The following is a 560,405-nucleotide window of genomic DNA, read 5'->3' as shown; positions in this document are numbered from 1 at the left end:
CTGAGCCATATCTTTGAGTTGTTCTGCAGATACTAAAACCCCCACCAGGTGGAAGAAGTTAACTGCATGCTGATCACCAGCACATAGATCCCAGACCAGTTGGAACCAGAAGTTTGATGACTGAGATTCCTGAAACATCACCCTGTTACCTCACCATCAACCAGTTAGAGAAGTGTGCATGAGCTGATCAGGCACCCTGTAACCCACACTCCTAAACTTGCCTTTAAAAACCCATCACTGAAAGCCATTGGGGAGTTCAGGTCTTTTGAGCACTAGCTGCCTGTTCTTCTAGCTTGGTGCCCTGCAATGAATGCTGTACTTTCCTTCACCACAAGCCTGTGTCAGTAGATTGGCTTTGCTGTGGGTTAGGTGAGCGGACCCCAGTTTGGGTTAGTAATAAGGGCAAATTTAATACTAAAGACAAATATAATTTTAAAAGCTTTATCACAGATTACTTATTCCTTGAAAAATTTTTATTAGTAGTATATAATGTATATTTTATAATATGCATAATATTTTATAGTTGTAGTATATACACATATAATATGCATAAAAATAAGTAAGCATATTTGGTGTGTGCACTCAAAGCTTTTCTGATAGGGGTATAATATGAAATATTGTGAAACCCAGTGGATTAGTGTGCCCTGTACCCCCTGCTGATGGACTGGGGTATGTCATTTCAACCTGATAAAATTATGGCAGAAAACTGTTTGTTTTGATCAAAAGAATTCTTCCTTTTCACAGCGAGGGAATAGCATGAGATTTACACACATACAATTTTTTGAACATATAAATTTACCCAAGATATCTACACTGTGTGAAAGTGTGTGCTGGAACCACTTAATGCAAGCTGTGGTTCCCTCTCCCAGGGTTGTCCTGGGCTGTCAGGACAGAGCAAGTTCCTACAGGTCAGCCCACTGGAGGCCCAGATGGATTCACAGAGAGCCTCTGCCCTGCCCACCCTATGCCTCACTCTTCCCCTTTAATTCCCTTCTCTTGCTACATTGGCTTCGGGTCGCGAGCAAATGTCCTGCCCCCAGGAAGAGCGCGGTGGAGACCCCAGGCTCCCCGATGGAGTCTGAGAGACAAGTAGTGGCTCGGACTTCTTACAGGCTTAGCACCACCCTCCAGAGGGAGGGGCTGCAACTCAGGTGACCCTCCTGGCCTCAGGTTCCTCCCATCCTTTGTGAAAAAGAGAAGAACAAAATGGTTCCTAGTCTATGCTGTACTCACATCTGACTCTGTTCTTTACCAGCTCTAACCCTTGGGCAGGTCCTTCCCCTTCTCAGAGTTTCATGCCTCCTCACAGGGTTCTGAGATGCGATTGAGAAAGTGCAAATTCTGGGAGTAAGTGCAGACCATCTGCAAAGTGCTATGTGGAGGCAAATGTTTATTCCTCAACACATCCTGTCGTACTGATGTATTTGTTGACGGGACTATTGATCCAGTGGCCACCATATTCTTCTGTTAAAGAATGTGATTCTGGAGCTAGAGTCTGTGGGTTGGATCCGGGTTCTGCTCTTTAATAGCTGTGCGACCTTGGCAAATAACATAAACACTATGCTCCCCAGTTTCCTCACCTATAATACGAGGACAATAATAGCATTTTTTCATAGGATGCTGAAGAAGATTAAATTAGTAAATACACATAAAGGACATGATAGTGTGCCTAGCAGAAATAATGAGGGCTATTAGAAGTCATAGGGTGCCCACCCTTGGGGTGCAGACAGGAGAGGTGGTCTTGGGTGGTGCTAGAAGGGAGCACTAGGGAAGCTTCTGGGTCCGGGGCAGAATCTGTTTTCACTGTGTATGAAAACGCAGTGTGTGAAGATTCATCGTGCTATATGCTGGAGATATTTGGGGTTTTTGTTTGTGTGTCATAATTCCAAAAAAGATGTTTTTAAAAAGTGTAACTGGGTATTAGTAAAAATTCTCAGGAGGGCTTCAGACTTGCAGAAGGTGTGAAGGTGGTGGGGTCCATCCAAGCCTGTATCTCTGAGAAGAAAAGGGAAATCCAGCTAATCTTTGGGGTAAATTTGGAGTAAGAGAAAATTACACTAAGGTAATATGAATCTTAGTGTGTGCATATATACATAACACACACACCATATATATACCCATATACATATATACACACACCATACATACATATAAACATCATACACATGTATATGCACCACATGCATATATATGTATATATGTACACATAATAATTACACACGAATACATTGCATATATTAGTATATTTAATATAATTATATATTATATTAATATTAATTTATATTTAATATTAATATATTAACTATTAACAGTAACATATTAATGTTGAATTTAAGTATTAATTAATATTAATTAACCAATTAATATTAGTTCAAGTTGATCCTTGAACTAATCCATGTATAGCTTTGCAGTTGGCCCTCCACATCTACAGTTCTATATCTGTGATTCGGCACCAACTGCAAACTGTGTAGTACTGTAGTAGACATTCATTGAAAAAAATACATGTATAAGTGGACCCGTGCAGTTCAGACCCATGTTGTTCAAGGGTCAACCGTATTGTATATATTATACACACACACACAATATGCTGAGAGGTTGTAGGTGGAAAGTAGGAAGGATAGAGGGATCTGGTGGCTATGAGGAGTGCAGAGATCTCCTAGGCTGGATGATGGGGGAGGTACCTTGGGTCCACCTTCCTCTTTTTGTCCCTTTCTCAGCACCCAAGAATCCCTCTTGACTGTTCCAAAGCTCTGTGATATGAGTCTGGAGCTTATGCTGGAATGCGCTTTCTCTGCTCAGTTGCCTGAGCAGCAGTGCACGTCAGAAGATGGAGAACTGTGGTTGGTTTATTCTGTGTTTTAGTGAGTCTGGAGCTTTGGTTCCATCTGTTTTTATTGGTATGCAGTCGGTCATACTACATACCATTCCTGTCATACTACTGCATGCAGTGGTGTCCACATTTACCAACGTTTAACAAAACACAAACAACAATCAAGTGAGGGAACCCAACTCTCAGTCCACAAAAGAGATTGACACTTGTTTTTCCTTTTGCTGGTCCTGCTTTTCTCAACTGATTATTGGAATGGAGAGATATTGGGAACATGAACTCTCACAGAGATTAGAACATCAGCCACCTCTGAGAAAGGTAGGGCAAGGCAAGAGGTAGAGTGGGGACTAAGGCTTTTATCTAAAACTCACAGATCATATACTTAGGTATCATTGAGTTCCAGGCAAAAATATCAAAAACCTTGATTCAGGGTGTGCATACCTGAGGACACCAGAAGAGACAGGTCCTCAACCCTTGTTCACCAGCTGCCTTCCCATCCCAGGTGTCTCTGGACCACCCTCTCCCTTGTGTTAGGACTGACATGGAGAGTGATGCCGGCCCTCTGACAGATTCTGATCATGCACCACTCTGTTCGTCTTCAGGGAGCAGAGTCCTATAGAAGGGAGAATAGACGTTTCTATCTATCTATTCTAAGATCTGAGAATCAGTGCCCTTTTCAGCAGAGAGGACCACTGCCTAAAATATCAGTGGAGAACCACATACACAAAACAATTCTTTATTTGAGTTTGGTAGAGAAGAATCAGTAGAAAATATTCTTATGAACTTTAAAAATTATTAACATGGATACAAGATAAATCTCAAATCAATGTAGAAAGTCACATTATCATTATTAACAAATGTCTGTTGCTTGCTTAGAATAAGAAGAGAAATAAATGGGTCTGGGACTCTCTGGGTCTTTTTTTTTTTTAAATTGTCTTTCAGCAGCAACAAAGAGGCAGGAAAAGAAGAAGAGAGTTCTCTTACAGGTAGGGTCCTTCCATTCAACTCTGGGCTCTCCAGGTTTAAGATAAATTTCTCCCTTCCATGGGGGCCCCAGCCCACCATCGTTGAGGCCATCGGTTCCTAGAGCTGGGCCTTCACAGAAACAGTGCTGTCATAGCCCAGAAGCAAGGGCATCAGAACCTGGGAATCATCTCCCAAACCCACTCTGCCCTCCACATGAAACAGGCAACACAAGGCTGGGCAGAGTCTTACTCACTAGATGACAGTGTCAGACGTTGTCAACTTCCCTAACTTTCAGACTCTTCCTCTGAGGAAGCACCTGGGCAGGCGTCTCATGTTGTGATGGTCACTGTGTGTGGAGACGTGGCACCGTATACACATAACAAGCCTTAGTATTATTGCCATTGACCCTTTGACCTTGAATACTAATTCCTGGGCTCTGAGTCTAATTTTGAGATTGTCTATTCCCAGCTTCCTACAAGGTTCTTTTGTTCCTGCCTTCGACCTGTGTAACCCGGACTCCTGTTTCCCAGCATGGAGCTGGGGTCATGCAGGACCAAGTTTTCCCTTCTGTAGAGATGACTAATCTCTTCCATTATTCCTGGTGTCCTTCTTGCTAGCTTGCCCATGGAATTCTAGGCCCCAGAGTAGCACAGGGTTGACATGAGAGGAGGAACCACAGGGATTGGAATGTGATGGAGAGTCTTGGGGTGAGCGATGAAAGGAAAATTGTCTATGGGGAAATGTGGGGAGACATGAGGGGAAGGAACGTGGGCCCATCTAGGTGGTCTGCCCCCTTTCTCCTCCTGGATGCACGTTTTAACCTCTTGTTTCTTTTTTTTAAACACTTTTTTTTTTTTAAGCAGATATTCATTTTTTAATTAATTAATTAATTATTTATTTATTTTTGGCTGTGTTGGGTCTTCATTTCTGTGCGAGGGCTTTCTCTAGTTGCGGGGGCCACTCTTCATCACGGTGTGCGGGCCTCTCACTATCGTGGCCTCTCTTGTTGTGGAGCACAGGCTCCAGACGTGCAGGCTCAGTAGTTGTGGCTCACGGGCGTAGTTGCTCCGCGGCATGTGGGATCTTCCCTGACCAGGGCTTGAACCCGTGTCCCCTGCATCGGCAGGCAGATTCTCAACCACTGCGCCACCAGGGAAGCCCTTAACCTCTTGTCTCTTATAGGCACCTGCATGAACTTCCTTTTGAGGTTAGTTTTATGTGGGTGGCTCTGAGAAGGAGTCACTCACAGGATGGATTATCAAGAGGCTCAAGGGAGGACCTTGAGCAGAAGCGACCTGGAAACACCCAGGACCTACACTTGGGTAAGAAGATGCAGAATATCTGCCCTGTGGGAATTGCTGTTCACTCTGGGAAGTCCTATAGCTGCTAAAACCCAGAAGTCTGGCTCCCTTGTCCTGGAGGGGGTGTTACCAGAATTCCTCTCAGGACACTTCTTTTTTCATCCAGGTCCTTCACTATTTCTAGAAGCCCATATTGTGTGGTTTTACGTATCGAGGTGGGATCCACTCTGAGGTCCTTGAATGCAAAACACTGTTGATGTTGAATAAGACTCAACACCGACCTCTTCCTCAGCCCACCGTTCATTCCTCATCTGTCCGTTCCGAGGGCTGACCCCATGGCCACGCCTGGTGGGTGAGAGGGCCTTGATTACGCAACTCATAGAAGAGGAAGCTGCTCACAGACCGGGTGGTCTGACTCCAGAGCGCCCACTCCCAGCCGCACCTCCAGCCCGTGGGTCTCGTGCCTCTGAGGGCCCAGAACAGCAGAACTGCTGCTGATGTGGGTATTTGTACTTCCTTCTCAAATGTCCTCATCCGTGACCACATCTGGGCTTGTTCTATGTGCCAGACAGGGATACATAAGTATCACTATTTCCATTAAAATAAAGCTTCATTGATGGATAATTGACATACAATAAACTGCACATATTTAAAGCATGCAGTTTGGTAAGTTTTGACAAATGTGCACCCTGGAGAATTATCACCACACATATCCACCATCCCCCCAAATTTCCTTGTGCTGCTTTATAATCCTCCCCCTGCCACACTGGCCCCTTCTCCACTTTACAAAAGAGCAAACTGAGTTTTCTGGGCATCTGGAGCAAGAACACACACCGCCTGGCTCTTGCCTTTTTCCTACATATTGTGGCTCATAAGGCCAGCAAGGTGGCCAATGGCAGTAGTGTGGGGCTTCCAATGCTTGATAAGAGAGCAGCCGACATCTATTTACTACTTACTGTGTTCTTTAAACCAAGGAGGACAGTTTAAATGATGGCCATTCCATAGATGGGGACCTGAGAGTAGATGGTTTAAGGAAACTTGGCCAAAACCAGCAGGTCAGTGGTGGAAGCAGGTTCTCCCCCCCAACCCCCAAAATCTAGCTCTTCTCTCCTGTCCCAGTTTGGATCTGGTGTGGATGGCTTCACCTCCATCCATCCAATGGTGCTTTGACATTCTCTCTCCATTCGTGGGGGAGCTGATACCATGGCTTTTCCTAGACGGACACTCACCTGTTCCACTGTGCCAGGCCTCCCAGGTATGTGCATTTAAAGTCCCCCTGGAACCTGAGTCTTCCTTCCCTTGCAACAGAATGCCAGATAACGCCTTGGAGATGGTGGAGAGATTCTGGAGTTTGGAGATGGATAAAGTGGGGAAGAAGCTTCTTCTAGGCCAGGTATGTGCCTGTGGTCAGCCCAGAAGGTCATTTTCCTCTGGAATCCTTGGTGTAGCGGGAGGAGCGGCACCAGGGTCTCGATCTGCTTCTTCTCCCTGTCCTGCCTTCTATTCCCTTTATCTTAAAACACAGCAAAGAGGAGGCTGTGGGACAGGCAACTTTTAAAAAAGCAACAGGATTCCTTTTCCAAATCAAAACGTAAAAGAAACAGAGTATATAAAAGGGCAATGGTTTACTAGTATATCTTTAATTTTAAGACATATTTACATTACTTAGGAATTCAACCAATGAGAGCAATGAGATTGTTTGGATTCATTTGTTTGCTCAATGAATCTTTATTAAGCACTTACTCTGGGCCTGTTCTTGTTCTCAGCACCAGGGGTGCCTCAATGGAGAAGACAGGCAAGATCGTGCTCACCCAGAGTTCACAGAGCAGTGGAAGAGACAGGCAGTAAATAAGAGGGACTGAGTAAACCAGTACAGCAGGAAGAGGATTTTAAACAGTGATGAGCACCGAGAAGAAAGGAAAGTATGGTGGTTGATGGGGGTCTGGGCAATGGTATTTACCATGGTCAGGTCTGGGCTTTCCAGGATCTGAGACTGGAAAATGAGAAGAAACAGACCAGAGGGAAGGAGCATTCCAGACAGAGGGAACAGCACGTCAAGGGAGGGAACGAGCTTGGTGTCTCTGAAGGAGGAAGGAAGACCAGTGATGGAGTGACAAGCCAGGGAGGAGCCATAGGACCTGGAGCTGGCAGTGGTCTCCCCTGCTCTGGGGAGCATCTGATTGTATTTTTTTTTTTTTTTTTTTTTGCTCATGCGTATATTTTATTGTCCTGTAAACTTTACTTACAAAACATAAATTCAAAGATAAAATCATTAAGAATTTCAAGACAGCAATAGCAGAGCATGAAACCAAGCAAGCGTGGGGCCCTTCTGAGCATGGTTCATGCGGGACTTGATCAACTGGTAAGTGAAGAGGGAAGCCTTAGAAGGGCTAAAAGGATGGATTTGATTGACATCGATATTAAAAGGAGCATTTAGTGGCTGAGTGGGAGATAGATCAGCTGAACACTAACATTTAAAACAAGGGGCTAGTGGATGACAGTTCCAGTCAAATTCTTTGTTCTGTTTTGTTTTGTTTCAAAGAGGATCAATGATATCTAACAGCCACTCACATTCCTCATCTAAAACAGGAAAGTCAGGTAAGAAGCGCCCAAACTTACAAGAACTGATAAAACGATGAGAAGATGTGATCATAATGAGGCCTGTCCCTTGTTATTGGGAAACTCACACAGACACCTTGATGCGGGCATGTGCCAGGCAGACAGATGGGCTGAGCCATGGCAGGTGTGCTGTGTAGTGTGGCTCTCTCACTCTCACTTTTTGATGGGTAGGGACAAGCAAGGGTCTGAAATTTAAGGAAGGTCAGGGAAGATTTTCAGCTCTCTTGATCAAAGACAGATTTATAAGAAATTAAACCACATGCTCAGCAACAGCAGGGAAATGTTGGTGTCTGTGTGAGATGGATTCAGGTGGCAGCATAAATGAAGTTCATGGTGGCCCTGAAGAGCTAAAGCTGGGAATGTGACACATTGGAGTGTGCATGTGCATGTATTTAAAGTTTTTAAAATGGTTCAAAGATGAAAAGAGAAAGAATATAAAGCAAGTCCCAGAAAACTCTTGGCTTTGAAAAAGCTTGCTTCAGTTTTCCATCTGAATCACAGCCTCTATCTGAATCTCAGTCCTCAGTGTGTTACTTGGCCTGTCTGAGCCTCAGTTTCTTAATCTGTAAAATAGGGAGAATAAGAACCACATCATAGTTTTTAAAATAAGGATGGAATGAGATGATGCTGGTAAAAGTGCTTAACCCAATGCCTGAAACACAGTAAATTCTTAGTAAACATAGTTTCTATTCATGTCCTTAGGGTTGTATCCCTGTGCTGTGAACCCCTGTTCTATTGGTCAGGACAGGGGAGCCACAGCCTTGAGATTCAAAGGTTCCACTGACTCAGGTCCTTTGGTGCTATGTTAGGAGCCTGGTTTCAAGTTCCCTCAAGTTCAGGGCTATAGGAAACTGGCTGGATGGGGGCAAGAGGCTGAGGAATCTGAGCTGGAGAGCTGAGACTCAGAAATAAATGAATTCAGATGTGCGTGTGTGTGTATGTGTTGGGAGGAAGGAGGAGAGTTAAGAATATCAAGCCAGTGGTACTTTCATGAATGGTAGCAATCAGAATTTGCAAACTGGAAGATAAAAGTAAAGCACAGATCTGGTGTCAAAATCATAGTCATTTTAGTCACTCACGGTAGCTAGTTTCCACTGATGTCTATTTTCTACACAGGGAAGCAACACTTAAGCTTGTCATGAAAGACCTGGATAAAATTTAACATATTTGTATTTCATTTTAATAATAATTTCATACCTGTACCTGCTGACATTGTCATTGGTTGTTTGTGGAGCCTGGCTTGCTGCTGACCACAGAGACAAATGCGCAGGAATATTGATTATCAGCAACCTGGACGCTGGGGGGATGGAGCTGTGTGTGGTCTATCGTTCAACAGCCAGGCTGGGAAGAGGGTCCCCCAGAAGTGCACACTCAGACTGTGTGCAATAATGTGCAAGTACACATCACCACGGAGATCAGGTCTGAGAAGGGTGTGTTCTGGGGGAGGGGAGAGAGCACCCATGGGAGAGTTTCAAGTCTGTTCTTTATAAAGTCTTAATAAGATAAGTTCTCCAAGGCAGCATATCTTGAACTGAGATGCAGAAATGTAGGTGAGCTGGTGGGACGATGGGTGGGGAAGTATCCAGAATCTTGCAACTGAGATATGGTGAGCTTTGTGTTGGTGGGACTGGCTCCCAGGGTCTGACATTTGGAAGTCAAGGATTTTAGAAAAGAGAATGTCTGTTTTATTACTATGTGTTTAACTGAGGGTTTGCCTTCCTGCTCTGAGGTTGGTAGAGAGAGAGGGGAGGAGAAGAAGAAGAAGAAGAAGAAGAAGGAGAAGGAGAAGGAGAAGGAGAAGGAGAAGAAGAAGAAGAAGAAGGAGAAGGAGAAGGAGAAGGAGAAGGAGAAGGAGGGGGAGGGGGAGGGGGAGGGGGAGGGGGGAGGGGAGGGGGAAGGGAGAAGAAGAATGGGAAGAAGAAAGGAGGAGGAGGAGAGGGAAGAGGAGGAAGAGGGGGGAGGGAGGGAGGAAGGAAAGGAAAGAAGGAAGGAAGGGAGGAAGGAAAAAAGCAAGCAAGCAAAAGGCCAGGCAACCTGACTGACTCTGTTACAATTGTCTTAGCCTCTCTCAGTGTATTTTATCACTTGGTCTTTGTGGCCCTGTGTCTGCTACTACCTTGGCTTTATCTCCCAATTCTAGTCTCATGTTTGCCCCTTATATTTAATGGTAGATCCAATTTTTCTGGTCCTCATCTTTGGTGCCCCAGGACACTATCTGCCCCCATCCTCTAGCTTATCCTGCTCTTGGCCTCCCCAGCCCCCCCCAGCCAGTAACCCACATGTGCCATTGGTGAATTAGATAAAGGCTCCCTCTCCGGCTGGACACACCCACAGGTGCCTGGTTTGGCAAACAGCACATAAGTTGGTCTTCAGCTTCTATGCAACCTCATAGCTGGGTGCTCTTGTGCCTGGCATGACTCTTACAACTGCATGTGGTCGCCTTGAAACACAGCCTGCTCAAAGCCGGGCCCCTGGACTCCATCCAGGCCGTTGTGCCTAAATTGGCCCTCAAGTCAGATAGTTTAAATAACTGTGAAGAATTTTCGCACTTCCTAACTAATCCTTAGTGATGTTTTTTATGGCAGACACCTAGGAGGCCCATAATAAGTGTTTGATAAATAATAATCTACCTGCCTGAAATTAATAACCCATTTAGGGCAAATGAGGAAATGAAGCACAGAGAGGTTGCTTGAGCAATGTTACACAGCAAAAAATGCTTTTTATTATTAAGAGGAGATGCACTGGGTATCTATGAGAAGAACAGGAAACATGTAGGTACATGGTTTTTTTTTTTCTAATGAGAAGGGAGAAATTCCCCTTTCTCTTAACCTTAGCACTGTGTTCTTTGAAAGCAGTATGTCTTTCCTACAATAACAACCATGACACAGGATTAAACATGAAACTTCATTGTGAAAGAATTTGAGTGACAAAAACAGGGTACAGAGGGTAATTTTTGAATCAAGCCCAATTTAAAAGAGAAATAAGTAAAGAAATAAAGTAGTTTGACTACACAAAGATGGATTTAATGCCAAGAGTTTTTCTGCTTCTTCTTGGAGGTGCTTAAGTAGACCCAGAAACTTGTCTGTTACGCCCATATCATAGCGCTGCCTGGTGACCAAGCCAAGACTGAAAAGCTTTGATCCCCCTTTGTTGTTCTTCTCTTTACAGAGGACTGGGCACTTCCTGCTAAACAGAAAGGTGATCAAAGGTGACAAAGGAAGGTACACATTCTAGAAAGTTTTGGATTTTAGTAGAGAGAGTCAGGGTGTGTCTAATCTTTTTCTTCCTCTCTAGTTAAGCTGTGACTGATAATAAACAAAGACCTCTTTGAAAAGTGAACCTCTTGGTTGAACTAAGGAGTTCTTTCAAACTCATAGTAATTGCATATCCAATTAAATAAGTTGACTGAAAAAAGCTAGTTAATGTTTATGCCTGTAATTAAAAAAATCTTGGACTTGTATATACATTTATAAAAGCATGAAACGCTAGAAGGGTATACATATTAAATTCATGATTGTGTTTGTCTCTGGCAAGAAGGGATTGGAACTTGAATGGATATAAAAGTCAAAGAAATTCTCTCTGTTATCTTTGATGCTATGTTTACTTGATTTTTTAACATAGAGCAAATAAGATAAAAAATATTAACAGCTACTAATCCTAAGTAGAAAAGCACCGGCTTTAAAATATATTTCCTCTGTTCTTTTTTTTCTTTTCTTTGTTTTAATGCCAAATGGTTTTTATTTTTTAAAGTTTTTTATTGCTATAAAAACAAACCAAACACAGAATTGAGTGGAAAAGCAAACTAATCTCTTTATTTCAGCCAGTGATGGCTGTGGTAATCCTGGGTATTAGACCTTCAAATCTTAATGGCATTGTTGTTTACCTGATGGAAACTTTCGGTGAGTAACCAAGGGGATACACATTCTTGTGTTTGGTCCTGGATTCCCAACAGCCACGAAGTGATGGCAAATGACATTTGTCCAGATCCTTGCAATAAGTTAGTCATGTAACAGTATTTATGATTTTCATACTTACTATAATAAGGGGAAAGGAGGGTGAGACAAAGGCCACATTATAAAAGATCTAGCCGCTTTACCTTTTTATCTAATTGCTTTATCTTTACCTGCAATATCTGAAATATTTAATTCAATACTTCCAGTTTTATTGAAATCAGGGAAGTGTGTGGATCAGAAAAGATGGTCCATGTTGAATGTTGAATCTCCATTCTCAAGAAATCTGGAGTTCTCCTGGAAGCACTGTACAAGATGTATACATAATGAGTATTTATTTCCCCCCCATGATGGACTGGGAAACTTCATATTCAAGATGAATATGGAAATGTTCTCAACCAGAGAAACATCAATAAATAAGTGTATGGTTACCAAGGGTGACTACACGTGGGTAAGCAAGTTTCTCTAAGATATCTGTCTAGTGGACTCGTTGTCTGTGGAAACTTTCTTGTTCAAAATGGCGTTTCCTTTTTCAAATACAATTCCTTGATTTTTACTAAGAATATCTTCCAATGGCATCCTTCTTTGTGAGAAATTTTACAGTAGAAGTAGACAGAAAAATGAGGATGGTAGAGTGTGATGGTTAATTTTAAGTGTCAACTTGGCTGGGCTAAGGGATGCCCAGATAGCCGGTAAACATTATTTCTGGGTGTGTCTGTGAGGGTTTTTCTGGAAGAGATTAGCATTTCGATCAGTAGACTGAGTAAAGATCACCCTCACCAATGCACTGGGCATCATCCAGTCTGTTGAGGGCTTGAACAGAACAAAAAGGCAGAGGAAGGGTGAATTTGCTCTCATTGCTTGAGCTGGGTCAGCCATGCTCTCCTGCCCTTGGACATTGGCGCTCCTGATTCTCAGACCTTCAGACTCAGACTGAATTACACACCCAGCTTTCCTGGGTCTCTAGCTTGCAGATGGCACATTGTGGGACTTCTCAGCCTCCATAATCATGTGAGCTAATTCCTATAATAAATCTCCTCTTATACCTATATCTATCTTATTAGTTCTGTTTCTCTGAAGAGCCCTAATATTTGGAGGGGGGGGGGGGTCCAAGATGGCAGGTACTGAAGTTTGCGGTGGCATGAATATGCCTCCAAAATAAAGAACAGGCTTGGGAAGCTTTTCCTGGGAATAGGAGACTAGGGAATGGAGATGAGTGTGCATTCAACATGGACCACCTTTTCTGGTCCTCACACTTCCCTGACTTTAGCAAACCTGGAGGTACTGAATTAAATTTGCCTTCAGAGACAGGTGAAAGGTCTTTTCTTCCTTCTTTCAATGTCTGTCCAATAATTCCCCTAATTCCTTGCTAATGGAGAGAGAGAGAGAGAGAGAGAGAGAGAGAGAGAGGAAACAGACTGAGATGCAAGGTATGGTTCCATTGAAGGGTTATTAGCAAAATGGCTAATGAAATGGCAGAAAAAATGGCTGACACCAGATACCTTTTTGCTTTGTTGTAGGGGGGAAAGGAGAGGGAAGAAGCAGAGAATAATAGCTGTAGGTCATTATCATCCGACAGGTTGGGGGAAAGGATTACCTGGGAGGAGAGAGAGACTGTGTGAGAAGAGAACTGTGCAACAATGTCTCTTATCCCAATGTTCTTCTTACAACATGACTTTGCTGGTCCTCCTGTTGACATAGACCCTCTCAAATCAGGGTGAGTTTCTGACTGCAGAGGAAGTGACACTATGTGACTTTTGAGGATAGATCATAAAAGGCAATACAGCTTCTACCTGGTTCTCCTGGACTACTATGAGGAAGCCCAAGCAGCATTCAAGCAATCCCCAGCCTTCAAGTCTTTCCAGGTGAGACTCCAGACATCACAGTGCAGAGACAAGCCATCCTACCGTGGCTTTTCAGAATTCCTGGCCCACAGAAGCCATGAGCATAAGAAAATGTTTGTTGATTTATATCACTCTATTTGGGTTGTGTGCAAGGCCTCTGGTTTATCTTCACCTTAAGTGGGAACCAAAAGAAAGCATCAGACAGTTACATCTTGACTTCCCATGAAATTCTAAGGGGGTTTAAACAGGGCTGACTTTCTTTAGTCAGCTGTATTTCCAAAGACCACACCTGTAGGTATTTTCCAGCTTGTCTTTTATTTCTTTAAAGATAGCAACATACTTTATTATAATTTGTGTTTGATCATCCCAGTATCTGAACTGTAGTCTGTTTATGCTCTATCATTGCTACTGGTTCTCACTCATGGTGCCTTGTTTCCTTGTGTGCTTAGTTGTATGTATGACTGTGAATTGTTCATTGTGTCTGTCAGGGTAGGCTACGTTATGGTTACTGCAGTAACAAACAACTCTCAAATTTCCCAAATCTTACAACAAGAGTTTATTTCTTGCTCATGTTCCATGTTCAATACAAGCCATTAGGAGGCCCTACTTACTCAAGAACCCAGACTGACAGTAGCTCCAACTCTAGATGTACTTCCACAGATCTGCATGGGAGGGTGAAGAAAAAGTGGCAAATTGCACATTGGCTTGTAAACACACTTATGTGTTATTAGCCAAAGCAAGTCCCTTGGTCATGCCTAACTTCCAAGGAGAAAGAGAAGTGCGTTCCTGCCATGTTCCTGAAAGGCAGACAGAAAGAAATATTTGATGATAGCACTAATGATTGCCACACTCATTTTCCTTGGAATATCATTTGTGGGACTTTGTTGAGGTAGGATGATGGTATGTTCCTCCAGAAAGGATTTGCTTTTGTTTCTGTCAGTGCATTGGAGCACTGGCAGTCAGAGGCCTCTTTCAATTCATGGCCTGAAGTTTTAAAAATCATACAGGTAACATACAAGACAACTTTCCTTACAGTGTCTTGGTGGTAGGAGTGGATGGGCTGAGTTTGTGTCTGGGTCACCATTACATTAAGGGTGTGTTCCTTTGGGGGGGGGGTGTCCCAGCTTTATGGAGGGGAGGTTCTCCTAGAGACATCCATACTTTGGGCGGGTCCTGGGTCTTCTGTTTCTATCTCCCTGAGAGGTCGTGAAAACCGCAGTTCAAGTTTGCCAACTTCAGCAAATGCTTTTGAGGGAGAAGCAGTTTCAGTGCTCAATTTACCTCTCTGAGTACCTGCCTTTACTTATTTCTTTGATAATCACTTGGCAATTTGTACTATCTTGTCAGCAATTTGATGCTTTTAAGAAGATTCAAAAAATATTTTAAAAATATACCATATTTAGTTGTTTTCATGATGCAGATTAATCCAAATAACCTAGCCTGACATACTATCTGAAACAGACTCTTTGGGGCTTTGCAGTCTAATACAGAAGTCACTGGCCTCATGTAGCTCTTTCAGTATAAATGTATTAACAATAAATAATATTAAAAATTCAGTTTCTCCATCACGTTAGCCACAGTTCAAGTGCTCAATGGCCATAAGTGTCCAGTGAATTCCATATTGGACAGAGGAGACAGAACATTTCTATTACCACAGAAAGTTCTTTCAGAAAGTTCTTTCAGAAAGTTCTTGCTTCTTGATCCAGGATTGAGTGAAGCATTGATTGATAATGATGAAAAGTGAGTGAGGTCTTGTTTGCTTATTTTTGCTTTTGTTGCCCTTGCCTGAGGAGACAGATTCAAAAAAATATTGCCAAGACTGATGTCAAAGAACTTATAGCCTATGTTATTTTCCTAGGAATTATATGGTTTCAGGTCTTACATTTAGGTCTTTAACGTATTTTGAGTTTATTTTCATATATGGTGTGGGAAAATGTTCTAGTTTGTTTCTTTTACACATAGCTGTCCAGTTTTCCTAATACCACTTATTGAAGAGACAGTATTTTCCCCATTGGATATCCTTGCCACCTTTGTTGAAGAATAATTGACCGTATGTGTGTGGGTTTATTTCTGGGCTCTCTATTCTGTTCCACTCAGCTATGTGTCTGGTTTTGTGACAGTACCATACTGTTTTGATCATTATAGCTTTGTAGTATAGTCTGAAGTCAGAGGGCCTGATACCTCCAGCTTTATTCTTCTTTCTCAAGATTGCTTTAGCTATTTGGGGTCTTTTGTGGTTCCATCCAAATTTTAGGGTTATTTGTTCTAGTTCTGTGAAAAATGCCATGGGTATTTTGATAGAGATTGCATTGAATCTGTAGATATCTTTGGGTAGTATGGCCATTTTAACAATATTCATTCTTTCAATCCATTAAGACAGGATATATTTTCATTTCTTTGTATTGTCTTCAATTCTTTCATCAATATCTTATAGTTTTCAGAGTACAGGTCTTTCACCTCCTCAGTTAAATTTATTCTTTGGTATTTTATTCTTTTTCATTTGATTATAAATGGGATTGTTTACTTGATTTCTCTTTCTAATAGTTCATTATTAGTATATAAAAATGCAGATTTATGAATATTAATTTTGTATCCTGCAACTAAATTCATTTATTAGTTCTAATAGTTTTTTGGTGGAGTAGTTAAGGTTTTCTATATATAGTGTCATATTATCTCCTAATAGTGACAGTTTTACTTCTTCCCTTTCAATGTGGTCTTTTACTTCTTTTTCTTGTCTGGCTGCTGTGGCTAGGAAGCTTTTGCACAATGAAGGAAACCATCAGCAAGACAAAAGGCAACCTATTCATGGGAGAAGATATTTGCAAATGGAACGTCCAATAAAAGGTTAACGTCCAAAATATACAAAGGACTCATACAACTCAATAAAAAACAAACAAACAGCTAACCATATTAAAAAATGGGCAGAGGACCTAAATAGGCATTTTTCCAAAGAAGACATACAGATGGCCAACAAGCACATGAAAAGACACTCAACACCACTAATCATCAGGGAAAAGCAAATCAATACTACAATGAGATATCATCTCACACCTGTCAGAATGGCTACCATCAAAAAGATAAGAAATAACAAGTGTTGGTGAGGATGTGGAGAAAAGGGAACCCTAGTACACTGTTGCTGGGAATGTAAATTGATGTAGCCTCTATGGAAAATAGCATGGAGGTTCCTCAAAGAATAAAAAATAGAACTGCTATATGACCTAGCAATTCCACTCCTGAATATTTAACCAAAGAAAATAACAATATGAATTCAAAAAGATATATGCACCCTAATATTCATAGCAGCATTAATTACAATAGCCAAGATATAGAAGCAACATAAGTGTCCATCAACAGATGAATGGAAAAAGAAGGTGTGGTATATATATATACAATGGAATATTACTCAGCCATAAAAAAGAATGAAATCTTGCCATTTGCAACATGAATGTACCTGGAGGGTATTATGCTCAGTGAAATATGTCAGACATAGAAAGACAAATACTGTATATATTTCACTTATATGTGGAATCTAAAAAACAAAACAAATGAACAAACATAACAAAACAGAAACAGATTCACAGATACAGAGAATAAACTAGTGGTTACGAGAGAGGAGAGGTTTGGGGGGAAGGATAAAATAGGTGAAGGGGATTAAGAGGTACAAACTAGCAGTTATAAAATAAAAAAATCACAGGGATGTAATGTACAGCACAAGGAATATAGTCAGTATTTTATAATAATTTGGTATGGTGTATAATCTATAAAATATTGAATCACCACATTGTACACCAGAAACTAATATAATATTGTAAGTCAACTGTACTTCAATTAAAGAAAAAGTGAGTGGGGAAAGGTGGCAGAGACCTCACTCTCTTCTAGTTGAAGCTTTTGATTATATTGCACTGCAGGGGGTCATCTCATATTCATTTATGATTTTATTTATTTATTTTTTATTTTTTAATTTTTATTTAAAAACTTTTTTTAACATCTTTATTGGAGTATAATTGCTTTACAATGGTGTGTTAGTTTCTGCTATATAACAAAGTGAATCAGCTATACATATACATATATTCCCATTTCTCCTCCCTCTTGCTTTATTCATTTATTTAAGAAATATTTTGAGTGCTCACCATGCAGTAGCCACTGGATGTAAATTGGTGAATGAAGCAGCTATGGCCTCTGTGGTTGTGAAACTTAAGATTACTTGAAGATGTACTTGCTTAAGACTTACCTTGAGACAAAGAGGCAATTTTCTGTGGTTCCTGCAAGAAAGCCTGACATAGAGGAAGGGGGTGGGCTTCAGAAGCAGACAGATCTGGGTTCAAATCCAAGGTCTGCATCTTCTAGTTAAAGTTATTGGCAAGCCTTCACAAGCCTCAGTTTCCTCATGTGCAAAATAAAGATAATACTACTTATTGTATATGGTTATCTTGAGTTAACCAAGAAAACACATACGAAGTGTCTAGTGTAGTACGTGGCACAGGGGAGGGGCTGATAACGTGCCTCCTTTGCCAAGAGATGGTTAATCGGACACACGATTTAAATCAGTGCCACGTAGATATAATCAGCTTCTAATCAAACCATGTTTGTGCTGAGTTGCTACTGGTGAAGTCAGAATTGGGGCGTAGCTTGTGGTTGTCTCTAAAAGAAACACCAGAAGTTGCATGTGTATATACTTGGCGAACAGTAGAGGCTTCCAGAACAGACACCACACCTAGGTTTTTAATGACTCCTGCTGTGTCTCCGCATCCAGTTCTTTCTTGCATACTAAGCACTCATTTAATAGATACCTTAGTTTCACAGTTAGGAAAGCCAGGATCTTTTTGTAAAGCAGAACCTGCCACGCAGCAAAATAAATTCCTGATACATAACAGCATTAAGTGTAAAAAATACAACTATGAAAACTAGGTGAAAATAAAGTTAATAATTGTATAATTTGGAGATGAGGAAGAACTTTCAAAGTATAAAAGCAGCAGAAAGGAAAAGATTGACAGGTGTACCTACATAAAAAGAAAATTCGGTGCATAAAAATACCATAGACAAAATTAAAAGCAAATACTACTCTTGGACTAATTTTACATGTGACAGAAAGAAAAGTTAATGTACTTAGCATAAAATAAGCTCTTATAAATAAATTAGGAAAGATGATTAGCTTAATAGGGAAATTGGCATGAGTAGGTAATTCCTAAAAGAAGAAAAACGTGATCTATTAAATAAATGCACTAATACTTAAGTACAAAAAAACACTGCAATGAGATTTCTTTTTTTTTTTTTTTTTTTTTTAAACAGTGAATTCCAATTTATTTATTTATTTATTTATGGTTGTGTTGGGTCTTCGTTTATGTGCGAGGGCTTTCTCTAGTTGAGGCAAGCGGGGGCCACTCTTCATCGCGGTGCGCGGGCCTTTCACTGTGGGGGCCTCTCTTGTTGCGGGGCACAGGCTCCAGATGCGCAGGCTCAGTAGTTGTGGCACACGGGCTTAGTTGCTCCGCGGCATGTGGGATCTTCCCAGACCAGGGCTCGAACCCGTGTCCCCTGCATTGGCAGGCAGATTCTCAACCACTGCGCCACCAGGGAAGTCCTGCAATGAGATTTCATGATTGGCCTATCAAAGTGACAAATAGACTTATAAAAATAACGCATTGGTGAAGGCACTGTGAAATGGGTGCAAATGGGACAATTAAAAAAAAAAAAGGTTTTTCAGTATATATTAATAGCTTAAATATTATTAACATGCTGAAGATTTTTTTAAAAATTAATTAATTTATTTAGTTTTGGCTGTGTTGGGTCTTCGTCTCTGTGCGAGGGCCTTCTCCAGTCGCGGAGAGTGGGGGCCACTCCTCATCGCCGTGCGCGGGCCTCTCACTGTCGCGGCCTCTCTCGTTGCGGAGCACAGGCTCCAGACGCGCAGGCTCAGTAGTCGTGGCTCACGGGCCCAGTTGCTCCGCGGCATGTGGGATCTTCCCAGACTAGGGCTTAAACCCGCGTCCCCTGCACCGGCAGGCAGACGCCCAACCACTGCGCCACCAGGGAAACCCCCATGCTGAAGATTTAATAATTACATTTCTAGGAATTTACTGTAGGAAGATAATAGGAAAAATGCATAAAGATTCACATTTAAGGAAGTTCACCTCAGTGTTTTGCTTTAATATTGGAAAGTTGGAAACAACTTAGATATTCAACAATAGGGAAGGTTTACATCAACTTGAAGATGTAAATTCTCAAATTTTCCTAATAATTAATAATCAACATATGAGCATTTTCTCAGGTTAAGCGCAATATTCAGTGCAAAAATCAATTTACATAGTATGATTTCAATTTTGTAAAAATACGTGTTAGGAGGAAACCTTGAGGTACTCACTGTTCTTGTCTTTCTTCTGCAATTTCTTTTACTGCTGCTCTTTCCTCTTCACTTGGGCATCAGTGGGGCAGGGTTCTTGATGTGGGAGTGCAGAGAGAATGACTCAAGTTGATACTTAGCTTATGCAATTCAAAATAGACTTTTGGGGGTGGAGGAAAGTGGGTGATCAGACAGAGAAGATCTTGGGCATCCTGGATGGGGTGGTGGGTGCAGAATTCACGGAGAGCAGGGAGAACTTGAATATCTCAGTTGTGCCATCAGAAGGAGGATGGTAGCTGAGAATAAGAGAGGACCATGTACCTTTTCCTGGATGCCCGCTGTGAACCAACTGCCACCCTCTTCAATGCTATGATACTATCCAAGCCCCCAAACTCAGATACCATCTCCAGATAAAGGATGGGGAGGGAGAAATTTGAAATGATTTCTGAGTTTATACAGAACTAACTTTTCTTCCCCTATAAGCTGGAATGAAGGTTTGAAACAGGTTTAAGTAATCTTAGAGAAAAAATTGTTATACATTTTTAACCTACCTTGGAATATGGATTTAGATTTTATGTTTATATTTATATTTAAAAATTCATACCTGAGATAAATATATACATACATATACATATATGCACAAATATATATGCTTATATATATCTGTATGTGTATCTAGCTACATTCATATCAATATTTATATGTTAATCTTTAGAAAAAAACACTAAAAAGGAAACAAAATATTAGCAGTAAATATCTTTGTGGCGTTATGGATGATTTTTATTTTCTTGTCTCTAATTTTTTGTATTTTTCAAAAATTCCATGGTGAGCACGTATGAAATTTATAATGCAAACATTACTATTATTATTATTAAACATTACTGCTATTATTTAAATACAGCACCAAAGGCTAATGACAATCTAGGAAAAATATTTACAACTCAAAATACAGACAACACTTTTATTTTCCATTTCACAAAGGGTCCCTATCAATCAAAGTAAAAGACCAACAACAAAACCAAAGAAACCAAAAGAAAATGGACAATGGTTATGAAAAGATAATTCACAAAAGAGGGAACATAAATAGCATTTAAGCATGTGAAATATTGCTTAATTCCATTCACATAATAGGAATGCAAATGAAAACCATTCCAAGATCCTGTCTCGCTTATCAGGTTGGCAAGGTCAGCTTTTGTTGTATTGATCTTTGCTATTGTTTCCTTCATTTCTTTTTCATTTATTTCTGATCTGATCTTTATGATTTCTTTCCTTCTGCTAACTTTGGGGTTTTTTTGTTCTTCTTTCTCTAATTGCTTTAGGTGTAAGGTTAGGTTGTTTATTTGAGATGTTTCTTGTTTCTTGAGGTAGGATTGTATTGCTATAAACTTCCCTCTTAGAACTGCTTTTCTGCATCCCATAGGTTTTTGGTCGTCGTGTTTTCATTATCATTTTTTCTAGGTAGTTTTTGATTTCCTCTTTGATTTCTTCAGTGACCTCTTGGTTATTTAGTAGCATGTTGTTTAGCCTCCATGAGTTTGTATTTTTTACAGTTTTTTTTCCTGTAATTGATATGTAGTGTCATAACGTTGTGGTCAGAAAAGATACTTGATATGATTTCAATTTTCTTAAATTTACCAAGTCTTGATTTGTGACCCAAGATATGATATATCCTGCAGAATGTTCCATGAGTACTTGAGAAGAAAGTGTATTCTGTTGTTTTTGGATGGAATGCCCTATAAATATCAATTAAGTCCATCTTGTTTAATGTATCATTTAAAGCTTGTGTTTCCTTATTTATTTTCATTTTGGATGATCTGTCCATTGGTGCAAGTGGGGTGTTAAATTCCCCTACTATTATTGTGTTACTGTTGATCTCCCTTTATGGCTGTTAGACTTTGCCTTATGTATTGACTTTGCCTATGTTGGGTGCATAAATATTTACAATTGTTATATCTTCTTGGATTCATCCCTTGATCAGTATGTAGTGTCCTTCTTTGTCTCTTATAATAGTCTTTATTTTAAAGTCTATTTTGTCTGATTTGAGTATTGCTACTCCAGCTTTCTTTTGATTTCCATTTGCATGGAATATCTTTTTCCATCCCCTCACTTTCAGTCTGTATGTGCCCCTAGGTCTGAAGTGGGTATCTTGTAGACAGCATATATACGGGTCACGTTTTTGTATCCATTCAGCCAGTCTGTGTCTTGGTTGGAGCATTTAATCCATTTACATTTAAGGTAATTACCGATATGTATGTTCCTATTACCACTTTCTTAATTGTTTTGGGTTTGTTTTTGTAGGTCCTTTTTTCTCTTGTGTTTCCCATTTAGAGAAGTTCCTTTAGCATTTGTTGTAGAGCTGGTGTGGTGGTGCTGAACTCTCTCAGCTTTTGTTTGTCTGTGAAGGTTTTAATTTCTCCGTCAAATCCGAATGAGATCCTTGCTGGGTAGAGTAATCTTGGTTGTAGGTTTTTCCCTTTCATCACTTTAAATGTGTCCTGCTTCTCCCTTCTGGCTTGCAGTGTTTCTGCTGAAATATCAGCTGTTAACCTTATGGGGATTCCCTTGTAATGTTATTTGTTGCTTTTCCCTTGCTGCTTTTAATATCTTTGTTTGTAATCAATTGTTGAGAGTTTGATTACTATGTGTCTTGGCGTGTTTCTCCTTGGATTTATCCTGTATGGGACTCTCTGCGCTTCCTGGACTTGATTGACTATTTCCTTTCCCATATTAGGGAAGTTTTCAACTATAATCTCTTCAAGTATTTTCTCAGACGCTTTCTTTTTCTCTTCTTCTTCTGGGACCCTTATAATTCGAATGTTGGTGCATTTAATGTTGTCCCAGAGGTCTCTGAAACTGTCCTCAATTCTTTTCATTCTTTCTTCTTTCTTCTGCTCTGTGTTAGTTTTTCCACTATTTTATCTTCCAGGTCACTTATCTGTTCTTCTGCCTCAGTTATTCTGCTATTGATTTCTTCTAGAGAATTTTAAATTTCATTTATTGTGTTGTTCAGCATTGTTTGTTTGCTCTTTAGTTCTTCTGGGTCCTTGTTAAATGTTTCTTTATTTTCTCCATTCTATTTCTGAGATTTTGGATCATCTTTATTATCATTACTCTGAATTCTTTTTCAGGTAGACTGCCTATCTCCTCTTCATTTGTTTGGTCTGGTGGATTTTTACCTTGCTCCTTCATCTGCTGCATATTTCTCTGTCTTCTCATTTTGTTTAAGTTACTGTGTTTGGGGTCTCCTTTTTGCAGGCTGCAGGTTTGTAGTTCCCGTTATTTTTGGTGTCTGCCTAGTGGGTGAGGTTGGTTCAGTGGCTTGTGTAGGCTTCCTGGTGCAGGGGACTGGTGCCTGTGTTCTGGTGGGTGGGGCTGGATCTTGCCTTTCTGGTGAGCAGGGCTGTGTCCGGTGGTGTGTTTTGGAGTGTCTATGAACTTAGTGTGACTTTAGGCAGCCTCTCTGCTAATGGGTGGGGTTGTGTTCCTTTCTTGCTAGTTGTTTGGCATGGGGCATCCAACAGTGGAGCTTGCTGGCCATTGGGTGGAGCTGGGTCTTAGTGCTGCGACAAAGATCTCTGGGAGAGCTCTCGCCAATTGATATTACGTGGGGCTGGGAGGTTTTTGATGGTCCAGTGTCCTGGAGTCGGCCCTCCCACCTCAGAGGCTCAGGCCCGACACCCAGCCAGAGCACCATGACCCTGCCAGCCACACAGCTCAGAAGAAAAGGAAGAAAGAAAGAAAAGAAACAGATAGAATCGTAGGACAAATGGTAATAGCAAACCTAAAAAGAGAAAATCACACAAAGAAGCACATACATACACAATCACAAAAAGAGAAAAAGGAAAAAAAATTAAAAATAAATAAAAATAAAAAAACAATAAAAATTTTTAAAAAAGGAAGAGAGCAATGAAACCAATAAACAAATCCACCAATGATAATAAGCACTAAAATCTAAACTAAGATAAACATAAAACTAGAAACAAATTAGATGCAGAAAGCAGACCCCCAAGTCTACACTTGCTACCAAAGTCCACTGCCTCAATTTTGGGAACATTGTCTATTCAGGTATTCTTCAGATGCAGGGTTTAGCAAGTTGATTGTGGGAATTTAATCTGCTACTCCTGAGGTGGTACAGAGAAATTTCCCTTTCTCTTCTTTGTTCGCACAGCTCCTGGGGTTCAGCTTTGGTTTTGGTCCCACCTCTGCGTGTAGGCCACCCTCAGACGTCTGTTCCCGCCCCAGACAGGAGGGGGTTAAAGCAGCAGCTATTAGGTCTCTCTTGCTCACTTAGGCTGGGGAGTGGGAGGGGTATGGTAGTCATAATTGGAATGCGGGGTCAGTCTGTGGCGACAGAGGCTGGCGTGATATTACAACAGCCGTAGGCGTGCCATGTGCTCTCCCAGGGAAGTTGTCCCTGGATAACGGGACCCTGGCACTGGCATCCTGCACAGGCTCCTGGGGGGCTGTGGGTAGTGACCTGTGCTTGCACACAGGATTCTTGGTGGCAGTGGCAGCAGCATTAGCAGTTCATGCCCATCTCTGGGGTCTGAGCTGATAGCCGTGGCTCATGCCCATCTCTGGAGCTCACTTAGGTGGTGCTCTGCCTTCTGTGGGCACACAGGAAAGGAATCCCCTCTCCTCGTGCACCCTGAAACAATGGTCTCTTGCCTCTTTGGCAGGTCCAGACATTTTCCTGGACTCCCTCCTGGCTAGCTGTGGTGCACTAGCCCCCTTCAGGCTGTGTTCACGCCACCAACCCCAGTCCTCTCCCTGGGGTCTGACCTCCGAAGCCCGAGCCTCAGCTCCCAGCCCCCACCCCCACCCCCCGGCGGGTGAGCAGACAAGCCTCTCGGGCTGGTGAGTGCTGGTTGGCACTGATCCTCTGTGCAGGAATCTCTCTGCTTTGCCCTCTGCACCCCTGTTGCTGTGCTCTCCTTCATGGCTCTGAAGCTTCCCCCCCGGCCCACCCCCCATCCCCACCAGTGAAGGGGCTTCCTAGTTTGTGGAAACTTTTCCTCCTTCGCAGCTCCCTCCCAGAGGTTTGGGTCCTGTCCCTATTCTTTTGTCTTTGTTTTTTCTTTTTTCTTTTGCCCTACCCATGTATGTGGGGATTTTCTTGCCTTTTGGGAGGTCTGAGGTCTTCTGCCAGCATTTGGTAGGTGTTCTCTAGGAGTTGTTCCACATGTAGATGTATTTTTGATGTATTTGTGGGGAGGAAGGTGATCTCCATATCTTACCCCTCCGTCATCTTGAAGGTCTCCCCCAAGAACATATTCTGATTTAACAGGACTGGGGTGTGGACTGGTGATCTGTATTTTTCCAAAGTCCTCTCCTTAGGCAATTCTGATGTAAAATCGGGTTCAGAAACCTTGGACCACATGATCTTTTGGGGTTCCTCCCGGTTCTAAAATTCCACATCCTGTGAAGTACTGAGCATTCTATCATATCCAGGTGACCCATTCCCACCCCCCATTCCCCTCTTCCCCCAGTTCTCAGTCCTTCTAGCCCTTCTTGGAGACTGCTTTACCTCCAGGTCCATCTAAAAAGGAGAGGGAAGTTAAAAGGGAGAGACTGTGTCTTTTGCTCCAGCTCTGCATGCCCACTGTCACCTTCCATCTCTACCTCCCACTCCCAATCCCTTTTCTCTGGGCGCTGCTCTCCAAAGGGCAGAGCCTTCAGGATCCAGGGCTGCCATTATCATTCCAAGAGGACGACAAGGTACCAAAGCCCAAAATGGAGACAGGAATTTTGACCCATCTCAGGATTTACACGTGGACCTGAATCCTCTGTGGATTCTAGTCTCTTTCTAAAGGCATTTTATTCCCTGGGATGATACTCTGGGTGTTTTGCATGCTAATCCCTCATTCTGCCAGATGGTCTATAAAGTTGGAACTCTTAAAAAAAGTGTACAGCATTTTCATTTTGATGCGATGTTTTGGATATTCAATGATCTGCTTCCTTCCTCCCTCCCTTCCTCTTTCCCCGCTCCTCCTCCTCCTCCTTCTCCACCTTCAACACCACCACCACCACCACCTCCTTCTATCTAGGAAAGGGCTGGGCCAGGAGGGTTGCAGGCTCTGACTAGTGCTCTTGCAGCCCGTTCAGAGAGAAGTGTGAGTGTTCCATTTCCGTGCAGCTCAGAAGGAACGTGGCTCCCAGCCTCTTGCAATTTTATGATGAGTGTCTCTGCATTTCATAGGGCAGTCGTTACTGGTGACTGACGCTCACTCACCAAGCCCAAACAAGCATGTGGCACTGTACACATACCACACGCAGACACAAATATTTGCCTTGCTCACATCGACTGGGATGAGGACGCCATTTCTACCTGGGAGGAGCCACATGACCAGACCTTCTAAGGCAGCCTCTACCTGCGGCACAAGGCACAGGGCATCCAGCTTTTAGTTCTGGTTTTCCCGGACGAGCATCCACGGCAAAAGGGTCCACTGCCAACTTGCCACTGGGGAAGATGTGGAAGGGTGGCACCCATTCCAGAGCCAGACTCTGGGGCTGGCCTCCCCTCCTCTCTGCAACCTGGGCTAAGGACAGCTGGCCCCTGTTTGGGCATGATGACAGGTCTTTTCCAAAATGTATTTCGTGCCAACACCCTCCAGTGAGGGGATATAAAAGCTGCTGTCGGGGCAGGTGACCTTCAGATTTGGGGAACGCCGGTCGCGTTCCTGACCTGCCACCTGACCGGCGGGGACCATGGGGTGCTGCCCAGGGGATTGCTTCACCTGCTGTCCTCAAGAGCAAGACGGCTGTGAAGTGTGCTGTTGTCAGCCCTCCTGCTGCGGCTGCTCCGGGCCGTGCTGTGGTTCCTGCTGCGGCTGTGGCTCTGGCTGCGGAAGTTGCGGGCCCTCCTGCTGCGGATCTGGCTACGGGGCCTGCGGAGGTTGCTGCAGCAGCTGCTGTGGATCTAGTTGCTGTGGCCCCTCTGGGTGCTGCGGTCCTGTGTGCTGCCAACCCAGGCCTGTCTGCGAGATCAGATGAAGACCTTTCCCCCCTCCGCTGAGGCAGACCAAGGGAGAGCTCCCATCTGCTCCAGGTGGACACCCCTCGTCTCCAGGACCTTCCCCGCCACCGAGACGGTGTCCTGCCTGTCGTGTTATTTGTAGCAGAAGGCTTGTTCTCCAAAGCCTGGCCTGGCTTTTCAAGGCACTGAGAACAAGAGCCACGTGCTGGTGAGAAAAGAAAACTGGGTCCCACCCAAAATGGTACCCGAAGCTCAAAGGGTGAATCGCCATGACTTTTTTTTCTGTGAAGTTAAAAGGGAATCTTCTTATTCAAGGTGGCCTTGGGACTGATGTCTCCTCCTTGGCTTTTCTGCTGCTTTTGAGATGCAAAAATTCCTCTTCATTAATTTCTTAATAAATTCAAATGTGCTGGCCTAAGCAAATTAGTTCTTCCGCCTCTTCCTTGGCTCCCTCTTGGGCACTGGGCCAGGAAATTTACTCTGGCATCCACAGTAGGGTTTTTGAAATGTGGCTTCTGGACCACCTGCATCAGAATCACCTGGGGGCTAGTTAAAAACGGAGATTCTGACACTCTCTTTGAGACAAGCAGAATCAGAATCCACAGGAGTGTGACCCGGGAATCTGTGTTTTTAACAAGACCCCAGATGTAGACTAAAGCTTCTAGGTACTGCGTGAGAGTCACCTGGGGAGGATCTAAAAATACAGATCTCTGGGCTTCCCTGCCAGAGATTTCATCCTTTAGCTCTAGAGTGGGGGCCCTGGGACCTGCAGTTTTAAAAGCTCCCAGGTAAATGCTAATGCTGGCCAAATTTAATTTTGAGTGAGGGCACGTCTTCCTTCTGCATTACAGTTCTGCAGGAAGGCTTCAGGTTTGGTCAGAACTTTCTGGCAAAGTCAGAGGAGGAGGCTTTGGTAAAACAAGCTTGATCCTGAATGGAAGGGATACCTGTGGCAAAACCTTGTGAACACAGAGGTTCAAAGGATGCTCTGGGAAGTCCAGTTCCTTCCTCCAGCCTCATGCTTCAGCAAAGTCTTCCTTTTCTGGGTTAGTTTTTCTTGTCCTGGAACCAGTTGTATTTCTTCTGCTTGAGTCCCAGGGATGAGGGGGGTGAGTGTACATCTATCTGCTAGGTAGGACCTGACCCAGGTGTGTGAGAGTCAGTTGGAAGGTTAAAATTCAAAGGATAGTTAATTCAACTTTTTGCTGAACATGATCTTAAGCTACATGTGGAATAAAAGTAATTCTGCTCTTGCCCTGGGAGAACTTTATTTTCATTCCTACAAAACAATGTTTCATTCAACAAACAAACAACACATTTTTTTTCTGATTATAAGCATAACAATGATCCCTAAAAATGTGAAAAAAATGCAGAAAAATATAAAGAAGAAATAATAGCCACCCAAATTATCACCATTTAGAGTTTATTACTGACATGTATCTTTCCAGACTCCTTCTAAGCATGTTTATAAATAAAACTGGGATTATGCTGTTTTTACTTTTTTGCTTTTAAAAATTTTCTTTCATTTTTTATAAGCCAAATTTATTGAGATATAATTTACATTTAATAAAGTACTCCCATTTTTAGTGTACTGTTCAATGAGACTTGACAATTGTATATACTTAAGTAACCTCCTCTGCATTCAAGATATAGAACTTTCCATCATCCCCCAAATTTCACAGTGTCCCTTTGAAGGAAATCCTGCCCACTATCTACCCCAGCCTTAGGCAATCATCTATCTGCTTTATATCACTATAAACTTTGCATTTCTTTCTTTCTTTCTTTCTTTCTCTCTTTCTTTCTTTCTTTCTTTCTTTCTTTCTTTCTTTCTTTCTTTCAGGCTGTGCTCCGTGGCTTGTGGGGATCTCAGTTCCCCCACCAGGGATTGAACCTGGGCCAGGGTAGTGAAAGCCCGGAATCCTAACCACTAGGCAACCAGGGAATTCCCCCTAAACTTTGCATTTCTATAATTTCATATAAATGAAATTACACAGTGTGAATTCTTTTTCACTTAGAATAACATTTTTTAGTATTCATCTGTGTTGTGGCACTATCAATAGTTCATTACTTTTTACTGAATAGTATTGCATTGCATGAATAAACTACATTAAAAAATATTCGTCTACTGATTTGGGTTATCTCCAGTTTGGAGTTTTTGGTTTTTTTGTTTGCTATTATGAATAAAGCTGCAATGAACATTCAGGTACACACTTTGGTGTGAACATACGTTTTCACTTATTTTGGATAAATACCAAGGAATTGGACTGCTGGGTAAATACTGAGTGAATGTTTAACTCTCTAAGAAACTACCAAACTGTTTTTGCAAATTGGCTATACCATTTTGTATTCCCACCAGCAATGTCTGGGAGTTCCAGTTGCTCCATGTCCTTGCTAACACTCGATATTGTCAGTCTTTTTATTTTTAGCCATTCTAGCAAGTGTATAGTGGAAGCTCATTGTGTTTCCTTTCTTTCTTTTCTTTTCTGTATCATTAAAAAACCCAGCAGGATTAGTAGTATCTTGCTTTTGGAGAGAATTTGAGATATGACTCTTCTCTTGTTGAGTTTCAGACTCTATTATTTTGGTCATTTTAGATCTGGCTGGAATTAGCCTCCCAAAAGCTGGCTCTGTAACCTCCAAGACAAAGTCATAGCCAGAGCAGGAGTGTGCCAGTGGGACAAAGTAGGCAAGAGGCCAATGGGTTTGCACTGAGTGGCTGCGATTCAAAGTGGCTGATTCTTTTGTTGCTCATGGCGGTGGTCTCTCAGATGGGTGAGTAGAGAGTAGCAATTTCTTGGAATTATTAATAGAGAATTGCCCTTCCTAGCTGTTCACAGAGGTCCTCATTCATTCATTCAATAAATATTAACTGTGACCATGAATTGTGACCCTCTTATGTATCAAACACTGCTGTGGGTACAAGTCAGTGAATAAACAAAATCCTTGCCCTTCTGGAGCTTAGATAATGTCAAAGGGGACAAGAGCTATTAAAAAGGACAAAGTAGGAATGGGCTAGATAGTTAAAAGAGTGGTTTATTTCATTTAGCATGGAAGGATTCCTTGAGGAGATGATATTCCAGCATAACAGATAATGCTATGTAAGTTTCTCTGCTGAGAGAGTCTATGAGGGATTTGTTGGGAGGACGGCCATCTCCATCTGGAATGTCATTGCTGGCTTAGCTGAGGAAGAGAAGGTGGATGGAGAGAAGAAGAACTGGAAAGGTGGGGGACCAGGATCTTGGGGACTCCTCTTCTGCCACACATTCTGCATAGCTGTCCCAAAGTCCTCTTTCCTCACTGCCTTTCCACATTTCAAAGGATGTCACTTCCTATTTCTAATCTTCCACTTTCAACCACTAATCCTGTAGATTCTGCCTCATATCCCAAGGCACTGCCCAGTTCACGTTGTCACCATGAAGATTTTGGGTAATTGCCCCAGATCCTTAGTGATCTCCTTACCTCCAGACTTGCCCTCCTTCTCCAATCCCTTCTCCACAGACAGAGAGACGTTCTAAAGGTCAAACCTGGTCAAGTTACTCCCTTGCTTACAACTCCCAGGGGTCAGTATAAAACCCAAGTTCTGACCATGGTCTACAAGGCCTTTTATGAGTGCCTGGTAACCACTCTAGCCTGAACACGGTCCCATCCTGTCCCCTTGTACATTTTTTTTTTTAATGCATTGTTTACTTTGTTTATTTATTTATTTATTTTTGGCTGTGTTGGGTCTTCGTTTCTGTGCGAGGGCTTTCTCTAGTTGCGGCAAGCGGAGGCCACTCTTCATTGCGGTGCGCGGGCCTCTCACTATCGCGGCCTCTCGTTGCGGAGCACAGGCTCCAGATGCGCAGGCTCAGTAGTTGTGGCTCACGGGCCTAGTTGCTCCGTGGTATGTGGGATCTTCCCAGACCAGGGTTCGAACCCATGTCCCCTGCATTGGCAGGCAGATTCTCAACCACTGCACCACCAGGGAAGCCCTCCCCTTGTACTTTTCATCCTGGCTATAGAACCGTTTGTTGCTCCCAAAATGTATCATGCTCTTGTCTTTGGTTTCCATTGCTGATTCTTTTCCTACCTTTACCATCCCTTTTTATCCTTCTTCTTTGAGGATTCAATTTGGCCATCCTATTACTTGAGAAATCTTCCCTAACTTCCCCAAAACCATGCTGGTGTTTCTCCTGGGTGCCCCTGTATGTATCCATGTATTGTAGCACTTGTACTCTACTGTACCATAATTACTTATGTATGTATCTTTCTTCTAAACTTGGGCTCCTTGTGGCAGGAATTGCAAGTCATTCTTTTTGTATCCCTCACACAGACCCAATGAGGACTGAGTTGAATGGATGAATAAAAGAGAAATTGAGTGAATGACTGCATAAATTAATGAATGAAGGGAGGAATAATGAATGGTTGGCACAATGGCCCAGCTTTTCCAAAAGAGAGCCTGCCTTTTGCATTGATATTGAAAGAACATGGTAAGTCCTTCATTCAGCAAGGATGTCAGGCCTTGGTGTTTAGAAACCTAGGGTTCATTTTTTCCTCATGTCTGTCTCAAGCGGTAGCATTGACAAAATGCTTTGAGAAAGCATTCATGTTCTTTGCTTTTGTTCATAATGTCTTTGCAAAAGACCGCTTGTCTTTCCTTTTACTCTTTGGGTCTCGGAGGTGTCTTTCTTTTAGTAGCTGCTAAAATCACCAAAGGCAAGAAAGATTTTGGAGGTCTACTGAATTCTTGAGGTGAGGGGGGGCATGGAAGGAAAGGAGGGAGGAGAAGCAGAGAGGCTAGGTCAAATGCTTTCCAGGGATAGGTAGAGCCAGCGTTCTAAGGGAGAGCTGCTCACAGAACAGAATGGAGGACAGCATTGTGGACTGAGTCTGTGACATGTGGCTCCTGAGAAAAGTCTGCCCAAACAGGATGGTGAAGAGGAAGAAGAGCAGCCCTAGATTAGGGGGCAAGCTGTGTGTGATCTTTAGCAAGTGACAAACTTTCTGATTCTAACCCCCTTTCTTTTTCTTCACCTATAATGGGGAGAGATGAGTCCCTGCCTCATAGGATTTCTGGTGGTTTAAAATTGTCGTAAAGTGTAGCATTTAAAATGCAGCCCAGATATTCCCTCTTCCACAGAGATCATCACTGCCCCTCTCTGATAATCCCTTTATGTCTATTGTTGAGTTTATTATTGCATTGCAGTAAGTTTGCTTGCATGCTTGCCCACCAGAGAGCGAGATCCATTGAGATCCATGAGAGTGAACCTTATCCCTGTAATGTTGATTGATATAAACAAGCCCCAGAAACCATATATATATTTAAAGTTCAAAACAACACATATACACATATGTATGAGTATACATACATGTATAATATACATATATACAAATATATACATTATAAAATATATATCTCTATATGTCTATATCTATCTATCTATCTATCTATCTATCTATCATCTATCACCTATTCACAAGGGAATGACAACACAAAATTCAGGAGAGTCACAGCTAGTAAGTAACATACAAATGACTAAAACCCAGTTCTCTCCAAGCTTGTGTTTTTATGCAACAACATAGTTCTTGATGCAATAACAAAAGCTCTTGGTGATACACTAGATATCTTTAGTGCCTTGAACCATAGCAAAACCAAAGTTCTTTCTGTTGAGAGGGTTTTTTTTTCCAGCTTTATTCAGGGATAATTGACAAATAAAATAGTGAGATATTAAAAGTGTACATTGTGATGATTTTATATACATATTTATTATGAAGTGATTCCTCCCATCTAGTGAATTAACACATTCATCACCTCACATATTTATCTTTTTCTCTTTTTTTTTGGTGAGAACACTTAAGTTCTTTTAGCAAATTTCTATTACACAATACAGTGTTATCAACTATAGTCACCATGCTGTCCATTAGATCCTCAGACCTTATTCATCTTAGAGCTGAAAGTTTATACCCTTTTACCAACCTTTTGAGATGCTTCTTTAAGAGGAAGGGAGGCAAGAGCAGAATCAGAGAAAAATGGTTGTAAACATGGATTGCTTTGAAACAATAGAAGTGGTAAGTATGGGTATAGGATATTGACACCTTTTTCAGACTGAAATTTACATGCTTTCTCAAATATGCTCATGTTCACATTTTGATTGATCTATTTGGTAAGACCAAATGTATTTCCTCTTGGGAGATGAGAGTTTGGGGATGTAGACTTTCGGGAATAAAACATAGTGCAGGGATTCCTGCAGTCTGCAAGATGCTAAAATGAACAGTGCTGAGATGGAGGGCAAAAGAAGTGATTGATGCCGTGACATGAAAAGCAATGGTCGAGGAAAGGCATTTTTATGACAAGGGTGAGGATTTTTCAGGCATCGTGATCAGAAAAATTTCTCTTCCTTTTAAAACAAGAGCAAAGAGATAACATTTTGTAACGGATACTTTGAAAAGTAGCTTCCAGAATTTCCAGCATTTTCAATAATTGTGAGGCAGACCATAATAATAAAAATACCATGAGACATAGCCATGCAGTTGATTGACTGTCAGTACTTTGAACACTTGGGTAATGAGCTAACATGTCCAGTACACTGAGTTTGCAGCAGAGCCAGAAATCAAGGTGAGCCCTGTCTGCATTCCAAGACCATGAACTCTCCATTCCATCATGTTATCTCCAGTGTGAACCAGGCCAGGATGTGGGCCAGTGTGGGATGCTGAAGTTGGCTGATGATGCAGAGCTAGGACCAGCCCAAAGGAAGAGGGGGAAAATCAGCAAAGTCCCTCATGAATTTCTCTTGGATGAGGTTGATTTAACACAAAAACCATTTTGCAGAGATGTCCTCATATCACTTCTAGTTGTTGTGTTTTATACAGTTATAGAATTCACGTCTGTTGACTCCATAGTATGAGTTTAATCTTTCTTGATGAAACATTTTGCAGTTTTAAATTTCCAAATTAAAAGATTGTCTTTGGGTGTATTGATACCGGTTTGATCTAGCTGATGATTACAGTCACCGGAGTGGGCAGATGATCCCCAGCGCGGGGACCTGGACCACCTGCACAGTGCTGGGAGCACCTGACCAGTGACGCTGGTCAGCCTTCCATCATTGTATTAGAGTCTTCCTCCCCACCTCCAAAGTCGGGAAGTCTAATAGGTGATTAAGCTCCGCGGTTTTGGGGTCAGCCCAAAGTAGGTTCAAATCTTGTTTCACCCCATATTACTTGCATAATTCTGGGAACATGATTTACTCTCTCTGAGTTAGTCTTGCTACCCCTAACATAATGGTGACAATTACATCTGCTAACAAGGATCATTGCAAAGATTCAATGAAAAATGTAGTCAAGGACTTGGTACATAGGAAGTATGCTATTATGAATGAAAAATATTGCCTGCCATATCAGTAAACAAAGGATGTTGCAGCTATCAGACCACCACATTACAGCTGCCCTGATGGTGAGCCTAGAGGAAACTCAGGATGGAAACAGCTTGCTGCAGTCACCCCCAACGGAGCATACTGGGGAGACTCGGGATGAGAAAAACACAGGATACTGGGCCCAGATAACTGAGGTGCATATCAAAGGAATGGTTTCAATGAGCCCAGACTTTTCATCTTCCCATACGTAGAAAAGCGCTAATTTCATTAACTTGAGATGTCTGGTTTTCTTTGATTAACAGTAATCTTTTGATGTTCTGATTACCTGGTCTTTTGTTGCAAAAACTCCTGTGTATCCTGGATCCCCTCTTGGCTCTTCAGAACAGTCCTCAGCATTATCTGAAATGCTGTGTCCTGGGTTTGAAGTCCTCAGAATGTCCGCCGAATAAAACATAACTCTCTACTTTTAGGTTGTGCATTCTTTTCAGTCAACACTATAAATGGAAGCCATTACTACTGTTTTTATTATTAGTGGTATTAGTAAAGCTGAGTTTCAGGAAAGCCAAACAGGAAGATTCTAGAAAGAGGTGGAGACACTGAAGTGGCCCTTGGGTTGCACTACCTGGTTTTCTGTTTGCCATCTCTGATATCATCCTGCCTCAACTGGGTCACAGCTTCATTTCCTGCTTGTCTAAATGGCGTGGAACTGCATTCCTGGCAGAAGAGCGGGTTGCTTTGGTTGGGTTGTGGCCTCTTGATGAGAGGTTGGCCTGGGGAGAGCTCTGCTTCAGGGAGGCTGGAGAACAAGCTATAAAAGAGACAGCTTAGCTCAGAGCAAGAGCAGTGGCAAGGTACCCAAACTCAGCCACGAAAACTCCCAGCTCAGCCAACCGGTTCTTAAACTGGGTACAATATCTCCCACGCTCCTGAAGCCCGCTAATCAGATGTTTGTAGGCAACTGGGTGGAAACAATAACAAGGAAAGATACTCTGTCATGAAACACCCCTAGTGAAGGACTATAAAATCCCCTATGTATTAGATGTCTTTCAAACTCAGGTACACTGAGGTTGCAGCTTCCTGGCAAGGTTAGCACCAGCACCATGGTGGACAGCTGTTGTCCTGGAAACGCCAATGCCATTCCAGCTGTGCCCACCATCTCCATATGCTCAAATGGTGGCAGCTTCAGAAATGGTATCTGTTTGCCTAGTTCCTGTCACAGCAGAATGTGGCAACGGGTTACATGCCAAGAAAACTGTCAGTCATGCTGCAGTGCCCCAAGTGGCTGTGAACCTGCTTCTTGCCAACCTACCTGCCTTCCAGTAACTTCTTGTGTGTGTTTTGCTTGCCAACCCATTTGCTCCTGCATGGCCTGCTATGAATCTGGCACTGGTCAGTCTCCTTGTCTGGTTAGCTCATGCCAGCCCTCCTGCTCGGAATCCAGCGGTGGTCAGGCAAAGTGCTGTGAAGCCAGCTCCTGCCAACAAAGCTCCTGCCAGCAACCTGTCTACGCATCTGGATCGTGCCAGGTAGCTTGTGGCCAATCAGCCTGCTGTGACGCTAGGTCCTGCCAGCCATCCTGCTCTGAGGTAACTTCCTGTCCTGAAACATCTTGCCCACCGACTGTCTGTGCGGCTCGTCTGTGCCAGCCAACTTGCTGCCAAGCAGGTTCATGTCAAGCCATTAGTGGTGAAGATCAGCCCTGCAAGTCAACTTATTACCAACCGATCCGCTACATTTTCAAGCGTTGCCGATCAGTTCCCTGCCAGCTGTCTCCTTGTGTGTTCAGTTCCTGCAATCCTACTTGCTGTGTGTCCTTCCCTTGCCAGACACTTCACTACAAACCAGTTCCTTCCATATCCTTCATCTGCCAGCCAGGGGCTAACGGCCAGCCCCCTTGTTCGGTAATGGACCCTTACAAACTAGCTTCCTGTGACACCATGCTTTCTGGCCAACCAAATTGTGGTGAACTTCTTCCTTCAATCAGAGTGGCTGCAAATCCCCTTGCTGCCAACCAGCTTGCTGTGTGACAGGCTTTGGCAAATCATCCAGTGGTGGCTCCAATGGCTTCTGACCAACTGCCCCAAGTCTCTGCAAAGACAGCACCTGCTTGCTGACTTCCTGCCACCCCAGCTCTGAGTCCAGCAGAAGTAAGGCAATATTTCATTGAGGCAGCGCTCTTCACACCTCCTCTGACGTCTGCTGCTGTCTACAAGTACATAGCCATCCCACGGTGCCTGCCTCCAGCCGAGCAAAAATGCTGCCTGCTTGCTAGCTTTACTCCAAGTCCAGTCCCGCTTTCCCTCCAGGTGCTGATGAGGGAATTTATTCTAAGAGATCCTTCTTAACCGAGGATAACCTTTCAGCAAGCATGGTGCATGCTATAGCTTGCATTTCCTGATGTTATCATTTCATTTCACTTCAGCAAAGCCTTTTCTCCAGTTTTTCTTTCTTTGGATACTGCCAAGTCTTTAAGGAGATTCTTTTTCTGGCAATTGCTAATAGAAATGTGACTGGTTAAGCATAACGAATCAGACTAATAGTGCTTTCATTCCTTTCAAGATACCCCTACGTAGAGATCCTTTAGGTTCCATTTGAATGCAATGACCTTGGGCCCTCCAAATCACTGTGTCTGCATTGGTATGCAAGGGTAGTTGGTGTCTAGAATTATAGATGCCTAAGCTGGAAGGGAGTAAGGACAAACAGTTCCCTGGCTTCCAACCTTTACACCACCAAGAGCTCTTTGAGTTGGGTGACCTCAGTCTTCCCACAGTGAAGAGACTTGGAAAGCCAAAGACAGAAATGGTTCAGGGAAGCCATAGATTAAAGTAAACATGAGGTTTTGGCCATGGAGAATAACTAAGGGTTAAGTCACTTAACATTGGTTTTAATGATCAATTCACCTAATGGCCAATATAAATAAAATTAAAAATTCTTTAGAAAATTTTAGCAGGTAATTGCTATGTTTTTGACATTTTAAGAAACAGTTTTAAAAACAATTAGTCTAAGGGAACTTTTGACCGAATTTTGTTATTTCTAGTGTGTAATTATTGAATCCAAACATTTTTTGGATTGGTTTTCTTAGGGGAAAAGCTTAGAGGAAGATTTATAGTGTGTACTTGTAGCAATGGTACAGAGTCCTTCCTGAAGGGGATCTGGCCTCCCCTTTAATGAAGGGGCTCTGGGCCTGCAAAATGATTTAAGTATCAACCCCTCAAAATTCTTACACAGCTCCATAAAGGGACACATATGATGATGTCCACTGTGGCATGACATAGATTTTAAAGGAAATCAGTGGTCCACCACTAGGAGAATAAAGAGTGGGTAGGTAACAGGTGGTGATTCCTTCCATGGGGTATTGTATTAGGCTGGTTCTCCAGAGAAATAGACCCAATAGGGGATTTATATCTATATCTATATCTATATGCACTCATTAAAAGGAATTAGCTCACATGGTTATGGAGGCTGGCAAGTCCAAATCTGTAGTGTGGGCCTGAAGTGTGGGCTGGCAGGAGGATACCCAAGAGAGGTGATGGTGAAGATGAAGTCTGAAGGCTGTCTGCTGGGGAATATGCATTAAACAGAATAAAACAGCTGCCTATTGAAAGAGAATGGGACATAAGAACAGGAATTAAATTAATTGATATGTAAGCACATAAAGAAAAAAATAAATAAGAGGGAACTTGCAAAGACCAAAAGTGATAATGTGCCACATAAGGAATATAACGGATTCAAGTATTTGCAACTGAAATCCAAACAGAAAATTAAGAAGAAGAAAAAAGGGAGAGAGGGACCTTGATATGGCAAAAGAATTACCATGGATGGAATGTCTTCTAGAAGTGACATTTTGATGGATACCCTGTTTAAATTCTCTCTCCCACATCTTCCATGGAGATTCCTCAGCTGGAGGAAGGATGAGACTTTGGGTAGTGGAATGCATCTTACCTCAGTCCTGAACAGAATTTTCAATAATGTTCCTTACAGTTTAAGTTTAAGGAATCACATCTCCTTAAATAATTTGCTTATTAATACCCGAATCCTTGACATCCTTGAAATTTCAGATTTTATTTTTTTTTTGACCCACCTAAGTCAATCTTATTTTTATCTTTCCAGTTACGGATTTCTCTGTTGTACAGGCAAGTGTTTTTCACTGGTCGCTTGCTATCACACAAACTGCATGTTTTAAACATGTCAAGTGTAAAAGGTGTGTTGGAAGCCTTGTACGTCCTCCTATGCTTGGCAACAGTTTAAATATCAAAGCATTTATTAGTTGCTTTTAGGTTTGCTAGAACTTGCTCATAAAACATCCGAACCTCCAATTATAAACATTGTTCTGCTGAGCCTGAACATGCTTATAACTAAATCTTTGTTTACATTTATGTCCTGGGTAGGGGAGCAATTTTAAAAATACAGGGAAGTTTTGAGAAAAATATAGGCGTGCCTTGTTTTATTGCACTTCACTTTGTTGTGCTTCCCAGATATTGCATTTTTTTAATAAACTGAAGGTTTGTGGCAACCCTGCGGCAACCAAGTCTGTTGGTACCATTTTTCCAACAGCATTTGCTCACTTTGTGTCTCTGTGTCACGTTTTGTAATTCTTGCAATGTTTCAGACTTTTTCATTATTATTATATTTGTTGTGGTGATCTGTGATCAGTGATTTTTGATACTATTGTAATTGTTTTAGGGCACCATGAACCACTCCCATATAAGATGGTGAACTTAAAACGTGTGTGTTCTGATGAATGGATAAAGATGTGAGATACACACACACACACACACACACACACACACACACACACACACACAATGGAATACTACTCAGCCATAAAAAAGGATGAAACAATGTTTTTTGCAGCAACATGGATGGACCTAAGATTATCATACCAAGTGAAGTAAGTCAGAAAGAGAAAGACAAATATCATGTGATATCACTTATATGTGGAATCTAAAATATGATACAAATGAACTTATTAACAAAACAGAAACAGACTCACAGACATAGAAAACAAACATATGGTTAGCAAAGGGGAAAGGCAGGGAGGGATAAATTAGGATTTGGGGATTAGCAGATACAAACTACTAATTATAAAATAGATAAACAACAAGGTTCTACTGTATAGCACAGGGAGCTGTATTCAATATCCTGTAATAAACCATAATGAAAAAGAAAAAATATATGTATCGGAATAACTTTGCTGTATACCAGTAACTAATACAACATTGTAAATCAGCTTCAATTAAAAAACAAAAAAGATGGGTGTCCTCTGACTGTCCTACCAAGTGACTGTTCCCCTAGCTCTCTCCTTCTTCTTGGGCCTCCCTATTCCCTGAGACACGACAATATTGATATGCCAATTAATAACCCTAAAATGACCTGTAAGTGTTCAAGGGAAATGGAGAGGCTCTAAGTTTCTCACTTTGAATCAAAAGCTAGAGATGATTAAGCTTAGTGAGGAAGGCAAGTCAAAAGCCGAGAGAGGCCAAAAACTAGGCCTCTTGGACCAAAAAGTTAGCGAAGTTGTGAATGCAAAGGAAAAGTTCTTGAAGGAAATGAAAAATGCTACTCCAGTGAACACATGAATGATAAGAAAGTGAAACAGACATTGCTGTTATGGAGAAAGTTTTAGTGGTCTGGATAGAAGATCAAACCAGCCACAATATTCCCTTAAGCCGAAGCCTAATCCAGAGCAAGGCCCTAAATCTCTTCAGTTCTGTGAAGGCTGAGAGAGGTGAAGCTCTCAGAGGTTCCTTCATAAGGTTTAAGGAAAGAAGCCATTTCCATAACATAAAAGTACAAGGTGAAGCAGCAAGGGCTGATGTAGGACTTGCAGCAAGATCTTTATCCAGAAGATCTAGCTAAAATAATTAACGAAGGTGGCTACACTTAACAACAGATTTTCACTGTAGTTGAAGCAGTCTTCTATTGGAAGAAGATGCGAGCTAGGACTTTCATGACTAGAGAGAAATCAATGCTTGGCTTCAAAGCTTTAGAGGACAGGGTGACTCTCTTTTTAGGGGCTAGTGTAGCTGGTGACTTCAAATTGAAGTCAGTGATCATTTACCATTCTGAGAATCCAGGCCCCTTAAGAATTATGCTAAATCTACTCTGTCTGTTATCTATAAATGTAACAACAAAGCCCGGATGACAGCACATCTGTTTACAACATGGTTTACTGAATATTTTAAGCCCACTATTGAGACTTACTGCTCAGGAAAAAAGATTCCTTTCAAAATGTTACTGCTCATTGGCAACGCACCTGGTCAGCCAAGAGCTCTGATAGAGATGTACAAGATTAATGTTGTTTTCATGCCTGTTAACATAACATCCATTCTGCAGCCCATGGATCAAGGATTCATTCTGACTTTCAAGTCTGATTATTTAAGAATTACATTTTGTGTAAAATAGATAGCTAGTGGGAAGCAGCCGCATGGCACAGGGAGATCAGCTCGGTGCTTTGTGTCCACCTGGAGGGGTGGGATAGGGAGGGTGGGAGGGAGACACAAAAGGGAGGAGATATGGGGATATATGTGTATGTATAGCTGATTCACTTTGTTATACAGCAGAAGCTAAGACACCATTGTGAAGCAATTATACTCCAATAAAGATGTTAAAAAAAAAAAAGAAATATATTTTGCAAGGCTATAGTTGACATAGATAGTGATGCCTCTGATGGATCTGGGCAAAGTAAACTGAAAACCATCTGGAAAGGATTCCCCATTCTGGATGCCATTAAGAGCATTTGTGATTCATGGGAAGAGGTCAAAATATCAACATTAACAGGAGTTTGGAAGAAGTTGATTCCAACATTCATGGATGACTGTGGGGTTCAAGACTTCGTTGGAGGAAGTAACTGAAGATGTGGTGGAAATAGCAAGAGAACTAAAATTAGAAGTGGAGCCTGAAGATTGGACTGAATTGCTACAATGTCATGATAAAACTTTAACAGATGTGGAGTTGATGAGCAAAGAAAGTGGTTTCTTGAGATGGAAACTCTTCCTAATGAAGATGCTGTGAATATTGTTGAAATGACAACAAAGGATTTAGAATATTACATACACTTAGTTGATAAAGTAGCAACAGGCTTTGAGAGGATTGACTCCAATTTTGAAAGAAGTGCTGTGGTGGGTAAAATTCTGTAAATAGCATTGCATGCTATAGCGAAATCGTTCATGAAAGAAAGAGTCAATTGATATGGCAAAGATCATTGTTGCTTTATTTTATTATAAATAAATAAGTTAATTTATTTTTGACTGCATTGGGTCTTTTTTTTTTTTTTCTAGCATCTTTATTGGAGTATATGTATTGGGTCTTTGTTGTTGCGTGTGGGCTTTCTCTAGCTGCGGCAAGTAGGGGCTACTCTTCATTGCCGTGCGCATGCCTCTCATTGCGGTGGCTTCTCTTTGTTGCAGTGCACAGGCTCTAGAGCACAGGCTCAGTAGTTGTGGTGCACGGGCTTAGTTGCTCCGCAGCATGTGGGATCTTCCCGGACCAGGGCTCGAACCCGTGTCCCCTGCATTGACAGGCAGATTCTTAACCTCTGTGCCACCAGGGAAGTCCTGTTGTTTTATTTTGAGAAATTGCTACTGCCACCCCAAGCATCAAGCAACCACCATTCTGATCAGCCAGCAGCCATCAGTATCAAGGCAAGAGCCTCCACCAGCAAAAAGATTATGACTTGCTGAAGGCAGATCATGGTTAGCATTTTTTAGTAATAAAATATTTTTAAATTAAGATATTTACATTTTTAGACATAATGCTATTGTACACTTAATAGACTACAGTATAGCGTAAGCATAACTTTTATGTGCCCTGGGAAACCAAAAATTTGTGTGGCTCGCTGTATAGCAATATTTGCCTTATTGTGGTGGTCTGAACCCACCACTCAGGACTGATGTTCTTCATTATGTGATTCGAATTCTGGTTCTACCCTCAGGATAGCTGCTCTCCTCAAAGCACTTTCCAATTATTCAATATTCTTTTGAAAGTTACATCATTAGAGCCTAACTCAAGATCTAGCTGCTTTTTAACCAGCCCAGGATGTGAAATGGTCATACTCCTTTTCTGAGTTATAGCCCATATTTCCCCCAAGGTCATGTTTGCCTGATGATATAATTAAGCACTATTCTTTAAGTTAGATATCTCAGCCTCACCAGGAAATTTGCTGGGATCTGAATGACTAAGTCCCTTTTTAGTATAGTGGCATGTGTCTTCCTGTAGGGGTCATTCCCATCACTCCTCAAATGGCTTCCTGGTCCCTGTGTTGATATTCTCTGTTCCTGTCTTTGCATGCCTGTTCCTAAGGTCATATTCCTCCTCCAGTCATACCTATATCTTTATTGTCATCGTATGCAAGAAGGAGTTCTTCAAGTTCAGATTTAACATCAACTTGAGATATATGGCTCTTTAATTTGAGTCCAAGTTAGCCATCGTGCTTCCTCCTTAGCAAACTCCAGGTGCTTTGAGTATCTGCAGCAAAGACTACCCGGTGGATCTGCCCCACAGACAGAGGGGCAGTCTGTCCAACTGCCCCTCTAGCCCATCTTTTATCCAGGGTCTCAGCTTGAATTTGGGGTCAAGTGTTTATTATTATTGGATGAAGTGAGGTGCTATCATTGGAAATGAGACATGTCTTGGCAATTGTCATTGAATTCGGTCTATATTTCCACATTCTCTTCGTAAGCTATTATGAGAGTCCTTTTCAATTGTCCTGCTGAAATCCAGATTCATTTCCTACTGAATTTCATTGATCAACTAATCTGGCAAAAATTAAAAGTTAAATTATTTGACATGACTTGGCCTAAGTGGCCCCATGTTCTTTTTCTAGGGGTCCACAAAAGGTCTTTCGAACAACCCATTCTATGATTTGCAGAAACTTGAAAATGGAATGGCATTTGCTTGTCTCAACATCTCTTATTAAGCATCTCTTCTTCTCAAAGATTCCTCAAAATCAATGTGTAAAGACTGTTTTGGGAAAGATCCTCTGTGTTCTCCTTACTTGCTGCAAGTAATAAATCCTTCCTTCTCCCACTTAAAAAAAAAAAATCAATGTGTGGTTTACTTCCAGTCTCTGAGTGCTCTGGGACATAATGTGCATAGCATACAAAAGCATGAGTTTATTTTGAGAATCTAGGCATTTGTAAAATCTATTTGTCCTTGTAAATGTTTAGTTATTTTTTCAATTTGATTATTTCCCATTGTCTGAAAAGACAGACACCAAAGAGTCTTTCTAGCATAACTTTCACATTCTTTGTGCTACATTCCACAGGGAGATCTCAGATCTTATCTTATCTCTTTCCAGGTCTCAGCATGAACTAAGGAGAACAGACCACTTTTACAAGCCTGGATTTTCGTTGCCAGCTGCTGACATGTTGACAGCTCATGGATCATGAGTTGGGTGAGGGGTGGTTGCAAATGCATCATGTGAACATTTTTTTTGCAGTATCACACTGAGGAGTTTACTTCATTTAAGCTTTTGGTGTTGTTTTGAAATAAGGTTTGATTTCCTTATTTAAATAAAAAAGTTAAACTCTCATTCTCTTTCTCTCTTCTCTCTCTCTCTCACTATTGCAGATTTTCCCATTTAATTCAGAAGGAAATTTTACAATCTTCATTTTTCTTTTATTGTAAAAATAACTCGAGAGTTCCCTGGTGGCCTATTGGTTAGGATTCTGGGCTTTCATTGCTGTGGCCTGGGTTCAATCCCTGGTTGGGGAACTGAGATCCCATAAGCTGTGTGGCAAAAACAAACAAATGAACAAACAAACAAACAAAAACACATGCTTGAGGTAGAAAACAATGTATGAACAAAAAATGGAAAGTCCTGGTCCACCAAAACTCCCCACACATCCTGCTCCCCTGAGGCAAACTACTGGTTTCTGTTTATTATGCCCTAATCTTGGGTTTCTCAATCCCTTTACAGATGGCTGTTTTTTTTCCTTATTTGAAAGATGGAAGAAAAATAAAAAGGAACATTGATTTCTATATCTCAAGCACAAACATCAGATTATCCACACAAAGTAATAGACTTTTGTCTTGTTTGATGGCATCATTACTGTGCTTATAATCATTTAATAAAAAACATATCTTTCCATGTGTTTTCTATTTTTTTCCTTTGTGAGCATCTGGAGCTTCCTTTATTTTTCTCATGGGTGGGTACCATTCCTATTTAATGCCCAGTTCATGAACCTTTCTGTCTAATTAAATTACTATACTTTAAGTTAGCCCCCACCAGGAATTTTGCTGGAATTCGAACGTTGTGGCATCTGTCCTCCTGTAAGGGCCACTCCTCTCATTCCTCAGATATTCAATTGCACATTATCAATTATTTTTGATCTACAAAAATGAACATTTCTTGGGCTTCCCTGGTGGTGCAGTGGTTGGGAGTCTGCCTGCCAATGCAGGGGACACGGGTTCAAGCCCTGGTCTGGGAAGATCCCACATGCCGCGGAGCGACTGGGCCCGTGCGCCACAACTACTGAGCCTGCGCGTCTGGAGCCTGTGCTCTGCAACAAGAGAGACCGCGATAGTGAGAGGCCCGTGCACCGCGATGAAGAGTGGCCCCCGCTTGCCGCAACTAGAGAAAGCCCTCGCACAGAAACGAAGACCCAACACAGCCATAAATAAATAAAATAAAAATTAAAAAAAAAAAAAAGAAAATTTCTTATGATTCAAACTAGCATATTCCCTTCTTGGCCTTTTTCAGTCAAATCCTAATACACATCTCCTTATAACTCTCTCTGGTATCTTTATATACTGGAAAGTATTTTAAAAGGCATTAAGACAATAATCACACTCAGGAAAACGTTTTTTAAAGAATTAAGACAACTTAAGCCATTCTTTCTACCAGTGTCTTTTAGAATGAAATGTTGCCGGCCATTTTTCTGTTTCTTTTGCTATCTATTTAATAACTAGGGTACACGTCAGACTTGTCCTGAGAAATTCCATTCTTGAAGAGCAAAAGCTCTGTATTTTTTATCTTATCTTCATAATCCCAGATGTGAGATTGCCATAATGGACTTTGATAAAGAGAGGGGGCAAAATAATCTGTATGATGATTGAGGCGGCTTCACAAAGGTCAATTTTGAAACCAAAGATCCACAGGGAGTCATCCCAGTGGCTATGAATAAAGAAAATAGAATGGAAGGTAATGTCTGAGACACACAAAAGGCCCAAAACATACATGTAAGGAGCCTAAAAGATGAGTCCCAAACATAACATGTAGAATTTTCCCATCTGTGTGATGTATGACATTTGGTGTTATTTTTGTTGATCTCTTCAGTTTGCCCATATAAATGGGTTCATCTTATAACAATAATCCAATGACATCAGGAAGTAAATTTCCTCTTATAATCTACTTTCTCAGAAACTTTTGGGCAAGGCCCTGAACTTAGCTGGAGCTGGAGAAATATTTGATGATAGTAACTTTATGATATATAGTCTAGAGCTGTTACAAACAAAATCAGAAAGTTGCTCTTTAGATGGACTCCTTACTTATACTCTAAGGCAGGTCAGAGTGGGATCCATAATCCTTGTCCAGTGTCTTCAAATTTGGTCTCTTGTCTTTGTGTGCAGGAATAGAGTGGAAGAAATTTGTAAAATATAAAATATTCTCCAAGTCTAAGGGCTTGTGAAAGACACACTGTACACACAGTCTAGGTCACTAAAGGACATGCAAGATGAGTAGAATTTATTAGGTGATAAATTGGGAAATGCCTTAGTTGCAAAGAAGGCGATTCAGATGACCGTAGAGGGTAGAAAACAAATATAAGCACAACAAAGAAGAGTAAAAGAAAGACATTTTAAAGGTGGAAAAATTAATCAATTATTAAGACAATCAGCAGGGTGGATGACGGGGATGGAGAATCTTATGCCTATCCAATTTCTAATGACACTCGTTAGCTAAACCCAAACTATCACTAGATAAAGCCCAACTTTTTGACAAGGGCAATGAAGACTAAGATGTGTTTTCTTAAATCAAATCCTGTTATTTCCCTGATAATGTATTATTTCACCCGAGGAATAAATGTAAGTAGCCTGTTTTACATGTATCTCAAACCATCGGAAGAGGAGTTGATGCCATTGAACTGAACTATCAGGAAAGAGGGGGAAGGAAGGGTATGTCACTCAATGCAAGGAGGTCCAGCTGGCATGGATTCACCAGGTGCACCTTTTTTTAGGACATATCTGTACAAAGGAAGTTAATATTTACCAGTTTAGAGCAAAGAGAAAGAGGAGAAAGTAGCAGTTCAGGCACTAAACAGAATGAAGACAATAATTTGAAACACAGAAAATGTTGTAAATGTTATTACAAAACAACAACAACAATAATGATAAATTCCCTACTGTATAACAGGGAATTGAGCAATAGCTGAGAGAGAGGTTGTTTGAAGTCTTCATGGACATTGTAAGTTACTAAGAGTCAGCAAGAAAAACAGCTCATATAATTCAAATCCTGGTATGTAGATTGCAAACTCTGGGACACTCACTACTTCCTGAGAGAGTCTGTTTATTGTTTTGGTCAGCTCAGATGGTATGAAAATTACCTCTGATACTGATACCCATCTAGTCTCTTTATGTCTTAGATCCTCCATGAATTTTCAAATTTTCAAATATCACCAACAAGGGTTCAGTGTTCTCACACGGAAGATATCTTAGTACTTGAGGAGCAATTTGTCTAAGGCTAGAAAACTAGAACTCATTTAGAGAAACTAACTAAATTTTCTCCATACTGTTAACACTCATTTGGAGCTATTAACCCCTCTTTCCCATTTTCTTTCTACACCCTTATGTTCAAATATTATCCTTTACATACATAAGTAATATTGAGAAGTCCTCTTTCCTTAAGTTATAATCATAATTTTACCAATGGATCTCAAATGAAATTTTACTGCTTCTTAAAATCACCTATTTGTGTGGAGAAAAATCCTTTTTTGGGGGAGGGGTCTTACTTAAGTTGCTTGTTTTGTATATTAAGTATATTTATGCTTTGCTATAGTTGCTACTCTTGGGCAATTAAAAGGGAATGCTGAGGGAGAACTGGGTTAACTTTGCTGGAAATCAACCTTAAGAGGTAGAAGATCATTTAAAATTTGTCTCTTTCCAATCTTAATCAAGCAAGAATCTGAATGAGGCTAAAGAGCTTGGTTTTTCATTATACCCTTATCTTGGGTAAGGAATGCTTTTGTTTAGAAGGAGGGTCTGAAGGCTTTCTGGCCAGGGACAGTTACAACCATTGTAAACACAACAATAATAAAGGAGAGGTGAAGTATGCATGCTTTCCTTATCAAGTTTACACTCTCTCTACAATTTAGACTTTTTTGATCTATGGTTTGGGCACGGAGGAAGAGTTTGATAATAGTCCATGTTGGTGCTATAAATCAAGGGTCCTCAAATGAGGAGGCCTGGGGAGAGATAACACAGGATTCTACCCCTCCTATGAAGGGCTCTAATTGAGAGATTTTAGGAGAGGTCGGGAAGAGTTTGTTGTGTCAGTTTTGAGACTGGGCAGGACGTGCCAGGGCCCTGTTTCCATTAACATTTGTAAATAGACACTTAAAAAAATATACTCTTTAGATCTTTCCATAAATTCTAGGGGATGGGTTAGCTGGAAGAAAAAAGATGAGAGTGACCTGAATTGTGGGTTTGATTTATGAGTCTGGCAGATCTGGCAGAAGTCAAGGGGCATTGAAGCCTTGGGCAGCTCAGACAAGAGACTGGAGATCCAAGGTACCAGAGGTCCAGGAAAAGGGAGAGGGGTGGATGGATGGCACAAATACTAAATGCTCAAGGGATTTGAGGATCAAAGGCAAAAGGCTTATGTTTGAACCATGATATCCTTCATGGAACATGCCCATGTTTGCAACTGTGTCAGATTGATGAATTGAGCCTTTTTAATTCCATTTAATTTAGTCCATCCTCATGAACGAATTATTGGGAGCTCAGCTTCATGACAAAAAGAACCAAAGACCCAAGAATTAGTCTTCTAACCATAAGGCTCCCCAATATTGCCTGAATCTAATAGAGTGGGTGGATGGAGAACTACTAAATGAGAATGAAAGGACAATTCTGATTAAAATCTGCAACTGATCAGAGACATCAACACATGAAACCTGACTCAGGTATTTTGTCCTATGTTGTAGACACCCCCTCAGATGACCTTCATAATCCAAATAAGATTATCCATCTGGCCTCTGGTCACAGGATATGGTGAGAGATTGGAAGTGCTTTGTAAACATTGTAAAATGCTTTCTTTCTTTCTTTTTTTTTTTTAACTACGATGGTCAAGTTAGGAAACAGTTGTGGGTAAACGCTTTTGAAACATCAAACTTAACAGCTTTTAAACAGGAAAAAGAACAGCTGATTTTAAGATATTATTTATTATTATTATTTTTTAATCAGTCATCAACTTTATACACATCAGTGTATACATGTCAAACCCAATCGCCCAATTCAGCACACCACCATCCCCACCCCACCGCGGTTTTCCCGCCTTGGTGTCCATACATTTGTTCTCTACATCTGTGTCTCAACTTCTGCCCTGCAAACCGGTTCATCTGTACCATTTTTCTAGGTTCCACATACATGCGTTAATATACGATATTTGTTTTTCTCTTTCTGACTTACTTCACTCTGTATGACAGTCTCTAGATCCATCCACGTCTCAACAAATGACTCAATTTCATTTCTTTTTATGGCTGAGTAATATTCCATTGTATGGTAAAATGCTTTCTTAATGGAAATTTTTAAAGGACTCAGGGCTCATATCAGTTAGAGCTTTTTAAGATGAATAGAGATTATTAGGAGATTGAACAGGAAGGCCCTATTGTAGCTACAAAGATTATTCCAAGTTATCATGAAAGGTAGGAAAAAGGATATAAGAATAATGAAGCAATTGGGGAAAACATTGTTATGTAGAAATATTGAGCAATTGCAGTTACTAGGTCCTGAACAGTCAGCCTGGAGGATATGGTTTTTAAAAATAGATTAGATTAAAAGTCTGAACTGGAATCTCATTGGGAAGGTAGATCTTGTCATCATTTGCAAGGGGTCTCTAACCACTGTCGACTGAAGAAAAATGCACAACCTAAAATTTGAGTGATATGTTTTATTCAGCGGACAAAACTGAGGACTTAAGCCTGGGACTCAGAGTTACCTGAGAGACCGCTCCGAAGAGGTGAGGGGGAGAGCCAGGATATATAGGAGTTTTTGCAACAAAGACTAGGTATTCAGAACATCAAAAGATTACTGTTAAAAATTAAAGAAAACTAGATATCTCAAATTAAGGAATTTAGTGCTTTTCTTTCTTTTTAAAAATTTTTTATTGGAATATAGTTGATTTACAATGCTGTGTTACTTTCAGGTGTAGTACAGCAAAGTGAATCAGTTATCCATATACATATATCCACTCTTTTTTAGATTCTTTTCCTGTATAGGTCATTACAGAGTATTGAGTAGAGTTCCCTGAGCTATACAGTAGGTCTTTATTAGTTACCTATTAATATTTTATAGATAGTAGTGTGTATATGTCAATCCCAATCTTTCAATTTCTCCCTCCATCATCCCTCACCCCATGGTAACCATAAGTTTGTTTTCTACATCTGTAACTCTATTTCTGTTTTGTAGATAAGTTCATTTGTACCCTTTTTTTAGATTCCACATATAAGTGATATCATATACCGTACAAAACGAAAAGACAACACTTAGAATGGGAGAAAATATTTGCAAACGAAGCAACCGACAAGGGATTAGTCTCCAAAATATAGAAAGAGCTCATGCAGCTCAATATTAGTGCTTTTCCATGTGTGGGAAGATGCAAGAGTCTGGGCTCACTGAAATCATTCCTTCAGTATGCACCTCAGCTATCTGGGGCCAGTGTCCTATGCCTATTTATCCTGAGTTTTCTCAGGGTGCACCATTGGTACACCCTGAGACCTGCATACAGGTCTTATGTCTCCTTAGGTAGGTTTATTCCTAGGTATTTTATTCTTTTTGTTGCAATAGGAAATGGGAGTGTTTCCTTAATTTCTCTTTTAGATTTTTCATCATTAGTGTATAGGAACGCAAGAGATTTCTGTGCATTAATTTTGCATCCTGCTACTTTACCAAATTCATTGATTAGCTCTAGTAGTTTTCTAGTAGCCTCTTTAGGATTCTCTATGTATAGTATCATGTCATCTGCAAACAGTGACGGTTTCACCTCTTCTTTTCCGATTTCAATTCCTTTTATTTCTATTCCTTCTCTGATTGCCGTGGCTAAAACTTCCAAAACTATGTTGAATAATAGTGGCGAGAGTGGACAACCTTGTCTTGTTCCTGATCTTAGAGGAAATGGTTTCAGTTTTTCACCATTGAGAATGATGTTGGCTGTGGGTTTGTCATATATGGCCGTTATTATGCTGAGGTAAGTTCCCTCTATGCCTAGTTTCTGAAGGGTTTTTATCATAAATGGGTGTTGAATTTTGTTGAAAGCTTTTTCTGCATCTATTGAGATGATCATATGGTTTTTCTCCTTCAATTTGTTAATGTGTATCACATTGATTGATTTGCATATATTGAAGAATACTTGCATTCCTGGGATAAACCCCACTTGATCATGGTGTATGATCATTTTAATGTGCTGTTGGATTCTGTTTGCTAATATTTTCTTGAGGATTTTTGCATCTATGTTCATCAGTGATATTGGGTAGTCTTTTTCTTTGCAACATCTTCGTCTGGGTTTGATAGCAGGGTGATGGTGGCCTTGTAGAATGAGTTTGGGAGTGTTCCTCCCTCCGCTAAATTTTGGAAGAGTTTGAGAAGGATAGGTGTTAGCTCTTCTCTAAATGTTTGCTAGAATTTGCCTGTGAATCCAACTGGTCCTGGGCTTTTGTTTGTTGGAATATTTTTAATCACAGTTTCAATTTCAGTGCTTGTGATTGGTCTGTTTATATTCTCTATTTCTTCCTGGTTCAGTCTTAGATGGTTGTGCTTTTCTAAGAATTTGTCCATTTCTTCCAGGTTGTCCATTTTATTGGCATATAGTCGCTTGTAGTAATCACTCATGATCCTTTGTATTTTTGCAGTGTCAGTTGTTACTTCACCTTTTTCATTTCTAATTCTATTGATTTGAGTCTTCTCCCTTTTTTCTTGATGAGTCTGGCTAATATTCTCAAAGTGCCAGCTGTTAGTTTTATTGATCTTTGCTATTGTTTCTTTCATTTCTTTTTCATTTATTTCTGACCTGATCTTTATGATTTCTTTCCTTCTGCTAACTTTGAGGTTTTTTGTTCCTCTTTCGTTAATTGTTTTAGTTGTATATTTGAGATGTTTCTTGTTTCTTGAGGTAGGATTGTATTGCTATAAACATCCTTCTTAGAACTGCTTTTGCTGCATCCCATAGGTTTTGGGTCATCGTGTTTTCATTGTCATTTGTTTCTAGGTATTTTTTTATTTCCTCTTTGATTTCTTCAGTGATCTCTTGGTTATTTAGTAGTGTTCTGTTTAGCCTCTACGTGTTTGTATTTTTTACAGATTTTTTCCCATAACTGATATCTAGTCTCATAGTGTTGGGGTCGGAAAAGATACTTCATACTATTTCAATTTTCTTAAATTTACCAAGGTTTGATTTGCGACCCAAGATATGATCTATCCTGGAGAATGTTCCATGAGCACTTGAGAAGAAAGTGTATTCTGTTGTTTTTGGATGGAATGCCCTATAAATATCAATTAAGTCCATCTTGTTTAATGTATCATTTAAAGCTTGTGTTTCCTTATTTATTTTCATTTTGGATGATCTGTCCATTGGTGAAAGTGGGGTGTTAAAGTCCCCTACTCTGATTGTGTTACTGTTGATTTCCCCTTTTATGGCTGTTAGCATTTGCCTTATGTATTGAGGTGCTCCTATGTTGGGTGCATAAATATTTACAATTGTTATATCTTCTTCTTGGATCGATCCCTTGATCATTATGTAGTGTCCTTCTTTGTCTCTTGTAATAGTCTTTATTTTAAAGTCTATTTTGTCTGATATGAGTATAGCTACTCCAGCTTTCTTTTGATTTCCATTTGCATGGAATATCTTTTTCCATCCCCTCACTTTCAGTCTGTATGTGTCCCTAGGTCTGAAGTGGGTCTCTTGTAGACAGCATATATACGGGTCTTGTTTTTGAATCCATTCAGGGATTCTGTGTCTTTTGGTTGGAGCATTTAATACATTTACATTTCAGGTAGTTATCGATATGTATGTTCCTGTTATCATTTTCTTAATTGTTTTGGAGTTTGTTATTGTAGGTCTTTTCCTTCTCTTGTGTTTCCTGCCTAGAGAAGTTCCTTTAGCATTTGTTGGAAAGCTGGTTTGGTGGTGCTGAATTCTCTTAGCTTTTGCTTGCCTGTAAAGGTTTTAATTTCTCTTTTGAATCTGAATGAGATCTTTGCTGGGTAGAGTAATCTTGGTTGTAGGTTTTTTCCCTTTCATCACTTTAAATATGTCCTGCCACTCCCTTCTGGCTTGCAGAGTTTCTGCTGAAAGATCAGCTGTTAACCTTATGGGGATTCCCTTGTAATGTTATTTGTTGCTTTTCCCTTTCTGCTTTTAATATTTTTCTTGGTATTTAATTTTGATTGTTTGATTAATATGTGTCTTGGTGTGTTTCTCCTTGGATTTATCCTGTATGGGACTCTCTGTGCTTCCTGGACTTGGTTGACTATTTCCTTTCCCATATTAAGGAAGTTTTCAACTATAATCTCCTCAAATATTTTCTCAGTCCCCTTCTTTTCCTCTTCTTCTTCTGGGACCCCTATAATTCGAATGTTGGTGCATTTAATGTTGTCCCAGAGGTCTCTAAGACTGTCCTCAATCCTTTCATTCTTTTTTCTTTATTCTGCTCTGTGGTAGTTATTTCCACTATTTTATCTTCCAGGTCACTTATCCCTTCTTCTGCCTCAGTTATTCTGCTACTGATTCCTTCTAGAGAATTTTAAATTTCATTTATTGTGTTGTTCATCATTGTTCGTTTGCTCTTTAGTTCTAGTTCCTTGTTCAATTTTTCTTGTATTTCCTCCATTCTATTTCCAAGATTTTGGATCATCTTTACTATCATTACTCTGAATTCTTTTTCAAATAGACGAGTATTTCCTCTTCTTTTGTTTGGTCTGGTGGGTTTTTAGCAGGTTTTCACCTTGCTCCTTCATCTGCTGTGTGTTTCTCTGTCATCACATTTTGCTTAACTTACTGTTTTTGGGATCTCCCTTTTGCAGGCTGCAGGTTAGTAGTTCCTGTTGTTTTTGGTGTCTGCCCCCAGTGGCTTAGGTTGATTCAGTGGGTTGTGTAGGCTTCCTGGTGGAGGGGACTGGTGCCTGTGTTCTGGTGGATGAGGCTGGATCTTGTCTTTCTGGTGGGGAGGATTGTGTCTGGTGTGTGTTTTGGGGTGTCTGTGAACTTAGTATGATTTTAGGCAGCCTCTCTGCTAATGGGTGGGGTTGTGTTCCTGTCTTGCTAGTTGTTTGGCATAGGGTGTCCAGCACTGTAGCTTGCTGGTCATTGAGTGGAGTTGGGTCTTAGTGTTGAGATGGAGATCTCTGGGAGAGATTCCACTGTTTGATTATACGTGGGGCCAGGAGGTCTCTGGTGGACCAGTGTCCTGAACTCGGCTCTCCCACCCCAGAGGCTCAGGCCTGACACTTGGCTGGAGCACGAAGACACTTTCAGCCACATGGCTCAGAAGAAAAGGGAGGGATGAAAGAAAGAAAGAAAGAAAGAAAGAAAGAAAGAAAGAAAGAAAGAAAGAAGAAAGAAAGAAAGAAAGGAAGGAAGGAAGGAAGGAAGGAAGAAAGAAAGGAAGAAAGAAAGAAAGAAAGAAGAAAGAAAGAAAGAAAGAAAAAATAAAATTAAAAAGTTATTAAAATAAAAAATAAAAAAAATTATTAAAAATAAAGAAATGAAAAAGTAATAAAAAGAAGACAAAGAAAGAAGAGAGCAACCAAAACAAAAAACAAATCCACCAATGATAACAAGTGCTAAAAATATAGTAGAGAGAGACCTTCAAGACGGCAGAGGAGTAAGACGTGGAGATCAACTTCCTCCCCAGAAATACATCAGAAATACATGTACATGTGGAACAACTCCTACAGAACACATACTGAACACTGGCAGAAGACCTCAGACTTAGCAAAAGGCAAGAAGCTCCCCATGTACCCAGCCGTGTGGCTGACAGTGTATTGGTGCTCTGGCCGGGTGTCAGGCCTGTGCCTCTGAGGTGGGAGAGCCAAGCTCAGGACATTGGTCCACCAGAAACCTCCAGACTCCACATAATATCAAATGGTGAAACCTCTCCCAGAGATCTCCATCTCAACACTAAGACCCAGTGCCACTCAACGACCAGCAAGCTACAGTGCTGGACACCCTATGCCAAACAACTAGCAAGACAGGAACACAACCCCACCCATTAGTAGAGAGGCTGCCTAAAATCATACTAAGTTCACAGACACTCCAAAACACACACCAGACACAATCCTCCCCACCAGAAAGACAAGATCCAGCCTCATCCACCAGAACACAGGCACCAGTCCCCTCCACCAGGAAGCTTACACAACCCACTGAACCAACCTTACCAACTGGGGGCAGACACCAAAAATAACGGGAACTACGAACCTACAGCCTGCAAAAAGGAGACCCCAAACACAGTAAGTTAAGCAAAATGAGAAGACAGGGAAACACACAGCAGATGAAGGAGCAAGGTGAAAACCTGCTAAAAACCCACCAGACCAAACAAATGAAGAGGAAATAGGTGGTCTACCTGAAAAAGAATTCAGAGTAATGGTAGTAAAGATATCCAAAATCTTGGAAATAGAATGGAGAAAATACAAGAAACATTTAACAAGGACCGAGAAGAACTAAAGAGCAAACAAACAATGATGAACAACACAATAAATGAAATTAAAAATTCTCTAGAAGGAATCAATAGCAGAATAACTGAGGCAGAAGAACGGATAAGTGACCTGGAAGACAAAATAGTGGAAATAACTACCACAGAGCAGAATAAAGAAAAAAGAACGAAAAGAATTGAGGACTGTCTCAGAGACCTCTGGGACAACATTAAATGCACCAACATTTGAATTATAAGGGTCCCAGAAGAAGAGAAAAAGAAAGGGACTGAGAAAATGTTTGAAGAGATTAAGTTGAAAACTTCCTTAATATGGGAAAGGAAATAGTCAATCAAGTCCAGAAGCGCAGAGAGTCCCATAAAGGATAAATCCAAGGAGAAACATGCCAAGACACATATTAATCAAACTATCAAAAATTAAATACCAAGAAAAATATTAAAAGCAGAAAGGGAAAAGCAACAAATAACATACAAGGGAATCCCCATAAGGTTAACAGCTGACCTTTCTGCAAGCCAGAAGGGAGTGGCAGGACATATTTAAAGTGATGAAAGGGAAAAAACCTACAACCAAATTACTCTACCCAGCAAAGATCTCATTCAGATTTGAAAGAGAAATTAAAACCTTTACAGACAAGCAAAAGCTAAGAGAATTCAGCACCACCAAACCAGCTTTCCAACAAATGCTAAAGGAACTTCTCTAGGCAGGAAACACAAGAGAAGGAAAAGACCTACAATAACAAACCCAAAACAATTAAGAAAATGGTAATAGGAACCTACATATCGATAATTATCTTAAAAGTAAATGGATTAAATGCTCCTACCAAAAGACGTAGACTGGCTGAATGGATACAAAAACAAGACCCGTATATATGCTGTCTACAAGAGACCCACTTCAGACCTCGGAACACATGCAGACTGAAAGTGGGGGGATTGAAAAAGATATTCCATGCAAATGGAAATCAAAAGAAAGCTGGAGTAGCTATACTCATATCAGACAAAATAGACTTTAAAATAAAGACTATTACAAGAGACAAAGAAGGACACTACATAATGATCAAGGGATCGATCCAAGAAGAAGATATAACAATTGTAAATATTTATGCACCCAACATAGGCGCACCTCAATACATAAGGCAAATGCTAACAGCCATAAAAGGAGAAATCTACAGTAACACCATCAGAGTAGGGGACTTTAACACCCCACTTTCACCAATAGACAGATCAACCAACATGAAAATAAATAAGGAAACACAAGCTTTAAATGATACATTAAACAAGATGGACTTAATTGATATTTATAGGGCATTCCATCCAAAAACAACAGAATACACTTTCTTCTCAAGTGCTCATTGAACATTCTCCAAGATAGATCATATCTTGGGTCACAAATCAAGCGCTGGTAAATTTAAGAAAATTGAAATCGTATTAAATATCTTTTCCAGCCACAGTGCTATGAGAGTAGATATCAATTACAGGAAAAAATCTGTAAAAAATACAAACACATGGAGGCTAAACAATTCACTACTTAATAACCAAGAGATCATTGAAGAAATCAAAGAGGAAATAAAAAAATACCTAGGAACAAATGACAATGAAAACACGACAACCCAAAACCTATGGGATGCAGCAAAGCAGTTCTAAGAGGGAAGTTTATAGCAATACAATCCTATCTCAAGGAACAAGAAACATCTCAAATACACAACCTAACCTTACACCTAAAGCAATTAGACAAAGAAGAACAAGAAAACCCCCAAAGTTAGCAGAAGGAAAGAAATTATAAAGATCAGATCAGAAATAAATGAAAAAGAAATGAAGGAAACAATAGGAAAGATCAATAAAACTAAAAGCTGGTGCTTTGAGAAGATAAACACAATTGATAAACCATTAGCCAGACTCATCAAGAAAAAAAGGGAGAAGACTCAAATCAACAGAATTAGAAATAGAAAAGAAAAGTAACAACTGACACTGCAGACATACAAAGGATCATGAGAGATTACTACAAGCAACTATATGTCAATAAAATGGACAACCTGGAAGAAATGGACAAATTCTTAAAAAAGCACGACCAGGAAGAAATAGAAAATATAAACAGACCAATCACAAGCACTGAAAATGAAACTGTGATTAAAAATCTTCCAAGAAACAAAAGCCCAGGACTAGATGACTTCACAGACGAATTCTATCAAACATTTAGAGAAGAGCTAACACCTATTCTTCTCAAACTCTTCCAAAATATAGCAGAGAGAGGAACACTCCCAAAGTCATTCTCTGAGGCCATCATCACCCTGATACCAAAACCAGAAAAAGATGTCACAAAGAAAGAAAACTACAGGCCAATATCACTGATGAACATAGATGCAAAAATCCTCAACAAAATACTAGCAAACAGAATCCAGCAGCACATTAAAAGGTTCATACACCATGATCAAATGGGGTTTTTCCCAGGAATGCAAGGAATCTTCAATATATGCAAATCAATCAATGTGATACACCATAGTAAAAAATTGAAGGAGAAAAACCATACGATCATCTCAATAGATGCAGAAAAAGCTTTCAACAAAATTCAACACCCATTTATGATAAAAACCCTCCAGAAAGTAGGCATAGAGGGGACTTACTTCAACATAATAAAGGCCATATATGACAAACCCACAGTCAAGATCATTCTCAATGGTGACAAACTGAGACCATTTCCACTAAGATGAGGAACAAGACAAGGTTGTCTTCTCTCACCACTGTTATTCAACATAGTTTTGGAAGTTTTAGCCACAGCAGTCAGAGACAAAAAAGAAATAAAAGGAATCCAAATTAGAAAAGAAGAAGTAAAGCTGCCACTGTTTGCAGATGACATGATACTATACATAAAGAATCCTAAAGATGCTACGAGAAAACTACTAGAGCTAATCAATGAATTTGGTAAAGTAGCAGGGTACAAAATTAATGCACAGAAATCTCTTGCATTCCTATATACTAATGATGAAAAATCTGAAAGAGAAATTAAGGAAACACCCCATTTGCCACTGCAACAACAACAACAAAATACCTAAGAATAAACCTACCTAAGGAGACAAAAGACCTGTATGCAGAAAACTATAAGACACTGATGAAAGAAATTAAAGATACAAACAGATGGAGAGATATACCATGTTCTTGGATTGGAAGAATCAACATTGTGAAAATGACTATACTACCCAAAGTAATCTACAGATTCAGTGCAATCCCTATCAAACTACCAATGGAATTTTTCACAGAACTAGAACAAAAAATTTCACAGTTTGTTTGGAAACACAAAAGACCCTGAATAGCCAAAGCAATCTTGAGAAAGAAATATGGAGCTGGAAGAATCAGGCTTCCGGACTTCAGACTATACTACAAAGCTACAGTAATCAAGATAGTATGGTACTGGCACAAAAACAGAAATATAGATCAATGGAACAGGATAGAAAGCCCAGAGATAAACCCACGCACATATGGTCACCTTATCTTTGATAAAGGAGGCAAGAATATACAGTGGAGAAAAGACAGCCTCTTCAATAAGTGGTGCTGGGAAAACTGGACAGCTACATGTAAAAGAATGAAATTAGAACACTCCCTAACACCATACCCCAAAATAAACTCAAGATGGATTAAAGACCTAAATGTAAGGCCAGACACTATCAAACTCTTAGAGGAAAACATAGGAAGAACACTCTATGACATAAATCACAGCAAGATCCTTTCTGACCCACCTCCTAGAGAAATGGAAATAAAAACAAAAATAAACAAATGGGATCTAATGAAACTTAAAAGCTTTTGCACAGCAAAGGAAACTATAAACAAGACAAAAAGACAACCCTCAGAATGGGAGAAAATAGTTGCAAGCGAAGCAACTGACAAAAGATTAATCACGAACGATACAAGCAGCTCATGCAGCTCAATATCAAAAAAACAAACAACCCAATCCAAAAATGGGCAGAAGACCTAAATAGACATTTCTCCAAGGAAGATATACAGATTGCCAACAAACACATGAAAGGATGCTCAACATCACTAATTATTAGAGAAATGCAAATCAAAACTACAATGAAGTATCAACTCACACTGGTCAGAATGGCCATCATCAAAAATCTACAAACAATAAATGCTGGAGAGGGTGTGGAGAAAAGGGAACCCTCTTGCACTGTTGGTGGGAATGTAAATTGATACAGCCACTACAGAGAACAGTATGGAGGTTCCTTAAAAAACTAAAAATAAAACTACCATACGACCCAGCGATCCCACTACTGGGCATATACCCTGAGAAAACCATAATTCAAAAAGAGTCATAAAAAAAAAAAAAAGAGTCATGTACCACAATGTTCATTGCAGCACTATTTACAATAGCCAGGACACGGAAGCAACCTAAGTGTCCATCGATAGATGAACGGATAAAGAAGATGTGGCACATATATACAATGGAATATTACTCAGCCGTAAAAAGGAATATTGTTAAGTGTGTAAGAAATCTATTGATTTTCTTAGTTTGCCTTATGTCCAACTTCACTATTAACACTAACATTCAGTTGATTCTCTGGGGCTTTCTAAGCATACAATGCCATCAGGCAGCTAACTGCCCTCAGCCTCAGGTATGTCCCCAGGTTCTTTTCCCAGTTACCCACAGTTGTGACCCTATAATTAACAGAAACTTTTGGGTTTTTCTTTCTCTCCTGCCTTATTTTCCGTTTTCCTCACTTGTGCTTCCTGAGATCACCTCCCAGGTAAACTACTTGCACTCACATGTTTGTCTCCGAGTCTGCTTTGGGTGAAATTCAAAGACAATAGATGTTCAGCAAATATTTTTAACTGATTGACATTAAACCGGTAATGGTGGTTACTTCTAGCAACAAGAGCAAGACTGGGAAGTCTGGAGGTGAAGCAGAACCAGTGTTACCATTTGGTGCTTACCTACTTCCTGTGTGAATATAGGCATCTGTATCCATGTTTACCTGTAAAGAAGTCTCATTCTCTAGATCAAATCTTAACTTCCACAAATGTGTTTTATGTGGTTTTCCTCAAATGTAACAATTATCCTTTTGTTTGGAATGCTTCTCCCTCTTTTCTCCATCAGTCAAAATATATATATTTTTGGATTTCCTTCCCATTTAGGTCGCCATGATTCACTTTGCTTTACAGCAGAAACTAACACAACATTTTAAAGCAACTATACTCCAATAAAAATTAATTTTAAAAAAAGATATATATTTTTAAAGGACCATTACATGCCCCTATGTCATCAAAAGGCCTTCATTCACTCAACAAATATTTATCACTAATGTGCTCTGTGCTAGCCTTGTGCTGAACACCATGGTAAGAAAATTAAATTTCTGCATTGCAACTGGGGGAATAGTAGAAAATAACTGTGGTACAGCAGAGTGTGCTAAATTAGGTGCACATTAGTGTGCTAATGCATGGAAGAATTATATATGAACGGGGTAGTTTATAATTGAGGGGGAAGCATTGAGGGGAAAGCTGGGTTTTTGATAGAGGAATAGGAGTTTGCAGAGCTGACAAGAAAGAAGAAACACTCCAGGAAGATGAAACAGCTTCAGCAAAGGCTTGCAAGTTTTATTCTTCACCCCTTCCTCAGCTGTCCCAAGACTAAGACAGGCTTACCTTCTGTTTAATCTTCCACAAGTTTCTTTTTCCTCTTAACTTCTCTAGGCTTCTTTTGTCTATTGCTTAAAAGAGTAATAAGAATACACACTATATTATATGTTGCATTAAAGATTAAAAACAAATATAAGATATTCAACATAGTGCTGGGTACATAGTGAATACCTTACAAATGATAAATGTTATTATTTCCTCACCTTTTACTGAAGGTGTATGGAACTTAACCACATACTATATATTTTGATTTTAGTTCTTCAATTAAAAGTAACTGTCATTCTTTTAACTGTTGCCAAACTGTTTTCTATGCTGTGTCTTATTCAAGTATCAACAGGAAAAAGATGAAGAGTTATCTGTTATATTCTCTCAGTACCCAAAAGAATGTCTTTGATACATATTTTTGAAGGCTTAATAATTCCAAATATTGTTTATATATAACAAATGCTTCTGTAATGAAATATCCATTGTACAAGTTTGACAACTAAAAGATAAATCAAAACTTCCCGCTCTTAATGCCTATCCTGGAAGACATAGAGCAAAAATGTGTTTTTACTATTTAAAAGCAGTGAGTATTGCTAAGTGCCTCAGCTTGAGATGGTGGAATAAGATCAGACACAGAGTTTGAAATTGCCTTGCGGTCCTACTATCTCCCTGACCATCCAGGATGCCCACAGAGGATCACAGCCATCCTCTTTAGAGGGGGGACACCCTCCCCCCAAATGGGTCTTTCTTTCTAATTCCTTTCTAACATTTCACCTGACCAGCACATGTTTTCCTCACCCTTGACAAGGAAAGATACATGAGCATTGTAAGAACCATTCTCTGTGATGTTCAGGGTGCAGTGATAGGAGAGAACGTCACATTCAAAAGCAAAATGTCAAAGTCATGTGACGAGAGCTTTGTAAGACATTGCACCCACCAGGAACAAAGGTGACACCCACTAGGGAAAAAAAATGTGACAGGTCTTTCAACTGGAAACACAGGAGCACACCAGGAAAAGGAAATGTGATATTTTGGAATACTTAACTAGAAACACACAATTATGGAATTAAAAGACTATGTTTTTCTAGTAGGATAAATAATAGCAAGGAAATAATGAAGCAATGATAGCAGCTCTTTAGCAGGGTATAAAGGGGGCTGTGCGCCAAGTAGACTCCCAAACTCAAGAACCTCTCTCTCCTGGAAACCCGCCCAGAACCTGTACCCTCTGACACCACGGTCAGCTCCTGTTGCAGCTCTGTCTGCTCTGACCAGAGCTGTGGCCAACGTCTCTGCCAGGAGACCTGCTGCCACGCCAGCTGCTGCTAGATCACTTGCTGCAGGACCACCTGCTGCCGTCCCAGCTGCTGTGTGTCCAGCTGCTGCAGGCCTACCTGCTGCGTCTCTAGCTGCTGCAGGCCCCACTGTTGCCAGTCTTGGTGCTGCCAGCCCACCTGCTGCCGCCCCAGATGCTGCATTTCTAGTTGCTGCCGCCCCAGCTGCTGCTTGCGCCCAATCTGTGGCCGGGTCTCCTGCTACGTCACTTGCTATCGCCCCACCTGTGTCACCTCCACCTGCCCCCGCCCCGTGTGCTGTGCCTCCCCTTGCTGTTGAGCCCCCTGCCCTGTGACCACTGTCTCAGTTGACCTCTGTCCCCACAGATGTAGATCCTTTCTTGTGCTGACCCTTAGGACACATGGAGTCCGGTGGACGTCATTCAGCGGGTTGAACCCCGTGATTCCAATGAGTGCACCACTGTCCCACTGACTCTGTGAGTACATTCTGGTTCGTTTTATACTCTCTCCCTTGCTATCTTTTCCTTCCAATATCAGCACCTAGTAGGAATTAATTTGCAATCCCTCAGATAAGAAATTATCCCAGTCCTCTAAATTTCTCATTCTACCTGATCACTTTGGGGGCCTAGATTATCCTTTCAACAACGTGGCCATTATCTGCAGCCCCTGAGTGGCACTGATTTGACACCCTCAGACCGGGGGGTCCAGTTATACCCTGTATTTTCTCAGAGAGTGAATTTCTTATGTTTTGTCACTTCTCTGATTTCTAATAAACTTTTCTGCACATAGGAATTCATTGGCTTTTTTTCCCTATTATTTTCATTTTACGAAGTAACTAGGCAACTGTATTTTCATGAAGATACAGGAAGGATAATCCATGATGAAATCACGATGATAAATGCTATATCAGATATAGATAATTTAAGATATTAGAACAAAAGTGGCATGAATGTGTATGTGTATGTGCACATGCATGTCACTTAATATCTTAAATTAGGACAGTGTTAATTCATGTCTTTAGCTCTTAATTAAAAGACACTACACCCCTTAATACCATTGGCCCCATTTGGAGAAAAGGTAAAACCAAATTTCTGAGTGTGGAGTGTGTGCCAAAGAAAGAAGAAAAGTCTCCTGTAAAGAATTTAATGTACCCAATTCCTTTCACTCAATAAACAAGGTTTCCAAATTATAATCACAGGTGGATCATATGTCCATTGAGTTCTGTTGAGAAGATATGCATATTTCATTGCATTTAGAAAAAAACACTTTATTGAAGTATGACTGATGTGTAAAAAAGCTGTACAAATTTAGTGAATACAACTCGATGAGTTATATTTCACTGTATTTTTAAAAAAATCTATTTATTTATGGCTGTGTTGGGTCTTCGTTTCTGTGCGAGGGCTTTCTCTAGTTGCGGCAAGCGGGGGCCACTCTTCATCGCGGTGCGCGGGCCTCTCACTGTCGCGGCCTCTCTTGCTGCGGAGCACAGGCTCTAGGCACGTGGGCTCAGTAATTGTGGCTCACGGGCCTAGTTGCTCCGCGGCATGTGGGATCCTCCCGGACCATGGCTCGAACCCGTGTCCCCTGCATTGGCAGGCGGATTCTTAACCACTGCGCCACCACGGAAGCCCCATAGTTCACTGTACTTTTAAGAAAACATGCCTCATCTGGTTGGTGTGGTATGTTTCTGAGTGTGTCTCTCAGGGTTCTCCTCATAATTCAAATACCTCCTCACTTAACATTCTGACACATATTGACACTGGGAGGCTGGAATTTTAGAACTCACTTTTTTAAAAGATTTTTTTTTAATTGAAATTAATTTGTAATTTTGAGTAGTTCTCAGCTGGGGTGCACACTGACTCTGTGAGCACACTGGTACTGAATTCTGCAAAGGAGATTGAAACCTGCCCAGTGAGTAAGCAATGTCAAGATTTCCTAACCCCTGATTTAGAATTTGAAATAGCTACAGCTTTAGATAGTATCAGAAATTACTTTCCAAAATAATGTTCTATAACTGTCCATAAAAATATTAAAACAAAAAAAAATTAAAGTTAAAACAGCATTATCACATATTATCATCCATTAAAATGCTTTCTATGCTGGCTTTTTCCAGGATGAGGAAAGTAGTGGGAGTTCAGGTGAAGTGGACACCAAGACCACATTCTCCACAGGGGCGATTCTCACATGTATAAATAAATTGAATATGTAAAGATTGTCTCACTCGTCTGTTGCTACATAACAAACCATCCCAAAGCTCAATAGCCTAATACAATAACAATTTGTTATTTCTCACAATTCTCTGCATTGACTGGGCATTCTGATGATCTTTCCTCTTCTCACTCATGCCACTGCATTGGTCTCAAAGTTCAACTGGGGCTAAAAGGTCCAAGATGGCCTCATTTATATGTCTGGTAGTTGGTGCTACTTGTCAGCTGGGGTGTCTTGGTTCTTCTCAACATGGTCTCTCGTTCTCTGGCAGGCTCTACTTGGCTTCTTTTATGATAGTAGAGCTTTTCCAAGAGGGAAAAGGAGATGCTTCAGGACCTCTTGAGGCTTAGATTCCAGAACTCATATAACACTATTTCCACGATGTTCTATTGGTCAAAGCAAGTCATAAGACCAAACCAGACACAAAGAGTGGGGAAATAGAATCTACCTCTTGATGGGAGGAGTTACAAGATACTGCTGGCCGGTGTGGGGCTAAGGCCGAATGGGGAAGATCTGCCAAGCCAATGTCAGTCCTGAGGATCCTTTCCTTCCTGTATTACACTTATTTGAATACTAAGTAAAAGTATTTATTCATGCAGGTGAATAAATTCACCTCTATGAATTACAATGAGCAAATTTTGGCTACGATTATTGACAGCGGTGGGGCTGCAGGTAATGACAGCTCTTTGTATTTAAGAGAAGAGAAATAAGGAACATGAGAACTTCCAGACTGCAGAATGGCCCCATGTGAGCACCTGACATCAGCTGCTCATGAGTTGAGAGATTTGGTCAACTCCTAGTAACAAAAGAGACTGTGTGACCCCTACACACCTGAGATTTGATATGATGAAAAAAGCAAAAAGTTTGTTTTTTTTTTTTTACTTAAAATAGAAAAGTAAAAATGTCAAGAGGCAGAAAGTGCCGTTTAAAAAATTTTTTATTGGAGTATAGTTGATTTACAATGTTGTGTTACTTTCAGGTGTACAAATGAACTCATTTACAGCTTTTTTTTTTTTTAACATTTACATCTTTTTTACTTCTTTTTATCAAAAGACTAAGACTATTGAAACTTTGCAGAAGACATTAAAGAGACTCAGAAGCTAAAGAGTTTAGTGTGATTGGCTTGGTCTCAAAAGACAGAGAACCCAGAACACCTCTTTGATTTAGGAGGATATACTGCAATTGGACAAATTCTCCTATCATATCCTGTCAAAGCTGATGCTTTATTATGGGTTAATGGAATAATTGTTCTTCGGTGCCCTCCATCCCCTCCCCGAGCTAAAAAAGCAATTTCACTAAAGGAATGTCCCTGCAAGGCTTTGGGAGCCACTATTTTCCCTGTCATTTAGATGAACCATGTGGTTTCTGGTGTTAGGTAATCATGTGGATGAAGGAGTGGAGGAAAGTCATATTTGTGACCATAACACCAAACAAACTAACAAGAGCAGAAGCCCTACTATTCAGATGTAACTAAGACCAATACTTGGTTGGTTAATAAACAATAAAATCATGAGGACACTTCTACACCCAAGGAACATGAAAGTTCTATAATAAAACAATTCCTGAAGAATATTAACTCATGATAAATAATGACACATCACATGAGGAAATGGTCCTCCACTGGTTCACCCTCATGCAGGTTTAGAGTTTGCTACTTCTGGGAGTCCCAGGGGTTTCTCTGGCCTGAGACAAATGATTTTCTCAGCTTGGGATTCCTACACCAAAGCAAAGTCTAAAATTGAATTCTAAACGCAAACTGTAAGCAGTTCCAAGTATAGAATTTGTTTTTCTTCTATTAACATTTGCCAAAGAACAAGATTCTCTGGGTTTCTCTTACAGAGAATTTCTAGTTCTGGCTTTCTCAGATGAGAGATCCCTCCAGACTCTTTTGTAATGTCTTTTGGTCCCAGTAAGGGAATTAAAATCCCAGTCCCAAGTCATTGGTCCATATCCTGAAGAAGCTTCAGCACCAGTTCACAGATTGAAAAATTGAAAGATTGAAAAACTCAATTTCTTGAGTTCCTGCTTCATTCTGGCACCTGGGAATTTTTACTTTCTTTCTTTTAAGCTCAGAAATTTACTACTTTAAAAATTATACCCAGAATCTATATATAGTCAGAGGGGGATTTCATATTAGTTTAGTGTCTGTGTTGCTGAAGTCCTTTAATTAATTTTCCCAAGAGAAAATTTTACCAGCTAGTCATTGGAATAATTGGTACTTATAGTACACAGTAAAATATAATTTCTAATGAAATATTTGATTAAATCAATAGCCACTTTCATAAAATTAGTGCAATTCCCAGATTTTTTTCCTCCTGAACACCTAATCAATTATAAACTAATAAGAAATAGGTAACATGAATTTCTTATAGAGAAACGAGGCAGTCCCTGTTTAATCAATGGCATTTCTTGGTTGATCGGGAAGAAAAGAGGGGGGGACATAAAAGTTACCCACATGAACGGAGATCCAGTGGGCATAATCTAATTGGACTTTCTAAAAGTCTTTGTCCAAGATTCACAACAAAGCTTATTATAGTAACTGATTTGCCACTCTGGTGGATTAGATCATTCTTCATTAATAATTACTCTTTGCTTCTCCTACCTCTCTGGGAGAAGTCTTCTCTCCCCCTTTCCCACCCCAGGATTTGGACTTCACCATATGACTTGCTTTGGCCAATGGGATGTTAGAGGACATGACCCAAGCCAAGACTTGGAATGTGTTTACATGACTAGAATTGCTCCCTTGTGCTTGTGCTGTCAGAGCAGGGTTACCAGCTAAAATGCAGGATGCCTCACTTAATTGGAATTTCAGATAAACAACAAATAAATTTTAGGTAAGTATGCCCCATGCATACTTAGATATACTTAAGCTAAAAAGTTATTTGCTGTTTATTTGAAATTCAAATTTAACTGAGGGATGTGTATTTTTCTTTGCTAAATCTGGAAACTCTAATTCAGAAGGAAGTCCAAAACTAACCCATGGCCAGAAGCCAAGGTCAGCCTTAAAAAGCCAAACCCAACTGAACTGCAGACAAGTGGCCAAGAAATAAATACTTGTTATTGTGTGTTATAAGAGTTTGTGGTTACTCGTTATGCAGCAGCAGCTGACTAATTCAACTGTGGCAGCAATAAGAAACTAGCTTAATACACCAATCGGTATGAAAAGATTAACCAGATAGTTTTCTATAAAGGAAATAATAGGGGATTGCCCAAGTGTTTGTGTTGGGTGTTTTATTTCAACAAACTTTCTGGAGGGCTAGGTTAATAATAATCTCTAGGTTTATAGATAAAATTAAGCTCTTATGGCTTGTTGCTGATGGCCCGGGCAGGATGTATGCCTCTTGGAGAGTTCGTGTGCCTGAGCACTCCCCGAGATCTCTATACCGCTGGTGTCCACATCCCCAGGGAGAGCCACAGCCACACTCCCCCTCCCCAGGCGACCCTGTACTGCACACAATTGCTCCACGGCCAAGTAGAGAAGAGCCAGGGATTAGGCTTTGGGGGGTCCCAGTCAACAAGAGAAAGTCCCTGCTCATGAAGCCCCAGCACTACAGCCCCAATATGGACTGGGAAGAGGGACGTGCTGACTGGACGGAGGCAGAGGGGCAGGATGGCCCCCTGGACCAACCATCACCCCAGCACATGTAGCAAGGAGGAGTGGCCCCAACTTTAGTTAATCGTTGGCACCACAGACCCAGTCTTAACTTATGGAAAACATGCAGTTTGTGTGGTGGGAAAAGCACATCCCAATGTGGAAACAAAACCAGACATTCAGTTCCCTCAGCATCCACTAGTGAGGACCAGTTTTCCTTACATAACTGTGGAGACTCTAAACAAAATCCACAGAGTATCCTCGCCCCCAGGCCATTTTCAGGAGCACAGGTTTGGACTGTGCCTCTTTTAGGAAGAAAATAAAAGATACCAAACCTTACAGTTGAAGAAGACCTTGACTCCCTAATGGGGTGGATGTTTAATCCCTGAAAAAACCCCCTGCAAAATAAACTTTAAGACATTTATGATATGACATATGAGACACAGCCTCTAATTTGAAATTTTATTTTGTTTATTTTTTATTGAAGTATAGTTGATTTGCAGTATTATATTGGTTTTGGGTGTCAGCATAGTGATTCAGTATTTTTACAGATTACACTCCATCACAGGTTGTTGCAGGACGGTGGTTATGGTTCCCTGTGCTGTATGATATATCCTTGTTGCTCATCTATTTTGTACAGAATAGTTTGTATCTCTTAATCCCCTACCCCTAATTTTATTCTGACATTTTAGGATGTGCTTCTCGCCAGCTCATGGTCACCCCCACTAGTCCCTGATAGACACAGTGTCTCCAGGAGCTGGACCATCGCAGACCACTTTGTGCATGAGGCTGAAATGAAAGGACATGCAAAATATCTCAAAAGTTTGTATAGCTGATTCACTTTGTTATAAAGCAGAAACTAACACACCATTGTAAAGCAGTTATACTCCAATAAAGGTGTTTAAAAAAAATACATGGTAATCTTTTTTTTAGACCTCTTATGGATGGTTAAAAAGTGAATTTATTCACCTTAAATTGAAGAAAAATCCCATTGGGTTTTGTAAGCGTATATGTTAAAACACAGGACTAAGGGTCAGGCATGCCTGGGATGAATCCAGACTCTTCAGAGCTGTGTTATTCCAGTTATTTAAGAGCTGTGTAACCTTGGGCAGATTAGTTAAACTCTCTAAGTTTCAATTCTTCATCTATAAAGTAGAGATAATAATATTAAACTCAGTTGACTGTTATGATGATTAATAAGATAGGTAAAGATACCTATTACAGTCCCTGGACTGTACCTAATACTCGATAAATGGTAACTTAGAGTTCTTATATATTGAGAAGAAAAAAGAAATCCAGTTTATAACAATATTATAAACTGTTCTTAGAGGAAAATGGGTATAAGCTTCCAGTAACGGCCTAGTTAAGAAAAAAAACAAGATTTCTTGTAAGACTATGATACACTAGTTCAAAGGACTGTTGAGGCCAAAAAATGTCCACAGAATGTTAGGCATAAACAAAAAGGCTATTTGTAAACCAATCAGAAAATATTACCTTTATATCAAATTATAACGTGACTTGGCCTAGAATATTGCATGTAATTCTAGCCACATTATCTCGGAGAATTTTTTAGTCTGTACAGTAAAAATCAACTAATATTATAAAAGGATTCAAGAGGGGATCTTAGCATGAGGAATATAGAGAATGAACTTGATACAGTTAACATTCATGATATCTTCCATGGTATCATCGAAGCAAAAATAAAACTAATACCCCCATGACAACAACAAAAAGCCTCCTCCTTGAAGCTTGAGGGGGTAATTTTAGGACAAATGATGTTTTAAAAGCATTTGATTAGTGGTTTGCAAGGTCTCAGACCTTCTTTTTTCATGGTTGACTGGACAGGATTCTTTTTTTTTTTCTCAAATTCAGAGGAAAAGTGTAGAGCTACTTCATACATAAGAAGTAAATTTATGGAGATTGGGATTGACGTATATACACTAATATGTATAAAATAGATAACTAATGAGAACCTGCTGTATAGCCCAGGGAACTCTACTTCACTTTGCTGTACAGTAGAAACTAACACAACACTATACAACAACTATATCTCAATTAAGAAAAAGAAGTAAATTTATGGAACTCATAAAGGGTAAGGTGTAGGGTGAAGGTACAAATAAAAAACAATAAAAGGAATTAGACAAGAGCATATCTCACAGAGCCACAATGTGTTACCAAGGGAAACCAGACTATACTTTTAAGACCAACACCTGGGAAAAAGCAGTCCCTCTTCCCCATTCCAATAAGTTGACCTGTTTTGATCCTCCGTGCTAATCCAGCACGCAAGCCCTGAGGCCCTTTTGGATTATCTGTCATTGGGGTAAGACGTTTCCTAATTCCCTTCCAGTACCACTTTTAGAGATGCTACTTGAGATAGTCAATTATATCTCAATAAAACTGGGGAAGGAAAAAATACTTGAGACATTCTCTCCTCTGTCTGAAAACTATCGTCTACAGAGCCTGAAAACCAGAAAACTCATAGTAGAAGTTGCTTACTGAGGAATGAGGAGACCTGTACTCCATTGGGTAACCATGGTGAACCCACATGACCCCTCTTATAAAATGAGGAGATAGGTCTATATATTCTCTGCCCTCCCTTCCCAGAATCCACACATGCAATGACTAATCCCAAATAAATTACACAGATAAAAATTGCAATGGATTCTTCATGAGGGTTTTACAATCAAGGTAGAAGTTGAGCTAGGCTTAGAAGGTGAGGAGGGCACAGAATTCACCTGGAGGTGAATGGGGAGACACCAACAACCAAAGCAGGACTACCCAGGCCCTCCTGGGGAGGAGTGACTAAACCAGGTGGCAGCAATCCTGGGTGCCATGTGGTCCCTCTTCATATGGAAAACGACAAAACTGCCTTTCAGTGAGTCACGGAAGGAGACACCTGGGAAGCAGGTGTCTGCTGGGCTGCACTAGAGTGCTGTGATTAGCCAGTTACCATCATGTGCACGGCTGTAAATACCAAGTCACTGTTTGGGTGGCAATTTTGCAAGTCTTTGAAGTCCACAAATAAAATGCTAACTTCAGGACCAAAGGGTAGAGTGATTAGATACCAATATAATTTAGAAAACGTTCTTTTTTTATGAGTTAGGAATATTTCAAAAGAAAATTCACTAGACTCTAATCCTATGTCTAGATTTGATGAAAATAAACAATACAAGAAAATGAAAAATATCTGTGGTGTGTATGCATAGATATTATGTGGTGGAGGGTTACCAAAACCACTATTAGTCAATGCTAAATCCTCACTTAATTGTCCAGATATTTAGGAATGACCGCGTGTCGTTGGGGTCATCAGCAGCTGGCCAGGGTATATAAAGGACCCAGAGCAGGAGGAAGACACTCACACCTGAGAACTCTCAACTCCTCTCACCAGCTCAAGCCAACTCAACCCCAGACACCACCATGACCGGCTCCTGCTTCGGCCCCATCTCCTCCTCCCTGGGCTGCGCCGGAGGCTGCTTCCAGCCCTGCTGCTTCCACGACCCCCGCTGCTGCCGCCCAGTGTCCTGCAAGACCACCGTGTGCCGCCCCGTGACCTGCGTGCCCCGCTGCACGCGCTCCATCTGTGAGCCCCGCCGCCGTCCAGTCTGCTACGCCCCGTGCAGCCTGCAGGACGGCTGCTGCCGCCCCATCACCTGCTGCCCCACGTCCTGCCAGGCCGTGGTCTGCCGCCCCTGCTGCTGGACCACCACCTGCTGCCATCCCGTCTCTGTGCAGTCCCCGTGCTGCCGCCACCCCTGCTGCCAGCCGGACCCCTGCTGGGCCACCTGCAGGACTTCCTCCTGCTGCTGAGCAATGCATCCTAGGAGCACATCATCACTAAGGGTCCCCCAGAGACGGCCGGCTCCATCCTGCTGTCCCACAGCTTCACAGCAGAAGGTGGCAGGTCTCTTCTCGAGAAGCCCATTCCTCCTCTCTTCTAAGTAGCTTTTAAGAGGCACCGAAGACCCTTTTCAAATGAACTACTGATGAAGAATATCCTGTCCTCTCAAGACCCCAGCTCCCTCCTATGTCATGTTGTTGGTTTTCCAATAAATTCAGCACTCCCAGCATAGAAATCATGGTCTTCGTGATATTTCCTTTAAGGAGATTCTGTCTGAATTTTCCAGAGACATTGAAAGCAAGATACAGAATAATCCTCTTAAATTGTTCTCTAAAATAACCTAAGTCTGGGTAGTTTCCTTCTTATCATTGTAAATGGCATTTATAGGACACAGTAGCTAAGGAAGGTGGGCACAGCTATATCTTCATCACATATACAGAGTCACAGATGCCCACGGTTCCAGACAGGTGCCGCACACCTGAGAAATGTTCTTCAAACATGACCAGTAAGGAGTCTACACTGGGGTTACCACTTATATTCCCAGCCTGGGTATTCATTCACTGAACTCACACCTGCTAGCACAGCACAGAAAGCCCAGTATGTTAGAGGTGGAAGGAACCTTGAGTGGCATCTGGCCAATCGCCTGTTTTTGAAGCTAAGGAGCCATGAGTAGTGAAAGATCAAATACGTTTCTTAATGTCATTCTAACCACTGATGTTCAGAAAAGACCCAGGAGAACGCAAGCCCCCTGACATTAAGCATTTAAGCCAAACATTTCCTCTGACTATGATCGGAGACACGTTCCTCTGCACAGAGGAACTGTCATATTTTGTGACCAAGTAGAACTGCTTCTTCAGGTAATAGACACCCCCTTCTATGCATTACAGCGCTGGCTGTTATTTGGAATGTTATTCACAATGTCGACTTGTGTGGATATTAAATCCATACTGGCTCTCCAGGGTTGCTTATCTTTGTGCTCAGGAACTGGGCATTGAAGGCATTTTTCACGCCCGTTAATCACTGTTAATGTACAAGTTATTTATTGAACATCTACTGTGAATAAGGCACTGAGTTGACCACCCTGAGGGAATATGAAGGAATAAAAGGCGGTCCCTGCTTTGAAGAGGTTACAATCTACTTAGGGACATGAGCTGTAAATCAGAAAAAAGTCAAATAGTACATAATATAAGAAATACCAAAAATAGTTGACGACTGTAAAGCTACTAGGAAACCTCATCCAATGGTCCTGTCATTTTTAAGTAAAAAATAAGTAAGCAGTAAAATATGAACCTATCTTGTGAGGGAATATGTGTTCTGTGTGTCCGTGTCTATGTGTTTTTATGCCTAAAAAAATAGCTGGAACATTAGGCAACAAAATCTATAGAACTGGTAATAATATTCATCTTCTTCTTCATATTATTCTCAATTATTTACTTTAAAAAATAAACGTACATTTTATTTTTAGATGAACTGGATTGTCTAAAACCTGTATCTATTTGGGGGAAATTATTTAAAATTTTCTCACAATTATGCTATGCTCTTAAAAATGTAACTATCAAAGTGTAAATGAATTTAAAGCAGATAAGTTAGAGAGCAGCGGTTTGTACTCCTAAAGAGGTCTTTTATTACATATAAGAGTATACCACCGTGTGGTAAATAGTGGACTTCTCTGAGATCTTTTTAAAATTTTTTTTAATATTTATTTATTTATTTTATTTGTTTGGCTGCTCCAGGTCTTCGTTGTGGCATGCAAACACTCAGCTGCGGCATATGAGATCAAGTACCCTGACCAGGGATCGAACCGGGGCCCCTGCATTGGGAGCGTGGAGTGTTAGCCACGGGACCACCAGGGAGGTCCCTGAGATCTTTAAAATGTGATCAAATTATTAAACATTGAACTTATATTTTAGCAGTTTACGATCATCTCAATTGCATAAAGCAAGGGGCACTTTTGCTATGTTGTGAATGAAGAATTTTTAAACATTGCTAGCTGTTTCAGATTATATGTACAATTGTTTTTCTCCATTTGTATAGACAATTGAGAATTGAGAACTCAACAAGACAGTACTTTTCGTGTTAAAATTTGTTCACAATGAGATGGTTGGAAATTGTTGTGTTAAATAAAGCCCTAGCATTCATTATGCAAAATCTGTTGCCCATCACCACTAAGAACCTGTCTGGTTTTCAGCCTTTTCTTTTAAGGATGTTTTTCTAAGACCTCACTCTCTTGCATGGGTTGTGGTACTTTCAGTAGGGTTAATCCACTCTCCACAATTCTGACACGTATTTCTCTTGTCAGTTCTACATCCGTAGCCTGACTCCCCTTTACAGAGACGGGTGTTCACATAGAGGGAGCTCTATATCTTCCTCCAGGCATTTTTAGTTTACTCTGTTAATGAAACTCCCCACTGAAAAATCTTATTTAATATGTGTTCTGCGGTGATTTGAACAGAGAACTGGCCATTTGCCATATCAAAAACATTCATCTTTGTTCTGAGTTCAAAATTTGGAGTTTATAAGGCACCAGTGTAACATGACCTATTAAAATATATTTATTAACTTAACAAATATAAGACACTAAGTGCCAGGCACTGTTCTTAGTGCTTCACACCTATTAGCTCACTTAATCTTCACAACAACCTTGATTGCATATCTTTACTATCCCTCAAGACCCAAGGACACATAGTAAGTGGCAAAGTATTCAATGAGTGTTGTCTGGTTTTAGGATAAGTGGCATCAGAAAATAGCACATGACTTGCCACCACTGTCAATTCACAGAGTTTGTGGCATGAATTATTCACACATGACCCATATTTTCTCGGCCTGGAAATGAAATTGGGCATGGGGTAGGATGAGTGTCTTAGACTGAATAAACACCAAAATTGCCTGCTGAAGGGCTAGTGAACTCTTCATCTTTGTGGATCTTTATAAAAGGGAGAGAAAAATCATTTTGGAACAACTTGGGCTCAGAAGTGTTTGGAGTGGGGAAATTCGTCTTCTTAACTGAGGTGATCCTCCAGAGAGGTTCTCCTTGCACAAAATGAGATCATTAGGAAGATGCCCCACTCAAGCAACAGCAAAAATTGATTATGAGACAATGTGGCTTGAAAGGAGCAAAGCACAAGCAAGAAACGCAAAAGCCAGCAAATGGAAACTACATCCAACTAAAAAGCTTCTACAGAGCAAAAGAAATCATCGACAAAATCAAAAGGCAGCCCACTGAATGGGAGAAAATATTTGCAAACTATCTATCTGATAAGCAGTTAATATCCAAAAAATTAAGGAACTCCTAAATAACACCAGAACAACACAAAACAAGACAAAACCAAAAACCAATTCACTTAACAAACGGGTAGAGGATTTGTAAACATTTTTTCAAAGAAAGCATAGAGATGTTTAACAAGTACATGAAACGGTGTTCAACATCACTAATCACCAGGGAGATGCAAATCAAAACCACAATGTGATAGCACCTCACACCTGTTAGAATGGGTATTATCGAGAAGACAAGAGATAACAAATGCTGGTGAGGATGTGGAGAAAAGGGAACCCTGGTGCACTGTTGGTAGGAATGTAAATTCGTACAGCTACTATGGAAAACAGTAGGGAGGCTCCTCAAAAATTTAAAAATACAACTACCCTATGATCCGGTAATCTCACATCTTAGAATATATCCAAATGAGATGAAATCACTATCTCAAAGTGATATCGGCACTCCCATGTACATGAGAGCATTATTCATAACTGCCAAGACATTGAAACAAGCTAAACGTCCAACAACAGATGAATGGATAAACAAAATGTTTTCTACATATAATTCACCCATAAAAAGAAGGAAATTCTGCCTTTTGGGATAACATGGATGGACCCTGAAGGCATTATTCTGAGTGAAATAAGTCAAACAGAGAAAGATAAACATTATATGATATCACTTACACGTGGAATCAAAACCATCAAACTCAAAGAAACATAGACTAGAAAGGTAATTGCCAGGGGCTGAGGGATAGGAGAAATGGGGAGATGTTGGTCAAAAGATACAAACTTCCAGTTACGAGATGAATGAATTCTAAGGATCTAATGAACAGCACGGTGACTATGTTAACAATACTATAGTTGACCCTTGAACTACTCTGGGGCTAGGGGCACCGACCCTCTGCCCTCCATATCCAAGATTCTGTATCTATGGTTTCTCTGTACTTGCATTTCCTCCCTCTCCATGATGAAACCAACCTTAGGTCGTATGGCACTGTAGTACTTACTACTGAAAAACATCTGCTTATAAGTCGACCCGTGCAGTCCAAACCCGTGTTGTGCACAGGTCAACTGTGTACTGTCTACTCAAAAGGTGCTATGAAAGTAGAGCTTTAATGTTCTCATCATAACAACACAAAATGATAGTTACGTAAGGTGAAGGATCTGTTAACTAACCTTTTTGTGGTAAAGATTTTGCAATATACATGTGTATCAGACCATCACAATGTGCACCTAAAATGACATAATGTTATATGTCAATTATATCTCAAGAAAGCTGGGCAAAAAAAGAGAAAAGAGAGCAGAATATACAAGTTTTTTAAAACTAGGCTCTGGTTATCGCTTTGAAAAAATCACGAGTGCCCATGGACAACAGAACGAGAGAGAGAGAGAGTTGAAGGTCTACATCGATGAGATTGTACTGGATTTCTCCCTCCTCTGTTTCCCCAATTGTGTCAATTTACATTCAGTCAATTTGCATTTCTTTATAAGTTTTGACATTATGTTTGAAATTCCATTTGGGAAGCTTTAGCTCCTGGGGCCTGAGGCACATTCTTTTGAATTATGGAAATGATCCTAAAGTGATCCAAAACCCTGTCTGGTGAATCATAGGAGGAAAGGTGAAAAGTAATGAGCCCATTTTCCCCACGCAATTCCTCAACTGCCCGTGGCAACGATTCCCAAAGAAGCACGTCCATGAATCATACTTCTAGCCATGCCATCACAGAACAGCTGCGTTACCTCCCCAATCCACTCCTTTGAACAGTGTATCATATACGTGTACACTGTTTGGTGAAAAATCCTGTCTTTTTCTGAAATTAATTTTTATTGGAGTATAGTTGATTTTCAATGTTGTGTTACTTTCTGCTGTACAGCAAAGTGAATCAGTTAGTTATTCATATACATATATCCACACTTTTTTAGATTCTTTTCCCATACTGGTCATTACAGAGTATTGAGTAGAGTTCCCGTGCTATACAGTAGGTCCTTATTAGTTATCTATTTTATATATAGTAGTGTGTACATGTCAATCCCAATGTTCCAATTTATCCGTCCCCGCCTTTCCCCTCTGGTGACCATAAATTTGTTTTCTACATCTGTGATGGAGAACAAACCTCTGTCTTATCCCTTCATAGTGGTAGCACCCATGTCAAGGTATAGTAAGAAAAAACTTCTCATTACACAATTCCATATCACATACACAAGAAAGGCAAGTATAAAACATGTCATGCCTCAGAGAAAATCAATATTCTGTGACCAGCCAGATCAGAGATGCCGCAACATGCGCTGGAAAAAAGAAAAAGAAAAAAAAATGATGGCACTCTTGGATATTTTATTCTAATACTCACTTGGTTTATGAAAATAAACTTTTGCCTTTCCAATACAAGCATATGAGCTGCAGTACTATTCAAGGCATGTACATTTCACTATACATCAAGTGAAACATAAATGTTTTCCCAAGGAATCCACACAAAAGACTGTGTCTGACACCTGTCTGATTCACATGTCGGTGTTTCAGGGGATCTCTTGGGGGTCAAGGATAGGATCTCGCCAGTGCTCTAGAAACCCTTATATGTTTAATTTCTTTCAAAATGCAGCCCCTTTAGGCCCCTTTTGCCCAGGATTTGCCAGGTCCCATCAACTCAAAATAAGCATGAAGAGCTGCTACCCCTTCAAATGGCGCAGAGGAGTGCTTAGGTTTTGATGATGAACAGCGTGAATACATCCATATTTAGGGATGTAACACATGTTCTTTAATGAGATCATGAGTATTTCACCAGCAATGCAATCATTAGTCAAAACAAATGCCTACTTAATTGGCCAAAAGATAAACAAGAGGGGTCATCAGCAGCTGACCAGGGTATATAAAGGGCCCAGAGCAGGAGGAAGACATTCACACCTGAGAACTCCCAACTCCTCTCACCAGCTCAAGCCAACGCAACCCCAGACACCACCATGACCGGCTCCTGCTTCGGCCCCATCTCCTCCTCCCTGGGCTGCGCCGGAGGCTGCTTCCAGCCCTGCTGCTTCCACAACCCCCGCTGCTGCCGCCCAGTGTCCTGCAAGACCACCGTGTGCCGCCCCGTGACCTGCGTGCCCCGCTGCACGCGCTCCATCTGTGAGCCCCGCCGCCGTCCAGTCTGCTACGCCCCGTGCAGCCTGCAGGACGGCTGCTGCCGCCCCATCACCTGCTGCCCCACGTCCTGCCAGGCCGTGGTCTGCCGCCCCTGCTGCTGGACCACCACCTGCTGCCATCCCGTCTCTGTGCAGTCCCCGTGCTGCCGCCACCCCTGCTGCCAGCCGGACCCCTGCTGGGCCACCTGCAGGACTTCCTCCTGCTGCTGAGCAATGCATCCTAGGAGCACATCATCACTAAGGGTCCCCCAGAGACGGCCGGCTCCATCCTGCTGTCCCACAGCTTCACAGCAGAAGGTGGCAGGTCTCTTCTCGAGAAGCCCATTCCTCCTCTCTTCTAACTAGCTTTTAAGAGGCACCGAAGACCCTTTTCAAATGAACTACTGATGAAGAATATCCTGTCCTCTCAACACCCCAGCTCCCTCCTATGTCATGTTGTTGGTTTTCCAATAAATTCAGCACTCCCAGCATAGAAATCATGGTGTTCGTGATATTTCCTTTAAGGAGATTCTGTCTGAATTTTCCAGAGACATTGAAAGCAAGATACAGAATAATCCTCTTAAATTGTTCTCTAAAATAACCTAAGTCTGGGTAGTTTCCTTCTTATCATTGTAGATGGCATTTATAGGACACAGTAGCTAAGGAAGGTGGGCACAGCTATATCTTCATCACATATACAGAGTCACAGATGCCCACGGTTCCAGACAGGTGCCGCACACCTGAGAAATGTTCTTCAAACATGACCAGTAAGGAGTCTACACTGGGGTTACCACTTATATTCCCAGCCTGGGTATTCATTCACTGAACTCACACCTGCTAGCACAGCACAGAAAGCCCAGTATGTTAGAGGTGGAAGGAACCTTGAGTGGCATCTGGCCAATCGCCTGTTTTTGAAGCTAAGGAGCCATGAGTAGTGAAAGATCAAATACGTTTCTTAATGTCATTCTAACCACTGATGTTCAGAAAAGACCCAGGAGAACGCAAGCCCCCTGACATTAAGCATTTAAGCCAAACATTTCCTCTGACTATGATCGGAGACACGTTCCTCTGCGCAGAGGAACTGTCATATTTTGTGACCAAGTAGAACTGCTTCTTCAGGTAATAGACACCCCCTTCTATGCATTACAGCGCTGGCTGTTATTTGGAATGTTATTCACAATGTCGACTTGTGTGGATATTAAATCCATACTGGCTCTCCAGGGTTGCTTATCTTTGTGCTCAGGAACTGGGCATTGAAGGCATTTTTCACGCCCGTTAATCACTGTTAATGTACAAGTTATTTATTGAACATCTACTGTGAATAAGGCACTGAGTTGACCACCCTGAGGGAATATGAAGGAATAAAAGGCGGTCCCTGCTTTGAAGAGGTTACAATCTACTTAGGGACATGAGCTGTAAATCAGAAAAAAGTCAAATAGTACATAATATAAGAAATACCAAAAATAGTTGACGACTGTAAAGCTACTAGGAAACCTCATCCAATGGTCCTGTCATTTTTAAGTAAAAAATAAGTAAGCAGTAAAATATGAACCTATCTTGTGAGGGAATATGTGTTCTGTGTGTCCGTGTCTATGTGTTTTTATGCCTAAAAAAATAGCTGGAACATTAGGCAACAAAATCTATAGAACTGGTAATAATATTCATCTTCTTCTTCATATTATTCTCAATTATTTACTTTAAAAAATAAACGTACATTTTATTTTTAGATGAACTGGATTGTCTAAAACCTGTATCTATTTGGGGGAAATTATTTAAAATTTTCTCACAATTATGCTATGCTCTTAAAAATGTAACTATCAAAGTGTAAATGAATTTAAAGCAGATAAGTTAGAGAGCAGCGGTTTGTACTCCTAAAGAGGTCTTTTATTACATATAAGAGTATACCACCGTGTGGTAAATAGTGGACTTCTCTGAGATCTTTTTTTAATTTTTTTTAATATTTATTTATTTATTTTATTTGTTTGGCTGCTCCAGGTCTTCGTTGTGGCATGCAAACACTCAGCTGCGGCATATGAGATCAAGTACCCTGACCAGGGATCGAACCGGGGCCCCTGCATTGGGAGCGTGGAGTGTTAGCCACGGGACCACCAGGGAGGTCCCTGAGATCTTTAAAATGTGATCAAATTATTAAACATTGAACTTATATTTTAGCAGTTTACGATCATCTCAATTGCATAAAGCAAGGGGCACTTTTGCTATGTTGTGAATGAAGAATTTTTAAACATTGCTAGCTGTTTCAGATTATATGTACAATTGTTTTTCTCCATTTGTATAGACAATTGAGAATTGAGAACTCAACAAGACAGTACTTTTCGTGTTAAAATTTGTTCACAATGAGATGGTTGGAAATTGTTGTGTTAAATAAAGCCCTAGCATTCATTATGCAAAATCTGTTGCCCATCACCACTAAGAACCTGTCTGGTTTTCAGCCTTTTCTTTTAAGGATGTTTTTCTAAGACCTCACTCTCTTGCATGGGTTGTGGTACTTTCAGTAGGGTTAATCCACTCTCCACAATTCTGACACGTATTTCTCTTGTCAGTTCTACATCCGTAGCCTGACTCCCCTTTACAGAGACTGGTGTTCACATAGAGGGAGCTCTATATCTTCCTCCAGGCATTTTTAGTTTACTCTGTTAATGAAACTCCCCACTGAAAAATCTTATTTAATATGTGTTCTGCGGTGATTTGAACAGAGAACTGGCCATTTGCCATATCAAAAACATTCATCTTTGTTCTGAGTTCAAAATTTGGAGTTTATAAGGCACCAGTGTAACATGACCTATTAAAATATATTTATTAACTTAACAAATATAAGACACTAAGTGCCAGGCACTGTTCTTACTGCTTCACACTTATTAGCTCACTTAATCTTCACAACAACCTTGATTGCATATCTTTACTATCCCTCAAGACCCAAGGACACATAGTAAGTGGCAAAGTATTCAATGAGTGTTGTCTGGTTTTAGGATAAGTGGCATCAGAAAATAGCACATGACTTGCCACCACTGTCAATTCACAGAGTTTGTGGCATGAATTATTCACACATAATCCATATTTTCTCTGCCTGGAAATGAAATTGGGCATGGGGTAGGATGAGTGTCTTAGACTGAATAAACACCAAAATTGCCTGCTGAAGGGCTAGTGAACTCTTCATCTTTGTGGATCTTTATAAAAGGGAGAGAAAAATCATTTTGGAACAACTTGGGCTCAGAAGTGTTTGGAGTGGGGAAATTCATCTTCTTAACTGAGGTGATCCTCCAGAGAGGTTCTCCTTGCACAAAATGAGATCATTAGGAAGATGCCCCACTCAAGCAACAGCAAAAATTGATTATGAGACAATGTGGCTTGAAAGGAGCAAAGCACAAGCAAGAAACGCAAAAGCCAGCAAATGGAAACTACATCCAACTAAAAAGCTTCTACAGAGCAAAAGAAATCATCGACAAAATCAAAAGGCAGCCCACTGAATGGGAGAAAATATTTGCAAACTATCTATCTGATAAGCAGTTAATATCCAAAAAATTAAGGAACTCCTAAATAACACCAGAACAACACAAAACAAGACAAAACCAAAAACCAATTCACTTAACAAACGGGTAGAGGATTTGTAAACATTTTTTCAAAGAAAGCATAGAGATGTTTAACAAGTACATGAAACGGTGTTCAACATCACTAATCACCAGGGAGATGCAAATCAAAACCACAATGTGATAGCACCTCACACCTGTTAGAATGGGTATTATCGAGAAGACAAGAGATAACAAATGCTGGTGAGGATGTGGAGAAAAGGGAACCCTGGTGCACTGTTGGTAGGAATGTAAATTCGTACAGCTACTATGGAAAACAGTAGGGAGGCTCCTCAAAAATTTAAAAATACAACTACCCTATGATCCGGTAATCTCACATCTTAGAATATATCCAAATGAGATGAAATCACTATCTCAAAGTGATATCGGCACTCCCATGTACATGAGAGCATTATTCATAACTGCCAAGACATTGAAACAAGCTAAACGTCCAACAACAGATGAATGGATAAACAAAATGTTTTCTACATATAATTCACCCATAAAAAGAAGGAAATTCTGCCTTTTGGGATAACATGGATGGACCCTGAAGGCATTATTCTGAGTGAAATAAGTCAAACAGAGAAAGATAAACATTATATGATATCACTTACACGTGGAATCAAAACCATCAAACTCAAAGAAACATAGACTAGAAAGGTAATTGCCAGGGGCTGAGGGATAGGAGAAATGGGGAGATGTTGGTCAAAAGATACAAACTTCCAGTTACGAGATGAATGAATTCTAAGGATCTAATGAACAGCACGGTGACTATGTTAACAATACTATAGTTGACCCTTGAACTACTCTGGGGCTAGGGGCACCGACCCTCTGCCCTCCATATCCAAGATTCTGTATCTATGGTTTCTCTGTACTTGCATTTCCTCCCTCTCCATGATGAAACCAACCTTAGGTCGTATGGCACTGTAGTACTTACTACTGAAAAACATCTGCTTATAAGTCGACCCGTGCAGTCCAAACCCGTGTTGTGCACAGGTCAACTGTGTACTGTCTACTCAAAAGGTGCTATGAAAGTAGAGCTTTAATGTTCTCATCATAACAACACAAAATGGTAGTTACGTAAGGTGAAGGATCTGTTAACTAACCTTTTTGTGGTAAAGATTTTGCAATATACATGTGTATCAGACCATCACAATGTGCACCTAAAATGACATAATGTTATATGTCAATTATATCTCAAGAAAGCTGGGCAAAAAAAGAGAAAAGAGAGCAGAATATACAAGTTTTTTAAAACTAGGCTCTGGTTATCGCTTTGAAAAAATCACGAGTGCCCATGGACAACAGAACGAGAGAGAGAGAGAGTTGAAGGTCTACATCGATGAGATTGTACTGGATTTCTCCCTCCTCTGTTTCCCCAATTGTGTCAATTTACATTCAGTCAATTTGCATTTCTTTATAAGTTTTGACATTATGTTTGAAATTCCATTTGGGAAGCTTTAGCTCCTGGGGCCTGAGGCACATTCTTTTGAATTATGGAAATGATCCTAAAGTGATCCAAAACCCTGTCTGGTGAATCATAGGAGGAAAGGTGAAAAGTAATGAGCCCATTTTCCCCACGCAATTCCTCAACTGCCCGTGGCAACGATTCCCAAAGAAGCACGTCCATGAATCATACTTCTAGCCATGCCATCACAGAACAGCTGCGTTACCTCCCCAATCCACTCCTTTGAACAGTGTATCATATACGTGTACACTGTTTGGTGAAAAATCCTGTCTTTTTCTGAAATTAATTTTTATTGGAGTATAGTTGATTTTCAATGTTGTGTTACTTTCTGCTGTACAGCAAAGTGAATCAGTTAGTTATTCATATACATATATCCACACTTTTTTAGATTCTTTTCCCATACTGGTCATTACAGAGTATTGAGTAGAGTTCCCGTGCTATACAGTAGGTCCTTATTAGTTATCTATTTTATATATAGTAGTGTGTACATGTCAATCCCAATGTTCCAATTTATCCGTCCCCGCCTTTCCCCTCTGGTGACCATAAATTTGTTTTCTACATCTGTGATGGAGAACAAACCTCTGTCTTATCCCTTCATAGTGGTAGCACCCATGTCAAGGTATAGTAAGAAAAAACTTCTCATTACACAATTCCATATCACATACACAAGAAAGGCAAGTATAAAACATGTCATGCCTCAGAGAAAATCAATATTCTGTGACCAGCCAGATCAGAGATGCCGCAACATGCGCTGGAAAAAAGAAAAAGAAAAAAAAATGATGGCACTCTTGGATATTTTATTCTAATACTCACTTGGTTTATGAAAATAAACTTTTGCCTTTCCAATACAAGCATATGAGCTGCAGTACTATTCAAGGCATGTACATTTCACTATACATCAAGTGAAACATAAATGTTTTCCCAAGGAATCCACACAAAAGACTGTGTCTGACACCTGTCTGATTCACATGTCGGTGTTTCAGGGGATCTCTTGGGGGTCAAGGATAGGATCTCGCCAGTGCTCTAGAAACCCTTATATGTTTAATTTCTTTCAAAATGCAGCCCCTTTAGGCCCCTTTTGCCCAGGATTTGCCAGGTCCCATCAACTGAAAATAAGCATGAAGAGCTGCTACCCCTTCAAATGGCGCAGAGGAGTGCTTAGGTTTTGATGATGAACAGCGTGAATACATCCATATTTAGGGATGTAACACATGTTCTTTAATGAGATCATGAGTATTTCACCAGCAATGCAATCATTAGTCAAAACAAATGCCTACTTAATTGGCCAAAAGATAAACAAGAGGGGTCATCAGCAGCTGACCAGGGTATATAAAGGGCCCAGAGCAGGAGGAAGACACTCACACCTGAGAACTCCCAACTCCTCTCACCAGCTCAAGCCAACGCAACCCCAGACACCACCATGACCGGCTCCTGCTTCGGCCCCATCTCCTCCTCCCTGGGCTGCGCCGGAGGCTGCTTCCAGCCCTGCTGCTTCCACGACCCCCGCTGCTGCCGCCCAGTGTCCTGCAAGACCACCGTGTGCCGCCCCGTGACCTGCGTGCCCCGCTGCACGCGCTCCATCTGTGAGCCCCGCCACCGTCCAGTCTGCTACGCCCCGTGCAGCCTGCAGGACGGCTGCTGCCGCCCCATCACCTGCTGCCCCACGTCCTGCCAGGCCGTGGTCTGCCGCCCCTGCTGCTGGACCACCACCTGCTGCCATCCCGTCTCTGTGCAGTCCCCGTGCTGCCGCCACCCCTGCTGCCAGCCGGACCCCTGCTGGGCCACCTGCAGGACTTCCTCCTGCTGCTGAGCAATGCATCCTAGGAGCACATCATCACTAAGGGTCCCCCAGAGACGGCCGGCTCCATCCTGCTGTCCCACAGCTTCACAGCAGAAGGTGGCAGGTCTCTTCTCGAGAAGCCCATTCCTCCTCTCTTCTAAGTAGCTTTTAAGAGGCACCGAAGACCCTTTTCAAATGAACTACTGATGAAGAATATCCTGTCCTCTCAAGACCCCAGCTCCCTCCTATGTCATGTTGTTGGTTTTCTAATAAATTCAGCACTCCCAGCATAGAAATCATGGTCTTCGTGATATTTCCTTTAAGGAGATTCTGTCTGAATTTTCCAGAGACATTGAAAGCAAGATACAGAATAATCCTCTTAAATTGTTCTCTAAAATAACCTAAGTCTGGGTAGTTTCCTTCTTATCATTGTAAATGGCATTTATAGGACACAGTAGCTAAGGAAGGTGGGCACAGCTATATCTTCATCACATATACAGAGTCACAGATGCCCACGGTTCCAGACAGGTGCCGCACACCTGAGAAATGTTCTTCAAACATGACCAGTAAGGAGTCTACACTGGGGTTACCACTTATATTCCCAGCCTGGGTATTCATTCACTGAACTCACACCTGCTAGCACAGCACAGAAAGCCCAGTATGTTAGAGGTGGAAGGAACCTTGAGTGGCATCTGGCCAATCGCCTGTTTTTGAAGCTAAGGAGCCATGAGTAGTGAAAGATCAAATACGTTTCTTAATGTCATTCTAACCACTGATGTTCAGAAAAGACCCAGGAGAACGCAAGCCCCCTGACATTAAGCATTTAAGCCAAACATTTCCTCTGACTATGATCGGAGACACGTTCCTCTGCGCAGAGGAACTGTCATATTTTGTGACCAAGTAGAACTGCTTCTTCAGGTAATAGACACCCCCTTCTATGCATTACAGCGCTGGCTGTTATTTGGAATGTTATTCACAATGTCGACTTGTGTGGATATTAAATCCATACTGGCTCTCCAGGGTTGCTTATCTTTGTGCTCAGGAACTGGGCATTGAAGGCATTTTTCACGCCCGTTAATCACTGTTAATGTACAAGTTATTTATTGAACATCTACTGTGAATAAGGCACTGAGTTGACCACCCTGAGGGAATATGAAGGAATAAAAGGCGGTCCCTGCTTTGAAGAGGTTACAATCTACTTAGGGACATGAGCTGTAAATCAGAAAAAAGTCAAATAGTACATAATATAAGAAATACCAAAAATAGTTGACGACTGTAAAGCTACTAGGAAACCTCATCCAATGGTCCTGTCATTTTTAAGTAAAAAATAAGTAAGCAGTAAAATATGAACCTATCTTGTGAGGGAATATGTGTTCTGTGTGTCCGTGTCTATGTGTTTTTATGCCTAAAAAAATAGCTGGAACATTAGGCAACAAAATCTATAGAACTGGTAATAATATTCATCTTCTTCTTCATATTATTCTCAATTATTTACTTTAAAAAATAAACGTACATTTTATTTTTAGATGAACTGGATTGTCTAAAACCTGTATCTATTTGGGGGAAATTATTTAAAATTTTCTCACAATTATGCTATGCTCTTAAAAATGTAACTATCAAAGTGTAAATGAATTTAAAGCAGATAAGTTAGAGAGCAGCGGTTTGTACTCCTAAAGAGGTCTTTTATTACATATAAGAGTATACCACCGTGTGGTAAATAGTGGACTTCTCTGAGATCTTTTTTTAATTTTTTTTAATATTTATTTATTTATTTTATTTGTTTGGCTGCTCCAGGTCTTCGTTGTGGCATGCAAACACTCAGCTGCGGCATATGAGATCAAGTACCCTGACCAGGGATCGAACCGGGGCCCCTGCATTGGGAGCGTGGAGTGTTAGCCACGGGACCACCAGGGAGGTCCCTGAGATCTTTAAAATGTGATCAAATTATTAAACATTGAACTTATATTTTAGCAGTTTACGATCATCTCAATTGCATAAAGCAAGGGGCACTTTTGCTATGTTGTGAATGAAGAATTTTTAAACATTGCTAGCTGTTTCAGATTATATGTACAATTGTTTTTCTCCATTTGTATAGACAATTGAGAATTGAGAACTCAACAAGACAGTACTTTTCGTGTTAAAATTTGTTCACAATGAGATGGTTGGAAATTGTTGTGTTAAATAAAGCCCTAGCATTCATTATGCAAAATCTGTTGCCCATCACCACTAAGAACCTGTCTGGTTTTCAGCCTTTTCTTTTAAGGATGTTTTTCTAAGACCTCACTCTCTTGCATGGGTTGTGGTACTTTCAGTAGGGTTAATCCACTCTCCACAATTCTGACACGTATTTCTCTTGTCAGTTCTACATCCGTAGCCTGACTCCCCTTTACAGAGACGGGTGTTCACATAGAGGGAGCTCTATATCTTCCTCCAGGCATTTTTAGTTTACTCTGTTAATGAAACTCCCCACTGAAAAATCTTATTTAATATGTGTTCTGCGGTGATTTGAACAGAGAACTGGCCATTTGCCATATCAAAAACATTCATCTTTGTTCTGAGTTCAAAATTTGGAGTTTATAAGGCACCAGTGTAACATGACCTATTAAAATATATTTATTAACTTAACAAATATAAGACACTAAGTGCCAGGCACTGTTCTTAGTGCTTCACACCTATTAGCTCACTTAATCTTCACAACAACCTTGATTGCATATCTTTACTATCCCTCAAGACCCAAGGACACATAGTAAGTGGCAAAGTATTCAATGAGTGTTGTCTGGTTTTAGGATAAGTGGCATCAGAAAATAGCACATGACTTGCCACCACTGTCAATTCACAGAGTTTGTGGCATGAATTATTCACACATGACCCATATTTTCTCGGCCTGGAAATGAAATTGGGCATGGGGTAGGATGAGTGTCTTAGACTGAATAAACACCAAAATTGCCTGCTGAAGGGCTAGTGAACTCTTCATCTTTGTGGATCTTTATAAAAGGGAGAGAAAAATCATTTTGGAACAACTTGGGCTCAGAAGTGTTTGGAGTGGGGAAATTCGTCTTCTTAACTGAGGTGATCCTCCAGAGAGGTTCTCCTTGCACAAAATGAGATCATTAGGAAGATGCCCCACTCAAGCAACAGCAAAAATTGATTATGAGACAATGTGGCTTGAAAGGAGCAAAGCACAAGCAAGAAACGCAAAAGCCAGCAAATGGAAACTACATCCAACTAAAAAGCTTCTACAGAGCAAAAGAAATCATCGACAAAATCAAAAGGCAGCCCACTGAATGGGAGAAAATATTTGCAAACTATCTATCTGATAAGCAGTTAATATCCAAAAAATTAAGGAACTCCTAAATAACACCAGAACAACACAAAACAAGACAAAACCAAAAACCAATTCACTTAACAAACGGGTAGAGGATTTGTAAACATTTTTTCAAAGAAAGCATAGAGATGTTTAACAAGTACATGAAACGGTGTTCAACATCACTAATCACCAGGGAGATGCAAATCAAAACCACAATGTGATAGCACCTCACACCTGTTAGAATGGGTATTATCGAGAAGACAAGAGATAACAAATGCTGGTGAGGATGTGGAGAAAAGGGAACCCTGGTGCACTGTTGGTAGGAATGTAAATTCGTACAGCTACTATGGAAAACAGTAGGGAGGCTCCTCAAAAATTTAAAAATACAACTACCCTATGATCCGGTAATCTCACATCTTAGAATATATCCAAATGAGATGAAATCACTATCTCAAAGTGATATCGGCACTCCCATGTACATGAGAGCATTATTCATAACTGCCAAGACATTGAAACAAGCTAAACGTCCAACAACAGATGAATGGATAAACAAAATGTTTTCTACATATAATTCACCCATAAAAAGAAGGAAATTCTGCCTTTTGGGATAACATGGATGGACCCTGAAGGCATTATTCTGAGTGAAATAAGTCAAACAGAGAAAGATAAACATTATATGATATCACTTACACGTGGAATCAAAACCATCAAACTCAAAGAAACATAGACTAGAAAGGTAATTGCCAGGGGCTGAGGGATAGGAGAAATGGGGAGATGTTGGTCAAAAGATACAAACTTCCAGTTACGAGATGAATGAATTCTAAGGATCTAATGAACAGCACGGTGACTATGTTAACAATACTATAGTTGACCCTTGAACTACTCTGGGGCTAGGGGCACCGACCCTCTGCCCTCCATATCCAAGATTCTGTATCTATGGTTTCTCTGTACTTGCATTTCCTCCCTCTCCATGATGAAACCAACCTTAGGTCGTATGGCACTGTAGTACTTACTACTGAAAAACATCTGCTTATAAGTCGACCCGTGCAGTCCAAACCCGTGTTGTGCACAGGTCAACTGTGTACTGTCTACTCAAAAGGTGCTATGAAAGTAGAGCTTTAATGTTCTCATCATAACAACACAAAATGATAGTTACGTAAGGTGAAGGATCTGTTAACTAACCTTTTTGTGGTAAAGATTTTGCAATATACATGTGTATCAGACCATCACAATGTGCACCTAAAATGACATAATGTTATATGTCAATTATATCTCAAGAAAGCTGGGCAAAAAAAGAGAAAAGAGAGCAGAATATACAAGTTTTTTAAAACTAGGCTCTGGTTATCGCTTTGAAAAAATCACGAGTGCCCATGGACAACAGAACGAGAGAGAGAGAGAGTTGAAGGTCTACATCGATGAGATTGTACTGGATTTCTCCCTCCTCTGTTTCCCCAATTGTGTCAATTTACATTCAGTCAATTTGCATTTCTTTATAAGTTTTGACATTATGTTTGAAATTCCATTTGGGAAGCTTTAGCTCCTGGGGCCTGAGGCACATTCTTTTGAATTATGGAAATGATCCTAAAGTGATCCAAAACCCTGTCTGGTGAATCATAGGAGGAAAGGTGAAAAGTAATGAGCCCATTTTCCCCACGCAATTCCTCAACTGCCCGTGGCAACGATTCCCAAAGAAGCACGTCCATGAATCATACTTCTAGCCATGCCATCACAGAACAGCTGCGTTACCTCCCCAATCCACTCCTTTGAACAGTGTATCATATACGTGTACACTGTTTGGTGAAAAATCCTGTCTTTTTCTGAAATTAATTTTTATTGGAGTATAGTTGATTTTCAATGTTGTGTTACTTTCTGCTGTACAGCAAAGTGAATCAGTTAGTTATTCATATACATATATCCACACTTTTTTAGATTCTTTTCCCATACTGGTCATTACAGAGTATTGAGTAGAGTTCCCGTGCTATACAGTAGGTCCTTATTAGTTATCTATTTTATATATAGTAGTGTGTACATGTCAATCCCAATGTTCCAATTTATCCGTCCCCGCCTTTCCCCTCTGGTGACCATAAATTTGTTTTCTACATCTGTGATGGAGAACAAACCTCTGTCTTATCCCTTCATAGTGGTAGCACCCATGTCAAGGTATAGTAAGAAAAAACTTCTCATTACACAATTCCATATCACATACACAAGAAAGGCAAGTATAAAACATGTCATGCCTCAGAGAAAATCAATATTCTGTGACCAGCCAGATCAGAGATGCCGCAACATGCGCTGGAAAAAAGAAAAAGAAAAAAAAATGATGGCACTCTTGGATATTTTATTCTAATACTCACTTGGTTTATGAAAATAAACTTTTGCCTTTCCAATACAAGCATATGAGCTGCAGTACTATTCAAGGCATGTACATTTCACTATACATCAAGTGAAACATAAATGTTTTCCCAAGGAATCCACACAAAAGACTGTGTCTGACACCTGTCTGATTCACATGTCGGTGTTTCAGGGGATCTCTTGGGGGTCAAGGATAGGATCTCGCCAGTGCTCTAGAAACCCTTATATGTTTAATTTCTTTCAAAATGCAGCCCCTTTAGGCCCCTTTTGCCCAGGATTTGCCAGGTCCCATCAACTGAAAATAAGCATGAAGAGCTGCTACCCCTTCAAATGGCGCAGAGGAGTGCTTAGGTTTTGATGATGAACAGCGTGAATACATCCATATTTAGGGATGTAACACATGTTCTTTAATGAGATCATGAGTATTTCACCAGCAATGCAATCATTAGTCAAAACAAATGCCTACTTAATTGGCCAAAAGATAAACAAGAGGGGTCATCAGCAGCTGACCAGGGTATATAAAGGGCCCAGAGCAGGAGGAAGACACTCACACCTGAGAACTCCCAACTCCTCTCACCAGCTCAAGCCAACGCAACCCCAGACACCACCATGACCGGCTCCTGCTTCGGCCCCATCTCCTCCTCCCTGGGCTGCGCCGGAGGCTGCTTCCAGCCCTGCTGCTTCCACGACCCCCGCTGCTGCCGCCCAGTGTCCTGCAAGACCACCGTGTGCCGCCCCGTGACCTGCGTGCCCCGCTGCACGCGCTCCATCTGTGAGCCCCGCCGCCGTCCAGTCTGCTACGCCCCGTGCAGCCTGCAGGACGGCTGCTGCCGCCCCATCACCTGCTGCCCCACGTCCTGCCAGGCCGTGGTCTGCCGCCCCTGCTGCTGGACCACCACCTGCTGCCATCCCGTCTCTGTGCAGTCCCCGTGCTGCCGCCACCCCTGCTGCCAGCCGGACCCCTGCTGGGCCACCTGCAGGACTTCCTCCTGCTGCTGAGCAATGCATCCTAGGAGCACATCATCACTAAGGGTCCCCCAGAGACGGCCGGCTCCATCCTGCTGTCCCACAGCTTCACAGCAGAAGGTGGCAGGTCTCTTCTCGAGAAGCCCATTCCTCCTCTCTTCTAACTAGCTTTTAAGAGGCACCGAAGACCCTTTTCAAATGAACTACTGATGAAGAATATCCTGTCCTCTCAACACCCCAGCTCCCTCCTATGTCATGTTGTTGGTTTTCCAATAAATTCAGCACTCCCAGCATAGAAATCATGGTGTTCGTGATATTTCCTTTAAGGAGATTCTGTCTGAATTTTCCAGAGACATTGAAAGCAAGATACAGAATAATCCTCTTAAATTGTTCTCTAAAATAACCTAAGTCTGGGTAGTTTCCTTCTTATCATTGTAGATGGCATTTATAGGACACAGTAGCTAAGGAAGGTGGGCACAGCTATATCTTCATCACATATACAGAGTCACAGATGCCCACGGTTCCAGACAGGTGCCGCACACCTGAGAAATGTTCTTCAAACATGACCAGTAAGGAGTCTACACTGGGGTTACCACTTATATTCCCAGCCTGGGTATTCATTCACTGAACTCACACCTGCTAGCACAGCACAGAAAGCCCAGTATGTTAGAGGTGGAAGGAACCTTGAGTGGCATCTGGCCAATCGCCTGTTTTTGAAGCTAAGGAGCCATGAGTAGTGAAAGATCAAATACGTTTCTTAATGTCATTCTAACCACTGATGTTCAGAAAAGACCCAGGAGAACGCAAGCCCCCTGACATTAAGCATTTAAGCCAAACATTTCCTCTGACTATGATCGGAGACACGTTCCTCTGCGCAGAGGAACTGTCATATTTTGTGACCAAGTAGAACTGCTTCTTCAGGTAATAGACACCCCCTTCTATGCATTACAGCGCTGGCTGTTATTTGGAATGTTATTCACAATGTCGACTTGTGTGGATATTAAATCCATACTGGCTCTCCAGGGTTGCTTATCTTTGTGCTCAGGAACTGGGCATTGAAGGCATTTTTCACGCCCGTTAATCACTGTTAATGTACAAGTTATTTATTGAACATCTACTGTGAATAAGGCACTGAGTTGACCACCCTGAGGGAATATGAAGGAATAAAAGGCGGTCCCTGCTTTGAAGAGGTTACAATCTACTTAGGGACATGAGCTGTAAATCAGAAAAAAGTCAAATAGTACATAATATAAGAAATACCAAAAATAGTTGACGACTGTAAAGCTACTAGGAAACCTCATCCAATGGTCCTGTCATTTTTAAGTAAAAAATAAGTAAGCAGTAAAATATGAACCTATCTTGTGAGGGAATATGTGTTCTGTGTGTCCGTGTCTATGTGTTTTTATGCCTAAAAAAATAGCTGGAACATTAGGCAACAAAATCTATAGAACTGGTAATAATATTCATCTTCTTCTTCATATTATTCTCAATTATTTACTTTAAAAAATAAACGTACATTTTATTTTTAGATGAACTGGATTGTCTAAAACCTGTATCTATTTGGGGGAAATTATTTAAAATTTTCTCACAATTATGCTATGCTCTTAAAAATGTAACTATCAAAGTGTAAATGAATTTAAAGCAGATAAGTTAGAGAGCAGCGGTTTGTACTCCTAAAGAGGTCTTTTATTACATATAAGAGTATACCACCGTGTGGTAAATAGTGGACTTCTCTGAGATCTTTTTTTAATTTTTTTTAATATTTATTTATTTATTTTATTTGTTTGGCTGCTCCAGGTCTTCGTTGTGGCATGCAAACACTCAGCTGCGGCATATGAGATCAAGTACCCTGACCAGGGATCGAACCGGGGCCCCTGCATTGGGAGCGTGGAGTGTTAGCCACGGGACCACCAGGGAGGTCCCTGAGATCTTTAAAATGTGATCAAATTATTAAACATTGAACTTATATTTTAGCAGTTTACGATCATCTCAATTGCATAAAGCAAGGGGCACTTTTGCTATGTTGTGAATGAAGAATTTTTAAACTTTGCTAGCTGTTTCAGATTATATGTACAATTGTTTTTCTCCATTTGTATAGACAATTGAGAATTGAGAACTCAACAAGACAGTACTTTTCGTGTTAAAATTTGTTCACAATGAGATGGTTGGAAATTGTTGTGTTAAATAAAGCCCTAGCATTCATTATGCAAAATCTGTTGCCCATCACCACTAAGAACCTGTCTGGTTTTCAGCCTTTTCTTTTAAGGATGTTTTTCTAAGACCTCACTCTCTTGCATGGGTTGTGGTACTTTCAGTAGGGTTAATCCACTCTCCACAATTCTGACACGTATTTCTCTTGTCAGTTCTACATCCGTAGCCTGACTCCCCTTTACAGAGACGGGTGTTCACATAGAGGGAGCTCTATATCTTCCTCCAGGCATTTTTAGTTTACTCTGTTAATGAAACTCCCCACTGAAAAATCTTATTTAATATGTGTTCTGCGGTGATTTGAACAGAGAACTGGCCATTTGCCATATCAAAAACATTCATCTTTGTTCTGAGTTCAAAATTTGGAGTTTATAAGGCACCAGTGTAACATGACCTATTAAAATATATTTATTAACTTAACAAATATAAGACACTAAGTGCCAGGCACTGTTCTTAGTGCTTCACACCTATTAGCTCACTTAATCTTCACAACAACCTTGATTGCATATCTTTACTATCCCTCAAGACCCAAGGACACATAGTAAGTGGCAAAGTATTCAATGAGTGTTGTCTGGTTTTAGGATAAGTGGCATCAGAAAATAGCACATGACTTGCCACCACTGTCAATTCACAGAGTTTGTGGCATGAATTATTCACACATGACCCATATTTTCTCGGCCTGGAAATGAAATTGGGCATGGGGTAGGATGAGTGTCTTAGACTGAATAAACACCAAAATTGCCTGCTGAAGGGCTAGTGAACTCTTCATCTTTGTGGATCTTTATAAAAGGGAGAGAAAAATCATTTTGGAACAACTTGGGCTCAGAAGTGTTTGGAGTGGGGAAATTCGTCTTCTTAACTGAGGTGATCCTCCAGAGAGGTTCTCCTTGCACAAAATGAGATCATTAGGAAGATGCCCCACTCAAGCAACAGCAAAAATTGATTATGAGACAATGTGGCTTGAAAGGAGCAAAGCACAAGCAAGAAACGCAAAAGCCAGCAAATGGAAACTACATCCAACTAAAAAGCTTCTACAGAGCAAAAGAAATCATCGACAAAATCAAAAGGCAGCCCACTGAATGGGAGAAAATATTTGCAAACTATCTATCTGATAAGCAGTTAATATCCAAAAAATTAAGGAACTCCTAAATAACACCAGAACAACACAAAACAAGACAAAACCAAAAACCAATTCACTTAACAAACGGGTAGAGGATTTGTAAACATTTTTTCAAAGAAAGCATAGAGATGTTTAACAAGTACATGAAACGGTGTTCAACATCACTAATCACCAGGGAGATGCAAATCAAAACCACAATGTGATAGCACCTCACACCTGTTAGAATGGGTATTATCGAGAAGACAAGAGATAACAAATGCTGGTGAGGATGTGGAGAAAAGGGAACCCTGGTGCACTGTTGGTAGGAATGTAAATTCGTACAGCTACTATGGAAAACAGTAGGGAGGCTCCTCAAAAATTTAAAAATACAACTACCCTATGATCCGGTAATCTCACATCTTAGAATATATCCAAATGAGATGAAATCACTATCTCAAAGTGATATCGGCACTCCCATGTACATGAGAGCATTATTCATAACTGCCAAGACATTGAAACAAGCTAAACGTCCAACAACAGATGAATGGATAAACAAAATGTTTTCTACATATAATTCACCCATAAAAAGAAGGAAATTCTGCCTTTTGGGATAACATGGATGGACCCTGAAGGCATTATTCTGAGTGAAATAAGTCAAACAGAGAAAGATAAACATTATATGATATCACTTACACGTGGAATCAAAACCATCAAACTCAAAGAAACATAGACTAGAAAGGTAATTGCCAGGGGCTGAGGGATAGGAGAAATGGGGAGATGTTGGTCAAAAGATACAAACTTCCAGTTACGAGATGAATGAATTCTAAGGATCTAATGAACAGCACGGTGACTATGTTAACAATACTATAGTTGACCCTTGAACTACTCTGGGGCTAGGGGCACCGACCCTCTGCCCTCCATATCCAAGATTCTGTATCTATGGTTTCTCTGTACTTGCATTTCCTCCCTCTCCATGATGAAACCAACCTTAGGTCGTATGGCACTGTAGTACTTACTACTGAAAAACATCTGCTTATAAGTCGACCCGTGCAGTCCAAACCCGTGTTGTGCACAGGTCAACTGTGTACTGTCTACTCAAAAGGTGCTATGAAAGTAGAGCTTTAATGTTCTCATCATAACAACACAAAATGATAGTTACGTAAGGTGAAGGATCTGTTAACTAACCTTTTTGTGGTAAAGATTTTGCAATATACATGTGTATCAGACCATCACAATGTGCACCTAAAATGACATAATGTTATATGTCAATTATATCTCAAGAAAGCTGGGCAAAAAAAGAGAAAAGAGAGCAGAATATACAAGTTTTTTAAAACTAGGCTCTGGTTATCGCTTTGAAAAAATCACGAGTGCCCATGGACAACAGAACGAGAGAGAGAGAGAGTTGAAGGTCTACATCGATGAGATTGTACTGGATTTCTCCCTCCTCTGTTTCCCCAATTGTGTCAATTTACATTCAGTCAATTTGCATTTCTTTATAAGTTTTGACATTATGTTTGAAATTCCATTTGGGAAGCTTTAGCTCCTGGGGCCTGAGGCACATTCTTTTGAATTATGGAAATGATCCTAAAGTGATCCAAAACCCTGTCTGGTGAATCATAGGAGGAAAGGTGAAAAGTAATGAGCCCATTTTCCCCACGCAATTCCTCAACTGCCCGTGGCAACGATTCCCAAAGAAGCACGTCCATGAATCATACTTCTAGCCATGCCATCACAGAACAGCTGCGTTACCTCCCCAATCCACTCCTTTGAACAGTGTATCATATACGTGTACACTGTTTGGTGAAAAATCCTGTCTTTTTCTGAAATTAATTTTTATTGGAGTATAGTTGATTTTCAATGTTGTGTTACTTTCTGCTGTACAGCAAAGTGAATCAGTTAGTTATTCATATACATATATCCACACTTTTTTAGATTCTTTTCCCATACTGGTCATTACAGAGTATTGAGTAGAGTTCCCGTGCTATACAGTAGGTCCTTATTAGTTATCTATTTTATATATAGTAGTGTGTACATGTCAATCCCAATGTTCCAATTTATCCGTCCCCGCCTTTCCCCTCTGGTGACCATAAATTTGTTTTCTACATCTGTGATGGAGAACAAACCTCTGTCTTATCCCTTCATAGTGGTAGCACCCATGTCAAGGTATAGTAAGAAAAAACTTCTCATTACACAATTCCATATCACATACACAAGAAAGGCAAGTATAAAACATGTCATGCCTCAGAGAAAATCAATATTCTGTGACCAGCCAGATCAGAGATGCCGCAACATGCGCTGGAAAAAAGAAAAAGAAAAAAAAATGATGGCACTCTTGGATATTTTATTCTAATACTCACTTGGTTTATGAAAATAAACTTTTGCCTTTCCAATACAAGCATATGAGCTGCAGTACTATTCAAGGCATGTACATTTCACTATACATCAAGTGAAACATAAATGTTTTCCCAAGGAATCCACACAAAAGACTGTGTCTGACACCTGTCTGATTCACATGTCGGTGTTTCAGGGGATCTCTTGGGGGTCAAGGATAGGATCTCGCCAGTGCTCTAGAAACCCTTATATGTTTAATTTCTTTCAAAATGCAGCCCCTTTAGGCCCCTTTTGCCCAGGATTTGCCAGGTCCCATCAACTCAAAATAAGCATGAAGAGCTGCTACCCCTTCAAATGGCGCAGAGGAGTGCTTAGGTTTTGATGATGAACAGCGTGAATACATCCATATTTAGGGATGTAACACATGTTCTTTAATGAGATCATGAGTATTTCACCAGCAATGCAATCATTAGTCAAAACAAATGCCTACTTAATTGGCCAAAAGATAAACAAGAGGGGTCATCAGCAGCTGACCAGGGTATATAAAGGGCCCAGAGCAGGAGGAAGACATTCACACCTGAGAACTCCCAACTCCTCTCACCAGCTCAAGCCAACGCAACCCCAGACACCACCATGACCGGCTCCTGCTTCGGCCCCATCTCCTCCTCCCTGGGCTGCGCCGGAGGCTGCTTCCAGCCCTGCTGCTTCCACGACCCCCGCTGCTGCCGCCCAGTGTCCTGCAAGACCACCGTGTGCCGCCCCGTGACCTGCGTGCCCCGCTGCACGCGCTCCATCTGTGAGCCCCGCCGCCGTCCAGTCTGCTACGCCCCGTGCAGCCTGCAGGACGGCTGCTGCCGCCCCATCACCTGCTGCCCCACGTCCTGCCAGGCCGTGGTCTGCCGCCCCTGCTGCTGGACCACCACCTGCTGCCATCCCGTCTCTGTGCAGTCCCCGTGCTGCCGCCACCCCTGCTGCCAGCCGGACCCCTGCTGGGCCACCTGCAGGACTTCCTCCTGCTGCTGAGCAATGCATCCTAGGAGCACATCATCACTAAGGGTCCCCCAGAGACGGCCGGCTCCATCCTGCTGTCCCACAGCTTCACAGCAGAAGGTGGCAGGTCTCTTCTCGAGAAGCCCATTCCTCCTCTCTTCTAACTAGCTTTTAAGAGGCACCGAAGACCCTTTTCAAATGAACTACTGATGAAGAATATCCTGTCCTCTCAACACCCCAGCTCCCTCCTATGTCATGTTGTTGGTTTTCCAATAAATTCAGCACTCCCAGCATAGAAATCATGGTGTTCGTGATATTTCCTTTAAGGAGATTCTGTCTGAATTTTCCAGAGACATTGAAAGCAAGATACAGAATAATCCTCTTAAATTGTTCTCTAAAATAACCTAAGTCTGGGTAGTTTCCTTCTTATCATTGTAGATGGCATTTATAGGACACAGTAGCTAAGGAAGGTGGGCACAGCTATATCTTCATCACATATACAGAGTCACAGATGCCCACGGTTCCAGACAGGTGCCGCACACCTGAGAAATGTTCTTCAAACATGACCAGTAAGGAGTCTACACTGGGGTTACCACTTATATTCCCAGCCTGGGTATTCATTCACTGAACTCACACCTGCTAGCACAGCACAGAAAGCCCAGTATGTTAGAGGTGGAAGGAACCTTGAGTGGCATCTGGCCAATCGCCTGTTTTTGAAGCTAAGGAGCCATGAGTAGTGAAAGATCAAATACGTTTCTTAATGTCATTCTAACCACTGATGTTCAGAAAAGACCCAGGAGAACGCAAGCCCCCTGACATTAAGCATTTAAGCCAAACATTTCCTCTGACTATGATCGGAGACACGTTCCTCTGCGCAGAGGAACTGTCATATTTTGTGACCAAGTAGAACTGCTTCTTCAGGTAATAGACACCCCCTTCTATGCATTACAGCGCTGGCTGTTATTTGGAATGTTATTCACAATGTCGACTTGTGTGGATATTAAATCCATACTGGCTCTCCAGGGTTGCTTATCTTTGTGCTCAGGAACTGGGCATTGAAGGCATTTTTCACGCCCGTTAATCACTGTTAATGTACAAGTTATTTATTGAACATCTACTGTGAATAAGGCACTGAGTTGACCACCCTGAGGGAATATGAAGGAATAAAAGGCGGTCCCTGCTTTGAAGAGGTTACAATCTACTTAGGGACATGAGCTGTAAATCAGAAAAAAGTCAAATAGTACATAATATAAGAAATACCAAAAATAGTTGACGACTGTAAAGCTACTAGGAAACCTCATGCAATGGTCCTGTCATTTTTAAGTAAAAAATAAGTAAGCAGTAAAATATGAACCTATCTTGTGAGGGAATATGTGTTCTGTGTGTCCGTGTCTATGTGTTTTTTTAAAATTTATTTATTTTTGGCTGTGTTGGGTCTTCGTTTCTATGCGAGGGCTTTCTGTAGTTGCGGCAAGTGGGGGCCACTCTTCATCGCGGTGCGCGGGCCTCTCACTATCGCGGCCTCCCTTGTTGCGGAGCACAGGCTTCAGACGCGCAGGCTCAGTAGTTGTGCTCACGGGCCTCGTAGCTCCGCGGCATGTGGGATCTTCCCAGACCAGGGTTCGAACCCGTGTCCCCTGCATTGGCAGGCGGATTCTCAACCACTGCGCCACCAGGGAAGCCCCCTATGTGTTTTTATGCCTAAAAAATACCTGGAACATTACGCAACAAAATCTAACAGTAACTGGTAATAGTATTCATCTTCTTCTTCATTTTTTTCTCAATTATATACTTTTAAAAATGAACATACATTTTATTTTTAGATGAACTGGATTGTCTAAAACCTGTATCTATTTGGGGGAAATTAAAATTTTCACACAATTATGCTATGCTCTTAAAAATGTAACTATCAAAGTGTAAATGAATTTAAAGCAGATAAGTTAGAGAGTAGCGGTTTGTACTCCTAAAGAGGCCTTTTATTACATATAAGAGTATACCACCGTGTTGTAAATAGTGGACTTCTCGGAGATCTTTTGGGTTTTTTAAAATATTTATTTATTTATTTTGTTTGTTTGGCTGCGCCAGGTCTTCGTTGTGGCATGCAAATACTCAGCTGCGGCATATGAGATCAAGTATCAATGATCGAACCCGGGCCCCTGCATTGGGAGCGTGGAGTGTTAGCCACGGGACCACCAGGGAGGTCCCTGAGATCTTTAAAATGTGATCAAATTATTAAACATTTAATTTATATTTTAGCAGTTTACGGTCATCTCAATTGCATAAAGCAAGGGGCACTTTTGCTATGTTCCGAATGAAGAATTTTTAAACATTGCTAGCTGTTTCAGATTATATGTACAATTGTTATTCTCCATTTGTATAGACAATTGAGAATTGAGAACTCAACAAGCCAGTATTTTTCATGTTAAAATTTGTTCACAATGTGATGGTCGGAAATTGTTGGGTTAAATAAAGCCTTAACATTCCTTATGCAAAATCTGTTGCCCATCACCACTAAGAACCTGTCTGGTTTTCAGCCTTTTCTTTTAAGGATGTTTTTCTAAGATCTCACTCTCTTGCATGGGTTGTGGTACTTTCAGTAGGGTTAATCCACTCTCCACAATTCTGACACAAATTTGTCTTGTCAGTTCTACATCAATAGCCTGACTCCCCTTTACAGAGACTGGTGTTCACATAGAGGGAGCTCTATATCTTCCTCCAAGGTAGTTTTAGTTTACTCTGTTAATGAAACTCCCCACTGAAAAATCTTATTCAATATGTATTCTGTGGTGATTTGAACAGAGAACTGGCCATTTGCCATATCAAAAACATTCATCTTTGTTCTGAGTTCAACATTTGGAGTTTATAAGGCACCAGTGTAACATGACCTATTAAAATATATTTACTAACTTAACAAATATAAGACACTAAGTGCCAGGCGCTGTTCTTAGTGCTTCACACCTATTAGCTCACTTAATCTTCACAACAACCTTGATTGCATATCTTTACTATCCCTCAAGACCCAAGGACACATAGTAAGTGGCAAAGTATTTAATGAGTGTTGTATGGTTTTAGGATAAGTGGCATCAGAAAATAGCACATGACTTGCCACCACTGTCAATTCACAGAGTTTGTGGCATGAATTATTCACACATGACCCATATTTTCTCGGCCTGGAAATGAAATTGGGCATGGGGTAGGATGAGTGTCTTAGACTGAATAAACACCAGAATTGCCTACTGAAGGGCTAGTGAACTCTTCATCTTTGTGGATCTTTATAAAAGGGAGAGAAAAATCATTTTGGAACAATTTGGGCTCAGAAGTGTTTGGAGTGGGGAAATTCGACTTCTTAACTGAGGTGATCCTCCAGAAAGGTTCTCCTTGCAGAAAATGAGATCCTTAGGAAGATGCCCCACCCCCAGCAACAGGAAAAATTGATTATCAGACAATGTGGCTTGAAAAGAGCAAAGCACAAGCAAGAAACGCAAAAGCCAGCAAATGGAACTACATCCAACTAAAAAGCTTCTACAGAGCAAAAGAAATCATCAGCAAAATGAAAAGGCAGCCCACTGAATGGGAGAAAATATTTGCAAACTATATATCTGATAAGCAGTTAATATCCAAAAAATTAAGGAACTCCTAAATAACACCAGAACAACACAAAACAAGACAAAACCAAAAACCAATTCACTTAACAAACGGGTAGAGGATTTGTAAACATTTTTTCAAAGAAGGCATAGAGATGGTCAACAAGTACATGAAAAGGTGTTCAACATCAGTAATCAACAGAGAGATGCAAATCAAAACCACAATGTGATAGCACCTCACACCTGTTAGAATGGGTATTATCGAGAAGACAAGAGATAACAAATGCTGGTGAGGATGTGGAGAAAAGGGAACCCTGGTGCACTGTTGGTAGGAATGTAAATTCGTACAGCTACTATGGAAAACAGTATGGAGGATCCTCAAAAATTTAAAAATAGAACTATCCTATGATCCGGTAATCTCACATCTTAGAATACATCCAAATGAGATGAAATCACTATCTCAAAGTGATATCTGTACTCCCATGTACATGAGAGCATTATTCATAACTGCCAAGACATTGAAACAAGCTAAACGTCCAACAACAGATGAATGGATAAACAAAATGTTTTCTACATATAATTCACCCATAAAAAGAAGGAAATTCTGCCTTTTGGGATAACATGGATGGACCCTGAAGGCATTATGCTGAGTGAAATAAGTCAAACAGAGAAAGATAAATATTACATGATATCACTTACACGTGGAATCAAAACCATCAAACTCAAAGAAACATAGACTAGAATGGTACTTGCCAGGGGCTGAGGGATAGGACAAATGGGGAGATGTTGGTCAAAAGATACAAACTTCCAGTTACGAGATGAGTGAATCCTGAGGATCTATTGAACAGCACGGTGACTATGTTAACAATATTATAGTTGACCCTTGAACTACTCTGGGGTTAAGGGCACCGACCCTCTGCCCTCCATATCCAAGATTCTGTATCTATGGTTTCTCTGTACTTGCATTTCCTCCCTCTCCATGATGAAACCAACCTTAGGTCGTATGGCACTGTAGTACTTACTACCGAAAAACATCTGCTTATAAGTCAACCCGTGCAGTCCAAACTCGTGTTGTGCACGGGTCAACTGTATATTGTCTACTCAAAAGGTGGTATGAGAGTAGAGCTTTAATGTTCTCATCATAACAACACAAAATGATAGTTACGTAAGGTGAAGGACCTGTTAACTAACCTTTTTGTGGTAAAGATTTTGCAATATACATGTGTATCAGACCATCACAATGTGCACCTAAAATTGACACAATGTTATATGTCAATTATATCTCAAGAAAGCTGGGGAAAAAAAGAGAAAAGAGAGCAGAACATACAAGATTTTTTAATCTAGGCTCTGGTTATCGCTTTGAAAAAATCACAAGTGCCCATGGACAACAGAACGAGAGCGAGAGAGAGTTGAAGGTCTACATCGATGAGATTGTACTGGATTTCTCCCTCCTCTGTTTCCCCAATTGTGTCAATTTACATTCAGTCAATTTGCATTTCTTTATAAGTTTTGACATTATGTTTGAAATTCCATTTGGGAAGCTTTAGCTCCTGGGGCCTGAGGCACATTCTTTTGAATCATGGAAATGATCCTAAAGTGATCCAAAACCCTGTCTGGTGAATCATAGGAGGAAAGGTGAAAGGTAATGAGCCCGTTTTCCCCATGCAATTCCTCAACTGCCCATGGCAACGATTCGCAAAGAAGCACGTCCATCAATCACACTTCAGGCCATGCCATCACAGAACAGCTGCGTTACCTCCCCAATCCACTGCTTTGAACAGTGTATCATATACGTGTACACTGTTTGGTGAAAAATCCTGTCTTTTTTTGAAATTAATTTTTATTGGAGTATAGTTGATTTTCAATGTTGTGTTACTTTCTGCTGTACAGCTAAGTGAATCAGTTAGTTATTCATATACATATATGCACACTTTTTAGATTCTTTTCCCATACAGGTCATTACAGAGTATTGAGTAGAGTTCCCGTGCTAAACAGTAGGTCCTTATTAGTTATCTATTTTATATATAGTAGTGTGTACATGTCAATCCCAATGTTCCAATTTATCCGTCCCCGCCTTTCCCCTCTGTGACCATAAATTTGTTTTCTACATCTGTGATGGAGAACAAACCTCTGTCTTATCCCTTCATAGTTGTAGCACCCATGTCAAGGTATAGTAAGAAAAAACTTCTCATTACATGATTCCATATCACACACACAAGAAAGGCAAGTATAAAACATGTCATGCCTCAGAGAAAATCAATATTCTGTGACCAGCCAGATCAGAGATGCCGCAACATGCACTGGAAAAAAGAAAAAGAAAAAAAATGATGGCACTCTTGGATATTTTATTCTAATACTCACTTGGTTTATGAAATTAAACTTTTGCCTTTCCAATACAAGCATATGAGCTGCAGTACTGTTCAAGGCATGTACATTTCACTATACATCAAGTGAAACATAAATGTTTTCCCAAGGAATCCACACAAAAGACTGTGTCTGACACCTGTCTGATTCACATGTAGGTGTTTCAGGGGATCTCTTGGGGGTCAAGGATAGGATCTAGTCAGTGCTCTAGAAACCCTTATATGTTTAATTTCTTTAAAAATGCAGCCCCTTTAGGCCCCTTTTGCCCAGGATTTGCCAGGTCCCGTCTACTCAGAATAAGCATGAAGAGCTGCTATCCCTTCAAATGGCGCAGAGGAGTGCTTAGGTTTTGATGATGAACAGCGTGAATACATCCATATTTAGGGATGTAACACATGTTCTTTAATGAGATCATGAGTATTTCACCAGCAATGCAATCATTAGTCAAAACAAATGTCTACTTAATTGGCCCAAAGATAAACAAGAGGGGTCATCAGCAGCTGACCAGGGTATATAAAGGGCCCAGAGCAGGAGGAAGACATTCACACCTGAGAACTCTCAACTCCTCTCACCAGCTCAAGCCAACGCAACCCCAGACACCACCATGACCGGCTCCTGCTTCGGCCCCATCTCCTCCTCCCTGGGCTGCGCCGGAGGCTGCTTCCAGCCCTGCTGCTTCCACGACCCCCGCTGCTGCCGCCCAGTGTCCTGCAAGACCACCGTGTGCCGCCCCGTGACCTGCGTGCCCCGCTGCACGCGCCCCATCTGTGAGCCCCGCCGCCGCCCAGTCTGCTACGCCCCGTGCAGCCTGCAGGACGGCTGCTGCCGCCCCATCACCTGCTGCCCCACGTCCTGCCAGGCCGTGGTCTGCCGCCCCTGCTGCTGGACCACCACCTGCTGCCATCCCATCTCTGTGCAGTCCCCGTGCTGCCGCCACCCCTGCTGCCAGCCGGCCCCCTGCCGCACCATCTGCAGGACTTCCTCCTGCTGCTGAGAAGTGCACTAACTGCCGAGAGCCAGCAAGCAACCTTCTGAAAAAGTTCTACCCCCTTTTGTCTACCTAACAAACCTCCTCTGAGCCATCAATACCCCAAATCAAGCAGGAGTTCAATGGCGATCCAGACTCATCTATTAAGGCTTGGACTGTTCTCAAGTAACAGTGACAACTTCCTTCTTTCCTTCTTAGATCTTAAGTCTTGCAGCATGTTTGTTTTCTAATAAACTTCTCTTTTCTGGCCTAGCAAACACAGCCTTGGTTTTACTTATTTATTCTAAATTTTTTTCATGAAATGTAAACATAACAAAAATCCACTGATTGCCTACATCTGCAAGCCACAGACTGTATGGTATACAATAGAAATTAAAATTGAGTTAAAAATGTTCCCCTGTTCAAGAAATTTCTAGGGAGATGAATCAAATTTACAACAACTCAACTAAAAATTAGAATATGTAAAAAGTACAACACACTCTATGGTGTCAACAGAGAAGTTACTGTTGATTGGGGAGAACAAGAAAGATTGAAAAAGAAGCTAGCATTTTATATAGATTTAGGTGTGCAGATCTGAGGGAATATGGCATTTTCAATAATGGAAACAGTATTCACAAAGGTATATAGAGGGAGGTTGTTCAGAGATGGTTTGACTGGGAGCACTGGATATATGTAGAGCACATATGTGGGAGATAAATCTGGAAAATTTGTGTGCTTTGAATACTAGCCAAAGGAGTATGCCGTTTATGCAATAAGTACGAAGAACTGTTGAAAGCCTTAGAGCAGGGGAATGCCATGACAGGAGTAGGGCATAGGGATGATTCCTATGGTAGATGCTTATAAAAACAAAAGCCCTAGGGCTAAACATATAATGACTATACAGAAACAATTCAAGACGCCATTGCCCTGATCCAAGTGATACACAATAAGAGCTAACTAAGATGATGACCATGGAATAAAGATGACCCAAAGAGTGTGGCAGATATAGACACCCAGAAGGAGTATTAACCAATCTGAATATAGGAAACAAGAAGCAACTAGGAATAAAATAATTAGGAATTGCAGCTCTATGGGAAACTCTTCTGGTCAGAAGACACTTAGAATTTTAAAATATTTATGCTTATTTACTGTGTGTTTAAAATCACAGTTCTATAGTGTATTCTGCCTACCACTAATATTTCTATTCTTGAACTATTATGAAATATTAGGAAAAAAACAGAGAAGACAAAGAGTTTTACTAACTTTAGTTGATCCTGGAAAGCAACATGGTATAAAATAAAATGAACTGATCTAGGAATGAGGGATAGGAGTTTTACACCCAGCTCTTCTGGCTATACACTGGTTGTGTGAATGGAGCAAGTCACTAATCTCTCCAAAGGGCAGCCAATCCTAAACTCAGTAGTATTCTAACATCAACTGATGCTGAGAGGAAATTAAAAGTGGTCCACACCACAATATCAATGTTCCAACTTAGAACTTTGAGGCTGAATGGTTCTATGTTCAACTCTTTTCCTTGATTAATCTGACCTATTTGTACTATGCTGATTTGTGCACTAGAGCAAGATATGAGGCAGGCAGATTGGGTCTTCCCTTCTACATAATCCTTTAGTGTGCATAATAGTATTTAATAACCATGTGCTCTTTATAAAAAGAATGATGTCAGTTTCTACACCTATACAATTAAATGGTTGGACTAGATGATTTATCAAGTTTTGGCTCTCCAACATTCGGTGATTCCCCTAACCATCTTTCAAGTTCATACTTGCAGTCATGGTTACCATATGACATGAACATCTTTATTGACACTGACAGCAGTCACTCTTTAATGTAATTCTATCACTGTACAAACCAACACCTCCACCTGATAAAAGCTAACTATGTGCTTCTATTCATGATTGGAATGCAAGAATAAACCTACCACAAGTAGCAATAATGTATTCTTTTGGCCACCACTTTTTTCATTTTCTTCCATGTAACCCTAAACTTTTAATGGAAATTCACAGTCTTTCTTTTAGAAATCACCAAGAATTGTTTCAATTTTTTTTTGGCTGAAATTTATCATAATCTCTTTGCACTTACACCTATTGAATGATATTTGATCATGCATTCCCTAACCTGCCTTATAAGACTGTGATCCAGAGAAAGTATTTCCTAATTCCTGCTTCTTTATGGGTTCTCCTTCACAAATTCAATTGTCATGCTCTGTGGTCTAATATCATCCTTTCATAGGAAAAAAGTTGTAGTTACATAAAATGAATCCCACCTTCGAGAAATAAATGCTTTCCAGATAATCCACTGAAGTGATTTTTAGAAGTGATTTTTATCCTGAAAATCACTGAAGTGATTTTTAGAAGTGATTTTTATCCTTCATAGAGAAATGTCAATTACACTTAAAATTTTTGTGATTTTTTTTCCCTTACTGGATATGAATTTCAGCCCTTCTTTTAAATTTGTGCTAACAAAATATCCACAGTAAATTGGAATGGAGTAGGTTTTATTCCATATACCCTCCTCAGTGATAAATGTTTCCTCAAGTGTGAATGTGTGAAGTTCAAGAGAGATTATAGAAATTGGAGAGATTTAATTTCTGAAAGGATCTATGAATTCCTGTGACTGTGGAGTTTATCAGAGTTTGATCTGGCTGATTATAGAAACTAATCTTTTTTTTAAAGATTTTTTTGATGTGGACCATTTTTTAAAGTCTTTATTGAATTTGTTACAATATTGCTTTGTTTTATGTTTTGGTTTTCTAACCGCGAGGCATGTGGGATCTTAGCTCCCCAACCAGGGATCGAACATGGACCCCCTGCATTGGAAGGTGAAGTCTTAACCACTGGACCGCCAGGGAAGTCCCAAAACTATAATCTTAACAATCAAAAAACATAGAGAAATACCCTTACATGAAGGACAATCAATGGTTAATAATTTTACTCTGGAGACTGAAGGTTTGATGAATATGACCCTATAGTCACATTGTCTTGTGAGTGACAAGTGATGTGATCACAAGTGCAAAACAAAGGCTGAGACTTGAAGAGAAATTACAGCATTGTTTGAAAATGAAACATCAGTATTTCTACCGAGGATAAACATATTTGGTGAGTATTAGCTGAGCAGTAAGGAAAACCCAATTTGGAGATATATTTAAAATAACTCAGTGTTTGAACAATCAGAGGGCCCTGAAAAGTTTGTTTAAAGAGTAGTAAGAAAAAAATGCTGACTGTCACAAACGCAAGAACTAACCAAGGCATATAAAAAGCCCGAGGGGAAAAGCAGACCCAACTCACAAACTTCTCCAAGCAGCCCAGCTCTTAGCCCAGCTCCTGACACCATGGCCTGCTGTTCCACTAGCTTCTGTGGATTACCCATCTGTTCCACTGGTGGGACCTGTGGCTCCAGCTGCTGTCAGCCAACCTGCTGCCAAACCGGGTGTTGCCAGCCAACCTTCTGCCAGACCAACTGCTGCCAGACCAGTGGCTGTGAGACTGGCTGTGGCATTGCTGGTAGCCTTGGCTGTGGCCAGGAGGGAGGCAGTGGAGCTGTGAGCTGCCGCGCCAGGTGGTGCCGACCTGACTGCCGCGTGGAGGGCACCTGCCTGCCTCCCTGCGGTGTGGTGAGCTGCACCCCCCCGTGCTGCTGCCAGCTGCACCATGCCCAGGCCTCCTGCTGCCGCCCATCCTACTGTGGACGGTCCTGCTGCCGCCTAGCCTGCTGCTGCCAGCCCACCTGCTGTGAGCCCACTTGCTGGCAGCCCACCTGCTAAAAGCCAGGTTGCTGATTTTCAACTTGAAAGTTCAACTTCCACCTCAATCCATGAAGTAATTATCTCTTCAACCACCCCTGGACACTAACAAGTTCTTGAACTTTAATTGACTTTTTCTGAGGGGTTACCAAATATTTGGACTTCACAGACTTATCTGATTCCATTCAACACTAGAAAGATCTTGATCTCTCCACTAAGGCCACCAAAATACAAATTCGACCCAAGAAATGGGAAAACAAGTTTGCCTTGGGATTGACCTTCAGCAAGCCTCCTCTCCACAGCCCAAGGCTGCCAAAGCTGAGGAAGAACCATCTGTCCTTCTCAGACACATTCACCTCCTAAACTCCACCGTCTTGCAACTTTCACTTCCTATGAAAGGGGAATAATATACCGAGGTCTAATAAATTATACATATTTGGTACGGCAAACGTATCTCTTTTCCTTCATTGAGTGTCGCCAAAAAGATTCTAATCTGACTTTGATATCCCGTGGTACTCTTCTTACACCATGTTAGGATATATGATCAAATCCAGGGGAGGTTAATCCCCATAAAGAGCACAAACTAAAAATACCTGAGGGTTTACTGAGGGAAAGGTATTCCATGCTCATGGCTGGAAGAATTACTATTGTTAAAATGTCCATACTACCTAAAGTAATCTACAGATTCAATGCAATCCTTATCAAAATTCCAATGGCGTTTTCCAGGATATAACAAACAATCCCAAAATTTGTATGGAACCACAAAAGGCCCTGAATAGCCAGAGCAATCTTGAGAAAGAAGAACAAAGCTGGAGGCATCTCATGCTCTGATTTCAAACTACACTACAAAGCTACAGTAATCAAAACAGCATGGTACTGACATAAAAGCAGACATATGCACAAATATGGAATAGAATAGAGAGCCCAGAATTAACCCTCACATATGTGGTCAAAAGATCTTCAACGGAGGTGCCAAGACCATTCAATAGGAAAGGGCAATCTTTTCAACAAATGGTGTGGGGAAAAGCAGATGTCCACATGCAAAAAAATGAAGTTGGACCCTTATCTCAAAACATCTACAAAAGTTAACTCAAAATAGATCAAAGACTTACCTATAAAAGCTAAAACTATAAAACTCGTAAAAGAAAACACAGAGGAAAATCTTCGTGATATTGGATTTGGTAATGATTTCTTGGATATGACACCAAAAGAATAGACAACGAAAGTTAAAAAACAGGCAAACTGAACTACATCAAAATTAAAAACTTCTCTGCATCAAAGGACACAACAAAATGAAAAGGCGATCCACTGTATGGGAGAAGGTATTTGCAAATCATATATCTGATGAGGGGTTAGTATTCCACAATATATAAAGAACTCCTGCAACTCAACAACAAAACAAGAACAACAACCACAAACAACTGGGCAAAGGACATGAATGGACATATCTCCAAGGAAGATATACAAATGGCCAAAAAACCCATGAAAAGATGCTCAGTACCACTCATCATTAGGAAAATGCAGACCAAAACCACAGTGACATACCACCTCACATCCATTTGAATGGCTACTCTCAAGTAACTCAAAGTGTTGGCAAGGACATGGAAAAATTGGAACCCCTGTGCACTGCTGGCGTGAATGTAAAATGATACACCCACTACGGGAAACTGTACGGCAGTTACTCAAAAAATCAAAAATAGAATTACCATATGATCCAGCAGTTCTACTCCTAGGTATATACCCCAAAGAATTGACAGCGTGGTCTGGAAGAGATATTTGTACACTCATGTTCCTGGCAGCACTAATTGCAAATAGCTAAAAGGGGCAAGCAACCCAAGTGTCATCGAGGGATGAATGGATAAACAAATCGTGGAACAAGCGTACAATGGAATCTTATTCAGCCTTAAAAAGGAAGGAAATTCTGTCATATTCTACAATGTGGATGAATCTCGAGGACATTACGCTAAGTGAAATAAGCCAGTCACAGAGGGATAAATATTGTATGATTCAACTTACATGAGGTACAAAGAGCAGTCAAATTCATCAAAACACACATTAGAATGATGACTGCCAAGAGCTTGGGGAGGGGAGAATGGGGGAGTGGTTGTTTAATGGATATAGAGTTTCAGTTGTGTAAGACAAAAAGAGTTCTGGAGATTGATCGCACAACGATGTGAATATGCTTAACACTAGTGAACTGTACACTTAAAAATGGTTAAGATGGTAAATTTTATGTCATGTGTATTTTATTACAATGAAAATGTTTTTTAAATAAATAGGTATAGGAGACGCCAACTTTACTAAGCAAGACAATGTATGTGTACATACACTGGTTTATGTTTGCACAAGCAGGGAGAAATGTGTCAAAGTACGTGCACCAAAAGTATTAATATTGATTATCTCTGAAGTACTAGTCTTGGAAGGGATGTGTACGTTTTGGGGAAAGGAGGAAGAACATTAACTTTTCTTTATATGCCTGCCTACTGTTTGACTTATTAAAATGTGTATTTATTACTAGCATATTATGTTTAATTTAGTAGAGTCAGGAAACAATCCACAAGAAAAGTCATTAAGGGTTTCAGTTGGGAATATGTACATTGATAACAAAACTACTTGTTCGAGTTCTGAGGATCCTGTAACTTGCACAAACGGAACACAGAAAAGCATACTTCTGATGCTGATGAATCAGGTGATAGCTCACGTTTTGATGACACTAATGGTAGCCATTCCAAGTCAAGACAAATTGTTTACGAAATCATGATCCTTAATTGAATGACCAGTTAGGAAGAGAATGTTCAGTTTAGATAAACTCTGCCTCAAGGTTGTCAAAGGACATTTATGACAAAGCAAGCCAGGGCAATGGTTGGCCCAAGTCTAGACTATCATGTGACTTCCATAATGAGCCTTGGCTTGATCCAAAGGGCAAAGAAGAAACATAATGAGATTTAATTGAACAATGACCCAAGCAGTCCATTGAAAATGCTATTTATAACCTTAACAACTCAGGTATTAGCCAGTCAGAGACTGACTTCGCAATGGTATCAAGGAAAAATGCTAAATGTTAGGGAAATACACGGCTCTGCAGGATATATAAAAGGCCAGACGTAGGAAGTGCAGCCAAAACTCAGAAACTTCTCTTAACAAGTCAACTCTCAACCTAACTCCTGACACCATGGCCTGCTGTTCCACTAGCTTCTGTGGATTTCCCATCTGTTCCACTGGTGGGACCTGTGGCTCCAGCTGCTGTCAGCCAACCTGCTGCCAAACCGGGTGTTGCCAGCCAACCTTCTGCCAGACCAACTGCTGCCAGACCAGTGGCTGTGAGACTGGCTGTGGCATTGCTGGTAGCCTTGGCTGTGGCCAGGAGGGGGGCAGTGGAGCTGTGAGCTGCCGCACCAGGTGGTGCCGACCTGACTGCCGCGTGGAGGGCACCTGCCTGCCTCCCTGCTGTGTGGTGAGCTGCACCCCCCCGTGCTGCTGCCAGCTGCACCATGCCCAGGCCTCCTGCTGCCGCCCATCCTACTGTGGACGGTCCTGCTGCCGCCTAGCCTGCTGCTGCCAGCCCACCTGCTGTGAGCCCACTTGCTGGCAGCCCACCTGCTAAAAGCCAGGTTGCTGATTTTCAACTTGAAAGTTCAACTTCCACCTCAATCCATGAAGTAATTATCTCTTCAACCACCCCTGGACACTAACAAGTTCTTGAACTTTAATTGACTTTTTCTGAGGGGTGACCAAATATTTGGACTTCACAGACTTATCTGATTCCATTCAATACTAGAAAGATCTTGATCTCTCCACTAAGGCCACCAAAATACAAATTCGACCCAAGAAATGGGAAAACAAGTTTGCCTTGGGATTGACCTTCAGCAAGCCTCCTCTCCACAGCCCAAGGCTGCCAAAGCTGAGGAAGAACCATCTGTCCTTCTCAGACACATTCACCTCCTAAACTCCACCGTCTTGCAACTTTCACTTCCTATGAAAGGGGAATAATATACCGAGGTCTAATAAATTATACATATTTGGTACGGCAAACGTATCTCTTTTCCTTCATTGAGTGTCGCCAAAAAGATTCTAATCTGACTTTGATATCCCGTGGTACTCTTCTTACACCATGTTAGGATATATGATCAAATCCAGGGGAGGTTAATCCACATAAAGAGCACAAACTAAAAATACCTGAGGGTTTACTGAGGAAAAGGTATTCCACGCTCATGGCTGGAAGAATTACTATTGTTAAAATGTCCATACTACCTAAAGTAATCTACAGATTCAATGCAATCCTTATCAAAATTCCAATGGCGTTTTCCAGGATATAACAAACAATCCCAAAATTTGTATGGAACCACAAAAGGCCCTGAATAGCCAGAGCAATCTTGAGAAAGAAGAACAAAGCTGGAGGCATCTCATGCTCTGCTTTCAAACTACACTACAAAGCTACAGTAATCAAAACAGCATGGTACTGACATAAAAGCAGACATATGCACAAATATGGAATAGAATAGAGAGCCCAGAATTAACCCTCACATATGTGGTCAAAAGATCTTCAACGGAGGTGCCAAGACCATTCAATAGGAAAGGGCAATCTTTTCAACAAATGGTGTGGGGAAAACCAGATGTCCACATGCAAAAAAATGAAGTTGGACCCTTATCTCAAAACATCTACAAAAGTTAACTCAAAATAGATCAAAGACTTACCTATAAAAGCTAAAACTATAAAACTCGTAAAAGAAAACACAGAGGAAAATCTTCGTGATATTGGATTTGGTAATGATTTCTTGGATATGACACCAAAAGAATAGACAACGAAAGTTAAAAAACAGGCAAACTGAACTACATCAAAATTAAAAACTTCTCTGCATCAAAGGACACAACAAAATGAAAAGGCGATCCACTGTATGGGAGAAGGTATTTGCAAATCATATATCTGATGAGGGGTTAGTATTCCACAATATATAAAGAACTCCTGCAACTCAACAACAAAACAAGAACAACAACCACAAACAACTGGGCAAAGGACATGAATGGACATATCTCCAAGGAAGATATACAAATGGCCAAAAAACCCATGAAAAGATGCTCAGTACCACTCATCATTAGGAAAATGCAGACCAAAACCACAGTGACATACCACCTCACATCCATTTGAATGGCTACTCTCAAGTAACTCAAAGTGTTGGCAAGGACATGGAAAAATTGGAACCCCTGTGCACTGCTGGCGTGAATGTAAAATGATACACCCACTACGGGAAACCGTATGGCAGTTACTCAAAAAATCAAAAATAGAATTACCATATGATCCAGCAGTTCTACTCCTAGGTATATACCCCAAAGAATTGACAGCGTGGTCTGGAAGAGATATTTGTACACTCATGTTCCTGGCAGCACTAATTGCAAATAGCTAAAAGGGGCAAGCAACCCAAGTGTCATCGAGGGATGAATGGATAAACAAATCGTGGAACAAGCGTACAATGGAATCTTATTCAGCCTTAAAAAGGAAGGAAATTCTGTCATATTCTACAATGTGGATGAATCTCGAGGACATTACGCTAAGTGAAATAAGCCAGTCACAAAAAGATAAATACTGTATGATTCAACTTACATGAGGTACAAAGAGCAGTCAAATTCATCAAAACACACATTAGAATGATGACTGCCAAGAGCTTGGGGAGGGGAGAATGGGGGAGTGGTTGTTTAATGGATATAGAGTTTCAGTTGTGTAAGACAAAAAGAGTTCTGGAGATTGATTGCACAACGATGTGAATATGCTTAACACTAGTGAACTGTACACTTAAAAATGGTTAAGATGGTAAATTTTATGTTATGTGTATTTTATTACAATGAAAATGTGTTTTAAATAAATAGGTATAGGAGACCCCAACTTTACTAAGCAAGACAATATATGTGTACATACACTGGTTTATGTTTGCACAAGCAGGGAGAAAGGTGTCAAAGTACGTGCACCAAAAGTATTAATATTGATTATCTCTGAAGTACTAGTCTTGGAAGGGATGTGTACGTTTTGGGGAAAGGAGGAAGAACATTAACTTTTCTTTATATGCCTGCCTACTGTTTGACTTATTAAAATGTGTATTTATTACTAGCATATTATGTTTAATTTAGTAGAGTCAGGAAACAATCCACAAGAAAAGTCATTAAGGGTTTCAGTTGGGAATATGTACATTGATAACAAAACTACTTGTTCGAGTTCTGAGGATCCTGTAACTTGCACAAACGGAACACAGAAAAGCATACTTCTTCTGATGCTGATGAATCAGGTGATAGCTCACGTTTTGATGACACTAATGGTAGCCATTCCAAGTCAAGACAAATTGTTTACGAAATCATGATCCTTAATTGAATGACCAGTTAGGGAGAGAATGTTCAGTTTAGATAAACTCTGCCTCAAGGTTGTCAAAGGACATTTATGACAAAGCAAGCCAGGGCAATGGTTGGCCCAAGTCTAGACTATCATGTGACTTCCATAATGAGCCTTGGCTTGATCCAAAGGGCAAAGAAGAAACATAATGAGATTTAATTGAACAATGACCCAAGCAGTCCATTGAAAATGCTATTTATAACCTTAACAACTCAGGTATTAGCCAGTCAGAGACTGACTTCGCAATGGTATCAAGGAAAAATGCTAAATGTTAGGGAAATACACGGCTCTGCAGGATATATAAAAGGCCAGACGTAGGAAGTGCAGCCAAAACTCAGAAACTTCTCTTAACAAGTCAACTCTCAACCTAACTCCTGACACCATGGCCTGCTGTTCCACTAGCTTCTGTGGATTTCCCATCTGTTCCACTGGTGGGACCTGTGGCTCCAGCTGCTGTCAGCCAACCTGCTGCCAAACCGGGTGTTGCCAGCCAACCTTCTGCCAGACCAACTGCTGCCAGACCAGTGGCTGTGAGACTGGCTGTGGCATTGCTGGTAGCCTTGGCTGTGGCCAGGAGGGGGGCAGTGGAGCTGTGAGCTGCCGCACCAGGTGGTGCCGACCTGACTGCCGCGTGGAGGGCACCTGCCTGCCTCCCTGCTGTGTGGTGAGCTGCACCCCCCCGTGCTGCTGCCAGCTGCACCATGCCCAGGCCTCCTGCTGCCGCCCATCCTACTGTGGACGGTCCTGCTGCCGCCTAGCCTGCTGCTGCCAGCCCACCTGCTGTGAGCCCACTTGCTGGCAGCCCACCTGCTAAAAGCCAGGTTGCTGATTTTCAACTTGAAAGTTCAACTTCCACCTCAATCCATGAAGTAATTATCTCTTCAACCACCCCTGGACACTAACAAGTTCTTGAACTTTAATTGACTTTTTCTGAGGGGTGACCAAATATTTGGACTTCACAGACTTATCTGATTCCATTCAATACTAGAAAGATCTTGATCTCTCCACTAAGGCCACCAAAATACAAATTCGACCCAAGAAATGGGAAAACAAGTTTGCCTTGGGATTGACCTTCAGCAAGCCTCCTCTCCACAGCCCAAGGCTGCCAAAGCTGAGGAAGAACCATCTGTCCTTCTCAGACACATTCACCTCCTAAACTCCACCGTCTTGCAACTTTCACTTCCTATGAAAGGGGAATAATATACCGAGGTCTAATAAATTATACATATTTGGTACGGCAAACGTATCTCTTTTCCTTCATTGAGTGTCGCCAAAAAGATTCTAATCTGACTTTGATATCCCGTGGTACTCTTCTTACACCATGTTAGGATATATGATCAAATCCAGGGGAGGTTAATCCCCATAAAGAGCACAAACTAAAAATACCTGAGGGTTTACTGAGGGAAAGGTATTCCACGCTCATGGCTGGAAGAATTACTATTGTTAAAATGTCCGTACTACCTAAAGTAATCTACAGATTCAATGCAATCCTTATCAAAATTCCAATGGCGTTTTCCAGGATATAACAAACAATCCCAAAATTTGTATGGAACCACAAAAGGCCCTGAATAGCCAGAGCAATCTTGAGAAAGAAGAACAAAGCTGGATGCATCTCATGCTCTGATTTCAAACTACACTACAAAGCTACAGTAATCAAAACAGCATGGTACTGACATAAAAGCAGACATATGCACAAATATGGAATAGAATAGAGAGCCCAGAATTAACCCTCAGATATGTGGTCAAAAGATCTTCAACGGAGGGGCCAAGACCATTCAATAGGAAAGGGCAATCTTTTCAACAAATGGTGTGGGGAAAACCAGATGTCCACATGCAAAAAAATGAAGTTGGACCCTTATCTCAAAACATCTACAAAAGTTAACTCAAAATAGATCAAAGACTTACCTATAAAAGCTAAAACTATAAAACTCGTAAAAGAAAACACAGAGGAAAATCTTCGTGATACTGGATTTGGTAATGATTTCTTGGATATGACACCAAAAGAATAGACAACGAAAGTTAAAAAACAGGCAAACTGAACTACATCAAAATTAAAAACTTCTCTGCATCAAAGGACACAACAAAATGAAACGGCGATCCACTGTATGGGAGAAGGTATTTGCAAATCATATATCTGATGAGGGGTTAGTATTCCACAATATATAAAGAACTCCTGCAACTCAACAACAAAACAAGAACAACAACCACAAACAACTGGGCAAAGGACATGAATGGACATATCTCCAAGGAAGATATACAAATGGCCAAAAAACCCATGAAAAGATGCTCAGTACCACTCATCATTAGGAAAATGCAGACCAAAACCACAGTGACATACCACCTCACATCCATTTGAATGGCTACTCTCAAGTAACTCAAAGTGTTGGCAAGGACATGGAAAAATTGGAACCCCTGTGCACTGCTGGCGTGAATGTAAAATGATACACCCACTACGGGAAACCGTATGGCAGTTACTCAAAAAATCAAAAATAGAATTACCATATGATCCAGCAGTTCTACTCCTAGGTATATACCCCAAAGAATTGACAGCGTGGTCTGGAAGAGATATTTGTACACTCATGTTCCTGGCAGCACTAATTGCAAATAGCTAAAAGGGGCAAGCAACCCAAGTGTCATCGAGGGATGAATGGATAAACAAATCGTGGAACAAGCGTACAATGGAATCTTATTCAGCCTTAAAAAGGAAGGAAATTCTGTCATATTCTACAATGTGGATGAATCTCGAGGACATTACGCTAAGTGAAATAAGCCAGTCACAAAAAGATAAATACTGTATGATTCAACTTACATGAGGTACAAAGAGCAGTCAAATTCATCAAAACACACATTAGAATGATGACTGCCAAGAGCTTGGGGAGGGGAGAATGGGGGAGTGGTTGTTTAATGGATATAGAGTTTCAGTTGTGTAAGACAAAAAGAGTTCTGGAGATTGATTGCACAACGATGTGAATATGCTTAACACTAGTGAACTGTACACTTAAAAATGGTTAAGATGGTAAATTTTATGTTATGTGTATTTTATTACAATGAAAATGTGTTTTAAATAAATAGGTATAGGAGACCCCAACTTTACTAAGCAAGACAATATATGTGTACATACACTGGTTTATGTTTGCACAAGCAGGGAGAAAGGTGTCAAAGTACGTGCACCAAAAGTATTAATATTGATTATCTCTGAAGTACTAGTCTTGGAAGGGATGTGTACGTTTTGGGGAAAGGAGGAAGAACATTAACTTTTCTTTATATGCCTGCCTACTGTTTGACTTATTAAAATGTGTATTTATTACTAGCATATTATGTTTAATTTAGTAGAGTCAGGAAACAATCCACAAGAAAAGTCATTAAGGGTTTCAGTTGGGAATATGTACATTGATAACAAAACTACTTGTTCGAGTTCTGAGGATCCTGTAACTTGCACAAACGGAACACAGAAAAGCATACTTCTTCTGATGCTGATGAATCAGGTGATAGCTCACGTTTTGATGACACTAATGGTAGCCATTCCAAGTCAAGACAAATTGTTTACGAAATCATGATCCTTAATTGAATGACCAGTTAGGGAGAGAATGTTCAGTTTAGATAAACTCTGCCTCAAGGTTGTCAAAGGACATTTATGACAAAGCAAGCCAGGGCAATGGTTGGCCCAAGTCTAGACTATCATGTGACTTCCATAATGAGCCTTGGCTTGATCCAAAGGGCAAAGAAGAAACATAATGAGATTTAATTGAACAATGACCCAAGCAGTCCATTGAAAATGCTATTTATAACCTTAACAACTCAGGTATTAGCCAGTCAGAGACTGACTTCGCAATGGTATCAAGGAAAAATGCTAAATGTTAGGGAAATACACGGCTCTGCAGGATATATAAAAGGCCAGACGTAGGAAGTGCAGCCAAAACTCAGAAACTTCTCTTAACAAGTCAACTCTCAACCTAACTCCTGACACCATGGCCTGCTGTTCCACTAGCTTCTGTGGATTTCCCATCTGTTCCACTGGTGGGACCTGTGGCTCCAGCTGCTGTCAGCCAACCTGCTGCCAAACCGGGTGTTGCCAGCCAACCTTCTGCCAGACCAACTGCTGCCAGACCAGTGGCTGTGAGACTGGCTGTGGCATTGCTGGTAGCCTTGGCTGTGGCCAGGAGGGGGGCAGTGGAGCTGTGAGCTGCCGCACCAGGTGGTGCCGACCTGACTGCCGCGTGGAGGGCACCTGCCTGCCTCCCTGCTGTGTGGTGAGCTGCACCCCCCCGTGCTGCTGCCAGCTGCACCATGCCCAGGCCTCCTGCTGCCGCCCATCCTACTGTGGACGGTCCTGCTGCCGCCTAGCCTGCTGCTGCCAGCCCACCTGCTGTGAGTCCACTTGCTGGCAGCCCACCTGCTAAAAGCCAGGTTGCTGATTTTCAACTTGAAAGTTCAACTTCCACCTCAATCCATGAAGTAATTATCTCTTCAACCACCCCTGGACACTAACAAGTTCTTGAACTTTAATTGACTTTTTCTGAGGGGTGACCAAATATTTGGACTTCACAGACTTATCTGATTCCATTCAATACTAGAAAGATCTTGATCTCTCCACTAAGGCCACCAAAATACAAATTCGACCCAAGAAATGGGAAAACAAGTTTGCCTTGGGATTGACCTTCAGCAAGCCTCCTCTCCACAGCCCAAGGCTGCCAAAGCTGAGGAAGAACCATCTGTCCTTCTCAGACACATTCACCTCCTAAACTCCACCGTCTTGCAACTTTCACTTCCTATGAAAGGGGAATAATATACCGAGGTCTAATAAATTATACATATTTGGTACGGCAAACGTATCTCTTTTCCTTCATTGAGTGTCGCCAAAAAGATTCTAATCTGACTTTGATATCCCGTGGTACTCTTCTTACACCATGTTAGGATATATGATCAAATCCAGGGGAGGTTAATCCCCATAAAGAGCACAAACTAAAAATACCTGAGGGTTTACTGAGGGAAAGGTATTCCACGCTCATGGCTGGAAGAATTACTATTGTTAAAATGTCCGTACTACCTAAAGTAATCTACAGATTCAATGCAATCCTTATCAAAATTCCAATGGCGTTTTCCAGGATATAACAAACAATCCCAAAATTTGTATGGAACCACAAAAGGCCCTGAATAGCCAGAGCAATCTTGAGAAAGAAGACCAAAGCTGGAGGCATCTCATGCTCTGATTTCAAACTACACTACAAAGCTACAGTAATCAAAACAGCATGGTACTGACATAAAAGCAGACATATGCACAAATATGGAATAGAATAGAGAGCCCAGAATTAACCCTCAGATATGTGGTCAAAAGATCTTCAACGGAGGGGCCAAGACCATTCAATAGGAAAGGGCAATCTTTTCAACAAATGGTGTGGGGAAAACCAGATGTCCACATGCAAAAAAATGAAGTTGGACCCTTATCTCAAAACATCTACAAAAGTTAACTCAAAATAGATCAAAGACTTACCTATAAAAGCTAAAACTATAAAACTCGTAAAAGAAAACACAGAGGAAAATCTTCGTGATACTGGATTTGGTAATGATTTCTTGGATATGACACCAAAAGAATAGACAACGAAAGTTAAAAAACAGGCAAACTGAACTACATCAAAATTAAAAACTTCTCTGCATCAAAGGACACAACAAAATGAAACGGCGATCCACTGTATGGGAGAAGGTATTTGCAAATCATATATCTGATGAGGGGTTAGTATTCCACAATATATAAAGAACTCCTGCAACTCAACAACAAAACAAGAACAACAACCACAAACAACTGGGCAAAGGACATGAATGGACATATCTCCAAGGAAGATATACAAATGGCCAAAAAACCCATGAAAAGATGCTCAGTACCACTCATCATTAGGAAAATGCAGACCAAAACCACAGTGACATACCACCTCACATCCATTTGAATGGCTACTCTCAAGTAACTCAAAGTGTTGGCAAGGACATGGAAAAATTGGAACCCCTGTGCACTGCTGGCGTGAATGTAAAATGATACACCCACTACGGGAAACCGTATGGCAGTTACTCAAAAAATCAAAAATAGAATTACCATATGATCCAGCAGTTCTACTCCTAGGTATATACCCCAAAGAATTGACAGCGTGGTCTGGAAGAGATATTTGTACACTCATGTTCCTGGCAGCACTAATTGCAAATAGCTAAAAGGGGCAAGCAACCCAAGTGTCATCGAGGGATGAATGGATAAACAAATCGTGGAACAAGCGTACAATGGAATCTTATTCAGCCTTAAAAAGGAAGGAAATTCTGTCATATTCTACAATGTGGATGAATCTCGAGGACATTACGCTAAGTGAAATAAGCCAGTCACAAAAAGATAAATACTGTATGATTCAACTTACATGAGGTACAAAGAGCAGTCAAATTCATCAAAACACACATTAGAATGATGACTGCCAAGAGCTTGGGGAGGGGAGAATGGGGGAGTGGTTGTTTAATGGATATAGAGTTTCAGTTGTGTAAGACAAAAAGAGTTCTGGAGATTGATTGCACAACGATGTGAATATGCTTAACACTAGTGAACTGTACACTTAAAAATGGTTAAGATGGTAAATTTTATGTTATGTGTATTTTATTACAATGAAAATGTGTTTTAAATAAATAGGTATAGGAGACCCCAACTTTACTAAGCAAGACAATATATGTGTACATACACTGGTTTATGTTTGCACAAGCAGGGAGAAAGGTGTCAAAGTACGTGCACCAAAAGTATTAATATTGATTATCTCTGAAGTACTAGTCTTGGAAGGGATGTGTACGTTTTGGGGAAAGGAGGAAGAACATTAACTTTTCTTTATATGCCTGCCTACTGTTTGACTTATTAAAATGTGTATTTATTACTAGCATATTATGTTTAATTTAGTAGAGTCAGGAAACAATCCACAAGAAAAGTCATTAAGGGTTTCAGTTGGGAATATGTACATTGATAACAAAACTACTTGTTCGAGTTCTGAGGATCCTGTAACTTGCACAAACGGAACACAGAAAAGCATACTTCTTCTGATGCTGATGAATCAGGTGATAGCTCACGTTTTGATGACACTAATGGTAGCCATTCCAAGTCAAGACAAATTGTTTACGAAATCATGATCCTTAATTGAATGACCAGTTAGGGAGAGAATGTTCAGTTTAGATAAACTCTGCCTCAAGGTTGTCAAAGGACATTTATGACAAAGCAAGCCAGGGCAATGGTTGGCCCAAGTCTAGACTATCATGTGACTTCCATAATGAGCCTTGGCTTGATCCAAAGGGCAAAGAAGAAACATAATGAGATTTAATTGAACAATGACCCAAGCAGTCCATTGAAAATGCTATTTATAACCTTAACAACTCAGGTATTAGCCAGTCAGAGACTGACTTCGCAATGGTATCAAGGAAAAATGCTAAATGTTAGGGAAATACACGGCTCTGCAGGATATATAAAAGGCCAGACGTAGGAAGTGCAGCCAAAACTCAGAAACTTCTCTTAACAAGTCAACTCTCAACCTAACTCCTGACACCATGGCCTGCTGTTCCACTAGCTTCTGTGGATTTCCCATCTGTTCCACTGGTGGGACCTGTGGCTCCAGCTGCTGTCAGCCAACCTGCTGCCAAACCGGGTGTTGCCAGCCAACCTTCTGCCAGACCAACTGCTGCCAGACCAGTGGCTGTGAGACTGGCTGTGGCATTGCTGGTAGCCTTGGCTGTGGCCAGGAGGGGGGCAGTGGAGCTGTGAGCTGCCGCACCAGGTGGTGCCGACCTGACTGCCGCGTGGAGGGCACCTGCCTGCCTCCCTGCTGTGTGGTGAGCTGCACCCCCCCGTGCTGCTGCCAGCTGCACCATGCCCAGGCCTCCTGCTGCCGCCCATCCTACTGTGGACGGTCCTGCTGCCGCCTAGCCTGCTGCTGCCAGCCCACCTGCTGTGAGTCCACTTGCTGGCAGCCCACCTGCTAAAAGCCAGGTTGCTGATTTTCAACTTGAAAGTTCAACTTCCACCTCAATCCATGAAGTAATTATCTCTTCAACCACCCCTGGACACTAACAAGTTCTTGAACTTTAATTGACTTTTTCTGAGGGGTGACCAAATATTTGGACTTCACAGACTTATCTGATTCCATTCAATACTAGAAAGATCTTGATCTCTCCACTAAGGCCACCAAAATACAAATTCGACCCAAGAAATGGGAAAACAAGTTTGCCTTGGGATTGACCTTCAGCAAGCCTCCTCTCCACAGCCCAAGGCTGCCAAAGCTGAGGAAGAACCATCTGTCCTTCTCAGACACATTCACCTCCTAAACTCCACCGTCTTGCAACTTTCACTTCCTATGAAAGGGGAATAATATACCGAGGTCTAATAAATTATACATATTTGGTACGGCAAACGTATCTCTTTTCCTTCATTGAGTGTCGCCAAAAAGATTCTAATCTGACTTTGATATCCCGTGGTACTCTTCTTACACCATGTTAGGATATATGATCAAATCCAGGGGAGGTTAATCCCCATAAAGAGCACAAACTAAAAATACCTGAGGGTTTACTGAGGGAAAGGTATTCCACGCTCATGGCTGGAAGAATTACTATTGTTAAAATGTCCGTACTACCTAAAGTAATCTACAGATTCAATGCAATCCTTATCAAAATTCCAATGGCGTTTTCCAGGATATAACAAACAATCCCAAAATTTGTATGGAACCACAAAAGGCCCTGAATAGCCAGAGCAATCTTGAGAAAGAAGACCAAAGCTGGATGCATCTCATGCTCTGATTTCAAACTACACTACAAAGCTACAGTAATCAAAACAGCATGGTACTGACATAAAAGCAGACATATGCACAAATATGGAATAGAATAGAGAGCCCAGAATTAACCCTCAGATATGTGGTCAAAAGATCTTCAACGGAGGGGCCAAGACCATTCAATAGGAAAGGGCAATCTTTTCAACAAATGGTGTGGGGAAAACCAGATGTCCACATGCAAAAAAATGAAGTTGGACCCTTATCTCAAAACATCTACAAAAGTTAACTCAAAATAGATCAAAGACTTACCTATAAAAGCTAAAACTATAAAACTCGTAAAAGAAAACACAGAGGAAAATCTTCGTGATACTGGATTTGGTAATGATTTCTTGGATATGACACCAAAAGAATAGACAACGAAAGTTAAAAAACAGGCAAACTGAACTACATCAAAATTAAAAACTTCTCTGCATCAAAGGACACAACAAAATGAAACGGCGATCCACTGTATGGGAGAAGGTATTTGCAAATCATATATCTGATGAGGGGTTAGTATTCCACAATATATAAAGAACTCCTGCAACTCAACAACAAAACAAGAACAACAACCACAAACAACTGGGCAAAGGACATGAATGGACATATCTCCAAGGAAGATATACAAATGGCCAAAAAACCCATGAAAAGATGCTCAGTACCACTCATCATTAGGAAAATGCAGACCAAAACCACAGTGACATACCACCTCACATCCATTTGAATGGCTACTCTCAAGTAACTCAAAGTGTTGGCAAGGACATGGAAAAATTGGAACCCCTGTGCACTGCTGGCGTGAATGTAAAATGATACACCCACTACGGGAAACCGTATGGCAGTTACTCAAAAAATCAAAAATAGAATTACCATATGATCCAGCAGTTCTACTCCTAGGTATATACCCCAAAGAATTGACAGCGTGGTCTGGAAGAGATATTTGTACACTCATGTTCCTGGCAGCACTAATTGCAAATAGCTAAAAGGGGCAAGCAACCCAAGTGTCATCGAGGGATGAATGGATAAACAAATCGTGGAACAAGCGTACAATGGAATCTTATTCAGCCTTAAAAAGGAAGGAAATTCTGTCATATTCTACAATGTGGATGAATCTCGAGGACATTACGCTAAGTGAAATAAGCCAGTCACAAAAAGATAAATACTGTATGATTCAACTTACATGAGGTACAAAGAGCAGTCAAATTCATCAAAACACACATTAGAATGATGACTGCCAAGAGCTTGGGGAGGGGAGAATGGGGGAGTGGTTGTTTAATGGATATAGAGTTTCAGTTGTGTAAGACAAAAAGAGTTCTGGAGATTGATTGCACAACGATGTGAATATGCTTAACACTAGTGAACTGTACACTTAAAAATGGTTAAGATGGTAAATTTTATGTTATGTGTATTTTATTACAATGAAAATGTGTTTTAAATAAATAGGTATAGGAGACCCCAACTTTACTAAGCAAGACAATATATGTGTACATACACTGGTTTATGTTTGCACAAGCAGGGAGAAAGGTGTCAAAGTACGTGCACCAAAAGTATTAATATTGATTATCTCTGAAGTACTAGTCTTGGAAGGGATGTGTACGTTTTGGGGAAAGGAGGAAGAACATTAACTTTTCTTTATATGCCTGCCTACTGTTTGACTTATTAAAATGTGTATTTATTACTAGCATATTATGTTTAATTTAGTAGAGTCAGGAAACAATCCACAAGAAAAGTCATTAAGGGTTTCAGTTGGGAATATGTACATTGATAACAAAACTACTTGTTCGAGTTCTGAGGATCCTGTAACTTGCACAAACGGAACACAGAAAAGCATACTTCTTCTGATGCTGATGAATCAGGTGATAGCTCACGTTTTGATGACACTAATGGTAGCCATTCCAAGTCAAGACAAATTGTTTACGAAATCATGATCCTTAATTGAATGACCAGTTAGGGAGAGAATGTTCAGTTTAGATAAACTCTGCCTCAAGGTTGTCAAAGGACATTTATGACAAAGCAAGCCAGGGCAATGGTTGGCCCAAGTCTAGACTATCATGTGACTTCCATAATGAGCCTTGGCTTGATCCAAAGGGCAAAGAAGAAACATAATGAGATTTAATTGAACAATGACCCAAGCAGTCCATTGAAAATGCTATTTATAACCTTAACAACTCAGGTATTAGCCAGTCAGAGACTGACTTCGCAATGGTATCAAGGAAAAATGCTAAATGTTAGGGAAATACACGGCTCTGCAGGATATATAAAAGGCCAGACGTAGGAAGTGCAGCCAAAACTCAGAAACTTCTCTTAACAAGTCAACTCTCAACCTAACTCCTGACACCATGGCCTGCTGTTCCACTAGCTTCTGTGGATTTCCCATCTGTTCCACTGGTGGGACCTGTGGCTCCAGCTGCTGTCAGCCAACCTGCTGCCAAACCGGGTGTTGCCAGCCAACCTTCTGCCAGACCAACTGCTGCCAGACCAGTGGCTGTGAGACTGGCTGTGGCATTGCTGGTAGCCTTGGCTGTGGCCAGGAGGGGGGCAGTGGAGCTGTGAGCTGCCGCACCAGGTGGTGCCGACCTGACTGCCGCGTGGAGGGCACCTGCCTGCCTCCCTGCTGTGTGGTGAGCTGCACCCCCCCGTGCTGCTGCCAGCTGCACCATGCCCAGGCCTCCTGCTGCCGCCCATCCTACTGTGGACGGTCCTGCTGCCGCCTAGCCTGCTGCTGCCAGCCCACCTGCTGTGAGTCCACTTGCTGGCAGCCCACCTGCTAAAAGCCAGGTTGCTGATTTTCAACTTGAAAGTTCAACTTCCACCTCAATCCATGAAGTAATTATCTCTTCAACCACCCCTGGACACTAACAAGTTCTTGAACTTTAATTGACTTTTTCTGAGGGGTGACCAAATATTTGGACTTCACAGACTTATCTGATTCCATTCAATACTAGAAAGATCTTGATCTCTCCACTAAGGCCACCAAAATACAAATTCGACCCAAGAAATGGGAAAACAAGTTTGCCTTGGGATTGACCTTCAGCAAGCCTCCTCTCCACAGCCCAAGGCTGCCAAAGCTGAGGAAGAACCATCTGTCCTTCTCAGACACATTCACCTCCTAAACTCCACCGTCTTGCAACTTTCACTTCCTATGAAAGGGGAATAATATACCGAGGTCTAATAAATTATACATATTTGGTACGGCAAACGTATCTCTTTTCCTTCATTGAGTGTCGCCAAAAAGATTCTAATCTGACTTTGATATCCCGTGGTACTCTTCTTACACCATGTTAGGATATATGATCAAATCCAGGGGAGGTTAATCCACATAAAGAGCACAAACTAAAAATACCTGAGGGTTTACTGAGGGAAAGGTATTCCATGCTCATGGCTGGAAGAATTACTATTGTTAAAATGTCCGTACTACCTAAAGTAATCTACAGATTCAATGCAATCCTTATCAAAATTCCAATGGCGTTTTCCAGGATATAACAATCCCAAAATTTGTATGGAACCACAAAAGGCCCTGAATAGCCAGAGCAATCTTGAGAAAGAAGAACAAAGCTGGAGGCATCTCATGCTCTGATTTCAAACTACACTACAAAGCTACAGTAATCAAAACAGCATGGTACTGACATAAAAGCAGACATATGCACAAATATGGAATAGAATAGAGAGCCCAGAATTAACCCTCACATATGTGGTCAAAAGATCTTCAACGGAGGTGCCAAGACCATTCAATAGGAAAGGGCAATCTTTTCAACAAATGGTGTGGGGAAAACCAGATGTCCACATGCAAAAAAATGAAGTTGGACCCTTATCTCAAAACATCTACAAAAGTTAACTCAAAATAGATCAAAGACTTACCTATAAAAGCTAAAACTATAAAACTCGTAAAAGAAAACACAGAGGAAAATCTTCGTGATATTGGATTTGGTAATGATTTCTTGGATATGACACCAAAAGAATAGACAACGAAAGTTAAAAAACAGGCAAACTGAACTACATCAAAATTAAAAACTTCTCTGCATCAAAGGACACAACAAAATGAAAAGGCGATCCACTGTATGGGAGAAGGTATTTGCAAATCATATATCTGATGAGGGGTTAGTATTCCACAATATATAAAGAACTCCTGCAACTCAACAACAAAACAAGAACAACAACCACAAACAACTGGGCAAAGGACATGAATGGACATATCTCCAAGGAAGATATACAAATGGCCAAAAAACCCATGAAAAGATGCTCAGTACCACTCATCATTAGGAAAATGCAGACCAAAACCACAGTGACATACCACCTCACATCCATTTGAATGGCTACTCTCAAGTAACTCAAAGTGTTGGCAAGGACATGGAAAAATTGGAACCCCTGTGCACTGCTGGCGTGAATGTAAAATGATACACCCACTACGGGAAACCGTATGGCAGTTACTCAAAAAATCAAAAATAGAATTACCATATGATCCAGCAGTTCTACTCCTAGGTATATACCCCAAAGAATTGACAGCGTGGTCTGGAAGAGATATTTGTACACTCATGTTCCTGGCAGCACTAATTGCAAATAGCTAAAAGGGGCAAGCAACCCAAGTGTCATCGAGGGATGAATGGATAAACAAATCGTGGAACAAGCGTACAATGGAATCTTATTCAGCCTTAAAAAGGAAGGAAATTCTGTCATATTCTACAATGTGGATGAATCTCGAGGACATTACGCTAAGTGAAATAAGCCAGTCACAAAAAGATAAATACTGTATGATTCAACTTACATGAGGTACAAAGAGCAGTCAAATTCATCAAAACACACATTAGAATGATGACTGCCAAGAGCTTGGGGAGGGGAGAATGGGGGAGTGGTTGTTTAATGGATATAGAGTTTCAGTTGTGTAAGACAAAAAGAGTTCTGGAGATTGATTGCACAACGATGTGAATATGCTTAACACTAGTGAACTGTACACTTAAAAATGGTTAAGATGGTAAATTTTATGTTATGTGTATTTTATTACAATGAAAATGTGTTTTAAATAAATAGGTATAGGAGACCCCAACTTTACTAAGCAAGACAATATATGTGTACATACACTGGTTTATGTTTGCACAAGCAGGGAGAAAGGTGTCAAAGTACGTGCACCAAAAGTATTAATATTGATTATCTCTGAAGTACTAGTCTTGGAAGGGATGTGTACGTTTTGGGGAAAGGAGGAAGAACATTAACTTTTCTTTATATGCCTGCCTACTGTTTGACTTATTAAAATGTGTATTTATTACTAGCATATTATGTTTAATTTAGTAGAGTCAGGAAACAATCCACAAGAAAAGTCATTAAGGGTTTCAGTTGGGAATATGTACATTGATAACAAAACTACTTGTTCGAGTTCTGAGGATCCTGTAACTTGCACAAACGGAACACAGAAAAGCATACTTCTTCTGATGCTGATGAATCAGGTGATAGCTCACGTTTTGATGACACTAATGGTAGCCATTCCAAGTCAAGACAAATTGTTTACGAAATCATGATCCTTAATTGAATGACCAGTTAGGGAGAGAATGTTCAGTTTAGATAAACTCTGCCTCAAGGTTGTCAAAGGACATTTATGACAAAGCAAGCCAGGGCAATGGTTGGCCCAAGTCTAGACTATCATGTGACTTCCATAATGAGCCTTGGCTTGATCCAAAGGGCAAAGAAGAAACATAATGAGATTTAATTGAACAATGACCCAAGCAGTCCATTGAAAATGCTATTTATAACCTTAACAACTCAGGTATTAGCCAGTCAGAGACTGACTTCGCAATGGTATCAAGGAAAAATGCTAAATGTTAGGGAAATACACGGCTCTGCAGGATATATAAAAGGCCAGACGTAGGAAGTGCAGCCAAAACTCAGAAACTTCTCTTAACAAGTCAACTCTCAACCTAACTCCTGACACCATGGCCTGCTGTTCCACTAGCTTCTGTGGATTTCCCATCTGTTCCACTGGTGGGACCTGTGGCTCCAGCTGCTGTCAGCCAACCTGCTGCCAAACCGGGTGTTGCCAGCCAACCTTCTGCCAGACCAACTGCTGCCAGACCAGTGGCTGTGAGACTGGCTGTGGCATTGCTGGTAGCCTTGGCTGTGGCCAGGAGGGGGGCAGTGGAGCTGTGAGCTGCCGCACCAGGTGGTGCCGACCTGACTGCCGCGTGGAGGGCACCTGCCTGCCTCCCTGCTGTGTGGTGAGCTGCACCCCCCCGTGCTGCTGCCAGCTGCACCATGCCCAGGCCTCCTGCTGCCGCCCATCCTACTGTGGACGGTCCTGCTGCCGCCTAGCCTGCTGCTGCCAGCCCACCTGCTGTGAGTCCACTTGCTGGCAGCCCACCTGCTAAAAGCCAGGTTGCTGATTTTCAACTTGAAAGTTCAACTTCCACCTCAATCCATGAAGTAATTATCTCTTCAACCACCCCTGGACACTAACAAGTTCTTGAACTTTAATTGACTTTTTCTGAGGGGTGACCAAATATTTGGACTTCACAGACTTATCTGATTCCATTCAATACTAGAAAGATCTTGATCTCTCCACTAAGGCCACCAAAATACAAATTCGACCCAAGAAATGGGAAAACAAGTTTGCCTTGGGATTGACCTTCAGCAAGCCTCCTCTCCACAGCCCAAGGCTGCCAAAGCTGAGGAAGAACCATCTGTCCTTCTCAGACACATTCACCTCCTAAACTCCACCGTCTTGCAACTTTCACTTCCTATGAAAGGGGAATAATATACCGAGGTCTAATAAATTATACATATTTGGTACGGCAAACGTATCTCTTTTCCTTCATTGAGTGTCGCCAAAAAGATTCTAATCTGACTTTGATATCCCGTGGTACTCTTCTTACACCATGTTAGGATATATGATCAAATCCAGGGGAGGTTAATCCCCATAAAGAGCACAAACTAAAAATACCTGAGGGTTTACTGAGGGAAAGGTATTCCATGCTCATGGCTGGAAGAATTACTATTGTTAAAATGTCCGTACTACCTAAAGTAATCTACAGATTCAATGCAATCCTTATCAAAATTCCAATGGCGTTTTCCAGGATATAACAAACAATCCCAAAATTTGTATGGAACCACAAAAGGCCCTGAATAGCCAGAGCAATCTTGAGAAAGAAGAACAAAGCTGGAGGCATCTCATGCTCTGATTTCAAACTACACTACAAAGCTACAGTAATCAAAACAGCATGGTACTGACATAAAAGCAGACATATGCACAAATATGGAATAGAATAGAGAGCCCAGAATTAACCCTCACATATGTGGTCAAAAGATCTTCAACGGAGGTGCCAAGACCATTCAATAGGAAAGGGCAATCTTTTCAACAAATGGTGTGGGGAAAACCAGATGTCCACATGCAAAAAAATGAAGTTGGACCCTTATCTCAAAACATCTACAAAAGTTAACTCAAAATAGATCAAAGACTTACCTATAAAAGCTAAAACTATAAAACTCGTAAAAGAAAACACAGAGGAAAATCTTCGTGATATTGGATTTGGTAATGATTTCTTGGATATGACACCAAAAGAATAGACAACGAAAGTTAAAAAACAGGCAAACTGAACTACATCAAAATTAAAAACTTCTCTGCATCAAAGGACACAACAAAATGAAAAGGCGATCCACTGTATGGGAGAAGGTATTTGCAAATCATATATCTGATGAGGGGTTAGTATTCCACAATATATAAAGAACTCCTGCAACTCAACAACAAAACAAGAACAACAACCACAAACAACTGGGCAAAGGACATGAATGGACATATCTCCAAGGAAGATATACAAATGGCCAAAAAACCCATGAAAAGATGCTCAGTACCACTCATCATTAGGAAAATGCAGACCAAAACCACAGTGACATACCACCTCACATCCATTTGAATGGCTACTCTCAAGTAACTCAAAGTGTTGGCAAGGACATGGAAAAATTGGAACCCCTGTGCACTGCTGGCGTGAATGTAAAATGATACACCCACTACGGGAAACCGTATGGCAGTTACTCAAAAAATCAAAAATAGAATTACCATATGATCCAGCAGTTCTACTCCTAGGTATATACCCCAAAGAATTGACAGCGTGGTCTGGAAGAGATATTTGTACACTCATGTTCCTGGCAGCACTAATTGCAAATAGCTAAAAGGGGCAAGCAACCCAAGTGTCATCGAGGGATGAATGGATAAACAAATCGTGGAACAAGCGTACAATGGAATCTTATTCAGCCTTAAAAAGGAAGGAAATTCTGTCATATTCTACAATGTGGATGAATCTCGAGGACATTACGCTAAGTGAAATAAGCCAGTCACAAAAAGATAAATACTGTATGATTCAACTTACATGAGGTACAAAGAGCAGTCAAATTCATCAAAACACACATTAGAATGATGACTGCCAAGAGCTTGGGGAGGGGAGAATGGGGGAGTGGTTGTTTAATGGATATAGAGTTTCAGTTGTGTAAGACAAAAAGAGTTCTGGAGATTGATTGCACAACGATGTGAATATGCTTAACACTAGTGAACTGTACACTTAAAAATGGTTAAGATGGTAAATTTTATGTTATGTGTATTTTATTACAATGAAAATGTGTTTTAAATAAATAGGTATAGGAGACCCCAACTTTACTAAGCAAGACAATATATGTGTACATACACTGGTTTATGTTTGCACAAGCAGGGAGAAAGGTGTCAAAGTACGTGCACCAAAAGTATTAATATTGATTATCTCTGAAGTACTAGTCTTGGAAGGGATGTGTACGTTTTGGGGAAAGGAGGAAGAACATTAACTTTTCTTTATATGCCTGCCTACTGTTTGACTTATTAAAATGTGTATTTATTACTAGCATATTATGTTTAATTTAGTAGAGTCAGGAAACAATCCACAAGAAAAGTCATTAAGGGTTTCAGTTGGGAATATGTACATTGATAACAAAACTACTTGTTCGAGTTCTGAGGATCCTGTAACTTGCACAAACGGAACACAGAAAAGCATACTTCTTCTGATGCTGATGAATCAGGTGATAGCTCACGTTTTGATGACACTAATGGTAGCCATTCCAAGTCAAGACAAATTGTTTACGAAATCATGATCCTTAATTGAATGACCAGTTAGGGAGAGAATGTTCAGTTTAGATAAACTCTGCCTCAAGGTTGTCAAAGGACATTTATGACAAAGCAAGCCAGGGCAATGGTTGGCCCAAGTCTAGACTATCATGTGACTTCCATAATGAGCCTTGGCTTGATCCAAAGGGCAAAGAAGAAACATAATGAGATTTAATTGAACAATGACCCAAGCAGTCCATTGAAAATGCTATTTATAACCTTAACAACTCAGGTATTAGCCAGTCAGAGACTGACTTCGCAATGGTATCAAGGAAAAATGCTAAATGTTAGGGAAATACACGGCTCTGCAGGATGTATAAAAGGCCAGACGTAGGAAGTGCAGCCAAAACTCAGAAACTTCTCTTAACAAGTCAACTCTCAACCTAACTCCTGACACCATGGCCTGCTGTTCCACTAGCTTCTGTGGATTTCCCATCTGTTCCACTGGTGGGACCTGTGGCTCCAGCTGCTGTCAGCCAACCTGCTGCCAAACCGGGTGTTGCCAGCCAACCTTCTGCCAGACCAACTGCTGCCAGACCAGTGGCTGTGAGACTGGCTGTGGCATTGCTGGTAGCCTTGGCTGTGGCCAGGAGGGAGGCAGTGGAGCTGTGAGCTGCCGCACCAGGTGGTGCCGACCTGACTGCCGCGTGGAGGGCACCTGCCTGCCTCCCTGCTGTGTGGTGAGCTGCACCCCCCCGTGCTGCTGCCAGCTGCACCATGCCCAGGCCTCCTGCTGCCGCCCATCCTACTGTGGACGGTCCTGCTGCCGCCTAGCCTGCTGCTGCCAGCCCACCTGCTGTGAGTCCACTTGCTGGCAGCCCACCTGCTAAAAGCCAGGTTGCTGATTTTCAACTTGAAAGTTCAACTTCCACCTCAATCCATGAAGTAATTATCTCTTCAACCACCCCTGGACACTAACAAGTTCTTGAACTTTAATTGACTTTTTCTGAGGGGTGACCAAATATTTGGACTTCACAGACTTATCTGATTCCATTCAATACTAGAAAGATCTTGATCTCTCCACTAAGGCCACCAAAATACAAATTCGACCCAAGAAATGGGAAAACAAGTTTGCCTTGGGATTGACCTTCAGCAAGCCTCCTCTCCACAGCCCAAGGCTGCCAAAGCTGAGGAAGAACCATCTGTCCTTCTCAGACACATTCACCTCCTAAACTCCACCGTCTTGCAACTTTCACTTCCTATGAAAGGGGAATAATATACCGAGGTCTAATAAATTATACATATTTGGTACGGCAAACGTATCTCTTTTCCTTCATTGAGTGTCGCCAAAAAGATTCTAATCTGACTTTGATATCCCGTGGTACTCTTCTTACACCATGTTAGGATATATGATCAAATCCAGGGGAGGTTAATCCCCATAAAGAGCACAAACTAAAAATACCTGAGGGTTTACTGAGGGAAAGGTATTCCATGCTCATGGCTGGAAGAATTACTATTGTTAAAATGTCCGTACTACCTAAAGTAATCTACAGATTCAATGCAATCCTTATCAAAATTCCAATGGCGTTTTCCAGGATATAACAAACAATCCCAAAATTTGTATGGAACCACAAAAGGCCCTGAATAGCCAGAGCAATCTTGAGAAAGAAGAACAAAGCTGGAGGCATCTCATGCTCTGATTTCAAACTACACTACAAAGCTACAGTAATCAAAACAGCATGGTACTGACATAAAAGCAGACATATGCACAAATATGGAATAGAATAGAGAGCCCAGAATTAACCCTCACATATGTGGTCAAAAGATCTTCAACGGAGGTGCCAAGACCATTCAATAGGAAAGGGCAATCTTTTCAACAAATGGTGTGGGGAAAACCAGATGTCCACATGCAAAAAAATGAAGTTGGACCCTTATCTCAAAACATCTACAAAAGTTAACTCAAAATAGATCAAAGACTTACCTATAAAAGCTAAAACTATAAAACTCGTAAAAGAAAACACAGAGGAAAATCTTCGTGATATTGGATTTGGTAATGATTTCTTGGATATGACACCAAAAGAATAGACAACGAAAGTTAAAAAACAGGCAAACTGAACTACATCAAAATTAAAAACTTCTCTGCATCAAAGGACACAACAAAATGAAAAGGCGATCCACTGTATGGGAGAAGGTATTTGCAAATCATATATCTGATGAGGGGTTAGTATTCCACAATATATAAAGAACTCCTGCAACTCAACAACAAAACAAGAACAACAACCACAAAAAACTGGGCAAAGGACATGAATGGACATATCTCCAAGGAAGATATACAAATGGCCAAAAAACCCATGAAAAGATGCTCAGTACCATTCATCATTAGGAAAATGCAGACCAAAACCACAGTGACATACCACCTCACATCCATTTGAATGGCTACTCTCAAGTAACTCAAAGTGTTGGCAAGGACATGGAAAAATTGGAACCCCTGTGCACTGCTGGCGTGAATGTAAAATGATACACCCACTACGGGAAACCGTACGGCAGTTACTCAAAAAATCAAAAATAGAATTACCATATGATCCAGCAGTTCTACTCCTAGGTATATACCCCAAAGAATTGACAGCGTGGTCTGGAAGAGATATTTGTACACTCATGTTCCTGGCAGCACTAATTGCAAATAGCTAAAAGGGGCAAGCAACCCAAGTGTCATCGAGGGATGAATGGATAAACAAATCGTGGAACAAGCGTACAATGGAATCTTATTCAGCCTTAAAAAGGAAGGAAATTCTGTCATATTCTACAATGTGGATGAATCTCGAGGACATTACGCTAAGTGAAATAAGCCAGTCACAAAAAGATAAATACTGTATGATTCAACTTACATGAGGTACAAAGAGCAGTCAAATTCATCAAAACACACATTAGAATGATGACTGCCAAGAGCTTGGGGAGGGGAGAATGGGGGAGTGGTTGTTTAATGGATATAGAGTTTCAGTTGTGTAAGACAAAAAGAGTTCTGGAGATTGATTGCACAACGATGTGAATATGCTTAACACTAGTGAACTGTACACTTAAAAATGGTTAAGATGGTAAATTTTATGTTATGTGTATTTTATTACAATGAAAATGTGTTTTAAATAAATAGGTATAGGAGACCCCAACTTTACTAAGCAAGACAATATATGTGTACATACACTGGTTTATGTTTGCACAAGCAGGGAGAAAGGTGTCAAAGTACGTGCACCAAAAGTATTAATATTGATTATCTCTGAAGTACTAGTCTTGGAAGGGATGTGTACGTTTTGGGGAAAGGAGGAAGAACATTAACTTTTCTTTATATGCCTGCCTACTGTTTGACTTATTAAAATGTGTATTTATTACTAGCATATTATGTTTAATTTAGTAGAGTCAGGAAACAATCCACAAGAAAAGTCATTAAGGGTTTCAGTTGGGAATATGTACATTGATAACAAAACTACTTGTTCGAGTTCTGAGGATCCTGTAACTTGCACAAACGGAACACAGAAAAGCATACTTCTTCTGATGCTGATGAATCAGGTGATAGCTCACGTTTTGATGACACTAATGGTAGCCATTCCAAGTCAAGACAAATTGTTTACGAAATCATGATCCTTAATTGAATGACCAGTTAGGGAGAGAATGTTCAGTTTAGATAAACTCTGCCTCAAGGTTGTCAAAGGACATTTATGACAAAGCAAGCCAGGGCAATGGTTGGCCCAAGTCTAGACTATCATGTGACTTCCATAATGAGCCTTGGCTTGATCCAAAGGGCAAAGAAGAAACATAATGAGATTTAATTGAACAATGACCCAAGCAGTCCATTGAAAATGCTATTTATAACCTTAACAACTCAGGTATTAGCCAGTCAGAGACTGACTTCGCAATGGTATCAAGGAAAAATGCTAAATGTTAGGGAAATACACGGCTCTGCAGGATATATAAAAGGCCAGACGTAGGAAGTGCAGCCAAAACTCAGAAACTTCTCTTAACAAGTCAACTCTCAACCTAACTCCTGACACCATGGCCTGCTGTTCCACTAGCTTCTGTGGATTTCCCATCTGTTCCACTGGTGGGACCTGTGGCTCCAGCTGCTGTCAGCCAACCTGCTGCCAAACCGGGTGTTGCCAGCCAACCTTCTGCCAGACCAACTGCTGCCAGACCAGTGGCTGTGAGACTGGCTGTGGCATTGCTGGTAGCCTTGGCTGTGGCCAGGAGGGGGGCAGTGGAGCTGTGAGCTGCCGCACCAGGTGGTGCCGACCTGACTGCCGCGTGGAGGGCACCTGCCTGCCTCCCTGCTGTGTGGTGAGCTGCACCCCCCCGTGCTGCTGCCAGCTGCACCATGCCCAGGCCTCCTGCTGCCGCCCATCCTACTGTGGACGGTCCTGCTGCCGCCTAGCCTGCTGCTGCCAGCCCACCTGCTGTGAGTCCACTTGCTGGCAGCCCACCTGCTAAAAGCCAGGTTGCTGATTTTCAACTTGAAAGTTCAACTTCCACCTCAATCCATGAAGTAATTATCTCTTCAACCACCCCTGGACACTAACAAGTTCTTGAACTTTAATTGACTTTTTCTGAGGGGTGACCAAATATTTGGACTTCACAGACTTATCTGATTCCATTCAATACTAGAAAGATCTTGATCTCTCCACTAAGGCCACCAAAATACAAATTCGACCCAAGAAATGGGAAAACAAGTTTGCCTTGGGATTGACCTTCAGCAAGCCTCCTCTCCACAGCCCAAGGCTGCCAAAGCTGAGGAAGAACCATCTGTCCTTCTCAGACACATTCACCTCCTAAACTCCACCGTCTTGCAACTTTCACTTCCTATGAAAGGGGAATAATATACCGAGGTCTAATAAATTATACATATTTGGTACGGCAAACGTATCTCTTTTCCTTCATTGAGTGTCGCCAAAAAGATTCTAATCTGACTTTGATATCCCGTGGTACTCTTCTTACACCATGTTAGGATATATGATCAAATCCAGGGGAGGTTAATCCCCATAAAGAGCACAAACTAAAAATACCTGAGGGTTTACTGAGGGAAAGGTATTCCATGCTCATGGCTGGAAGAATTACTATTGTTAAAATGTCCGTACTACCTAAAGTAATCTACAGATTCAATGCAATCCTTATCAAAATTCCAATGGCGTTTTCCAGGATATAACAAACAATCCCAAAATTTGTATGGAACCACAAAAGGCCCTGAATAGCCAGAGCAATCTTGAGAAAGAAGAACAAAGCTGGAGGCATCTCATGCTCTGATTTCAAACTACACTACAAAGCTACAGTAATCAAAACAGCATGGTACTGACATAAAAGCAGACATATGCACAAATATGGAATAGAATAGAGAGCCCAGAATTAACCCTCACATATGTGGTCAAAAGATCTTCAACGGAGGTGCCAAGACCATTCAATAGGAAAGGGCAATCTTTTCAACAAATGGTGTGGGGAAAACCAGATGTCCACATGCAAAAAAATGAAGTTGGACCCTTATCTCAAAACATCTACAAAAGTTAACTCAAAATAGATCAAAGACTTACCTATAAAAGCTAAAACTATAAAACTCGTAAAAGAAAACACAGAGGAAAATCTTCGTGATATTGGATTTGGTAATGATTTCTTGGATATGACACCAAAAGAATAGACAACGAAAGTTAAAAAACAGGCAAACTGAACTACATCAAAATTAAAAACTTCTCTGCATCAAAGGACACAACAAAATGAAAAGGCGATCCACTGTATGGGAGAAGGTATTTGCAAATCATATATCTGATGAGGGGTTAGTATTCCACAATATATAAAGAACTCCTGCAACTCAACAACAAAACAAGAACAACAACCACAAACAACTGGGCAAAGGACATGAATGGACATATCTCCAAGGAAGATATACAAATGGCCAAAAAACCCATGAAAAGATGCTCAGTACCACTCATCATTAGGAAAATGCAGACCAAAACCACAGTGACATACCACCTCACATCCATTTGAATGGCTACTCTCAAGTAACTCAAAGTGTTGGCAAGGACATGGAAAAATTGGAACCCCTGTGCACTGCTGGCGTGAATGTAAAATGATACACCCACTACGGGAAACCGTATGGCAGTTACTCAAAAAATCAAAAATAGAATTACCATATGATCCAGCAGTTCTACTCCTAGGTATATACCCCAAAGAATTGACAGCGTGGTCTGGAAGAGATATTTGTACACTCATGTTCCTGGCAGCACTAATTGCAAATAGCTAAAAGGGGCAAGCAACCCAAGTGTCATCGAGGGATGAATGGATAAACAAATCGTGGAACAAGCGTACAATGGAATCTTATTCAGCCTTAAAAAGGAAGGAAATTCTGTCATATTCTACAATGTGGATGAATCTCGAGGACATTACGCTAAGTGAAATAAGCCAGTCACAAAAAGATAAATACTGTATGATTCAACTTACATGAGGTACAAAGAGCAGTCAAATTCATCAAAACACACATTAGAATGATGACTGCCAAGAGCTTGGGGAGGGGAGAATGGGGGAGTGGTTGTTTAATGGATATAGAGTTTCAGTTGTGTAAGACAAAAAGAGTTCTGGAGATTGATTGCACAACGATGTGAATATGCTTAACACTAGTGAACTGTACACTTAAAAATGGTTAAGATGGTAAATTTTATGTTATGTGTATTTTATTACAATGAAAATGTGTTTTAAATAAATAGGTATAGGAGACCCCAACTTTACTAAGCAAGACAATATATGTGTACATACACTGGTTTATGTTTGCACAAGCAGGGAGAAAGGTGTCAAAGTACGTGCACCAAAAGTATTAATATTGATTATCTCTGAAGTACTAGTCTTGGAAGGGATGTGTACGTTTTGGGGAAAGGAGGAAGAACATTAACTTTTCTTTATATGCCTGCCTACTGTTTGACTTATTAAAATGTGTATTTATTACTAGCATATTATGTTTAATTTAGTAGAGTCAGGAAACAATCCACAAGAAAAGTCATTAAGGGTTTCAGTTGGGAATATGTACATTGATAACAAAACTACTTGTTCGAGTTCTGAGGATCCTGTAACTTGCACAAACGGAACACAGAAAAGCATACTTCTTCTGATGCTGATGAATCAGGTGATAGCTCACGTTTTGATGACACTAATGGTAGCCATTCCAAGTCAAGACAAATTGTTTACGAAATCATGATCCTTAATTGAATGACCAGTTAGGGAGAGAATGTTCAGTTTAGATAAACTCTGCCTCAAGGTTGTCAAAGGACATTTATGACAAAGCAAGCCAGGGCAATGGTTGGCCCAAGTCTAGACTATCATGTGACTTCCATAATGAGCCTTGGCTTGATCCAAAGGGCAAAGAAGAAACATAATGAGATTTAATTGAACAATGACCCAAGCAGTCCATTGAAAATGCTATTTATAACCTTAACAACTCAGGTATTAGCCAGTCAGAGACTGACTTCGCAATGGTATCAAGGAAAAATGCTAAATGTTAGGGAAATACACGGCTCTGCAGGATATATAAAAGGCCAGACGTAGGAAGTGCAGCCAAAACTCAGAAACTTCTCTTAACAAGTCAACTCTCAACCTAACTCCTGACACCATGGCCTGCTGTTCCACTAGCTTCTGTGGATTTCCCATCTGTTCCACTGGTGGGACCTGTGGCTCCAGCTGCTGTCAGCCAACCTGCTGCCAAACCGGGTGTTGCCAGCCAACCTTCTGCCAGACCAACTGCTGCCAGACCAGTGGCTGTGAGACTGGCTGTGGCATTGCTGGTAGCCTTGGCTGTGGCCAGGAGGGAGGCAGTGGAGCTGTGAGCTGCCGCACCAGGTGGTGCCGACCTGACTGCCGCGTGGAGGGCACCTGCCTGCCTCCCTGCTGTGTGGTGAGCTGCACCCCCCCGTGCTGCTGCCAGCTGCACCATGCCCAGGCCTCCTGCTGCCGCCCATCCTACTGTGGACGGTCCTGCTGCCGCCTAGCCTGCTGCTGCCAGCCCACCTGCTGTGAGTCCACTTGCTGGCAGCCCACCTGCTAAAAGCCAGGTTGCTGATTTTCAACTTGAAAGTTCAACTTCCACCTCAATCCATGAAGTAATTATCTCTTCAACCACCCCTGGACACTAACAAGTTCTTGAACTTTAATTGACTTTTTCTGAGGGGTGACCAAATATTTGGACTTCACAGACTTATCTGATTCCATTCAATACTAGAAAGATCTTGATCTCTCCACTAAGGCCACCAAAATACAAATTCGACCCAAGAAATGGGAAAACAAGTTTGCCTTGGGATTGACCTTCAGCAAGCCTCCTCTCCACAGCCCAAGGCTGCCAAAGCTGAGGAAGAACCATCTGTCCTTCTCAGACACATTCACCTCCTAAACTCCACCGTCTTGCAACTTTCACTTCCTATGAAAGGGGAATAATATACCGAGGTCTAATAAATTATACATATTTGGTACGGCAAACGTATCTCTTTTCCTTCATTGAGTGTCGCCAAAAAGATTCTAATCTGACTTTGATATCCCGTGGTACTCTTCTTACACCATGTTAGGATATATGATCAAATCCAGGGGAGGTTAATCCCCATAAAGAGCACAAACTAAAAATACCTGAGGGTTTACTGAGGGAAAGGTATTCCATGCTCATGGCTGGAAGAATTACTATTGTTAAAATGTCCGTACTACCTAAAGTAATCTACAGATTCAATGCAATCCTTATCAAAATTCCAATGGCGTTTTCCAGGATATAACAAACAATCCCAAAATTTGTATGGAACCACAAAAGGCCCTGAATAGCCAGAGCAATCTTGAGAAAGAAGAACAAAGCTGGAGGCATCTCATGCTCTGATTTCAAACTACACTACAAAGCTACAGTAATCAAAACAGCATGGTACTGACATAAAAGCAGACATATGCACAAATATGGAATAGAATAGAGAGCCCAGAATTAACCCTCACATATGTGGTCAAAAGATCTTCAACGGAGGGGCCAAGACCATTCAATAGGAAAGGGCAATCTTTTCAACAAATGGTGTGGGGAAAACCAGATGTCCACATGCAAAAAAATGAAGTTGGACCCTTATCTCAAAACATCTACAAAAGTTAACTCAAAATAGATCAAAGACTTACCTATAAAAGCTAAAACTATAAAACTCGTAAAAGAAAACACAGAGGAAAATCTTCGTGATATTGGATTTGGTAATGATTTCTTGGATATGACACCAAAAGAATAGACAACGAAAGTTAAAAAACAGGCAAACTGAACTACATCAAAATTAAAAACTTCTCTGCATCAAAGGACACAACAAAATGAAAAGGCGATCCACTGTATGGGAGAAGGTATTTGCAAATCATATATCTGATGAGGGGTTAGTATTCCACAATATATAAAGAACTCCTGCAACTCAACAACAAAACAAGAACAACAACCACAAACAACTGGGCAAAGGACATGAATGGACATATCTCCAAGGAAGATATACAAATGGCCAAAAAACCCATGAAAAGATGCTCAGTACCACTCATCATTAGGAAAATGCAGACCAAAACCACAGTGACATACCACCTCACATCCATTTGAATGGCTACTCTCAAGTAACTCAAAGTGTTGGCAAGGACATGGAAAAATTGGAACCCCTGTGCACTGCTGGCGTGAATGTAAAATGATACACCCACTACGGGAAACCGTATGGCAGTTACTCAAAAAATCAAAAATAGAATTACCATATGATCCAGCAGTTCTACTCCTAGGTATATACCCCAAAGAATTGACAGCGTGGTCTGGAAGAGATATTTGTACACTCATGTTCCTGGCAGCACTAATTGCAAATAGCTAAAAGGGGCAAGCAACCCAAGTGTCATCGAGGGATGAATGGATAAACAAATCGTGGAACAAGCGTACAATGGAATCTTATTCAGCCTTAAAAAGGAAGGAAATTCTGTCATATTCTACAATGTGGATGAATCTCGAGGACATTACGCTAAGTGAAATAAGCCAGTCACAAAAAGATAAATACTGTATGATTCAACTTACATGAGGTACAAAGAGCAGTCAAATTCATCAAAACACACATTAGAATGATGACTGCCAAGAGCTTGGGGAGGGGAGAATGGGGGAGTGGTTGTTTAATGGATATAGAGTTTCAGTTGTGTAAGACAAAAAGAGTTCTGGAGATTGATTGCACAACGATGTGAATATGCTTAACACTAGTGAACTGTACACTTAAAAATGGTTAAGATGGTAAATTTTATGTTATGTGTATTTTATTACAATGAAAATGTGTTTTAAATAAATAGGTATAGGAGACCCCAACTTTACTAAGCAAGACAATATATGTGTACATACACTGGTTTATGTTTGCACAAGCAGGGAGAAAGGTGTCAAAGTACGTGCACCAAAAGTATTAATATTGATTATCTCTGAAGTACTAGTCTTGGAAGGGATGTGTACGTTTTGGGGAAAGGAGGAAGAACATTAACTTTTCTTTATATGCCTGCCTACTGTTTGACTTATTAAAATGTGTATTTATTACTAGCATATTATGTTTAATTTAGTAGAGTCAGGAAACAATCCACAAGAAAAGTCATTAAGGGTTTCAGTTGGGAATATGTACATTGATAACAAAACTACTTGTTCGAGTTCTGAGGATCCTGTAACTTGCACAAACGGAACACAGAAAAGCATACTTCTTCTGATGCTGATGAATCAGGTGATAGCTCACGTTTTGATGACACTAATGGTAGCCATTCCAAGTCAAGACAAATTGTTTACGAAATCATGATCCTTAATTGAATGACCAGTTAGGGAGAGAATGTTCAGTTTAGATAAACTCTGCCTCAAGGTTGTCAAAGGACATTTATGACAAAGCAAGCCAGGGCAATGGTTGGCCCAAGTCTAGACTATCATGTGACTTCCATAATGAGCCTTGGCTTGATCCAAAGGGCAAAGAAGAAACATAATGAGATTTAATTGAACAATGACCCAAGCAGTCCATTGAAAATGCTATTTATAACCTTAACAACTCAGGTATTAGCCAGTCAGAGACTGACTTCGCAATGGTATCAAGGAAAAATGCTAAATGTTAGGGAAATACACGGCTCTGCAGGATGTATAAAAGGCCAGACGTAGGAAGTGCAGCCAAAACTCAGAAACTTCTCTTAACAAGTCAACTCTCAACCTAACTCCTGACACCATGGCCTGCTGTTCCACTAGCTTCTGTGGATTTCCCATCTGTTCCACTGGTGGGACCTGTGGCTCCAGCTGCTGTCAGCCAACCTGCTGCCAAACCGGGTGTTGCCAGCCAACCTTCTGCCAGACCAACTGCTGCCAGACCAGTGGCTGTGAGACTGGCTGTGGCATTGCTGGTAGCCTTGGCTGTGGCCAGGAGGGAGGCAGTGGAGCTGTGAGCTGCCGCACCAGGTGGTGCCGACCTGACTGCCGCGTGGAGGGCACCTGCCTGCCTCCCTGCTGTGTGGTGAGCTGCACCCCCCCGTGCTGCTGCCAGCTGCACCATGCCCAGGCCTCCTGCTGCCGCCCATCCTACTGTGGACGGTCCTGCTGCCGCCTAGCCTGCTGCTGCCAGCCCACCTGCTGTGAGTCCACTTGCTGGCAGCCCACCTGCTAAAAGCCAGGTTGCTGATTTTCAACTTGAAAGTTCAACTTCCACCTCAATCCATGAAGTAATTATCTCTTCAACCACCCCTGGACACTAACAAGTTCTTGAACTTTAATTGACTTTTTCTGAGGGGTGACCAAATATTTGGACTTCACAGACTTATCTGATTCCATTCAATACTAGAAAGATCTTGATCTCTCCACTAAGGCCACCAAAATACAAATTCGACCCAAGAAATGGGAAAACAAGTTTGCCTTGGGATTGACCTTCAGCAAGCCTCCTCTCCACAGCCCAAGGCTGCCAAAGCTGAGGAAGAACCATCTGTCCTTCTCAGACACATTCACCTCCTAAACTCCACCGTCTTGCAACTTTCACTTCCTATGAAAGGGGAATAATATACCGAGGTCTAATAAATTATACATATTTGGTACGGCAAACGTATCTCTTTTCCTTCATTGAGTGTCGCCAAAAAGATTCTAATCTGACTTTGATATCCCGTGGTACTCTTCTTACACCATGTTAGGATATATGATCAAATCCAGGGGAGGTTAATCCCCATAAAGAGCACAAACTAAAAATACCTGAGGGTTTACTGAGGGAAAGGTATTCCATGCTCATGGCTGGAAGAATTACTATTGTTAAAATGTCCGTACTACCTAAAGTAATCTACAGATTCAATGCAATCCTTATCAAAATTCCAATGGCGTTTTCCAGGATATAACAAACAATCCCAAAATTTGTATGGAACCACAAAAGGCCCTGAATAGCCAGAGCAATCTTGAGAAAGAAGAACAAAGCTGGAGGCATCTCATGCTCTGATTTCAAACTACACTACAAAGCTACAGTAATCAAAACAGCATGGTACTGACATAAAAGCAGACATATGCACAAATATGGAATAGAATAGAGAGCCCAGAATTAACCCTCACATATGTGGTCAAAAGATCTTCAACGGAGGTGCCAAGACCATTCAATAGGAAAGGGCAATCTTTTCAACAAATGGTGTGGGGAAAACCAGATGTCCACATGCAAAAAAATGAAGTTGGACCCTTATCTCAAAACATCTACAAAAGTTAACTCAAAATAGATCAAAGACTTACCTATAAAAGCTAAAACTATAAAACTCGTAAAAGAAAACACAGAGGAAAATCTTCGTGATATTGGATTTGGTAATGATTTCTTGGATATGACACCAAAAGAATAGACAACGAAAGTTAAAAAACAGGCAAACTGAACTACATCAAAATTAAAAACTTCTCTGCATCAAAGGACACAACAAAATGAAAAGGCGATCCACTGTATGGGAGAAGGTATTTGCAAATCATATATCTGATGAGGGGTTAGTATTCCACAATATATAAAGAACTCCTGCAACTCAACAACAAAACAAGAACAACAACCACAAAAAACTGGGCAAAGGACATGAATGGACATATCTCCAAGGAAGATATACAAATGGCCAAAAAACCCATGAAAAGATGCTCAGTACCATTCATCATTAGGAAAATGCAGACCAAAACCACAGTGACATACCACCTCACATCCATTTGAATGGCTACTCTCAAGTAACTCAAAGTGTTGGCAAGGACATGGAAAAATTGGAACCCCTGTGCACTGCTGGCGTGAATGTAAAATGATACACCCACTACGGGAAACCGTACGGCAGTTACTCAAAAAATCAAAAATAGAATTACCATATGATCCAGCAGTTCTACTCCTAGGTATATACCCCAAAGAATTGACAGCGTGGTCTGGAAGAGATATTTGTACACTCATGTTCCTGGCAGCACTAATTGCAAATAGCTAAAAGGGGCAAGCAACCCAAGTGTCATCGAGGGATGAATGGATAAACAAATCGTGGAACAAGCGTACAATGGAATCTTATTCAGCCTTAAAAAGGAAGGAAATTCTGTCATATTCTACAATGTGGATGAATCTCGAGGACATTACGCTAAGTGAAATAAGCCAGTCACAAAAAGATAAATACTGTATGATTCAACTTACATGAGGTACAAAGAGCAGTCAAATTCATCAAAACACACATTAGAATGATGACTGCCAAGAGCTTGGGGAGGGGAGAATGGGGGAGTGGTTGTTTAATGGATATAGAGTTTCAGTTGTGTAAGACAAAAAGAGTTCTGGAGATTGATTGCACAACGATGTGAATATGCTTAACACTAGTGAACTGTACACTTAAAAATGGTTAAGATGGTAAATTTTATGTTATGTGTATTTTATTACAATGAAAATGTGTTTTAAATAAATAGGTATAGGAGACCCCAACTTTACTAAGCAAGACAATATATGTGTACATACACTGGTTTATGTTTGCACAAGCAGGGAGAAAGGTGTCAAAGTACGTGCACCAAAAGTATTAATATTGATTATCTCTGAAGTACTAGTCTTGGAAGGGATGTGTACGTTTTGGGGAAAGGAGGAAGAACATTAACTTTTCTTTATATGCCTGCCTACTGTTTGACTTATTAAAATGTGTATTTATTACTAGCATATTATGTTTAATTTAGTAGAGTCAGGAAACAATCCACAAGAAAAGTCATTAAGGGTTTCAGTTGGGAATATGTACATTGATAACAAAACTACTTGTTCGAGTTCTGAGGATCCTGTAACTTGCACAAACGGAACACAGAAAAGCATACTTCTTCTGATGCTGATGAATCAGGTGATAGCTCACGTTTTGATGACACTAATGGTAGCCATTCCAAGTCAAGACAAATTGTTTACGAAATCATGATCCTTAATTGAATGACCAGTTAGGGAGAGAATGTTCAGTTTAGATAAACTCTGCCTCAAGGTTGTCAAAGGACATTTATGACAAAGCAAGCCAGGGCAATGGTTGGCCCAAGTCTAGACTATCATGTGACTTCCATAATGAGCCTTGGCTTGATCCAAAGGGCAAAGAAGAAACATAATGAGATTTAATTGAACAATGACCCAAGCAGTCCATTGAAAATGCTATTTATAACCTTAACAACTCAGGTATTAGCCAGTCAGAGACTGACTTCGCAATGGTATCAAGGAAAAATGCTAAATGTTAGGGAAATACACGGCTCTGCAGGATATATAAAAGGCCAGACGTAGGAAGTGCAGCCAAAACTCAGAAACTTCTCTTAACAAGTCAACTCTCAACCTAACTCCTGACACCATGGCCTGCTGTTCCACTAGCTTCTGTGGATTTCCCATCTGTTCCACTGGTGGGACCTGTGGCTCCAGCTGCTGTCAGCCAACCTGCTGCCAAACCGGGTGTTGCCAGCCAACCTTCTGCCAGACCAACTGCTGCCAGACCAGTGGCTGTGAGACTGGCTGTGGCATTGCTGGTAGCCTTGGCTGTGGCCAGGAGGGGGGCAGTGGAGCTGTGAGCTGCCGCACCAGGTGGTGCCGACCTGACTGCCGCGTGGAGGGCACCTGCCTGCCTCCCTGCTGTGTGGTGAGCTGCACCCCCCCGTGCTGCTGCCAGCTGCACCATGCCCAGGCCTCCTGCTGCCGCCCATCCTACTGTGGACGGTCCTGCTGCCGCCTAGCCTGCTGCTGCCAGCCCACCTGCTGTGAGTCCACTTGCTGGCAGCCCACCTGCTAAAAGCCAGGTTGCTGATTTTCAACTTGAAAGTTCAACTTCCACCTCAATCCATGAAGTAATTATCTCTTCAACCACCCCTGGACACTAACAAGTTCTTGAACTTTAATTGACTTTTTCTGAGGGGTGACCAAATATTTGGACTTCACAGACTTATCTGATTCCATTCAATACTAGAAAGATCTTGATCTCTCCACTAAGGCCACCAAAATACAAATTCGACCCAAGAAATGGGAAAACAAGTTTGCCTTGGGATTGACCTTCAGCAAGCCTCCTCTCCACAGCCCAAGGCTGCCAAAGCTGAGGAAGAACCATCTGTCCTTCTCAGACACATTCACCTCCTAAACTCCACCGTCTTGCAACTTTCACTTCCTATGAAAGGGGAATAATATACCGAGGTCTAATAAATTATACATATTTGGTACGGCAAACGTATCTCTTTTCCTTCATTGAGTGTCGCCAAAAAGATTCTAATCTGACTTTGATATCCCGTGGTACTCTTCTTACACCATGTTAGGATATATGATCAAATCCAGGGGAGGTTAATCCCCATAAAGAGCACAAACTAAAAATACCTGAGGGTTTACTGAGGGAAAGGTATTCCATGCTCATGGCTGGAAGAATTACTATTGTTAAAATGTCCGTACTACCTAAAGTAATCTACAGATTCAATGCAATCCTTATCAAAATTCCAATGGCGTTTTCCAGGATATAACAAACAATCCCAAAATTTGTATGGAACCACAAAAGGCCCTGAATAGCCAGAGCAATCTTGAGAAAGAAGAACAAAGCTGGAGGCATCTCATGCTCTGATTTCAAACTACACTACAAAGCTACAGTAATCAAAACAGCATGGTACTGACATAAAAGCAGACATATGCACAAATATGGAATAGAATAGAGAGCCCAGAATTAACCCTCACATATGTGGTCAAAAGATCTTCAACGGAGGTGCCAAGACCATTCAATAGGAAAGGGCAATCTTTTCAACAAATGGTGTGGGGAAAACCAGATGTCCACATGCAAAAAAATGAAGTTGGACCCTTATCTCAAAACATCTACAAAAGTTAACTCAAAATAGATCAAAGACTTACCTATAAAAGCTAAAACTATAAAACTCGTAAAAGAAAACACAGAGGAAAATCTTCGTGATATTGGATTTGGTAATGATTTCTTGGATATGACACCAAAAGAATAGACAACGAAAGTTAAAAAACAGGCAAACTGAACTACATCAAAATTAAAAACTTCTCTGCATCAAAGGACACAACAAAATGAAAAGGCGATCCACTGTATGGGAGAAGGTATTTGCAAATCATATATCTGATGAGGGGTTAGTATTCCACAATATATAAAGAACTCCTGCAACTCAACAACAAAACAAGAACAACAACCACAAACAACTGGGCAAAGGACATGAATGGACATATCTCCAAGGAAGATATACAAATGGCCAAAAAACCCATGAAAAGATGCTCAGTACCACTCATCATTAGGAAAATGCAGACCAAAACCACAGTGACATACCACCTCACATCCATTTGAATGGCTACTCTCAAGTAACTCAAAGTGTTGGCAAGGACATGGAAAAATTGGAACCCCTGTGCACTGCTGGCGTGAATGTAAAATGATACACCCACTACGGGAAACCGTATGGCAGTTACTCAAAAAATCAAAAATAGAATTACCATATGATCCAGCAGTTCTACTCCTAGGTATATACCCCAAAGAATTGACAGCGTGGTCTGGAAGAGATATTTGTACACTCATGTTCCTGGCAGCACTAATTGCAAATAGCTAAAAGGGGCAAGCAACCCAAGTGTCATCGAGGGATGAATGGATAAACAAATCGTGGAACAAGCGTACAATGGAATCTTATTCAGCCTTAAAAAGGAAGGAAATTCTGTCATATTCTACAATGTGGATGAATCTCGAGGACATTACGCTAAGTGAAATAAGCCAGTCACAAAAAGATAAATACTGTATGATTCAACTTACATGAGGTACAAAGAGCAGTCAAATTCATCAAAACACACATTAGAATGATGACTGCCAAGAGCTTGGGGAGGGGAGAATGGGGGAGTGGTTGTTTAATGGATATAGAGTTTCAGTTGTGTAAGACAAAAAGAGTTCTGGAGATTGATTGCACAACGATGTGAATATGCTTAACACTAGTGAACTGTACACTTAAAAATGGTTAAGATGGTAAATTTTATGTTATGTGTATTTTATTACAATGAAAATGTGTTTTAAATAAATAGGTATAGGAGACCCCAACTTTACTAAGCAAGACAATATATGTGTACATACACTGGTTTATGTTTGCACAAGCAGGGAGAAAGGTGTCAAAGTACGTGCACCAAAAGTATTAATATTGATTATCTCTGAAGTACTAGTCTTGGAAGGGATGTGTACGTTTTGGGGAAAGGAGGAAGAACATTAACTTTTCTTTATATGCCTGCCTACTGTTTGACTTATTAAAATGTGTATTTATTACTAGCATATTATGTTTAATTTAGTAGAGTCAGGAAACAATCCACAAGAAAAGTCATTAAGGGTTTCAGTTGGGAATATGTACATTGATAACAAAACTACTTGTTCGAGTTCTGAGGATCCTGTAACTTGCACAAACGGAACACAGAAAAGCATACTTCTTCTGATGCTGATGAATCAGGTGATAGCTCACGTTTTGATGACACTAATGGTAGCCATTCCAAGTCAAGACAAATTGTTTACGAAATCATGATCCTTAATTGAATGACCAGTTAGGGAGAGAATGTTCAGTTTAGATAAACTCTGCCTCAAGGTTGTCAAAGGACATTTATGACAAAGCAAGCCAGGGCAATGGTTGGCCCAAGTCTAGACTATCATGTGACTTCCATAATGAGCCTTGGCTTGATCCAAAGGGCAAAGAAGAAACATAATGAGATTTAATTGAACAATGACCCAAGCAGTCCATTGAAAATGCTATTTATAACCTTAACAACTCAGGTATTAGCCAGTCAGAGACTGACTTCGCAATGGTATCAAGGAAAAATGCTAAATGTTAGGGAAATACACGGCTCTGCAGGATATATAAAAGGCCAGACGTAGGAAGTGCAGCCAAAACTCAGAAACTTCTCTTAACAAGTCAACTCTCAACCTAACTCCTGACACCATGGCCTGCTGTTCCACTAGCTTCTGTGGATTTCCCATCTGTTCCACTGGTGGGACCTGTGGCTCCAGCTGCTGTCAGCCAACCTGCTGCCAAACCGGGTGTTGCCAGCCAACCTTCTGCCAGACCAACTGCTGCCAGACCAGTGGCTGTGAGACTGGCTGTGGCATTGCTGGTAGCCTTGGCTGTGGCCAGGAGGGAGGCAGTGGAGCTGTGAGCTGCCGCACCAGGTGGTGCCGACCTGACTGCCGCGTGGAGGGCACCTGCCTGCCTCCCTGCTGTGTGGTGAGCTGCACCCCCCCGTGCTGCTGCCAGCTGCACCATGCCCAGGCCTCCTGCTGCCGCCCATCCTACTGTGGACGGTCCTGCTGCCGCCTAGCCTGCTGCTGCCAGCCCACCTGCTGTGAGTCCACTTGCTGGCAGCCCACCTGCTAAAAGCCAGGTTGCTGATTTTCAACTTGAAAGTTCAACTTCCACCTCAATCCATGAAGTAATTATCTCTTCAACCACCCCTGGACACTAACAAGTTCTTGAACTTTAATTGACTTTTTCTGAGGGGTGACCAAATATTTGGACTTCACAGACTTATCTGATTCCATTCAATACTAGAAAGATCTTGATCTCTCCACTAAGGCCACCAAAATACAAATTCGACCCAAGAAATGGGAAAACAAGTTTGCCTTGGGATTGACCTTCAGCAAGCCTCCTCTCCACAGCCCAAGGCTGCCAAAGCTGAGGAAGAACCATCTGTCCTTCTCAGACACATTCACCTCCTAAACTCCACCGTCTTGCAACTTTCACTTCCTATGAAAGGGGAATAATATACCGAGGTCTAATAAATTATACATATTTGGTACGGCAAACGTATCTCTTTTCCTTCATTGAGTGTCGCCAAAAAGATTCTAATCTGACTTTGATATCCCGTGGTACTCTTCTTACACCATGTTAGGATATATGATCAAATCCAGGGGAGGTTAATCCCCATAAAGAGCACAAACTAAAAATACCTGAGGGTTTACTGAGGGAAAGGTATTCCATGCTCATGGCTGGAAGAATTACTATTGTTAAAATGTCCGTACTACCTAAAGTAATCTACAGATTCAATGCAATCCTTATCAAAATTCCAATGGCGTTTTCCAGGATATAACAAACAATCCCAAAATTTGTATGGAACCACAAAAGGCCCTGAATAGCCAGAGCAATCTTGAGAAAGAAGAACAAAGCTGGAGGCATCTCATGCTCTGATTTCAAACTACACTACAAAGCTACAGTAATCAAAACAGCATGGTACTGACATAAAAGCAGACATATGCACAAATATGGAATAGAATAGAGAGCCCAGAATTAACCCTCACATATGTGGTCAAAAGATCTTCAACGGAGGTGCCAAGACCATTCAATAGGAAAGGGCAATCTTTTCAACAAATGGTGTGGGGAAAACCAGATGTCCACATGCAAAAAAATGAAGTTGGACCCTTATCTCAAAACATCTACAAAAGTTAACTCAAAATAGATCAAAGACTTACCTATAAAAGCTAAAACTATAAAACTCGTAAAAGAAAACACAGAGGAAAATCTTCGTGATATTGGATTTGGTAATGATTTCTTGGATATGACACCAAAAGAATAGACAACGAAAGTTAAAAAACAGGCAAACTGAACTACATCAAAATTAAAAACTTCTCTGCATCAAAGGACACAACAAAATGAAAAGGCGATCCACTGTATGGGAGAAGGTATTTGCAAATCATATATCTGATGAGGGGTTAGTATTCCACAATATATAAAGAACTCCTGCAACTCAACAACAAAACAAGAACAACAACCACAAACAACTGGGCAAAGGACATGAATGGACATATCTCCAAGGAAGATATACAAATGGCCAAAAAACCCATGAAAAGATGCTCAGTACCACTCATCATTAGGAAAATGCAGACCAAAACCACAGTGACATACCACCTCACATCCATTTGAATGGCTACTCTCAAGTAACTCAAAGTGTTGGCAAGGACATGGAAAAATTGGAACCCCTGTGCACTGCTGGCGTGAATGTAAAATGATACACCCACTACGGGAAACCGTACGGCAGTTACTCAAAAAATCAAAAATAGAATTACCATATGATCCAGCAGTTCTACTCCTAGGTATATACCCCAAAGAATTGACAGCGTGGTCTGGAAGAGATATTTGTACACTCATGTTCCTGGCAGCACTAATTGCAAATAGCTAAAAGGGGCAAGCAACCCAAGTGTCATCGAGGGATGAATGGATAAACAAATCGTGGAACAAGCGTACAATGGAATCTTATTCAGCCTTAAAAAGGAAGGAAATTCTGTCATATTCTACAATGTGGATGAATCTCGAGGACATTACGCTAAGTGAAATAAGCCAGTCACAAAAAGATAAATACTGTATGATTCAACTTACATGAGGTACAAAGAGCAGTCAAATTCATCAAAACACACATTAGAATGATGACTGCCAAGAGCTTGGGGAGGGGAGAATGGGGGAGTGGTTGTTTAATGGATATAGAGTTTCAGTTGTGTAAGACAAAAAGAGTTCTGGAGATTGATTGCACAACGATGTGAATATGCTTAACACTAGTGAACTGTACACTTAAAAATGGTTAAGATGGTAAATTTTATGTTATGTGTATTTTATTACAATGAAAATGTGTTTTAAATAAATAGGTATAGGAGACCCCAACTTTACTAAGCAAGACAATATATGTGTACATACACTGGTTTATGTTTGCACAAGCAGGGAGAAAGGTGTCAAAGTACGTGCACCAAAAGTATTAATATTGATTATCTCTGAAGTACTAGTCTTGGAAGGGATGTGTACGTTTTGGGGAAAGGAGGAAGAACATTAACTTTTCTTTATATGCCTGCCTACTGTTTGACTTATTAAAATGTGTATTTATTACTAGCATATTATGTTTAATTTAGTAGAGTCAGGAAACAATCCACAAGAAAAGTCATTAAGGGTTTCAGTTGGGAATATGTACATTGATAACAAAACTACTTGTTCGAGTTCTGAGGATCCTGTAACTTGCACAAACGGAACACAGAAAAGCATACTTCTTCTGATGCTGATGAATCAGGTGATAGCTCACGTTTTGATGACACTAATGGTAGCCATTCCAAGTCAAGACAAATTGTTTACGAAATCATGATCCTTAATTGAATGACCAGTTAGGGGGAGAATGTTCAGTTTAGATAAACTCTGCCTCAAGGTTGCCAAAGGACATTTATGACAAAGCAAGCCAGGGCAATGGTTGGCCCAAGTCTAGACTATCATGTGACTTCCATAATGAGCCTTGGCTTGATCCAAAGGGCAAAGAAGAAACATAATGAGATTTAATTGAACAATGACCCAAGCAGTCCATTGAAAATGCTATTTATAACCTTAACAACTCAGGTATTAGCCAGTCAGAGACTGACTTCGCAATGGTATCAAGGAAAAATGCTAAATGTTAGGGAAATACACGGCTCTGCAGGATATATAAAAGGCCAGACGTAGGAAGTGCAGCCAAAACTCAGAAACTTCTCTTAACAAGTCAACTCTCAACCTAACTCCTGACACCATGGCCTGCTGTTCCACTAGCTTCTGTGGATTTCCCATCTGTTCCACTGGTGGGACCTGTGGCTCCAGCTGCTGTCAGCCAACCTGCTGCCAAACCGGGTGTTGCCAGCCAACCTTCTGCCAGACCAACTGCTGCCAGACCAGTGGCTGTGAGACTGGCTGTGGCATTGCTGGTAGCCTTGGCTGTGGCCAGGAGGGAGGCAGCGGAGCTGTGAGCTGCCGCACCAGGTGGTGCCGACCTGACTGCCGCGTGGAGGGCACCTGCCTGCCTCCCTGCTGTGTGGTGAGCTGCACCCCCCCGTGCTGCTGCCAGCTGCACCATGCCCAGGCCTCCTGCTGCCGCCCATCCTACTGTGGACGGTCCTGCTGCCGCCTAGCCTGCTGCTGCCAGCCCACCTGCTGTGAGCCCACTTGCTGGCAGCCCACCTGCTAAAAGCCAGGTTGCTGATTTTCAACTTGAAAGTTCAACTTCCACCTCAATCCATGAAGTAATTATCTCTTCAACCACCCCTGGACACTAACAAGTTCTTGAACTTTAATTGACTTTTTCTGAGGGGTGACCAAATATTTGGACTTCACAGACTTATCTGATTCCATTCAATACTAGAAAGATCTTGATCTCTCCACTAAGGCCACCAAAATACAAATTCGACCCAAGAAATGGGAAAACAAGTTTGCCTTGGGATTGACCTTCAGCAAGCCTCCTCTCCACAGCCCAAGGCTGCCAAAGCTGAGGAAGAACCATCTGTCCTTCTCAGACACATTCACCTCCTAAACTCCACCGTCTTGCAACTTTCACTTCCTATGAAAGGGGAATAATATACCGAGGTCTAATAAATTATACATATTTGGTACGGCAAACGTATCTCTTTTCCTTCATTGAGTGTCGCCAAAAAGATTCTAATCTGACTTTGATATCCCGTGGTACTCTTCTTACACCATGTTAGGATATATGATCAAATCCAGGGGAGGTTAATCCCCATAAAGAGCACAAACTAAAAATACCTGAGGGTTTACTGAGGGAAAGGTATTCCATGCTCATGGCTGGAAGAATTACTATTGTTAAAATGTCCGTACTACCTAAAGTAATCTACAGATTCAATGCAATCCTTATCAAAATTCCAATGGCGTTTTCCAGGATATAACAAACAATCCCAAAATTTGTATGGAACCACAAAAGGCCCTGAATAGCCAGAGCAATCTTGAGAAAGAAGAACAAAGCTGGAGGCATCTCATGCTCTGATTTCAAACTACACTACAAAGCTACAGTAATCAAAACAGCATGGTACTGACATAAAAGCAGACATATGCACAAATATGGAATAGAATAGAGAGCCCAGAATTAACCCTCACATATGTGGTCAAAAGATCTTCAACGGAGGTGCCAAGACCATTCAATAGGAAAGGGCAATCTTTTCAACAAATGGTGTGGGGAAAACCAGATGTCCACATGCAAAAAAATGAAGTTGGACCCTTATCTCAAAACATCTACAAAAGTTAACTCAAAATAGATCAAAGACTTACCTATAAAAGCTAAAACTATAAAACTCGTAAAAGAAAACACAGAGGAAAATCTTCGTGATATTGGATTTGGTAATGATTTCTTGGATATGACACCAAAAGAATAGACAACGAAAGTTAAAAAACAGGCAAACTGAACTACATCAAAATTAAAAACTTCTCTGCATCAAAGGACACAACAAAATGAAAAGGCAATCTACTGTATGGGAGAAGGTATTTGCAAATCATATATCTGATGAGGGGTTAGTATTCCACAATATATAAAGAACTCCTGCAACTCAACAACAAAACAAGAACAACAACCACAAACAACTGGGCAAAGGACATGAATGGACATATCTCCAAGGAAGATATACAAATGGCCAGAAAACCCATGAAAACATGCTCAGTACCACTCATCATTAGGAAAATGCAGACCAAAACCACAGTGACATACCACCTCACATCCATTTGAATGGCTACTCTCAAGTAACTCAAAGTGTTGGCAAGGACATGGAAAAATTGGAACCCCTGTGCACTGCTGGCGTGAATGTAAAATGATACACCCACTACGGGAAACCGTACGGCAGTTACTCAAAAAATCAAAAATAGAATTACCATATGATCCAGCAGTTCTACTCCTAGGTATATACCCCAAAGAATTGACAGCGTGGTCTGGAAGAGATATTTGTACACTCATGTTCCTGGCAGCACTAATTGCAAATAGCTAAAAGGGGCAAGCAACCCAAGTGTCATCGAGGGATGAATGGATAAACAAATCGTGGAACAAGCGTACAATGGAATCTTATTCAGCCTTAAAAAGGAAGGAAATTCTGTCATATTCTACAATGTGGATGAATCTCGAGGACATTACGCTAAGTGAAATAAGCCAGTCACAAAAAGATAAATACTGTATGATTCAACTTACATGAGGTACAAAGAGCAGTCAAATTCATCAAAACACACATTAGAATGATGACTGCCAAGAGCTTGGGGAGGGGAGAATGGGGGAGTGGTTGTTTAATGGATATAGAGTTTCAGTTGTGTAAGACAAAAAGAGTACTGGAGATTGATCGCACAACGATGTGAATATGCTTAACACTAGTGAACTGTACACTTAAAAATGGTTAAGATGGTAAATTTTATGTCATGTGTATTTTATTACAATGAAAATGTTTTTTAAATAAATAGGTATAGGAGACGCCAACTTTACTAAGCAAGACAATGTATGTGTACATACACTGGTTTATGTTTGCACAAGCAGGGAGAAATGTGTCAAAGTACGTGCACCAAAAGTATTAATATTGATTATCTCTGAAGTACTAGTCTTGGAAGGGATGTGTACGTTTTGGGGAAAGGAGGAAGAACATTAACTTTTCTTTATATGCCTGCCTACTGTTTGACTTATTAAAATGTGTATTTATTACTAGCATATTATGTTTAATTTAGTAGAGTCAGGAAACAATCCACAAGAAAAGTCATTAAGGGTTTCAGTTGGGAATATGTACATTGATAACAAAACTACTTGTTCGAGTTCTGAGGATCCTGTAACTTGCACAAACGGAACACAGAAAAGCATACTTCTTCTGATGCTGATGAATCAGGTGATAGCTCACGTTTTGATGACACTAATGGTAGCCATTCCAAGTCAAGACAAATTGTTTACGAAATCATGATCCTTAATTGAATGACCAGTTAGGGAGAGAATGTTCAGTTTAGATAAACTCTGCCTCAAGGTTGTCAAAGGACATTTATGACAAAGCAAGCCAGGGCAATGGTTGGCCCAAGTCTAGACTATCATGTGACTTCCATAATGAGCCTTGGCTTGATCCAAAGGGCAAAGAAGAAACATAATGAGATTTAATTGAACAATGACCCAAGCAGTCCATTGAAAATGCTATTTATAACCTTAACAACTCAGGTATTAGCCAGTCAGAGACTGACTTCGCAATGGTATCAAGGAAAAATGCTAAATGTTAGGGAAATACACGGCTCTGCAGGATATATAAAAGGCCAGACGTAGGAAGTGCAGCCAAAACTCAGAAACTTCTCTTAACAAGTCAACTCTCAACCTAACTCCTGACACCATGGCCTGCTGTTCCACTAGCTTCTGTGGATTTCCCATCTGTTCCACTGGTGGGACCTGTGGCTCCAGCTGCTGTCAGCCAACCTGCTGCCAAACCGGGTGTTGCCAGCCAACCTTCTGCCAGACCAACTGCTGCCAGACCAGTGGCTGTGAGACTGGCTGTGGCATTGCTGGTAGCCTTGGCTGTGGCCAGGAGGGGGGCAGTGGAGCTGTGAGCTGCCGCACCAGGTGGTGCCGACCTGACTGCCGCGTGGAGGGCACCTGCCTGCCTCCCTGCTGTGTGGTGAGCTGCACCCCCCCGTGCTGCTGCCAGCTGCACCATGCCCAGGCCTCCTGCTGCCGCCCATCCTACTGTGGACGGTCCTGCTGCCGCCTAGCCTGCTGCTGCCAGCCCACCTGCTGTGAGTCCACTTGCTGGCAGCCCACCTGCTAAAAGCCAGGTTGCTGATTTTCAACTTGAAAGTTCAACTTCCACCTCAATCCATGAAGTAATTATCTCTTCAACCACCCCTGGACACTAACAAGTTCTTGAACTTTAATTGACTTTTTCTGAGGGGTGACCAAATATTTGGACTTCACAGACTTATCTGATTCCATTCAATACTAGAAAGATCTTGATCTCTCCACTAAGGCCACCAAAATACAAATTCGACCCAAGAAATGGGAAAACAAGTTTGCCTTGGGATTGACCTTCAGCAAGCCTCCTCTCCACAGCCCAAGGCTGCCAAAGCTGAGGAAGAACCATCTGTCCTTCTCAGACCCATTCACCTCCTAAACTCCACCGTCTTGCAACTTTCACTTCCTATGAAAGGGGAATAATATACCGAGGTCTAATAAATTATACATATTTGGTACGGCAAACGTATCTCTTTTCCTTCATTGAGTGTCGCCAAAAAGATTCTAATCTGACTTTGATATCCCGTGGTACTCTTCTTACACCATGTTAGGATATATGATCAAATCCAGGGGAGGTTAATCCCCATAAAGAGCACAAACTAAAAATACCTGAGGGTTTACTGAGGGAAAGGTATTCCACGCTCATGGCTGGAAGAATTACTATTGTTAAAATGTCCGTACTACCTAAAGTAATCTACAGATTCAATGCAATCCTTATCAAAATTCCAATGGCGTTTTCCAGGATATAACAAACAATCCCAAAATTTGTATGGAACCACAAAAGGCCCTGAATAGCCAGAGCAATCTTGAGAAAGAAGACCAAAGCTGGATGCATCTCATGCTCTGATTTCAAACTACACTACAAAGCTACAGTAATCAAAACAGCATGGTACTGACATAAAAGCAGACATATGCACAAATATGGAATAGAATAGAGAGCCCAGAATTAACCCTCAGATATGTGGTCAAAAGATCTTCAACGGAGGGGCCAAGACCATTCAATAGGAAAGGGCAATCTTTTCAACAAATGGTGTGGGGAAAACCAGATGTCCACATGCAAAAAAATGAAGTTGGACCCTTATCTCAAAACATCTACAAAAGTTAACTCAAAATAGATCAAAGACTTACCTATAAAAGCTAAAACTATAAAACTCGTAAAAGAAAACACAGAGGAAAATCTTCGTGATACTGGATTTGGTAATGATTTCTTGGATATGACACCAAAAGAATAGACAACGAAAGTTAAAAAACAGGCAAACTGAACTACATCAAAATTAAAAACTTCTCTGCATCAAAGGACACAACAAAATGAAACGGCGATCCACTGTATGGGAGAAGGTATTTGCAAATCATATATCTGATGAGGGGTTAGTATTCCACAATATATAAAGAACTCCTGCAACTCAACAACAAAACAAGAACAACAACCACAAACAACTGGGCAAAGGACATGAATGGACATATCTCCAAGGAAGATATACAAATGGCCAAAAAACCCATGAAAAGATGCTCAGTACCACTCATCATTAGGAAAATGCAGACCAAAACCACAGTGACATACCACCTCACATCCATTTGAATGGCTACTCTCAAGTAACTCAAAGTGTTGGCAAGGACATGGAAAAATTGGAACCCCTGTGCACTGCTGGCGTGAATGTAAAATGATACACCCACTACGGGAAACCGTATGGCAGTTACTCAAAAAATCAAAAATAGAATTACCATATGATCCAGCAGTTCTACTCCTAGGTATATACCCCAAAGAATTGACAGCGTGGTCTGGAAGAGATATTTGTACACTCATGTTCCTGGCAGCACTAATTGCAAATAGCTAAAAGGGGCAAGCAACCCAAGTGTCATCGAGGGATGAATGGATAAACAAATCGTGGAACAAGCGTACAATGGAATCTTATTCAGCCTTAAAAAGGAAGGAAATTCTGTCATATTCTACAATGTGGATGAATCTCGAGGACATTACGCTAAGTGAAATAAGCCAGTCACAAAAAGATAAATACTGTATGATTCAACTTACATGAGGTACAAAGAGCAGTCAAATTCATCAAAACACACATTAGAATGATGACTGCCAAGAGCTTGGGGAGGGGAGAATGGGGGAGTGGTTGTTTAATGGATATAGAGTTTCAGTTGTGTAAGACAAAAAGAGTTCTGGAGATTGATCGCACAACGATGTGAATATGCTTAACACTAGTGAACTGTACACTTAAAAATGGTTAAGATGGTAAATTTTATGTTATGTGTATTTTATTACAATGAAAATGTGTTTTAAATAAATAGGTATAGGAGACCCCAACTTTACTAAGCAAGACAATATATGTGTACATACACTGGTTTATGTTTGCACAAGCAGGGAGAAAGGTGTCAAAGTACGTGCACCAAAAGTATTAATATTGATTATCTCTGAAGTACTAGTCTTGGAAGGGATGTGTACGTTTTGGGGAAAGGAGGAAGAACATTAACTTTTCTTTATATGCCTGCCTACTGTTTGACTTATTAAAATGTGTATTTATTACTAGCATATTATGTTTAATTTAGTAGAGTCAGGAAACAATCCACAAGAAAAGTCATTAAGGGTTTCAGTTGGGAATATGTACATTGATAACAAAACTACTTGTTCGAGTTCTGAGGATCCTGTAACTTGCACAAACGGAACACAGAAAAGCATACTTCTTCTGATGCTGATGAATCAGGTGATAGCTCACGTTTTGATGACACTAATGGTAGCCATTCCAAGTCAAGACAAATTGTTTACGAAATCATGATCCTTAATTGAATGACCAGTTAGGGAGAGAATGTTCAGTTTAGATAAACTCTGCCTCAAGGTTGTCAAAGGACATTTATGACAAAGCAAGCCAGGGCAATGGTTGGCCCAAGTCTAGACTATCATGTGACTTCCATAATGAGCCTTGGCTTGATCCAAAGGGCAAAGAAGAAACATAATGAGATTTAATTGAACAATGACCCAAGCAGTCCATTGAAAATGCTATTTATAACCTTAACAACTCAGGTATTAGCCAGTCAGAGACTAACTTCGCAATGGTATCAAGGAAAAATGCTAAATGTTAGGGAAATACACGGCTCTGCAGGATATATAAAAGGCCAGACGTAGGAAGTGCAGCCAAAACTCAGAAACTTCTCTTAACAAGTCAACTCTCAACCTAACTCCTGACACCATGGCCTGCTGTTCCACTAGCTTCTGTGGATTTCCCATCTGTTCCACTGGTGGGACCTGTGGCTCCAGCTGCTGTCAGCCAACCTGCTGCCAAACCGGGTGTTGCCAGCCAACCTTCTGCCAGACCAACTGCTGCCAGACCAGTGGCTGTGAGACTGGCTGTGGCATTGCTGGTAGCCTTGGCTGTGGCCAGGAGGGGGGCAGCGGAGCTGTGAGCTGCCGCACCAGGTGGTGCCGACCTGACTGCCGCGTGGAGGGCACCTGCCTGCCTCCCTGCTGTGTGGTGAGCTGCACCCCCCCGTGCTGCTGCCAGCTGCACCATGCCCAGGCCTCCTGCTGCCGCCCATCCTACTGTGGACGGTCCTGCTGCCGCCTAGCCTGCTGCTGCCAGCCCACCTGCTGTGAGTCCACTTGCTGGCAGCCCACCTGCTAAAAGCCAGGTTGCTGATTTTCAACTTGAAAGTTCAACTTCCACCTCAATCCATGAAGTAATTATCTCTTCAACCACCCCTGGACACTAACAAGTTCTTGAACTTTAATTGACTTTTTCTGAGGGGTGACCAAATATTTGGACTTCACAGACTTATCTGATTCCATTCAATACTAGAAAGATCTTGATCTCTCCACTAAGGCCACCAAAATACAAATTCGACCCAAGAAATGGGAAAACAAGTTTGCCTTGGGATTGACCTTCAGCAAGCCTCCTCTCCACAGCCCAAGGCTGCCAAAGCTGAGGAAGAACCATCTGTCCTTCTCAGACCCATTCACCTCCTAAACTCCACCGTCTTGCAACTTTCACTTCCTATGAAAGGGGAATAATATACCGAGGTCTAATAAATTATACATATTTGGTACGGCAAACGTATCTCTTTTCCTTCATTGAGTGTCGCCAAAAAGATTCTAATCTGACTTTGATATCCCGTGGTACTCTTCTTACACCATGTTAGGATATATGATCAAATCCAGGGGAGGTTAATCCCCATAAAGAGCACAAACTAAAAATACCTGAGGGTTTACTGAGGGAAAGGTATTCCACGCTCATGGCTGGAAGAATTACTATTGTTAAAATGTCCGTACTACCTAAAGTAATCTACAGATTCAATGCAATCCTTATCAAAATCCCAATGGCGTTTTCCAGGATATAACAAACAATCCCAAAATTTGTATGGAACCACAAAAGGCCCTGAATAGCCAGAGCAATCTTGAGAAAGAAGACCAAAGCTGGAGGCATCTCATGCTCTGATTTCAAACTACACTACAAAGCTACAGTAATCAAAACAGCATGGTACTGACATAAAAGCAGACATATGCACAAATATGGAATAGAATAGAGAGCCCAGAATTAACCCTCACATATGTGGTCAAAAGATCTTCAACGGAGGGGCCAAGACCATTCAATAGGAAAGGGCAATCTTTTCAACAAATGGTGTGGGGAAAACCAGATGTCCACATGCAAAAAAATGAAGTTGGACCCTTATCTCAAAACATCTACAAAAGTTAACTCAAAATAGATCAAAGACTTACCTATAAAAGCTAAAACTATAAAACTCGTAAAAGAAAACACAGAGGAAAATCTTCGTGATACTGGATTTGGTAATGATTTCTTGGATATGACACCAAAAGAATAGACAACGAAAGTTAAAAAACAGGCAAACTGAACTACATCAAAATTAAAAACTTCTCTGCATCAAAGGACACAACAAAATGAAACGGCGATCCACTGTATGGGAGAAGGTATTTGCAAATCATATATCTGATGAGGGGTTAGTATTCCACAATATATAAAGAACTCCTGCAACTCAACAACAAAACAAGAACAACAACCACAAACAACTGGGCAAAGGACATGAATGGACATATCTCCAAGGAAGATATACAAATGGCCAAAAAACCCATGAAAAGATGCTCAGTACCACTCATCATTAGGAAAATGCAGACCAAAACCACAGTGACATACCACCTCACATCCATTTGAATGGCTACTCTCAAGTAACTCAAAGTGTTGGCAAGGACATGGAAAAATTGGAACCCCTGTGCACTGCTGGCGTGAATGTAAAATGATACACCCACTACGGGAAACCGTATGGCAGTTACTCAAAAAATCAAAAATAGAATTACCATATGATCCAGCAGTTCTACTCCTAGGTATATACCCCAAAGAATTGACAGCGTGGTCTGGAAGAGATATTTGTACACTCATGTTCCTGGCAGCACTAATTGCAAATAGCTAAAAGGGGCAAGCAACCCAAGTGTCATCGAGGGATGAATGGATAAACAAATCGTGGAACAAGCGTACAATGGAATCTTATTCAGCCTTAAAAAGGAAGGAAATTCTGTCATATTCTACAATGTGGATGAATCTCGAGGACATTACGCTAAGTGAAATAAGCCAGTCACAAAAAGATAAATACTGTATGATTCAACTTACATGAGGTACAAAGAGCAGTCAAATTCATCAAAACACACATTAGAATGATGACTGCCAAGAGCTTGGGGAGGGGAGAATGGGGGAGTGGTTGTTTAATGGATATAGAGTTTCAGTTGTGTAAGACAAAAAGAGTTCTGGAGATTGATCGCACAACGATGTGAATATGCTTAACACTAGTGAACTGTACACTTAAAAATGGTTAAGATGGTAAATTTTATGTTATGTGTATTTTATTACAATGAAAATGTGTTTTAAATAAATAGGTATAGGAGACCCCAACTTTACTAAGCAAGACAATATATGTGTACATACACTGGTTTATGTTTGCACAAGCAGGGAGAAAGGTGTCAAAGTACGTGCACCAAAAGTATTAATATTGATTATCTCTGAAGTACTAGTCTTGGAAGGGATGTGTACGTTTTGGGGAAAGGAGGAAGAACATTAACTTTTCTTTATATGCCTGCCTACTGTTTGACTTATTAAAATGTGTATTTATTACTAGCATATTATGTTTAATTTAGTAGAGTCAGGAAACAATCCACAAGAAAAGTCATTAAGGGTTTCAGTTGGGAATATGTACATTGATAACAAAACTACTTGTTCGAGTTCTGAGGATCCTGTAACTTGCACAAACGGAACACAGAAAAGCATACTTCTTCTGATGCTGATGAATCAGGTGATAGCTCACGTTTTGATGACACTAATGGTAGCCATTCCAAGTCAAGACAAATTGTTTACGAAATCATGATCCTTAATTGAATGACCAGTTAGGGAGAGAATGTTCAGTTTAGATAAACTCTGCCTCAAGGTTGTCAAAGGACATTTATGACAAAGCAAGCCAGGGCAATGGTTGGCCCAAGTCTAGACTATCATGTGACTTCCATAATGAGCCTTGGCTTGATCCAAAGGGCAAAGAAGAAACATAATGAGATTTAATTGAACAATGACCCAAGCAGTCCATTGAAAATGCTATTTATAACCTTAACAACTCAGGTATTAGCCAGTCAGAGACTGACTTCGCAATGGTATCAAGGAAAAATGCTAAATGTTAGGGAAATACACGGCTCTGCAGGATATATAAAAGGCCAGACGTAGGAAGTGCAGCCAAAACTCAGAAACTTCTCTTAACAAGTCAACTCTCAACCTAACTCCTGACACCATGGCCTGCTGTTCCACTAGCTTCTGTGGATTTCCCATCTGTTCCACTGGTGGGACCTGTGGCTCCAGCTGCTGTCAGCCAACCTGCTGCCAAACCGGGTGTTGCCAGCCAACCTTCTGCCAGACCAACTGCTGCCAGACCAGTGGCTGTGAGACTGGCTGTGGCATTGCTGGTAGCCTTGGCTGTGGCCAGGAGGGAGGCAGCGGAGCTGTGAGCTGCCGCACCAGGTGGTGCCGACCTGACTGCCGCGTGGAGGGCACCTGCCTGCCTCCCTGCTGTGTGGTGAGCTGCACCCCCCCGTGCTGCTGCCAGCTGCACCATGCCCAGGCCTCCTGCTGCCGCCCATCCTACTGTGGACGGTCCTGCTGCCGCCTAGCCTGCTGCTGCCAGCCCACCTGCTGTGAGCCCACTTGCTGGCAGCCCACCTGCTAAAAGCCAGGTTGCTGATTTCAATTGCCCAGGACACAGTATCTCTGAACAACTTATCCTCTCAACCACCCATTGGTAGACAACTAACAAGTTCTTAGGCTTCCATTTGGGTTTTTGTTATGGGAGCTAGCAAGTATATGAGTTTTATCTGATTCCATTCTGCAGTGAGTATCTTGACTTTCCTCTATGGACACAGAAATGGTGCAAACCACCTGCTGATCCTCAAATTGCTTTGAATATACTACTTCTGATTTTCATGGAAGATTGAAAATTGCTGACATATTGTGTAATTTATCCTTGTGAACTGTCCACAAGTTTATTTTTCCCCGCTTTATTATCTATTTTTAGCTTCTGTTTACCTGAAAATTTTTCCAACATCAAAGGCACCAGAGTATAGCCAAGTGACATCTTCAGATGTCCCTGGAGAGAATAGAAGCCTTTCACCCAACAGTCAGTTTTTAAGAAGGAGACTAGACTTTTCCATATTTCAACATTTGATTCCATTCTCCCCTTTTATGGTTAAGAATGATCTCGCCTATTTGCTATTTCAATTATTTCTGTGAAACACTGTCTCCTGTCATTTCTTAATAAATATTATATACTGGGCAAAGAAACCATGGTCTTTGTTTCTACTTGTACATAAAATGGGTTAATTTCTTATAATTCAAGAATTCCTATTTGATAGAAATACATTTGCTTCTTTTTAAAAGACTTAAGTCATATATAGTGTAATCATTCACTCATTCATTTCTTCAGTAAAAATTTATTGACCACCACTTCTAAAGCAGGAACTATGGAGGTGAGAAAGATGAAGAACTGGGGGTTTCCCTGGTGGTGCAGTGGTTAAGAATCTGCCTACCAATGCAGGGGAGAGGGGTTTGAGCCCTGGTCCGGGAAGATCCCACATGCCACCGAGCAGCTAAGCCCATCCGAGCAACAACTACTGAGCCTGCATGTCACAACTACTGAAGCCCTTACGCCTAGAGCCCGTGCTCCGCAACAAGAGAAGCCACTGCAATGAGAAGCCTGCACACCACAACGAAGAGTAGCCCCTGCTCGCCACAACTAGAGAAAGCCCACGCAACAACGAAGACCCAATGTAGCCAAAAATAAATAAATAATAAGTAAATAAATAAATAATTGAAAATAATTTTTAAAGAAAGATGAAGAGTTAATTCTTATCCTTGAGGACCTTACTATCCAAAAAGAAAAAGTATATATGTGAAAGTAGTTACATACAATATGACAAGATAAATTGTATTCTTTTAGCAGTTGATAGAGGAAAACTCCTTCTCTCTTAGCGATAGATGCTTTTGTGGCCACTATTCCTTGACAGTGAACTTTCAATAGGTGCATCCACATGGGACAAGTGTATTGGCAACCCCAAAAGGATAAGAAACGATTATACATGAAACAAAGAGAGGAACACTTTTTACTCCATAAAGGGAGTCAGGAGAAAAAAAAAGAGGAGCGATCTAGTCAGGAATTTATGAATATTACTCTATTATCCCTCCCCATTAAGTTACCAAACTCACAGAATCCTTGGGTATGGATCAACTTTCCTGTGAAAACCAGTGAAAGAGCTAAGTATCCTGTCTGAGTTGATTCAAGGGAAGATGGAAACAGCCCAGAAGCCAGATGGAGCAAGGGAGACCACAAGAAAGTAATGCCTTAGGAACTCCCAGAAACTGTGGAGGGAATTTGTATAGTCAATGCTGTGGAAAGCAACATCTTGGTTACTTAGACTGCAAAGAATACAGAAGTGCTAAAGACAGGATTTCAAAAAGGAAGAGATCACTTTGGGACCAGCAGGGGGTATCCTGGGGGGAGCTTCAGGGAAGCCTCTCACGAGGGAGGTAATCTTTGAAGTGGGTCTTCAGCGTCATTCTAAACGGAAAGAAAAGTGTTACTTAAACACCTTGTCAGTCATATCATTTGCAAATATTTTCTCCCATTCAGTAGGTTGTCTTTTCATTTTGTTGATGGTTTCCTTTGCTGTGCCAAACCTTTAAGTTTATTTATTTGTTTATTTTTGTTTTTATTTCTTTTGTCTTAGGAGACAGATCCAAAAAAATATTGCTATGGTTTATGTCAAAGAGTGTTCTGCCTACGTTCTCTTCTAGGATTTTTATAGTTTCCAGTCTTACATTTAGGTCTTTAATCCATTTTGAGTTTATTTTTGTACATAGTGTAAGGAAATGTTCTCATATCATTCTTTCATGTGTAGCTGTCCAGTTTTACCAGCATCACTCACTGAAGAGACAGTCTTTTCTCCATTGTATATTTTTGCCTCCTTTGTCATAGATTAATTGACTGTAGGTGCATGGGTTTATTTCTGGGCTCTCTATTCTGTTCCTTTGATCTATGTGTCTGTTTTTTGTGCCAGAACCATGCTATTTTGATTACTGTAGCTTTGTAGTATTGTCTGAAGTCAGGGAGGGTGATACCTCCAGTTTTGCTCTTTTTTCCTCATGATTGGCAATTCTGGGTCTTTTGTGGTTCCATATAAATTTTAAGATTATTTGTTCCAGTTCTGTGAAAAGTGTCATGGGTATTTTGATAGGGATCACATTAAATCTGTAGGTTGCTTTGGGTAGTATGGCCACTTTAACAATATTAATTCTTCCAATCCAAGAGCATGGGATAGCTTTTCATTTCCTTGTTTCATCTTTAATTTCCTTCATCAGTGTTTTATAGTTTTTGGAATATAGGTCTTTCAACTCCTTGGTTAAACTTATTCCTAGGTATTTTCTTCTTTTTGATACAATTTTAAACGGGTTTTTTTTTTAAACTTTCTCTTTCTGATAGATCATTATTAGTGTATAGAAAAGCAATAGATTTCTGTGTATTAATCTTGTATTCTGCAGCTTTGCTGAATTTATTCATTAATTCTAATAGTTTTTTGGTGGAGACTTTAGGGTCTTCTATATAAAGTATCATGTCATCTGCGAATAGTGACGGTTTTACTTCTTCCCTTCCAATTTGGATGCCTTTTATTTCTTTTTCTCAACTGATTGCTGTGGCTAGGACTTCTAATACTATGTTAAATAGAAAGGTTGAGAGCAGTCATCCTTGTTTTGTTCCTGAATTTAGAGGAAATATTTTCAGCTTTTCACTGTTGAGTAAGATGTTAGCTGTGGGTTTGTCATAAATGACCTTTACTATGTTGAGATATGTTCCCTCTATAGAAACTTTGATGAGAGTTTTTATCATGAGTGCCTACTGAGATAATCTTGTACAACTTAATATCAAAAAAACAAGCAACCCATTCAAAATATGGGCAGAAGACCTGAATAGACATTTTTCCAAAGAAGACATACAGATTGCCAACAGGCACATGCAAAGATGCTCAACACAGCTAATTATTAGAGAAATAAAAATCAAATCAGCAATGAGATCATCTCACACCTATCAGAATGGCTATCATCAAAAAGTCTACCAATAACAAATGTTGGTGAGGATGTGGAGAAAAGGGAACACTTGTACACTGTTGGTGGGAATGTAAATTGGTGCAACCACTACAGAAAATATTATGGAGGTTCCTCAAAAAACTAAAAGTAGAACTACCATACAATCCAGCAATTCCACTCCCAGGTATATAGTTGGAAAAAATGACAACACTAGTTTGAAAAGATATATGCACCCCAATGTTCATAGCAGCACTATTTACAATAGCCAAGACATGGAAGCAACCCAAGTGTCCATCGACATACAAATGGATAAAGAAGATGGGTATATATACATATACAATGAAATATTACTCAGCCAGAAAAAAAAGAATGAAATTCTGCCATTTGCAGCAAAGTGAATGGACCTAGAGAATATTATGCTTTAGGGAAACAAGTAAGAGAAAGACAAATACTGTATGATATCATTTATATGTGGAACCTAAAAAATAGAAAAAATGAATGTATATGGCAAAAGAGAAACAGACTCACAAATATACAAAACTAATGGTTACCATTGGGGAGAGGGATGGTGGGAGGGGCAAGGTAGGAATATGGGATTAAGAGATACAAACTACTATGTATAAAATGATTAGCAACAAGGATATATTGTACAGTACATTATTTTGTAATAACTTTTAATGGAGTATAATCTATAAAATACTGAATCACTATGCTGTACACCTAAAACTAATATAATATTGTAAATCAACTATACTTCAACTTAAAATTTTTTAAATAAATAAATAGCTCAACCTACACACCTGTTGGAATTGATAAAATCCAAAGCACTGATGACACTAAACGCTGGTGACATGTACATGGAGCAATAGAAACACTTGCTCATGGCTGGTGGGAAAGCAAAATGATACAGCCACTTTAATCTGGAAGACCTTTGGGCAATTTCTTACAAAGGTAAATATATACTTGCTATACAATTCAGCAATTTCTCTCCTGAATATTCACCCAAATAAGCTGAAAACATATGCCTATGATAAAACCTGCACGAAACGTTTATAGCAGCTTTATTTGTAACTTCTAAAAATTGGAAGCAACCACTATGTTCTTCAATACATGAATGTGTAAACAAACTGTATTACATCAATCCAATGAAATACTATTCTGTGATAAAAAGAAATGACTTAACAAGCCACAAAAGGACATGGAAGAATCTTAAATGCAAATTGCTAAATGAAAGAAGCCAATTTGAAAAACCTACATAGAATATGATTCCAAATAAATGACATTTTGAAAAAGGCAAAACTTTAGGACAATAAAAGGTGGCCAAAGCGTCCTGCCTACTATGCCCTGCAGATGCCTGTAGTCCAACACTAAAATGCAAGTTTATGGATTTAAAATAATAAAATTACAGAAATATAAAGACACCGGAATGGCCTATGAAATCTAAACAGAAGCCAGCTGCGAGCTTCTGAGAAAGCTTCCCTTTGTTGTTAAAAAGGACACATACAGCTGGTGCTCCCACTTCCTCTTCACCCTGACTCTTCTTCTTACTTTAAACACAGATATGATTCCTAGAACTACAAAATCCCAAGAGATTCTGACATAGTTGAGCTTCTGAACCAATGCTAGCAGATGCCTATCTGTGAGAAGAATAGATCCTTTGATCAAGCCAATATTTGTTGGCTTTTCCCATACCTTTAAAAAAAATGTTTTTATTTTGGCCATGCCCCACGGCATGGGGGAATCTTAGTTTCCCAGTCAGGTATTGAACCCATGTCCCCTGCATTGAAAGCATGGAGTCTTAACCACTGGGCCACCAAGGAAGTCCCTGTTGCCTTTTCTAAAACTGGAAACTTAGAACATTCCTGTTACACTAAGCAATAGACTGCAGTAAGCTCTCAAAAATGGCAGTTTCCTACATATGACACCTAAGAGAACTTGAGATGCATAAACACTTGAGTGATGGCAAAAGGACATCAATTACAGATGCTAAAGCAATAGTGGGGAACACTTTTTATTGAGGTTCATTGACCATAACATGAGTAGGTGGTTAACAAGTGGGATAGGAGAAAATATGGGTGGGGCTTAGTTTATGGTAATAAAAGATGGAGAAAAGAATGAAAAGGAAGAGAAAAGAACAACATAGAGGAGAAAACTCAGAAAGAAGGCACGATGAAAAAGATCAGCAGCAATAGGCAGAAAAGAAAACAAGGAAGAATGATGGTGAAGACACAGATGAAGGAGAAAGATGGGAGCCAATGTGACCTTGTTTAGCACCACATGTGGTGCCACTTGCTAAATATACTTCATGCAAACTTTATTTTATTTAACACTTACATCAATCCTGTGAGATAGATATTGCTATTCTGGCTTGTAGATGAGGAAAGTAAGTCTAAACAAAGCTAAATCGTTCGCTTAAGTCACATATTCTTATAAGTAAAACCAAAACAAAACTAAAACAAGAAAACTGAAATCTGAACACAATTCCGTCTTACTTCAAAACTCATAGAGAATGAAATTAAGGAACTGGATGTAAAGAAAAGTGTGGGGAGGTTCAGCAGATTTAAAGATAGCTATTTTGGAAGCTGTGGGCTTCAGAATAATTTCCTCCTTTGAGCCAGTTGTTAAGTTATTGTCTCTCAGCCCATCTGGATAATCCAGGATACTCTCTGCATTTTAAAGTCAACTGATTAGTCACCTTAATTACATCTACAAAGTCCCTTTTGTACTATAAAGTAACAAATTCATGGACCTAAAACAATGACTCAGAGGTCATGGGGGCCAAAATTCTGCCTACCACAGGGATTATTAGACACTGAGTTGACACTAATTCCTAGAGACCAAAAATATCACTCTGATCCACCAATGAAAGTGATGGCTGAGGAGAGGTGCGGCCAAGATGATGGAGCCGGAAGACCGTGAGCTCACCTTCCCCCATGGGCACACCAAAATTACAACTATTTACTGAAAAACTTTCAGGTGAGAAAGACCTGAAGACTACCAGAAAAGATTTTCCACAACTAAATATATTAAGAAGGAACCACAATGAGATGGGGTGGGGGGGGGGCAGAGATGTAGTATAGTCTAGATCCAAACCCCCAGGTGGCTGACCCACAAACAGGAGGATAATCACGATTCAGAAAGTCTCCCCAAAGAGAAAAGGGTCTGAGCCCCACATTGGGCTCCCCAGCCAGGGGTTCCTCCACTGAGAAGATGAGCCTCCAGAATGTCTGACTTTGAAAGCCAACAGGGCTCAAGAATAGGAGAGTCACAGGGCAGTCAGAAACAGAGACCCTGCTTTGCAAGGGTGCACACAAAACCACACATGCTCCAAGTCCCAGAACAGAGGCAGGAATTTGAAAGGAGCCTGGTTCAGATCCACTTGCTGATCTTGGAGAGGCTCTCAGGGAGGCAGGGGGCAATGGGGACTCTCCCTGGGGACATAGACTCTGACAGCAGCATTTTGGGGAACTGGTTCCACCACAAGGACACTGGTACTGGCAAGTGTCATTTTGGAGTCCTCACTCTAGCCTACTAGCACCAGGGGCTTACCCAACCACCAGGGGGTTGACACCAGTCCTGGGAGCCCCTTGGCCATGCAGCCAGCCATGGGGGGACCTGGACCCACCCATTAGCTAAGGCTTATGATGGCCAGGTGATAGTTGGAGTCTTGGCCCATGTTTTATTTTATTATATATTTTAAAATTTTGTATGAAGAGAGGTGAGGGAAGTAACTTTCATTTCTGATTTTATTTGTTAGACCCTCTTTTTTTCTTGATGAGTCTATCTAAAGGCTTATCCATTTTGTTTATCTTTTCAAGAACCACCTCTTAGTTTCATTGATCTTTTCTATTGTTCTTTTAGTGTCTATTTCATTTCTTTCCACTTTATTTATTTGTTCTTTCTTTCTGCTAGCCTTGGGTTTTTTTCGTTCTTCTTTTTCTAGTTCCTTTAGGTGTAATGTTGGTTGTTTATCTGAAATTTCTCTTGTTTCCTGAGGTAGGCTTTTATCACTATAAACTTCACTCTTAGTACTGATTTTGCTGTGTGCCATAGATTTTGGATCACCGTGTTTCCATTTTCATTTTTCTCCAGATGGATTTTACTTCCTCTTTGATATTTTCAGTGACCCATTGGTTTTTTAGTAGCATATTGTTTAATATCTCAAAGAGATTTGCACTCCCATGTTCATTGCAGCATTATTCACAGTATCCAAGACATGGATGCAACCTAAATGTCCATCAACAGATGATAGAGAAAGAAGATGTGGTATTTACATACAATGGAATATTATTCAGCCTTAAAAAAGGAGGAAATCATGTCATTTATAACAACATGGATGAAACTGGAAGACATTATAAGTTAAGTAAGCCAGACACAGAAGAGCAAATACTAGATGATTTCACATATATGATGAATCTAAAACTCACAGAAGTAGAGAGTAGAATGGTGGTTACCAGAGGCTGGTGGGTGGGGGGATTAGGGAGGTGATGGTCAAGGGGTACAAAGTTTCACTTATGTAAGATGAATAAGTCTTAGGGATCTGCTGTACACCATAGTGTCTATAGTTAACAATACTGTGCTCTCTACTAAAAGATTTGATGAAAGGATAGATATTAAGTATTCTTATCACAAAAAAAAGAGGACAGGAAGAAACTTTTGGAGGTAACGGATATATTTATAGCTTTGATTGTGGTAAAGGGTGTATATTTATCTCCAAACTCAAGTTTTATATATATATAAATAAAATATTATAGCTTTTTTATGTCAATCATATCTCAATAAAGTGGTTTTTATAAAATAAATAAATGAGGTTTAAATAGCTTGCTTATAGTCACACAGCTCCTACATAAAAACTGAAATATGAACCCAACTCTGACTCTAAAACTCATAAAGAGACAATGAAATTAAGAAACTGGAAGTCAAGAATGGTGTGGCGAGATTCAGCTGATTTAAAGATGGCTGTTTTTGGAGTTGTGGGCTTCTTTGTGCCAGCTGTGAAATTATCTTGTCTCAGCTTCACAGGCTCCTTTCCGTACTCAGCTTTGTGGTGCTGAGAGAGGGCGCTGCCAACTGCACTGTGGCCTCACCAGCGGCTCCATGTTAGGCTTTGCCACTAGGGGGCGACAGAGGAAAACTGCAAGGCTGGAGGAAGACGGGACTGTTCCTTCTGCCTAATTGGGGCTTCCTGTATGCTAATCGTTCTGAGGATTATCACCCCAGTAACACTTCTTCACTCCAGCAGCTACAGATGTTTTCTACAGCAGCACCGAAATTCGGTTTGCAGTTTAGAATCACCAGCAGCAGCCAGCCAGTTCTCCTGAAATGCCTGCATCTCAGCTCTACAGGATGACCTCCCCCCATCTACCTTTCTAAGTTTTAATTCCTTCCCTTTTCCCTTTAAAGAAAATATCACTCCTACGGCTTTCTGCATTTCCTACATTTGTAATATCTCAGCGTCCCCCTTTTATTCTTTTAGTTACCTAACAACTTAGTTTAAAACAAACTTATGGCTACAAGGGGGTAAGGGCGGGGAGGGATAAATTGGGAGATTGGGACTGACATATACACACTACTATATATAAAATAGTTAACTAATAAGCACCTACTGTATAGCACAGGGAACTCTACTCAATATTCTGTAATGGCCTGTATGGGAAAAGAATCTAAAAAAGAGTGGATATGTGTATATGTGTAACTGATTCATTTTGCTGTACACCTGAAACTAACACAACATTGTAAATCAACTATACTCCAATAAAAATTTTAAAAATAAAAAAAATAAAATTCTTCATATAACATTCACCTGATTCAAATAATGAGTGTGGTTCTTGTCTCCAGACTGAACCCTGTTATACCCGTAATGCCTTTAAAATTTCATATTATTTAGTGAACCATTTGTTCAGACTTTTCACTTACTCCTTTCGTTTAATCATAGTAGATGTTTATGGAAAAAATTAGTCTCTGAGCTTTGGAGGTGGCAGCCAGAGAATTGCAACATTTTAGGCCTGAGAGAATCTGGTGGAAGAACTAGAAAGATTACTTAGCACCATTTAGTTCTGTAGTTAAGTAAGTTCCACCATTTTTATTAAAAATCTTCCACGTAAAGTGAGCTGTGCCCTTTGTTAATTACTGACTTACCCTCAAAACCATAACTCTGGCCTACAAAACCTGCTTTCCAGCATGATTATCCTATTAAATGCCAATAAGCAAAATCGGTTTTAAAAGCCCAAGGACACAAAGGGATTTTGAGAAACTTCAAGGGTGAAAATGTTGAATCATCACATCAACTGAAGCATGTGGGATTTGGATAAGACTGGGGATTTGAGTGTTGAGTAAAATTATTTTTGTGAGGTTGAGAGAGACTAATTCAAACCACCAAGTATTAGTCCATATTGAATCTTTTCATTTCTAGAGCATTCTTTGTTTTTTCTTCTTCGTTCCTGCACTATAAATATGAGACTGAGAAACAGGATTGGTATACTTCCTGATCCTAAATCAAAATTTCTGGCTTTTAAATGGCTAATATTTAAAACATAAAATTTCAAGACTTTTGGCCTCTCAATTTTTTAATATAGTATTTATTTTAGGTGGAGGAGACAAATCAAATCTTTTCCCTAAAGGATCAGAGGAATCTTGGTCTGAATGTGGCCAGACTAAAGTAATACAATTAGGTAATTTGTAAGATACTACTCATTTGTTCAAAAGATGAGACCTGTAGACCCAGGAAAAAAAGATCCAAGTAGATTTATAACATTGTGTGATGAAGAAGTGAAGGAACTCAGGATTTTCAGAGCAACTGAGGTCAGGAAGCATGAGAAAATGTGAGAAGAGTCAAAGATGACAGAAATTTAGTCACAAAGATCTAAAAGTAGGAAGAATTCGTGGTTCTTCCCTGAGGTGGTGAGTGGGGGGAGGAGGGAGGCAATGTAACAGAATCCTAAAGAGAGAATTGAGGAAACTCTGAGGTTAGTATTTTGAAACTTCACCCCAACACTTATTGTTTTATTGGACAGAAAAGACAAAAATGAGAGAGAGAGAGCCATACAAAGGTTGGGAACAGATATTGCTGTGAACCAGCTGAGACTGGGAGTAATACTGAACATTGTTTTATGTGTTAACATGTACTAAGCCAAACAAATAACTTGTTATGTTATATTCAAGTATATTTTGTACATTTAAATCGCTCTAAAGATACTTTTAGTAACTGTAGGGAGGGACAGAGAGCAGGATGAGAAAAGGAATCAGAAGATCTGAGTTGAAAATCCCACATCTACCCACTGACTGACTGACTGTGACCTTAGACAAATCTTGTAGCTTCTCAGAAGCACAGTTTTTACCTTGTCTATCAAATGAGGGTTCTAATATCTCACAGTGTCTCTGTGACTATCAAATAAACTTATCAATAGTAATATGCCTGGCACATAGTAGGTGCTCAAGAAATAATTTTTTTTCTCTTCCTCTTCTTCATTTCAGTGTACGTCTTTAGAAACAAAAAATCCTGTTGACTATCAGGAGAATAACAATGTCCAGATACTCAAGTGCGGGGAAAAAGCTGAGAAAACTAGAAGGAGACTTCCCAGGGTGATGTGTTACTCCAGTTGGTTGGTCCTTCTTTATCCAACTCATCTGCACTGTTGTAAGAATTAAATGACATAATATATGTAAAACACTTAGAATTGTATCTGTTACACAGCAAAAACTGTGTTCTTTTCTTTCATCAAACACTTCTCCCAACTGATCAAGAAGCCAAATTTCTACTGAGGAACACTGACCAACTATGATTACAAGCTGTCCCATTACATATTTTTCTCTAGCTAAAATTTCTAACTGGATTTAAATGTGAATAACACCCCTTCACATAAATCACAGATATTAATGAGAAATACAGAATGGGACAAATTCGATACTCAAGCTGATAGAGATTTACATCAGTCCCCCTGAGTAGTAAATCTTACTGGGGATTTGGGATAACTGCGTCCACAAAAGGCAACATGGCGGAAGGTACTTGAGAAGCAGACAATGCCTCCTAAGAGTCTCTCAGGGTCCCAGAAATGCAAGGCTGAGAGCCACTAGTCCTTCCTTTGTGGTGGTAAGGTCCCTACCGGTTACAAAAGTTATAGTGAAGACTATGAACAGGCAGAAGATTTTGCAGACATGAGAGACTAGAAAGCTATATTCCAAGATTTACCCCTAGATCTCTCCATCATTGATACCTAAAATGATGAGGAAAGAGCTCCAGTTTCCCTCAGCTTACTTAATAATAACTACCACACCTATTAGAACCATTTGGGCACTTACTATGTTCCAGACACCGCATTAAACATTTTAATGCATTATTTAATTTATTCTTGAAACATTCTATCAATGTGATGGCAACATTAGCCATATTTTACATATGAAGAGATTAATAAAGTAACTTCCCTGCTTTAGAAAAACATATACCAGTGGCTCTCAATGATCTACCTAATAAAGTCCAAACTCCTCATTCCAGGAGTCAAGACTCTCTGTGTCTAGCTTTTATCTCACATAATTGTTTTCTAGACACGGTGCACTACACACTGCTTCCTAATGACAATTTGTTCTTTTCCACTTCTGTTCATTTATTGCTGCTGTTCACTACAGCTGGAATGACTCCTCTGCCTTGTGTTCCAGTCCTGTGTGTCCAATGAGCAACCACAGAACCTAAAATAACTGAGAGTACACCTATCTCCTGCTCATCCTTGAATGTCCCAAATCTCTTAGCACAGTGCAAGGCAAACAGCAGGTGCTCAACAAAGATTGGTTGACATAAACTGAATTATTTATTTTATCTTGAAAAATATAATAATCAAGAATTGAGAGATGATGTATCAGTGTATGGCTAATTAAGAATACAGACTTTGGAACCAGACAGCCTTGGTTCAGATCCCAACTCCACTATTTACCACCTACTAACCTTAGGCAATTTATTTAACTTCTCTTTGTCTCAGTTTCCCTTGTCTGTAAAACAGAGGATAACTTTAATACCAACCTCATAGGGTTGTTGTAAGAATTAGGTGACATAATGTATGTAAAGCACTTAGAACTGTATCTCTTACATAGTAAATGCTCCATAAGTGTTTGCTGATATTATATAACTAGTATATTTAGCAAACTAAACTAACAATTCAAAATATATTTTAAAGTCATAATGTCCACTAATATTTAAATACATAAACATTTAATTTTCCATTTAAAAAAATTTGGGGGACTTCCCTGGTGGCGCAGTGGTTAAGAATCCTCCTGCCAATGCAGGGGACACGGGTTCGAGCCCTGGTCCGGGAAGATCCCACATGCCGCGGAGCAACTAAGCCCGTGCGCCACAACTACTGAGCCTGCACTCTAGAGCCCTCGAGCCACAACTACTGAAGCCTGCGTGCCTAGAGCCCGTGCTCCGCAACAAGAGAAGCCACTGCAATGAGAAGCCCGTGCACCGCAACAAAGAGTAGCCCCAGCTCACTGCCACTAGAGAAAGCCCGCGTGCAGCAATAAAGACCCAACACAGCCAAATAAATAAATAAATAAAAATTTTTTTAAAAATTATTTTTTTCAAGTACTACAGGAGCTCTTTGGAAAACCAGTGGTTATTTAATTCAATCCAGTAACAAGATTTGTCTAACTAATGGACAAAAACATCTCTGATTCAAAATAAAATTACAAGATACAACTATTATTAGCAAATAATTCCAAGGACAAAAAATCTAAAGTTTACGATAAAATGATTGTAAGTTTAAATATCTCAATCGTAGATTTAACATAGTAAACAGCTGAAAATTTTATTTTCCCAGTGCCTGGCATATATTAGGCATTCAAGTTTCACTGAACATTCTTTTTCCTAATCAAGTTAATGTTAGTTATCAAATATATTTAGACCTTACTTAACTGCATATAATTCTCTGTTACTACCTGCATATTCTATAGCCTGCAGTAATACATGAGAATTGAACTGAAAACCTAAGATCCTCAAGAAAAATAGGCAACACTTCCAACCAAAGGGAGCTTGCATGTGCTGGGTGATGGAGTGCTGTGAGAGCCACTCTGGCATGTTGCAATGGGAACATACATGCCCACGTGATACAGGGCAGAAGAGCCACTCCCTTTAGGTCATATACACCTACACAAATATAGCCAATATCAGCTGTCCTCAAGTGGCAAAACAACATTGCTTCCATTTGAAAGAAATCCAATTTGAGAATAATTTTCACTGCAGGTTAGAAAGCTAGCAAGAGTTATACCAGTCTTGACTATAACCACGCACTAAACAAAATCTCCTGACGCAACTGGAAAAGGCCCCCAAAGTCCACCATTTAACCCAAACTCTGAATTCCTTGCCTACATGCTCAACAAAGAGCAAAACGGACATTCTGCAATGAAAAGATTGATGTCTATGGCAGTCCTTATACCAGCCATTCTTTCTCCCAATCCATGTTGTAAAGGAGTTCCCAGAAATTTAAAAGATCTTGCAATTCAGGAAATAAAGACCAAATATTTTTATTTACAAGCATTTTTATTAGGATGACAAACTGGAAAGGTTCCTATATCCTGCTTTTGTGAAGGGATGAAGCGCTCCATCAGGCTTAAAGAAAATTGTGTCGCCGCACAGCGTGAAACCTCCCACCACTGACATTCCTGCCTACGCAGGAGGTGCTGTCTTGGGAGGGGTTTCCCAACAGCAACCCAGAAATCCACCGAGTGGTTGGGAGGCGGATGCTGGTAAGGCACACACAGGTTCACAACAAACTGTGACTCACACACATAAAAGAGATCTTTTATCTCAGTCCAGGAAGTTGGTAGTAAGCACATTTTTCATCTGTGTGTGGGAGCTTCCCAAATCTTCAGCTCTGCTTCCTCTCATGGGCTTCAAGCTGCTTACTCTCTGCAGGTCCTACACTGAACTCGTCATAGACCTCTTCACTATCACTCCAGATGGCAGGTTTTTGGTTCAGGTCCCCTCTAACCTAGGAGAAAAATCGGAGACCTAAACGTGATCCTTGATCAGGATGACCTACTATCTCTACTTTCAAAATTGCCTCCCAGACTCTACCACCTCTTACCAGTTCAGCAACCACGGGCATCACTCTTCATCCTCTCACCTGGACCACTTACTTATTCTGCCTGTTTCCACTTTGGCCCTGTTCATTTTCCATAGAACATAACTCACATCTGATCTCTCCCTGTTGTAAATCACCCAGTAGATTCTCAGTGCCCTCAGAATAAGATCTAAACTCTGCAGAACAACCGACAAATCCTACATGGCCTGGTACCTGCCTACCTTGTTGACCTCATCTCTGATCTCACTCCTTCTCTTTCCCTATACTCCAGCCACCTGGCAAAGACCAGCCCTGACCACCCTAACCACAGCAGGCACACTCCCTGCACTATCTCTCAATCACTCTCTGTCACATTACTCTGTTTTATTTCCTTCAGGCACTTGTCACTGTCTGAAGTTATTATTTATTCATTTGTTTACATTTTTATTATCTGTCTCCCCCACTAGAAGGAACACCATGAAAACAAGAACCTTAGCTGACCTATTTATTTCTATATGCTTAGCACCTAACATGGTGCTAAGCACTCTTCTGAATGAATTAATAAATGAAAAAATGAATGAACATAATTTATAATTATATAAAATTTAATTCCACAGGATACTGATTTTTATTAATAAGTGTGAAGTATTGCTGTAAGATGAGCCATCATTCACTAGCTCTATGACTTTAAATTATTATTTAATATCCCCACTCCCAGTTTCATCATCTGGGAAATGGGTATAGTAATCGTCCTGATCTTATAAAGGTGTAAGAAATAAGGAAGAAGATGTGCATAAAATACTTAGCTCTATGCTTGGCACATGGTCTACATTTAGTAAATGCTAACTATTAGCGGAGGATAAAATTAGGATGCTCTAGTTATCTTAAAAAACAGAATATTCCTTTTACTGTGGAAACCCAGATAATGGTCCTCAGAAAACTGAATGATGTGATGAGAAATCCCAGATCTGTCCCCTTTTCTCTATTCCCACCAGCTACCATACCCTCTAAGACAGAAATCATGTCCCCCTCATCACTCCTGCAGAACATCCAAGTAGCTTCCCAACCATTGTCCCTGCCTTCAAATTATCGCCTTTCTACAGCATTGTATCTTGGTTAAGAAAATAGCCTCCAAAATCTTATGGTCTCAAGAACTTCAATAACCTGGTTCCATCCTCCCACCAATCTTACACTCAACTAACCTTGAGGGTCATCTTCACTCTAGTTAGAACAACATGCCCACAGTGAGAGGGAATACGGCACAGTGGTTAAGAGCAGGGCATCTGGAGCCAGATTGCTTGGCTTCAAATGCCAGCTCCATCACTTACTTACTAGTTACTTAGCCTCTCCATGCCTGGTTCCTCATCTGTAAAATGGCAAGGAGAGTAACACGGCACACGTCATAAGCTTGTGGTGAGAAACATATAACACATGTAAAGCACTCAGCACAAGGCCTGACACTTAGTGATGATGATGATGATGTCAAGCTTACACTAAAAACTACAGTCATCTTTCTAAAATACAAACCCAAACATGCCATATATATGTTCAAAAACCTTTAATTAATGTCCATTGCCAATAGGATGAAATTTAAAATCCTAAGTTTAGGACACTAAGCACGGTGCAAATTCTTCCTACTGTGGCACGAACTCATCTTTGTAACTTCAAATCTCCTCATTCTCCTCCAGTGCCTCCCTGCAGGAGGTCCAGAATCTGTGCTTTAATCAACCGACAATTTTGCCATCCCAGGAACACACCATGGCATCTTGTTTCTCTGCTTTACTTGCTGAAATTCCCTTCCTATTTCCTTCTACCTGCTAAGCTCCTGTTCATCCTTCAAGGCCCACACAGATGTTCCCTTTTCACCAAGCGCTCCCTAAATCTTCCAGGGAAAGACAGTGGCACCTACCTCTAAACTCCCACATCTTTCGTAGAAAACCTGGATGTACAACCTGTGTTGTCTGTCATTTGTCAGTTTACTTCTCTGTGTCTCTTCTTTATGATCTCCTCAAGGGCAGGAACCTATTTGCTTCTTTTTTGCATAATGCCTGACTTACATCAGGTGCTCAAGCAATGAGTGTTTGACTGATATCTATTGAAGTGATGTGAACAACAAACTTAATTCTAGCAGAGGAATCCAAAATCATAAAATTATTCTAGTAAGAAGATGGCTAAAATAAAAGCAGTTTTAATGTTGAGCATCTTTTGGATGCATCATCGTGTTGATTTGCATCTCTTTTGGCTTCTGATTCATGTATGTTGTACAATTTTCTACTTAGTTTTAGAAGCTGAGTCATTTTATTTGAAGATGCGTCAAGAAAATATATTTTAAAAAAAAAGATTTTCAAAGGAAAATATTTCTAAAGATTTACCATTTTAATATTTTTCCTAGTCTAAAGTAATGCTAAAATGTCATACTAAGTTTTATGCCTTCACTTATTTAAATAATTTTATTATTAAGGTTTTAGTGATTTAAATGTAATTGGGGGATCTCCCCAAGTGTGCACCATAGAACACTAATCTATGAAAACTAAGAAATAAAAATGATTCCTTGGTCAAGTAAGTTTGGAGAAAAATATATGCTATATCCCTTTGAAAAGTCACAAAGCACTTTAGCATATTAAAGGCTCTGAAAGGTCCACCAACAAAGAATTCAGTATTTCCCAAAATTTTTTTTACCAGAGAACCCTTTAATGTTCTTTGGAACAAGTGTTCATGAAACTCATTTTAGGAACTACTGCACCATTTAGCCTCTAAATGGCCCAATACAACTAGTTTTTAGGTGATAAATAATCTTAATTCATAATATGATTGGATGGACTTTTAAAGGGCATCCATCAATGTCACCCATGCAGGTGTGAACTCGCATCTACATGCCCCTGACAAGTTATCATTCAAAGCACAAGTGAAGGGAATGGAGAATAAATGATTTGTTACAGCTCTGTAAGAAGGTGCTTCTTAACACAGAACGAGGATCTCTTTCCCTGTCGATTCCATCTGTTCATCTTAACTCAGCCTCTTGGAGCCATGAAAAACAGATCTTAAAATTGTATCACTTTTTCAGCCAGAAGGCTTAAATCATCACATAGAGTCTTTGGTTGCTGGTAGAATAGCAATTGAAAAGCCTAGTTCTCTCTTCATCTGAAAAGTAGACAAAAAATGTGGGAACGATTTGCAGATACCTAGCATACCAGGTCATCATTAGTGATGCATAATGATTGGAATATAATGACTCTGTACCTCTGAAGACAAATGAAATGTCTGTACAGTGACAAACAGCCAATGTAAAGAGTTCTAATTTGACAACGAAGCAAACTAAATCCCTTTTATGAGGTAAGGAGTGTGTCTTAAGTAATAAACACTTAAGTAATTAGATGATTTTATGGCGATAGCTATAAACTGAAACATGGGGGGAAAACATCTCGGTAATAGGCTGACGCCTTGGGAGGTGGGTATATAAGAGCCAGGGGAGAAGACAGAAGCATCGAGACACAAAGAGACTTCTCTTCTCAACCCACCAACTACCCAATCCCTGACACCATGGCTTGCTGTGCTCCCTACTGCTGCAGTGTCCCCACCGGCCCCGCCACCACCATCTGCTCCTCTGACAAATTCTGTCGGTGCGGAGTCTGCCTACCCAGCACCTGCCCACATGAGATCAGCCTCCTCCAGCCCACCTGCTGTGACAACTGCCCTCCACCCTGCTGTGAGCCTGACACCTATGTGCCAACTTGCTGGCTGCTCAGCTCTTCCTACCCGAATCCCGGACTGAGTGGGATCAACCTGACGACCTTCATTCAGCCTGGCTGTGGAAGTCCCTGTGAGCCCTGCTCTTAAGCGGCCACATCTTTGCACAGGCTCAGTGATGTGCTGCTCAAGTCTTATGCATCGTCTGGCCTTCAACATTCGCTACTACCTACATCAGATTAAATCAATCCCAATGGCCAGGGCGGTGTTTTCACGCATTTGCCCAACTTCTTAATTCTTTCTTCTTTTGGGTGGAGTTGGAGACCTTCTTTCTGTCTTTTAGGGTATTTGTTCTTTGGAAAAGAACCGTTTTGACTACTCATTAATAAACTTCATTCTTACCTAGCAAATATGGCTTTGTGACTATTTATTCCTGTGTTTCTTCTTAAGAAAGTGGAATGCCTACCTAAACCGGAACTGCCCAAGATTTACCCCAGCAGAATGAGAGCTCTCATGGTGGAATCATTGAAAAATGATACGGTTCTTTGTGATAGGTTGAAAAGTGAAAAATTCAGCAGGTCATTTTGTAGGAGTTTTTTTCCTTTTTTTTAATTGAGGTATAGTTGATTTACAATATTATATAAGTTTCAGGTGTACAATGTAGTGACTCACAATTTTTTAAGGTTATACTTCACTTATAGTTATTGTAAAATATTGGCTATATTCCCTGTGCTGTATAATATAGCCTTGTAGCTTATTTATTTTATACAGAGTAGTTTGTACCTCAATCCCCTGCCTTATCTTGTTCCTCTCGTCTTCCCTGTCACTGGTAACCACTAGTCTGTTCTCTTTATCTGTGAATCTGCTTCTTTTTTGTTATATTCACTAGTTTTTTTTTAATTTTTGGATTCCACATGTAAGTGATATCACACAGTATTTGTTGTTCTCTGACTTATTTCACTAAGCATATTACCCTCCAAGTCCATCCATGTTGTTGCAAATGGCAAAATTTCATTCTTTTTTTACAGCTGAATTGTGTTTCATTGTATATATATATATATATATATATATGCCACATCTTCTTTATCCATTCTTCTGTTGATGGACACTTAGGTTGCTTCCATATCTTGGCTACTGTACATAATGCCACTACGAACACTGGGGTTCATATATTTTTTCAAATTAGTGTTTTCGTTTTCTTCGGATATATACCCAGGAGTGGAATTGATGGATTATACAGTAGTTCTATTTTTAGTTTTTTGAGGAAACTTCATACTGTTTTCCATAGTGGCTGCACCAACTTACATTCCCACCAACACTGTACAAGGGTTCCCTTTTCTGCACACCCTCATCAATAGTTGTTTGTGGTCTTTTCGATGATAGCCATTCTGGCAGGTGTGAGGTGATATCTCAGAGTGGTTTTAATTTGCATTCCTCTAATGATTAATGATGTTGAGAATCTTTTCATGTGTCTGTTGACCATCTGTATGTCTTCTTTGGAAAAATGTCTATTCAAGTATTCTGCCTATTTTCTAATCAGCTTGTTTGGGTTTTTTATGTTGAATTGTATGAGCTGTTTATATATTTTATATATTATCCCCTTATTGGTCATATCATTTGCAAGTATTTTGTCCCATTCAGTAGGTTGTCTTTTTGCTTTGTCAATAGTTTCCTTTGCTGTGCAAAAGCTTTTAAGTTTAATTCAGTCCTATATGTTTATGTTTGCTTTTATTTCTTTTGTTTTAGGAGAGAGATCCAAAAAAAATATTGCTATGATTTATGTCAAAGAGTGTTCCACCTATATTTCTTCTAGGAGTTTTATGTTTTCCACTCTTACATTTAGGTCTTTAACCCATTTTGAATTAATTTTTTTATATAAATGTTCTAATATCATTCTTTTACATGTAGCTTTTACAGTTTTCCCAGCACCACTTATTGAAGAGGCTGTCTTTTCTCCATTGTATATTCTTGCCTCTCTTGTTGTAGATTAATTGACCATAAGTGTGTGGGTTTATTTCTGGGCTCTCTATTCTATTCCATTGACCTATGCGTCTGTTTTTCTGCCAGTACCATACTGTTTTGATTACTGTAGCTTTGTGGTATAGTCTGAATTTTAGGCTTAATACAAGATAACCCTTGTTACCATGCCAAGTTACCTCTTTTTCAGCCAAAAGCAAAGAAGTCTGATGTTTTCATACATGCTTATAAGGGATAAATATTTAGATTTTATTTTTAATACGGAAAATATAAGTGTCCTTTTATTACCACTGTCAGCCTTTATGCATTCAAGGGCCCTTGGCTAGTTAAATAGCCCCAAATGGAAACCAGGTGATATGTGTTCCAGTCCTGGCTCTGCCTCAGGCTGCCTCTGTGACCCGGATCAAGTCACTTGAGCTCTTTGGGTCTCAGGTCTTACATCAGTAAAATGGGTTGGTTGACCAAATCCTCTCTAAAATCACTTTCAGTTTGAACATTCTGTGGCTCTAGATCATCCAGAAGCATTTTAAGTAACAAATACTCCATGCCACTAATCAACCCCATCTCACCATATTACTTTTACCTCTTTCAGTCATAATAGCTAACGTTTGGTGAATACATCCTGGGCACTCTCATATGTGCTGTACGTACATTATCTCACTTATCCCTAACAAAAAAACTAACAGGTCACTACCATTATTTTCCCCACTTTATAGGTGAGAAAACTGAGATGGAGAAAGTTACTTGCAAAAGTAACATAGATAGTGACAGAGGAGCTCTCTGAATTCAGAGTCCTTCCTCTTACCGCCGCACCAAAGCATCTGCCTCTTCTGCAAACAACAACATGCCCAAGAGAAATATGATCACACATGGCTGTCTTTACCCAGGAGAAAGCATATGCTACTTGACAATACCTACTCTATTACCCCTCTAGATTTTCTATTTGGTTGTAGAGGGTAACAGCTTTCTCTGTGGTGCTTAGAGCTTAAGACAAAATGAGTGCACACAATGAGTCTAGGAAAAACTGTTTATGTTTCTAAGGTGAAAACAAATCATGTTTTTTGAAAGTCAAACTTTAAACACTGATGAGAAACATCAGCACAGGAAAAATATTGACTGGCTCATTAAGCCTGCATTGAAATGCAGAATGTCAACTCAGACACATTTCCAATTTTCTAATGAGTTTCAATGACCTATTTTAAGATAAAACAAACTACCCTTAAAGGTTGTTTATCCTTGAGAATAGAATAGAAAACCAAGTCATGTCATTTTTCTTTCAGATTGTTCCTGGCCTCCAGGCCCTTCTTTCTATCTTCATGGACTCTAGCCTAATTTAGACTCTGATCACCACACCCCCGATCACAGCCAGTCTCCTAGTTGACCTTGAGTCATGTATTCCATGACTCTCCCTCCACACAAACTATATCTCTGTCAGAATAGACTTTTATCTGTCTACAAATATTGGTTAAATTGAGTTACTCAAAACACTTGGATGACTCACTATTTTTGTTTTTACTGAATCAAGTCTAAATTCTTCAGTGTGGCTCTTAAGACCCTCAATAACCTGGTACAATCATTTTCACCAATTATTACTTTGCTACGAATCTTGGGGCAACATAAATTCTATACTCTAGTCAGAGCAATGGCCCCTATTCAGTGGTCAAGACAGTGGTCTCTGAAACCAGACTGTCTTGGTTTAAATGGTACTTCCGTCACTCACTAGTTATGTGTTCTTGGTCATGCCATTTAATTTCCCTATGCCTCAGGTTTCTTAACTGTTAAGTAAGATTAAAGACAGTACATGCCCTGCAAAATTTCTGACCAGTACACCACAAAACTGTCCAGATTGTGAAAAACCAGGAAAGACTGAGAAATTATCACAGACCAGAGGAGACTAAGGAGACGTGATGACTAAATGGGTCCTGGAACAGAAAAAGGACATTAGTGGGGAAACTGGTAACATCTGAATAATGTCTGAAGTTTAATTAGTAGTGACGTACCAGTGTTGGCTTCTTAATTTTGACAAATGCACAATGATATTGTAAGGTGTTATCATTAAGGGAACTTGAGTGAGGGATATACAGGAATGCTATACTCTCTTTGCAACCTTTCTGTAAATCCAAAATTATTCAAAAATAAAAAGCTAATTTTAAAAAAGTATATACCTCCTAAAACTGTAGTGAATATTAAATTAATTAAAACATGTTCAGCCCTTAGAATAGTGTGTACTGACTCTCAACCTCTAATCCACCTTTTAATACTCTGTGATGCTGGGATGAGGACTGTTTCTCCTTTGGCTGGTTTTCTACTAGATTCCACCAATAGAGTGCACTAGGATAAGACCATATGCCCTGAGGAAGAAAGAAGGGTCTTGTTGCTCCAGCAACAGTCCCTCATCCGGCAGCAGCACTGGGTTGTCTTTTCCAGCTTCTTTTCACTCTTCAAAAAACAACATCATTTAGCTTCCTCAGAAATACCAGCATCAGCAAGGGAGTGACTCCCCACCTCCCTCCCACAGAGGTCCAAGCCCCGGCCCCACGGGACCTCTCCTCTGAGCTTCTGAGTTAAGAGCACCAGCTGAGCAACACCTGGGGTCTGAGCCCAGCTCTGCAGGACCACTCTTCCAAGCTCCTAGGTCCAGTCATCACGAACCTCTTCTCTTCATTCGCAGCCCTCTAGCTGGTAGCTGCTTCTTGTGTTTGTAACCATTTTTTTTTTTTCTTTTTAAGTCCTCCCATACCTATTTAACCAATTCCCTATCTTAAGATTCTCTCTGTTGAAATACCTCTCGTGAGGGTGTTTTAGTTCGCTTGTTTTCCTGACTAAGCTAGATACAGAAACATTCCATAAATGCTGATTGTCATTATTTTCCAAACTTCTTTACGTATTTATTCCATGTGTTCCAGCCTTCAGAATCCACCTCATGATCCAGGCTCTATGCTAGGTAACAGAGAAACCAGGAAAAATGAGACATAGTTCCTGCTTTGCAGATTACATTCTAGTAAAGAGAACCAGCATGTATACAAAAAATGCAGCAAAGTTATTTGGGTGGATATGGGGTGCCATGGAGGCACAAAGGATGGCATGACCAGTTCTGCTATGGCCATGAAGAGAGTAGGGACAGAATAGTGTCTTAGAACTCATTGTTTTCCTTGTCCCAAATGCACTTACCTCTTTTCTAAGTGTTTCTCATCAAAACAGCTTAATCCAAATCCTCCATGAAGATGTCTGGTCATTTCAGCTCTGTTTCATCGTATTTCCTCTTGTGCGAATTCTCACAGTCCCTGGAAGAGACACTGCCATTTATTAGAGAACTCTACGGTACCACGCACAATGCTGAATAATTTGCATAAGTAATTCTCAACCTTTAACTTTTGCAATAAGACCATAGCAGGTGATTATTATTTTTCCCAAAATTTGTAGTTGAGAAAAACTAAAGCCCAGAACGTTTAATAACTTGATCTAGGTCTCACAGCATGTAAGTTATCATCAGAATTCAAAACTATCTCTGAAGCTCTTTTATTTCCCTGTCATGTACTTAATTATATGTTGTTTGAATCATATGTAAAGGGATTTCTAGTCTTTTCCATCAGACCACATACTCCTTGAGGACAGGCACTCTTCAGAATGTGTTAGAGATTCAATAACTACTTGACTTATAACAAGTGGGTTTGCTGATCAGCCTCCTTTACTCTAGTTACATACTAGTTTTAGCCATGTCATGTTAACACTATAACTGAAGTAAAATGGAAGGGAATTTTTAAAGGTATCTGTCTGTTTGATAGACGGTGATTATCAGCTTAAGCGGTGGTTTTGAAAAATGGAATGGGCAGGTTGGCAGTTTGGTTTTCTTTTAAAAAAAGAACTTTTCATGCTGTTTTGCAAAGAGAGCCAAATTCATTTTTCAGGCTATATATAGTCTCATGAACCTATGTTTTAATATGTTCTGACTTCTGGCTAAAAAACTGATGTCCTTTCTAAAATTGAGAACTTACTTATGTTTATACATAATTGCATATGTAGATAATGTAGTGAATCAGTATAGAAAATCATCTAGCAGACTCTGAACTTTTCAATCAAGATCATGTTACATATCTTTGATATTCCTTTATTTTCTCAAATCCATGAAAAGATAGCAAGGTGAATCTGCTGGAAAAAAACATCTCACAGGTTTTGACTTCTCAAATATATCCAGGGCACACATTTTGAGAGGGATCATTTCTTACTTCTCAGGGAAATCACTTTTAATTCTTCACACTCAGCAGGGATCACTTGTAAGAACACAATCTGGTTGGTAAAAAAGAGGAAAGTCAGGGTAGCTTCTGATGTATTTACCTGTGATTGAATAAGTGGAGAACCTACATCAACACCATTTTGAAACTGCAACAGGAACAAGTTTGAATGTAGCAACACAACGAAATAAAACTGAAGGAGTGCTCATCCCATGGCTGCTAAATAAGTTAGTGAGTTATTTGTATGGGATTATACAAACAACAACAAGGAAACATTCTGATGGACGGAAGCCATGTTCCTTGAGATGGGTGGCTGTAAAAGACTCACAGAGGACAACTTTGTAGAAGAAAACCTTCCTTTGCAACAAAAGTCTACCTGATCCACTGTCTCTATGTCTTCCTGTGAGTCTTGTCTCCAAGGATGCTGCAGTGTCCCCACCGGCCCCGCCACCACCACCTGCTCCTCTGACATGTGCTGTCAATGTGGACTCTGCTTGCCCAGCACCTGCCCACATGAGATCAGCCTCTTTCAGCCCACCTGCTGTGACACCTGCCCCTCACCCTGCTGTGTGCCTGACTCCTGCGTGCCATCATGTTGGCTGCTCAATAGCTGCCACCCTACCCCAAACCTGAGCGGGATCTCTGTCACAACCTGCATCCAGCCCTGTGAGTGTGAAGCAGAACCCTGCTAGCTAAAGATATCTCAACGAGCTTGCCCACATTGCCCTAAGGGACTGCAGTAGTCATTAAGAGCTGCCCAGCAAATAGCCTTTAATAAGAAGCTCTGGAAAAAAAATGTTCTGACCCTGTGCCTTCAGTTTTGCAGAAGTGTTCTCTCTATGTTTTGAACAATGATTTCAAATTAGAAGTGGAAAAAATGCTATCATGGACCTCCTTACTTTAAATAAACACCACTCTTCCCCAAACCATGTACTGACTCAATGTTTAATGCCATAATTACCTGACTCTTGACACATGCATGCATCATGAACCTATAAATATGTCCAGCAGAATTACACTTTCTGATGACATCAACATAAATCTCATAGTCAAGAAGAGGCCTCACAGGGATATGTAAATACATGAAGAAAATTGCCTGGATAATAAAATATATTAAACTCTAAGCTTAGAATTATTTTAAATTCCAAGGTCAGCACCTACTTTTAATTTTAATTTTTTTCCCTGCCTCTGTAACTCACATACATCTTTAAAGAGGCTGAGAAACTGGCAATTAGAGATCAACAAACTCACAGAAGGAACCCCAAACATTGAGCTGAGCCACATTTTTTCATTGTCTCGTTTAGGCGAAGCTTGGAATGTAAAACTTTTTTTTGTTTTAATTAACTATTTTATTATTTATTTATTTTTGGCTGTGTTGGGTCTTCATTGCTGCGCATCAGCCATCTCTAGTTGTGGCGAACGGGGGCTACTCTTGTTGCAGTGCACGGGCTTCTCCTTGTGGTGGCTTCTCTTGTTGCAGAGCATGGACTCTAGGCTCCCAAGCTTCAGTATTTGTGGCACACAGGCTCAGTAGTTGTGGCTCGCGGGCTCTAGAGCTCAGGCTCAGTAGCTGTGGGGCATGGGCTTAGTTGCTCTGAGGCATGCGGGATCTTCCCAGCCCAGGGCTTGAACCGGTGTCCCCTGCATTGGCAGGCAGATTCTTAACCACTGTGCCACCAGGGAAGTCCCTGTAAAACTGTTTTGAACTGTAAAATACTTCACAAATGAAATAAGTCACTGATTTGTAAAGTTTTATATTATTATAAGGGGCTACTCTAAAAATAAATACATACCTTTTTTCATTCTTATCTGTTATTTAATACAATTCAGTAGATATTTATCAAATGTCTATGTTCCAGGCATTGTCCCAAGTGCTTGACAGAGACAAAGAAGATTAAGACGCAATTCCCACTTTCAAGGAGTTTGCATTGGAGTAAGGAAGACACATATAAATGAGAAACTGTAATATATATACCAGAATAAAACAAGACTTAGATGAAAAGATAGGCAGCACACTTTGTGAGAGCAGAGAAAAGAATGAAAACATCTAGAAGAACCCCCTAAAATTTCTTCATGAAGGATGTTCAAGCTAGTGCTTGAGGGATGAGTAGGATTTGAGAAGTAGCAAATTGGGGTTTTTGTTTTTAGCTAGCTTTCTTCTCTTTTAAGCAGGCTAGACTGGTCTTCCCTAAGGTCCCCTCAGAGACAACAGATTCTGTACTCTGCGTTTATTCAACAACCTTTTGCTAGCCAACAAATTATGTAATTTAGACTCCACTATCCGAATAATTTTGCGCTGCTCATGGGGAAGTATGTGGAAATGTTGGAATCATAGCATATTACACATTGGAGATTATTTGGTTCAACTTCCTCATCTGCCAACCTGCAGTAAGGCAAATCAAGGCCAACTGAGCTGAAGAATGTGTATAAGGCATCCCTCAAAGGAATTTACAACCTAACTGAAGATCTAGGATACGAAAACAAGTAAACATACAAAGTAGGGAGTTAAGTCAGTGAAAAAAAACATGATTTCTATGAATGTCACAGTGCTAAATAACAATGGATCACAACCCCTTCCAGAACCCACTGTGATTTTGTGAATCTTATGATTCTTCTTTCCTGTTTCATCTTATTTTAAAGTAAATAATTCCTGTGAAAATGAATGAATACTGAAGTGATTTTCTTTTAATGGTATATTTAACAAAAAAAAATCAACTGGGTAGATCTTTCCTTCCAGTGAATTTACACTCTGACTCACTACAACATTGGTACAACTTTGAGAATAGAGACTCTTTAAAAAAAAAAACAAATAAAAACACCCCTAAACCCACAGAGTAATACAACCTTTGGAAACTCACTATAGATTTATCAAAAATAATGAAAAGCGTTTCATCTTATTCCATTCTGTCTGTCACCTTGCTTGCGCAATAGAAACTGAATTATATCATCAATAAATAAGCATCAACAAATATAACTGAGATGCATAAAGTCATAAGCAACATTCATCTGTAAGTTGCCATGTCTTTGTTGAGCCAATTAATCATTTGAGCTGCATATTCTGAAGTTAGCCATTAAAAATCATATTATGTTATGCATATTATCTAAAACTAAGGGGGGAAAAATGAGAAGAATTTATCCTCTGAAACTACAGCTGAATTGTCACTTAGACTAATTATTCATAATTCATGTAAGATTTGGCATTCCAGGACCCTGTGAAGATAAAATGTGATCATCTTATGACAAAAATGACAAATCAATGAGTCAAACGCATGATTAATTTAATAAGGGCAGGAACTCTTAATGGACAAGTAAATAAGAAACTAATTAGAGAACCTTAGTGGAAACGGGTAGCATAAACAAAAACGAGAGGAAGCCTTCTGATTGGACCAACACCCAATGAGGAGAGTATAAAAGAGCCCCAAAGTGAGAGAAGATATTTAATCCTAGAAACCTCATCTTTCTCTCCAAGAAACCAAGAGTAAACCAGATTCCCAACGCCATGGCTTGCTGCGCTCCCTTCTGCTGCAGCGTCCCCACCGGCCCTGCCACCACCATCTGCTCCTCTGACAAATTCTGTCGGTGCGGAGTCTGCCTGCCCAGCACCTGCCCACACACGGTTTGGTTACTGGGGTCAACCTGCTGTGACAACTGCCCTCCACCCTGCCACATTCCTCAGCCCTGTGTGCCCACCTGCTTCCTGCTCAACTCTGCCCAGCCCACCCCAGGCCTGGAAAACATCAACCTCACAACCTTCATTCAGCCCTGCTGTGAGCCCTGCATCCCAAGCTGCTGCTGACCGATGGCTGCCTCGCTCAGTACCTGGCAATAACACAGAAGCTATCTATTCAGCATTCACTTGCCTCAGTAGTTTATCAAATATTGAGGTAGACCAGATGGCGTAGATATGGAAAACCTACTTTTCATCTCAATGGAAAGAAAATCAAGAAATTTTTATGGTTATTTGGCTAACTGTTTGATTCATTTGGGCAGATGAATGTCATCTATTATCAAAATAGTATTGAAATCTATAAGACTTCAAACTGTATTTTCTTGGTCATGTTGCTTCTTGCATGCCATTTCTTGTATTGGGCATCTTCATAGAGGAAAAATATCTTGATGGGTTATCCAATAAACTTTATTTCTGTGGCAAGTTGTGTTCTTCGTTTATGTTAGAGTTTTTGGTATATTTCTTTCATTTAAAAAAAAGGTAAAGGAAAGATAATTATTTTCCTTAAAAAAAGAAGCTCTTAGAGGGATAACTAAAACTAGCTTACTAACATGGCTTGCTAACTTTAAATTGCTTATCTTTTATGTTCACCTTCTCTTCTCCTCCTCAGACAAATACAATTTGGGAGTGAGCCAGCATTTATTTACCTACAATTTGCCAGGTAAATCACATGTATTAATTCATGTAACCCTTAATACAGCATAATAGGAAAATGAAGCTTTAAGAGCGATTCAACATTCTCAAAGCCACAAAGTTTAGTTACTAAGAAAACCAGGACTGAGCTCCTTGTATATCTGTTTGGCTTTAAAGCCCAATTCTTTCTACCACATCACAGAGCCTCCAATGCTAATAGAGACAGAAGCTTAATGAACACAGTTATGACATTAACTAAAACTACGCAAGAGAAATAAAAATATAAGAACCTTTAACAAAATCATCCCCTCCAATTGTAATAGAAAAAGATATACTGGCTCATAGATTAAAAGTGGCAGGTATTCAATTCTAAGATCTGGGTCATTTAGTGGACTTACCATTTTGACTTCATTTCCCCTTGGAGAGAACTTAAAGTGGTCAATTCTAGTAGTAGGGCACTAGGAATATATCTCTACCTGCCACAATACTACCCCAGTAATGAATAGAATGCCAATATTTTCCAGATGATAGTGTGAGATCTAGAGCCAAAGCCTGATTAAACATGGTTTAATCTACTACTTAATTTTACTTCATTTTACAAAACTACTTAATTTTTTTCTTGTGCAGATTATTTTTTCCAGCCTTAGATTACATATATATAAATATAAATATATCTTAAAATAGATAATATATAAGTATATATTATATATTTATATATGAATACATATATACATATAATACATATGTCAAAATCCGAAAAAGCATTGAGCTAAAACCGAAAGAATGCGTGTGAAAAAGAAAAAGAGAGCAAGGAAGAGGAGAAGCAAATGCCTTTAAATAAACATGTTCTTAAATGTCCTCAGTTTGCCTATCAGTCTCTTCAGAGAAGGATTTCTCAGAGGATCCCACAGGCTTGTTAGTAGCTCAGCTCTGAATGAACAGAACTTAGAAGCCATGGAGTAAGAAGATGGAACACAACCTAGGATACAGTCGACAAGGGATTTAGTCCATTAACTCATTCACTTGGCCAATATTTCTTGCATGCCTCTCCCATGCCAGGCTCCAAATCCATACCAAGAGTATAAACATAAAAGAAATGTTATTACCTAAAGTGCCCTCAAGTTTCTCTCAAATCTCGTGAAGGAGACAAATTATTATAATCACAGAGTATGTGTTCTATGTATGTTGTGTGAACATAATTATAATGCCTTGTGATTTCTGCTGTGACAGAGATGTGAGCAGTATGCCAGGCAAGTACACAGACAGGGTAACTAAAAACCCAGATTTATTTAGTGAGTCAGTGTTAGGGTGAGGGACAGTTATGGAAAGCCTTCGAGCTATCCAAGCTAAGCATTAAAAGGTGATGAAGCAGAAGAGGTGAGGAGAAGCTCTTCCAGACAGAACAGCAGCTTACTAACTCATGGATGCTTTAAAGATGGGAGAGACTGAGGCCAGGGAGAGAGAAGAAATCCAAAGACCCTGAGGTGGGACCCCCCCAGCAGGGGTGTTCAGGCTGAACCCTCGAAGCAATGAGAGATTTCAAACAAGAGACTAACAACCATATTTTACTTCTATCTCTTTTTATTATCAATCTTTATATCTTCATTGCCCAGATACCCCCACTGACCATAGAAACGTGTAATTAAAACTGGGCAAGTTCTAGACTCAGAGACATAGAGAACAGACTTATGGTCGCCAAGAGGAAGGGGTTGGGAGAGGGAAGGACTGGGAGTTTGGGATTAGCAGATGTAAACTATTATATATAAGATGGATAAACAACAAGATCCTGGGGGGAAGGGTGGGGGAAAGGGATACTTAGGGAGTTTGGGATTGACATGTACACACTGCTGTATTTTAAATGGATAACTAACAAGGACCTACTGTATAGCACAAGGAACTCTGCTCAATATTGTAACAACCTAAATGGGAAAAGCATTTGAAAAAGAATAGATACATGTACATGTATAACTGAATCACTTTGCTGTACACCTGAAACTATCACATTGTTAATCAACTCTACTCCAATATAAAATTAAAAGTTAAAAAAAAAGGTCCTACTGTATAGAACAGGGAACTATATTCAATTTCCTGAGATAAACCATAATGGAAAAGAATATAAAAAAAAGAATGTCTCTGTGTATGACTGAGTCACATTGCTTTACAGCAGAGATTGCCACAACATTGTAAATCAACTATACTTCAAAGAAAAAACTGAACTAGCTCTTGTGAGTGTGTGTGTGTGTGTGTGTAAATTTTCAGCACTTTGAAAATCTACCATCTCATCAAGAATCATCACGTTTTTCCTGCACTTGCTTAAAGAAAAAAGGTACCCTTTGTTTCTAAAAATAAATATGCTTAATATCTCTGACACATGCTTTAAACTTGCATTTTAAACCACATGAAAGGTAGCTTAATCCCAAAATGTCCTATATTTAGCTTTTGACAAGTCAACCACCAGGCCATCTAAGGCAAATTATCTCACCTCTCTAGGACTCATGATCCGAATTAATAAACAAAGGAGAGTTATCCCCAGGTCTCTTAGACCATTGCAGAGAAGATAAATTCTAATAAAGCACTACAGGTCTTTTCAATAAAAGAAATGAGTTTATTCATAAACTTGGCATTTTACAACTGTTTCTAATCTGTAACCTAAAGTCTTATTTCTAGTTATAGAAACATAATATTCCACACAGAATAGTAACAATTCCTTTTCCTTATAAGGTTGACTCAAAATAATATGCTTTCTAAATAAGAGATTGATATTTTTCTGCCATGAAATTCTAACTGTGAGAGTCTGCAAACCCCTTCATAATGCTTTTCTTAAAATGTCAAAATAATTTTCTTAATAATCAGCGCTGAGTAAAAGGGTGAGCAATTTGGCAGGTATTCACTCAACGATCAATCTAGGGGAAATCCAGGGACACCAGCAAAGATCACGAACCCTTTCTTCCAAGCAGAGCCATAGAGAATTTCTTTAAATTTGAAATTTATTAATTTCCGTGCCAGCCATTTTCTCTAACTGTAGGTGAGAACTTTTAGGTAAATGTTTGCCATTTCCAGTAAGGTTGTTCTTTTACTTACTTTCTTCCCCTTCTTCTTCCCCTAAGTTTGACCTGCAACTTGCTTGGATAATGATGGTAATAATTTATCTTTGTGTAGCATTTTATGATTGTCTATGGACTTTAATCCATTTTTATCTCATGCGAGCCTCACAATAATCTTCAGAGTGGAAGAATGTAGATATAATTACCCTTATTTTACAGAGGAGGAAGATGAGGCTCCAAAAAGTTAATTGCTTGCCATAGCAAGAAAGGTAGCCAACAGTACTGGGACCAGTAAAGAACTCTTGTAACTCTTAATGTGGTCCTATTGAATCCACACCCCCTCCAGAAAAAAATCACACAGACTTTCCCATCATGCACTGAGATTCAGGTAGACTTAAAGGAAGAGAGAAGAACCATGGCTTGAAGGATGAGTGAGTCAAAGTTGACTGGAAATGCTTTGAGTCGTCAGGGTAACCCCGGACAGGAGCCCACTCTGTGTTCCCTCTCATATGCTGAACTATGCTTGAAGTCTAAATGGTCTACTGGAGCTAGAATCCATGTCTTTCTTACCACAGCTACATTTCATCTGGGGAGAAAATGTACTACTTTGGGGAAAAAAACGTGAACAAAATCAATTGTGGACATATTAGCTTAGGTCCTTAACTTCACTTTCCATTGGTAGCAATATTAGTATCATGGTGTTAAGTTATTCTTTTACTTAGCATGTAGACATAAGCTAAAAGTTCAACTTTCCCACACTCAGCAGAAAAAGAAACAAAGCAAGCCAGTTCTCAATAGAAAGATAAATGTCCTTATGAAAGAATGTTTTAACCTAACAGTTATGAAAGAAATGTAAATATTACAACAATGAAATTTCATTTTCCACCCACCAAATTGGCAAACACTTTAAAAATAAAATATCTAGCAAAAGTGTAGGGAGGGCTTCCCTGGTGGCTCAGTGGTTGAGAGTCTGCCTGCCGATGCAGGGCAAACGGGTTCGAGCCCTGGTCTGGGAAGATCCCACATGCCGCAGAGCAACTAGGCCCGTGAGCCACAACTACTGAGCCTGCGCGTCTGGAGCCTGTGCTCCGCAACAAGAGAGGCCGCGATAGTGAGAGGCCTGCGCACCGCGATGAGGAGTGGCCCCCGCTTGCCACAACTGGAGGAAGCCCTCGCACAGAAACGAAGACCCAACACAGCCATAAATAAATAAATAAATAAATTAAAAAAAAAAAAACAAAGTGTAGGGAAACAGGAATTCTCAAGCACAGCTGGTGGGAATATGTAAACAGAAAAAAAATGGGTAAATAGAACCATTCTGGAAAGCCGTATGGCAATGAATATCAAAGGCCTTAAAATATCATTAATTAACATTTGCATCAATAATTCTACCTAATAATTAGCCCTGTTTCTGAAATGATAAGAAATGTGCATAAAGATTTACATACACAGTTGTTACTCTTGCCACAATTATCAAAGGGAAAAGTTGCAAATAGCTTAAATGATTAATAATATGAGATTTTTAAGCAACTTAGAAGTAAATTATATGATGAACGCTAGGAAATGTTAAAAATGACATTATCAAATATACTTAAGAATACAAGATAATGAAAATGTATATGTTTAAGTGAAAATGCAAGTTATAGAACCATATGTACAATGTGATTCCAGTGATGTAATAAAATGACAAACAAATGTATGAAAAGTGACTAGAGGGACATATGTAAACATTAATAGAGAATTTCTCTTGATGATAAGATTATGGATAATTTGTTTTCTTTATACTTTTCTATATAGTCCAAATTTTTAATGAATATGTATTATAATATTTTATGATAAAAATGGAATAATAGCATATTTCTCCATATCAATGTAAGTTTGATCTTCAAAAGTCTGAAAACTAAACTAATACAATGTCACATGTCAATTATATATCAATTAAAAATTAGTTAATTTTTTTAAAGTTCCCAAAGCTAAAAGAGAGTTACTAAAATTAAGTGCTCTTTAAAACAAGAATAGTTCATCAGATCAGTTGGTAACAGATAAAGGTAAAGAGAATAAAAACTGACCAGCGACCAGCGCTAGAGAAAAGACCTACATACTACAGGTGTACTGTCATGCATATTCCCCTCCAGGGCTGGTGGAATTATAGTAGCAGAAGCCTTAGGTGATACCTCATAAAGCTTGTGTTCCAGTGACAAATAGCAAGAGTAATCAGTTCAGATTTAGCAAGGAACTCAAATAAAGGTTAATTAGGAAGATAAAGACTCTTTACAAGCATCTAAATGTCAAACCAATCAAAGGATAATGGGTACATTAACATAAACAAGAACCAGGAAAGAAGCCCTCTGGTTGGACCAACACCCATTGGAGAGGGTATATAAGAGCCCCAGAGCAAGAGGAGACATTCACACCTCAGGAGCCTCATCTTTCTTTAAGCCAAACCAATAAAAACCACAGATTCCCAACGCCATGGCTTGCTGCGCTCCCTACTGCTGCAGCGTCCCCACCGGCCCTGCCACCACCATCTGCTCCTCTGACAAATTCTGTCGGTGCGGAGTCTGCCTACCCAGCACCTGCCCACACACGGTTTGGTTACTGGGGCCAACCTGCTGTGACAACTGCCCTCCACCCTGCCACATTCCTCAGCCCTGTGTGCCCACCTGCTTCCTGCTCCACTCTGCCCAGCCCACCCCAGGCCTGGAAAGCATCAACCTCACAACCTTCATTCAGCCCTGCTGTGAGCCCTGCATCCCAAGCTGCTGCTGACCGATGGCTGCCTCGCTCAGTGCCTGACATGGGAAGAGTCAATCCAGAAGTGTTCACCTGTTTCAGTACCTGCAACTAATTGGCTCTGCTTTCGAAGTTGGAACAAGGAGGGCGCTATCACTGACAACCCCCGCAAAAAAGAAACCGAGAGACTTTCAAGGTCCATGTAGCGGATATCAGTAAACAAGGACAGTTGGAATAGGTGGATGCCTAATACGTTTCCCAAAGTTGTTCAGTTCCTTCATTTTAAAGTGTATCTTTCTTTGGGTGCTTTGGGAATTCTGTTTCCAGTCTTGAAAGGTATCTTTCTGGAAATTGAGGCGCTTCTTCATGATTATCCTAATAAATTTTACGTCTCTGGCATAGCACAAATGTCTACAATTACTTCTGTTTATTTTTATTAATCCATTAAATGAATTTCTTAATTCCAAAGGTCAGCACTTTAAGAAACAGAGAACATCTGCAAAACTGAAAAGGGTGGCAGTACAGACAAATATTTCTTGCTTTTGTTGTTCTTGTTGTTTTAAGAAAACTAAATGGCCTTGCATATAAAATGGTCCAACTGGGACTTCCCTGGCGGTCCAGTGGTTAAGACTTAGCCTTCCAATGCAGGGGGTGTGGGTTCAATCCCTGGTTGGGGAGATAAGATCCCACATGCCTCGCTGCCAAAAATCCAAAACATAAAACAGAAGCAATATTGTAACAAATTCAATAAAGACTTTAAAAATGGTCCACATCAAAAAAAAAATCTTTAAAAAAAAATAAACCACAAAAAAATGGTCCAGTATATCAGCATAATTTCCCTGACTTGTCCTCCCCACAAAATGGTTTAAGGTAGGCTGGGAAATACTGAATATGATCCAAAGACCAAACATGATCTAATATATCAACTAATCCAGATGCCTGATCTATTTGTGCAAAAAGATAATAACAATAATATCATTCATTCAATAAACATATTAAATACCTGTTATGTACCCTGTATTTTACTAACCCTGCTAAAAATGAGCTGAAGGTGAGGTCTGGAAGGTGAGGCAGATACACACACAATACCCACTCACTCCCTCATACAATTAATAACTATTTAATGAATGCCAGGCTTTATATAATAATAAAAATATAAGTGCTCTACCAGTAGCATTAGTCAAGTGCTATAGTACCACAAAATTGAGAAAAATTAGGAAATTAAGATTGATACCCCAGTGATAAAGAGAAGAAAGACATAATCAAAGGTAAATTGACTGGAGCTGGAGATCAAAAGAATATGGAAAAGAAGATGTAGTCAAAGATAGATTAGGTAGTAGTGTTATGTCACCAACTGAACATGGGAGCAGAGATGGAGGAGAGAATTAAAAAAGGAAATACTGAGTTCTGCTCTAGACATGTCAAGACACAAGTGGCAAATCTAAATGAAGTTTAGGCAGCTAGAATTTGCACAATAGTGTTCTAGAAGGAAGAAGATGTATGCGGGGAAGTGCAGAAGTCTGAGTAAAAGATCTTGTCAAGTACTTGCAGAAGGCTGGGTTGCATGCACACAGGATGAAATTCCATGAAGTTAGCATAGAGTGGCTGCTGGGGGATAAACAGCTGAATGGACATACCAAAAGTCATTCAATACTAACAGACTGAATTTCCAGCCTATCCAGAGTGGGAAAACTCTGAGTACCTTAGGCATTCAATTGATATTCCAGAAGAACACCCCAAAAGAGTAAGGATCACAGCCTTGAGTAAAGAACACACCAAATTATTCCTGCCCTGGAAAAACCTAAAATCAAGCCTGAGAAGATCAAGAGGATCTTCCAGTGATTTAACTTCCTGTCAGAACAAAACTCAACACTTAAAACTCTGCAACATAATTGATATTTCCTAAAATATATCATCTAAAAGGGACAGCATATAATTTAAAATTTCCAGACATGTGAAGAAGCAGGAAAATCTCATCTATAATCAAGAGAAAAAGCAGCCAATAAAAATAAGTCCATAGATACATAGATGTTAGAATTAGCAGACAACAATCTTAAAACAGATATTATAAATATTTTCATGGATTTAAAGGGAAAGATGAACAATATGTGAAAGAAAGAGTGGACAAGATGAGGAATCTCACCAGAAGAAGTGAAATTTTAAAATTCTGCTTAATAAATAATAAATTAAATTTAAATTATTTAAATTAAGTAAGAGAGAAGCAAATGAAAATTCTAGAACTAAAGAGTATAGTCAAAAATTCAATAGATGTCCTTAATATCATAATAGAAACGGCTAGTTAAATAATAATCTAGTAATAATCAAAATAATCTTAAAATAGAACAAACTTATCAATGTTAGTTGAAACTAACTAACTAATGTTTTAGTTAAAACTAAAACATTGAGAAAACTAAAAAGAAGAAAAATGAACAGAACCTGAGCTTCTAGGACAGTATCAAGTGGTCAAACATACATGAAATTGGAGTTCAAGAATGATAGGAGAGAGAAAGTGGGCAGAAAAACTGGGCGGAGGGGAAGCTGAAAATTTTCCAAATTTAGTGATATATTTTATTAACCAATAAATTCAAGAATCTCAACAAATCCCAAGCAGGATAAATATAACTTAAACACACACACACACACACACACACACACACCCCATCTAGATATATCATAGTCAAACTGCTGAATTAACAAAAATTAATAGAATATCTTTTAAAAGATGAGGGGGAAATACACATTAAAAAGAGGGTAGCAAAGAGAAAAAGAATGTCTAATTTGTATTCAGTTAAGAACTTTTAGCCAAAGTGTTAAAGTATAAAGAGAATTACTAAAATCAAAACCAACTCTGCTCAATGAATAATAAATCCTAAGAGACTATTCTAATCCATGTATCTAAAGTCTCCAGGTTTGGTTTTAGTTGTTTGTTTGTTTTTCCATTATCAGCTATCTAAGGAAGTAGTGCTGAGAGTTAGAAAAAAAAAATCATTTATTCTGAATCATGAAAATTTTAACTTTGTCAGAATAATGGGGTTTTTTTCCCCATAAATATCTTAAAGATTCTGCAGACAGTTTGTTCTGTACACTTTTTTAATGAAATAAATACCACAATTAAAGCCAGGAAAAGTGAAAGTTGGAGATAAAATTTAAGAGAGAATCCAAAAAACTTATATCTCAAATCCCTATCCATTCGGTACTGCACCAGGGATTTTATCCAATGGAACTGCTGGAACCTATACTATAGAATTTTATTCCCAAGTTCCAGTATTTTTAATTTTCATGAAATTGGCCCTTCAAAATTAAATAAGTAAGAAAATAAGAGAAAACAGTTTCCATGCCCCAGAAGAAAAGCCTTCTGTAGCTTCCTTGCCCCTACTCTGAAGTGTCATAAATGAGGGTTTAGTTTCCTGAGAGACTAAAAGATTATAACACAATTTGCATTTCATTCTTATTAGAGATACAGGTAAAAAATAGTATCCCTGATATAAAAATGAGGCATAGGAAATGTGGAGAAAGCAAGTTTCAGGAAATCAAAAATCCCAAGTCCATGTCTTGAGAATCGATTTCTATTTTGGCCTAGAGGGCAAAAGTGATGCCCATCAGTTATGTAAAGTGACTTTTCAATTTGCACACAGGCAGGTATGGTTCATACACACACACTTTAAACCAAGTACACACCTCACCCCACCATGCGAGCACAAAAAGCATCGCAAAGATTGCTAATCGCACAGAACACTTTTATGGTGGTGGCACAAACAAATAAATGGCATTTAAATGAGTTGCAAAATTAATTTTAAAAGAAGACATAAACAGTTTTCAATGCACAGGATCAAAATCTGCAGGAATGTTATTTTCCTCATGTGTAATCAGTTGTATCTACTATTACTGATTGGCCAAATTTTCTTTTTTTCCTTATTCTGTCAAAAGGACAATGCTTCCTACGAAGATTTTCTGAAACTAGTATTTTATCCTATTGGCACATGGAGATTGTGTCCTTATTTAGTAACCTGAAGTTATGCCTCTTTTATGAGGCATAAAACTCTTCTTCAGCAAAAAGCAACACTAATGAACGTTCATATGAAAACTGGCACCAGAAAACATCCGGTGCCTTCTGTAAATAGCCATTTGAGGGGCTCTAGAAAAGTCTCAGGAAGGAATGAGACTTTTGAAGGCAGGCAATCAGAGTTTTGCAATTAGTCTTGTCCTTCACTTCTGATAGGATGGCTTCTGACTATTCCTCCGCTTGCTGCTCTTCTGAGTCGGGTGTCAGGGCTTCTGATCGGGCACTCGCTTCAACCTGTTCCGTGGAAACCACTTGTCTCCCCAGTGCCTGTGCTACATCCAGATGCCAGGCCCCCAGTTTCTTATCGAGGTCTCGCATGCCAACTGGGTGCCTCGCGCCGTGCTGCTTTGCTGGGAGTTGTAATGTTCCGTGCTCGGTGGGGAACTGTGCCTGTTGTGAGGATGGCATGTTCAACAGCAACGAGAAGGAGACGATGCAGTTTCTGAATGACAGACTCGCCAAATATCTGGAGAAGGTGCGGGGGCTGGAGGAGATGAATGCGGACCTGGAATGCAGGATCCGAGAACCCTGTGAAGAGGATGTCCCCTTGGTGTGCCCTGATTATCAGTGTTACTTCGACACCATTGAAGATATCCAGCAAAAGGTCTAGTATCTCATTGCCCGAATGTTTCACCTTCCCAGTCTGTGATGCACTTTATCTTTATACTACAAGAGGCTGCTCTATGGAAGGAAACCAGGTAAAGGTGAGGGACTTCCCAGAGGTAATGTGATGTAGAGGAAAGGGCACTGGACAAAAGGTTAGCAAACATCAACACTAGCCCCTGTGCTGCCACTAATTAGTAAGTGACCATAATAAACTCATTTACCTCTGAATTTACCTTTATCAGCTAGAGAATGAGGAAAAACTGTGTTATATCTATAATTACTTCTGTATGCAACACGGTACGTGTACATTATTTTTAACATAGATATTGAAATGTCATTTTTTTCCACAAGTCACTTTATTTTTTTAAATTAATTTTTATTGGAGTATAGTTGCTTTATAATGTTGTGTTAGTTTCTACTGTACAGCAAAATGAATCAGCTATACATATATCCCCTCTTTTTTGGATTTCCTTCCCATTTAGGTCACCACAGTGCATTAAGTAGAGTTCTCTGTGCTATACAGTATGTTCTCATTAGCTATCTATTTTATACGTAGTATCAATAGTGTATATGTGTCAATAAAAGCTTTTTAAATGTCATCTTTTTAATCATATAATTTTACCTAGTAATTATGTCCTTTTCTTACTGATGAATTTTTATTATCATGGATACGGATATAGTCATAATACAAACTACCTCTGGAGAAAAACTGGAGTTCGATGGCCAAGGAATATTGCAAAATGTCTTAGGTCATTTAAAAAACTAAACCTTTTTATTGCTCTATTTTGTCTATAAATTGGCACTCCTTTTTTCTTCATGAAGTGACATGGTTAATAAAAGCAGGCTGAAAGCTATTTTATATTTTCTTATAAAGACTTTTAAAAGATAAACAATGGCATAGCTGTTAACCATGTACATATGTGGGTTTCTTTCAAAGAACCATTTATGACATAATAACTTACTTCCCAGATCTTGTGTACAGAGGCAGAGAATTCTAGAGTTGCTGTACAGCTTGACAACTGCAAACTGGCTGCCGATGACTTCAGGTCAAAGTAAGTTTAATTTGAATTTGAAAATAGTTTATGGTGCCTCTTTCTCTCCTTCTCTCACGTACCTACACACACACATCACAAGTATTCTCTATATAATATTTTTCAAGCTAAGAATGCTCACAAAACTTGAATTTTTCATGATTTGGGGTGTAGAAGAAATTAAGGCATGTGGGTTCCTTGAGGTCATGTGTCACTCATCTGTGTGCCCCAGCACTTTGCGCAGTGTCCTGCAGAGTAAGCGTCGGCTATATCTCTTTTGCTGTGAAAGGTACGAGTCTGAACTGTCTCTTCGCCAGCTGGTAGAGAATGACATCAGTGGCCTGCGTGGGATCCTGGGTGAGCCAACCCTGTGCAAATCCAATCTGGAGGCCCACGGGGATTCTCTGAAGGATGATCTCCTTTGCTTTAAGAAAAACCATGAAGAGGTGAGGAAAATGGCAAAATCACTGAAGGGATCTAAGAGTGACAAAGTTAAACTGGTAGAGCTCATGTTGTGTATATAAATGGAACTTGGGTAGATGTTGCTTAACGTGGAATAAAATTACTCTAGGCAGTCTGATCATTCTGGTGTGTCTCTGAATGTAAATATGAAATGACCACTGGACAGTGCCAGATGGAGGAACCAAACCCTTCACCTGCCATTACTTTTGGGGAGGAGACAACTCCACAAATGGCTTTCCTGGATGCTTTATGCTACTCCTAACTCTAATCCAATTCATAAGGTATGAAAATCAGGCTGATAATCACAGCACCACTGTGTGTGCCACATTAGGTCCTATAGAGAATACCTGGGTGAATAATAGCTGAGCATTCATCTTGCAAGAGGCACAATGCTAATTTAAGCCTCACAATAACCTTATGGGGTAAATCCCTTTACTGACCCCATTATACAGATGAGGAAAACAGAGATTAAGTAATAGGAGGTCATGCAATTTTTAAGCAGCAAAAGTGGAAGCTGAATCCAAGTGGTTCAATCCCAGAACCTCTTCTCTTAACCACACTAGGACCCTGGAGCACATATACATTTCCTCTCAAATGTTTTTGATCCTCTGTAGGCTACACAAGTATGTTTCAGGTTGCAGTGGTCATAGTGGTAATGATAACACTTACTACCCTTAAATTTTTTCCAGACCGTGTTTTAGATACTTTATATATATTTACTCATTTAACCCTCCCAAACATCCTATGAGATAGGTACTTTTCATTCCTCATTTTTTATAGAGTAAAACTGAGGCGCAGAGAAGCTAGGTAATTTTCCCAAAGTCACACTGGAAAAAAAGGATAGAGCAAGGTTGAAAAACAGGCCATCTAGCACCAGAGACTGTGTTACAACAGCTTTTTTTACACTCTTTTCCTTCTGCAGACAGAATCTCTGGAATGCACCGTGGCAGAAACCGAGGCCCAGTACAGCTCCCAGCTGGCCCACATACAGTGCCTGACTGATAATGTGGAGAAGCAGCTGGCCGAGATCCGCTGCGATCTCGAACGGCAGAACCAGGAATAGGAGGTGCTGCTGGACACCAAGGCCCGGCTGGAGTGTGAGATCAACACACACTGGGGGCTGCTGGAGAGCGAGGACTGCAGGCAAGTTCCACACAATTACTCTCAAAATCCCCCAGAGTCACAAAGAGACTCATGTAAGACAATCCTGTTTCCCCAAGATCTGGCCAAGGTCAAACCTCCTTAATGTGTTAAAAGATCTTCTTAAAGAGTGACGAAAAGCAGCGAGGCTAATCACATGACAATAGAAATGTTCAAAATATTCCAAAGTTCTAAAGCAAAAAAAATATTACATATGACATTTCAAGCTGGGAGTCTCCCTTTGCTCCTGTCTTCCATTAAAGGAAACTCAAGAACACGCATAAGATGGCATTTGCCAAGTGAAGAAAATACATAAAACTTATTCAACTGTTAATGCTTCAGTGAGCATGAAGTGACAATTCTGGGTCCAGGGATAAAATAGGCTTCAGTCAAATGTTACTCTGCAAAGAGTGTTCTTCAGAACATAATTTGCTGGGCAAATTTTAGCAGATTTTTTTCTGAGTTGACATTTTATCCAGCTTCCCCATATTAAGCTTAGTTAAAAACGGATTTTCCACAGGCTTCCCTGTAACCCATGTTCTGCAACAAGCATGTCAAACAACACTTGTGAGCCACGCTTGGCAAACATAATTTGAACAATGGAAAACTGCTGTACATGAAGGTTAAACACCCAGGACGGCAGATGGAGGAATGGAAGCCAGCAGCGTCCTGGAAAGGAGATGGCGCTTCAATCAGGGACATCCAAACTTGAAACTCAAGTCAAGAAGGCTTTCATATTCTAAATTTCTCCTCTAAGCATCCACAATGTATTTATGTTTTATCATTTCCTCTTCTGCTTGCTTATTTGTGATATCCTAGGAGTTTATAAAGCTTTCTTGCTGATCTCCAAATAAAATGCTTTCATTCCTTTAGCATGGTAAATACAGCCTTGTAGCTTATTACTGTTTTTTTTTAAAAATTTCAGCTTTATTGAGGTATAATTGACAAATAAAATTGTAAGATATTTAAAGTATACATCTTAGTGATTTAAGTTTTGTATTTTGGGATCTTGTTTAAGAAACCTTTCCCCATCCTAAGTCACAAAGATATTCTCCTGCTTCTTCTTCCATTAGCCTCATTGTTTTACATTTCTATTTGTAACTTTAAGCTATCTGAAGTTTACCTTTGTATTTAGTGTAAGGTAGGGATTTAACTTAATTTTTCATCATACTGTAAACCAGTTTTATCAACACACTTTCTAAGCAATCTATTCTTTCCTCATGAAGATGGCTTTGCCACCTTTGTGGTGCTGCCTTTCTTGTACATCAAGTTCTATATACAATCATCTGCTACTGGACATTTAGGATATAAGAATAAATATTCTCACACATTTAAACAGCAAAGTAGAGAATTTCCAGAAAGATGAAGTAGATGTATATTTCCCCATTCCTCTTCTTAAGTATGGCTAAAAATCCTAGAAATCACATATAAAAACAAATAAAAGCAGACTCTGGAATGTGGAAGAAGCCAAACCAACTAGAGTCCTTGATATACAAGGAACAACAGATGAGCTCCCTGGGGTTTCTTTTTGCCTCATATATCCTGGAGTTGGAAACTAGAGAAACCAACAACCCAGAAACACCAGCTGGTGCAGACAGAAAAAAAAAATGCTCTAAGAAGAGGAGAGTAAAGGGAGGTAAACAGAGGTAAGGTTTGTATAGTTCACTTGAACTGATAAAACGTCAAGCCCAGTAGACCATGATAAGTTATATATGTATAATACAACACCTAGAGCAACTACTTAAAAAGATATGCAAAGAAATACACTTTAAAACATTATAGATAAATCAAAATAGAATTCTAAAATGTATTCAAGTAACCTACAGGAAGGCAGGAAAAAGAAAGAAAAATGAAAGAAAAAAACAGGGAACAAACAGAAAACAAAAAATAAAATGTAGACTTAAGCCCTACCATATCAATTACAGCAAATGGAAATGGTTTAAACACACCAATTAAAAGGCAGAGATTGGCATAAGGAATAAAAAAGCATGACACAATTATATACTTTCAACAAGAAGCTCACTTCAAATATAATGATATAGGTAGGTTGAAAGTGATACAAATGAAATTATTTACGAAACAGAAACAGACTCACAGACCTAGAGAACGAACTTATGGTTACCAGGGGGGAAGGGAGGATGGAGGGATAGATTGGGAGTTTGGGATTGACACACATACACTCCTATATTTAAAATAGATAACAAACAAGAACCTACTGTATAGCACAGGAAACTCTGCTCAATATTCTGTAATAACCTAAATGGGAAAAGAATTTGAAAAATAATAGATACATGTATATGTATAACTGAATCACTTTGTTGTACACCTGAAACTAACCAACACTATTAATCAACAATACTCTAATATAAAATAAAAATTAAAAATTAAAAAATTAAAAAATATAAAAAATTAAAAAGAAAGTAAAGGGATTGAAAACAAAACAAAATACATGATTATTCATAGAAGCTTTATTTGTAATAGTCAACAACTGCAAACAACGAAAATGTTCTCAAGATCTCAAGGTCATTATGCTGAGTGAAAAAAGGCAGTCTCGGTCATATACTGTATGATTTGACACACTTGAAATGACAAAATTATAGAGATGGAGAACAAATTAGATATAGCATGAAGGAGATCTTTGTGGTGGTTGAACTGTTGCACATCTTGATTACAGTTGTGGTTACATTAATCTACACATGTGGAAAAAATTATATAGAACTAAACAAATGCATTGTATCAATGCCAACTTCCTGATTTTACAACTGTACAACAGTTGAGTAAGATATAACCATTGGAGAAAACTAGGGTACATGGAACCTCTCTATACTATCTTTACAACTTACTGTGAATCTATTGTTTTAAAATTTAAGAGGTTTTTTAAAAACACAGTAGAAAGCTGAAGAAAAGTTCTTCTTTTCACTTTTTTATTTCTATTTTTTCGAGCACTAAGAAATAAAGCACCTAATAATAGTTAATACACGGTAGGTTTAAAGAAAAACCAAGTTTGAGACCTAAAATTTTATGCTAGATGTTTTTACATAGCACTCTCCTGATTTAACAACAACAAAAAAGTAGTGAAAATACTCAAAATAAACTAGTGGAAGTTTATTTGTTCTCTGAATCTATGAGTCTGTTTTCATTTTGAGTTTTTTTTTTGTTTGTTTTGTTTTGTTTTGTTTTGTTTAACTTTTTTTAAAAAATTAATTAATTAATTAATTTGTTTTTGGCTGTGTTGGGTCTTCGTTTCCGTGCGAGGGTCTTCTCCAGCCGCGGCAAGCGGGGGCCACTCTTCATCGCGGTGTGCGGGCCTCTCACCATCGTGGCCTCTCCTGTTGCGGAGCACAGGCTCCAGACGCGCAGGCTCAGCAGTTGTGGCTCACGGGCCCAGTTGCTCCGCGGCATGTGGGATCCTCCCAGACCAGGGCCCGAACCCGTGTGCCCCACACTGGCAGGCAAATTCTCAACCACTGCGCCACCAGGGAAGCCCTGTTTTGTTTTTTATATTCAACATATAAGTGAGATCATATGGTGTTTGTCTTTCTCTGACTTATTTCACTGAGCATAATACACTCTAGATACATCCATGTTGTCGCAAATGGCAAGATTTCATTTCTTTATGGCTGAGCATTCCATCTTCTTTATCCATTCATCTATCAATGGACACTTAAGTTGCTTCTGTATCTTGGCTATTGTAAATAATGCTGCAATGAAGATGTGGTTGCATATATCTTTTTTAGTTAGTGTTTTTGTTTTCTTCAGGTAAATACTCAGAAGTGAAATATCTGGATCACAGGGCATTTTATTTTTAATCTTTTGAGGAACCTCCATACTGTTTTCCATAGTGGCTGCACCAATTTATATTTGTCCACAACCCTTTTCTCCACATCCTCATCAACACTTGTTATTTGTTGTTTTTCTGATGATAGGCATTCTGACAGGTGTGAGGTGGTATCTCATTATGATTTTGATTCACATTTCCTTGATGATTAGTGATGTTGAGAATTTTTTCATGTGCCTGTTGGCCATCTGTATGTCTTCTTTGGAAAAATGTCAATTCAGGTCCTCTGCCCATGTTTGATTGGGTTGATAGGGGTTTTTTTGATGTTGACTTGTCTGAGTTCTTTGCATATTTTGAATATTAACCCCTTATCAGATATATCATTTGAAAATCTTTTCTCCAATTCATTAGGCAGCCTTTACATTTTGTTGATGGTTTCCTTTGCTGCACAAAACGTTTTAGTTTGATGTGTTCCCATTTGTTTATTTTTACTTTTGTTTCCCTTGCCTGAAGAAACATATTAAAAAATATATTGCTAAGACCAATGTCAAAGAGAGCATACTGCCTATGTTTTCTTCTAGGAGTTTTAGGATTTTAAGTCTTACACTTAAGTCTTTAATCCATTTTGAGTTGACTTTTGTATATGGTGTGAAAAAAAGTGGTCTAGTTTCATTCTTTTACATGTCACTGTCCAGTTATCCCAACACCACTTACTGAAGAGACTGTCTTTTCCCCATTGTATATTCTTGCATTCTTTGCCATAGATTAATTGACCATATGTGTGTGGGTTTATTTCTGGGCTCTCTATTCTGTTCCACCAATCTATGCTTCTGTTTTTGTGCCAGTACCATACTGTTTTGATGCTGTAGCTTTTTAGTATGGTTTAAAATCAGGGAGTGTGATACTGCCTGCTTTGTTCTTTCTCAAGGTTGCTTTTGCTATTTGGAGGTCTTCTGTGGCTCCATACAAAATTTAGGATTATTTGTTCTAGTTCTGTAAAAAATTTCTTTGGTATTTCTATAGTGATTGTATTGAATCTCTAGCTTGTCTTGTGTAGTATGGTTATTTTAACAATTTTATATCTTCCAATCCATGAAAGATTGCACAGTCTTCAGTTTCTTTCATCAACATCTTATAGTTTTCAGAGTACAGGTCTTCCACCTCCTGATTAAGTTTATTCCTAGATATTCTATTATTTTTGATGTAATTTAAATGGGATTGTTTTCTTCATTTCTCTTTCTGATAGTTTGATGTTAGTATATAGAAATGCAACAGATTTCTGTATATTAATTTTATATCCTGCAATTTTACTGAATTCATTCATTAATTCTAATAGTTTTGGGGTAGCATCTTTAGTATATTCTACATATAGTGACAAGTCATCTGCAAACATTGACAGTTTTACTTCTTCCTTTCTAATTTAGATTCCTTTTACTTCTTTTTCTTCTCTGATTGCTGTGACTAAGACTTCCAATACTATGTTGAATAAAAGTGGTAAGAGTGGGCCTCATCTTGTTCCTGATCTTAAAAGAAATGCTTTCAAATTCCATCATTGAGTAAAATGTTAGCTGTGGATTTATCATATATGACCCATATTTTGTTGAGATATGTTCCTTTTACACCCACTTTGTTGAGAGTTTTATAATAAATGGATGTTAAATTTTGCCAAAAGTTTTTCTACATCTTTTGGGATGATCATATAGTTTTTATTCTTCTGTTTGTTAATGTGTTGTATCATGTTGATTGACTTGCAGGTACTGTACCATCATTACATCTCTGAGATAAATCCCATTTGATCACGGTATATGATCCTTTTCACGTATTGTTGAATTCAGTTTGCTAATATTTTGTTGAGAATTTTTGTATCTGTGTTCATCAGTGATATTGGCCTGTAATTTTCATTTTTTTGTGGTGTCTTGTCTGGTTTTGGTATTGGGGTGATGTTGGCCTCATAGAATGAGTTTAGAAGCATTCCTTTCTCTGCAACTTTTTGGAATAGTTTGAGAAGGATAAGCATTGACTCTTCTTTAAATGTTTGGTAGAATTCACCTGTGAAGCTATGTGGTCCTGGACTTTTGTTTGTTGAGAGTTTTTTGTATTATTGATTCAACTTCATTATTGGTAATCTTCTGTTCATATTTTCTATTTCTTCCTGATTCAGTCTTGGCAGATTGTACATTTCTAAGAGTATATCCATTTCTTCTAAGTTGTCCATTTTATTGGTGTATAATTGTTCATAGTAATTTCTTATGTTCCCTTGTATTTCTGTGGTATCAGTTGTAACCACTCCTCTTTCATTTCTGATTTTATTTATTTGGGGCCTCTCTCTTTTTTTTCCTGATGAATCTGAATAAAAGTTTATTGATTTTATCTTTTCAAAGAACGAGCTCTTAGTTTCATTGATCTACTCTATTGTGGTTTTATTAGCCTTTATTTCATTTACTTCCACTCTGATCTTTATTATTTCTGTCCCTCTACAAACTTTGTGCTTTGTTCTTTTTTTCCTTGTTCCTTTAGGTGTAAGGTTAGATTGTTTATTTGAGATTTTTCTTGTTTCCTAATGTAGGCTTGTATTTCTATAAACTTCCCTCTTGGAACAGCTTCTGCTGTTTTCTATAGATTTTGGATCATTGTGTTTCCATTTTCATTTGTCTCAAGTATTTTTTGATTTCCTCTCTGATTTCTTCAGTGACCCATTGGTTGTTTAGTAACATGTTGTTTAGATTCCAGTGTTTGTTGTTTTTGCAGTTTTTTTCTTGTAGTTGTTTTTAGTCTCATACTGTTGTGGTTAGAAAAGATGCTTGATATGATTTCAATCTGCTTAAATTTATTGAGACTTGTTTTGTGGCCTAGATCCATAGATCCATGTGATCTATCCTGGAGAATGTTCCATGTACACTTGAAAAGCATGTGTATTCTGCTGTTTGGGAGTAAAATGTTCTGTATACATCAATTAATTCTATCTGATCTAACATGCTGTTTAAGGCCAGTGTTTCCTTGTTGATTTTCTGTCCAGATGATCTGTCCACTGATATAAGTGGGGTGTTAAAGTTCCCCTTTATTATTGTGTTACTGTCAATTTCTCCCCTTATGTTTGTTAATATTTACTTTATGTATTTAGGTGCCCATATGTTGGGTGCATATATATTTACAATTGTTATCCCTTCTTGTTGGATCGATCCCTTTATCATTATGTAACGTCCTTTTTTGTCTCTTGTTATAGTCTTTGTTTTAAAGTCTATTTTTTCTGATATAAGTATTGTTACCCTAGCTTTCTTTTCATTTCAATTTGCATGGAATACTTTGTTCCATCTCCTCATTTTCAATCTGTGTGTGTCTTTAGATCTGAAGTGAATCTCTTATAGGCAGCTTTTATATGGGTCTTGATTTTTTACCCATTCAGACACTCTGTGTCTTTTGATTGCAGCATTTAGTCCATTTACATTTAATGTAATTATTGGTAGGTGTGTCCTTATTGTCATTGTTTTGTAGTTCTTTTTTATTCATTTCTTCTTCTTTTGCTCTATTCTCTGGTGGATTTGAAGACTATTTTTAGTGTTACGTTTGTATTCCTTTCTCTTTTTTGTGTGTGTATCTACTGTAGGTTTTGGTTTGTGGTTACCATGAGGTCCATATCATATATATATATATAACGTATATAATATATATTTGATCATTATTTTAAGTTGATAATCTCTTAAATTTGAATGCATTCTAACAATCCTGCATTTTTACTCTCCCTCCCCCAACATTTAATGTTTTTGTTATAGTTCACATCTTTTTGTTTTGTGTATCCCTTAATTATTTATTGTGGATATAGATGATTTCACTAGTTTTGTCTTTTAACCTTCCTACATCTGAGCCTTCAGCAAGTTGTCATCTTTTTGTAATGGTAACATCAAAGATCACTGATCACAGATCACCATAACAAATATAACAAAAATGAAAAAGTTTGAAATATTGTAGGAATTACCAAAATGTGACAGAGACATGAAGTGACAAATGCTGTTGGGAAAATGATGCTGATAAACTTGCTTAATGCAAGTTATCACAAACTTTCAATGTGTAAAAAATGCAAAATCTGTGAAGTGCAATTAAACAAGGCATGCCTATACATGTAACCTTCACATTTAAGTGTTTAATCCATCATTAATTAATTTTTGTGTATAGTGTGAGGTAGAGCTCAAGATGTATTAGTTTTTGCTATATAATTATCTAATTAATTGAGCAACATTTATTGAAAAGGCTATCTTTTTCTCATTGACTTACTTTGGAATCTTTGTCAGAAACCAATTGACCACAAATTTGAGTCTATTTCTAGACTCTATATTCTTTTTTGCTGATCTAATTGCCAACACTTATGCCAATATCAAACTGCCTTGATTATAGTAGCTTTATAGTAACTTATATGAATTTACACTCCCACCAGAAATAAATTAGAGGTTGTACACAATACAATGTGTCTGTTATCAAACTTTGACTTTTTTTTCAGTCTGTTAGGTGGAAAAATAAAATGATATCTCAGTGTAGTTTAAATTTACATTTCCTTTTTTATTAGTGACATTGAACACTTTTTCTAAGGCACTTTTAAAAGTTCCTTCCTTATTTTCCTTCTGATCACGTCTGTGGTATAATTGCAGATGTTCTTTCCCAATTTGTCATCTCTCTTCTGATTTTATAGGTTTTTTTTTTACCCATGCACAAGTTATTTGATGTTAAATTTATAAGTTTTATATGGTTTCTTAATTTTGAGTCATTATTAGAAAGGCCTTCTGACTGCAAATTTATAAAAGGATTTTCCTATGTTTTCTTTTAGTACATTTTTGATATTATTTTTTCATATTTGAATTTTTGTAAATTTGTGCTACTATAAGGCATTAGGTATGATTCCAACATCTCTTGCCCTTACCCCAACCCTGAGTGATACAGAATTGAACATTCCTTCCCCTTCCCCAATCCTGAGTGATACAGAACTGTCCCCAAACTGTATATGATAGTCTGTCTTTTCCCCATTGATTTAAATGTCACATTTATCATATACTAAATCTCAAGCTCTTTGGGAATCTATTTCTAGACTTCTTAGTCTATTTTATTGGTCAGTCTGAATATTCATGCATCAATACTACATTTTAATTATTGAGGTTTAAAATACATTTTATTATTAATACCTGGAAGTACTGGTCTTTCTGTAGCTTTTCTTTTTTAGAATTTTCCTGGCCATTCTAATTGGTTTTATTTTTCTCATAAAACTTCAGAATTATCTTGTCTAGTTGAAAAAGTCACTTAATGAGACAATCTCAAGTTTATTGAGATCTAAGTGAAATTAATGTAGATATAATTGATTATTTTTTAATGATGACTACAGTATTTCAGTCCAAGAACATAATGTATCTTTCCATTTATTCTAGTTTTCTGTTCTTCAGTGTATTTTAACATTTTATTCTTGTAGATCTTGTATCTTTCTAACTAAATTTATTCCTGCATATTTTATATTTGTTGGTGCTATTGTAAATTGTGTTTTTTTCCTTCCATTGTGTGTTACGCAGAATAATGGGTCCCCAAAGATGTTCATGTCCTAATCTCAGAACCTTTGAATATGTTAGTCTACATGACAAAGGAAAAGTAAGGTTACTAGTCAGCTGACCTTAAAATAGGAAGATTATCCTAGATGATATGAGTGGGAATAATATAATCACAAGGGTTCTTTCTGAAATGTAGAAGAGGGAAGCAGAAGAGTCAGTGTCAGAGTGATGTGATGTGAGGAAGACTTGACTGGCCATTGCTGGCTTTGCAGATGGAGGGGAGCCATAGACCAAAGAATGTGGGCAGCCTCTAGAAGCTGGAAAAGGCAAGGAAATGATTCTCCCCTAGGGCCTCCAAAAAGGATCAGGAACAAAGAGCTTCCTTAAGAACAATGCTAAGTATTACTAAGAAAGAACACACTTACCTTTCAGCAGATCATGTTTAAACAGCAAATGTAAACCAACACCACAACAATTTTTAGCTAATGTAGTATGACAAGCAAACACTGAGTACTAAAAATATCATAGAATGTGAGTTACAGAAAATCAAAAGGTAACCAGCCTCTTTTCCAAAGAATTTCTTGTTAGCAATCAAACCCTACCTGGAAAGCTAAAACAGAAACCCAGCAATTACCTTTAAAAAGAGTCTTGTTTAAGACCAACATTTTAATCCATACAATGTCCAAACAACGAAAATGGGAAAATCAGTTGGACAGACCGAAATAATATATTGATTTCTAAGTTCACCAATAATTATTAGATATCAATAGTTTCCCTTTTTTAGAGAAGAAAGGAAAAGAAGGATGGACTCATTCCTGGTCAAGCTCAATGCCAGAGGAAGAGGTCAACAAGGACTTAATGAACTTAATATACTCACACTTGCTTAATAATGGATGCTGTTAGAACCATGACGACAGGTCGTTTTGAAGACATAAGGTGAAGCTCTGAACCCAATGACAAGTAGTAGTTGTAATGGGTAATAACTCAGTAATAGCCTAAGTGCACATTTTTATGAGACAAGTAACTCTTCTCAGGCAAGTAAAAAACAGACTAATAAGATGTTCCTATGGGATTTTATATAAACATTAGAAAGGAAAACTTCCTGCCTGCTGTGACCGCACCTAGAGCAAAGCCTATATAAGCACTTCAAACAGGAAAATGCCAAGAGGCTTGGAATTTAGACTCAGTCATGGTTGTCTTGAGCTTTGGATACCAAAGACCTAGACTTTTAAATAAACCAAAGCTGGGCACACACTATGGATACCAAGTGCTGTAAAACAACTATGTCTTCTTCAACGCCATGCCAAAGCTGTTCTAGAATTGCAAATTTAAGAACCATCTTTTCTAACACCAGCTGCCAGCATTGTGGTCTTGAAGCCAACAGCTGTCAACCACCTGGCCATGTTCTGAGAGCTCCCCAGTCCCAGGGCTGCCAATCCACTCCTTGCTTTTGTCTCACACCCCTCTGCTTAATAAGCAATGTCAATGCTTGTTCCTCTCTGGATGATTGTGGCTGGTGTGGTGATGGCACCAACAGTAATGAGAAAGAGACCATGCAAATCTTGAGTGACCGCTTTGCTAACTACCTGGAAAAGGTACGAATGTTGGAACGAGAGAATGCCACACTGCAGTGGCAAAATGTAAAATCCAGGAAGAGTGTAACAAAGAAGCTCCGGGTCATATGTCCTGACTACCTGTCCTACTATGTTACCATTGAGGAGCTCTAGCAGAAAGTAAGATTCTCAGGAATGTGTATAATCACGTTGTGAATTGATGTCCTCCAAGCAATAGTCATTTGTTAAACTGTAATATCTTAGTTCCTTTTATGCTGAACAATATTTTGTAGAATAAGAAAATCTCTTGAATGAAATTGTCATCTTGAGGCAATATTTAGAGTTTTATAGTTTTTCATTTTCCAGAAATACACTCTGCCATTTAAACCAGATAACACAGGACCAAAATGTATTAACAACTGCTGCCATTTCTTTAACAAAAATAAGAAAACAGGGATCTAAGGAAAAGAATTTTGTTTTAATAAGTTCCTAAACAGTTTAACTTTTATCCATTTTTTTCAACCATCACCACTCTTTTCCCCCTTTATGTTCATTACATCATCTCTAAATTGTTTAAATAGTTTCTTCCCACACCAAACCTAAGTTTCCTAATCAGAGTGATACGCTGCTGCTACACATGCTGGACTTATTCTGTTATATTTTTTCAAAAAATATTTACTGAGCACCAACAACAACGCACCAGACATTATTCTAGGTTTTGGGAACATACTGATGAACAAAAAAGTCTTACCCTCATAGCGTTTACATTCTAGTGGACCATGGTATGTTATGCAAATTTAGGATGAACTTTATATTTTAACAGTAAAACATCTATAGAAGTTTTTATTGAAGTAATTTTTGCTGATCTTTTAGGAAAATAACAAAAAGTTCCAAAGTTTCCCAAGCATCCTAAGCGTAGCTATAAAAAGCCTAACTAGCCTCTCCCTGTTAATTGAAACACACACAAGTCCCTTGGACGCTTTTAAAGAAGGAGATCTTGGTGTTTGTCTCATTTGTGTGTACAGCTTCTTAATTCTAGATCTTGTGTACCAAGGCTGAGGATTCCAGACTGGTCTCACAAATCGACAACACCAAACTGGCTGCTGATGACTTGAGAGCAAAGTAAGCCCACCCAGCTCTGTGGTTCATGATAGAATTCACCCTGCATCTGATGCTACACATACCCAGTAAGATCGTGTCTGGATCTGCTAACCCTCCTGCCCATACTATGTCAGCACCAGCCCAGAGAAGACCTTCAAATTCGATATAAATGATTAAGATTCATAGCCACTCACATTTATACAGTATCTGTAGTTTCTAACATATGAACCCATCTGATTACCTGCACAATAGTCAATAAAATAGGTAGAACTAATATATTACTAGCCCATTTAAGGTGAGAAAACTGAGGTTTAACAAGATCCAGCTATTTATCCAAAGACATGCAGTTAGTACAAGACAGAGCCAAAACTTGGACACAGGCTTGCTAAATCTTAATTTCTTGCTCTTTCCACTTCCACTGCACTGCCTGTAGGGGCAGGGGAAGGAGGATAAACTCTTTCATCTCAAATAACAAGGTAGCATCACTCAAACTAACTTAGAAAGCCTATTTAAGTAGTGATGTTTTTCAAAGGGTTTCACCTCGAAACAGAAGAAAACCTACAATAGAAATATAGGAAATGAAAAGCCCAGAGGAAAATGCAGAAGAAAGTTCTGCTTGGCCGGATTTACACCACCTACATTTTAATGCTTTTCTTTTCATGTACCATTTTTACAGGTACAAAGTCAAGGTGTCCCTACACCAGCTAGTGGAGACAGATGCCAGTGACCTACAGCAGATACTGAATGCACTGACCCTGGGCAAGGCTGACCTGGAGGCACAAGTCCAGTCTCTGAAGGAGGAGTTCCTTTGCCTCAGAAAGAACCAAGAAGAGGTTAGAGAAAGACCAACGGAGTCCTTACAAGCTGAGCCTCTAAAAATAGCATCAATTTCTTTGAGTTGAATTTGACAGTTTGAGTTCAACTAGACACTACTGTTATACCTGATTATACCTACTGCTACTACCATTGGTTCAATGTCTTTCAAATCCATTGCCCACAACACAGTAACTGAAGCCTCCACTGTCTTCTCCAGCTTTTCCAGGATAAGGAAGCAACCCAATTTCCTGTGAGCACATGTTTCCCATCTTTTTGTAGGCATCTCTGCACAGACTTCCGCCACTATTGGTATAAGTCGATATTGGCATAAGCACATATTAGCATCATGGAGACTATAGTCTCTCATTATAAATTCCACCCCTATGCCACTTCACCCATGACCCCTGGAAATGATCTAAATTCTTTAAAATCCTGATCTTGCTGGTCAATTCTTTTCAATGTTGAACATATCTGAACACACAGTCATATGTGAAATAGCCTTAAGTCATTTTATAGCATCTTCATAGTGCCTATAAATCATGTATTCCTTTATTGTGGGCTCAATTTCAGATGCAGTGAAGCTAAATTATCACTGTTAGACTGAAACAAGAACACAAGGGAGTCATCTGTTCACCAAGTGACTTCACATTCTTTTTCTTTCCATAGGAAATCAATTCCTTACAGAGCCAGCTTGGGGACAGACTCAACATTGAAGTGACCGTTGCCCCTTCTGTTGACCTAAACCAGCTTCTACAAGAAATGAGACGTCAATATGAGTCCATCACGGAGAAAAACCACAGAGATGTAGAACAGTGGTTCAACGCACAGGTGGGGAGGGTAGATAAGTCAAAAACAAAGAGTTGACATTGTATTTCCAGGGGCTCTTGAATCACAGTCAAGTTTTCCTTCATGATATTCATGTTCTTTGACTATGTTTCAGATGGAGGAGCTGAACCAGGAGGTGGAGACCAGCACTCAACAGCAGCCGTGCTTCCAGAAGGAGATCATTGAACTGAGATGCACCATGAACACTCTACAGATTGAACTGCAGGCCCAGCACCGAATGGTACCTGAAACACTGACCAAACCTAGCACAGCAGTGATGGCAGTAGTCCCTGACACCTGTGTGGTGTAGTGTTTCCCAGAGTGTGCCCTTCAGAACAGCAGTTCCTCTGTTTGTTAAAGGATCTGTGGCCAAAAAAGGACTTTGAGGTCAAATAAGCCTGGGAAATGCTGGATTAAACAAAGATTAAACAAGGTACCTTCCTTCAGGCCTTTAATAAGCGGATGTTCACCATGACTCTCCAAGAAGGGGATATCTGGTATTCAGCATTTTAGAACTCATTTGACTGTGGACTCCTTTTTTTAAAGAGCATTTCATGGCAATGATAATCCATGGAGTACGCTTTGGGAAACACTAAGAGAGCATTTTATTGCATGCAAAACATTTTTACAAACTATCAAATTTATAAAATAATCTTATGAAGGAGGTGGCATAATTATTAAGCCAGTTTTACAGATGAGGCTCAGAAAGCTCATCTGGTAAAATCTTGGTGATTTTACCAAGACAAATCCAAGATAAGTTTCATTTCACTTATTTTGTGGATGAAGACACAAGCTCCTGAGGCATTAAGTAACTTGTCAAAAGTCACAAAAGAAGTAAGAGTCTGAGCCAGAATACAGGTTCCAAAGCTGGAACCACTTCTTCCTCATTCTACGCACGGCCTCTCTGAAGTATGAAATTATTTAAATGCTCTGATATGAAGGGTATTAAGAAGACCTTGCCCCAAAGCTGGTTTTGTCACCAGCTAATCAACTCATTTAACCTCTTGAACTGCAGTTTTCTCATCTATAAAAATTGGAATAATCATGCAAGTAATAGGTTATTGAAAACTAAAATTCCATTATCCATAGGCTTACAGAATGATAGATCAGGAAAGAAATTTAATTATCAAAGTTTCAACTCTCATTTTTACATATAAAGAAATTGTTTATGGCTAAATGCTGCTCACTTCCTTTTTAGGTAGAAACCCTCGTAGAAAGAGGTGTTGTGGTAATGCGTTTTTAATGCCTGGGTGTGAAATAAGTTGGTATTTTTTTTCTGTCCTAGGTAGGAGAGTGTGGTAGGAGATTGTCTGGTGATTAAGGAGGGAGAAGATAAGTAAATATTTAAAGAGAAGTCCCAAAAAAGAAGATAAAGGAAAGCAAGCTTTAACATAGTTGATAATTTTATTTTTGGATTTATTTGGTTAGGAAGTAATAAGAAGTCAAGAAGCCTTGGAGATTCATTAGTACCTGTCATCAAGAAACCATTGTTTAAAATGACACTGATAACAAATGACTTGGGTTTAAAGGAGTCATCATTATAAATCCTCCTTTCCTCCTCCATGGTAGAGAGAGTCCCAGGAATGTGCCCTGGCAGAAACGGAGGCCCGCTACACAGCCTTCCAGGCCCAGATCCAGTGTCTGATCGATAACCTAGTGGCTCAGCTGGCAGAGATCTGGGGGACTCTGGAAAGACAAAACCAAGAATATGAGATTCTGCTGGACGTCAAGTCCCGGCTAGAGCATGAGATTACCACATACCACAGCCTTCTGGAGAGCTCAGATGGCAAGTATGAAAATAAAACCAGTTTCTGCAAGAAAGAGGCTCAAACAGACACATGTATGTACTGCCACTGGCAATGGGGGACAAGTGCCTTGGTCTTCTTGCCAGTGATGGAGAGCTTTGGCCGGGAGAGTCAATCCACTCTCTCAAGCTGTGCCATTTGGAGACCTACAATTGTAGCCTAGTCCAAATTTGAAGGGTTAGCTGAACTGAGTCGTTTTGAAGAGCCAGTGTTCCAGATTGACTCCTTACAGGTTGGCTAACTTCTTAGAGTTTTAAAAATTACTAGGGGGAAAAAATGGTTTCCTCAAAGATGAACATTCCTGGCAATTTACAGATTTCCCCCTACTAAGATGAAAGTCTGACTTTCACAAGATCAAACAGGACAACCCTGCTTCCTCCTTTGGAGGAACGTTCTGCTCAGGTTGAAACCCCCAGCCCTGTCCAGCCACTTGTCTTTGATGGCCAACAACAGCATGTACCTATGTGTGCATCAGCATTTTTTATAGAAGTTGTAAGTTTTTAAATAAGAAGCTAACCAACTCATAAGGAAATGACATGGAGCATGAGCTCTTTGAATCAACTCAGTCCAAACTAACACCCCAAATGTAGACCTAGTTACAATTGCTAAGGGGACATCCATCCCCAAAACAATCAGTGAACGCCATTCACAGAAATCTTTTAACTGGCATGTCCACATTGTTCTAGCACAATGTCAACCTATGCAATCACCCTGAGGAGCTCCAATATACCAAATATACCAAAGTGCCTTGAATCATCAAAGAAACATGATGCTTTCTAAAAAGGGTTCTTACTTTTAACTCCTCCTAATTCCAGTTCTCTAAAGATTATTCATTTATAGACACCCAGAAGGCACCTTAGAGCTTCTGGATGATGCGTTGAGGACTCTTCCATAGATGGGGACCAGGCCACCAAAAGTACTGTGACTATCTCTCTGGTTAAGAAAAATACCAGATTAACTTGCTTTCCTCAGATAGTAAGCTCTTCGACTTGTCCCTTATCACTGTTGAGTTCCCACTATATCCATTCTGCAGATGAAAAACTAAAGCTCAAGAGGGTTAGCTGACTTATCTGAGGTCACCAGCTGGCAAATGACAGAGCTGGGCTCCACCCCAGTCTTGGACTATTGGAGTGTTCGTCCAGTGCTCTGGCATTGGCTGTAATGGCAGCTTACATAATCTAGCACTTCTAAACCTGGGATGCTGCTTTCCCATGGGTCTGGTCTGATTCCTTTTCTTCAACTAATGACAGTACAAAATGAATAATCAAGCATTGGGAAGTACTTGTTTTGAGTGACAAATGTTGAAAACTTAACCACTGCCATTTCTCCATAGCCACCGTTGCCTTCTTTCAACCACAGGTAAAATTTTGTTTTTTCCTAGGCTTCCCTGTCACCCATGTGCCACCAAATGTGAGCCTTCCACTTGCATATCCAGTAAGGCCAGAGCCCTAGTTCACACATCATCCTCACCCCCTGTGGGATACACGAGTCCCACGGTGCCTGCAAAACCCTGCTGAGAATTCTGGTTAAAATCTGCACCATCACCGAGGAGATTAAGGATGGGAGAGTCACTTCTTCTCATGAGCACGTGCAGCCTTGCTTCATCACCAGAACTGCCAAAGTCTGACATCCCAAGGTGATAAAAATGACCCTCATTCATGAAAGAGAGGCCAATACTTGCTCCTGCCAGAGAGGTTTAAGAACTTCCCAGTTCCTTAAGGTACTTATTTTCTTGCTACTACATTGGTTCCCCATCGCTAGATAGAATATCTTTTATTCTGCTCCTTCCCTAAGTCACTGCCGCCAACATGATAATAAATGACATTTCTCTGGAAGCACATTTCCCATTTATCTGAGGGTCAGGCACTGATTTATAGGTGCAAGAGAAGGTGACCTACATTACTTGACTCCACAGGTGATGGCCAGGTTTCTCTTGTGTTCATTCAGGTCTTGTTTACTTACATTCCTCTTTAGAGCCAGTCAGACAAGTTCAAGAATTGGTTTGGGCCATGACACGTGAAGGTGAAAATCTACAACCTTCCCTTCTAAACCCCTTCTTTGGATATAGAAAGAAGCTTATATGGTAACAGCATGAACAGAGAAAATTATCTTTAATACTTAGTTTCCTTGAATAGTCATGAGTCTGAATCCTATTCACCTCTGCTGTCTCAATTACTGTTTATCCACACGTACACACTTCACCCGTCCCAAGATATTTTTAAAGATGTCCACATTCTCCAAAATTCTGTGAACCATCAAGCTCTCCAAATATTTTCATCGAGAATCAGGAATCGTTGTGGGGAGTGAATCTAGAGCATTTTGAAGAAATAGCATGGATCCTCTCATTAAATGTTTGCTATTTCTCTTTCTATTCTTTAGGGAATGGGATTTGATTCTGATTGTTTGACAAGGAACATGTAGCTGGAACTCTCAAGACATTACCCTGCTCCTCTATGTCCCTGTGACAGGTGCCATGAAAAAATAACTTAGATGCTTACTTCAATCTATCCATCAGAGAGAAATGGACTTAATAGCAACAAACTTTGCAGAAAAGTAATCATGAATAATTGCTGCTTGCTAGCACAAGGCAGTCCCAGTTTGAGAAAGCACCATTTAGGAACCAGCCTTTATCAAAGCTTCTTACAGTAGGGTCAAGAGTGTTTAAGTCAGTCCCCACAAAAATTATTTGACATTTCCAGAGTTTTTAGTAAATAATTCCAAGTCAAACACAGAATGTGAAGTCAAAAGTCCTGAAGTTCTATACTTGCCACTTCCTAACTGTGACACTGGACAAAACATTTAGGCTTCATCAGATTTAATTTCCTTGTTTGTTAAATGAGGATCATGCTTAATTCACAGGGTTGTTGTGAAGATCAAATGAAATTTTTATGTAATGCTGCTCTGTATGCTGAAAAGTACTATACAAATGTTATTTTTATATAAGCTCTAGACCTAATTATGTCATTATTATCTCATGTTAAAATTCTTTCTCCATGAATTTAATTCTCCAGTCATGATTTTGAAGTTTTAACAGTGTTTGGCTTTGGGGGGGTAAAAAGAATAGAACAATATTTCCTGTGATCAAGCCCACAATTCTACTCAAGAAAGCATTTTTGAAGTCTTGGCATATGTATCAGATATCAGTTGATGACTGATGCCCACATCAAAGACAAAAGCATTGTTTACCTTACAGTTTAGCCATCCACTTCCACCAGACAAGTAGCAACTTACACTATGCAAATGGAATGCAGAACTCCCAGAGGGATCTCTTTTCTATCAATAATCTCTCTTTTCTCTGAATGCTCAGATTACCCCTGGTCAGCACTTACTTGCATACTGTCTCAGACTGAAGTATTGAAACGTGGAAAGAGCATACGGCTTGGACTCAGAAACCCCAGGACAGAGTCTCATCCCAGCTTATGTGTTTCTATGCCCTTGAATAAAAGGGACATAACAACTTGGGTCCTGCCTGCTGCATGGCTGGAAGGATTAAATGGGATAATGATGGTGAAAGGGTCTTGTAAGCTGTAAAATTCCATGCAGAAGGGAGTTTTTATTCCCTATGCTGAAAACTAGGCATATGTCATTTCCTTCCATGGTCTGGTTCAGAGATGGTCCCCAGTAGACCCCATACACGCCATCAACATTAACTGGGAAATCAACTGGGGACGGGTCAGAGCTGCTCGGTCTGCTCTGAGGTTTGATTCCAACAAGATTCAGGGTTTAGGAGCCTCGCTGGACTCAGGCAAACCTCAGGCTGATATGGCAATGCCGTTGTCAACTTTTCCCAGAAATAAGACATCTTCCTCCTGCTCAGAGCAAAGTATCCCGCATGCCTTCCACGATCAAAATAAGTTATTATAAACTGCATGGTAAGAAGGGGTTTAACCACTCAAGAGCTAATAGATTTCTTAAGTGTCTTCTCTATATAAGGGAAGATAAAACCATCTACTGGAAGTTGTACATGAGTGGTCAAACCTTTTAAAGCTAATAAGGAGTCTGGACTCCCTTTTGCAAGAGCACCAGAATCACAGCTAACTGCTAAACAATCATCAACAGGAAGACACTGGGACTCACCAAAAAAGATACCCCACATCCAAAGACAAAGGAGAAGTCACAATGAGATGGTAGGAGGGGCACAATCACAATAAAATCAAATCCCACAACCACTGGGTGGGTGACTCACAAAATGGAGAACAATTATACTACAGAATTCCACCCACTGGAGTGAAGGTTCTGAGCCTCATGTCAGGCTTCCCAACCTGGGGGTCCAGAAACGGGAAGAGGAATTCCCAGAAAATCAGACTTTGAAGGCTAGTGGGATTTGATTGCAGAACTTTGACAGGTCTGGGGGAAACAGAGACTCCACTCTTGGAAGGCACAAACAAAGTAGTGTGCTCATTGGGACCCAGGGGAAGGAGCAGTGACCCCATAGGAGACTGAAACAGACCTACCCGCTAGTGTTGGAGGGTCTCCTGCAGAAGCAGGGGGCAGCTATGGTTCACTGCAGGGACAAAGACACTGGCAGCAGAAGTTCTGGGAAGTACTCCTTGGTGTGAGCCTTCCTGGAGTCCACCATTAGCCCCACCAAAGGGCTTGCGGGCTCCAATGCTGGGTCGCCTGAGGCCAAACAACCAACAGGGAGGGAACTCAGCCACACCCATCAGCAGACAAGAGGATTAAAGTTTTACTGAGCTCTGCCAACCAGAGCAACACCCAGCTCTACCCACCACCAGTCCCTCCCATCAGGAAGCTTGTACAAGCCTCTTAGATAGCCTCATTCTATCTCTATCTTCTATCAGAGAGCAGACAGCAGAAGCAAAAAGAACTAAAATCCTGCAGCCTGTGAATGAAAACCACATTTGCAGAAAGATAGACAAAATGAAAAGGCAGAGGACTATGTACCAGATGAAGGAACGAGGTAAAACCCTGGAAAAACAACCAAATGAAGTGGAGATAGGCAACCTTCCTGAAAAAGAATTCAGAATAATGATAGTGAAGATGATCCAGGACCTCGGAAAAAGAATGGAGGCAAAGATCAAGAAGACGCAAGAAATGTTTAACGAAGACCTAGAAGAATTAAAGAACAAATAAACAGAGATGAACAATACAATAACTGAAATGAAAAATACACTAGAAGGAATCAATAGCAGAATAACTGAGACAGAAGAACAGAGAAGTGACGTGGAAGACAGAATGGTGGAATTCACTGCTGTGGAACAGAATAAAGAAAAAAGAATGAAAATAAATGAAGACAGCCTAAGAGACCTCTGGGACAACATTAAACGCACCAACATTTGCATTAAAGGGGTCCCAGAAGGAGAAGAGAGAGAGAAAGGACCCGAGAAAATATTTGAAGAGATTATAGTCAAAAACTTCTGTAACATGGGAAAAGAAATAACCACCCAAGTCCAGGAAGTGCAGAGAGTCCCAGACAGGATAAACCCAAGGAGAAACATGCCGAGACACATAGCAATCAAACTGACAAAAATTAAAGACAAAGAAAAATTATTAAAAGCAACAAGGGAAAAACGACAAATAACATACAAGGGAACTCCCATAAGGTTAACAGCTGATTTCTCAGCAGAAACTCTACGAGCCAGAAGGGGGTGGCAGAATATACTTAAAGAGATGAAAGGGAAGAACCTACAGCCAAGATTACTCTACCCGGGAAGGATCTCATTCAGATTCGACAGAGAAATCAAAAGCTTTGCAGACAAGCAAAAGCTAAGAGAATTCAGCACCACCAAACCAGCTCTCCAACAAATGCTAAAGGAACTTCTCTAAGTGGGAAACACAAGAGAAGAAAAGGACCTACAAAAACAAACCCAAAGTAATTAAGAAAATGGTAATAGGAACATACGTATCAATAATTACCTTAAATGGGAATGGATTAAATGCTCCAACCAAAAGACACAGGCTCGCTGAATGGATAAAAAAAGAAGCCCCATATATATGCTGTCTACAAGAGACCCACTTCAGACCTAGGGACACATACAGACTGAAAGTGAGGGGATGGAAAAAGATATTCCATGCAAATGGAAATCAGAAGAAAGCAGGAGTAGCAATACTCATATCAGATAAAATAGACTTTAAGATAAAGAATGTTGCAAGAGACAAGGAAGGACACTACATAATGATCAAGAGAGCAATCCAAAAAGAAGATATAACAATTATAAATATATATGCACCCAACATAGGAGCACCTCAATAAAAAAGGTAAATGCTAACAGCCATAAAAGAGGAAATTGTCAGTAACACAATAATAGTGGGGGACTTTGACACCTCACTTATACCAATGGACAGATCAACCAGACAGAAAAGTAATAAGGAAACACAGCTTTAAATGACACAAGAGACCAGATAGAATTAATTGATACCTATAGGACATTCAACCTAAAAACAGCAGTTTACACTTTCTTCTCAAGTGTACAAGGAACATTCTCCAGGATAGATCACATCTTGGGACAAAAATCAAGCCTCGGTAAATTTAAGAGAATTGAAATCATATTAAGCATGTTTTCCGACCACAGTGTTATAAGATTAGAAATTACAGGGGGAAAAAACGTAAAAAACACAAACACATGGAGGCTAAACAATATGTTACTAAATAACCAACAGATCACTGAAGAAATCAAAGAGGAAATCAAAAAATACCTAGAGACAAATTACAATGAAAACACGATGATCCAAAACCTATGGGATGCAGCAAAAGCAGTTCTAAGAGGGAAGGTTATAACAGCACAATCCTACCTCAAGAAACAAGAAAAATCTCAAATAAACAATCTAACCTTACACCTAAAGGAACTAGAGAAAGAAGAACAAACAAAACCCAAAGTTAATAGATGGAAAAAAACCATAAAGATCAGAGTAGAAATAAATGAAATAGAAACAAAGAAAACAATAGCAAAGATCAATAAAACTAAAAGCTGCTTCTTTGAGAAGATAAAATTGATACACATTTAGCCAGAGTCATCAAGAAAAAGAGGGAGAGGACTCAAATCAATAAAATTAGAAATGAAAAAGGAGAAGTTACAGCAGACGCCGCAGAAATACAAAACATCCTAAGAGACTTCTACAGGCAACTCTATGCCAATAAAATAGACAACCTGGAAGAAACGGACAAATTCTTAGAAAGGTATAACCTTCCGAGACTGAACCAGGAAGAAATAGAAAATATGAACAGACCAATCACAAGTAATGAAATTGAAACTGTGATTAAAAATCTTCCGACAAGCAAAAGTCCAGGGTCAGATGGCTTCACAGGTGAATTCTATCAAACATTTAGAGAAGAGCTAACACCCATCCTTCTCAAACTCTTCCAAAAAATTGCAGAGGAAGGACCACTCCCAAACTCATTCTATGAGGCCACCATCACCCTGATACCAAAACCAGACAAAGATGTCACAAAGAAAGGAAACTACAGGCCAATATCACTGATGAACATAGATGCAAAAATCCTCAACAAAATACTAGCAAACAGAATCCAACAATGCATTAGAAGGATCATACACCATGATCAAGTGGGGTTTATCCCAGGAATGCAAGGATTCTTCAATATATGCAAATCAATCAATGTGATACACCATATTAACAAATTGAAGGAGAAAAACCATATGATCATCTCAATAGATGCAGAGAAAGCTTTTGACAAAAAGATTCAACACCCATTTATGATAAAAAAAACCTTCCAGAACTTTCCTCAACATAATAAAGGCCATATATGACAAACCCACAGCCAACATCATCCTCAATGGTGAAAAACTGAAACCATTTCCACTAAGATCAGGAACAAGACAAGGTTGCCCACTCTCACCACTATTATTCAACATAGTTTTGGAAGTTTTAGCCACAGCAATCATAGAAGAAAAAGAAATAAAAGGAATCCAAATCAGAAAAGAAGAAGTAAAGCTGTCACTGCAGATGACATGATACTATACATAAAGAATCCTAAAGATGCTACCAGAAAACTACTAGAGCTAATCAATGAATTGGGTAAAGTAGCAGGATACAAAATTAATGCACAGAAATCTCTGGCATTCCTATACACTAATGATGAAAAATCTGAAAGTGAAATTAAGAAAACACTCCCATTTACCACTGCAACAAAAAGAATAAAATATCTAGGAATAAACCTACCTAAGGAGACAAAAGACCGGTATGCAGAAAATTATAAGACACTGATGAAAGAAATTAAAGATGATACAAATAGATGGAGAGATATACCATGTTCTTGGATTGGAAGAATCAACATTGTGAAAATGACTCTACTGCTCAAAGCAATCTACAGATTCAATGCAATCCCTAGCAAACTACCACTGGCATTTTTCACAGAACTAGAACAAAAAATTTCCCAATTTGTATGGAAACACAAAAGACCCCGAATAGCAGAAGAAATCTTGAGAAAGAAAAACGGAGCTGGAGAAATCAGGCTCCCGGACTTCAGACTATACTACAAAGCTACAGTAATCAAGACAGTATGGTACTGGCACAAAAACAGAAATATAGATCAATGGAACAGGATAGAAAGCCCAGAGGTAAACCCACGCACATATGGTGACCTTATCTTTGATAAAGGAGGAAAGACTATACAAGGGAGAAAAGACAGCCTCTTCAATAAGTGGTGCTGGGAAAAATGGACAGATACATGTAAAAGAATGAAATTAGAACACTCCCTAACATCATACACAGAAATAAACTCAAAATGGATTAAAAACCTAAGTGTAAGGGCAGACACTATCAAACTCTTAGAGGAAAACATGGGCGAATACTCCATGACATAAATCACAGCAAGATCCTTTTTGACCCACCTCCTAAAGAAATGGAAATAAAAACAAAGATAAACAAATGGGACCTAATGAAATTTAAAACCTTTAGCACAGCAAAGGAAACTATAAACAAGTCAAAAAAAGACAACCCTCAGAATGGGAGAAAATATTTGCAAACGAATCAATGGGCAAAGGATTAATCTCCAAAATATATAAAGAGCTCATGCAGCTCAATATTAAAAAAACAAACAACCCAATCAAGAAATGAAGAGAAGACCTAAATAGACATTTCTCCAAAGAAGACATACAGATGGCCAAGAGGCACATCAAAAGCTGCTCAACATCACTAATTACTAGAGAAATACAAATCAAAACTACAATGAGGTATCACCTCACACCGGTTAGAATGGGCATCATCAGAAAGTCTACAAACAACAAATGCTGGAGAGGGTGTGGAGAAAAGGGAACCCTCTTACACTGTTGGTGCAAATGTAATTTGGTACAGCGACTATGGAGAACAGTATGGAGGTCCCTTAAAAAGCTAAAAACAGAATTACCATATGACCCAGCAATCCCACTACTGGGCATGTACCCAGAGAAAACCATAATTCAAAAGGACACTTGTACCCCAATGTTCATTGCAGCACTATTTACAATAGCCAAGTCATGGAAGCGACCTAAATGCCCATCAACATGCGAATGGATAAAAAAGATGTGGTACATAAATACAATGGGATATTACTCAGCCATAAAAAGGAACGATATTGGGGCCTTTGTAGAAAGGTGGATGGACCTAGAGACTGTCATACACAGTGGAGTAAGTCAGAAAAAGAAAAACAAATATTGTATATTAACCCATATATGTGGAATCTAGAAAAATGGTACAGATGAACCGGTTTGCAAGGCAGAAATAGAGACACAGATGTAGAGAACAAGCGTATGGACACCAAGGGGGGATATCAGGGTGGGGAAGGATGAATTGGGAGATTGGGATTGACATGTATACACCAATATGTACAAAATAGATAACTAATAAGAACCTACTGTACAAAAAATAAATAAATAAAGTAAAATGTAATAAGGAAGCTAAATCAATATTCTATACAGCCACAGGAGAGAGTTAAAGGGTTTTTTACATAGGGCCGCAGCTGCAGTAGAAAAGGGGCTATTGGAGAGGGAAAGGAGGGATTCAATTAAGAAAAAAAAAAAACTATGGTTAACGAAGGGGAAGTGGGGGAGGGATAAATTAAGAGTTTGGGATTAACATATACACACTACTATATGTAAAAGAGATAACCAACAAGGACCTACTGTATAGCACAGGGAACTATACTCAGTATTTTATAATAACCTATAAGGGAAAAGAATCTGAAAAAAATAGATATATTGATATATGTATGTATAACTGAATCACTTTGCTGTGGACCTGAAACTAACACAACATGGTAAACCAACTATACTTCAATAAAAATAAATAAATTCTTTTAAAAGTATAATTTTATCACAGCTCAAAAGACAACCATGAATCAGGAAACAGCATGCTCTCTGGAGTCGGAGTTCAAATTCCACCTCTGATTCCTCTCTGTGAGACCTCAAGCTGTTTATTGACCCTTCCTGGGCCTCACTTTCCCCATCTTTGAAATAGGGTTATTAGCAGTACCTACGACCAGATCATTCTGAGAATTAAATAAAGCGTGTAAAGAACTTACAGGAGTATCTGGGAAACAGCATGTATTCAATAAATGTTAGTTATTATTATCAATATTGATAATAATTACTAACAGAAATTTCTGCTAGAAGAAGCAGCCTAAAAATTTTTCCCCAAGAGTTGGGTTAGTGATAACCCCTTTCATTACTTTCCGCCAGGATTTCTCTAGAAACCAATTACATCCAGATCCCCTGGAAAGCTTGTAAAATTCAAATTTGGGGGCCCTACCCCAGACCTCCTACATTAGCATCTCCAGGTGTGGGAACCTAAAATTCAAATTTAAACAAAAATCCTCAGCTGAAGAATGTATGCTGAACTAAAAGCCACTGCTTTCTAATTGACAAGCGCATTTTGGTTTAAAGATCTGGCTGACTTGATGCCTTTTCAAGGCTTTCTTTTAGGTTCTGACACTAGCTTGATATATGACCACACTTGTAGAGAGTTCCTCCTCCACATACCCATCCACCTGTTTATAAAGTGGGGTTAATTAATAATAAATACATTAAGCGTTACTAACTCATTTAATCCTCACAACACTACCATGAAGTAGCTACTATTAACATTCCCATTTAAAAGATAAAGAAACCTGTATTTTGTAATAACTGTAAATGGAAAGTAACCTTTCAAAATTGTATAGAAAATAAAAATTAAAATACAAAAAAAGATAAAGAAACCAACGGATAGAGAAGAGACTCACTCAATGCCTTTCAATAAAAAGACTGAACTTTAAGTACTTTGATTTCCTTAGGAAAGTCAAAATAGCACCTGATACATTATATAATCAGTCTCCAAGAACAGAAACAATTCACAGTAGCAACAGATTATTTTCAATAATTCAAAGCACCTTTCTCCAGCTTGCTTGTCACTACTTCTAGTGAGAAACCATCAAAGGAATCTTCATGTCATTAGCACTGATCTTTCTATTTGTCCAGAAATTCACAGACTAAGTGAGTTTATTTTAAATTTTATTTTACTGTGGTAAGAACACAACATGAGATCTACTCTTTTAATAGATTTTTAAGTGAACAATACGGTTTTGTTATCTATAGGTGCAATGCTGTACAGTAGGTCCCTAGAACTTATTTATCTTGCATAACGGAAATTTTATACTTGTTGATTAGTAACTCCCCCTTTTCCCCTCCTCCAAGCTCCTGGCAACCACTATTCTATTGTTTGCTTCTATGACTTTGATTATTTAGACTTTGATTATTTAAAATGGCTCACATAAATGGAATCATGCATTATTTGTCCTTCTGTGAGTGGCTTATTTCACTTAGTGTAAAGTTCAGCCATGTTGTCACATATTAAAGGATTTCCTTTTTTAAGGCTGAATAATATTCTGTTTGTGTGTGTGTGTGTGTGTGTGTGTGTGTGTGTGTGTGTGGTTCTTTTTTATCCATTCATCCACATTCATCCATCAATAAACAGAGGTGGTTTTTTCCTTTTCTTGGCTATTGAGAACAATGCCACAATGAACGTGAGAGTGCTAATACCTCTTTGAAAATTAGAATAGTATTTTGGTGGCATCTAATAGCTTTTTTCACATCAGAGATGGAGAAACTACAGCCCAGAGAGAAAGGTGACTGGTCCATCACTACACAGTCAGTAAGAGAATCCAGTGCTCTCTTCTACTTCTCACTCTTCATCACATCTGTATTAGACAGTGATGAACTTGGGTCTGATGGAAACAACCCTGGACCACAAGACAGTGACCTTCAGGTCTAGTTCTTAGGATCATCACTTGACTTCTCTGTGCTTGGACACTGGATCCTCACCAGATCTTTTTGATCTAACGTCTTTAGTTTCCCTTATAATCCCTGATGTTACTCGCTGTGTCTAGTCCTCTGCATCTGTACATAGGAAATGACACCCCAAATAACGTCCCCCAACTCCTCTCTCTGGTTTCTTTTAAAAGCAATTGGATGCTACCAATAAGATCTTTAAGTTCCTTATAAGCTAATAACTGTATGTTGTTATTATTATTAATTCCCATAATTTCCATTTCTCAAACAATGGAGAGAAGTGTCTTACTCATTGCCTGAGTAGGCTTATCCTAATTCTGTCTGTTTTGATTTAAAATGAAAGCTTTGATAATAAATGGCATTTTAAAAGAAAATGCCCTTTCCAAATGAGAGGAAGGGAGAAAGAGATTAAAATTCAGGAGAAAAGGTAAGTGTCCCAAAAGAGAAAGGAGGTGTGCCATCCATGCTAGGAAGAGTTTCTAGGCCAAGTTTCTAGGCATCCGTAAGACAGTACAGTGGGTTAGTATCAGCGCAAGCAAGCCTGGGATACGTTGTTTCGACACTGATCAAATGGCTTTATAGGAACTGAATCCTTTGGCTATTTGGCTGGCTAGAAATATCTGGCCAGTGTGTTCACACATGATTCACAAGCTTCGTGGAAACAACCCACGCACCCAGTTCAAATGGGAACAACCCTATCTGGCAACATTGAAAAGGTCTATTTAATTGAATTATCATTTCAGGTCGAACATCATATTTGGAGGGCTTTCTCAGGTGACGCTTTTAAGACATAGGCCACCACTTACATGCACATAAGAAAATATGTAATATGCCAATGTTTCCAAATATCTAATTAAGGTGGTGTCACCAGTAGTAAAGTTTCTGAACGTGTTTTCTTGGTCCTCCCACTCTTCTCTTCTTCATCTTCTCCTCCTTCTCCTCCTCCTCTGTCTCTTCCTTCTTCTCTTCCTATGCCCCCTCGTCTTTCTTCTCCTTCTCCTTCTCCTTCTTCTTCTTCTTCTCTCTGTCTCTCTCTTATCTCCCCTCTCTGTCTAGAACAATGCTAACAATCAAGTTGGACATACTACTGATACTTCTAAAAAGCACCTACGGCTAAAGTTTCTCTTCCTGTTTCCTAGAAAGAGACCAAGTTTGGCGCTCCCTCCTCTGTATCCTTCTCTAAAGAACCACCAAACAATCAAGAAGGCCTTTCTTCTAAGCCAGAGGCAAAAATCTCTGATATTACACCTCCTTATGTTGGCCCAGTGGGCCTAGCAGGTGCTTGAGAGTTACTCTGGAGAGGACTGTACCTACTCACTTGATATGTGTGGCCCTTGGAGAAGCAACTTAACTCTACTGATCCAGAAGACCCGGGGGGGGCCACACTTGGGGCTGAATTTCTCCAAATCCATGTAATTGGTTATAGAGAACTGCCCATCCCTAACTTGTAAGTAATGGTAGAAAGGTCTTCTCTCTTCATCTCAGTGGAGAATACGTGTTTGTCAACTCATCTTCCACTGACCCATCAGAAAAAACTAACTGTGCCCTCCTCTTTCACTGCCACAGTCCAAGAGACCGCCCCTCCCCATCCCCAGCATAGCTTTTGTGGGTGTAGAGCAAAGTCTCACTGTAGAAGGCAAATAAAAATTACAACCCATTTAGGAGGACTCTGTAACACGAGGGAGAAAAGGAGACTAGGATGAAAATTCAGAACCAGTGGCCCCTGCTAAAGCATTAGAAAAAGCCAGGAGAGAACATTGGCCATCTCTAGTCAAGAAGCAGAATCGCATGCTGATTAAGAACAGTTATTTGAAGCTAGACCAGCTGAGTCTGATTCCCAGCCTTGCCACCTACCATGAGATCTTGGGCAAGTTACTTAACTTCACTGTCTCTGCTTCCTGTTAATAGCTTCTACTTCATAGGGTTGAGATGATGACACTAATTAATGCATGCAAAGCTCTGAAAGCATGCCTGGTACCTGGTAACATAATGAGTATGACTTCATTGTGCTGCTTTGAGAAACTTACATTCAATTGGCAAAACACACGCTTGAGCTGATGAAGTATTTCACTCGTTCTGACAATGGCACAGCCATGCAAAGCCATCCTGATAACTAATGAAAGCACTAAATTAAAGATGGAATCTTTATTTTTAAATAAAAATTACATATATTTAAGATGTTTTGATATACGTATATGTAGTGAAATGATTGCCATATATAGGTCTAACTCTTCTATTTTCCAGAATGTTATGGAACTCAACTGGAAAGGATCTCTCCATAATATGCCAACCTTCACACTCTTTGGCAGTCAATAGGAAGAAGATGCCCCAGGAAGAGGAGGGAGAATAGTTTGAAGCCAGCTCTGTAAATAGGATCACTTTTGTGGAGAATGGATATGACAGGGCAGTTCAGATAGGACTGGTGGTCCTTCGCCTAGTACAATACCTGTTTCCCTTGTCTCTCATGGCCCCGATGTTCCCCAGAGTCAGGTTATGGGCTCAGTAGAGAAAGCAGCAGGAAACCTCCTGCAGAACTCTCAGAATTAACATAATATAGCCAACAAATAATCAAAGTGATTAAATATGTTCAGAAGCCACAATGCAACACTGAACATAATCACGTAGCACATGGAGAGTCGGGCAGTTCCTGAGGCCGCATTATTAAGACCCCACATCTCTCTTCCAGGTCCATTTTGCTGAACAACCTCCATATCACAACTTGGTTTCTCCGATACTCAGATACAACAAAGAAGGTGCTCTGATTTGCAGATGGGAACTTTATGGTTGCACAATGGATCATCTCTCAATGTTAAAGTAATAAATTTGCATTCTAGCTCGTTCATCTGGCACTTAATAGTTAGGTTACTATGAGTCAGCTCCTGAGAGTCCCTTTGGTTCTGGTGCACTAATAATAATGATGTTTCTGAACCCACCAGCCTGAGAACAGAGATGGACCACTGTCACTACTCGGAGGATTGTCAACCTGCGAGGCTCCACCTTGGAGATGAAACAGCCTAACTAGACGGCATCTCCATCTCATCTCACCGCAGCAGTTCGGCAGTTGGGTTCCTATGAAGTTAATTGTTTGTAGATTGGCATGGAATGGTTCAACTCCAGACGTAAAACCAAGATGTCTTGATTGGAGAAACATCAGGAAAGTGTAAATCTCATTTCTAATCTTGTTCATATTCATGGTAAACAGAGGGTCAAAATAATGGCTGCCAGATACTCATGTTTCCAGCAGATGACTTGTGGCTTCGTCAGCGATCATGCGCTGCTGAAGCTGCAAGGGGCTTTCTGGTTTTGATCTGTCCTAAGAGTAACAGGAAAAAGGGTGATAGGATAGGATATCAAAAATCCATCCCCAGAATCGCTTTTAATAAGGCTACAAATCTGGGGGTGTTAGTAATCAGAAAAGAAATCAAATGTATTAGGTTTACATAGTAAAAGTAGAAGATGTTATGTTTGTGAATTCAGGGGAGGCACTGGGAGAAACAGAAAAAATAAGAAGGAAGAAGGAGAACTCTTTGCTCTTGTGGCCACAGAGTGAGGTAAGCCAAGAGGTCATTTGGAGCTCACCCAAATAGAACAGAATCTCCACTGGGAGTAGAATGCAGGTATTATGTCCACTGTCCCAGTTATAGCACCATCTCGTCATAGTAATGATATGAAGCTTATGCAGTAAACAGCAATTAGTGACAGAGAAACCCATGGTTCAGGTCTCTCTGAGAGGAAGGTCCACAGAGGAGTTAAAAAGCTGTGGACAGAGGATGAGATCAGGAGGGAGATGGACTTGGGTGTAAATAAAAGACAAATATTCACATCCACCCTAATCATGGTACCTACGTATGCCCCGGATCTTCAAGAAAAGCCTTGATTTTTTTGTAATTTTATACTTTTCAATAAAATCACTTGTGAAATGTTCAAGTAAATGTGATTTAAATTCTAATTTTGATGTGTATTACATAAATTAATTTGCAAATTAAAAATCTGCCTATAATTTGAATAATGTAGTTTATGAAATACTCCCTGCAACCATCTTTGCTGTTATGATAATAATTTAAAAATCCATATTCTATATGACTTTGAAAATATATGCTTTATAAGTGACATGGAAAAACATTCTATTGGCCTTAATCTTCAACCAAAATCAATCGCTAGAATTCCTATTTGTAATATTACACACACACACACACACACACACACACACACGTGCGCTATGTTAATTTTCTATTGCCACTGTAACAAATTAGCACAAACTTAGTGTCTTACAGTTCTCTATTTCAAAAGTCTGAAGTCTGACACAGATCTCACCGGCCTAAAATCAAGGTGTTGGCAGGACCGTGTTCCTTCCTGGAGGTCCCAGAGGAGAACCCGTTTCCTTGCCTTTTCCAGCTTCCCACATTCCTTGGCTTGTATCTCCCTTCCATCTTCAAAGTCAGCAGCCTCATCACTCTGAACCCTGCTTCATCACATCTCCTTCTCCAACATTGACTGACTCTCCTACCTCCCTCTTCCTCTTTTAAAGACATGAGATTACATCAGGCCTACCTGAATAATTCAAGAAAATCCCCTGATTTTAAGGCCAGCTTGTTAGCAAACTTAATTCTGTCTGCATCCTTAATTCCCCTTTGCCATGTAAGATACATATTCACAGGTTCTAGGTATTAGGAGATGGACATCTTTGGGGGGCCATTATTCTGCCTACCACACTTGCCTACAATTAAACCAAAGGAAAACTGGAGAGAGAGAAGTCTCATGTTTTATCTCCATAGAACACCAAGACCGAAAATAGAGATCGATGCATACAAAGTCATGAGTGTTTAAATCAAGTTGCAACATGAAATCAAGTTTCCATGTTGTACTTTGAGCCTCAGGGAACACAACTGATGTAAAGATAGTATTTATTTAGAGTTATACCGTAACCAATGGTTTTAAGATGTAAACATGTTGCATAACCTTCTGGGGGCCATCTTTTTATAGCAACCATAGTAACAATTAACATTTACTGAGTACTCCTCATGTGCCGGACAAAGTGTTCAGTGTTCTTTACATGCATTTTCTACACTGCTCATTTTACAAATGAGGAACCTGAAGCAGGAATCATTTAAAACTTACCAGAGTCACGTGCATAGTTAGTATCAGAGCTGGGATTCAAACTCAGGACTGTATGACTGCAGATCCTGCACTTTAACCCATGATGTAAAACGACCTCTTTCTTTTTTAACCAATACACACTTGGCGAGAATTTATTCCCTAATTGACTTGTTACGATCTCAATATTAAAGAAAAAGGACAACTAGCTGGAATGATTCTGTCCCTCCAACCAACTTGACCACTCTTCCCTGACCTCTGCTCTAACTCTGGGAGAGAAAGGAAAGAACAGAGGGAGAGAAAGATTCATAGTCCCTGCAGGAAATGAGGAAGACAGAGAGATGGGGGGAAAAGAATGGGCGTGAGATCTAACAAGAGGCATGTGGAAACAATTTTCAACTGCTCAAAAGAAATAGGACACATTCAAGCCTCCCTAGGGAAGACGGGTGCACTGCTCCACCCTATTTTAAACCCCAGTTATTATAACACAGCATAATGTATGGAATGTCTGGTAACCTCCTCAGAGTGGAAATCATCCATTTAACTTTAAACAGATAACATAGTAGGAGTAAGAATAAAATATACCAAACAAAGAAATTGGGAATTATATTTGGGATATAATCTCTACAGAAAAGTGAGACTTTAAAAGGCACCCAGGATATTGAAGTCAAGTCTATAAATTGAGAGCACTCTATTAAAATATATATATAACTTCCCAGCAAACAGGATCCAAAGCCAGAACATAGTGTGATTTGGGCTTATTTTACCTGACCAAAATAGAGTATTCTTTTTTTCTGAGCGACAGAAAAATAGAAATTTACTGTTTCCTTTTGTAACAGTCCAAGGTGAGTGTTCCAAGTTAGCAGGCAAATCTGCTCTATATTGTTCACTGAAGGACCCAGATTCATTCTTTTATATCTTAACTCCAGCCCTAGACATCGATGTAGTCTGCATAAATCACAAATGTTGTCACAAATGGCAAGAATTCTTTTTCTATATGGCTGAGCAGTACTCTACTGTTTGTGTGTGTGTGTGTGTGTGTGTGTGTGTATCATACCTTCTTTATCCATTCATCCATCTTTAGACACAAGTTGTTTCCACATCTTTGCTGTTGTAAACAATACTGCGAAGAATGAATATTGGGGTGCATATATCTTTTCAAATTAGTGTTTTTATTTTCTTTGGAGAAATACCCAGAAGTGGAATAGCTGGATCATATGGTAGCTATATTCTTAGTTTTTTAAGGAATCTCCATACAGTTTTCCATAGCGGCTGCATCGATTTACATTCCCACCAACAATGTATGAGGGTTCCCTTTTCCCCACATACTCTTCAACACTTGTTATTTCTTGTCTTTTTGATAATAGCCATTCTAACAGGGTGGAGGTGATATCTCATTGTGCTTTTGATTTACATTTCCCTGATAAGCTGTAATGTTGAGCATCTTTTCATGTGTCCATTGGCCATCTGTATGTCTTCTTTGGAAAAATGTCAATTCAGGTCCTCTGCCCATTTTTTAATCAGGTTGCTTGCTTCTGTGTTGTTGAGTTGTGCAAAATAGAGTATTCTAACATACAAACACATACACACACACACATTACAAATGTGTTTTAATAATAGCACCACTGAGCCTTTTTTTCTCTGCCCATATTTTTCTTTTCTTTTTTTTTATAATTGAAGTATAGTTGACTTACAATATTGTATTAGTTTCAGGTGTACAACATAGTAATTCAATATTTTTATAAAGTATACTTTACACTAAGTTATTGACTATATTCCCTGTGCTGTATATCCATGTAACATTCATTTTATAACTGGTTGTTTGTATCTCTTAGTGCCCATCGACCGATGAATGGCTAAAGAAGATGTCGTATATATACAAATGGAATACTACTCAACCATAAAAAAGAATGAAATCTTGCCATTTGCCACAACATGGATGGACCTGGAAGGTATTATACTTAGTGAGATAAGTGATAGAAGGACAAGTACTCTATGTTTACACTTATATGTGGAATCTAAAAATTAAAAAAAAAATTTTTTAAAGCAAAATAAATGAACAAATAGAACAAAACAGAACCACTGAGCATTTTTTATGTGCAATGTGTGGGTTATCAAATTTAATTCCCACAAAAATCCCATCAGTCAGGGGTGAGTATTAATCTCAGTTCACATTTGTGGAAATTGAGGCCTGAAGAGTTGGATTGCAGATAGCAAAATCAGAACTTGAACTTAAAGCTGGTAACCAGAACATTCATCGGCATAAATTTAGGCTGACCTTTACATGGACTTTGTTTATAATATATAAACTCTTGCAATTAATGTTTATTTTTTAATTCATCTGGAGACAGAAGTATGCCTTCTTCTTTCTTTTCTTTTTTTATTGTGGGAAAATACATGTAACATAAAATTTACCATTGTAACCATTTTAAGTGTACACTTCTGTAGCATTAAATACAATCACATCATTTTACAACCATCACCATTATCCATCTCCAGAACTTTTTCAACTTCTCCAACTGAAACTCTGTACCCATTAAACAATAAATCCCCATTTCCATTCTTTCCATAGCCCCTAGTAACAACCATTCTATTTTCTATCTCTATGAACCTGAATAGTTACACATACAAGAACAATCATACGTTTGTCCTTTTGTTCCTGTCTTATCTCACTTAGCATAATGCTTCCAAGGTTCACCTAAGTTGTAGCATGTGTCAAATTTTCAATTGTATGTATATACCACATTTTGTTTATCCGTTCATTTTTTTTTATTGGAGTATAATTGTTCCACAATGTTGTGTTAGCTTCTGCTGTACAATGAAGTGAATCAGCTATATGTATACCTATATCCCCTCCCTCTTGGACCTCCCTCCCACTCCCCCACTCAATCTCACCCATGTAGGTCACACAGAGCACTGAGCTGAGCTTCCTGTGCATCATAGCGTGTTCCCACTAGCTATCTATTTTACGCATGATAGTGTATATATGTCAATCCTAATCTCCCAGTTCGTCCCACCCTCCCCTCCCCTCTGTGTTCACATGTCTGTTCTCTATGTCTACATTTCTATTCCTGCCCTGCAAATAGGTTCATCCGTACCATTTTTCTAGATTCCACATATATGCGTTAATATACGATATTTGTTTTTCTCTTTCTGGCTTACTTCACTCTGTGTGACACTCTCTAGGTCCATCCACATCTCTACAAATGATCCAGTTTTCTTCCTTTTTATGGCCGAGGGATATTCCATTGTATATATGTACCACATCATCTTTATCCATTCATCTGTCATTGGACATTTATGTTGTTTCCATGTCCTGGCTATTGTAAATAGTGCTGCAATGAGCATTGGGGTACATGTGTCCTTTTAAATTATGGTTTCTCTGGGTATATGCCCAGAGGTGGGATTGCTGGCTCATATGGTAGTTCTATTTTGAGCTTTTTAAGGAACCTCCATTACTGTTCTCCATAGTGGTTGTATCAATTTACATTCCCACCAACAGTGCAAAAGTGTTCCCTTTTCTCCACACCCTCTCCAGCAATTAATGTTGGTAGATTTTGTTTATTTATTTATTTATTTATGGCTGCGTTGGGTTTTCGTCGCTGCGTGTGGGCTTTTCTCTAGTTGTGGCGAGTGGGGGCTACTCTTCATTGTGGTGCGCAGGCTTCTCATGGCAGTGGCTTCTCTTGTTGTGGAGCACGGGCTCTAGGCGTGCGGGCTTAAGTAGTTGTGGCTCATGGGCTCTAGAGTGTAGGCTCAGTGGTTGTGGCGCATAGGCTTAGTTGCTCTGCGGTGCGGCATGTGGGATCTTCCCAGACCAGGGCTCGAACCCGTGTCCCCTGCCTTGGCAGGCAGATTCTCAACCACTGTGCCACCACAGAAGCCCCAGTTTGTAGATTTTTTGATGGTGGCCATTATGACTGGTGTGAGGTGATACCTCATTGTAGTTTTGATTTGCATGTCTCTAATAATTAGTGATGCTGAGCATCTTTTCATGTGGCTCTCGGCCATCTGTATGTCTTCTTTGGTGAAATGTCTACTTAGGTCTTCTGCCCATTTTTTAATTGGGTTGTTTGTTTTATTGATATTGAGCTCCATGAGCTGTTTGTATATTTTGGAGATTAATTATTTGTCCTTTGATTCGTTTGCAAATATTTTCTTCCATTCTGAGGGTTGTCTTTTTGGCTTGTTTATAGTTCCCTTTGCTGTGCAAAGCTTTTAAATTTCATTAGGTCCCATTTATTTATTTTTGTTTTAATTTTCAGTACTCTAGGAGGTGGGTCAAAAAAGATCTTGCTGCGGTTTTTGTCAAAGAGTGTTTTTCCTATGTTCTCCTCTAAGAGTTTTATACTGTCCAGTCTTACATTTAGGTCTTTAATCAATTTGGAGTTTATTTTTCTGTATGGTGTTTGATAGTGCTCTTATTTCATTCTTTTACATGTAGCTGTCCAGTTTTCCCAGCATCACTTATTGAAGAGGCTGTCTTTTCTCCACTGTATGTTCTTGCCTCCTTTGTCATAAATTAGGTGACCATATGTGCATGGGTTTATCTCTGGGCTTTCTATCCTGTACCATTGATCTATATTTCTGGTTTTGTGCCAGTACCATACTGTCTTGATTACTGTAGCTTTGTAGTAGAGTTTGAAATTGGGGAGCCTGATTCCTCCAGCTCCATTTTTCTTTCTCAGTATTGCTTTGGTTATTCGGGGTCTTTTGTGTTTCCATACAGATTGTAAAATTTTTTGTTCTAATTCTGTGAAAAATGTCATAGGTAATTTGATAGGGATTGCACTGAATCTGTAAATTGCTTTGGGTAGTACAGTCATTTTCACAATATTGATTCTTCCAATCCAGGAACATGGTATATTTCTCCATCTGTTTATGTCATCTTTGATTTCTTTCATCAGTGTTTTATAGTTTTCTGAGTACAGGTCTTTTGTCTCCTTAGGTAGGTTTATTCCTAGGTATTTTATTTTTTTGTTACGATGGTGAATGGGATTGTTTCCTTAATTTCTCTTTCTGATGTTTCATTGTTAGTGTATAGGAATGCCAGAGATTTCTGTGCATTAATTTTGTATCTTGCAACCTTACCAGATTCACTGATTAGTTCTAGTAGTTTTCTGGTGGCATCTTTTTTTTTTTTTTCTGGTGGCATCTTTAGAATTTTCTATGTATAGTATCATATCATCTGCAAACAGTGACAGCTTTACTTCTTTTCCAATTTGTATTCCTTTTATTTCTTTTTCTTCTCTGATTGCCATGGCTAGGACTTCCAAAAGTATGTCGAATAAGAGTGGCAAGGGTGGATATCCTTGTTTTTTCCTGATCTTAGTGGAAATGTTTTCAGTTTTTCACAATTGAGAGTGATATTTCCTGTGGGTTTCTCATATATGGCCTTCATTATGTTGAGGTTGGTTCCCTCTATGCCCATTTTCTGGAGAGTTTTTAACATAAATCGGTGTTGAATTTTGTCAAAAGCTTTTTCTGCATCTATTGAGATGATCATATGGTTTTTATTCCTTAATTTGTTAACATGGTGTATCACATTGATTGATTTGCATATATTGAAGAATCCTTGCATTCCTGGGATAATTTGCACTTGATCATGGTGTATGATCCTTTTAATATGTTGTTGGATGCTGTTTGCTATATTTTGTTGAGGATTTTTGCATCTATGTTCATCAATGATATTGGCCTGTGATTTTCTTTTTTGTGATATCTTTGTCTGGTTTTGGTAACAGGGTGATGGTGGCCTCGTAGAACGAATTTTGGAATGTTCCTCCATCTGCAATTTTTTGGAAGAGTTTGAGAAGGATAGGTGTTAGCTCTTCTCTAAATGTTTGATAGAATTCTTCTGTGAAGCCATCTGGTCCTGGACTTTTGTTGGAAGATTTTTAATTACAGTTTCAATTTCGTTACTTGTGATAGTTCTGTTTATATTTTCTAATTCTTCCTGGTTCAGTCTTGGAAAATTGTACCTTTCTAAGAATTTGTCCATTTCTTCATGGTTGTCCATTTTATTGGCATATAGTTGTTTGTAGTAGTCTCTTATAATCCTTTGTAGTTCTGCGGTGTCAGTTGTGACTTCTCCTTTTTCATTTCTAATTTTATTGATTTGTGTTCTTTCCTTATTTTTCTTGATGACTCTGAATAAAGGTTTATCCATTTTTGTTTATCTTCTCAAAGAATCAACTTTCAGTTTTATTGAGCTTTGTTATCGTTTTCTTTGTTTCTATTTCATTTCTTTCTGCTCTGATCTTTATGAGTTATTTCCTTCTACTGACTTTGGGTTTTCTTTGTTCTTCTTTTTCTAGTTGGTTTAGGTGTAAGGTTAGATTGTTTATTTGAAATTTTTCTTATTTCTTGAGGTGAGATTGAATTGCTATAAGCTTCCCTCTTAGAATTGCTTTTGCTGCATCCCATAGGTTTTGGGTCATTGTGTTATCATTGTCATTTCTTTCTATGTTTTTTTAAAATTTTCTCTTTGATTTCTTCAGTGATCTCTTGGTTATTTGGTAACGCACTATTTAGCCTCCATGTATTTGTGGTTTTTACAGGGTTTTTTTCCTGTAATTGATTTCTAATCTCATGGCGCTGTGGTCAGAAAAGATGCTTGATACGATTTCAATTTTCTTAAACTTTCTGAGGCTTGATTTGTGACCCAAGATGTGATCTATCTTGGAGGATGTTCTGTGTGCACTTGAGAAGAAAGTGTATTCTTCCACTTTTGGGTGGAATGTCTTTAAATATCAATTAATTCTATCTGGTCTATTGTGTCATTTAAAGCTTGTGTTTCCTTATTTATTTTCTGTTTGGATGATCTGTCCGTTGGTGTAAGTGGGGTGTTAAAGTCCCTTACTATTATTGTGTTACTGTTGATTTCCCATTTTATGGTTCTCAGCATTTGCCTTATGTATTGAGGTGCTCCTATGTTGGGTGTGTATGTTTATAATTGTTATACCTTCTTCTTGGATTGATCCTTTGATCATTATGTAGTGTCCTTCCTTATCTCTTGTAACAGTCTTTATGTTAAAGTCTATTTTATCTGATATGAGTATTGCTACTCCAGCTTTCTTTTGCTTTCCATTTACATGGAATATCTTTTTCCATCCCTTCACTTTCAGTCTGTATGTGTCCCTAGGTCTGAAGTGGGTCTCTTGTAGACAACATATATATGGGTCTTGTTTTTGTATCCATTCAGCCAGTCTGTGTCTTTTGGTTGGAGCACTTAATCCATTTACGTTCAAGGTTATTATCGATATGTACATTCTTATTATCATTTTCTTAATTGTTTTGGGTTTGTTTTTGTCGGTGTTTTTCTTCTCTTGTGTTTCCTGCCTAGAGAAGTTCCTTTAGCATGTGTTGTAAAGCTGGTTTTGTGGTACTGAATTCCCTTAGCTTTTGCTTGTCTGAAAAGCTCTTGATTTCTCCATCGAATTGAATGAGATCCTTGCTGGGTAGAGTAATCTTGGTTGTAGGTTTTTCTCTTTCATCACTTTAAGTATATCCTGCCACTTCCTTCTGGCCTGCAGAGTTTCTGCTGAAAAATCAGCTGATAACCTTATAGGGATTCCTCTGTATGTTATCTTTTGCTTTTCCCATGATGCTTTTAATATTTTTCTTTGAATTTAATTTTTGTTAGTTTGATTAATATGTGTCTTGGCGTATTTCTCCTAGGGTTTATCCGGTATGGAACTCTGTGCTTCCTGGACTTGGGTTGCTATTTCCTTTCCCATGTAGGGAAGTTTTCCACTATAATCTCTTCGAATATTTTCTCAGACCCTTTCTTTCTATATTGGGATTTTTATCTAGCCCTTGTGACCTCCTGACAACTTTATTGGTCTCCTCTCTCCAAACTTGTGGAGTCATGGCTGCAGGGTCGACAGGGAGTGTTACAATTATCACCATCCTTTGCCCTCATCTGCACACTGTAGTTTACAGATTACAAGGCTCATGTGTGTACCTTATATACTGATTACACAGTTCATGTATGTACAGTAACTCATTCACTCCCCACAACAGCCCTATTAATTACAAGGCAGGTTATTATTAGTCCCATTTTAATGATAGGAAAACTGAGAGTAGAGAGCTTAAGATTGCCTAGTGCTATTAACCTAATAGCAGAGCAGAGACTTAACCCCCAGCCCAAAGTCCTTTCCACTAATCCCCACTATAACAAAGATATAGAAAAGGTACAGTATCATCAGGACTTTTTTAAAGGCCAAGGAGAGGTCCTTGAAACTAGAAGCATAGAAAAAGCGATCCTCTGTAACCAAAAAAAGGAAAGAATAGGGAAAGAAAAAATTTAATTTTCCCCAAAGAAAAGTCAAAACATGAAATGTATTAATAAGCAAAAAAATAGGTAAGGAGAACATCATCAAAAAGTATAGAAAGGAGCTGCCTAAAATAAATCTTCAAAGATACTGTAAATGCACATAAAGTCACTGTAAACCCACAGCTGAAATATGAAGCCAGTGGTTATGTGGGCACTGGGCTGCATGGCATCTCTGCCACTGACTCATTGGACAGTCAGGTCTTGCTCCTTTCACTGCTTTAATTCTTTCATCTATAAAGAGTCCATTTTAGTAGTTACCTGTCCATGAAACCAGTTAAGAGCCTTGAACAAAAAAATACCTTAGCAAAATATATGATTACTTCCTATCTAAAAGCATACTGATTAGAATATTACCAAGCATGTACAGTTTAAGATAGCAATAAACATTGTTTAATATATAATCCTATAAAATAGATGAATACGGCATATACATACCATGGATGCCATAAGAATCAGTAATAAGTTGAATTTTACTGCAATGTCTTCTTCTTCAGGGCAGAAAACTAATTAATGCTGTGCTACTCCTCCAATATCTCTGCATATTTCTCTAAATCATTCTTCTACAAAAAATAATTAATAAACTACCATTTTCTCTCTTCTGCACAGGTGTAATAGCCTCCCAGCTGATGCTCACACATTTGCTGTCATTCATTCTATACAAAGCAGACAGGTTATCTTTTTAAAACACAAATATGACCACTGCATGGCACTCCCCTGAGTAAAATCTTTCTGTGGTTTTCCATGACTCTCATGCTGAAGATCAAAATACTTAGCAGAGTTGAAAAATCCCAGGACAACCCAGCACCTGTGTGCATTGCCAGCTCATCTCATCCTACTTTCTCCCTTGCTCTCTATGCTCCAGTCACCTAGATTAAGTATTCAATAAATATTTGTCCAATGAGTGGATGAATGAATAAAAAAACAAACAAAACATTAACTTTTTTTTTTTAATAGGAACAGTATTTTGGTGAACCAAACACAATAAATGGTTGAATTTCAGGCACCAACAAATGCCAAACAGGGAAGAATCCTGGTGTTCAAGGACTTTCCCACAGTCCTCCATACACTCACCCTGCCACAATATGAACCACACTGGGTTAAAGGTAAGAGTTACCCAAACAAGATTTCAACAAATAATCCCAATATTTGTATGGAAACACAAAAGACCCAGAATAGCCAAAGCAATCTTGAGAAAGAAGAACAAAGCAGGAGGTATCCCATTCCTTGACTTCAAACTACACTACAAAGCTATAGAAATCAAAACAGCATGGTTCTGGCACAAAAGCAGACACATAGATCAATGGAACAAGATAGAGAGCCCAGAAATAAACCCATGCACTTATGGTCAATTAATCTACCACAAAGGAGGCAAGAATATGCCATAGGGAAAAAGTCTCTTCAAAAAGCCGTGTTGAGAAAACTGGACAACTACTTGTAAAACAATGGAACTAGAACACTTTCTCACACCATATACAAAAATAAACTCAAAATGGATTACAGACTTAAATGTAAGACCTGAAAACTCCTAGAAGAAAACATAGGCAGTACTCTGACACTGGTCTAAGCAATATTTTTTTTTAATCTGTCTCCTCAGGCAAGGGCAACAAAAGCAAAAATAAACAAATGGTACTACATTAAACTAAAAAGCTTTTGCACTGTGAAGGAAACCATCACAAAACAAACAGTCAACTTACTGAATGGGAGAAGATATTTGCAAATGATATGTACGATATAAGGGGTTAATATCCAAAATATATAAAGAATGCATACAACTCAACATCAAAAAACAAACAATCCAGTTAAATGGACAGAGGACCTGAATAGACGTTTCTCCAAAGAAGACATACAGATGATCAACAGACAAATGAAAAGATGTTCAACATCACTAATCAACAGGGAAATACAAATCAAAACCACAATGAGGTATCACCTCACACCTTTCATATGGCTATTATCAAAAAGACAAGAAGTAACAAGTGTTGGAGAGGATGTAGAGAAAAGGGCACCCTCATGCTCTGTTTGTGAGAATGTAAATTGGTGCAGCCACTATGGAAAGCAGTGTGGAATTTCCTCAAAAAATTAAAAATAGAACCACCATATGATCTAGCAATTCCACTCCTGGGTGGAATCCAAAGAAAATGAAAACACTAATTTGAAAAGATATATGCACCACATGTTCATTCATTGCAGAATTATTTATAATAGGCAAGATATGTAAGCAACTTAAATGCCCATCACAGATGAATGGATAAAGAAGATGTACCATATATATGCAATGGAATATTACTCAGCCATAAAAAAAGAAATATTGCTCTTTGCCACAACATGGATGGACCCAGAGGGTATTATGCTAATTGAAAGAAGTCAGATGGAGAAAGACAAACACTGTATATTTTCACTTATATGTGGAATCTTGAAAAACAAACAAATATAACAAAACAGAAACAAACTCATAGATACAGAGAACAAACTGGTGGTTGCCAGAGGGGAGGGGAATCAAAGGATGGGCAAAGTATGTGAAGGAGAATAAGAGGCACAAACTACAGATTATCCATCTTCAGCCAAGAGAATAAAATTCTTGGAAAATCTTTCAAGTGGCATCTATAATGCTCTTTCCATGTTAAATACTATGGTTTGTCACAATTAAAGTTATTTTTTAAAAAAATAAGTCATGGGGATGTAATGTAAAGCACAGGGAACATAGTCAATAATATTGTAATAACTTTGTGTGGTGCATAATCTATAAAAATATCAAATCACTATGTTGTACACCTGAAACTAACATAATATTATAAGTCAGCCACACCTCAATTTAACAAAATAAGATTTCAGCAAATTGCATGAGATGATGTCTCAGCAAACCAACACCACAGTTATTCAAAATGTCTCCTTAAATGGCAAAAGAAAGTCACACCCAATAGGCACTAAAGCCAAATTGTGGGTTAATTCAAGGATTATCAGTGACAACAGCCTTTGTACAAGGGATTTATTTGATTACCTGTTATGTTCTTCGGATTAAGATGATAATAAGGAGAAAAAAAGAAGAGAGAAATCATTTCAGTCTTGCACTAGCACTCCCCACCCACCAGTGAGGATCTGCCTTTCTTCTGCAGGCTTAAATGAACAAAATCACCCCAACAGGCTTGGTGACATGCCAAAGGTAGCACAAAAGGACTGAAGGATCTTTCTAAAGTCAGGTTTGAACCAGATTGTCCTGGCACTCCTTTCAAAGAAGTTATCTGGCTAGCATATCGTTTACCTTCTCTGATAGGTTTGGTGTCAGCTGGAAAAGGAAGTTAGAAAAGGGGTAGAGATTGGCCTCCTTTTTTGAAGGTGATGGTGATAAATGAGATTCAACTCCCAGCATCATGGGAGAAGCCTACCCATTCTTCCCAAGCTTCACACTAAGATATTGAATTACAAATATGTCACTCCAATGATGATGACTTCATCGATCAAAGGTGAAAAAATCCTGACAAACAGGAAAATGAGGATTTCTCTGTCAGTGATAATGCTAAACTGTCTCCCTAAGAACTAGAAACTCTGAGTTCAAGGTACAAATGGGTAAAGATGAGGAGCTGCTCCTAAGAACCCCAGAACAGACCCCCACAGAACAGTTTTTGTCATTTGGCAGAGGACCGAATTTGCAAAACAAAACAAAACAAAAACAAACCCCCCCATCCACAGACTGAAGGATCCTTGAAAGCAGGGACTGTGTCTTATTAGTCTCAGAATCAGAGCACTTCTAAAGTAAACTCTCAATAAAATAATTAATTAAGTGAATTAAATTAGAAGGCTTTAACCCTAAGTATTAATATTTGTGGTTATGGGCTGTAACCAATAATGGAATCTTTGCAAGTAGTAGAAAAAAAGTAATAGAAACATTTAAACATAGCTAGCTCCATAATTCAAAAAGAGACATGCACTCCAATGTTCATTGTAGCACTATCTACAATAGCCAGGACATGGAAACAACATAAATGTCCATCAGCAGAGGAATGGATAAAGAAGATGTGGTACATATATACAATGGAATGTTACTCAGCCATATAAAGGAACGAAATTGGGTCATCTGTAGAGACGTGATGGACCTAGAGACTGTCATACAGAGTGAAGTAAGTCAGAAAGAGAAAAACAGATACGGTATATTAACGCATATATGTGGAATCTGAAAAAATTGGTATAGATGTCTTATTTACAAAGCAGAAATAGAGACACAGACGTAGAGAACAAACATATGGATACCAAGGGGGAAGGGGGAGTGGGGTGAATCGGGAGATTGGGATTGACATATATACACTATTGATACTATGTATACAATAGATAACTAATGAGAACCTACTGTGTAGCACAGGGAACTCTGCTCAGTGCTCTGTGGTGATATAAATGGGAAGGAAGTCCAAAAAAGCGGGGATATATGTATATGTACAGCTGATTCACTTTGCTGTACAGTAGAAACTAACACGACGTTGTAAAGCAACTATACTCCAATAAAATTTTTAAAAAAATAAACATAGCTAGCCTCTTGTAAATAATAAAATAGAGAGAATAAGGAGCTCTATAACAATATAATGGAATACTGATGCCAGCCCTCACTCCACTGTTAACGAGCCATGGGCCCTTGCCAGAAGTACTTCCCTTCTTTCGTTTCCTGTCTGTAAAATGATGGGCATGAGGCAGATGATAAATATGGTTCATTTCAAAGTCCAATAGTATGTTCCTATAAAGCATAAAAATCCTAAATGTCTTATTGCTACTAGAGACCAACAGAAAGAAGGAACCTTTAAAGTTTTATATCATTGGATCCTAACTTTTTCTATGTATATACTCCTTTGAAAAGTTAATGGAAGTTATAATCTCCCCTCAGAAGAGTAAACATATGACCATGCAGAGAGAATTCTGCATATTGTTTAAGAGATTTTACTAACTTCCTGAAGTCTATCCACTGAATTCCAAGTTAAAAATCTCAGCTTAACTTGAAGCATTGTCTTGTTTTCAGTTGGGAAATCTTCCCAATGGATACAGAAGCTACAAGAGCTTAAGCATCCATGGTCAAGTAAGGTCGATGTAAGACATTTTGTTACAAGTGATAGGAAGTACACAATACTCCCTATGAAGTATTCTTGCCAAAAATGCCAAACCTGAATCTAATAAAGCCATTAGATCTAACTACCACCTCACAAGAAAAACAGGGGCCAGAGGAAACATGTAAAAAAATACCACAGGGATGCAATCAGAAAAATCCAGATTTTGGGAAATTCTACAGGATATGTCTTCCCTTCCATCCATTCTTTCTGACTCTATTACCTGGGACCCTTGCTCCTTTCTGACCACGAGGGTCCCTTAAGTATTCACTCTGTTGCAGAGCTTATATTTTTTAACTACACCTGCCACCTGTCATCTTTCTTTTTCTTCTCATTTCTATCTGTCTATTGTACAAAATCCACTGCTTTATATTCTTCCCAAGACCAAGGTTAAGAAACATTGATGGAGGGCCTGCCACAGCCCTCTATAAACTGGAGGTATTGAGAAATTAAAGATGAGTCATCCATAGCCTGGGCCTTTAACCTTCTGTACAATTAAGTGCTGGGATAATGAGGCAGGCGCTTGATGTACAGCACGTGCAGCAAACATGTCTTTCACTTTTTATGTGATCCAAATTGCTCAGAAATATACTAATACCGATTAGGACCTGGATAAATACTTACTTAGATTTCTGTCAATACGGATCTTATTTAATTGAAATCTGCTTTCTCTTTCTTTACTCTGATATCTTCTCTTCTTCAAATTTCCTAACTCTTCTCTTTTTTTTTTTAATTATTAATTAATTAATTAATTTATTTATGGCTGTGTTGGGTCTTCGTTTCTGTGCGAGGGCTTTCTCTAGTTGCGGCAAGCGGGGGCCACTCTTCATCACTGTGCGCGGGCCTCTCACTATCATGGCCTCTCTTGTTGCGGAGCACAGGCTCCAGACGCGCAGGCTCAGTAGTTGTGGTTCACGGGCCTAGTTGCTCCGCAGCATGTGGGATCTTCCCAGACCAGGGCTCGAACCCGTGTCCCCTGCATTAGCAGGCAGATTCTCAACCACTGCACCACCAGGGAAGCCCCCTAACTCTTCTATTAAGGCCCCGGATATTATTCATTTGTGGTCACTTACAAGGCTCTGTTCACCTCAGCTTCCTTATCTAATTCTCTCCTGCTTTTAAAAATCAAATTAAGAAGGGTATATTTAAAATAGATAACCAACAAGGACCTACTATATAGCACAGGGAGCTCTGTTCAATACTCTGTAATAACCTAAATGGGAAAAGAATTTGAAAAAGAACAGATACATGTATATGTATAACTGAATCACTTTGCTGTACGCCTGAAACTTAACACATTGTTAATCAGCTATATTCCAATATAAAATAAAAATTTAAAAAAAGAAGGGTTTCCAACATAGTTGTCTCATTACCTCCATTTGAGAAAATTTCCTTCTATGATCTTAAAACTCTTTTTGCCTGTATGTGTTTTTTATTATTTTTCCTGGTTTGTCAGTCAATATAGACATATATTTGGAAGCAACTTTAAGTTGGCTTGCCTTCCCCTCCTAGTCTGAAATACCACATTGAATACTTCTTAATTTAAACCTTCTAGCTGTCAGCACCTTTTTCCAGGAAAAATCAAAATACAAGAAAATTGTATTTTTATTTGGCCACAGTTTGATAAATTTAGGCACTTACAGAATGTCTGCCCTGGCGTCACTGCAGAAGCTGTGTTTTATTTCTATAAATGTCTAACCTTTCGATGCAACCCTCTAAATCATAGGATAATGACATAACAGTTTTGCTTGAAGATCTACTACTCATCTGTTCTGAAATGTCATGCATAGTAAAAATCTATTTGGGGACTGTTTTGACCACTCTTCTCTCACTATAAAGAAGAGGGTGACTATGGAATGCTTCATTGATGAACAGCTGTCTTTGAAAGGCACAAACACACTGTGCTTCCAGTTAATGGCAGCTAACTGTTGACAGGGCTCTCTTCTGATCCCTGATACACCCACGTGCAACCCCATTCATCCACTTACCACCTACCTCTCCTGCAAAATACCCATTCCATTTTAATGACGACATCTCAGGTTATCAGAAAGATGAACCTAATGGGAAATTACAAATCTTTTACCTGGAAAGTCATGCAAAGAAGAATAATTTAAATGCTGAACAATTTGAACTCCATAGAAATACCATCCCCCCAAAATTCATGAAACCCTATCACAGGTGAAATGCTTAGTGACCAAAAGGATGGACATCTATTGAGAGTGCAACTGAGCCTTTATCCCTTGAGTTCTTTAAAAATCGTTTAAAAATAAGCTCAGCAATTTGCAGTCAACCTACCTAAAAGCAGAGAACTACACCAAATGACTGGTTGTTGGCTCTCTTCCCAGTTCTGTGATTCCACAATGACCCACTGGCACTTAGGTGTCATTTTACTCTCCTTAAAAATTGTAAAATTAAAAAAATAGGATGAAAGTTTTTAAATCCTATAGAAAATCTGTAACTAAAGTGAATTCATTTTAGTTTCTTATTTATCAACTAAAGTTCTTAAATTAACCTAATTCTTCTAAAATAGAATAAACAGTGTGAGGTCATTTTTCTAAAATTATTCTAGCTGTTCATATGTCTACCAATATATACAGATGGAGAGTATCTGAAATAATGTTCACCAAATTTTACCAATGGCTGTCTGTGTGGTGAAATTAGAAAGTTTTCAAAAATCTTTCTTCTTATACTTTCATATATTACTTGAATTTTTTAATAACAAGTGTGTGTCATTTTTACAAACAAACAAAACCCCACTATTTCTTCTAAAGTCCATTGGAACCCCACGCACTGGGAGTTACAAGGAAAATCATTGTATTATGCTCCTAGAGAGATGACTTCTCCCAAGTCCTCTCAAAACGCACCACCAGTTTTTTCCTTTCCCTGGTCCTGCTCCAATGCTAGAAATATTTCACTCAAGGTTAACTCTTATATACCAAACTCCCACACACTGATGTAAAATGGCTCATGGGCAAAATTTAAGGAGCTGAGAAGTCACTGCCACTCAGACACACCTGAAATGAGCAGGGAACGATCAATTTCATCGCAGATGCTTGTGAGGGAGTTTAGGGAAACGGAGCGCAGCCTGGCCCTTTCATGTCCTACAGATGGACGTGAAGCTGGGTCCGTGTGAACACAAACCTGAGCCGACCTTAACCTTGAGTCAAACAAACGATCGGGAACCATCTGCGTCCATCAGAACATGGCCACCACACGTCGAAACGAGTCTCTGTGTTTCCCTCATTTGCTCTATGTTCTTCATGTCTCCCTTCTGTCTTTCACATTGAGAGATGTAAGTGGCTGTAGAACACTTGAAAACGGCACTCCCTCAAGTCTTGACTGAATTTTTGCATCTTTCACACAGTGAGATGAGGAAAGTCCAGAGGACTTTTGCAAGGTTTTGTTGCTAGGGTGGACAAGCAGAGCTGGTGTGCTTTAGTTGATTTTATTTGTAATTAGGAATGATTTTGCCTTTGTGGCTGGCTGGTTCCCCCTTGGAGAGGTTTTTTCCTACTCTCTGGTTTTACAACTCACACTCCTAAAAGAGGCAGGAGGTGATGGCATCAGAGGCCTGAGTTAAAATCCTGACTCTAAAAAAGTTCGTTATTGAGTTAATACACACGTTTATTAAATGCCTATGAGAAGCCAGACTTCGGTGCTTTAAAGATAGAAGACATTATCCTTGTTTTCTAGAAGCCTGCAGTCCCCAAGGAGTGTAACAAATGCAGTATTACGTAGTGAGTGAAAGAATGGGGGTGGACTTAGCTCCCAGAGGTGGCTGGACCTCGCTGGGGACTCCCAGCTTCCACTGTGGGGCTCCCAAGCTTCTGCTCTGGGGTGGGGATACCGTCTGCCCCCTGGAGCATCTTGGGATCTAGAAAAGGCGTTTCCTCAAAGAAGGGGCACCCAACTCATGCAAGAAGATTCAGAAAACGATTGTTGAAATCAGTAACCCTTGAACTACATCTCGAAGGCAGGGGAGCAGGCCTAGGCCGCACAAGCAGTGGCTTTCCAAGCAGTGGAAACAGCACAGACCAAGTCCGTAACGACTGCAAATTCCCCTGTTGACTTACATTACACATGCAAATCAGCTCCCCATCATTCACCTCCATGAGCCCCTGATCTGTAAAATGGAAAAAATAACTCTTGCCGGGCTACATCAAGAGTTGTTGTGTGGATTAAATAAAGAATATCAAAGGGCTATGTAAACTGGGAAGTCCCATTAACACCATTATGAAAGAGAAGTGTGGTACAGGACTCCATCAAGATTCGACTCAACGATTACAATGTTATGTGGCAGAAAGAGCCCTGCCCTGGCTTTGCCACTAACCCACGATCTGTCCTCCATGCCCTCCCCGCCCCACAGGGCTCAGTTTTCCTTATCTGTAAAATTAGTGGCTTGGACCAAGGAACACCAAAGTCCCTTCAAGATGCTGCCATTTTATTCCTAAGTCCCCATTGAATCTAGTTGCCAGTAAGCAGCACGTGGCTCCCTGCCCCCCAGACTATTTCTTTACTCATTCCTAACCTTTCCCTTGGCAGCCAAAGCATAAGATTCATCAAGCACGTTAGACAACCCATGGCACATTTCCTGTTTTCCTCTGTTCCCTCTGCAGGTCACAGACACACAGAACCCAGCCTTTCCAGGACTCAGCCAGGACAGGGCTGCCGGCCGCTTAACGAAGGCTGCATGCCTCCCAGGGGCTGAGGAAAGTCCTGGGCACAGGCTGGGGTTGTTTGCTGGGACAAAAGGCACCCTGGAAGTGGAAGGCTCAGTCATTCATTAATTAATTACAATTGCGGGTTTGTTCTCAAGAATGATTCCTTTGAAATTTCTTTTCATCCAACACTGACTGTGACAGAGGTATCGGATATCCAGAACGGTCTCCAGTTCCTCCCCGCGAGTATTTTTATTCCAGGACCTGAGATTCTGTTCTGATCTGTCTCTTCCCTTGTGAGTCCCTTCCACCCTCGCTTCAGAGCTGGGGTGTGTTTATTTGGGGGTTGGGGTGGGGAGGGTGTGTGTCTGTGTGTTTAATGTCTACTTTTTGGAAGGAAATCTGTGCTACCCCAAATAAGCTTTCTGTGGACTTTAATCAGACTTTTTCAGATAAATGGACAATGGAAAAAACCCACGGAAAGATTAGAAAGACCCCTGAGACGAATACCCACCTAAGGTCGTGGGCCACACCTGCGGGTTACAGCTGGAAGGGAGAAGCAAGCTGGTATATCGATGCGGCTGTAAACAACAATACCGTGTGTGAAGGCCCAGGGGCGCTTCGGGATTGACCAAGAGGAAACACGTGTTGCACAATTATAGGATCTTGTTGGTACAGTTGTCTGAGAAGGGAACTCCCACAGCAAAGGGCATAAAACCACCCGGGGCAGTCTGCGGCGGCTCGGTTTTGCGGTGCCAGGGAGTGGACCAGAGTCCAGCCCTGCCCCAGACACAGATGGGACCATGAACTCCAGCCACAGCTTCAGCCAGACCCCCTCATCCTCCCTCTATGGCACAGGAAGCAGCTGGGGCCAGCCAGGGAGGTTTCCCCGGGCTCCCAGCGTCCACGGTGGCGCAGGGGGGGTCTGCATCTCGCTTTCCTTCTCCTCGCCCAGATGTCCACCCCCTGGGGGGTCTTGGGGGTCTGGAAGAGGCAGCTCCCTCCTAGGTGGAAATGGGAAGGCGATGATGCAGAACCTCAATGACCGCCTGGCCTCCTACCTGGACAAGGTGCGCGCCCTGGAGGAGGCCAACGTGAAACTCGAAAGTTGCATCCTGAAGTGGCATCAGCAGAGAGATCCGGGCAGTGAGCAAGATTACTCCCAATATGAGGAAAAGGTCAGCTGCCTGCAGGAGCAGGTAAGATCCTGGGTGACCCTGGAACTCGAGAGGGGGCTGCATTTCCAGGGGACCAGGGGAGGAGAAATCAGTAGAAAAGATAATTGCAGGAAAATGGCAAAAGAGCTTCAAGTTATCCTGAACAAAAGTATTCAAGGATATTTTCTTATCATACCTTAAATTTGGACTTGGGAAAGTCTGTTTTGTATATTTAATCTTCTGTACATGAACTATATAGAGAAATGGAAAGCAACCAGGTGCTATCCAGTATCACTTAAGATCCGACGATGTAATCGTAACGATCAGGGCTGGTCCTCATTCCGCACGCTCAGGGCACAAGGCACAAGAGAGCATTTACTTTCTCATTACATCGGTTCTGCTCCACCTCAAAGTCCTGGCGACCATGTGATCGTCCATCAAAGAAAGGCTGAGCCGTACTATTTTGGAGATCACACCTAAAAGCTGTCACTCCACTAGCAGATACATCTTTGTGATATCCCTGGATATTTCCTCTTGGGGACTGCCAGAAGTTCTGAATTCTAGCCACTCACAGTTCTGAAAATGGCATATTGCTAGGAAAAAAAAATAATAAAATGAGCATGATTTTTAGAATCTCAGAGTTAGGATGGATTATGAAGACGTCTTCAAAAAATAAATAACTTTTCAACCAAACATTTAAAAAGCTAACCTTCTACCTTCTGGGATGTCTCAAAATATCGGCTAGAAGTAGAGGGAATCCAGTCATCTCCTAGGTTATATTTTAAAGCTATATAAATTCCCTCTTCTGTAAAGTGATCCCAGAAAATTTCCTGTAAGATCATGATTTAACCTATCCTAGAAAGAGACCCCTTCCTGGGCCTTTCATGACTCATGAAATGTTCTGCATAGATACAGCACTCTTCTCCCCCACTTTAGGGATGTTAAGTGTTACTCCAAAAGTCTATAAGAAAATGATTTCGGGAATTCCCTGGCAGTCCAGTGGTTAGGACTTGGCCCTTTCACTACCCAGGGCCCGGGTTCAATCCCTGGTTGGGGAACTAAGATCCTGCAAGCTGCACAGCTTGGCCAAAAATAAAACAAAGAAAATGATTTCAAAAATTAATCTATTCCTTTTGAAGCACAGAGTTGGCCATAGTCATGCAAATATTAGGATATAGAATGGCTCTCAATAGTACTATATTTGGCTTGTTGGTTTACAGTCAAAAGTTCTATTTTCCTCTCCCTGGTAGGAGATTACACACCCTGGAGCAACGATGCTGCACTAATACACCAACTAGATTCCTTTAAAAGGATGAACTCAGGGCCTTGGGGAGAATCCCGCTCATTAATTACAACATACAATGCAAAACCTATGCCTCATATATTATTTCTCAAGCCATCCTTATTCATTAATTACTGTGAAGGATGTCTCAGAAATAGTGATTGTATCACAATATTGTATGAGGTAACCCAACAAGTAGGAAATAGTTTCAGTTTTTAAATGTGTTCTATATCAACTCGTGTACTATGAGAATGCTACCTGGGGGAATCAGACTCTTGATGTGGGTTTTGCCATGGATAAATTATCTTTTTAAAAATATTTATTTATTTATTTATTCATTCATTCATTTTGGCTGCACCCGGTCTTAGTTGCAGCACGAGGGATCTTCATTCCGGCATGCGGACTCTTAGTTGCGGCCTGCATGGGGGATCTAGTTCCCCAACCAAGGATAGAACCCGGGCCCCCTGCATTGGGAGCATGAAGTCTTACCCACTGGACCACCAGGGAAGTCCCACACACTGTTTTGCACCTTTATTATTATTTTTTAATAAACTTTTCATGTGGAGTAATTTTAGATTTACATGGTACAGAAACTTTCCATAAATCTCTCACCCAGCTCCCCATATCATTAAAATCTTCCATCACCATGGCACATTTGTCACAACTGAGGAAGCAACATTGGTACATTTCTGTGAACTAAATTCACCTTTGTCTCAAACTTAATATATCCTGGAGATTTTCCTGTATCAGTACATAGGAACTGATGTTCTTTTTTTATACTGAAATATAGTTAATGTACAATGTTGTGTTATTTCTGCTGTACAGCAAAATAAAGCAGTTAAACATATATATACATTCTTCTCCATTATGGTTCATCACAGAATATTGGATACAGTTCCCTGTGCTATACGGTAGGACCTTGTTATTTATCCCTTCTATACGGAAGTGATGTTCTTAATGATTACTCCATGGTCTTCCAGTTAGAAGTCTATTATACATAAGGTACTTAATTGGTCCCTTGTTACTGGAAAACTATGATGTTTCCAACACAGGTGGTGTTTTTTATTTTCTGATTCTATGGTGTGTACAGTGCATAGTTTCTCTGGATGTCAAGCAAAACCTCAGTGCATAACTGAGCTAACTGCCGGGGTCGTCAGGCCATTTTGGATGGAGCTACTTTTCATCTCCCATGAGCTTAGATCATGCAAAGACTATAGAGCCTGGAGGGAAAAGCATTGGTAAGAAATCCCTAAGCAGCACTGTAGAGGGAAGACAAGGAAATACCTACAGAATCCCTTTTTAGAGCAAAAGAAGTAGTCATAATACCATTTGGAATCCACCAAGGGGAGCAAGAAGTTGGGCAGGGGCGGCCAGCTTGGCTATCTCCCACCAAGAACAGCAAAATGTGGAGGGTGCATCTCAACGTCTAAAACCTAGGATTTATCCAATGCAGACATTGGCTCTAGTCATAAAACGTTTAAAAAAGAAAATTAAATATTTTACATTTTTCTGAACTAATTTAGTTTCAACTGATTTTTCAGAGAGTCTACAGTGTGCCGAGAAATGATAAGTATTTTACAACGGTATTTTATTTAATCTCTTTGAATCTGATTCTCATAACTCTTTGGTGAAGCGGCTAATGTTATTATTGCCATTTTATGGATGAAGAAACTGAGAATGGGCCAAGCTCACCCAGCGGGTGGGTGCTGGAGAATGACCCCAGGCCCTGCTCTGGGAGTTCCATACCCAGTGTACTGAACACCTCTAAATCCTGCTGTTGTGTATTCATGACACCAAATTCCTAGTAATCAGTGGAGCTTTGAACAGGACCAGATTTTTAAAAGGCGTCTTTGTGTTGAGGTATAACTTTGTCTTAAGAAAATCCTTTCTAAATAAAGGAATTGTCTGTATAAATACAATGGGAATGTCACAGGATTCTCTGGCTCCAAGTAAGTTACAGAAGTTTGGAGCTAGGACCTCTAAGGTCACCTGCTTCTAGTACAAACTCCTTATTTAACAGATGATGAAATGGAAGTTCAGGGAGTTGGGTGACTGGCCCAAGTTCACGTGGATGGTCAGTAAGTGGAAGTAAAAGGAAAATCTCCTGGTTCCTGATTCAGCACGATACTTGGTACAAAAGCAGTATTATACTTTTGCTATTGAGATATCTTCCATCCAATTTTCCCCAAGACAGTGACATACATCAAATGTGCATTTCATATATTATTTCTCTGATATGTGTATTTCTCTGATTACAACTACCTAGAAGTATTTACAAATCATATATTTATATAAAGAATTACTCAGGTAGACACTTCCAACAATAATCTTCTTTTTAAAGTAAAAAAAATAGAAACATCTAGTGAAAGTCTTTACCTGGAGGCAGCTTAACACAGTTAAAGTTTTAACACAGTTAAAGTTTATTAAGCTACTTCATTTGATGATAAAGAATTATTTCCATTAATATTTTTTAATTTTACTTTTTTTATTTTATTTTTAATTGAAGTATAGTTGATTTAAAATATTTCAGGTGTACAGCACAGTGATTCAGTTATACACGTATATACAATCTTTTTCAGATTCTTTTCTGTTATAGGTTATTATAAGAAATTGAATACAGTCCCCTGTGCTATACAGTAGATCCTTGTTGTTTATTTATTTAATATATAGTAGTGTGTGTCTGTTAATCCCAACTTCCCAATTTATCCCTCCTCCTGTTCAGTTAATATTTTGATAGCTACAATTGGGGCATTCTCATCATGGAATAATTTAAATACATACACACACCTACAAGTTATGTGTATGGCTATGGTCATTTAGGGCAAAAAATAATTATGGTATGTGATGACTATTATGAAATACATTTAAAATTAGTTTAAATGTACTATAAAATACATTTAAAGTTAGTCTGACAAACTAATATCAGGGATACTTTGTATCAGTGACACATTGCTCAGATCATGTTTCACTGATCAGAAACATGAATGCTATCACAAGGGAGAATTACATTCATCTAAAATAATTATTGCACTTTAGGAGAGCCAATTAATATTCACAATAGGAAGTCAGAACCTAAACTTCTTTTAACACCTTCAGACGTGGATGAGCTTAAGCAAAACAGCAACAAGTGCATCGTACTAGAAAGTTAAAAAGCATTTTCCACCATTACTCTCCTTCCCCCGCCTATATCATTCTTGGAGCAGTTGCATCGATCCTGTCAAAAGTCAGAGTAAAAAAAAGACAGTGAATGTGACTGCAGACCATATCCTTACTATAAAATCATTCGTGTGCTTTGCTCAGTAAATATTTATTGATTTGACTACTCATTATTCCACTGCTAGAAAAAGAGGTCATCTCTGCTGACAAGTCAGATTCCCAGGAACTGGGCATAAATGCAGCTCTCCTGTGTGCTTGTATACAACTGAAATGACTCTTGGTGTGTGTTTTACAGATAGTAGATGGCAAGATGACCAACGCTCAGATAACCCTTCTCATTGACAATGCCAGGATAGCAGTGGATGACTTCAGCCTTAAGTAAGTTCCTTCTTCACAGTGCTGCGGGACAGGAGGGTTGTTTGGTGTTTTTTTGTTTTGTTTATGGAATTGCTCTTGTTTCTGTTTCTGTTTTGCAGAAGGAAAACTTATCTCACCATTACCCACATGTAACATCTTAGTAAATTATAATGAAAAGGCATAATGAGAACAAATACCTGACCAGACCCTAGTTTAAAAAAAAACCTGGATATAAAATACACTTTTTGGTATGGGGAAATGTGAATACAAACCCTTAGACAATATTTAAAAGTTATTATTGATTTTTTTAGGTGTGATAATGTTATTATGCTTATTTAGAAAACTGTCTTTTTGTTAAAAGATACATTCTGAAGTATTCAGGGGTGAAATGTCATAATGTCTATAATTTACTTTAAAATACAAAATAGAATATGGATGAAGCAAATATGGCAAAATGTTAATAGTTGCTAAATCCAAGTGATGGGCATATGGCTGTTTATTATTCCATTTTCTTTAATAAAAAAAAATAACATTGAGTCACCATCATAGAAAAACCTTCATGAAACAGACATACGAATGATGCACAGCATGTATTCATGTGCTCTTATTAAATGTAAAAAGTAAGATATTCACCTCTAAACTAAGGTGAATCCTTCCAACAGCAAGTATACTCTTCTCTTCCTTCTAACCAAAGGTATGAAAATGAACACTCTGTCAAGAAAAACTTGGAAATTGAAGTTGAGAGTCTCCGAAATAACTTGGATGATCTGACCATTGTCACAACAGACTTGGAACAGGAGGTCGAGGGGATGAGGGAAGAGCTCATCCTCATGAAGAAGCGTCATGAGCAGGTAGGATTCCCAGGACGTCCAGGTAACTAGCATAGCTCTTAATCTGCACATTTCAGGCGACTCAATAGCTACAGAAGAAACCACCATCAGAATGCCAGCCCTACTGTCTTCAACCTAAATAATCATAAGGAACCATCTCAATGTCTAATTTTTCCAAGTTCAGGGTTATCTACCCAGATGTCAAATACAACAGCCAAAATACAATCGCAATTAACGATGACATAGGTCAACAGTTTTGTTAATATACAATGTTTATCTAGACCTGTTTGTAAATATGATACCAGAAAAATAAATGTGTGGGATCTAACTTCTTTCATTAACCCAACGTGCAGCAAATTGGGGACAACAGAGTAAAGAGAATCTGCCACTGATCCAGGTAAATATAACTAGTGGCAAAAACTGAGTCCTAATTTCCAGAAACATTTAACTCACTTTTAAAAAGTTACCATCCATCTAAAGTCCCTGAGACTCTGATGAAAGGATAGAAAAACAATCCCCATTTTAGGCAAACAAAATTGCTTATGAACATCAAAGAGCCTCAGCTTCTGCACAGCTGGTTAGACAGTGATTGTTAATGAAACCTTACCTGTGGTTTCTTGGTTTTATGATACCCTATGGGCATCAGCCCTACAGAGTCATAATTCACTGACAAGATTTTGAAAGTCTCTACACCTTTTGGCTTTGGATTACGGAACTGCTTCCCCAAAGTTTGGCCTATAACCTGAAATGTTCAACTGTTTCATTGTGTCATCACTTCACGTATGAACATTTGCCGAAGAGTACTTTACACGCTATGTAGGCATAACGCTTTGCAAAACGTTTTCAACCAGGGATTAAGTCAGTAATCACAGAGGCCATTTGATTACCCTGTCTGGTGCTATTCTTTACTTTATAAAATTATAAGAGAAAAAAACGTATTGTTTTGTCATCAACAAATGAGAAACCAAATCAAATCAGTGAAAGAGTGGCAACCACATAAGCTGAGTTTTTTTTTAATTTAATGTGTATTTTATTTTATTTTATTTTTGGCCGTGCCATGCAGCATGTGGGATCTTAGTTCCCCAAGCAGGGATCGAACCCGCGACCCCTGGAGTGGAAGCACAGAGTCTCAACCACTGGACCGCCCGGGAAGTTCCAGCTGAGTTTTTTAAAGATCTGCGAACTGCTGCCCATTAACACACTTCCAGCCTTCTGATGTCACAGCTGATTCATTTTCTCTCTCTGTTATTAAACAGGAAATGGAAGAACATCATGTGCCAAATGACTTCAAGGTCAATGTGAAGGTGGATACAGCCCCGGGAGAAGATCTGATTAAGGTCCTGGAGGACAAGAGGCAGGAATATGAGTTTATAATAAAGAAGCATCAAGACTGGTATAAAGAGCAGGTAAAAGAAAGATGCCCAAACTCCCCAAAGGTTCCATTTCCAAGTGGTCCCAATGCCAATGCCTCTGCTCTTTGCTTGGTCCCACAGTTAGCAGCCATGACCCAGGAGGTGGCCCGTCCAACAGCTGTGCAGAGCAGCCAAAGTGATATCTGTGAGCTGAAGCTCACTTTCCAGGCCCTGGAGATTGACCTGCAGGCACAGTGCAACAAGGTGAGTTTGAGCCAGGAAGATCCTGGGTCAGGTACCTCCTTCTCCACAAAGCCTTCCTTGACCTCTCCCCCAGGCCCATCTCCCCAACTCCCTTGGGGCATCTCTCCATCCAAATTCCCACTTTCCATCCAAATTGTCCATGATGAGGATAATAAGAGCTATCATTGATTGAGGTGTCCGGGTTGTGCCGTATTCATTACATTGAATATCATCAATCTTCACATTAACCTTTCCAGGTAGGTCTTGGTGACCCCCTTTTAGAGATGAGGGGACCAAAGCCCCAAACAGTTAAGTGAATTGGCCAAGGTCACACAGCTAGTAAGTGGCCAATGGTGAAGCCATATGGTGGTTTGTGGCAGGGGGGTTGGGCAGATTTACACCCCCATAAACTCTATCAGTACCCTCCCCACTTACAACCATGCTGCCCCCCAAATTCCAATAAAGAGAAATTCTGGTGCCAACATGAATAGGAGGCAAATCCAGGCCTGGCTGACTCCAAAGTACTGCTTTATTCATTATGCGTGTGTCTTATCACCCAGTAAACTGTAAGTTCTCGTGTATAAGTCATTTCTTTAATCATCATGGTTTTCAGTAAAACGCTTTTATGCACGTCATAAGCACTCAAAATTCATTAAATAAAACCTATCATTGGATTCCCTTTTTAGCCTATCTGAATCTTCTAATCATTCATCAATATCATTCCCGAGTGCTACTCTGCCCTCAGTCTTGAGGAGAAATAATTAGTTCATTTTGTTGCAGGTGCACGTGGTATATTACTGTTATGTTTTAGGAATCGGTGACGATGAACAGACATTTAAAATGTACACTGTCAAGGTGATAATAATGAACAGAAGCATAATTACAGTGTTTTATAGCTTTCAAAACATTTTAACATTAGATATTTCACCACAACCCTGTGAGATCAGCAAGACATTTAAATCCATTTTCACGCATCCTACTATCTGACACTATTCTAAGTACTGAAGATTCGATAATAAGGAAGTTTGTATTCTACTGTGGATGATAGACAAAAAATGCACAAATCACCAAAATATGTAATATGTTAGACTGAGGAAAGTGCTACAAAGAAACGAAACGTGAGAGGTAGGTTAGGCATGCCAGGTGAAGAACAGTCATTTTAAACAAGATGGTTGAGAGAGGCTTTACTGTTAAGGTGGCAGTTGAGCAAAACCCTAAAAGTGATAAGGAGGTGCATTATGCGGCTATGGGGAGGCGGTTCCAGGTGGAGGGAACAGCCAGGAAGCCAGTGTGGCTGCAGTGAGTGAACAAAGAGAAGAAGAAGCGAGAGGAGAGAAGAGGAGGCCCTGGGGTAACAATGTAGCCTTGACCCGTGGAGGAAGGTCAGGAGGAATTTGAAACAGAGGGTATAGACAACTCTTTGAGGAACTTTGCCATAAACAAAGGAGAGCAGAGAAATTGGCTGATCACTGAAGGTAGATATGGGCTCAAGAAAGAACAAATTTTAAGGTGGGAGAAATTATTCTACCTGAAAGCTGGTGGGAATAATCTAGGAGAGAGGAAAACATTCACATTGCAAGAAGGTGGGCACTTGCTGAAATAACCGGGGCATGGACAGCTCATGCATTGTAACAGGAGGGGAATGAGTATCAGATACAGATTCACGTCTGTGGGTGGAAGTGATGGCGGGAACCGGTGGGAGTCCTCTCCTGATGGCTTTCATCTCTCCGGCGACAGAGGAAGCAAGGCCATGGGCTAAACGAAAGGATAGGGGGGAGGAAGGTTTGAGGACAGAGGAGAAGGAATGAAGTAGCCCTTTGGGAGAACAGGAGAGTGACGAGACCAGGGCCTTACGGCTTAATGTCCAGGCAGCATGAAGGGCCCCCTGAGAGTTAGCAGCCTTGATAAAGTGAGAGTATCTAGCACAGTTATGAGTTTCTCTTTAAGATCAAAGTTATGTGCTCCAGAAAAGCAGGTGGTAAATCCAAACAGAACAGGGACTTGAACTCAGTTCTCTGTATCCTTCATTTTGCAGCTTTCAGAATTTCCTCAAAAATAACCATATGTTACCATTGTCATAATCAAAAAGCATTGCTTGGGACTAGGGTTGCCAGATTCACCAAATTAAAATGTAAGACACCCAGTGAAATTTGAATTTCAGATCAACAACAAAATGGTTTTTCTAGTATAAGTAAGTCCCGTGCAATATTGGGGCAATACTTGGGAATACTTATACTAAAAAATTACTCATTGTTTGTCCGAAATTCAAATTGAGTCAGGTACCCCCTATTTTTTCTGGCATCCCTACCCTAGACCCTTCTCTGAAGATACAAAGAGACAGCAGTCCAGCTGCCGTTTCCCTCTAGGAGTTTTCAGACTGGCCAGAGACAAAATGTAAGCATAAGGAGGTAAGGAAGAGATCAGGGCAAGGTGGCATATACCCACTCCCAAACAAGCTACGTAAATAATAAGCACTACAGAAATGCGGTGAAGTTGCCGAGAGCTCCCTGACACAAAGGCTTTATGCCCAGAAAATGGGATTCAGATAGTCCTGACTTCTCGCTGCCTGGCTCCAAACCTATGTCAGCCTTCTCCTCATCACGCAGCCCCAGCTCCACCAAAGACACCCAGCACAGTGGTTGGTGTATTCTAACTACTCAGCAAGCACAGGTTATTGAATCAGGCCATCGGTCAATTGATGAAAAAAATATATCATTCCTCTTTCAGAAATCTGCTTTAGAAAACATGTTATCAGAGACCCAGTCTCGGTACTCCTGCCAGCTCCAGGACATACAAAGAATCATCTCCCACTACGAGGAGGAACTGATGCAGCTACGCCATGATCTGGAGCGTCTGAGCAACGAATACAAGGTCCTCCTGGGCATCAAAACCCACCTAGAGAAGGAAATCTCCACCTACTGCCAGCTCCTGGATGGAGAGAATGGAGGGTAAGGCAAAGGCTGGCAGGGAGGAGAACGGAAAGGGTATCCGCCCTTGTGTGCATTCACATACTTTATGGTCCTGTTAGCCATCCTCACTCTAGAGAAAGAAAGGTTTATGCTGAATTTCTCCTGAAGATATTTAGATCAGGTTGTATTCCATTAAGTAGCAAGTGTGAATTCATCAGCTATTATTCCCAGGACACTAAGATATGAGGTCAACAGTTTCAACTAATATATTAAAATCTCTAGAAAGAACCAACTAAGAAGGTTTGGCTACAGTGTTTCCCAGTGGGAATGCACACAATTTTGGCTCCAAAAAGAAAGAAAGGTGGGGGGATTGTTTTATTCTAACAGCAGGAAAAGATTCATAAGAGATTGAGATGTCTAGATTTTCAATCTGATATCTCTGACTTTTGGTATACCTGTCCACAAAAAGGGCACATACGTTCTATGATCCAAGAGAAAGGGTTAGAAGTTTTTTTGACACATAAATAAAATGTTATTGGAACAAGCTTTGAACAATCTGAAAAGCCCAGGGATTCCAAGCTTCAGACCCAGACCCTGGAAAGGATCTTAGTGAAGGCAAAGCCTGCAGCTGGCTGAAAGGATGGAGGTGATTCACCAGACTTCTCCTGACCCCAGGGTCAGTGGGAGGCAGTACTCCCTGCCTTCTGCGTCCAGGAAGGTTCTCCCATGAACTCACAACCTTGAGACTACAGAACTCAGACAGTTATCCTCATGAAATAGCTATGAATTTACAAGCAGGCAAAGGAAGTTAGTTCATCTTGAGAAGTTTTTATGATTGTTGCTAATACTAAAATGAGCCTTTATCACTTTTATAGGACAATGGAAGAATCTAAGTCGAGTGTGAAAGGTAAAAAAAAAATTCTTTCATTGTTTGAATCTACTTTTTTAAAATAAATCAGCACATTTATCCATTCTGCAGTACTCATAACCCCTCGTGTACTCCTGAATGTTCTGTGTTCAATTTTTATTTTCTTCCCAAATTGCCAGGAATATTCAATTAACAAATTAGATAAGACAGAACAAAGTGAGCTCTCAATATTGTCCTAAAGAATATATATAAAAGCTCTTTGCAAGCAGTAAAGTAGATGAAAATGATCATTAATATTATTATATCTCTATTAAGTTATGGGATCTGTTGACCAAACCCCTAGAAAATTAAGAGGAAATGATTTCACGTAATTCCCCAAACTATATTCTGTGGAACACTAGTGTCCCATGAGATTTTAATTGTGTATTGTAAAAGATGTGTTCTATGGCCCGATATGGCTGGGTATACTGTGTACTATTATCCTCTTTGTGAAAAATCAGGCTGTATTTCAGTATTAAAGATGGAACAAATACTGCTGCAGGGAAGAAAAGGAAAAAGAAAGAGAAAGAAACCACAGCAAAAATTTTACTTTGTTTAACCCAGTGTTCCCAAATACCTTTGATCTGGGAACCCTATTTTCTCAGATTACCTTTAACGTCTCACAGAAAAGTTCTAAGAAACCACAGTTTGGGACAGGTGGCACTTTCTGATTAGTTTATGATAAAAATGTTCTCAGGCATTAGAGGTTCAGGGACTCAGAGTCCAAGTAACCATCACAGAACAGCTGGTCTCATTGCCATCCCTCTGCAAGATCCCAACAGATGGTCCTTCAGCCTCTCTTTGGCCATGTCCAGGGATGGGGAGCCCATTACTGGAGGGGGTGGTCCAATCTACTATTGGAGAGGTTTGACTTTAACAAAGTTCTCCCTGGATCTCTATTAATGGTTTCAAGTCTTCCCTTTGGTCTAGAATCGGTTTATTGATGTATCAACAAAGCACTTATTCAAATATATCATATCTTTGAAAACTGAGACCATGATAAACATTCCTGGCTTCTCACCCATCCTTCATGAGGCATGCTTTCTAGATATTAAAGTGAGGTCCCCAGAATGGCATTTAGTGCTCTATAAGCTCATAGGATCTGTGGTGCAAGTGCTCAAAGCCCATATAAGCAGAAAGGCCCCCTCCAGCACTTGTGGTCAGAGACTAGATTCTGTATCAGGAACACCTAGGATGAAGGTCTTGACTGCTAGAAGGTGACACTGCTCAGACATTGTCATTTCCTGGAGGGTAGGAGGAAAAATCTTCCTGGTAAGATCCCTTTTCACTCCAGCAGAGCCCACCATATGGCTTAGTGATCATTTTGGAAGGCACAGAGAGCCTCTGGGTACTGAGAACAGGGAACTGAAAAGAAGTACAGTTCAGATGGTGAGAAGAGCATGGCAGTGACCTCTTTGTTCCTCTTTTTTTTTTTCATCTGCAGCTCCAAAGATCAAGGTCATCATACAGGAGAGCATCAATGGAAGAATAATTCTTTCTCAAGTGAATGAGATCTAAAAGTATGCTGAGGCCAATAAAAGTTTTTGCCTGTTGTAAAAACTATTTTCCCCCAATGGAAAGTCCTTGCCCAGACACAAATGGGTGAATCCTAAGAGGTATCCTTGGAGTTATCAAACTTAGAATCTTTTTTTTCTCTGTAACAATCTCACCAGATGTTCCAAAAAGATCTTAATATACAGCTGCACTTTTTCAATCAGAGTATGAGTTCATGAGCTTAAAGCTCTCCTTTCCTAATACAATCGTCAGATTCCCATTATTGTGCATCTGTTTTGTAGCCAATAAAACTCCACATCAGCTGAATCATGTCTTTTATTTTATATCATAAGGCAAGACAAGACCTCAAGGTCTCATCTTGACGGATTCTCAGAGCATTCATGGTCCACAAAAGAGCCAGAGGGAAGTTAATGCTTTGAATGTGTTTGCAGCAACCAAACACTGGGCAGAATTGTCACCTGCAGCCATGCAACCTAGGGACAAGATGTGGTTCATAAAGTTCTCCAGATCTCCAGACTTCTGCCTGCAGGAAAGGCGGGGTGGAGATAGAGAAAGGGACACCCAGAAAGGCCTCACTGAGAATGCGAGATGACCAAAAACTATTCTATCTCACAGATAGATAGATAGATAAATAAATAAATAAATAAATAACCTTCAGGGCCTAAAAGAGAGTTAAAGCTAGAAAAGGAAATTCAGGAAAAAAAGATCCTCCTTACAGATAGATACTAAGACCCTAAGAGGGGGAGCAACTCATCCAAGATCTGAATTGCAAACATTAGGATCCATCGTATTATGTTGAGGTATAGTAGGGACTAAAGCACAGAGACTATGCACCACTGTCCTCTGAAGAAGATGCCTTTTTCTCAGATTGTAGCCATGTAAGCCGTTGTTCCAAGGCTCGTACAGAGGAGTAATGCTGGAGGAAAGGAAGACAGAAATCCACATATTCACTAAGACATCATCAGAATGTTGTACATGAAATGATAGGATATTAACAATTTAATGGCCCATAGGCACAGGCTAGTCAAACTCTCCCACTTTACAAATAAACTGAGGCCCAGAGCAATAAAGGCATTGACCCAAACAGCCACTGGGTTATCACATCTGGGTCTAGATATGGGACTCTTGACTCCACTTCCAGTTGTTAACCTAAAAGTGGTGTCATTTAGTTCCATGGTCATCTAACACATTGGTAATGCCTCAGATATTTTTTGCCTCTGTGTTTGAATACTCTCTTGGAAAGGATCACTTCCAAGATATTTTTTGGCAATGCCCTGAATATTTTTTGTCTCTGTGTTTGAATACTCTCTTGGAAAGGATTGCTTTTGACATTTTCTGAACTGGGCATGTGTTAAAACTGGATTAGTCTTCCCTTTAAGGGAATAAGTGGTGTTTCTCATTCTCAGTGCACAAAGAATAGAAAACCAACCCCTAAAAATCTGAAATTAGGCAAAAGGAACCCATGTTAATCACATCATTGCAAAAATGTATTACTGGTTTAAGTGAAATACATTAATTCTCTGGGGTAAAATTATATATTTATCTTTACTGTGCGATAACTTCCAAGAATTTCAAAAATAACCAATTTATAACATCTTCAATGAGTTTTCTTTGTGCAGTACTTCTCTGTGCAAACTTTTGATGATTTGAGGGGCAAGAAGAGATCCATATTAGACGTTATTAGTTCTTTTTCTATTTCATTCTACTAGGAGAACATCTTTATGTTAACAGGGTACTTCAGTCTCAAGGCAGATCTTAAAATTAATATTTTTCTCTACTTTAGCATCAATTCACTCTGTTATTTTAGACATTATTATCTCTTTCATGAAATCTAGAAATTAGACATAAAATATACGTATTTTCTCAAGGTGAAATTTGAGCACTGCTAGCAAAATCTTTTGAAGAGTATTAAAAAACAACAAGCTGGGGCTTCCCTGGTGGCTCAGTGGTTGAGAATCTGCCTGCCAATGCAGGGGACACAGGTTCGAGCCCTGGTCTGGGAAGATCCCACATGCCGCGGAGCAACTGGGCCCGTGAGCCACAATTGCTGAGCCTGCGCGTCTGGAGCCTGTGCTCCGCAACGGGAGAGGCCGCGACAGTGAGAGGCACGCGCACCGCGATGAAGAGTGGCCCCCGCTTGCCGCGACTAGAGAAAGCCCTCGCACAGAAACGACGACCCAACACAGCCATAAATAAATAAATAAACAAACAAATAAATAAATAAAGCTGAAGGTAAAGTTATACTACTAGACCCAGAAAATAATCAGTAACTTCCCATTTACTATCATAATTTATATAGGATTGGTAATCATAAATCAAAACATAATAATTTTTCATTCAAGGAGCTAAGCAGAATCTAACGCACCATTGTAAAGCAATTATACATCAATAAAGATGTTAAAAAAAATAATAAAATATTCTTAAAGTATTAATTTTCTCTGTACCAATTAAGGTGATCAACTCATCCCAGTTTGCACAGGAAACCCCTCAGTCCCAGGCAAACTGGAGTGGTTGGTCACCCTATTGATAAAGAATTGCTCTTGTCTTAGTCCATTCAGGCTGCTATAATAGAATACCACAGACTGAGTGGTTTATAAAAACAACAGAAATTTATTCCTCGCAGTTCTGAAGGCTGGGATGTCCAAGACCAAGGCACCAGTACAGTTGCATTCTGGTGAAGACCTGCTTCCTGGTTCATAGCCTGTGTACTTGCATGATGGAAGGGGCTTGGGAACTCTGTGGGGTCTCTTTTGTAAGAGCAATAATCCCATTCATAAAGGCTCCACCCTCATGACCTAAGCCCCTCCCAAACACCTCACCTCCTACAACCATCACCTTTGGGGGTTAAGATTTCAACATATAAATTTTTCAGACAAGTAGAGAGAAATTAAACCATTTTCCTGACTAAAGAGACAATTGCATGAGTTTAGGCTCTAGGCAATATAGAATAACCTCTCTCCCACATCTAAATAAGTCCAAAAATATTTCAAAATACCCATTACAACCTGATTAGTGCCTGTAGGTTCAGGCGAGTTGCCAACTAAAGAAGTTTCTATTTGTATTTGGTTTTGACCCACACACACCCAATCCACATAAAGGAGTTGGTAACAAATTCTATTGTTTCCATTACAGAAACACTTTAAGTAAATAATAGCTATTCCATTACCCAAAAGCCAATTAAAGAAATACTTCGCTAATCCAGAGAGGTATCAAGTATTATTTTGGAATATTTATGTCAACATATTTTCCAATAGTACCATAATAACACAGTTGAGTGGATAGATCCATTTAATATTTTTCAATCCAGTCAAATGCATGCCTTTACTAAAAGTTCATTTTTCCATTAATGCTCTTATACACCTACCCTGTTAATGATGTGTGAAGTTGGAAACTAAACTTCATAAAAATTCATTATTAAGGAATGTAGCAATTGTATATAGGTGGAAAGGTCATAAAGCTGAGAGGAGAGCAAGGACTTGAATTACAAGTTACAGTGGGAAAAGGTAGGTAAGAGAAAGGGATCTGAGAAAGTTACTTTAGCACATGGGTTCTCAAACTTGGCTGCACCTCAGGATCATCTGGGGAGATTAAAAAATTCTGATGCCTAGGCTACATTATAGATCAATTAAATCAAGGTTTTTGAAGGTTAGAACCTAGGGATCCATATATTTTAAAGATTCCCAAGTAATTACAATGTACAACTAGCTTTGAGAACTTACTGCTTTAGCAACTTCAGATGAGTGCTTTTGTATTTGTTTGCATGTTCCCCATATTATTAATTTTTTTAATACTCCCATAAGAATTAATTAATTCTTATTAATCCCATAAGAATTAACTAATGGAAAAATAAGACCTCCTTCATGTCACTCCCAAATGCTTGTGAACAGAGTTTCATTTTACAGAATTGTAGAGAGCTGCATCCAGGAAGGACAGCTGAATAAAAACTTAAAAGAAAGATAAATACTAAAAAATATTTCACAAAATTTTGCAAACTTACTTCCACCTAAGTTTAGCAAGATATCTTTCAGGTGCCTAGCCAAATATTTTCCCAAAGCGTTAAGCTCCTATAATGAGTTTCTATGACAAAAAATTGTCATGTTACTTTAGCCTCTTCATTTCTTTTACCTCTTAGAATTTTTTCACAGCAAAGTAAAATATTAACATATGCAGATAAGAGGCTCCTTAGGGAAAACATCTCTAAGCCAAGTGACTAAAAGATTTAATATCAGAAACACCTAAGTAAATTTTTCCTTAATGAAATATCAGATTGTTTTAGTGTTTCCCAAATGCACATTTTATATTTCTCTAATAGTTAGTTAGGCATCATGCCTAAGTTCAAATCAAAAAATAGTAGCATTAGAAGAAAACATAGCAAGCAACTGATTGAATCCACTTGTTTAGGAGATGAGGAAGGTAAAGTCTAGAAAGGTTAGCCAAGCCCTCCTAGGACTCTAATCTCATTCCTACCTACATATAGCACCTCTGACATATGGAAACATCAGAACTGAAGAAAGCATCACATAATTTTTAAAATTCATAGCAAATGCATGAATTATTGAAAAGCCAAAGTAATTAAGGTATTAGCTCTTAAGCTGGAACCTATTTGTCAAAATGCCAATAACTGCAAGAAAAAAGTAAGCCCAAGATAGGTATTAGAGGTTGAATTTTTTCGATTTCTTTACAGATAGTCTTAAATAAATTATTTAACACAGACTACTTGTAGCATGGAGATTTTTTAAAGCTTATATTGTGTTATATGATATACCATACCATTTCTCTGGGAAAAAAATAACATAATTCCAAAATTACCTTTTATGGACAATAAGCAATCTTGTACTATAGTTACATATACACCTATCTAGTCTTTCACCTTAGAAAATGGATACTAAATAATGGTATTATTTTCTGAGTATGCAGTAGATATTGGTGGCCCCAATGAATCCATACCCCCTAGGACTCATGCCTTTCTGTAGTTTCTCCCATATTTACTTTGTCCTGGGCCATGTGACTTGATTTGGCCAATGGAACGTCAGCAAGCATGAAAAAGCAGAGGTTTGCTAATGATTACACATCAAGCTTACCCTACTGGACTGCTCCCTCTAGGAAGCCAGCTACCACGGAAGAAGTCCATTTACCCTGTGACTACCACGCTGTGAATAAGTCTAAGCTAGCCTCCTGAGAGGACACATGAAGGAAAACTGAGGAACCAAACGAACAGCCATAACTGAAGCTCCAGACGTATAACTCAGATCAAGCCTTTCCAGCTAGTTCCCAGCCATTCAAGCCAATCCAGCTGAGGGCCCAGATATCATGGAGCAGAGATAAGCCATTCCAGTATTCTAAGTCTGAAATTCTGACCCACGGAATTATGAACAGATAAAATGGCTGTTGCCACTTACCCCAGTAAGTGTTGGGATAGTTTTTCGTGCAGCGGTGGATAAGCAAAACAAAGTATTGATATTTAAAATAGAAGAGTCTATTATTTGCTTAGTGACAATAGCTGATTTAAAGCTAGTCCATTAGCATTCCACTCAACTTTCCACCAAGATTTTTAGTCATTTTAACATTGAAATGGATCTCTGCAAAAGTGCTGGTCCAATAACCATAGGTGAAGCACCAAAGCTTCCAAGAAAAAAAGCCAAGGTCTTCCCTCCTCAGAGATGGCAGAGAGTAAAGCCATTGCTCATGTATGTTCAGAGCTCCCCTCTGTGTCTCTTCTCAAATGGGGACCAAGCAGTATAAGTCCAACCCAGAGAAAAGGGCATCCCCTGCTCTTCACTAGAGCATGTTGGGATGCCCAGGTAAATTCTTCTCCTTCTTACCTTTAGGGTTTCTATTCCTTTTGACTCTCTGTTTACATTCCTCATTCCAGGGACATTAACAACTTCTCTATAAATACTTATGCTTACAATAAGTATCAAACAGATCAAGAGTTTCACTGAAAGGTGATCTGTTTTCAGTGTAGGTAAGCAAAGTCCTCCTTCACCAAGAAACTATAAGGCCTGTACAGATTAAGATGATCATGATTATCAGGCAGTTATAATGTTTAAGTTTTTAAGTCATCAAGACCCTTGAATATTGTCCATTCATTCTAGGCATGTTTTTTCACAATGCTGTACATTAAATACTATACTCTCATATGGCCTTTAATCAATAAATACTTGTAAGATTTTTGGTAGATAGATTGATAAATAGATAGACAGATAGATAGATATAGACAGACATATATATACCTTGAAGTGTTTTGTTGGTTATTTGTGTACCATAACAACATTGGTTCTCCGACTTACTAGACACCTGAGATCACTCCCGTGTGTGCCTCATTCCCCATCTCATTTATTCTATTACAACAGCTACATGTCACCATATTTCTGAAGAGGATTAGAGGGTTTCTAAAATATATTTGCAGTGAGGTCATGAATAAAGGAAAAGAAGAAAATGTCTCTGACATACTTCATGATCTGATGACCTAACCATACTTAGGAGTTTTACTAAAGAACTTTGTGTGTTTGTATTTGTGTGTGTGTGTGTATGTACGTGTTAGTCATACCAGTACATGGACTGTCCTACTCACCAAAACTTCTCTTTGAAATTTAAATTAGGAGCCATCTAAAAAATTGAGTCATATAATACAAACTACTAATTTTTAAAGTATGCATACACAACACTCACGTGTGTAACATACATACACACATATACTAAAAGAAATTTTAACAATAACAACTTTTCTTGACTGAGCTTTGCACCCATAATCTCATTTTACACTTATCACAACCCAGCAAGGTATTATTATCTTTATTTTAGAGTTGAGGAACCTGGGGCTCAAATGGAGTGAATTAATTGGTCATATAGCTAAAAATGATGGAACCATCATTTGTACCCAGTGTTCTTTCTACTGTGTCACACAAAGTCAAAAATGCTTGCTAAAGAGTTATGTAAAACCGAAACACAGGCAACATGTTTTGATGAACTCTTGCTGATGTTTTTTGACTAAAGTGAGAGTCCAGGGATGAGAAATCTGAATGGGCATGGTACTAAAGTAATATACAGGAGTCAGAAATATACACCCAGGACTAGGGAGGGACAAAGTTTTACGACATTACCCACACCTTGAAGCATTCAATCCTCTGTGCACAGAGGTGTTCTCTTAACTTGCCTAAAACTCTACCACTCAACACCAGAGAGGAGCTTAGCAAGTTCCAAAACCAGAGGACCTCACCCCTTAGTCTGACCTTATACTCACCTCCTACTTTAGATCAAAAGTATCTCTCCCCGTACTTTCCGAAAACAAGAAAAGAAGGATGAAGAGAAGATGGGCCATAGTTACACAGAATATGTTCAAGAGTCATCAGTTGGAAATATTTTATCCAGAGTCTCATTGCAAAAACATATTGTGAAGATTTCCATTTATCATTTCCAACACTCTAGGAGGCAGTAGTCTGGGGGTCAACATCTAATCCAAAGTTATATATATACACACATACATATATAACATATATCTATATATAAAACATACATATATAACAATGATATATATAATATATATATATCAGTGCTTCTCAAACCTTAATGTTCATACATACAACATGGGGATCTTGTTACAAATGCAGATTCTGGGTTTCCAGTGGGCCTGGGTTGGAGGCCCAAGATTCTGCATTTTGAACAAGCTCCCAGATGATGTTGAGGCTGCTGATTTATGGACCACACCTTAAGATGCAAGATTATATACGTATACAATCCATTCGATATAGCCCCTAGACTGAAAGTCTTACCTATAAGCCGTCTCAATAGATTTAACTTAGATTGAACTGGGTGAAAAATACAGCAGGAAAGATGGTACCATTAGAATCCCATTAGCACTGTCTTTCACAAAGCGAGTGAAGCCTGCAGGGGCATTGACTAAGTGAGGCCTTGAAAGAAGGTGTTTCTTGGTTCTGGTTAAGAGTGGAAAACAGAATAAAGTCTGGAAACTAAGGAGATCAATCACTTTGTCCCGAATTATTCCTGGCCTCAGTGCATTAGCACAAGACCTGAAAAGTTCACCACTAACCAGACTCATTGGAGAGGATGCAAAATGCCTCGTCCAACATTGTCTACTGCGTTAGCGAACACAGCACTAAAAGTATGCCACTACTTACATATGAATATCCACTTAAAAAATTCTTCCTAAATTATCTTCAGGGATCATTTCTTTATTCAGAGAACTAAACAATGTCTGAAGTTTTAAGGAAAACAACAATAACTCTGTGAAATTATGCCCTATTCCACACTAAACTAACCCAGCTTGGCCTGGTTGCTTTTATTATTGTTACTGATATTATCTCTGTTTTCAAGAAATTCACATATGAGCTGGAATTACGCACGAGTCACGACGTATTGATGACGCTCCCAGCACATGTCTACTACGGAGTCAGTCACTGTGAGGAAGACAAAACAAGGAAGTTCATGAAGTCAGAACTTCAGAGAAGGAAATTAAAATACACAAAACAGTCCCTTTGCCCCACTGCAATTCCTGGCACCCATAATCATGGTAGGTAGTCATGATAATTATTACCTTTGCTGCTGTCATGATAAGGAAATTAATTTGAGCTGAGAGACAAAAAAGAAGGCATGTCTCTTCAGTAAAGCTCTTTCCACCCTCTTGAAATTTTCTCGTACACTCAACAAAAACTTCATAAAGCCATCCCTGACCCTTCTGCCCAGTTCCACCAAGTCAAGTCCTACAGCTGGCCTCACACCCTTCCCAAGCATCCAGGCATTACCACATGGACTTCCCCGATGAAGCCCCAGCTTGTTTTTCCAGAGGGTGGCAGTCATTACCTGAATGGCAGGTTTGCGATGCAAGCTGCCTTAATGTGGGGCTTTGTAGACATCACGCCTGGGTTGTCATTAGTGTCCTCCGAAAATTATAATCAGCTGGCAAACCAAATAAGGGCATTCCAAGAAAACATTAATCCAAGTGTTCGGGGAAGCCATGGAAAATCTAAATTTATTTAACTTTTGGTTCTCAAAGGAAGGTCTAACATACACACAAAGACAATAGTCACCTAAAAGTTTATGAACAACATTTGCTACAGTGCTAAGAGTTGGGAGAGGTAACGCACCTATGGATGGGCCGCTCTGGGGAAGGAGACAGCATCTTTAATCTTTCCTGCATATACAAGGGGCTGGACCACTGGTAAGAGACCTTTTTGTAGGGACATGAGTGATTCCATTTCTCATCCTGTCCTTTCTTCTTCCCTCTACAATGCTAGGTGGTTGGAAGGTTCTGGAAGAGGCCTCTCTACAGGAGACAAGACATCATCTATCTTCCTCCTCTGCCCCCACCTCTCGTGTGGATGCCCCTGACGCCAATATGGCCCAAGGGAGGATGTGATAGCGCTCAAGTCTCCTCTCTTCCACTCCAGCCACACTGTCCCTGGGCCAACCAGAGGTCAGAGTGACCAGGACCAGGTTCGGTGTCAGACCACACTAGTGCTGCCTTCAAAGAGCAGATGTCCAGAGTCGGTTCCCTCCCCCATCACAGGAAGCAGAAGGAAGAAAAAAGCCCAGCAGTGACAAGTACATCTCCGCTAACTATTTGTACAGCAGGCACAGGGTTAAAACCACCGCCTGAGACCCTTCTAGGGGCCCAGACGCTGGGAAGCTGGTGAGAGGGACACACAGACACCTGAAGCGGGGGAACAGTGGAGTCTGGGGCTGGGAGTTCAAGGCTTTGATACACAAATACACTCTTCCAGGATCTTCCTTGTAGTGCTTGGAATAAGATGTGCCTCACTTTCCCCCCACCAGGAATGTGTAAGGGGGAGAATTCAGAGCCTTCTCCCATAACCCTTTAGAAATAAAACTTTCTATGTGGTCTCTGCTACGCTTAAAGGATCCAAATGATGTCTGGAAGGCACCCCTGTGCTTGTTTGGGTCCCAGAGCAGGGGAGGCTTGGGGCTCGCAGATATTTGTTTCCTGCTCTCCCCACCACCAGCTTTGTTTTGGTGCCTCCAAGTAACCTCTGACATTTACATATTTACATAAAATCATCTCAATATAAAAGCACCTCCAGAGGTTCTCCCTCTCTTGGTCACTTCTCATTTCCTGTCCTCTGTGGTCAGCTCCAGCTAAATGTTTCTTTGAGGTCAGGGACAGGAGCATGTAACCTTCTGTTTATCAGAAGCGGAGTTGGGGAGGGGAAGTTAGGAGGAACCAGTGAGGAATTAAAGCTGCAGGCAGCAATTGTGTTACCTCGATTTCCCCTAAACCCACTCAGGCTTGTAAGAGACAAAATCCATTTACAGAACAAGTACAAAAATGGGTTTGAGGGGCTTCCCTGGTGGCGCAGTGGTTGAGAATCTGCCTGCCAACGCAGAGGACACGGGTTCGAGCCCTGGTCTGGGAAGATCCCACATGCCGCGGAGCAGCTGGGCCCGTGAGCCACAATTACTGAGTCTGCGCGTCTGGAGCCTGTGCTCCGCAACAAGAGAGGCCGCGATAGTGAGAGGCCCGCGCACCGCGATGAAGAGTGGCCCCCTCTTGCCACAACTAGAGAAAGCCCTCGCACAGAAACGAAGACCCAACACAGCCATAAATAAATAAATAAACAAATACTTTAAAAAAAAAAAAAAATGGGTTTGAGGTCAGGCAGCAGAAAAAAAAGTTCCAGTTCCTGCCTTTACAATTATCCATGCTCTAAGTGCTGGTTCCCTTTGCAAGACAACTTGTCAGAAAGTATTTCCATACTGGCATCTGTGTCTTCAGGACATCCAAGTAGCTTGTGTATCTTTCAACAGATCAAAAGGCAGAAAGAAAAATGTTCTTGGATCAACACCCAGAAAAATCTTAAACCAGATTTTCCTGGGATATTTCAGGCCAGTCAGTGCCTGTTGCTTTATACTGTGGCATCTTTCTTTTAACATATGGATTAAATGATGTGATGAATGAAAAGATTAAAAGTTCACAATTCCAGCAGCACTGGTTTCTAAACTGCTGTGTTATCTACTTAAAAACTTCCGTGGACTTCTATCATCCTCTCAGCTCTTTGGGGCCACTGCTTTGCTTACAGGGAAAGCAGAAGGCAATGATGCTTGTCAGGAATGTCGTAAGGGGGACCAGGCTTCGATTCCAGATAGGAATGGAACAAGATAGACATTCCGATTTGACTATTTTCTTGTTAACTATAAAAGCGTTTGAGTTTATAAGAAACATAAAATAACAGATATGTAAGTAAGAAATTAACTGGCTTTTTAATATTTTAGATGTCTACAGGTTGGTCAAGTTATAAATAAAGTTTCATTAGAACACAGCCACGCCCTCTCGCTTACATGTTGTCTGCAACTTTGGGCAACAGCAGGAGAACGGAGTAGTTACAGCAGAGTCTCTCTGGCCCACAAATCCTAAAATAATTACCATTTGGCCTTTGCAAAAAAAAAAAAAAAAAAAAGGGCCAACCCCGTCTATAGGTATTACAGCAGGGGAAAATAAGTTGAAATTACAGCAGGAAAGGTCTGGCCCATCTATGCCAACATCTCTGCCAGGAAAAGGGACAGACTATTAAAACTTTCCTACAGCTGAGAGGGCCTTGGACTCTTTGGCACACAACCAAACACAAACGCGGCTAATTTAAAGAACACCTGGATAGTTTAGGCTGGTGTAATAATCTAAAAGACGGAAAAGAATCTGCTTTTCCTGTGGGTCATTCACGCTTATGGCAAAAAATTAAAAATAAGATACAGGATATATTTTGCTTTGTACTTTTAAAATCGTCTAGTTTGCCAAATGCTTTTCGAGGTGACTGGCCAGCTGTTGCTCACCGAGAAGTAATGCTGGTCTTTGCAAAGTGCCAATTGAACCGAGTAGGAAGGGTGGTAATGGTGACTCACAAACGGGTTTCCCTAGACGCGCTGGAGTGGTCGCTTTAGCCGTGATGAGATATGAAGGGCAAGTGCTCCCCCTGCTGACCAGAGCGGCAATTTAGGTCTGAACTCAATATTCTTTTTCCTGATCAGGGCTCTCGGGTTGAACTGAAATCAATATCCATACAGCCTCCTGAGGGAGTAAAAGAATACCAAACCTTCACAGTTTACGCCCAAGGCACGGTAGCAACTTGAAATCTCAGTAATTTGTATGACAGGTACGGTAGCAAAGAACGACCACCAAAATGGAATCACCAGGTTTTCACTTCTCTCCCGTAAGACTCTCTTCCCCCTAAAAATAAAAATTAAACTGCAGCCCTTCTACAACAGCTCATTGACACAAATTACCTTAACAATGAGCAAAAGGACTTATTTCCTCATTTGAAATAGAATACTGACCAAGGGTTTTGTTCAAAATAAGTCGAACCAAGGACTTCCCTGGTGGTCCAGTGGTTAAGACTCTGCGCTCCCAATGCAGGGGGCCCGGGTTCCATCCTTGGTCAGGGAACTAGATCCCACGTGCGGCAACTAAAAGATCCCTCATGCCCGCAACTAAACATCCCGCATGCCGCAAAGACCGGGCGCAGCCTAATTAATTAATTAGTTAATTAAACAACAAGCAAAATAGGTCGAACCCTATGAAATTGCCGATATTCCAATTGTTTGACCCACAAACAGCCTGAATATAATGACTTCATTGACAATTGACAAAGATACACAGGACAGCCTGAAGGTATGGAGCTGGCAGGCTTCCCTTCTTGACTGGAGGCTGGGGATGCAGGACATAAACCCTCTGGCCTCACAATTTTCCCCAGGGCAGCCTCTGAATTCCTCTGACCAATGAAAGTAGAGGCTAGACTTTTTAAGTATTTTTGCACATTTAGGCAACTCTGCTCCACGTGATACATAAACATTTTTTAATTAGGTTTTTTTTTCTTTTTAATGCAAGCATCCTAATAAAGGAGCTTCAGGGAAAAGGAGATTTTTGACATCATGATCTCACATTGCCTCATTCTCTGTTTGCTAAGAGGTAAAGTAAAACCCCTATTGACTGTCACTGACTGCAGGGGGGGCCATGCTATGGAGACCAGGGGTGATCGAGGTTTGCAGAGATGCAGACAAGTGCCACAGACCAAGTATTACGAGGGCAGGGAGTTCTGATTTGAAGTGGGAGAATCTGGGAAGCTAAAACATTTTTAAAATCTGAATACTAAGCAAATTAACATGTAGACTTGTTAAGGCATCTGAGTTTTGCAATAAAATCCACGTGAATATGGATTTCATGACCACAATGTCCTAGATAATAAGCACTCCTGTGGGCTCCTTTTTCAGGAGTGTCAGTTACAAGAGTCACAAAACCGCAAGAGTTATAGGAAGACTTTGAAGTAAAATAACAATGAAAGTAGAAGGGTAGGACAGCAACTCTGTCACACAACAGTCTTAGAACTTAGCAGGACCTTGAAGGCAAATTCCAAGTAGACTTATTTGAAGGATCAAGTCAGGAGAAAGTAGGGGTGCCCATACCCTGAGCTGTTCCAATACTTTGATACATTCCTTAAAGTGTCCATGATGGCTTAAGGCAATGGTCCCCAGGTTAAAAACACAAAGAACCATGGCTTCTGAGTACTTGGATTTGAAGAAACTGTGGCCATATGCCATTCTCCAGGACAGGAACACTGAACACAGTAAAAGCCTGAATATATCCTTAGCCTATAACATCAAGCCCCCGGGGGATTCCAAGGTGCATCTGAAGGAAGGGAACCACTGGGTCAAAGGGTTTCTCTTGAGTCTAATTATAATTCAATATAAGCTTGGGGATTTTTAACTCCAAAAAGAGAAAAAATCCTACAGCTACACAGTATATTCACTGTAAGAGCAAAGCAGAAAGCCAGTCATCCAGCAGAGTGAGCAAGAGGTAAATAAATACGGTACTTCTTTCAAAGCCATAAAATGGGATCTTAAGTCATACAGAGTGAAGTAAGTCAGAAAGAGAAAAACAAATACAGTATGCTAACACATATATACGGAATCTAAGGAAAAAAAAAAAAAAAAAAAAAGGCCATAAAGAACCTAGTGGCAAGACGGGAATAAAGACACAGACCTACTAGAGAATGGACTTGAGGATATGGGGAGGGGGTGGGGTGAGATGTGACAGGGTAAGAGAGTGTCATGGACATATATACACTACCAAATGTAAAATAGATAGCTAGTGGGAAGCAGCCGCATAGCACAGGGAGATCAGCTCGGTGCTTTGTGACCACCTAGAGGGGTGGGATGGGGAGGGTGGGAGGGAGGGAGATGCAAGAGGGAAGAGAAATGGGAACATATTGTATATGTATAACTGATTCACTTTGTTATAAAGCAGAAGCTAACACACTATTGTAAGGCAATTATACTTCAATAAAGATGTTTAAAAAAAAAAAAAAATGGGATCTTAAGACTTAAGAGCCCAAATGATTCATTTTATCTGCCATGATATTATTTCCTGAACGATAAAGAAACTTGGTCACAGTAACACGGAGAATAAAACCCTGCGAATCTTGACTCCTCGTCCTGTGTTCTTTCCCAGGACGAATCTGACGTGAAATGATTCTTTCATGCTCATTTACCTACAGAAACATGCAATCAAGTTCCTTGTGTAGCGAAAGGAACATAGTAAAATACATTTTAATTGTCAGTAGACACCATAAAAACAGGAAGGATTTTTAAGAAAAATACAAAGAAATTTCTTCCTCTTTAAAACAGATAAATTGGACCCCTCATACTCATTCATTCACTTATTAACCATCAACCGTGTACTTGCTATGTTAGACACTGTATCCAGACCTCATCTAAGATCCCTTCATAGCCCTGTACTGAAGTTTGGGATATTTTAGCCCCTTCTTAAGATAGCCCATTTCATGGGACCCAATACTGGGTATTATTGTGCTGTGTTTCCTTATGTGGCTGTCAGTGTTACACACTTGTGGCTGTAGGTGTACCCTTGTATTTACAGCAGATATGAAGGAGATAATATTTCCGGATGAGCTTTCCAGAGTCACTGCACTTGATAGGCTTACTCATTCAACACATTTGTTGGCAAAGTCCTCAAACTTCAAGGTTCAGAAATTTGACTTTATCGGTCTGCTCAAGGTTGATAGGAGTTAAGGGAATGGAGTCATATAAACTCCATTAACAAGAGGTCCTGTAACCAAGCAGGACCCTACGGGGCCTTCCTGGGACAGATTCCCCCATGTCCTCCACCTACCTCTTGTTTGTAGAAAAATGTTAGCCTCCAAGGCCTTTCCCAAGTTCCAGAGAATAAATTTAACCAGAGAGTGAGAAAATACAGAAACAAAGGAAAGCAAGCAAGACAAAATAATACTTTAGCCATTAAAGTCAAGGACCTTTAGTTCCTCCTCAGGGGCTATAGATAATATTCTGAGCCATATCCTTGATCTGTTTTGCAGATACTGAAACCCTCACCGGGTGGAAGAAGTTAACTGCATGTTGACCACAAAAAACAGATCCCAGACCAGTTGGAACCAGAAGGTTGATGATGTTGATTCCTGTGTACCTCACCACCAACCAATCAGAAGAATGGCCATGAGCTGAACACTCACCCCACAACCCTCTCCCTCACCTTGTCTTTAAAAACCTTTCCCTGAAAGCCATCAGGGAACTCGGGTCTTTTGAGCACTAGCTGCCTAGACTCCTTGCTTGGCGCCTGCACTTTCCTTCACCACAACCCATGGTCAATAGATTGGCTTTACTGCCCATGGGCAAACGGACGCAAGTTTAGTTCGGTAACAATTCCTATGCATTTCCTTTTTTTTCTTCTTTTTTTAAAGAATTTTATTTATTTTTTTATACAGGAGGTTCTTATTACTTATCCATTTATACTATTAGTGTATATATAGCAATCCCAATCTCCAAATTCATCACACCACCACCACCACCCACCCACCACTTTCCCCCCTTGGTGTCCATATGTTTGCTGTCTACATCTGTGTCTCTATTTCTGCCCTGAAAACCGGTTCATCTGTACCATTTTTCTAGGTTCCACATAAATGCGTTAATATATGATATTTTTCTCTTTCTGACTTACTTCACTCTGTATGACAGTCTCTAGATCCATCCATGTCTCTACACCTGACCCAATTTCGTTCCTTTTTATGGCTGAGTAATATTCCATTGCATATACATACCACATCTTCTTTATCCATTCGTCTGTCGATGGGCATTTATGTTGCTTCCATGACCTGGCTATTGTAAATAGTGCTGCAATGAACATTGTGGTATGTGTCTCTTTTTTTTTTTTTTTTTTTTGATACCATGATCAACTTTTTAAAATAAATTTATTTATTTATTTATTTATTTTTGGCTGTTTTGGGTCTTTGTTTCTGTGCGAGGGCTTTCTCTAGTTGCGGCAAGTGAGGGCCACTCTTCATCGCGGTGCGCGGGCCTCTCACTATCGTGGCCTCTCTTGTTGCGGAGCACAGGCTCCAGACGCACAGGCTCAGTAGTTGTGGCTCACGGGCCCAGTTGCTCCATGGCATGTGGCATCTTCCCAGACCAGGGCTCAAACCCATGTCCCCTGCATTGGCAGGTGGATTCTCAACCACTGCACCACCAGGGAAGCCCCCAGGTCTCTTTTTGAATTATGGTTTTCTCAGGGTATATGCCCAGTAGTGGGATCGCTGGGGCATATGGTAATTCTACTTTTGGTTTTTTAAGGAACCTCCATACTGTTCTCCATAGTGGCTGTATCCATTTACATTCCCACCAACAGTGCAAGAGGGTTCCCTTTTCTCCACACCCTCTCCAGCATTTGTTGTTTGTACATTTTCTGATGATGCCCATTCTAACTTGTGTGAGGTGATACCTCATTATAGTTTTGATTTGCATTTCTCTAATAATTAGTGATGTAGAGCAGCTTTCCATGTGCTTCTTGGCCATCTGTATGTCTTCTTTGGAGAAATGTCTATTTAGATCTTCTGCCCATTTTTGGATTGGGTTGTTTGTTTTTTCAATATGGAGCTGCATGAGCTGTTTATATATATTGGAGATTAATCCTTTGTCCGTTGATTCATTTGCAAATGTTTTCTCCCATTTTGAGGGTTGTCGTTTCATCTTGTTTATGGTTTCCTTTGCTGTGCAAAAGCTTTGAAGTTTCATTAGGTCCCATTTGTTTATTTTTGTTTTTATTTCCATTACCCTAAGAGGTGGATCAAAAAAGATCTTGTTGTTATTTATGTCAAAGAGTATTCTTCCTATGTTTTCCTCTACGAATTTTATAGTGTCCAGTCTTACATTTAGGTCTCTAATCCATTTCGAGTTTATCTTTCTGTATGGTGTTAGGGAGTGTTCTAATTTCATTCTTTTACGTGTAGCTGTCCAGTTTTCCCAGCACCACTTATTGAAGAGGCTGTCTTTTCTCCATTGTATATCCTTGCCTCCTCTGTCATAGATTAGTTGACCATAGGTGCGTGGGTTTATCTCTGGGCTTTCTATCCTGTTCCATTAATCTATATTTCTGTTTTTGTGCCAGTACCATATTGTCTTGATTACTGTAGCTTTGTAGTATAGTCTGAATTCAGAGTCTGATTCCTCCAGCTCCGTTTTATTCCCTCAAGACCGCTTTGGCTATTCAGGTTCTTTTGTGTCTCCATACAAATTTTAAGATTTTTTGTTCTAGTTCTGTAAAAAATGCCATTGGTAATTTGATAGGGATTGCATTGAATCTGTAGATTGCTTTGGGTAGTACAGTTATTTTCACAATGTTGATTCTTCCAATCCAAGAATATGGAATACCTCTCCATCTGTTTGTATCATCTTTAATTTCTTTCATCAGTGTCTTATAGTTTTCTGCATACAGGTTTTCTGCCTCCTTAGGTAGGTTTATTCCTAGGTATTTTATTCTTTTTGTTGCAGTGGTAAATGGAAGTGTTACCTTAATTTCTCTTTCTGATTTTTCATCATTAGTGTATAGGAATGCAAGAGATTTCTGTGCATTAATTTTGTATCCTGCAACTTTACCAGATTCATTGATTATCTCTAGTAGTTTCCTGGTGGATCTTTAGGTTTCTCTATGTATACTATCATGTCATCTGCAAACAGTGACAGTTTTACTTCTTCTTTCCCAATTTGTATGCCTTTTATTTCTTTTTCTTCTCTGATTGCCATGGCTAGGACTTCCAAAACTATGTTGAATAATAGTGGCAAGAGTGGACATCCTTGTCTTGTTCCTGATCTTAGAGGAAATGCTTTCAGTTTTTCATCATTGAGTATGATGTTTGCTGTGGGTTTGTCATATGTGGCCTTTTATTATGTTGAGGTAGATTTCCTCTATGCCCATTTTCTGGAGAGTTTTTATCATAAATGGTGTTGAATTTTGTCAAAAGCTTTTTCTGCATCTATTGAGATGACATATGGTTTTTATTCCTTAATTTGTTAATTTGGTGTATCACATTGATTGTTTTGTGTGTATTGAAGAATCCTTGCATCTCTGGGATAAATCCCACTTGATCATGGTGTATGATCCTTTTAATGTGTTGTTGGATTCTGTTTGCTAGTATTTTGTTGAGGATTTTTGCATCTATATTCATCAGTGATATTGGTCTGTAATTTTCTTTTTTTGTAGTATCTTTGTCTGGTTTTGGTATCAGGGTGATGGTGGCCTCATAGAATGAGTTGGGGAGTGGTCCTTCCTCTGCAATTTTTTGGAAGAGTTTGAGAAGGATGGGTGTTAGCTCTTCTCTAAATGTTTGATAGAATTCACCTGTGAAGCCATCTGGTCCTGGACTGTTGTTTGTTGGAAGATTTTTAGTCACAGTTTCAATTGCATTACTTGTGATTGGTCTGTTCATATTTTCTATTTCTTCCTGGTTCAGTCTTGGAAGGTTATACCTTTCTAAGAATTTGTCCATTTCTTCCCCGTTGTCCATTTTATTGTCCATAGAGTTGCTTGTAGTAGTCTCTTAGGATGCTTTGTATTTCTGCCATGTCTGTTGTAACTTCTCCTTTTTCACTTCTAATTTTATTGATTTGAGTCCTCTCCCTCTTTTTCTTGATGAGTCTGGCTAATGATTTATCAATTTTGTTTATCTTCTCAAAGAACCAGCTTTTAGTTTTACTGATCTTTGCTATTGTTTTCTTTGTTTCTATTTCATTTATTTCTGCTCTGATCTTCATGATTTCTTTCCTTCTACTAACTTTGGGTTTTGTTTATTCTTCTTTCTCTAGTTCCTTTAGGTGTACGGTTAGACTATTTACTTGAGATTTTTCTTGTTTTTTGAGGTAGGCTTGTATTGCCAGAAACTTCCCTCTTAAAACTGCTTTTGCTGCATCCCATATGTTTTGGATCATCGTGTTTTCATTGTCATTTGTCTCTAGGTATTTTTAGATTTCCTCTTTGATTTCTTCAGTGATCTCTTGGTTATTTAGTAACGTACTGTTTAGCCTCAATGTGTTTGTGTTTTTTACGTTTTTTCCCTGTAATTGATATCTAGTCTCACAGCGTTGTGGTCAGAAAAGATGCTTGACATGATTTCAATTTTCTTAAATTTACTGAGGCTTGATTTGTGACCCAAGATGTGATCTATCCTGAAGAATGTTCCATGCACACTTGAGAAGAAAGTGTAATCTGATGTTTTTGGATGGAATGTCCTGTAAATATCATTTAAATCTATCTGCCATATTGTGTCATTTAAAGCTTGTGTTTCCTTATTAATTTTCTGTTTGGATATTTTCTGTTTGGATGATTTGTCCATTGCTGTAAGTGAGGTGTTATAAAGTCCCCCACTATTTTGTGTTACTGTCGATTTCCTCTTTTATAGCTGTTAGCAGTTGCCTTATGTATTGAGGTGCTCCTATGTTGGGTGCATATATATTTATAATTGTTTTATCTTCTTGGATTGATCCCTTGATCATTATGTAGTGTCCTTTCTTGTCTCTTGTAACATTCTTTATTTTAAAGTCTCTTTTATCTGATATGAGTATTGCTACTCCAGTTTCTTTTGATTTCCATTTGCATGGAATATCTTTTTGCATTCCCTCACTTTCAGTATGTATGTGTCCCTAGGTCTGAAGTGGGTCTCTTTTAGACGGCATATATATGGGTCTTGTTTTTGTATCCATTCAGTGAGGCTGTGCCTTTTTGGTTGGAGCATTTAATCCATTCACGTTTAAGGTGATTATCGATATGTATGCTCCTATTAACATTTTCTTAATTGTTATGGGTTTGTTTTTGTAGGTCCTTTTCTTCTCTCGTGTTTCCCACTTAGAGAAGTTCCTTTAGCATTTGTTGTAGAGCTGGTTTGGTGGCGTTGAATTCTCTTAGCTTTTGCTCGTCTGTAAAGCTTTTGATTTCTCCATCGAATCTGAACTTATTCATTTTCAGTGGAAGTGGTGTTGGTGTTGGTGCTTTTCCATTATCTGTTGCACCTTTGTCTCATGATCAATGTGCCAACAAACTAAACTAGATATCAGAAAATTGTTTGGTGATCATGGAATAAAGGCAAAGGCTGTGAATAGCCTTGAAAGGCATTTTTCTAGGGAGTGTGAAAGTTGCTCCTGTACCAAGTACCACTCTGTTGTGATGAGAATACCATCTCTGCCAGATGGCATCTGTTGCACAATATTCTATTGTGTGTTCCAGTCCCCACCTATTTTCCACTTTCTCCAGGTGCTTCCATGTACATCCACCTGCAAGCCGTAAGCTACCCTCTCTGCCTAGACTGTGAATCCTCAAGGGGAGAAGAGGCTTACTCATATTTGTACCTGGATGACACTAAGCTCTCGTAATTTCTAGTGACCAGAGGCGCAGATGGAAGGATAGATGGACTGGGTGGATGCATGAATGAAAAGAAATTCCAGGGGCTTCCCTGGTGGTGCAGTGGTTGAGAATCTGCCTGCCAATGCAGGGGACATGGGTTCAAGCCCTGGTCTGGGAAGATCCCACATGCCGCGGAGCAACTGGGCCCATGAGCCACAACTACTGAGCCTGCGCGTCTGGAGCCTGTGCTCCGCAACAAGAGAGGCCGCGATAGTGAGAGGCCCGTGCACCGCGATGAAGAGTGGCCCTCACTTGCCGCAACTAGAGAAAGCCCTAGCACAGAAATGAAGACCCAACACAGCCATAAATAAATAAATAAATAATTTTAAAAAAAAAAAAGAAATTCCAATTGCTCAGGCTCTGCCTGGGTTTCCAGAGTCTAAGCTCCTGACCCCGTTTAGGAGATGTTAAGGATCTCACTATGAATCATTACTAATTTGTTCTTTAGCTTTTATTTTAATTTCTTTGCATTCAAAACTGTGTGTGTCTCTGTGTGTTACCACTGATCCTGCTTTCCCCCTCTCAAATAATGATTATAAAGAAAAATATACATTTGAAAATGTAGTATATAATCTATTCTGTTAATTTAAAGTCAGTATTTACCAAGGGGGAGGTGGTTGGGGGGGGATGGAGTGGGAGGTTGGGGTTAGCAGATGTAAGCCATTATATACAGAATGGATAAACAACAAGGTCCTACTGTATAGGACAGGGAACTATAGTCAATATCCTATGATAAACCATAATGGAAAAGAATATTTTAAAAAAGAATGTATAACTGAATCACTTTGCTGTACAGCAGAAATTAACACAACATCGTAAATCAAATATAATTCAATAAAAAAAAGAATTGGGAAAAAAATAAAATCAGTATTTATAATGTGTAGTCTATAAATCTCTTTTTAACTATATAGGGGATCACTCTAGAAAGTTCAGTGCTTCCCATATTACACAGAGTAAAAGCCAGAGTCTTTGCAAGACAAAGCCGTCTGCACTGCATCGCCATTTACCTCTGACTTCCTTTCCTACCACTCTCCCTTCCATCCTTCAGCACCAGCTCTGGGTCACCCGCTGCTCCACCCAGTCTCACACCTCTGGACCTTTGCACTTGGAAGGTCCCTCACCCTATTCAACTATCACTTCCAGTGAAGCCAGTCCTAATTACTCTATACACAAATGCACTGTCCCCAACACCAACCCTAAATACAGGCCCCTTCATTTGTCTCCATAGCATGGATCATCCTCTGACATGCTCTCTTCACCTCTGGCCCCCTCCTCTGAATTTAATTTCCATGAGGGCAGAAACTTAGGGGGTTTTTTTTTTCTGTTTTTTTTTGATGGGGGGTGGGGTTTACTGCTGTATCCCCAGTGCCTACAACAAGGTCTGGCACACACTTAAAGTATTTATAAATATTGTGAATAAATGAATGAATGAATGAGTGAATGAATGAATGAATGTGTAGAACATCAAATATCCTACAAGACTCATACTAAACAATAGCAGTCCTTGGTCTCCCTACTCCTGAATCTTCCTCTCCAAAATCATTTAACGATTTCTGGTATTAACCTGTACATTTCTAAAGAACATGCTTGTATTGCTATTTCTTGATTATGCAACTTAAGATATTAAAGACCCAAATTCCTATTGTGGAAGATGATACAGGATTCTTATACAACCCGAGACCCCCAGTCCCCACTTCTTCACCTTCCTAGTAGAATTATATCACATTATCTTATAATTTACTTATATGGCTCTTGTCTATATCCCTCTAGATGCAATGATACAATTGGATGTATCAATACAATTGATTGATACAATACAATCCCTCTAGATACAATTCTAGCTAGAATGAAGCTCCATAGACAGAAATTTGTGTCTGTTTTGCTCGCTGAAGTATCCTTACAGCCTAAAACAATGTCACACTCGTAGTAGGCACTGAATAAATATTTGTGGAATAAATGAATTAATTCTCAGCTTTATAGTATGTGACTTGCCCACAAGTCATTCATTACTGCATTCTCAGGATGCACTGGCTGTCCCCCACGTCCCTTCAGGTTGCCTGGCTGGTTGTGCACTGCACTGGCATGTGGCCACCGCCAGGTAACATCTAATAACTCCCTTTCATCCAGTTGTACTTGGGAATCTCTCCTCTATATCCTGAACTTTTCATTAACACTTACACTGACTGATTTATAATTACTGACATTAATCAGCTTCTCCAACTAGGCTACAGCCTCCTTGGCATCATGGAGTGTCTTGGTCATCTCTGAGCCCCATTGTCTTTCACATCATCAGACTTATTGTAATAGATTCTCAAGAAGTTCTGAATGAAGGACACACAGCCCTGCTTGCCACTTTGAAGCAAGAGAGAAACAACTTCCTGTCCCAGGGGAGCCCTTATGACAAGACACTCTCGCTATTTACAGAAATAAAGTGAGGATCAACTGATTTTCCTCTCACAATACACTTCCCAGGGCTAACTAATGCCAGGTCATTTCATTCACTTCATTTTTCAACCATTTCGTTTTTTTCTATTCCTTTTTCTTGTTCAAGTCTCCGTCAAAAATAAAAATAAAATTTGGGCTTCCCTGGTGGTGCAGTGGTTAAGAATCCACCTGCCAATGCATGGGACACAGGTTCGAGCCCTGGTCCGGGAAGATCCCACATGCCGCAGAGCAACTAAGCCCGTGCGGCGCAGCTACTGAGCCTGCACTCTAGAACCCGCGAGCCACAACTACTGAAGCCCGCATGCCTACAGCCCATGCTCCACAACAAGAGAAACCACCACAATGAGAAGCCAGCACACTGCAACAAAGGGTAGCCCCTGCTCGCCACAACTAGAGAAAGCCCACGCACAGCAACAAAGGCCCAACACAGCCATAAATAAATACATAAATAAAAGTTTAAAAATAAAAATAAATTTCAACTAAAAGAGTTAAATCAGTCAGAGCATCACGGCTTCTTTCAAAGTTAGAATTGTTGCCTTTATGAAATGTCTGATTCAACATTAAGCTCTGTAGGCATGGCGGCGTTTGCAGATTTGGACCTGTGGGAGGGTTGCGACCTGAAGGTGCTGCACCGGCTCGTGGAGAATGCCCCTCACCTGGGCTATTCAGTTGTTGCCATCAATCATGTTGAATTTAGGGAAAAGAAACAGGAAACTGAAAAACCAGTAGCTGTTTCTGAACTCTTTACAACTTTGCCAATAGTACAGGGAAAATCAAAACCAATTAAGATTTTAACTAGACTGACAATTATTGTTTCAGATCCATCTCATTGCAAGGTTTTGAGAGCAACTTCTGCAAGAGTCCGGCTGTATGATATCGTTGCAGTTTTTTGAAGACAGAAAAACTTTTTCATATTGCTTGTACACATTTAGATGTGGATTTAGTCTGCATAACTGTAACAGAGAAGCTATAATTTTACTTCAAACGACCCCCTATTAAAGCGGCAATTGACTTGAGGTGTGGGCTTTGAACTTGTCTATAGCCCCGCTATCAAAGACTCCACAATGAGAAGGTACACAATTTCCAACGCCCTCAATTTGATGCAGGTCTGCAAAGGAAAGAATGTAATTATATCTAGTGCTGCTGAAAGGTCTTTAGAAATGAGAGGTCTATACGATGGGGCAAACTTAGGGTTGCTGTTTGGGCTGTCGGAAAGTGACACCAAGGCTGCAGTGTCCACCAACTGCCAAGCGTGCTTCTGTATGGAGGGAAAAACTAGAAAAACTGCTTTTGGAATTATTTCCACGGTGAAGAAATGTCAGACATCAGAAGTAGATGATGATTCTCTTCCAGCCTGCAAGAAAGCCAAGTGTGAGGGCTGAAACGAGTCCCTCTTCTTTGTCAACACTCCCTTCTGCCATTTGAGAATCCATCAGCCACAACAGAATTGGAACTTCCTTATGATTCACTATTTTCACTTGGAGCTAGATATCAGTAGTCTGTAAAAGCAGCCTTATATTTAAGCCATCAAAATAACAAAACCTGAGAGATTAAGATGGTGAAGTAGAAGGATGTGCTCTCACTCCCTCTTGCGAGAGCACCGAAATCACAACTAACTGCTGAGTAGTCATTGACAGAAAGACACTGGAACTCACCAAGGAGGATACCCCACATCCAGAGACAAAGGAGAAGCCACGATGAGATGGTAGGAGGGGCGCAATCACAATAGAATCAAATCTCATAACTGCTGGGTGGGTGACTCACAAACTGGAGAAGACTTATACCACAGAAGTCTACCCACTGGAGTGAAGGTTCTGAGCCCCACGTCAGGCTTCCTAACCCAGGGGTCCAGCAATGGGAGGAGGAATTCCTAGAGAATCAGACTTTGAAGGCTAGTGGGATTTGATTGCAGGACTTCGACAGGACTGGGGGAAACAGAGACTCCACTCTTGGAGGGCACACACAAAGTAGTGTGTGCGTCGGGACCCAGCGGAAGGAGCAGTGACCCCACAGGACTGAACCAGGCCTACCTGCTGGTGTTGGAGAGTCTCCCGCAGAGGCGGGGGGTGGCTGTGTCTCACCAAGAGGACAAGGACACTGGCAGCAGAAGATCTGGGAAGTACTCCTTGGCGTGAGCCCTCCCAGAGTCTGCCATTAGCCCCACCAAAGAGCCCTGGTAGGCTCCAGTGTTGGGTCACCTCAGGTCAAACAACCAACAGGGAGGGAACCCAGCCCCACCCATCAGCAGACAAGCAGATTAAAGTTTTACTGAGCTCTGCCTACCAGAGCAACACCCAGCTCTACCCACCACCAGTCCCTCCCATCAGGAAACTTGCACAAGCCTCTTAGATAGCCTCATCCACCAGAGGGCAGACAGCAGAAGCAAGAAGAACTACAATCCTGCAGCCTGTGGAACAAAAACCACATTCACAGAAAGATAGACAAGATGAAAAGGCAGAGGGCTATGTACCAGATGAAGGAACAAGATAAAACTCCCAAAAAACAACTAAAGTGCAGATAGGTAACCTTCCAGAAAAAGAATTCAGAATAATGATAGTGAAGATGATCCAGGACCTCGGAAAAAGAATGGAGGCAAAGATAGAGAAGATGCAAGAAATGTTTAATGAAGACCTAGAAGAATTAAAGAACAAACAAACAGAGATGAACAATACAAAACTGAAATGAAAAATACACTAGAAGGAATCAATAGCAGAATAACTGAGGCAGAAGAACGGATAAGTGACCTGGAAGACAGAATGGTGGAATTCACTGCTGCAGAACAGAATAAAGAAAAAAGAATGAAAAGAAATGAAGACAGCCTAAGAGACCTCTGGGACAACATTAAACACAACAACATTTGCATTATAGGGGTCCCAGAAGGAGAAGAGAGAGAGAAAGGGCCCGAGAAAATATTTGAAGAGATTATAGTCGAAAACATTCCTATCATGGGAAAGGAAATAGCCACCCAAATCCAGGAAGCACAGAGTCCCATACAGGATAAACCCAAGGAGAAACATGCCGAGACACACAGTAATCAAATTGACAAAAATTAAAGACAAAAATTATTGAAAGCAACAAGGGGAAAATGACAAATAATATACAAGGGAACTCCCATAAGGTTAACAGCTGATTTCTCAGCAGAAACTCTACAAGCCAGAAGGGAGTGGCATGACATATTTAAAGTGATGAAAGGGAAGAATGTACAACCAAGATTACTCTACCCGGCAAGGATCTCATTCAGATTCAATGGAGAATTCAAAAGCTTTACAGACAAGCAAAAGCTAAGAGAATTCAGCACCACCAAACCCACTCTACAACAAATGCTAAAGGAACTTCTCTAAGTGGGAAACACAAGAGAAGAAAAGGACCTACAAAAACAAACCCATAACAATTAAGAGTATGGTAATAGGAATATACATATTGATAACTACCTTAAATGGGAATGGATTAAATGCTCCAACCAAAAGACAAAGGCTCACTGAATGGATACAAAAACAAGACACATATATATGCTTTCTACAAGACACCACTTCAGACCTAGGGACACATACAGACTGAAAGTGAGGGGATGGAAAAAGATATCTCATGCAAATGGAAATCAAAAGAAAGCTGGAGTAGCAATACTCATATCAGATAAAATAGACTTTAAAATAAAGAATGTTACAAGAGGCAAGGAAGGACACTACATAATGATCAAGGGATCAATCCAAGAGGAAGATATAACAATTATAAATATAAATGCACCCAACATAGGAGCACCTCAATACATAAGGCAACTGCTAACAGCTATAGAAGAGGAAATCGACAGTAACACAATAATAGTGGGGGACTTTAACACCTCACTTGCACCAATGGACAGGTCATCCAGAGAGAAAATTAATAAGGAAACACAAGCTTTAAATGACACAATATGGCAGATACATTTAATTGATATTTATAGGACATTCCATCCAAAAACAGCAGATTACACTTTCTTCTCAAGTGCACACAGAACCTTCTCCAGGATAGATCATATCTTGGGTCACAAATCAAGCCTCGGTAAATTTAAGAAAATTGAAATCATATTAAGCATGTTTTCCGACCACAACACTATGAGATTAGAAATGAATTACAGGGAAAAACCGTAAAAAACACAAACACATGGAGCCTAAACAATACATTACTAAATAACCAAGAGATCACTGAAGAAACCAAAGAGAGAATCAAAAAATACCTAGAGACAAATGACAATGAAAACACGATGATCCAAAACCTATGGGATGCAGCAAAAGCAGTTTTAAGAGGGAAGTTTATAGCAATACAACCTACCTAAAGAAACATGAAAAATCTCAAATAAACAGTCTAACCTTACACCTATAGGAACTAGAGAAAGTAGAACAAACAAAATCCAGTTAGTAGAAGGAAAGAAATCATAAAGATCAGAGCAGAAATAAATGAAATAGAAACAAAGAAAACAATAGCAAAGATCAGTAAAACTAAAAGCTGGTTCTTTGAGAAGATAAACAAAATTGATAAACCATTAGCCAGACTCATCAAGAAAAAGAGGGAGAGGACTCAAATCAATAAAATTAGAAGTGAAAAAGGAGAAGTTACAACAGACATGGCAGAAATACAAAGCATCCTAAGAGACTATTACAAGCAACTCTATGCCAATAAAATGGACAATGGGGAAGAAATGGACAAATTCTTAGAAAGGTATAACCTTCCAAGACTGAACCAGGAAGAAATAGAAAATATGAACAGACCAATCACAAGTAATGCAATTGAAACTGTGACTAAAAATCTTCCAACAAACAACAGTCCAGGACCAGATGGCTTCACAGGTGAATTCTATCAAACATTTAGAGAAGAGCTAACACCCATCCTTCTCAAACTCTTCCAAAAAATTGTTGAGGAAAGAACACTCCCAAAGTCATTCTATGAGGCTACCATCACCCTGATACCAATACCAGACAAAGATACTGCAACAAAAGGAAACGACAGACCAATATCACTGATGAATATAGATGCAAAAATCCTCAACAAAATACTAGGAAACAGAATCCAACAATGCATTAAAAGGATCATACACCATGATCAAGTGGGATTTATCCCAGGGATGCAAGGATTCTTCGATATACACAAATCAATCCGTGTGATACACCATATTAACAACTTGAAGAATAAAAACCATATGATCATCTCAATAGATGCAGAAAAAGCTTTTGACAAAATTCAACACCCATTTATGATAAAAACTCTCCAGAAAGTGGACATAGAGGGATCCTAACTCAACATAATAAAGGCCATATACAACAAACCCACAGCAAACATCATTCTCAATGGTGAGAAACTGAAAGCATTTCCTCTAAGATCAGGAAGAAGACCAGGATGTCCACTCTTGCCACTATTATTCAGCATAGTTTTGGAAGTTCTAGCCACAGCAATCAGAGAAGAAAAGCAAATAAAAGGGATACAATTGGAAAAGAAGAAGTAAAACTGTCACTGTTTGCAGATGACATGATACTATACATAGATAATCCTAGAGATGCCACCAGAAAGCTACTAGAGCTAATCAATGAATCCGGTAAAGTTGCAGGATACAAAATTAATGCACAGAAATCTCTTGCATTCCTAAAAAATAATGATGAAAAATCATAAAGAGAAATTAAGGTAACACTCCCATTTACCATTGCAACAAAAAGAACAAAATATCTAGGAATAAACCTACCTAAGGAGGCAGAAGACCTGTATGCAGAAAACTATAAGACACTGATGAAAGAAATTAAAGATGATACAAACAGATGGAGAGATATTCCATGTTCTTGGATTGGAAGAATCAACATTGTGAAAATGACTATACTACCCAAAGCAATCTACAAATTCAGTGCAATCCCTATCACATTACCAATGGCATTTTTTACAGAACTAGAACAAAATATCTTGAAATTTGTATGGAGACACTAAAGAGTCCGAATAGCCAAAGCAATCTTGAGAAAGAAAAACAGAGCTGGAGGAATCAGGCTCCCTGACTTCAGACTATACTACAAAGCTACAGTAATCAAGACAGTATGGTACTGGCACAAAAACAGAAATATAGATCAATGGAACAGGATAGAAAGCCCAGAGATAAACCCATGCACATATGGTCACCTTATCTTTGATAAAGGAGGCAAGAATATACAATGGAGAAAAGACAGCCTCTTCAATAAGTGGTGCTGGGAAAACTGGACAGCTACACGTACAAGAATGAAATTAGAACACTCCTTAACACCATACACAAAAATAAACTCAAAATGGATTAAAGACCTAAATGTAAGGTCAGGCACTATCAAACTCTTAGAGGAAAACATAGGCAGAACACTCTATGACATAAATCACAGCAAGATCCTTTTTGACCCACCTCCTAAAGAAATGGAAATAAAAACAAAGATAAACAAATGGGACCTAATGAAACTTAAAAGCTTTTGCACAGCAAAGGAAACCATAAACAAGAGGAAAAGACAACCCTGAGAATGGGAGAAAATATTTGCAGATGAAGCAACTGACAAAGGATTAATCTCCAAAATTTACAAGCAGCTCATGCAGCTCAATATCAAAAAAACAAACAACCCAATCCAAAAATGGGCAGAAGACCTAAATAGACATTTCTCCAAGGAAGATAGACAGATTGCCAACAAACACATGAAAGGATGCTCAACATCACTAATCATTAGAGAAATGCAAATCAAAGCTATAATGAGGTATCACCTCAGACTGGTCAGAATGGCCATTATCAAAAAATCTACAAACAATAAATCCTGGAGAGGGTGTGGAGAAAAGGGAACCCTCTTGCACTGTTGGTGGGAATGTAGATTGATACAGCCACTATGGAGAACAGTATGGCGGCTCCTTAAAAACTACAAATAGAACTACCATATGACCCAGCAATCCCACTACTGGGCATATACCCAGAGAGAACCATAATTTAAAAAGAGACTTGTACCACAATGTTCATTGCAGCACTATTTACAATAGCCAGGAAATGGAAGCAACCTAAGTGTCCATCGACAGGTGAATGGGTAAAGAAGATGTGGCACATATATACAATGGAATATTACTCAGCCATAAAAGGAAACGAAATTGAGTTATTTGTAGTGAGGTGAGGTGGATGGACCTATAGACTGTCATACAGAGTGAAGTAAGTCAGAAAGAGAAAAACAAATACCGTATGCTAACACATATATATGGAATCTTAAAAAAAAAAAAAAAAAGGTTCTGAAGAACCTAGGAGTAGGACAGGAATAAAGACGCAGACATAGAGAATGGACTTGAGGACATGGGGAGGGTGAAGGGTAAGCTGGGATGAAGTGAGAGAGTGGCATGGACATATATACACTACCAAATGTAAAATAGATAGCTAGTGGGAAGCAGCCACATAGCACAGGGAGATCAGCTCGGTGCTTTGTGACCACCTAGAGGGCTGGGATAGGGAGGGTGGGAGGGAGACGCAAGAGGGAGGAGATATGGGGATATATGTATATGTATAGCTGATTCACTTTGTTATAAAACAGAAACTAACACACCATTGTAAAGCAATTATACTCCAATAAAGTTGTTAAAAATAAAGTCCACTCCTGATTTTTAAAAAATAAACAACAATAAAAACCCTTGACAAAATACAAATAGAAGAATATTTCACACATACATGTATATGTTCGTTTCTCTTTATATACTGTATATATATTAAGCATCATGGTTCTAAAAATAAAGCATTTTTTACTGCAAAGAAAAAAAAAATTAGGCTCCACTTGACAAAATAAAGCATTCAAAACTGAAATGTACAACCAATTGGAACATCCTCCTACATCACTACTACTGTAATTTTCTAGCAGTTGTTTGCAAAGAATCACCTAGAGGATTTAAAACACAGATTGCTGGGCTCCTATCCCCAGGGTCTCAGATTCAGAGGAACAGGTAGGGCCAGAGAATTTGTATTTGTAACAAGGTCGCAGGTGATACTGATGCTACCCATCTGGGGACCACACCCTGAGAACCCTGCTTCCCCATCACTCTCCAGGAGGGCTCAGGCACTAAGTTCAAGCACCTGTGAATGGTTAGATGTCCTGCCCCTCAACCCAACCAAGCTAACCAGCTGCTGAGTACATGATTACAGCCCTTCTCAAACTTTAATATGCACACAAATTACCCGAGGATCTTTCGAAAATGCAGGTTCTTATTCAGTAGGTCTGAGGTGAGGCCCAAGATCTGCATTTCTAAGCAGCGCCCAGATAAAGCCAATGTGGTTGGTGCAGGAAACAAACTGAGGTTAAGGCATTACAAACTGTACCAAGTAGATTAGTATAAAATTAAATGACTTAGGTCTCAAAACTTTAAGTTGGTTCAAAGCATTTGATTTCGGGTCTGAGCACTAGAAGTACCAATACACTTTAACATTTTATTAAAATTTTTGACAAAATAGAAGCAAGTTAACATTTAACTTCCATCCATATAAAACTTCCATCATGAATGGGCCCAGCTGACTCACTGGTGCTACCCAGGTGTACCTGAGCTCTGTGCAAACAGTGTAGATAATAGTAACCCTGGTGGAGATGGCTGGGCAGGTGGGACTGCTTATACATGTTGATTTAGAAACTTACTCTTTGTCCCACGGTGAATGGTGTTTTGTTATATATTTATAGCATTTAGCCTTCATTGACATCCAGCTTTGGAACACCATTGTCTAATGCATTATTGAGGCCATCTGTCTATGAAGCCAACCTTGCAGGAGAGACTCTGACATAATGAAAAACCCATGAATTAAAAACTAACCAGACCTCCCTCACTCTCTTCCCTTCTTTCTCCCTCTCAAAACATGTCAGAAAAGAATAGCTCTGCTGAGAACGGTGCTGTCATTCATTACATCATTGAATAAAAAATTATTCTTGTCTCATCTTTGGCCTGCCCTTCCTTCCATTTTTGCTAAACTAACCAACCTTCCAATTAAGAAAAGCCTAACTAGATGTTACTGATTCCAACAAGGGCTAAAGTGAACCCTACCTTTGGTTTGATTATAATAAGATGATTTACCTAATCTATAATAAGGGAACATACAGCACAAATATCATTAGAGGAGGCGGTGTGTAATCTCAAATAACAAGTTTTTCAAGTCATCAAGCAGCAGCTCTCAAACTTCACCGACTGGCCAAGGACTTTGTTAAAATGTAGATCCTGATTAAGGAGGTGGGTATGGGACCCAGGGGCACCTACACCACGAGACTGAGGACCACACTTTGAGGAGCTGAACTCTAGAATCATCCCCTCCGCTAAGGTAGCCACTAACCACACGGACCTGTGGAGCACTTGAAATGTGACTCATCTAAATGGAGATGTGCTGTGAGTGTGAAATGTGCACCACATTTTAAAGACAGCCCCCCAAAATAAAAAAGGTAAAATATTCAATATCTCATTAATAATTTTATATTGATTGTATGTTTGGGATATATTGGCTTAAATAAAATATATTATTAGAATGAATTTCGCCTGGGTTTTTGTTTGTTTTATGTATTTTGGATTTTTTGTGTGGTTTTTTTGCCATATCCCTCGGCTTTCGGGATCCTAGTTCCCTAACCAGGGACCGAACCCGGCCCCTCAGCAATGAAAGCACTGAGTCTTAACCACTGGACCGCAAGGGAATTCCCTTCACCTGGGTTTTTTTTAACAAATAAATTTATTTATTTGTTTGTTTGTTTGTTTGTTTATGGCTGCATTGGATCTTCGTTGCTGCACGCGGGCTCTCTCTGGTTGCGGCAAGCGGGGGCTACTCTTCGTTGCGGTGCACGGGCTCTAGGCGTGCGGGCTTCAGTAGTTGTGGCGCATGGGCTTAGTTGCTGCACGGCATGTAGGATCTTCCCTGACCGAACCCGCGTCCCCTGCATTGGCAGGCAGATTCTTTTTTTTTTTTTTTTTAATATTTATTTATTTATTTATTTATGGCTGTGTTGGGTCTTCATTTCTGTGCGAGAGCTTTCTCTAGTTGTGGCAAGCGGGGGCCACTCTTCATCGCGGTGCGTGGGCCTCTCACTATCACGGCCTCTCTTGTTGCGGAGCACAGGCTCCAGACGCGCAGGCTCAGTAGTTGTGGCTCACGGGCCCAGCTGCTCCGCGGCATGTGAGATCTTCCCAGACCAGGGCTCGAACCCGTGTCCCCTGCATTAGCAGGCAGATTCTCAACCACTGCGCCACCAGGGAAGCCCCAGGCAGATTCTTAACCCCTGCACCACCAGGGAAGTCCCTTCACCTAGGCTCTGTGGGGGTTTTTTGTTTTCTTTTTTGTTTTTTTTTTTGTTTTTTTTACTTTTTAAAATGTGACTCCTAGAAAGCTTTAAATGACTTATGTGGCTCGCTGTTGGACAACACTGTTTTGGGAGCTTATCCATCCTCTCCATTTGGTTATAAACTCCTTGAGGTGGGAGCATGGGACCAGCCCTGGACATCACCATGGAGGGAACAACTTGATAGCTGAGTTCATCTCTCAAGGTCTCACCACACCAAGTTTGTTTCTCTGGTTCCCTCCACCCCAATACACACACACGGGAGTAGAGAAGACTTGAGGACAGGACCTTGTCTATGCTCAGTGCACAGCACAGAGCCTATTATCTAAGTAATCTATGAGTATCTGATACATTGATGCTCCATGTAAATCATTCACAACTCCCCACACTTATGATACTGGGTTGGCCAAAAAGTTCATTTGGGTTTTTGGCCAGCCCAATACTTCTGGGTCACTGTGTAGATTTCAAAGTTATCATGCTTTCTCAATTACATTTTCATCCAGAAGGCTGTTGTTCAGCTTATCTAGTGTTAGCTACATCAATCAACATCAATTTCACAGTGTTATTAGCCTAGTGTATACTGAATGGTGTTAGTGGCCCTTTCCATGTCACCATCACCACGTTTACAATTATTGCACTTCTACTATGATCACTGATGCAACTAGTAGCTACAACTCACTGAGCGCTTCCTACTTGTCAGGTGTTGGGCTAAGCACTTTGAAAAGGTCATTTCATTCAGTCTTCATGACAATGCTATGTTGGGCATCATTCCTACCCTCCACTTTCCATACGAGGAAGGTGAGGCTCAGAAAGGTTAAGAACCTTGCCCACGTTCACACCGCAAGCAAGCAGCAGAAATGGGATTTCATCCGGATCTCCAAAGGATTGTACTTTCAGTCCTTGGTGTGTATAATACTGGCAGCGTTTTCAGGATCGTCTGTGCAGCAAAGAGGCAAAAGTGATGTTGGATGTTTTGAAGAGTGCTTTTTAATATCCACACCAAGACAAAGATACTTTAATTCTTTTTCTGGGTCTATTTTTTAAATGTACACATTTCTCAGTAAATAAGAAAATAGAAAAATGTCATCTACCTTTTTTCCTTCAAATCAAGGAACATGTAAACCTGACATTGCCTTTATACCAGACTGTTGCGAACATGTGTATACACATAAATACGGATTGTATACAAATATGTGTATATATACATACACTGCATTTCAGTTATTAATATGGGGTATACCAGACTGATGCATTGGACAAATCGGCTTATAAGGAAAAATGGAAGAATAATTCAAAATCAATTACCAATGAATTGTTTTATGATGAAGGCACAAGCTTTGGAATGGTCTTTGAAAGACAGACTTTTAATTTTTGCGTCAGTTTCAGTTTTGAAGTCATTTTTTTTCTAATGATTTTATTCCTTCTTCATCAAAAGAGCTGGTTCATCCAGAAAGGAAGATTTAATGATGACAGTTTTACTTCAGGGATTATCACCTATGTATATAAATACAATTTTAAAACATTAAAGACTTGAAATAATATACAAACTACTTGTTAAATCCATTCTGACAGAACTGTAAAAAGGACAAAATCTTCTAAAACTTTCTTGTAGCTCTACCAAAAAATATTTCATTCAAGTTTCCACATAAAAATATTGGATAAAATTCCTGGAATATTGAGATGCAAAATGATGGAGACAAAATGATCATAATCATTGTGACAAAACAGATTAAGGATCATGGTCTTAACATGTGTGACAGGCCAGAATAATCAGTTTCCATGTTTACTCTTCAACTAGTTGATCATTGCTTCTAGGGTCAATTTTGCTGTATAGTTTTTCCATTTTGATAATGCTAAGGCACTATGTCAGTGTAATCTAGGAGGGAAAAGCATCTGAATTCGAGATTTAAAACCTGAACTTTGGTCAAATGTCATAGTTATGATGTTCAATAAACATAAATGATGACTGAACACACACCACATTAAATACTGTGCTTTTAAAAAGCCACCAGGTAAATCTTTAATAAAGCCTCAACTGACTTAGGAACAGAATGAGTCCTGCAGTAAGAAACAAAATGAATTATTGGTACAGATCAAATTGCCCAGAAATATCATGTGTCAACATTAATGTCAGTTCCTCAGAACCAATACATTGCTCCTTAATTACTCCAGGCTTTCAAAGCCTGCAGTCCTCCTGACAGCTCATTTCACAGAGATGCATTTATTTTGAAAAAGTGTATGTGGCTACCAGCCCGTCCACTCTATCAGCAGAAGACTTGGCCATAAAATCCTGTTATATTTTGCCCTGGGTAGCAATTACTAAGTAACGCTCAACATATGTGTCAAACATACAAGAAATTGCTCCAGGCTTTTTCTACATTTTAATTGCTTAAAAAAGTAGAAAACACCAAACAAAGAGACCACTGTGGAACACAAGGCATCAGAAATATTATTGTATTGTGAGAGTCGAATAGTAGCAACTCATTCTTGAAAAAAATATTGATAAGCCAAGTCTCCATTGACACATAGTAAGTCCCTAGAAAGGTGTAAAGCCCCTGGTTATAAGGGTAGGAAACATATCACAGGAACAAAACGCAAAACTGCAAAAAGCTATGCTATCTGCAATGGTTATTGTCACTGTTGAATCTTGTTGTGATGATGGTAGTTTTTTGCCTTCACTTTTCTAAATCAGGTTAAACAGGACTCCTCACAGTGGGACAGTTTCCTCCTGACTCTCTGACACCCAAGCAGGATTTATCTAAGGATTTATTACCTTATTACACGCTGGCATCCCAAGACCACCCTCCTGGTCCATATCAAAAAAAAATCTTAAAAAAAAAAAAAAACCTGTGTCCCAGCACTGGACCACACAGCCTATACTGCACTTTAAAAAAAAAGTTAGTATTTTTTATGAATCTGTAATTGATACATACATTGTATTATATTTTGTGTTGAAAATAGTAATATGTAGGAAATAAAAACACAAACATGATAATTTTGGTTTGGATTTTTTTTTTCATTTATTTAATATATCAGGAGCCTCAAATATGGAAATGGTCCAAATACCCTTCAAATTCTGAAAGGACTTGCAAAAGGATTGTGCATACAGCTGCAGGAGGATTCTGTGACCATCATTTGCAATCAGCCATACCATCTACATATAACCCTTCATCACATGTAATTTAGTTTTGCCTGTTTTTGTACTTTACATCAATTGAATTGTCTGGATACATTATTTTGTGTCTTGTTTCTTTCATTAAACATCATGCTTCTTAAGATTCACCCATGTCAAGAATGCAAGAATGTGGTTTATCTATTTTAAACTGCTGCATACTATTCCATTGTATGAAAATACATCAACATATTTATTCACTCTACTGTTGATGGACATTTAGGTTGTTCCAAGTGTGTGTGTGTGTGTGTGTGTGTGTGTGTGTGTTTTAGCATTATGAACAATGCTTCTGCGAATATTTTTGTACATGTGTTCAGATAAATACGTGCAAGAGTTTCTCTGGAATATATAAACAAGAATGGAATTACTGGATGATAGGTATGTGCACGGTCACCTTTTTGAGATATTGTCAAACTGTTTTCCAAAGTAATTGTGCCTATTTACACAGCCACTGTCAATGGATGAGAATTTTCCTCGACAACAATTTGGCAGGTGTGAAACAGGACATTTAGCTTTCCTCTTCTGTGCAAGTCTACTCATATTTTTGCCCATTTTCCCACTGAGTTGTTTTTCTTTTCCTTATTGATTTGTAGGCATTGTTTTCATATTCTGGAAACTAATTCCTTGTCAGTTACATGTATTCTAATTATCTGCTCCATGTTTGAGGCTTTCTCCATTATAATTATGATATCCTTTAATGAACAAAGATTGCTACATTAGTAGCAATTTTGTACTTTATAGTTTGCACTTTATGTGTCTTGCTTAAGAAATACTCCTTTACCCTGATTCCTAGAGACATTATTCTGTATTTTCCTTTAAACATTGTATAGTTTTTACCTTTCACATTTATATCTTTAATGAATCTGGAATATATCTGTGTATATTATATGTAATTTTGTCTGAGATAGGAATACTATTTCCATCTTTTAAATGTGGAAATAACCTATTCCTTTCCACACTGGTTTGTAATGCTGAACCAGTTGCAAATTAATTTTCCATATGCCGACCTGTTTCTGAGCTCTTTGTGCTGATCCGTTGGTTTATTTTCAGGTCAGTTTAGGAGCCATTACTCATCATTTGAAGGGCAAAACTACAAAATTAGGAATTGTAATATGCACTCTTAACTTGTCAATGTCTAAAGTTCATCTGTATCTTTACCCTTTTCCTGAAGGGTCAAGACCTTAGAACAATTTAACTCCATTTATCCCTTCCAGCTCTCATCTAGTTTAATTCTATTTTGTTTTTCCTTCAAAAGACATATTTTATAGCCAATATTCACTAAAATTTGGTCACATTTTAGCACATTATTTATTCATCATCCTTTTCTCACCTCAGATCTTCCATCTGAGATCATCTTCTTTCAGCTTAAAATGCATTCCTTTTAGTGAGCCTGCTGAGGGCAAACTTGGTTTCTGTTATCCTGAAAATGTCTTTATTTTACTCTCATTCTTCAAAGATACTATCACTGAGAAGGAAAATTCCAGGCAGTTATTTTCTCCCAGCCCATTGAAGATGCTGTTCCATTTCCGGGGTCCACTGTTGCTCTTGAGAAATCAGCCATCAGTCTAATCATTATTCCTTTGTCTTTCTTTTCTTGTTACCTGCTTACAAGATCTTCTCTTTATTATTTGGTTTTCTGCTCTGATGTGTACAAATGTGATTTATTTTTATTTATTTTGCTTGGAATGCATTAAGTTCTCTTAACCTGAGAACGTGTTTCTTTAAACAATTCTGGGGGCTTCCCTGGTGGCGCAGTGGTTGAGAATCTGCCTGCTAATGCGGGGACACGGGTTCGAGCCCTGGTCTGGGAAGATCCCACATGCCGTGGAGCAACTAGGCCCGTGAGCCACAACTACTGAGCCTGCGCGTCTGGAGCCTGTGCTCCGCAACAAGAGAGGCCACGATAGTGAGAGGCCCGTGCACCGCGATGAAGAGTGGCCCCCGCTTGCCGCAACTAGAGAAAGCCCTCACAGAAACGAAGACCCAACACAGCCAAAAATAAATAACTAACTAAATAAATAAATTTTAAAAATATAGAACTCACCATCTAAAAAAAAAAAAAACAATTCTGGAAAATTTCACCTCATATCTCATTGAATGTTTTCTTTTCCCATTCTCCCTTGTCTCCATCTGGAAATCTGAGCAGACATAGTTAGACCTTCTTACTCTAGCCTTCATGTCTCTTGACTCCTCTTTTGTCACTTAGCTGCATTCTGGATAAGGTATTCAGAGCTATCTTTTTGTTCAATAATTCTCCCTTTGGCCTTGCTTAATCCATTGTTGGACTCATCCACTGAAACTTTTTTTTTAATAAATTTATTTATTTTATTTATTTGGCTGCACTGGGGCTTCGTTGCTGCGCGCAGGCTTTCTCTAGTTGTGGTGAACGGGGGCTACTCTTCGTTGCGGTGCACAGGCTTCTCATTGCGGTGGCTTCTCTTGTTGCGGAGCATGGGCCCTAGGGGCGCGGGCTTCTGTAGCTGTGGTGTGTGGGCTCAGTAGTTGTGGCTCGCGGGCTTCAGCAGTTGTGGCTCGCGGGCTCTAGAGTGCAGGCTCAGTAGTTGTGGTGCACAGGTTTAGTTGCTCCACGGCATGTGGGATCTTCCCAGACCAGGGCTCGAACCCATGTCTCCTGCATTGGCAGGCGGATTCTTAACCACTGTGCCACCAGGGAAGTCCTCATCCACTGAACTTTTAATTTTAATTATAGCATTCATTTCTTCTGGGTTCTTTTTCAAAGCTTCTGGTAAGTTTTATAATCTCTTAGTACTTGCTCAATTTTCAAGGTTACCTTTCATTTACTAAAACACTTTAATATGAGTAGATTATATTCTCCTTCCAATAATTCCACAGCTAAAGTCTTTGTGGATCCAATTCCACTGTTTGTTGGTGTGCTCACTCTCCACACAACTTTATCTGTAGGGATTCTCTGAGCCTATGTTGAAGTTGCATTATTTTAGAGAAGATTTCAGCTTCCTGCTGCCAGTTGGCTGAGGGTATCACTCAGCCCACAAGGACCACTTGAAATTCAATGCTCCACTTCAGGTTTTCAGATTACACACAGACACATGTAAATACAGACAACAAACTGTGTTGGGCCAGCTGTGGTTACAAATTCTCAGGGAAGATTTATTTTTCCTCTGCACCAAGCACCAAGGCTGAGACAGAATATTTTCCTCACGGTACCCTTCTGCATGGTGGCTTTATTTATAAGTCCCCTTACTCTGAAGGCATAGTTCTTCAGGATACTAGGTTTACATAGAGGTTCCCTGTTAGTATTCCCACTTTAAGCAGGTGCTGGTCTCTCCTGTGCCCTTATAGACATCGTAAAGTAATCTCAATATCTCCATGACAGAGCAAAACTCACCGGGTGCAAGACAACTTTCTCACCTACTTCTCTCCTAAGATTCCTATTTTCATTTCCTTTTTGATCTCTGAGAAATCTTTCCTTCCATAATAGGTCTTCAATAGGTTTGAAAAAATAAATAGATAGATGATAGATAGGTAGGTAGATAGATAGACAGATAGATAGACAAAGGAAGGGAGGAAGGGAGGAAGGGAGGGGGGATGGAGGAAATAGTATAATGCACTTTAGTTGTATCCATTGGAAACATTCGGGAGAGGGGCATTAGATGTACCCAGTATGCCATACTCCATGACATGAACTCCTGGGTTGCAACTCTTCTAATTTCTTAACATGACTAGTAGAAACAGCAGCCAATGGTCAGGAAGAACCTCTCCACACTGGCAAATGCTTCTTCTCTCCTCCAAGTTGGGCATCAGCACTTTTATTCATTCATTCATTTATCATTTACATGGCAAGTCATATCGAGTGCCTACTAGGTTTGAGTCACTGTGAGACAATAAATCTGTCAACTCATTGAAGCACAGCAGGGCAGGATCACCAAGTAAGCACAAATCAAAACCTGAATATAGGAGATTAACCGTGTAAAACACAATAATGTAAGTTTACTATATCAGCATCTCAAAATGTTTCATTACAGAAATTTCCAAACAAATACTAGAGTAGTTAGAACAGTATAACAAATCCCCACGAACCCATTTCCCAGCTTCAACAAATAAGTCATACCCAAACTTCCTTCATCGATACTCCCAACCTCTTTCTCCCTCTCATATTATTTTGAAGCAAATCGGAGACATTGTATCATTTGACTTGTAACTAATTCAGTAAGTACATCAGTTTTTAAAGCACAGAGGCTATGGTTTTTTTCTGACTTAACTGTGTGATGTCTAGAACCACGATGCCTACAAACACCCACAGTTCCTATATGTCATCCTTCTCAACCAGTGAAAGCATGCATCCTAACTAAAATGTCTGGGAAGAAAACGTCCCCTCCACCAACACCACACCCCCAGAGATTGCAGACTCTACATCTACTACATCTGGGCTGCAATAGCTTCTCCGTGATGGAAAAAAAAAAACTGAAAGTCCTCTGGAAACTATAGTACTTATGATAACTCTCCAAATTACCACCTATACTTAATATTAATCATTAACGCCCTTAGCGGAATCTGTCTCAGAGGGCAAAATGTACTTCCTATTAGTTACATGGAAGTTGGGATATAAAAAATATTTATTTACAGATACAGTCATCCAACAGACTAGAACATTAGGGCCTCTAAATTTATGACTTGTATATGAGCAAGAGTTAATAGGATCTGTATCTAGTCCTTAGGTATAATTCAGAAAAATTAATTGCTGTGAAATACTAGACTGGTTTCCTGTGGTCACATTATGAGATATAATAATCTACCAAAGCATAAAACTCAGTGTGATAGAGGAGGTATCAAATTCTCCTGCTGTTACAGAAACATGCGGAAATCGTCTCAACACGAATTTTTCTACTGCGGCAAATAAGTAGATTGGATAAGTGAACCCCATATTAATAACCCTACTATGTCATATTTTAGTTTAAATTTAAAGTCTCAAAAGCTTACAAATACTAGCCAAAAATTCGTGGAATAACACATAGACAAAGTTATTTCTCAAAAAAATTAAAAATGATTTTCATCATTTTAATGAGATTTTAACTCTTTCACTTAAACATAATTGGCTCCAGCCATAAGGAAGAATTGTGTTAAAGAAGAGAGTAAAATTATCATGTTTAATAACTGCAGCTTATATTCCTTTCTAGTTATAAAACGAACTCTTAATTTAAATAAGGCTTCTACCTACCTTGATCACACGTGTTAGTGGATGAAAGTCTTAGCTCAAACTAATTTGTGGCAAAACATTAAATTTAAACAGTATGCTGTTCCAATGACTTCAGTCAAACAACCTCCTACTCCCCCATGAAGCAACAACCAAAAAACATGTTACATTTGTGAATACACATATATAAAAAGAACACAGTTCATGTGTTTATAAAAAGTTCCTCACTGCAGATTTTAGCTGTGACATCTAGGTGCAGGGTAATTTACAGCTCTGTAATAAACAGTAAGGTCTGCTTATTCCACATTCTGTCATTGATGGTGAACTCTCAGTGAGTGTTGACTGATGCATATATGAATGGATAAAAATATAAGAACTGTCCACACATAAACCATAAAGTGCATGAAATAGGTTTAACTCTGTCTTGTAATTTTTACTTTCATAATATAACTGAAGCAAAGTCTAATACGAAGTATTATTTTAAAGTACACTGTTTGTAAAAGAGAAATAATACAGTATCATCTCCTTTTTCAAGAAGGATGTTTGTTGTAAAAAAAAGCCCTCAAACTCGAAAGTAAAAAAGCCATTAGTTTCAGAAAAAAAAAAAACAACAAAAATGAGACACTAAAACAAGTAAATCCCAAAATTTTCAGAAATAATGTGCAGGGATTTTGGATACACCATTTTTTAGGTATTTTTCTTTTTTCTTTTTTGTTTGTTTCTTTGCTTGCTTGCTTGCTTGCTTTAATCATATACAAACCTCAATTCAATTCAATGATCAGGATGAGTGTTAATGAGGCTTTTTCTGTGACATTTCCAATCCCTTCGATTTAATTTGATAAAGGAAACAATTTAAATGTTTCAGGGGAGGTATGAATTCTTTGTCCAGGCAGTTTGAATGAGGCGGAGCAAACAAACAAATTCCATTCAGCAGATCCCCACTGGTGAGGTGACACTCCCAGCTCACCATGAGTATGGAGGTCAACACACTTGCAGTGGTTTACTGTGCGATCATGGAGGCTGGGTGCAGCCCCAAGGCACTGAGCACATTCCTCCTGTGCATGAAATTGCTCTGCTCGTGCGGTGAGTAGGGAGACCTGTGGGAAAGATCTGGCTTCTGTGGAAGCTTCTGCCGGTGAAATCCACTGGGGATTCTAGGAGGGAGGAGCTGCAGCTTTAGGATGGATGGAGCACCGTCTGTCACGGTGGGTGTTGCCCTGAACTTACACAGGGAGAGAGACTGCCCCATTCACCAGGTCAGGTGCAAAGCACTATGGTATCTATTCTACGTTTCTAGAGAAGACCTAAGGCCAGGCAGTGACTGAGAAATTTACATGCATTATCTAGTCTTAGGACATTAGAATTAGGGAAAAAACTTCAAAATCATCTATCCACCTAAATTCGTTTTATTCATTTTCCCAGATCACATCTCCAAATGTATAAATGTTTTATTCCTGTTTTAAATATTAGAGGTTCTATGTTTGTATGAAGTCTTTTAATCATCTTATAAAATATGATCTTTAAACAGGATAAACTCAGCCCCCAAAAAACGTAAAACAGAGACTCTGAAGAGTGGCTTAGCAATACATATAAACCATTGTTCTTATGCGAATCAAAACCACAATGAGATATCACCTCACACCTATTAGAATGCTTATCATCAAAAAGACAGGATAAGAAATGGTGGCAAGGATGTGCAGGAAAGGGAACACTGGTGCACTGTTGGTGGGAATGTAAATTGGTACAGCAATTGTGTAAAACAATACGGAGGTTCCACACACACACACACACACACAAATAAAAATAGAACTACCCTACAATCAGGCAATTCCACTTCTGGGTGTATATCGAAAGAAAATGAAACCACTGTCTCAGAGATATCTGCACTCCCATGTTCATTGCAGCATTTTTCATAATAGCCAAGATATGGAAAAAGTTAAGTGTCATTCAACGGATGAACAGATAAAGAGGAAAAAGAATATAAGAATATATATATATATATATATATATCTCCTGCCATTTGCAACAACATGGATAGAGCTTGAGGGCATTATGTTAAGTGAAATAGCCAAGACAGAGAAAGAAAAATACTGCATAGTATCACTTACACGGGGAATCTTACAGAAAAAAAAAAGTCAAACTCATAGAAAAGAGCCTAGAAAAGTGGCTGCCAGGGACTGGGGGAGGAGGGTTAAAGGAAATGGGGAGAAGCTGGTAAAAGGGTACAAACTTTTAGCTCTAAGATGGGTAAGTTCTGAAGACCTAATTTAAAACATGGTGACTATAGTTGATAATGTAATTGAAATTTACTAAAAAAGTAGAACTTAAATGTTCTCACCAAAAAGAGAAAAAGATATTTTTTTAAATTTTTAAACATTGTTTTTTATCGTTAGTGTGATTTACTATTATGTACCCACATGTGTCTTTTTAGATAAATTATTCATGGAGATTGCAAATATGCTTTATGTGTATCTTAGGATGAAAGAAAATGTGCCAAGGCAGGTGCAAGGGCTAAAAGAATACAGCTTCCTGTTTTCCTTTGTTTCCTCTGTCGAAAAAAAGAAATCACCCCTGAGAAAAGCCTCTAAGAAAGGCCTCTAGTGGTAATTTCTGGAATGGTATTAAATAGATTGCTGTACAAAGGGGAAAAAAAAGGCAAAGCAAGGTGGACTATGGCGTCTATCATAAAGTGACATGTCAGCAGAGGAGGCGTTTCTCCTGTGAATTCTATAAAAGGTCAGCCCATCCACAACCGAGAGACAGACTCTGCTCCATCCCTTCTGAAGCTACAGCTGCTTCCTCCTAGAATCCCCAATGGATTTCAATCACAGAAGCTTCCACCGAAGCCTGAGTTCCTCCTCCCAGGGCCCTGCACTCAGCATGAGCAGCTCCATATATAGGAAAGGGGGCACAGAGTACCTCAGGGTCGCACCCAGTGTGTATGGGGGGGGCTGGAGGCCACGGCACCCGCACCCCGACCTCTAGACACATGGTGAGCTATGGGAGTGACCTCGCTGAAGGGAACCTGTGTGTTGGCAATGAGAAGATGACCATGAAGAACCTAAATGACCGCTTAGCAAGCTACCTAGAAAAAGTGCGGTCCCTGGAGTAGTTCAACTCCAAACTTGAACTGCAGATCAAGCGCTGGTATGAAACCAACACGCCTGGCACCTGTCGGGACCACAGTGCATATTTGGAACAAATCAAAGAGCTGCGAAATCAGGTGAGGCCTGACACCTGTGCTTTCTATTCCACTGTTCAGCTGCATCATACATCAAGAAGGGCACATATGTTAGGTGGGTCTGAACGGACATTGTAAAGCAAATCAGGCTTAAATGCTACATCTATAAAAATGGCATATTCTATCATCTACCCTTGGCGCTGGAGTACCTGACTACATAATAGGATGACTGTAAACCATACATTTAAAAAAATAATCTAATTACATACAAAATATTAAAATTGTATCCTCCAGGCTTATAATCTGTATTTTTATCACAGTTTACCAAGTCAGGACTAAGTGGAGAGTGAACATTTTTTTTCTGGAAAGATCTCAAATTTTTTTATGTGGTAATAAATCTTTCTTAGTTTTTTTTACCTAATTTCCATCAACTTTTAAAACCCCAGTCACTTTAGAGATTTTCCTCCTTTCATTTATATAAGAGTTGTAATACAAGTATTACAATATGATCCAGAATACTGGATCATAAATTTCTATGATAAAGTGATTCAGGGTGGGAATGGGGGCAGGGGTATTGGTCTTAATGACAAGTGGATTTTAAAATGTCTTTAAAATGTTTAATAATCTGATCATCATCAGCAAGCAGTTCAGAAACCATCTCTACAGTAATAAAATGTTTTATTGCCCCCAATTCAAATTTATTGCAATCGTACCTGCTCCCATGTCATACCAGAAAGGTGGAGTTCTCCATTTTATCAATTATGTGGAATAAAAGAAGACTTTGTTCCTAACTGAAGATTTTGAATATGACACAGGACACTTACTCTGTTTTAAAATTCTTATCTAATCAAGAAAAGTGTCCCTTTCGTTTTCATTTCTATTTTAACATTCCTCTTTTCTTTCCAGCAAAGACCACTCTCTTTTCTTGCATTGTATTAGACGTCAGTGCAATTTGATTCAGATTCCACAGGAAGTTACTCTGGGGTTTCAGGAACCGTGGGGATGTGAGGCAAAGGTGTTTAAATTGCCCCTCTGCCAACAGGTCATTCTTCGCAGGCTCCCACTAAAAACGTTCAAAATCAGCCAACCATTCTCCCCCAGCCGTCTCATGATTTGTGGTTCTGAAGCTATTTGTCATCCCAAACACGTAGGCACAGCCAAATGTTCCATTTACCTGGGAAGACCCAGTATATGAAGGAAGGCAGCTCTCTCCAGGACTAGATCTGCTGAAAGAGACACGCTGTTATAGCATCTTTTATAAGCAGACTTCTGATCCATATGCATCTTAGAGGACTCATCCATTAGGTAACCACTTCTTAAGATCAAGGGCTTATCCATCCTGATAGCCCCAGTGCCTTGCACAAATCCCACCGTATAGCAAGTGTGCATTCGTTCAGCCAAAACTTAGTACACACTAACGAGGTGCTGGGCACTGGGGACTATGATGGTGAACATAATGTGATTTAGGGGAAACAAGCATGGACAAAGGCAGCACTATCCCACATGGAAGGATAAAGGGAGGGCTGTGTAAGATCATGAAAGAACAGGCAGTTCATCCAGCTCTGTTTTGAGGAGATCAGTGAAGGCTTTCTTGAAACAATGAAGTCTAAGCTGAGACCTGGAGGAGGATGAGTTCACCAAATGAGAGGGGCTAAGAGGAAAGTTCTAAGCAGGAACAACATCAAAGGCAAGGCACTCAGTAAGGTCTGATGGCTCATGTTGAATTAAACTCTCCATTTGTAGAATCATAAGAAAGCTGACCAAACCCTCAGGACTAGAGTTGCATTTTATGAGTCTATCATGTTAAATCCCCATCTCGAAAGTCCTCCTTTCCGTTTTCACGTGGAAATCCTTGAGATGAACATCATCTTCGATACAAGAGGGGTCGTATCTGAGGATCAACTCAATCACTTTAGACTCCTGTCCAGTTGAAAATGTCATTCTTTCTTGCGCATTTTCCAGATTAAAGATGGTCAACTGCAAAATGCTCGACGTGTCCTGCAAATCGATAATGCTAAACTGGCTGCCAAGGACTTCAGGCTGAAGTAGGTGCTCTGATACCATGGTTAACACTTCCTGCAAAGGAGTGCCTTTCAGTGGTCCTTCATGACACTCGGCTTTCCACACTATTGTTGGCAAAGGAGCTACCACTGAACAGTCTCAGAACCTTGGTGTTTAAAGGGTGTTAGAAGCTTTCTGGTCTAGCCCAGCATCAGGACTGGACTTCTCTCTCCCACAGTCCTAAGATATGGTCACCCAGCGTGTAGATGAACACCTCCAGTAACTACTACTATTCTCACTGTTCAGCTCTGGTTGCTAGAATGTTCTTTTTTAGTAACCTGGCATCTACCTTTTCACCCATTGACCCTCATTCTCTTCTTTGGAGTAATAATAAGGCAATTTACATCTCCCCCTTCTGCCTAAGTGCCTTTCTGTTATCTAAAGAGAGCCATTTATCTACCCTCAGTGATTCTCTAAGTGAGTCCTCCATGTTCCTTTAAGCACCTACAAGTAAACAACCCAAGTTCCAGGGGTGACTCTTAACGCTTTCTAGTTTAACAGTGTTTTACAATATGGTCTGACCGACCAAAGAACTAGGTTGATTAAAGCAGTTCAAATTGTGTTCACTCTCTTGTGGTCACATCACACTACATGTGATCAGAGCTGTTCCTAATAACTGCTTCTACACTAGGGCCTCCTCATCCTGAATTTGTACAATGCATTGGCACTGAAGAGTTCTTTGTGGTTTAGAAGGGCAGCATTTTAATGCTACAAGGGATCAGAAAGAAAGAAATGAGAAAGCAGATCTGAAAATTAAAGCATTAAAAGTTCATATATACAATGGAAAATTACTCAGCCATAAAAAGAAACGAAACTGAGTTATTTGTAGTGAGGTGGATGGACCTAGGGTCTGTCATACAGAGTGAAGTAAGTCAGAAAGAGAAAAACAAATACAGTATGCTAACATATATATGGAATCTTAAAAAAACAAAACAAAATGGTACTGATGAACCTAGTTGTAGGGCAGGAATAAAGAGATAGACACAGAAAATGGACTTGAGGACATGGGGTGGGAGGGCAAAGCTGGGGAGAAGTGAGAGTAGCATCGACATACATACACTACTGAATGTAAAATAGTTGGCTGGTGGGAAGCAGCAGCACAGCACAGGGAGATTGGCTCGGTGCTTTGTGATGACCTAGAGGGGTGGGATAGGGAGGATGGGAGGGAGGCTCAAGAGGGAGGGGATATGGGGACATGTGTATGCATATGGCTGATTCGCTTTGTTGTGCAACAGAAACTAACACAGTATTGTGAAGAAATTATACTCCAATAAGGATCTATTAAAAATAAATAAATAATTTTAAAAGGTTCATTAATTCCAGTCAGCATCTGAATGCCTCATTGCATTATCCTTTCTCAAAGTTTACTACTTTAATAAAAATGGGAATATATAAGATCGTAGAGGAGAATGCACGAATTTTTACGATAATTCACTTTGGATGCATCTGTTTACAAAGTAATAAAAATAAACTGATCAAGTGCATTCATTAAGCAAATCTAACTAACCATTATTTAATATCCGTAATGAGAACCCTTTGCTAAAACAGTAATCAGAGCAAAATATTTTTTTGATTTAAAAAAAATACATTCTAGAATTCAGGAACTTTTTTTTTTTTTTTTAGAAAATATGTGCGGTGCTAGTTTTTTTTTTTTTTTTTAACTTTTGGGTTTATTTATTTATTTATTTATGGCTGTGTTGGGTCTTCGTTTCTGTGCAAGGGCTTTCTCTAGTTGCAGCAAGCGGGGGCCACTCTTCATCGCGGTGCGCGGGCCTCTCACTGTCGTGGCCTCTCTTGTTGCGGAGCACAGGCTCCAGACGCGCAGGCTCAGTAAATTGTGGCTCACGGGCCTAGTTGCTCCGCGGCATGTGGGATCTTCCCAGACCAGGGCTCGAACCCGTGTCCCCTGCATTGGCAGGCAGGTTCTCAACCACTGCACCACCAGGGAAGCCCAGGAACTTTTAAAAGTAATTTCAGATTGATTTTTTTACTAATCACTCCAAATCGCAGAGACTATATTATGATCTGATTCCAAGGTTCTCAAGAACATTTTCAGAACGTATAAAGGGAGACACAGTGATGCATTGAAATTGATCTCCTTGTATACCACATAAAGATCGATCTCATCATTTTAAGATCATCTCTTCTATAATGGTTTCAGAAGGACTCAATTATCTCTCCATACTACTTAATTCACAGGTATGAGAGTGAGCGGGGATCTGCCTAGCAGTGGTGGTTGATCTCAAGGCCTGAAAATGGTCTATGATGACCTAATCCTAATGAAGACAGACTTGGAGATTCAAACTGAAGGGCTGAATAAAGACCTGATACTCCTCCAGAAAGAACACGAGGAGGTGAGAAAATATTCAGAAGTGGTGTTGGAAATGATAGAATGGCTCTAGTAATAATAAGGAGGAGGAGGAGGAGGAAAAAGAGGAAGATGTGGTGATGGTGGTAGTGGTGAAGAAGATGACAACGAGAATGATGTGAGCCCTAACAGCTTTTCATAAGGCTGCTGTCAGGGTTAAATGACTTAGAGCAGTCTCTGGACCATAATAAGTCTTACCTAAGTTGTTATTTTCTTTCTGTGTTACTCATCCCCAATGAACGAAGCCAGAAGACTTCCTATGTCTTTTCGGCACAGCCTCACCTGAGAATGTGCTTCAAGACTATAATCAGGGCTTCCCTGGTGGCGCAGCGGTTGAGAATCTGCCCGCTAATGCAGGGGACACGGGTTCGAGCCCTGGTCTGGGAAGATCCCACATGCCGCGGAGCAACTAGGCCCGTGAGCCACAACTACTGAGCCTGTGCGTCTGGAGCCTGTGCTCCGCAACAAGAGAGGCCGCGATAGTGAGAGGCCCGCGCACCGCGATGAAGAGTGGCCCCCACTTGCCGCAACTAGAGAAAGCCCTCGCACAGAAACGAAGACCCAACACAGCCAAAAATAAATAAATAAATAAATACTTTTAAAAAAAAAAAAAAAGAAAAGAAAAACTCATAGCTAACATCTTAAAAAAAAAAAAAAGACTATAATCAATCAGGATTTTCCCTCTCTAGGAAGTGAGGAGCCTACGGGCTCATTTGGGCAATAAGGTAAACGTAGAGGTGGATGCTGCTCCAGGCCTGAACCTCAGCGCCATCATGAGTGAAATGAGGCAGAAATATGAAGCCATGGCCCAGGAGAACCTTCAGAAGGCCAAAGAACAGTATGAGACCCAGGTAATAGCATAATTCTAATGGGTAAGCAAAATGTGCGGAAGCTGTCTTCCAAGAAAGAGATTAACTCATTTCCTTCCTTCCCTCCTCTCCCTCTCCCTCCATCCTTCCCTTCCTTCCACCCTCCCTTCCTTTGTTTCTTATATTCTTTTTCTTTCTTTCCTTACTTATTTTTTTCATTTTTGGAACTTTAGATTGAAACTCTGCAACAGCAAGTCACAGTGAGCACTGAAGAGTTAGAAGAAAGCAGGGATCAAATAAAGGAGCTGAGACGCACCTACCAGAGCCTAGAGATACAGCTCCAGTCCCATCTCAGCCTGGTAAAGCACATCTAACTTTCAACGCTCATGGGGTGTGTGTTTACTAAGTGCCTGTATCAGGAACTCTGGAAATGCAAATACCTATAAGAAATAACCACCGCCCCCCCCACCCCACCCCGGCCCCTTGCAGAACAGGCAGGGAAACAAGTCAAACAACTGATTATAATGAAAAGACAGAAAAAAATCAAGGGAAAGGGCAAGACACTGCAAGGATGCAGAGGACAAAGTAGAGCTGGAAGATTTCACAGGGCAAGCATCATTTAAAGTAGATCTGAAAAACTGAGATGAATTTTCAATTGAAGAATAGGGGTCAAGACATTCCAGGCTAAGCATAACAGCTCATAATGCATTATGCTGTGGTAACAACCCCCAGATCACGGTGGCTTACGATAACAACACTACATCCTTCATGGGCCGGCTGCAGCTCTGCTCCATGACATTTCCGCTCCAGGCTAAGTCGAAAGGAGCAGACCCTACGTGTTGTGCCAGAAGGAAAGGGACAATGGCCAGACCATGTGACAGCTCTTAAAGCTATCTTCTCAGAAAAGGCGTTTGTCAGTTTCACTTGCATTTCATTAGCTAAAGAAAGAGGGTCACATAACCAAGCCTGGCATCAGTGGGTTTAGAAAGTCCAATCCTCCACATGGAAAGGCACCACAAATCCCAGGGAGGGGAAGCAAATACTGAGAACAATATTACACTATACCACAGTAAGAGAACAGTGAGTGCAAAGCTGAAAACAAATAAACAGAAAAACCCAAAGCCAGTGATCCTAGTTAGGTTTGGCTGGCTGAGGTTGCCTAGATGGAAAGAGTGGGAGATAAAGCTAGAAATATGTGTGATACCTACAATGACTAGCTATAGAAATTCTCCTCAAAAGAAATTAAAATTGAGCCACCTCTTAAATCAAGTCCTCAAGTAAGAAACATCCTCTTTTTCTTGTGCTCATAGAAAGAAGCTTTGGAGCATACACTAGAGGAGACCAATGCTCGTTATTGTAGCCACTTGGCCATAATCCAGACACAGCTTAACTTCCTCGAGGGCCAACTGGTGCAGATTCGGACCAATACAGAACACCAGAGCCACGAATATAATATCCTCCTTGACATAAAGAGCCAGCTTGAGCAGGAAATTGCTACCTACCGCTGCCTTCTAGAAGGAGAAGATGTAAAGTAAGGCTCTCAGAATCAAGGGGTATGTGTCAATGTCTATACGCTGTTCCATTTTACTGTCCATACCTTAAACTCTGTCACTCGTTCCCCAGCACCAATGCAATCCCTAGCACAAAAGGAATTACACACACCCCACCACTACCACCAACAACAACAAAACAAAAATATACCAACCAGTACGCACATCTCCCAAATACCAAGTACATCCTTTATACTTGAGGTCATGTCATAGGACTGAGGTAGAAGATGGTTGTGGAGGTGATACAGATTACGCTTATGTTAATTTTTATGATTAATACATAATCGAAAGCACTATAACTTTTTAGAGTTCTCATTGCAAGGTCATGAATTGAACAACAGGCCACAGAAGTCTGTGGGAACCAGTTTGAGAATCAACATGTCTTCAAATACCACACCCACAAAAGGCAACAAGAGAACACAAGATGTAAACTTCCACTGTCATTTTGTTATTTTAATTCAGAAACTTCTAGCATATGTTAAACAGGTCAGTTTTGAAGCTATGGATTTTTCAAGTTAAAAAGTAAGACACTCAAGTTTGAAGTAACAAGCATTGTAAAGGGGGGAAAAAATACAAACAGCAGTAAAACTTACCTCACTCAGATTTTATTTTGAAACAACAAGGCAGGAGAGCGCTTCATTTTCAAAATGGCAATAGCGCTTTTTTCTGTTTCTTTTTCTTTTCTTAAAAAAAAAAAAACAGAACTACAGAATATCAGTTAAGCACCCTGGAGGAGAGAGATAAGTGTTCTAATTTTAACACATTTCCTATAAGACTGAATTCTCACTCAGTAGTTTACAACTAACAAGTAAACTGCCACTGGTGAAAAGCAAAGGGAGGTCAGTTCTCAAGTAAACAGATGTACCCTAGGGATGCTGAAAATCAGGCACATCACATAAAGAAACCCTCCACATGGGAAATTTCTCACATTCCCAATGACAGGGTGATTTTCTTGGCCCATGCTATTACTGTCCTGAGACATCCTAAGATTCTGAAAGGGAAAAATAAAATGAAAATGTGCATTTTACTTAATTTAATATGGCATATTTCTTTGGCGGGGAGAGTAGAAAATGTGTAAATTTGGGAAGAGTGGCACATTTCTGCATTTATTTATAAAATGGACTTAAGATCATTTAAGAAAGAGAATGGATTCAACCTTTTTCTAAAAGAAGGAAATACATACAAAATAATAATAATTTAAAGTTGAGTATTATAAACCAGCAGAGTCATGTGTCTGAATTAACATTTTATATTTAAATCTAAATTCAGATATAAAGAAAACCAGGAAGATTAAGACAGTTGTACAAGAAGTAGTGGACAGCAAGACTGTGTAATCTAAAGTTAAAGAAGTGGAAGAAAGTATGTAAATGGCTGCCAGAAGGTGCTGCTGCTGAGTTTTTGAAAGAAATGTAGCTATAACTTTTGCTGCCTACGAGACAGCGGCAACAGAAAGCACCATTAATGCTTCGTAGTGATTAGAAGAAGGGGAAAAGCCCATTTATCCATCTCTGTAATTGAATATAAATGTTTCACTCAGAGGAGCTGCAAATTGCCTGCAAAAATGAAATCCAATGAGCACTAGGATATTTAAAATATCATTACTGACACCTTTACCACAAAATGCATTAACCACAAGCTATAGACCACCTAATATCAATTCATTAATGTTCCTGAAAATTATAGCACACTTCAATTCTACTAAACCTTACAGAGCAGAGGAGTCTCTGCAAACTGTAAATGAACCTCTCTCTAATTCCTCCTGTTTCTGAATTGCAAAATCTCCTTTCAGGGGTCCCTGGATTCTTGAGTCAATTTCCTGGTTAATTTCATTATCAGCTAATTTTTAATTATCTTGGTTAATTTTCAATATCAGTATAATTTTCTAGCTTTAAATTACATCTGCTTTCTTCCCCCCATTGTCTCCACTGCCCTTTAAAACTGAACTCGGCTCTTTGAATAATTTGAGAATCAAATTCCAAACGTAATCGCAGAGCAGAATAAGAATGAAGCACATTATGCTTGAAATGGAAGTAGATTAAAGCAAAATTAGCAAAACCTTTCTCAAGGCAGAATGCTTCTCTTTATGATAACAAACTGCATAAAGCATCATCGAGTGCTTTCTTTCTTTACGTGGTAATTGTATGTTATGAAATGTTTCTATTTTTTTTAATAACAGTTTTAATGAAGTATGATCCACACACCATAAGATTCATCCTTGTAAAGTATGCAATTCAGTCATCTTTAGTATGTTCACAGGATTGTGCAGCCATCACCACTATCTAATCTTAGAGCATTTTCATCACCCCAAAAAGAAGCTCCATTAGCAGTCACCCCAATCCTCTTCCCCCCAGGCCCTGACAACCGCTAATCTATTTGCTCTCTCTATGGATTTGCCTAATCTAGACATTTCATATAAATGGAATCATACAATGTGTTCTTTTGTACACAAATGTTCATAGCAGCATTATTCATAATAGCCCCAAAGCGTAAACAACTCAAATGCCCATCAACTGATGAATGGATAAACAAAATGTGGTATATCCCTACAATAGAATAGTATTCTGCAATAAAAAGAATGAAGTACTGATACATGCTACAACATGGATGAACCTTAAAAACATGATGCTAAATGAAAGAAACCAGATACAAAAGGTCACATATTGTATTCTAGTGAGCATTCTAAATTCTAAATTTCACTAAATTTGCATTTTAGTGAGTAATAACTGCCTTGCAAATGTTTCCAGGAAAAAATAAATTTGCCCTCTATCATTGTATTCTAGTAAATGAATAGCTTGGATTTAAATTTTAATATTTAAGTTTGTAAATAAATAGGATTTTGAGGGACTTCCCTGGTGGTGCAGTGGTTAAGAATCTGCCTGCCAATGCAGGAGACACGGGTTCGAGCCCTGGTCCAGGAAGATCCAACGTGCCACAGAGCAACTAAGCCCGTGTGCCACAACTACTGAGCCCGCGAGCCACAACTACTGAAGTCCACGCACCTAGACCCCATGCTTCACAACAAGAGAAGCCACTGCAATGAGAAGCCCACGCACCACAATGAAGAGTAGCCCCCACTCACCGCAACTAGAGAAAGCCCATGAGCAGCAACAAAGACCCAACGAAGCCAAAAATTTAAAAAAAAAAAAAAAATGGATTTTGAGTGTGATTATTATATTGAAAATAATAATGTGATTCACTTAGGATAGTAATATCTACCCTTTTATTGAGCACTTACTATGAACTAAACAGTGTGCCAGCATTTTATATGCATTTCTCATTTAATCTTCACAATTAAATTAAAATCTTCTACCCATGAGGTAGAGGGTATTAGGTTGAATCATATGAACTTGCCAATATGGGATCATTTTTGACCTTCAAAAATAGCAGTTTGACCTTATAGTATTATCCCCATTTTACATATAAGGACAAATGAGAATTATATATGAAGACATGAAATAAGTACTTTCCCAAAGTCGCAGTTACCAAGTAACAGAGAAAGACTGAACCTCAGGGCTGTTTGTCTAAAGTCATGATACCTTTTTAAGCAACTAATTATGTGACAAATAATTACTGAGTCACACTTGAAATGAATTCCTATCCTTAGTTGTTTTGTTGTTTTCTAATTGTCATTTTCACTAGCCAGACACTCACAACACCCAATTGTCACAAATGTCCAGCTAACATCACACACAAGATTTGATTCAGCACAATTTTTGTCAGAAAAGATATTATTTTCACCCCTTCTCTTCCCTTTCCTTTTCAAAGAAGTAAAGAGGTTTCACTCTTTTTTTTTTTCTTAATTTCCTTCCAAGTCACTTTAGTTAGTAAATTGCTTTTAAAGATGTTAAGAACTTTTAGAAGTGAATTCTTTTTCACATACCAAGACACATTTCCTGAAACTGACATGCAAATACCAGACATTGTGAGTCTAATTAATAAAAAACTTGCAGGAGATGGGTTTGAAATTCACTAGGCATGGCCATTGTCATATGGCAATAATGACGCTTTGTCAAAGGAGGTAGAATTATTATTTTTGACTCAATTTCCTATCATAAAAAAAGGAAGATTAATCCTCACCTTTTGGTCTATCTTTAGTTTCTTCCACGTAATCTTTCAAAGAAACTAGATGAGACCACACATACACATGGAACCAGATGGTTCTAACCTCCAGTTCTACCAGTAGTTACTGTGTGAAAGTGAAGCATTAATCTCTGTATCTGTCTCTACTTCTTTTTTTTTTTTTTTTAATGTAGCTATACTTCTTGTACAAGTTAAGAACCAGAACAGCACAATCCTACTTCTCACAGGCATACAGATCCAGAGAACGTTTGTATGTCTTTATATACAGGTCTCTTTATCACACGTTAGAATCATCATCAGTGTGTTTCAGGACTTTATATGAAATCAGCAGTGCAGAAGTGGAGCTATCAAATGCAGAGAGAACCCCTAGAGGTGAAGTCAGGATGGAGAGAATTATGCTTTTTTTCTGGGCTTTGGGAATTACTTCCTCACTGAGTCTTTACAACATTTAAAAAGAAGAATGACATGAAATGATATAAAATCAAAACTTTACCAGTCGGGCTTCCCTGGTGGCACAGTGGTTAAGAATCCGCCTGCCAATGCAGGGGACATGGGTTCAAGCCCTGGTCCGGGAAGATCCCACATGCCGCGGAGCAACTAAGCCCATGGCCACAACTACTAAAGCCCGCGCACCTAGAGCCGGTGCTCCGCAACAAGAGAAGCCACCGCAATGAGAAGCCCGCACACTGCAACAAAGAGTAGCTCCCGCTCACCACAACTAAAGAAGGCCCACGCGGCAAGGAAGACCCAACGCACCCAAAAGTAAATAAATAAAAATAAAGTTACCTTTAAAAAAAAAAAAACTTTACCAGTGGATACTCTCTGCTCTCACTCTTACTCACTGGAGGGCAGTCTCAGGTACCTGATTACACCCTGAAATAACAATTCCAACTTAAGGCATTGGTAAGCAATTTCTATTTTTTAATTTCCCTTTAAACATCTGTTTTCTCTCTCCTAGGCTCACTTCCAAAATTCACCTTACCAGGGTATTATTTTATCTTCCTCCTCATCTCTCTCACAATCCTCCCCTGCTTTTGAGAACCACTGAGCTGTGAAATCCAGAAATTATCCTCAAGTGTGACCACCAGGATCCTTGTTCATCCTCATCTCAAAAGCACAGCATGAAAGTCAGTAACTCAGTATTCTTTCATTCAGTCACAGGATCTTAAAATGTTATTCAAAGCAAAAAAGAAAGGTATCATCTACCAAGCAATCAGTAAATTGCACAGAGTGGAAGGTTTTTTTGTTTTTTGTTTTTTTTGCCGCACCTGGCAGCTTGCAGGATCTTAGTTCCCCGACCAGGGATCGAACCCGGCGCCAGCACTGAAAGCGCCAAGTCCTAACCACTGGACCGCCAGGGAATTCCAGTGAAAGGTCTGTCTTTAAGAGAAAGAATTCAGGAGGAAAATCCTGCAAACAAAGACCAGGAAACTAACCAATCTGAAATGAGAAGATGAGCACATGTTTTACTTAATAAAAATCTAGAGATTTACAAATGCCATATAAATAATAATCCTCATTTTGAATATTCTCTAAACTCTACAAAAATGGAAGACGTAATTCTTTTGAACAGTCACCCAAGTTGTAGTCATATTCCTCTGTGCCTCAACTTATGTAATCATTTTGCCAACAAGCCCATTTTATACATTCCCACCCTCCTGCATTTTTACAGCTGTCAAAGAAAGTTACGTTCACTTCTAAAAACTCTAAAATAGAGGCTTAATTATTTAACTTAGCCTTCCCTCCCCCCACAAAAAAAAGCCACTGAAGAAGAAATATTTCTCTTTTCAACTTCTGAAGTTGCTCCCCATTCATAATTGGATTCAGAATAAATCTTGGTCAAAGCATACCAGTAAATTTGAGCAAAGTCATGTTCAAATGAAATGAATTTTAAATGACACATTCAAATATATTAAGGATTAAGTTCTTTCAAGTGAAATAACTCTAAGTGTGCAAGAATGAAGTTTAGCCAAATACTAGGCTAAGACTCAGGATAAAAAATGAAGTAGACATAGCACTTACCTGAGAAGCTTACAGTCTAGGATAATATATATGTATAGAAACACAAAGGTATAATGTGTAAACATAATGTATAGATATTGAACAAGATTATTTAAAATTTACATATAAGCATTAGAGTTGGAAAGTATACATTTCAGCACTAAATTGATTCCAAGTTCAAACATTCAAGTTAATCATATTCCCATATTATGTGATATCATGAAGTTACAATTCTGAATTTGGCACATTCCTTCTGACTCTGTAAGCAAGTAATAGTCTGTTTTCATTTCTATGGCAATAAAATGGATTCACTCTGTCTCAGGGGGATGTTACTTGTGAGAGACTAATAATTTACAGCCATAATGTCAAGTCCCTGGGTGGGAAGTGCAAGTTTAACTAGTACTTCATAAGACCTCTGGAGATGTGACTACATGTCAAAAGGTATAACTAAAAACACATTTGCCTATAGGTTCCCAAGATTTCATTTGTGACGCCATTTCTGATAAACCATGAAGAGTAGATCACTGGGTCTCAGGCTGTACACTGAGAAATGAAATTCAAAGAGAAAGCTTTTTTGTAAATGAAAGAGCTAAAACTCCTGGCTGACGTGCAGGGCAGAAACCCAGTCTCATGATTTGGGGGTCAGAGTGACCCTCTGTCCTTTTTGTTTTCACTGCAAGCAGCAGGGTTGTGTTGTCTATAGAAGGCACTGCAGACCCAGATCCTATCTTAGCCGTCTCCTGGCTGTGTGGCCTTGAATAAGTCATTTAACATCCTCACCCTCAGATTGTTCTTCTGTAAAATGGGATAAAAATATCCACCTTAAGAGGTTGACACAAAGGTTAAAAATGTCTGTAGTTCACCTGCCCAATGTCTAGAACATATTAAGTACACAATAACTACTAATGATTCAAACAAGGACAAGATCAGAAAAAAAACGCTTGTAATGCCAGTAATCGTTTAAAGGAATCCTTGGTAAAAATCTCCGTATAAAGCTGGGGCCCCTGGCATTTCCACTTAACAAGTTTCCATTCTCTCAAGAAATGGAACAAATGGATGGATTATGGCCCCTCTCTTCAAGCTGAGTCTGCATTGGATTGCTGTTTCCTTTCTATATCTATTGTGAATGAGAATATGTAAATTCTGCAAATTTCTTGCTTAAAAACCCCTTTATTTAGACATCCCACTTGCTTGCTCTTTGTGAAGTGTATAAGTTAGGAGAAAATATGTCCCTTGGCATATCTCCCTTCTATAAAAAGGTAAAAGGAAGTTGTAGTTGGATTTCACTCTGAGTTCATCATTCCTGTTCCTAGGAAAGTGATAAAAAAAAAGGGGGGGTCACAAGATCCTTTCATTTGCCAGAACTGATACTCTAGAGGTCTGACATGGGCTTCAAGTGGAACCTCTCTGCATTTGCCCCCAAATCACCAGTGGGCACAGCTGGCTCTAGCTGTTCATAGGACTACTCACAGAATTGAAGAACCTCACCTTCAGCGAGGCTGGAGTCAGAGCAGATAATATCTGGATATTTGGAGGTTAAGGGGTTGAGGATACGAGCACTGATACAATTTCAGTAAACAAAAAGATCAATTGTTTTTCGATACACTAGCAAAGCTGGCGGTAGAGCAGTGAACCAGCAGACAAGGCTCCTGATTTCATGGAGTTTAATAAGAAGGTCAAACTTCATGTAAAGGAAGACTTGCTGGAAATACTATCATATTCTACTCAAAAATAGCATTTTTCAATATTTAAGAGGTCTTCTTTCTGAATCAGAAAAAGAGAAACCATGCAACAACCTAATGACAAGATTTTCAAATCTTTGAAAATTTAAATTCCAGTATCAATCTAGAAAATGCGTTTGTTCCCCACCTTCCACCAGTGTGTTTCACAACAGTTTCTGAAACTATATTCTGCTAGAAGATACACTACATCGTGATCAGATGGTTTATACTGAGTTTTCTAAAGGAAACGGGTAGGAAATATGAGTGAACTTTAAGAAGCTTAAGACTTAGGAAGAAATATTCATTAGTTTATCCATTCAGCAGTCACTCTTTGCTTTCCTACTGTGCCTAAGACACTGGGCAGTGCTGAGAATACAAGCAATAGAATAATTTGATGAAAAATTCCTTATGACAACCTATCTGTACTCCACCCAGATTTCTTCTTTCTATCACAAATATGTAATGGGAACAATTATTCAATTAGTTCTATACCAATGAATTGTCAATGTGCATAAACCATTTTCTTGTTGAGCTGGCCAAAAAAGGTGGTGGGGGAGGGGAGACACATATTTTGAATGGAGAGAGTGAACTTTTCAACACCCATTCGGTGACCTATAAAAGGTTAGCCTTCCTGCCTGGCTACCACTGCACCGTCCCTGGCTGTGGGTCTCTCGAGCAGCACCATGTCACTCTCCGTGCGCACCTCTGGGCTGTCCCAGCGGCTGTCCTCCCAAAGTGGGACACTGGGCAGAGCCAGGGGCATTTCTGCCTCAAGCATCGGAAGCAGCTACGGGGGAAGTGCCTTTGGCTTTGGAGGCAGCTGTGGGGGAGGCTTTTCAGCTGCTTCCATGTTTGGTTCTAGCTCTGGCTTTGGTGGTGGCTCTGGAAGTTCCTTTGCAGGAGGACTGGGCGCTGGTTATGCAGGAGGCAGGGGAGGTGGCTTTGGAAACCTGGGGATTGGATTTGGGGGAAGCCCAGGAGGGGGCTCTCTAGGGATTCTCTCTGGCAATGATGGAGGCCTTCTTTCTGGATCAGAAAAGGAAACTATGCAAAATCTTAATGACAGATTGGCTTCCTACCTGGATAAGGTTCGAGCTCTAGAAGAGGCTAACGCTGACCTAGAAAACAAAATTCGAGAATGGTACGAAACACGAGGACCTGGGACTGGAGACCCCAGGTCACAGAATGATTACAGTAAATATTATCTGTTGATTGAAGACCTCAGGAATAAGGTAACAAAATGGCTTCTTAGAGGGGCTTTGGGAATTATTTTTTACTTTTCTTTTTTGCTATTTCAATATTTTACAGTCATAAAGCACCTAAAACTTAGATATCTTTCCATTCAACTGTATTTGGAATAATTTCTCATCTTAAGATATTTAGTTTCATTTTATCATTTACCATAAAGTGATTGTTTTTTACCACTACCTTTTCTGGGGGAAATGTACGTTTCTTAATTTTTAAATAATATTCTCTACACATATTTGCTTTTAAAAAGTTAACTGCCTTAAACCCTTAATAAAACAGCATCATAACATCACCTAAAATTTTCCAGTCAAAGATATATTTGCAAAACACTATCTTTTACGACCTCACTTTGTGTGTCTTGCCCTGTTTTGCCAGATCATTTCTGACAGCACTGCAAACGCCCAGCTCCTCTTGCAGATCGACAATGCAAAACTGGCTGCCGAAGACTTCAGAATGAAGTGAGTAGAATAAAAGAAAGACTAATGAGGATTAACATGCCCCAGTATCTCTTCTTTTTCTCTATTTTCCTGCCTTCATTGATGGCGAATATTTCCAAGCTTCTGCAGTTCACATGCTCCATACATTTAATGTTTTGGTAAATTCACATTGGGCATTCTATTAGAAAGTAACTAGATTCAAACACAATTCACATTACGTGTCCTTAGTTATAAAGTACTTAAACCCAGGGCTATGGATTGACATATTTGACATTTGTTATTGACGCATGCTGCGACATGATAATTCCACCAGCGTTCTAAACCTCAAACTTCCATGCATCAAAATGAATTACTAATGTTTTTGCCTGGGCGTTCAGTGAAGTGACCTTTTTCCCGATGACACATACAACTAAAATATTAACCAGGCATTTATTTTTATATTGCGTCCTCCTTTCCCATACACCACCCTCAGACATAAGGAGAAAATACTAACGTCCTTTTTGCTCTGCAAAATTTCCTCACAGGATGTGGCAGTGGTGATGATCCTGAACCTTAGTACGAGTTACTAAAGAAGTCTCACTGTTTTAAATTAAACCATGAATAAAGGTTAAGCGAGATGACTAATTATTATTTAATTTTCAACCGCTTTTAGGATTCCATCAGAAACTCCGCCTAGAGAGGGGCTGCTACTTACTGTTCATAGCCAGGGCAGGCAGCCAGACGGGAAGAGGTAGCCTGGGATGCGGTGCTATTGCGGTTCATTGCTGGTAGAAAAGTATCACTTCCTAATTTTTTCACTTCTCTCCAACTGAGCAGCAACCTATCATTCAAAAAAAAGGAAAAGAAAAAGTTAGAAAAGCAAAAACAGTATCATGCATTACAATGCTGCTAAATTTATACGCAAAACAGCCCTGAAGATCGCAGGGGGCTTATTCAAATGGGTGTGTTGATTCCCTGGACTGTTTTGCACTTGGTTTTCAGATACGAAAATGAGCTGGCCCTGCGCCAGAACGTGGAGGCCGACATCAATGGCCTGCGCAGGGTGCTGGACGAGATGACCCTGGCCAGAGCTGACCTGGAGACGCAGATCGAGACCCTGAATGAGGAGCTGGCCTACCTCCGGAAGAACCACGAGGAGGTGAGCCAGAAAGCACAGTTCTCTAAGCTGCTTTTTTCTACCAGACTCAAAAATTACAATTTCAAATTTATAAATCTGGAGTTAGAAGAGATATGCATGATACACTATCCCCCTATTAAGATGACCATCTGTTTTGAAGTTGTGGTGGTGGTTTCTGTTAAAGTTTAACACATTAGAGGCACTTTTTGATTTTGTCATTTTCATCATTTGGTAAGGACAATCAGAATTTTAATTGTCCTGATTAAGTGATTTCTTAAAATATAGTATTTTTATTCATTAGCTAGGAAAAAAATGTTAAAAGGCTGACACTGCACTATCTAGTGAAAAAAATTCTGGAAGGATTGAAGAATTAATCTGTTTTGTCATAGAAAATAAAAGGAGATACTTATCAAGAAAAAGATATAGTATTTTTAAAATTCAAAAATAAAAATCTACCAATAATACATACTGTTATATATGTTAGAGAAACGAATTATACCCAGTGTAATACACACATGGAACTCTGATATACCACAATGTATATAAGTAATCATGCATGACCCTGGCACTAGGCTCCTAAAGAGCTTTCCACTGTAAAGCAATGACTATGGTACAAACAGTGGGCAAGCCCAGGGACCGTCTGCAGCCCTCGGTTTGGCAGCCGCAGTTGAAAACCCCGGGCACATTTCCACCAGGCCTTCCCTTCTTGTAAAGGTTGTGGAGCCCCAAGAAGCGGGGCCAACTCATCCATCAGGCATGGTAGGCACAGCACCCAGGACCCGCGGTGAGCTTAGGGGCCCGTGAAAATGTCTTAAGTTCTTTCAAAATCAGAATAAAAATACGAATTTTAGGTAAAACATGTTTGAATATATTGTATTGATAGGTTTGTCTTTATACCAACTATGTTTTGTGGAGGAAGGGGCCCACGAAAGTCACAATGGGCCCCTGCGCCCCTCTCTCTCACTCGCTGTCCCCAGGAGCTCCAAAGCTTCCGGGCCGGCGGCCCAGGCCAGGTCAGCGTAGAAATGGACGCTGCCCCCGGAGTGGACCTCACGAGCCTCCTTAACGACATGCGGGGGCAGTATGAAGCCATAGCCGAGCAGAACCGGGAGGATGCGGAAGCCTGGTTCATTGAAAAGGTACCAGTAACAAAGACAAAAGGCGTTTGATACGCTTGCACTAAAGACGGGGGAGAGGAGCAGGGCTGGCTCACGTCCCCTCGCCCCTCTTTTCTGTGGCAGAGCGGCGAGCTCAGGAAGGAGATTAGCAGCAACACCGAGGAGCTTCAGTGCAGCAAGAGCGTGGTCACCGACCTGCGGCGCGCGCTTCAAAACCTGGAGATCGAGCTCCAGTCCCAGTTCGCCATGGTACGGCGCGCCCCAAAAGACGCGGCTTCCTTTCGCCTTGCAAAGGAAATGTTGCGTCCAAATTAGCAAGGCCATTGGCTGCCTTCCGCATTTCGGTCCCCTCCATTGTTACGTCTGTGCCATTTCCCTCCCCCGTGCAGAAGAAATCCTTGGAGGACTCGCTGGCCGAAACCGAGGGCGACTACTGCGGGCAGCTGTCCCAGGCGCGGCAGCTCATCGGCAGCCTGGAGGAGCAGCTGCTCCAAGTGCGCGCCGACGCCGAGCGCCAGAGCGCCGACTACCAGCTGCTGCTGAACATCAAGGCCCGTCTGGAGCTGGAGATCGAGACCTACCGCCGCCTGCTGGACGGAGAAGCTCAAGGGTGAATAGATAACTGAGGCTGAAAGTAACCTCAATGGCTGACGGACCGCGGACACTGATGCAGTTTGGGGGCAATAGAAGTGGGAAGGGTTCTTTAGTTGACAGAAAATAACACATCTAGTAAAGACATGCCTTAGATTTGTTAAATGCTGTACATTTTGCAAAGTGTTGTCACCTGTTATCTTCCCTGATAAAAGTTAATAAAATGCTGGGATGAACAATGGCATCACAGAGGCATACTGCAGATGAGTATTAGAAAAATCAACCGTCCGAGTTCTGATGTTAATGCCCCGATGCTGAGAATGACATCAAATCACAGCCACGCAACCCCCTTAGACCTACTGTAGCGAACTTTCCAAAAGTAATAACAGCCTGGACTAGTGGGAAGAATTCAGGACTGTAAATCAGGAAACCAGATCTTCCATTAATTGCCAGTTTGCTTCACTTTAAGAGCCCATTTTAGGCAGGGTTTGAAAGCAAAGGTGCACTGCACCAGCTGATTACCCTCAGGGTGCATCATTCAATCATTCTTAATCAAGAAATGTATAATACTTTCTCCAGTTGGCCATTTTTTAAGCTCAAATAGCAAATTCCTTATTCCCTCTCATTCCAGAAAGCATCATGTGATATCAACTCCCTTGTTTTCTTTACAGTGACTGTTTGGATGAAAGTTCCCATGTGACAGCCCCCACATCTCAAGCACCGTCAACTGATTCCTCCAAAGGTATGCAGATTCCCTAAGAAGCACTTAGAATAAGTCAGAATCACATCTATTAATGACTAAAACTGTAAGATCTCATTGGATATTGCAGTGTTATTACTAAGTTAAATTTAAAGTATATTTGTATTCAGAGCAAAGGAAAAATATTTATGCATTCCTGCAGAAAAATTAGTAGTCTGTTGTGTGTTAAAACTTTTGGCAAGCTCAGGAAGGAAAAAAAATCTACAAAGTATTATGAGAATCATAAACACTTTTTAAATTTTAAAAAGAAAAATATTTTCATTTGTGCACAACACTGAATACATTTTATTAAATAAAATGCATTTCATTTAGAATGCAAAAGTCACTTTTGAAAGTTTAAATTTGATGGACTGTATCAGTCAATACCTAATTTAGAAGCTTAAGTTAAATAACCAATTTTAGATGAATATTTGAAACACTAACTTTTGCCCTCTTTGTTCCATTTTTATCTTTAGACCCTACCAGAGCCCGAAAAATCAAGACAATTGTGCAGGAAGTGGTGAATGGTGAGGTGGTCTCATCCCAAGTTCAGGAAGTTGAAGAACTAATATAAAATTTCACAAGATCTGCCCCATGACTGGTTCCTTAGGAACAAGAAATTTACAAGTAGAAATTATTCCTTTTAGAGTAAGATGATACATTAGTTCAATCTCTATTTCTGTTTGTTTCATTTTCTTTGGATTCCCTATTCACTATGAGTCTTTTTTGGCCTTCTGAAACAAAATTTAATTACAAATAATTGTGGAAATGTTGGTCTTTATAACAAATCAAAATTGCCTTACATCTTTCTGGACCTAGAGTAGTCTTTTAATAAACTTTCTTCTAGTGACCTGGAACATATTTTTAATCACCGGACTTTGATCAAGTAGCATCATTTTTAAAAAGTTAATCTTAATAAAAGATGCATGGTAATAATGTGAAGTGTGTACCTCCTTGACTCCAACAATAGTGTCAAGGACGTAGAGAGAGGTTTGTGAAATACTAATTATTAGTAGTAGATAAACACTGAGATAAAGATGTTGAAGTGGGAGATTATGCTAAGAAGATTCTTTTAGAAGTTCTTTCCTTTTTACATCAGCCCATCAAGGTTACCAAAAAAATTGTATTGTTCACTACACGGGATAACATTTGTCCTGTTCTTTTTCTAGCACTTTCTTTCATTCAGTCAAGAAACACTTATGAACTCCCATAGTGTGCCAAACTCAAGCCTCAAAGGTGAATAAAGATATGGTCCTTGCCTGGGGGAGTTCCCAACTGAGGGCAGAGATAGACATCTACTGGGAACAGTGATACAGTGAGATAGGGTGGATAGAAGTTCAAAGGATACTCGGAGGAAGTAAAATTTGTGAGGAGGCAACCAAATGCTTCATACAGAAACCAACCAGGCAGAGAAGGGAGAAAGGGAACAGAGGAAGTACATAAGAAAGGACACAGGGGCGTAAACAAACACTGCTTTGATGGCCTTTCTCCTGTTGGGCACCAGCAAGGCCCAGGGTGGGGTTACTATTGGGGTGGGGCAGACCCACAAGTCAATAACAGATGTCATGTTCTGGGTTGGGGCAGAAGGTGGCCAAAGTCTAAGCCTGAGTAGACAGTGGTTCAATCTGGGTTGCCAAATTCAAAACCCTAAAAGGAAAATGAGAGCAAGATTTAACAATTAAGAGCCTGATCTCTGAAGCCAGACTGGGTTCAAATTCTGACCCTAATACTTAATAGCAAGTTAACTTAACCTCTTGCCTGCTTCTGTTTCCTGATCTTTAAAGTGGGGTGAGTTTGTGAAGATTAAATGAGGTAACATACATAAAACAGTAGGAACAGTCCCTGGCACTTAAAAGTACTCAATATTTGTGTCCTATTATTATTTACTGTGTGTAACCAAAATGTTATGGAGAAACCAGGGGAACTGATGAGCAAGGAGCGTCAAAGGAGCAGAAAGGAGAGGAGAGAGTCAGGCAAGCCTGGACGCACTCCAGCACTGGCTGCAAAAACCCACAGAAGATTATTATGTCATTTTCAGCTGACTTGCTTCCGTATGCAGCTTTCTGAAGTCACACTTCTTTTTAAATTTGCTAGTGATCTCAGATGCTCCATTCATCTTACTTTATTACGCATGGCAATTCAGCTCTCTGTCTAGACCTCACCTTCCAGAACTAATGTTAGGAGAACCTTACCTTTCAGACCTAAAGAGATTATCAAGGTCGTTTCCTGCACAAGCTCCATAGCCCCCAAGGAATAAATGATGCCACTTCCTGGTACTCAAAAGTGGCTGCAAATAGTTACTGCTTTAAACAGCATCTGTTTTCGTTACAACTACATCTGAATTGTGTGAAACTCCAAGGAGAAAGGGATTTTGCAGATGTATAAATTCGGTGGTCATTTCTTAGCTATTATCCTAGTTTCTCAGCCTTCCCTTCTTTTGGGAATATTTTCTCTACTGGGCTCCCAAAGGCATCACCTCAGTGGAAGCTTTTTCTCAGACTCTTCTTTGTGACTTCTGAATGTTGACTTAATCCTATTGTCTTCTCTCTCTACACTCACTCCCTAGGTGGCCTCATCTAATCCCATGGCTTTAAAGTAACCATCTATGGATGGATGTTACCTAGACTCATTGTGGTGCCCATTTCCCAATGTATACAAATATTAAATCATTATGTTGTATACCCAACACTATTAATATAATGTTATAGGTCAATTATACCTCAATGAAATAAATAGATAAAGTAACCACCTATGTATAAATAGATAAAGTAACCACTCCTTGTGGTAACCTCCAAGATGGTCCCAATGAGCCTCATCTCCTGGTACCCATGCCCCTGAGCATTGTTCCCTCCCACAATGAGTAAAGCAGACCTACTGAAGGAGTGACAGTGTGTGAATTCCAAAGTTAGGTCACAAAAGCATTTCTGTCTGGCTTGGTCTCTTGGATTGCTCATTCTGGGGGAAATTGGCTGCCCTTAGGTTATACTGTGAAGGGAAAATCTATTTTAAAAAAATCAGTGATTTCACAAAATTTCCCACTGAAAAACCAATAGCTAGCATCTCCTGGAATAGCCAGCAAGTTAAAAATCACAATCCTATTCTGATAAAATCTTAGAATATTCTATAGTCTTCAGTTGGCAAAGGAAGCATTAGATTTCTTCTTATTTAAGTTCTCTTTACCCTACTCTCACTGCCAAGAAATGCAGTTAGCATAGAATCCTTATCATGAAAGTCTAGGCCTCATTCACTACACCACAAGCCCTAATTCAACACAGATGTGAAAGGTTCTTTCAGACTCAGCAATTAATGAATTGCAGAAATGAGAGGTCTGTCTTAAAGGAAAATAACTCATAAGAAAAAACCCAGGTACAGGATCAGAAAACAAAGACAAGCATATCATTATGATTATTTTAAAATCTAAAATTTTATTAATTTAAATTTTAACTTTTATATGTATTTATTGTGTGTGTAGGCTAGAGAAAGTTCTGGAAAATATTGTATATACTAAATTGTTAGAGTGGTTATCTCTTGGAAATTAATCAAGGTGTTTGAAGAATATTTTTTCTTTTGTACATTTTTTAAATGCTTAACAAACAGTATATGCAACTTTGACAATTAGAGGGAAAATGAATTTTAGTTATCCAGAACAAATGGGTTTGCAAGTAGGTCACAGTAAAAAGGGAACCATCTAGAAAACAAGCATGCATTGCCAAAGCAGTCAAATCTTCAGGCTTTGTAAGCGTGCCACCTACTGGAATCTCAGGATATGAACCTTAAAAAAAATTAATCCTGCTTTTTAAGCCACTTGAGATATGCTGGATACTACAAAATGGGTTTGGGATTTGTTTGTTTGTTTGTTTGTTTTAAGAAAGAGAGAAAGAAAAGAGAAGAAAAAAGCAAACCTGTTTAAAAGTATCAACTTAGTAAATTAACACTTTCTTATTTAAATAAGTGGTATTAGTTTCCAGAAAGTCCACCAGTAAAGAGGCAAATTCTATAAGGCATAAAGTAAAAAAGAAATCTAGTAGTTATTTACAGTGTAGAGAACCAGACAGCCAGTCTGAACTACCTAGCCTTTTAAAAATATACTCAAACATCAAATGAAAAAAAATGTATTCATATACCTAAGTAAATGGCTTTTTAATGGGGTAGTAAATGTTTCTTAAATCTTGGTACTGGATCTAAGATTAAAATGTCATTGTTTAATATTAGTATCATAAACTCAATATCAAACTAAAAATCATTAGTATCCTAATTAAATGTATCCTCTCCATCACTACAACTTTTTAATAAAAGCTATGGCTGCAACATTCAGCAACATATTTATAAAAGGATTTTTTATGACCAGAATTCACAGTTGGAAAATAATCACCTGGTGAATAGATAAATTATGGTACATCCATATGATAGAATACAACCTACCCGTAAATAAGGATGTACACAAAAACACCATGGATGAATTTCAAGACCCTTATGCTGAACAAAAGAAGCTAGACACAAAAGAATATATACTGTATGATTCCATTTATATGAAACTCTGGGGGGGAAAAAAATCTAATCTACAGTGACATAAAACAGATCAGTGGGGACTTCCCTGGTGGTCCAGTGGTTAAGAGTACGCCTTCTAATTCAGGGGACTCGGGTTCGATCCCTGGTGGGGGAGCTAAGATCCCACATGCCGGGGGGCAACTAAGCCTGCGAGCTCTGGAGCCCCTGTGCCATAACTAGAGAGAAGCCCGCCCACGCGCTCTGAAGCCAGTGCACCACAGCTAGAGAGAAGCCTGCAGTCGCAATGAAAGATCCCGCATGCCACAACGAAGATCCGCGTGCCACAACTAAGACCTGACCAGCCAAATTAAAAAATAAATTAAAGGGGCTTCCCTGGTGGCGCAGTGGTTGAGAATCTGCCTGCCAATGCATGGGACACAGGTTCGAGCCCTGGTCTGGTAAGATCCCACATGCCGCGGAGCAGCTGGACCCGTGAGCCACAATTACTGAGCCTGCGCGTCTGGAGCCTGTGCTCCACAACAGGAGAGGCCGCGATAGTGAGAGGCCCGCGCACCGCGATGAAGAGTGGCCCCCGCTTGCCACAACTAGAGAAAGCCCTCGCACAGAAACGAAAGACCCAACACAGCCATAAATAAATAAATAAACAAAAAAAATTTCTAAACTCAGTAACATGCCATTGATATTAGGTTTGCATTACTATCAGTATCAGTGCTGATCTCTGTGAAGTTTCCAGAAGATTCATTGACAATATACCACCGTTCAAATTTACCCGTTGCTAGCCAGTGGTTTTTTTTTTTAATTAATTAATTAATTAATTAATTAATTAATTAATTAAAAAATAAAAAACAGATCAGTGGTGGTGGTCCAGTGGTAAAGACTCCACACTTCCAATGCAGGGGGGAAGGTTTTGATCCCGGGTCCGGGAACTAAGATCCTGCATGTCGTGTGGCCAAAAAAAAAAGAAAAAAAGAAAAAAAGAAACAAAAAAACAGATCAGTGGTTGCCTGGGCTGAAATGGTTGGTGAAGTGGGGATTAACTGGTTAACTAGGGAGGGTCACAAGAAGACATTTAAGATTAATGGAAATGTTCTCTATCTTGATTATGGTGATGGTATATCCATTAGTCAAAATTCTTCAAACTGTACAATTAAAATGGGTACCTTTTATTGTATGTAAATCATATTTCAAAGTTGATTTTTAAATAATAATAGTAATTTAATAGTCTGTCTTCATGACGATGCTGTGTTGAAAGCATGAAGAGGCCATGTAGGATAATCAATGATGTGCTAGGGCAGGCTTGCACCTGATCTTAAGTGCTGATTGATAAATATTCAGGAATTTTCCAAGCTGGCTATTAAATCATTGGTAACTTGAAACTGGCCATGATGGGAATATCTACACTATGAGACTTGGGCTCTACTTATGTATTCCCCTAGAGAGCTGGTTTAAACCAGCACACGATGGAGCACAGTAGTTAAAAACACAGATGCAGAGGCTGATGCCTGGGTTTGGGTTCCAGCTCTGCCATTTTCCACTGGTTTTATTTACCTCTCTGTTCTTCAGTTCTTTGGTCTGTAAAAACCAAGGCAATAATAGTACCATGATTTTTACGAGGATTCAGTGAGTTAATTCACATTTCACAGAATAAGCACTAACTAAATGGTCGCTGTTATTATTATAGAGAGAAAAAACAAAGTTTCTCTACAACTAAAGAAATTAATTTGCAGATTTCCTCTCAGACCCCTAAACTTATTTATTCTTTTCCTTCTCTTCATGCCAACTCCCAAACAATTTCAATTTCAAAAAAGAAATGTGCAATTTTCTTTTTCCCCTGAAATATGTCTCCTTAGCTGACTGCTAAGAGGTCAAATTTTCTCACAGGACATATTGGTGTAATAATATTTATCCTCCCTACATCACAAGCTGTTGCGAGCTTCAAAAAGACCAATTTCTGTGAAAGAGCTTTGTAAGCTGCAAATCATGTCAGAATTGTAAGATGCTAATGTTAACGCCACGGCTCAGATTGAAGGGGAGGGTTCTACAAGTAAACAGATGGCATAGAAAACAGGTTGAGGAAAATCTTAGGACTTCTGAAGATTATCATTCACAATTTTCAGGGTTTTTTTTTTTTTTTTTTTTTTTGCTTTAACATGCATGGTATAACTCAGCAAAATCCTGAGTAAGTGCAATGCTTTACACACATGCATTAGATTGCAAAATTCAGAGTAAATATTTAAACTCTATAGAATGCAAACACAGGGCCACCAGTCCTTTTAGAAACCACTCTTGCACTCTGGTCTTCCTTCAAATTAAATTAACTGTGGATTTTTAGTTGCTAAAACATGCCATTGTTTATGTTTCACTATGCATATATTCTTAAAGAAATGCATTTTTTTTCAAAATCATGAAAGCAGACTTGTAAATAAAACAGCCCATGGAGAGGCAATGGGGTCTAACAGATAGAAACCAGATGGTATTTCAGGCTTCATTCAGTGAGTTATTATTTTACTCAAAACAAGTTACTCAACTTGAGATGATTTACCTTCACAAAAAGACAATAACAATATCACATATGATCACATTAGCCCAGCATTTTGTAATTCTCATGAAAAACACCATAAACACAGGGTATTATGAACTTGGCTGGTCAGAATATATTCATTTTAGTTATCAGCTTGGAACCCATTTCCTAAAATTATATATACATGAAGTTTCTGCTGAGGAAAGTGTATCCATTTTGAAATATTTCATTTATTTGAAAATATCCTGGGACTTCTTAAAATCACTTAAGCCCGCAGTTTCACACTTCAAATGAACATAGCTGCAAATACAACTTTTTTTAACCAGTTGAAGTGTAATTTTAATTTTTTTAAACAACGCCCAGTTTGTATACTTATGGATACATGTGGGGCATCCCATATTCATTTATTTGTGTATTCATTAATTCAACAAATATTTATTTAGCACCATTTATAGATAAGTCTTTACATAGTCCAGTGAAAATGACCGCAGTTTTTATGAATTAAGGTAATGCATCATAAGGTTTCATACATTATTTTTCTTTGTTGCATTGGTGCAAATGGAATAAAGTCATCATCATTTTTAATTGGCAAAAGTGATACTGCTCCACACGTGGTATATGCTGATTATTTAACAGGTGTGAGAGGCTTAGTCAATTCCTTCTAGAAGATATGACACTTCCTCATTCATTTTTATGGGTTTGATAAGGTTTTTTTTAAGATTTTTTGATGTGGACCATTTTTTATTGAATTTGTTACAGTACTGCTTCTGTTTTATGCTTTGGTTTTTTGGCCCCAAGGCATGTGGGATCTTAGCTCCCCAACCAGAGATCAAACCCGCTCCCCCTGCATTGGAAGGCAAAGTCTTAACCACTGGACCTCCAGGGAAGTCCCTGGGTTTGATAAGTTTTAAAAGGAGCAATCCATACTCTTAAACAAATATTTTGAGGGCATATTTTTAAAGTATGATCATCTTAAATATTTAATTACATTTTATATTTCATGTTTCATTAAGTAAAAGTAACTCCAAGGTACTTTAAGATGTTTTCACTAAACACTCATTTTAAACAGCCTTATGTGCTGGTTCTGGATGACAGAGCAATTTTGATGTCAAACTTCCCTCTCTTACCTAATAAGTGACTGAGTAGGCTGATAAAAAATAAGATAAATTTTCATCATTATTTAAAAAAAAACAAACACATACAATCAGCATCTAATCAAAAGATAATCCTGGGGCTTCCCTGGTGGCGCAGTGGTTGAGAATCTGCCTGCCAATGCAGGGGGACACAGGTTCGAGCCCTGGTCTGGGAAGATCCCACATGCCGCGGAGCAACTGGGCCCGTGAGCCACGACTACTGAGCCTGCGCGACTGGAGCCCGTGCTCGCCAACAAGAGACGCCGCGATAGTGAGAGGCCCGCGCACCGCGATGAAGAGTGGCCCCCGCTTGCCACAACTAAAGAAAGCCCTCGCACAGAAACGAAGACCCAACACAGCCAAAAATAAATAAATAAATAAATATTAAACAAACAAACAAAAAAAGATAATCCTGGAGCAAAAACTGCAGAATTAGATCCAGAATTTTATATAATACAGAATTCATTGGACAGTGGTGTTAGAGATAAAGCAAAACAATGACATTTAGTTTTCCTGTCTCAGGAGGCAGAGGCTGAGGGTAAGGGAAAGTCCTCCAAGGGGTGAAGTGAAGGTGGGAGAGTTTGACTCAATTCCCCACTGAAGGCTTCAGTGGAATCTCTCCCTCTCCTACATGACTCTGGCAGATGTTTTTACAGCTTGTAGAGATGGAAGGCGCAAGGAGACCCGCATGTTAACAAGTGGGAAGATGAGAATCGCTCTAGGGGAAGGTAGGTCTCAGCAGGGAGGAGAACCCAGTGAACATTTCGTCATTATTGGCATTATCTGTCATCTCCAGGATACACAGCAAACAGAGGAGATGATTTCTGAGGAGTTAAAGGACAATATAATATTGTACTTCCCATGATACAAAGCTAAAGCAGCAGGTTACACAATGATTTGTTGATTAGCTCCATTTTCCAACATATTGGCACCCTGAAAACTTAATCACATAAAACTACATCCCAAAAATGTGTAATGTGCATTATAAAACACTTGCTATATACACATATATCCAAACATCTTATATCATCATGATAATTTATCTCCATTTAGGATGTTTTGGGTCATTTAAGTTATCTTTGATTTGGTGAGAAAAATCACCAAACAAGAAAGCACTATTTCAACAAACTTATGCATCTCAAACTGAACTTTAGCTAAACAATCCAAGTAAAGTTATTCCACCATCAGTGTTAGTCTAAAAATCCTTCAGTTGTAGCTTTTCAACTAGGTCAAGTTCCATGTCTCCTAAATCCATCCATTTATTTATTCGTTCATTCAACAAGTAAATATAGGGCATAGAAAACAGGTTGAGGAAAGCCTCAGGGCTCTTGGGGATTATCATTCATAATCTTAGAGGTTTTTTTCCTTTGACAAGCATAGTATAACTTATAGCAAAATCCTGAGTAAATGCAATGCTTTACACACGTGCAATAGATTGCAAAATTCAGAGTAAATATATAAAACTTACAAAATGCAAACACACGGCCATCAATGCACAGAGGCTAAGCAGTTGCCATCACATAGGAGACATTAAGAGGATGCTCTGAATATATTTAATTTGAATGTATTAATTTTGGTTATTTTTTCAAATGTATGAGTCACATGGAAATGAATCTCACTTACTGAATTCTCATTAAATATTAATAAAGGAATTATGCTGTCAGGGACTAAAACACCATTAAGAAGTTATTTGCATTTTACTGAGAAATTCAGTGGATTCTACTAATATTTTCAGAAAACTTTTAAGATACTTGACACTCAATGGAGACGAACTTTTTATCTAAAATATATAACTCCTTTTTTTAAATAAAATAAACCAGCCCACACAACTCTGTGAATATACTAAAAACTATTGAATTGTACATTTTAAATGGGTGAGTTTTATGGTATGTGAATTATATCTCAATAAAGTTATTAAAGTTTAAAATATATATATACAACTCCTGACTTGGCAATTTCACAAGACATACTGATACAAATCGTATTGCTCAATACACCGTTGCTGATGACTCAGTAGAAAGTGATCTTCAGTTTCAATAAGCAGTCATTTAATACATGACTTTTTCTTAAGCAAATTAACCTGAGGACTTTTTCCCATCCATCTAAAAAGTACTAGGAGTTGTTTTCACAAAATAGAGTAACTTGATTTCTGTGAAGTCTTTATAAGGAAGAAAAATGTGTCCATTAATGTTTATTTGTAGAAGCAACCTCAGAATCCTCGTATTCATCATTAGAGTGTGGTTTGTGCACAATCAACTAACTATGGATACAAAACAGTTCTCTTGAACCAACTGATAGAAGACTGGCTTTCCATGAAAAAAAAAATTCAGTCTAAAATCTTAATACTCCTGGCAATCTAGACCAAAATAGAACTTGTTCCCCCTTATTTAACCAAGGTGTTCTATCTAAAATAGACTTTTCTTTCAATCAAACTAATATTTATTGGGCATTACGGAAGCAACAGTGAGCAAACATACACATATATACAAATAAACTTACCTTGAGGTATAAAGAGACGTGCCTATGAGAGAAAGCGCAGATGAGGGACCAGAGAACGTTGGAAAAGGGAGAGAATACACAGGGCTGGGGCATGAGGACCAGGGCCACTCTTTTGGTGGAAGAAGCATTTGAGCAGAGCCTAGATGAGTACATAAAATCTCCATGTGTGGTGTTAAGTGGAAGTGGGTAGGCAGGAACAGGAGCAAAGAGCAACTCCCCTGGGATGCTTTCCCACAAGACTAAGTGGCCTTCTTCTGAGAACCCTATGTTCTTTGACCATGGTGGTCTGAACTTTATTTTTAGATGAGTTTATGTGCCTGATTCCTCTTCAAAGGCTGGACCATGTATTTTTGGCCAACCAGAAATAAATTCCCAGCACTAATGCAGGGTCTGGCAGAATGTAGGTATGCCAAATACATGTTGGTTGAAGTGGTGCTTAGAAACATCACACTCAGTTTACACATTGTCAAAATGACTGAAAAATTCGTGGGAAAGTATTAGATAAAATCCAGTTAAAACTATTAATCAAGCCCATCATTTGACACAGTTTAAAATAAAAGCATATGTTGATTGAATATTTCATTGGCACCAGTTATGCTGTCATATCAGTATGGTTCTAGTTCATGAGTCTCTCGAAATTCTCTAAGCTGGAAATAATAATATAGTGTATTTTAATCACTATATAATAGCAAATGAGGACACAGGAAAACAGAAAAAAGCAATACTGCAAAGTGCCCACTGATCGATCTTTATCAGAAAGAATGTCCTCCTCAGCACCTAACAATCCAGAAGAAAAAAGTATCTATTGTCAGGGAAAGTTGCTTAGAGGGAAATAAAAATCCAATGTGTATTATTCGCTTTTGCAATAGCTCATGTTGTAATATAAAAATGTAATTTTAATTGAAGGAGGAAGATAATTATAGCTTAGGAGCCAACTAGTTAATCAACACCACAATCAAAAATATCTGAGGGACAAGCCTTTGGTCCCACACCCAAGAAAAGAGGGTGAACCCAAAAAGTGAGTAAAACAAGTTTCTATTAAAATATGTTCAAGGCACCTGAGCCATTCTGAAAGCAAGCCCTGCAACCAAGAGAAGAGGAGAATTTTGTTACTAATGATTAGTTATTAAGTTTAAATAATTTCTATAGATTTAATAGGAAAACAAGAAATTCTGCACTGCATTATATCTCCAGAAGTAATATTATGCTGGAGAGTGATGCAATGGAATAAAACAGCATGCATTGCTTAAATGAGTAAATATATATATATATATATATATATATATATATATATATATTCCTTGAACTAATACTAGAGACAGAAAAAAAGAGGTCAGATAAATCCTGCAAATTTGGAAGTGATCCAAGTTATGGCAACCTAGATGATAACAGAAGTGTCATCTAAGGAACAACTGAATAAACTGGTGACCCTTTTGCTTAGAAAATAAAAGATTTAGAAGGACAAAGTATCCCTCTTCAAATATCTAAAAGACTCCAAAGCTAAGTTCCATGTGGCAAGGTGCAAGCTATATTGTGTGGCAGATTTCAGTTCAATATAAAGATAAACTTTTTAGTAATTAGAGCAGCTCAAAATTGAATACCTTGTGAAATAATGAGCTTCTTTTCACTAGAAATATTCAAGTAGAGATTGGAGAGATTTGATTAGGGAGTTCTGCTCAATGTTGAATATTTTTAACAAGAGAAGCAAGAGGGGAACTAACATTTGTGAGTATCTGCCATTTGCAAACACTTTTTATGTGCTATCTGAATTGGTAGCCTCAAACTTATAAATTGGACATGATTTCTCATATGAAGATGCTAAGACTTAACTTACCCAGCAAGAGGAAGAGTTAGGATTTAAAACCTGGTAATGTCCTCTAAAGTCCTTTGCAAATTCTTTCCTGGTTGACATCATGGCAGTGAATGTATAAGTTGTCTAGATAATTCCATTCTGATAATTTCTGTCAATTTATCTAGTCTGGTATTATTCCTGTCAAAATAGCCAGGGACTTTAGGTCAAAAGATCATATTTGCTTTCCCCATGACATCAAACTCAAAAGATAAACCATCCTTTAGGTCCTTTCCAGCTGAATTCTGTAATTTTGATGGCCAGAATCCCTAACAACCCATCTAAACTAGACAGGGCAGAGTTTTACCTCACAAGGATCCAATCTAGGCCACCGGTTGTTACTTCCTGCATTAATGTCATTAAGAAAAGTCCTAGAGTCAGTCTAGGTTCAGCAGCACAGAGTGTCACTACCAATTAGTAATGTCTGCCACGAATACAGGATAGAAGAGGGGTAGCAAGCATGCTTTGTGCTTGTCATCTCTAATCTACACATTTCCTAAAACTATTTTTCATCATCAGTTCTTGAGCCTATACAAGCTCTATATTCTTTACCAACTAACTGTTGAAAGTAATGCTTACTGATAGTATTCCTAATGGAGGATATGGGAATACATGAGGCAGACAGAAGCGCTGCCCACAAGACTGATTATCAAGAGGGTTTTTTAAAAATATAGATTAGAATGACTTTGAAAAACTTTCTACAGCGTAGAATCGGTTCCTCTCAGCCTTTCATGTCCAGAAACTTGACTTTATCAGTATACCCAAAGGTGACCTGGCACTTGATGACAGACTGACCATGATTGTATTCATACAATACTAATGTATAGATTAGAATTCCAGTTTATTAATTAACAATAAGGGACATTTCTTTCCAGATGTTCAAGATAAACATCAGGAAGATGTTCTCTCCTGATCACTCACTTTCCTGCTAAAGGCTTACTTTGTAGGATGAATTAGGGATCATAAAGTTGCTGCATAAGCACAGATTCAAGCAGAGGTTTGAGGAACACTTCCTCCAGATCTTACTGAGGCCAGGTGAAACATCTTTGCCCCACACTAGGCAATTCCTCTCTAATGGCTGGATTGTCCATGTGCCCAAATTTAGCATCTCTCTGCCTAAGATGAAGCCAAAGGCACCTTCTCTGAATTCCCCTTTTGATATTCCCAGATGACCACACTCCTTACCCAGGTGTTGACTCCGGGAGATAGATCATATTTTGGTTTTATTAGTTCAGTTAGGAAGGCAACTATATTTTCCTTTTCCCCCAAGTTCATGGGGATACCTCAATGTCACATCCATATTTATAGCTGTAACCACCTCTTTCAAGTATCAGAGGGCAGCCCCTGAGTTCATGGTACATGGAAATGAAGTCTATCATTCTAAAAGCACAAGGGAGAATGATACACACCTTCCAAGCCCAATGCCCATTCACCACAACGACTCTTCTAAAAAATACAGAATTTTTTCAGTCATTTTTTAATGATACCACATATCTGTTCTTTATGAAAAGTTCCCTATGATAAAGGTTAAATTAGTCATCCAACAGGTGGTTTCCTACATCACTGAGGCTTCACTCTCTCTTGGATCACTATTATTTCTGATTACTCTTTCTTTCCAGGTATCTAAGAGCTATCTCACTTCTTGGCTCCCTAAGTTTTCTCCTTTTTTTTTTTTTTTTGTTTGTTTGTTTCCCAGAAGCTCTAAGGAGCTCCAAAATTCTACTTGCTTCTGTTTCCAAGTGCATTCTACATCCAACAATCTTGTATTCACTCCACCCTTGCTTCCCTCTTCACCATCCTTTTGTCTTTTACACCCACGCGGGATGCTGTAGCAATACAAGACACAGATGGCGTCATTCCATCACCAGCCTCTCCTTCCCTAGTGACAGATGGTTTCGCTTCTGGGCCTAAACTGTCCAGAAAATTCTTGCTTTCAGATCTTCAAGGCTCTTTTGGCCAATACCATGGACATTTTTCTAGACCTCATTTTCCTTGATCTCTCTGCAGAATTTGAAACTCAAGACCTGGAAGAACTTCTAGGAGGTTCTGTAGACTCCACCAGGTGAATCACCCATGCTTCAATCCATGCTGTGAATCCCTAAGGCTTTTCCAGCCTTCCAGATGACTCCTGTTCACTCCCTTTACCAAGTACTTGTTTTTCCTCTGTGCTAAGCCTAATTCTGAGGGTTTCCTCAACTTCCAGTCTTAACCTTCTGCTCTTCTCTACATTAAAAATGCAGTTGTTCTCAAGACTTTGACTATCATCTCAATATTGATGATCCCTAAGCCTTAAGCTCTCTCCTAAATTCTTATATCAATTTCCTTTAAAGGAAATTAAAATTTTCCTTTAATCTGTGCAAATTCATGTCATGTTATATAATTCACAAACTATAAAGAATGAGAATTTGTATGTATTTTAGTTAGTAGCTTTGAGAGAACTCACTCCCCAGTACTTATACGGTCTTTCCAGAAGCCATAACAGCCATATTGAAAGCCCTCATCCTACTTGACATCACTGAACCATTGATATCTTTGACGCTGTTGACCACTCCATCTTCTTGAAATTCTCCTCTTCCTCTCCTTGGCTTTCCTGAAACTTCTGTCTCTTGGTTTTCTCTTTTTTTCTTTGTTACCTTTCAATCTCTTTTGTTTCTCCTTAAGTGTTACAGTTCCTCGAGGTTTTATTCTTGGTCCTCATTTCTACCCATTCTCCCTGGGAAATCTCATCCCATTCCACGGTTGCTCTTTGCCACTAAAACTTCCAAATCTAGCCACAGTTTCTGAATCCCAGAACTCACATTGCAAATACCCATGGAATATCTATACCTGGGTGTTGACAGGTGCTTCATCCCTAATCTTTCTTATCCTGGACTCATTATCTTTCCTACAAAACCTGCTCCTCCTTTGCTTTCCCATATTAGTTAATGGCACTCCCCACAGTCCAAAACTGGAGACCTCTTGTCATTTGTTTCCTCCCTCTCTTTCATCAACCTGTAACTAGTCAATAGTCAAATGCCACCATTTCTATCTTCTAACTTCCCCTTCTTACCATCCCACTGCAACTTTCTTGAAGTTGTCATTGTCTCTTACACTCCCCACAGACCCTTGCAAATTCTCTTTTCTCATCTCCCTGCCTCCAGTTTCCCTCCAGTCCATACAGTACACTGCCAATAATGTTATCTTTCTAAAAATTAAGAGCATGTTCATCTGCTGCTTAGCAACCTTCAATGGTCCACCCCCTGACTATGGGACCAAGTCCAAATTCCTTAGAATGACAATAAAGATCCTTCCCCATCTGCCCCCAACCTATTTTTCCAGGCTTATCTCTTGGCACTCACTCATACAAATTTTATGCCCTAGCCAAACCAAACTTTTCACAGTTCTTCAAATATGCCATGCATGTTTACACCTCCTTTATATATGCTGGTCCCTCTGCCTAGAAAACTTTTTTCCCCACTCATTTTTTTAAGACACCATTCAAATGAATTTCCCTAAGTCCTCCAGAGGCTGGTTTCTCTTTTTTGGGTGCTTCATATGTTTTATATAAATCTGTATTATTAAACTTTTCATCCGATTTTGCAATTATTTTTGTATTACCCCCTACCCTCTGCCCCCAAGATATGGCTTCCTTTAGAGCAAAGACCACATCTTACCTATCTTTACATCTTCAGGACCCATGTAAAACTTCTGGTATATAATACATGGTCAGTGCACAAAAGTGGGGAAATCGGAGCCAGGGCACTTCCCCTTCCTACCAGGTGAGGAAAAAAGACCTACAGATAAAAACAAACAAAAAACCTTGTTACCCTCTTTCCTAATTCAGCTGATCTAATCGTCAAATTGTATTTATTGAAAGAATACAGAAAAGTCTTTTCTCCAAAATTTTCATCATCACACTGCCTGAAATTTCACTTAGATAAAAGGTACATTTTTAATGTAAATAGTTTTGGTGACTACTTCTCCACCCTTACCTACCTTTGTTGGTAAGTAACACCTTAGACTGAATTAGACTAACCAGATAGTTATCTTCTTAACGCCTGTTCCCACACAAGCTGAAAAGTTTCAGAAGGGAAGGAGAAGTTAGGGAAATGGAACCTATCAGGGGAGGACAAACTCAACTGGGATGCAGCTCTCGGGTACTGGGGAGCAACTTCAGAGCACAGGGTTACTAAGGGAGGTGGGAGAGGAAGAGGGCAGCAAAACGAAGGTCCAGAGTCAATGATGGAAACTTCAGTAGGTTCTGCTTCTTCTATTCCTCCCCAGAGATGGGGAAACACCCTCTCTCACACTCAGCAAAAGCAGCCCCACTGCTGCACGCATGCTTGGCTCTTCAGGGGAAGAACTCATCTGCCATTGTTACTTAACTCTTGTTGACTCTTGTAACCTAACTATTGTTCTCACCTACTGCCCTCATTACCCTGACTTTCATTTAGTGAAGAGGCCAGGGAGAGAGAGGTGAGCTGGTTTCTGTAGTCCCAAGACATAGGGTGTCATGGAGGATTAGATCTCCTCTTATTCTATTACCTGATCACACCTGAGATCTTCTTTCTTCCTACCTTAACTGCAGCAGTGAGCAGGCTTTCTGAGAGGAAGATTGGAAGAAAGAAGCCCAGAAAGTTTCCATAGAGTGAATACAACATGTATCCAGAAACCTGTGTCAATACATCTTAAAGAAACCAAAGCCAAGGGCTGTTCATGAGGATGCCCCACTCATATTAAATGTGTGACTTCTGTAGTGGTTTCGGAAAACTAGCCATACAGAACACCCAAGTTCTTCCAGACCTGTTCTCCTGGCTTCCTTTGATTCTAGAAGCCATTGATATTCTTCTAGTAAATTCCTCCATTTAAGGCAAACAGTCTGTTATGACTGCCATGAGTAGCTACACTGTGAAGGCTACCTGGAGCATCCTGGAACAGTTGCTCAATTTCATCTCCATTCTCCCACCCATTATACATACGTCCACTTTTACCTCCACACTGGTAAGTACCTGCTTACACCTAGCATGATGCTAAGTATCAAGAAAGAAACATGAATAAGATGGGGTCTCTACCTTCAAAGAGCTTATACCTTGGTAAGTATTTATTAACCATGGCATTGCAATTATTCATTTTCCTATTAACTTCCTGGAGGACAAAAACTTTATACAAGTCCTACCATACTGCAGAGTCTGAGCAGGGAACAGCTTACACACTGGAATTAGGGGAAATCTAAAAGAGTTTAATAAAAGGACTATTTGCAAAAGTGTGGGCATGATGTAGGGAAACCACCGGGAGTAGCTTATGACCCCCACGTGCAGAGGGATGAAGGGAGGTGAGTTAGAAAGGGAAAGTTATATAAAGAGGGCCACCTTGAGAGGAGCTGTGCATTTTATGAAAGGCTACAGCCAACATGTAGGAGATGCCAGGGGAATAAACACCCCAAACTCATCCTCTTACCTCCCTCCAGTTTCCTGATTGGGTCCCCTCTGGGCAAAGATAATGAAGGACAGAAGGCAGCTATCCTCCTGGAGCAGAGAGCAGGATGAAAAAAGTTGGAAAGTGGATCTGGAGGTCAAATGGCTTTGTAGGGTCAGCACTCAATACCCATTTGATGAGATTGGTTCAAGATGGCAGAGTAGAAGGACGTGCACTAACTCCCTCTTGCAAGAGCACCGGAATCACAACTAACTGCTGAACAACCATTGACAGAAAGACACTGGAACTCACCAAAAAAGATATCCCACAACCAAAGACAAAGGAGAAGCCAAAATGAGATGGTAGTAGGGGCACAATCACAATAAAATCAAATCCCATAACTGCTGGATGGGTGACTCACAAACTGGAGAACACTTATACCACAGAAGTTCACCCAGTAGAGTGAAGGTTCTGAGCTCCATGTCAGGTTTCCCAACCTGGGGGTTCGACAATGGGAGGAGGAATTCCTAGAGAATCAGACTTTGAAAGCTAGTGGGATTTGATTGCAGGACTTCGACAGGACTGGGGGAAACAGAGACTCCACTCTTGGAGGGCACACACAAGGCAGTGTGTACATCGGGACCCAGGGGAAGGAGCAGTGACCCCATAGGAGACTGAACCAGACCTATCTGCTGGTGTTGGAGGGTCTCCTGCAGAGGCGGTGGCGGGCGGGGGGGGTGGCTGTGGCTCACCATGGGGACAGGGACACTGGTAGTGGAAGTTCTGGGAAGTTCTCCTTGGAGTGAGCCCTCCTGGAGTCCACCATTGGCCCCACCAAACAGCCAGGTAGGCTGCAGTGTTGGGTCGCCTCAGGCCAAACAACCAACAGGGAGGGAACCCAGCCCTACCCATCAGCAGACAAGCAGATTAAAGTTTTACTGAGCTCTGCCTACCAGAACAACACCCAGCTCTACCCACCACCAGTCCCTCCCATCCGGAAGCTTGCACAAGCCTCTTAGATAGCCTCATCCACCAGAGGGCAGACAGCAGAAGCAAAAAGAACTACAATCCTGCAGCCTGTGGAAGGAAAACCACATTCACAGAAAGATAGACAAAATGAAAAGGCAGAGGACTATGTACCAGATGAAGGAACAAAGTAAAACCCCAGAAAAACAACTAAATGAAGTGGAGATAGGCAAACTTCCTGAAAAAGAATTCATAATAATGATAGTGCAGATGATCGAGCACCTCAGAAAAAGAATGGAGGCAAACATCAAGATGCAAGAAATGTTTAACAAAGACCTAGAAGAATTAAACAACAAACCCCTAGAAGAATTAAAGAACAAACAAACAGAGATGAACAATACAATAACTGAAACTTAAAATACACTAGAAGGAATCAATAGCAGAATGGCTGAGGCAGAAGAACGGATAAGTGACCTGGAAGACAGAATGGTGGAATTCACTGCTGCAGAACAGAATAAGGAAAAAAGAATGAAAAGAAATGAAGACAGCCTAAGAGACCTCTGGGACAACATTAAATGCACCAACATTCACATTAAAGGGGTCCCAGAGGGAGAAGAGAGAGAGAAAGGACCAGAGAAAATATTTGAAGAGATTATAGTTGAAAACTCCCCTAACATGGGAAAGGAAATAGCCAACCACGTGCAGGAAGCGCAGCGAGTCCCATACAGGATAAACCTAAGGAGAAACACGCCAAGACACATAGTAATCAAACTAAGAAAAATTATTGAAAGCTAAAAGGGAAAAATGACAAATAACTTACAAGGGAACTCCCATAAGGTTAGCAGCTGATTTCTCAGCAGTAACTCTACAAGCCAGAAGGCAGTGGCATGACGTATTTAAAGTGATGAAAGGGAAGAAACTACAACCAAGATTACTCTACCCGGCAAGGATCACATTCAGATTTGACAGAGAAATCAAAAGCTTTACAAACAAGCAAAAGCTAAGAGAATTCAGCACCACCACACCAGCTCTACAACAAATGCTAAAGGAACTTCTCTAAGTGGGAAAAACAAGAGAAGAAAAGGAACTACAAAAAAAAAACAAAACCCATAACAAGAGTATGGTAATAGGAACATACATATTGATAATTACCTTAAATGGGAATGGATTAAATGCTCCAACCAAAAGACACAGGCTCACTGAATGGTTACAAAAACAAGACCCATATATATGCTGTCTACAAGAGACCCACTTCAGACCTAGGGACACATACAGACTGAAAGTGAGGGGATGGAAAAAGATATCCCATGCAAATGGAAATCAAAAGAAAGCTGGAGTAGCAATACCCATATCAGATGAAAGAGACTTTAAAATAAAGAATGTTACAAGAGACAAGGAAGGACACTACATAATGATCAAGGGATCAATCCAAGAAAAATATATAACAATTATAAATATATATGCACCCAACATAGGAGCACCTCAATACAAAAGGCAACTGCTAACAGCCATAAAAGAGGAAATCGACAATAACACAATAATAGTGGGGGACTTTAACACCTCACTTACACCAATGGACAGATCATCCAGACAAAATTAATAAGGAAACACAAGCTTTAAAGGACACAATACGGCAGATAGATTTAATTGATATTTATAGGACATTCCATCCAAAAACAGCAGATTACACTTTCTTCTCAAGTGCACACAGAACATTCTCCAGGATAGATCATATCTTGGGTCACAAATCAAGCCTCGGTAAATTTAAGAAAATTGAAATCATACTAATAAGCATGTTTTCCAACCACAACGCTATGAGATTAGAAATCAATTACAGGGAAAAAAGCGTAAAAAAAAGCAAACACATGGAGGCTAAACAATACATTACTAAATAACCAAGAGATCACTGAAGAAACCAAAGAGGAAATCAAAAAATACCTAGAGACAAATGACAACGAAAACACGATGATCCAAAACCTATGGGATGCAGCAAAAGCAGTTCTAAGAGGGAAGTTAATAGCAATACAAGCCTATCCCAAGAAACAAGAAAAATCTCAAATAAACAGTCTAACCTTACAGCTATAGGAACTAGAGAAAGAACAAACAAAACCCAAAGTTAATAGAAGGAAAGACATCATAAAGATCAGAGCAGAAATAAATGAAATAGAAACAAAGAAAACAATAGCAAAGATCAATAAAACTAAAAGGTGCTTCTTTGAGAAGATAAACAAAATTGATAAACCATTAGCCAGACTCATCAAGGAAAAGAGGGAGAGGACTCAAATCAATAAATTAGAAATGAAAAAGGAGAAGTTACAACACACACCACAGAAATACAAAGCATCATAAGAGACTACTACAAGTAACTCTATGCCAATAAAACGCACAACCTGGAAGAAATGGACAAATTCTTAGAAAAGCACAACCTTCCGAGACTGAACCAGGAGGAAATAGAAAATATGAACGGACCAATCACAAGTAATGAAATTGAAACTGATTAAAAATCTTCCAACAAACAAAAGTCCAGGGCCAGATGGCTTCACAGGTGAATTCTATCAAATATTTAGAGAAGAGCTAACACCTATCCTTCTCAAACTCTTCCAAAAAATTACGGGGAGAAGGAACACTCCCCAACTCATTCTATGAGGTCACCATCACCCTGATACCAAAACCAGACAACGATACTACAAAAAAAGAAAATTACAGGCCACTATCACTGATGAATATAGATGCAAAAATCCTCAACAAAATACTAGCAAACAGAATCCAACAACACATTAAAAGGATCATACACCATGATCAAGTGGGATTTATCCCAGGGATGCAAGGATTCTTCAATATATGCAAATCAATCAATGTGATACACCATAATAACAAATTGATGAATAAAAACCATATGATCATCTCAATAGATGCAGAAAAAGCTTTTGATAAAATTCAACACCCATTTATGATAAAAAGTCTCCAGAAAGTGGGCATAGAGGGTACCTACCTCAAAATAATAAAAGCCATATATGACAAACCCACAGCAAACATCATTCTCAATGGTGAAAAACTGAAAGCATTTCCTCTAAGATCAGGACAAGACAAGGATGTCCACTCTTGCCACTATTATTCAACATAGTACTAGAAGTCCTAGCCACAGTAATCAGAGAAGAAAAAGAGATAAAGGGAATAAAAACTGGAAAAGAAGAAGTAAAACTGCCACTGTTTGCCGATGACATGATACTATACGTAGATAATTCTAAAGATGCCACCAGAAAACTACTAGAACTAATCAATGAATTTGGTAAAGTAGCAGGATAAAAAATTAATGCACAGAAATCAGTTGGCCAAGAAGCACATGAAAAGCTGCTCAACATCACTAACTATTAGAGAAATGCAAATCAAAACTACAATGAGGTATCACCTCACACCAGTTAGAATGGGCATCATCAGAAACTCTACAAACAACAAATGCTGGAGAGGGTGTGGAGAAAAGGGAACCCTCTTGCACTGTTGGTGGGAATGTAAATGGATACAGTCACTATGGAGAACAGTACGGAGGTTCCTTAAAAAACTAAATATAGAATTACCATATGACTCAGCAATCCCACTACTGGGCATACACCCAGAGAAAACCATAATTCAAAAAGACACATGCACCCCGATGTTCACTGCAGCACTATTTACAATAGCCCAGTCATGGAAACAACCTAAATGCCCATCGACAGACGAATGGATAAAGAAGATGTGGTATGTATATACAATGGAATATTACTCAGCCATAAAAAGGAATGAAATTGGGTCATTTGTAGAGACGTGGATGGATCTAGACTGTCATACAGAGTCACGTAAGTCAGAAAGAGAAAAAAAATTATCGTATATTAAGGCATACATGTGGAACCTAGAAAAATGGTACAGATGAACCAGTTTGCAAGGCAGAAATAGAGACACAGATGTAGAGAACAAACGTATGGACACCAAGGGGGGAAAGTGGTGGAGGGGTGGTGGTAGTGGGATGAATTGGGAGATTGGGATTGACATATATACACTAATATGTATAAAATAGATAACTAATAAGAACCTGCTGTATAAAAAATAAATAGAATAAAATTCAAAAATTCAAAAAAAATACCCATTTGCTGAATTAGATTATTATTACTATATGTCTGCAGACAATTTCTAGTTTCTCTTTTCTCATTTTATTGGTTCTCAAATTGCTATATTAGTGTTTTCATTGAGAGTTTTCCTGATACATGCAAGTTTAATTCTCTTCTTCCTCTCTGCTACAGAAACAGATATATGTCAAAGACAACTATCCTGAATCTAAATTCCCAATAATCAGTGTCTACTCTTGAAACCTGATGAAAGCTGAGACTATTCTGTCTTTCCATGCATTTTCACCCCGTCCATCCTGTGCATCTAAATGTAACAAAAGCATGGGCTCTCAGGGCCATGGAAAGCTGGCATAGAAAAGGCAGAACAAGCCCCATGCTGTGGGGATGGGGTGCAGTGGACTGAAGTGGAGATCCTGGCACAAGGGAACAGGGTAGTGTAGAGCTTCCACTTAGGTCATTTGGCAATCTTAAGTAGATTGGGAGATAAGACAGGAAAAAGAAATGGCAGAGAGAGAGTCTGAAGAAGAGGAAAGTTCCTGAAATTCAGAGCAGGCTCCAGGGACAGAAGTCTGAGAACCGGGCATGGAAGCAGGAAGAGATCTGTGTATGGAATAAACAATAAGAAAGTTCATGCCTTCTCTTCAGTCTACTCCCCCACATGCATTCAAAAATAATGCTTAGCCTGAAAAGTTGCCCTTTTAAGTGGGCAACTGTGATTTCAACAGACTTCTGCCCAAAATAACCTCTCTTCTCCTCACCAATAACTGAAATTCCTATTACAAGGAACCATCTCTTATTTCACAACTGAAGAAAAAGTTCAAAATGCAAATGCTAGGGTGCCTGGAACAACACACAGTGAATAAGGCTGTATTTCTGTTAATGTAAATGAACAACATCATATCTTTTCTTTAGACAGCAAAAAAAAAAGTTAAAACACAAGATAGCTCATGGCTTCAGATGAAAGGCAGAGAGAGATTTCGACCTAGAGAAGAAAAGAGCAACGAAAGAAGAGAGTAGAAATGTCAATGACAAACTTTAACAACTCCACAATTTTGTCCAAGGGCAAATACATGACAATTGTCAAAAATCGAGGGCCCGTAATTGTCCCGTAAGAGTCCCTGACACACACTTAGCATTCAATAAATATTTCTTGAGTGAATGTGCAGTATAATTAGGTATAATTGAGTTTCAGAGACCACTATGAGCTAAAGTGGGGGAGTAAGAGGGAAAAGAAAGAAAGTGAACGAGCATTTATTGAGTGCCTACTATGTGCCAGGCACTATTACTTGTTTCTTATTCATTTTCCTAACACCTTTTGGAAGTTTCACAGATAAGGAAACTGAGACTCAGAGAAGATAACTAATACTTATCCAAGCTGGAAAACAGTAAGCCAGGACTCAAACACAGATCTGTTTAACTCTAAAGTATATGCACTACTCCACATGGACTCCCTGGAAAGGGACTAGTAGTTGGCTTGAAAAGCTACATAGAAGAAGTGGCGGGGGGGGGGGGGGGGGGGGGGCAGGCGGAGTCAAGATTGCGGACTAGGAGGATGCGGAATTCGCGTCTCTGCACAACTAGGGCACCTACGAGGCACCAGTGGGGGACCACGAACACCTAAGGGGACAGGGGGAACCCCCAGTGACCAGGTAGGATGTGGGGCGTGGGGGGGGCAGTGAGGGGGGAGGAGAAGTGGAGGCGGGATGGGACCGGTGCCCCTGAGGGGCGGCTGGGGGAGGGGAAGGAATCCCACTCCCGAAGGGGGAAATTGGGGGACCACTGGGAGGGCAGAGGATCAAAAGGGAGCGTGGCCACGTTTCCCCCGCCCACTTGGGCTCCCAGAAGCCTGCTGGGATCCCAGGCCTGATCCTCTGCTCACCTAGGCCCCCTCCAGCCGCGCAGGTCCTGAGGGAGTGGGAGGGAGGGAAGGGGGAGCGAAAGTAAAGGCTGGACCTACAGGACCGGCACTCCTGAGGGGCGGCTGGGGGAGGCGAGGAGTTCCTGCACCCAGCCAGGTCCACCCACGGGTAGGGGTCCTGCAGGGACAGGGGAGACCCTGGGGGAGACCCTTGCAGGGGCGGGCACAGAGGAAAGGAAAGGAACACAGCCAGTGCTTTCCCTGTCCGCTTAGGCGCTGTTGGGCTCCCGGACCTAATCCTCTGCCCTCAGAACCTCCCTCCTACCGTGCAGAGCCCAAGCCCCGCCCCTACACCCCTACCCAGGGCCCTACCCCTACACTCGGGGACCCCCTCGGAGACCCCCTCCAACCGCACTGAGCCTAAACCCCACCCACACCCCCTCACCCAGGGCCTTACCTCCAAACTCCTGTAAGAAATACATTTGTGCTTTTCTTTAAAGAAGGATTTTTGCATTGTTTGAGTTTTACTTTTCTACCTGACCTTAAGATAACTATATGTACTGAAAGGAACCACACTGAATCTCAAGGGTCATTCTGGCCTGACTCACCAGTTTGATGCTGTGTATCCTTGAACAGTCCTTTTCTTCAGTTTCCTCATCTTTAAATAAGAGGAAGGAAACCTCTCTTCCTAATTCCCAGATTCATTGTAAGGTTCAAATAAGATAATATACAAGAAATCCCTTTGGAAGTTGTAAATCTTGATATAAATGTAAGGAAATTTGGTCTTTATATTCATTGTGCTCTGGACTTTGAAAATATAAATGTTGAGGTTTCTTCTTAGCAGGGGTTTAATAATTTCCAGCTGAGGGCATGTGCGACGCAGACCGAAGTCAGCCCCAAGAAACACCCATTTGCAGGTGAGTGCTGCCCCCTGGTGGAAATAGAAAGGCGGGGCAGGTGCGGTTAACCACGTGGGATCGCCCGGAGTGACGCCTCCTGAAAAGGAGAAACCACTTAAACTTACGCATTTAAAAAAAAAATCTTCTTTCCTTTTTTGCCACACAGTGTTCCTTTGGAAATATTTTCTTTACATATGCAGAATGTAGACCTGTTACACCAATTACCTGTCTAATTATTGTTATTTACGGTTAATGATCAAGCATTGAAGAGAGTCACAGTTTTTAATATATTTTAATATCCTAATTCTTTGATATTTCAATTTTAATAATTCAACAACTTGATTAAAAGATAATTTTACAATCCATGCAGCATTTTAAAACTGTTGATGGCAATATATAAAGCAGGTACTCATTAATTACTTATATCTGAAATATGCTCACAATACCAGACTTTCAAGGTCACCTTGAAAATATGCCACGTCTTCACCTGGCAGAGCCCTGGTGACTCTGAGCAATTTGTTTAATATTCCTGGGTCTTAGTTGCCTCATCAATAAAGGGGCTGAAATAGGTGATGTTTAAGGCCCTTTGCAGCTCTAAAAAGATCCTACAACTTTGCCCAGAAAATGCATTTAAAGGCCATGTCGATGCCAGCTTCAGCGCCAGCTAACCAGGCTTCAGGTTGCTTGTGCCAACAGAGTGCCAGGAGACACCCTGACTGTCCTGGTGGCAAAACAACTTCATAGCTGTCTCCACCACAGAACCTGAACCTGTCAAGTCCAGCCAACTCCCTCCTGCTCCTCCTTTTCCCATCCTCCCCACCTCCTTCACCCCACTCTCCTGCCACTGCCTCAAGAGGAGGCTTCTCAGGTCATTTCTTGCCCACCTCTCCTTCCTTCTCAGCTTGACCTCCCCAGACCATCCACACACACACCAGTCTGTACCACAACAACCACAACAGGACAATAATGGCTGCTCTTCACTGACAGCTTTTCATTTGCCAGGCATTAGTGCTAAGCATGGTCTCCTTTAGTGTCTCAACAAAATTACGAGGTGGAAACTCTTTTTATCCACATTTTTGACAACTCCCCGAACCCTTTCTGCAGGCTTCCCTGCAGAAGGGTTCAACTGAAAAGATATTTTTTATAGCATTACACTTAACATGCCTTTCTTCCGAATTGGCCTAGCAAATGTTTCTATTGGAAACTGATCGTTCAGCCTCTATGTCCATCGCCATCTCCTCTCCCTCCTCTCTCTTCTCCTCCATCTCCCCTTCCACCACTCTCCCCATTCTCCCACTCCACTTCCACGTATCTAATATATGGACTTCTAATATATGGACTGTATTTTCTAGATCCCCAGCGCCACATCCAGCGTCATGTCATCTCATTCTTAAGCTAAAACTCTTCTTTGGAGGCTGATGCTATCCTACTACACCCTCCTGTCACCCAAGGACTTTGGCACCTGGCTCACAGTTCACTTCTCTCCCATCTCTTGCCATCACGGGAGACATCGTGGCTATGTAGATGGCCCATTTAACACCATCAGCTACCAGTCTAATAGCTGCTACCTTCCTACTCCAATGACTTTCACATCAGTCCATTTCTGACCTCTTATTCCAGCGACTGTTGGGTCCAGGCCCCATGGCTACTCACTGAACTTTGTCAAGATTTGGGGTTGTATCTCCTTTAAAATTCTAAACTCTGGCTTCCTCTGTCCAACTTTAACCCACCGTCCTTCACCTCTATCAATCTCCTACTCACATTCAACCTGCTCTATATCCTCGTAAAGATGCCCAATGACTCAACCTTTGTCTTTCCTCAGTGTATCTGTCCCTCTGTCCTTACTTCCTTCTCTATTTATGACCGCATGGTCAATCACCTCACCCATTTTCTCAAGAGCACCAGAAACTTCTTTGTTACTTTTTCCTTCTTCTGAACCTGTCTTCACATCCCAAGTGCACACCAGCCTGATCATCACCTCCTCTCTTCCTGCACCAAGATAACATCCAAATATGCATTTGAATGTCATTACAAATGAGAGCTGGGCCCTCATTTCTTCCTGACAATCCCTTTGCTCATTGCTAGTCAGGTATTTTTCCAGTTCCACGTACTTATTCTAAACATTCGCACTTCCTATCACACTTCTTATCTTCATATGAGACATTCCACCAACCCCTAAAACTCAGCTGGACCAAACCTAAACTCAGTATCTGCCTCCTCCTAGATTCCCTATCTCAGTTAGTATTATAGGTTTCCCAGCATCTGAAATCAATTACCTAAGAGTCATCCCCAACTCTTCCTTCTTGCTTATTCTCCAAATTCAATCAATGACCATATCCTTTCAACTTCTTTCCATCCCACTGCCCTCATCCTTCCCACCGGGACCATTGTCTTAACCTTGTAACTGGCCTTCTTTTTTCATTTTAACCTGATTGTGTTGCCTGGGGCTTCCCTGGTGGCGCAGTGGTTGAGAATCTGCCTGCCAATGCAGGGGACACGGGTTCGAGCCCTGGTCCGGGAGGATCCCACATGCTGCGGAGCAACTAGGCCCGTGAGCCACTACTGAGCCTGCGCATCTGGAGCCTGTGCTCCGCAACAAGAGAGGCCGTGATAGTGAGAGGCCCGCGCACCGCGTTGAAGAGTGGCCCCCGCTCGCCATAACCAGAGAAAGCCCTCGCACAGAAACGAAGACCCAACACAGCCAAAAAAAAAATATCAATAAATAAATAATTAAAAAGGGGTATATTTATAGACAGTACTGAGAGAACATGGATTTTAATTTTTAAATTATCAAGATTATAATTTTCATTTTAAAACTTGTTTTACCACATCTGCCTGTCACATACACATACAAACACACATACAAAAAAGCTCTGTCTTTCTCAAAGAAATAAACTAATACAAAATATAAAATATCCAGTGATAATTTTTAAATTGCTCCAAAGGGGCAGAATTTAAGGAGAAAACACTGTGTAAGGAATCCTGAAAACTAGAAGATCCACGTTCTTCACTGATAAACTTCATCTCTTCAGGTGTGACATCCTCAGCTAGGATCTCTTCCAGGTAAGTGGGTGGTGAGGGACACCCTCAGTGAGGGCGATGACCTGGAGCAAAGTGTGTCAGCCCTGTGCTTACTCTGACGTAATGAAATGAGCTTTGGGCTCAAGAGACCCCAGGTTCTAATCCTGGTTCTTGTACCAACAAATTGTATTACATAAAGGAAAACATAACTTTCGAGCTTCAGTTTCCTTCTCTGTAAAATTTCCTGACCGCCTCTCACGTCGCTCATAAGCATTTGCTTACACTCTAATACGTAGGCTGAAGGGTTGAAAACCACAAAAGTGATGTAGAAATGCAAGCATGAATAGCAGAAGAGATTAGACAAGAAAATGATTTCTTATTTAAAGAGGCAAAAAGTCTTGAATCTGTTGAGTCATTAGAACAAACTTGAAAAATGACACGATGCCAATTAGGGATAGTGGTGTAAGTGTAAGTATAGGTTTCCATGGTGATAAACACTCCTACAGTTAAGGCAGTGTCATGATGTAATGACTGGGATCTACAACAGCAGGCTTTTCCTAGGTGAAAAACATAACATTTGGAACCTCAGTTATCAGAATACAGTATAAACAAGCTGCTGATTCGAAAATCAAAATCAATAGAGATTTGGTCCAGCCAGAGATTACAGCAAATATCCAGTAATTGAAGAATTAATGAGTCAAGCAAGAAACCTATACTCCTCAACCTCTTTCCTATAGGTAATAGTTTTGTGGGATTTTTAAAATAAAACCTAATGCATCGCAACATATACATAATCTTGCCTTCTATTTTTTTAGGTAACTGCTGCTAGTGATCAAATTTTGGGAGCTATTTTTAAATGGGCAAGGACATAGTGGTTATTGATTACCTCAACTTGTCATTAAAAACAAAAGCAGTCTTCTGTTCAAAAGGGGGTGGTATTCCAAGAGTTGTTTATAAACTTTTCTATGTAACAAATACATTTCACACTTACCATATGTCACGTATTATTCCTGGTCCTTTACGAATATAATTTGTTTAATCCTTATGACAACTCTATGAAGTAGGAACTAGTGTCTTCATTTTACAGATGAAGAAACACCAAGGTACATAGATATTAAGTAATTTTCTCAATATCACACAGCTGATAAATAGCCAGATAATAACTGGGGAGGTGGAAGTGCAAAAATGTGTCTCCAGGATTCTTTAGGCTCCATGCCATGCTGACCTTTGGGAACTTGAATATATTTTCTTAGAAACAATGTTATAAATAGTTATAAAATTCCATACTAGCTTATTTTAACCACATGTAGCTGACCTGAAATTCTGCAGATCTGTTGATGTACTATCCCTGGTTCCCAGCACAGTATCAGTCAGAGTAAGTGCTCGATAAATGCTTGTTGAATTTAATATAGAAAGGACATACCACTGATGACATTGGCACTCTAGAACGACTTGGAGCGCCCAACAGCAGGAACAAGGTGTTCTCCTCTCCAGCATTGCCCACATTGGTCCCGACAGCTTTATGGTGGAAAGGAATTTGGACTAATGGGCCCTATGGAGGTGGCACAAGTCTTTGGTAGCAGGTGACAGATGGGGTCTTGGTTGTAGCAGCAGGGCAGCAGCTCAAAGCTTCAGCAGCAACACTAGAGAGAGAATCTGGTTTCTACTGCTGGGTAGCAGGATATAATAGAAGTCTCTGACAGAAGGTGGTGTGAAGTACGTAGTGGGATGGCAAGGTGAGCTGAAAGGACCATGCTACACGGAAACTCGGTCTCTAACTAAGGCAGCTGTTTGTAAGCATGGGAAGATGATAAATAAGCCATCAGCAACCAAGAGTCTACAACTAGGTCAACCATGGAGACGGTAAATAATCTCTATTGTTTCTTAGTAAAAATAAAGAGAAAAAAAAGTGAATTATTTTTCTAACACTTTCTCAACATTGTGAAAGTTACATAAGAGAAGACTTGCTGTGATCATATAAAACACAACAAAAATGATTCACAAGTTCTTTGAGATTAGGGACTGTGACTTGTCAGTTTTATTCCCAAGATCTAGCAGGGTATTTTTTGCAAGATGCTCAATTAATAATTGATAAAAATTGACTTATTACTGGTGTATAAAATATAAACTAATAATAGAATGATAGAATGATAAATGATAAAATAAGATAATAAAATAAGATAAATAATAGAATGATAAATTATAGAATTATAAATAGAAATTAGGTAATAGAATAAACAGAATAATTGATAAATAAATATAACAAATTGAATAATAAATAATAGACTAATAAGCAAATACAATCATAAGTGAATAGAGTAATAGGTGAATGGTAAATGAATGAAGCAATAGCACCAACTATTAACTATTATAGGAACATATGTATATGTATAACTGATTCACTTTGTTATAAAGCAGAAACTAACACACCATTGTAAAGCAATTATACTCCAATAAAGATGTTTAAAAAAAAAAACTATTATATTAATCAGAAACAATGCAATGAATTTGAAATAATCATATTACCTTGTTATACAATATATAATGTGAGCAATTAAGAAAGAAGTTATTAAACTTATCCTTTCCCCAAAATAAATTATTCTGAAGCTATCAAAATTCCCAAATCTAATTTTGAAAATCTTATGGTGCAGCAGGAAGATATGACTCCAGTTTATTCAGACAGACATTTTGGTCCCACCTCCTTTTTGAACACAACACCAAAATCTACAAAGCAATGTGATGGGGAATATTCTTTATCTTATGAATAAATAAACAAATTAAAATGCAGATGTCTTGGAGCTTTATTTAAGCAATACCATTAACTACTTTTAAATCTTAAATCATCACTCTGGGTCTTAATTTTTTTAATTTTAAAAGAAATAAATTGGTCTAAATTATTATGCATTCTTCATCCCTTTCTAAGTGCTAGAGAATTATTCAAAACTTGCCTAAAGTCTTTGGACTAGATAGCAGAAAGTGCATATAATTTAATAGGAAACATTTTAGAAATATTCTTATTTGAACCAATTTTTAACCACTTTCCCAAAGCATTGGTATGAAAATTAGCTTTATCTACAGAACAGAGTGGAGGTCAATTGCCCAGTTGATGTTTTGAAAACTTTGATGAGTGCTGATCTATAAATGAATATGAAAACCAAATTGAAGAAAGAGACAACCCAAAATAGCATCATGCCTCAATGCCTTTCTACCTCACCTTCAAAACAATCATTTTCTTCTAGGTTCATTTTAACAAAAAGAATCAGAGAAAATAGAAGTACAGTTTTTTTTCTGTTTTAACTTAGTTTAAAAACCTTTTAAACCTTAATAGAATATGGTAAAAATTCATCCCAACACAAACGGGCATCAAGCATCTAGCCAGTCAAGCAACTACAGATTTGAGCTGTGCAATTTAAATCTTCTCCCATCTGCAGTTTGGCGCCACCTGCTGGCAGCTGTCTTCTATGTCTAAAACCAGGAGAGAATTCCGGGACCAGCTGACTTCCAAGAAAGCAGCAGTTCCAGGGATCCGCAGCCTGTTTAGCTGGCCTGATTCATCCTCAACTTCCCCATTCCTGAAACTCCCCTTCCCTAACCACCGCCCCCTAGCCCTGCCTGTCCACCAGCCATATCTCCCCTCCTCACCCCAGAAAATTACAAGCTTTAGCCCACCTTCTTGGGGGCTGGACGCAGAATGAGCGCCAACAGCCAATCACTTTATGTCTAAATTTTTCAGCAATGCCACATGGTACCAGGGGTTTTCACTGTACTTATATATGGCTGTTCAAGGACTGATGTCCCCAATATATAAATTCATGAACAGATCTATGGGTACATGATACACATCAGCACTTCATAAAGTATGAATGGCCAACAAACATTAAAAAGTGCCCAATGCCCAACATCTCTAATAATCAAAGAAAGACATCAAAACAGGTCCAGTTTGTTTAATGATAATACTCATTTTAGCAAGGGTGTAGACAAAAGGCACTAACACATTGCTGGATAGAATGTATCAATAAATTAACAAAAACTTCATGAGAACAACTCAGCAACAGGTATCAAAAGCCTTTAAGAAAAGAATATACCATTAGAGCCAGCAACTCCATTTCTAGGAATTTATTCTTAAATAATCAGTTATTTATTATATGTCCATTCCTCCTAGCAGTGTTTATCATAGTGAAAAATTAAGCGTAATAGAATATCCAACAATGAAGAATCAACAGACTGTTAGAAAACACCCATCAGAGTCCATCAGAGGAGTCTCATGCAGCCATTAAGAATGTTCAGGTTCATGTATTAACCTGAAAAGATGTCAGTCATCAATTGAGAAATGAAAAGTAGAGTTTCAAGACAATAAGTACAGTGTCATCTACTTGTACAAGAAAAATAATTGTATGCAAATTATATACATGCTTATTAAAAATTTGAAGCAATATACATATAAATGTTAACAGTGACTATTCATGGGTAGTGGAAATATGGGTGATGTTTATTCCGGCTACATGTTTATATACATTTTCTAATTTTTCTGAAATAAATATGTACTACTGGTAAAGTTTTTAAATCTTCAACGAAAAACCACCTGTATATTTAAATGTTTTTACAATGTTCCTTTCTTTCATTTTTAAGAAAAAAAACTAAAAGAGTAGCCAAGTGGTAAGAAATGTGGTAGAAACTTTAAGAACAATTAAGAAAGAAGAGGTCCATGGGTAAGAGAAGCTGGTAAGTTAGGAGTTTGTGGGTGGGGCAAGAAAAGCATTCTAGAAGAAGCAGGGTTTGAACTGTGGTAAAATGTGGATACATGGAAAGAAGAGAACAGGGCATGGTTTGGGTCCTTGGCTCCAGGACTAATCACGTCAAAGTGCTGCTAGAAATACCCAGTCACCTACGATGGAGAGGTGACGGGTTAGTACATAAACATCATCCATTTGCCCTTTTTAGAAATACTTGTGTCCACTCTGCACCCAGAAGGGCAATGGTAGGCCCTGGACTTGCTGTTGAACGCCACTCGGGAAGGATGCTAGGCTTACCAGGTACCCTTCAACCAAGGATTCCTGGACACCTGGTTTCTCTGTCTCCCTCCAGGGCACAGGCATCGAAGGAGAACAACTGCTTGCTGGGACCTGTTTCTCACTCATCTAGTCATCAGAGCTGAATCTTGTTCCTTTTCTCCCTTCCTGAAAAGTTCTGGCTTCTGAGCCAGCATTCCCACGGGTTCCCTCCACACAGCAGTAACCATACAGGCTGGCCCCCTGGGTCCTAAGCCCACAGCCAACGCTCCCAAGCCTGGCCCAGACCTACAGCCTCTCTATTCAGACTTGTCCTGTGAGCCCTTCCCATCCGAGGCCACAGATCTGCAATGGTTTCTCAACAGCCTTGTTCTCCGGGGGTCAGCCTTGTGCCCCGGGGCCAGTGCAGGTAGACTGTCTACCTGAGCCTTACCCAGTCTCTGTGCCTGGGATGAGCCTTGGTGGGACGGGTCTGATGAGCATGGAGATCACTCATGGGCAAATAACAGTTTGGCTAAGTACTAGAAAGATCTCCAAAGTGGGTTCCATTAACTTGTACATGGCATTCTTTTATAATTATTTTAACCTTTTCTGTACCCATAGTTATGTCTCCTTTCCCATTTCTAATCTTTCTAATTTTTTTTTTCTAATCTTATACATTTTGAATCTCTCTCTCTTTCCCTTAACCAGGGTCACAAAGAGGTCATCTATTTTAATGGTCTCTTTAAAGAACCGGTTTTTGAGCGTCTGTATGTATTTGTTACTTTCTATCTCAATGATGTCAGCTCTTATTTTTATTATTTTTCATCCATTTGATCTTGTTGTTCTTTAAAAAATTTGTAGTAAGTTTCTTCATTATTAGTCTCTCTTTAATAATGCAGCCATGTGAGGCTATAAATTTTCCTGTATAATTTCAGCTACAACCCAAAAGTCCAGGTACTAAGTTTTCTTCTTTTCAGTACTTTCAAATTGGTTTGTAATATCAGCTTTGATTTCCTTTGGTCCAAGAGTTATTTAGGAGAATGTATCTGCATTTACAAATTAAGGTTGTTCTGGTTGTCTTTTTATTATTGAATTCTTATTGTGTCAAATAAAAACAAATAAGGAGGACTTTCGTTAGAAAGACTCTTGCAATAGGGAGATTGCTGTGATCTCAGAAATCTGCAAGCATGTCAAAATCATACAGAAAAAGGGTTTTCTTTTATAGAGTAAAAGAGGAGGCAGGCAGAGATAAGCAGAATCTTTGGAGAGGAAGCAGGGCAAGCAAGGAGGAATGACCACTGAGGTCTGACAGGAAAAGGGTCTCTCTGTGGTCAGATGATTCCCAGGAGAAGTTGATAAGGTGGCATGTTCCACCTTTTTTGTGTGTGTGTGCTTGCTCAAGCTTGAGGGCAAGCAGATCAAGGGCCTGTACAAAAGAGAGAAGCCGGACCAAACAAGGTCAAGACAAAGCAGAGGGTAAGAAACAGGCTACTGTGAGTGCTTAGTCAATTGTAACTCAGATTGGAAGGTTGCCTTGGAAGAATTCCTAGGAAAGCCCCCCTTCCTCAGTCAGGTTTCCTCTCGGAATGGACATGTACAGGCCAGTTAAGGAGGACCTCTAACTTCTAACCTCTAATTTGGCACGATTTCTACCAAATAAGCATTACTCTACCCAGTTCTTAAGTACAAGCGCTGAACTTTTGCAGTTTATGGGCTACTAAAGGAAATCCCTCCTAACTGTAATATAAAACACTTCCTAAATCTGACCAGAAAGTGATGCACTTAGTAACCAAATTGCTACATATTAGAGCTCGAAGGGAACCTGAAAATTATAGAGTCCAATATAATAGTTTTCCAGATCAGGAGACTGTGACCTCATCTAGAGACACCCAAGATGTTGGAATTTGAGAACAATATTTATAAAGTGTCATAGTCCTGATGGCTGAGGACAGAGGACGTGAACAGGTGAAGGTTTCCCCTGAGCCTATGAGATAAAATATCATCCCATTCCTTCCTATAAAACTATTCTTTTACCACTGGGACTCCTTGACCAAAAGTTTGTAGCCTCTCTGTGATCAGAAGGTCAGAGGGGACTGAGGGGTCAACCTCAGAGAGACAGAGGGGAGAATGCCCAGAGGATTGACTTAGCAATGGCAAGAGCCACGGGAGGCTGGGTCTTGCCGCTCACATGACCATCTGGGTTATAGATGTCTGTGGGTTCTCTGAATAGAAGCTATTGTCTGCCTGGTATGAAGAAAGGTCCAAAAGGACCTCTCAAGCAAAAAAAAGTCCCTGTGCTTACTTCAATCTGTCTTAACTCTCCAACCCTACAAAGTCACTTGCCCATTCTCCTAACCCTCCATGAACTGGCTAAATGATCTTCAGGAAAATTAGAAAACTGAGCTGCGTAAAGGGATTCTAGAGCATTCAGGCACGACAAGCACAAAGCTAAGTCATTTCCTCTCAGAACAAAATTTGGCAAAATGGTGCCAAACAGATGCAGGTGGGGAAGAGGAAGCCTTCAAACAGACACGCTTAACGGAAGCTATTGAGGGAAGGATGGAAAAGGTGACAGGGAAAGAATTCAGGAAAGGAGAGGAAGGCGTGAAGGAAGAGAAACAGTCACAGCATGGGTGGATTTCTGCTCTATTTTTGTAGGTGTCTGTAACTTCTTTGGTGTCTGACAAGAGCATGGGGTTGAAATCGATTTAGGGATGGTGCCAGATCCAGCTGGAGTGTCCTTTCAGGATACTTATTGTTGCAATTTTTTTTTCTTCCAAGTAGTTGAGCCTGGGGGTGCTCACAGTGGCCACCACCAGGACACTGACCTAAACAATGATTCCCTACAGGGGAGGCCCCGGCTCATTCTGGCATGTCCTTCCCTGCCCCTTCCCCAAACAACACCTCCCCCCACCAACACACACACACACACACACACACACACACACACACACACACACCGAATTACAAACCCAGAAGGTGGAGAAATAAAGACTTAGAAGGCAGAACTCATAGTAAAGGACAAAAGTGATCAAAGTGTTCATGAAGCAAGTCAAGCCGTGCTGTTTTTCGTCCTTTCATTCAAGGAATATTTATTGTCTCTCTACAATATGTGGCATATTACAAAGAGGCTGTGCACACATCAGATGGGAGCTTTTCCCTTTTCCGTACTGTCTGCCACAAAAATTTCTGCCGACACTCCACAAATACTCTGTGCCCACTTCCTTCCCTTAGCTATTCTGATCTTGTGCTTTTATTTGAAAGACTCATAACAGAATATTCTCTGGAGTGAACAGAAGGCAGAAGCCCTGAGTTCACTCTATTCTTAACTTGAAAGACTCATCAGGGGCAACATTCCATACCTTTCATTATTTGGTTTTCCTCCTAATCTAAAAACATGCAGTTTATTCCTCTGTAATCTTTTAAAATACAAATCTATCTCACCAAAAAAAAATGCTGTGGGTTACTATTTGCAAATCATTCTGCACTTACAAAAATCATGTTCTATAGTGAAGTGTAGTTTATATGATTCTTTACAGGTAAAAATAAATGAATAAATAAACCGTTAATCACAAAGTATTCAAACCTACATGTAACTGAAGGCAGAGCATTGAACTGGGAGCCCGGACATCTGGGGTTCAGTCCATTGCTTCTAAACGATTATGTATTAAACAACCACTGGATGCCAGGCTCTGGGAGCTCGGACATCTGGGGTTCAGTCCATTGCTTCTAAACGATTATGTATTAAACAACCACTGGATGCCAGGCACTGAAGCCAGCATTTCTGAACATTCTGTTTCACTGGAGCCTCACCAGATTCTTGAAGCTTTCATTTTACAGATGAAAGAAATGCCGAGAACTCATTTGTGATCTTTGGCAAATCATTATTTCAAATAGAGTGCGTATTAAATTCAGGGATGTCTCAGAACAATGGAGACTAATGTTTATACAAGAATTCTAACACTTCAGGCAAGAAGAAAACTTTATTTACATATGTGATTAAAATTCTCTAATCCACAAAATGCCAACATTCTAGACAGTCTGCAGATCACAGAATCAAGATTAGTCTGTTGAATCTATGTGCCTAAAGAAAAGGCACATAGATACAGAAAGCATAAAAATGCATTTAAGGAAATACAAACAGAAGGAACTCCTATGGATTTATGTCTACATTTATTTACACACTGCCTCATTAGGCAAAGAATTTGAGGCAGTAATGGCTGTTTTATTCATTAAATACCCTTCCCAGCGGTCATCTCCAAAGTATAGAATAAAAGAATAATGTCAGAGAAATATCTCAGAATAACTAAATTTTTAAGCTGAATTTTAATTACCAAAAAGACATAGATGCCAGCACTAAAAATTGTATTAAGAAGAAAGCTAAAAAATAGGGAACAAGACAGAATACCTGACATCACAAGGCTTCCTCAGTTGCGACCCAAATGTCCAAATACCCCAAAACATAAGGTATATAAAGCTTCCAAACTGAAACTGCCACAGCTCAGAAGACAACTAAAGAAAAATTCCACAAACCTCAGGCAAAATTCAGAGGCCAAAGATACTGCTAAATTTTGTCTTTTCTCATTCTTTCCACCTAAAGCTCTTTCTATCCAGGATCTGAAATTTCTAAGTTTCATCAAATTTTTCACTTAGTTATTCCTTTCTTTAAACCTTTTAGCCAAATGCCAGCCTTTATGAAAGTGGAAAGATTACATTTCATTATTTTAAGAGGGAGGAAAAGAAAGATGTTTTTCCTCCCATCTCTAATATTTGCATATAATTTAGCCATTAGTGTTTAGACTTCTTTGGTTTCATAGCTTTAGGGAGGGGTGAGGCAAGATGACCAACATACTGTAACGGGTGGTGCATTTTTTAACCTACCTTAGAAGGGTATAATGAGAATTACTCCCAGCTTAACGATTTCAAGCTTAGGAAACACCTTGTACCCCTCGAAGCAGTGGCACGCTAAATATAAGAACAGTCACACACCACTACTGCAAAAACAATGCGGTAGAACCTAAAAGCTAAGAACTTAAAGAGCTACACAGTAAAAGGAATGATCAGTATTTCATAAGGTGTCCCCATCAAAGGCAGTCTAAGGAAAATTAAAAGAAGGCAGAACACTGGATAACAAATGATTGAACATAAAGATTCAAGCATGCACGTAGTTTAACAAGCCTGCCAAGATAAGCAAGAAAGTTGTAAATAAACAAAAGTCAGCGACTTGAGCCTAAAGCTCAGAAGGCCAAGAAATATTTTTGGAAGCATCTATACTTTAAAAAAAACAAAACAAAACAAAACAAAAAAAAAAACACTTGTTAAAAATTGTGGTTAAATGCACATAACATAAAATTTACCATCCTGGGACTTCCCTGGTGGCGCAGTGGTTAAGAATCCGCCTGCCAATGCGGGAGACATGGGTTCAAGCCCTGGACCAGGAAGATCTCACATGCCACGGAGCAACTAAGCCCAGGTGCCACAACTACTGAGCTTGCGCTCTAGAGCCCACGAGCCACAACTGCTGAGCCCACGTGCCACGACTACTGAAGCCTGCACACCTAGAGCCCGTGCTCCGCAACAAGAGAAGCCACCGCAATGAGAAGCCCACGCACCGCAACGAAGAGTCGCCCCCGCTTGCCACAACTAGAGAAAGCCCGCGTGCAGCAACGAAGACCCAGCGCAGCCAAAAATTAATTAATTAATTAATTAATTTTTAAAAAAAATTTACCATCCTAATTATTTTTCAGTGTATAGTTCAGGAGTGTTAGGTACATTGACATTGTTATGTGACCAATCTCCAGAACTACTTTCATCTTGCAAAACTAAAACTCTGTACCCACTGAACAACTCATTTCCCCTCCCCTGAGCCCATGGCAACCACCATTCTATTTTCTGTCTCTGAATTTGACTACAGCAGGTACCTCATATAAATAGAATCATACAGTATTTGTCTTAAAAAAAAGAAAAAAATAAAAAACCACTTTCAAAACAGAGAAACTACTAGCAGAGGCAAATGGAAATAATCTAAAGAACAAAGGGACAGAAAAACAGGAAGCAGAAAGTGAAAGGCAGGGGAGGATTCTAGATTTCAGTATCTATAAAATATGGCCCCAATCATAACATTAGTTATCGGAAGTGGATCCAGATCCTCTTTTCTTAATACCTTTTAAACAAAAACAAAAAAACCTGAGCAGAGAGTAGACAGGAAACTCCAGATTTTGGTATCCGCAAAATGACTCTAAGCCTAACAAACACTGGTTCTCAGAAGTGATTCACATAGGGTCTTAGTTGCTCCACAGCATGTGGGATCTTCACAGACCAGGGATCTTCACGGACCAGTGATCGAACCCATGTCCCCTGCATTGGCAGGCGGATTCTTAACCACTGCACTACCAGGGAAGTCCCCTTTATCAGGTTTTTATATTAATGTTATAATAGCTACATGACACGAGTTGGGGAGTTTTTCCTTTTTAAAAACTTTGGGATACTTTAAATCACATTAGAATCATCTGTCAAAGATGGTGGTGTGCGAAGACATGGAGTTTGAGTCTCCCCACAACTAGGGCGCCTGCCAGATGCTGGTGGAGGACCCCGATGCCCAAGGAGATGGGAAGAACCCCCAAGCTAACTGGTAGGACGTGGGGGGACTGAAGTGGGAAGAGAAGCGGAGGCTGGACAGGACCGGCGCCCCTGAGGGGTGGCTGAGAGGGGGGAGGGGTTCCCACGCCTGGAGGGACCCTCAGGGGCTCGGATCAGGAGGGAGCGTGTGCAGCGTTTCCCCTGCCCCATCGGCAGGGGAAATCTGCCCAGCTCTCCAGCTGGGTCCTACACCCTCAGAGGTCCCCTCTGGGCTGGGTTGGTCCTGGGGGCATAGGATGGAGGCTAGGGAGATCAGGAAAGGCAGGTGGGAGGGGCCCTACAGGACCGAAGGAGCAGGAGAGGAACAAGGGCGTTTCCCCCGCCCACTTGAGCCCAGGAAGCCTGCTGGGCTCCAAGATGAGTCTCCCACCCTCTGAAACCACAAGTGGGAGGCACGCCTGGGCCCCTTCTGTTCTGTTGTGCCTAAGCTCCAACCCCCACACCCCACAGGACCTTTTCCAGCCCTGTGTGCCCTAAGCATAGGCCCCGCCCACTGCCCAAACCTCGCCCCTGCTTAGGCCCCGCCCTCCACAGCCAAGGCCTTTTCCACCTTTTTTTTTTTTTTTCCTCCTCCTCTTTTTTACTATTTTGGTTTTGTTTTACCTTCCGGTTGTGGTCTCATCTATATTTTTATTTTTATTTTTTTTCTAACATATCTGTTAGTTTCCTAGTCTAATTTTATTTTTTACTTTTTTATTGTTCTTTTTTTTTTTTTTACCACCCCAGGCAGCTTGTGGGATCTTTGTCACGAGCTGGGGGTCAGGCCAAAGCTCCTGCAGTGGGAGCTCTGAGTCTGAACCACTGGACTAACAGAGAACCTCAGACCCCAGGTAATATTCATCAGAGTGAGGGTTCCCAGAGGTCCTCATCTCAGCACCAAGACCCAGCTCTACCCAACAGCCTACAAACTCCAGTGTTGGAAGCCTCAGGCCAAACAACCATTAAGACAGGAACACAATCCCACTCACAAAAAAAAGGAAAAAAAAAATGGCAAAAAGATATGTCACAGATGAAGGAGCAAGGTACAAACCTACGAGACCAAATAAATGAAGAGGAAATAGGCGATCTGCCTGAAAAAGAATTCAGAGTAATGATAGTAAAAATGACCCACAATCTTGGAAATAGAATAGAGGCATGGATTGAGAAAATACAAGAAATGTTTAACAAAGATCTAGAAGAACTAAAGAACAAACAAACAGACATGAACAACACAATAACTGAAATGCAAAATACACTAGAAGGAATCAGTAACAGAATACCTGAGGCAGAAGAACGAATAAGTGAGCTGGAAGACAAAATGGTGGAAATAACTGCCAAGGAGCAGAATAAAGAAAAAAGAATGATAAGAATTGAAGGGCTTCCCTGGTGGCACAGTGGTTGAGAATCTGCCTGCCAATGCAGGGGACACGGGTTCAAGCCCTGGGCTAGGAAGATCCCACATGCTGCGGAGCAACTAGGCCCATGAGCCACAACTACTGAGCCTGCGTGTCTGGAGCTTGTGCTCTGCAACGAGAGGCCACGACAGTGAGAGGCCTGCTTACCGCGATGAAGAGTGGCCCCCGCTCGCCGCAACTAAAGAAAGCCCTCGCACAGAAACAAAGACCCAACACAGCCAAATAAATAAATAGCGTTCCCTTTAAAAAAAAAAGAATTGAAGACAATCTCAGAGACCTCCAGGACAACACTAAATGCACCAACATTCGAACTACAGGGGGTCCCAGAAGAAGAAGAGAAAAAGAAAGGGTCTGAGAAAATATTTGAAGAGATTATAGTGGAAAACTTCCCTAACATGGGAAAGGAAATAGTCACCCAAGTCCAGGAAACACAGAGAGTCCCATACAGGATAAACCCTAGGAAAAACACACCAAGACACATATCAATCAAACTAACAAAAATTAAATTCAATGAAAAAATATTAAAAGCAGCAAGGGAAAAACAGAAAATAACATACAAAGGACTCCCCATAAGGTTATCAGCTGATTTTTCAGCAGAAACTCTGCAGGCCAGAAGGGAGTGGTAGGATATACTTAAAGTGATGAAAGAGCAAAACCTACAACCAAGATTACTCTACCCAGCAAGGATCTCATTCAGATTTGATGGAGAAGTCAAAAGCTTTTCAGACAAGCAAAAGCTAAGAGAAGTCAGCACAACCAAACCATCTTTACAACAAATGCTAAAGAAACTTCTCTCGGTGGGAGACACAAGAGAAGAAAAAGACACACAAAAACAAACCCAAAGTGAGAGAGTGGCATGGACATATATACACTACCAAATGTAAAATAGATAGCTAGTGGGAAGCAGCCACATAGCACAGGGAGATCAGCTCAGTGCTTTGTGTCCACCTACAGGGGTGGGATAGGGAGGGTGGGAGGGAGACGCAAGAGGGAGGAGATATGGGGATGTACGTATATGTATAGCTGATTCACTTTGTTATACAGCAGAAACTAACACACTAGTGTAAAGCAATTATACTCCAGTAAAGATGTTACAAAAGAAAACCCAAAACAATTAAGAAAATGGTAATAGGAACATACATATCAATAATAACCTTGAATGTAAATGGATTAAATGCCCCAACCAAAAGACACAGCCTCACTGAATGGATACAAAAGCAAGACCCATATATATGCTGTCACCAAGAGACCCACTTCAGACCAAAGGATACATACAGACTGAAAGTGAAGGGATGGAAAAAGATATTCCATGCAAATGGAAATCAAAAGAAAGCTGGAGTAGCAATACTCATATCAGATAAAATAGACTTTAAAATAAAGACTGTTACAAGAGATAAGGAAGGACACTACATAATGATCAAGGGATCAATCCAAGAAGAAGATACAACAATTATAAATGTTTATGGACCCAACACAGGAGCACCTCAATACATAAGGCAAATGCTAACAACCATAAAGGGGAAATCGACAGTAACACAATAATAGTAGGGGACTTTAACACCCCACTTACACCAATGGACAGATCATCCAAACAGAAAATAAATAAGGAAACACAAGCTTTAGATGACACAATAGACCAGATAGATTTAATTGATATTTATAGAACATTCCACCCAAAAGTGGCAGAATACACTTTCTTCTCAAGTGCACACAGAACATTCTCCAGGATAGATCACATCTTGGGTCACAAATCAAGCCTCAGAAAATTTAAGAAAATTGAAATCATATCAAGCATCTTTTCTGACCGCAACACTATGAAATTAGAAATCAATTACAGGAAAAAAACTGTAAAAACCACAAATACATGGAGGCTAAACAGTGCACTACTAAATAACCAAGAGATCACTGAAGAAAATCAAAGAGGAAATTAAAAAATACATAAAAACAAATGACAATGAAAACACAATGACCCAAAAGCAGTTCTAAGAGGGAAGTTTATAGCAATTCAATCTCACCTCACGAAACAAGAAAAATCTCAGATACACAATCTAACCCTACACCTAAAGCAACTAGAGAAAGAAAAACAATGAAAACCCGAAGTCAGTAGAAGGAAAGAAATCATAAAGATCAGAGAAGAAAAAAATGAAATAGAAACAAAGAAAACAATAGCGAAGATCAATAAAACTAAAAGGTGCTTCTTTGAGAAGATAAACAAAATTGATAAACCCTTAGCCAGGCTCATCAAGAAAAAAAGGGAGAGGATGTAAATCAATAAAATTAGAAATGAAAAAGGAGAAATCATAACTGACTCTGCAGAAATACAAAGGATTATAAAAGACTACTACAAACAACTATATCCCAATAAAATGGACAACCACGAAGAAATGGACAAATTCTTGGAAAGGTACAGTTTTCCAAGACTGAAGCAGGAAGAATTAGAAAATATAAACAGACCTATCACAAGTAATGAAATTGAAACTGTAATTTTAAATCTTCCAAAAAACAAAAGCCCAGGACCAGATGGCTTCACAGGTGAATTCTATCAAACATTTAGAGAAGAGCTAACACCTATCCTTCTCAAACTCTTCCAAAAAATTGCAGAGGGAGGAACACTCCCAAATTCATTCTACGAGGCCACCATCACCCTGACACCAAAACCAGACAAAAATATCACAAAAAAAGAAAATTATAGACCAATATCACTGATGAACATAGATGCAAAAACCCTGAACAAAATACTAGCAAACAGAATCAAACAACATATTAAAAGGATCATACACCATGATCAAGTGGGATTTATCCCAGGGATGCAAGGATTCTTCAATATACACAAAACAATCAATGTGGTACACCAAATTAACAAATTAAGGAATAAAAACCATATGATCATCTCAATAGATGCAGAAAAAGCTTTTGACAAAATTCAACACCATTTATGATAAAAACTCTCCAGAAAATGGGCATAGAGGGAATCTACCTCAATATAATAAAAGGCCACATATGACAAACCCACAGCAAGCATCATACTCAATGGTGAAAAACTGAAAGCATTTCTACTAAGATCAGGAACAAGTCAAGGATGTCCACTCTCGCCACTCTTATTCAACATAGTTTTGGAAGTCCTAGCCATGGCAATCAGAGAAGCAAAAGAAATAAAAGGAATACAGATTGGAAAGGAAGTAAAACTGTCACTGTTTTCAGATGACATGATACTATACATAGAAAATCCTAAAGATGCCACCAGAAAACTACTAGAACTAATCAATGAATTTGGTAAGATTGCAGGATACAAAATTAATGCACAGAAATCTCTGGCATTCCTATACACTAACAATGAAAAATCAGAAAGAGAAATTAAGGAAACAAACCCATTTACCATCACAACAAAAAGAATAAAATACCTAGGAAAAAACCTACCTAAGGAGGCAAAAGACCTGTACTCAGAAAACTATAAAACACTGATGAAAGAAATCAAAAATGACATAAACAGATGGAGAAATATACCATGTTCTTGGATTGGAAGAATCAATATTGTGAAAATGACTATACTACCCAAAGCAATCTACAGATTCAATGCAATCCCTATCAAACTATCAATGGCATTCTTCACAGAATTCAAACAAAAAATTTTACAATTCGTATAGAAACACAAAAGGCCCTGAATAGCCAAAGCAATCTTGAGAAAGAAAAACGGAGCTGGAGGAAACAGGCTCCCTGACTTCAAACTCTACTACAAAGCTACAGTAATCAAGACAGTATGGTACTGGCACAAAAACAGAAATATAGATCAATGGTACAGAATAGAAAGCCCAGAGATAAACCCACGCACATATGGTCACCTAATTTATGACAAAGGAAGCAAGAACGTACAATGGAGAAAAGACAGCCTCTTCAGTAAGTGGTGCTGGGAAAACTGGACAGCTACATGTAAAAGAATGAAATTAGAACACTACCTAACACCATACACAAAAATAAACTCCAAATGGATTAAAGACCTAAATGTAAGACCAGACACTATAAAACTCTTAGAGGAAGACACAGGAAAAGCACTCTGACATAATCCACAACAAGATCTTTTTTGACCCACCTCCTAGAGTAATGTAAATAAAAACAAAAATAAACAAATGGGACCTAATGAAACTTCAAAGCTTTTGCACAGCAAAGGAAACCATAAACAAGAGGAAAAGACAACCCTCAGAATGGGGGAAAATATTTGCAAATGAAACAACGGACAAAGGATTAATCTCCAAAATATACAAACAGCCCATGGAGCTCAGTATCAAAGAAATAAACAATTCAATTAAAAAATGGGCAGAAGACCTAAATAGACACGTCACCAAAGAAGACATACAGATGGCCAAGAGGCATATGAAAAGATGCTCAACATCACTAATTATTAGAGAAATGCAAATCAAAACTACAATGAGGTATCACCTCACACCTGTCAGAATGGCCATTATCAAAAAGTCTAGAAACAGTAAAGGCTGGAAAGGGTGTGGTGAAAAGGGAACGCTCCTGCACTGTTGGTGAGAATGTAAGTTGATACAACCACTATGGAGAACAGTATGAAGTTTCCTTGAAATACTAAAAATAGAACTACCATATGACCCAGCGATCCCACTACTGGGCATATACCCTGAGAAAACCATAATTCAAAAACAGACATGAATCACAATGTTCATTGCAGCACTGTTTACAATAGCCAGGACATGGAACCAACCTAAATGTCCATCGACAGATGAATGGATAAAGAAGATGTGGCACATATATACAATGGAATATTACTCAGCCATAAAAAGAAATGAAACTGAGTTATTTGTAGTGAGGTGGATGGATGTAAAGTCTGTCATACAGAGTGAAGTAAGTCAGAAAGAGAAAAACAAATACCATATGCTAACACATATATATGGAATCTAAAAAAAAAAAAAAAAGGTACTGATGAACCTAGGGGCAGGGCAGGAATAAAGACATAGACATAGAGAATGGACTGGAGGACACGGGGTGGGGGAGGGGGAAGCTGGGGCAAAGTGAGAGTAGCATCGACATATGTACACTGCTGAATGTAAAACAGATAGCTAGTGGGAAGCAGCAGCATAACACAGGGAGATCCGCTCGGTGCTTTGTGACCACCTAGAGGGGTGGGATAGGGAGGGTGGGAGGGAGGCTCAAGAGGGAGGGGATATGGGGATATATATATACATATGGCTGATTCACTTTGTTGTACAACAGAAACTAACACAGTATTGTGCAGCAGTTATACTCCAATAAAGATCTATTTTAAAAAAGTGATTCATATAAAATTTTTTTAAATAAAATAAATTTAGGGCATTCCCTGGCCGTCCAGTAGTTAGGACCCTGTGCTTCCACTGCTGGGGGCATGGGTTCAATCCCTGGTCGGGGAACTAAGATACCATGTGCCCTGTGGCACAGCCAAAAAAATAATAATAAATAAATTTTAAAAGAAGTGACTCAGATCCCCTTCTCCAGTTATCAACGAAATCAACATTATCTCTTCGTTTCTTAAGATTTGATTCTAAAGAAGGAAGTTGGTATCATTATATCAGACTCAAATTCAATCAGAAAGAAAAGCATCTTTGTAGCACAATCATCTAAAATCGCAAACTTCAACAACCTTAGAAATATGCTGATTGAAGTAATCACAGAGAAGGACAATTAAGTAAATCTGAAACAAATGCTGATGCTAAAGCTCATTTCAACTTTAAGAGAACAATATGAACAAAAATTCACAAGTTTGATGGGAAATTTCCATTCTGGTCATATTAAGTATTTTAATTACATCTGTTAATCTGGGGATGTGCTCTGCAACTGGGAAATCATGAAGCAAATTTAACAGAATTGCTCTTTCAGAAAAGAATGATCACTCATCAAAACCTCTGAAAGATTAAAACTATAATTCTGAAAAATAATTTTTTTTTGCTTTGCTCCACCTTTTTTTTTTCTTTTTTTTCTTGATATAGTAAATGCCCCGAGGCGCTGACCCAGCTTCAGAAAAAGAGCCAGTAGAGTGGATTCGGGAGGAAAAAAATATATATCCAATTGAGGATGAGCAAAAGGGTAACAGGGATTAAGAACTGACACGGAAAAGGAACACCCTAAAAGTATGTATATAAGGGCCAAAAAGGCAGCTTGCAAATAGGCTCTTCCCGATCACCTCTCCTCCTCACCTGGACAAACCAACCCTTTGCAGGAACACCATGTCTTGCTCATCTCGCGTGTCCTCCTCCAGGGCTGGTGGCAGCAGCTTCAGCAGAGGAAGCAGATGCAGTCTGGGGGGAGGCTCTGCCCGGGGATTCCGAGGAGGGGCCGGCAGCTGTGGCCTGAGTGGGGGCTCCAGCAGGGGCTTTGGAGGCAGCTCTGGAGGGGGTTTTGGTAGCTGCTCAATAGGGGGCAGTTTGGGAGGAGCTTCAGGCTCTGGGATTGGCTTTGGTGGAGGTGCTGGATTCGGCAGGGGGTGCTAGCGGAGGCTTCTACAGCTATGGTGGTGGTATGGGTGGTGGTGTTGGCCATGGGGGGCTTTTCTCTGGAGGTGAAAAGCAAACCATGCAGAACCTCAATGACTGGCTGGCCAATTACCTAGACAAAGTCAGAGCTCTGGAGGAGGCCAACGCTGATCTGGAGAACAAAATCAAGGAGTGGTATGACAAATTTGGGCCTGGGTCTGGAGACGGTGGAGCTGGAAGAGATTATAGCAAATACTATCCAATCATTGAAGATCTTAGGAATCAGGTGAGACACTAGCCATGGCTGAATTTCTATTACTTCTGTAGCTTTCCCATGTATTCAGATCATGGACCATAATGATGAATTTAAATCAAGGAATTATTTGAAAATATATTTGTTTTGTTGTATATGTAAAATGGGACTTGGTGTGCTTTAACTATGACAGTATTGTATACACAACATCCAACCACATTAATTTTGTTTGCATCTTACATTTGAGTGTTTCTACATAAGAGTAAAATTTATACAATGCCAGGTAGCTAATTAACATAAGAGTGATGGCTATGAGTTGACACAAGCTTCATCTAATTATTTCATGATTAATTCTGGCAGGTTGACGTATTTTAGTGTCTTGCTAGATTTAAATAGTCTTACAACTATTTTTCTTCCTAGAAAATCTGGTGCAAATATTGTATGAGAATGTGGTAGAATCTAAAATGTTTAGCCACGGTTGTATGGGAAGTATATTTTTAAAGACATTTTTGGAAGTGGAATTCATGTTTCACACTGTTTCTGAAAGAGCCCATAGAACAACTGATCTTGCAAAGCAGCAGAAATATTCAGAGGATTGTGTTCTGTAAAACAATGTTCCATGCCCATTCCAATAAATGTGCAAGCTGTTAATTTTTTCAGAAAGATATCTAAATACATTAGGATTATCAATGCAGCCGTCATTACTAAGCAAATTTTCAAAGCAATTCACCTTTAAAAGATAACTCAGGAGACATCCACTCTCACAGGTGGGCATGTAGACACAGGTAAAAAGCATCCATGATTTATTCACTATTATTGTCTTTTCTAGATCCTTACTGCCACTATTGAAAATGCTGGAATTGTTCTGCAAACTGACAATGCCAGACTGACTGCTGATGACTTCAGACTGAAGTAAGAAAAATGAAGACTTGAAAACAAACGTCCTAGGGGAAATAAAATTCAATCCCTTGGCTTAGTTTACTCTAAATTTTAAAGAAACCTTTTAGGGGATCAAGACCTGAATTCACAAACATCCCAAGGGTACATTTTAAAAACCATCATTCCACCAACAAGAAAAGAAAGGCAATTTCAGGATGAAATTTTTGTTATCAAAAATATTGGCCATCAATAGAATTAATGTAAGGCTCAGATTTTTCTTTACAAGGGAAAAACCCCTAAGAGAAAACTTAGCCTTCAATGATCAAATTGCTCAGGGGAGAAAATATTTTCTTGAATATGTAAGAATGGACTGTACTCTTTGAAATGGGCTGGACTGTACCCTTCCAGATACAAGAACGAGCTGCATCTCCGGCAGACCGTGGAGGCTGACATCAATGGCCTGCGGAAAGTCCTGGTTGACCTGACCATGACTCGCTCTGACTTGGGAGATGCAGATCGAGAGCCTCACAGAGGAGCTGGCCTTTCTGAAGAAGAACCACCAGGAGGTAGGAACACGGTCCACGATTAAATGACTCTGGCCTACAGCTTCCCCCACATCCGTTCTATGAGAGTAAATTCCATCTGGATGGATTTCCAACTTCTATAACCAGGGGAGAAAAGTAATGATGAGAAAATTATATGTGAATTTGTTGGGTTCTTTTTTCCCTTCAGTGTCCTAGTTTCAATTTTTTGTTGGCTTAAGCACATTTTAGGAAGTCATTGCTTTTCAGTTTTCATCACTCCGGTCTATTTTCCCTTCATGCTAGGAAATGAAGAGTATTCAAGGAAGCTCCGGAGGGGATGTGACCGTAGAACTGAACCCAGGGACAGACCTGACTAAGTTACTGAATGACATGAGGGCACAGTATGGGGAGCTCGCTGAGCAGAACCGCCGCGAGGCTGAAGAGCAGTTCAACAAGCAGGTAGATCATCACCCTGAGCCTCCGAGCCCTGCCCGCGGCCACACACGTGCCACTTCCGCTCATCTCATCAGCCCCATCTCATCAGCCCCATCTCATCATCAGCCTGCAACGAGACTGCATTTTATTTGTATTTAGAGCACATCTCTGCAAGCACAGATCTCTACCGATGCTGATGCCAGGTCAGCCAGTTCCACCAAGAATGAGATCACAGAACTGAAACGCACTCTGCAAGCCCTGGAAATTGAGCTGCAGTCCCAACTGGCCATGGTTTGTGCAAAGAGCTTTGCAAAAATCTCCAATGGAGCAATTCGGTTTTCTTTGCCAAGATGTTCCACTTGGCACATAATAAAAGCAGGATTAGGGAGGACTGTATTGCGGTTGTCGAAAGCATAAGACATTCCAGTTAAAAGTAATATATCTATTTCCATAAAAGATTTCATTTTAAAAAAGTAATGGCAGCAAAAATTAAGGAAGCAATGATAGAGCAATAGACGTTGTAACTCATGGAAAGTGCATTTCTCCTAGTATCTTATAAAATGTATTTTTTTAATCATCCAATGATTTATTTTCATCATGATATTTTTATTTGCTTTTTCCCTTAGAAAAGCTCCCTGGAAGGGACCTTGGCTGACACGGAGGCTGGCTACATGGCCCAGCTGTCACAAATTCAGATGCAGATCAGCAGCCTGGAGGAGCAGACCTGTCAGATCCGGGGTGAGACTGAATGCCAGAACACAAGAGTATGAGCAGCTGTTGGACATCAAGACCTGCCTGGAGATGGAGATCGATACCTACCACCACCTGCTTGATGGAGAAGGAGGGTAAATGAAAGGCAGGAACATGCTAAACGCAGACCTTGGTGTATTTACATTATGAAACCAAAAAGGGGTTTGGGGACCAGACTTGTATTTATAAAGTAAGAGAGTCCAATCAAATGACAGCTGCCTTCATGGGAAAGAGCCCTCTGCATGGAGGGTTTCTCCTGCCTTTGCAAACTGCAAAGGGAAACAATTCTTTTTTTCTCCAGTGGTTCTGGTTTTGGAGGATCTAATTTTAGAAACTCGGGATCAGAAACACGGGGTCCAGAAACACCGGATCCAGGGATTCATCCACGTCTAGTGACTCAAGATCTGGAAGCTGTTCTGTCCAAGGAAGATGTAGATATTTTTTTTCATGTTCCTGATAATTTTATAATTGAAACATAAAGGCACACATTGCTGTCATATAAAAAGTGTATACTAGTGTTCACGTCATCTTACCCAGACAGAACATACTCAGTGAATGCATTTGGATTTCTCTTGATCTATGTTTCTGTGACAGTTTTCAGGCTGACATTGTGATTCTTTGATTTTCAGATCCAAGCAAGACTAGAGTGACTAAGACCATCGTAGAGGAGGTGGTGGATGGCAAAGTTGTCTCATCTCAACTCAGCAGTGTTTCTGAGGTGAAACTGAAATAGGCAATTTCCAGATGAACAAGAGTGTCCTTCAGAGAAAAAAATCTAAAAGACACGAATGAAGAAGTTGCATCAATCTAGCCATCTTTCCGGATAACTTCAGGAAAAAGTTTCCATACAGAAATAGATGACTAACCAATTTTTCTCCACCTTTTTCTTTTCTTATTAGGATTTTCTTGAAAAAGTTGAAATGACAGCTTTGCTCTAATTGTTTCTATGCTTCAATAAATTTACTTTTGCAAGTCAACTAAATTATTTCTGAATTTTTTTAAAGAAATGCAATATTTTACCCAGAAATGAAGCTCTAGATTATGATCTAGCTGCATTATCGTTACAAATAATAATGTACACATTATTCATTATTTACATAGTGTCTTCTTCATGAGAATGAAAATTAGAGCCATTTTGTATGTGGGGAATTTTAACATCACATTAGAACTCAGTGATAGCTGAAATTAGACTTCAGTGTCCCTAAAACTACAGCCAACAGCTTAGCCCACCAAAAAGGATGAGATTGAATAATCAGTCTATAATTAATTAATGTCTAGTTTCTTTATGTCCATCACTGAACTGAGTATTTCATGAGATAAAAAGAAACATAAGGGACTTCCCTGGTGGTCCAGTGGGTAAGACTCTGCTCTCCCAATGCAGGGAGCCTGGGTTCGATCCCTGGTCAGGGAACTAGATCCCACATGCCGCAACTAAGACCCGGTGCAGCCAAAATTAATTAATTAATTAGTTAATTTTAAAAAAAGAAACATAAGATATACCTCCTACTTCAAGAAGCTTACATTTTAGATGGAGAGGAAAGCTAAAAACACAAAGAAGATAGCAGACAATACAGGATGTTAACAGTGAAGGGCTTGATTCCACAGTATCCACCAGAAGTGCCACAGGAATCTGACAGTGCATGTTTGCAGAGCATTTAGGAGACTGGTCAAAATAAAAGTCTTGGGAAAGAAGATGGGATATGTGATATGGTGCCAGATTTCCAAAAACCTTGAAAGTCCCAAACGGAAGAGATGCTCAGATATTTGCTCCCTTGTCAAATCTAGCCACACCTCTAACCAAAAATTGTCACTTAGCCAAGCTGGTGTTTCCTATTCCCACTCTCCATTGCTGAAGTCTTTTACCCCATGGGTGGTCCACAGAGCTCTGTCTTGTCTTGCTTGGGAAACGAAGCCTGCTAAAGTAGGGTAGGGGGTGGTACAGGTCAGTCTCAGGAAGAAACAGGCAAAGGACAAAGCCAGGCTGGGTAAGGACTTTCCCACTCAAGGAATTTAATATGATCAGACCACAAATTAGATCATCAATCCCACAAGCCAGTCCTTAAGAAAAGGACATGGGACTTGGCATAAAAACCCAAATTAAAAATTACAAAAGAGTAAACCTGAATGTAATTCATGTAAATTGTACCTTCAAATATAAAATCAATAAGAGTTGCATGAGAGTATCAAACCTTAATAATAAAAACAACCAAATAATGTAGTTTGTTTTCCTCTAGGCACATTGAATAAAACATTAAAAAATGAATCTGTAGGCACTCCGTAACCACAGAATGAAGTTAATAGCTAAGCATCAACCACTATTCAGAGAAAAAGAGCAATACTGTCTTAAGTCAAACATATGTTTCCCATCAAAGCATTACAGCAAATTAGACCTTGGATGTTTCTCCTCTACTGAAAAGTTAAGAAATATGAACTCGCTGATTCAGCCTGGATTAAAGACAGAAGGACAGACATGGAAACCAGCTGTATGTGGCCCCCCATCACAGTTACATCGGGAAAGCCTCTCTCCATGAGTCTTCCCACGTCCAGTCTTCTAGTCCTGTACCACCTGGGACCTATGTTTACGCCTAGTATTAGCCTCATATCAGCGCAAAAGTATAAAGCTACTCTGAAAATTATCTTGAGGCGAAACCCTCATTCTGGGTTTCCTTCGCATGTGTTGAGATGCTGTATTTGTACTAAATGATTGTTTACAGATATGGAAAGGGCCAGATCACAGGTGCCAACATACTGAGATGCAGTAGAATGTGCAGTAAAATGAGCTCATTCGATTTTAAAAACTGAAATTATTGAACCATTTTGGATTGTGAAATTTATTTAGAGTGCTGAATAAAATGTTAAGGACAGGGTGTTACACCTTATTATCTGCACTAAAATTATTTTAAAACCACACAACAGGCATAGGCTTTATTTTGAAATTCTAAAGTTCAGCTCTCCAGTCGACTTTTAAGTAAGAGGAATGTGTTTCTTTTTTCTGAGAGTTGGACTTATGGATAAGAAGGAAGAGCCAATGCCAACCTGCATATAGACGTTCATTGTTGACCTTTGATCCAGAGATTCATAAGGTTCCTCTTGTCTTTCTGACATTATCTTATCTTACCTTATCTCAAAGGACAATGGGCAAGAGCAGTGAGGATGCTGGAGGTGGCATCCATCCTCACAGAGATTAGAAACAAGAGACAAGGGACTTCCCTGCTGGCTCAGTTGTTAAGAATCTGCCTGCCAATGCGGGGGACATGGGTTCGATCCCCGGTCCGGGAAGATCTCACATGCCGCTGAGCAGCTAAGCCCGTGTGCCACAACTACTGAGTCTGCACTCTAGAGCCCACGAGCCACAACTACTGAGCCCACGTGCCACAACTACTGAAGCCCGCGCGCCTAGAGCCCGTGCTCTGCAACAAGAGAAGACACTGCAATGAGAAGCCCGCGCACTGCAATGAAGAGTAGCCCCCGATCACCGCAACTAGAGAAAGCCTGCACGCAGCAACAAAGAACCAATGCAGCTAAAACTAAATAAATTAATTAATGTATAAATTTATTTAAAAAAAAAAAAAGAAAGAAGAGACAAGGTTTATAGTAGGAAGAGAAGAGGAAACATGCAAAGGATTTGAGACTCTGTAGAAAGTAGCCTAAACTTGCTTCATGAAGTCACAGAATTAGACAGTGTTCAAAAGACCTACAAGAGGAGACAGAGTGATGAATATAAATCACCCAGAACATAGCTCAAGTAATAGCCTCCAAACAATCTCCTCAAGTAACAAAATACTGCAAGTAATAAATCACTTAAAAAAATTATCAGCAGCTCAAATATGACACCTGAAGAACAGGAAATACTTGTCAAGCTCTTTTAAAAACATTTACTCATTTGTAATATCAATGTCAATATAAAATGATCCAGTGGAAAGAAGCAAACATTGAGATAACACTTTTTTCTTATTATAAAAGTAATTTATATTTATTGAAGACAGTTTAGAAAATGCAAATTAAAAGAAGAAAATTAAAATCCCTCATAACCCCACTATCTAACATAATCACTGTTGATATCGTGGCATTTATTGGTCACACTTTTTTTTCTTTTTTTCCCCCAGCTTTATTGAGACATAATTGACATACAACCTTGTGTAAGTTTAGGGTGTACAATGTATATATTTGATACACTTACCATTGCAAAATGATGACCCCCATAGTCTTAGCTAACACCTCCATCATGTCACATAATTACCATCTCTTTTTTTTTAGGTTATTTTTATACAATTTTTAAAGGTTACTTTCCATTCACAGTTACTACAAAATATTGGCTCTATTCCCCACGTTGTACAATATACATCCTTGAGCCTATCTTACAGCCAATAGTTTGTACCTCCCACTCCCCCACCCCTCTATTGCCCCTCCTCCCCACTGGTAACCACTAGTTTTCAACCACTTTTTTTTTAACATTAGTATTCAAATGGCATATAAAGGACAAGCCCTAAGTGCATCACAGATCTAGCATGTGTAAAATGCATAGACTCCTAGAGACAGAGAGAGGCATGAGAAAGTGTTTATTTTGCTGACTGAACCACAAGGAACAGGAAAGCACATGAGTGCTCATTACAAAACTACAAGGGGATGTTCATTACATGACTTCTGCTTGCTTCTCCGTGATGCAACAGCACTGGGTAGTGTTCAAAAGATCTACAGAGAAGCAAAACAAATTACAAAAATAAAAGTCATGGGGGCTTCCCTGGTGGCGCAGTGGTTGAGAATCTGCCTGCCAATGCAGGGGACACAGGTTCGAGCCCTGGTCTGGGAAGATCCCACATGCCGCGGAGCAACTAGGCCCGTGAGCCATAACTACTGAGCCTGCGCGTCTGGAGCCTGTGCTCCGCAACAAGAGAGGCCGCGATAGTGAGAGGCCCGCACATCGCGATGAAGAGTGGCCCCCGCTTGCAGCAACTAGAGAAAGCCCTTGCACAGAAACGAAGACCCAATACAGCCAAAAATAAATAATAAACAAATAATAAATTAAAAAAAATTTTTTTAATAAAATAAGTCATATTGCCATAGCCATCTTTTAAAAGGAAAAAAAACTACCCCCCAAAAAGTATTGTTATAATATCCTACTAATGTATGTCTATAAGTTACAATAGAAAAATTTACATTGACTTCCACATCGATTTGTCAGGAAATCATTCACAGCTTTTAGGAGAATTTCATTATCTTTCTTGAAACGGAGGCAGGAACCACCCAGAAGTGGGAGAGCAGGAAAAATATCAAACTCAGTCCAGAAACACTGGTTGGCTGTCAGCTGGGAAGGACCAGTGACGTTTCAAAGACAGGTATTGTATTCCAGCCTACCCACCGCAGAACTTGTCCAAAGATCTGGAAGCTGTTTTCAGGAAACTGCAGCAGTCAAGGATAATATGTTATAATACAATATAGAGTTATGATATGGAGTATCCTAAGAAATTAAGAAAACAAGGCCACTCACTTCCTTTGGGAAGCTAATACATATTCCTTTGAGAATTCTCTCAGAGATTGACCATTTCTCATAATGTGACAACAATTAAGACCTGTCAGGAACTTCCCTGGTGGCACAGTGGTTAAGACTCCGCGTTCCCAATGCAGGGGGCCCAGGTTCGATCCCTAGTCAGGGAACTAGATCCCATGTGCATGCCACAACTAAGAGTTCACATGGCGCAACTAAGGAGCCTGCAAGCCACAATTAAGGAGCCCGCTGGCCGCAACTAAGACCTGGCGCAACCAAATAAATAAATAAAATAAATATTAAAAAAAAAAGACCTGTCAGATTCCTTAATACCCTTAGACCCAGAGATCCGGTATGTGCAAGGGTGTTTGTTGCATTGTTTTCTAAAAAAGTAAAACATGGAAACAGCCTGAATGGCCATCAATAAAGAATAAACTACGTGCATTCAGACAATGGAATACAACATAGCCATTAAAAAGAATGCATTAAACAGAAACAGACTCACAGACATAGAGAACAGACTTGTGGTTGCCAAGGGGCAGGGATCAAGTGGGAGTTTGGGATTAGCATATGCAAACTATTATATATAAAATAAATAAACAATAAGGTCCTACTGTATAACACAGGGAACTATATTCAATATCCTGTGATAAACCATAATGGAAAAGAATATAAAAAAAGAATGTATATATATGTATAACAGAGTCACTTTGCTGTACGGCAGAAATTAACACAACATTGTAAATCAACTATACTTCAATAAAAAGTAAAAAAATTTTTAAAAGAATGCATTAAATCTTTGTGTAGTAACCTGGTAATATATCTATGATATTTCCTTAAGTATAAAAGCAAAATGCTCAGTCAGTACATATAATACATTTGTGTAAAAAAAAAAAAATACTAAAGGGAGACAGGAGAAAGTAAACCTTATGTATATGTATGTGTTTGTATGAGCATAGAAAAATGTGCCCACACCAAAAGGTTAGCGGTGATTACCTGATCGGGCCTGGTGAGGAACTTGTGGGAAGGGAAGAAGAATGTGCAATTTCTCTTAATACATCTGCTAACTGCTTGACTTAGTCTATGGTGTAGGCATTGCTTTTGTATTTACAAGTAACTTAGAAAAAAGTGCAACTGTTTGTGGTTCCACTCACGATGTTAAAGCATTACAATGAACTAGTAAGTCTGTAATTAGTGTAAATTGGCATTGTTATAAGTGATGTCAAGCATAATAACTTTTCGAGCCAACCAAAAACGAGGAGAATAAGATGAATTCAGAGGAAAAAAGGAAGCTGCATTTCATAAGCACTTATTATGTACATAAATACCTTGTATCTATATGCTTTATTCTACTTAATCCTCAAACCCTATGATGTAGATATTACTGTTCCTGTTTAACTGATGAAGAAAATCTAGCTTGGAGAGGTCAAATCATTTATTCAAAGTCACAGGGCAAGTAAGGGGAAGAATTAGAAACTGAAGGCCTGTCTTCCTAATCCCCAAAGCTGTGTTCTTTCCACTCCACCAACATAAATGAAGGTCTGCCTTTTCCTATATTAAACTCACAAAGTAACCTCATCCTGTAAAAGGTACCCAAAAAAGGACTGTGTATATTTCCATTTTCTCCAGAACTGTTTCTCCCCCACCTAAAGTAAACAAGCAGGCTTTAAAATTCCCAGAATACTTCTCCATTGCGATGAGAGGAGGAAATTTTCAAAGCTGGAGACGGGAAGTACTAACAAAGGTGGCGCTCAGCCTGAGTTCAGAACAGAAAACAGGATACTAAATGCCCCTTTGGCCATTAAAACAACTGAAGCTGGATTTCTCATAGCAGGCAAAACCAGGGGAAGACCAGCTTTCAAAGTAGGACAGGAGGGCTTCCCTGGTGGCGCAGTGGTTAAGAATCTGCCTGCCAATGCAGGGGACACGGGTTCGAGCCCTGGTCTGGGAGGATCACACATGCCGCGGAGCAACTAGACCCGTGAGCCACAACTACTGAGCCTGCACATCTGGAGCCTGTGCTCCGCAGCGGGAGAGGCCACGACAGTGAGAGGCCCGCGCACCGCGATGAAGAGTGGCCCCCGCTCTCCGCAACTGGAGAAAGCCCTCGCGCACAGAAACGAAGACCCAACACAGCCAAAAATAAATAAATAAACAAAGTAGGACAGGAGCTGCGTCCTGGCAAAGTCAAGTGCAGCATCTCGAAGGGAGCTTCATAATCTCATCCTGGCAGCAAAGGTGGGGGATGAGACAGGTGAGGCACATATTTCATTGAAAACTAAATTTTTATGCACAAAAAGTACAGATGATATGCAACCTAAGCAAGAGCCTTTCTTTTTTTTTTTTTAACATCTTTATTGGAGTATAATTGCTTTACAATGGTGTGTTAGTTTCTGCTTTCTAACAAAGTGGATCAGTTATACATATATATATGTTCCCATATCTCTTCCCTCTTGCGTCTCCCTCCTACCCTCCCTCTCCCACCCCTCTAAGTGGTCACAAAGCACTGAGCTGACCTCCTTGTGCTATGCGGCTGCTTCCCACTAGCTATCTATTTTACGTTTGGTAGTGTATATATGTCCGTGCCACTCTCTCACTTTGTCACAGCTTACCCTTCCCCCTCCCCATATCCGCAAGTCCATTCTCTAGTAGGTCTGTGTCTTTATTCCCGTCTTGCCCCTAGCAAGAGCCATTCTTAAATTTTTATAATAAGATGGTGAGGAAAGTTTACAAGGAACTTTGTAAAGAACTAACACATGTGTTTTGAGAAATGTAAGCATAGTCCAAGCATCCCCCTCTTATCCTTGAAAAACCTCTATTGGTACAATGCATAACTGAGATGATTAGTGCCTGGAATTTACTGACCTTGTGGAAAGAGCTTTTCATGCTCTCACAACCTCTGTCAATTAAGTTTTACACCCTCATCTTCAGAGACATACACATCGCTTTTAGCTTACTCGTTGCTGGCAGCTATCTGTGAAATAAATTACTTCAAATAATGTTTTCTTAGTTTGCCTAAGATGAAGAAGTCAGATTGTTAAATCTCCATGTTTTTATGCAAACAAGGGCTCCATTGCACCATTTCAAAATGAGGTCATTTTGCTTTCCCCACTGGGCGCTCCACACCCAAAAGTTTCCCTGAAGATCCAATATTAGTGCCTATGATTTCTATCACAATCATAGCAGCTTAAAAAAATCACACAATTTTAATGATACAAATGAACTTAGTTACAAAACAGAAACAGACTCACAGACATAGAAAACAAACTTATAGTTACCAAAGGGGAAGGGCAGTGGGGGAGGCAGGTAGAGAGATAAATTAGGAGTTGGGGATTAGCAGATACAAACTACTATACATAAAATAAATAAACAACAAGGTCCTTCTGTATAGCACAGGGAACTATATTCAATATCTTATAATAAATTATAATGAAAACGAATATATATAATAGTATAACTGAATCACTTTGCTATACACCAGAATCTAACACAACATTGTAAATCAACTATACTTCAATTAAAAAAAAAAAATCACACAATTTTAAAGAGTTAGGTGGTGACTTTTATTCCAACCTCCCACCCAGAACAGAAATTCTTCCTGAAGGATGATTCTAGGCCTCAAGTCTCCGGTTGAAGGTGACCAGAGCTTGGAAAATTCCTGACTTGGTAAGTCAGGACATCCAATTTAAGAACAGATGTAATGTTAAAAAAGTTTTCTTTATGTAGAGCCAGATCTGTCTCCCTATGTAACTTTCAGCAATTTGATCCTGGTTCAGGCCTTGGGAGCTGTTCTTAAATGGCCATGTGTCTTCTCTTTTCTAAACAAAAATCCCAATTTCTTTAGCCATGCCTCATGTGACATTGTTTCCATACTCTTCATTATCTGGACCACATGCTGATATAACGGACATACTTGTAGTTAAATAGTCTCCTAAAATATGGTACCCAGAACTAAACACCAGGTTCAAGAGCAGAGGGAGGATGGTCCCTGGACTTTGTAATTCTTTTACTGCATTCTAACTGGCAGCCACAACTCTGTTGAGGGGGACTTCTGCAGAGGCACTTTATCATTCACCTGATGTTTTGTTCTCTTTTGTGTTTTTAACTCAGAGAACTTCACTTTTAAAATTTTACTTATTTTACAAAATCTTATTTATTGGGGGGTCATCCTTTCAGCCTGAAAGATTTTATAATATATGTTCAATTCTCTACCCAACATATTACATATATTTGGGGTCATTTAGAAGAAAAGCAACAACCACAGAACCTAAAAATGCAGATATTATCACACTTGCAGCCCCACACTTGCCAATAGCAGATATTGGCTTGACATTTATGTTTCCTACATATATCATTTGAAAATTTTATTCTTTGTGGAATTGTTTCAACTTTAACAGAAGTTTTAAGGAATGTTTATTTGATGACTAGGGTGTTTGAAGACAGGAACAGGCTTCCCCTTAAGTGCAATGAAGCCAAGGCCATGAGAGAGAGAACATCAAGTGACACCAAGTTTATCGACCAAAAATATTGTCCTTCTAGTGGGACAGCTTTCATTAAAGATAGACAGACTACGAAGCAGAAACAGACTCACAGACATAGAAAACAGACTTGTGGTTGCCAAGGGGGAGGGGGTGGGGGAATGGATGAATTGGGAATTTGGGATTAGCAGATGCAAACTATTACATACAGAATGGATACACAACAAGGTCCTACTGTATAGCACAGGGAACAATATTCAGTATCCTGTGATAAACCATAATGGAAAAGAATATAAAAAAGAATATATATATGTGTATGTATATATATATATAATTGAATCAGTTTGCTGTACAGCAGAAATTAACACAACGTTGTAAATCAACTTGACTTCAATTTAAAAAAACTGAAAAAAGATAGATAGATGATAGATGGATGGATAGATAGATAAAGATAGATAGATAGATAGATGAAGAAAAATACACTTTGTAATATGGAAATCATGGGGGGAAGGGACTTCTCCATGTTAGTAAGGAATTGGGGGAGGGGAAGTGCAGCATGTCATGGTTATTATCTCTAAGATGAGTATTTCTGCTACAATTCAGCATCTGCATGTGTCAATTTAACTGCAAACAGAACAAGAAGCAGCCACTGCAGAGGTTTATAAGAACCTGGAGAAACTTACAAGTTTGCTGTTTAATACTAACTCAGAACACTATATTGTATCAGTTCCTCCATTTCACTTTAACTTTTTGAGGGTCTTAGACTTTCATAAATTAAGAATATAAAATTAGGGAATTCCCTGGCAATCCACTGGTTAGGACTTGGTGCTTTCACTGCCAAGGGCCCAGGTTCAATCTCTGGTTAGGGAACTAAGATCCCACAAGCCATGCAGCATGGCCAAAAAATTTAAAAAGAATATAAAATTAGAAAGCACTGATCACTTTGAAAGTCCAAGGCAAGCTTTAAGAAAATTTTAAAACTTAACATTTTATTTTTCTACAATTGATGAAATTCAAGAAAAACATAACAAGAGACTATTAAAATGAATCAGACCCTTTTCTCTTCCTACATTTTATTGTTACTTACTGTACAGGGTACATAGGCTAAGGATCAGCCACTTTCTATTACTTCACCAGAAATCCCTAAAGTTGATTTCAAATAGCTTCATCTGAAAAGATGGCATACTTATCATACAATTCCAAAGGAAAATAAAGTGTAATAATCAAAGTCATAAAAAAAACATATGAGGGCAGAAATTCCATATGGGAAAACACAAGTTTAACTAGGCTGATACCATGTAAATATTCTCGGCTCCATTTCTCCAATGTTAGAAAATAGATACCTGAAAGCATTTTCTGTGCCTTTAAGTAAATAAACTGTGGAATTTAACAAATAATTACCAAAACAATTATTTAGTATTACAGATGTCATTAAAAGTCCTTAAAGTGATTCTATCAGAGATGAAACATCCACTTTATCAGCTCTAAAAGGAGTTACTAATTGATTCCTCTCAATACTCTCCTGGAGGCACTGGGTTTTGCAGGGTTGAAGCCTTTCATGTCACACTTTGCCCAAAAATCAAGTCTATGGCAATTAGTCTCTGGTCAAGGGAAAGGAAGACTTGTAGGGGGGAAATGTGGTTTAGGTGGTTTCTGGGGAGCTTTTTCCACCAACTTCGGGAGTGCCAACTTGGGAGCAGGTGACGGAAGAATAGGATAAGAAATCTAAATGACCGTTTCACAGTTTACCTAGACCAGGTGGGGCTCTGGAGCAGGCAAACAGTATACTTGAATATAAAATCAAAGCATCGTATAAGAAATTTTGGACCTGGAGCTAATGGTCAAGAAGAAAAACAGAACTACAAGAAATATTACAAGATAATTGAGGAACTTCAAAACAAGGTAAGAAACTTTGCTACTGCTGGATGAAAGAACTACACTAAAAATGACAAAATATTAAAAGATTAGGAACATCTTACACATATACCTGTACTTTTCTCAATTTAACCAGATTAAGGAATTTAACAAGCAACAAAATATACCTCTTAGCAATATTAGGTTTTTTTCTAATTAGCTCACCTTTATATAGTTCATTTTATGGAAGGAATTGTAGAAATGTCTCCAAAATACTTAAGTGAAATTAAACTAAGTAAATTGTCTACAGTTATTTTATTCTCAAAAGAAGAGATAAATGCTATAAAGAAATATTTAGGCAATTATTTAATGTATTTGTCATTAGAGAATCATATACATCTAAAATTTCTTTGAAGATCCTGAAATTGTCATTGCTAAATACCAGTGCACAGAAGTTACAAATGTGAGTGTAACAAACACAACTTTTTTGTGTCCTGCTTTCCCAGATATCAGATGCAACCATTAACGACACCAGCTTCATGCTGCAGACTGACAATATAAAACTAGTAGCCGACAGCTTCAGACAAAGTTAAGACATGGTTACCTTCAATGGCACAATGGAAGACATAAGCCAAGGAGAGAAACACTATGTGAAGTCATGCTTATTTTTATACTGGAGTCACAAGTTATGAAAAGAGTATTTTTCTTTTTAGAAATAAATGAAATCCTAAAAATGAAAAAAATATTTTAGCTGAATACACTATAGAAGGCCATTATTTACAACAATGTTTTGTGTTCAAATAATCACTACCTAATTTATGTTTCATAAGTAAGAATTATTCCATTTATGTAAAGTTGAAAAACGTGTACTGTACCATTATGAAATGATGTATGGTTTAGTGATGCAAACAAAAAAGGTGAAACTAAAAAGAACAGCAAATAAAATATAAACACAAAATTCAGGGGGCATACAAGTGACTCAATTGTACTGGTAATGACAACGTTTCATTTCTAACCTGAGTGTGGTTCATGGGCATCTGCTGCATTGTTTTTCTCAATACTTTGTACACAGTTTATAATTATTACTTTGCATCTATTCAATAATGCTTTTAGTTTCAATAAAGTAAAAAGGCTTGAATTTTGAAGGAAGGATTTGAATAGGCAGACATGAAGCCAATATGAATGAAGGAAAAGTGATAGGATTGACCATGATTTACATGGAACTATGAGGTTGAATCTGGCAGAATAAAGAATTCACCTTTGGAGAATGACAGGGATAAGACTAGATACATGGAATAGGGTCAAACCATGGAGGGTCTTAGCTTCTCTGAGGAGTAGAAACTAATGTTAAGTTCCACAGAGAACTCTTGGAAGCTTTAGGCTTAGGAGTAACCTATCAAGGGTTGATTAAGGAAATTAATACAACCTCTGCACACAAGATGGATTGGAGTGGTGGGGATAGAGACTAGAGACGAAGTGAGTAGCTTACTGTAGCAACTCAAGGATAAATTGAAATTTTTCTGGATTGAGATAATCCTGGGAGAAATAAAGAATCTGGAGACAGGATTTGGTCAATTACTAGACTTTAAAGAGCTAAGACAGGGTAAACAAAAATTTTTCAATTTTAAAGCAGAATAAAAATTGGAAAGTTGGGAGGGAAAGCAGAATTAGGAGAAAAGATAATAGAGCAAGTTGTACCTATATTGAGTTTGATGTAACAATGGAATACCCAACTGGAAATATCCAATAGACAACCAGAGATACAATGGACAATTGCCTACAAGTTTCACTAAGGTAAGTATGCAGAGCATGAAAAACACAGTAGTCTTAATTGGTATGTAAAATTTATTATACACAGCCAAAATCCTAACCAAGTGGTAAACAGTCGGACTTCTAGAGTACACTTTAAAAATGACTTTACAACTAATACAACTCTAGAAATTCAGAACTAAATATATTTTGAGGTATGAATTATCTCAAGAAGCACAACAGAGAGGTCCTTTCCAGAAGTGAGTCACACACAAAAATACACATATTCAGAACGGAATCATGCAAAGTCTGTCTTGTAGGTACTCAACTCAACTCAAAAGACAGTTATTGATTGTTTAGAATAGGCAAGTACAGTAATAAGGTAATATAGCTGAACTATCAAAGGTATCATATAGCATCATACAGTTGAAAAAAGATCAAAGTTAATCCTAAAAGGTTAACATTTAGGATTCTCAAAGAGAACTGAAAATGTTTCCCTAATTCTCAATCAGTGCTGACTTCAGTGAAAAGCTCTTTCAAGGTAAGAGTCACTGGTTTTCTAACCACTTGGAGAAGTTTAAAAGATAATGATTTTTGAGGGTAACTGAGCTTGTGGTACCTGTGGTACCACATATCACCGAATTTCACTTCTGGAGTCAGAAATCTTAGATGGTGTGAGCCGCTGGGGAGATGAGCCATTTGACAAAAGTGATTATGAAGGAGTTGAAGCTTAATGGATTAGTATAATGATTTTTTCTGAAGGCAACAGTGTGGAAATATTTGTAAAAGTTGCAGCAGAACATGGAATCACTAAATGGCAACTATTCTTGCCCTACCGACAGCTTTGTTTTTCATATAGGCTGGACTAAATTTCAGAAAGTATATTAATTTCCCAATGTAGTCATTTGTATTTTAAGCCAAAAGACATCTTAAAATATATTACAACTTTTTTTTTTTTTTTTTTACTGAACTCACCAGTGGTGTAAGAAGCAGAAGAGAAATAAAAGTCAAATGGAGAGGCCAAAAAAAATGAAAAGGAAATTTTTAAATGTTCACAAATTTCAGAACATTTTATACCGCAAATAGTATTGCAGACTACAACCTTCAAGAAATCAACAACTGTGTTAAGCACAAAATCAGAAAATGAATCTTGCACATTTTAACCTTAATACCAGATTCTTTCAAAGATAGCTCAGAAGTTATTGTTAACTACACAAAGTTATAGTTAAAAGTAAAAAGGTAGCATAGCTAAACCATCAACGGTATCATATAGGATCATACAGTTGAAAAAAGAGTGGTTTCTGTTTTACTCAATCTTTGAGATTAATATTGAGAATTTGTCAAAGAGAATAGAAAACGTTTTCCTAATTCTCAAACAGTGCTGACTTCAATGAACAGCTCTTTCAAGACATGAGTAGCTAGTCTTGTGGCTGCTTGGAAAGGTTTCAAAGATAATGATTTTTCGAGGTTAAAACCTACGGACTCCAGCATTTCCTCCAAATGCTCAAAATTGTTCACGGAGGTAGAAGTATTACATTAATGTAAAATGATATGATCTATAGGTGTAATTAAGTTGCATTACACGAAAATTGCCAGTATGCTGTATTAGTGTCTTTAATCTGAACACTTTAATCAGCCCCATGCGCAAGAGGAAAAGATTATCATTCAATCCTAAATATACAAGAGTAATCCCTAAGAGAGCAACTCCTCTCCTGGTTATACAATAAGAAAGTCAAAACAAACCAGAGCTTTGCCATGAACATTCCAGGACTCAAAACATATTTTAAGAGAAGTTTGACAATAACTACTCATTTTCAAGACAAGATATAACATCAATAAAAGATCATCTACTCTGGTATTCATTCGTTTGTTCAAAAGCAAGCATTAAGTCTAAGGGGTTAGTAGGAAAACCCACTAAATTAGTGGGAGTTGGGGCAGTTTCCAAAGAAACAAGACATGCACTCTTTGCCCTTGAGAAGTTCACAATCTAGTTAAGGAGAAAACAATTACCAAGCATTTTGAATCTCACTTAAAGGTTGTGAACAAATGAAATTTTTGTTAATCTATATATATTTTAAACGCCATTTATTTAATAGCCAAAGTCAGAGTCTACCTCCTCCAAACCTGTGGGGAAATATCATTTTTTTAAAAACAGTACAGCTAAAATTTCTTTTGTAAAATGTCTTTTTATAAAGAGCCTAAATGTACCACTTCTGAGATTTCCTGTTTTTATATATAAAGCTTACTTAGAAAAGGATCCACGTGTAAATACCAGCTGCCGTACTACCAGCTATACACATTGCGTCCTTCAAAGCTATACAACAGTGCTGAGCAGCTGAGGGTGCTTGGATACTCAGAGACTGACTGCAAAGTTGAAAGCAAGGGAAGAAGAGAAGGATGGGGAGACAAAAACAGATGCATCTGGTAGCAGCTGTCAGGGAGCAGAGTCCAGCCCAGAAGAAGTTAGAGGACGCTGCAATGGCAGCAGAAAACTAAGGAGGTGATAATCACCATGGGGAAGTAAGAAGGCAGAAGGAGACACAGGATGTGGAGAGTTTGCTTCTAGAATAGACACATTCATCTAGCCAGTTTGTGCAGTGGGAGAGCTTTTAAACCTGAAAATAGAACTCAGTCATTCAAGCCATTATGTGAAGACCAATAAGCAAAAATAATATCCAAAGATATATGAACTTGGGTTACAAATAAGTACTATGTCATGCATTTGAATGTGATCCACACTGTTCTTTTCCCAGTGTCCACACAATCTGTCCTGGGGAAGCTACTGGAGAAAACAAAAGAGGAAAACTAAAGCTGAGTCCTGCATTCAAGGCATTTGAAACACATACATGCTCAATTCTGAGGACTAGACAAACGCTACTATAACAGTTGTGTATCCAGCATGTATCCAGAACTAGGAAGCAACCAGCACTAACGTCAGGGAAGTTTCACACAGAGACACAGCTTGCTTAGCTAAGATGGATGTTCAAAGCCAAGCAGGGGAATTTCTGTAAACTCTTGTGTCCCTCACCATCAGCCACCCTCTGATTTTTCTACTTCCCGCCAATCCCTCTTTACTGCTACTCTTTACCAGAAAACACTTTACATGAAGACCACACCATCTGTGATAAGGGTTCAAAGTCTAGCATATAATGTCTACCCATATGTGCTAGAATGTTCCCTCCAAAAAAAAAAAAGTTTTTTTTTTAAATGATTCTGGATATTTCATACAGACAGAAGCATGCAAAATGTGTCCTTTTGTGTCTGGCTTCTTTCACGTAGTGTGATGTTTTCAAGGTTCATGCATGTTGTAGCATGTATCAGTACTTCATCCCTTATTATGGCTGAATAATATTCCAGTGTATGGATATACCACAATTTGTTTGTTCATTCAACTGTTGATGGAAACTTGAGTTATTTCCACATTTGAGGTATTATGATTGGTGCTGCTACCCATAAAGACACAAAGCAAATTAATGGTTACATAGGCTGGGGGATCAGATGAATGACAAGCGACTGCTTAATGAATATGGGTTTCTTTTGAGGTGATGAAAATGGTTTGGAACTAGATAGATGTGTTGGTTACCTAACCTTGTGAATGTACTAAATGAACTGTACATTTTTTAATGGTTAATTTTATGTTGTGTGAATTTCACCTCAATTAATTTTTTTTAATTGCAAGGCAAAGCCACCATTGCCACCTGCTTAAAATAGGGTTCTAAGTGTGGACTAAACTTCAAATAGGAAATGTTAGATATTTTAAAATAGATTGCCTATAACATGTAGGCTATCCTTCATAGCCAAGATCAGATACTGCTTACTCCGTTAAACTTGTTGGGGAAATATAATTAAAAACAAAATCTTCTCCTCATCCAGAAAACCTCTCCACAAAAGTATTAGAGAAAGAAAACAGTTTGCTATTGAATAAGCATTAAACCAGAATGTGACGGACATCAAATTCAGTCCACTGAGACCACAGACAGAAGGAAATCTTACCCTTTTATAGCCAAGCAGGTAAAACCCATTACATCCCTGTTCTCAAGACAAATGATAACCAGTCCTCAAGTAAGAGGGCTTGACATCATCATTTGTCACATGGTTCATCTGGTAATTGGGGCAACTTTACCTGGTGATTGGGGCTACCATCTGTGTTCACTAATGGCTTCATATAAAAGAAAAGTACACTTCTTGTAACAAGAGGTAGTTTTGGAGAGAGCTCCTACCTTCCCACAAGAACTGGGAGACAGGGGTGCTATTTTCCTTGGATGTTCACATTCCAAAGTACAGTTCCAGGTCCTTGAGAAAGAGATTCCTGGGTCATAAACCTGGCCAAAGGCTTATTTAGGTTTGAAAAAGATTCACTTACATTTCAAAGAGACAGAGAAAGAATTTACAAGGTTTCTAAAGTAATTGCTCTAAGAAAAGAGAGGGGGGGGCGGGGGGTGTCTCTTCCCTTATTTTTGGTAAAGAGAATTAAGCCTCTTATTTTTCATTTGTATTTGCCCTTACAAGCCTTCTCTGATCGCCTCAGCAATAACTAATTACTCCCTCTTCAGAGGTGCCTTTCTGTGGCACGTCCCACTTTCTATCTTGAATTGAAGCAGTTTCAACAGGATCAGTATCTGTTTCCTTTCTGCACCCCTCCTGGTGCCCAGCACACTGCCCAGAGCTAACACTCAGAAAAGGCCCTGGATGACAGGAGAGAGCCTTGTGGCAATGGAAATGTCCTGTATCTTGACTGCATCAGTGTCAATACCCTGGTTGTCATTTTGTCCCATTGTTCATAAGATGTTACTATTGGAGGTGCTCAGTAAAGGGCATGTGGGATTTCTCTCTACTCTTCCTCACAGCTGAATCTACAATTACCTCAAAAGTTTCATTTAAAATTTTAAATGTCCTTGAATGAATGAACACATGTGAATTATTAACTGTCAAGTAATAGTTACAGAATACTATCAAGAGAAATACAGACCAGGCTGAAGAGAAGATAACTCACAGCTGCATTCAGGGGAAGAGTTGAGCAGAATTAAGCGATGCCTCTAGGAAACTCTGGGGACTATCAACCAGGATGCTAAAAACTGCTGTGCAGGGCAGGAAGCTATGAGAATGGACTAGGTAAAAAAAAAAAAAAATTAACAAAATTAAAATGTTTAGCAACATGGGTGGACCTAGAGATTATCATACTAAGTGAAGCGAGTCAGAAAGAAAAAGACAAATACCACATGCTAGCACTTCTATGTGGGATCTAAAATATGACATAAATGAACCTAGCTACGAAACAGAAACAGACTCACAGACATAGAGAACAAACATGTGGTTGCCAAGGCGGTGAGGTGGGGTAGGGATGGATTGGAAGTTTGGGATTAGCAGAGGCAAACTCTTATATACAGAATGGATAAACAACAAGGTCCTACTGTATAGCACAGGGAACTCTATTCAATATCCTGTGATAAATCATAATGGAAAAGAATATGAAAAAGAATGTATATATATGTATAACTGAATCACTTTGCTGTACAGCAGAAATTAACACAACATTGTAAATCAACTATATTTCATTAAAATAAATTTTTTAAATGTTTAAAGAGAGACAAAAAGAAGACAAAAAGATAAAATCCAAGAAAGAATAAATGCAAGTAAAAGGGATTAAATTGTCTAGAATAAACTAAGATTAGGGGAAATTAACTAAGACTAGGCTCTCCAGGACACTTACTAGAAGACAGCAGGGCCAATGTCATCAGTTAGAGGAAGGAGGTTTAGAAAAATCAGTATTTCAATGGCAGGAAGGGAAGCTAAGGGAACACCTGTCAAATTGGTGAAGAAGATGTACTTGGGACCCAACAAAGATCTCTCTTTCATGGACCAGAAAAGAAAGGCCAATATTGTGGCTCAAGTGGGACCAGTGGATGGGTGCACAGTTTTAGCCTAAGAACTATATCTTCAAATGTTGGGACCTCCAGATGAAAAAGCAGTGGAGAAAAGAAAATTGAACTATTCCTGAATAGTTTTGTTTAGCGCTTATGGTCTGCAATGCTAACAATATAACATGAATTGTATTTGTAATACACTGAAACTGTTTATAACTGGTATCCTAAACTGGCCTCACTAGTAATGCTCATTTTTGGAGCATGAAACATCCGTGTGTTGGGCTGCAATGAACAAGGTAGGAAGGGGAGTGCTGTGGAAAATGCCAGAGAAAATAGGACCCAAAAGCCAAATCTTTGGTTAGAGAAATAGCCCTGGGTTTTACTCTTGAGTTTCAACAGCAAAGAATGAATTCAGTATCTGCCAAGAACACACTGGTATGTGTACCATGCCTTGATTAATCACTCGACACGAAATGCATGTGCAGGACATTCGGAAATGCATGTCAGCTTCGCTCACGCACCTTGAAACATGCTGGAGAATGCTGACAAACACGTTCCAACACAGATCTCTCTAATTATATTCTTAATTGATGCATGAAACACAAGATTAAACCAGATCGTGTGGAGATATGTTCCTGTGAGAAAAACCAGCAATGTAACAAAAAGGGGACAAACTAGCAAAGTAAAGGCCTGTCACTTATAACAATTTTTTTAAAGTACAAAAAAAATACATCTTTATTTGCTGATGAATTATGCATCTATAATCCTATTAAATGGCGTGATTAAAAAAGAAATTCACAATATTTAAGCTGCTAAAAAAATTACACTTAATAAGCAAAATAATACCCAAGCTCTATGAGAGTATCCCCCAAATTAAAAGATCAGTTAGATTGATATGTCTGTCTAAAGAAAAGAGATTTGTATTTACAAATGCCTGGAGGAGAAATCCACTTGATAGAAACTTGTGTCACCATCAGTTCTATCTGGTACACTTTTTTTTTTTTTTTTTTTGGCTGCGTTGGGTCCTCGTTGCTGCACGAGGGCTTTCTCTAGTTGCAGGGAGCGGGGGCTACTCTTCGTTGCGGAGCGCCGGTTTCTCTGCGGTGGCTTCTCTTGTTGCAGAGCACAGGCTCTAGGTGCGCAGGCTTCAGTAGTTGTGTCTCGCAGGTTGCTCCACTGCATGTAGGACCTTCCCGGACCAGGGCTCTAACCTGTGTCGCCTGCATTGGCAGGAGGATTCTTAACCACTGCGCCACCAGAGAAGTCCCTCTGGTACACTTCTTAGAATAAAACCTGATCACAACATTTATGTGTAAGACAGGCAAAACACTAAATGGATTAAGATTCAGGACCCTCGTATACAACAAAATTAGGTACTTGAATGCCCAAGTGCATTACATTACAAGTACATACAGGGACTTCCCTGTTGGCGCAGTGGTTGAGAATCCATCTGCCAATGCAGGGGACACGGGTTCGAGCCCTGGTCTGGGAAGATCCCACATGCCGCGGAGCCACTAAGCCTGTGTGCCACAACTACTGAGCCCGCGTGCCACAACTACTGAAGCCTGCACGCCTAGACCTCGTGCTCCGCAACAAGAGAAGCCACCGCAATGAGAAGCCCGTGAACCTTAACGAAGAGTAGCCCCTGTTCACCACAACTAGGGAAAGCCGCGTGCAGCAATGAAGACCCAACACAGCCAAAAATAAAATTAAATAAATAAATAAATAAATAGTACATACATATGTGCGCAAGTGCATTACATAAAAATAAATCAACCTATTATTTTCCTTTCAAATTTTTTTTTCTTTTTAAAGCAAAAATCCAATCTTAAGTACAAACAGGTTAGAAGAGATGCTATTTCCCCCAAAGGTTAATGCCAAAACCCCAATATATCACTCAGTAAAAATCCATCAAGATGAAGTATGGGTATGTGCCTGACTTGCTTGGCTTTATAAACACTAAAAACATGGGGAGTGTAATGGTTTTGAACTACTTGTCTGTCTCCTGGTAGTTCATCACTCCCACTCCCACATCCTTCAAGCAAATAGGTGACTCTGTGTTCATCACCTCAGGGGAGAGTGAAGCAAAATCCTTGGTCTTAGAAAGAAGGAAGAGCACTCAGAGACCAAACAAAACTTTTAGAAGAAGCATCATTCATTCTACACATATTTATTGTCTCCCATCTCAGGGCCAGGCACAAAGCTAGAAAGTGATGAGAGAGCCATGAACATGATAGACAGGTCTTGGGGCTTATGTTCTAGAATAGAACTTTCAAGAATAGAAGAGCTTCCCCTGGACTGAAAGGAGAGGGGAGGAAGGAGGAGTGAAGAGACTGGGGCAGGGTGGGTTCCCAAGGGAGGAGCCCCGGGTCCCGCTTCTGAGTCAGAGCCGCTGCAAAGCAGCAAAACGTGAAGTAAGTTTGGGGACCTGATGGCTTAAGAGCAAGGCACCCTGCTTCTTAGATTGTGGCCCCAGGAAAGGGACAAGATCCAAATAGGTTATGGTTGACCAGTGTGTCTAGGCAGATGGAGCCACAAACAACCTACGTGATATTTCCATGCCAGTGGCACACTGAAGCAGCAGGATGGTTCTTAAACCCTCAAGCAGGGAAGTATGGAAGCGAGAAGCTGGAGGCTGTAAGGGCAAATACAAATTCAAACTAAGAGGCTAAATCTTCCCTGTTGAAATAAGGTAAGACACACACACACACACACACACACACACACACACACACATGCTTCCTTTTCTTAGAGCATCTACTTTAGAAACCTTGTAAATATAAATTCTTTCTCTGTCTCTTTGAAATGTAAGTGAATCTTAAAAGTGAAACAAGCCTTTGGCCAGCTTTACAACCTAGGAATATCTTTCTCAGGGACCTGGGAACCATACTTTGGAATGTAAACATCCAAGGAAAATAGCACCCTGTCTCCCAGTTTCTGTGGGAAGGTAGGAGCCTCTCTCCAAAACTACCTCCTATTACAAGAAGTGTAATTTTCCTTCATATGAAGCCTATTAGTGAACACAGATGGTGACCCCAATTACCAGGTAAAGTTACCAGATGAACTGTGTGTGACAAATGGTGCTGTGAAGTCCTCTTACAGGAGGACTAGTTATGGTTTCTCTTGAGAACTGGGACGTAATGGGCTCTAGAAGGGGAAGACTTCCTTCTGTCTTTGCACTCTCCTAGTGATTCCCAGGATGCGCATCACATTCTTATGTAATGCTAATCCAATAGCAAAAGTGTTTTCTTTCTCTACTACTTTTGTGGAGAGAATTTCTGGGTCAGGAGATTTTGTTGTTAATTTTTTCCCCAACAATGCAAATGGGACAAGTGGGAAGAATAGAGACTGACTCAGTGAACCCAGACTTGGACAGATGACATCAAAGATGATATGGGACCCCATAGTCACAACTGCAGAATTTCCCCAAAACTTAGATGCAACGTTTTGGAGAGAAGGCGGGAAGCCCAATTGATGAAATTTAATTACATATCCTGTACAGCATGGGAGCTCAAGATAAAGACTAATTAGTTATAGAAAAATACAGCAATGTATCTGTCCTGTCTATCTGAGTCTATGGACTCAGCTTTGCACCAACTATGGCGAAAACTGGGACTTGCCAATGTTTAACTTTGGGAGCCTTATTTCAGACACGTGTACTAACAACCCATTTCTTCTGGGTGAAGCATAGAGGGAAATGAGCAGAAGGAAGCCTAACATTTGTAACAGTGTTTCTCAAACTTTGCTGCACATTAGACCCACCTGGGGAATTTTTAAAACTCTGACGGGGGCTGAGGGGCGGGACCTGGATGGGGCGGGGCCAAGAGGGGTGGGGCAAGGAGGAAACGGATGCCCAGGCGACATCCTGTGTTGATTAAATCAGAATCTCTGGGAGGGAGACGCGGCCATCAGTAGCTTTTAAAGTTCCCCAAATGAGTTCATTGTGCGGCAAGTTTGAGAAGCAGTGATTTAAAGTGGTCCTTCTCACACTTTAGTGTGCAAACAAATCACCTAGAGATCTTCTTAAAATGCAGATTCCAACCTGGTAGGTCTGGGGCGGGGCCTGAGAGTCTGCTTTCTAACAAGTGCTCACTCTAAGTTTACTAAGAAGCTACCTAGCAGTTATGCTTGATAGAGTAGGCTCTGGAGTCAGACTGCCTGGCTGTGGATCTTGGCTCTGCACTTTATTGGACTTCAGTATCTTCACCTATAAAATGAGGATGATGATAATGGTACCTACCTATGCTCATAGTAGTAATAGTATGAGGAGTGTATCATTAGTCTCATTTTACAAATGAGGAAATTGAAGTTCAAAGAGCATCAGCCCACCTTGCTAGTAACTGGTAGGCAGAGGCTTGACCCCAGATCTTCTCCCTTTAAAGGGTCTGGATAGAATTTAATCTAATTACCCTCCTCTCTTCCTGTTTCTGATCATGGAACCACTCACATTCTAGTCGCAGAGAGTGTGAACCTGTATCATCTCTGCCCTCCCCTCCCCTTCCCTTCATAATCAGTTGCCACTTGCTAAAACTCACTGATTTCTCGCATGCTCCCCCTCCTCTATGCCCATGGCATTACTCAAACCCAGTTTCCAATGATCGTCCAGGCAGAACTTCAAAAATAGCTTTACGTTTCTTGTTTCTTTTCGTAAACCCTGGTTCTCTTATTGGTGTCCTTACTCTGAAATCTTCTGCACTACTCCCCAATTAATATGACCACGTGACTCCTCGTTTCATAAACCAGCAATGATTCTCCATTACCTATCAAGTAAAATCCACACTTTGTAGCCTGCCTTTCTGTGATCTGACCCTGAAACTCCCCTCCGACTTTTTTCTTTCTCTTTCCTCTATAATGCCTCTCCATCTCTTCCCCCCACAATATGCCCCAAAAGGTCACCTCTCCTCTTCAGAACTCTTCCAGCACTTTGTCTGCACCCAACACACCTCTGTGCAAACAGTAGCCATCTGATAACCGAATGAATGAATGAATGAATGGCCTTCAGTCTTGAATTCTAACTCCAAAGGGTCTGGGGGCTCCCTCTCATGAATGTCCCTAGAGCTTGTGTTCTTAACCACAGCATTTTAGCCATTGTGAGGTATGTTATAATTAATTTGTTTCTATTAATAAAATACATTTTCAAATGATTTACTTTTCTAATAACTAGAGTGGGTTCAAGATGATCCCTATAAGAAGCGCGGGGGTCCCTGCTTATTTGCACTCTGTTATGAATTCTGAAGCATAAAGTACAGTGTGTAACTATAGCTAATGCACTAAGAATTGCATGGATCCTACAGTTTTATTTATGCCACAGCCTTTAATGGATATTACTGATTTCTTTAATAAAGGACAGTATTTTTTTAAGTAAATTAGCAGTATTTTTCCTTGAAAAGTGACATTTGAGATCTTGAATTAATTAACTTCATTACTCACATGCTTGTAGAATACCTTTCTAAATACTCCTCCTCCCTCTCCCCTCATAAAAAAAAAAAAAAAATCTGGCACTATTTCCTTTAATCTAGTACTCATGTGGAATGTTCCAGACATGGAACTCTCATTTGTGTGGGCCAGCAGGGCCCAAATATTAGAGCTGCAGTGTTTAACACGGTAGCCACTAGCCCCATGGTTACTGAGCATTTTAAACGTGGCTCGTCCAAATTGAGATGGGCATAAAAATACACACTGGATTTCAAAGACAGTATCAAAAATAAAGGATGTAAAATATCTCAATAATTTATATTGAGAGAATTCCCTGGCGGTCCAGTGGTTAGGACTCAGCGCTTTCACTGCTGGGGCCCGGGTTCGATCCCTGGTGGGGGAACTAAGATCCTGCAAGCTGTGCAGCGTGGCCAAAAAAAACATAAATTTATATTGATGACATGATATATCTCAGATATATAAAATATAATATTAAAATTCATTTCACTTGTTTCTATCTTTTGATATAACAACTAGAAAGTTTAAATTACATATGTGGTTTGCATTTGTGGCTTGCATTCTATTTCCATCAAAAGCACTGCTATAGGGTAGAAATACCCGAGAGGCTTGTTTCAGATGCAGATTGCCAGGCCTGCCCTCCAGGGAATCTAGTTCAGCTCTCTGTATTTTAGGCCGAGATCAGCAGGAGCTGGATAAAGCAACAAGAGTTTGATTCTTTCCTGATTCTCCCCCCACTATCAATGCCTGATTCTCTTCCTATTTCTCAGTTGCAATTACCAAAAAAAGAGAATCAGTTGGTCCTAAATAATCATAAGTGATGCTCTTCAGTCAGCGCTTTTGGATCAGGCTACCTCATAGGTCTCTGACCTACAGATTGGTTATCCTTAGGTCAAGTGTCCAGCCCAGGCCAATCCATTGTGACCAGTGGGGAGGGCGGAGGAGGCGTGGGTCAAATGAAACAGAGTACAAGAATGACCTGGAAACTCGCCTCTCAGCAGGGGCTCTGGTTGGCCAGCTTTCTTTGGAGGCGACTGTGGGAATGCCCAGCACAGACTGGACTGGCCAGTAGTGAGTTAATTCAGAAATTAAAAGAGCGTGATGCACATTCAAAGGCCCTGTGAGCACTAGAGCCAAAGACTGATTATTTCCTGAACTACACTCCAGACACACTTTCAGCCAAGCCACTCTACAAATAACAACAGTGATAGATCTAATCTCAAAACTATTTTGAGTCATATCTAACAACCAGCTTGCCAGGCTAAACAAGGAATTTAGGTGGGGAGAGACATAATGCAGGGGCAGATGGGACAATATTTGGAATACAGCCAAGGAGTCAAAGTTCCAGTCCCAAGGATGCCATTATGTCACCGTACGTCCTTGGGAAAGATGCCCTAAGCCCTCCTACCTCAGGCTTGTCATCTTTCCAGGTTACAAAGTGACAGGGATTGTGACTATGAATGTAATGACAGCTGTAAAGGTGCTTTTTAAAGTTAGAAGAGCTGCACAAATGTTATATTTACAAGTAGGAGCTGTCATTAACTCTGTTTACTCATGAAGGAGTAACCCCACAATACATCTTACTTCAACGAACACATCCTGCTCAGGGACCATCTGATTGTATTTCTTCAACCTTATTAAAACGGTGGAAATGTTAACTGTCAGCTCTCATACTCTGTTAGCACTTATTTCCAGCCGTAGCTTCATCTGTAATGTACCTTCAGGAATTCACCACAATATATCAAAGCCTGCTGTCAGAACAGCAGCCCACCATGAGCCACGCAGCATGTATTTAAGAGAAATACTGTCAGTCAGTCCTGCGGCTGATGACAACTGTCAGCTGAATCTGGTGGTAGCTTTTTCCAATAACTGTCAGAATATTCAAGGTTTACAACATATTCTAATGCCCTCCCACAGCATTTCTGTGTAAACTATCCAAATGGTGAGGAAAGCCATAAAAGGAAAGCTTAGTTACCATGTTTTGAGCCCAGATTTATTTCCATGCAATATCTTGGGAAAACGAAATACAATTTTCTTTATGTTATGCCCCGTTTCCTTTCCACAAGCTAAATTAACTTTCCCCCCAAAATGTGCTCAGTTTTAGAGAACCAATTCAAGAATACTGAGACTGTTTTCATTTTTCTGTTACTTTACAGAGAGCCTGACACTTCTGCTAGATCAACAACAATAGGAGAAAAGTGTTTATCAAATATTTGCATAATTGATTAGAAACCCGGGGATATCCGTGGCTTCCGGGGAAAAAAGGAGCTCTGTATCTTTAAGGCTCCATGGAGCTGTCTCTGCGCGCGATGCAGACCGAGCAGGTTCTGCGGCAGAGACTCATCCTATCGATAAGGGTCTGATAGCCAAGGTGGAGGATGGGAAAAGAATGGAGCTGTCCCAGCTACTCAATGAGCTCAGGGCAAACTATGAAAAGCTCCTCACCAGAAATCAGATAGAGACCGTGCTCTCAACAAGGATCCAGGTAATGATTTCATACAGACAGGCATCTTCCAGGATAAGGAGACAATCCATGTCTATCCAATTCCTGTCCCGGCCTCTCTGAGGTACAGTATTTCCTTTTCAATGCAGCATATACTGGGGAAGGAATTTAGGTTTTACTGCAAAGTGACTGGGACTACAGGGGGAAAGGCTGTGATTATTACTGTTAAATAACCATTAAATGAATGTTGATTGATACATTTGATTTTTATATAAATCATGAGGTTACTATCATTAACAAAACATGTAATCAACATACAATAAAATGGTGCACTCTAATCTCTTTTAGACATCCTACAGGAAGGAACATTTCAGATACCCTTCGAAGCTATTATGGAGTTATTTATAGAGATAATATAAATAACGTCTTTAAAATGACAAGCTTTATAGTGAGATGATTTATTAGCTTCCACACTTTGCAAGATAAAACTAAGTAAAATATTTCTAAAAGGTTTCTATCATTTTTTAATGAGTTCAATTTTGTACCAGATTGTTATAAATAGAAATCATCTGAGTATGTGAACATGGCATTCAGAAACAATGATATAAATTGGGACAATCAAAATTCCCCAAATCGAAAATGACTTTCTACTTCAATTACAGGTTTTTGCTTTTGTACTAAAAGATGAGAAATGTTTATTTCTAATACTAAGCATGCAATATTTAAGTATTTTTTAAAAAGAGAGTCAATTTAAATAAGAGCTAAATCCTAATTTCATAGACTTACTTTGTTTTAAAGTGACAATCACCTTTAGCAATAAATTAAGGTCTCAACTCTAAACAAATGAATAAACAACTCTTTTGGAAACAAAGATTCAGAAATTCAGGGATTTTTTTTTTTTTTTTTTTAGTTTACCTATCATATCTGAGTACAAGTTCTATTCCAAGCACCCAAACACAGCAAAGAGTTTATTTAAGAACATACCCAAAAGGGAAAAAATATTGCTGGGAAATCATAGGACATTACTGCATGCAATTCATTTTTAGTAACAACATACATTTAACTTCTGGGTAACATTTTCGGTCTTCATAAAGAATTATCAGCATCGTAGATGAAGCAAATTCACTGGGATATTTGATTTAAGTGTTGGAATAGTTCACTCACCTTTTACAAAGAGAAGAAAACAATTAACAGATGACAATTTCTAAAAATTATAAGCCAAATATACATTTTATTTTGCAATAATAGAAATACAAGTTATTTAGTTTACAAGTCATTATGCTGAAATGAATAAAGTGAAAAAGCAAGACTACAGTAAGTTTTGTTTCATCTTCTTAACATAAAACTACTTTAGGGGATTTTTTTTCAAAGAATTTAGAAAGTCATCTGGAATAAATTCAAGGAAGCCTGATTACTTAATTATTACAAAATAAACATAAGCTATTTTAGTTATTTACTGCTGTATAACAAACCACTCCAGAACTTGGTGGATTAAAACAATTGTATTGTCTTTCATGATGCTGTGGGTTGACTGGGTTCAGTGGGGGTTATTCTTCTGCTGCACATGACATTGGCTAGGACTTCAGTCATCTTGGGGCAAAACTAGGTTGGGACATCCAAGGTGGCTCACTCCTGTGTCTGGCACCTTGGCAGGGCATTTCTGGAAGGCTGGCTCAGCTGAGACAACTGGGCCTGTTTCTCTCCATCTGGCCTCTCTACACGACCTCTCCAACAGGGTATCCAGATCTCTTACATGTTGGCCCAGAGCTCCCAAAATCATAGAAGTGGAAGTCATCAGGGCTTCCTAAGGCTTAGGCCTAGAACTGGCACTTCAGCTATATTCTACTGGCTAAAACAAGACACAGGTTATCCCAGATTCAGCGTGGAAGAGGACCAAACAAGGACATGAATGTGGGGAGGTGTGATTCATTGGGAGCCATCTTCGGAATCTAGCTACCACACAAGCCTAGCTGCCACCTCCTCACTCAACATCCAAGAGACCAGCATTTTTATGCTCTTTTATTTCCAAAATTCTTGTCATCCTCTTTTGTAGTTGCTCTGATATGTGTTGCTGCTTGGCTTTGCCAACTTAACACTAAGAATAAGTGATACAACAAACCAAAAGAAATGAATGAATTTTGTTGTCTAATACCTTGCGCTAAACTTTATTGACTTTCATTTAATCCAATATTTCCTTTAAAAAAAAATCTATTGTACCACCAAATTAAATTTTTTACATTATAAAATGCATTTTTATATGCACATTAAGAAGTTCTAATTTTTGCTTCAAAACACTGCAATCAATTCCATACATTGCTCCTACTGCACTTGGGGCCAAATGTTGAGAATTCTGTCAAAAGATACTTTCATTTAATCCCAACATCAGCATAAGAACACTTAAAGCTGAATATAAAATAATCTACTTGTTATTTAATATAAGAACATTTAGAAAACAGTCTTTAAAGAAGTCATTTCTGCTACCACCTTGGATATCCAGAATTAAAATTAACATGCCTTCTAAAAAAGGTAAATCAACAATGGGTTCTCTTAATACAGAAGTCTATTATAGAATCTCTAATGCCTATGATAACTTAACTCTCTAAATGATTCATAATATACTTTCTAGCAGTATTGTAAATTATCCTGTAAATTATTGTAAAGTATCCTGTCCATATACCCAGTCCCAGAGATGATCGATTTAGGATATATAGCTGTTTATCTGCTTTTATGAAGCAGCCTACAAGAAAATATGGGGGGGTGGGTAGTAGCTAATTTTCTATCTTTCTTCCTTAATGATGCCATAAACAATAGAAACTTAAGAATCAGAGGTCTCAGGACTTCCCTGGCAGTCCAGTGGTTAAGACTTCGCCTTCCAATTCATGCGGTGCGGGTTCAATCCCTGGTTGGGGAGCTAAGATCCCACATGCCTTGTGGCCAAAAAACCAAAACATAAACCAGAAGCAATATTGTAACAAATTCAATAAAGACTTTAAAATAATTGTCCACATCAAAAAATTAAAAAAAAAAAAAGAATCAGAGGTCTCAAACTTAGGTCCTGCAAACTTACTTCTCATTAAATGTATTTTTCTACATTTCATAGACTGTCACGGTAGGAAAAGAATTTTGAGGTTCATTTTACATCCTAGAAAACTGAGGCTGAGAGTGCAATTGACTCGCTCATGAATTTAATTAATTAGTAACTGAGCACCAAGCAGAACACACATTGGTAAATTAAAAATTTAAAGAAAAAAACTGATTCCTATACTATTTTTCTATAACTGCTTTTAAATGTCTCATTTTCAAGAGTGCTTTTGTTGTCGTTGTTGTTGTTATTGTTGTTGTTGGCTTTCTTCTAGTTGGAGGAAGATCTAAGCAAAAAAATGGACAAAGATGAAGAGGCTTTAAAGGCGGCTCAAGCAGAACTCAAGGAAGCCCGACGCCAGTGGCATCACCTGCAAGTGGAAATTGAATCTCTCCATGCTGTGGTGAGAATAATCTCAAAAGCAACTGGCCCATTGAATCCCCAGATGTTATCTGATTAAGACAGGGAAAGGAATAATGTCCATTACTGGCCAGTGAGAAACTAAAAATCAGACCACTGAATTCCATCCATGGACCTAGTTCAACTACCGCCCTGCCTCCATCATGGCAATAACTACTATCAATTCACTCAAGGTTTATTCACACCTTTAAAAATGAAATAACCCTCGCATATCACCCTGGGGTTCTCTAATTGTTAGAGTAGGGGAATACAGCCTTTGTCATTATCCAAAGTCATAACAGTGGAGAATCTTTTACCCATACCACTGAGAATTCTAATAGAAAAATATTTAAGCACGTTCTGAAAATGCCTTTTATAAGCAGTCTGCTCTGGCTTTGATATTTAATATTCTATATTTTTCAATATTTAAGAAATCGAATAAATTAGGGTGATAATAAACTAATCACACTGCAGATTTTTTTTTTTTTTTGGCCAAATGAATTATCACAGGATTCGTTTGAAATAGTAAGCTCTCTAGCTGTAAATAGAAAATACAACTTTTTAAAATTTGGGTCATACCTAAAGCTGTAAGGAAACACCTCTTGCATAAGGGCTGTACAATTATTGCAACCCTTTTAAGAAAGAAGAGAACTCAATAGAACAAAGACATTGCAAATCAGATTTCAGAAACACAGTTAGTTTCCCTGATTCACTGATGAAGATCTGTATAAAACAGGAAAGGGGCCTTGAAAACTCCCTACACGCCAGTGAACAACATTACCAGATGCAGCTGCAAGACCTAGAGGCAGTGATTGAAGGACTAGAAAAAGAGCTACAGGAAGTAAGGCGCGGCATTGAAAAGCAGCTTCAAGAGCATGAGATGCTCCTCAACACGAAGATGAGGCTAGAACAAGAAATCACAACTTATCGCCGCCTCCTGGAAAAGGAAGAAATCAGGTACCTAATTCCATATAGTAAATGACCAGAAATACAGAGCCACTTATGTCACTGAGATAGAGAAATTAAATCTAAAACCCATCATCACCAAGGCATGCTCACGGAGTTCCTACCACAGAACAGGATTAGCAGGCACTGCAAAAAATATGCGGGAGAACTGTTTCCAGCCTCCCAAAATTATGAACAGACTAGCCAAAGTCAGGGACATTAGCTACAACAAAGAGCACAGCAAGCCTAGAACAAAATGTAAACAATTCTCCATCGCTACAAAAATGACCTTCCTTAACTTTCTCACTTTCCTTGCCATTCACCCCTTTTAGAATTAGTCAGTGCTTTCTATGGACCACCCACAAAGAAAGTTTGAAAAATTCACACATTACCACATTCCCCCTCCCACAAGGGCCCGCTCCCAACACACATCAAACACCAAAATAATAATAATAATAACCATTATTATAACCATAATAATAATAATAATGTTATTATTATTATTATAGTACAACCATGGAAAGCAATGTTGTTCTGAGTACATGATTTGAAAGATTTCCAGATATACTGGTAATGAAAGGTATCAAAAGAGGAATTCTTATTAATTCACAAAATTTCATAATCTGCAATCACTTACAAGGTCATATGGCTTTGAGCACAACACAATGTACAATTTTCCATGTTCCCATAAAAAGAAAACCTTTATTCCTGCTTACTTCAGAATTCTGAGTCCTCTATAAAACTGGATGAAACTACTTTCACCTATAATAAGTCTCGACATTTACTAAATCTTTGAAAAACATAAATTGAATTAAAAATATGCCACTTACTAGCTAAGTGATGCTGGGAAAGTTACTGAATCTCGCTGTTCCTCAGTCTTCTCATCTATAAAATGGGAATAATATTGCCTACCTCAAAATTGCTGAGGAGTAAATGAATTAATGTTTGTAAAGTGCTTAAAACAGTGCTATGTAAATATATATATAGCTATATACATATAATTTATTCATTATGAAATAAAATGGTTGTAAATTTTATTTAATGCCTAATCATTCAAGATGTTGACAAAGTGGTCTTTAACATTCCTTTAATACAATTTTAAAAATTTTATTATGCTCTATTTAAGATACACAGGTATCAAATTTATTTAAGATACATATACAAAGTATCAAGAAAAATATAATGAACTCCCATGTTTAAGAAGTGAAACATTTACAGTGTTATTGAAGTCCCCCCCAATCCCCACCCCCAGCACCTAAGCCACACCCCCACCAATCTCATTCTCCTCCCTCAGTCTAACCTGGCTCCCAGATCTGATGCTTATGTCTCATTAGTCTCATTATATATCCCTAAGCAAAATGTAAAATTGTTTTGCATGTTTTTTAACCTTGATAAAATTAGCTACAATGTATCTTTCTTTCCCCACTCAAAGTTATACTTGGGAGTTTGTTCCCTACAGATAGAGTATACCCTTAGTTCACTAATTTTCACTGCTAAGTAGTATTTCCTTTGTATGACTATACTACAATTTATCCATTCTCTTATTTGTGAGCATTTGTTTCAATTACATGCTAATACAATGTTGCTCCTATAATTCTTTCCAATTTCAGATATTATGGTTGCATCCAAGGTGGGAAAAAAGAACAAAAACCTACCACAAGTAGAGTTGGTTTTGTTTTACCTTCAGGTGAGTTTCTGATATAAGTTAACTAACTTAAAAAGTGAAGTGCCGTTTATAGGGATTATAAATAAATACTCTAAAGTAGCAAAAACAAGCAATATCTGAATAAAGTTTGACATACAAATTGACTGTCAATAGTACTTCAACATTGCAATTTAATATTTCATAAATAATATTTTCACAGCCATTATAAATGAAATATCTTTTTCAACAAAAGTCCCACAGAAGTATGAGGACGAAAAAGTGGAAACAGTGACCAAACAAGCAATATTAAATGGAAATGTCGTGAAAGAAAGCACTGAAGCTCATGGCACTATTCAGTAAGTAAAAAATTTTGACTAACAGTGAACATATGCCAAAAAAATTAACTTCAATTGAGTAATCTCAGTAATCTTTGAATGTTTCCAAACATAATTTTATGTATTGTGCTTTTTAACCTGACATGAATAAATATACATAAACAAAAACTCAGATGAAGTACTCTATCCTTAATTGACCATTTTTCCAAAAATATAACCAAAACAAGAGAATTTCATAGAATCAGTCAGAAATTTTATTCATATGATGTTTAAAGAATATAAATAATAAATGCCACAATGTAAATTATAAATTATAATTTAAAATGTAAATATAAATTACATTTCTTGATTTATTTTTCATATATAATACGTATTACATGTTTTTTACTATAGCCATACTTCTTCATATAGAAAGATTTATTTTATCATTTCAGGACAGAGAAAGTGGATGAAGTTATTAAAGAATGGGAAGGTTCCTTCTTTAAAGATAACCCTCGATTAAGGAAAAAATCTGTTTCTCTTCGATTTGATCTTCATTTAGCAGCCACTGATGAAGGGTGTTTACAGACTAAGCAGGATAATCTACCAGATATAGAAGTCAGGCTTATCATGAGAAGATCATGCAGTATCCCCTCTATCAAACCTCCATCAGCAGCTAATTAATCCAAAGACAGTATTTGACTTGATGTGAAAATGACATTAGGTTGGACCAAGGTAGGACTGCTGACCACCTTCTGTCCCAAAATGTAAGTTACTAAGTATGTATGTTATGACCAATGTATGACTCTTCAGAAAAAAAAACGGGGGGGGGGGGGGACAAAATGTCTCTGAATCTAATTATAGGTGTATTTTTTGGACAGAGGGAGCTTAAAATCAGAAATTTAGTACAGTTTCTATTTTATTTATTCTCCAAATAGTCTTCTTTTTCCCTTGAAATTTTTATCAGAGACGGTAAGCATTAAGATGGTTTAGTTAAGCGTTTGAAATTTCACTCAGTGGCTGAACATTCTAAGGAAAAGGGAATAGTCTGTTTAAATATGATTGTATTATGTTAAGAACCACACTGAGTTATTCATCATTATTCCATGACTGGTTATATCTAAAAAGATTTTTCTACTTAAAAAAAGAAAGCAATTATAAATGAACCTTTAAAGAGGACTATTCACTTAACCGAATGTTTTCCTTTTGAGATAATAATCTGCACAGGTAGAAAAATAACAGTTATTTTCTGCAAGATGTTTTGAGCAAACTATAGAACACACCCCAGGGCTAATTTGATGATTAAATTAATCTTCATCTGAAAGTTTTTTGCAATCATTATCTGATTTCCAGAGAGTTAACTTTATTCTAAGAACTTTAAAGTTTGTGTCCTCCCCCACAAAAAAATCAGAAGTCCAGATGCACAAAAAGAACATGAAAGCTAGTTACTCCAATTACTAGAACAGTTAATCCAACCTCTCACCATCCCAACTTTTCCATCTGTAAAGTTAAATGTGATTAATTTGAGTCTCTGATGCAAGCATTAAAGATACTATATAAAGTATTATAAATATTTCTTGCGAACATTTATGTGAATTAAGATAACAGGATTGTTATCTAAGCTAAGAGTATTTGCAGGATTTATGTTTTTAAATTGTTCAAACTCTAATAAATATGGATAGAAAATATATTTGTGAATAAGTCAAGTACTGTTGCAAAGTTTTTTAAACAACCTAATTTGTTTCATACAGGTATATTTAAAGACCTTAAATAATAAATACCTGTTTTAAAACATTAGAAATTTATAGGTTACCAATTTTTTTCTAAGCAGAAAAAAACATTGAGTACAACTCACCATACTTTTTTCCCAGCTAAAGGATCATCTAAGGGCTACAGCTGTTAGCATATTAATACAGCCTTTACAACTCTCTCCTTCGCTCTCTTCTTTCTTTCAACCAAAAAAAAAAAAGAAGTATATTTTAACCAGAAGAAAATTATGTTAAATAATCTTTAACATAATACAGGGAATCACATTTAAATTTTCTTTCGATTACTTCAGATTTCTTTTAGCCTGGCTTATTCTGTTTAGTGAAAGGGATGATTTTGTTTTGTCAAGGATACAACAGCATGTTAAGTGCTTATTCTTGCATAAGCATCTGACCTAAAATACATCTTACACATAAAAATGTTTTCATTCAATATTAGTTAAATGCTACTAACTTTATTAAAGCTTTGGAAATGCAATCATATAAGCTATTGTACTAAAGTTACTGTACTAAGTAACAGTATCATAAATAAAGAAATATATCTAGTGTAATCTATATGCAGTGTCCAAAACTTAGTACTGGGCATCATGAATGTAACTGCTTGTTATAGTAATTCCACTATGCAGCTATTGTGTGTATTACATGTACATTTTAAAATACAGTACTTGAATTTATAACAGAGTTTTATTTGCTTTGGGGCATTTTAAATTGGGATATGAATTTACCAAAGTAAATGATACCACTACAATAAAAAAAAAAAATTGAAACATGAACTACAAACCTGCATTGTATTTGAGTTTGATACATTGTTTTGAGTTTAACTGTTCCAATATTGTTAGCTCAATTGGGGGATGAAGAAAACTGTAACCAAGGTGCACAAAAGCACAATTTTTATACTTTTTTTAACAACAGAAAAATTAGGAAGAGTATATTCTAATAAATGGTAATATTCTAATTAAAAAATAAAAATAATCCCATGATCCTGGGAAAAGTATAATAACAGCAGCCACCACTTGCAGAGTGCTGACTCTGCTCCTGGCCCTGTACGCAGCATCTTCGTACACAATCTCTAATTCTTACAACAATCCCACAGATGAATAATATTATCCTCACTTGATGGATGAATAGAAATTAATATTCTTCAATCTCTCTGAAATGGTTCAAATGCACCCTTCCATAACAAAATACAAAAGTAAATAATAATTCCAGTTACCAACAATTGCAGGATATCAGCCCTGGGACTGTCAGTAATGGCCCATGTAACCAGGAAGGAATCACTTAAATTCCCTAGGCCTCAATTTTCACACCTGAAAATTAAGAGAAAGATGGTGCTTGATCAGAACTCTTACCCTGCTTACCTCACAGAAATGTTTGAAATAATATACAGGTGAAAATATTCGGCAAAGCACTACTCAAATATACAGTACTATTTGGATGAAAATGGTCACTGGGAGAGAAGAATTTGTGAGGACAATTATAGCTGACGATAAGTAATAGTTCAAACACAACAGGTGAAGAGAATTTTTTAAATTTTTCAATTACTGCCAGAAGAGTTATTCTTTCCCAGTGAGTTACCCAATTTGAACTGTTCTACCATGATAGTTTAAAGTACAAAGTGTTCTCCAAAGTAAAAAAAAGTTTAAAATAATTTGAAAGTTTCCAGTGGAATCATGTTATGGTACCTGGGCCAAAAAATAAACTTCAGTTAAATATATGCATACACACATTACTCAAATTAGCAACACATGAAATGAAAGGAAAGTCTGTGCACAGGGTAGAATTTGGTTCTACATTTATAAATTATGGCCATCATGTACACATAGATTGCCAACATTCATGGGCATACTACAAAGAAACATTTTGAAATAAGGTGTATGTGCAAACCAGTTCAAGCCTTTTCCAGTTTCCCTCACCCACTTAGACCCTAGACCAGGATTGGCGAACTTTGTAAAAGCCCACATAGCAATTATTTTAGGTTTTTCGCGCCATACAATTCCTGTAGCAACTATACCACTCTGCCCTTATAGCTGCAAGCAGCTGTTACATAAATAATATGTAAATAAGTGGGCATGGCTGTGTCCTAATAAAACTACAAAAACAGGAGGCAGCCCAGTTCTGGCCTGCACCTGCAGTTTGCTGTCACCTGCCCTGGACCCTCAAATAAGGCCTGTGGATGACAGACCACACCCCAGGTTCTCCAGGACCATTCTGTTGTCAAACACTTTCATCCTTTTCCACACCATGTGTCAAAGTTCATGTCCCAAATCCCCAGGTATTTTGAAGGTAATGCAGAAGGCTGTAAAAACAAACCATACTTTGTCGAAGTCTACAAAACATCGTGAATCACTCAGACCTGGAAATCTCCTGGGCTTCAATATTTCACAACAATTTCTAGTGAGGGCAACTGAATAGCCATAACTTCTGCCTTCACAGAAACGGCTGAGAAAACTAGCTTATTTCACCATTTTTCCTATAGCCAGAATTTTTTTTTTTTTAATATCCAGACTTTATAAGCTATTTGGCTCAGACAGAGTTCTGTTCTCCCTTTCCCTATTTTAAGGGGGAAAAGAATCCATTGAAAAAAGCTTCATTAGAACAAACTACAGACAAATCGTATGGTTCAGTGTTTGGTTCAAAATCTTTTTTGAGTCACAGAACTCTTTGAAAATCTGTTAAACTCCAAACCCTCTATCTGGGGGTTAAAAAAAAAAAAAGCGTCTAAAAATTGTGTACAATTTTAAAGCATTATAAAGGAATAAACCTCCTAGAACCAATTCACACAGACTACTAGGTGTCCAAGGACTATGGGTTTTTCCTTGTTCTCTCCCATTTTCTCCTCTTTCTTCCTTCCTTCCCAGTCATGGTTCTCATTCTACCCCTAATTGTCTCCCTCCCAGCTTCTTCCCACAGTACTATAGAAAGAAATCAAAGAGACCTGGGCTTCAATCCCAGCTTAATCACTTACTAGTTTTGACTTCCCTGCTTGGAGGGGGGAAAGAAGAATCTCAAGGAAGTATGAGCAGTGTCAGAGAGGAAAGCAGGCCAAGTTCCTGAATCTTGCTGCCAGAAAGAAAACTAAACTACTTGGTCCTAAGACTATCACTGTGGTTTTACCATAAGGCGCCTGCGAGGGCTCCCAACGACTTCACAGTTACATATAGCTGAACAGTCATGTTAATGATGCATACCATGTTTTCCAGGAATAATCACCATTCCAAAAGTCTGTTCTGCAGTTCCCATAAATATCCCTGCCCATGCAAGATCATATGTCCTGATGTTTGCTTGGGGAAGAATCAACAGCAACTCAGTGTAAGTTGAATCCACTCTTTGGTCTTAATCACTAGGGCTTTCTCTCTTATATCTTGCCTATATTCCTCCTTTCTTAATTTTGCAAATCTTCGGAGCACAGAAGGAGCCAAAGGGAAGAAAATGAGATAGCCATTCATTTATTCACTCCACAAACATGAGCACCTGAATGGGCACTATTCCAGATGTCAAAAGCCCCCCCCCCCCCCCCGCAAGGAGCTTTCATCCTGATGGGAAGAAAAAGACAACAAAATAAGCACATAACAAATAGAGTATGTTAGGTGGTGATAAATACTGTAGAAAAAAACAAAGCACAAACCCTGAATAGAATGGAGGTTGGGGAATGAGATGCAGTTTCAAATAGGTCAGGAAAAACCTACTGAGAAGGTGACATCTGAGTAAAGACCAGGAGGTGAGAAAGTGTATCGATGTCACTGCTCCTCCGAGATCCCCTCCTTTCCTTTTCCACCATTTTTGTGCCACTCTGTTCGCACTACAGTGTGCTTTGTTCCTAACACCCAGCACCTTCAGCTTTTCTGCAGAAGACTGCCTAGAGATGACACAACCCAGCACCTGCCCCGGCACCGCACTTGCCCAGTCCCCCACCACGAAAGCCAGAAAAAGAAGGTACTGGGCTTCCCTGCTGAGGCATTCGTTACATTTACATTAATCCATGTCTCTGACGCATATATATATGCATATATACATATATATGTGTATATATGTATATATATGTATATATATATATATATAGCTTTTTTTTTTTTTCCTTTTTTTTTTTGATTCTCTACGTGGCTTGCAGGATCTTAGTTCCCCGACCAGGGATGAACCCAGGCCCCCTGCAGTGGAAGCACGAAATCCTAACCACTGGACCGCCAGGGAATTCCCTGATGCTTATATATTTTAAAAAAGCAATTTCGTGTACATTATCTCAAGCACCACTCAGGCGCCCCGTTATCCTTTGATGACCTCCTTTTTAGTCTTTCCCTTTAACATGCTCTTCAACTTCACTAATCTCTAATCATGAGTATAAAAATATTGGAGGTGGAAGAACTGGACAGCGGGTTCAGCTGGACAGCTTTGCTGACTTCTAGAGATGCCCTAGCCCCTGCTGGCACACCCAGGATGATGGCTAAGGGCAGCCGGAGAATTCAATCAGTCACCCTAAATGTCAACACTGTTTTCAAGTAATTTCAGATCCTTCTCGCTCCACAGTGTCCCACATCGGTCAGGTGTTTATATATCCAAGGAGAAGCTACTATCTAGTAAACCAACGTAGTCATGATTTAGTGGAAAGAGCCCCGGACTAGACCAGAACCTGCCTCAATACACATTTATTGAGCATCTAACAACGGGTCAAGCCCTTACTGGGCACGGGCGATACGAAGAGGACCAATGCAGATGACTGAAACTTTGCTTTTATAGCTCTCATATTGCATTGAAAATGACAAACACAGTCCGATATCAGGTAAAGACCATAATAAAGTTATCAAAGAATCTTGGGAGTTCAGAGGAAGGATTAAGGGAGAGAAGGGGAAAGTTCCAGGAGGGTATCACAAACAATTTGAGCTGGATCCGGAAGGACAGATGAGTTTAAGCTGAAAAGTGAAGGACAGTCGTTCCCGGTGGAGAGAACCGAATGAGCCAAGGCGCGCTGGGACAGAGACCCTTGCCCGGCGTTGCAAGAGCACACAACCTGGGGCAAGGGGATTAACATCTCCGGCCCTTGGCTCAGAAACCTGTGGCAATTACACTAGCCTCGCGCTTGGGAAAACTGGAAAGGTCCGTGCTGCTTTCGCCAAGGCTCCTGCCCGGCCGTTAAGGCAGGAAGCCCTGGGAGGCGCGCGGAAGGGCAGAAACTGCGAACCGCGCGCTCCACGCCTCCATCCTCGGCTTACCGAAGTATACACTCCAGCTTCCAGAGAAAGAGCAAAGAAAAAGACCGGAAGGAAAGAAAAAAAAAAACAACCCTCGGAGGCGGGGAAGTGCGCGGCCTGAGTCCGGCCGGAGTGGCACGCGGGCCTCGTGGCCACAGTGGTTCCGGGGCTACCTGCCGGCGCGCTTCCCGCTGCCTTCCGGCCCCGCGCGGGGAAGCTGAGGCCGCGCTCCCACCTCCCCTCGGCGCAGCCTCGCACCTCCCGCCGCGTCACCCGTCGTTGCTCCCGCTCCGCAACGGCCGCGGGGTTTGGGCCTACCCAGCGGTCGGGCCACCTCCGCCCTCTCCGCCGTGACGAATCGGCGCCCGGCTGGCAAATTACCCAAATTCGGGGAGTTTTGAGGAAACGTATGGGGCCTGAAAAAATCCTTGATTGTACTAAGCACCACCGCGTCCCCACTAGAAGACTTACTTTTCTAAAGAGAGTCGGTTGGGGCCTTGAAAGGAATTAAGAAGAGTGTTGAAAGTGCGAGCGCGGAAGCTCCGGACGCGAGGGGCGGGGCGTGCGCGGGACAAAGGGAAGCGAGGCCGGAGCTGCGGGCGTTTTTTCTGCCCGCGGGTGAGTGTTTCCGATTGGGCTCGACTGGGTCGGGAGGGTGGCGAGGCGTGGGGTCCCGGCTTGGCCCGACCCCGAGTCCCCGGGGGTTGCTGGGGTTCAGGCTTGGCCGCGGCGCCAGAGCCGGGGGCCAGTTGCGGCCTCTCTGAGGCCTAGCGGAGCGAGGGTGGGGAGGGAGTGCCAGCTGGGGCTCCTCCTGGGCGGCCAGATGTGCCCCTTCCACTAACCCCGCGGAATTGGTCAGAGCACCTCTGCATACTCCTCTTTAGTAGAGTCGCTGGGAAAGTGCATCCTTCGCACAAACCTAAAGGAAACGACCTCAGAGGAAGCCCTTGGGGCAAGCCAAGCCCGTGGTCCTCACCCCCGGGAAGGTGGTTTCCCCTCGGTTCAGGCAGCGACCTGAGCACTCGTGGTGTGGCTTAGAGTGAAGAGCGGAAGCTCGGAAACAGTTTGACCTGGGTTTGAAACCCAACTCTGGCACTTCCTGGCTATGTGTCTTTAGACAAGTTATTTACACTCGCCGAGACTCCCTTTTTTCTCTGTAAAATGGGAGTAGCAGTACACATCTCGTTGGATGTTGTGACTGTTAAACCAGATGGTGTAAGTAGTAAGCCTGTCCCGTATAAGGTAGTCAACAGATAACTTGAGGATTTTATGCCAGGCACCGGGCATGCATCCGGTGGTGGACAAATGTACAAGGTCGCTCTTGGAATTTATAGTATAGCAAAGGAGATCAGTAATTTTAAAGTATTAGCAATAAAGTGTGACATATCAGGGAGCTTGTGGCAGTTATGTCAGGGCTCCCCCCAGCAAGGCCTAGTGGATGTTGACAGCCTACCTGAACTTGAGCAGGAAGGAAATCTGCACCAGACTCTGGTTTCTTGCCTGTTCCTTAAGGAGAGAGGGAGAGACCCAGGTTGGGCCATTGAGAAAATAAACGATTTCGTTCTGCACCAGGCCTCTTATTCATAATGCTCCAGGAATTCCCTTAAAATGCAAAACAGAAGCAAAAAAATCATGTTTGTTTCACATAATGTTGGATGAAAGTAGTCCAGTAGTCATAAAAGTTATTTGCCTCATTTCTAAAGATGAATGTTTGTCTCTTTGTACACACAGTGTGTGATGTATATTGAGGTAAGGACCAAGCTCACCTGTGTATGGTCATGTGGTGAGCTAGTAATACTAGGACAAAAGTTAGTAAGAATTGAGCTAGAGAAAAAAAAAAAAAAGAATTGAGCTAGGTACAGGGACTACAATAATAAATTAAATGGTCCCTGTTTCTAAGCAGCACACAATATACCCACATTAACAGGTATAATACGATCGCATAGGTCTGTGTAAATTGGATAGGAGTACAGATGAGGAAGCAATTAATTCCGCACAGGTGATTTGTCAAGAAAGCTCCATTGAGGAGATATATTTTGAAATGGGCTGAGAAGGGTAATAAGAGTTTTTCAGGTAGACTCTCAAAATTTATTCCCGGCAGTTATAAAGCTGTTTACCACTATAAGAGAATGTAAAGTTCATTATCACACCAGTTACCTTTTGCACTGCCTCCAGGAATGAAATGCTGCTCCATTTTAGTAGAAGTTGTTATCCTAAAAGGAAGGCAGAGCTGCGGCTGATCAGGGAGCTGTCAGTATCTGGTAGGCCTTGTTGAGGTAGGCCCTGACAATACATCACATTCTATTGTCACTGTATTTTTATCAGTCTGATTAAATGTTTACATGGCATCAGCAAAACGTCTTCCATACAAGAGGTGGCTCAGTATCAAAAAAACAAAACCAAAAAAACTTGCAAGTACATGTTCAATTTTACTTTTTAATATCCCCAGTAATTTGTTTTAGTCATTTAATTCTGGTCAACCAAATGACCTGAAGAACTAGTAAAATATTAAAAAGGCTGGATTACTAGAAGGCAATGTAATTTTACTGAGAAATACCAATTAAACTACCCTGTTCTTTAGGAAAACATTCTCTTATGCTTGCTGAGTTTTGATTCTTTTTCTTTTTTTTTCTTTTTTTTATTTTAGTGTCTCAGATTCATTCTTAAGGAACTGAGAACTTAATCTTCCAAAATGTCAAGTAAGTTTCATTTTTTATATTTATCAATCTATATTAATAAGAGACGAATGCCCTAGCAAATGGGAATTCCAAAATACTCTCATTTTTTTTTTCTTCAAAACAGGACCATTGGTAGTTTTGTTGCATAGTATTATATCTCAGTTGTTTACAAGAAGTTATTTATTTTCTTTCAAACAGAAAGACCATCTTATGCCCCACCTCCCACCCCAGCTCCTGCAACAGTAAGTTTTAATTTTCTTGTTAATGTAATAGCCAAGTCTGGCCTTGATACAAAAACCCAGATGTCTTCCAGTGACAGTCACTCAGTCATCACAGCAACAGGATGAAAAATTCAGCTAAAAAACAGCACTTCCTACTAAATAAAATAACTCTGCATCTTACCTTGAACCAACCCCAACATTTAAAGAAACATACTACTGAAATGCCAACCTCCTATGCTCAGTTCTTTTTTTAATTGGGAATAAGTGACAAGTTTAACATTTCTTTCTTGTTAATCTCTATTAAGAGTCTTGGAAGTTAATATGAAATGAATGCTCGTTGTGGCATTTATTATTTTTAAGCCTAACCTTCAACTGGTTACATTTTTCTCTCCTTGTCTGTACATAATTTTCATGTTAAATCAAACAATAAAGCTTCCAGTTCTATAATAACTTATTGTAAATCTTTATTTTCAAGCTGTTCAAGTAAGGATTTCATTATCTGTGGGTCAGATCCTGCCATTGCACCTTACTCCATAAGTAATGTTTTATTGGATTGAGAATTGATATGTTTCAAAGTGCCTAAATGATAGTAGTGAACTAGTTTTTTTCACCCAGCAAGCTCTGGCCCAGCTTGGTCAGCATGTAAAATAATTGGCCAATCCGCAAAACAGTTTTAACAGTAACCATTCAGGCCTTGCTGAAATGGATTTCTTGTTGTTTTTTTATTTAAAAACAAAAAACAAAACACTGTTAACATTGACCATATCCTACAAAAGAAGTTCTTTAAAGCTGTTAGCCCTCCTTCCATACTCCCTACCCCTAAATTTCTGGCTAGTTTACTAATTAGGTCCTTGTGTAATTTTGTTTTCTCCACTAGATAAACTAGTTTTATTTACTAGTATGTTTTAGTTATGTTTATCAACAATCTATTTTTCCATAGTAAGATGCTTTTAAAAAGAGATACTGTATCACATCTTCTCAGCTCAATTTATATAACATACAGTTTCTAAAGTTACTTCTGGTAGATCTTAAAGTCCTGTGTTTGGTTTGTTTCCTTTCTTAAATCAAAGAACATTTCTTACGACCATCTCCTTGGCACTCTGCTAATGGCTATACAGGTGGAGTTGAACAATTGAGAGATTCCTGACCTCAAAGAGCTAACCATGTACTTCATTTTTGGAAATGGTATAATTGTAATATTTTAGTTCGATTTTTTTTTTTTTAGTTCCCTTATTTTCTTACATTACTGCCTCATAATGTTGAATAGTGATCATCATTGCTTATGCAACTTTGAAGGTGTCATTTTGACGCAAATACTGCCTCTGATAGCATATAATACCTTGAAAACAGACTTGATTTTTTGAGATAATAAAAATAGCTCAGAAACTAACCCTATGACTTCTTAAATGTAGAAAGGGATATTTTTACCTTTCTTTAGTCATACTTCTGTACCATTATAATTTCACATTTACACATAAACTACAGAAGACTAGGGGTTAGGACATCCAACAGAATGGATATTAAATGAGTTATCCTCCTTTCTTTTTTTTCCATTTCTTCTGCCACCACCATCACCACCTCCACCCACCACTACCACCCAAATGTACCACTCCAAGTAATATAAACTTCTTTTGTGCCTTTGATACTTCATCTGTGTTTTGCCTACTTATGTATGCTTGATTTGCGTCTTCTATAACTACATAGGCTAGAAATTGATCAGTAGTTTTCTTCTAAAGAATATCAAATGTATTATCTGCTTGACTGTCGTTCTTTTGGACACTAAGGATATGTGTAGTGGCATGTTTTAGAAAATTGTGTTTATAATAGCTACAGTTTAGTTGGGATGTGTTAAGTTTATTTTACATTATACAATTCAGCATTGGTATTGTCAATTGCATGTTAAAATGAAATTACTGTCACTTGTTTTGATTGAGGTTCATTAGGTAAAATACCTTACTTTTGGTCTCTCTTTGCTACATCCTTTTTATGCATTATACCTTGATTCTCATGAACATTGGATGTCATTTTATTAATCACGAAGGGCACTGCTATATAAGAGCTCATTTGTGATCACATCAACACATAATTTACAAAAGCCAAGAATTGTGTTGCTCCAACGAGCAGTTGTGGTTTGAAAGAGCTAGGGCTGTCAGGAAACTAGGTGAGAAAAGAAAGTTCAAGTCTGTCTACTAGAAAAGTAGTTCACATTAAAACTAAATGCAGAAATTGTTCATGATTGACCTGTGGAAGATGGATCAAAGAAGAGATGGAAGAGAAAGCCTATAAAAGAATGGGTTAAAAAGATCAGACAGTACCCCCAGAATGAAATCCATGCATTTCTTACAAGTCTTTGTTTTGAAATCATGTATGTGACATCCGTTGAATCCCACATATGTTCTTTTCTATTGACAACTTCTGACTTCCTGATCTGAATCTCTTCTCATTTCTCACACTGTATAAAATGATTTAAAGCTGTCTTTGAAAGTGATTCATTTCTTGTTTTTGTTTTTGGTAGATAATACATTGGCAGCATTCACGTAACTGTCAAATAAATCATGTTTTGTTTTGCATGTAAAGTGTTCTCAGACTCCTAGCTTATCACATTTCAAGCTTTCCTATCTCAGACATATGTCGCTAAGTTGTTATTTCATACTATTGGCCATAAAGTAACCCTGAATGTTTGAGACACTTCAGTGTATTGCTTATCCTGAAAAACAAGCACACACATGCACGCTCACACAAACACCACTGGCCCCTGCAAAGAGACAGAAAGAGAGGGGAAAAAAAACAAATACAGACTGGTTTTTCACTGAAAGAAAAAGAACAGTTACAACACATCATTGCTTGTTTAAAATCAGGTTGCTTTTGCATGCCATATGCAGATCATTTTTCATTTCTGTGTTTTCCTCGTTTGAGCTCATTTCTCATTCGTGTTTTTGTCTCATTTGTTTCCATCAGCAAATGCCCAGCACACCAGGGTTTGTGGGATACAATCCATACAGTCATCTCGCCTACAACAACTACAGGCTGGGAGGGAACCCGGGCACCAACAGCCGGGTCACGGTAGGAGAATCAACTATTACAGCATCCAGCAAACAACTGGAATTGACCAGAAATGCCTTCAGAGTTAGGTCCTTTGAATCATCAGCACAGCCATTTTTAAAAAAAAAATTTAACCTGGCTTTTAGACTATTTTAAATATTCATTGTACAATCTTACACTGAAAAATGAAAAAATAGTGAGATCTGGATATGTATATAGAAGAAAAGAATTTATTCTGTTTGGTGGTTGGTAGAGGTAAAGCCTTGGGCACTTAATGCTAATACTATATGTAGACAAACCTAGAATTTCCTATGGTTAAGATGCCCTTTTTGAGATGAAGAGTATCTTTCATTTAAGGTAATTGGCATTAGGCTCAAGACCTTAGTTTCTTAATAAAGGCTGGGCTTACAGGCCTAGCTGCCCTACCAGTTTGAACTGCTGCGCATAATTATTTGTCTTTTGGATTTAACAGTTGACCTAACTGAGATTCATTTCTCTCTAATTAAAAAGATTTTAATGTCACTTCAACGAATTGCAGAACAAAAGTTGAATGAAATTAATTTGAATTATCAGACTATAGATATCTACAGCTAGAAGTGCATTTATAATCCATAGGATAGAGGATATAATTTCTGAAACTTAGGATGTTTCACTTAAATGATCAGCCTAAGATACCAAAATTGGATGATGTACTTCAGACTTTCTATTTTATTTTATTTATTTTTATTTATTTATTTTTTTTAAGAAAGAATTGGAGAATTTTATTCAAGCCAAATTTGAGGATTATAACCTGGGAAGAACATCTCAGAAAGCTCTGAGAATTGTTCCTCCCGTTAGAAGACTTTTTATTTTACAATCATCTTAAAGTCCATTTAAGGAAGTTTAGGTACCAAAGAAACAAATAACTGTAAAAATGATTTACCAAAAATAAATAATAAATCCAAAAGCCAAATACCTACATACATTGGAATGTGGTATTGGTGAGAATTTATACAACCCAGAATGGCTGTAAACTTTTTAATACCTGGTTTTTGTTTGCTGTATTCATAAGTAATTCAATTAGTGTGACTTCAAAAAAGCCCTCTCACCCTGTAGTCAAGCTAGAGCAGAAAGCTTGTACCTATCAAACTATATGTCTATCTTGGTAAGCACATTGCTTAGCTTGATAGGTTTTGTTTGTCTAAATTTTTCATTGTTTCTGCATAATTTGTACCTCATAAGCATATCAAGTTTTATGTGCCATGCATATTTCATGGTATCTGAAAAGAATTCTGACAAAGTGTGTGTATGTATGCATTTCACAATGCATACAATTTTTATGTGCATCGGTACTTGTTTTTCCCTGGCCTGAATGTGTTTCACAAGTGTAACGGGTCACAAAGTTATCAAATGGTAAAGAACATTTTAATTTAAACAAGGAGTAGAATCGATTTTGGACCATTCATGTTAATACAGAAAATTATTCATGGGCAGTAAACAAAAGAATGATTACATTTTAATAGCTCTATACAGTCAGCTCTTGATTATCTATGTTAATGGAAAAGAAATGGTGGTAACTGTAATATTAGAATCATTTGTATTTCAGTTTCTGTAAACATTTTGTTCTTATCTTGGATGTATCTGTGGGATTCTTTGTTAACAAAGTGAGATCATTAAATGGAGACTTACTAGGGATAGGAAAGTGCAGTTGCTGTCTCGGTGCCTCAGCACGTTATCTGTTTCTCCCCATTCTTTCTTTCAGGTGTTAGAACCCAGTATTTGGGGGTAGGCACTAGCTTCAATGTAGATTAGTATAGGAGGGCTATTGAGCATGGAAACATTGATCTTCTGGTTCTTTGTGGTTGTTTTCTTTGTATTATTGTTCTCTCAACACCAGAATAAAGTGTAATCAAAGTGCTCTGTAGACTTATCTTGAAGAGCCTAGAAAAGGTGGAGGCTTTTAGCCTGTGTTAATTCCAGCCCCTTCAACTTCTAGTGACCTCTCAGGTCATTGAATCATTCTCTATGAAAATTAGTTATGCCTAAAGTTTTATACTACTATATATGTATAATTTAAGCTCTGTTAGGACTCAGTAGATCTGATTTTGACCTTTACAAAAGTGTTACTTTAAGATGACCTCACCTATGTGTTTTTTTGGGGGGGAGGGGGCTCCTCTTTGGTATTACTGTCTGCAAATCGCCTAAAGTCATTGATTTGAAGGAATGATTCGGTGACACCCTATGAATAGCTTCTTGTAGCGTCCACAGAACATCTGGTTTTCCCGATGACTCCAGTACACTCGAATGGTTTTCAGACAATAAACACTTTATATATAGCATGTTGAAACCTTTTGGAGTGCTTATGGTAGCTATGAGATGGAATTCACTTCTGGTCAGTTCTTCATCAGATGATGATTAACATTCTCCAGTACAGGTATGAAAACAGATCAAGACAAAATGTTAAAAGTAGCTCATTTCTGTGCTTTAATGGAAATTCCATCCCAGAAGAAAACCTCAGATAAGATCCTACCAGAGAAACAGCTGAAAAATGGGAAGAAACAACAAAAATCTCTGAGTAGCCAGAATGTCACAAAATCATGGGCTTTATTCATAGGAGATTCCCAGGACCTTACTCTATTGTAAGCACAGTTTTAACAAGCATAATTAGTCATTTTCCCCCAACTCATTGCCAGTTGGAAAGATGGACAGTTGCTGCTAGAGGTAGGTTTCCTGATAGCAGCAAGGAAAGAAACCACTAAAAAAGGAGACATGCCCTCCAAAAGCATAACCACCAGGCCATTTAATAAAGAGGCCAGCAGGTTTCATACCTCAATCTAGAGGATTATAGCAAAGCAGTGATTATAATTGTGTTCAGTGCAGACTGCTGCTTTTTTCTTTTTTAAAGAATAATGTTTGAGAAATTGTAGAAAGATATCTGTTTGAGATGGTTAATAAATTAGGGGGGTTTAGGGATATAAACCTTTAATATCCTGAAAACCAGCTAGAATTTAACTATGTTGTTATTGTTTTGGGTTTGGTTTTGTTTTCCTTGTGTTTGTAAATTGGTCAGTGTAATGAAAATATGACCTCAACATGTTCTTTTTGGAGAAAAGAAGAGAAATCAGCAAATTCATCGTTATAAAATACAGTTCTTTGAAAAATATCAAAGAGCAAATATTACTGTAATTTGTTTTTAAAGTGTTTTAATTTCACATATTAAAGCATAGACATTTTAGAAGTCTTTACCTCTTTTTAAAAAAATTGTTAACAGTGGTCTGCCAACTTCAATTATTGGCACAATTCCAACTTTATTTGTAACCCACTTCTTGGAATTCTGAAGGTTTGTGTTGGATATAAGTTGGAAGTGCTTTCTAATAACTTTATGAAGAATCAGACTTTTATGTGTTTCATGCTCTGAATTCATGACATAAGGTTAGCTTTGTAGAAATCCCTCCCCCGCCCAGAGAACTCCTGCAGCCCTGAGACAGATCTCCTAGTGGCTGTTCATACCACCACTGTTGACAGTTTCCATCCCCCATGGCTCACTTCACCCCATTGCCCACTGCTGGCTAAAAACAGAGTCTATCTACATGAGCATCAGCATGAGGTGTGCTAAGAATATGTGGGAGGAGTGGAAAGAAGGGAAATACTGCTTCAGAGGAGAAATACGTTCTGATAAGTTCATGTGTGAAGAAGCAGAGAGGAAGCCGAGTTAATTGACAAGTATGGAGGGAGGGAGGGAGGGAGACGCTCCTCACAGGAAGAAGCAGCATTGTTGGAAAGTGGTGGAAGCAGGTACCAACACACTATTCCCGGAGCCCTTGCATGCAAAATAAGGTTGACTGGGGTCTCAGCCCAGAATGGAAGGGTTTCCCTCCGGTTTTACCACAACAGCAACATCAGGGCAAGGGAACAAAATGACACCTTAGTTTTCTTGCAAGAATTTGCTCATTCCTGTCTTTTGGTCATTAGAGTGAAGCCGGCTGTTTTTCCCCTCAGCCTGGAAAGGAGGATCAGTATCAGGAGTCTCCCAGAAATTTGGGAGAAACAAATGTGATTCAGCCGTGATTTGATTCTGGGTCCTTGATCAAATGCAGCCATGTGTGTAGAGATGAGAGTAGGTTCGCAGCCGCACTCCCTCATTGGAGATGTGTGGGGTGCCCACCGGGAGCTATTTGATATCTTGCCTAGATTTAGCCTTTAGAAAGAGCTGATCTCTCCTCTTTCTTTCCCTTTTTTCTCTCTCTCACCCACTTTCTTCTTTACCTTTTTTAAAACTATTTTTCAGTCTCCTCGCCTCCTTTTCTTCTGTTTTCCTTTCCCTTTCTTTCTGTGTCTTCCCCACAAAACCAGCATTTTTTTAAAATTAAATGGAGTTTCTTGTTATAAGGTCTCAAAAGTAACTTAATCAGGCCCTGGCTCTGCCATTTCTCTGTTCCTGGTAAACTTGTCCACTCCTCCACTGTGATTAGGAATAAAAAAAGGCATGACTTCAGTTCACACTTCCTGATCTCCTTTATAAAAAAAAAAAACACTAGATATGGGCATAGAACCTTCAGAAAAGTAAAATCTCTAGTCATAATAAAGGAGCTAAGAAGGGTTTTTTCGTTTTCCATTTTTGAACCTAGGAAATAGGGTTTGCACTGGTGGCGGTTGTTCATGTGGAGGTGCGTTCCTGAAATGGTGCAAATAGTAAATAGTCCCCTGTAGGCAGTATGAGGTGTGGTAAGTGCTGAACGGGTTCAGCTTCCGGTGAGGTAATCAAGTGTTGACTGTATGTGTAATGGTAAATTAAGTAAAATAAAAGGGTGCCAGGTAATGTCCTAAACGTGGGACATCTGATATATAACCATATATTTTCGATGTCTGAATTATTGTGTAATATTTTATTTGTTCTTACAGCCAGGTTGTCAAAGCAGTGGCAATAAACTGCTAAGTAACGTATTAAAAAATTACGTGCCTAAAGTCATTTTCTTTATTTTCTTCTGATGTGAACATTTCTGAATTCGCAGTGATAGCTATTTTCAGTGGAGAAAATATAAGAATCTTGTATCCATGGACGAGTAGAAGAAAGGCGCATTAGCATTTTTTAAGGGACTCTCTTTTCAGTTTGCTGGTGCAATTGAGTAATGACTGTATTTAACTCTTTCCTAGGCATCCTCTGGTATTACGATTCCAAAACCCCCAAAGCCACCAGATAAGCCGCTGATGCCCTACATGCGGTACAGCAGAAAGGTAGGTGCTCAGGAGCCAGAAAGGAGTGAAGACTGCTGTCTTTGCTCTTGGCTTTATGTCAGGTTTCAGATTGGCTTAGCCAGCTTTTTTGTGCATAGTCAGAGGAAAAGATACAGAATTGCAGTTTTTAAAGAAATCAGTTCTGATTTCTGAATTCCAGAACTAAAATCCAACAAGAACATGATTAAATAAACAGTTAAAATACTTAAAGCAAAGTTATGTAGCCAGTGTTACTTGTGTAGTCTTTTGGAGAATATTTAATGACATGAGAAACAAGTTTAGTGAAAAAACGAATGCAAGACTACATGTACTAGTATCTTATTTTTATAAAAATAATAGCAAATACATGTTAGTTTGAATTTAAAAAAAGCCTAGAAGACAGTGGTTATCTCTAAACAATAAGTTTATGGTAATTTTTATTTTCTTCATACTTCCTTGAATTTTTCCTCTTTTTTTTTTTGGGTGATGAACCTCCATTACTCTTTTTTTGTTTTTGTTTTTTGTTTTTTTTAACATCTTTATTGGAGTATAATTGCTTTACAATGTTGTGTTAGTTTCTGCTGTATAACAAAGTGAATCAGCTATATGTATACATATAGCCCCATATCCCCTCCCTCTTGCATCTCCCTCCCACCCTCCCTATCCCACCCCTCTAGGTGATCACAAAGCATCAAGCTGATCCCCCTGTGCTATGCTGCTGCTTCCCACTAGCTATCTGTTTTACATTTGGTAGTGTATATATGTCAGTGCTACTCTCTCACTTCGTCCCAGCTTCCCCTTCCCCATTCCTCAAGTCCATTCTCTATGTGTGCGTCTTTATTCCTGTCCTGCCCCTAGGTTCATGAGAACCTTTTTTTTTTTTTTTTTAAGATTCCATATATATGTGGTAGCATAAGGTATTTGTTTTTCTCTTTCTGACTTACTTCACTCTGTATGACAGACTCTAGGTCCATCCACCTCACTACAAATAACTCAGTTTCATTTCTTTTTATGGCTGAGTGATATTCCATTGTATATATGTGCCACATCTTCTTTTTTTTTTTTTTTTTTAATTTATTTATTTATTTATTTATTTTTGACTGTGTTGGGTCTTCATTTCTGTGCGAGGGCTTTCTCTAGTTGCGGCGAGTGGGGGCCACTCTTCATCGCGGTGCGCGGGCCTCTCACTATCGCGGCCTCTCTTGTTGCGGAGCACAGGCTCCAGACGCGCAGGCTCAGTAATTGTGGCTCACGGGCCCAGTTGCTCCACGGCATGTGGGATCCTCCCAGACCAGGGCTCGAACCCATGTCCCCTGCATTGGCAGGCAGACTCTCAACCGCTGTGCCACCAGGGAAGCCCCTACATCTTCTTTATCCATTCATCTGTCGATGGGCACTTAAGTTGCTTCCATGTCCTGGCTATTGTAAATAGTGCTGCAGTGAACATTGTGGTACATGACTCTTTGAATTATGGTTTTCTCAGGGTATATGCCCAGTAGAGGGATTGCTGGGTCATATGGTATGAACCTTCATTACTCTTAAAATAACAAGTATAACTGATATCTTTATTAAAGACAAGAGCATTTATTGATTTTCACCACTATTCAGAAATTTTAAAATTTTTGGTCAGAATTATTATATATGTATTTGACAATATGGTATATTTTATTATGCAGAGTAACCACATTCCTTCTAAACTCTCGTGAATTTTTAGAAAGACATAAGACTGTGTTATTGAGTTAGCTCATCATAAGTGTCTGCAGTGATTGGAGATATCCGAGATCTGCCTTAAAGTAACCTGACAGAGGACTCAATAATTATTGCAGCAGGCTGAAGAGAACACGGGGATTTGACACTATTGCCTCTGCCTTTGTTGATGATTGAAGGTTTCTATATTAAAAAGTATTTTTAAAGGTCTTTATTTTTAGGCATCAGTACTGAAATCTCAACTGTTTGTCCTTTTCAAGGTCTGGGACCAAGTAAAGGCTTCCAACCCTGACCTAAAGTTGTGGGAGATTGGCAAGATTATTGGTGGCATGTGGCGAGATCTCACTGATGAAGAAAAACAAGAATATTTAAACGAATACGAAGCAGAAAAGGTAGAATGGGACTGTAGGGATGGGTACAATATAAAATTCATGAACACTTGTCTTATTATTTATAAAAGAAACATAAGATCTAATCAGACAGCTGAGGCATTGTCTGCCTGGGTCAAGTCACTTAATTTCTCTAAGACTTCAGATCCCTTGTCTGTAAAAAGGAGATAATTATCATGTCTTTTGATATTCAAATGAGGTAATGTAAGTATTCATTGTAACCTGCAAAATGTCAATTCTAAAACTGAAAACATTTGCATTTCAGATAGAGTACAATGAATCTATGAAGGCCTATCATAATTCCCCCGCATACCTTGCTTACATAAATGCAAAAAGTCGTGCAGAAGCTGCTTTAGAGGAAGAAAGTCGACAGAGACAGTCTCGCATGGAGAAAGGAGAACCTTACATGAGCATTCAGCCTGCTGAAGATCCAGATGGTAAAAAAAAAAAAAAAAATAGTGGGGCTTTGTTTATGCTTTCTCTGAGAATTAAAATATGAGAGATCTCGTAAGTTTTATTTCCTATTCTAAATGGAAAACAAAGCATAATTTAAGTGCCATTTCAATATTTTGAATAATTGAATAATTATTTTGATTAATATTTGTATGTGAATTTCCCAAAGATAAAGAAATACCCTTTTTAGTGTAGAAGATAGCAAAAACTACCTATCGTTTATCAAAATCTCTGTACTCAGAATGCATGGAAGGTTTTTTAGTCACAATCAGAATTTTACCTCAACTGCTTTTAAAAAGTTAAATGGGGCTTCCCTGGTGGCGCAGTGGTTGAGAATCTGCCTGCCAATGCAGGGGACACGGGTTCGAGCCCTGGTCTGGGAAGATCCCACATGCCGCGGGGCAACTGGGCCCGTGAGCCACAACTACTGAGCCTGCGCATCTGGAGCCTGTGCTCCGCAACAAGAGAGGCCGCGACAGTGAGAGGCCCGCGCACCGCGATGAAGAGTGGCCCCCACTCGCCGCAACTAGAGAAAGCCCTCGCACAGAAACGAAGACCCAACACAGCCAAAAATAAATAAATTAAATAAATAAATTAAAAAAAAAAAAGTTAAATGCCTTCAAGTTATATTCTACTTTCTTATTGGTTCCCTAAATTGGCTGAGTTAAAGGCTCTTAAGGGAGAAAGTTAATGAGCGGGAAGAGGCATTATGAACTTTCTTTTCTAGTTAATTCAGAAATCCAGCTAGAATTTATAAATACAACTCACGATGACACTTAGGAGGGTACACACCTACAAACTTTATACACGCGCACGCCCCCGCACCCAGAGCAGAGCTTCCTAGTTGGCATTCCATGAAGAGTTTGCAGGTACGCTTTTGTACCGCTGGTTGGTTCTCTGTAGCCGTGCAGGGTCTGAAGCTGCAAGGAGCTTCAGAGCTAGCCACCTCCAGCTGTGAGTATACTCATCCACATAGCAAGCATGCTATACAAATAATATTTTCTTTGTGTACTGCTGTGATGTGGAAAAGGTTGGAAGCTCTAGCTACAAGCAACAAAAACATCTAGAAAATAATTTAAGATCCCATTTTAAAGAAGTAGTAGTAACAAAGAAAAAGCTTGTAAGACCTTAAAGAAGAGACCTTAAAGAAAGGAAGCAATAATACCACCTAAAGACATGAATAAACTGATATACTTAAAAGGAGAGAAAAACAAAAATGAGTTTTTAAAAGAAAGGACTGGGATATTGACAAATATTCTCATAAATACAAAATATAATAATAAATATAGAAAATAGAATAGGGAATAGAAACAATATAGCATGTTAAGCAGAATCATCAGGGCTAAAGACACACTAGTGTAGGCAAACTTTAGTTGCTCGAATTGGATAATTAGTGCAAGAAAATATACAGAACTAAAAAAAATAGAAGATCCAGTCTACAAATAATTGGAAGGATGGGGGTCAGTAATAATCGGAAACAAAGGCTAGCAACATAAAAGACGTAAGTAGAAATCAGTTGAAGTTTTCACAGGTGAAAGGTAACAGCAGGAACACTGAGAAGGACTGAAAGAGCTTCACTTAGGAACAGTCTTCAAAGAGAGTCCTTTTCTCTGTTTCTCAGACTTCTGCCCATTATGTTTTTTAAGTTTAAAATAGGATATTAGAGCTGCTAGTAAGAAAGGATGGTAATAGTTAAGATACCAGGATAAGAATGACTTTAGACCTTGTTCCTTATCCCTCAGAACTGAGTAGAAAGAGGAAGACTTGGGGGGTGGAAATGTACATAAAACCAAGAGAAAGGCAGCACATCCACAGGTACAACAGCTGCTCACTTTTACAAAGAAGACCTACAAGGCCTACGAAACATACGTAGTTATCCACACAAGACGGTGAAGTCTTTTTTAACTGACATTTTAGAAAGAGAATATTCATGAGATAAAGTAAATACCTGGTGAATTAGAAAATATAAACCTACACCCCCCCCCCAAAAAAAAAAAATCAGACAACTAAAGTGCAAAGAAAGACAGGCCCAGATTTTTAAGACTTTTATTTCCCCTACCAGTCCAGTGGTCAACACTGGGGACATATACATGAAAGAAGAAAAAGAAAGGTAACCTAGATGGATAACCTAGCACAAATGTATATAATCTTAAGTGTGAATATGAAAAACGCTCCCTTAAGCGGTAAAAAGGTCACAGTTTTTTTTAATGGTATCTTTTATTCCAGTAATTTTAATTTCAGAAGTGTATATCCTAAAGAAATTACTTGAAACAAAAAGCAATTTGCACAACAGTTCGTAGCGGTGGTGTTTCTGGTAATAAGAGTTTTAGGAACTACTTAAGCACCAAAATTAAGGGACGTGCTAAACTGACATAGCAACACAATTTGAGCCTTTGTAGCAGTTTCCTAAAGTGTGGTCCCCCACCTCTGACGGCACACTAAGATGGTTAGGTGGTTCAGAGAGGAGCTTTTGTTTTAATGTGTATTGCTTAAGAGGAAGCTCTTTTTTTTTTTTTAAGTTGATTTAAATAAAAATATTAAGTAAATAATAGCACAGGTTGTTAGCAGGTATGTCAAAAACTGGTAGTGATAGGGCAAAGGTAATAGCTATTAAGAATAAGCTTGTAAACCAGATCCATACTATCTGTATATGCACTTGAGTGGATGAAAACAGCATGTAATATACCTTGATACACTGGCAACAAATGTATATGTGTGTAAATTGATAAAAATTAAAAGTGAAATTTAGAATTAAATGTTTTTAAGGCTTTAGTGGTATTTTAATCTTATAAAATATATATGCCCATCTGGGAAACTGAATATTGCTAGAGAGAATGTTTTCTCTGCAGTGGGCATTTTCCTTACTTTAAAGTGCTACAGTGACAAAGACACCACCCAGTTCCTATGTATGTATCGTCAGTTGTAAAAGCCTTAAATTACTACCCCAGAAGTGAGACATTTGGCAAAATCTGTTTTGCTGTCAGTGCAGCCTTCATGTTGATTTCCAGGCCAAAGACACATGGTTGTATTTCATTTGTGTTTCAGCCAAATCTTCCCAGATGCACATCATAACTTAAAGATTTATTTTAGATTTTGTTAGACCTGTGAGGGCCATGGCTCCTTGGTAACTAAGTGTTAACGTTGTTGCACTCTCCTGACGATGGTAGCTGGTGACCTAATTTCCAGATCCTTTTGTTTGTTCCAGATTATGATGATGGCTTTTCAATGAAGCATACAGCTACCGCCCGTTTCCAGAGAAACCACCGCCTCATCAGTGAAATCCTTAGTGAGAGTGTGGTGCCAGACGTTCGGTCTGTTGTCACAACAGCTAGAATGCAGGTCCTCAAACGACAGGTCCAGTCCTTAATGGTTCATCAGGTAGAGTCACAGAACATTTTATTATGCCACAGGTGCCAGGTGACCTGATCCTATACCATGCATCAGTGTGCCTGTTAAATATTTATGTTCAGTCTGACCTGTTCCTGATTCAGGGAAGAGGCTGGAGGGAGTAGACCTTTCCCAGAGATTTAATAAGTTTGTCATTAAAACTGTAACGTAGAGCCTTTTGACAGAAAGCATATACATTAAGAATTTTGAGACATCCTGTCAGCTCTTACTGATGTACTAAATATTTTTTTTCCAAAAAATTGCTGAGGCCTGAAACAGTATTCTCCAACATATACTTATTAATCAGTCATTCCCTCTATGCTGCATTTTACATTTTAAAAATCTTAGCTAGATACATTATGTAATAATTTAAATTAAAAATTCAAAACTATCACACTATGAGAATGTGTGGACCATTAAAAAAATTGAGACATATTTTCTGTTTGACATTTGCTTTAGAGAAAATAATTCAGTAGTAACAAAACCTGATCTTATGTTTTATAGCGAAAACTAGAAGCTGAACTTCTTCAAATAGAGGAGCGACACCAAGAAAAGAAGAGGAAATTCCTGGAAAGCACAGATTCATTTAACAATGAACTTAAAAGGGTATAAATTTAATGTGTTAACTATACTTTTATCACTGTGTCTGTTACTTTTTTTTTTTTTTCCTCTTTCTTTTTTCCAAAATAGTGTTTTTATGGAACATTGTTCACTTTGAAACAGGGTTAACTTTGCTATAACTGGCAAGGTCTTTGCTTTATGAAATAATTTCCATTTTCTGGCAGAGTTGCAGTAGGTTTGAAATATCATATAGTACACACATATGTACTAGGCCTTAGACTCTAGAACCCTCTGAGGTTTTAATTTAAACTCTCATGCAGTTGTGAATTATTTTCATTTCATTGCAGTTTATTCATCAAATGTCTCCATTAACTGTAGTTCAGTTTGCACTTTGTATGAAAACAAGTAAATCTAGTGTTTGGCCGCCTGAGATATAAAATGGAAGCTTTTGAGTATAATCCAGAACTTTCAGCATTGTCTCACCAGCTGTTCTGTAATACTTGATGTTATGTGGCGTGCTAGGGCAACTCTCCTGTAGACACAAGAGCTTCAGAGAGGACGTGGAACCATGTTTTTTTCTGCCATATATATGTATATAGTTCTTAGCCAAGAAAACCCACTTTTAAACCAATTTCTCTGGTTCAGAGATTGTAAGAAAAGAACATTACTAAGAGAGTTTTTTGGGTTCTGTTTTCTGACTGCTAGTTGTGTGGTTTGAAAGTAGAAGTGGATATGGAAAAAATTGCAGCTGAAATTGCACAGGCCGAGGAACAGGCTCGCAAAAGGCAGGAGGAAAGGGAGAAGGAGGCCGCAGAGCAAGCTGAGCGAGGCCAGAGCAGTACTGTTCCCGAGGAGGAGCCGGCGGCTAGTAAGACCCAAGAAAAGAAGGAAGACGAGAGCATTCCGATGGAGACAGGTAACCTTACAGTTGATACCGAAGTAAATGTCGAGGGCTTTTACAGCTGTCTTTAGTTCTGCTTTTCCTTTCTCAGTGCTTTTCAGAAGTCACTTTGTTGATCTTGCCTCTTGAATTATTCTCCATATGACCTACCCATTTCTTTCAAAATCTTAATCTCTTATAGTAGAGTCCACTTAAAATGTTGATATTGGTACAAATCAGCAGTGGTGTGTTGTCTTTAGTCTTGCTGTTTGAGGTCTTGGTTATTTGCCCAGATTGAGTCATGTCATTTCCTGGGAATATAAAGTATAATGGTTTAATGGTTAAGGATACTGGCCCGGGAGTCAGACAGATCTGGGTCTAATGCTGCTTCACCACTTGCTAGCGCTGTGACTTTGGGTAAGTTATTTAATTTCAGTTTCCTCATTTGCAAGTATTCTAGCACCTGCCTCTGAGAGTGAGTTCCCAAGGATAAATGTACATAAAATCATCATTACTGCACTTGACATGATATTGGCACTCAGTATTTTAACCTTTATTGCTAAAATTGTTTAAACAAGATGTGGTCATTGCTCTTAAGGTCAGTGTCGTCTCTGGTGTCCTAGAACGGAGTTAGGCAAATAAAACCTGCAGGCCAAATCCTGCCTGCCACCTGGCTTTTGTAAATAAAGTTTTGTTGGAACCGTTTATTTACGTATTGTCTGTGGCTGCTTTGGGGCTACAACAGTATAGTTGAGTAGTTGCAACTGAGACTACCTGGCCCACAAAACCTGAAATATTTACTATCTAGCCTTTATAGAAAGCATTTGTTGACCCCGTCCTGGAACAATTCATACTTCTGTTCTACTGATTTTCCTGATTAAAAGCATTCCTCAAGGCAAACAGTAACACAGCTTACATGAAGTACCGATTAAATCGATTATTGCTTGAAATTTTGAGATCACTCTACTTTCTGGCACTGTTTTGACCCTGCCCAGTGCACTGTGTAATAAACAGAACTGAGCTGAAAGTATGGGAAACACAATCAAAGGCTCCCTGGACCATCATTACAAGAAGTGAGAGGGACCATAGTCATACTTGGTGCTCAACCGGCAACTTCTGATTTGACATCTGGAAAACATTAAGTAGAATATAGTATCTTTACCAGATATTTCTACAGAATGTAATTCAGCAGATTAACATTTCAGATAGCCAGATTTTAAGTTTTATTGTCTGAACCTTTCTCTGTTTTGTGTGAACATGTTTTTTATCTTAACAGATTTGGAGCGTGAACACATTTTGTGGTTAAAACAAGAGCTTGACAATTAGAGCATGGTTCTTTGGCTCATTTTGCAGCTAGAATACTCAGCCTTGCCTCTGTTTTGTCATCTATGAATAGAGCATGCCTAGGTCTTTACTCAGATTTCATCCTTCTAGCTGAAGAAAAAAAACTGAAGAAAATTGTTCTGAAGACCGTTAGAGCAATAACAGAAAACAGCCCAGCGTGACTTGTAACAAAGTACTTTAAATATCAGCCTTATACCATTTCCATACCTGCTTTCTCACTCATTAAATCCAAGCACTTCACAACAGCACTGTCCAATAGAAATGAAATATAAGTCACTGTGTAAATTTTCTACTACCGACATTTTTTAAATGAAATTTTTTAAGTGAAATTAATTTTAATAAGTCTTCAAATTCCGATGTGTATTTTTAGACTTAGAGCACATCGAAATTTGGAAGCTAAATTTTCAGCAGAAATACTTGATCTGTATTTAGATTTCAAATTTTACAGTTAAAAAGTAGATTGTTTCCAAATCCCAAATTGTTTTAAACATGCTATAAGTTGCTCGGTCACACTCGCTCATATCAAGTGCTTCGTAGCCATACGTGGTGAGTGGCTGCCTTATCCTCGGATGCCGCAGCTCTGGACTGGCAGCATAATTAGAAGAGGGAATGTTTGTCTTGGAACTAACAGTGACAAATGTGTGATTACAGAGGAGACACGCCTTGAAGAAACGACGGAAAGCCAGCAGAATGGTGAAGAAGGCACGTCTACTCCTGAGGACAAGGAGAGCGGGCAGGAGGGGGTGGACAGTCTGGCAGAGGAAGGGACCAGTGATAGTAACACTGGCTCAGAGAGCAACAGTGCAACCGTGGAGGAAGCACCAACAGACCCCGTACCAGAAGACGGGAAAAAAGAATAAATGTTGCCTTGTTTTATGTGTTCTAAATACTTTTTTAAATGAAAAAATGTTTTTTGAGTTTTAATGGTGTTATGTAGTTTGTGTATTAATTTTTTTCTTGTCCATATCACACCACCAAAGGCTTTTGGACCATTTAGCATCATGAGCTGAATGGCACAGTCACCTTTCTTAAGCGGGAAGAAGATGGTTCTTTTGTTTGGATCTTGTTTCTAGCCCTCAACTGTTGAAAGCCTCAGAATTTAAATTAATTGAGAAAATGCCCACCTCTTTTAGAGAATTATCCTTTGATGCTGCAGAATCTACTCTTACAAATGCCTTCCTACAGCTCACTTGGGTGCTTACCAAAGCCATAGCTCTAAACCTTCCCAGTCCCCATCAACAGCTTCCTGAAGGGCCCCTTTCCTGTTTACTTCCACAGAGAGTAGCTTCTTGAAAACATAGTCGTGTGACTATGTATTTGTTCACTTACCCTTTTTTATTTTGAATCAGTGTCAGATACCAAGAGTTGTGTTAAGGTGTTTAGTGTACCTACAGCCACACTTGGATTGTATTGATCCAGAAATAGTCTTCATAGTTAGTTACTGGCTTATGAAATAATCATTAAAGTGAACATGGCACATATACACTTATCTATACTGCCTTTTGTTATAATTAATATTGGATATGTTCTGGTGAATTCATCCCTATTTTACAGGGGGGAAAAATTACTTTTTTACCAAGTTTTCCAAAGACAGAATAGATCACAAAGCTGAAGGAATTGAATATTCTTGCAGTGGAGGATGTAACTTCAAAATGATTAGCCCATTCTAGAAGAAAAACAGCTGGGAATTAAGTTCATCCACTGGAAATTGTTTTACAATAATCAAAACATTTAAAACCTCAAGGCTCAGGATCCCATAGATCAGAGCCTACCTTTTTGATAAACTCTTAGTAAAGTCTTAGAGACCAGAAGCAAGATAGTTTGTGACACATAGGCATTCCAAAAACTAGAATAGATTTTTACTGAATAGTGGTATAACTGGTGGTATATGTTTCTTAAAGGTCCAAATGTAATAAAAAAAAAAATGGAAAAGAGAGTCTCAGTGTTTTTAATGCACTAAATATTTTTATGCAACACAAGCTTGTAACTTCGTTATTATAATGTAGTGACTGTAGGGAGTGGCCTCTCACAGCTGTTGTGAATTTGCCTCTTCAGATAAGGCCCTGTCTCACCCAACTATGTAAACTGCTGTAAGTAGTAAGTTCATGTGTACAAGACACTTGTGAAAATTAGTTTCCTCACATTATAGTCATGTCACATATATGGTCTTTGACTCCAAAAGTAAAGTGGTAAGTTTCTACATACACATATGAGAAACTTTTTTTACATTGAGAAAAAAAATATGGCTGAATAAATGTAAGCCCTGTGCTTACATGTAGATAACTTCTCTATGTGGACAAAACTTAATTTATAGTGAATTCCCTGCTACTGAGCTCACGGCACGCAGTGACTATGACTCCACTCTGTTCAGCCTCCTGAGAGAGGAGGAAAGGAAACAAAGTGGGGCGGAAACACCCCTTGGTACCTGTTTTTCTTAAAAACACATGGGATGTTTCTTTCTGAATCAAAAACTAATTGATCAGTTCTGGGTGTAGGGCATCATAGGGCTCAGGACTTCAGCCATCTCCTCCCCAACAAACTGGATATCCTTTTCAGTACATTGTCAAAACTGGGTAGAGAAGTTGTTAATATGGGTGGAAAACAGTACCAGATCAAGATGTCACGTTATTACCCTGGTACTGAAGTCTCTTAAGAGGATGGAAGTGGTTCTTTTGCTGAGCTGGAGATGGCACAGGGAAAACAAGTATATCTAGACCAAGCCTGCCCATATGATGCTACGGCAACAGATCGAAACTTAAGATGGGATTTGGCAGCTTTTAACTCAGGGCGGGAAAATTGAATTAAAATACCTTCTTGGGCTTTCCTGGTGGTGCAGTGGTTGAGAATCTGCCTGCTAGTGCAGGGGACACGGGTTCGCGCCCTGGCCTGGGAAGATCCCACATGCCGCGGAGCGACTAGGCCCGTGAGCCACAACTACTGAGCCTGCGCGTCTGGAGCCTGTGCTCCGCAACAAAAGAGGCCACAATAGTGAGAGGCCCGCGCACCGCGATGAAGAGTGGCCCCCGCTTGCCGCAACTACAGGAATCCCTAGCACAGAAACGAAGACCCAACATAGTAATCAATCAATCAATAAATAAATCTTTAAAATACCTTCTTGTCAGAGTGATAACATAGAAACCACCAATGTTTGAGTTGTTCCTAGTTTCTTTGAGTATGTGGCATATAGTCAAGGTCTTTGCTTTCCATATCCCTATAGGCATTGGGAATGTCACTTAAACTCTCTGAGCCTGTTTCAACCGTAAAATAGATTGAACTACTTTCAGTCCCCTTACTCCTCCACATAGCCATGATTTTTAATGCATTTGTTTTGAGTATGAATGCATAAAGTTTGAGAGCTTACATTTTTATTAATTTTTTTTTGAGTTTATTTATTTATTTATTTTTTATTTATGGCTGTGTTGGGTCTTCGTTTCTGTGTGAGGGCTTTCTCTAGTTGCGGCAAGTGGGGGCCACTCTTCATCGCGGTGCGCGGGCCTCTCACTATCGCGGCCTCTCTTGTTGCGGAGCACAGGCTCCAGACACGCACGCTCAGTAGTTGTGGCTCACGGGCCCAGCTGCTCCGCGGCATGTGGGATCTTCCCAGACCGAGGCTCGAACCCGTGTCCCCTGCATTGGCAGGCAGATTCTCAACCACTGCGCCACCAGGGAAGCCCCATTTTTATTAATTTTTAACAACAAATGGAAGAGAGGAGAATCCCCAACAGTCCCCCGGTTTTCTTACAGAATTTTCAAATGTCATATCTTTCCCCATTTGTCAACAAGCATGTCTTTTATGTGGCTCTCCTACAGTACATGAAAATTTTGTATTTGTAAAGCAGAGCTTTCAGGAAAAGTTACTAGGAGCAAGCTCATTTTAACATGAGAGTATGAACGTCCTATGGAAAAGATATAACACTCGATTCACTATATTTGAAAGAGAATCCGGAGTTTAAATCCCTCCAAATTTTTGGTTTTGATGCTTCCCATTTAGAGACTAGTTTGGGGTTTTAAACAATTGGTGCTGACAGTGTGAAACTCCTGTTGCCTGCAGTTAAATTGAAGCTGTGTTTTCTCGTGTGAACGGGCAATGAAGCTGGGATTATACTGCGTTAAATCCTCACTTCAGAAATCATTCCCCTCCACCCCCAAGCACTACCACACGCGGTCTCCCCGCCTGGTTTCAACAAGGGCAGGAGTTTATCTGGCTGTTTTTCACCGCCAGGCAAACCTTGCTGGAAGAGCAACAACTGCCTTCTTAATGATTTGCACGTCAGAGGGCTTAGCATCTTTACAAATGAAAAATCCACTGGGCAATAGCGAGCTGAAAGGAACGCGGAGTCTTTTTAGAAGAAATCATACTGGATTATCATCTAGCTTGTGGTGATAATGTTTCTTTGATCAATATGGTAGGGGAAATTCTAGATTTAGTCGAAAATGTCTACAAGTCTTAGTAATCATAAAACTGTTTATAAACATCTTAGTAGTAGGTTGAACTATATGAAATTGCCTATGTAAGGTTTTTATCTGCAAGATGACAATTTCACGTGGTTCAATCTAATAATTCTGCATTTTATTGTAGCCCAAGTTATAAGCTCTTAATAGCAGTTTTCTGAGTGTCAAATGGTGGAACTTTGGACTTTCCAGATTGATCGATACACTTCTCTAAAAATTACTGATTATTGTTAAACAAAACCCTGATTAACATGCAAATCCTAAACTATCAAGTATTTAACAGGCTGTTTTTTAAAATATATCCCACTAAACAGTTAAGATAGCTGACTTATGTTCACATGTTTTCCTATTTAGCACCAAAAATATATAATTGTTTTGCATGTATTCAAGAGTGTTAAAAGGGGGGGGGGGGGAAGTTCCCAAATGATTTGATTGCTTTTTACATAGAACTGAGACAGTAACTGCACATAATGACCCCCTATAATGAGCCATTTGAAAGGCAGGAAAGGCCACCTCAGAGTCCTTGACATTCAGAAGTGGCAAGGACCTTGTGTCAGCCACCTCATGTACCCATCAGCCCTTGGATAAGAGCATTTCCTTCCCCATGTCCCCTAGGGTTGTCACCTAAAATTAACACCTCTAGTCTTGGGGAGCCCATCCTCTCTTAAGACAGCTCACTCCTAGAATTAACAAAAAGTATTTCCTCTCATTCAGCTAAAATCTGTCTTTCGGTGATCTCACCCTCCTGGTTCTGCTTCTACACCTTGAAGTCAAATAGAATAAATATAATCCTCTTCCAAATAAAAGACCTCTGAATATTTCTTTTTTTTTTTTCTCCCTAAATAACTGAATAAGCATATGATCCTATGGATTTCTTAAGTAGTTAGTTGAGTCTAGATGACTTATGACATTTTTTTTCCTGAGTCTTTTCAAATGATTAGCAACACTTCTGTGGACAATTGTGTTTGAGAGGTAGCACTGGTTTCAATGAATAATCTGAAGCAAAGAGAAAATAAATGTGCAAAAAAAAAAAAGAGAAAGAAAAAATGAAGTGGGTGCATGTGATAACACTCTGTTTTAGGCATCTATTCATGCTGATAGGTTGATTTCTTTTTTGTTCTTATTTCCCTTTTTGGTTTTTTTTGTTTGTTTGTTTTATTTATTTTTTATTGAAGTATAGTTGATTTATAATATCATGTTAGTTTCAGGTGGACAACTCAGGGATTCAGTTATACAAAAAGACCTCTGAGTATTTCAAGACAAGTGCCCCTTGAGATCCTGCCATAGAACACAATTTCTCTCTTCCAATGTCTCTCTTGATAGATTGGGGATAAAGGACTTACCCCTTTTCTACTCTTGAGGTCTAGACCACCAGAAAGTATGAATGTTTTCTCTAACAGGGTGAAATCCCAGTTCCTCCAGAACGTACTGCACTTAATCAAGGCACAGCATCTCTAGACCTCAGAATCCACCTAACTGTATAACAAGGAAGGTGGTTCTATGATGATCTCATGGTCTTATCCAGTACGAAAGTTTTATAACTGTGTGATATATGCAAACCCTATCAAATGAGTGTTAATATTTTCATATGTAGCAAAATGGGAGCAGGCAGATTCGGTTCATCACACAGCACTTCTCAAGGCGCAATCATTTGCATACCACCGCCACAGTTTTTACCATTTCTGGGTACCACCTGTACTATGATTACTTAACAGCTTTCTCTGAATCAACTTACTTATTCCACTTTAATAATTTATTTTAAAAGGAAACTTTATATCAGCATAAATACGAAACCATTGTCTTTTGTCATAAAAATATATTCAAACACAGATATTTTACCAGTTATGTTTATTCTTAAATACATAGTATTTTAAAGAACATTATTTAAAAGGTCTGCACACCATCTAAAATCACCTGAAGGAGCCCACATAGTAGTCTGGATAAAGCTCTTTGGGGTAGACTGCACTAAAGGGAAGCTGTATTTCCCTTATATTCCCTAGAGTGTCAGGAACTTGGTCTTCTTAGAAACTATCCCTGGGTCAACAGCAGCTTATAACTCAAGAGCAAATTAGTGAAAGTCAATCCCATGATCACCTAATAATAATAAAAGCCAACATTTGTTGAGCACTTACTATATATGCCCATGTGGTTTTCATACTTTTGAGTCTTATTTTCTAATCCCTGAAGTCAATATGAGAGTCGATCACTTTACCAGTGAAATCTATATTTACAATCTTGGGCTCAATCAACTCCTACAAATATTTTTTTCTTGGACAACAAAACTAGCCTCAGGCTGTAGACCAAGGTAGTAAATGATATGGAAATTGAAGATTTGTCCTAAGGATTTCATCACTGTGGATCAATAATGCAAAAGACTCAAGACAGAAGAATATACTTCGAGATCAGTATTCTTATAATGGGAGATGTACATGTAAAAATTATTCCCACTTGAATCCTCACCCCCTTTTCCTCCAGAACTCTCCATACCACCAAAATGAAAAGATACAGACACAGATTTAAAACAAATGAGTTATAAACTTTTCCATGATACGAGTTATTGTACTGTATACAGAACTGCCCTCACGTCTGATAGGGTGTGTTATGTTTGCATTTTACCCCTGTTGTGGTTTCCTGTCAATCTGTGAGCCTTGGGGAACCTTCTAGAAGACCTCCCTGGTTGACTTTCAGAATTTCAGCAAGTACCAACCTCAGATGGCTGTTATGCAGAGTTCCTGACTCTCTGAGCTTTGCTTGCCTCTTCCAGTGTGGGTGCTTTGGATGGGTCTTCCTCCTCCTCAAAAAACACTCCACATTTCCTGGGATATTAGCTTTAAAGTCAAATGTCAGTCACAGTCTAGGTGGACATTTCTGAAATTAATGGGGATTAGAATATCCCCAGGGAGGCTGCTGGGTCCCACACACGCCTACTGAATTAAAGTCTACCAGGGCGGAGCCTAGGAATCTAGCACATCAAAGTTTTGAGAACGAGCAATTTGGTTTAATCCCCTCATTTTCCAAAAGGGGAAACTGAGGCCCAAGGGAAGTGAATGACTCACCTAAGATCCAACTGTCTCAGAAGCAGGACGGGAATTGTTCTTCGCAGCTTCTTCTGGGAGAGCAGAGCCTCAAGAGAGTCAAAAACCCATTCCAGCCCAGTTGGACTGGATATTGCCAAGAGTTTGACATCTTCACCGTGTGGTACTTTTTCATGTTTCCCATTATGCCAGTTTACTTAGACCTCAAGTGGCTGCACCATTAGTTGTCTTATCATTGCCAGTGTCATCAGAAATCCAAAACCAGTTGTAACCAGTACCCAGGAACCTAGAGTTTGATATGCTCTTCAAAAGCAAAACTTGTAAAATCCAACCTAGCCAGACTCCTAAAATCCATCCTATAAAGGATGAACTTAGCCATGGCAGAGAGGCAGTGGGGAGGGGTGGCTTAGAACACAAGCCTTCGTGCAGTTCTGGGTTCAAGTATTTTGCCCGATGCCAGGTACATAGTAAACACTCAATAAAAGTTAGCTGGTGTTGTGTTGATGATGATGATGATGACGATGATAATTCAAGATAGAGTACCTGGGGCTTCCCTGGTGGCGCAGTGGTTAAGAACCCGCCTGCCAATGCAGGGAACACGGGTTCCATCCCTGGTCTGGGAAGATCCCACATGCCGCAGAGCAACTAAGCCCGTGCGCCACAACTACTGAGCCTACGCTCTAGAGCTCATGAGCCACAACTACTGAGCCTGAGTGCCACAACTACTGAAGCCCGCGCGCCTAGAGCCCGTGCTCCACAACAAGAGAAGCCACCGCAATGAGAAGCCCGCGCACCGCAACAAAGAGTGGCCCCCGCTCGCTGCAACTAGAGAAAGCCCGTGCACAGCAATGAAGACCCAATGCAGCCAAAAATAAATTAATTAATTAATTGATAAGAAAAAAAAAGATAGAGTACCTGAGCAAACTTGGAAACACCCAAATCCATTTGATGAGTGTGTCTAAATACAGAGACAGTCATAACTTAATTGACTGCAGTATGATTCTAGCTGAGCAATATTGGGTTAACAGACTAAGCAGTCAGCTTGGAGTTAAGAAAAAAGGAGCCACTCAAATTGCTGAACACCTGCCAGGCGCCAGGCTCAGAGCTGGGTGCTTCAGACACATCATCTCGTTTATCCCTGACAGCAGTCTAATGAGGGATACTAGGATATACTACTTTTTTTTTTTTTTTTAATTTTTATTTATTTATTTATTTATGGCTGTGTTGGGTCTTCGTTTCTGTGCGAGGGCTTTCTCTAGTTGCGGCAAGCGGGGGCCACTCTTCATCGCGGTGCGCGGGCCTCTCACTGTCGCGGCCTCTCCCCTTGCGGAGCACAGGCTCCAGACGCGCAGGCTCAGCAATTGTGGCTCACGGGCCTAGTTGCTCCGCGGCATGTGGGATCTTCCCAGACCAGGGCTCGAACCCGTGTCCCCTGCATTGGCAGGCAGACTCTCAACCACTGCGCCACCAGGGAAGCCCTAGGATATACTACTTTATCATCCTAATTTTAAAGATGGAGAAACTGAGGTTCAGGGAAGTTAAATAACTTGTCCAAGATCACACAATTAATTTATGGTGGAGACAGGGTTCCCACCCAGATCTGTCTGACTCCACTACTATGGGTAATAGATAAAATTCCACCCGTGAAATACAAACTCAAATAACTGCCAACTGGCCTCCTCCCTTCTGCAACTCTTTAAAAGCACCTAACCCCTCCAGTTCTTAAAATGATGTTTTACGAAGGAGAAAGGATTAGAAGCAAATAACTTCTCTTTATACAACAGTATAGACCAGTATCCTAGAGTCATTTCCCAGATATTTGTGTAGAGGGAAACATCAACACGAATGACATTCCAAGTCGTAAACAGCAGCTCTGTGTGTTTAAATCATTTTGTTGGTATTTTCAGCCAGGCCCTCCTTACAAAACAGTTCTTACAGCATAACTAATGAAACATAATCATCACCCAAAGTATGTAGCTTAACAGCAAAGGGGGAGCCCGTAAGAGAACTGGTTAAGTATCCCACCATGATGGTATCTATCCTAAATACTCTGCGACCCAGTTGTATCCAACACATCAGCAATAGGCGTTATGCACAGAAGCAGGCGGCTGATGAGAATGAGGCACTGGGAAACCTGTGCTTATCAGAAGAGCTGATGTGAGATGGCTGTAGCCAGGATGATTCCCAAAGTAGGATCTGTACAGGTCTCCCCTCGCACTAGAATTGTTGTAGCAAGGTTTTTTGTTTTTACTATGGCCACTCACTTTGAAAGTAAACTTTATGATTTCCCACTTAATCTCCCAAGGTAGGTCTATAAACCAGGGGAAGGTGAATAGTTGATAGACACGCTTGAAAGGAAGCCAGTTTGTCCTGCTGTGGTGAAGGTGTTCTAGGCCAGTGCCACCGGGGTGTCCTGCCATCAGGGCCATTAGTGCTGGAACACACTGGGTAGCTTGATAGCCTGAAACTGAACCACAGTTTATGTATCCATGATTTGCTTTCTCAGGAGCAAGAAACGGAGAGGGCTCTGAGCAGCAGAGCTTGTGGACAAGGTAACTCCCTCTTCTCCAACAAGGGTCGGTTCCCTGACACAGGCATGCCCTGCCGGGAGGGGAGGGAGTAGGCTGTTTTCTGACGCACTCTGGCCAGAGGCAGCACCCTTTGTCTGATGGTGTCTGTGTCGTATTACCTCCCACCTGGGAGAGCAGACAGGTGCTCCATCCACCGACGCACCTGTCTCCTGTGCTGTGCCTCCAGCGCCCTCTACAGGACGTTGTTAAGGACCGGACGCGGGGAACTAGGACAAAACCCGCCCCCGTTTACTTGGGTCTGAGTGGGGGCTTTCAGGGCTAAACTGGGAAAGTCCCGGGCAAGCTGAGACAAGACGGCCACCCCATTTAATAAAGGGGGACCTAAATCTGGGTGTAGAGGTGGGATGGGGACCCTGCACTATGAAATCGTCATCATCACTTTACGGTTGAAATTGGGGGATGGGGAGGGGACAGCGCAGACCAGGATTCTACGAGGTGCAGGGGCTAGCTAGGAGGGAGAAGTAAGCTGTTGAATAATGAGACATTTTGCCCTCAGTCATAGCCTTCAGCCCTAAAGCAGAGCCATGTGTCAGATTCCACAGCCCAGGCTGGGGAAAGAACTGGGGGGTCGGGGCGGGGATTGGACACAACATGTTTCCTTGTGAGCTGTGAACCATTCCTTTGCCTTTCATTCACTCAGCAAACAACTGCTGAGATCTATTATATTCCAAGAACCCTCTTAGGAACTAATAATAAAGATCCATGGGCTTCCCTGGCAGTCCAGTGGTTAAGACTCCTGCTTCCAAGGCAGTGGGTGCAGGTTCAATCTCTGGTGGGGCAGCTAAGATCCCACATGCCTCAAGGCCAAAAAACCAAAACATAAAACACAAGCAGTATTGTAACAAATTCAATAAAGACTTTAAAAATGGTCCACATCAAAAAAAAAGAAAATCTTAAAAAAAAAAAAGAAAAAAAAGATCCAACAGAACATGCTCCCTTGCCTTTTGTCTGGTAGAGGAGATGTCTATACAAATGGTCAGAGCCCAGTGGGTGAGCACCTGCATGAATGAAAAACTTTGCAAAAATGTGCCCTGGAAATGCCTTTTCCCTGCAGAGCAGTGGATGGGGAGCTCCTTTTTGTGGGCACCTGAGCATGGCAGGAACAGACTGGCAAGAGTCAGGCCCAGGAAAGGGGGGCGGCACAAAAGAGATCATTAGAGTCATTTGAACTCTGCTCTGAAGCTAGCCCACTTTCTCTGCCTGGTCCCCAAGGACTGACAGAGCCCAGAAAATTTCCAGCCAGAGGAGGCTGATTAAATAAATTATGATACTTAAGCTATTTTGTGAGTTAATGTTGGTAAGAAAGGATAAGTAGCAAGATGGGGCAATACATACACCCTCAGATTAGGTTCTTTCAAAAAGTGAATGTATATTGCTGGACTTCCCTGGTGGCGCAGTGGTTAAGAATCCGCCTGCCAATGCAGGGAACGTGGGTTGGAGCCCTGGTCCGGAATGATCCCACATGCTGAGGACCACCTAAACCCGTGTGCCACAACTACTGATCCTGTGCTCTAGAGCCTGCGAGCCACAACTACTGAGCCCACGTGCCACAACTACTGAAGCCTGTACACCTAGAGCCCGTGCTCCGCAACAAGAGAAGCCACCGCAATGAGAAGCCTGCGCACCGCAATGAAGAGTAGCCCATGCTCACCACAACTAGAGAAAGCCGCATGCAGCAATGAAGACCCAATGCAGCCAAAAATAAATAAATGTTTTTAAAAAGTAAATGTATATCGGGATCATACTCATGTATAATTAAATACGCATCCAGACAAAAACTGGAAGGGAAAACACAGAAACTGGATCCAGTGGGTTTGTGGTAAGATTAGGGGTGATCTTTTATTCCTCTCTTTGCAAAACTGGGTTTCGTATAGTTAAAACATTTTCATAATAAACAAGGAAAATATCTTTAGTGTTATAAAGTTCACATGGACTACATTCTAATGAAAAAAATATGGTTGAAAAACCCCAGAACAGTGCTGCTATAAATTAGACCTGTTACAAAAGGAAAAAAAGAACAGTCCTGGATTAACACATCTGAAGTTACCCAGAAAGAGAAGAAATAAAAGTTTGTACAGGGGAATTAATTCTCCTTTCAACTCATGGGGCTTAATTATTTTGCCCATCTTCCCACCCGACTGGTGCCAGAGGTGGCGTCAGAATACCCAGGCCAGAAGCGAATCCAGCAGCCAAAGATGCCAGATTAGCTGAACAGCCTCCAGGCAAGCTGGGAGATGTAATAAGAGCTGGTGCGCTTCCAAGAGATGATCTGTGAAGGATAACAATTCCAGGCTGCCATCGAAATGAAGAGATGGAGACAGATTCAGCTTCCAGGCTGGGCTGAGCGGCGGCTTGCTATAGCCTTGGGGGGTGTGTGCAGACGACTAAGGAGGGACAGAGACCACCAGGACAGGTTCCCAGCTGTGAGGGCCCAGCTCTCCAGTCCCAAGGAGAAGCATCCACCCAGCGTCCGGTCCGTCCCTCACAGCCCTCCACACGGCACCACAGACTCCAGCCACCCCTCCGCGGTACTTCAGAAAAGGCCTTAGATCGTTTAAGTTTTAAATAGGATGCTGCCTGTTCATCCAGTTTCAAGACTCCAGAGATGCAGTAAAATCTTCTAGTGAAAACTTACATGCAGGACAACAAAATGATGAAAGATATCCAGATACCAGATAATCCACCAGGAAGGCTTTTGTTTAGGAATTTGTTTCAAGAGGAACAAGGGATGAGGGAGAAAAATCAGTTTTATCCATCAGAGTCAGTAATGTAACATTGCCTATTAGGGTAAAAAGAAAATGTGAAGACGATTAGTGTACAAAGCATGTACCCAGATGGCTTAGGGGAGTCTGACACCAGCCTAAGAAGAGGGATAGTTGAGCCCATTGTAAGTATCATTGAAAACAGACAGCGTGCCAGGCAGATGTCACAGAAGATGGACGAAGGACAGCGAGAAGGGGATCCGGAGATTTTGTTGACCTTCATGGGTTTACAGCCTCTGTCTCTAAACAAAGTATGGAAACAGTAGAGCTTTTATTTTGCTTTTGTTTTTCTTTTATTTTGTTTTGTTTTCCCCCCACTAAGTAGAAATGAGCATTCTTAGTCTGTTTCTGGCAATCTGTTAATTTATTAGGATAGTTGTCTTTCGTTTGCTTTCCAATAGGCATAGTAAATTTAGTTGAAGAGCACATCTGTATGCTACAACTTGATTACATCTTTTTTTTCTAGCTATTTTGCATTTTTTCTTTTACAATGTTTCAGTTTCTGCATGTAGAATTAAATAAGAAACAAAACTTGTAAAGTTGTAACATTTCACATGGAAATGCTGCCCGATCTTCACCAGCTTCAGAAATCTGACCTTTGCCGATGCTGCAATAAAGTGTTGTAATTTAAAAAAAAAAAAGACTCCAGGGATGCCAACGAAGCCCCATCACATTAAATCTCCACCCAGCACCTATCCCAGGACCCAAGACCTCCCCCTGGATTGAGGAGAAGGAAGTATAGATATTAGCTTGTAAGAAATTTGAATAGTGGTTGAATCAACTCTGTCCCTGAGCTTTATCCATTTGGAAACATGATTCTGGGGTCAAAGGGGGCCACCATGGAAGTTGCCCAGCACCTTGACTCCTTGCATTCACCCCGCTGTCTGTGCCCTAGAAAGCCAGAATAAGCTGGAATACACCTGGGTAGAACCTCCTTGGCCTCACCTGGAAACTGCCTCCCCCACCACCCCCCCACACAAGCCCGGACCCTGTTGGTGAGGATTTCTGCCCCCTTCCTCCTGCCCAGATCAGCAAACAGCTCTGTCATTCTCAATCAACCTGCCTGGGTACCCTTGACCCAAGCCCTGATGAGATTCCAGCCCTCCTAGATCCTGGGACAGAGGGTGGGGGGCAGGATTTGCTATGAATGTTTTTTTCCTGGCTCTCTCCCCAACCTCCTACACAGAACCAGATGAACAAACTGCCTCTTCTAAAGAAAAGAAGATGGTAGACAGAGGCGGAGGAGCCAGTGACGGATCTTCTCCATGGGTTCATTCAATGCTTACTGATAGTTTAATAGAGTCCTGTGATGGGACACACTCAGAGATGAGGATGGGCCTGGGCCCTCGGAGAAAGAGGAGAGAAATGTACTGACTGCCTCTGGCAGGAGCCAAATGCATGGTCCCTGGAGGTCGTGGTCCCACGAGCCAGAGGAGGGAAACAAACATTCCTGTTTGTTTCCGGGGAAGGCTTCAGAAGTGTGGTGTCTGAGCTGGCTCTGAAAAGGGCAGTGGGAGATGGAGAGAGGGCACTGTGGGAGGAAAGGAAGGCCCTGGTGGAAAATGCAGAGCAGAGATGGAAATGAGCAGCAATTGAAAGCGAGTCCCCCTAAAACTGAGTTCCTCTGCCGAGCTTATGATTAACCTCTCCATTCAAAACTTTACTCCCTTTCTTGTCCTGCACCTGTTTCCCCTCCAGATTGAGGAGTATCAAAGAAAAGGGGGGGATTATAATGGAGCAGGACTCTACGGGGTCTTCCCGGGACAGACCTCCCCACCCCCACCCCACACCCTGTTCTCCATCTGCCTCTTGTTTGTAGAAAAACTTCAGCCTCCTAGACCTTCCCCAAGTTCCAAAGAACAAATTTAATCAGAGAAGTGAGAAAATGCAGAAACCAAAGAAAACAGTCAAGCAGGACAAAATAATAATAGTTTAGCCATTGAACAAAGTCAAGGACATTTAGTTCCTCCTCAAGGGCTATTGATAATATTCTGAGCCATATCCTTGAGCTGTTTTGCAGATACTGAAACCCCCACCAGGTGGAAGAAGTTAACTGCATGCTGACCACAAGCACATAACCCCAGACCAGTTGGAACCAGAAGGTCGATGATGTTGACTCTTGATTACCTCACCACCAACCAATCAGAAGAATGTCCATGAGCTGATCACGTACCACGCAACGCTCTCCCTCACCCTACCTTTAAAAACCTTTCCCTGAAAGCCATTGAGGAGTTTGGGTCTTTTGAGCATTAGCCACCTGTACTCCTTGCTTGGCACCCTGCAATAAACATCGCACTTTCCTTCACCACAACTCGGTATCAATAGATTGGCTTTACTGCTCACAGCAGACCCAAGTTTGCATTTGGTAACACAATAAGCCAGTTGCTTAAGTGGAGGGAGGATGCTCTTTGGAGGGTTCTGATTCCCAGCGCAGACTGAATCTCAGCCTCCACTCAGTCCTCCTAGCTGGGAGGCATAGGAATGAGCTGTCATGGAAGACTATTAAAGCAACAGGAGAGGTTGAGACATGCCTACTGGACTCTGGGAAGACACCCCTCTCCTGGTAGCAGAGACCGCAATCGAAAGCTCTCAGAGGCCCTGGGCTTTGGGGTAGGGGATCCCCAGCACCCAGGAGAGTCCCACGGCTGGGAGAGGTCAGCTGATGGTGGTTACTCAGCACTGGGGAAACCAGCACCTCCATCTTCCTTGGCCGAAGGGCTCCAGCCAGAGGACTGTCGGCTCAGATGCCTATTCACACAGACCTTTCCCCACCGGATATGGATCAGCTTCCACGAAGAAATTCAGAAACACCAAGCACCTCTCCAGAATGGCTCTGAAGAACTCGTCCTGGAATAGCCAGTCCCCAGCGCTCGCCTCCCACCCCAGGAGTGCATCCCGTCTGCAAATGAGAGCGAAATCAGGGCAGCTCAGAATCCTGCCTCCCACCTGGGGGAGCTCTGAGAACCAAATGAGGCAATCCATGGATGCAGACAAGCTATAGGAAGTACAAGGCTCTGTTCAAAACCCAGGGGGGTTTTGGTTGTTGTCTACAAGGTGAGAGGTGCTGTACGAAAATTCTCCCCCTGCTGTTTTCACTTCCTCTTCTCTCGCTTTACCCTGGGAAGGGGAAAATCCTGCAAAGATTAGCAGCTGATGTGTAAAAGTACCAAAACAACATTCTTCTAGTGGCATTTTAATAGCATCTTCTGGTAGCAGCCACGTGACTGGGTTCTGACGTTTCAGACACAAGTCCTGAAGAATGGCTAGATCAGAACAAACCAAGGGGGTAGAAAGGCCCACGGGTCCAATGTGCCACCATATTGCCCTGTCAGAGGGTCTCCAGCCTGGGCTTGGATGCCTCCAAATGAAGAGCAGGTGCTGTCACCGTATTAAGGCAGCCCTGCTGACACTGGCTCTGTGTTATGCTAAACGACGTGGGCCCACCATCCACTGGTCCTCGGTGGGGCCTGGTGGGATTTCTGTGGTACGGAGAACCCAGGGATGTCCTAACCCTGCCCAGCCTCCTCCCCCTCCTACAACAAGTTCCCAAGGGAGCTAGACCAATGAATAGCAGTTCAATGGGGGTCACAGTCCCCAAGCCATACCAGCACCAATAATGTCACCAAGCTCTGGGAACAGTTCTTACATTTACTGGGATGAATAATAACACACATCATAACCTATATGGGAAAACAATCTGAAAAAGAATAGATATATGTATATGTATAACTGAATCACTTTGCTATACACCTGAAACTAACACGACACTGTAAATCAACTATACTCCAAAATAATGTAAAATTTTCAATAGATAAATAATAATAATAACACATCTGTACTGTACATTTGTTATGGAGCCAGGCCCTGGGATGAGCCAAGCTGGGAGCGAACGATGAAGGACAAGAGAAAAGGAAAGACACTTTCAGTGGGTTTGTGTAGTGGGGAAGCTGGGAGTGAGGAGGTGTGGCTGGAGCATGGCCCCAGCATGACTTTGAGATGCCAGACCTTGACACATGCAGGCTGAATGCTCCCCCTGGCCCCACCCCAGCCTCACAAATGCCTACCCTGCCAGCAAGATGAAGCCCACACATGCCATCCTCTGAGAAGCCTTTCCCAGCACCTCTACTTCCAGATGGAGTGAGATGCTCCTCATCTGTGTCTCCTACCAAGAATGTGGTCCCAACCTGAGTCACCATGGTATTCCCAGAACCCCACTTGTGGGGGGTATTAAAGAATATTGATTAACATTCATCTTTGTACCCCAGTGACTATTACACACGCTATATTGCCGAAGAGGGGCAGGTAAATGTTCCATGGAATGAATGAGTGAATGAATGAATACCAAGGGGTTATGGAGCTAGCATACGGCCAGACCTCGGGACAGGCACCCAACCTTACACCACTTTTGCTCCCCACAGGGCTTCAAGGCAAAGCAACCACCTCATTGGAAGGACTAGCTCAACTCAACATTTGAGAATCACTCATTTCACAAATATTTACTGAGCTCAGATGATGTGCCAGGCTCAGTTCTGGGTGCTGGGGACACATCAGTGAACAAGACACAAAACCCTCTGCCCTCAAGAAATTTTCATTCAACAGGGAATGAGACACACTGTCCTTTGTGTCATAGACGCACTTATCCCTTCCCCTCACACCTCCTCCTTGCCCACCCAGGTCCCCCAACTTTAGCACTTTAAGGGACAAGTGATGCCCTACTTCCTTCCGAGAGAACCTGTGTTTTTCAGACGGCAACTTATGAAGCGTAACGAGAAGAGTGACATGGTGCCATCAGTAACAGATGCAGGAGAGGTGGCACTTTTGCTTCCTGGTCCCCAAATCTCACTCTGCATCCACTGGCAGTGACTTCCGCCCTGGGGTGGAACTGGCCCTCTTAACTAAAGTGAATTAAATAGAGTCAGCTTTTCATAACTGGATGACACAGAAATGCTCTGATGGCCACTCTCGCCCTGGGCATCTTGCCAGCGTCGGGCCTTTGGTGCATCACTGTCCTGGGCTTCCTCCTCAGGTGCATCACTTGCTTCCCTGGCTACCTGGTTTCCGGCAGAGAGTCTGTTAGACCCTGGCTCGTGCTGTTTTGCAGGCAGTTGGAGAGGGGTTGCCAGCCTCTGGGATGACTGTCTGCTGAAATGTGGGCGTTGTTCCTAGGCAGCATTTCCCACTTTCCTGGGTGGCACGTCTCTCTCGCTAGCACTGGAGGTGGGTGCTGAAAGACACACAAAACTCACTTGCACAGAATGAGGGGGCGGGTGACCACCTGGGAGACCTGGCGTGTGTGGTTTTCCTAAAGAGCTAGGCATGCAGTGCCATCTCAACAAAGACTCATCCTTGAAAAAAAAATAAGATATAAAGTGCACGAGAAGAACCATCTATTTCAAGTCATCACATGGTGACTTGTTGCAAAGTGATCAGTCCTTTTTTATAGCAGATTATCTCAACTGGGTTTTCATGATGTGGATTTGGGAAAGGTTTGAAGTGAAGTGCATCCTTCCTAGATTCACTTTTCCTACATCCTCGTTAATGTGGAGGGGCTGCCAGCTCCTAAAAGTAGCAATCATTTACATAACCCTTTTCACACCCACGGCACGAGGGAGGGGTGTCGGTATAATCCGTCACCAGAAGAAAACCTTACAATTTCAACGATCAAAGGAATTCAAAGGATGGCAAACAAAAAAGAAAATACGCTCTGCATTGCACAGTTAATAAGTATTATCTTCTTTATTCTTTTCCTGTTTCTGCCAGTAAAACTGAGCTCAGTGGGCCTGCTTTCTTCCTTGTAATGCCAACTGATAAAGTCACCCCCAAAATGCAGGCCAGCATCACAAACACAACATCTTAGAAGGAACTGCAGACGATGGCCTCTCTGCCCTGAAGCTGGGAAGGGAGGGGTGCCACTCTATATCCAAACAATACTTCAAAGACTCAGATTTGATAAGGTGTCAGGTTGAAGATTTTCGCAAGAATATAAATCTTGTTCCCTGGGGTGATGTTCGGACTCGTGTGATTCTTCATCACTCTTTCAGGCTGGACTTGGTTAGAATAAACATGTCCCTGGACACGTCCCATCAACAAAAGGGTCTGGTGAGATGCCTAAGGCTTTAGAAATGGTTGCCACATCCTACAAAAAGAGCTCCCAAAGATACCTGTAAGTCTGACTGGTTTTCTCACTTGAGGATGGGTTGTCTTAGCAATCACATTGGAGCCGACACCTCTGCCTCCCTCAGCTGTTCTGGGGGCTTTCTCTATCAAATCACAAGAAGGTCATTGGAACTTTCCTCTTCGCCCACTTGCACAAAAGAGCAAATGAAACCTAAGCGTGTTTTCCCCCACTGAAGTGCCCTTTGGGTTATTTGAAATCCACAAGGGTGGCATCCTCTCCCTGCCTCTTCCTCCTGCCTCCTCTGTCCCCTAGAAGCCCTCCTGGTCCAACTTGAACTTCCCTTCTGGATCCTTCAGAGTCTTCAGTGTGAAACAAGACAAATAAATCTCCATCATTAACTAAGTCCCTGACTCTTGGCTTTGTTTTACAAAAGATTTCTCCTCATCGAGAATTCACAGTGCAGAAGGAAAGAGGGGAGTGAGGGATGGGGAAAGTAATCATCACCAGTCCCTGAGTCACTTATAAAAAAGCAGCATCTCGATTAAAACGTTCGATTAAGTGTTCATCAAGTTCAGTCTCACACTGTAGAGTCAAATACTGAATTTCAGTTGCCCTGTAAGTTCTAACTGAGATTCTAATTAGTCAGATATAAGTTGTACAGGTGGTTCATTCTTGGGACCCTTCAGGACTTCTCAGAAGCAGCAGAGCCCTCCCACCCACAGTGTATCCCCACCAAAAAAAAAAAAAAGTATACGTTCTTACAAGTGTAATCTACCTGATTCCGAGAACTCTTTTGACTCAGTTTGCTGAAGTGTATGTAACCAACGACTATGCCCTTGGAGCTCATACCATTCCCTCCCATAAGACTACTTCTTCTCTATCCCAATCTTGGCCAATCAAAATCCCACCACCCATTGGTTGACTACGTTGAATATATCCTTCGAATGGGCCACGACGCAGCCATTAATAGTGATGTTGTGGAAGAATATTTAACGACAAGGAGGAAAGTTCATGAGATATTTGTCAAGTGAAAATTGCAGGTTACAAAACAACAGGTGCCATAAAGTAGAAGCCCATTGAAAGGTATATATTTATTATTTTTTTAATTGCACAGATATGGTCATCTCTTAGTGGTTTTATTTTCCTTCTTGTGCTTTTGTGCTTTTTTTTTTTTTTTTTTTTTTTGGCAGCACCAAGCAGCATGCGGGATCCTAATTCCCTGACGAGGGATTGAACCTGTGCTCCCTGAAGTGGAAGCACGGACTCTTAACCACTGGATGGCCAGGCAAGTCACCCTCCTTGTGCTTTTCAACACTTCACTACGTTTTATGAGGGTTTTTTTTTTTCTTTTTGGCCACACAGCATGTGGGATCTTAGTTCCCTGACCTGGGATCAAACCCGCACCTCCTGCAGTGGAAGTGCAGAGTCTTAACCACTGGACCACCAGCGAACTCCAAAAACATTCTACTTGTTATAGGCTAATTGTGTTCCACCTATCCCTATTAATATGTTGAAGTCCTAGTCTCCAGACCTCAGATGTATTTGGAAATAGGGCCTTTAAAGAGATAATTAAGGTCAGGGACTTCCCTGGTGGTCCAGTGGTTAAGAATCTGCCTTCCAATGCAGGGGACATGGGGTTCTATCCCTGGTCAGGGAACTAAGATCCCATATGCCATGGGGCAACTAAGCCTGCATGCCGCAAGTACTGAGCCCGCACGCCACAACAAAGAGCCTGTGTGCCACAACAAAGACCTGATGCAGCCAAATAAAAAATTTTTTTTTTAATTTTTATAGAGATAATTAAGGTCAAATTAGGTCACATGAAGAGGCCCTATTCCAATATGACTAGTATCTCTATAAGAAGACGGTGTTAGAAATGAGAAATTGACAGTAACACAATAATAGTGGAGGACTTTAATACCCCACTTACACCAATGACAGATCATCCAGACAGAAAATAAGTAAGGAAACACAAGCTTTAAATGACACAATAGACCAGGTAGACTTAATTGATATTTTTAGGACATTCCACCAGAAAATGGAAGAATACACTTTCTTCTCAAGTGCACACAGAATGTTCTCCAGAATAGGTCACACTTTGGGTCACAAATCAAACCTTGGAAAATTTAAGAAAATTGAAATCATATCAATCATCTTTTCTGACCACAACGCTATGAGATTAGAAATCAATTACAGGAAAAAAAAAACAGTAAAAAAAACACAAATACATGGAGGCCAAACAGTGAGCTGCTAAATAACCAAGAAATCACTGAAGAAATCAAAGAGAAAATCAAAAAATACCTAGAAACAAATGACAATGAAAACACAACAATCCAAACCCTATGGGATGCAGCAAAAGCAGTTCTAAGAGGGAAGGTCATAGCAATTCAAGCTCACCTCAAGAAACAAGAAAAATCTCAAATAAACAATCTAACCCTATACCTAAAGCAACTAGAGAAAGAAGAACAAAGAAAACCGAAAATTAGTAGAAGGAAAGAAATCATAAAGGTCAGAGCAGAAATAAATGAAATAGAAACAAAGAAAACAATAGCAAAGATCAATAAAACTAAAAGCTGGTTCTTTGAGAAGATAAGCAAAATTGATAAACCATTAGCCAGACTCATCAAGTAAAAAAGGGAGAAGACTCAAATCAATGGAATTAGAAATGAAAAAGGAGAAGTAACAACTGACACTGCAGAAATACAAAGGATCATGAGACATTACTACAAGCAACTATATGCCAATAAAATGGACAACCTGGAAGAAATGGACAAATTCTTAGAAAAGCACAACCTTCTGAGACTGAACCAGGAAGAATTAGAGAATATAAACAGACCAAACACAGGTAATGAAATTGAAACTGTAATTAAAAATCTTCCAAAAAACAGAAGTCCAGGACCAGATGGCCTCATATTAGAATTCTATCAAACATTTAGAGAAGAGTTAACACTTATCTTTCTCAAACTCTTCCAAAAAATTGCAGAGGGAGGAACACTCCCAAGTCGTTCTACCAAAGTCGTTCTCCCAAAGCCACATTCACCCTGATACCAAAATGAGACAAAGATATCACAAAGAAGGAAAACTACAGGCCAATATTACTGATGAATATAGATGCAAAAATTCTCAACAAAATACTAGCAAACAGAATCTAACAACACATTAAAAGGATCATACACCATGATCAAATGGGATTTATCCCAGGGATGCAAGGATTCTTCAATATACGCAAAACAATCAATGTGGTACACCATATTAACAAATTAAAGAATAAAAACCATATGATCATCTCAGTAGATGCAGAAAAAGCTTTTGACAAAATTCAACACACATTTATGATAAAAACTCTCCAGAAAGTGGGCATAGAGGGAACCTACCTCAACATAATAAAGGTCATATATGACAAACCCACAGCAAACATCATTCTCGATGGTGAAAAACTGAAAGCATTTCCTCTAAGATCAGGAACAAGACAAGGATGTCCACTATCACCACTATTATTCAACATACTATTGGAAGTCCTAGCCACAGCAATCAGAGAAGAAAAAGAAATAAAAGGAATACAAATTGGAAAAGAAGAAGTAAAACTGTCACTGTTTGCAGATGATATGATACTATACACAGAAAATCCTAAAGATGCCACCAGAAAACTACTAGAACTAATCAATGAATTTGGTAAGGTTGCAGGATACAAAATTAATGCACAGAAATCTCTTGCATTCCTATACACTAACAACGAAAAATCAGAAAGAGAAATTAAGGAAACAATCCCATTTACCATAGCAACAAAAAGAAGAAAATACCTAGGAATAAACGTACCTAAGGAGGCAAAAGACCTGTACTCAGAAAACTATAAAACACTGATGAAAGAAATCAAAGATAACAAACAGATGGAGAGATATACCATGCTCCGGGATTGGAAGAATCAATATTGTGAAAATGACTATACTACCCAAAGCAATCTTCACATTCAGTGCAATCCCTATCAAATTACCAATGGCATTTTTCACAGAACTAAAACAAGAAATTTTACAATTTGTATGGAAACACAAAAGACCCCGAATAGCCAAAGCAATCTTGAGAAAGAAAAACGGAGCTGGAGGAATCAGGCTCCCTGACTTCAGACTATACTACAAAGCTACAGTAAACAAGACACTATGGTACTGGCACAAAAACAGAAATCTAGATCAATGGAACAGGATAGAAAGCCCAGAGATAAACCCACGCACATATGGTCACCTTATCTTTGATAAAGAAGGCAAGAATATACAATGGAGAAAAGACAGCCTCTTCAATAAGTGCTGCTGGGAAAAATGGACAGCTACATGTAAAAGAATGAAATTAGAACACACCCTAACACTATACACAAAAATAAACTCAAAATGGATTAAAGACCTAAATGTAAGTCCAGACACTATCAAACTCTTAGAGGAAAACATAGGAAGAACACTCTTTGACATAAATCACAGCAAGATCTTTTTTGATCCACCTCCTAGAGAAATAGAAATAAAAACAAAAATAAACAAATGGGACCTAATGAAACTTAAAAGCTTTTGCACAGCACGGGAAACCATAAACAAGATGAAAAGATGACCCTCAGAATGGGAGAAAATATTTGCAACTGACAAAGGATAAATCTCCAAAATATACAAGCAGCTCATGAAGCTCAATATCAAAAAAACAAACAACCCAATCCTAAAATGGGCAGAAGACCTAAATAGACATTTCTCCAGAGAAGACATACAGATGGCCAACAAATGCATGAAAAGATGCTCAACATCACTTATCATTAGAGAAATGCAAATCAAAACCACAATGAGGTATCACCTCACACCGGTCAGAATGGTCATCATCAAAATATCTACAAACAATAAATGCTGGAGAGGGGGTGGAGAAAAGGGAACCCTCCTGCACTGTTGGTGGGAATGTAGATTGATACAGCCACTATGGAGAACAGTATGGAGGGTCCTTAAAAAACTAAAAATAGAACTACCATATGACCCAGCAATCCCACTACTGGGCATATACCCTGAGAAAACCATAATTCAAAAAGAGTCATGTTGGGCTTCCCTGGTGGCGCAGCAGTTGAGAATCTGCCTGCCAATGCAGGGGACATGGCTTCGAGCCCTGGTCTGGGAAGATCCCACATGCTGCGGAGCGACTAGGCCCGTGAGCCACAAGTGCTGAGCCTGCGCGTCTGGAGCCTGTGCTCCACAACAAGAGAGGCCGCAATAGTGAGAGGCCCACGCACTGCGATGAAGAGTGGCCCCCACTTGCCGCAACTAGAGAAAGCCCTCACACAGAAACAAAGACCCAACACAGCCAAAAATGAATAAATATTTTAAAAAAAATAAGAGTCATGTACCAAAATGTTCATTGCAGCTCTATTTACAATAGCCAGGACATGGAAGCAACCTAAATTTCCATCGACAGATGAATGGATAAAAAAGATGTGGCACATATATACAATGGAATGTTACTCAACCATAAAAAGGAACAAAACTGAGTTATTTGTAGTGAGGCGGATGGACCTAGAATCTGTCATACAGAGTGAAGTAAGTCAGAAAGAGAAAAACAAATACCGTATGCTAGTGCATATATATGGGATTTTAAAAAGCGGTACTGATGAACCTAGTGGCAGGGCAGGAATAAAGACACAGACGTAGAGAACAGACTTGAGGGCACAGCGGGAAGGGTAAGCTGGGACGAAGTGAGAGAGTGGCATGGACATATATACACTACCAAATGTAAAATAGATAGCTAGTGGGAAGCAGCTGCATAACACAGGGAGATCAGCTCGGTGCTTTGTGACCACCTAGAGGGCTGGGATAGGGAGGGTGGGAGGGAGTCTCAAGAGGGAGGGTATATATGTATACATATAGCTGATTCACTTTGTTGTACAGGAGAAACTAACACAACATTGTAAAGCATTTATACTCCAATAATGATGTGGAAAAAAAAAAAAAAAGAAGGTGGTGTTAGGATACAGACCAGGGGATGAACATGTGAGGACACAGCAAGAAGGCATCCATCTGCAAGCCAAGGAGAGAGGTCTCTGAAGAAACGAATCCTGCCGAATCCTTGATCTCGGACCTCTAGCCTCTAGAACTGTGAAAAAAATAAATATCCATCGTGTATGTGACCCAATTTGTGGTATTTTGTTTTGGCAACCGGAGCAAACTAATACACTACCCATCCACCAAAGACCAGCCCCAAGGCCAACCCTGCCATGAAACCACCTCTCGCCCCCAAACTTCCCCTCCCTCTGCCTTTCCTTTGCTACTGCTTTCGTGTCACTTGGCCTTGTTTAGAATAACATTTGCTCACACTCTCCTGCTGCTGCATTGTAAGCTTCCTGAGGATGAAGTCCACATGTCATTCATCTTTTTCTGTCTCACCCCTGCTGTTTCAGATGACCTGGGGGTTCTCAATGAATGGCCACTGAAATAACAAAAGAGCAAGGATGTCAGTGGGAGTCAGACCACCCAGATATTTCCTGGTGGTGCTGCTGTGTGTGTGTGTGTGTGTGTGTGTGTGTGTGTGTTTTCGGGTGGGTGTGGTTATTCCAGGAGGGCGCCACCTCTTACCAGCTGTGTGATCTTGGGGGCGGTCACACTTCACACCCAAACCTTAAGAGTTTACAAAGCATTTTCGTATGTCGCCTCTCATTTGGTTGTCATAACAATCCACCAAGATTGCCCATTATTTCCTCCAGTTCCCAGGTAAGGTAACCAAGCTCAACAAAGGCAGAAAAACAAAACATTTAGTTGTGAAAACTTACAATAATAGAGAGAACGTATTGAGTACCTGGCACCGCACTAAACACTTTGTGTGGCTTGTCTCAGTTAATCCCCGTGAGGAGCCTGTCAGGGAGGAATTGTTACTAGAGCTATTTTACAGGGAGGGAAACTGAGGCTCAGAGGAGTTACCTGAGATCACACGCCATAGCTAAAAATGGTGGAACGGGACTCAAACTCAGGTTGTATAGCCACAGCCCACACTTAGAACCAATACTGCCTCCTCCCAACATAAATTAGTATATACAGGGTCCTAAATGAGTGGGGCAGACAGGAATTGCTCCAAAATTCAGAGACTGAGTTGGTCTAGAGAGTCGTCTTAAATAAGGTGAGATCCGAGCTAAGGCTTTACAGACAGCTGTGTGGAGAGGATGGGGTGCGGCCCGGCTGCCTCACTTAGGCTGTTTACACTCAGTATCACAAGTCAAATTAAACCACCCAACTCAACTCCCCACACTCCTCTGGAGCCCCCAAGATGTGCCGGCCAAGGGGCTGGGACGTGCAGGGATGTAGAGAGGATAAAGAAGAGGTCCGTGCCCATGAGGAGCTCAGTCTCCTGGGGAAGGCAGACTGTGCAGAATAATAGGACCCAAGAAGACGTGAATCAGTCACATTGCCATGGCTTCAAGGTTCTATCCAGGGCCTTGAGGGGAAAGCCCTGGTCCAAATTCTGCCGCTAAATTTCTGTAAGACTTTAGGTAACTCCCAACCCATCTCATGGCTTCAACTTCTGCACCTGGAAACAGAATCACTGAATATGTATTAGAGAATGACTCCCATAGGCTAACTTCTATTATTTACATCCAGTTTCTCCTCTCTCTCTCTGTCTCTCCCTCCCTCTCTCTCTCTTCCTCTCTCTTCTTGTTAAAAATATGAGTTTAATGTTAGAGAAAGAGGTCAAAGCAAAGATAACGTTTTGAAAGTAAACAACATACAGATAAAAGTCACCGGAGCCACTGGACACTCAAGAAAGATGTCTGTTAAACACAAGATTAATTAATCCATTCTCCCAGGCCCACCTCATAGTTCCACACAATCAAAAACTCTAACCCTGGCAATTAAACTTACCAAAGGCAGCTATTTCTTGAAGAAGGGGATATAAACGGCACCAATCGCAATTTACATCCCCCTGGGATGAAGGATGCTTTCAGAAGAGATGCTGTAAATGGATTAACCATTTCCTGGGGAAGCCAGAGAAAGAAGCTGGGGTCTACAGCAATACGTGATGCCAAGAGCAGCGCCCATCTGACTCCAGCGCTAGAACTTGTGGGGGCCTCTCCTAACTTCTGCCCCTCGTGCCTGAAGCTCTCCCACCGGAATAGGCACCTCAGCAGTGGCGGCATATTTCTCATTGGCTTATTTCTTGTAAGACTCAAGAGACAAGAGGGATTCTTAAGGAGTTCTCTGGGCAACATTTTCTTATTAAGGACACAAGTCGAATAAATGGAAACAGGGCTTCCCTGGTGGCGCAGTGGTTGAGAGTCCGCCTGCCAATGCAGGGGACATGGGTTCGAGCCCTGGTCTGGGAGGATCCCACATGCCGCGGAGCAACTAGGCCCGTGAGCCACAACTGCTGAGCCCGCGCATCTGGAGCCTGTGCTCCGCAACAGGAGAGGCCGCGATAGTGAGAGGCCCGCGCACCGCGATGAAGAGTGGCACCCGCTTGCCACAACTAGAGAAAGCCCTCGCACAGAAACGAAGACCCAACGCAGCCATAAATAAATAAATAAATAAACAAAATTTTAAAAAATAAAAATTGACAAAGCTAAATTATGATGTTTAAAAATAAATAAATAAATAAAAATAAATGGAAACATTCCCCTGGTGGGTCCAGTTGACCAACACAAGGTCTCTTTGGATTCTTCTTTTTTATTTTATCAGAGTATAGTTGATTTACAACGTTGTGTTAGTTTCAGGTGTACAACAAAGTGATTCAGTTATACATATACGTATATTCATTCTTTTTCAGATTCTTTTCCCGTATAGGTTATTACAGAATATTGAGTAGAGTTCCCATGCTATACAGTAGGTCCTTGTTGGCTCTCTATTTTTTATATAGTAGTGTGTGTATGTGTGTGTTAATCCCAAGCTCCTAATTTATCCCTCCCCCAACCCCACATTTCCCCTTTGGTAACCATAAATTTGTTTTCAAAATATGAGTCTGTTTATATAGTATAGCTTTGTGCCATGCAGCATTTGAAGACTCAATTTTTAAAATTGTTAACCTGTTGCTGACTTTATTGTGTTAATTCCCAGTTCAACAGCTATTTCCCTTAACTCAGGATACAACTTGTTGTGTATGACAGTTTTCCTTCACACACCATTTTTGTGGGTGTGTATATATCTAACTTGGGGAGAATTGGGGAAAAAAACACAGCTTTTTAATTTGTTTGAAAGACACTTTCTACCTGTTACATTTTGTACTCTTAACCAATTAAAGAAACCAATAGCATTTTTAGTTTTACCTTGACTATGTTTTCCACTAGTATATCCCTGTTGATTTGTTTGTGCCCTTTATTAACTGTCATTTTCTAAAATTTTTTTCAATAAAAGGAAAGAAGATGTGAAAAAAAGAAATCTATGACTCTGTTTCTGCTTTGTAAATAAGTTCATTTATATCATTTTTTTTGATTCCACATATGAGAGATATCACATATGAGTGATATCATATGATATTTGTCTTTCTCTGAGTCTCTTTAGATTCTTGAGCCCATTTAGCATCTTGGTGCATATTTGATTTCTTTCCTTTGTATTTTCTTTCTTACTTCTTTTTTAATGACAGGAAAAAAACTATCTGCAGAGCAAAATTCTTCCATGTGAGTTGAACCCTTCACCTTTTTCATCCCAGTTTTAAGAAATATCCACTACAGTAAGATGAGCCCTTCTCTGGAAGGTAAAGAAGAGAGGGGTCTCCCCCTTCCCTGGGTCCCCTCGTTCTGCAATCCCGGGGCCACCTAAAGCGTAGTGGGTCCCTTCTGATTGCTCTCCAAGTTGGCTTTCTACAACTCGCCCAGCATATCAAGGGGTTGGGCTCTGTAAGAAAACCTCCCCTTCCTGAGCTGTTACAGAAGCTGAGAAGATATGGTGAAAATGAAAGATTTCCCAATAACTGTGCCCACAGGGTTTCGGGGACTTCACAAGCTGAAGTCTGTGTCAGTGACTCCCGCCTGAGGGCCAAGTAGGACACGCCATCAGGGTGATCATTCATTCGGTGCATCAGAACACGCACCTGAGTCACCTTCATCCACTCATCTGATAGACATCAGTGTGCATCTGTCTGCCCAGCACCATATTCTATACTGGGGATACAAAAAGGAGAAGACAAAGCCCCTGTCTCCAGGAACTCAAGACCTAATGGGAGCACAAGGAGGCCTCCATGCTTGCTTTCTCACCCACTACCCCACCCCACAACCCTGATATCAGGAAGTGAGACAAGATGGGTTGAGTCAAGTTGGAAAAATTGTTGGGTTCGGCTGTTGACTACCATTTTGGCCAAGAGTCCAGTGGAATCTGAGATGTTTAGAATTTGCAGCAATCATGGCAGCTTCAGATGATCTTCCATGCAGCACTATTTGGGGGTGAAGGGTAATACTCTAGGCTCCGAGTAAGGGACAAGCCTACAAAAAAGAAGATAAAACAATCACAAAGCTGGACACACTGCCTGCTCCCCTGGAGAAAAGGAAATGATACAAGTAGTAAAAGATGGAGGCAGCAGAGATTTATGTTGAGAAAGGCAGCCAAGTGGGAAAAAGTATGAACCTATGTCCCAGGTAAATGCCCTAAAGCCTGGGTCCATGGCCTGGGGATGGAAAACTGTTACCATCTGCCCTGTTCTGATGGGGGTGGTGTGGCGTTTATGGAAGGTAAGTGTAGAGGTTGCTTAAGTAGACTAAACTATGCAAACCCCATCCCACCTGTCTCCCCACCAAAAATAAATTGGCGCCAAGAAGCTGGGTCTGGTTGAGTCTCTTTGGGTCTGATTGAGTCTCTTTGGGTCTGATTGAGTCTGGTTGAGTCTGGTTGCATCTGGTTAGGTCTGGTTGAGTCCGGTTGAGTCTGGTTGGGTCTGGTTGGGCATGCAGCTCAAATACTGCCCGTGACCTCTATGGACCAGTGGTCAACACATAGATGTGAGTCCAAGTCCCAGAACTGCTCCTTGCTTGGAAAAGTCTCTGATTCCCTTTAAGCTTCAGCTTCCTCATGTGTAAACTGGGGGACCTGATCAGTACTTACCATGCTGTTGTTGTGAGGACTAAATGAGACAACTGTGTAAAGCACTTGAACAGTGCCCAGCAGAAGTGGAGCCTCAATACTTGTTAACTGTTGTTATCTGCTACACAGAGTCTTTCCTGATCCTTCCAGTAAAAATGGCCTCTGCCCCACCTTGAACTCATGTCACAGTCTGGCTTTATCTGTCATTTTCTGCCCTTGAAGGGAAGATCCCTGTTTGATTCATATCCACAACATCTAGTCAGAACTCAAATGGTGAGAATTTAGACAATTCTCATGTGAGAGGGAAGAAAAAGACAGAACATAGAAGAATGATGTCTATGGGCAGAAATATGCAACTACTGCCAACTACAAAAAAAAAAAAAAAACAGACTGAGTTGTTGGAGCTTGGAATTCAGCTTCCTGGACGTTAAAGATAGACTTGCTATAACTCAAGATGTGGCCCATGGGGATCACCTGGGAGCTTGGGAGAAATGCAGACTCTCAGCCCTGTGCCAGGCCTATGGAGTCTGAATCTGAATTTTGACTCCCAAGCATGATACACTCGAGAAGCTGCATAGACCAGAGGTTCTTAATCTTGTCTACACATTAGAATCATCTAAGGAGCTTTTAAAAATCCTGATGCCCAGGCTGTATCCCAGAATAATGAGAGTCTCATTTATTTTTGCAGCTCACCAGGTTATTCCATCATATAGCCTGAGTTGAGAACCATTGGTCTAGACCAATCCTACAGTTTACTGGTCAAGAAACTAAGGTCCAGAGGGGTAAACTGACCTGCCCAAGGTCACACGGCAAGTAAGTGCCAGCACTTGGGACTTGAGCCAAGTCCTCCAACCCCAGGGCTCTCTTCACTCTATTCACTTCCCTATGGCAGAGTCTAGGGAATGGGGGGAGGGGAAGGGAGCACCGGGCTTCCCCTTCTGGCTTGGCATCTTCATGGTTGAGTCCTGAAAGAGGAGTTTCCTGGACACAGGTGGCCTATGCATGGGAATTCCCTGACGGACAATGTCCGTCTCCATCCATCCGTTTCCCAGGAGGTAGGTCCCAGGAGCCCAGGCCAGGGGGGATTCTGCTTCTAACCGGTGGCTAGTCTTAGGCTAAAACAGCCCCCAGGCTCTCAGCCAGCCAGCCTGACCCTGCCATTCCCACACACCTTGTCTTCCCAGAGACACGGAGCACTCAGGGACTGTCCCATCACCAGGCCGTACAGTTCTCAGAACGCAGGTGAGGTTTCTGAGCCCCCATGGCCTCAGCTCCCAGCTCCTCTCAGAACTGGCTGGGACAGGCCCCGTTCTCAAAGTCAGCAACCGCGACGGTCTCGAAACTAGAAGGTCTAGAAGCTCTCCCTTGACTTGTTTTTGCTCTCTTGTCAGGGTTTTCAGGGGGTGTGTGTGTCTCAAACCTCTGATTGTCTCTGCTCTCTGACTTTTTCTGGTGTGTTTTTGAAGTGGCTTTTTGTTATTCTGCCTCGGCTCACTCACCTTTCTCAGCAGCTGTGGAAAACACTCGGCCCCGCTCTGCTCTCCACTGAGCACTTGGATTCCGTGTAAACAGCTCGCCTGCTGGCCTGCTCAGGAGGGCCTGGGCCTGTGGAGCCTTTGAGAACAGTCATGTGGCAGAAAACCTCCCCATCCTCAAGGAGGAGGATGGGGGAGACCTGACAAAGCAGAAGGAACTTTCTAGGCACACAGGTACCGATGGCCTAGGCAGATCTGGAGAGGACAAGGCTAGGGACCTCTTCTTTTACGAGCATCAGGGCTGCTAGAAGGAGGGTGCCAGGAACCTCTGCCAGGAACCTCTCTGGTCTCCTCTGCTGAAATTTGAGTAGATCTAGAACTGCGTTGCCCAAGATGGTAGCCACACATCATATGTGGCTAGTGAGCACTTAAAATGTGGCTAGTGTGACTAAGGAACTGAGTTTTAAATTTTACTTAATTTTATTTAATTTCAGTGAAATTTAAATAACTACATGTGGCTCGTGGCCGCTGTGTCAGATAGAGCACCTCACCAGCAGCGGTTCTCACAGTTGACTGCACAGCAGAATCCCCCAGGGAGATGTAACACTTGGATGCCTGCATCCAACCCGGTGATTCTGATTCACTGGCATAGGGTGTGGACTGAGCTGCAGAGTTTGGGAAGCTCCATGGGTGACTCCAGTGTGTAGTCAAGTTTGAGGACCTCTGGCCCAAAGGACTCCCAACTCCTCTTCCAACCCCAACTCCCTATATTTTGATTTGATTTCCAGGGTTTTCAGAATTTGAGGACCACAAAGCAATGTGATACACCACATCAAAAAAAGAAAAAACAAAAACCATGTGATCATCTCAATAGATACAGAAAAAGCATTTGATATAATTCAGCATCCATTCATGATCAAAATGCTTATGAAAGCGGGTATAGAAGGAACACATCTCAACATAATAAAAGCTATTTATGACAAACCCACAGCCAATGTAATACTCAATGGTGAAAAGCTGAAAGCCTTCCCACTAAAATCAGGAACAAGACAAGGATGTCCACTCTCGCCACTTTTATTCAATGTAATATTGGAAGCCCTAGCCACAGCAATCAGACAAGAAGAAGAAGTAAAAAGTATCCAAATTGGTAAGGAAGAGGTAAAATTGTCATATAATGCAGAATTTTTTTAAATATCTTTATTGGAGTATAATTGCTTTACAATGGTGTGTTAGTTTCTGCTTTATAACAAAGTGAATCGGCTATACATATACATATATCCCCATATCTCCTCCCTCTTGCATCTCCCTCCCACCCTCCCTACCCCACCCCTCTAGGTGGTCACAAAGCACCAAGCTGGTCTCCCTGTGCTATGCGGCTGCTTCCCACTAGCTATCTATTTTACATTTGGTAGTGTATATATGTCCATGCCACTCTCTCATTTCATCCCAGCTTACCCTTCACCCTCCCCATGTCCTCAAATCCATTCTCTATGTTTGCGTCTTTATTCCTGTCCTGCTCCTAGGTTCTTCAGAAACTTTTTTTTTTTTAATATTCCATATATATGTGTTAGCATACGGTATTTGTTTTTCTCTTTCTGACTTACTTCACTCTGTATGACAGTCTATAGGTCCATCCACCTCACCTCACTACAAATAACTCAATTTCATTTCTTTCTATGGCTGAGTAATATTCCATTGTATATATGTGCCACATCTTCTTTATCCATTCATCTGTCAATGGACACTTAGGTTGCGTCCATTTCCTGGCTATTGTAAATAGAGCTGCAATGAATATTTTGGCACATGACTCTTTTTGAATTATGGTTTTCTCAGGGTATATGCCCAGTAGTGGGATTGCTGGGTCATATGCTAGTTCTATTTTTAGTTTTTTAAGGAACCTCCATACTGTTCTCCAGAGTGGCTGTATCAACTTACATTCCCACCAGCAGTGCAAGAGGTTTCCCTTTTCTCCACACCCTCTCCAGGATTTATTGTTTGTAGATTTTTTGATAATGGCCATTCTGACCAGTGTGACGTGATACCTCATTATAGTTTTGACTTGCATTTCTCTAATGATTAGTGATGTTGAGCATCCTTTCATGTGTTTGTTGACAATCTGTATATCTTCTTTGGAAAAATGTCTGTTTAGGTCTTCTGCCCATTTTTGGATTGGCTTGTTTGATTTTTTGATATTGAGCTGCATGAGTTGCTTGTAAATTTTGGAGATTAATCATTTGTCAGTTGCTTCATTTGCAAATATTTTCTCCCATTCTGAGGGTTGTCTTTTCGTCTTCTTTATGGTTTCCTTTGCTGTGCAAAAGCTTTGAAGTTTCATTAGGTCCCATTTGTTTATTTTTGGTTTTATTTCCATTTCTCTAGGAGGTGGGTCAAAAAGGATCTTGCTGTGATTTACGTCATAGAGTGTTCTGCCTATGTTTTCCTCTAAGAGTTTGATAGTGTCTGGCCTTACATTTAGGTCTTTAATCCATTTTGAGTTTATTTTTGTGTATGGTGTTAGGGAGTGTTCTAATTTCATTCTTTTACATGTAGCTGTCCATTTTTCCCAGCACCACTTACTGAAGAGACTGTCTTTTCTCCATTGTATATTCTTGCCTCCTTTATCAAAGATAAGGTGACCATATGTGCGTGGGTTTATCTCTGGGCTTTCTATCCTGTTCCATTGATCTATATTTCTATTTTTGTGCCAGTACCATACTATCTTGATTACTGCATCTTTGTAGTATAGTCTGAAGTCCAGGAGCCTGATTCCTCCAGCTCTATTTTCCTTTCTCAAGATCGCTTTGGCTATTTGGGGTCTTTTGTGTTTCCGTACAACTTGTGAAATTTTTTGTTCTCGTTCTGTGAAAAATGCCATTGGTAGTTTGATAGGGATTGCACTGAATGTGTAGATTGCTTTGGGTAGTATAGTCATTTTCACAATGTTGATTCTTCCAATCCAAGAACATGGTATATCTCTCCATCTGTTTGTGTCATCTTTAATTTCTTTCATCAGTGTCTTATAGTTTTCTGCATACAGTTCTTTTGTCTCCTTAGGTAGGTTTATTCCTAGGTATTTTATTCTTTTTGTTGCAATGGTAAATACGAGTGTTTCCTTAATTTCTCTTTCAGAATTTTCATCATTAGTGTATAGGAATGCAAGAGATTTCTGTGCATTAATTTTGTATCCTGCTACTCTACCAAATTCATTGATCAGCTCTAGTAGTTTTCTGGTAGCATCTTTAGGATTCTCTGTGTATAGTATCATGTCATCTGCAAGCAATGACAGCTTTACTTCTTCTTTTCCGATTTGGATTCCTTTTGTTTCTTCTTCTTCTATGATTGCTGTGGCTAAAACTTCCAAAACTATGTTGAATAATAGTGTTGAGAGTGGACAATCTTGTCTTATTCCTGATCTTAGAGGAAATGGTTTCAGTTTTTCACCATTGAGAATGATGTTGGCTGTGGGTTTGTCATATATGGCCTTTATTATGTTGAGGTAAGTTCCCTCTATGCTTAGTTTCTGGAGGGTTTTTATCATAAATGGGTGTTGAATTTTGTCAAAAGCTTTTTCTACATCTATTGAGATGATCATATGGTTTTTCTCCTTCAATTTGTTAATATGGTTTATCACATTGATTGATTTGCATATATTGAAGAATTCTTGCATTCCTGGGATAAACCCCACTTGATCAGGGTGTATGATCCTTTTAATGTGCTGTTGGATTCTGTTTGCTAGTATTTTGTTGAGGATTTTTGCATCTATGTTCATCAGTGATATTGGCCTGTAGTTTCCTTTCTTTGTGACATCTTTGTCTGGTTTTGGTATCAGGGTGATGGTGGCCTCATAGAATGAGTTTGGGAGTGTTCCTCCCTCTGCTATATTTTGGAAGAGTTTGAGAAGGATAGGTGTTAGCTCTTCTCTAAATGTTTGATAGAATTCTACTGTGAAGCTATCTGGTCCTGGGCTTTTGTTTGTTGGAAGATTTTTAATCACAGTCTCAATTTCAGTGCTTGTGTTTGGTCTGTTTATATTTTCTATTTCTTCCTGGTTCAGTCTCGGAAGGTTGTGCTTTTCTAAGAATTTGTCCATTTCTTCCAGGTTGTCCATTTTATTGGCATATAGTTGCTTGTAGTAATCTCTCGTGATCCTTTGTATTTCTGCAGTGTCAGCTGATACTTCTTCTTTTTCATTTCTAATTCTATTTATTTGAGTCTTCTCCTTTTTTTTCATGATGAGTCTGGCTAATGGTTTATCAATTTTGTGTATCTTCTCAAAGAACCAGCTTTTAGTTATAATGCAGAAGTTGAGGACCAAGGAGTTTACTCAGAGAATCCACTCAAGACACTGAAAACTATTTTTCCATGTTCTAAACATAATACACATTCATGGTAGAAAACTGAGAAAATTCAGAGAAATAAAAAGAAAGTTAAAATGCCCTAAAATCCCACCACCCAAATAAAGGGTTAGAACGTTTAGGTATAAATCCTCCCAGACATTTTCCCATGGATATATCCTTCTGTTTTTTCAAAATTGGAATCATACCGTGAGTCCTGTTTTGTAATTAGCTTTTGTCACTGTGTTTATGTGATTAACAAATAATCATATATCATCAATTGTAATGGTTACATGGTATTTTATCATAAATATAAACTACAGTTTATTCAAATCCATATTAATTTTAGCCCCATTTTTTGCTAGTGTTTTAAAAAACATTACTGTGAATATAACAATAGCAATACTTGATGAAAAGCCATTCAATAACCGCTTGGGAGGAGAGGAGAGGAAAGAAGAGGGATGGGAGGTGAGGGACGCAAAGGAAGAAGAGAGAAAACAGAAATAATTAGGCCAAGAGGCATACAAAATTCTAAGCAATTCAAATTACTCCCCAGAAAAGTTGAACCAGTTTACACTCGTACCAACAGAGTGTGACAGTACCTATTTTTATGCATGCTGGCATTGCACAGAATTCATTTGATAAGCATTATCAATTATGCTTGCCAAATTTAATGAGGTATAAAAAAAAAAAACCACTACCCACAGGCAATAACTCATTGTTGTGAAGTTCAGCATACGTTTAATAAGCACTGACTCTGTGTGAGGTGCTGCCTTAGGTATGGGTGATAAACCCATCCCTGCCCTCTGAGAGCTCAGGGAAGGGGGTAACTCAAGGGCTTGGCTGTAAGTCAGGGAGAACGACATGGGTGCTAAATAGAGGTACCAGAGTCATAGTGCTGAGTAGAAAAGAAAAGCCCATGATGCTTCACAGCAATGCTGGGAAGTCTGGGGGGTGGGGGAGGGTGCATCTGAGCTGGATCCAGAAGGATGAATACAGGCACTGGTGAGCATTAGGAGGTGGTGCTTTGGCCAACACCAAAAGGTGCTAGAGGCTCAGGGGACTGGAAAGCTGTCCATTCTATCTTCCAGAGGCTCCTGCATTTATCAATCCCCTGCAGTCAGGAAGCTTGCCTTGGATCTATCCCACAGCCTCTTTTTGCCACTTAACTCCCTTCTCTATGGTTACTTGTGGTGGGAACAGGAGACACTCTATAAAGTCACCTTCAGAAACTTCTAGATCAATGCCAATACCAAACATAGTACAGTATGTTCTTATTCGGATTATTCATTCCTTTTCTAAAAGACATTGACATACAATGTCAGTATGTCCATTTTAAAAAAGAGTTGCAAGGAATTCCCTGGTGGTCCAGTGGTTAGGACTTGGCGCTTTCACTGCTGGGATCTGGGTTCAGTCCCTGGTCAGGGAACTAAGATCTCACAAGCTGTGTGATGCGGCCAAGAAATAAATTAAAAAATAAAAATAAAAATATTTGAATAAATTAAAATTTAAAAGAGCTGCAGAAGTCAAGGTCATAGGGCAAATTTAGGGAGATTTGGATTCCCCAAGCCTCAGGTCCCAAGCCCAACTTGCACACCATTATTAGGATGGCCAATGCCAGACTTGTATAAAGAAGGAGGCAGCCAATTCAAGCCCTGGCTCTCCCACTTAGGACTTGTGGGGCAGTTTGCTTCATCTCACTGAGCCTATAAAACATGGATTGCAGGAATAGTGAAAAATTAGATTTGAAGGGTGGGAAAGCATTTTGTTAAAAGTAACAAGAATAAGAATAAGCCGTGACTCCCATCAATGTGGGCCATGGTCAGGTTAGCCAGTCTCTTGCTTTCCCTCTTCATGAGTCCGTTTCCCAAACACACACACACACACACACACACACACACGCACACGCACATGCACACACACACACACCCTTTAAACCAAGACTCTGACGTACGTCTTAGCATTTCAGGAATAAGACAAGTCCCTAGAGATGGCCTTTCTTCAGAAGCTCACTGAAAATGGATTAAGGGACTTGCCCAACCGTGATTCGGAGCGTGATGTTGGAAGCGCATGACAGCCACGGGACCTTTGAGTGTCGGGTCCCCTTTTCCACCCATTGACCAACACGCCCCTTTCCCCCAGTCCTGCCCTATTACGTCAGGGACAGAATTAAATTCCCCCCCCTTCCCTGCCTTCACCTCCCCCATCCTGCTCTGTGACACACATCCCTGGAGAGTCCCACACATCATCGCAGAACAAAAACAAAACAACAAAGAAAAAAAACACCAAACCTTCCCCCTTGCCACCCACCCCTCCACTATGAGTCGCCCACACAGTAGGGGTTCTTTAACTTGGGTTTCAAATACTAGAAATGAAATAGCCTTTTTTTTTTTTTCACTTCTGCTATTTACACAGAAGTGCCTGCCAGGGCACGTCGGGCGCTAAACCCACCATAATTCAAATTTATTTTTAGGTTTCTCGGCTGTAGAAGTCTGCAAAATGCCACAATGGGCTCGTGTGATTCAGTCAAGGGAGGGGGGCGGTGAGCTAGGAGAACCTTTCCCGGCCAACCCACACCTTCCCCCCACCCCACCCTGTGCTTTACGATTCCACTTCGTTTCAGCCTCACGGAGACTCATAGAAGAAACCCATCTATTACTGATCTATTTTCGCAGGTATTGAAACTGAGGTTCTGGGTAGTTAAGCAACTTGGTCAAAATCAATTAGTCAGTACGGGGACCTGGATTTGAAACCAGAACTAACTCAGAAGCCAAAGTTCTTTGTGCTGAAACCCTTCCCCTCTGCCTTTCTTTTTCTCGCTCCCACAGCAAAATCACATGTACCTTCTTTACCTGAGTGTTTGCACGCTCCCTGCTCTAGCTACCTGCGCCTTGCCCTTTTCTGCTTTGGAATAAAAAGCAGGTTCACCAGAGAAGGTTCTGGAAACTTAAGTTTTCCTCCACGCCCAAAGCAGTGGCATATGCTTCACTGCAACCCGTTTAAGTGACTGACTCCTTGCCCCCTGTGAATCCTGGTGGGGAGGGGAGCAGAGGCAAGTTGGAACTCTCTAATAGCAACATGGGAGGCTTCTGGATTTCGGCTACACAGATCTGGGTTGGAATCCCAGCTTGGACACTTAAGGCACTTAAATGTCACTAAGCCTGCACTTACTCATCTAGAAATTGGCAATGATTTACGTACCCACCTAGCAGCGTAGTTGAGAGACCCAAATGAGATCATGAGAGGGAAAGGGCCCAGGTCAGATTCAGGCACAGAGCTGGCATCCAATAAATGTTTCCTTCTTGTCTTCCCTTCTCACCAACGCCGGAGAGGAGCACAGCGCTACGACCAGGGAGCCTGGCCTGCAGGAAGCTTTGGTAACTGTCTCTGAGGAAGCTCAAGAGATTAAGTAAACAAAAGGTCCTACTGTGTAGCACGGAGAACCATATTCATTTCCTTTATCCTATGATAAACCATAATGGAAAAGAATATTTTAAAAAGAATATATAGGACTTCCCTGGTGGTGCAGTGGTTAAGAATCCGCCTGCCAATGCAGGGGACACGGGTTCGAGGCCTGATCCAGGAAGATCTCACATGCCGTGGAGCAACTAGGCCCGTGCGCCACAACTACTGAGCCCACGAGCCACAACTACTGAAGCCCGCACGCCTAGAGCCCGTGCTCCACAGCAAGAGAAGCCACCGCAATAAGAAGCCCGCAAAACGCCACGAAGAGTAGCCCCCGCTCGCCGCAACTAGAGAAAGCCTGCGAGCAGCAACAAAGACCCAATACAGCCAAAAATAAATAAATAAATAAAACTATTTTTTTAAAAAAAGAATGTATATATATATGTATAACTGAATCACTTTGCTGTACAGCAGAAATTAACACAACACTGTAAATCAACTATACTTCAATTAAAAGAAAAAAAAAGAGTTTTATTAAGGCCAGCCTCCAACATTTGCAGGGGCTGGGCAAGGGTACAGTAGAGGCCTACATACCACATGCCAGATATTTATGTCATATTGTACATCAAGCCAATAAACTGGTAAGTAAAATAGATTCTATCCCGTCTTGAAAGTATGTTTCCATAATGTAAAATATCTTTTATGATGACCTAAAAGGCCATGTTTAAATTTAGAATTTTCAGACTCCTCAGAGAGTTTGCCACCAGCCACCGGCCTCCAGCCCCGGGCCTGCGGCTCAGTCCCTTTTCCTTCCTACTCCCCGGCCTACCTAAACTCTGTCTACACCACCACCCCCATACACAGCCAGCTTCTGGCCAGCTCTTAACCTAGGGGATTCTGGATCCTGGGACCTGGAGGGTGACCAATAAGTGGGGGCACAGAGCTGCTGTGGGCCCATCTTTCATCTGACAGAAAGGAGTTCAATTAGAAGGGTATGCGGACAGCACGGCATCGGCCCGAGGTGCTCTTTGCCTGTCACTCTAAGTGGGAATCCATGCAGCGAGCTGGGGCCGCAACAGTTACCTCGTCCTTCTTCCTGTGTTAAGCCCTAAACCTGACATTTGAAAGGAAATTGTATTTTTGATGATTTCAATCGCTTTGCAATAAACTTTGTCTTTCCCCACCCCTAGGACAGGGGCTAAGGCAGGGGAGCTTCTAACAAGTGTACACTGATATTTCCATATAGACTCTCCTCAGCTCTATGTTTGTCCTTTGCTTTTAAAAGTCTTTGCTCCAGGGACTTCCCTGGTGGTCTAGTGGTTAAGACTTTGCCTTCCATGCAGGGGGTGTGGGTTCGATCCCTGGTCGGGGAGCTAAGATCCCACATGCCTCATAAAACCGAAGCAATATTGTAACAAATTCAGTAAAGATTAAAAAAATGGTCCACATCAAAAAAATCTTAAAAAAAAAAAAAGTCTTTGCTCCAGAAAGCCAGAAAGGATAGACAGAAACCAGATCTGTAGTTGCCAGGGGCTGGGGTGGAGAAAGGGTTTGACTACAAAGGGGTATGAGAGAATTTAGGAGGGTGATGAAACTGTTATATACTGTACCTTGCTTGTAGTAGTGGTTACACAACTGTATGCATTTGTAAACATCCCTAGAACCGTACACTAAAACAGGTGGATTTTACTGTATGTAAATTATATCTCAAAAAGTTATGTAATAAAAATTCTTCGAACCACATTCTAAGAAAAGAGTAAGATTTGAAAGAAGAATGTGTTCAGGCATCTAAAATAACTTCCTTTGGTGTGACATTTAGGGTGAGTCAGTGTAGAGGACACCTGTCACATTTGTAGCTGCCCATCTTCTTATATGAATAGCCTTTCTTTCTGGAGGAAATTACCTTGTTATGGTCCTGCCTCCCCAGGTAGAAGTCAAGAACACAAACTCCCCGCCTCCCTTGCAGCTAGGCATGGGCCTGTGACCTACTCTCCACCAATCAGAAGCATTCATAGAGACTTTGATTCAGTAGTAAATACTGTATGGACGAGGCTGCAGGGGGCTTCCATTTTTGCTGATGTGGCAACAGCAGAGGCAATTGACTTTGGTGCTTTCAGAGGTTGAGCTCCCAGTTACCAGCTCAAATTTGTGTAGGTCAGGGATGGAAGCGGAAGTTCCATTCATTGTTCTCTGCTACTAGCTCTGAGTCTCCTTTGGGAAAGCCCTTGATTTCTCTGAGTCTATATTTCCTCATCTGTAGAATGGGCATCACAGGGCTTATGTCGCAGAATTGCTGTGAAATTAAATAAAGTGATTCAGGGTCTGGCAGGCAGTAGGTGCTGAATAAGTATTAGCTCCCGTCCTCCCTGAAACAGTAGGTAAGATCCTGGAAATTGGTAACTTGCCTTAACAGCCTGAGAGCTTCCCCAGAGCTGGGACCCCAGGAGCTTTATTCAGAAGCCAAAGCTGACACTAACCTTTGAGGAGCTGGAGCAGGTAGCCGTGCAGGTAGTTAGAGACGTATGCCCATTAAGCTTCCCTCCTCTGCCCAGCTCCTCTCTGGCTTTACTAAGGAGTGGCCACTATTTCATGAGCTCTAGATTGAGCCTTTTGGGGGTTAAATCAACAAAAAATGCTTCAACCCAATGGTTGAGCACCAAGAATAAGCCAGGTGCTGTATTAAGCACCCAAGAAATAAATAAGGTGCCACTTACTCGCAACCTGAAGCAGGGAGAAAATGTACAGGTGCCTATGATACAAATTAGACTGAGGGATGTTACAGCAGTGTGAACAGCATGCTGTGGGCTTGAGGCATCAGAAATTCTTCAGGGGCCTTCCCTGGTGGCGCAGTGGTTAAGAACCTGCTTGCCAGTGCAGGGGACACGGGTTCGAGCCTTGATCCGGGAAGATCCCACATGCCGTGGAGCAACTAAGCCTGTGTGCCACAACTACTGAAGCCCGCGTGCCTAGAGCCCATGCTCCACAACAAGAGTAGCCCCCACTCGCCGCAACTACAGAAAGCCCACGCCCAGCAGTGAAAACCCAACGCAGCCGAAAGATGGAAGGAAGGAAGGAAGGAAGGAAGGAAGGAAGGAAGGAAGAAAGAAAGAAAGAAAGAAAGAAAGAAAGAAAGAAAGAAAGAAAGAAAGAAGGAAGAAAGAAGGAAGAAAGAGAGAAAGAAGAAAGAAATTCTTCAGGAGGCTAGGGCTCTTTGAGCAGGGTCTTGAATGATGAGTTAGAGTCTAACAGGGGAAGAAGGATCCAGATGCATCTTAGCCTGAGAGAAAAGCATGTGGAAAAGCCCAAAAGAATGAAAGTGCATGGTGCTCTTGAGGGAATTCAAAGTTGGTCCAGAATGGTGGGAACACAAAGTGGGTACAGGTGGAGAGTCAGAGATTGAGGCCAGAGATGGCGACTGGGCCAGTTGAGAAGGGCTTTGAATGCTGTGAAGAGAGCACAAAAGGAGGATGAAACAGACATGGTCTCCGTCCCAGCCCCTCCAGGAGGTGATCAACGGACTCCCCAGATGTGGATGACCTGAGAGGACATCCAGGTTCATCTGGTTCAATCCCCAGATGAGGAAGCAGGAGATGAGGGGCTCCTGGAAGCTTGGCTGGCTGAGCCGAGACCAGAACCCCATACTTTTTCCCACCACAACAGGCAGTCTCGAGCTGAACAAGCATAAAGCCACCTGGGCTTTCTAATACCTACAGTGTACAAACTCAGCTGTGAAACATGCAGGACTGGCCCGATGGTGGGCCCAGTCTTGGGGGGTGGGGAGTGGGCACGCTGAATTTCTCACTCATCACTTGTCAGGAGACCAGACATCACTTCCCCGCCCCTGCTTTCACCGCATAGGTTATTTCAGTCCAAGTTTCTGGTCGCCCTCGCCACCTGCCAAGACAAGGATCACCACAAAAGTCAACACCGTGTTTCACTAAGGGACAAAAGGAACCACGGGGGATTCTTGGCAACTCTCAGCCACACACAGGGGCTCGGGCTTGGAGCTGTTGGGGCCAGTAGGACAGTGTGGCCAGCCCCACCCTCTAGGGGGCCGAAACTAGAATGGCACGAGGTTCCACTGAGCAATTCTGGAAGAATAAACTGCCCCCCTGCTTTCCCTTTCACCTGTCCCCACCCCTTCCCTCAGGGAACCTGGCGACGCGCAAAACACAGACCTATAAACCCTGCCTCTCGATGCCCAACAATGAACCACGCAGCAAAACAGGAAGCATCTTCTTGTCGTTGTGCTCTCTGTGTAGGCACGTCCTGACAAGTGGCAGGAAACCACCACCGGGCCGTGGCAACAGGTGTCAGGGTGACCTGAGGCTTCCCGCCAGCCTCCTTCCCTTTTCTTCCTCCTGGAGAGAGGTCTCTTTCCTCCCTGCAGCCGGATAACCCCTCACCTCTCACCTGCTGGTCCTTTCCCTCTTGGTGGCCTGAGCCCTGATCACGACCTTCAAAGGCCCTCAACCCTAAAAAGATTATTGTCTCTCTCCAAATATAATTCCTGAGACCGGCCGGCCAACCAACACAAAATGTATACATATGCTGAAATTAAAAGAACTTCTTTTTTAGATTTTTCTGATTACAAACTTCTAGGTGAGGGCAAAGCAAAAACTCTCTCAAATTTGGGGGTGCCCCCTTGTCTGGCTCTGGGGCTCTAAATCTCTCCTAAATCTGCCTGTTGGGTTACCCAGCACTGGTGGAAACTCACACTCCTTGGCTTCACATGGGGACAGACTGTTTCCAAGTGAAATAAAACAGAGATGAGGGCAGGAGTATAAGGGGTATGATCTTGGACTTTGCCCATTGAATTACAAGCCCAGAGGGACCGGAAACTGTAGGACACTCTGGGTTGGGCCAAGAAATTGGTACTTGGACCAGGGCTCCATCTGCACCATAGGCTACGTCAGTGGACTCTGGGTCTGCTTCTTTCTCTTGGGTCTCTCCAGATTAGACCTCCTACAGGAGATCTCTGTTCTTCCTTGCCCTGTTCAAGACTTACCCTGTTCTTTCTTATGATAACAGCGGGGCTGAGGTTATGGTAGGCTAAGTTTTTCTTTATCCTCAAGGTCACCAGGTCATCCGTGGATGGATGGAGTGAATGACTATAAAAGTTTCTTCCAGGTCCTGTTCCCTGCTCCTTCTCAGAAACCTTTGCTCATGGGCAGGACTTCCCCAAAGGCAGTGCGCACATTCTCAGAGAACAGGGCAGTGGGCAGGAAGCCTGGTCAGAGAACCTTTTTTCCAAGAGTGGCCCGAGCCCTTTATGTCATGCCTCATGTTAGCCTGGCATGGTGGGAAAAACCCCTTAGCTTGGAGTCAAAGATCAAGACACTTCTTCTCTTTGAAGTCTCAGTTTCCTCTGTCAGAAAATTGAAACCTACCAAACTGAGAAACCCTGAGAGTTGAATGTCGTAAGATATAAGAAAGTGCTTGGAAACGTGAAAGCCCCACACAAATGTGGAGACATTGTCTTCCATTAATTGACACATTCTTTGGTCATTAACTGACCATGGTTTATTGGGTCTTCAAAGTCCTAGCACTTGACCCAATACCTGGCAGAGTAGATACTCAGTAAATGGATACTGGATGAATGGATGGACCAGTGAATGGACAGGTGGACAAATGAAAAGGTAGAGTAGTGGGGAGTAGTCAACTATGGGAAAAACATTGCACACCATCTGTCTCACATGTCACAACAGCAGAGAGAGATTTACTCCAAAGACACAGCCAAAGCAAAACATACCTCGTGTGCCAAACACAAACAGACCACTGCACAAGTAACAAAGGTCAGAAACCTGGCCCACAGGCAGCATCTCCCCTGCAAGGAGGCCAAGTTACACAGTGCGGCTCTCCCCATTCCTGAACTTCCAAATTGAATGATTCTGAAAAAGTGAGCATCCTGTTCAAAGTGTGCCAGGCAAGACTTCTGGCCTTGGCACTTGCCGCTGACCTCTCACCGTTACTATCCTCCCTCTGTCTGAGTCACCCCTGCTCCTCTCAGATGCCACTTTTTCCATAGCCTTCCTGACTCCCTTCTATGTGCTCCCATGGCATGTTGGGCTTGCCACTCCCCACCCCACCCCCGCTAGTTAGCTCTTACTATATTGTACTATAATTTTGTCTTCTGTTATTTTTTAAATATTATGAAATATTGAATTCATAAAGGTATAAAGAACAATACAATGAGACGTTTGTCCACCACAAGCCAGACATTACCAACGCAGTTCAAGCTCCTGAAAATCCCTCTCCACCTGCACCCTCTTCCTTCCCATCTTGAATTTAGTGTATACATTTCCATGCCTGTTGTTATACTTTTAATGCTTATGGGTAATTGCCTCTTTATTTTTCCATCTCCCCCACTGTTATGGAGTGAATGTTTCCCCCCAATGGGGTTTGAAACCCCGTTCAAATTCATATGTTGAAGCCCTAACCCTCAGTGTGGTTGCATTTGGAGATGGGGCCTCTAAGGAAATAAATAGGTTAAATAAACTCCTAAGAGTGGGGCCATAACCCAATAGGGTTAATGTCCGTATAAGAAGAGATACCAGAAATCTTTCTCTCTCTGTGTCTCTCTCTGTGTCTGTCTCTCTGTGTCTGCCTCTCTGTCTCTGTCTCTGTCTCTCTCTCTTTCCCTCCCTGCCTTGTACACTCTGAGAAGAGGCCATGTAAGGACATAGTGAGAAGGTACCCATCTGCAGGCAAGGAAGAGAGGCTGACCCTGCGGGACCTTGATCTGGGATTTCTAGGCTCCAGAACTGTGAGAACCACAGCTACCCAGCCTGTGGTATTTTAATGTGGCAGCTCGAGCTGACTGATACACCCACTCACACGCTCCATGTGAGCTTGACAAAGTCAGGGACCATGGGTGTTCATCTTTGTAACTGTAGAGTCCAGTACCATGCCTGGCACGTAAGTGTTCATCAAATACTTGTTGTTTGTATGAATGAATGAATGAAGCAAAGTCAGAAGCAAAACAAGGGTCCTAGGGTCTATTCGCTGGGAGCAAGTTATTCTCCGCTCTGCCATGATACAGGTCTTATTCAAGCTGGTGCTGAGACCAGGATCTGCAGTCAGCTCCTAACAATGTAAATTTAAAAAGAAAAAAGGAATCCCCAAGAGAGAGGTGGAGGAAGTGGTGTCATCTTAGGAAAAGGTTGACGTCACATCATCAATCAATCAAATGTTCCTTAAGCTCACAGTGTTGAGAGATACTAGGGAATCCCCACTGTCCTGCTCAGAGACCAGCTAAGAAACTGAAACTGAAGGCCTCCAGCCCAAAGTGTGCAATGTCCACACAGCCAGTGTTGGAGGGATAAAGAAGGACAGTGAGAGGAGGAAAAGGGTCTGGGGTGGGCACCACGGCTTAGCATCAGGGCGAGGCTGCTGAGGGGATCAGAGTCAGGATGCTCCCTTTCTCTCCTAAGAGCGTGGCGCGTCTACCGCAAAGCTCTCCAGTCCTGCCCTGTATTCTGTGGACTCTCTTGATCTGGGACCTTCTCTGGGGCCTATACTAGGTAGAAAACCAAGAAAATCCCTGAGGATAGCAAGGATTATCCTGAGAAGGGAGCCTGGAAATTATGTGGTCCAATCCCATTACTTTTCAGGTGGGCATCCAAGAATCAGAGAGAGGAATTGACTTGCCTGAGGTCACATAGTCAGTTCTAGCAGAGGCAAGAGTGGGACACATGTCTTCTGCCTCTAAGCTCAATTTTTCTTAGAAGCATCTGGCACATGGAAAAGGGCTTCAGGAGGAAGCTTCTGGAATAGTTCCAAACTGAAGTTGCCCTGCCCTTCCTTACCAACGCCCTACCCAGATGGAACCCCCCCAGAGTCTTTTCCACCTAGTTCAAGAGATTGCCTGTATCCCTAAAAGTAAGCAGGCCCCAAGTGCCAATGATGAGAGCAGCCAAAACCTTTAGAATGGAAGGAAAGTTCCAGTTCCATGAGGGCTTCCCATGCCTCCATTTGGGGAATTTGGAATAACAGAGAGTGGTTAAGCAGTAGACAGGATGCCGCAAGAAAGTCCTGCACTTCAGAGTCTCAGATGCCAAAGCTTAGGTATCTCCTAGGCAATCCAATATCCTCACTTCATACTTGAGAAAACTGCAGCCCAGAGTGGGGAAGCAACTTACCCAAGATCATACAGGGAGCTGGTTAAGAGCGAGGCTCACTGCACTACATCCCAACTGAATGTTCTTCAAATCTCTGGGGTGAAGAAAAACTATTCTATCTACTTGTCCATCTGTCTTCTAGCCCTACTCAATCATGGATTTCCTCTCCTTGTTTTAGGTAAAGCGTCACATCATGCTTGGTCTTGGTCATAACTGTAGGCAACAGGTATATAATCTAGTCTTAACTTCTTCTGTACAGTAGTCCCCCCTTATCTGTGGGGAATATATTCCAAGACCCCCAGTGGATGCCTGAAACCACGGATATTACCAAACTCATATATCATACATACTATTTTTTTTCCTATACATACATACCTATGATAAAGTTTAATTCATAAATTAAGCATGGTAAGAGATCAATAACAATAACTAATAATAAAATAGAACAATTATAGCAATATACTGTAATAAAAGTTATGTGAAAGTGGCCTCTCTCTCTCTCTCTCTCTCTCTCAAAATATCTTATTGCAGTGTACTTACCCTCCCTCTTATGATGTGAGATGAAAAAATGCCTACGTGATGAGATGAAGCGGAATGACACGGGCATTGTAACACAGTGTTAGACTGCTATTGATGTATCATCAGAATGAGGATCATCTGCTTCAGGTGATCCTGGATCATCGAGCCATAGTAATGTCAATGGTTGAGAATCCCAGGTGGGACAGAGCAGGATAGTGCAAGATTTCATCACACTACTCAAAGTTGTATGCAATTTAAAACTTATGAATTGTTTATTTCTGGAATTTTCTACTTAATATCTTCAGACCATGGTTGACCATGAATAAATGTAACCACAGAAAGCAAAACCATGGATAAGGGGGACTACTGTACCTTAAACTCCTTGGGAACAGGAATCACCTTCTATCAGTCAGGGTGGAAGCAAAAAAGACCCACTCTAGATATTTCAGACAAAAGGAATTTAACATAGGGAGCCAGTTATACAAGTGATAGAAGAGCTGAAAAGTCAAACAAGGGATGGTGAGGCCACCAGAGATTAACAACAGCAAGAAGTGGCCACCATCCCTAGAGCTGGAGAGACACAGGGAGAAGGTAGTGCTACCAGAGCCCAGAAACTAGGGCAGGAGTTGGAGCCAAGGTGGGGGTTACTCATCAGATGCTGGCACCACAGAGGTAGGGGCCGGCTGATGGACTCTGGTATCAGAAACACGTAGCCATGGCTGGAGATGCCACTGGAAGCAAAGAGAGGAAAGAAATACCCTAGTGATGAAAAATATATGCAAACAGTACCCACCCCAAAAATATTGGAAAGGCTATGCTAAAGAAAAAATAGACTTTAAGACAAAAATTGTTTATAGAGACAAAGGATATGTTATAATGATAAAAGGGTCAATCTATCCAGAAGTCATAACAAATAAACATATATGCATCTAAACAACAGAGACCAAAAATACATGAAGCAAACACTGACAGAAATGAAGAGAGAAATACACAATTGAACAATCATAGTCAGAGACTTAATACCCTACCTTCAAATAATGGATACAACAACTAGGCAGTAGATCAATAAGAAAATAGAATATTATGAACCAACTGGACCTATCAGCTATCTATAGAATATTCACCCAACAACAGCAGAATACACATTCTTCTTGGGTGCACATGGAACATTTTCCAGGATAGACCATATGTTAGGACATAAAACAAATCTCAATAAATTTTTAAAAATTGACATCATACAAAATACATTCTCTAACCACAATCAAAAACAGAAGGAAATTTGAGGAATTCACAAGTATGTGGAAACTAAACAAAACACTCCTAAATAACCAATGGGTCAAAGAATAATTTACAAGGGAAGTTGGAAAATACTTTGAGATGAATGAAAATGAAAACACAGCATATAAAAACCTATGGGATGAAGCTGAAGCAGTGCTTACAGAGAAATTTACAGCTATAAAAGCCTATACTAGAAAAAAGGAGAACGATCTCAAGTAAAGAACCTAACCTTTTACCTTAAGAAATCAGGACAAAAGGAGAAAACTAAACCTAAATCAAGCAGAAGGAAGGAAATAACAAAGAGTAGAATGGAAATAAGTGAAAGAGAGAATAGGAAAAAAATAGAGAAAATCAATAAAACCAGAAGTTGGTACATTGAAAAGATCTACAAAATTGACAAACCTTCAACTAGAGTTACCCTGATACCAAAACCACAATAATCACAAGAAAATAAAGCTATAGACCAATATCCACACTGAATATAGATTCAAAAATCCTCGCCAAATCCAGCAACATATAAAAAAAGATTATACACCATGACCAAGTGATTTATCCCAGGAATTTAAGGTTGGTTCAACATACAAAACTCAATCTCTGTTATACACCATATTTAATAGAATAAAGGTCAAAAATGATCTTTTCATTGGACATAGAAAAGGCATTTAACAAAATCCAACAAACTAGGAATAGAAGGGAATATGCACGATACTCAAAATGAATCAAAGCTAAATGTCAGAGATAAAACTCTTAGAAGAAAACATAAGAATAAATCTTCATGAACATGAATTAAGCAATGGTTAAATACGACACAAAAAAGCACAAGTGACAAAAGAAAAATAATTTGACCTCAAAATTTTAAAGTTTTGTGCTTCAAAGGTCACCATCAATAAAGTGAAGGCAATCCACAGAATTGGAGAAAATATTTACAAATCATGTATCTGATAAAGGATTTGTATCCAGAATATATAAAAAACTCTTACAACTCAACAATAAAAAAAACCCAATTTAAAAATGGACAAAGGATTTAAATAGACATTTCTCCAAAGAAAATTTATAAATGGTCAATAAGCACATGAAAAGGTACTCATTATCATTAGTCATTAGGATAATGCAAATTAAAACCACTTAACACCCACTAGGATGGCTAGAATCAAAAGAAAAAGAAAACCAGACAATAACAAATGTTGTTGAGGATGTGGAAACTTCATACATTGCTGATGGGAATGTACAATGGTGACGCCATTTTGGGAAAAGTTTGACAGTTCCTCAAAATGTTAAACATGTAGTTACCATATGACCTGGCAATTTTCTCCTAGGTGTGTATTCTAGAGAAAAAGAAGCATATGTCCACACAAAAACTTGTATATGAATGCTCCTAGCCACATTATTCATCATAGCCAAAAAGTGGAAACAACCCAAATATCTAACTGATGATGGATAAACAAATGGAGTTTTGTTTGTATGGATATCATACAATGGAATGTATGGATATCATACAATGGAACATTATTGGACCATAAAAAGGAATGAAATATTGATATATACTACAACATGGAAGAACCTTGAAAACATTATGCTAAGTGAAAGAAGCCAGACACAAAGGCCACATATAGTATAATTCTATTTATGTGAAGTGTCCAGAATAGGCAAATCTATAAAGACAGAAAGTAGATTTGTTGTTACCAGGGGCTGGGGGTGGAGTTGGAGGGGATATGGGGAGTCGTTGCTAATGAAGAGGAGGGGGTTACAAGGGGTAGTGATTTTAAATGTTCTAGGGGCTTCCCTGGTGGTCCAGTGGGTAAGACTCCACACTCCCAATGCAGGGGACCTGGGTTCGATCCCAGGTTGGGGAGCTAGATCCCGCATGCCACAACTAAGAGTCTGCATGCTGCAACTAAAAGTCCACATGCCGCAACTAAAAAAACATCCCGCATGCCACGACAAAGATCCCACGCGTCACAACTAAGACCCAGCGCAACCTAAATAAATAAATAAATATTTTTTAAAAACTAAAAAAATAAATAAATTAAATAAAATAAAATGTTCTAAAATTGATTTTGGTGACAGCTGCACAACTCTGTGAATATACAACACCCCCCAAAAAAAACTGACTGGTACACCTTAAAAGGTTGAGTTTATTTGTGAATTATAACTCAATAAAGTTGTCATTAAAAAAGGAAAGGAAAAACAAACTTATGGTTACCAAAGGGGAAAGGTGGAGGCAGGGGGAGGGATAAACTAGGAGTTAGGGATTAACATATATATACTACTATATACAAAATAGATAATCAACAAGGACCTACTGTATAGCACAGGAAACTCAACTCAATCTTCTGTAATAACCTATCTGGGAAAAGAATCTGAAAAAGAATGGACGTATGTATATGTATAACTGAATCATCTGCTGTATACCTGAAACTAACACAACATTGTAAATCAACTATACTCCAATATAAAATTAAAACTAAATTTTAAAAAAAAGAAAACAAAATATAAAAAAAAAAAGGAAAGGAAGAGAAGAGGTGAGGGAAGAGAAAAGAAAGAAGGAGAAAAGAAACATCCTGGCACATCCCTCCCCTTCTACCTTCCATCATCTCTCAGTGCCTCCCATTGACCAAGCCTACCCAAAACCCAGAGGGCAAAGTAGTTTGGCAAATGTAGTCCCTTGTGACACTGAGCAGGGCGAAGGAAGGATGGGGGGTACATCTCTCACTTATCTCTGACTCCCTGGCACATGGTACTAAGCTACAAACATTTGTCGAATCAGTAAATGGCCCCTGTTCCCCTGCCTTGGGCTGGGCCCCTAGTCTGCACAGGGGGCTTTTTGAATGTCAGTGATCTGATGATTCATGATCCTATGGCCGGTGAGTGGGCCGTCACTCTCTGTCACCTTCTCATACCCCTCATACCCCTTCGGTCCCAGGAGGCACCTGAGTCCAGACCCTTAGTGAAGCCGGATTGGAGGGAGGAGCAGGGGTGGGAGGGGCAGGGAAGAGGGTGGTTCCTCTCACAGCTTAAAAGGGGCTTGTACCACTTCCTCCCCAGACAGAGGCCGGGCACAATCTTCCTGTGTGGTTTCAGCAGCCGAGAGTGTCATGGACCCGGGTGAGTGAGCCTCCCCCGTGTGAGAGAGAGAAGTACCAGCGTCACTTGGACACCCAGACAGACTTTGTGGGATGGGGATGGAGGATGGGCGTGGAAGGCCTTAGGGGAGCCTCCCAGACAGATGAGGTGGCTTTGCTGGGAATCAATGGTTGCTCCCAGAGATTGCCACCCTGTTCTCCCAGGCACAGAGAGTGCACCTTTCAGACCTGGGGAAGGGGCTAACCATTGGTTCCAGGAAAGATAAAGGGGGTCACATCTTTCAAGAACAGTAGGGACTGCAGAAGGCGGCAGGGCTGGGGTTGGTGGAAATCTGGACAGCACCTGTTCTGTCTCAGCCTGGGGTGATGGGGGAGGCTCTCAGGGACCTGTTTCATCAGGGAAAATTCTCCTTGGAGGGCTCAGGACCCTCCACTCGCCCTCCGATTCCCACCTTTCTCCCAGGCTAAACAGGGATGAGAATGTCTGCTCTTTTAAGGTTATAACAAGGAGCAGATTAAAGGCGAGTGCATTGTGTAAATGATGCTACGCGCAACGCAATGCAAGCTGTGCTTATTCTCTCTGCTGCACATCCCACGGGCAAGCTGTTGCCTCCTGCTGGTTAAATGTTGGGTGGGCAACACTAAATGAGACCACAAGGAGCCTTCAGCTGGGAGAAGTCACAGCCAGGGCCTCCAGCACAGCCCCCAGCCTCACTTAATCACTTTTTCTACCCAGGAAGATGATTCATCCCTTTCAAAAGTCCATCCTCTGGTCTTAACCAGAGGGAGTCCAAGGGAAGCCCCGAGCAGGTTCTGGGGGTGTTTATCTAGCTCCAAGACACCCCATTTACAAATCTCAGCTGAGGAGTCAGACCTGGCTGAGGCTACGAAGGCCAGGTTCCTGGACTGCTCGTTCTCACCAGCAAACAAAGCACCACGGCAGCCTCAAAGCCACAAGGGGTTGGCTTTGAAAAGTGAAGGTTCCCGTTCACCCTCTGCTGTCCTCACAACCCGACCCACCACACCACAGCCTCTTGCCTTCATGTCTGCTTTTTCCACCCACCCGGAACCCTGGGTGGACCCAGCAAACAGCTGTTAAAGGGCTAAAGTGGCCGTCCCACACACCGACTGAGAACTCCTGGAAGCCAGGGTCTGATTCTTGCACCTCTGATTCCCAGGTGCTTTGGGGGTATGAGCAGAAAATGTTTGTGGAGTGAATGAGTGAGTGGATGAATGGCATCAAGAACTCTGATTTCAGTTTTTAAAAATCTCTTCCAACTTCCCCTCCTCCCAGCAGCCTGCCCTCTAATCCCACTCCCCAGACAACCAGCCCCACTAACCACAGTCCCAGAATGCAGCCATCATCTCCTGGAGACCCCAGTCCTGCCTCTCGGTTTGATCTCTGTGAAGGAAACCAAGCAGGTCCCCGTGGTGCGCTGGTAAAGGCTAGAGAACCGGCTGCCCGAAGCAGACTCTGATGTGTACTGCTCGCCAATTTCCATAGTGTAAATTCTTCCACCATAGCTGACTCCAAGCCGTCAGCCGATTTCAAGCCATGAAATGACTGAGCACAGAGTCGGAGAGAGATGTACACCACTGGCTCGATGAGCCCGTGAGAGCAGCCCCAGCACAGCACGGGGCAGGGGGGTCTCCTCCCAGGACTAGGTTTGGGGGTGCTAGACTCACAGGCGTTAATGCAGGGAGGGAGGTCCCTTTAATGAAGGAAACCTCCGGTGCAGGAAAAGGGATGTTCTTACTGCTTCACTCAATTCAAGAAAGCCCCAACGGCTAGCCAAGCCCTAAATACTGGTAGGAGGGGACGCCACTGAGACATTTTGCTCAGATCAGACTCCGGGGCCGTTGGTAGGACGGGTGGGCCACGAAGGATCTGTTTCTCTCTCTTTGTCAGCCCGGCAGGGAGCCCAAGGTGGGTGAGGGGCAAAGTTTCTGTTACACAAAATGAAAACGCCGAACCCGGGCTGAGTTGGCCTTTTTCATGATTTGAATGAGCAGCCCCAAGACACCTTCCCCATCTTCAAGAAATGGGGCCTAAGACTTCGGTTAGAATTTTCCAAAGCAGAGAAGAGAAAAATGAGCTGTTAAGATACTCATCTCTCACAGCTCGGCCAGAGATGGCGGCAGATGGGGATGCTAAAGAAATTCAGGGCCAATCCCTCCTGGCCTTTGGGGAGCCTGGCTGGGGAGGAGGGGAACCCTGCAGCCTGGGGGAGCTATTGGGGAATCTCTCCTCTTTGCTTGGTACTTTCAGTCAACTGCCATTTATGGAGGAATTCAGGCAGGACCAGTCTGGTGGGGGAGAGACACATATGTCAATAAGCCACTGCAAGAAAGGGAGAGAGAGTGCTGATGGGCTAAGAGCAGGGGGATTGTGAAATCTAAAGAAACGAACAATGAATGTGAGTCAGGGGAGCATTTAAGTTGGGTTTTGAAGGACGTGTAGGAGTTATCAAACCAGAAAACGAGGAGCAAGGGGCCCAGGATGTGGCAGGGATAGCAAACTCAATGGCTCAATTGTAAATGAGAGAATGGGAGTAGATGTAGTAAGTGGAGGGCAGTGAAGTGATTCAGAAGGGTACAAGCCCCACCTAAAGGTATCCAAATCCAATTTTTTGCAAACTCCATGTAGCCAAACAGAACATCCTGGGGACTCAGCCTGCAGGCTCCCAGCTGGTCAGCTCTGACAAAAGCTAATAGAGACAAGAAAGAAGCAAGTTGAGGAGGATGTAAAGAACCTGGCCATGCCAAGGAGGAAGGGAGAAAGGGAGGCAGGAGGGACAGGCAAGGGCCAATCTTTAAGATTCCATGTGGCACTGCTAAAAATTTGGGCTTTTTGCTGAAAGCAATGGGGAGCCAGTGAAGATTTTTCTTTTTCAATTATGTGAGTTAAATAACATGATCTGTGTTTCAGAGGAACTCCGTGGCAGCAAAGCCTTATTGTGGGGTAGAAAGGGGACCAGATCTGAGATGTTAGGAAATGGAAACAGCAGAACTGGGTGACCAATCCTCACTCTCTTCCAGTGGGATGGAGATTAGAGGCTCCAGCAGCCTCAACAGAAATGAAGTAATGAGAGCTCATTTGAAAATCTCAGATCCATCTCTTAGCAGCTGTGTGACCCCAGACAAGTGGCTTAACCTCTCTGAGCCTCTATTTTCTGGAATATGGAATGAGACTCACAAGGGGTAACTCACAGGATGTTAGGAGGGAGAGGAACATAAAGCCTGAGAGGCAGCATGGAAGAGTATTTAGGAGTGTGGTTTCTGAAATTAGACGGATTCAAAGCCCAGCTCCACTACCAGATGGTTGTGTGACTCTGGGAAAGTTACTAATCTCTAGTTTCTCTCACTGGGAGCTAAGGTTGGAGTTCTAGGGAATTTCCTTTTCGTTGTGATCATTACTAGAAACTCAAGAACTCAGAAAATACCCAACACATAAGTCAACCACTCCTCAGCCCCTGAGATTCCCAACTTCTCTGGTCCCACTCAAGCTGCTGCCCAAGGCGAGTTACTTTATGACTTTGTAACAGACAGAAGTAAATTGAGTCAAGGCTGTTGACCAGGCCGCCTCTGCCACACACCTGAGTTCCCCTAAGGTCCTGCTTGGTCACCTTTCTTGAAAACGACCTACTCTGGTCCTAGAAGATCCCTGCTCGACGACCCTCTCCAACACACCTGGAAGGAGACCTCACCTACACACTCCCTCCAGCCCCCCCTCCTTACCCCTCCCCCAGCCAGTGGCAAAAGGACTGAGACGGGGCCAGGAAAGGGAGTTGATGGAGTGAACTAGAAACACAACTCGTGCTCCTCGTATTTCACCGTTGTGACATCAAAACCTTGAGGTTTCTCAGTTCTCACTGACAGTCAGAGCGGGCTTTCTCTAGAGTAACCGAAAGACGGGTATGTGTTTAAAGAAACCTCGAGCGCTTCACATCAAGATGAGTCAATGGAGGATGGGCAGCTCATTGGACCACAAAGAGAGTGTGCTTAAGGGTAGAGGTGTGGACTCAAGCTCAGGGGCTCACGGGTTAATTTGGCAAGGAAGGGGGATGAGAGAGGGGAGCCGTGATGTTGTACAGAGATCCATTCCCACCCAGGACTGCAAATACTCAGGTGCAAGCTGGGGACGATGGGACAGTGGATGCCTGTCCCCAGAAATAGAAGACACAGCTAGAAAGGCAGGTCCAAGTAGACAGTGGAGGGCTTGACTGCCATGCTCGGCATCAGGGCGTCATCCTTAGGGCTGGGTAGAGAGGTCCTTAGGGCTGGGTAGAGAGGTCCTTAGGGCTGGGTAGAGAGGTCCTAATTTAGGAAGAGGGCAGAGTGGGGGTTGGCATCAGAGCTATGCCTTAGGAAGACGCAGCTAGCAGTAGCGTTCAGTATAACTTGGGAGAAATGCCTGTTTATTTATGTGGCTCGATGCCCTTCTTCGTTCCGCTAAGACACCCCCAAGCCCAGAAGCCCTGCCCTAGGCACGCTCCCTGGAGCACGATGGCAATTTGGGTGTCATGCCAGAAAATTTCCAGCAGGTGGCGCTGTGGCCAAGCACACAGACTCGCTGGGCCTGTGATGTTGCATCTAGGAAGCAGAATCCCTTGTTTGCTGGAGGGAGGCCCCCAGCCTCCAGAAGGTGCTAGAAGCAGGGTCCCAAGCATTTGTCTACTGACCCTCCTGAGACTGGAGGTGCGGTGGACCAACAACTCCTGCCTTGTATTCATTCCTGGCATCACAGTTACTGACTCTCTCCTGTGGTCTGGTCCAGTTAGGGGAAGGGGGGGCTACAAAGGTGAAGAGGGCACAGCTCCCAGACTGTTAAGTGAGATACGACTTCTATATAAATCACCCTGTGAACTGTCCCCCGTGCTCAGCCTTTGGAGAAAATAAGTTCCAGGTCCAGCCCTCGGCTCAGCCACGAAGCAGGACTGAGCAGCCAGGGCCCACATCAGGCCTTGGGAGAGCCTGGGGCCTCAGCCTGCCATTCAGCCTTGAGGGGTGGTCTGGGCCAGGATGGACTTTCCAATTCCAGAAGAGGCCCTGAAGAGCCAAGAAGAGGGGAGGGGCGGCTCTGCGTTCCGATCCCGCTCCTTTCCGGGACCCCTTATGCAGGGGAGGAGGAAGAGGAGGTAAGGACAGTGAGGCTGGGCAGCCGGCCAGGTGTTCCAAGGCACAATCTGGTTCTCATGTTCTCAAACATGGTGTCTGGAGAATGTGATGAAAGTCCCCTGGCTCTGTGGCTATTTGTCATAACAAAGAGCCATCCCTGCCAAGCAATAACTTTCTCACCTTGTCTCCTGCAGGGAAGCCAATGAAGAACGTGCTGGTGGTGGCCCTCCTCGTCATTTTCCAGGTAGGTGTCCCACCAAGGAAAGCTCCGTTCCCTCTCCCATACGCCCCTCCCCAAGCCTGGTCCTTCCGACGCCCAAGCCCTGGGTTCTGGTGGAGACGCTGGGCATTTGCTGGAAAGAAATAGACCCGGACACAAATCAGTCATTCATTAAGCTGATGGCCACCTCCCCCCCCCCCACCTCCATCTGCTGAGTGACCCTAGAAAGCCACGGATGTTCTCCGACATTCCTTTACTCCATTTCAATTAAAACATGGGAGAAAGCAAGTTACCCCACCTTCCCCACCCCACTTCCAATATCCCCATCCGGGAGACAGAAAAGTGGACTCCTGAGTTCTTGGAGAGAGTTCTTTGCTTTGCAAAAAGCAAAGGCTGTGAGGTTACTGGGTTTTGCACATATGTGTCCACACCCACACATGTAAAGCTTCATATGTGAGCTGAGAAAAGAACCCATGGCCTGATGGCTGGTAACTATCCTATCGCCCCAAACCTGCCTCCCTCCCCCACCCTCCAGCCAAAGGCTCCCCTCGAAGCCCCAGTTCCCTTCTGTGAAATAAAGAGACTGGCCTGAGCCTCACTGGGGGGAGGGAGGATGGGAGCACATCCTTTAGAGGGGCCCATAACTCTGTAGGAGCAAAGATCCCCAGTTTACAGGTTTCAGCGTCTCAATCCCAGCTGTGGAGACAGAAAATCTGCCCCAACCAAGTGCCAGAGTTAGAAGAAACTAACTCGTGAAGTCGACTCTCCCCCATTTGCTGGGGTTGCGAGCTCTCTTGGAGGGGGCGGGGGCGGCTGAGGTAGGAGCTGGAGAGGCAGCGCTTCAGAATTTGGCTCTTCCCCAGGTCTGGAGGCCAAAGGGGCAGCTTTCCAGGAGCTCCGGCCAGAGGCAGGCCCCAAGTTGGGCACTGTTCCCAAAACCCCATCCCAGAGGCCCCCTGGAGCTTGGGCTGTAGCCCACAGCTTGGCGCCCTTCCCCAGCACCACTCCCTCCCCTCTCTCTCCCCTGTTTCCAGGACTCCGGAGGGGCTGGAAGGCCGGGGAGGGGATAAGGGACAGCTGGGCTCATTCTTCTCTTTACCTGGGGGGATGGGGTTGGCTCAGATGGGGCAGGATGTGGTGGGGCTTTGGGCCGCAGAGACACATCAAGCCTGGTGGCCCCTGGTACAGGGGGCGGATACTAAGCAGGAAAAGAGAAGGCAGAACGGGGTGGTGGGAAGCACAGGTCACAGAGGCTGGGTATACTGCCCTCCAAGGCCCAGAGCCCCCTTATGTCCAGGAACCCCGGACCTGAGGCCTTGGGCATTATCCTGGGCGGCCAAGGGCAGCCAGCCTCTTCCAGGCCTCCCAGGCTGCAATCGTGCCCAGAAAAGAGAAAAGTGGTTGCCACTGACTTTTCTTCTCGAGATAGCGATGCCCAAAAAAAACCTCCTGGACATGATTTGGTCCTCACCCTGTCCCCAAGCAGAATAGCGATGAATCCAGAATTTGGAAGTGAGAAAGAGACAGGATACAGGGAAGTCAGGAGACTGGGTTCCCCTTCTGGCTGAGCATCCTTGAACAAGCCACATCGCTTCTCCAAGAGCCCCCCTTCCTCATCTCTACACTCCCTCCAGTTCCCCAATTGCACGAAAATCCATCATGTCGAGCTGCCCAGGGCCCCACTCCCAGAGGAGGGACCAGGAGCTTCCTGAGGCAGTCTTCCAGCCCAGCTCCGAGCCCTGCACAGCTTAGCCAGCCCGAATGCCCTCCTTCATTGATAAAATCACAGCAGGCTGCCTGAACCTTCACCCTGCCCTGCAGATAGGCTAAAAAAAGCCCTGAGCAGCTGAGCCCTGCTGATTGGGATCTGCCAGAAGATACAGCAAGAAAGATAGAGGAGAGAGGTGGGGGGAGAGGGAGGGGGGATGGAGGGAGGGTGGAGACAGGGCTGAGCTTCCTTCCTGGGCCCGAGAGGACTCAGTCACAGCTGAGGCCGTGGCCCGCCATCCACTTGGGCCTGCATCCCCTGAGCTTCTGCCTCATGCTGGGTGCTGTGCCCTGGGCCGCAGGAATCCATGAGTCTTCAAGTCACCCACCACCCATGATCACAGCAGCTTGCCCCAAACCAGGGCTTTCTGGCCTCTTAATGGAGCTTTGCCTTCCTCTCTTCTCACTCCTGGCCCTCCTCAACGTTAGCCCAAGTGGATTTTCCCTCAAAAACTGGGGTATTTTTATAGGCCCCCTCCCCTGGAAAGTTCTTTCTACCAGGTTCCAAAGGAGGCTCAAAAAGAAAGACACATGATCCCACTTTCCTGGAGTTTCCAAAAATAAAATAAAATAAAACGGGCAAAATAAAACCTCCATGGAGATGAAATGATGCCAGAATCGAGTTAGGACCCTCACAACAACCATGTGGAGGAGATAGTATTCATCTCCATTTCACAGATGAGGAAACTGAGGCTTAGGGAGAATGAAGTGTATTTAACAAGCCCAAGGCTCATTTGGCCCCAAAGCCCAGACTATTCCCAGTCCACCGTTAACACCTGTAAGGTCAAGTCTCTCAGAAGAGTTAGCAAAATCAGACACTTGCTCCTTATCAGAAAGGCAGAATCCCAGGCTCCACCCCAGCCTACTAAATCATCTGAACAAGATCCCCGAGTTCATGTGCATGTTAAAATATGAGAAGCACCGATTTCAAATGAAAGAATCACCTGGAAAGTTTAGAAAAACAGATTCCTGGGCCCCAGCCCCTGAGATTCTGGTTCAGTGGGTCTCAGATGGGGTCCGAGAATTTGCAGGTGATGCCAACTGCACCTTGAAACCACTGCTCTGGCCAATCCCACAGCAGTGAGATTTAGACCCACTCAGCTAAGCTGGCTCGTGTTCCTTCCCCACAGGTATGCCTGTGCCAGGATGAGGTCACGGACGATTACATCGGAGACAACACCACAGTGGACTACACGCTGTACGAGTCCGTGTGCTTCAAGAAGGACGTGCGGAACTTTAAAGCCTGGTTCCTCCCGGTCATGTACTCCATCATTTGCTTCATGGGCCTGCTGGGCAACGGGCTGGTCATGCTGACCTACATCTACTTCAAGAGGCTCAAGACCATGACCGATACCTACCTGCTCAACCTGGCCGTGGCGGACATCCTCTTCCTCCTGACCCTTCCCTTCTGGGCGTACAGCGCGGCCAAGTCCTGGGTCTTCGGGGTCCACGTTTGCAAGCTCATCTTTGGCATCTACAAGATAAGCTTCTTCAGCGGCATGCTCCTGCTCCTGTGCATCAGCATTGACCGCTACGTCGCCATCGTCCAGGCCGTCTCGGCCCACCGCCACCGTGCCCGCGTCCTTCTCATCAGCAAGCTCTCCTGCGTGGGCATCTGGATGTTGGCCGTGGTGCTCTCCACCCCGGAGCTGCTGTACAGCGGCATCCAGAAGAGCAGCAGTGAGCAAGCGCTGCGGTGCTCCCTCATCACCGAGCACGTGGAGGCCCTGATCACCATCCAGGTGGCCCAGATGGTGGTAGGCTTTCTGATCCCCCTGGTGGCCATGAGCTTCTGCTACCTCCTCATTGTCCGCACCCTGCTCCAGGCCCGCAACTTCGAGCGCAACAAGGCCATCAAGGTGATCATTGCCGTGGTCGTGGTCTTCGTAGCCTTCCAGCTGCCCTACAACGGGGTGGTCCTGGCCCAGACGGTGGCCAACTTCAACATCACCAGCGCCACCAGCTGCGAACTCAGCAAGCAGCTCAACATCGCCTACGATGTCACCTACAGCCTGGCCTGCATCCGCTGCTGCGTCAACCCTTTCCTGTACGCCTTCATCGGCGTCAAGTTCCGCAGCGACCTCTTCAAGCTCTTCAAGGACCTAGGTTGCCTCAGCCAGGAGCGGCTCCGGCAGTGGTCCGCCTGCCGGCACGCCAGGCGGTCCTCCATGAGCGTGGAGGCTGAGACCACCACCACCTTCTCCCCGTAGGAGGCTTCTCTGCCTGGACTAAAGGGTCCTCTCCCAGGGCCCCGCAGACTGGGGACAGATGACCCCACAGCTGCTGAGGGAAAGGCCGTTCTGGCCATTGAGGTTTATCTCGTGGTGAAAACCCGAGCCACAGAAGACAGATGAAGCCCAACCCTAGCTAGCTACCTCAACCAAGGTTGCAAAGAGACGTGGTTGATAAGCTATCCCAGATCCTGCAACACTCCAAAACCAAGGCCGTTGTCCCCCAAACCCCAAACGAGAGGTGAAAGTCAAGAAACGGTTCACACCTCCTGGAGTGAAAGGGCAGGCATCGGTGAGATCTAGGGTGGTGGAAGGGGCCTGGCCATTGTTCCCATCAATCTTCTAGAAAGAAGTCCTCCCTGAGACTCAGGGTGAGGGCTTCCAGAAAGCAAGGCTTTGTCCCCAAGACCAGAGACAGTGGGGCAACTTCTCACCTGTGCAGGGGAAGGGGAATGCCAGTGGGTCAAACTAACGCTCTGAATCCCTCCCTCCATCTCTCTTTTTTCCTGTCATCCGAGCCAGCAAGAAACGGCAGCCTCCATGGCCCCTCACCAGCCAACTCTCCTCAGGCTCTCCACGCTGGAGGGGTGTGGTGTTTCCCGCAGGCCAGGCCTGGCCACAGCCATTTTCCCAGCCAGGGCTCTGGGGCAGGGATGACGCGTGGCTGGCCCTTCTCAGGTCTCAGCTCTGCTAGGAAGGGGGGAGAAGGCAGGGAGAAAGTTTAGGGGCCAGGGGTGGGGACGACGCCAGCTGCCGCCAGCCAATGAGCTCCTTCTTTGTTCTTTGCCACGGGGACAAAAATCTCTCATCCTGTTCTGCTTTCAATTCATTAAGAGAGCACATTTTACTCATACACAAATAAAAGTTTTCCCTTGAGGAAACAACAGCTTGAAAAGAAAGGGAAAAAAACTTCTTGGTAAATGGCAAATGCGTGTGTTCTTGTTTTGCAAACCCCACGCCCCACCTGACCACCCCCCATCCCTTTCCTCCCTCCCCGGCTTCATTGTTCAGAGATGCTGAGAGCCACGAGGTCTGCTGAGCTATGCTCTGAGCCCTTCCAGTGACACAGGCCCACGAGGCTGAACAAGGCAGGAGGAGCAGAAGGGCAGGGTGTCCAGCTTGCAAACACCCTTCCGGAGCTCACAGGACGGGACCCAAGCCTGTGAGGTCAGCGGTGACCCAGAGACACGGTCTGAGCTGAGCTTTGGAAAGAACCAAGTTGTCTCTTTAACCTCTGTGGCTGGGAACTCTCCCTGACACTTAGCAGCATTTACACACTGTCCTGTTCATCTGTCCCAACTCAGTCTGGAACTGGAGCCCCCTGACCCTTGGTCAGTCCCCCTGGGCTCCCAAAACTGGTGTTTAGAGGGAGGGCCTCTCCCTGACACCCATCTACCACGGCATCCTGGATCCAGGGGGCTTGGGATGGGACCTGTGTGATAGGCTGCACCCTTTGCTGGATGCTTAAGAGCCAGGTCTGCCCTTGACCCTCCCTGGCCACTATGGCAGCAATGGCCTTCCGTGGTGTGGACACCCATCCCGGAGGGGCAGGGATGGAGGAACAGCCACTGTCCCCAGCACAGGCCCAGGATCCATGTCACTGGGTGCCCTGATGCCTACCCAGTCCCCGACTTGTCCCAGCCAGAGAGGTTAGTCCAACCTGTGATGTAAGAGGAGGTTTCTGAAGGGCCCAGCACTGCAATAGCTCAGGGTCTGGAGGTGGGAGGGAGCTGAGACACTCATGAAAAGGTGATTCCATCCATTTTCTGAAGTGAAAAGAGCCTCACTGAAAATGGAGCCCGCCTGGAACTGAAGCCCATTCTCTCATCTCATAAGCACGTTGCATTACCCTCCTCCCCAGGATGCGCTGGGCTCAAGCAGGGAACCAGCGCCCTGAGAAGGATGAGGCTGGCACGTGGAGGAGCGGCACCTGCAGCCACTTTAATATTAATAGGTGCAGCTGCTCTGGGGGGTGTGCGCGAGCCGTGGGGCGCGAGGGGCGACCCCAGCATGACTGGGGCCCTGAGGGGAACGTGCCCGGTGTGTGTGGGTATGGGGGCCGCTGGTATGCACATCCTAATGAGCTTACAGATGGGAAGACGATCTTCCTCCGTTCCTGAAGGGAGGAATGTAACAGAGCAGTCATGAACAGGAAGCCAGGCCAACCGAACAAACATGCCACCTCAGCTTCAAATACATTTTTCTATAATAATTGGACACCTCCAGGTATTTACAAAACCCCCAGCAATGTTCATTCCCCAAAGTGCTCTATCTCAGAAGCTCTGACCTCGGCTCACTGCTGGCCTGGTCCTTGCTCCCTTGCCCAATGCTGTCACATGCCTACCCTGAGCTTGGGGGGGCCCTGGGAAGAAGGAAGAGACTCACTGGGGAGCCCCCAGGGCCTCTCTCTCTCTCTCTCATCTGCCTCATACAACTGGCCCACCTTCCCGGGTTCATGGCCCCATGGCCCCTCCGAATTTCCCCTTCTTTCCATCACCAGCCCCTCGTCCCCTCTTCCTCCCCAGGCTATAACCTCAGGCTACAAATCTGCCCTTGTAGCCAAAAAGCCCACATCTCTCGAATCATAGACTAGTGGAGCTGCAAGGAACCTCAAAGATCAGCTGGTCCAACCCCCCACTCATTCTCTAGTTGGGGAAACTGAGGTCCAGGGGGAGGAACTGACTTGCCTAAAGAGACATTGCAACATGGGGATAATGGATAAACTTGCTTTGGGGGCCTAAGGATCTGGCAGGACTGCAGGAGGCGGGCGGGGGAGAGCAGAGGCTCTGGAGCCCGGCCGACTTGGAATCTCATCTCTGCTGCTTCCCAGCTGTGTGACCTTCAGCTGTTGCTCAACTGCTCTGAGTCTCAGATTTCTCAACTGCAAAACGGAGATGATCTGGCAAACATTTAGCACAATGCCTGGAATGTTGAGTGCAGTGTGAGGGGCACAGATTCTGCAGGCAGACTGCCTGGTTTGAATCTCAGCTGCACTACCTGGGCTGGTTACTTAGTCTCTCTGTGCCTCGGTTTCCTAATCTGTATAATGGCGATGATCATAGTACCTACCTCCTAGGATTGCTGTGAGGAGTAAATGAATTCCTATGTGCAAAATGCTTAGAAATCCTTACAAAAGTGTTGTAGGTAATCATTAAGATGTTTAATAAATGGTAGCCTTTAAAAAGTTGTCAACCGCAAGGAAACCAAATTCATTTCCATCCCCATACAATTTTTTTTTATTGGAATATAATTGCTTTACAATGTTGTGTTAGATTCTGCTGTACAATGAAGTGAATCAGCTCTATGTATACATATATCCCCTCCCTCTTGGACCTCCCTCCCACCTCCCCCCCCCCCCCACCAATCCCACCCATCTAGGTCATCACAGAGCACTGAGCTGAGCTTCCTGTGTTTTAAGCTGTAGGGCAACTTTTAAATTAGTCTCTGCTTCCCTCCCATTGTACAGGTGAGTCAACTGAGGCTCGGAGAGGGAAATGACTTGCCTGAGGTCTCCCACGAGCTCTAGGCAATGCTAAAGCTTGAACCCTAGTTCCCGAGCTTCCATCCAGAATTCTTGTCCCAGCGCCCCCACACTCACTTGCACACATCCACCCTGGCACACACCAGCCTCATCCCAGACCATCCAGCTCTTCTCTGGCAGGCCCTGTCCCCCTTGTCCTTGTTCTCCTTAAAGAGAACCTTCCCTCCCCACCTTCAGTAGTTCCTGTCCTTGACATTGGGCCGGGGAGAATGACATGCGAAAGAAATATGGTAGCAGGTCCAAAGGAAATCGGGCAACTGATCTTTTTTAAGAAAGGATCCTCTCTGGGAGTTAGGTTCTCAGTTGCATTTCTGTGTTGAGGGTGAACAGTTGCAGGGAGAAAAACTGGCCTCTGGGGGTGAGGGTTAAGGCCCATGAGATGGGGAGGGAGCAACTCTGAGTGGTGAGTAGAAGGCAGGGGAAGGAGGGGAGGGGTGGGTCCCAAGGATGACACAGCTGGGGGCCAGACTTGGAGAGTATTCTCAGTGTGTAGAAAGATGTCCCCACCTACACACACACACACACACACACACACACACACACACACACACAACGCGCCCACATTTCCCCGGGGTCTCCCAATCTCAGGTGGGGAGGAAGGGGCTATATTACTCTTAGAGACAGGGGGGCCCACGGCCTTCTTTGCCAGGAGAGGGTAGAAATGGCCCAGTTTCCATGGTCTGAGTCTGTAGAAAAACCCCGGGGAGAAAAGGAGGGGGGATCACTCCCTTAACTCAAAAGGGCAACCCTGTCAGCCCTCCTAGACCCCATCCCATGGGAGAGGCACTGCAGGAGGTAGAAGCCTCATCACACACACACACACACACGCACGCACAGACACACAAGCCACACACACACCCCAACCCCACACCATCACCACCACCCTGTCATTTGTCATTTGTCTTGTCTCAGGCCCAGAAAGAGACACAGACACGGGGTCTGCTGCAGAGAAGAGCCACAGTCCTCGCTCACCAGCCAGAGCAGCTTTAAAGTAACGAATAAATCAAACTGGTCTCATCCAAACTCAGACATGAGGGGATGAGAATTCTCCCTCGGGCTCTTCTGTGTGCGTGCGAGCGTCCGTGCGTGTGTCTCAATTCAGACTTCTCGGTGGCTGTCAGTTCTCTCCCTCCCACATTCACTTTGAAGGTGGATAAAACCTTAGTTTTGTCTATTGTTCATCAACCCCAGGGAGTTCACTTGCTGGGCTGTTCTATGCGTCACAGTGACCACTACACAGTGTGGCCTCTGGGTTCTCATCTCTGGGTAAATAAACACCTCCCTTCAGGGCAGGGTGGGGGTAGGCCTTGCCCGGTGCTGAGGGTCCCCTTCCCTCTCGGGCCAGTAGGTCCCAAGGTCAGACAGCAAGAGGGCAAGAGGGCAGGTGAGGAAACACATCTGGTCCCAGAGTCCTCCCGAGCCTGGGTCGGAACTTGCTTAGGACAGAAAAGCTGATCACTGTTCTAAGTAAATATCTGACATTGTGAAGTTCAACAGATGCCTCAGATGAAATGCCCCCAAACTCTTTCCCAATGTTTACAAAGAGGCCTGGGAACGCGTGCACATTTATCTTGTATGGTTTATGCAAACCTCACTCGGTGCCAAGCAGGAACACGATCACATGCAAAGGCTGAAGGGTGCATTCTTCTTCCCCAGCTGGGGGTGTGAGGGGGGTGTGGCCAAAGGCCTGTGGTCAAGCCGGGCACCAAGAGTCACCCACAGTGGCACTGCCACTGCCTCCTGCCCATCCTCCCTGACAGCTGACTCCCCAGGCACCGCCCCTCTTTCCACCTGCTCTGCTCACCTCCGTTTCAGGGATGCTCACCTGCCCATGCAGTGCTGCTGGCAACCTCTGGACTCGGGGAGTCCAGGGAAAGGGGAGCAGGGAGAAGGACGGGGCCTGGGCGGTTCACAGACACATCCCTCTGCCCGCACCTCCCCGAGCAAGACCCACCTGGAATCCTCCAATCCCGTCAAGGGCAGAACTCAGATAGTTGTCCAAGAGCTACACCGGCTCCGCCCCCAGCAGCCCTCTTAGTTACCCCACCTCCACCCAGGTCCCCTTACCCCCAAACCTGGGGAGGCCATGGGCTACTTGGAGCTCGTGACTCTGGGAGACTCAGACAGAGCCTGGGTGACAGTGGGTGGAGGAGGGGAGGGTCATGCAAGGGATTGCAGGAAACACGGAGCCTCGGGGTGGAAGAGACCTCGAGGAAGGGGAGGGGGCCCTGACATGGGAGGCGAGACGGGCTCACATGTACTGTGTGCCTATGATGTGCCAGGACTGTGCTAGGTATACCGCCTCCTGCTGAATCTTTATGACAACAGGTGAGGAAACTGAGGCTTAGAGAACTTGTGTAACTTACCTGAGGTAACGCAGCTAGCAAGAATAACTACAACCTTATTAGGATTTTATCATATGCTACACACTGTACTAAGCATCACATCTTATCCCATTTAATCCTCACCACAACCCTACTCGAGTCCCATTTTACAGAAGAGGAAACTGAGGCTCAGAGAGGTTAAGTAACTTTGTCAATGTCACACAGCTACCATGTGATAAAGCTACCAAGTGAATTCAACCAGTTCTAGCTGGCCTTCCAAGCCCGCACTCTTGCCACTCCACTACGCTGACCAACTAAATAGCTCTTTATTCGTCACCAAATATATACAGAGCCCCTACTTTGTGCCAGTCATTGTGCTGAGTACCTCCAACACAGTGGATGCAGAGCACTGACCCAGGAAGAGGGAGAATCACATGACAAAGACACAGCCCACTCTGCCCAAAGGGGTGTAACCCCACAGCCGGGCAGCAGCCAGGTCTTTGCTGCTCCCTGTGACCTTTGTCTCCCCTTGTCCCCTCCGGGCCCTGCTTTCCCCACAGACTTCCTCCACAGGCTAATCCTGCAGGGCTGTATGCTTGGGAAGCTCACTGGGCGACACTGGCGGGTCGTCTCCCCTCTCTGGGCGTCCATCTCCTTCGCTGTGAGATGAGGGAGCCGGACTAAATGGGCGGGGTCAGCCAGCAGGGCTCTGGGCACGCTGATGCCTGGAAGAGGCGCAGAGTGGGTGGGTGAGGGGGCTGAGGAAGCTGCCCCACCCCCAGCTGTGGTTTCTGGTGGGGCCACCTTGGCAGCAGGTGGAGGGAAGTGCTTGTCACCCATCCAACAAAGACAGTAAAACAAAAGCCTCCCGGGGCACTGTGGGAGCAGGCGGCCAAAGCGCCAAAAATAAAACACACACCTTTCCTTTGATAGACCCCAGCTGAGGAGGGGCCTGGCCTGGGGGTTGCAAGGAAAGAGCTCAGATTTCATGCCCAGCCCACACCCCCCAACCCCTAACACCGCCACCACCACCCCGCCCCGGCCCCCCGCCCGGCGCATGCGCGCACACACACACACACAAACAGCACACTCACTCATATACACGACCAGCTTCATGGGTCTGAGACCCGTGCAACCCACAGGGCATGCACGCAGGAGGACCCACACCTGGTTTAATGCTCAACTGTCTCTGTCTTGAAATTCTTAATAATTTTTGAACAAGAGGCCCAGCATTTTCATTTCGGGCTGGGCCCTGCAAGCTCTGTAGCTGGTCCTTCGGGTATGCATTCATAAGTACGTGCATTCACCAAATGTTTAAGAAGCACACCAACATTTATATCGGAGAGTACATACACTGCACGCATACACACAGGAGTACAAATGCACGCACACACACACCCACATCCAGCAACAGCCCCCTCATCCCTCATGCACACTCACTGTAGCACACACACATGACCCAGAGCGCCACGGACACTCACAAGTGACGCTCAGACACCTGCAGCCCCGTTGGCACAGTCTGATCGACTTTAACATTGGGGGCAATAGAACAAAGCACTTGGAAAGGGGCCCGGGGGGAAAAGAGATTTATTTCCTCTACGCCCCAACATTCCCAACAGCTACAGCTGGCTGCTCTCATCAGCCTGGGACCAAAAGAAAGGAAGAGCGTGGAAAGTGGAGGGATCGATGGGGAGCGGGCAGGGCATGGGGGGAGAGGGAGAGAGAACAGCAGGGCAGGAGCCGAGTCTCCCGGCAAGTGAGCCCGAGCGGTGGTCCCGTAAGAGGTTAGAAGGTCTTGGACCCAAAGAAGTAAGAACAATGACCCTGACCTTCCCGAAAGTACAGCACCCCTCACCCCACCCCAGAAGAGAGGCAGTCCTAAGATCCCCACCTCTGCTTCTTACCAGCCACAGGGCCTTGGGCAAGGCACTTAACTACCCAGCCTCAGCCCCCTCCTCATGTCCTCACTGCAGGGTTGTCAGGTAGGCACGGATACTACGGCCTCGCCTCCTGGATTCTCCCCAGCGCTGGACATTCGGTCTGCTCATCAGGACTTGCAATCTCATCCTGGGTTCAGAAACTCCAGACCCGTCTGTCCCTTCCCAGCCAGATACAAACATTAGAGGTGGACCTAGCCCAGCATCCTCTTGGGTACCGTCAGCATCCCTAGGTTCCTTTTGAGCCCACTGCCCCTCCCCCCACAAGCCAAGAGGACCCCAAGACCTGGAACTTTTTTCTTCCTCTTCTACTTTCCACCCCCAAACCTAACCTTCCCTACTTAAAACTGTTCCAGGCTCTACCCCTTCCCTGAGAGCCCAATAATCTATTAGGTGGTACCAGACACCAAGGAGTTAATCGGGAAACGAATCAGTTCTAAGGGGGGGGGGTCTACCATGCCATTGTGCCCTGTCCCCATTGCAGTCACCCACGTGGAGAGAAGAATAGCCACCCAAGTGGCCACCAAAAGAACCTTGATTTCACTGGAATTCTTACAAGGCCGTAGGTCGCTCAGACCGCATCCCCCCCCACACCCCACCCCCCGCCAACATACTCCCTCGATTTAGTGAGAAGGAAACGGAGGCATTGAAGAGTAAAAGGATGTGGGCAAGCAGCACAGTTGGGGTCTGTGGTCTTTCTGATCTGCAGCCCCTAGGAGACCAGACACAGAGTGGTCCCTCCCCGCCACCCAGCCTCTCCAGCGCACAGCAAGCTCCTATTCCCCAGGCCAGCCAGGACAGGGGTCTGGTCATCAGAGGCCCCTTGACAGAGAGGAGGGAGCAAAGCAAAGCCTCTGGCATCCGATTCTCATACCAGCTTCACCATTTACCTTCTGTGTAACATCAACAGTACCCTCTCCTCCCCAGCCTCAGTTTCCCCATCTGAAAACGGGCGCAATGTGGTCCTAACAACTTTCCTAAAGCTGTTGGGAGAATTCCATTCAATGAGATCATGGATGGAGGAGCTCTCTGTGACCGCAAAGTGATAGGAAAAAAATACCTCTTTTTTGTATTGGCTCGCTTAATGATTCTAACTGGGAAATTAACACACAACAAGGGCCGCATCTTGGTGGTGACCAGACATGAAAGCCTCCAGCCTAGACATCGGTCTTTGGGGATGGTAAAGATAGACACGCTTCCCACAACAATCAATCACTGGAATAATCCCCTCTCAAGGCGTGGGTGCCAGTTTTGACCTCTGAAGGGTAATTTTTTCCCCCGAGATGTAGGAGTTAGCTGCCCTGACACATGAGAACAGAAGTCACTTGCTTTGGCTGCAGGGTGAGGGGAGCGGCATTGCTGCACCTATGTGCTCCAATAGCATGTGGTCTCCGACAAGTCCCCGCTGTGCCCCTTTTTGACCACAGTTCCTTCCAGGAAAGGAGGTTTCAACTACCAAACTTCGCAGGTACATACCAACTCCTGATTGGCCGGCCTAGCCCAGTGCCTGGCACAGAATAGGTCAAAAACGTTTGTGGAGTCAATGTAAGAATAGCGAATTTGGGGTCTTCCCACACCTTTGACTCATAAGTTTTCAATCTACCCAAAAGCCCCTGCATTGCAGAGATATGCCTGGGGCCAACGAGTCCCGCTATGGGAAAAGTGCTGGTCAAGGGCAAAGGTAAGGGCGCGCTTTCAGACTTGCTGTCCTGGGAGAGTCCCGGGCAGTAAATAGATGACCCTGACCTCCAACGCCCACCCCCGCCCCACACAAGCACCCGGTCAGAGCCGTCCAGCTCTGACGCCGGGCTCCTTTGCAAATAGATGCCGTTTCCATGGGAACTGAAACCCCTGGGGGTTTTTTCCCTCTAAGACACTCTGTAATTTCCAGCACGGTCTATGCAACGTCAGTATCGTAACCTCGTGGCGAGCTGCTCCTCCGTGTGTGTGTATCCCGAGCAGGGCAGCTGAGCTGACCCGGAGAGGTCACGACAAGCCTCCCCCCTCCACCACACAAGAAGGGCCTCCGGTGGCCCTGGTCCCCAGCCCCCGCTCACCTCCCCAAGAGGCTCACAGAGCAGGCAAAGCCAGAGATGAGTCCTTGAACCTTCCCGAGGGAGGCCTGGCCGTGGTGGGGGGTTGGGGGGGAGCACTGACAAGGGACTCATTTCCAGTAAAAAGTGGGAGGGAAGCAAAAGGTCTCAGTCTGGCAGCCTGGGCCCCAGCAATGGGTAACAGATGATTTCTGGCTGCAGGGGGAGGGGAGGTTGTGCTCTCAGCGGTTGGATCATCAGCTTCTATTGTCTGAGCCTCTGAGGAAACAGCACGGAAGCAAAAGCAGAGCGGAGAGGGGGACTTGGGGCGCTAGGGGGGTGGGAGTGATTGGTGGACGAAGGGGTGGTGAACTTAAAGCGCAGGATGAGAAGAGGGTGAAGGGGCTGCCCTTCCCGGAAGACCCTCTGCTCTCTGTCCCTTATCCCATTCAGGCTCAGGGCCTGGGGAGGCAGGTCCTTCCCCAGTCGAGCCCTGAGAACACAGCCTTGGCCGCAGCCTGCAGGAGGCCCAGAGCCGAAGGACCCCGCTGAGCCTGCTCGGATTCCCCTGGCGGCCGTGGCCCTGTCTTCTTACATCCGCAAGGGCAACAGGGAAAGATCTCTCTTCGGGCCCCCGGGGTAGAAGGGCCCAGGCCCTCGGGGGCCCCAGGAAGGGAGTGTGAGCCAGGGTTGGAGTCTAGATGCCTTTGAACTAGGCTCTTGACCTCACTCTCACTCAGGGCACCGTCATCAGCAAATGGGGCACGACAATAACGCTCACTCTCTCCTCTTCCAAGGCTGTGTTGTGGGCGAGGTGAGGAAACCGGTGTGAAAGTGCTCGGCGCCCGGAGCCCTTGTTCCTGTTGTTATTATTACCTGTGCGGAGAGTTCCACCCCACCCGGTTTAACCCCAGGCTCCACACTGCCAACCCCTTCCTGCGGAGCCCCCAGCCCCAAGCCAGGGCGCTCAGGCCCTGTTCCCCAATTACGCGACAGGGTCCACCAGGGAGGCTTCAGACCCGGCCAGCAGGAGCGGGAGAGGAATTCTGCAAGGGAAACAGGGTGCGGCTGGCCATGTCCTGTCCTCAGATTGGCAGCTGCTTTCGGGGGACCCCGTGGCTGGAGAGCCAAGCGGTGGGGGGCCTGGTGACCCCTGACCCCAGCCCTCACCCTCCTGCCCTCGGCCATCAGCACTTGCTGAGGCCGTGCCAGCTCAGGCCACCTCCCCACTGCACCGTGCGGCCAGCAACAGCAGTCAAACCACTGACCTGATTTTCTGCAAAAGGGAAAAGATAATAGGGCACGTCCACGTGGGCGGGACACACACACACACACACACAATGGAAACTTTCTCTGTCCCCTTGACAGGAACCCAGCCCTGAGAGAGAGAGAGAGGCTGAGGCATCTGTGCTGGGAGCTTCCTGGGGTACAAAGCTAGGTGTTTACCTGCGGTGGGAGGCCTGAGTTTCCGGAGCCCTCCTGCCAGGGGACAGTGCCTCTAAAGCGATCTGAGTCTCTGTGAGGCATCTGCTTTCCCACAAGGGTGATAAGCTCCCGCAGGGTAGGGCCGTGGACCAGGCCCCTGCAGACCCCCCAGCTCTGGCACTGCGCTGGGCACCCACAGAGGGGTTCATAAGAGCTTCAACCCCCCTCCCCAAAGGACCAGAGAGGTCCTGGGTGGAAATGTTTGCTAAATAAACAAATGTCTCTCATTCCTGCACTTTCTCTAAACCCCGGGGTCCCACGGGCCTCAAAAATATCTTGGGGCCAGATTCTGCCATCTGTAAGGGTTGAGGTCTCCTCACAGTTAAGTTCTCACGGATGGGTAACTGTCTTATTATCAATCACCCACAAAGGCAGCCACCTTCCTCTGGGCCTGGGACAGCACCCAGAGGAGCAGCGGAGGGGATGAGCTCAGCACTGGCCACCCACCAACACGTGGTGTTAGAGACGCACAGCATCAGAGCAGCAGGGACACCGGAGGTCACAGGCCAGCTCCTTAGGGACATGCCTAAGGCCTGGAGAGTCCTTAGCCCCCACTCCCAGTTACCCACCCTCACTACTCAAGCTGCTGGTCCTGAACCAGCAGCGCCAGCCACAGCCGGGAGCTTATAAGAAATGCAGATGCTCAGGCCCCAGACCTTCAGACTCAGGATCTGCCTTTTGACAAGATCCCTAGCTGATTCCTCAGCTCAGGCCTAGGCCTCCTAGGAGCTACGTTCTGCCCAGAGCTGCAGAGCCGTGGCCAAGAGAGGCTGAGGCCAGCCCACCTGAGTCACCACTGCTTTCCTCTCCCAACCAAGAGAGTCAGATGAGGCTGACGTGGTTATAACCTCAGAGGGTCCCAGCTGCCCGTGTGAAAGGTGGGCAGGATGCAACAGCCCCCTCCTGGGCGTGGAGAAGCTGCAGGCCCTCTCCTGCCTCTCACCCCACCTCCTTCCACCTTCTAGACTTTGCCCTTCTTAAATCAAAGGGCAGTGGTGGGCAGTGGGCCACATGCAAGGTCTCATCTGGTCTGACCTAAACTTTTAAGGCCTTCTAGCTCACCCACTCTCTAGCAGCTGATGGTCACAAAGGTTCCAGTTCTGCCTGCCCGTGACCCTTGGCTTGTGTCCCTTGGTTAGCCCTATTCCAGACCCCAGATTAGAGCCCAAACTTGGGCCTCCGCTCCCGGCAGGCAATCGGCACTCCAGCTGAGCCCTAGCCGGCTTCAGGGAGGAGAGCTGTGTTGGTAAGAAGGCAGTTTGGCTGAACCGGAAAGCCATTAACAGCTATCAACACCTCTAGCGTGTGAATATCATTGATTCATTTATTGCTATAACATCCTAGTGCAAATTAACTGCTGGCTCTTTTTCAATTGGCTGGCAGAGAGTGGGATGGGACATCTGGACTGTCAAGTTTTGATAGAGGAAGCTGGCCTCAGGAAGGAGAAAGCACAGGTCCAGCTCGTTTCCACCCCTCCCGCCCTACTCCAGCTGGCCCCTTGGCTTGTCTCAGCCCCACTCCGTCCTAGGGCAATGATGCAGGAGAAGTCTCCACCCCAGAGGTCTGCACCTGTGGGTGAAATTACCAGTTTCCTGTTTTCTCCAGTCTCCTGGCCTGGGATTCTGAGGGTTCTGTGGAAAGGGGGGTTGCCTCCATCTACCTATGGGTCACCCGTCTTTTTGAGGGGCTCAATATGTGTCAGTCATATGCTAACTGTGTAACCATGAGGTCATTCAGTTCATTAGGTCAACTCACAACACTGTGAGTTGGTACTGTTATTATTCCCATTTTACAGTCAATGAAACTGAGACCGGAAGAGGTTAATAATGTGCCCAAGGTCACCCAGCTAATAAGCGGCTGAGCCACAATTAGAACCAAGATCTGTCCATCTCTCCCACCAGCTGCCAGTTCCAGAGAGGTGAGGCCGTGAGTCTGTCTGCTCTTCCTCCGAGACCAGAAGAAGGAGGCGGGGGCTCTAACACCTCCCTCCTCGTGGACTCTGGACGAACACTGGCAAAATGAGCTTTCATCCTGAAGGCTCCCTCCTACCGTCTCTCCTCCTGGAGAAAGTTAACAAAGGGAAAGGGAGATGGCAAGCCAGACTGTGTAGCACAGGCTGGTGACCTGGATTCCTGGCCCTTTTCTGGACCCAGTGGCTGTGCCAGCATCGGCCTGGGGCCCAAGGATGCCTGAGCCCCCTGCATTCTCGTTCTCGGCCTGTCACTCCGTCTAGGATGGTCACTCCCCGGGGCCCACGTGCCTCTGGCGCTCACTCGGGCCTGATGTGACACTGGCCAGCATGGCACAGACCCCGGGGCAGGTGGAGGAGCCAGCTGGGCCTAGGAAGGGGCCAGGGCTCCCCCCAACCAGGGTGGGCACAGGACGAGAAGGAACAGGGGCGGCCTCTCCAGACTGAGCTGTCAGCACCACCGAATAGCTGATCCTCTCCCCCTCCCCTGACCTGTGCCAATCCCAATATTTAAGAAACTAATATTTACTGAATGTGTGGTTATCACAGTTGACCATGAGTGGTAGGTGCTGTTATTCCACATCACTTCGAGGAAACTGAGGCCCAGAGAGGTTTACCCACGCACTCAAAGTCCCGCAGCGGGGTTGTGGGGCGGTTACTGGAGCTAAGGGGCAAGCCCAGGCCTCTCTGCTCCCCCCTCCCTCTGGCCTGATACCAGGACCACAGTCCTTTAAAAGTGAGCCTGACTTGATTCCAGAGATCAGAAGCAGATTCTCCGTGCTCCCAAGTCCTCCGGACCCTTGACTGTGGTCAGTGTCACCCTGAAGGCTGAAGGATCTCATCGCAGGGCGAGGGCAGCTGGGAAGTTGTGTCCCACATAAAAAGCAGGCTGCCAGCTACCTTAGTATCCTTCCTCTGCTCAAAAACTTCTCAAGGCTGCCCACCGCCTGCTCAATGATGCACACTTCCCATACAAGCCCTCCTCCATCCATTGACCCCCCCAATTACCTACCCAGTCTCAGCGCCCCCGCGGCTTCCTACCACTCCTCTTGTTTCAGCTAAACTGGACAGTTCTGTGTTCCCCTGATGAGACCTGTGTTTCCCTCTCCCTCCACCTTTGCACGTGCCCTTTCTTCCCCCTGAAGCCAGCTCCCAGACATTGTCACCTGTTTAGAATCCCATGTCTCCTTTGTGACAGATGCCGCTTCCTCCAAGAACCCTTTTCATTTGAACTTGTCCCCTTCACAGGGTTTATAGTTCTCTAAAGAACATCTCATTCCCCCAGTCGACTGTGAGCTCCTGAGTGCAGAGTCCTGTCTTGTTCCTCCGTGTGTCTCTCACGGCGCCCTCGGGGCAGGTGGCTAGCAGGCCTGGTGCAACGGAATCACCAGAGCATCTCTCTGAGGCAGGTCTTGCACCTAGAGCGCTGGGGTGGCTCAAAAGAGCCTCAGATTTCCTGGGGTGTGGGGTTTTCTTAAGAAAGGCTCTACCCCTCTCCCGAGCTGCTTAGAGGTACCAGCTCTGTCACCAGGAATCAGGAGAAATCTGGGAACAGTGAGCAAAGCCAATGAATGTCCCACCCACGGCATCTGGAGCCACTTCCTTCCCGGAAGGAGAAGAAAGGAGAAAGGGGAGACCCAACCTTGCCCTCCAGGGAGGGTGTGAAAAGCTGGGCTCCAGGTGGGCAGACCTGTGGGAAAGGAGGCTGCCTGGTGACAATCAGGGGCCCTGGGGGACCCCTTCTCCCCTTCTCCTCTGCTCCTTCCAGCCTCTCCTCTGTGAGCCCCAGACTTTTGTCGCCCACCCCTTTTCTCTCTCCTTCCTCTCCTCCTCCTCCCCCATCTCTCACTCCTTTACCACCATGAGCACCATTCCCCTGGACTCCACTGCAGAAAGACCACGCGTGACGCTGAATTTCTGCCCCTTATCTTGCCATTCCAGGCCTTCCTAGTGGGTGCCAATGCCTCTCCACCCCTTCCTGCCGCCGACTCTCCCCCTCCCTGAGCTTCCCCACTTCTTGACTCTGTTCCTGTGATTCCCTCAGCCCACAATGACCTTCCTGCCCTGCTCTCTCCATCTCACCCTGTACAAGTCCTGCCTCTCTTCCAAGGCACTGCCCGACCCACCCCCACCCCCGGTCAGAATACATCCCTCCCTTTCCTAGGCTCCCACCACGCTTTCACCTCCCAGCCAGCGCTTACTATACTCTGCCCTGGATAGAAATAGTATTATTACAATAAAAGTAATAAAAGTCTTTGTTTACCACGTCTTCTTCCCCTTCCATAGTATAGAGTTGACCCTGGGAAGTGGATCCCCACTGGGGGAATTTCTTTCCCAGCCCCCATGGCACTAAGATGGGGCCATGCGATGAGTTCTCACCAATAGAATGTGAGCAGAAGAGGCACTCAAGAAGCTGGTGCGCCTTCTCCACTCTCTCTTCCCCATCCACTGCTTGGATGCCAATGGCCAAAACGATCCTGGAAGCCACATATTAAAAAGGGCAAAGCTGTCAGCAGCCTGGTCTCTGGATGAGCACCGCTGCCAATCCGGCATTTCCTAAGACCATTACATGAACAAGAAACAAATTTCTATCATCTCTAACCCATTATACATTCTGGGCTATTTGTTACACCAGTTAGCGTATCCTGACCAATACAAGTAGCTGCCAATTTACTGAGCACTTACAATATGCCAGGAAAAATATTAAGTGCTTTTACATCCATTATCTCAGTTAATACTCACAGCACTTCTAGGAGGGAGATACTGTTAAGTTCCCATTTTATAGATGAGAAAACTGAGGCTTAGAAAGGTTAAGGAACTTGACCAAAGTTCTCCAGTCAATAAGCTGCATTGTCACTGGAACCAGAGTGCAGAGCCACCGATGGTGAGTTTGGTACACTTCTGATATCCTGCCTTCGATTACTGTCACTGGGAAGGTCCAAGTGGTGTTATGGTCACACCTTTCCCCCCTGCAGAGACAAGGGTCTGACCCACACCAGATATTTTTTAATGTGATTGCTTTTTAGCTCCCATCTTCTGAAACTGCTAGGTCCTACAGAGAATGGAGGGCATGTCACAGATGTCACTCGGATCATCCCAGAAGCCCCGCCGGGTGGGTATTTTGCTGATCTGGAAACAGACTCTGGGAAGCTAAGGGACCTGCCCAAGTAGCCCAGGGAAGAAGGAGCGAGGTCTGTTGAGCCCTCACCTCCGTCCTCCATCCCACGCCTCCGCCTTGTCGGGTCCTTTCTGACCGGAAAGGCAGCGGCGGCGTGGGGTTGGGGGCTTCCAGCGGGACTGCCGTGAGGGTGCAGAAGCGCATGCGTGCAGTGCGTGCACGCGCATGCAGTGCGTGCACGCGCATGTCCTGCGTGCATCAGTGTTCCTCCGCTTTCCATCGCTCAGTCCGATTTTCACTTCTTCAGGGAAGGACGTGGAGTATGACAGAAGAGTGGCAGGAGAGAGAATTCCTCAGGCTGAGGGAATAAAAGATCAGAAAACATCAGAGTCCATAGGAACTATAGGTGTCGTGGCCAACCCACTGGCTTCACCCAGGAGGAAAGGGGCCCAAAGAAACAAACTTGCTCAGTGAGTTGGGGTTAAAACCCGCACTTCTAAAGCCCCCACCAGTGCTCTTTGCACCAACCGCTCTTCCCCAAAGCAGGGAAGAGCCAGAGCACCCACCGTTACATGGCTCAGCTCAGGGGTCACCTCCTCCAGGCAGCATTCCTTGGCATCTCTGCAACTCCCGTGCACCTCAGTGGTTTACTCACCCACGAGACTGGGAGAGGGCAGAAACGATTCTGCCTTTGTCACTGGTGCCTTCCCCGACCTCAGGAGACCTGGCACATGGTAGGCACTCGATAAATATCTGTGGAACTCAATATCCAAATGAGTGCATGGATAAACCACATGATTATACACAATAATGGCCTCACACCCTCACAGTGCTTTCATTTATCAAGCCATATAGTCTCAGTGGAACCCCGTAAGACCCCTATGACAAGAAGAGTAGCATCAAGTATACGCACACGTGTGCACGTACACACACACAAACCAGCACGTGCAGCTCCAGCCTGTGTATGTGTGTAAGTGTATAGAGACTCACAGACCCATCCCCTTCCTAGCCAGCAAGGAGGATGCCATGACATGCCATTTCCTGTTTTATCTACAGAGACAGAGGCCTCCCCGACCCCGAGACACACACACACACACACACACACACACACACACACACATACACACCTGGTCCTTCGCAAGTGTAGGGCCAGTTTTCCTTTTTAGCTGGGGGTTAGCAGAAGAAAGCCAGCTGTCCACAAGGGGGCATCCAGAGACCATCGACTCCTTGTACTACTTACTTGGCCTCAGAGAGAAGAGAAGATCCACAGGAAAAACTGAGAAGCCTGGCTGGGGTCTCGTGCAGGAGCCCAGAAGAGATGGTCAACCACTGGAGTAACAGGACGGAGAGGTGGAAACAGAGGCTCAATCACTAAATAATAGAAACGCTGATAATGGTTGCTCTTAATACTTATTCAAGGTTTGCCGGATCAATGTTTGCACTGTCCCATGTGCTGTAATCACTTAACCTGTAATAACTCATTTCATCTGCATCTCACCTCACAAGGTGCAATATTACTATAGTTCCTGTTTTATAGATGATAAAAACAAATGACTCAGAAAGATTAAGTAACAAAGTCAGAATTCGAACTCAGGACCTGTTGGCCATCACGGACTCTGATAACCGCTCTCTCTGCTCCCTTGGCGCTGGCGGGACTTCAGACTTCCTACTTCTAACCCAGTACTCCTCACTGGACTCCTCTCTCTGAGCTCTTTCTGGTAGTTTTCGAAGGGCCTGGAAGCTGATTTCATAGGCATGAATAACTTGTTGCCCTTAAGCTACCCCCTCATACGCTCTAAACTGTCGATGTTGAGTTGGCATAGCTCCTTTGAAAGAAATAAAGCAATTCCTAGCAACGCTCATAAAGCCATTCCTCCCCCTTGGACCCAATCATCTCATTCCTGGGAATTTATTCCAAGGAAATAATTCAAACGGAAGCCAAGTGTTATCTGCATAAATACATGCACTGGAGTCTTTCTTTAAAGGTCAAAAACTGGGAACCAGACTGGGGAAGTGGTTTAGTAAACTGGGACGTCCACACAATGGGCAATCAGGCCTGGAAAACCGCAGCTGTATGACTGTGATGGGAACGGGGAAAAGACTTTTACTATACAATGCGTCACCATCGTGCTACCACCGAACTAGCTAATTCAACAAATCATGCTTATCGGAGAGGGAGAGAGAGGGAGAAATCTCTGTTCCTGTTCAAAATAGATTCTTAGCCTCCACTGCCCCCAGAGAAACGGAAGAGAAGCTGAAATACAACACCAACATCAAATTAAACAGTCCTTGGCTTTGGAGTTTCCAAGGCCCCAGCTCCTGACAATCTACAGGATTTTTCTGAGGGCAATTTTCATGATTGGTTATTGGTGACTTTCACCTTTCACACTGTACTGTGATGCAATTCTTCATATTAAATTCTGTAAAGATAACTGATGTGGGTTTTGTTTTCTGACTGGACACTGATGGACACATACACAGTCCGTGGACCCTGAAGGATGATATCTCTCCCACATTGATAAGGAAAAAAGAGAACTTCAAAATTAGAGTGCACACCGTGATTTCAACCTACGTGAATATATGTATTAGGATCTTGACAGGTATGGCTGGCCTTTTCCAAATTAAACTAAGTGTTCGTTACCTATTGCTGCAAACTATCCTACAGCTTAAGTGCTGAAGATCAGGAATCCAGGTGCAGCTTAGCCGAGTCCTCTATTTCAGGGTCCCTCGCAGGTGACAATCAAGGTGCTGTCCGGGGTTGCAGTCATCTCAAGGCTCCACTGGGGAGGGGTCCACTTCCAAACTCATCCACGTGGCTGTTGGCAGGATCCAGTTCCTGGTGGGTTGCTGGACTGAAGGCCTCGATTTCCTTGCAGCCTGTTGGCCGGAAGCCGCCCTCAGTCCTTGGCACACGGGCCTCTCCGTTGAGCAGCACCATCGTGGCAGCTGGCTTCGTCAGAGCAAATGAGAGAGTCGTGAGAGTGAGTGTGAGCAAGATGGAAGGCACAGTCTTCAGTGGCCCAATCTCAAGACTGTCATCCTCTCACTTTTGCCGTATTCTATGCATTAATAACAAGTCCCTGGGTCCAACCCACCCTCAGAAGGAGGGGACCATACAGGACATGTGGTATGCCTACCACATACTTCAACATTTATAGCATTTTCTCAATAACAAAAATAGTATTTTCAAACATTACTTGTCTGATATGGAGATTTTCTAAATCTGTCTGTGAACTCCCATCTCTTGCCAGCCACAGTCCCCCTGTCTCCTGCCTCCATGGAAGGAATATCCACGGCATCAGACTTAGCAGAAAGCCCCCCCCAACCCCTGCAGAGTGACCTTGGAGGGAAGAGGGCAGCTGTGGGAAGACAGGGGCAACTAGGCACTTCCAGAAGCCAGAGGAGTCAAAGGAGGGCAGCAACCCAGGGCTCCACCTTCGAAAAAGGCTCAGATGGTCCCTGCCCCGAGCGCATTCTCAGTGCTTTTATTTTCCATTCTCACTACTTTTTTTTTTTTTTTTTCATTCTCATTGTTTTTTTTCTTAACCAGCCCAACAAGGCTTGGCCAGAAGTGGCCTCATCTACTCTCTCCAGGCTCCACTCACCTCTTTCTTCCCAGCTCTCAACACCCCAAGCACACCGGCCTCTTCTCTGGTCTCGGGCCAGACTCTCCCCGTCCTCACTGCCTTTGCTTGTGTTCTTTCCTCTCCAGCCTCCCCATCCTGCCCCCAAACCTCACCTGCTTAACTCCTACTGAGCCTTCAGCCTCAGCTGGACATACCTCCTCTCAGAGGCCTTGTCTGAGTCTCCAGACTAGGCCACTTCCACTCCCTGGAGATTTCTGATTCAGACCAGGGATAGTATTTACAAGCCCCGGGCAATTTTTTAAATAACGCACTTTGGGAGACCCTGCCCACCCCTGTCACAGGCTCTCGCCGAGCTCTTCCTCCTCCAGTCTGACTCGGCACACCTGGAACGGGTTAGTTAGTTCCTTAGGGCCAGGTACACATCTGTCTTGTTGGAGCTCAGTGGGGGTGAGTAGTGAAGGGAGAGGCAGATTGGAAGGAGGTGAACTTGAACTGCTAGTGTAAAGGGGGCGTGGTGTGAATGAGCACGTTGCTTCTGATATGGGCAGGAGAGGGGCTCAGCCTGGTTCTGAGAGAGGCAGGCACTGCAGGACATCTAGGTTCCACTAGGAACATCAGGGTGCTAGGGGAGAGGCAGGATCCAGGAGCAGGAGAGATCTTCCAGAGGTCCTGCAGAAAACCAGGATCTCTGAACTCCTTCGGGTACAGTGTGGGTTGCCCACAGACCCACTCTTTGGGATTGCAACCGGGAGCCCGAGATTTAAAGTTGCTAGATTTAGCAAATAAACATGTAAATGCCTATTAAATTTGAATTTCAGATAAGCAACAAATAATTTGTTAGAATAGGTATGTCCCAAATAGGACACGGGCATCTTGTGTTTCATCTGGCAACGCTGCCAAGGTATGAATTGAGTCTAAGGCACCAAGGCTGGGGTCCGTGATTGTTCCAAGGGATTTCTGGAGAAAAGAACAAATCCTAGGGCTCTAAACAGGCCAGGCCCCAACCATATGGCTCAGAAAATGGCAGCAGTCAATCACTACTATAACAGTTCCACATTGGAATCAACCTAAATATCCTTCAAGAGGAGTGTATTAGTTTCGTAGGGCTGCTGTAACAAATACCACCAACTGGGTGGTTTAAAATAACAGAAATTCATTGTCTCACAATTCTGGAAGCTAGAAATCCAAAGTCAGGGTGTCAGCAAGGCCAGGCTTCCTCTGAGAGTCTGGGTAGAATCCTTCCTTGCCTCTTCCTTGCTTCCAGTGGTGGCCATCAGTCCTTGGTGTTCCTTGGCTTATGGCTGCATCACGCCAGTCTCTGCCTCTTTCATCATGTGGCATTCTCCCTGTGTCTCTGTCTCTCATCTTCCTGTAAGAACACCAGTCTTGTTGGATGAGGACCTGCCCTAATGAAGTATGATCTCATCTGAACTCATTAGTTGCAAAGATCCTATTTCCAAACAAGGTCACGCCATGGTTACCAGGAATCAGTGTTTCTACATATCTTTTTGGGGGACACAATTCAACCCATAACTGGGGAAATGGATGAATTAGGAATAAATTATGGAAGAATGTTCATTATGGATCTTTTATTTATTTTTTTTTAAACATCTTTATTGAAGTATAATTGCTTCACAATGGTGTGTTAGTTTCTGCTTTATAACAAAGTGAATCAGCTACAGATATACACACGTTCCCATATCTCCTCCCTCCCGCATCTCCCTCCCTCCCACCCTCCCCATCCCACCCCCCAGGCGGTCACAAAGCACCGTGCTGATCTCCCTGTGCTATGCGGCTGCTTCCCACTAGCTATCCATTTTACATTTGGTAGTGTATTAAAAAAAAAAAAAAAGCAAGGTGCAAGAAAAAAAACATACATAGCATGATCCCCTTTTTGATCTTTTTTTTTTTTTTTTTTTGGCCACACCGCACGGCTTGCGGGATCTTAGTTCCCTGACCAGGAATCAAACCCATGCCCCCTGCAGTGGAAGCACAGAGTCCTAACCACTGGACCGCCAGGCAATCCCCTCCCTTTTTTGATCTTAAAAACAGAATTGATATATGAGCCTTTATGAGTGATTTTTACTTTTCATTTATTCAGTCAACAAATATTTACTAAGCTCTCACCAGGGATATAGCAGGTATCCCTGCTAGGAACTCGGGCAGGTCCCATCCCTGCCCTCCTAGAGCCTACAATTAAGTATGCAGCTCGCTGGAAGGATGCCCATTGTTTCTATTTCCAACTGACCTTGGAAGGAGAAAGGGAAATATTTTTAAATTTATCTTTTCTGTATTGCTTGAAGTTTTGTAAAAAGCATGTTATTAATTTGTAACTTTTTAAAATTGTTTAACCTTTTTTTTAATCCTGAAGGCCAGCCCTTTGGAAGCTTCTTTGTATGTCTTCCTGAGCACAGTGGCCCTGACACAGCTGTGTAAGTAGTGAGACCACCATGTGCCAAAGGCTGTTGGACCAACCAGCCAGGCTTTCCCTGAGTGTGGGTAAGTGCAAATTAGTAGGAACGTTGTACACAATCCAATCGCTCACTTATTAAAACTTTATTGAACTTGTAATTATACATTTACATATGTGTTTATTTGATGTCTGTCTCTCCTGCTAGATTCTGAACTTCGAGATAGTGGGGCCGTGTTGGTTTTGTCCAACATTGTATAACCAGCCTCCAGCACAGCATTCAACACAAATTAGCTACTCAGTAAAAGGGTGTTGAATGAATGAAAGAATGTCAAGCCTTGGGTTGGCTCCTATCCATCGTCTAGTCTAATCCACTTATTTTATAACCGATAAAACTGAAACCCAGAAAAGTCAATCCACAGAGCAAGTTAGCCGTAGCCAACCCCAGAAGAGCCTTATCGTTCCCAATCCAGACTCTCACCTTAAAAAAACAATAATAACGTGATACACATTTTATAGTGAGATGAAAAGACATATAGCCAATTAAGCACAGAGAAGTACTGTCTAATAATAATCAAAATTGTAAACCATTCTTTTCATCCAACTGTGCCTTTTCCCACTGATGCTAAGTATTCAACAGATGTTGGGGTTTGTGGGTGCTGGTTAATCACACCCCTCACTTTTCCAAGTTCTGATCCAATTAAGAAATAGTCACAGGAGACAAGTAGGGATAAAAAATGTCAGCTTTATTGCTGGTCCAGATGGGTTGGAGGATGTGGCTTAGACCCAAGGCCCAAATGGGCTTCCTTTCGTTCTCTCCTGATTTGACCTTACCCACCCACTCACAGCAGAGCAGCTGGACCATTGAAGTCCTCCCGAGAAGGGGCTGGGCCTGCCCTGGTGTTCATTGCCTGGAGGAGGTAGGAGCAGAGAACACACGCTGCTTGTAGTTCGATCAGTTCTAGACAGAGAGCCAGGAATGGGCTGAGCAAGGCACACTTGATACATTTTCCCAATGCTGCCAACCCAAGAGGTCACTCCTCCCCTCCCAGTGAGGAACAGGAAGTGGGTGCCAAGAAAGTCAAAAAAGTTTCATCCCAGAACTTCCAAGAGAATGTCAGTTCCTGTTTTATGGGCTGATAGGAGAACGCAGAGAGGAGAAAATTGTCCCCCTTAATGACAGCCTTCAATTCACTCAATACCTTTTCATAGAATCTAAAAACCTCTGTGTTCCAGGAAGCACCCTTAAGGTTAAAGGTTGTGTCAATTGAAGGTGAATTTGCTGGAAAAAAACAAACAAACAAAACAGGAAATTAAACAATTGGTAACTTAAACTAATAAGGGATCTGTTTTTCTTAATCAACAGGAAATGCAGAGGCAGGCAGTCCTGGATCCGTGTGAAGCTCCAGGACCAGGGCTCCTTCTGTCTTTCTGTCGCACCATCTTTACCAAGTGGCCTTTGCCCTCACAGTCACAGGATTTCTTCTCCATCTCCAATCATTCTATCTACATCCCAGGTGGGAGGAAGGGTTAAGGCCAAAGGGACAGCTAAGTCTGTCCCTTTTATCAGGAAAATAATAGCTTTTCTGGAAACTCCATTCAGAACGTGTGTGTTTTCATCTCATTGGCTAGAACTGTGTCACTTGCCCCACTTCTCTGCAAGGGCCTTTGATTTAATTTCTAACTTGGCAAAATTGCATTCTTTCAAATAAAGGAAGAATAAGAATGAATATTAGATAGCAGAATGACCTGCCAGAAAGGTCACAAAACAATGCTGAAAGAAAACATAGAAAATATTGTCAAAGAATTGCTTTTTTAAAAAGATCTAAATGGGTTGGGTTTGTGTGTGTGTGTGTGTGTGCATGCGTGTGTGTGTGCACGTGTGTGTGTGTGTATATTTCATTTTTATTTTTTGGCAAACATTCAAGAAAGAGATTATTCCCTGTGCAGATACTTTCAGAGCATAAAAAGATAGAAAATTTAGTTCATTTTACAGAGCTGGCATAACCCTGATACCTAACAAAGAAAACACACACTAAATAAACAAATTAATTAACTAATTAATTAAAACTACATACCAAGCTAACTTGCAAGCTGACAAAAATCCCATGTTTCCCCCCCTCTTGGTTTCTCCCTTGCTTTATTGAAGCACATCCTCAAATGACTTCCTAAGAAAGAGTATGTGGGAAGTAAATTCTCTTAGTCCTTCTGTGTCTACAAATGTCTTTGATCTGCCCTGGTACCTAATGGACAGTTTAGCTGGGTATTGAATTCTAAACTGAAAGTCATTTTCCCTCAGAATTTTGACGATATTGTTCCACTGTCTTTTGGCATCCATCACTGCTGTTGAGAAATCTGGTGCCTTTCTGGTTTTCATTCCTTTGTAGGTGACTTTTTTCTCTCTCTGGAAACTTTTAGAGAACATCTTCTCATGTTCCTAGGTATTCTGAAATTTCAAAATCTTGTTTGTTCTCTATGCTGGGGACTAGAGGAGATCTATTGATCTGAAGACTTGAGTTTTTTTGGTCTGGGAAATTCTGTTCAATTATTTATTTGAATATTCTCTCCTGCTTTCTCTCTTCTACCTAAAATACTTATTGATCAATCCTAGACCTCCAGCACTTTTTTGTGTCTTATCTTTTCTCTAATGAAATTCTGTTTCTTTCCCTTTCTGCTTTATTTTCTGACAGATTATCTTGACCTTAACTTTCTATCTTTCCACTGAATTTTAGCTATATTTTTTATGTCCAGGGACTTTTTTTTCTCTAATTGTTCCTTTTTCATAGCACTACTCATGTTTCATAGATATAGTGTCTTCTTGAATTCTCTTTTTAAGTTCTCTTCTACCTATAAATTGTTTCTGTTTTCTTGGAGGTCTCTTTTTCAGTTTGTTTATCTTAGTTCTTTCTGCTTCGTATTTCAGGTTTCCTCAAATAACTTCTGGCTTATGGTTGCCCATTCATAGTTAAGAATGAAGCAGTAGAAAAGTTTCCTGAAAGCTTTGTATACACAGATAAGAGGAACTGAATGGCAGGCTTTGTATCAGAGTGAGCTGGTCTTTGTGTTTGGGGACTTCTAAATGTCAGCCTGCAATGTGCTTTACTCTAGGATACCACCTTAAAACCAGCTCTCCTTGTCTTCCTCAGACAGTTTCATTTCTTTAAAGAAGACCCTCCCTTTTAGTGGGGAGGAGGAATATGGGGAAGGGAGGGGCAGAGCTGAGCACTCTGCATACCTGGCTGAGTATCCTGCGTACGAGGGGCAGAGAAATTTTTTGTCCCATTTATAGACTTTCAATTAGATCCCCATTTTCAGCCACATACCCACTTCCCACCCTCCATTGCACCCAGCATGTCCACATCTCAAGCTTCTTCAGGCTTCCATGGGTGGGTCAGCTCCCATCTTGGCTGCAGATCCTGCCATGTGCATCCAGCCTGCAGCATCTCCATCCTTCTTCCTCAGTCACGACTCTTCCATCAAACCACTCATCTAGAAATTTGTTGAGACTTCTCTTGTCCACAGAAGCCCTCCCCCCAACTCTTTTCTTTGGAAAGACTTATATGTTTATTATTTATTTCTGAGACATTTCTGAGAAGGAGGAGATAAACCCAGGTGCATTTGGTTGGCCATCACAAACTGGAAGTCCCACCTGCCTTGTAATGGGGGGTGGTGGGTGGTGGGCATGGGACTGGGTTCTCTTTTGCAATTTTACATTTTTACATTTTTACAATTTTACTGAGCAGAGTGCGAAGTCTTTCTAAGAGATGACACATTTACAAGAAATTCAAAAATATGCACAGAGATGCAAGGAAAACTATTTTTTATTACATAACACATTTGAGTGTGTTGATTAAAATATATTTTAAATATGAAACTAAAATCAGACATGTCCCTAAAGCATCTCCTCAGAATCTTAAACATTTCATAGAATATACTCAAGAAACCACTGGCCTAGTAAAAAGAGCATGGAATTGGAAGTCAAATAAACCTGATTCAGATCCTGGCTCAACCATCTGTTCTCTCCAAATGTTACTTCACTCATTCGTACCTACCTCCTTACATTACTGGGAGAATTGAATGAGACAGTATACATGCAACGTACCTGGCGCAGAACCTGGTGATTAGTAGGTGCTCAGTAAATGCTGATGACTATTCTTTCTCCCCACTTCATACTGAGCTTCTCACCATGCTCCACTTTGTTCTACACTATTTCCACCTCCCTCCTTCTCTACCTCTTTGAGCGCCTGCTCAGTGTTCAATGTTCAGATCACACATTCCCACATTTCAAAGTCTTCTCCCACCCTCCAGAAGGTTCACGGTTCTTTATTTTGTGCCCCCACCCAACCCTAGCACGTGTTCACACCTCCGTTGTAGTTCTAATCTCTCTGCGACAGAGAGAGCTGTGTGCACATCTGTCCCTCTGCTGGAGAAGGATTCCCCAAAGGCAGCATCCTGATCTTGTTCCTAAGTTTCCCCCCAGCACCCACTGTGGTAGCTGACACAGAGTAGGCACTCAATAAATGTTGGAATCTAATTGAATTGCAACAAACTAACCTCAATTAGGGACAGCCTGAAACAACTGCCAGGCTGAGATACAAAAACCAAGCCGTGACCCAGAAAGACAGATTCTAACTTGTCCATGACGCAGACACCTTGTTCCTTTCCTGTAGGAGTTTCTGAGCTGTTGTCATCATGACCTCCGCCCCCAGTCCTGCCCCTGTGCCAAACACAAGTAAACACGTTCAACTCCAGGAGACAGAACTTTGGTTTGGCTCGGCCCTTTCCGCACCCCATGAGACAGAGTCAGGAGGACCAGACAGAGCTCACCTGGATTTATGGGAACCCACTGGGTGGGGATAGGATTTTTTTATCCTCCAGAGTGACATGTTTAGCTCTGGGGCTGGGCTGGGGCAGGATGCTTTCTCTGTTATTCTCCTTTGCCTTCTTGGGAAGCACATGACAGAAGAAAACATTTGGGGTCCTGGCCTCTCCCCTCTTCCTCCCTCTGCCTTCACCTCTGACACAGGCAGGGTCAGGCCATGCATCAAGCAAAACCTCTGTTTGGTGTCATATCTCTTATGACACTATCTGTAAGCGGGACCCTGTTCTGGGGTCTCGCACAGACTACCCATATGGGGGGTCACTGGTGTCATGAAGAATGAAAAGTCCCTGTCGTCCAGGAACCCCTAGTCTAATGAGGGGTGGGGTAGGGAGATACAGTATAGTCCCAGCCCTGGAGTTGCTCCCCAGCTGATGCGGTCACATCCACACTAGGGAATACCCAGTCCAGAGTGGGGGACTGCGCAGGCACAAACAAGCATCATCCAAAGTTGAATAGATACAGCCCCAGTCATGGCACCTACTGTGTACCAAGCATTTGACATATGTATCATGTACATGGTCATACCCCAGGGGTGCGGTCTCAAAGCTGTGCTATCATCAAAGGTGGCAACCAAAAATTTACAATTTCAAAATAACTCGGTTTGTTGACTTGAAATGCCTGAACCCGAACAAAAGGGCTTCATAGATCACAGCAATGCTTCTTCAGTCGTCTTGCTCCCATCCGCTCTTCTCCCTCATACACTGCAGCTGCTCCCAAACCTCCCTCCTCGCTCAGTCTTGCCCCTGCTCCTTCCTCCTCTCTCTATCCTGCCAACTCTATAGCACATTTGCCTAAGGATTTTTCTGACAAATCAGCCCCTTCCTTAGAGGCCAACGGAGGCAAAGAAACTGAGTCAGGGCTTCCCTGGTGGCGCAGTGGTTAAGAATCTGCCTGCCAATGCAGGGGACACAGGTTCGAGCCCTGGTCTGGGAAGATCCCACATGCCGCGGAGCAACTAAGCCCGTGAGCCACAACTACTGAGCCTGCGCGTCTGGAGCCTGTGCTCCGCAACGGGAGAGGCCGCAACAGTGAGAGGCCCGCGCACCGCAATGAAGAGTGGCCCCCGCTTGCCGCAACTGGAGAAAGCCCTCGCACAGAAACGAAGACCCAACACAGCCAAAAATAAATAAATAAATAAATAATAAATTAATTAATTTAAAAAAAAAAAAAAAAAGAAAGAAACTGAGTCGGGCAGGGAGAAGGGAATGCCTGGGAAAGAACACTCATACACTAATAATTTCCATCCTGTCATATATATATATTGGTTGACACGATTGTCCTTATTCTATAGATGAAAAAACTGAGTTTAGCAAGTAACACGTGACCAATGGCATGCCATTGATCCATGGGGGAAGAGGGACTTGAACCCACGCCTTCTGGCTTCTGTGCAAGGGGAGGTGTGGTCCCTGAAAAAGACAAATATCAATTAGCAGGGTGCCCAGAGTGAAGGAGTCGGGTGACTCATGGCTTTGTGGAAAGCATCTCCAGGGTGAGGCAAATTTTTCTTCAGTACCTCAGGATACGTATGTGTTTGTGTCTGTGCATCTGGGGAGTCGGTGAGGTGACCGCAGGGAGTTCCCCTCAGCCGTGGTCCACTGCCCACACTTCCCAGTGTGGGAGGACATTCCACAAGGAGCTCCTCATCGCGGGGAGGTTCAGGGAGCACTGTGAGGATGGCTCCAACGCTAAGGAAGATACAGAGGGTCAGAGTGGGCCCGGGGGCTCCTGGGGGCCAGCCTGGAAGCATAATTCACTCACGGGCGTCTTATTACAGAACGTGAAGGTTCTGTCTTCAGCAACACCAGGCTGGTGTAGCAGAGAATTTTGCCAATTTTACAATTGAGAAAACTGAGACCCAAAGAAGTTACACCGCCAGGCTGACACCCAGACCTTCTGACTCCTTCCACAACCTGCAGCCACCCCAGCTGCTGGGGAGGGGTAGACACACCTGGACCCCACTCCCACGCCCCCAACCCACCCCAAAATGGGGCCTCAGATGGCCTTTGACACCTCCCTCTTTTCTTTCTGGAGCCCCCAAGTGACTCTGGACATGGGCTCCTCGGGGTAGACCCAGGGAGCTTGTCCAGCTGGCTCTTTCCTGGGCTCTGCAAATGGAGGGATGCCAGCAATGACCACACTGTGGGGTGGGGATTTGAACGCTGGGCAGGGGCCCGCTGGGGACCTCTTCCTGTTCTGCCACAAGCCCACACCCAGGGCGGTCTTCCTCCACTGCCCAGGAGGAGGTGGGAACATATCACAGGGTATAGAACCCTGGTGGGGGGAAGGGGAGAGGACAGGAGGACAGAGGGCCCTGAACAGTTGGGGCGCTCACCCCTCTCCTCCATGCCCAGCCCCCTTTAACTGGATTACCGTTGTCTTATTTGTCTACACTGACTGGCAAGCTTCCATTTGAAGAAAGGGTCCGGCATCCTCCCTTCTTTCTTAGGAATATCTTTGTACAGGGTTTGTTTGCAAGCATTTTCTGTTGTGTGTGTTTAAATCGGGATTTCCCTCTCCATTCAGGAGGTTCCTAGGTGGCGGATGAAGATGGGCCAGGGGAGTTGTCTCACCTTCACTGCTCCTGGGTTCCGCCGCTCTTGACCCCAGAAGTATTGAAAATATGGCTTCTCCTTGAGGCCTCCGCCACTGGACACGTCTCCCTGCTCAGTATCTGAAACTTCTGAACTCCTCTGTCTTTTAACCGCCATGGTTCAACCCTGCCCGATTCAGATGCTACTACTAAGAGTTATTTCCCCAGTTCTTCTAGAAGGAAGTCCGTGTGAGATATCTCTGAGGTCCTCAAAGACATCGGCTGCCCCCGTGCCCTCGGACCTTCCCACAGCTGCTTGAGCATCCCTGGGTTCCAGGAGGGATTTTGCTTCACCTGCACATCGGTTCTATGTCAAATGTAGAAGATGCCACTGAGTGATGCTTGTTGGCAGTTAACTGCCTTTTCTCTTCTCTTGTCGCCTCTGCACAGCTGTTAAACTCCACCGCCTCTTTTAAAGCCCTCTAGCTCCACTGATTCTGGCTGTGGAATGCCTGGAAGAAGGACCTTGGTCCTGGTCTTCTTTGAAGAAAGAACTCAGCAAAGAGATCAAGATTGTGAAATTGAGACAGTGTTTATTAGTAGCAAAGTACACATGGAAGAGCACACGGGTGAACTTTGAGTGAGCTGCTCACAATAGGGGTGGCTTAAGTTGCTCATACGGGTTTTCTGGGTTGTCTCTGGCTAATCATCTTGCTTGTGCCCATATTTGTTCTGACTCAGAGTCCTTCCTGGTGTGCACGTGCATCTCTCAGCCACGTGCATCTTCCAGCACGAAGGTTTCTGGGAGGTTGGCAGGACATATTATGGGCTGGTGACTCCTTCCTCCTTTTGTCCCTCCCCTGGACTGAGGACCCCTTCTGCGCAGGTGTCAGGCTGGGCTTTCACTTACTCAGGACCCGATGCTCCTGCTGGTATCTTGTGTCAGCAGGAGACCAGTTGCAACTGCTCAGCCTGGGGCCTATCTATCTCCTATCCCACCAGGACACTTCATCCAAAGACCGAGAGTACTAGGGGAAGCAGGTGTTCTAGTCCCCCATGCACCCTGCCCTGTGACCTGAGCACTTTGGGTGGACACCCAAAGGTAGTGAGACCAGAGCAAGGATTTGAGGCTGTTCAGTTCACAGCTCACATTGGAGAATCCTACCGTGGAAGGAAGGCAGGGGGCTGGATTGGATGACCTTGGGCCCTCAGTGCTGAAGATCAGTGGTGGGGCTGCTCCCAGAGCCCCAGGTGCTGGTCAGCAGAGTCTCTTTTCCCTCCGACCTTCCAGGAAGACGTTCTTCCCCTCCTTGTGCAGGTCTGTTGGCTGGTCTGGGAAGCAAACCCATGAGGCAAAGGAGGGAGCCAGAGGCAAGGAAGCCAGTGGGAAAACCAGCCCAAGATCAGAGGCCTCAACTCCATGTGTCCCCACCACCCCCATAAATCCAGACCCCAAGGCCAGCCACAGCAGGGAGTGGGGCCTGGGGCTTTATGAATGAAATGAGTGGAGAAGCACCTCGAAGCCAGCGAATGCACCCCGCAGCCTGAGGCCTGAGCCCTACCAGAACCACAGACAGTCCTCGGCACCAGGAGGACGGACAGATGGGGAGACAGAGCTGCGGCCCCACAAATCCACCCCCGCCACTCTCCACGCCATACATCAGTAGGGTTCCTCAGAGCCTCGTGGGGGGCCTGCGGGTGGCAGGGAGTTACCTGGCAACCAGGACTCTGGGAGGGAACGTTCCTCAAGGCCCCAGTTTCAAGACAAAGAAACAGCCCTGCCCTTAGGGAGCTCCACTCCAAGGGGGAGACCCAGGCCTTACCTGGGGTGTAGCAGGGGTTGGGTCAGGCTCGCTCACTGAGACACCTCAGGGCTCCACCACGACTCCCTCCCCCAGGGCAGGGCGAGGCTGAGGGTGGAGGGTGGAGACTGTGAATAAGCAGGGTTCCCAAGGGCTGCACTTCCAAGAAAAGTGACTCAGAGGCAGCGAGAGAGGAGAAGCCCTCACCTGGCCCAGTGGGCTCAGCTGCCCGGGCACCTGGGAGACTCCTGTGCCTTCGCACACCCTCAGGCACAGCTACTCCCAGAAAAGGGTCTTTGGAGACAGGCCCCTGTGCAGCTCAGGGAAGATTCCCGGGGCCAAGAGTCCTGTAAATGCTGGTAGGGTCGGGAGGAGACCTTAATGAACTCCTCTCCCAGAGCCCTGACTTCTTTCTGCCCGGAGCTCAAACGAGCTCAAACAGCGTTTGCAGGAAAACACCCACTGCAGGTGCCTGGTCTCCCCCGGGGCATGCGCCTTGGATATGTGCCAGCTGACTCTCCTGGGCACTTGGCACTTCACCCTGGCTGGTCTGCCTCCAGCCTGTCCTCCAAGACAGGCAATGAGCTGCCTGAAGGCAGAGCCCAGCCTGGCTCCGGCTCCCCAGGGCACTTTGCTCAGAGCACACTCACGATGGGTGTTTACAAGTGTTGAAAAACCTACTAGGTACAGTATTTCTTAAGGCCGGTCACGTGCCCGCATCTCCACCACCACCACCCTAAAGCTTGCACCCTCTCGGACCTGCCACGACCTTGGAACTAGTCTTCCAGCTTCCTCTGTTGACCACCAGTCCCATCCTTCAGCCATACCACAGCCAAAGGACCTTTCAAAACAGTGTCATCATGCTTCTTCAAACACTGTTGTTCCCACTGCTCTTGGGATGGATCTAAAATATCTAACCCGGTCTGCAAGGGCTGGGGCCTGGTTACCTCTCCAGCCTCGTCACTGTAAGCCCCATTCTTTGTGTACCAGCTGCACTGATTGTCTCTGGCTCTTCAAGTGGACTACTACCACTTCTACCTCAGGACCTTTGCACTTACCATTCCCTCCACCCGCCAGCTCTTTCTCTCTGCCTTCACACCCTTTGCCTGCCTAATTCTTATTGTCTTTGGACGTCAGATTAATTGTCTCCTTCTTGGAGAAGCCCTCCCTGATCTCCCAGAAGCAGGTTCCCCATTACATACTCTCAAAGCAACCACAGCTTTTCCTTCACTGCATCTTTCACCATTTGTAATTATACATATGCATGGTTCTTTCATCAATGTCTATTCCCCTCCTGCCCCAAAGTCTGTCAGCAGGATATAGACCACTGCCCAGCCCCAGCTGAGGGACACACCTGACCTAGAAATGTTCTGCACCCCGGTGGGCTGAAATTTGGGAAGTACCTGACCCAAGAGGTGAGCCCCACCCTGTGCCAAAGGTGTGCGGAGGAGGAACAGGAGTGGGGAGAGGCATGCATTCTCACCAAAAGGGAAAGGGAAAGCTGAGGAATATTTAGAGAGGGAGATAAGGTGGCCAAAAGGAAATGAGCTCCTGGGAGCTGTTGGCTTGAGGCAGGGCAGTTTAGAATGAAGGTTGCAGATCAAAGCCACAGGAAGTGGGCTGGTTTTTTTCAGTAACGGAAGAATCAGATCAAAGCCACACTTTCCTGTCTGGGTGGGGTAGGCAATTCATTCACTTATTCATCCGGATTCGTACGTTATCATAGGTCATTCAACAAATATTGATGGAGCACCTTTCTCTGTGCCAGGCCCCGTGCTATGCCCTGAGGCTACAGTGATGAGTGCAAGTGGATTGGACCCCTATTCTCCTGAATTTACAAGCATCTTGCTTAGTGTCCAGACCAGTTTTTAAGTGGCAAGATTGCAGTCCATTTAGTGAGTCACTGCCAGTATTTTTAGAAATGAAATACAGAATGGAATGGAATGGAATGGAATGGCATGGGATGCAATGGGAGGGAATGGAATGGGATGGGATGCAATGGAAAATATCACTGTATCCCACATAATAGGAAGAAAAGGAAAAACACTGTTTCAGTTGTATATGTATTACGTGAACTGGATAGCAGCATAAAATGTATTTCTTACCGTTGGTCATGATCAAAAAGGTTTGAGAAATACCAGTCTAAAATAAATATTATTTACATAATTCCATAAGCCCGTAACTAAAGTCTGTGATAGGGAGCACGCAGGGACAGAGTGCTATGGAGAATGGAATGGTACAAACCCCATCTGGTCGGGGCTGGAGAAGGGTGGTCAAGGAAGTCTTCCCTGGGGAGAAGATGCTTGAGGGAGGAGGAGGGGGAAGGGGTGAAGGAGGGGGAGGGGGAGAAGCTGTTAAATAGGCCTATCTTGAGAGGCCCAGCGTGGGGCAGAGACGGGCAGAGAGAACTATGTGGGCCATCTGGGAGGAAGGAACATGGAAACTTTAAGGGAAGGGGAGAAGAGGCCTGCAGTTTGGAGAGCAGAGAGGAGGATGGCATGACTTGAGGATGGAGAGGCAGCAAGGAGTCTTGTGGGGCTTGTTGGAGAGTTTGGCTTCTGAAAGGCAACAAGAAGCCACTGATGGGTTTAGTCATTCTTGTATTCAACAGCAGCTTGCCAGGTCATCCCTTGACCTGGCTGTCGTGGTTCTGGAGACACAAAGGTGAAAGCACCTGCAAGCCGCTTCCAGGCCAGTTGGGGGTCAAGACAGGTAGGAAGTGGTCAAGACAGGCTCTCATCCCAGTTGAGCAAACTGGTATCTTGGGCTGGGTTCCCCCGTGGCAGACTCTACAACAAGAATGTGCACGCCAGGGACTTCCCCAGTGGTCCAGTGGTTAAGACTTAGCACTTCCACTGCAGGGGGCGCAGGTTCGATCCCTGGTTGGGGAACTAAGCTCCCACATGCTGCTCAGTGCGGCCAAAAAAAAAAAAAAAGAAGAATGTGCATACCATGCACCCCAATGTTCACTGCAGCACTATTTACAATAGCCAAGACATGGAAGCAACTTAAATGTCCAATGACAGAGGAATGGATAAAGAAGATGTGGTACATATATACAAGGAAATATTACTCAGCCATAAGAAAGAACAAAATAATGCCATTTGCAGCAACATGGATGGATTTAGAGATTATCATACTAAGTGAAGTAAGTCAGACAGAGAAAGACAAATATGATATCGCTCATGTGGAATCTACTTTTTTTTTAATGATACAAATGGACTTATTTATAAAACAGAAACAGACTCACAGATTTTGAAAACAGACTTATGGTGACCAAAGGGGAAACATGGGGTGGGGAGGGGATACATTAGAAGCTTGGGATTAACATACACACACTATTAATATAAAATAGATAACCAAAAAGGACCTACTGTATAACACAGGGAACTCTACTCAGTATTCTGTAATAACCTATATGGGAAAAGAATCTGAAGAAGAATGAATACATATATATGTATAACTGAATCACTTTGCTGCACACCTGAAACTAACGCAACATTGTAAATCATCTGTACTCCAATTAAAGAAAAAAAAGAATGAGCGTGCCAGTCACTTAGTTGGGGGGTGAGCCCAGGGAACACTGGTAGGAAAATGGAAAAGTGACACAGAGAAGGGTAGGAGCCAATAGAGCGGGGTTGATGAGTGCCTCCCACCGGGGACCTCCAGGAGACCGCAAGGAACAGAGCTTCCTAAGGGAGAAGAGCTGTGGTTTCCATCATCTAGGTCTCATCTTTCACTGGCTGGGCCTGCTCCTGGGGACACTCCTGGCCTGTCTCTTGCACAGGCCGGGCCTGCTTCCACTGCAGAGAAAGCCATCTGGAAGAGTTACAGGGTTGCAATGCCAAGGGGATATGGACAGGGCACTTACCGTTTCTGCCAAAATCAACCTGTACTGTGTCCAGAGCATTCTGTGGTCCCTTAACTCATCTGCATTTGATTTAGGGTGATGACCTCGAAATCTCTAACTCCAGTTTTCACTTTTCCTCTGGCCTCCAAATCCTTAAATCAACCAACCATCAGCCAGACCTCTCCCTTTGGATGTCCCACGAGCACCTCAAGTCATCAGATCCTAAACTTAATTCATGTGAATCTCCACCCCCACCAGCAAACCTCCACCTCCAGTTTCCCTATTGGTATGAATGGAATCCCAATTACCCAGTCACCCAAGCCAGAAACCAACTCCCTCTTCCCACTGCCTACAACCAGCTGATCACAGCCCCTCAATCCCATCACCCCTTGGTCTTCTCCATCACTCCCAGCCTGAGGGTTCCCCACTGCTTTAACCCAGATCCACACATTGGCGCCCTGGCTGCCTTTCCCAGCCCCCATCAGGCCATCCCTGATGCAGCCCAGTCAAACCTTCCAAAAGACAGATCTGGCTGGGTTTGTCCCCTGATCGAAATCCTTGATGCCTCCCCAGCTGCCCTGAGGATGAAGTCAAACACCTCTGGGTGGTAGAAAGGCTTTTCCATCCCCTCCTAGCCAACCTAACATCCCACGCCATCATGACTACCATCCCACCACATACGCTCCAACTATTCTAAATTATTCCTAATTCCCTTGACACAAATCCATTCCTTTGCTAAATCCACTCTCTAAACTCAACATCCTCTGCCTTGTCCATCTGGCAAATAATCCTTTCAGTCTCAGCTCAACTCTGCCTCCTCTGGAAAGCCCACCCTGATTCCCCCCACGCTCCCACCGTATCTTAAACGTCCTCCTTCAGAGCAAGGACGTCATGAAATTGTGAAATTGTTGTTTAACCGCAGATCTGCCTCCCCTGTGAGAACTCTTTGAGGGCAAGGCATTATTTCATCTTTGTTTTCCCCAGCAACTAGCACGCAGACTGCTCCCAGAAAACCCTCCATAAATATTGACCAACCAATGAAGTGACCAGGCTCAGGTGACACTGCTGGACAGTGGCCGAGCTGAGATGGGAAGCTGGACTCTTTCCCACCCTCATGTCAACACAGGTGACACTGACCTGTTTAAGACGAGAATGCACAAAGTGGCCCTTCATCTCCCTGCACGGCGCTGAACCTTGTCAGCAGGACTCGGAGTTGTCAGGACAGTGGGGACAGTTTGCACTGAGCCATCCGCACTCTCTCAGGACCAGAGGCAGGGTCAGACCTATAGACAGGCTTTGAACCTGGGCAGAGCAAGGAGTTTCTATCTCACTGGGCACTACAGACAGTCTTGACTTCAGGGCCACTGGGCTCTACCCACATGGGCCAAATGGCCAGTGAGCATCGGGGCCAGTGATCTGCTGTCTGGTGGGTGACTCTGGACAAGTCGCTTCCCCTTCGAGGACATCAATTTCCCCACCTGTAAAATGGCAACTTGAACCAGGTCCGTTCCGGCTCAAAAATACTATGATTTTGGGAATTCCCTGGCAGTGCACTGGTTAGGACGCTGCGTTTTTACTGCCGAGGGCGTGGGTTCAATCTCTGGTCAGGAAACTAGGTTCCCACAAGCCACATGGTGCGGCCAAAAAAAAAAAAAAGTCAAAAAAAAAAAATACACAATGATCTTGACTGCAATCCCCCCAAGAAACAAGACTGAGGGCCAAACCAGGGACTAGTGACACGATGTAGAAGAACACAGTGTTTGGGGACGACTGCCCGCTGCCCAGCCTCTGCCCTCGGTACCTGTTGCCCTAAGTGAGTCCCTTTACCTTCCACAGTTTCCTCATCTGTAAAAGAGAATAACGGCAGCCACTCTGTGAGGCTGCTCTAAGGAGAAATGCCCTGAACGACGTTAACGTGCCTGCTGCACTACTTGACCCCTGGTTGATGCCATAATCGATGCGGTTTCTGTGCCCTGGTACTAGAAGACGCCTGTGGGTGCAGAGCCCGAGACCAGCTCACCTCCTCCCCTCCCTGCCTCACCCCCAATCCCATCTGTGGCTTCCCTCACCGCCAAGCTCAGCTCCTCGCCGGAGGCTGGCAGAGTCCCCAGGTGGCCAGGTGAGCGTGGTCAACCAGAGACGTGACCACCCAAGATCCCAGACCAGAGTGGCAGGGCCTGGATCCACACTGAGGTCTGGAGGGTCCGAGCCCAGAACTCCTGTCACAAAACAGCAGACCCCCGTGTGACACAGGCCCACTGGCTCACTGCCCACCCACTGTCCAGCCACTCTCCCTCTGTCCCCAGGTGACCCCACCGCATTCCTGTGGTTTGGAGTTTGCTGGTGTGATGGCAACCAAAGTCTTGGCCCCCTCCCACCAGCAAATGGGGAGGGGTCTCCAGGGGCCAAATTCTTTTTCAAATGAGATTTCCGTGGTTTCCTCAGCTGAGGCGTCTGCGGAGCAGAGAACAAACAATGTGGAATTAAATTTCTCTGTGGAATTAAACAGGCCCCGCAAGTGAAGATCTAAGCGTCTCTTTGGGCGTGGAGCCGACTTCGCCCGGTGCCAGGCTGCACTCCCACTGCCTTCCAGCCCCAGTGGTTGAGCAATCCCAGCTCCCGAGGCCATGCACCCCTTCCCCCACCAGCAGCCTCTCCACCCCATGTGACCTCAGAATTGTCACCAGAGAAGGGCTCCAGCTTTTAATGGATTCAGCTGAGACCCACCCCCGACCGGAGACATCTGGAAACCCCGAAACAGGGGCACCCTCCTGGGACGGGTCCCCACCAGCTGTGTCTGATGCCGCCACCACCACTGGGCGGGATATCGGGATCAGCTTGCAAAGACTAGGGGAGGAGGCGAGACTGGCTGTCTCCCTGCGTCCCCAGGGCCCCAGCAGCGTATTCTAGATGGACAGACCCCAAAAGTCACAGAGGAGAAAAGAAAAAAGGGGCAGAACCACCAGCTGACTTTCCCCAATCCCCAGCCCAATACCATCTTAGACCCTGGCCAGAAAGGCCACTGTACATGGGGTCTGTCCATCCAAAAGAATATTATTCTGCCACTACTTCAGGCATGAAGTACTGATTCATGCAACAACACGGATGAAACTTGAAATCATTGTGCTAATTGAAAGAAGCCAGTCACAAAAGACCACAGGGTGTATGATTCCATTTATATCAAATATCCAGACTAGGTAAATCCATAGAGACAGAGCACAGATTAGTGGCTGCCAGGGCCTGGGGGAGGGAGGACTAGGGAGTGGCTGCTTAATGGGTCTGGAAGTTTCCTTTTGGGGTGATGAAAATATTCTGAAACTAGATAGAGGAGGTGGTTGCACAACATTGTGAATGTATCAAATGTCACTTAGGGTAAACTTTATATGTATTTTAACACACTAAAGGGAGACAAGCAAGATCCTTGCCCCGTGTCCCCAGCTGTAGAGCAATCCTGCTCTGGCCGCCCCAGAGGAAGGAGGAGTCAGAAGGTCCTAGTGGATGTTCCCACCGGAGCCGTGGCCTCCCTTCTAGACCATACATGGCACACCAAGGACGATCACGTTCCAGCCTGAACAGTCCTCAGATTCTCCAGGTTCCTTTTCCTAAAGGCAAACCACACCCTGGGCCCCAGGGCCAGGCAAGGGACAGCTGTTTGCAGGGAGAGTGAATGGTATTTAGGTCATCTGGCCTGGGCTCTCCACCCCTCCTGGTGCCGGATGGAACCAGGAATGACAAGAGACGAGGGGTCAGACCACAGGCCAGGGACTGGGACCCAAGGGCAAGCCCTCCCTGGGCAGCTACCTGCTGGCACAGAATTCTAAATCATCAGAATTACGAATTTGGCCCTGGCCTTCAAGGTCATTATGAAGGTATATATGTCAAGATAGATGGGTAGACCATATTTGATTAACAGTTCGTAAGCTTGACTTTTGGCTTTGGAATATTTAGACTTGTGGTATTCGTCTGTATTTGTCTTCTGTTGCTGCATAACAAATGACCGCAGACTGAGTGGCAAAAACACCCATTTATTAAACTCACAGCTCTGCGGTGAGAAGTCTGGGTGAGTTCAACTGGGTTCTCTGCTCCCACAAGGCCAAAATCAAGGTGGGTTCTTATGGGGAGGTTCTGGGGAAGAACCCACTCCCAGACTTGTTCAGATGGTTGGCAGAATCCAGTTCCGTGTGGTTGTAAGACTGAGGGTCCCATTTCCCTGCTGGCTGTCAGCTGAGAGTTGCTCTTGACTGAAATCCTTCTCGTGCTTTCAATCTCTCTAGCGTCCTATTCTGCTACCAGAGAGGAGAAAATGCTCTTCTTCTTATAAAGGGCTCATCTGATTAGGTCAGACCCATCTAATTAATCTCCATATTTTAAGGCCAACTGACTTGGGACTTTAACGATATCTGCAAAATTCCTTCATAGAGTACCTAGATTTGTTTTTTGTTTTTTTTGTTGTTGTTGTTGTTTTTGTTTTTGTTTTTAATTTATTCTTTTTGGCTGTGTTGGGTCTTCGTTTCTGTGCGAGGGCTTTCTCTAGTTGCGGCAAGCGGGGGCCACTCTTCATCGCGGTGCGCGGGCCTCTCACTGTCGCGGCCTCTCTTATTGGGAGCACAGGCTCCAGACGCACGGGCTCAGTACTTGTGGCTCACAGGCCTAGTTGCTCCGCGGCATGTGGAATCTTCCCAGACCAGGGCTCGAACCCGTGTCCCCTGCATTGGTAGGCAGATTCTCAACCACTGCGCCACCAGGGAAGCCCTGTTTTTTGTTTTCTTAATTTATTTATTTATTTATTTATTTATTTGGCTGCGCTGGGTCTTCGTTGCTGTGCGCGGGCTTTCTCTAGCTGCGACGAGCAGGGGCTACTCTTTGTTGCCATGTGTGGGTTTCTCATTGCGGTGGCTCCTCTTTGTTGCGGAGCACAGGCTCTAGGCACACGGCCTGCGATAGTTGTGGCACGTGGGCTCAGCAGTTGGGGCTCGCAGGCTCTAGAGCACAGGCTCAGTAGTTGTGGCACACGGGCTTAGTTGCTCCAGGGCATGTGGGATCTTCCCGGACCAGGGCTAGAACCCGTGTCCCCTGCATTGGCAGGTGGATTCTTAACCACTGCACCACTAGGGAAGTCCCCCTAGATTTGTTTTTGATTGAGTAACCAGAGGATGGGGTCTTAGGATGGGGGCATCTTCAGAATTCTGCCTACCACTGCCTCCTTTTGAAATTTTCCCCCCAGGCCTTGAAACTGTTAGTGGGAGCCTGTTCCAGCCAAGCACGTCCAGCTCTTTCTACCTCAGGATTTAACTCATGGGAACTTTGCTTAACCTAGAGCAAGCGTGGTCGACATCTGTGATACAAATGCCACCCTTTCTCCTTCAAGGACTTGATGAAATGCCACCTCCTCCATGAAGTCCTCAGACTGAAACCCAGGCCGAATTAATCTCCCCCGGACAGCACTTTGCTGGTACCTCTCCTCTATGGCACATCCCAGCCTGCCTTAGGGTACAGCTGAGAGCTCTGAGTCCTCTCCAGACAAGGAGCCACCTGGGCAGGGGCCACTGGACATTGGACACTGTGCCAGGCCCAGCAGGGACCCAGAGACATTAATCAAAAGCCATCCCTGCCTTGGAGGATCCCTTACAGTCCAGCAGGGCCAACAAACCTAGTGTGCCCATCACTGTACATACCTTCCAAACACCCTGTGATGCACATACATTTACAAGTGAGGAAACTGAGGCTCAGAAACATTAATCAATTTTCCCAGAGTCACGTGGTCCATCTATGGGAGAAATTGGGTGTCCAGCTCCAGAGACTAAACCTGTAACTCCCACACTAAAAAATCTTAAAGAATTTGGGAATTCCCTGGCGGTCCAGTGGTTAGGACTCAGTGCTTTCACTGCCGAGGGCCCAGGTTCAATCCCTGGTGGGGGAACTAAGATCCCATAAGCCACGTGGCATGGCCAAAAAAAAAATCTTAAAGAATTCAAACCCCCTGACTTCTCATCTGGGGTCAGACACTGTTACTCGGGCTGTCACCTGCTGTACCCACTCCAGTGTTTCCACGGCTTCACATCTAAAGATGTCTTTCTCACACAGGTGCAATGGGCATAGGCTCTTCTCATAGTTCTTCAGGAACTCAAGCCCCTGACAGCCCACTGTGGTAAGGGCCTTGCCACCCTCCCCTGGGTCCTCCACATCCGGCCACCGGACAGGGGAAGAGAGTGAGCCAAGATGGAGTTTTCAGAGGTCAGACCAGGACGTGGCATGGTTTACATTTCTTCAGCCACATTCCACCGGCCAGAACTCAGCCCATGATTCTGTCTGACTGCAGGGGTGACTGGGAAATGTAGTCTTACTATGTGCCCAGGAGGGAAAGGAATTGAATTTGAAGAACAGACACAGGGGTGTTGCCATGAATGCCACATGCTTTGGCCACATGTGGCTCCAGGGGTGCTGTATGCAAAGGGCTGCCTGGTGTCGTCAGTGACAACAGAACTAAGCTCAAGAAGTGAAGACAGGGGTGCCTAGCGAAGCTCCGGAGGTGGCGGCCGCAGACCCAGCAGCGTGCAGAATTATAAGGCTGTCTGCTGAGATTTGAAGAATGGCAACAAAAGAAAGTATCAGCATCTTTTATAACATTTCTTTTTTTTTTTTAATAAATTTATTTATTTATTTATTTTTGGCTGTGTTGGGTCTTCGCTTCTGTGCGAGGGCTTTCTCCAGTTGCGGCGAGCGGGGGCCACTCTTCATTGTGGTGCGCGGACCTATCACCGTCGTGGCCTCTCCCGTTGCGGAGCACAGGCTCCAGACGCGCAGGCTCAGCAGTTGTGGCTCACGGGCTTAGTCGCTCCGTGGCATGTAGGATCCTCCCAGGCCAGGGCTCGAACCCGTGTCTCCTGCATTGGCAGGCAGATTCTCAACCACTGCGCCACCAGGGAAGCCCAGTATCAGCATCTTTAGTTCAGCATCCCTGGCTGTGGGATATGTAGATTCACTTTTACCTGAGAATCCTCTGCAGGAACCATTTTAAAATGCTTGGAACTATATGTTGAATAATTATACAAAGTTCCAGATTGCAACATGGGGATCCCTCATAGTTCATGAGGTCCTTTATTACTTGCTCTGTTTACCTGGATTTTTGTTTCAATTTATACCTTACATGAAAAAGTACAAAATTCAAAAGGATAAACCAGAAACGTGGGAAAATCAGTGGAAATATTTTAAAGTACTTCTCTTTAATCCCTTTTGTATCCAGCATCTTTGATTTGTGGAACCTATTATTTTACAGAGTATTTCAATATTCCTTATGATTGGGAAACAATGCCACGATGGTACATGCTTTTGGCAAGATGCTTTGGCTGTGCAGTGATTGCGGATACCTGGCACTATTTCCTGCATAGGCTCTTAAACCACAAAAAATACATAAGCATATTCATAAAATTTGTCATGAGTTTCAGGCTCCATTTGGAATGGAAGCTGAATATGCACATCCTCTGGAAACCCTAATTCTTGGAACTGGATATATCATTGGAATCATGCTTTTATGTGATCCTGTTATTCTTCTTTGGGCCTGGGTGACCGTTCATTTGACAGAAACTGTTGATGTCCGTAGTGGTTACGACATTCCTCTCAACCCTTTAAATCTCATTCCTTTCTATGCTGGTTCTCAGCAACACGATTTCCACCACGTGAACTTCATCGGAAACTATGCTTCGACATTTACATGGTGGGATAGACTTTTTGGAACAGACTCTCAATTTATTGCCTACAATGAGAAGGTGAAGAAGGTTGAGAAAAAGACTGAATAAACATCTCACATAAATCTTCCTGAAGTTACACATTTCCTGAATTGAAGCTCGTAGCTAACATTGCTTCTGGGGAGTGGAAATAAACATGTGTCTTGGTTGCTAAGTGATAAAAAGAACATTAACAACTTTTAATTATCTCCCTAGTGGGAACTTTCATATGTTTAAGTACAGTTTCCCTGAGGAAGCTTTAAAGGCCATGTTGCTAACCTTACAAAAAGGATTTAAGTAATGGAAGGAATATTAATGTATGTCTTTTCCTCAAGTTGTACCATAGGCCTGAAGCTGAAATTGGTCTTCAAACCTTTTAAATACATAGTGGCCATTTCAAGAACTCTTAGTAGTATTGAACTTTAAACACTTTTTTGGAATTTGCTTAAAGATCAAATGCCATGGGTTGAACCACACCAATCTGTATAGTGTGAGTGAATCCTGACTCTGAAATAGCCAGCACCGGGAATTTCTACTCTTATCTGGAGCTGACCAGTTTGGGGTGATTCTCTTTCTTTGAGAAGTCCTTTTTGATTGCAATGTACTACTCTTATCTATAAATTAAGGCACTTCTGAATTGATGAAAGACTATTTTAGTCTAAAGGTTTTCAGGTTACTTGAATTTTTTAAACACTGAGCTTTATTTCTGCTGTTTACCCTTTCTTTTTTGTATATCAAGTTTTCATTATACTTAAAGCTGTATCTTGAAACTCTGTGTACTGACTTGCTGTATTTGCACTTGGAGCTATTGAAATAAACGTGATTTTGTTTGAAAAAAAAAAAAAGAAGAAGTGAAGACAGGGCGGGCACACCGGCAGGGGCCGGGGAGTTGTGAGAGCACAGAGTGTCCTCTTAGTCACCCACTAGGCTCAGCAGGAGGCCTTGCTCATCCGATGAGCTCACCTTGGGCCTAGGGCTATGCAAGATCACCAGCAGCACCCCCCATCCTCCCCCGAGCTGGCCAGGGCCCCCTTCTCCAGGCCAGGCCCTGGACAGATGGTCCAGCAGCTTTGGCCATAGCTGCTCTGGCCAGGGGTAACGCACAGGCCCTGATGTCCCTAGAAGTAGCCACACTCCTCCCCTCCCCCCAGCTGGGCAGGCCCAAGGGTCACAGTGCTGAGTCCCCAGCCTGTCTGTGACTGGATACAGGTGGCTGATTTTCTTTTCAGATTTAACCCTGAGGTATAAAAATCACCAAATTATGTCCCAAAGCCATGGACAAATTATTTGGTCCAGAGAAGTCACATGACTTAGCCCTGGTCAGAGTGACGCAGACTCTGTCTGTCATGAGGGAGGAAGGGGTGGGAAAGGAAAAGAGTGTTCTAAGAGGAAGCATGTGCACACCTGCGCTGGGGCCCACCCAGTGTACTCCCCAGAGAGCAGAGTAGAGGAGATGCCAAGGTCCCAGCCCTGGGTCCCAGGAGAACAGGTATCCCTGAGGCCACATGACCCGGTGCGGTGGGAATGGGGCTGCAGTAACCACCCCGCATTGCCTCCACATGTCTCTGTGCGGGTTGGGGGAGGGCCCCGGAAGGCAAGGACCTGAGTCTCAGTCTGATTCTCTCACCACTTGCAATGCGTCATTAAGCAACGCCCCACCCTTCCCGGCCCGAACCTCAGCTAACCCATCGGTCCAGGGAGATCTGACCACATCCCACACAGGTAACACAGAATGATCCATTTTCTTCCAGGGGGAAGAAAATTTTAGAATTCAACATATATGTGTCCACGTATTTTTCTATCTAAAAGTAAGAAAGGGGGCTTCCCTGGTGGCGCAGTGGTTGAGAATCTGCCTGCTAATGCAGGGGACACGGGTTCGAGCCCTGGTCTGGGAGGATCCCACATGCCGCGGAGCAACTGGGCCCGTGGGCCACAACTACTGAGCCTGCGCATCTGGAGCTTGTGCTCCGCAACAAGAGAGGCCGCGATAGTGAGAGGCCCGCGCACCGCGATGAAGAGTGGCCCCCGCTTGCCGCAACTAGAGAAAGCCCTTGCACAGAAACGAAGACCCAACACAGCCAAAAATAAATAAATAAATACATAAATAAATAATAAAAATAAAGGAATTCCTTTTAAAAAAAAAGTCTAAAAAATAAATAAATAAATAAATAAAAGTAAGAAAGGAATTTAGCTCTACTAATATTTAACATAAAAATTGACCCAGGCACCCCAACTCAGTCTGTTTTGGTCAGTCGTGTCCTCCACATTAGTCAATGCCTGCAAGGAGGTGCAGGCGCTCCATCAGGCAGAGAACTTGAGGAGGGCACCCCCACTCTATCGCTCAACTTCCAACCTATGGGAACATGTTGCCATTTACATATGCCCAGTTCAGTGGAATTCACAGATTGCAATGTCTGATTCAAACTAAATTAACCTGCCTTAGAAAAGGACAAGTGGCCTAAAAAGATTTCTGCCAAGAAACGGCAAGAAAGTAGACACACTTCCCCTGATCCTAGGCCACGATTTCATCTGACATTTCAGGAAGGAAAAGCAAAGGTTGCGTGTTGAGTGCTCCAGAGGAGATTTCCAAAAGTGAAATCTTTTTTCATGAGGATAAGGGTGAAGTTTAAACAGTCGTTAAGGAAGTAATTTTTTTGGAAGGACTATAGTATGAGAGAGAATTTAGAGATAACGTTGAAAAGTGTTCCTATTGTTTATATGATTTTATTGCTGAAAACCTTGTGTGTTCCCAAGATCTTTCATATCTACACTTCAAAGAAAACAAAAAGGAATTTTTAACTTGTTTAAAAACCTTCCAAATGAAGAGTTTGAGTGAGTGTAAAATCCATTTGGTGAAAGTATTAAAATGCAACACATTCCAATTTCTTTGCAGGAAGAACTGATTGACATGAGAGAAGATGGAAATTTGAAAGTCAATTGTGAACAGAACCTTTGCATAATTGGTGGATGGCAATGAAAACTGAAAAATGAATGTCATGGTTTAATGAGCAGAGCCCACAATGCACCTCATCCGTCTGGATCTAGATATTTTCATGAGGCCTCCTTTTCAGCTGTGACAGCCTTTCAAACTGAATATTGAAATAAACCGTACTTAGTACCAGACATTCAAGTCACTGTGTGAAACCAGGATCTTCAAAAGTAAAGAAGGATATTCAATGGTGTCGCTCTCGCTATGAGAGCAAAGAGGGATTTTAGGCCATTATGAAATGAAATGCCATAAAAATTTCTTTAAAACGGTTTTTATTTATTACCTCTTTCATTTCTAGTTATACAGTTTTATAATGTGCGCAAAAATAATAATATACATAGTGTCTAGTTTATTCATATATTATAGTGTACCTAATATTTTATAATAGATATACTTTTGTAATGTACATGCTATTGTATATTTACGTATATAGTTCATGTTTATGATTTATTAGGTTCTATGTATATGAGTTATAAACAAATAGGTATCAGGGATGCCTGCTCAACATTTTTTACTGGTGATGTATGAACAATACAGTTTGAGTTCCGGGTGACGGCAATGCCCAAGGGGCCCCTCCAGCTCTGGCACTGGAGGCCACATGGAGAACACTCTACTCTGAGTGGGGACATTCATAACAGAGACGTCCCTAGATTGGGCCTCACCTGGCATACAGGTGGAGGCTCAGGCATGCACATTTTATAGCTAAGGAGTCAGAAGTACAAAAGAGTAAGGCATGAGGAAGGCTTCACCTTGCAAGGGCAGCCCCATCATAAAGACCAAAATCCCCTCCCCAGGGATAAGAAGGACCACAGTCTTCCCCTTCTCACCCCTCCCACTGCAGCAGAAGGAAAACAAGACTTCCCTTCTGCTCAGGGGCTCTGAGAGGGTAACTGTCTTTCCTGGAGCATCACAGCAAATTGGCAATGGAAACTAAGTGTAAATGCAAGCATCCAGAGTGCTAGGTATGGCCTTTTACCTGCTCTGCTCTCTCTGGGCCTTGATGCAGAGCCAGGTGCTTAGTTACCAAAGTTCTCACTCTTGTCTCTGTTGGGAAGCCCTTCCTGCTATTCATTTCAGTCTTGCATGCTGCAAATAAAGCCTAGAATGTTCAGGAGGTTAACCAGTTCAGTTTTCTGCCCCATTGTAACAAAGAATATCCCTCTCCAATCTTTGGCATCTGTCTTAACCCCAGAGAAGAGAGTCCCAGAGAAAAGTAAGGTCGGCACCTCTGCTACCCTCTCAAGGGGTTCAGCAACTCCCTGAAGCAAGATGATCTTTCTCTGGCACAAAGGTGTTCACATCGCTCCCTCCCTGCTCCTGCTCTGCTTAAAAACATCCCTGTAGGGCTTTCCTGGTGGCGCAGTGGTTGAGAATCTGCCTGCCAATGCAGGGGACACGGGTTCGAGCCCTGGTCTGGGAAGATCCCACATGCCGCGGAGCAGCTGGGCCCGTGAGCCACAACTACTGAGCCTGCACATCTGGAGCTTGTGTTCCGCAACAAGAGAGGCCGCGATAGTGAGAGGCCCGCGCACCGCGATGAAGAGTGGCCCCCGCTTGCCACAACTGGAGAAAGCCCTCGCACAGAGACGAAGACCCAATACAGCCAAAAATAAATAAATAAATAAATAAATTTTAAAAAGCATCCCTGTATCTCCATCGCCCACAGCAGAAAAGCCAGGCTGCTTAGGCTGACCTCCATGCCCTTGACCCCCTAGGTGAGCCCACCTGCATCACTCACCAGCAAGAAACAGAAACCACACTAGCTAATTTAAGCAGAAAGGAATTTCATGCAGGTAATTCTATGCTGACAAAATCATCAGAAGGGCTAAAGAAACAGGCTGCACCGGCAGGAATGGCTCCCAGAAAAACATGGGACGCACCTTGCGAAACACCTCCTCTGACACCGTCAGGAAGGTAAAAAATCAGGAGCCGCCCAGGGTCTGTTGGCTTCAAGAAGCATCACCTAAATGATTCAGGGGTCAGAAGATCATTTCAGCAACAACTTCTCCATACCCACAAAACTGGACACTGGATGCTAGAAGCCAGCCGCCCCCCAAAATCAGTGTCTCCACAACCAGGCTGAGCAACAAGCCATGTTCCCAAGTCCGTTCGATTGACAGAACCTGTTGCCTAATCAGAACTCTAGCCGCAACAGAGTCTGAGGAACACAGTGGTCAGGGTCCAGCTTCTCCAGCTAAGGCAGGCTCACTAGGAGAAGAGTGGGTGGAGGTCGATGCTATATACACACTGTCTCTCCAGATTCTTCTCCCAGCATTCTTCCCACCCTCACCCTGAGTTCCAGCTACAGAGAACACTCCAATGGTCCTGGGAGCACCCCAGGCTCCTTCTCACCTCTCTGACTTTGCCCAGGCGGGTCACCATACCCCTCCAGTTTAAATGTGCTCTGAGTCTGAGATGCTTTCTCTGGTTCCAGGAGACAGGGGTTACCATAGCCCAAAGCTGTCCAACAGAAATGTAATCTACATGTAATTTTAAACTTTCTAGTAGCCACGTGTTGAATAATGGCCACCCCCAAAGTATCAAGTCTTAACTCCTGAAACTTTCTAATGTTACCTTATTTGGAAAAAGGATCTTTGCAGATGTAATTAAGTTAAGGATTTCATGGTAAGATTACCCTGGATTATCTAGGGGAGCCCTAAATGCCATCATATGGTCTTCATAAGACAGAGGTAAAAGATAACACAGACAGGGGAGAAAGCAAAGTAAAGACAAAGCAGAGGGACTTCCCTGGTGGCACAGTGGTTGGGAATCCGCCTACCAATGCAGGGACACAGGTTCAAGCCCTGGTCCGGGAAGATCCCACATGCTGCGGAGCAGCTAAGCCCGTGCGCCACAACTACTGAGCCTGTGCTCTGGAGCCCGTGTGCCACAACTACTGAGCCTGCGTGCTGCAACTACTGAAGCCCACGTGCCTAGAGCCTGTGCTCTGCAACAAGAGAAACTACTTCAGTGAGGGGCCTGCGCACCGCAGCGAAGAGTGGCCCCCGCTCGCCGCAACTGGAGAAAGCCCGCACGCAGCAACGAAGACCCAACAGATCCAAAAATAAATAAATAAAATAAATTTATTAAAAAAAAAAAAAAAAGACAAGGCAGAGATTGGAGCAACGTGGCCACAAGCCCAGGAATTCCAGGGCAGCCACCAGAAGGTGGAAGAGGCAAGGGACAGATTCTTCCCAACAACCCAATTTCAGGTTTCTAAGCTCCAGCCTGCAAATGAATATATTTTTGATGTTTTAAACCACCAGGTTTGTGGCAATTTGTTATAGCAGCCTCAGGAAACTAATAAAACACATCTCAAATAGTGAAAAGAAGCAGGTGAAATTAATTTTAATAGTATATTTTATTTAACCCAATATCTATAAAATATTATCAACATGTTATCAATATAAAAGCATCAATGAGATATTTACATCCTTTTTTTCATACTAAGTCTTTGAAATCCGAATCGTGTTTCACGCCTATGACACGTTTCAATTTGGACCAGCCACATCAAAAGGGCTGAATAGCCACATGTGACTAATGGCTACCAGAGAGGACCAAGCATTTCCCCTCCTTTGTAGGATTTGGGGAGCACCAGCCTGGGATTTGGGGACTTATTTGCCTATGAGTCATTGTCTCCCATAGACAGCATGCTCCTTGGGAGCAGGAACTTTGTCCCATTCATCTTAGTATCCCAGTGCCTAAACATAAGAACATTCAATGAATGTATTTTGAATGAATGTGTAACAGATTCTCTACAAGAAAAAAAGCCCTGTCAGAAACTACATTTTTTTGTTTTTTTGTTTGATTTTCCCTCTTCCTTAGTGAGAGGAGTTCGGGATCCCTCAAAATATAGGCTTGGAATCCCTTCTCTTGGAAGGGTAGATGTAGACCAAGTTGCCCCCAGCAGCCAGGAAAATGCTATATGTTGAAGTTGGAAAGAAATGTGGT

At 41.2% G+C, this 560,405-nt stretch overlaps 37 protein-coding genes, 1 long non-coding RNA gene and 2 pseudogenes across 40 annotated transcripts; 39 read left to right on the top strand and 1 right to left on the bottom strand.

The window, feature by feature from the left end:
• The first annotated feature begins 26,555 nt into the window (after positions 1–26,555).
• On the top strand, positions 26,556–26,840 carry LOC132355782 (keratin-associated protein 17-1). Its single transcript, XM_059908337.1, has one exon. The coding sequence runs from the start codon at positions 26,556–26,558 to the stop codon at positions 26,838–26,840; it is 285 nt and encodes a 94-aa protein (XP_059764320.1).
• An 8,432-nt stretch (positions 26,841–35,272) lies between these two features.
• Positions 35,273–62,248, top strand: LOC132355901 (keratin-associated protein 29-1-like). Its single transcript, XM_059908455.1, is given in 3 exon segments — positions 35,273–36,134; positions 36,137–36,235; positions 61,851–62,248. Coding segments are annotated over 3 exon segments (1,359 nt in total).
• Positions 62,249–71,064: 8,816 nt separating this feature from the next.
• LOC132355052 (keratin-associated protein 2-3-like) lies at positions 71,065–71,536 on the top strand. The gene has a single exon (XM_059907232.1). The coding sequence runs from the start codon at positions 71,147–71,149 to the stop codon at positions 71,534–71,536; it is 390 nt and encodes a 129-aa protein (XP_059763215.1). The 5' UTR covers positions 71,065–71,146.
• Positions 71,537–77,774: 6,238 nt separating this feature from the next.
• Positions 77,775–78,164, top strand: LOC132355057 (keratin-associated protein 2-3-like). The gene has a single exon (XM_059907236.1). It carries the CDS (start codon positions 77,775–77,777, stop codon positions 78,162–78,164), a length of 390 nt encoding a protein of 129 aa, XP_059763219.1.
• A 6,238-nt stretch (positions 78,165–84,402) lies between these two features.
• On the top strand, positions 84,403–84,792 carry LOC132355056 (keratin-associated protein 2-3-like). The gene has a single exon (XM_059907235.1). It carries the CDS (start codon positions 84,403–84,405, stop codon positions 84,790–84,792), a length of 390 nt encoding a protein of 129 aa, XP_059763218.1.
• A 6,238-nt stretch (positions 84,793–91,030) lies between these two features.
• Positions 91,031–91,420, top strand: LOC132355054 (keratin-associated protein 2-3-like). Its single transcript, XM_059907234.1, has one exon. The coding sequence runs from the start codon at positions 91,031–91,033 to the stop codon at positions 91,418–91,420; it is 390 nt and encodes a 129-aa protein (XP_059763217.1).
• A 6,238-nt stretch (positions 91,421–97,658) lies between these two features.
• Positions 97,659–98,048, top strand: LOC132355053 (keratin-associated protein 2-3-like). The gene has a single exon (XM_059907233.1). It carries the CDS (start codon positions 97,659–97,661, stop codon positions 98,046–98,048), a length of 390 nt encoding a protein of 129 aa, XP_059763216.1.
• A 6,519-nt stretch (positions 98,049–104,567) lies between these two features.
• On the top strand, positions 104,568–104,957 carry LOC132355051 (keratin-associated protein 2-3-like). Its single transcript, XM_059907231.1, has one exon. The coding sequence runs from the start codon at positions 104,568–104,570 to the stop codon at positions 104,955–104,957; it is 390 nt and encodes a 129-aa protein (XP_059763214.1).
• Positions 104,958–108,279: 3,322 nt separating this feature from the next.
• Positions 108,280–108,711, top strand: LOC132355049 (keratin-associated protein 9-3-like). Its single transcript, XM_059907229.1, has one exon. It carries the CDS (start codon positions 108,280–108,282, stop codon positions 108,709–108,711), a length of 432 nt encoding a protein of 143 aa, XP_059763212.1.
• A 3,151-nt stretch (positions 108,712–111,862) lies between these two features.
• On the top strand, positions 111,863–112,294 carry LOC132355050 (keratin-associated protein 9-3-like). Its single transcript, XM_059907230.1, has one exon. The coding sequence runs from the start codon at positions 111,863–111,865 to the stop codon at positions 112,292–112,294; it is 432 nt and encodes a 143-aa protein (XP_059763213.1).
• A 3,154-nt stretch (positions 112,295–115,448) lies between these two features.
• Positions 115,449–115,880, top strand: LOC132355563 (keratin-associated protein 9-3-like). The gene has a single exon (XM_059907986.1). The coding sequence runs from the start codon at positions 115,449–115,451 to the stop codon at positions 115,878–115,880; it is 432 nt and encodes a 143-aa protein (XP_059763969.1).
• Positions 115,881–119,034: 3,154 nt separating this feature from the next.
• Positions 119,035–119,466, top strand: LOC132355570 (keratin-associated protein 9-3-like). Its single transcript, XM_059907992.1, has one exon. The coding sequence runs from the start codon at positions 119,035–119,037 to the stop codon at positions 119,464–119,466; it is 432 nt and encodes a 143-aa protein (XP_059763975.1).
• Positions 119,467–122,620: 3,154 nt separating this feature from the next.
• On the top strand, positions 122,621–123,052 carry LOC132355569 (keratin-associated protein 9-3-like). Its single transcript, XM_059907991.1, has one exon. The coding sequence runs from the start codon at positions 122,621–122,623 to the stop codon at positions 123,050–123,052; it is 432 nt and encodes a 143-aa protein (XP_059763974.1).
• Positions 123,053–126,206: 3,154 nt separating this feature from the next.
• LOC132355567 (keratin-associated protein 9-3-like) lies at positions 126,207–126,638 on the top strand. Its single transcript, XM_059907990.1, has one exon. The coding sequence runs from the start codon at positions 126,207–126,209 to the stop codon at positions 126,636–126,638; it is 432 nt and encodes a 143-aa protein (XP_059763973.1).
• Positions 126,639–129,788: 3,150 nt separating this feature from the next.
• On the top strand, positions 129,789–130,220 carry LOC132355566 (keratin-associated protein 9-3-like). The gene has a single exon (XM_059907989.1). It carries the CDS (start codon positions 129,789–129,791, stop codon positions 130,218–130,220), a length of 432 nt encoding a protein of 143 aa, XP_059763972.1.
• A 3,154-nt stretch (positions 130,221–133,374) lies between these two features.
• Positions 133,375–133,806, top strand: LOC132355573 (keratin-associated protein 9-3-like). The gene has a single exon (XM_059907996.1). The coding sequence runs from the start codon at positions 133,375–133,377 to the stop codon at positions 133,804–133,806; it is 432 nt and encodes a 143-aa protein (XP_059763979.1).
• A 3,154-nt stretch (positions 133,807–136,960) lies between these two features.
• On the top strand, positions 136,961–137,392 carry LOC132355572 (keratin-associated protein 9-3-like). Its single transcript, XM_059907995.1, has one exon. The coding sequence runs from the start codon at positions 136,961–136,963 to the stop codon at positions 137,390–137,392; it is 432 nt and encodes a 143-aa protein (XP_059763978.1).
• A 3,154-nt stretch (positions 137,393–140,546) lies between these two features.
• Positions 140,547–140,978, top strand: LOC132355574 (keratin-associated protein 9-3-like). The gene has a single exon (XM_059907997.1). It carries the CDS (start codon positions 140,547–140,549, stop codon positions 140,976–140,978), a length of 432 nt encoding a protein of 143 aa, XP_059763980.1.
• Positions 140,979–144,132: 3,154 nt separating this feature from the next.
• On the top strand, positions 144,133–144,564 carry LOC132355571 (keratin-associated protein 9-3-like). Its single transcript, XM_059907993.1, has one exon. It carries the CDS (start codon positions 144,133–144,135, stop codon positions 144,562–144,564), a length of 432 nt encoding a protein of 143 aa, XP_059763976.1.
• Positions 144,565–147,718: 3,154 nt separating this feature from the next.
• Positions 147,719–148,150, top strand: LOC132355576 (keratin-associated protein 9-3-like). The gene has a single exon (XM_059907998.1). The coding sequence runs from the start codon at positions 147,719–147,721 to the stop codon at positions 148,148–148,150; it is 432 nt and encodes a 143-aa protein (XP_059763981.1).
• A 3,154-nt stretch (positions 148,151–151,304) lies between these two features.
• Positions 151,305–151,736, top strand: LOC132355541 (keratin-associated protein 9-3-like). The gene has a single exon (XM_059907966.1). It carries the CDS (start codon positions 151,305–151,307, stop codon positions 151,734–151,736), a length of 432 nt encoding a protein of 143 aa, XP_059763949.1.
• Positions 151,737–154,890: 3,154 nt separating this feature from the next.
• LOC132355564 (keratin-associated protein 9-3-like) lies at positions 154,891–155,322 on the top strand. Its single transcript, XM_059907987.1, has one exon. The coding sequence runs from the start codon at positions 154,891–154,893 to the stop codon at positions 155,320–155,322; it is 432 nt and encodes a 143-aa protein (XP_059763970.1).
• A 3,154-nt stretch (positions 155,323–158,476) lies between these two features.
• LOC132355540 (keratin-associated protein 9-3-like) lies at positions 158,477–158,908 on the top strand. The gene has a single exon (XM_059907965.1). It carries the CDS (start codon positions 158,477–158,479, stop codon positions 158,906–158,908), a length of 432 nt encoding a protein of 143 aa, XP_059763948.1.
• Positions 158,909–162,062: 3,154 nt separating this feature from the next.
• On the top strand, positions 162,063–162,494 carry LOC132355125 (keratin-associated protein 9-3-like). The gene has a single exon (XM_059907332.1). It carries the CDS (start codon positions 162,063–162,065, stop codon positions 162,492–162,494), a length of 432 nt encoding a protein of 143 aa, XP_059763315.1.
• Positions 162,495–165,648: 3,154 nt separating this feature from the next.
• On the top strand, positions 165,649–166,080 carry LOC132355123 (keratin-associated protein 9-3-like). Its single transcript, XM_059907331.1, has one exon. The coding sequence runs from the start codon at positions 165,649–165,651 to the stop codon at positions 166,078–166,080; it is 432 nt and encodes a 143-aa protein (XP_059763314.1).
• Positions 166,081–180,041: 13,961 nt separating this feature from the next.
• Positions 180,042–429,506, bottom strand: LOC132355058 (uncharacterized). 3 transcript variants are annotated; one of them, XR_009499517.1, is made up of 6 exons: positions 429,376–429,506; positions 424,935–425,028; positions 423,811–423,903; positions 334,319–334,444; positions 189,371–189,483; positions 180,042–180,463 (listed from the first exon to the last, which is right to left on the bottom strand). It is a non-coding gene; the product is annotated as an uncharacterized LOC132355058 (long non-coding RNA). The 3 variants fall into 3 exon arrangements; XR_009499519.1 differs by lacking the exon at positions 429,376–429,506 and adding an exon at positions 429,163–429,246; XR_009499518.1 differs by lacking the exon at positions 429,376–429,506 and adding an exon at positions 428,926–428,970.
• LOC132355802 (keratin-associated protein 3-1) lies at positions 184,076–184,372 on the top strand. The gene has a single exon (XM_059908377.1). It carries the CDS (start codon positions 184,076–184,078, stop codon positions 184,370–184,372), a length of 297 nt encoding a protein of 98 aa, XP_059764360.1.
• Positions 193,931–194,227, top strand: LOC132355444 (keratin-associated protein 3-3-like). The gene has a single exon (XM_059907798.1). It carries the CDS (start codon positions 193,931–193,933, stop codon positions 194,225–194,227), a length of 297 nt encoding a protein of 98 aa, XP_059763781.1.
• LOC132355443 (keratin-associated protein 3-3) lies at positions 200,308–200,604 on the top strand. Its single transcript, XM_059907797.1, has one exon. The coding sequence runs from the start codon at positions 200,308–200,310 to the stop codon at positions 200,602–200,604; it is 297 nt and encodes a 98-aa protein (XP_059763780.1).
• KRT40 (keratin 40) lies at positions 204,789–208,490 on the top strand. Its single transcript, XM_059908376.1, is given in 5 exon segments — positions 204,789–205,235; positions 206,207–206,289; positions 206,558–206,768; positions 207,653–207,873; positions 208,391–208,490. Coding segments are annotated over 5 exon segments (1,062 nt in total).
• On the top strand, positions 218,427–224,897 carry KRT39 (keratin 39). The gene is given in 8 exon segments (XM_059906487.1): positions 218,427–218,903; positions 219,763–219,845; positions 220,501–220,657; positions 221,307–221,468; positions 221,581–221,706; positions 223,035–223,255; positions 224,652–224,734; positions 224,737–224,897. Coding segments are annotated over 8 exon segments (1,470 nt in total).
• On the top strand, positions 259,424–272,370 carry KRT23 (keratin 23). The gene is made up of 8 exons (XM_059907225.1): positions 259,424–259,858; positions 264,550–264,632; positions 265,306–265,462; positions 266,698–266,847; positions 266,935–267,057; positions 269,764–269,984; positions 270,821–270,852; positions 272,288–272,370. Exons 1-8 carry the CDS (start codon positions 259,463–259,465, stop codon positions 272,368–272,370), a joined length of 1,245 nt encoding a protein of 414 aa, XP_059763208.1. The 5' UTR covers positions 259,424–259,462.
• LOC132355705 (ribonuclease P protein subunit p30-like) lies at positions 296,107–296,913 on the top strand (annotated as a pseudogene).
• On the top strand, positions 316,983–325,504 carry KRT20 (keratin 20). Its single transcript, XM_059907226.1, is given in 10 exon segments — positions 316,983–317,111; positions 317,113–317,391; positions 319,312–319,394; positions 321,610–321,633; positions 321,635–321,764; positions 322,468–322,629; positions 322,821–322,946; positions 323,898–324,118; positions 324,840–324,883; positions 325,407–325,504. Coding segments are annotated over 10 exon segments (1,296 nt in total).
• LOC132355048 (keratin, type I cytoskeletal 12-like) lies at positions 332,608–337,775 on the top strand. The gene is made up of 8 exons (XM_059907228.1): positions 332,608–333,171; positions 333,563–333,645; positions 334,606–334,762; positions 335,719–335,880; positions 335,983–336,108; positions 336,249–336,469; positions 337,122–337,192; positions 337,666–337,775. The coding sequence occupies exons 1-8, from the start codon at positions 332,623–332,625 to the stop codon at positions 337,761–337,763; spliced, it is 1,467 nt and encodes a 488-aa protein (XP_059763211.1). The 5' UTR covers positions 332,608–332,622; the 3' UTR covers positions 337,764–337,775.
• Positions 385,178–389,105, top strand: LOC132355042 (keratin, type I cytoskeletal 24-like). Its single transcript, XM_059907223.1, is given in 12 exon segments — positions 385,178–385,428; positions 385,430–385,709; positions 386,506–386,588; positions 386,964–387,060; positions 387,062–387,121; positions 387,383–387,538; positions 387,674–387,805; positions 388,141–388,275; positions 388,277–388,359; positions 388,566–388,614; positions 388,617–388,695; positions 388,894–389,105. Coding segments are annotated over 12 exon segments (1,509 nt in total). The 3' UTR covers positions 388,998–389,105.
• KRT222 (keratin 222) lies at positions 415,517–422,639 on the top strand. The gene is made up of 6 exons (XM_059907227.1): positions 415,517–415,612; positions 418,927–419,055; positions 419,788–420,008; positions 421,607–421,683; positions 421,862–421,997; positions 422,411–422,639. The coding sequence occupies exons 1-6, from the start codon at positions 415,517–415,519 to the stop codon at positions 422,637–422,639; spliced, it is 888 nt and encodes a 295-aa protein (XP_059763210.1).
• Positions 429,071–449,683, top strand: SMARCE1 (SWI/SNF related, matrix associated, actin dependent regulator of chromatin, subfamily e, member 1). The gene is made up of 11 exons (XM_059907224.1): positions 429,071–429,522; positions 431,552–431,603; positions 431,781–431,824; positions 434,762–434,866; positions 439,979–440,059; positions 442,006–442,137; positions 442,400–442,571; positions 445,793–445,965; positions 446,479–446,580; positions 447,241–447,451; positions 449,411–449,683. The coding sequence occupies exons 2-11, from the start codon at positions 431,597–431,599 to the stop codon at positions 449,617–449,619; spliced, it is 1,236 nt and encodes a 411-aa protein (XP_059763207.1). The 5' UTR covers positions 429,071–429,522; positions 431,552–431,596; the 3' UTR covers positions 449,620–449,683.
• A 56,571-nt stretch (positions 449,684–506,254) lies between these two features.
• CCR7 (C-C motif chemokine receptor 7) lies at positions 506,255–510,252 on the top strand. The gene is made up of 2 exons (XM_059908068.1): positions 506,255–506,299; positions 509,173–510,252. Exons 1-2 carry the CDS (start codon positions 506,258–506,260, stop codon positions 510,250–510,252), a joined length of 1,122 nt encoding a protein of 373 aa, XP_059764051.1. The 5' UTR covers positions 506,255–506,257.
• A 36,877-nt stretch (positions 510,253–547,129) lies between these two features.
• On the top strand, positions 547,130–553,537 carry LOC132355900 (methylsterol monooxygenase 1-like; annotated as a pseudogene).
• Positions 553,538–560,405: the final 6,868 nt, after the last annotated feature.

Source organism: Balaenoptera ricei, chromosome 20 (assembly GCF_028023285.1).
Source record: "Balaenoptera ricei isolate mBalRic1 chromosome 20, mBalRic1.hap2, whole genome shotgun sequence".
In the NCBI taxonomy this organism is placed as follows: Eukaryota; Metazoa; Chordata; class Mammalia; order Artiodactyla; family Balaenopteridae; genus Balaenoptera; species Balaenoptera ricei.
Note: the sequence above shows the minus strand (reverse complement) of the source record. Positions and strands in the feature narration are given on the sequence as shown.

Excerpts from the sequence above, each read along its gene's own strand:
- LOC132355782 (XM_059908337.1), top strand. The coding sequence starts at position 26,556 with ATGGGGTGCTGCCCAGGGGATTGCTTCACCTGCTGTCCTCAAGAGCAA.
- LOC132355052 (XM_059907232.1), top strand. The coding sequence starts at position 71,147 with ATGACCGGCTCCTGCTTCGGCCCCATCTCCTCCTCCCTGGGCTGCGCC.
- LOC132355057 (XM_059907236.1), top strand. The coding sequence starts at position 77,775 with ATGACCGGCTCCTGCTTCGGCCCCATCTCCTCCTCCCTGGGCTGCGCC.
- LOC132355056 (XM_059907235.1), top strand. The coding sequence starts at position 84,403 with ATGACCGGCTCCTGCTTCGGCCCCATCTCCTCCTCCCTGGGCTGCGCC.
- LOC132355054 (XM_059907234.1), top strand. The coding sequence starts at position 91,031 with ATGACCGGCTCCTGCTTCGGCCCCATCTCCTCCTCCCTGGGCTGCGCC.
- LOC132355053 (XM_059907233.1), top strand. The coding sequence starts at position 97,659 with ATGACCGGCTCCTGCTTCGGCCCCATCTCCTCCTCCCTGGGCTGCGCC.
- LOC132355051 (XM_059907231.1), top strand. The coding sequence starts at position 104,568 with ATGACCGGCTCCTGCTTCGGCCCCATCTCCTCCTCCCTGGGCTGCGCC.
- LOC132355049 (XM_059907229.1), top strand. The coding sequence starts at position 108,280 with ATGGCCTGCTGTTCCACTAGCTTCTGTGGATTACCCATCTGTTCCACT.
- LOC132355050 (XM_059907230.1), top strand. The coding sequence starts at position 111,863 with ATGGCCTGCTGTTCCACTAGCTTCTGTGGATTTCCCATCTGTTCCACT.
- LOC132355563 (XM_059907986.1), top strand. The coding sequence starts at position 115,449 with ATGGCCTGCTGTTCCACTAGCTTCTGTGGATTTCCCATCTGTTCCACT.
- LOC132355570 (XM_059907992.1), top strand. The coding sequence starts at position 119,035 with ATGGCCTGCTGTTCCACTAGCTTCTGTGGATTTCCCATCTGTTCCACT.
- LOC132355569 (XM_059907991.1), top strand. The coding sequence starts at position 122,621 with ATGGCCTGCTGTTCCACTAGCTTCTGTGGATTTCCCATCTGTTCCACT.
- LOC132355567 (XM_059907990.1), top strand. The coding sequence starts at position 126,207 with ATGGCCTGCTGTTCCACTAGCTTCTGTGGATTTCCCATCTGTTCCACT.
- LOC132355566 (XM_059907989.1), top strand. The coding sequence starts at position 129,789 with ATGGCCTGCTGTTCCACTAGCTTCTGTGGATTTCCCATCTGTTCCACT.
- LOC132355573 (XM_059907996.1), top strand. The coding sequence starts at position 133,375 with ATGGCCTGCTGTTCCACTAGCTTCTGTGGATTTCCCATCTGTTCCACT.
- LOC132355572 (XM_059907995.1), top strand. The coding sequence starts at position 136,961 with ATGGCCTGCTGTTCCACTAGCTTCTGTGGATTTCCCATCTGTTCCACT.
- LOC132355574 (XM_059907997.1), top strand. The coding sequence starts at position 140,547 with ATGGCCTGCTGTTCCACTAGCTTCTGTGGATTTCCCATCTGTTCCACT.
- LOC132355571 (XM_059907993.1), top strand. The coding sequence starts at position 144,133 with ATGGCCTGCTGTTCCACTAGCTTCTGTGGATTTCCCATCTGTTCCACT.
- LOC132355576 (XM_059907998.1), top strand. The coding sequence starts at position 147,719 with ATGGCCTGCTGTTCCACTAGCTTCTGTGGATTTCCCATCTGTTCCACT.
- LOC132355541 (XM_059907966.1), top strand. The coding sequence starts at position 151,305 with ATGGCCTGCTGTTCCACTAGCTTCTGTGGATTTCCCATCTGTTCCACT.
- LOC132355564 (XM_059907987.1), top strand. The coding sequence starts at position 154,891 with ATGGCCTGCTGTTCCACTAGCTTCTGTGGATTTCCCATCTGTTCCACT.
- LOC132355540 (XM_059907965.1), top strand. The coding sequence starts at position 158,477 with ATGGCCTGCTGTTCCACTAGCTTCTGTGGATTTCCCATCTGTTCCACT.
- LOC132355125 (XM_059907332.1), top strand. The coding sequence starts at position 162,063 with ATGGCCTGCTGTTCCACTAGCTTCTGTGGATTTCCCATCTGTTCCACT.
- LOC132355123 (XM_059907331.1), top strand. The coding sequence starts at position 165,649 with ATGGCCTGCTGTTCCACTAGCTTCTGTGGATTTCCCATCTGTTCCACT.
- LOC132355802 (XM_059908377.1), top strand. The coding sequence starts at position 184,076 with ATGGCTTGCTGTGCTCCCTACTGCTGCAGTGTCCCCACCGGCCCCGCC.
- LOC132355444 (XM_059907798.1), top strand. The coding sequence starts at position 193,931 with ATGGCTTGCTGCGCTCCCTTCTGCTGCAGCGTCCCCACCGGCCCTGCC.
- LOC132355443 (XM_059907797.1), top strand. The coding sequence starts at position 200,308 with ATGGCTTGCTGCGCTCCCTACTGCTGCAGCGTCCCCACCGGCCCTGCC.
- KRT23 (XM_059907225.1), top strand. The coding sequence starts at position 259,463 with ATGAACTCCAGCCACAGCTTCAGCCAGACCCCCTCATCCTCCCTCTAT. Across the intron at positions 259,859-264,549 it reads TCAGCTGCCTGCAGGAGCAG|ATAGTAGATGGCAAGATGAC; the intron begins GTAAGATCCTGG and ends TGTGTTTTACAG. Across the intron at positions 265,463-266,697 it reads TGAAGAAGCGTCATGAGCAG|GAAATGGAAGAACATCATGT; the intron begins GTAGGATTCCCA and ends GTTATTAAACAG.
- LOC132355048 (XM_059907228.1), top strand. The coding sequence starts at position 332,623 with ATGTCACTCTCCGTGCGCACCTCTGGGCTGTCCCAGCGGCTGTCCTCC. Across the intron at positions 336,109-336,248 it reads TCCAGTCCCAGTTCGCCATG|AAGAAATCCTTGGAGGACTC; the intron begins GTACGGCGCGCC and ends TCCCCCGTGCAG. Across the intron at positions 336,470-337,121 it reads CTGGACGGAGAAGCTCAAGG|TGACTGTTTGGATGAAAGTT; the intron begins GTGAATAGATAA and ends TTTTCTTTACAG.
- KRT222 (XM_059907227.1), top strand. The coding sequence starts at position 415,517 with ATGGAGCTGTCCCAGCTACTCAATGAGCTCAGGGCAAACTATGAAAAG. Across the intron at positions 415,613-418,926 it reads TGCTCTCAACAAGGATCCAG|TTGGAGGAAGATCTAAGCAA; the intron begins GTAATGATTTCA and ends GCTTTCTTCTAG. Across the intron at positions 421,998-422,410 it reads GAAGCTCATGGCACTATTCA|GACAGAGAAAGTGGATGAAG; the intron begins GTAAGTAAAAAA and ends TTATCATTTCAG.
- SMARCE1 (XM_059907224.1), top strand. Across the intron at positions 440,060-442,005 it reads ACATGCGGTACAGCAGAAAG|GTCTGGGACCAAGTAAAGGC; the intron begins GTAGGTGCTCAG and ends GTCCTTTTCAAG. Across the intron at positions 447,452-449,410 it reads GAGCATTCCGATGGAGACAG|AGGAGACACGCCTTGAAGAA; the intron begins GTAACCTTACAG and ends GTGTGATTACAG.
- CCR7 (XM_059908068.1), top strand. The coding sequence starts at position 506,258 with ATGAAGAACGTGCTGGTGGTGGCCCTCCTCGTCATTTTCCAG. Across the intron at positions 506,300-509,172 it reads CCCTCCTCGTCATTTTCCAG|GTATGCCTGTGCCAGGATGA; the intron begins GTAGGTGTCCCA and ends CCTTCCCCACAG.